Source organism: Phyllobates terribilis, unplaced genomic scaffold (genome assembly GCF_046119375.1).
Source record: "Phyllobates terribilis strain yellow unplaced genomic scaffold, ASM4611937v1 Scaffold_1__5_contigs__length_1240528914, whole genome shotgun sequence".
NCBI classification, from domain to species: Eukaryota; Metazoa; Chordata; class Amphibia; order Anura; family Dendrobatidae; genus Phyllobates; species Phyllobates terribilis.
Window position 1 is genome coordinate 976,722,372 of NW_027362761.1, and position 576,716 is coordinate 977,299,087.

General features: G+C 46.1%; 1 protein-coding gene and 1 long non-coding RNA gene across 3 annotated transcripts; one reads left to right on the top strand and one right to left on the bottom strand.

Annotated features, from left to right (window-relative positions):
• Nucleotides 1-16,340: 16,340 nt before the first annotated feature.
• On the top strand, nt 16,341-486,332 carry LOC141156732 (cytochrome P450 3A8-like). Of its 2 annotated transcripts, none has more exons than XM_073643055.1 (14): nt 16,341-16,663; nt 246,015-246,203; nt 277,010-277,103; nt 317,482-317,534; nt 379,289-379,388; nt 379,480-379,593; nt 403,186-403,274; nt 410,845-410,993; nt 456,154-456,281; nt 456,587-456,668; nt 457,012-457,172; nt 458,546-458,772; nt 459,379-459,541; nt 481,403-486,332. In XM_073643055.1, the coding sequence occupies exons 2-14, from the start codon at nt 246,133-246,135 to the stop codon at nt 481,484-481,486; spliced, it is 1,515 nt and encodes a 504-aa protein (XP_073499156.1). In that variant the 5' UTR covers nt 16,341-16,663; nt 246,015-246,132; the 3' UTR covers nt 481,487-486,332. The 2 variants fall into 2 exon arrangements, with proteins under 2 accessions (XP_073499156.1, XP_073499165.1); XM_073643064.1 differs by lacking the exon at nt 16,341-16,663 and adding an exon at nt 194,292-194,432.
• Nucleotides 154,877-157,625, bottom strand: LOC141172194 (uncharacterized). Its single transcript, XR_012252435.1, has 4 exons — nt 157,471-157,625; nt 157,262-157,383; nt 156,637-156,688; nt 154,877-156,197 (listed from the first exon to the last, which is right to left on the bottom strand). It is a non-coding gene; the product is annotated as an uncharacterized lncRNA (long non-coding RNA).
• Nucleotides 486,333-576,716: the final 90,384 nt, after the last annotated feature.

Here is a 576,716-nt window from a genome sequence, read left to right on the forward strand (position 1 = left end):
CTGCGACCTCCACCACTCTTCCAAGGGGCATTGATATTGTCTTTTTATTCCACTGTGACCTCCACGTCTCTTCCAAGGTTAATTAATACCATCTTGTTAAGCTACTGTGACCTCCATGTCTCTTCCAAGGGGCATTGATATTGTCTTTTTATTCCACTGCGACCTCCACCACTCTTCCAAGGGGCTTTGATAATGTCTTTTTATTCCACTGGGACCTCCACGTCTCTTCCAAGGGGAATTAAAGCCGTCTTGTTTAACCACTCTGATCTCCACGTCTCTTCCAAGGGGCATTAAAACCGTCTTGTTAAGCTACTGTGACCTCCACGTTTCTTCCAAGGGGCATTGATATTGTCTTTTTATTCCACTGGGACCTCCACGTCTCTTCCAAGGGGCAATGATATTGTCTTTTTATTCCACTGCAATCTCCACCACTCTTCCAAGGGGCATTGATATTGTCTTTTTATTCCACTGGGACCTCCACCACTCTTCCAAGGGGCAATAATTTTGTCTTTTTATACCACTGGGACCTCCACGTCTCTTCCAAGGGACATCAAAACTGTCTTGTTAAGCTACTGTGACAACCACGTCTCTTCCAAGGGGAATTAAAACCATCTTCTTAAACTACTACGACTTCCACCACTGTTCCAAGGGGCATTGATATTGTCTTTTTATTCCACTGCGACCACCACCACTCCTCCAAGGGACATTAAAGCCATCTTGTTAAGCTGCTGTGACCTCCACATCTCTTCCAAGGGGCATTAAAATCGTCTTGTTAAGCTACTGTGACCTCCACGTATCTTCAAAGGGGCATTAAAACCGTCTTGTTAAGCTACTGTGACCCCCACCACTCTTCCAAGGGGCATTGATATTGTCTTTTTATTCCACTGTAACCTCCACCACTCTTCCAAGGGGCATTAAATCCATCTTATTAAGCTACTATGACCTCCACATCTCTTCCAAGGGGCATTAATATTGTCTTTTTATTCCACTGTGACCTCCACCACTCTTCCAAGGGGCATTGATATTGTCTTTTTATTCCACTGGGACCTCCACCACTCTTCCAAGGGGCATTGATATTGTCTTTTTATTCCACTGGGACCTCCACGTCTCTTCCAAGGGGCATTAAATCCATCTTGTTAAGCTACTATGACCTCCACATCTCTTCCAAGGGGCATTAATATTGTCTTTTTATTCCACTGAAACCTCCACCACTCTTCCAAGGGCCATTAAAACCGTCTTGTTAAGCTACTGTGACCTCCACGTCTCTTCCATGGGACATTAAAACCGTCTTGTTAAGCTACTGTGACCTCCATGTCTCTTCCAAGGGGCATTAAAACCGTCTTGTTAAGCTACTGTGACCTCCACATCTCTTCCAAGGGGCATTGATATTGTCTTTTTATTCCACTGCAACCTCCACCATTCTTCCAAGGGGCATTAAAACCATCCTATTAAGCTACTGTGACCTCCACGTCTCTTCCAAGGGGCATTAATGTTGTCTTTTTATTCCACTGAAACCTCCACCACTCTTCCAAGGGGTATTAAAACCGTCTTGTTAAGCTACTGTGACCTCCACATCTCTTCCATGGGGCATTTATATTGTCTTTTTATTCCACTGTAACCTCCACCTCTCTTCCAAGGGGCATTAAAACCGTCTTGTTAAGCTACTGTGACCTCCACCTCTCTTCCAAGGGGCATTAAAACCATGTTGTTAAGCTACTGTGACCTCCACGTATCTTCCAAGGGGCATTAAAACTGTCTTGTTAAGCTACTGCGACTTCCACCACTCTTCCAAGGGGCATTGATATTGTCTTTTTATTCCACTGCGACCGCCACCACTCTTCCAGAGGCATTAAAACCGTCTTGTTAAGCTACTTTGACCTCCACGTCTCTACCAAGGGGCATTAAAACCGTCTTGTTAAGCTTCTGTGACCTCCATGTCTCTTCCATGGGGATTGATATTGTCTTTTCATTCCACTGCGACCTCCACCACTCTTCCAAGGGGCATTGATATTGTCTTTTTATTCCACTGCGACCTCCACCACTCTTCCAAGGGGCATTAAAACCATCTTGTTAAACCACTCTGAACTCCACAGCTCTTCCAAGGGACAGTGAAATGTTTTTAATTACCTCTAACCTCCACGACTCTTCCAACGGGCATTGCATTTCCTCCTAATTTTAGTCAGCTCTTGCTTTTCAATGCATAGGTGAACACTAAGGGAGACCCACTCCCCAATAATGAGTAGAAGGTTTTTAGTACGCTGTAATCCACTTCTGTTTCAAGGAGCATTGCAGTTCCTCATAATTTTTGGAAAACCTTCCATTCACTGCTTAAGCCAGCAGTGTACAGGAGACTCAGTTGCTATAAATGGAAAAAAACGGTTTAGTTAAGGCCCTCTGACCTCCATGTCACTTCCAAGTGGCATTGGAGTGCCTCAAAATTTTTGGTAGGCATTGCACTCACAGTATGCCCTATAACTGTGTAGCCGAACCGCTCCTTTTGGTACAGAAACATATCCTACAAGACATGTGTGGTTGACTGGCCTGATATTGATGTGAATGGTCCCTGTTCCTCCTGCTCTTTCTCCTTTGCCACCACCTCATCCATCATTCATCACCTGAAGCTTTGTTTTAACGGGAGTCATAGAACTGGGATAGTAGCAGGAAAACATCCAGCAATCCTCTGAGGAGGTAGGATATGCGCCAAAACGCTGACCACCTCAGGCCTAGCCGCTACTACATACATGCGCTTACATTCCAAGGAACAGAAAGCTAAGGAGATGGATGGCCTCATGATCATGAATAATTTACTCATTGTGTAGGAGGCCGACCACTGCTGCTGTCTACCTTCTGAACTTTGTGTTGAAGCCTGATTGACCCCGGACCCGCAATCCTCTATGTCTGGAGGAAGTGTTGCATCCCAGTGTTCTGGCTTCCACAATATTAACCCAGTGTGAAGGCATCAGTGAGATGGACCATCCCTGGCCACATTCACTTGTTCACGTGTTTGTGGTTAGGCTGTCCTTCAAATAGGGGCGGCTGGGGACCGTTTATGGACACCCGGCCTCCCCCAGGCGGCTGGGGACCGTGTGTGGGCACCCGGCCGCAGGACGGCTGGGGACCGAGAATGGACACCCGGCCGCCCCCTGACGGCTGGGGACCAAGCGTGGACACCCGGCCGCCGGGCGGCTGGGGACTGAGTATGGATACCAGGTTGCCGACGCAGCCATGACGTGGTGGCCAGATTCCTCCTCCACATGCCTAAAAGGCCCAATTTCAAGTGCAAGCAAGCAGTATGGTATTGCAGCCTGGGGGTGGGTGGGTGGCAGGCTGCATACTTGCACTTGCATTGCAAGGAATGGGGGAGGTACAATTGAACACTGCCCTGGGACAAGGACTTGCACGGGGATAGTTGCAAGTCTGCATCTTCTGATGTGGCAAGGATCACTTCTGATGGGCACACTTTTAGGCAGTGACCTGGGTGTCAGAGATGCTTCCAGGGGTCTTCCCCATGCTGTTCCCATGTCTTTTTAGCACTCTATGCATGTGTCACACAACACATGGCCAGATAAGGTTGTAAAATGTTAAAATGACATTTCCCGGTGAATGCATTTGTCACAGTTGAAAGCAATACAAAAGTGCAAAACCGCATAAAAAATGCTACTTGTGAACATAGCCCAAGGTGTGGAGGAATATTTTTGTTTTTGGTTATTTATTTTACCTTATATACAAGTCTTTACCCTGGAAAGGATGTTCCTTAACGTATTTCACAGGAAAACCGTTTCAGTTTCGTTTTTGAACGTTTTACTGTGAGCTCATAAAAGTGGCTTAATACCTCTGACCACGTTGTTGCCAGCAGTGACCTGGGGGTCAGAAATGCTTCCTGGGGCGATCCCCATGCTGTCCCCATGTCATTTGAGGACTGTCACTATTGTTTTGGGCCCTTTTTAGGCTTTCTACAGACTGCCGGGGGTGCCGCCGCAAAAATGCTCGAGTCTCCCATAGACTAACATTAGGCTCGGTGCTCGGGTCGAGCACCTGAGTATCACGGTGAGCTCGGCCTGAGCTTCGAGCACCTGAGCATTTTACTGCTCGCTCAACACTACTTATGACGTGCTGCGTCATGTTACTCACAGAAAAAAATATTTTTTTTTTTTTTTGCATACAGCTTAATTTCAACCCCACAAAATGACTATTTTTTTTACTCTTCTTAGAAAATGAAAAAAATAGTTTTTTTACTCTGCATACAGCTGAATTTCACCCCCACAAAAGACAAGGTGGGCTACTATGGCTTGCTGTTGTTACACGCACGCCGCTAGGTTCAGATAGGGGCGAGACAGGTTAAATGAATTCTTTGGAATCCTGAGGGAACCGTTACTCAGGGCGACCATAGACCATATGCTGCAGCTTCTCTCAGGCACACAGGGGTATTGACCCTCAGGCACAGACACGTAGGTTGGGACCAGACACACTTGACAAGAATCCTCATAAACGTTAGAACAGTAGCATTTAATAAGAAGCCACACAGCCAGTGCAAGTTAAGTCTTATGAGCAACAGGCTCCAGTGACAACAAACAGTACAGTTTCTTTAGCAGCACAGCAGTTCACAGTCTTCCCAGTAGTACAGGACAGCACAGTTCTAATGCAAAGGCACATTAATGAACACACCATTCTTTACAACACAGTGAGATAAAGGAGGGGGGGGAGATTTGCCGAGGGAGATGATCCCTGTGATACCATTTCTTCCAGTCCTTATCTTTCTGCCTGACAATACTCTGCACTGCTAGTTCAGGAACTCTACCTGACCTGTGCTTAGCTTCACTCCTGACTTGAATCCTTTTCACTTGCAGGGGCGCTTCTGTGAGATACAGAACACACACACCACCTTTCTCTTCAGCTCCAGCCATACAGTAAACAACTTCCCCACAATCCCCCTGGGGCTCTTCTAAAACACTCCCCTTCTCCTGTGACTTTGTTTACCCCTCTAGTTGCTGGATGCTTCTGGAGCACAACACTTCCTGTCTCCTGTACTTGTGTCACTTCTAATTGTTGCTGAATGCTTTTAAAGCAACAGGACTACTTCTGCATGTCACACTCTTCCCTCCTTTTTGAATGTCGTCCTCAACATTCATCTTAATTGGTCAATCTGACCAATTCTGAGACAGTGGTGAAAGTTGGATAACTTTATATTCCAATTGGCATTGTGAAATTGGTATAAAGTTCATAAACATTGATCTCAACCGAATCTTGCGACCTCTTTCTTGTAGGATGCCTGTAAGAAATAAACAATTAACACAATTAAAACAATCAGCATCTATTCACCTGGAGCTTTTCGTATGTCTTCAACCAGCTCTCTTTCTCTATGCTTTAACAGTTCTTCGTTTTATACAAAGTCTTTAAGGGAAATCAAAGCATGAAAACAATTCTTTCCACCAGGCAACATCTTCCATACTGCCTCTCGGTGGTGAATACCACTCAAGTGGGCTTACCTGGTCTGTAGACAGAGATACCGGTTTCCAGTTGACAGTCCTTGGCACTTGACTCGGTTCACAAAATATCTCATACGTCAGCATCACGGGCCTCCTCACTTCTCGAGTCGACATCCTCCTGGTGGGTTGTTCCTCAGAGACCACGAGTTCTTCGGTCACAGAAGTTTCTTCCACCGCACTCATTTCCCGTGCTTCCTCAGATGCTCTTGTAGCTGCCTTTTTAGTTCCTGTACTTCTCCTGAGTCGCTTGTTTTGTAATTCCACTCCTCCTGAGTGTCGATCGGTCTCTTCAGTGGCCAGTGTTTGATCATCAGATCTGAATTGGACTTCATCTGTTCTCCACGGTACGAACTCTGGCGCCTCAGGACTTAGTTCACTCTCCTGAGGACGGTACATCCCTCTCCTTGCCGGTCCGAGAAATACAATAGTGTGTTCTTCTCCATCGGAACTTTCAAGGTCACTATCCACCTCTGGAGCTTCAGTCTATGGTGGTCCCTTAGTCGAACTCGGACGATGTCGGTCTACTTCTAGGAAGTCTTGTTGTGGTGGGAGATAATCACAGGGTAGTAGTAAATTCCGATGGACTATTCTGGTTTTCTTGTCTCCCATTTCCAATCAGATTTCATACACTGGGTTGTCATCAGCTTTCCTTCTTACGACCACATACACCTTGTCTTCCCAGTATGAACAAAGTTTTCCTGGACTGCCTTTCTCATGTACGTTCTTGACTAGCAACTGGCTTCCCGGTGCCAATTCTGCTCCATAACATTTTCGATCATAGTACTCCTTACTCTTCCTCTGTCCTTGCGTAACCACTTTCGACGCTATGTTGTATGCCTCTGCCATCCATTCCCTCCATTTCCGAACGTACTCCAGATACGTTCTGTAAGTCTCTGACACCGGAGTATCAAACATGATGTCGATTGGCAGTCTTGGCGATTGTCCACTCAATAGGAAAAAAGGTGAGTAATCCGTTGCATCGCTCTTTGTACAGTTATAGGCATGTACTACTTTTGACAGAGAACTCTTCCAGTCTTTCTTCTCATCAGCTGTTAAAGTGCGCAACATCGACAATAATGTTCAGTTAAAATGTTCCACTTGTCCATTACCTTCTGGGTGATAGGGCATTGTGTGGCATCTCTGAATTCTACAGTACTTTCCTAGCTTGGCAAAGAGCTGGTTCCCAAATCTCTTCCTTGGTCGTGGTGTAACCTCGCAGGGAACCCAAACCTCAAAGCAAAATCATTGAAGATCTTCTCTGCTGCTGTTCAACCTGATTTATTGGTGGTGGTATATGCTTGAGCAAATCAAGTGAAATGGTCCATCACCACCAAGATGTATTCGTAACCACCCTTGCACGTCTCGAGATGTAGAAAGTCTATTGAGACCATTTCAAATGGATACGTAGTTTGGATGGTGCCCATAGGTGGCCGAGTTGATGTGTTGGGACGTTTATCTTTCAGATACCCACACTCCCTGGTCACGTACCTCTCAATATCTCTCTGCATGTACGGCCAGAAGAAACGTTCACGGATCAAATTTGTTGTCCTTTCCACCTCCAGGTGTCCCTTGTTTTCATGGAGTTCTTTAAAGACCAACCTACGGAATACTCTGGGTAGTACCAACTGCTGGTTTTGTCCTCCTTTATGATGCAGGATACCGTCTTCACTGAGGTAGAGCTTCATCCATTCTTTAATTAAAACAGATACTGCTGGTGACTCATGGTCTCTCTCCCGTTTACTTGGAAACCGATTTTGGTCCATATAAAGTAGTATTCTACCAATTAACTGATCTTCCCGTTGTGCTCTACGGATTTTCCCTTTTGGTAGTTGTTGAATAGACTGGGAGTGATCTTGTTCTCTTGCTTTTATGGTGGTTTCCACCATCAACGGACACTACAATGGTGTGTCTTCCTCTTGATAAGCTTGTACTGATTGGGCAATGCTCTTAATTACTTCCAGATCGACTTAGTCTGAGCATTCTTGCATGAACTCCTCAGGCTCTAGTGGCATTCTTGACAATCCGTCAGCATCCGCATTGCATTTTCCTTGCCTGTACTTGATGCTGAAATTAAAGTCAGCTAGTTCAGCGACCCATCTCTGACCCTTGCATTCAGTTTGGCTGTAGTAAGGACATAGGTCAAAGGGTTGTTGTCAGTGTATACCTCAAACTCTTTGCTGTAGTAAAGATAATCTCTAAGTTGTTCACAGATAGCCCATTTCAATGCCAGGAACTCCAATTTTCCGGAATGTAGATGGTAATTCTTCTCGGCGTCTGTCAACGTTCTAGAACCATAACCAATGACTCTCATTTTTACATATTGATGCTGATACAGGGCAGCTCCCAGAACAATATGAGAAGCGTCACAATGAAGAACAAATGGTAGATTGAAATCAGGATATTCCAAGATGGGTGGTTTTACCAGGTAGTCTACTAGTTCTTCCAATACCTCCTGGTGGTCTGCTGTCCAGAGAATGAGCTGTTGGGACGAAACAGCGTTGTTTCTTTTAAGCCCGGTCCTACCTGCGTTCTTCTTTTTCTCCGTGGGTGTTGTTGTTTCTGTCGTCCCCCCCAAGAGGAGGTATAGTGGGTCGGCAATCCTGGAGAAGTTCCGAACGTACGTACGATAGTAGGAGAGGAATCCTAATATCTGCCTCAACTCCCCGACTGTAGAGGGACACTTGTCTTTTAAGGCCAGTACCGGAGCGATTTCTGCTGGGTCCATGGTATATTCATCTCTGGACACAATTTTCGCTAGAAATCGGACTTGTCTTTTGACCCCACTTCTTTGGGGTCAACTTAACTCTGTGTTGTTGATACCGTTTTAATATGGTACTCACGTGTTCAACATGCTCCCGGAAGGTTTTGCTGTGTACCACATTGTCATCCAAGTACGGCTGGCAGATATTGTCCCTCAATCCTTCTAAATATGTCTCCATGCTCCTCTGGAATTCTGCTGGAGCCGAACTGAGCCCAAACGGTATGCGGATCCACTCATATAATCCCCGCGGTGTGATGAATGCTGTCAAGGGCCTACTGGATTCTTTGACAAACCTTTGGTGGTATACCTTGCCCTGATCCAGGACAGAGAACCAGGTGCTTCCTGATAGGCTATCCAGCATATCTTGGATCTTTGGTATCGCGTGTCGATCATGTACTGACTTTCGGTTTAGTTCCTGGTAATCACAACAGAGTCTCAACGTTCCGTCCTTCTTCTTAACACAGACAATAGGAGAGGAATAAGACAACTTTGACTTTTGGACCCAACCTCTGTTGATGAGATCTGGTAAATATTCTTTAACTTCACGATGTAATGGTTTTGGCACAGACATGTAACTTCTGGTTACTGGGGTCGTGTCTGTCAAATATATTTTCAACTGCAATGACAGGATACAGCCTATATCAGAGTCATATTTGGAGAATGCATGACACTCTTCTCTCAGCATCTGTTTTGCTACCGCTCGATCTTCAGCACACAAGTGTTCCAGGGGTGTTGGGGGATCCCAGGACTCCGAGCTGGGTCGTGCAATTTCTTCCCCTGGGCAACTCTTGTTCCTTGGTGGGGAGACTGAATTCTCTGTAGACCCGTGGGCGGGTCTCACACTGGCTGGATATACTGTTTTAAGGGTTTCGATGTGACCTAACACAGTCTTTGGATCCCAGTCTAATTTCATGTCTCGTAGTATTCATCACCGGTACTGTCACTCGAGCAAACCCACGAGTAGGAATCGTAAGCACAGTTTCACCTTGAACTAGGCCTTCCGGAAGTTCTAAGGAGTCTTTTGGCACGAACAGTCTTTTCTGGACTTTTCTTCCAGTTCTACCCAGACTCCACACCTCACCCCCACCATTTGGTTTGCAGGGATGATGGTTGAGCGCCAGCCTACCTTGACTTCTTTTAGGTCCATTGTATTCTGTGCTTTCTTTACTCTATGAATCACATAGAGTATGGCGAGCAATGTGGCGATTGCATCCTCCACCAGCGCCCCTGCCTTGTGTTTCATGATGACTTCACTGATTACATTATAACCCAGGATAGGATCCTCTGCCACGTTCTGATCACTGGTCACAAAAAAAGGTACCAAAAGCTCAATGGTGTTGCTGTTCTTTGTGGCCCTGAGTTGGAAAGTCACTTCCACCCAGCCTATGAAAGGGGTTTCGGACTGGTTGACGGCTTTGCCGTGGAGTTCCACTGGTCCCAAGAGTTCTTTTAGTGACCGAAGGCAAGTGTGTGGCAGGTAGCGCCTTCTCCTTTCTTCATTTAAAAGGCTTGCTTGGGCTCCTGTGTTCCACAGTGCTTTTACAAGGAGTCCATCTAGCTGGCACTGTATAAAGCATCTTTTACCAATTAGTTTGATGAGGCTATCTTTACTGACCGAGGAATCCTCCTCCCAATAGTACATCATGTGACCTCCACACTGGGCATTAAGTAACTGATGCCCCTGTCTCCCTTGCAGCTGTTGTAGATGGGTACACACTTGTGGATAGTACTGACGCAGCCATTTTACCTCATGCACTGTTCTAGGGTTTGGTGAGATTTGGATTTGCTTCTGGGGCCTCCTCCATGTTGCGGTTTCCAGTCGCCCCCCCACTGGTAACCTCCTGTCTTTTAACAACAGTCTATCCTTCAGTTCAATTGCTCTGAACAATAAACTTTGGGGTGATTCATTATTTTTCTGTGAGAACAATTCTGAAGTTTAAAATCATCTTCAGCTGTTGCAAGGTTAATTGACTCTTCATTTCTAGCATACTATGGAGGTTCAGTCCTGGGCTGATCGCTTTCACCAACCCCTCAACGATCTTATCTGGCTGGTTGCCTTTCTGTAAGCCTGCATCGATCTGGTGCAACAAGTTCTTATAAGACAGTCTCTCTTTCTGTTCACACGCTCCAATCTGTCCCAGGATCTTGAATTCTTTCCTTATGGTGATTTGTGATGTTAGAGAGGACTGTCTCCCTTATTTATCTAACCCAAGCTGGTTAAAGGTCCTGTCTGAATCTATCACCAATTCAGAGGTTTAGGTCGATTCCTGCAGGGCTGTTGTTAGGGCTTTGAATTGTTCTTTCAATTCCTGTAGTTAAGCCAGTGGACGGAGATTCCCGCTTTTGGTAATTGGTGCCGTCCCTCCATCCTCCAAAATCAACCTGGTTAGAAACTGTGTTCGTTCCTGGAGGAATGTCCCCATGACGTCTTCAGCTTCTTTCTCTCCCAGCTCATCCATTTTTTCATTAATGGCAGCTAACAGTTGCCTGCGGTTGTGTGCTTTAGAAATCTGTTCTTCTGACATCTTTATATGTTCTGCTACTGTTCTCAATTCTTCACAGGTTAACTGAAGAAGCAGCTCACTTATTCTGTTCATTTGGATTCCCATATCTATTGCTGCTAGTGAGTTTTCTTTAGGGCTGGTCCCCTTTAACTGGTGTAGCAGATTTGAGTTGAGGTGCTCTGCTGCTGTGTTTTTCCAGACACTTTTCCTCTTCTCCCTCTACACGCTAATTCCCGCTCAGGATACCCCATACGGGCCACCAATTTAACACGCACGCCGATAGGTTCAGATAGGGGCGAGACAGGTTACATGAATTCTTTGGAATCCTGGGGGACCGGTTACTCAGGGTGACCATAGACCATGTGCTGCAGCTTCTCTCAGGCACGCAGGGGTATTGACCCTCAGGCACAGACACGTAGGTTGTTTCACTTGCTGACCAGACACACTTGACAAAAGTCCTCATAAACGGTAGAACAGTAGCATTTAATAAGAAGCCACACAGCCAGTGCAAGTTAAGTCTTATGAGCAACAGGCTCCAGTGACAAACAGCACAGTTTCCTTAGCAGCACAGCAGTTCACAGTCTTCCCAGTAGTACAGGACAGCACAGTTCAAATGCAAAGGCACATTAATGAACACAGCATTCTTTACAGCACAATGAGATGGAGGAGGGGGCTTTGCTGAGAGACATGATGCCTGTGACACCATTTCTTCCAGTCCTTATCTTTCTGCCTGACAATACTCTGCACTGCTAGTTCAGGAACTCTACCCGACCTGTGCTTAGCTTCACTCCTGACTTGAATCCTTTTCACTTGCAGGGGCGCTTCTGTGAGATACAGAACACACACACCACCTTTCTCTTCAGCTCCAGCCAGACAGTAAACAACTTCCATACAATCCCCCTGGGGCGCTGCTAAAACACTTTCCTTCTCCTGTGGCTGTGTTAATCCCTCTAGTTGCTGGATGCTCCTGGAGCACAACACTTCCTGTCTCCTGTGCTTGTGTTACTTCTAATAGTTGCTGAATGCTTTTAAAGCAACAGCACTACTTGTGCATGTCACACTGTATCACGTTAGGAAATGAGTGAGGGTCGTGTCCTGAACGCCATGCTGAGCAAACCTGCTTCACTATTGCTCCTCTAGAATCAACCCTTACTTACAGTTTAGACCTGGAGAGCTGACAGGAGCTCAGAGCAGCACGTGCTTGTAATCTTTTTTTTTCCCCCTACCTTTATGTGCAAATCGCAGCTAGCCAATCAGGGCACAGGAAGCATCCACACTGTCCAGACACAAGGACTTGTGCCATTGGCTGCTGAAATCACATGTCCTCTCTATATAAAGAGTGGACATGTAGTGTTAGAGCCATTTTCTGATTAAAGCAGGTCACGGAGGCTGCTGATGACTCTGCTCCTGGATTCATTAGATTTTAGCTAGTAAGATAGGCATTTGCTTCTAAGTCAGATAGTTTAGATAGCTAGTGTCCTGTGTGTCTGTGAAATCGACCTTCCAGCAGATTTTTTTTTCTTGTGTCATTACTGAGGTCTAGACAAAGACAGCAGGACACATGTCATAGAAGTCTGTTGTGCACTGCTTCTATTGTGCTCCATGCACGAGTACACCTTTAAAAATCTATTTTTTTCACTTGCTAATGTGATACAGCAAGCCATAGTAGCCCACCTTGTCATTTTGTGAGGTTGAAATTCAGCTGTATGCAGAGCTCCTGCAGAGTAAAAAAATATATTTTGTTCATTTGCTAACATTTTGTTTTGTTTTCAATGTTTTGTTTATTGAAAGTCAGGAACAACAAAGAGTAATACAACATCAATAGAATTGTATCATAAAGGTTTTCGGTCATATCAATCGAGTGTTTGGAATACAAATGAATTAAGAGGAATAAGGCTGTCTGACCACGATGCGTTTTTTAAGCGTTTCCGCAGCGGCAAAAACGCTGCAGAAACGCTTAAAAAACGCAATGTAGAAGGCCTGCCGTGTTCCAAAATTATAATCCCCATGCAGAAATTTCCGCTGCGGGTTATCATTGCGGAAAAAAATGCAGCACTACCAATTATTTTGTAGAATCGCTGCGTTTTCGCCCCCATTGACTTTCATTCGAACACTTGGATTCCGCATCACTGGATCTCTACATGCGGAATCCATGCGTTTCAATGTGCGGATGGTACCCGGGTGTGGAGGAGAGGAGACTCTCCTTCGGACCCGGGTACCATAGAACCTGTAAAAAAAGAATAAAATAAAAAATAAATATGATATTTACCTTCTGATGGCCCCCGGTCTCCTTGTCTTCACTTGCCGGCAGATCGCGGTGGACTGAAGGACCTGCGCTGACGTCATAGTCATGTGACGGCAGGTCCTTCAGTGTAGTGTACCGCGAGCTGCTGGCAAGCCAGGACTGAGCGAACAAAAACTGCGGGGGCTATTGGAAAGTAAGTATAGATTTATTTTTTTATTTTATACCATTCTTTTACAGTCACACTATATAAATCCATGCCGGTTGCATGGATTTATATAGTGTGACCAAGTTAACAAGCACTTTCCAAGTGATGCTAAAATCGATTGGAAAGCGCTTGACAACCCGCATGCGGAAATGCATGTGAAGAACGCTTCATATCAGCAAGTCCCTGGCAGGAAAAACGCATGTACAATCCGCATGTACAATCCGCATGCGTTTTTTCTGCCAGAGAGATGCAGAAATGCTCAGGAAAAAATCCGGAGCATTTCTTCATCGTGGGTACAAAGCCTTAAACTATTTCTCGTAGAGTATATTATAATCATCGAAACAACAAAGCGAATGAAATTAGGTATGACAATTTCAAGTATTTTGGAATAAAACATTACAGAAAGGAAACAGATTATTTGATACAACTAGAACAATTGAAGTATGAGGGGGAAAAAATGCTGTTTGGGGAATAGGGGGAGGAAGTTGAAGAGGAGAAGAGTGTAGAAGCAAGGGGGGTGGTCCAGATGTTGCCTAGTATTATCATAGCGTTATTAGTAGAGACTACGTGCCAAGAGATAAAAAGTTAGTGGAGATTCTGTAATTCTGCTAAGATTCCATGTGTTTCAATGTGCGGATGGTACCCGGGTCTGGAGAAGAGGAGACTCTCCTCCGGACCTGGGTACCATAGAACCTGTAAAAAAAAGAATAAACTAAAAAATATACATTATACTTACCTTCTGATGGCCCCCGGTGTCTTTATCCGATGTGTCCTGGCTTTCCGGCAGTTCGCGGTAGACTAAAGGACCTGTGGTAACCTGTGGTAACGTCATTTAGTCATGTGACGGGTCACGCGACCGCTGACGTCGGCAGGCCATCAGAAGGTAAGTATATATTTATTTTTTACCATTCTTTTACGGTCACACTATATAAATGCCGGTTGCATGGATTTATATAGTGTGACCAAGTTGTCAAGTACTTTTCCAAGTGATGCTAAAATCGATTGGAAAGCGCTTGACAACCCGCATGCGGAAATGCATGTGAAGAACGCTTCATATCCGCTTGTCCCTGGCAGGAAAAACGCATGTACAAACACATTTGAAACACAAAAATACATATAAACAGACATCACACAATGATATCTGCCTGCACACACACACACACACACTCACTCACTCAATCACTCACACACACACACTCTCACACATACACACTCACCATCCCCCGGCTCGGCTCCAGTCCTCCAGCTCCTCTCCGATGCAGCAGTGCAGCACGCACTGCGTGACGTCACACTAGCAGACATGGCCGCACACAGGGCCGTGTCTCCTAGCTGTGACTCGGCCGGGCCAGTACACAGGGAAGTTAACAGGTGCAGTGCTGGCCCGGCCGAAGAAGAAGTAGCAGCCGTGCGCCGCTGCTGGGGGAGCGGTCCAGGGGCCCCCCACCTCTGACTGCCAGTATGTGCCGCGGTGCCGCACATATTATAATGAGGGCAATCTGGCCATGGACGCCCCGGAGCCCCGGGCTCCCTGGAGCCCCGGAGCCCCGGGCGGTAGCCCAGATTGCCCTCATTATAATCCGAATATGTTTGTAGGAAGGTCCAGTCCACCCTGTCGAAGGCTTTCTCTGCATTGCTGCCTAAGAACACCAATGGGAGTTTATGTTGGATAGAGTACTACGTTAAATGGAGAACACGCCAGGTGATATCCTTGCCCTCCCTTCCCTTGATGAAGCCAGTTTGTTCTGAAGAAATAAGGCTGGGCAGATATTCAGCAATGCATTTTACTAGCATGCTAGCATATCTTGACAAGGTGACATATGTTGACAAGTTAACATATGGCGGACTGTATCACTCACACATCATACACCTCCACTATGCTAGCCAAAGTGTTAAAAAAAATTTAGTTTCAACGCAATAATTTCCAAACACTTTTTCAATCAATTTTACAAATTTTTGCCGATTTTAAGAGAAAATGCTTGGGTTTCCAATCACGAATCCGAATGTGCCATATTCGTGCCGAATTTGAAACTTGTAATCGTTTTTCAAACATATTCACTCATCACTTCTCTTGAGTGGCACATTCGGATTCGTGAGCAGAGGGACGTGTTTGATGAGGGGAGGGGTTGGGGAGAGCTGACAGGAGCTCAGAGCAGCGCCATGCTTGAAATCTTTTTTTTTTCCCATAACTTTATGTGTGCAAATCACAGCTAGCCAATCAGGACGCAGGAAGCATCCACACTGTCCAGGCACAAGGACTTGTGCCATTGGCTGCTGAAATCACAGGTCCTCTCTATACAAAGAGCGGACATGTTGTGTTAGCGCCATTTTCTGATTAAAGTCACAGAGGCTGCTGCTGACTCTGCTCCTGGATTCATTATATTTTAGCTAGTTAGATAGGCGGTTGCTTCTAAGTCAGATAGTTTAGATAGCTAGTATCATGTGTGTCTGTGAAATCGACTTTCCAGCAGATTTTTTTTTCTTGTGCCATTACTGTGGTCCAGACAAAGATAGCAGGGCTCATGTCATAGAAGTCTGTAGTACTCCTTTAAAAATCTATTTTTTTCACTTGCCAATGTGATACACCAAGCCATAGTAGCCCACCTTGTCATTTTGTGGGGTTGAAATTTAGCTGTATGCAGAGCTTCTGCAGAGTAAAAAAATCTATTTTGTTCATTTGCTAACATTTTGTTTTGTTTTCAATGTTTTGTTTATTGAAAGTCAGGAACAACAAAGAGTAATACAACATCAATTGAATTGGATCGTAAAGGTTTTAGGTCATATCAATCGAATGTTTGGAATACAAATGAATTAAGAGGAATAAAAATATTTCTCGTAGAGTATATTATAGTCATTGAAACAACGAAGCTAATGAAATTAGGTATGACAATTCAAGATTTTCCAAGTATTTTGGAATAAAACATTACAGAAAAGAAACAGATTATGTGAAACAACTAGAACAATTGAAGTATGAGGGGAAAAAAATGCTGTTTGGGGAATAGATGGAGGAAGTTGAAGAGGAGATGGGTGTAGAAGCAAGGGGGGTGGTCCAGATGTTGCCTAGTATTATCATAGCGTTATTAATAGAGGCTACGTGCCAAGAGATAAAAAGTTAGCTAAGATTCTGTAATTCTGCCAAGGTGTCCACACACAATGGAAAGAAGTTAGGTTATGTAGTCAGAGAGCAGCTAATTTTTCAGTATGGTATAATTGATCGATCTTGAGGAGTAATTGTTTCTTATTTGGAATATTAGTTGTGTGCCATAATGGCAGTATAAGGAGTTTACAAGCTGCTAGAACAAAAGAAACTAGTTTGGATAGGGTTTTATTATTGGATTTAATTGGGAAATTTAAAAATATTTGTTCAGGAGTTAGTTTTATGAGCATGTGGAGAAGTTCTGTCAGGGTTTGAGAGACTATCTTCCAGAATTCTTGAATGACCGGGCAAGACCACCGCATATGAAGGTAGGATCCTTTATCTCTTTCACAATTCCAGCGAAGGTCGGAGGTGGAGGGGAACCATTTATGGGACTGAAGAGGTGTTGTATACCATTGAGTAATTATTTTATAGAAGTTTCCTTGGACTCTAACACAATGTAGGGGGGCATGTTAAAAATTATATATGTGTGCTCTTCTGAGGAATATCTCTTTTAAGCAATATATTGTAGAGACATGCAAATTCATATGTGGTGAGTGGTCTAGAGGGGTCACCATAAGTCATTGTCTGAAGCACTGTCTTTTTTAAAGATTTGTAGTGAAGAAAAGTAATATTGGATAGTGTGGGTAAAGCCTTCATTTCCTGATAGGGACTAAAAGAGCCATCCTTTAATAGGTGATCTATTAAGGGGGAAGCATCTGGGTTTCTACTTATATTATGTACCATGGATTTCTCTAAGCTTGACGCCATAAAGTCCGGCACTCGAGATAAAGGGGAAAGGGGAGGAGAGAGAGAATCTGCAACTGATCTCCAGCAATTAGCCATTGTACAGGTTAGAAGATTGTGAAATGTGTTTTTATGTGTTAAGGCGGGGGACGAAAAGATTATGGAGCGTAACGGAATGGGAAACATATGTTCCTCCATATTGAGCTAGGGTTTCCGCTGCAGTTTTCTGATCCAATCAATAGTCCTGGAAAGTGTGGCTGCTTGGTAGTAAAATGGATATTGGGAGTAGTGTTGAGCCACCCCCGTAGTGTTCGGGTTCGGTTCGGTTCGTCGAACACCGGGATGTTCGAGGAACTGTTCGTCGAACAGTTCGTCGAACACCTTAGAACACCGTCGAACATCGTTAAAACCAATGGCAGGCAAACAAAAACACATAGAAACACATAGAAAACACCTGCAAAGGTGTCCAAAAGCTGACAAACTGCTCAGAAGACACTCTCTTTAAAAAAGCCGGCCGGCAAATTCAGCAGCGGCATACACCGGTACCCGACAATTTAGACAAGAAGGAATAGAGCATCACACATAGATTAGATCGATAGAAACATGTCAGTCACACATATAAGAAGCACAGTGACAGTGTTGGTTACTGCACTTGTCATTTAGTGTAAAGGATTTATTAAAAAAAATATTAGTGTTTTCATGCACCGTCTCTTTAAAAAAGCCGGCCGGCAATTCAGCAGCGGTACCCGACAATTTATAACAGACAGAATAGAGCTTCACACATAGATTAGATAGATAGAAACATGTCAGTCACATATATATGAAGTACAGTGATAGTGTTGGTTACTGTACTTGTCATTTAGTATTAAAATAAAGGATTTATTATTAAAAAAATTGGCGTGGGGTTCCCCTTAATTTTAGGCTCTAGCGGAGGTTAAGCAGACGGCTGGGGCAGATGTTTGAAGCCTGGGAAGGGGGTAATACCCACGGAGCTTCCCAGGCTACTAATATCAGCCCCCAGCTGAATACATAGCCTTTACTAGCTATTAAAATGGGGGACCCCCCAAAAAAAATGACGTGGGGTCCCCCCTAATTTAATAGCTAGCAAAGGCTAGGCAGACAGCTGGGGGCTGATATTAATAGCCCAGGAAGGGAGCCATGAATATTGGCCCCCTCCCAGGCTAGAAACACCAGCCGTCAGCCGCCCCAGAAATGGCGCATTCATAGGATGCGCCAATTCTGGCACTTAGCCTCGCTCTTCCACGCTGCCCTGGTGCGGTGGCAGGGGGTAATAGGGTTGGGGTTGATGTCAGCTTATAATGCCAGCTGACATCAAGCCCAGGTTAGTAATGGAGAGGCGTCTATAAGACACCCCCATTACTAACCCCATAGTCAAAGTTAAAAAAAACACAAACACCCAGAATAAAGTCCTTTAATTGAAATAAAGACACAATCCTTTATTGTTCTAAATTAAACCATACTTACCATCACGCCCATTCCAGCTGAAGCCAACGATCTCCTGCAATAAAAGAAAAATAATAAAGCAACCTCATCCTTACCTTTCCATGGTTCCCACGACAGCTTCAGCTCTGCTACATCGAGATGACAGGCTGGACCGCAGCAGAACGCTGCCATCCAGCCTGTCATCCCGCAGACACTGAGAAGCGCAGGCTTGCTTGCGCTGCTCAGCGTCTCTCTGTGACGACATCCAGATGAGCCGAGTTCATGTCCAATGAACTCGGCTCACTTCATGCACGTCACTGACAGCGTGGGAAAATTCTCACGCTGAAGCGCTGATTGCAGGAGAATTTTCCCACGCTGTCAGTGACGTGCAGGAGGTGAGCTGAGTTCATTGGACATGAGCTCACCTCATGCACATCACTGACAGCGTGGGAGAATTCTCCTGCACTCAGCACTTCAGCGTGAGAATTTTCCCACGCTGTCAGTGACGTGCATGAGGTGAGCCGAGTTCATTGGACATGACCTCGGCTCATCTGGATGCCGTCACAGCGAGACAGTGAGGAGCGCAAGCATGCCTGCGCTTCTCAGTGTCTGCGGGATGACAGACTGGATGGCAGCGTTCTGCTGCGGTCCAGCCAGTCATCTCGATGTAGCAGAGCTGAAGCTGTCGTGGGAACCATGGAAAGGTAAGGATGAGGTTGGTTTATTATTTTTCTTTTATTGCAGGAGATCGTTGGCTTCAGCTGGAATGGGTGTGATGGTAAGTATGGTTTAATTTAGAACAATAAAGAATTGTGTCTTTATTTCAATTAAAGGACTTTTTTCTGGGTGTTGTGTTTTTTTTAAATACTTTACTAGAAATTCATGGTGGTCATGTCTAATACTGGTGTGACCCCATGAATTTTGGGCTTGGGGCCAGCTGATAATACCAAGCTGGCCCTAACCCCTTTATTACCCAGTGAGCCACCGCACCAGGGCCCTGGATGAGTTGGGTACAGCGCCAGAAGATGGCGCTTCTATGAACGCGCCATTTTCCGGGGTGGCTGCGGACTGCAATTTGTAGCGGGGGGGGGCCCAGAAAGCTTGGGCCTCCCTGCGCTGCAGATTCCAGCCCCCAGCTGCCTAGTTGTACCTGGCTGGACACAAAAATAGGGCGAAGCCCCACGTACTTTTTTTTTAATTATTTCATGAAATTCATGAAATAATTAAGAAAAAAAGGCGTTCCCTATATTGTTGTGTCCGGCCAGGTACAAATAGGCTGCTGGTGGTTGGGGGCAGCCCGTTCCTGCCTGCTGTACCTGGCTGGACACAAATATAGTGCGAAGCCCCACTTCAATTTTCTTAAATTATTTCAGGAAATTCATGAAATAATTAAAAAAAAATTGACGTGGGGCTTCGCACTATATTTGTGTCCAGTCAGGTGCAGCAGGCAGGAACGGGCTGCCCCCAACCACCAGCTGCCTATTTGTACCTGGCCGGACACAACAATATAGGGAAGCCCTTTTTTTCTTAATTATTTCATGAAATAATTTAAAGAAAATTGACGTGGGGCTTCGCCCTGTTTTTGTGTCCAGCCAGGTACAACTAGGCAGCTGGGGGCTGGAATCCGCAGCGCAGGGAGGCCCAAGCTTTCTGGGCCACCCCCGCTGCAAATTGCAGTCCGCAGCCACCCCGGAAAATGGCGCGTTCATAGAAGCGCCATCTTCTGGCGCTGTACCCAACTCATCCAGGGCCCTGATGCGGTGGCTCACTGGGTAATAAAGGGGTTAGGGCCAGCTTGGCATTATCAGCTGGCCCTAAGCCCGAAATTCATGGGGTCACGCCAATATTAGACATGACCACCATGAATTTCTAGTAAAGTATTTAAAAAAAACACAACACCCAGAAAAAAGTCCTTTAATTGAAATAAACACACAATTCTTTATTGTTCTAAATTAAACCATACTTACCATCACGCCCATTCCAGCTGAAGCCAACGATCTCCTGAAATAAAAGAAAAATAATAAAGCAACATCATCCTTACCTTTCCATGGTTCCCATGACAGCTTCAGCTCTGCTACATCGAGATGACAGGCTGGACCGCAGCAGAACGCTGCCATCCAGCCTCTCATCCCGCAGACACTGAGAAGCGCAGGCTTGCTTGCGCTCCACAGTGTCTCTCTGTGACGACATCCAGATGAGCCGAGTTAATGTCCAATGAACTCGGCTCACCTCATGCACGTCACTGACAGCGTGGGAAAATTCTCCTGCACTCAGCGCTTCAGCGTGGGAGAATTCTCACACTGAAGCGCTGAGTGCAGGAGAATTCTCCCACGCTGTCAGTGACGTGCAGGAGGTGAGCTGAGTTCATTGGACATGAGCTCACCTCATGCACGTCACTGACAGCGTGGGAGAATTCTCCTGCACTCACCGCTTCAGCGTGAGAATTTTCCCACGCTGTCAGTGACGTGCATGAGGTGAGCCGAGTTCATTGGACATGAACTCGGCTCATCTGGATGTCGTCACAGAGAGACGCTGAGCAGCGCAAGCAAGCCTGCGCTTCTCAGTGTCTGCGGGATGACAGGCTGGATGGCAGCGTTCTGCTGCGGTCCAGCCTGTCATCTCGATGTAGCAGAGCTGAAGCTGTCGTGGGAACCATGGAAAGGTAAGGATGAGGTTGCTTTATTATTTTTCTTTTATTGCAGGAGATCGTTGGCTTCAGCTGGAATGGGCGTGACGGTAAGTATGGTTTAATTTAGAACAATAAAGGATTGTGTCTTTATTTCAATTAAAGGACTTTATTCTGGGTGTTTGTGTTTTTTTTAACTTTGACTATGGGGTTAGTAATGGGGGTGTCTTATAGACGCCTCTCCATTACTAACCTGGGCTTGATGTCAGCTGGCATTATAAGCTGACATCAACCCCAACCCTATTACCCCCTGCCACCGCACCAGGGCAGCGTGGAAGAGCGAGGCTAAGTGCCAGAATTGGCGCATCCTATGAATGCGCCATTTCTGGGGCGGCTGACGGCTGGTGTTTCTAGCCTGGGAGGGGGCCAATATTCATGGCTCCCTTCCTGGGCTATTAATATCAGCCCCCAGCTGTCTGCCTAGCCTTTGCTAGCTATTAAATTAGGGGGGACCCCACGTCATTTTTTTTGGGGTGTCCCCCATTTTAATAGCTAGTAAAGGCTATGTATTCAGCTGGGGGCTGATATTAGTAGCCTGGGAAGCTCCGTGGGTATTACCCCCTTCCCAGGCTTCAAACATCTGCCCCAGCCGTCTGCTTAACCTCCGCTAGAGCCTAAAATTAAGGGGAACCCCACGCCAATTTTTTTAATAATAAATCCTTTATTTTAATACTAAATGACAAGTACAGTAACCAACACTATCACTGTACTTCATATATATGTGACTGACATGTTTCTATCTATCTAATCTATGTGTGAAGCTCTATTCTGTCTGTTATAAATTGTCGGGTACCGCTGCTGAATTGCCGGCCGGCTTTTTTAAAGAGACGGTGCATGAAAACACTATTATTTTTTTTGATAAATCCTTTACGCTAAATGACAAGTACAGTAAGCAACACTGTCACTGTACTTCGTATATATGTGGCTGACATGTTTCTATCTATCTAATCTATGTGTGAAGCTCTATTCTGTCTGTTATAAATTGTTGGGTACATATGCTGAATTGCCGGCCGGCTTTCTTAAAGAGACGGTGCATGAAAACACTATTATTTTTTTTGATAAATCCTTTACGCTAAATGACAAGTACAGTAAGCAGCACTTTCACTGTACTTCGTATATATGTGGCTGACATGTTTATATCTATCTAATCTATGTGTGAAGCTCTATTCTTTCGGTTCTAAATTGTCGGGTACAGGTGTATGCCGCTGCTGAATTGCCGGCTTTTCATGTTTCACTGTTGGCACTGTTCCCATCGATTTGGGCAATCACTGTAATGCCACAACCACCATGGCTGTGGCATTACAGTGAGTGGCAGACAATCCCTGCATGATTGGTGCTCTAAATAGCGCCAGACATGCAGGACACGCTTTTGGTGCACGAACAGTTATCGAACATAACCTCGAACAGCCGAATTTTTTGCAAATCGTTCGGGTTCGTCGAACAACTCGAACACCGCCCAAAACAGCTCGAATTTGAGATTGGCGAACAGTTCTAGTCGAACACCGCTCATCTCTAATTGGGAGCTCCCATACCACCCGATCTCTTAGAGAGCGAAAGGGTATGTGAGTTAAGTCTCGATTTGTGTTTGTTCCAGATGTATTTAAAGAAAAATGAATTGATTTTGGTTAGGTATGTTTTTGATAATGTGATGGGTAGCATTTGGAATAAGTAAATGAATTTGGGCAAGGGGCAATAGAATACTTTTAATTAGGTTTTTCCTACCAATCCAGGAGAGATAGGGGGCTCTCGATCTCTTAGTATGTTTCATGACTGATGCAAGAAGAGGTTTATAGCTTAGATTAAATAGATCCCTATAGGATGTACCTATCTTAATGCCAAAGTATGAGTTGTAATTATCGGACCAACAGAATGAAAATTGAGATTTATAGCGTTCTATAGTTTGTGTGGGTATGTTAATGCTCAATGCCTCAGATTTAGATAAGTTTATTTTAAAATTGGACAGGGAACCATACCTCTCCACAATCTGCATAAGGGCTGGGATGCCCTTGTTTTGTCGTGTCATTGTGATTAGATGGTCATCAGCAAAGGCCATGGTTTTGTGGTGTATCCCATGTAAGTTTACTCCCACTATTTCACAACATTGGTTGATGGATTTAATTAAGGGTTCCTTCGCCATTATAAATAAAAGGGGGGAGAGGGGACAGCCCTGCCTTGTTCCATTATTTATAGTAAATGGTTTAGTGAGGGAATTATTGAGTTTGATTTTGGCTGAGGGATGACTGTACATTTGGAGTATTGCTGCTATAACATCAGAGGGAAAATTAAAGCATCTAAGTGCCTCTTGTAGGAAGGTCAAGTCCACCCTGTTGAATGCTTTCTCCGCATCAGTGCCTAAGAGCACCAATGGAAGTTTATGTTGGACAGAGTACTACATTAAATGGAGAACACGCCAAGCGTTATCCTTGCCCTCCCCCCTCCTTGATGAAGCTAGTTTGGTCTGAAGAAATGGGGCTTGGCAGATAGTCAGCAATGTGTTTTGCTAGTGACTCGCCCCCTGGGCCAGTGCTGTAGTGCGGCGCGCGTGCGCGCGGGGGGGTACCCGGAGCCGGATCCGATGGGGGAAGTAGTCTTCTTGTGGCGGTGACCCGGTCCGTGCCCAGGGTGGTCAAACTAAGTGGCAGTTATTGGTATGATGGTATTAGTGTCCGACTACGCCACCCGTTGATTTGCGGTCGCAAGGCCGCCACTGCAAAACAGTCCGCTGAGGCCGATGGTATATATGTGCAGCTATGGTGGTATAACCCCCAACGGGAGAGGTATAGCCTCAGGGCAGCTGGTGCGGGTGAAGGGAGTGATAGTAAGAGCGTCCCGGTACCTATGGTGCTGGTGGTGCGATGGAACACAGAGACTGATTGCAGTTTTCAATGCTTTACTCACAGTTGTTATTAACGTCAGTCCTGCAGGTGATGACGACCCGAGCCATGCTGCGTCCACCAGGTACGGGGCTCGACCAACCCCCAGGCAGTTCCAGAGTGTGACCTTGAACTCCTTTCCCCGTTCCTTTCTCTGGCCGTCCCCACTAGGGACCCACCCATGTCCAGCTTCCTCGGGCCTTCTGGTGGCGAAACCTTTCTCCGGTCTCCCTGACCCTATGTGGCGTGCCTTCGTGGTGGGTGTAGTGAGTGGTCGCGCCAAGACGTGGCCACGACCTCCGGTTCCTGGCTGAGGATAAGTGGCCTCCACCAGTTTGGGATCTGGTACCCTGATCTGCCAACCCTTCACCCGCTGACTCCTAGCGTGTTCGGGTTCCTTCTTGCTTCATGTCTCTGGGCCTTTCCTTATGTTTCATTCTTTCCTTGCTTCTTGTTCCTTTCTTCTTCACTCTTGCTCCCTCCAGGGGCAGCACCCAGACAGGGCTGCTGCTCCCTGTCACTCCTCTTCTCACTCTTCTTCTTTCTGACTGAACTGAACCCACTCCTAAGATGGTGCCCACCTTTTATACTCCCTCTGACACCCGAGCCCAGGTGACTAGCAACCAATGGGCTCCTTCCTATGCCCAGAAACCCACTCCCATCTGCCCCTACACCACTGGGATATTCCTCCCCCCCTCCCCACTCCAGCCAGGAACTGAAGCTGTCGTACCTGCACATCTTTCTAGTGGGAGTACCGTCGGTCTGTTCCTCGGAAATGGGGTGTGTGTGGTGCATGCAGCTAACTGAGTTCTAGTCCACACTCCATCCTTACCCGGGAGTGGAATACCACACCTCTGGTTCGAGGTGCAATACCCCTGTAGCAGCCGAGCCCTCGGGGTGCTACACTAGCATACTAGCATATGTTTTAAGATCTACATTTAGTAAGGATATCGGTCTGTAATTACTACAGCATTCTGGATACTTACCTTCTTTATGTATAAAAGAGATGTGAGCTTCCATTCACTGAGGGGGAAAGGACTCGTCTTGGAGTATTCTGTTAACACATTTTAAGAAAGTTCTAATATCTTAGAGAAGGTCTTATAATATGTAACAGGTAGACCATCAGGGCCAGGGGCTTTCCCTATAGGGTTATTTAACCCCTTTACAACACAAGGTTTGCACGTTAATGACCAGGCCAATTTTTACAATTCTGACCACTGTCACTTTATGAGGTAATTATTCTGGAACGCTTCAATGGATCCCCCTGATTCTGAGACAGTTTTTTTTGTGACATATTGTACTTCATAATTGTGGTAAAATTTCACTTGTGTTTATTTGTGAAAAAAACGGAAATTTAGCAATTTTCAAAATTTGAATTTTTATGCCCTTAAATCAGAGAGATATGTCACACAAAATAGTTAATAAATAACATTTCCCACATGTCTACTTTACATCACTACAATTTTAGAACCAATTTTTTTTTTTATTAGGGAGCTATAAGGGTTAAAAGTTGACCAGCGATTTCTCATTTTTCCAACAAAATTTACAAAACCATTTTTTTAGGGACCACATCACATTTGAAGTCACTTTGAGGGGTCTTTATGACAGAAAACACCCAAAAGTGACACCATTCTAAAAACTGCACCCCTCAAGGTGCTCAAAACCACATTCAAGAACTTTATTAACCCTTCAGGTGCTTCACAGGAACATTTAACTTTTTTCACAAAAATGTTACTTTAGTACTTTAGACCAAATTTTTTATTTTCACAGGGGTAACAGGAAAAAATGGACCCCAAAATTTGTTGTGCAATTTCCCCTGAGCACGCAGATACCCCATATTTGGGGAAAAAACACTGTTTGGGTGCATGGCAGGGTTCGGAAGCGAAGGAGCGACATTTGACTTTTTGACTCCCCTTCAGGGAACTTATCTAGATGTGTGGTGAGCACCTTGAACCCCCAGGTGCTTCACAGAAGTATATAACATTGAGCCGTAAAAATAAAATTTTCACATTTTTCCCACAAAAATGTTTTTCAACCCCCAATTTTCATAAGGGTAACAGGAGAAATTGCACCATGCAGTTTGTTGTGCAATGTCTCCTGAATAAGCAGATACCCCATATGTGGGGGGAAACTACTGTTTGGGCGCACGGCAGGGTTTGGAAGGGAAGGAGCGCCATTTGACTTTTTGATTATAAAATTAGCTTGAATAATTAGCGGATGCCATGTTGCGTTTGGAGAGCCCCTGATGTGCCTAAACAGTGGAAACCCCCCATAAGTGACACCATTTTGGAAACTAGACCCCATAGGGAACTTATCTAGATGTGTGGTGAGCTCCCTAAACCCCCAAGTGCTTTACAGACGTTTATAACTTGGAGCCGTGAAAATAAAAAAAATCTAACTTTTTCCACAAAAATTATGTTTTAGCCCCAATTTTTTTATTTTCACAAGGGTAAGAGGAGAAAATGGACCCCAACAACTTTTTTGCAATTCTCCTGAGTACGGCAATACCCCATATGTGGGGAAAATACAGTGTTTGGGCGCACGGCAGAGTTCAGAAGGGAAGGAGCACTGTGTGAATTTTTGAACGCAAAATTGTCTGGAATTGAGAGCGGACGCCATGTCGCGTTTGGAGAGCCCCTGATGTGCCTAAATAGTGGAAACCCCCCACAAGTAACCCCATTTTGGAAACTACACTCCTCAAGGATATTTTCAAGGGGTATAGTGAACATTTTGAACCCAGAAGTACGACACAGAATTTGATAACATCATATTGAATAAGTTGTCATTAGTCTTGAGCGCAAGTGCTCGCTACTTGAGTTTGCATCGGGTACTCAGGTATGCACCATGTATCGTGCATGCTCGAGTGACATGCTCGAGTCCCCCCCCGCATGTTTCACAGTTATTAGACACCCCAAAACATCCATGCGGGGATCGTTCGTGCATGGCAGGCAATCCCCGTGAGTTTTTTTTGGCCGCGAAGCATATGGGGCGGAGACTCGAGCATGTCACTCGAGCACCCGCGATACTCAGTGCATACCCGAGCAACCGATGCAAACTCAAGTAGCGAGCAGTTGCGCTCAACACTAGTCATCATATCGTCATCTTCTTTATTTACTATTGAAAAAAATCCCAATCCTAACCCCAATCCTAATACAACCTCAACCTCAACCCTAACCCTAGCCCAACCCTAACCTTAGCCCAACCCTAACCCTAACCCCAACCCTAACCCTAGCCCAACCCTAACCCTAGCCCAACCCTAACCCTAACCAAAGACCAACCATAACCATAGCCCAACCCTAACCCCAACCCCAACCCTAACCCTAGCCCAACCCTAACCTCAACCCCAACCCTAACCCTAGTCCAACCCTAACCCTAACCCTAGCACAACCCAAACCGTAACCCTAACCCTAGAGTTTATTTTTTACGCCGTTCCTCGTGCGGTATAAGTGATTAGATGACTTTATTCTTCGGGTCGGTGCGATTACAGCGATACCAGAATCATATCGGGTTTTTATGATTGCCAGCTGTCACACACTAAAAGACGCATTTTTTTGTAAAATCTAGTTTTTGCATCTCCATATTTTGAGAGCTATAATTTTTCCAGATTTTGGCAGACAGAGTCATGTGACAGCTTGTTTTTTGCGGGACAAGTTGACTTTTTATTGGTACCATTTTCAGGCACGTGACATTTTTTGATCTCTTTCCATTCCGATTTTTGAGAGACAGAATAAACAAAAACCAACAATTCAGGAATGGTTTTGTTTTTTTCATTTTTTTATGCTGTTCCGCGTGTGGTAAAATTAATAAGGCAGCTTTATTCTTCGGGTCAGTTTGTTTACAGCAGTACCACATTTATACAATTTTTCTATGTTTTGGTGCTTTTACACAATAAAAGCTATTTTATAGAAAAAAATATTTTTTTGCATCGCTTTATTCTGAGAGCTATAATTTTTGTATTTTTCGGCTGATGGAGCTGTATGGCGGCTTGATGTTTTCAGCGGTGCCATTTTTATTTATATTCGTCTTTTTGATTGCACGTTATTCCATTTTTTGTTTGGCGTTATGCTGATATAGCATTGTTTTTTTTTTACCGTGTTTACTAAAGGGGTTAACTAGTGGGACAATTTTATAGGTCAGGTCGTTCCGGACGCGGCGATACCAAATATGTGTACTTTTACTGTTTTGCTTTTTTTCACAATAATATTTATTGATGGGTACACTATATTTTTATTTATATGGATTATTTTTTTATTTTTTTTTAATATTTTTACAAAAATTATTTTTTTTTTTCATTTTTTAACACTTTTTTTACTTTTATACTTTGTCCCACTTTGGGACTTTCACTTTTTTTACTCTGATCGCCTGTATAGTATAGGGATGGAGCACCATCCCTGTGCTATACAGGCTGTCAGCGCTGCAGATGCAGAAGATACTTTGGTCATGCACTGCGCATGACCAAAGTATCTTCCTGCTGTCTGGTGATGCGTATGTTGTCATGACGACATTGGATCGCGATCACCTCCCCTTGCCCCCGCAATGATGCGATCGACTTCAATCGCAGCATTGCGGGGGTTAATGTGCCAGGATCAGTGTGGGACCGCTCCCAGCACATAGCACCGGGTGTCAGCTGTGACAATCAGCTGACACCAGGCGGCGATCGCGCCCGCACAGCCTGTGTGTGGGGGTGAAATCAACAGGGCGTACTAATACGTACCTGGCTCTTAAAGCCCAGGGCGCAGGTACGTATTAGTACGTCTTGGGCTTTTAAGGGGTTAACAATGTGGACTGGATCTCCCTTATATCAAATGGTTTGGAAATAGCTGTTTGCTGATCTATTTATAATTTAGGTAATAGAGATGAGCAGTGTTCGACTTGAACTGTTCGCCAATCTCAAATTCGAGCTGTTTTGGGCGGTGTTCGAGCCGTTCGGCGAACACGAACGATTTGAAAAAAATTTGGCTGTTCGAGGTTATGTTCGATAACTGTTCGTGCACCAAAATCATAACTGGATTTTTTCTCAGTAATGATGAAAATTAATGTTAATACGCAGTTTGAGTGTACAGCGGGGCGGGGGGAGGGGCAGGGGATGGATCTCTGCAGGAATAATGAAGATCTCCATTTTTTTTTCTCTTTCCCGCATTTACAGTGGGGAGGTGCAATCTGTCAACCTATCAGCAGCGCACACACGGAGCGAAGTGCTTTTTTTCACACAAGCAAGGGCATGTGTCATTGGCAGTGTATGTCACATGTCCTTGCCCTATAAGACCCAGCCATTTTCCCCGTCGCCACCATTTTCTCACTGCTGCAGCTGCGTGTTAGACGGCACTGCTGTTGCTGTGTGAGCTATACCTTGTTAATTTCAAGCCAATTTTCGCACATATCTACAGATTGCTTCTGATTAGGGAATAGTTGTGATTGCAGTCCTTTTAAGGACTAGGTTACAGCATTTCCTATGACTTTTATCAGGCAGGTCTGTGCTCTTAAATAGATAGGTTGGGAGTAAAGACTAATTGTAAATGCAGTCCTTTTCAGGACTAAGTTAGATCAGTTCCTATCAGTTTTTGCCAGGTAGGTCTGTGCCAGTGCTGTGCAAGTTTTTTTCACAGCATTTGGCTAAATCTAGCAAAGCTAATCCTTTTTGGCTTATTGCAGAGTGTGTTAGTCAGTGGAGTAGCCTATCTGTGTTGCAAGCTACACCACCTGTGTATAGAATACCAATTTTTTTACTGCACCTAGTGAAGTAAAACCTTTTGGGCATAGCATCATTCTATTAGTCCATCTATACTGACCTCCATCAGGTTGGAAATTGAATATAATTTTTTTCTGCATCTAGCTCTGAAAAAATATTTGGCCTTCTAGCAGTGTGTGGGACTTGTTCTATTAGTCCATCTATACTGACCTCCATCAGGTTGCAAATTGAATATAATATTTTTCTGCATCTAGCTCTGAAAAAATATTTGGCCTTCTAGCAGTGTGTGGGACTTGTTCTATTAGTCCATCTATACTGACCTCCATCAGGTTGCAAATTGAATATAATATTTTTCTGCATCTAGCTCTGAAAAAATATTTGGCCTTCTAGCAGTGTGTGGGACTTGTTCTATTAGTCCATCTATACTGACCTCCATCAGGTTGCAAATTGAATATAAGTTTTTTCTGCATCTAGCTCTGAAAAAATATTTGGGCTTATAGCAGTGTGTGGGACTTGTTCTATTAGTCCATCTATACTGACCTCCATCAGGTTGCAAATTGAATGGAATATTTTTCTGCATCTAGCTCTGAAAAAATATTTGGCCTTCTAGCAGTGTGTGGGACTTGTTCTATTAGTCCATCTATACTGACCTCCATCAGGTTGCAAATTGAATATAATATTTTTCTGCATCTAGCTCTGAAAAAATATTTGGGTTTCTAGCAGTGTGTGGGGCTTGTTCTATTAGTCCATCTATACTGACCTCCATCAGGTGGCAAATTGAATATAATATTTTTCTGCATCTAGCTCTGAAAAAATATTTGGCCTTCTAGCAGTGTGTGGGACTTGTTCTATTAGTCCATCTATACTGACCTCCATCAGGTTGCAAATTGAATATAATATTTTTCTGCATCTACCTCTGAAAAAATATTTGGGCTTCTAGCTGTGTGTGGGACTTGTTCTATTAGTCCATCTATACTGACCTCCATCAGGTTGCAAATTGAATATAATATTTTTCTGCATCTAGCTCTGAAAAAATATTTGGCCTTCTAGCAGTGTGTGGGACTTGTTCTATTAGTCCATCTATACTGACCTCCATCAGGTTGCAAATTGAATATAATATTTTTCTGCATCTAGCTCTGAAAAAATATTTGGCCTTCTAGCAGTGTGTGGGACTTTCTCTATTAGTCCATCTATACTGACCTCCATCAGGTTGCAAATTGAATATAATTTTTTTCTGCATCTACCTCTGAAAAAATATTTGGGCTTCTAGCTGTGTGTGGGACTTGTTCTATTAGTCCATCTATACTGACCTCCATCAGGTTGCAAATTGAATATAATTTTTTTCTGCATCTAACCCAGACAATAGTTTTGGCCTAATACCACAGTTTGGCCACTCAGCTCTGCTCAGTTCCCATCCATTGTTTTTTTGTGCAAACAACTCCAGAGTTGTGAATTAGTTAACCACCAAAATGAGTGGAAAAAGGCCTGCTGCTGGTGGAAAGGGGAATAGGCGTGTTGGGAAGGGGAAAAAAGGTTCTGTCCGTGGAGTAGGTGTTAAAGCAACAGTAACATCTGCAGAAGAAAGACCATCTTCCAGCAAAACTAAAATGTCTACTTCTTTTAGCGGACAATGTGATAAGATCCCTTTCTTACGGCCACGCCAATCGCTACACATTCCAGATGAGGCACAAAAACAGCAGGTGCTTCAACGGATATCAAGTGCTCCTTTAAGTGTGCTCTCCTCCACATCAACTTCAACATCACAAATACTCCAGTCCTCAGCGGTGTCACCCCAATCGCACTTGCTTCCTCACAGCTCCCAAATCTCCAGCTGCCCGTCTGAGTATGAGGTAGAACAGATGGTTGAGTCTGCAGAGCTGATTACTCATACTATAGCCTGGGAAGCAGAGGTCGGCTCCAGCGCTTCTGTGAATCCAGACGAGGAAATGATCTGCACTGATGCCCAGAATCTTTATGAGTCGGATCCAGGACCAGACGCAGAAGGTTCTGACCATAATGTAGACCCTCATTCCCAAACTGTAACTCCTGTTGGTGGAGACAATGAGGAAGACGATGATGAGACTCATACCAGATTGGAGCGACAACTTTAGTTTTTTGTCAGGGCAGGAACAGGTTGGCTCTGAGGACGACGGGTGTGATAACACACAGGGTGATGATGATGAGGTTGGAGATCCCACTTACTGTCAACCCACAGTCAGCCAAGAGATGAGGTCAGCAGAGGAGGTGGAGGAGGATGCTAGTGACGACGAGGTCAGGTTGCGCCTTCCTGGACAGAGACGTAGTACTGGAAGCACTTCAACAACTGCATCCTCAAACACAACTCTGCCTCTGACCACAAGTTGTGGTGGCTCTTCAGGTCGCATGGGTGCTAAGCCTTGCATAGCCTGGGCATTTTTTCAGATCGATAAAGATGACCCAACTCGTGTTATCTGTAACATTTGTCAACAAAAGCTAAGTAGAGGCCAAAAAATACATAGTTTGAGTTCTTCATGCATGAACCGGCACATGGACATGAAGCATAAGTTGCAGTGGGAAGTTCACTGTGCTACAATGCGGCCTAGCCGGCCGGGCCAACCACCGTCTGCCCCATCTTGTGCATCTGCGGCCTCTTCATCCTCTGTGACTGGGGGGACAGCAGTCACACCTGTTTTGGGACGCAGACCTGCCACCTCTTTACCCGCAACAGCCAGCGTGATTGGCAGATCATCATTTTCTTTGGAGGTGGTAACACCAGCTGGTGTTGAGCGCTGTCCGACATCGATAGCACCACCTTTGGATCAAGGCAACCTAACATGTCCGCCTGCATCTTCCTCACAGACCGGCAGTTTGCCGGGGACACCCTTATCAACCCCGTCTAAGCACAACAGCCAGCCCTCAGTCCCTCAGATGTAGACAAGTAAAAGACCATTTCCTCCTAGCCATGAGAAAGCTAAGAGGTTGAATTTCACCATCTGCAAGCTCTTGGCTACAGAAATGCTGCCTTTCCGCCTGGTGGACACAGAGGATTTTCGAGACCTTATGTCCGTCGCAGTGCCCCAGTACCAGATGCCCAGTCGGCACTACTTCTCAAAGAAAGATGTGCCTGCGCTCCACCAGCATGTCGCACACAACATCACCGCTTCTTTGAGAAACTCTGTGTGTGACAAGGTGCATTTCACCACAGACACTTGGACGAGTAAGCATGGACAGGGGCGTTACATGTCGCTGACTGGGCACTGGGTAACTATGGTGACAGCAGGACAAGGTGCTGCTGTCCAAGTCTTGCCGTCCCCACAAGTTGTGCGTCAATCCTCTTTATGTCAAAGTTCCTCCACTGCTTCTGCCTCCTCAACCTCCTCTCAGTCCTCCACCTGCACCTAAAGCCTGTCTGGTCATGCCACAAGCTTTCTAACTGCGCAGAAGGGATCCTGCACACCTCCTTACTATGCTGGCAGTAGGGCTCAACGTCATCAGGCGGTTTTTACTTTGAAATGTCTGGAAAATGTGAGTCACACAGCTGAGGAGTTGTGGTCAGCTCTGGAGAACCAATTTCATGAATGGTTGTCTCCACTGGACCTGAAACCAGGGAAGGCCGTGTGCGACAATGCTGCAAACCTGGGTGCGGCCCTTCGCCGGGGCAATGTCACACACGTGCCTTGTATGGCTCACGTGTTGAACCTGGTTGTCCAGCAATTTTTAGCCCACTATCCCGGACTAGATGGCCTTCTGCAGAGGGCACGGTCGCTGTGTGCTCACTTCCGCCGTTCGCATCCCGCAGCTCAGCGACTTACATCTCTACAGAAGTCGTTGGGCCTGCCACTTCACCGGCTAAAATGCGATGTGCCTACCCGGTGGAATTCAACTCTGCACATGTTGCAGCGACTGTGGCAGCACCGACAAGCCCTGGTGCAATACGTTCTGACGTATAGCCTGGGCCAACGGGATCCAGAGGTGGGGCAAATCATGCTGGAGGAGTGGTCTCAGATCAGGGACCTATGCACCCTTCTGCACAGTTTTGAAATGGCGACGAAGATGTTTAGCGGTGACGATGCCATTATCAGCATGACTATTCCGGTGATTTACATGCTGGAGCACATGTTAAACAGAATTCGGAGTCAGGTGGTGGCACAAGAGGAGGTGGAGGAAGTAGAGGAGGAGGAGTTGTATGCGGAAGGGCTAACATCTGCAAGGTCCAGACGGTCGGCAGCACCAAGGCGGCAGGCATGTGAGGGTGGGGGAGATGGTTTTACCAGGGCGCATTGTAGCAGCCAAACTAGTGAGGAAGATGCAGGAGCCCAGGAAGAAGTGGAGGACGAACTGATGGAAGACTCATCAGAAGAGGGAGACCTTGATCACATTTCTTTTGTGCGAGGTTGGGGGGAGAGGACAGAGGAAGGAAGCATGATTGTTACCTCGCCACCAACACAACAGGGACTTGGTGCTCCTGGATGCGGAAGACACATGAGTGCCTTCTTGCTGCACTACCTGCAACATGACCCTCGAATTGGGAGAATTAGAAATAATCCTGACTACTGGGTTGCCACACTGTTAGATCCCCAGTACAAAAGTAAATTTGCAGAAATAATTCCTGCCATAGAAAGGGATGCACGCATGCAGGAGTATCAGCAGAGACTGTTGCAGAATCTTACATGTGCTTTTCCACAAAACACCAGTGGTGCACGTAGTGAATCTCACAGTTCCAACTTGCCAACCGTGGGACCGTCAAGTTGTTCAGCACTCAAACCGTAACAGAAACACAGTATCTGCTGGTAACATCAATTTTGCGGAATCATTTCACCACTTTTTTAGCTCATCCTTTGCAAGGCCACAGGAGACAAGAAGTCTGACACATAGTCAACGCCTAGAGACGATGGTACAGGAGTATCTCCAAGTAAACATTGAAGCCATGACTGTGTCAGTGGACCCTTGCTCTTTTTGGGCTTCCAATCTGGATAAATGGCCGGAGCTCGCCACTTACGCCTTGGAGATCTTGTCATGCCCCGCAGCCAGCGTTCTGTCTGAACGTGTGTTCAGCGCTGCTGGTCGTGTGCTGACAGATAAGCGCACGCGGCTCTCCACTGATTATGTAGACAGACTCACGTTCATAAAGATGAACAAATCATGGATCCGAAACGACTTTTCTACCCCTGTGTCATCCTGGGGAGAGTAAAATCTTGATGATTGGTTAAAATCACCTCACCAAACGTTTTAAGCTTTCAAATTACTAATCATGTTTATCTGTATCTTGGCTGGAAAATAATTTGGGCTTTGTAGCAGTGTGCAGTACTGATTCTATTAGGCCATCTATACTAAGCTCCACCAGATTTAAAATTAACAATAATTTTTAGCTGCATCTAGCCCGGAAAATAATTTTGGGGCTCCGAGATGCGCAAGACACATAAGTGCCTTCTTGCTGCACTACCTGCAACATGACCCTCAGATTGTCAGAATTCGAAGTAATCCTGACTACTGGGTTGCCACACTCTTAGATCCCCCACACTCTTCGATCAACCTTTTCATTTTAATAAAGACCAAAAAAATGGTCATTTTTGAAATTATAAGCATTAGCAGGTTATTAGAAACTGAAATCAAACAGTTTTCAACTCAAAACTTTATTCTAGGTGATGTTACATTTGCACATAGGACCCCTTGTTGGAAAGGAGCTTCTGAACTCTCTCGTCCATTGAATTTGTCAGGTTTTGGATGGTTTCTGCTTCAATTGTTTTGCATGAGGGCAGAATACCCTCCCAGAGCTGTTGCTTAGATGTGAACTGCCTCCCGCCATCATAGACACTCCTTTTGATGATGCTCCAGAGGTTCTGAATGGGGTAGAGGTCAGGGGAGCATGGGAGTCACACCATAAGTTTGTCCCCTTTTATGCCCATATCAGCCAGAGATGCAGATGTGTTATGTGCAGCATGAGATGGTGCATTATCATGCATGAAAATGATCTTGCTGCGGAATACACGGTTCTTCTTCTTGAACCATGGCAGGAAGTGCTGTTTGAGAAACTCCACATACATTATGGAGTTCATCTTTACCCCTTCAGGGATCCTAAAGGGGCTGACAATCTCTCTCCCCATGATTCCAGCCCAAAACATTACTCCACCTCCTCCTTGTTGGCGCTGTAGCCGTGTTTTCGTGGGGTGTCCATCAACTAGCCATCCTCCACTCCATCCATCTGGACCATCGAGCGTTGCACGGCACTCATCCGTGAACAAAACAGTTTTGAAATCAGTCTTCATGTAATGTTTGGCCCACTGGAGCCGTTTCTGCTTGTGTGCAGTGGATAGAGGAGGTCGACAGGATGGCGTACGCACAGCTGCAAACCTCTGAAGGACCCTGCATCTTGTTGTTCGGGGGACGTTGGAGGCACCAGCAGCTTCAAAAACTTGTCTGCTGCTATGACAAGGCTTTTTTGCCGCTGCTCTTTTAACCTGACGTAATTGCCTGTAGGAAAGAGTCCTCAATTTGCCCTTATCAGCACGCACACGTGTGTACTGTGAATCAGCTACATACTTCTTGCCAAGACACTTCATCCTGATCATCGCACAATGTTGATTGTAGTCATGCCTTGACCTAAACACTCCACAATTTGTTGCTTCTCAGCAGCCGACACATCCTTTTTCTTTCCCATTTTGGCTGAAAATGTAGGCTGCTTAATAATGTGGGACAGCCTTCTTAAGTAGTCTTGCCGTTCATTGGACACACCCGCCAAACTAATTAGCACAGGTGTCTGCAATTGCTTACAGTGATATAAAGAGCCCTGACACACATCACCATCAATGAGTTTAACTGACAAACAAACAAATTCTTCCCTTATCACTCCTAAACACTTTTTGCATAATAATTTGGAACACAGTGTACATGTGCTTTTCCACAAAACACCAGTGGTTCACGTAGTGAATCTTACAGTTCTAACTTGCCAACCGTGGTCTGTATGGAGTTGTTCAATAAAGGGCCCAAAATTAAGATAACATAGACGGGAGAGGTCTCTATGAATAGGAATTCCTAAGAATTTGATACCCTGTGAGGGCCAGGCAAAGGGAAAGTTGGACTGGATGGAATCCTGTTTGGATTTGTGGAGGGAGACATCGAGGGCCTCAGACTTCGCTGTATTGATTTTAAAATTTGACCATGTAACAAAGTGATCTATTTCAGCCATAACAGCAGGGATGGATATATGTGATTGAGTGATATATACTAGGACATCATCAGCAAATAGAGAACACTTGTACTCGGTGCCTCCCACCTCAATCCACCTAATATTGGGGTTATGGCGAATTGATGAGAGCAGGTGCTTCGTCACTAGGATGCATAAGAGAGGGGACAGAGGACATCACTGCCTTGTCCCATTGGTGATTATGAAAGGTGATGAAAATGTTCTGACGTGCCCCCTGGGCCTGGGGACATCCGGAGCCGGACCCTTTTTGGTGGATGCTGGTGATTGTAGTCTCCGTGGCGGCGACCCGGTTCCGTGGCTCAGGGCGGTCAAACCCGTGGCAGAACTATTTATGTGGTTTTGATGTTTAAATGTCCAACTACGCCACCCGTGGATTGCGGTCAGAGTGAACCGCCGCTGCAGGGCAGACCGCTGAGGCTGGTGTTGTGGGTGCAGCAGAGCGTAGCATAACTCCCCACGGGAGGAGTATAGCCTCAGGGCAGTGTATGCGTAGGATGGGGGTGATGGTGCAGGGCAGCAGCAGTAACAACACGGAGCCAGTGATGCAGTCCAGGGCCTTTACTCACAGTTCTTATTATCCAGACCACTTCTGCAGGTAATGGCTGCCCACGTCGTACTGTGCTCACCAGGTGAGGGGCTCAGACAACTCCCAGATAACTTTGGAGCGCTTCACAGGACCCCCTTTGTGTGTCCTTTGTCTGGCCTTTCTTACCAACCCTTCTGTCCGGCTGCCTCGGGCCTCCTCTTGGTAAACTTGGCGCCATTTTCCCTGACCCTATGTGCTGCCCTCCTAGCGGGTGTAGCGAGGGGCTGCGCCACATAAAATGTCACAGCCTCCGGTTTCTAGCTGAGGGTCGTTTCCCGCCTCCACTAGTTTCGGGGACCGGTCTCCCCCTTTGGCCTGACCCCTCCACGTAGGTGTATTCGGGCGTGCAGTGGCGACTCGCCCGTCCACACCCCTGGGATCCCTTCATTCCTCGTTCCTGGAGCCTTCTCCGCTCCTCTTCCTTCCTTCTCCCTCTTCCAGGCCTGGGCCTCTGTTACTAGGCCCGCCTCTGGAGCAGAGCTCATGCAGAGCCCCTGCTCCCTGTCACTTCTGCTCAGACTTCTCTGCACTGAACTAAGATGGTGCCCACCTTTTATACTCCCTTCTCAATGCACCCAGGAACTGCTTCCTCCCTGCTCCTGCTCTACAGGGTTCCCCTTCCTCAGTGTTCCCTCCCCCCACTCCAGCCAGGGACAGGGACTGTCGTGCCCATCTCAGGGGCATATTGGTCGCTTTGCCCCACGGCAATGTGGTGTAATGCATGCAGGTGTCGGGGTCCTGATCCACACTCCATCCTTACCTGAGAGTGAGATATCACACCTCTGGGTGAGGTGCAATACCTCTGCAGCAACCGAGCCCTCGGGGTGCTACAGTTCCATTTATCTTCAGCCTAGGTGACGCATTGCGATCCCCCCTACCCCAAGCTTTTTAAGAGAATAATATATGGCGTGCCAGGAGACTCTATGGAATGCTTTCTCAGCATCCGAGAGTATCTAATTACAAATTTTTAACTGCATCTAGCCCAGGAAATACTTTGTGCCTAGTAGCAGTGTCTACTAGTCAGCGGATTATCCCGGCTGTTAAGCAAGCTACACCACCTGTAGTTTGGACACTTAATTTTTTCAAAGGAAATGCTTCGGGACCACGGGATACTCAGTGAAGAGCATCAGGAGGCACCCCAAGGCATAGGGGCTGGGACTGGCGGTAGGACGCCTTGCGATGGACAGCCGAGCTCGATCCTTATGAAAGCTTTTTAACTGCAGCAGCTTTAGTGGACGCTACTGGAGCTGGAATTACGCGGCTGCTGGCATGAGACTTGCCCTTCAATATATCCTTGTAAAAGGATTTAAAGTGTATTCATTCAAATTAGAGAGACAATTTAAATGAAAAAGCTTAGAGCTGCCTCCACCACAGGGGGCTCGCTCGACCCACCAGCGGACAGGCACCAGTATTGGGAGAGGGGGGCTGGCCTTCAGGGTCCACCGCGGCTCTGGCACAAACGGAGGTGGCACGGGCAGGAACAGACTGGCCGTGTCGGCTTCTCACTTTTTGGATTTTAGAAGGGCATGACATGCCTATATCTGTGTCTCCCCCTCCTTTTACTCCTCCACCTCTTTTCTTTTCGCATGACTATATGTACTTGTCACTTTTCCATGTGTTAGTTGTGTCTTCTGAGCAGTTTGTCAGCTTTTGGACACCTTTGAAGGTGTTTTCTATGTGTTTCTATTTGTTTTTGTTTGCCTGCCATTGGTTTTAACGGTGTTCGAAGGTGTTCGACGAACCGAACCGAACTCTAACACTACGGGGGTGGATCAACACTATTAGGTAATTTAAGTTTTGTTAAAAAGGATTGTATTTCTTGAGCTATGTAGTCTCCTCAGTCAAGCCGGCGTCTCTGTGCCCTGTAAAAAAAAAAAAGGAAAAATCTACATTAAAATAACAAACACCTTATTCTCACCTGACCACCAACCTTCCGATGTCCCCCGGCGACCCAATCACCCATTGGCCGGCGGTACACTGACAAGAGTGTGCTCGCTCCCGGCAGTGTACATCGCTGTGCTGCTTGCTGAGTTCACCGGAGTTCATCAGTTCGAGATCATCTGAGATCTCCGGGACCTCACTCTTTAATATTCCTATACAACAATGATGCAGTAAATGAGGTCACCAGAGCTGATCAGCTGATCTTCAGCTGATGAACTCAGGTGAACTCAGCCAGCAGCACAGCAATGTACACTGACAGGAGTGATTACACTCCTGTCGATGTATAGTGCTGTCTTCTACAACAGTCATATCAGTGATTGATGTGACTGCTGTAGAAGTGATGCAGATCGCCATGCGATACTTGGATTACATCATGATGATGGACAGGTGAGGAATATGGTTGTTTTTTATATTATTTTTTTATAGGAGACAAGGGCTTCGGGGAGATTAATGAATACATTTTTAAACCCGTGTGTGATTTTATTTCAATAAAAGACTTTATTTTGGCCGCGTCTTTATTGAAAAAGCATTGTAAACCTTTACTACAGGGTTAGTAATGGGGGCGTCTTATAGACGCCCCCATTACTAACCTGGGCTTCATGTCAGCCGCCAATACAAGGATGACATAAACCCCAACCTTATTACCCCACTCGCCACCGCTAGACTGCAGTGGGAAGAGCGAGGCTTAGCGCCAGATTTGGCGCATCTTATGGAGAACTTATATTATTAGCCTCGGAGAGGGCCAGGATCCATGGCCCCTTCCCTGGCTATTAATATCATTCTGCAGTTGTCTGTTTACCCTTTGCTGGTTAGATTTTATAGAGGGGGGCCCTATGTCAATTTTTTTTCTAGGGCCCCCCTGTACTCTAGCCAGTAAAGGCTAAGCAAACAGCTGTGGCTGTTATTAATAGACAGGGAACATTTTTGGCTAATGGCCCCCTCCCCGGCTACTAATATCGGCTCCCATTAGTTGGCTTTCCCACTGCTGGCTATGAAAATGACGTGGGATCCAACCCCATTTTTTTAAAATTTTAAGCTATGTGCCCATGATCCGGACGTAGCGTAACTTTGGACGCAGCATATTTTTGCTGCTTCCAAAACACTGCATTCTATTGAACGCAGGTAAATCCGCATGTGTTCCCTGAACCATGCAGATTTACCGCATTAAGTACATTCAAGTTTCTGTTGTGGGGATTAGCAACTCCGCAAGAGAAATTGAGATGCTGTGGTCCTGAAAGACGCACCACATGTCAATGTCCATGGGTGATCCGCAGCCTCAGATGAAAGTATAGTGGACATGGGATTTCAAGAAATACCATCCACTATGCTGTAACATCTGGATGCTATGGGTTCAACGCTGTATAAACACACAGCTTCAAACCTGAAGTGACTCCTGATCATGGCCACGTACCCAAACTCACCCGCAGCATGTCAATTTCTGTAGTGGAGACGCAAGTCTCTGCTACAGATTTTGACCAATTGAAGTCTCATTATATGCTGTGGATCTGTATGTATTGACAACAAAAGTGCAGCATTAGAACACAGCTAAAATGCGCTGCTTTCAAAGTGCTGCAGGTTGCTGATCGTGGTGACGTAGCGGCTAAACAAACAGCTGTGAGCTGTTATTAATAGCCAGGGAACATGTTTGCCTAATGGCACCTTCCTAGGCTAAAAATAGCAGCTCTCAGCTGCCCCATAAATTACATGAATAGGAATGCTAATGAGATTGGGATTAGCTGACACTTAGCCCTTTTGTTTGTGATGATAAATTGTCAATCAGACCCTTTCATTACTAAACCTAATTAAAGTAAAGAGTTAAATTTACACACACAAACATAAGCCTGATGGTAATCCAAAGGTTAAAGTGATGTCACACGTTTCTTTTTTCAAATATCTTTATTTAGCTCTAAAAAGCATTCATTGATGTACAAAAACGTATCAAAAATGCATCAAAAATGCATCAAAATTGCAGCAAAACGTGCAATTTCTTCAATGAAATCCTGAACGTGTGCAAATAGCCTAAGCATTTTCTGTCTTTACCTAGGTCAGATTTGTCTGGGTGGAGATTGTATAGATTTGAATAGTATTTTAGGAATTCTGATGAAATCGTGTTGTGATCCATAATACATTGACCACTGTAGGTTTTCAAGGCGTGCATGTAAGTTCGTGCTTGTCTTATTTTAATTAGGGACATCATCAGTTTAGAAGCTTTATCGCCATGCACAAGCATGTGGTTTTTCTAATTAAGGTACTGTTTAGCAGATTGTTTGTTTAATAAGACTTTTAATTGTTGGCGTTTGGCTGTGAGAGCTTCCAAAGTTTGATGCATCATAGATCTTTTGTGTTGTGCGTCTAGTGTAGCTATTTCTTTGTACAGATTTTATGTGGTCTTTTTGCGTTGTTTGTTTATGTAGGATGCTATGGAGATCAATTCCCCTCTGACCACTGCTTTGTGTGCTTCTCACAAAATTGGGTAGCTAATGTATTTTTCGGACTATAAGGCGCACCCCAAATTTTGGGATGGAAAATAGAAAAAAATATATTTTTTATAAGATGTGGGTCCCACTTCTGAACAGGTATTTTACCTGGGGGGCGTTGGAGCGAGGGTCACAGGAGGCAGGGTCCTTCAGAAAGCCGGCGGAAGTGGGTCCTGTGCCTGTGGTGGGGCCTGGGCCTGTGGTAGGGCCTGGAATGGGGCCTGTGGTGGGGCCTGGGCCTTTGCTGGGGCTGGAGCCTGGCTGGGGCCTGTGGTCCGGAGGGGGCCGGGGCCGGGTCCTGTGCCTGTGAGTGGCGTGTGCTGCATTTTTTTGAGGAGGAGTCAAGAAATGGGTCTAGGGGGAGATTGATATCTCCTCCTAGCAATGGTGTACCTTCTATGAAGGAGCGGAATCTGTTCAATTTGGATAGAATCGATCTGATCAGTTTTTTATTAGGGCCATAGAGGTTGCCAATTATTACCATGCATCCCGCCAGAAGGCCTTTCACAAAGATAAAACGTCCTTCTGGGTCAACCAGAGAATCACATAATAGAAAGGGAGTATCTTTAGTGAAGGCAGATGATACCCCTCTAGAGCCTTTCTGGGGTGATATAGCATGGTACCATTGGTTATAGCAAGCTTTTTCAAAGGAAGGGAGTTTTACAGCTTGGAAGTGGGTTTCTTGAAATAAAAGTTACGTCGAAACTTTCTTTCCTGAACTGAGCTAGTGTCTGAGATCTCGGTATAGGAGAATTAAGACCGTGTGTGTTAAAGTTTTCTAATTTAAATATTTTTTGTTTAGCCTCCATGAATGTTGGAGTAGTAGTGAGGACATTTGTCGTTATAGACAGCAATTCTGGGCCTGGGAGGGGAAAAAAACAAGGGTAGGAGAAGGGGGGAACCATTAGAGCATTAGGAACATAAATAAAACGAGTACATTTATAACTTCACATAACAGTGATATTGGTTAACATTAGTGATGAACGAACGTGCTCGCCACTCCTCGGTACTCGCCCGAGGCAAGCTCGGCAAGCTCGGCGAGTATTTTCGGGTTGCTCGGGAGGGAACTTGAGTCCCCTCCCTGCATGTTTGGCGCTCTTTAGAGAACCAATGAACATGCAGGGATTGCCTGCCATGCACTGTAATGCCGTAGCCATGTTGTTTGTGGGGATTACAATAATTGGCTGGCCGCACAGTGCTATCAGGTCTATATAAGACCTGGCGCCGCTAAACTCATCACAGTGTACCCCGGAATCAGGCAGAGTAGAAAGAGGTGCTGCTGCATCAGAGAGAGATTTGCTTCTTTATAGTTAGTATAGGTATTCCACAACATATACAGTATATATCCAACTGAACAAACAGTCCTTCTGAGGACTAATCCAGCTGCATATATTCAGTGGTGATAGCAGGAGTTAGGCAGGCAGACAGGCTATGTGGCAAACTGCAGTGCATGATAAAGCACAAGAGGGTCCATTGAACGTCCTGTTAGTATAGGTATTCCACAACATATACAATACAGACCAAAAGTTTGGACACACCTTCTCATTTAAAGATTTTTCTGTATTTTCATGACTATGAAAATTGTACATTCACACTGAAGGCATCAAAACTATGAATAAACACATGTGGAATTATATAGTTAACAAAAAAGTGTGAAACAACTGAAAATATGTCTTATATTCTAGGTTCTTCAAAGTAGCCACCTTTTGCTTTGATGACTGCTTTGCACACTCTTGGCATTCTCTTGATGAGCTTCAAGAGGTAGTCACCGGAAATGGTCTTCCAACAATCTTGAAGAAGTTCCCAGAGATGCTTAGCACTTGTTGGCCCTTTTGCCTTCACTCTGCGGTCCAGCTCACCCCAAACCATCTCGATTGGGTTCAGGTCTGGTGACTGTGGAGGCCAGGTCATCTGGCATAGCACCCCATCACTCTCCTTCTTGGTCAAATAGCCCTTTCACAGCCTGGAGGTGTGTTTGGGGTCATTGTCCTGTTGAAAAATAAATAATGGTCCAACTAAACGCAAACCGGATGGAATAGCATGCAGCTGCAAGATGCTGTGGTAGCCATGCTGGTTCAGTATGCCTTCAATTTTGAATAAATCCCCAACAGTGTCACCAGCAAAGCCCCCCCACACCATCACACCTCCTCCTCCATGCTTCACGGTGGGAACCAGGCATGTAGAGTCCATTCGTTCACCTTTTCTGCGTCGCACAAAGACACGGTGGTTGGAACCAAAGATCTCAAATTTGGACTCATCAGACCAAAGCACAGATTTCCACTGGTCTAATGTCCATTCCTTGTGTTCTTTAGCCCAAACAAGTCTCTTCTGCTTGTTGCCTGTCCTTAGCAGTGGTTTCCTAGCAGCTATTTTGCCATGAAGGCCTGCTGCACAAAGTCTCCTCTTAACAGTTGTTGTAGAGATGTGTCTGCTGCTATTACTCTGTGTGGCATTGACCTGGTCTCTAATCTGAGCTGCTGTTAACCTGCGATTTCTGAGGCTGGTGACTCGGATAAACTTATCCTCAGGAGCAGAGATGACTCTTGGTCTTCCTTTCCTGGGGCGGTCCTCATGTGAGCCAGTTTCTTTGTAGTGCTTGATGGTTTTTGCAACTGCACCTGGGACACTTTGAAAGTTTTCCCAATTTTTTGGACTGACTGACCTTCATTTCTTAAAGTAATGATGGCCACTCGTTTTTCTTTAATTAGCTGCTTTTTTCTTGCCATAATACAAATCCTAACAGTCTATTCAGTAGGACTATCAGCTGTGTATCCACCTGACTTCTGCACAACACAACTGATGTTCCCAACCCCATTTATAATGCAAGAAATCCCACTTATTAAACGTGACAGGGCACACCTGTGAAGTGAAAACCATTTCCGGTGACTACCTCTTGAAGCTCATCAAGAGAATGCCAAGAGTGTGCACAGCAGTCATCAAAGCAAAAGGTGGCTACTTTGAAGAACCTAGAATATAAGACATATTTTCAGTTGTTTCACACTTTTTTGTTAAGTATATAATTCCACATGTGTTAATTCATAGTTTTGATGCCTTCAGTGTGAATGTACAATTTTCATAGTCATGAAAATACAGAAAAATCTTTAAATGAGAAGGTGTGCCCAAACTTTTGGTCTGTACTGTATAGGAGACTGCAGTGCATATAGCACAAGAGGCTCCATTCCAGTTTTGTCTACTGCTGCTGCTGTTAGACATTTCTAAAAATAGGCCCAGGTCTCAGGGGCCAGGAATAATTTTTTTTTTTATCTTAATCCTCATTATTTGCTTGAAAAGCAATCCAGAGAAAAGCATTTTTCTGCGACATTTGCTTGTTGGCACTGCAGAACACAGCAAGGTCCTTTTCATATTACAGCGTTAAAAATCCAGCTATTTAAAACTGTGGTTTGTCTGTCACACGGATCACATATAATGGTGTTGAAAATGCTGCCATTTCTGGCCTCTATTAACCGCTTCCCGACCGCCCACTGTACATAAACGTCCGCGCTGCACAGAGCCCAGGGTGGGTGGTCTTGCAGCGCTCAGGACCCCCAGGGTCCTGCAAGTGCCGCGAGAGCGGTGCAGAGCGATAGCTCTGACAGGGAACATCATCGGGACCTGATTGGATCAGGTCCCAGTGATGTTAACCTTTTGCTGTCTTCTATATGCCGCGATCTATAGTGATCGCGGCATATAGAAGACAGCAGGAGGAGAGGGGGTCGTCCACTTACCTCTCTGACGACCCCTGATAGCTTCCAGGACCTTGGGTTGCTATGGCAGCTGGAGGTCACATGACCGCCTCCAGCTCTGCCATATATGGTGTCCTGCCAGCGTCAGCCTGCAGCTGAAGCCTGGCAGGACACACTGACTGTGTGAAGATCTCATGTAATGTAATATATGTCTATTACATTACATGAGATCAGCGATCAGAAAAATAAAAATTATTGTCCCATACAGGGACTACGTAAAAATGTAAAAAAAAATGTTTTGAAACTGTTAAAAAAAAAATACAAAATAAATTAAAATAAATAAATAAAATATTAAACCGATAAATCCGTATATTTATGCAAAAATAAAAAAAGTACACATATTTGGTATCGCCGCGTCCGAAACAACCTGAGCTATAAAACTGTCACACTAATTAACTCCTTCTGTGCACACCGTAATAAAAATAAACAAAAAACGGAGCAAAAAACTATGCTTTTTACTCATATCGCCAAACAAAAAGTGGAAAAAAATGCGATCAAAAAGCAAAATGGAAATAAAAATGGTACCGCTGAAAACATCATCTTGTTCCGCAAAAAAAAGCTGCCATACAGCTCCATCAGCCGAAAAATAAAAAAGTTATAGCGCTCAGAAAAAAGCAATGCAAAAAAAATATTTTTTTCTATAAAATTGTTTTAATGTGTAAAAGCGCCAAAACATAAAAAAAATACAGTAAGTGTAGTATCGCTGTAAACGTACTGACCTGAAGAATAACGCTGTCTGATCACTTTTACCACACGCAAAACGGCATAAAAAAACCCCTCAAAAAACAATTCCTGAATTGTTGGTTTTTGTTAATTTTACCTCCCAAAAAACGGAATAGAAAGCGATCAAAAAATGTCACGTACCCAAAAATGGTACCAATAAAAAGGTAAACTCGTCCAACAAAAAACAAGCTATCACATGACAGTCGGCCGAAATATGGAAAAATTATAGCTCTCAAAATATGGCGATGCAAAAACTAGATTTTGCAAAAAAAAGCGTCTTTTAGTGTGTACCAGCTGTCAGTCATAAAAACCCGATATAAATCTGGTATCTCTGTAATCGCACCGACCCGAAGAATAAAGTAATCACATCACTTATACTGCACGAGGAACGGCGTAAAAAAAATAAATAAAACCAATTCTTCACCTGCTACTGATTTGTTTATTATGTCTCCCAAAGATCGCAGTAAGGCTCTCCTCACATTTATCCTGCGCTCTGCGTTGAGCACTTACGCCAGAGTTTCCGTGTAAATCTCTGAAATATGTGATTCAGACGGAACCAATGACGGAAGATTCCCTGTAATGAGGCAGATATAGGCCACTGTGAATGCCGTCTGGCCTGTGATCCCACGGTGTCATTTGTTTTAGGCGTGCATAAAAGTGCGGTTGGCCACAGTTTTGTGCACTTCTGAAAAAAAGGACACCGCTAAACAGAGGCCAGACGGAGTCCAGAGTAACTCTGCTTCCTCATTACAGTGAATGGATCCCGCAGGGGTTTCATCTGAATTACATCACTTGGAAATTTAGATGGAAACCCCGATGTAAGTGCTCAGCCTAGAGCGCCGGATAAATGTTACGTAAAATGTTCCCAATAAAAGCTTCAACTCAGTCCTCAAAAAAAGCTAGTCCCCACTCAGGTCCTTCATCTGTTAAAAATATAAGGGACTTCCAAGTTACTGGTAGCAGAAAGGCTCTGGAAAAGCAAAATGGCCCTTGCCCCCACAAAGAAATTCAGAAAATTTTGTGCTCCCAAATCCAAATGCCTATTCTACAATAATTTGTTCTCCAATTGTCAAATAGCACTCCGTCCCCCTCAGATCTCGCCGTATGGCTGAGCGGTACGATACAGCCACATATGGGGTATTGACACTTTTAGAAGAAATTGTGTGACACATTTCGGCACCATTTTTACCCATTGCCCTGTGTGAAAATGTAAAATCTGAGGGTAAAACATTTTTTCGTGGTAAAAATATAATTATGCTTTTTTCACTGCCCAATGGTATAAATTTAAAAATTAAAAAATACTCACTACTTCCCTAGATGAATTCCTTGAGAGGTGTAGTTTACAAAATGGGGTCACTTGTGGGGGTTTCTGCTGTTTCGGCATGTCAGCGACTCTTCAAATGTGACATGGTGTCTGCAACCTATCCCAGCCAACATAGCGCTGCTTTCTCTTCCGAACCCTGCCATACACCAAAGCAGTGGTTTGCCTCCACATATGGGGTATCAGCGTGTTCAGGAGAAATTGCACAACAAACTTCATGGTGCAATTTATCCTATTACCCTTATGATAATGCAAAATTAAGGGATGAAAAACGTTTTTGTGGGAAAAATGTGAAAATTTTATTTTTACAGCTCAATATTATAAACTTCTGTGAAGCACCTTGGGGTTCAAGGTGCTCACCACACATCTAGATAAGTTCCCTAAGGGGTCTAGTTTCCAAAATGGTGTCACTTGTGGGGGTTTCCACTGTTTAGGCACATTAGGGGCCCCCCAAATGCAACATGGCATCCGCTAATTATTCAACCAATTTTACATTCAAAAAGTCAAATGGCGCTCCTTCCCTTCCAAACCCTGCCGTGCGCCCAAACAATGGTATTCCCTCACATATGGGGTATCAGCGCGCTCAAGAGAAATTGCACAAAAAATTCTGGGGTCCATTTTTTCCTGTTACCCCTGTGAAAATAAAAAAAATTGGGTCTAAAGTAACATTTTTGTGAAAAAAGTTAAATGTTAATTTTTTTCTTCCACATTCCAAAAATTCCTGTGAAGCACCTGAAGGGTTAATAAAGTTCTTGAATGTGGTTTTGAGCACCTTGAGGGGTGCAGTTTTTAGAATGGTGTCACTTTTCGGTATTTTCTGTCATAAAGACCCCTCAAAGTGACTTCAACTATGATGTGGTCCCTAAAAAAATGTTTTTGTAAATTTTGTTGGAAAAATGAGAAATCGCTGGTCAACTTTTAACCCTTATAACTCCCTAACAAAAAAAAAATGGGGTTCCAAAATTGTGCTGATGTAAAGTAGACATGTGGAAAATGTTATTTATTAACTATTTTGTGTGACATATCTCTCTGATTTAAGGGCATGAAAATTCAAAGTTTAAAAATTGCAAAATTTTCAAAATTTTTGCCAAATTTCCTATTTTTTCACAAATAAACGCAAGTGATATCGAAGAAATTTTACTACTATCCTGAAGTACAATATATCACGAAAAAACATTCTCAGAATCAGGGGAATCCGTTGAAGCATTCCAGAGTAATTACTTCATAAATTGACAGTGGTCAGAATTGAAAAAATTGGCCCGGTCACGAAGGCAAAAACAGGCTCTGGTGCGAAGTGGTTAAACATTTGTTTCAGTGTGTCAGTGAAGCTATTGACACCAGTTTGCTGTACAGTATAGTTACCTACAGGCCTGGTATTTAAAACTGTGTTTTCACAGTCGCACGGATCACATATACGTTTTCAGAAAGTGCTGCCATTTCTGGCCTCCATTAAACATTTGTTTCATTGTGTCAGTGAAGCTATTGACACCAGTTTGCTTATCAAAATAGTTACCTACAGGTCAGCTATTTAAAGCTGTGTTTTCTCCATCACACGGATCACATATACGTTTTCAGAAAATACTGCCATTTCTGTCCTCCATTACAAATTTGTTTCAGTGTGTCAGTGAAGCTATTGACACCAGTTTGTTGTTCAAAATAGTTACCTACAGGCTAGCTATTTAAAACTGTGTTTTCTCCGTCACACGGATCACATATACGTTTTCAGAAAATACTGCCATTCTGGCTTCCATTACAATTTTATTTCCGTGTGTCAGTGAAGCTATTGACACCAGTTTGCTGTTCAAAATAGTTACACACAGGCCAGCTATTTAAAATAGTGTTTTCTCCGTCGCACGGATCACTTATACATTTTCAGAAAATACTGCCATTCTGGTCTCCATTAAAAAAAAAATTCAGTTTGTCAGTGAAGCTATTGACACCAGTTTGTTGCTCAAAATAGTTACCTACAGGCTAGCTATTTAAAACTGTGTTTTCTCCGTCACACGGATCACATATACGTTTTCAGAAAATACTGCCATTTCTGGCCTCTATTAATCATTTGTTTCAGTGTGTCAGTGAAGCTATTGACACCAGTTTGCTGTTCAAAATAGTTACACACAGGCCAGCTATTTAAAACAGTGTTTTCTCCGTCGCACGGATCACATATAAGTTTTCAGAAAATTCTGCCATTTTTGGCCTCCATTAAAAATTTGTTTCAGTGTGACAGTGAAGCTATTGACACTAGTTTGCTGTTCAAAATAGTTACCTACAGGCCATCTATTTATCACTGTTTTCTCTGTCACACAGATCACATATACGTTTTCAGAAATACTGCCTGTAACGGGTCTGGGAGGTGAAACCTCTGAGCTATTATACAAAGGGGCAGTCCTTAGTAAGGAGGCAGGTGGCTCCCAGGGAAGGCGGGAAGGTAGACATGGCAGGTGACAAGAACAGTCTCAGGGTAGAAGGACAGAACGGACACGGCAAGTGACGAGAACAGTCTCTTGACAGGCGGGAGGTCATGGCAAGTGACAGCAGAGCCTCCAGGTAGGCTAGCAGGCAGGTAGCAGGTGGGCGCTCCCAGGTGAGCGGGCAAGAGTCTCTGGACAGGCAGGTGGTCACAGCCAGTGACGGCAGAGCCTCCAGGTAGGCTAGCAGGCAGGTAGCAGGTGGGCTCTCCCAGGTGAGTGGGCAAGAGTCTCTGGACAGGCAGGTGGTCACAGCAAGTGACGGCAGAGCCTTCAAGTAGGCTAGCAGGCAGGTAGCAGGTGGGCGCTCCCAGGTGAGTGGGCAAGATTCTCTGGACAGGCAGGTGGTCACAGCAAGTGATGGCTAAGCCTCCAGGTAGGCTAGCAGGCGGGTAGCAGGTGAACGCTCCCAGGTGAGCAGGCAAGAGTCTCTGGACAGGCAAGTGGTCACAGCAAGTGACGGCAGAGCCTCCAAGTAGGCTAGCAGGCAGGTAGCAGGTAGGCGCTCCCAGGTGAGCGGGCAAGAGTCTCTGGACAGGCAGGTGATCACAGCAAGTGAAGGCAGAGCCTCCAGGTAGGCTAGCAGGCAGGTAGCAGGTGGGCGCTCCCAGGTGAGCAGGCAAGAGTCTCTGGACAGGCAAGTGGTCATAGCAAGTGATGGCAGAGCCTCCAGGTAGGCTAGCAGGCAGGTAGCAGGTGGGCGCTCCCAGGTGAGCGGGCAGACTGATCCATAGACAGACTGGCAGGTGCTGGTAGGCAGACTGTCGGACCGCAGGAATGCAAGCAGATAGACAGGTATCAGGCAGGTATCAAGCAGGAATCTGGCAGGTAACTGGCAGGTATCTGGTAACCTGAGGGCTGAAGCAGAGTTGATAGGCTTTGCAACAACATTGCTTGGGCATCTCCATTTTGGAGGAGGTGCCTTATATATGGTGAGGTCCTCCGGCCATTGGCCGGGGACTCCTTAGGACGGCGCGCGCGGCCCCTTTAAGAGAGAGGGAGCGCACGCGCCCTAAGCACAGTGACCGGGAAGCAGCGCGCGCTGCCAGCAGAGCGGGAGGAAGACGCCGGGCACGGAGCAGAGAGGTGAGGGGAACGGCGTCCCTGCCTAGCAGGAGGCAGGGACGCCGACGCTACACTGCCATTTCTGTCCTCCATTACAAATTTGTTTCACTGTGTCAGTGAAACTATTGACACCAGTTTGCTGTTCAAAATAGTTACCTACAGGCCAGCTATTTAAAACTGTGTTTTCTCCGTCACACGGATCACATATAAGTTTTCAGAAAATACTGCCATTTCTGACCTCCATTACAAATTTGTTTCAGTGTGTCAGTGAAGCTATTGACACCAGTTTGCTGTTCAAAATAGTTACCTACAGGCCCGGTATTTAAAATTGTGTTTTCTCCGTCGCACCGATCACATATAAGTTCGCTCCAAATTCAGCCATTTTTAGTAAGCGTGGAAGATATTGTCCTCCATTTAAAATGGGCAAGGCACATGGCAAGGGACGGGAACTGGACGATGATGATGGTGCACGCAGAGGCCGAGGCTGTGGGCAAGCTGAAATTGTGCCACAACAAACACCCACATCTTCTCGCTCAACCTTCCTATCCCAATTAATAGGGGATGGCAGAACACCACTATTGAACACAGAGCAGTGTGAAAAGGTTATCGGTTGGATAGCAGATAATGCTTCAAGTCACTTAGCCACCACCACCACCACCCTGTCTTCCACATGGTCAAGTCTCAGTAGCCGTGAGTCTGGACTGCATGTTCCTCACCCTGATCCTCCTTCCTCCTACCATGCCGAGTGCCCAGAGATAACTGATCCCCCACTGTGACACTCCGAAGAGCTGTTCACTTTTCTGTTTATACATGTAGTGATGCCCAAATATTTGAGCAACCACATTCATACGAAGGAGACAGTGGGAAAATGTCACAAAAGGTGGACGATGATGAGACACAATTGCCAGAAAGTCAGGAAGAGGACCAGGGTGCGGAAATGGAAGACGAGGTGGTGGATGATATAGTAAGTGACCCAACCTGGCAGGAGGACATGCAGAGCAAGGAGAGCAGTAGACAGGGGGAGGGAGGCAGAGCACCCCAACAGGCAGGAAGAAGCAGAGCGGTGGCCACAGACAGAAGGCAGGCAATAGTCGGCACTCCGTAGTCCTCGTTAGTAATAGTGGTGCACGTGGAGAGATTACAAGTAAAATGAAGAAATCCCGGCACTCACGTGTATTCGATCAGTTCATTTATTCCACATGTAGGAAAACTACAACAAGACGTTTCAGCCCCTCACAGGCTTTTTTCAATTGACAATTGACAATTGAAAAAAGCCTATGAGGGGCTGAAACGTCTTGTTGTATGCCTCCTGCCCTGCACCTGTCATTGCTCACTCTCAAGTAGCAGCATCAGGAAGCACGTCCATGTCCTTGTCCCAGCGCAGCGTTCAGTTGTCCATACCCCAGTCCTTGGAACGAAAGCCAATGCAGCCAATGCCCCACAGGCCACACTACTAAATTCCAACATTTCACAAGTGCTTGCACTCGAAATGTTGCCTTTTAGGGTCGTGGAGACTGAAGCAATCTGCAACCTGTTGGCAGCGGCCGTTCCTCGGTACTCAGTTCCCGGCCCCAACAATTTCTCCTGGGGTGCCGTCCCCGCATTACAAAAGCACATGTTTCACAACATTAGCCATGCCCTTAACAACACAGTAACCCAGAAAGTCCACCTAACCAAGAACACATGGACGAGTGCTTGTGGACAGGGACGGTACATCTCGCTGACGGCACACTGGGTTAACATAGTGGAAGCCGGGACCCAGTAGGACCTTGGGACGGAACTCGTCCTTCCGATGCCAAGGATTGCGGGCCCTAGGTCAATCAGGGTTGACCCCACAGTCTACAGCTCTTGCCCCTCAGCCTCCTCCTCCTTTTCAACCTCCATCTCTCGAAATGACCACATCAGTCACAAGCTGAAAGCACTGCAGCACTACTTTGGTTAGGTGACAAACCTCCCAATACTGAAGAGTTGTGGACAGCTCTGAAAGAGCAGGCAGATCTGTGGCTCACACCGCTGAACCTGCAGCCAGGCATGGTCGTGTTTCACAATGGCCAGAACCTGGTGGCAGCTCTGAGGCAAGGCGAGCTCACACACGTACCATGCCTGGCCCATGTGCTTAACCTCCTGGTTCACCGGTTTCTCAAATCCTACCCAGAGCTGCGGGATCTGATTGTTAATCTACGCTGCCTATGTGCCCATTTTAGAAAGTCACCTACAGCTTCCACTGCCCTTGCTGTGTTTCAGCAGCATTTGCAGCTTCCAGCTCACAGACTGGTGTGTGATGTTTATGTTTTGCTGCCTTTCCCGTGACCCTTGCGTTGTACCCATTTTGGCTGACAGTGATTACTGGTTGCTCATACTTCTAGACCCATGCTACAAGGAGAACTTTGTATCTCTTATTCCTGAGGCGGACAGGTCTACAAAAATGGGGCAGTACAAGAAAGCCCTTGTTGCAGAACTATTGAAAAAATTCCCATCTGAAAACGCTGGCAGCAGAGGTCATAGTTCATTGGACAACCAAGGACTACAGCCAAGAGAGACACAACTCCAATCCAGCAGAGGCAGGGGAACACTGTTAAAGTTCTGGGAGAATTTTCTCAGCCCCTCCCATCGCACAGGCCCTGAGGCACGGGGTACTCTCAAAAGGAGTGCAAATTGTTATGATCTGCAACAAGTACTAAGGAAAGAAATAGGAAAGCTTTCCCTACAGTAAGACTAAGCTGAATCCCTATGATGTAGCGGGCTGCCAGTTCCTAGAAAACAGACCAGCCTTAGTCCTCGACTAGTCTGAACGAAGACCTATAGCATTAAGGCAGGGGTCCCTGAAAGAACTAAGGACTGGGACAAAAATGGGACACCTCCTAAACAGAGAAGTTGTTGCAGAACACAAAAAGACAAACTGACAAAAAGGCACTAGAGGTCCCAGAAGGACCAAGCGAACTGACAGAGAAAGTCACCGAAGCACCAGGCTAGAAAACAGTCAAACACTGAAGTCCAGCACAGCCAGAAGGGCGGAGCTGGAATATAAAGGCAGATGGTCACGTGACCGCAAAACACAAGATGGAAAAAACAAAACAGGAGGTTTCTAAAAGTACCCCCTCTTTTAAGAGGATCTTCCAGCCCCAGGTCTATCCGGAAACCTCATGTGGAAAGCTCTAACAAGCCTAGGATCAGAGACATCATCTGCCCTTACCCAGGAGTTATCTTCGGGACCGAAACCCTTCCAGGAGACGAGATACTGTAATCTCCCTCTATGCCATCTAGAATTCAACAAGGAAACATGAAACACAGGATAAATCTTCCAGGAAGTAGGGACATCCAAACTAACCGCAGACGGGTTAACAACCTGAAGCACTTAAAATGGACCCACAAACTTAGGACCCGGTTTGTTAGAGGGAATCCTCAACCGCAAGTTCCTTGAGGACAACCAAACCATGTCACCCACAGTAAACAAAACCTCCTTACGTTTCCTGTCAAAATACTTCTTGGACTTCTGGTTAGCCTCTGGAAGGTTGCAACGTACATTAGTCCAAACTCTCTCCAAATCACCGGAAAAATTCTCCTCCTCCGGCACCGCCAACCCCAATTTGGAGAACGAACCAAAAGACGGATGTCGCGCAGTACAACAAAAAAAAGGAGAACACCCAGCAGAGGAGGATATATGATTGTTAAGAGCAAATTCTGCGAGAGGCAGAAACTCAGACCACACCTCTTGATTGTCCACCACAAAACAGCGCAAAAACTGTTCAACATCCTGGTTCTTTCTTTCAGTCTGTCCATTAGACTCAGGATGATAACTAGACAAAAATGACAAATGGACTCCCAACCTGTCACAAAAAGCACGCCAAAAGCGAGCCACAAACTTAGGTCCTCTATCAGAAACAATATCCGTGGGAACGCCATGGAGCCTGACAATCTCCTTAGCGAGTGTCTTGGCGCAGGGCAACTTAATGAATGGAACCGAATGACACATCTTACTAAAACGGTCCACGACCACCCAGATGACAGTAAAAACCTCGGACACAGGAAGATCAGTAATAAAATCCATTGTGAGATGCGTCCAAGGCGCACTAGGAACCTCCAGAGAGCAAAGCAACCCCGCAGCTGGAGTATGTGAAGCCTTTGACCTAGCACACACAGTACATTGACGCACCCACTTGATGACTTCCTTCTGCCATCCAGGCCACCAAAAACTGCGACAGATAAGTCCCTTAGTTCCCGAAATTCCTGGATGACCTGCCAACAGAGACTCATGACACTCCAAAAACAAATCTCTCCTAAAGTTTCTAGGTACCAACAACCTCCCATGGGGAGTGTTAGATGGAGCATCATCTTTAGCTTTTAGAATCCCATTCTTCAAAACGTAGTCCAATGCCGCCACCACAACTCCTTTCTGTAAAATACTCCCCTCCTCCTCGGCACCGACCGTAAGAGAGAAGCTGCGAGATAAAGCATCGGCTTTAACATTCTTAGTACCAGGGATATAGGTAACAGAAAAATTAAACCGAGAAAAAAAAAGTGCCCACATAGCTTGATGGGAATTCAAGCGCTTGGCAGCATCCAGATAGATCAAATTCTTATGATCTGTGAAAACCTGAATAGGAAATCTAGCGCCTTCCAAAAAATAACGACAATGTTCAAACGCGAGTTTAAAGCCAGCAACTCCCGATTTCCAACATCGTAATTCAGTTCGGTTTCCGAAAATTATTTTGAAAAGAAGGCACAAGGATGTACTCCATCCCTGTTCTCCTGAGACAAAACTGCTCCGACCCCCACCGATGAAGCATGGACCTCGACCAAAAAAGGCTTGGTCTCATCAGGCTGCATAAGGATAGGGGCAGAACTGAACCTCTCTTTGAGATACTCAAACGCTTTAATGGCCTTAGTAGTCCACTGGGCCGTATTCGTACCTTTCCTGGTGAGATCGGTTAGAGGCTTAACAATTACAGAAAAATTCTTAATGAATTTCCTGTAATAATTGGCAAAACCCAAAAATCTCTGTATAGATTTCAAACCAATAGGCCTAGACCATTCCTGCACAGCCTGAATCTTCACCGGGTCCATCTCAAAGCCCTCGCTGGAGACAATGTAGCCCAAAAAACTAATTTTCTGCACAGCAAACTCACATTTCTCCAGCTTAGCAAATAGTGAATTATCACTCAAAAACTGCAAAACTTCACGTACACTCTGCCAATGGGACTCCAGATCTGGCAAATAAATCAAAATGTCATCTAAATACACAACCACATTCTTACCAATGAAAGGTCTCAGGATGTCATTAATAAGGTTCTGAAAAAATGCAGGTGCATTGGTAACACCAAAAGGCATCACCAGATTCTCAAAATGACCTACCGAAGTGTTAAAAGCAGTTTTCCATTCATCACCCTCTTTCACTTGTAACAAATTGTATGCCCCCCGGAGATCAATCTTAGGGAACCATTTGGCCCCCACTAACTGGTTAAACAAGTCAGGAATTAACGGAAATGGGTAGGAATTGCGTACAGTAATCTTATTAATTTCACGAAAATCCAGACATGGACGTAAACCGTCATCCTTTTTTTTAACAAAGAAAAATCCAACTGCCACAGGCGACTTAGAAGGTCTAATGTGACTAGCAGCCAGGCTAGTCTGTATGTACTCCTCCAAGGCCTTTCTTTCAGGGATAGTCAGACTAAGCAAGCTACTCATGGGAAGAGTAGCTCCTGGAACAAACTCAATGGCGCAATCATAATCCCTATGAGGAGGTAAAACTTGCGACTCCTCCTCCGAAAAAACCCTCAAAAAATCTTGAATAGGTACACATAATTCTCCTTTTTGCACAGCCGCAATGCGACCATTACAACATTTATCATAGCACTTCGGACTCCAAGACTTTATCATATTAGTAGACCAGTCCAGCAAAGGATTGTGCAGTTTTAACCAAGGCAATCCTAGAACGACCAAAGAGGATAAATTATTTAATACAACCAAGTCCAAAATTTCTTGGTGAAGTCCATTGATAGTGAGGGGAAATGCAGCAACCTTGTGAGTAATACATTTCAAGGGAGTGTAATCAATTGAAATCAGAGAAATAGGTGATGACAAAGGTTTGGATTTCAATTTAAGTTTTTCCAAAAACCCTTTATCAATCACATTAAGTGTTGAACCACAATCCACAAATACCTAAAATTCAATCAAATTTTCCTGAAAAGTAGTACTCCCTGAAAGAAATACTCCTGCAGAGCATAAACAAGCTATACGGGCGTACCTGACCTTTTTTTTCTTTACTTAAACGAAGCTCACAATACTTAATCAAATGGTCAGCTTTACCACAATAAAGACACAATCCCTCGGCGAACCTCCGGTCTCTTTCCTGAGAGCGGAGCGACATCGCCCTAACCTCCATCGGTTCTCCGCCATCTTAGCAGATTTTCTGGGGACTAGGACCTGTCATTACAGGAGTCTTTACCTCATTCTGCCTAGATCTCAGCCTCCTATCCACACGAACAGCTAATTGCATGGCATCCTGCATAGTCTCAGGTGCGGGGAATGCAATTAGCAAATCCTTAACCTTTTCACTCAGACCAGCAAGAAATAAACATTTCAGAGCAGGATCATTCCATTTGACTTCTGAAGCCCACCTTCTAAAGTGTGTGCAATAATTTTCAACATCACCTGACCCCTGATTCAAACGCCTGAGTTCTGCCTCAGCAGATGAGATTCGATCAGGATCATCATATAATAGACCCATAGCACAAAAAAATTCTTCTACTGACCTTAAGCATGGATCATTAGGTTGGAGAGAAAAGGCCCACCCCTGTGGTTCATTGCACAAAAGTGACATACTAAAACCAATGCACTGTGACTCATTCCCAGAGGACCTTGGTCTCAAACGAAAATATAACAAACAAGCATTTTTAAAAGAAAAAAAATATTGCTGTTTGCCATAAAAAACATCAGGCAGTCCTACCTTGGGTTCCACAAAATGCGTTCCAGAACAGGTACTCATGTGTTGCTGGAGCTCGGCCACCTCCAGAGACAATCCCTGCAAGCGTTGAGCCAAATCCTGGATGGAAGCCATACTGATCACCGAATTTCTTTCCTTTTAGTTTTTTTTTTGGCTGGACTTACTGTTATGATCTGCAACAAGTACTAAGGAAAGAAAGGGGAAAGCTTTCCCTACAGTAAGACTAAGCTGAATCCCTACGGTGTAGTGGGCTGCCTGTTCCTAGCGAACAAACCCGCCTTAGTCCTCGGCTAGTCTGAACGAAGACCTATAGCATAAAGGGGAGGGATCCCTAAAAGAACTAAGGACTGGAACAAAAATGGGACACCTCCTGAACAGAGAAAGTTGTTGCAGAACACAAAAAGATAAACTGACAAAAAGGTACTAGAGGTCCCAGAAGGACCAAGTGAAGGCACAGAAACACCTGGCTAGCAAAACAGTCAAACAACACTGAAGTCTAGCACAGCCAAAAGGGTGGAGCTGGAATATAAAGACAGATGGTCACATGACTGCAAAACACAAGATAGAAAAAACAAACAGGAGGGTTATAACACAAGTACTGAGTGAGTACCTTGCCGACCGTACCAACGTCCTCCGTGATTCATCTGTGCCTTATAATTATTGGGTATCCAAGCTGGACACGTGGAATGAACTGGCTCTACGCCTTGGAAGTCCTGGCCTGCCCTGCCGCTAGCGTTTTATCAGAGCGGGTTTTTAGTGCCGCTGGTGGAATTATAACTGATAAGTGCATCCACCTGTCAACTGAAAATGCTGACAGGCTGACTCTTACAAAAATGAACAAGGGCTGGATTGGGCCAGACTTCTCAACACCACCGAATGATAGCAGCGCAACATAAACTCAAATCCAGAGTCTTTTTTTAGGAGGTGTATTCCCATGCACCTTTTCACACCCACACATGGGTATACGCTTCTTGATTTTGGCTATTTGCTCTTGTCCTCCTCCTTCTTCTCATCCTCATCCTCCACCACCATATCACCAGGGTGACCGTGGTCCATGATGCAACACCCACATATTTTTTTAAAGGATCTTTATGATGCCCGTAAAAAATTTTTTTTATGCAATATGTTCATGTATACCCACCACGGGTAAATGTTTGTGAGCCCATACACTTAGTGCATGGGCATTACAAGTATAGGAGGCCGCTCCTTTCTAATGGGAACATTTTTTTATGAGGCCCTCCTCCACGTCTCTTCCAAGGGGCATTGGAGTGCCTCCCAATTTTTGGCAGCCCTTGCTTTCACTGCATAGGCCAACACTATGGGAGACCCACTTCCTAATAATGGGAACGTTTTTTCATGAGGCCCTCTACGTGTCTTCCAAGGGGCATTGGAGTGCCTCCCAATTTTTGGCAGGCCTTGCATTCTCTGCATAGGGCAACACTATGGGAGACCCACTTCCTAATAATGGGAACATTTTTTCATGAGGCCCTCTACGTCTCTTCCAAGGGGCATTGGAGTGCCTCCCAATTTCTGGCAGCTTTTGCATTTACTGCGTAGGCAAACACTATGGGAGACCCACTTCCTAATAATGGGAACGTTTTTTCATGAGGCCCTCTACGTCTCTTGCAAGGGGCATTGGAGTTCCTCCAAATTTTTGGCATCCGTTGCTTCACTGCGTAGGCAAACAGTATGGGAGACCCTCTCATTTGTAATGGGAAATTGTCGTTACTGTGGCTGTGCTCTATGTGTCTTTAAATTGTTAGTGGGGTTTTTTCCAAATTTTGGCAGCCCTTGCAGTCACAGCATGGGCATTACCACTATAGGAGACCCTCTCCTTTATAATGGGAACATTTTTTTTTCTGAGACCCTCCTCTATGTGTCTTCAAAGGGGTATTGGGTTGCGTCCAAATTTTTTGCAGCCCTTGCAGTCACTGCATGCGTAATAACAGTATAGGAGACCCACTCGTTAATAATGGGAACAACAAAGCATAACCGGCTGATGGCTCTCTAACAATAGCGAGGGCCGACTGCTAGCCCTTTTAGAATAGTAAGGGCTGCCTGATGGCCCTATTAAAATAGGCTTTGTAACCTTCAGAGTCCCTCCATCACAAATGAAACAGGATGTGTCTGATGATGTGTCACACACCACATGGCCAGATAAGGTTGTAAAATGTTAAAATGACATTTCCCGGTGAATGCATTTGTCTTAAAAAAAAAAAAACAGTAGGATCTTTCTTTAGTATAAAAAACAGAGTCGCCAATGTAACCTCAATGTAATCACATTGTTCAGCTCCTGCACCTCCTCCTCCATCTCTGAAATGACCACATTAGTCACAAGCTGAAAGCACTGCAGCACTGCCTTGGCCAAGCGGCAACAGGCTGTGCTGAAGATAACATGCTTAATGCTTAGGTGACAAACCGCCCAGCGCTGCAGAGTTGTTGAAAGCTGTAACTCAGCAGCCTGATCTGAGGATCTCACCGCTGAATATACAGCCAGGCAAGGTCGTGTGTGACAATGGGCAGAACCTGGTGACGGAGAAATGACAGCCGGAGTAGATACGGTTTCCCTCTATGCCAGTCCTTTCACTGAGCTAAAGAATATGGCTGTGGTGAAATACAACTCCCACTGAGAAGCAATTTCAAGCTGAAAAACATTGGGCCCGCCAGAGGATTTGATTCTGAGGGCCCACGTTTCTCCCCCGCTCAAGAGCCCCATAGCTGCTGCAAAGTTTGCGCTATCATAAACTCTCCTGATGGAGAAGCTAGGAACTCTCTGGTGGGACTGTCCAACCCTGCCTAGAAGCAGTCCTGGCTAAGAAAAGTGTGTGGATAGGTTCCCCGACACTCTATGGCTCCTTTTTTACTGAGGTGGAAACGCACACAAACACAGGGAGAACATACAAAATCCTTGCAGATGTTGTCCTTGCTAGGATTTGAACCCATGGTCCCAGCGCTGCAAGGCTTCAGTGCTAACCACTGAGCCCATGTGCTGCCGTTCACCCTGTGATATCTAACAGGCTGGAGAATGTTGCACCTACTGCCACTCTATCTTCAGCTTCTTTGTGAGAAACTAATGCATTTGGGCAGCCACTCAGTCTACCAAATAGAATTCCTGAGAAAGAAATTGGGGATGGCTTCGCTACTGGTACTCGACACCGGAACAAAAAGAGGCGGCTGGGGACCGAGTATGGATACCCGGTCGCCGTCATAAGGTTGTGGACAGCTTCTGCCTCCACGAGCCTAAAAGGCCACATTTCCAGTGCAAGCAGCTGTCAAAAATTTGGCAGTATAGTATTGCAGCCTGTAGGTGGGTGATTGGCTAAAATGGGGGACCCACCACATGAAGTCATCTGTCGCTTCTTGGACTTTCGCACTAAAGACCATATATTAAAAAGGGCAAGAGAAACAGATGACATTACATTTGAAGATTCATTGATTCTGATCTTCCAAGACTTACCGTAGGTTCCTCAACTCTCAACAAGAGACGTTTGTTGAAACTCTTCACGGAAAACCAATACCAATATCGCTGGCTTTACCATTTTGGCATAGTAATATCTACTAAAGACAAGTGCATTAAAGCCAGAACTTCGGCAGAAATTCAAGATGCTTGCAAACAATTGGGAATCACCCTAGAGAAATACAGTTTTGAATGTAATGTTTTAATGTCTTATTATCTCACTAATCTTTTCTCAACTGAGTATACAGAAATGTATTTTGAGACTGTTCCTTGTTGTATTTCAGAGAATGCTTTGGTAGAAATTTAAGCTCTGTACTCCATCCCACCATCTAGAATCTCCTCACCTATGGGACTCACCTTTTTACTTTGCTGACATTGCTCTCCTCACGTTAAGGTGCTATGGCACAGCTAGTCTTATGGGTTCCTGGGATTTCTATTACACCTACAGAGCCCATGCCTTTGGCACCATCTTGTTCCCCTTCCTAATTATAATTGATTTTTGTTATGTTAACTAGTGATGAACGAGCACCAAAATGCTCGGGTACTCGTTGCTCGAGTCGAGAAAATTGGAATGCTCAAGTGCTCAGTCCGAGAAACGAGCCCAATGTGAGTCTATGGGAAACTCGAGCATTTTTCCGGCAGCCTTCCCCCCCCGGAGGTCTGTAGAGGGCCTAAAAATTGCCCAAATCGATGGGAACAGTGCTCAAATGACATGGGAACAGCATGGGGAAAACCCCTGGAAGAGTCTCTGACTCCCAGGTCACTGATGTCAACAATGTTGTTAGAGTATTATGCCACTTTTACAGACTCACAATAAAAAACACAAAAAGGAAACCAAAATGGATTTTCCTGGGAAAAATGTTAAGGAACATCCCTTCCAGGGTAATGACTTGTATATAAGACGAAATAAATATAGAAAACCAAAAATTCTCCCCCACACCTTGGACTATGTTCACACGGAACGTTTTGCTGCATTTTTTGCACTTTTGCATTGCTTTCAACGATGAAAAATGCATTCACTGGTAAATGTCATTTTAACATTTTACAACCTTATCTGGCCATGTGGTGTGTGAGACCTAATCACACACATCCTGTTTCATTTATGAAGGAGGGACTCTGAAACTCACAAAGCCTATTTTTATAGGGCAATCAAGCAGTTTTTACTATTCTTAAAGGGCCAGCAGTCGGCCGTCACTATTGTTAAAGGGCCATCAGCTGGCTATGCTTTGTTGTTCCCATTATTAAGGAGCGGGTCTCCAATACTGTTATAGCATATGCAGTGACTGCAACGGCTGTTTACATTTAGGAAAAACCCCAATACCAATTTAAAGACACATACAGGAGGGCCTCCGTAACAAAATGTTCCAATTAGAAAGGAGAGGGTCTGCTATAGAGTTATAGGGTATGCAGTGAGTACAACGGCTTCCAAAAATTAGGAAAAACTCCAGTAACAATTTAAAGACACAGAGGTGGACTACAGTAACAACATGTTCCCATTAGAAAGGAGCGGGCCTGCTATACAGTTATAGGGTATGCAGAGAGTCCAATGGCTGCCAAAATTTAGGAAAAACCACAATAACAATTGAAAGACACATAGAGGTGGGCCTCAGTAACAAAATGTTCCCATTATAAAGGAGCGGTTCTGCTATACGGTTATTGCATTTTCACTTCACAGGTGTGCCCTGTCAGGTTTAATAAGAGGGATTTCTTGCCTTATAAATGGGGTTGGGACCATCAGTTGTGTTGTGCAGAAGTCTGGTGGATACACAGCTGATAGTCCTGCTGAATAGACTGTTAGAATTTGTATTATGGCAAGAAAAAAGCAGCTAAGTAAAGAAAAACGAGTGGCCATCATTACATTAAGAAATGAAGGTTAGTCAGTCCGAAAAATTGGGCAAACTTTGAAAGTGTTCCCAAGTGCAGTTGCAAAAACCATCAAGCGCTACAAAGAAACTGGCTCACATGAGGACCGCCCCAGGAAAGGAAGACCAAGAGTCACCTCTGCTTCTGAGGATAAGTTTATCCGAGTCACCAGCCTCAGAAATCGCAGGTTAACAGCAGCTCAGATTAGAGACCAGGTCAATGCCACAGAGAGTTCTAGCAGCAGACACATCTCTACAACAACTGTTAAGAGGAGACTTTGACCAAGAAGGAGAGTGATGGGGTGCTACACCAGATGACCTGGCCTCCACAGTCACCAGACCTGAACCAAATTGAGATGGTTTGGGGTGAGCTGGTCCCCAGAGTGAAGGCAAAAGGGCCAACAAGTGCTAAGCATCTCTAGGAACTCCTACAAGATTGTTGGAAGACCATTTCCGGTGACTACCACGTGAAGCTCATCAAGAGAATGCCAAAAGTGTGCAAAACAGTCATCAAAGCAAAAGGTGGCTACTTTGAAGAACCTAGAATATAAGACATATTTTCAGTTGTTTCACACTTTTTTGTTAAGTATATAATTCCACATGTGTTAATTCATAGTTTTGATGCCTTCAGTGTGAATGTACAATTTTCATAGTCATGAAACTACAGAAAAATCTTTAAATGAGAAGGTGTGTCCAAACTTTTGGTCTGTACTGTATATCAGAGCTAGGCAGGCAGTGTATGTGGCAGACTGCAGTGTATAATACATCACAAGAGGCTCCATTCCAGTTCTGTCTGCTGCTTCTGTTACAGATATTTCTACAAATAGCCCTAGGAATCAGGAGCCAGGGATAATTATTTTTTTGATCTTAATCCTGATTATTTGGTTAAAAAGCAATCCAGAGAACACAGTTTTTCTGCTCCATTTGCTTGTTGCCACAGCAGAATACAGCCAGATTCTTTCGATATTACAGTGATAAAAATCCAGAAATTTGTAGTGAACATGGAAAATATTGGCCTCCATTTCAATTTTGTTACAGTGTGTCAGTGAACTTATTGACACCAGGTTGCTGTGAAAAATAGTAACCTACAGGCCAGCTATTTAGAACTGTGGTTTTCCGTCACACGTATCACATAGAAGTTCGCTCCTAATTCATCCATTTCTGGCCTCCATGTAAATTTTGTTGCAGTGTGTCAGTGAAGTTACTGACACCAGGTCGCTGTGAAAAATAGTAACTTACAGGCCAGCTATTTAAAACTGTGGTTTTCCGTCACATGTATCACATATCACTGCGGTTCCAATCCAGCCATTTGTAGTGAACGTGGAAAATATTGTCCTCCATTTAAAATGGGCAAGGTGCTTGGCAATTGACGGGGAAGAGGACGTGATGGTGATGATGGTGCATGCAGAGGATGAGGCCGAGGTCGTGGGCTAGCGGAAATTGTGCCACAACAAACACCCACATCTTCTCGCTCGACCTTCATGTCCCAATTAATAGGGGACCGCAGAACACCACTACTGAACACAGAGCACAGAGCAGTGTGAAAAGGTTATTGGTTGGATAGCATATAATGCTTCCAGTCACTTAGCCACCACCACCGCCACCCTGTCTTCCACACGGTCAAGTCTCATTAGCTGTGAGTCTGGACTGCATATTCCTCACCCTGATCCTCCTTCCTCCCACCATGCAGAGTGCCCGGAGAAAACTGATCCCACACTTGGACACTCCGAAGAGCTGTTCACTTTTCCATTTATAGATGGGCCTCTCGCCTGGTCCACTTGAAGTGGGGCAAGAGGAAATCACATGTAGCGATGCCCAAATATTTGAGCAGCCACGGTCACACGAAGGCGACGGTGGGAAACTGTCACAAGAGGTGGATGATGATAACACACAATTGCCAGAAAGCCAGGAGGAGGACCGAGTGCGGAAGTGGAAGATGAGGTGGAGAACGATGAAGTCACTGACCCAACCTGGCAAGGTGACATGCAGAGCGAGGACAGCAGCACACAGGGGGAGGGAGGTGTAGCACCACAACAGGCAAGAACAAGCAGTGTGTTGGCCACAGACAGAAGGCGGGTCAACTGTTCCCTGTTACATCAACATGACGGAAGTTGCCAGTACAACTGTTAGGTCTTCCCGAGTCTGGTTGTTTTTCAAAGACTGTGCCGATAACCCCAAAAAGGCCATTTCCACCACCTGCCAGGCCAGCATCAGCAAGGTAGCAAAACTAGCAGCCTGACCACCACCAGCATGATCAGGCACATGGCATCAAAGCACCCTACTAAGTGGGCTGAACCCCAGGGTCCAGCAACAGTGTCTGCGGGTGACACCACTGTTTGTTCTGCTGTTGTGCGTGCACGCCAATCCCCTGTCCATGGCGCATGCCAAGATGCCTCCCGCCCTACACCTGTTGTTGAACACTCTCAACTAGCACCATTAGCAAGGACGTCCACGTCCTTGTCCCAGCGCAGCGTTCAGTTGTCCCTACCCCAGTCCTTGGAACGCAAGCGCAAATACACAGCTAACGCCCCACAGGCCACACTTCTAAATTCACACATTTCGCAAATACTTGCACTCGAAATGATGCCTATTAGGCTCGTGGAGACGGAACCTTTCCGCAACCTCATGGCGGCAGCCGTCCGTAGTTACTCTGTCCCCAGCCGTCACTATTTATCCCGGTGTGGTGTCCCCGCATTACACAAGCACGTGTCCCACAGCATTAGCCATGCCCTCAACAACGCAGTTACTGGGAAAGCCCACCTAACCACGAACAAATGCTTGTGGGCAGGGACAGTACTTCTCGCTGACAGCACACTGGGTTAACATAGTGGAAGCCTGCACCTCCTCCTCTTCAGCATCCATCTCCGAAATGACCACATCAGTCACAAGCTGGAAGCACTGCAGCACTGCCTCGGCCAAGCAGCAACAGCTGAAGCTTATATGCTTAGGTGACAAACCACACAATGCTGAAAGAGCAGGCAGATCTGTGGCTGACACCGCTGAACCTACAGCCAGGCATGGTCATGTGTGACAATGGCTGGAACCTGGTGGCGGTTCTGAGGTGAGGCGAGCTCACACACATACCATGCCTGGCCCATGTGCTTAATCTCGTGGTTCAGGGGTTTTTCAAAACCTACCCGGATCTGTCGGATCTGCTTGTCAAAGTACACCGCCTGTGTGCCCATTTTAGAAAGTCAGCTATAGCTCCGCCGCTCTTGCCGTGCTTCAGCAGCGTTTGCAGCTTCCGGCTCACCGACTGGTGTGTGATGTCCCCACGCATTGGAACTCTACATTGCAGATGTTGGGAAGGAGTTGTGAGCAGAAGTGTGCAGTTGTTGATTACGTGCATCAACAAGGCCGTCGGTATTCAGGTCAGACTCCACACATAAAACCTCAGGAGTGGACATGGATGTCAGACATCTTTACCATCCTCCACCAAGATGGAGAGCAGCGTTGATGCCATAATTAGCGTCACCATCCCGCTTCTCTGCCTTCTGAAACACTCTCTGCTCTCAATTAAAGAGGATGCATTGCAGGCGGAGCACGATGAGATGGAGCAAGGAACCATACGGAGTGATTACACACAGCCCAGCCTCATCTCATCCCAACGTGGATTGGGTGACAATGAGGAAGAGGAGGAGGAGGAAGAACAGGAGCTAGTTTCCTGCGCAATAGATGGTACTACCTGCACAACTGCCATACCGTCTGTTCAGCATGGATGACCTGAGGACAGGGAAGAGGAGGAAGAGGAGGAGGATGAGGAGGAAAGCATGGTCAGTCATCCTCTTGGTGAGGACACGGAAGTCTTGCCTCTTTGCAGTCTGGCAAACATGGCTGAGTTTATGCTACGCTGCCATTCCCGTGACCCTCGCCTTGTCTAAATTTTGGGTGACAGTCATTACTGGTTGGTGACGCATGTAGACCAACGCTACAGGGAAAACTTTTTGTATCTCATTCCCTTGCAGGACAGGCCTAATAAAATGGTGCAGTATGAGAAGGCCCTTGTTGTGGAATTAATAAAATTCCCATCTGAAAACGCTGGCGGCAGAGGTCACAGTTCATTGGACAACCAAGGAGTACAGGCAAGAGAGCCACAAATGCAATCCAGCGGAGGTAGGGGAACACTGTCAAAGTTCTGGGACAGTTTTCTCAGACCCTCCCATCGCACAGGCCCTGAGGCTGGGGGAAACTCTCACAAGGAGTGCAAAGTTTCGGAAGATGGTGAGGGAGTACCATGCAGACCGTACCGACGTCCTCCGTGATTCCTCTGTGACTTATAATTATTGGGTATCCAAGCTGGACACGTGGAATGAACTGGCTCTCTATGCCTTGGAGGTCCTGGCCTGCAATGCCGCTAGCGTTTTGTCAGAGCGGGTTTTTAGTGCCGCCGGTGGAATTATAACCGATAGGCGCATTTGCCTGCCAACTGAAAATGCTGACAGGCTGACTCTTATAAAAATGAACAAGGGCTGGATTGGGCCAGACTTCTCAACGCCACCGAATGATAGCAGCTTAACATAAACTCAAATACAGTGTCTTTTTTTGGGGAGGTCTAACTCTATTCCCATGCACCTCTGTCTTCACACCCAGACATGGGTATATGCTTCCTGATTTTGTCTATTTGCTCGTGTCCTCCTTCTCCGCATTCTCATCCTCCACAGCCATATCACCACCATATGTACCATATCAACATATCTACGTCTCTTGCAAGGGGTATTGGAGTTCCTCCAAATTTTTGGCAGCCGTTCCTCCACTGCATAGGTAAACACTATGGAAGACCTACTTCCCAATAGTGGGAACATTGTTTTTAGGAGGCACTCTTACCTCTACGTCTCTTGTAAGATGCATTGGAGTTTCTCCAAATTTTTGGCAGCCATTGCTTCACTTCATAGGTAAATAGTATGGGAGACACACTTCCTAATAATGGGAACATTTTTTTCAGGAGGCCATCTGACCTCTACGTCTCTTGCAAGGGGCATTGGAGTTCCTCCAAATTTTTGGCAGCCGTTGCTTCACTGCATAGGCAAAGAGTATGGGAGACACACTTCCTAATAATGGGAACATTGTTTTCAGGAGGCCCTCCGACCTCTATGTCTCTTGCAAGGGACATTGGAGTTCCTCCAAATTTTTGGCAGCCATTGCTTCAATGCATAGGCAAACAGTATGGGATACCTACTTCCTAATAATGGCAACTTTTTTTCCAGGAGCCCCTCCGACCTCTATGTCTCTTGCAAGGGGCATTGGAGTGCCTCCAAATTTTTGACAGCCATTGCAGTCACTGCATAGGCAAACAGTATGGGAGAGCCGCTCCTTTCTAATGGGAATATGTCATTGTGGCGCCCAGCTGTGCTTGGTACTAGAGATGAGCGTTGTTCTACTCGAACTGTTCGCCAATCTCAAATTCGAGCTGTTTTGGGCGGTGTTCGAGCTGGTCGGCGAACACGAACAATTTGAGAAAAATTCGGCTGTTCGAGGTTATGTTCGATAACTGTTCGTGCACCAAAATCATAACTGGATTTTTTCTCAGTAATGATGAAAATTAATGTTAATACGCAGTTTGAGTGTACAGCGGGGCGGGGGGAGGGGCAGGGGATGGATCTCTGCAGGAACAATGAAGATCTCCATTTTTTTTTCTCTTTCCCGCATTTGCAGTGGGGAGGTGCAATCTGTCAGCCTATCAGCAGCGCACACACGGAGCGAAGTGCTTTTTTTCACACAAGCAAGGGCATGTGTGATTGGCAGTGTATGTCACATGTCCTTGCCCTATAAGACCAAGCCATTTTCCCCGTCGCCACCATTTTCTCACTGCTGCAGCTGCGTGTTAGACGGCACCGCTGTTGCTGTGTGCGCTATACCTTGTTAATTTCAAGCCAATTTTCGCACAAATATACAGATAGCTTGGGAGTAGGGAATAGTTGTGATTGCAGTCCTTTTAAGGACTAGGTTACAGCATTTCCTACGACTTTTATCAAGCAGGTCTGTGCTCTTAAATAGATAGATTGTGGGAGTAAAGACTAATTGTAATTGGAGTCCTTTTCAGGACTAGGTTACATCAGTTCCTATCAGTTTTTGCCAGGCAGGTCTGTGCCAGTGCTGTGCAAGTTTTTTTCACAGCATTTGGCTGAATCTAGCAAAGCTAATCCTTTTTGGCCTATTGCAGAGTGTGTTAGTCAGTGGAGTAGCCTATCTGTGTTGCAAGATATACCACCTGTGTATAGAATACCAATTTTTTTACTGCACCTAGTGAAGTAAAATCTTTTGGGCATAGCATCATTCTATTAGTCCACCTATACTGACCTCCATCAGGTTGCAAACTGAATATAATTTTTTTCTGCATCTAGCTCTGAAAAAATATTTGGGCTTCTAGCAGTGTGTGGGACTTGGTCTATTAGTCCATCTATACTGACCTCCATCAGGTTGCAAATTAAAAATAATTTTTTTCTTCATTTAGCTCTGAAAAAATATTTGGGCTTCTAGCAGTGTGTGGGACTTGTTCTATTAGTCCTTCTATACTGACCTCCAGCAGGTTGCAAATTGAATATAATTTTTTTCTGCATCTAGCTCTGAAAAAATATTTGGGCTTCTAGCGGTGTGTGGGACTTGGTCTATTAGTCCATCTATACTGACCTCCATCAGGTTGCAAATTAAAAATAATTTTTTTCTGCATCTAGCTCTGAAAAAATATTTGGGCTTCTAGCAGTGTGTGGGACTTGGTCTATTAGTCCATCTATACTGACCTCCATCAGGTTGCAAATTAAATGTAATTTTTTTCTTCATTTATCTCTGAAAAAATATTTGGGCTTCTAGCAGCGTGTGGGACTTGTTCTATTAGTCCATCTATACTGACCTCCATCAGGTTGCAAATTAAAAATAATTTTTTTCTGCATCTAGCTCTGAAAAAATATTTGGGCTTCTAGCAGTGTGTGGGACTTGGTCTATTAGTCCATCTATACTGACCTCCATCAGGTTGCAAATTAAAAATAATTTTTTTCTTCATTTAGCTCTGAAAAAATATTTGGGCTTCTAGCAGTGTGTGGGACTTGTTCTAATAGTCCTTCTATACTGACCTCCAGCAGGTTGCAAATTGAATATAATTTTTTTCTGCATCTAGCTCTGAAAAAATATTTGGGCTTCTAGCGGTGTGTGGGACTTGGTCTATTAGTCCATCTATACTGACCTCCATCAGGTTGCAAATTAAAAATAATTTTTTTCTGCATCTAGCTCTGAAAAAATATTTGGGCTTCTAGCAGTGTGTGGGACTTGGTCTATTAGTCCATCTATACTGACCTCCATCAGGTTGCAAATTAAAAATAATTTTTTTCTTCATTTAGCTCTGAAAAAATATTTGGGCTTCTAGCAGTGTGTGGGACTTGTTCTAATAGTCCTTCTATACTGACCTCCAGCAGGTTGCAAATTGAATATAATTTTTTTCTGCATCTAGCTCTGAAAAAATATTTGGGCTTCTAGCGGTGTGTGGGACTTGGTCTATTAGTCCATCTATACTGACCTCCATCAGGTTGCAAATTAAAAATAATTTTTTTCTGCATCTAGCTCTGAAAAAATATTTGGGCTTCTAGCAGTGTGTGGGACTTGGTCTATTAGTCCATCTATACTGACCTCCATCAGGTTGCAAATTAAAAATAATTTTTTTCTGCATCTAGCTCTGAAAAAATATTTGGGCTTCTAGCAGTGTGTGGGACTTGGTCTATTAGTCCATCTATACCGACCTCCATCAGGTTGCAAATTGAATAAAAAAATTTTCTGCATCTAGCTCTGAAAAAATATTTGGGCTTCTAGCGGTGTGTGGGACTTGGTCTATTAGTCCATCTATACTGACCTCCATCAGGTTGCAAATTAAAAATAATTTTTTTCTGCATCTAGCTCTGAAAAAATATTTGGGCTTCTAGCGGTGTGTGGGACTTGGTCTATTAGTCCATCTATACTGACCTCCATCAGGTTGCAAATTAAAAATAATTTTTTTCTGCATCTAACCCAGCCAATAGTTTTGGCCTAATACCACAGTTTGGCCACTCAGCTCTGCTCGGTTACCATCCATTGTTTTTTTGTGCAAACAACTCCAGAGTTGTGAATTAGTTAACCACCAAAATGAGTGGAAAAAGGCCTGCTGGTGGAAAGGGGAATAGGCGTGTTGGGAAGGGGAAAAAAGGTTGTGTCCGTGGGGTAGGTGTAACATACCTGGCGGCGTCCTTGCATGGTGGTCCATCTCCCACTGTGCAAGAGGGCGCACTTGATCTCCTGTCCAGAATGTCTCTCTGGCTTCCCTCCATGCTGTCTGTTTGTGTCTGTTTCTGCTGCTTAAGGGCGGCGCCCGATCACTTCCTGCCTTTTGTACCTGCTGTGGGTCACACCCCTTGTGCGTCCTCAGCCTATTGCTGTCTGTCACTTGGTATATAGCTCAGCAGCTCCCTTCTATCCCTGCCTGAGCATAGTGTTTCCTTCAGTGTGTGCTTGCACTCTGAAGGTGCCAGGTCCCGTCTCTTGTCTCCTGCTTTTTGTATCAGTTCCCGTGTCTGAACTGAGTCCTGTATGTCTCCTGCTTTTTGTATCAGTTCCCGTGTCTGAACTGAGTCCTGTATGTCTCCTGCTTTGCGGTATCAGCTCCCGTGTCTGAACTGTGTCCTGTATGTCTCCTGCTTTGCGGTATCAGCTCCCGTGTCTGAACTGAGTCCTGTATGTCTCCTGCTTTGCGGTATCAGCTCCCGTGTCTGAACTGAGTCCTGTATGTCTCCTGCTTTGCGGTATCAGCTCCCGTGTCTGAACTGACTCCTTTCTGTGTTTTCTTGTCTGTCCTGTCTGAACACGCTCCTAGCCTGTTCCTCTCGCCTTCTAGTGGCCGATTTCCTAGACCCGCTCCTGTGTCTGGTCTGTCCTGTCTGAACACGCTCCTTGCCTGTTCGTTCCGCCTTCTAGTGGCCGATTTCCTAGACCCGCTCCTGCGTCTGGTCTGTCCTGTCTGAACACGCTCCTTGCCTGTTCGTTCCGCCTCTCTGGGGGCCGTATTCCCAGACCCGCTCCTGTATCCCTCTGCAGTGTCGGTCTCCTCCGTACACTCAGTTCCAGTCTGAACTCTTGCCTGTAACCCTTTGCCTGTATTGTTCCTGAGTCCCGGTGTGTACTGGGTCCTATCCCGCCTGTGTTCCTACCTGCTAGTGCCTCCCTGTCTGCACTCTAGCTGTGCTTGCCTTTACCCCCCTGCCTGCATACCCGCCTGCCTGCATACCAGTCGTGCCTGCCTATACCCTCCAGTCTGTGTGCCAGCCTACCAGCCTGTTCCTGTATTCCCCTGTGTGGGTCAACAGCCGTGTCCGGGGTCTGTCCTGGAGTAGCACCTGGTCCCTCTGCTCGGTTCCTCCTTGGTGCACTGGCGTCGTATGCCGTCGTGTGACCCTGGTCGGATCGGGTGAATACTTAGTCACGCCCCTCCAGGCATTCACTCTCCGGCACGGTCCAGTGGAATCACTACCAATCACACGCACACGCCGCTTAGCCCGGGCGTGTGCATAACAGCATGCTCAGGCTATGGTTCCCGTTGAGCCCCACGGCCTTCGCTCTTTGAGAAGTTTTTCCAGCGAATACATGCATTAAAATAAATAAATAAATTTTTTTCCCCCTTTAGCTGAGTTCCAGGCGAATTACGCACCCGTCCAGATGGATCTATCAGCCCTCGTTCCTGCGGATCCGCCACGTTACTATGGGGATCCAAGACAGTGTCGTGCATTTGTGGAGCAATGCATGCTACACTTTAAGGCCTACCCTCTCTATTTTCCTTCCGATTGGGCTAAAGTGGCCTTTATGATTGACTACCTAGCGGGTGATGCCTTGAAATGGGTCACCCCCCTATGGGAAGCATGGGATCCTGTCATCCTTGACCTGCAGGCCTTCCTGGTGGCCTTTCGTATGGTCTTCGAGGACCCTAACTCTGAAGCCCCTGCTGAAGCTTCACTTCCCAATATCCCGGAGCAGCCCCGACGGGTAATGTGTGTGGGTAGCGCAATAGTCCTCCAGCCCAATGAGACTACTGCCCACCCAGAATCCTCACAGGGTGACTACGCTTTCCGGAATACTTCTCTCAACCTCAAGAGGCAGTCCAGACGTGCTAGACTTAGAGGCAAGCCGTCACGCCAGGGTCTGTCCTCCCTGAGACCTCCTGACCCCAACCTTGAAGTCCCTACTGAAGCTTCATCTCCCTGTATCCCGGAGAAACCCCAATGGGTAATGTGCGTGGGTAGTGCACCAGTTCTCCTGGCCGAAGAGACTTCTGCCCATCCAGACTTCCCACAGGAGAACTTCCTGCACCCGGCATCAGATGCTTCTTTCACTTTAACCGGTGTGCATGTCCAAGGATGCTCCAAAGCTGTGGTTACCTCAGAGTCTGTGCACCTCTACTACCTGGCGGAGGATCCCCTGTTGCCTCCTGAACCCTCCGGGATACCACTCGATGACAAATGGAGAGAGACTTCTCTACACCCGGTACTCAATACTTTGTCCGCTTCGTCCTGTGAGCCTGACAATGGGTACCCCAAAGTGGTAGTTACCTCCGAGTCTCTACACCCCTCCGACCAGGCGGAGGATCTCCAGTTGTCTCCTGAACCCTTCGGGGTGCTACCTGGTAGCGAAAGGACAGAGACTCTCCTATACTCTGTACCTGATACCTCGCTCGCTTCGTCCAGTGAGTCCAACTTAGTGTACTCCGAAGCAGAGGTTACTCCTGAGTCTCTACACCCCTCCGACCAGGCGGAGGACCTCCAGTTGTGTTCAGAATCCTTCGGGGTGCCACCTGGTGGTGAATGGACAGAGACTTTCCTATATCCTGGATCTGATACCTCGTTTGCTTCGTCCAGTGAGTCCGACCTAGTGTACTCTGAAGCAGAGGTTACCCGTGAGTCTCTACACCCCTCTGACCAGGCGGAGGACCGCCAGCTGTCTCCAGAACCCTTCGGGGTGCCACCTGGTGGTGAATGGACAGAGACTTTCCTATACTCGGTACCCGATACCTCGCCTGCTTCCTCCAGTGAGTCCGACCTAGTGTACTCTGAAGCAGAGGTTACCCGTGAGTCTCTACACCCCTCTGACCAGGCGGAGGACCGCCAGCTGTCTCCAGAACCCTTCGGGGTGCCACCTGGTGGTGAATGGACAGAGACTTTCCTATACTCGGTACCCGATACCTCGCCTGCTTCCTCCAGTGAGTCCGACCTAGTGTACTCTGAAGCAGTTGTTTTCTCTGAGCCTCTGCACTCTTCTGACCCGGCGGAGGACCTCCAGTTGTTTCCTGAATCCTCCGGGATACCACCAGATAACAAAGAGACAGTGACTTTTCCTCATTATGTACCTGATAACCCGTCTATTTCTTCCTGTGAGCTTGACAAGATGTACCTCGAAGCAGAGATTACCCTTAAGTCTCTGTCCCCCTCCAACCCAGTGAACGACTGGCCCTCGAATTCCCTGCGGAAGATTCTGGCAGGCCTGAAGAAGAGGGGGCGTAAGGGGGGAGGTACTGTAACATACCTGGCGGCGTCCTTGCATGGTGGTCCATCTCCCACTGTGCAAGAGGGCGCACTTGATCTCCTGTCCAGAATGTCTCTCTGGCTTCCCTCCATGCTGTCTGTTTGTGTCTGTTTCTGCTGCTTAAGGGCGGCGCCCGATCACTTCCTGCCTTTTGTACCTGCTGTGGGTCACACCCCTTGTGCGTCCTCAGCCTATTGCTGTCTGTCACTTGGTATATAGCTCAGCAGCTCCCTTCTATCCCTGCCTGAGCATAGTGTTTCCTTCAGTGTGTGCTTGCACTCTGAAGGTGCCAGGTCCCGTCTCTTGTCTCCTGCTTTTTGTATCAGTTCCCGTGTCTGAACTGAGTCCTGTATGTCTCCTGCTTTTTGTATCAGTTCCCGTGTCTGAACTGAGTCCTGTATGTCTCCTGCTTTGCGGTATCAGCTCCCGTGTCTGAACTGTGTCCTGTATGTCTCCTGCTTTGCGGTATCAGCTCCCGTGTCTGAACTGAGTCCTGTATGTCTCCTGCTTTGCGGTATCAGCTCCCGTGTCTGAACTGAGTCCTGTATGTCTCCTGCTTTGCGGTATCAGCTCCCGTGTCTGAACTGACTCCTTTCTGTGTTCTCTTGTCTGTCCTGTCTGAACACGCTCCTAGCCTGTTCCTCTCGCCTTCTAGTGGCCAATTTCCTAGACCCGCTCCTGTGTCTGGTCTGTCCTGTCTGAACACGCTCCTTGCCTGTTCGTTCCGCCTTCTAGTGGCCGATTTCCTAGACCCGCTCCTGTATCCCTCTGCAGTGTCGGTCTCCTCCGTACACTCAGTTCCAGTCTGAACTCTTGCCTGTAACCCTTTGCCTGTATTGTTCCTGAGTCCCGGTGTGTACTGGGTCCTATCCCGCCTGTGTTCCTACCTGCTAGTGCCTCCCTGTCTGCACTCTAGCTGTGCTTGCCTTTACCCCCCTGCCTGCATACCCGCCTGCCTGCATACCAGTCGTGCCTGCCTATACCCTCCAGTCTGTGTGCCAGCCTACCAGCCTGTTCCTGTATTCCCCTGTGTGGGTCAACAGCCGTGTCCGGGGTCTGTCCTGGAGTAGCACCTGGTCCCTCTGCTCGGTTCCTCCTTGGTGCACTGGCGTCGTATGCCGTCGTGCGACCCTGGTCGGATCGGGTGAATACTTAGTCACGCCCCTCCAGGCATTCACTCTCCGGCACGGTCCAGTGGAATCACTACCAATCACACGCACACGCCGCTTAGCCCGGGCGTGTGCATAACAGTAGGTGCAGAAGAAAGACCATCTTCCAGCCAAACTAAAATGTCTACTTCTTTTAGCGGACAATGTGATAAGATCCCTTTCTTACGGCCACGCCAATCGCTACAAATTCCAGATGAGGCACAAAAACAGCAGGTGCTTCAACGGATATCAAGTGCTCCTTTAAGTGGGCTCTCCTCCACATCAACTTCAACATCACAAATACTCCAGTCCTCAAAGGTGTCACCCAAATCGCACTTGCTTCCTCACAGCTCCCAAATCTCCAGCTGCCCGTCTGAGTATGAGGTAGAACAGATGGTTGAGTCTGCAGAGCTGTTTACTCATACTATAGCCTGGGAATCAGAGGTCGACTCCAGCGCTTCTGTGAATCCAGACGAGGAAATGATCTGCACTGATGCCCAGAATCTTTATGAGTCGGATCCAGGACCAGACGCAGAAGGTTCTGACCATAATGTAGACCCTCATTCCCAAACTGTAACTCCTGTTGGTGGAGACAATGAGGAAGACGATGATAAGACTCAAATACCTGATTGGAGCGACAACTTTAGTTTTTTGTCAGGGCAGGAACAGGTTGGCTCTGAGGACGACGGGTGTGATAACGCACAGGGTGATGATGATGAGGTCGGAGATCCCACTTACTGTCAACCCACAGTCAGCCAAGAGATGAGGTCAGCAGAGGAGGTGATGGAAGATGCTAGTGACGACGAGGTCAGGTTGCGCCTTCCTGGACAGAGACGAAGTACTGGAAGCACGTCAACAACTGCATCCTCAAACACAACTCTGCCTCTCACCACAAGTCGTGGTGGCTCTTCAGGTCGCATGGGTGCTAAGCCTTGCATAGCCTGGGCATTTTTTCAGATCGATAAAGATGACCCAACTCGTGTTATCTGTAACATTTGTCAGCAAAAGCTAAGTAGAGGCCAAAAAATACATAGTTTGAGTACTTCATGCATGAACCGGCACATGGACATGAAGCATAAGTTGCAGTGGGAAGCTCAGTGTGCTACAATGCGGCCTAGCCGGCCGGGCCAACCACCGTCTGCCATATCTTGTGCATCCGCGGCCTCTTCATCCTCTGTGACTGGGGGGACAGCAGTCACACCTGTTTTGGGGCGCAGACCTGCCACCTCTTTACCCGCAACAGCCAGCGTGATTGGCAGGTCATCATTTTCTTTGGAGGTGGTAACACCAGCTGGTCTTGAGCGCTGTCCGACATCGATAGCACCACCTTTGGATCAAGGCAACCTAACATGTCCGCCTGCATCTTCCTCACAGACCGGCAGTTTGCCGGGGACACCCTTATCAACCCCGTCTAAGCACAATAGCCAGCCCTCGGTCCCTCAGATGTGGACAAGTAAAAGACCATTTCCTCCTAGCCATGAGAAAGCTAAGAGGTTGAATTTCACCATCTGCAAGCTCTTGGCTACAGAAATGCTGCCTTTCCGCCTGGTGGACACAGAGGATTTTCGAGACCTTATGTCCGTCGCAGTGCCCCAGTACCAGATGCCCAGTCGGCACTACTTCTCAAAGAAAGGTGTGCCTGCGCTCCACCAGCATGTCGCACACAACATCACCGCTTCTTTGAGAAACTCTGTGTGTGACAGGGTGCATTTCACCACAGACACTTGGACGAGTAGGCATGGACAGGGGCGTTACATGTCGCTGACTGGGCACTGGGTAACTATGGTGACAGCAGGACAAGGGGCTGCTGTCCAAGTCTTGCCGTCCCCACGAGTTGTGCGTCAATCCTCTTTATGTCAAAGTTCCTCCACTGCTTCTGCCTCCTCAACCTCCTCTCGGTCTTCCACCTGCACCCAAAGCCTGTCTGGTCATGCCACAAGCTTTCTAACTGCGCAGAAGGGATCCTGCACACCTCCTTACTATGCTGGCAGTAGGGCTCAACGTCATCAGGCGGTTTTTACATTGAAATGTCTGGGAAATGTGAGTCACACAGCTGAGGAGTTGTGGTCAGCTCTGGAGAACCAATTTCATGAATGGTTGTCTCCACTGGACCTGAAACCAGGGAAGGCCGTGTGCGACAATGCTGCAAACCTGGGTGCGGCCCTTCGCCGGGGCAATGTCACACACGTGCCTTGTATGGCTCACGTGTTGAACCTGGTTGTCCAGCAATTTTTAGCCCACTATCCCAGACTAGATGGCCTTCTGCAGAGGGCACGGTCGCTGTGTGCTCACTTCCGCCGTTCGCATCCCGCAGCTCAGCGACTTACATCTCTACAGAAGTCGTTGGGCCTGCCACTTCACCGGCTAAAATGCGATGTGCCTACCCGGTGGAATTCAACTCTGCACATGTTGCAGCGACTGTGGCAGCACCGACAAGCCCTGGTGCAATACGTTCTGACGTATAGCCTGGGCCAACGAGATTCAGAGGTGGGGCAAATCACGCTGGAGGAGTGGTCTCAGATCAGGGACCTATGCACCCTTCTGCACAGTTTTGAAATGGCGACGAAGATGTTTAGTGCTGACGATGCCATTATCAGCATGACTATTCCGGTGATTTACATGCTGGAGCACATGTTAAACAGAATTCGGAGTCAGGTGGTGGCACAAGAGGAGGTGGAGGAAGTAGAGGAGGAGGAGTTGTATGCGGAAGGGCTAACATCTGCAAGGTCCAGACGGTCGGCAGCACCAAGGCGGCAGGCATGTGAGGGTGGGGGAGATGATTTTACCAGGGCGCATGGTAGCAGCCAAACTAGTGAGGAAGGTGCAGGAGCCCAGGAAGAAGTGGAGAACGAACTGATGGAAGACTCATCAGATGAGGGAGACCTTGATCACATTTCTGTTGTGCGAGGTTGGGGGGAGAGGACAGAGGAAGGAAGCATGATTGTTACCTCGCCACCAACACAACAGGGACTTGGTGCTCCTGGATGCGCAACACACATGAGTGCCTTCTTGCTGCACTACCTGCAACATGACCCTCGAATTGTGAGAATTAGAAATAATCCTGACTACTGGGTTGCCACACTGTTAGATCCCCGGTACAAAAGTAAATTTGCAGAAATTATTCCTGCCATAGAAAGGGATGCACGCATGCAGGAGTATCAGCAAAGACTGTTGCAGAATCTTACATGTGCTTTTCCACAAAATACCAGTGGTGCACGTAGTGAATCTCACAGTTCCAACTTGCCAACCGTGGGACCGTCAAGTGTTCATCACTCAAACCGTAACAGAACCACAGTATCTGCTGGTAACATCAATTTTGCGGAATCATTTCACCGCTTTTTTAGCCCATCCTTTGCAAGGCCACAGGAGACAAGAAGTCTGACACATAGTCAACGCCTAGAGACGATGGTACAGGAGTATCTCCAAGTAAACATTGAAGCCACGACTGTGTCACTGGACCCTTGCTCTTTTTGGGCTTCCAATCTGGATAAATGGCCGGAACTAGCCACTTACGCCTTGGAGATCTTGTCATGCCCCGCAGCCAGCGTTCTGTCTGAACGTGTGTTCAGCGCTGCTGGTGGTGTGCTGACAGATAAGCGCACGCGGCTCTCCACTGATAATGTAGACAGACTCACGTTCATAAAGATGAACAAATCATGGATCCGAAACGACTTTTCTACCCCTGTGTCATCCTGGGGAGAGTAAAAGCTTGATGATTGGTTAAAATCACCCTACCAACCGTTTTAAGCTTTCAAATTACTAATCATGTTTATCTGTATCTTGACTGGAAAATAATTTGGGCTTCGTAGCAGTGTGCAGCACTGATCCTATTAGGCCATCTATAATAAGCTTCACCAGATTTAAAATTAAAAATAATTTTTAGCTGCATCTAGCCCGGAAAATAATTTTGGGGCTCCGAGATGCGCAAGACACATAAGTGCCTTCTTGCTGCACTACCTGCAGCATGACCCTCATATTGTCAGAATTCGAAGTAATCATGACTACTGGGTTGCCACACTCTTAGATCCCCCAAACTTTTCGATCAACCTTTTCATTTTAATAAAGACCAAAAAAATGGTCATTTTTGAAATTATAAGCATTAGCAGGTTGTTAGAAACTGAAATCAAACAGTTTTCAACTCAAAACTTTATTCTAGGTGATGTTACATTTTCACATAGGACCCCTTGTTCGAAAGGAGCTTCTGAACTCTCTCGTCCATTGAATTTGTCAGGTTTTGGATGGTTTCTGCTTCAATTGTTTTGCATGAGGACAGAATACCCTCCCAGAGCTGTTGCTTAGATGTGAACTGCCTCCCGCCATCATAGACACTCCTTTTAATGATGCTCCAAAGGTTCTGAATGGGGTAGAGGTCAGGGGAGCATGGGGGTCACACCATAAGTTTGTCCCCTTTTATGCCCATATCAGCCAGAGATGCAGATGTTTTATGTGCAGCATGAGATGGTGCATTATCATGCAGAAAAATGATCTTGCTGTGAAATACACGGTTCTTCTTCTTGAACCATGGCAGGAAGTGCTGTTTGAGAAAATCCACATACATTATGGAGTTCATCTTTAGCGCCTTCAGGGATCCTAAAGGGGCCGACAATCTCTCTCCCCATGATTCCAGCCCAAAACATTACTCCACCTCCTCCTTGTTGGCGCTGTATCCGTGTTTGCGTGGGGTGTCCATCAACCAGCCATCCTCCACTCCATCCATCTGGACCATCGAGCGCTGCACGGCACTCATCCGTGAACAAAACAGTTTTGAAATCAGTCTTCATGTAATGTTTGGCCCACTGGAGCCGTTTCTGCTTGTGTGAAGTGGATAGAGGAGGTCGACAGGATGGCGTATGCACAGCTGCAAACCTCTGAAGGACCCTGCATCTTGTTGTTCGGGGGACGTTGGAGGCACAAGCAGCTTCAAAAACTTGTCTGCTGCTATGACAAGGCTTTTTTGCCGCTGCTCTTTCAACCTGACGTAATTGCCTGTAGGAAAGAGTCCTCAATTTGCCCTTATCAGCACGCACACGTGTGTACTGTGAATCAGCTACATACTTCTTGATTGCCAAGACACTTCATCCTGATCATCGCACAATGTTGATTGTAGCCGTAGTCATGCCTTGACCTAAACACTCCACAATTTGTTGCTTCTCAGCAGCCGACACATCCTTTTTCTTTCCCATTTTGGCAGAAAATGTAGGCTGCTTAATAATGTGAGAGAGCCTTCTTAAGTAGTCTTGCCTTTCATTGGACACACCTGCCAAACTAATTAGCACAGGTGTCTGCAATTGCTTACAGTGATATAAAGAGCCCTGACACACATCACCATCAATGAGTTTAACTGACAAACAAACAAATTCTTCCCTTATCACTCCTAAACACTTTTTGCATAATAATTTGGAACGCGGTGTACATGTGCTTTTCCACAAAACACCAGTGGTTCACGTAGTGAATCTTACAGTTCTAACTTGCCAACCGTGGTCTGTATGGAATTGTTCAATAAAGGGCCCAAAATTAAGATAACATAGATGGGAGAGGTCTCTATGAATATGAATTCCTAAGTATTTGATACCCTGTGAGGGCCAGGGAAAGGGAAAGTTGGACTGGATGGAATCCTATATGGATTTAGGGAGGGAGACATCGAGGGCCTCAGACTTCGCTGCATTGATTTTAAAATTTTACCATGTAACAAAGTGATCTATTTCAGCCATAACAGCAGGGATGGATATATGTGATTGAGTGATATATACTAGGACATCATCAGCAAATAGAGAGCACTTGTACTCGGTGCCTCCCACCTCAATCCACCTAATATTGGGGTTATGGCGAATTGATGAGAGCAGGTGCTCCGTCACTAGGATGTATAAGAGAGGGGACAGAGGACATCCCTGCCTTGTCCCATTGGTGATTGTGAAAGGTGATGAAAATGTTCTGACGCACCCCCTGGGCCTTGGGACACCCGGAGCCGGACCCTTTTTGGTGGATGCTGGTGGTTGTAGTCTTCGTGGCGGCGATCCGGTTCCGTGGCTCAGGGCGGTCAAACCAGTGGCGGAACTATTTATGTGGTTTTGATGTTTAAATGTCCGACTACGCCACCCGTGGATTGCGGTCAGAGTGAACCGCCGCTACAGGGCAGACCGCTAAGGCTGGTGTTGTGGGTGCAGCAGAGCGTAGCATAACTCCCCACGGGAGGAGTATAGCCTCAGGGCAGTGTATGCGGAGGATGGGGGTGATGGTGCAGGGCAGCAGCAGTAACGACACGGAGTCAGTGATGCAGTTCAGGGCCTTTACTCACAGTTCTTATTATCCAGACCACGTCTGCAGGTAACGGCTGCCCACGTCGTACTGTGCTCACCAGGTAAGGGGCTCAGACAACTCCCAGATAACTTTGGAGCGCTTCACAGGACCCCCTTTGTGTGTCCTTTGTCTGGCCTTTCTTACCAACACTTCTGTCCGGCTGCCTCGGGCCTCCTCTTGGTAAACTTGGCGCCAGTTTCCCTGACCCTATGTGGTGCCTTCCTAGCGGGTGGAGCAAGGGGCTGCGCCACATAAAATGTCAGAGCCTCCGGTTTCTAGCTGAGGGTCGTTTCCTGCCTCCACTAGTTCGGGGACCGGTCTCCCCCTTTGGCCTGACCCCTCCACGCAGGTGGATTCGGGCGTGCGGTGGCGACTCGCCCGTCCGCACCCCTGGGATCCCTTCATTCCTCGTTCCTGGAGCCTTCTCCGCTCCTCTTCCTTCCTTCTCCCTCTTGCAGGCCTGGGCCTCTGTTACTAGGCCCGCCTCCGGAGCAGAGCTCATGCAGAGCCCCTGCTCCCTGCCACTTCTGCTCAGACTTCTCTGCACTGAACTAAGATGGTGCCCACCTTTTATACTCCCTTCTCAATGCACCCAGGAACTGCTTCCTCCCTGCTCCTGCACTGCAGGGTTCCCCTTCCTCAGTGTTCCCTCCCCCCACTCCAGCCAGGGACAGGGACTGTCGTGCCCATCTCAGGGGCATATTGGTCGCCCTGCCCCACGGCAATGTGGTGTAATGCATGCAGGTGTCGGGTCCTGATCCACACTCCATCCTTATCTGAGAGTGAGATATCACACCTCTGGGTGAGGTGCAATACGTCTGTAGCAACCGAGCCCTCGGTGCTACAGTTCCATTTATCTTCAGCCTAGGTGACGTATTGTGATACAGGGCCGTGATTTTGGCTATAAAAGGGTCCCCTAGACCCCTACCCCAAGCTTTTTAAGAGAATCATATATGGCGTGCCAGGAGACTCTATGGAATGCTTTCTCAGCATCCAACGAGAGTATCTACTTACAAATTTTTAACTGCATCTAGCCCAGGAAATACTTTGTGCCTAGTAGCAGTGTCTGCTAGTCAGCGGATTATCCCGGCTGTTAAGCAAGCTACACCACCTGTAGTTTGGACACTTAATTTTTTCAAAGGAAATGCTTCGGGACCACGGGATACTCAGTGAAGAGCATCAGGAGGCACCCCAAGGCATAGGGGCTGGGACTGGCACTAGGATGCCTTGCGGTGGACAGCCGAGCTCGATCCTTATAAAAGCTTTTTAACTGCAGCAGCTTTAGTGGACGCTACTGGAGCTGGAATTACACGGCTGCTGGCATGAGACTTGCCCTCCAATAGATCCTTGTAAATGGATTTAAAGTGTATTCATTCAAATTAGAGGGACAATTTAAATTAAAAAGCTTAGAGCTGCCTCCACCACAGGGGGGCTCTCTCGACCCACCAGCGGACAGGCACCAGTATTGGGAGAGGGGGGCTGGCCGTCAGGGTTCACCGCGGCTCTGGCACAAACCCGGCGACACGGAGGTGGCACGGGCAGGAGCGGACTGGCCGTGTCGGCTTCTCACTTTTTGGATTTTAGAAGGGCATGACATGCCTATATCTGTGTCTCCCCCTCCTTTTACTCCTCCACCTCTTTTCTTTTCGCATGACTATATGTACTTGTCACTTTTCCATGTGTTAGTTGTGTCTTCTGAGCAGTTTGTCAGCTTTTGGACACCTTTGAAGGTGTTTTCTATGTGTTTCTATGTGTTTTTGTTTGCCTGCCATTGGTTTTAACGGTGTTCGAAGGTGTTCGACGAACAGTTCGACGAACAGTTCGGCGAACACACGGGTGTTCGACGAACCGAACCAAACTCGAACACTACGGGGGTGGCTCAACACTACTTGGTACCACAGATCCTAGGAGGGTGTATTAAAGGATTCATCCACCAGAGGGCTCTCTAAGCACACACACACCTTCACCTCCCACCTCAGACCACCAGAGGGAGCCCGTTAGGGATATAAAGAGGGGAGGCGGAGCTAGGTAGACAGAGTCTAGGCTGGAGTGCACAAAGAGCAAGTGTACAGAGCAGAACCCAGGTTGCTATGTGAGATAAGCTAAGCCTCCAGCAATCCTGAGGCCCAGTCCTGACCCAAGTGGCTTTAGTCAGTTAGAGCCCAAGGCGTGCCGATGCCGTTAAGAGCGGTGAAGCGCGGCAAGCTGCCATTAGTGAGTAGCCTAGAGAGGGCCCGAGCATGGCCGAAGGCAAGTCGAGAGTTAGTAGCAGTGGGGGCAGAGGAGCTATACCGGCTCACCCCAAAATGAATACCGGACACCGGGTCCGAAGTTACCGGGATCTCTATGACCCAGTAAAGTACAACCGGAATCCCTGGAGGACTACAGGTCCCAGGACCACTAAAGTGCTGATACGTAACAGAGCCAGGAGAGAGATAGGCCCCGCAAGCTGGGAGCGTGCACTCCAAGAGAAGGCCCTACCACAACGTCAGCCAGTGTAGGACAGAGACAAAGTTAGGCCTAGCTCCAGGCATGTCAGAAACTTACCACACAAAGACAAGAATCAGGAGGCCCTATCCCCGCTCCCTGGGGGGGGTGAATCCGGCAATACACCCTCCACCCTACAGTGCTCCGGGATGTGCCTGAATTCCATCAGTAAAAGGTACTGAAGAGAACAGTGTGTGTTTGCCTGTGTTTCCGTAGGCCTGGCCGGCCTCTTCATCCTGCACTCCCCTCTACATACGCTGCCCTGAGGCCTAGCTCCACCTGTGGGGAGCTATACCACTGAGCTGCCTTATCATCGGCCTCAGCGGACTGCCGCAGCGCTGGTGAATCTCACCAGATACCACAGGTGGCGTCACGAACTTACATTTAATTTGCCCACCCTTTTTTAAAAGAGAGGCCCAGAGTAAGGGCCCGGGAGCCAACTACCGCGACATCCCCAGTAACAAGGCCCGGGCTCCAAGTAACCCCATTTCCCCTGTGCTATACATCATTACTGTGGCCATGCTCTATGTGTCTTTAAATTGTTAGTGGGGTTTTTCCTAAATTTGGCTGCTGTTGGACTCACTGCATACCCTATAACTGTATAGCCGACCCTCTACTTTCTAATGGGAACATGTCGTTACTATGGCCCTGCTCTATGTGCCTTTAAATTGTTAGTGGGGTTTTTCCCAAATTTTGGCAGTCCTTGCAGTCACAGCATGGGCATTACCACTATAGGAAACCCGCTCCTTTATAATAGGAACATTTTTTTTACTGAGACCCTCCTCTATGACTTTCAAAGGGGTATTGGGTTGCGTCATAATTTTTGGCAGCCCTTGCAGTCACTGCATACGCAATAACAGTATAGGAGACCCACTTGTTAATAATGGGAACAACAAAGCATAGCCGGCTGATGGCTCTTTAGCAATAGCGAGGGCCGACTGCTGGCCCTTTAAAAATAGTAAGAGCCGCCTGATGACCCTATAAAAATAGGCTTTGTGACTTTCAGAGTCCTTCCATCATAAATGAAACAGGATGTGTCTGATGACGTGTCACACAACACATGGCCAAATAAGGTTGTAAAATGTTTAAATGACATTTCCCGGTGAATGTATTTGTCTTAAAAAATAACATAAAAATATAAATAAATAAAAAAATAAAAACACAATAGGATATTCGTTTATTATAACAACCAGACTTGCCAATGTAACCTCAATGTAATCACATTGTTCAGCTCCTGCACCTCCTCCTCCAGTTCGGCCTTCATCTCCGAAATGACCACATCAGTCACAAGCTGGAAGTACTGCAGCACTGAATAGGCCAAGCGGCAACAGGCTGTGCTGAAGATGACATGCTTAATGCTTAGGTGACAAACCGCTCACCACTGCAGAGCTGTAACACAGCAGCCTGATCTGTGGCTCTCACCGCTTAACATACAACCAGGCATGGTCGTGTGTGACAATGGGCAGAACCTGGCGAGAGAGAAATGACCGCAGAAGTAGATACTTTTTCTCTCTATGCCAGTCCTTTCACCAAGCTAAAGAATATGGCTGTGGTGAAATACAACTCACACTGAGAAGCAGTTTCAAACTGAAAAACATTGGGCCCGCCAGAGGATTTGATTCTGAGGGCTCACGTTTCTCCCCCGCTCAATAACCCCATAGCTGCTACAAAGTTTGCACTATAATGAACTTTCCTGATGGAGAAGCCAGGGCCCACCTGAGGATTTTCTGGTGGGACCATCCAATCCTGTCGATAGGCAGTCCTGGCTAGGAAAAGTGTTTGGGAAGGTTCCCGGACACTCTATGGCTGCTTTTTTTAATGTGGATTGGACATGCTTAATTGCATGTTATTTCTGAAACCGCATTTCAGATCAGGCCATTGCCCAACTCTGTAGTCATGAAATTAAAGGGCAAAGAAAGATGTTTGTGTGTGTTGAAGCACCACCAACAAGTGCGAGCTGATGTTGGACGGGCTGGCATTGCTTATGCGCCAAGCTGCATTAGAGGACTTTTTGGGAGAAATGACAGCTGGAGTAGATACGGTTTCCCAAGTCAGTTCTTTCACTGAGCTAAAAAATATGGCTGTGGTGAAATACAACTCTCACAAAAAGCTGTGGACTGGCTCCGTACCGTCCCTGGCCACATTCACTTGTCCACGTGTTTGTGGTTAGGCGGTCCTTCCCAATAAGTGCACTGGGGAGGGCACGGGTAATGTTGTAGGACCCATGCTTATGGAAGGCGGAGATGACACCGGGACAAATAATGGCGGCTAGGGACCAAATATGGACACCCGGACGCCGCCGCCATAAGTTTGTGGACAGCTTCCGCCTCCACGAGCCTAAAAGGCCACATTTCAAGTGCATGCAGCTGTCAAAAATTTGGCAGTATAGTATTGCAGCCTGTGGGTGGGTGGGTGGCTGGCTGCATACTTGCGCATGCATTCCAAGGAATGGGGTGGGGACAACTGAATGCTGCGCTGGGACAAGGAGGTGGACGGTGATTGTTGCAAGTCTGCAATGACAGGTGCATGGCGGAAGGCATCTTCTCATGCGCCAAGGATCACTTATGATGGGCACACTTTTAGGCAGTGACCTGGGAGTCAGAGATGCTTCCAGGGGTCTTCCCCATGCTGTTCCCATGTCTTTTTAGCACTGTATGCATGTGTCTGATGTGTCACACACCACATGGCCAGATAAGGTTGTAAAATGTTAAAATAACATTTCCAAGTGAATGCATTTGTCTTGGTTGAAAGCAATGCAAAAGTGCAAAAACGCATCAAAAACGCTACATGTGAATATAGCCCAAGGTGTGGAGGAACATTTTTGTTTTTGGTTATTTATTTTGCCTTATATACAAATCATTACCCTGGAAAGTTAAAAAAAAACACAAACACCCAGAATAAAGTCCTTCTGCTACCATCCAGTCTGCCATCTCAATGCTGTCCCAGCGTGGGAGAATTCTCCTGCTCAAGCAGTGACGTCATTTGCCGGCACCGCATGCGCAGGAGAATTCTCCCACGCTGTCAGTGACGTGCATGAGGTGAGCTGAGTTCATTGGACATGAACTCGGCTCATCTGGATGCCGTCACAGCCAGACACTGAGGAGCTTCACTGAGGAGCTTCTCAGTGTCTGCGGCATGGCAAGCTGGATGGCAGCGTTCTGCTGCGCTCCAGCCTGTCATGTCAATGTAGCAGAGCTAAAGTCGTCCTGGGAACCATGGAAAGGTAAAGATGAGGTTGGTTTATTATTTTACTTTTATTGCAGAAGACATTGGCTTCAGCTGGAATGGGCGTGACGGTAAGTAGAGTTTAATTTAGAACATTAAAGAATTGTGTCTTTATTTCAATTAAAGGACTTTATTCTGGCTGTTTGTGTTTTTTTTAACTTTCACTATGGGGTTAGTAATGGGGGCGTCTTATAGACGCCTCTCTATTACTAACCTGGGCTTCACTTGGCTTCATGTTTCACTGTGAGCACTGTTCCCATCGATTTGGGCAACCACTGTAATGCCACAACCACCATGGCTGTGGCATTACAGTGAGTGGCAGACAATCCTTGCATGATTGGTGCTCTAAATAGCGCCAGACAAGCAGGACGGGGACCCGAACTCCCGCCCGAGCATCTCGAAAGTACTCGGCGAGCTCCGAGCATCTCGAGTACTGAGATACTCGGACGAATGCCGAGCAGTGGCGAGCATGCTCGCTCATCACTAATTAACAGTATCACTGTGAAAAAATCCAGTTACGCTTTTGGTGCACGAACAGTTATCGAACATAACCTTGAACAGCCAAATTTTTTGCAAATCGTTCGAGTTCGTCGAATGACTCGAACACCGCCCAAAACAGCTCGAATTTGAGATTGGCGAACAGTTCGAGTCGAACACCACTCACTTCTAGTAGTAAGTAACCGGAACACCCCCTCAATGTCTGTTTTGGCCATTAGGGTGCCCCTTCCCAACTTCTTGACCCGCCTGCTTGCCTTGTCAAAGGAGGTACAGGGTTCCGTTTTTGTCACGACTCCCAACGGGGATACCACTACGTCTTGTAAGGAAAGTGTTCTGAATGGAACAGCTATTCTACCTAAAGATATTTCTTTTTTTAATTTTCTTGTCATGACGTCTGGGTGTTGGTAGGCTGATTTTAGATTTTTACTCCAGCCTTTCTTGATTTTAGAAGGGCATGACATGCCTATATCTGTGTCTCCTCCTCCTTTTACTCTTCCACCTCTTTTCTTTTCGCATGACTATATGTACTTGTCACTTTTCCATGTGTTAGTTGTGTCTTCTGAGCAGTTTGTCAGCTTTTGGACACCTTTGAAGGTGTTTTCTATGTGTTTCAATGTGTTTTTGTTTGCCTGCCATTGGTTTTAATGGTGTTCGACGAACCGTTCGACGAACCGTTCGGCGAACATGCCGGTGTTCGACGAAACGAACCGAACCCGAACACTACGGGGGTGGCTCAACACTATTCCTTAGCTCCCACAACCTGGCTGAACAAATCAGGAATCAGAGGAAGAGGGTATGGATTACGGATGGTAATTTGTTTTAATTCCCAGAAATCTAAACAGGGATGTAGATCTCCATCTTTTTTCTTCACAAAGAAGAACCCTGCCGCAACGGGCGAAGATGAGAGTCTGATATGTCCCTTCTCCAGACTTTCCGCAATGAAATCCTTCATGGCTTGTCTCTCAGGGCCAAAAAGATTATACAGTCTGGACGTTGGTAGTTTAGCTCCGGGGGTCAGGTTAATAGGACAGTCATAAGCACGATGAGGAGGGAAATCCTGACACCCCCCTCTCAAAAACAGACAGAAAAGCAGGCAATATTTCAGTAGAGATAGTAGCAATGGAAATATCTAAACAGTTCTCATGGCAGTAATCTCCCCATTCAATAATCTCCCCGGTTTGCCAATCCCCCAATGGATTATGTTTAACAAGCCAAGGGATACCCAAAACAATCGGTGTGGGAAAATAGTCCAGGACATAGCAAGGGATTATTTCACAATGAACTGACCCCACCCTCAGTTTTACATTATGTACAATCTGAGTAAATGCTTCTGTGCAAGTGGCTCCGAGTCAATGGCGAAAATGGAAATAGGTTTATCTGAAGTACAGCGAGCAAGACGATTAGTTTTCACAAACTCAGCATCCACCATGCTGACTCCGTCTACACTGTCAACAAACACAGAAATGTTCTCGGTTTTGCTCTCTAGCACCACCTCTGCTGTCAGGACAAAGCGGGAACTGCAGTTTGGCCACAAATGCACCCCTTGTTTATCCAACTCCAGACTGCCAAGAGTTAATCGAGTCTCCTTTTCTTTAGGAATTGAAGGACAGGTCCCAACAAAATGTCCCTTTTTCCCACAAAAAAAATACACCTTTTTTCTTGCGAATCTCCAGGGAGATGTATGATGCAGAGACATCCCCTCTCTGCATGGGTTCCTCCATCTCCCCCAGTACTGATTCACCCCCAGACCTCTCCCCTGGCAGAAGTACACAATCCCTACAAGAAGGCCCCGGAGAAGGTGGTCTCACCCGTCTATCCCGAAGGCGTCTATGAAGACGTATGGCCAAAGACATGGCAGCCTCCAAGGACTGAGGGGTTTCATATACTGCCAAGGCATCTTTCAACCTTTCAGTAAGCCCCTCACAAAATTGACTTCTAAGGGCTGAGTCATTCCATTTGGAATCCGTTGCCCATCTACCGAATTCCGAACTGTACGTTTTCACTGACCGATTTCCCTGCTGAAGGCGACATAGCCTAGATTCAGCCAAGGCAACTAGGTCAGGGTCATCATAGATGAGAGCCAGAGCCCCGAAAAAACCCTCCACAGACTAGAGATAAACAGAGTCCTGTGGTAATGAAAACCCCCATGACTGAGAATCTCCCTTCAAAAGAGAGATCACAATACCAACCCTTTGCTCCTCATTACCGGAGGAGTAGGGACGAAGTTTGAAATACAATTTGCATGCCTTCTTAAATACAAAAAACTTGTCCCTACCTCCTGAAAACCTGTCCGGAAGCACAACTTTGGGTTCAGGCTGGACAGGCCTACCTGCAGAGACCCCCACATTGGCGACCTGTAACTGCTGCTGCTGAACCTCACAGTGGAGGTCATTCACCTCCAGAGACAGACGGCGGAAATGCTTTGTGAGCTCTGCAACTGAACCCATACCAAGGGGGAAAGGAAAAAAAAAAGGTCCACACCCAAAAACACACAAAGAAAAAGAAAGTCAGTTTTTGCTTTTTTTTTTTCCTTTTCAAAACATACTCGGCTAGTGATAATGTAACGCCAGGTGTGGGAAAGACTTAGTGCAACACAGAGGGAAGAGGGAAAGGGCGCCTAGACACTAGGGAAAGGATAAGTGGAGACCTTCTAGTCTGGTCTAGTGTCACCCTGTCTCAACTACTGTCCCTATATTGGCTCTGCACCAATCGCCAAACCCGTGCCTCGCCCTGACTTTCCATGGCGTATGGCTAAGGCTAGGGATGGGAGGAGATGAGCACTAGTTGATCTCCAGTAGACTCTGTAGAGAACAAAAGTAAACAAACAGGGGGGATTGCTTAGCTTTAGACGACTCCAGACAAATGTGTATCCTGCCTCAAGCTCCAGAGAGGACGAAGTACTGCTCTTGCTAAAACTGCTCTTGCTATTGCCGGCACCTCCCTCTCAGACACACCAGTTATTTATACACCCAGGCCAGGGAGCTAATTAACCAGAGAGAGGTAACCGCTGGGTTCTAGAGACAGCCAGCCTCTAAGATGTCTGTGATGCCAAACATAGAGATCTCCTGCAACCAACTGCATGGCGACTGTCTGTCACCTCTGATGCACCCGTGACAGGTTTGGTATTAGCACCCAGTACCTGAGGCGAAACCCTCCACAATTTCCATTTCTCAGGAATTTTATTTGGTAGACTGGCTGCTGTGGGATTTCCTACTAACTTGGGAGTGTCATCAATGTTCACAAGGTGGACAACAGCTGTGGTCTCTCCCCTAGAAAACAAGCAAACTCCTCCATATTAGAAGCCACCATCTCCTTAGCTGTGATGGAGATGATGGGGGGACAGCAATGATGAGGCTGATGGGGGACAGCAATGATGGGGGTGATGGGGGAGAGCAGTGATGGGGAGAGTAATGATGGGGGTGATGGAGTAGAGCAATGATGGGGGGACAGTAATGATGAGGATGATGGGGGGAGAGCAATGATGGGGGGTGATGGGGAGAGAGCAGTGATGGGGGTAGAGCAATGATGGTGGTGATGGGGGAGAGCAGTGATGGGGGACAGCAATGATGAGGGTAATGGGGGGGAGAGCAATGATGGGGCTGATGGGGGGAGAGAAATAATGGAGGTGATGGGGGAGAGCAATGATGGGGGTTATGGGGGGAGAGAAATGATGAGGATGATGGTGGAGAGCAATGATGGGGATGATGGGGGGAGGGCAATGATGGGGTGATGAAAGGAGAGCAATAATGGGGTGACGGGGGAGAGCAGTGATGGGGGTGATGGTAGGAGGTTAATGATGGGGGTGATGGGGGGAGAGCAATGATGGGAGTTATGGGGGAGAGCAATGCTGGAGGTGATGGGGGAGAGAAATGATGAGGGTGATGGGGGAGAGAAATGATTGGGGTGATGGGGGAAAGCAATGATGGGGGTGATGGAGGAGAGCAATGATAGGGGTGATTGGGGGAGAGAAATGATGAGGGTGATGGGGGGAGAGAAATGATGTGGATGATGGGGGAGAGAAATGATGGGGGTGATGAGGGGAGAGAAATGATGAGGGTGATGGGGGGAGAGCAATGATGGGGATGATGGGGGGATAGCAATTATGGCGGTGATGAAGGGAGAGCAATAATGGGGTGACAGGGGAGAGCAGTGATGGGGTGATGGGGGGAGAATAATGATGGGGTGATGGGGGGAGAGCAATGATGGGAGTGATGGGGGAGAGCAATGATGGAGGTGATGGGGAGAACAATGATGGGGGTAATTGGGGGAGAGAAATGATGAGGGTGATGGGGGAGAGAAATGAAGATGGTGATGGGGGAGAGAAATGATGAGAGTGATGGGGAGAGAAATGGTGGGGATGATGGAGGGAGACAAATGATGGGGGTGATGGGGGAGAGCAATGATGAGGATGATGGGGGAGAGCAATGATGGGGGTGGTGTGTGACAGCAATGATGGGGGTGGTGAGGGACAGCAATGATGGGGGTGGTGTGGGAAAGCAATAATGGGGGTGGTGTGCGACAACAATGATGGGGGTGGTGTGGGGCATTAATGATGGGGGTAGTGTGGGACAGCAATGATGGAGGTGGTCTGGGAGAACAATGATGAGGGTGGGGGAGAGGACACTGAGGTGTGGTGTGGGAGAATAAAGATGGGAGGAGAGCAATGATGGGGTAAGATGCAAAGGACACTTTATAATGAATTGAAAAGTGGGAGAAGATGCTGTCAGGGGCTTGTAATGAATTGGGATGTGGCGGAGGATGCTCACTACCTGATAACGTCTTATCCCACCTCCAAAGTGTGGGGGAGACACATGTATGTATACAATATATGTGACCTTTGCTATTTTCTAGGCTATAAAATCCCTTAGGCTGCATTCTCACTTTTGTGTGAAATGCCCATGAGCAGCCAGATTTTTTTATTAGATGGCACAAGGACTTATAGAGTTTTATAGATTCATTCACACATCTGTGAATATCACAGATCTGAGAATGAGGTCTGTGACGGTCAGAGACTGTCCTGTTCTGATCCGATTTTGAGGATCAGAATAGGACATGCTCAATGCGTCTGTAAAAGCGGGCAGCACGCCGACACTGCACACAGATGCAGGAATGTAGCCTTATTATGTATAGCACAGTCCCTTAGTATATAGACTATGTAAGTTGTGTATATATATATATATATATATATATATATATATGTGTGTGTATATGTATATGTGGCTATATATATATCTGTAGCTTTGTCGCTTTGTTGAAATAAAAGGAGGGGGTCCATACACATTTCTTGCACAGGGGCCCAAAGCTGTCAATGTCCGCCCCTGGAACATTGACAATGCTCCCAAGTTAGTAGGAAACCCCACAGCAGCCAGTCTACCAAACAAAATTCCTGAGACATGGAAATTTTGGATGGTTTCGCCTCAGGTACTGGATGCTAAAACCAAACCATGACGCGACATTCTCTGGATATTCATAGCTGTTTTGAGACAAGCTCATTCCCACAGAAAAATGGCAGCAAGCTAAGGAGATGGTGGCCTGTATCATGGAGGAGTTTGCTCATTGTCTAGGGGAGCTACTGTGGCGCCCCGAGGGTTCGGTTGCCACAGGGGTATTGCACCTCAACCAGAGGTGTGATATTCCACTCCCAGGTAAGGATGGAGTGTGGACCAGGGCTCAGTTAGCTGCATACACACACTCACCCCATTTCCGGGGGACAGCTCGACGGTGCTCCCATTTATGCAGGCACAACTGACCATGTCCCTGGCTGGAGTGGGGAGGGGGGAGAGAACCCAGTGATGTAGGAGCAGAAGGGGACGGTTTCTGGAGCATAGGAAGGAGCTCATTGGGTGCAGGTCACCTGAGCTCAGACACAGAGAAGCAGATAAAAGGTGGGAGCCATCTTTAGTGGGAGAGTCAGTTGAGAGAAGTAGTTCAGCCAGAGAGAGCTAACAGGGAGCTGTGGCTCAGCTCCACGAGGCAGGCTTAGAGAGAAGGCCGGGGCCAGAGAGAAGAAGGGAGAAGGAGAAAGAAGGAAGGAGAGGAGACAGAGGAGTGGAAGGGCTCCAGAAACAAGAAGGCAGAAGGGACCCTAAGAGAGCAGAACGGACAGCAACCATTGCAAACCCACGTTATATCGGGTGAAGGGTCAGGCCGTGGAAGGGTACCGGATTCCCAAGTTGGTGGAGGTAAATCATCCCTCAGCCAAAGAACCGGAGGTCGTGATCATTTATTGGTGCGACCCCTTGCTACACCCGCTAGGAAGGCACCACAAAGGGTCAGGGAAACTGGCGCCAAGTTTTACCAGAGAAGGCCCGAGGCAGCTGGACAGAAGCGTGGTCACTGGTGGGGCACGAGAGGCCAGAGAAAGGATAGCAGGGGGTCCTGTGCCATACTCCTGAATTGCCTGGGGGTTGACCGAGCCCCTCACCTGGTGGACGCAGCACGGCTCAGGCAGTCCTTGCCGACGGAAGTAACTTGGATAACAACTGTGAGTAAAAGGCCTGAACTGCACCATTGGACTCTGTATGATTTATGCTGCGCCTGCACCATCACCCCCAGCATCTACCTATATTGCCCTGAGGCTACACTCTTCCCGTGGGGAGTTATCCTATCCCTGTGCTGCACATCAACATCAGCCTCAGTGGTCTGCCTTGCAGCGGCGGTCATCCCTGACCGCAATCCACGGGTGGCGTAGTCGGACATTCATAACTCTACAAATAGACTGCCACAGCATTTGGTCTGACCACCCTGAGCCACGGGATCGGGTTGCCACTACTACCCCCATCATCGCACTGAAGCCCAGTTCCGGGTGCCCCACGGCCCAGGGAGCGAGTCACTACCATGGCTGTTGTCCACTTTGTGAACATTGACGACATTCCCAAGTTAGTAGGAAACCCCACAGCAGCTAGTCTACCAAATAAAAGTCTATTAGAGGCCACCATCTCTTTAGCTTGCTGCCACTTTTCTGTGGAAATGAGCTTGTCTCCAACCAGCCAGGAATATCCAGTGAATGGTACATCATGGGTTGGTATTAGCACCCAATACCAGAGGTGAAGCCATCCACAATTTTCAAATCTCAGAATTTTTATTTGGTAGACTGGCCGCTGTGGGGTTTCCTACTAACTTGGGAGTGTCGACAAGGTTCACAAGGTGGAAAGCAGCAGTAGTAGCTACCCTAGAAAACGAGCAAACTCCTTAATGATAGAGGCCATCATCTCCTTAGCTTGCTGATACTTTTCTTTGGAATGAACTTGTCTCCAACCAACCAGAAATATCCAATGAATGGCACATCATGATTTGGTATAAACACCCAGTACCAGAGGCAAAGCCATCCATAATTTCCATATCTCAGGAAATGTATTTGGTAAACTGGCTGCCGTGGGGCTTCCTACTAACTAGGAAGCATCATCAATGTTCACAGGGTAGACAGCACTAGTGTTCGCTCACCTAGAAAACGAGCAAACTCCTACATGATAGAGGCCACTATCTCCTTTGCCTCCTGGTAGTTAGCTGTGGGAATGAGCTTGTCTCCAACCAGCCAGGAATATCCAGTGAATGACACATCATGGTTTGGTATTAGCACCCAGTACCAAAGGCAAAACCATCCAAAATTTCAATATTTCAGGAATTTTATTTGGTAGACTGGCTGCTGTGGGATTTCCTACTAACTTGGGAGTGTCATCAATGTTCACAAGGTGGACAACAGCGGTGGTCTCTCCCATAGAAAGCGAGCAAACTCCTCCATATTAGAAGCCACCGTCTCCTTAGCTTGCTGGTACTTTTCTGTGGGAAAGAGCTTATCTCCAACCAGCCAGGAATATCCAGTGAATGGCACGTCATTGTTTGGTATTAGCACCCAGTACCAGAGGCGAAGCCATCCATAATTTCCATATCTCAGGAATTTTATTTGGTAGACTGACTGCTGTGTGGTTTCCTGCTAACTTGGAAGCATCATCAATGTTCACAAGGTGGACAGCAGTGGTGGTCGTTCCCCTAGACAATGAGCAAGCTCCTCCATGATAGAGGCCACCATCTCCTTAGCTTGCTGGTATTTTTCTGTGGGAATAAGCTTGTCTCCAAGCAGCCAGGAATATCCAGTGAATGGCACGTCATGGTTTGGTATTAGCACTCAGTACCAGAGGCGAAATCATCCAAAATGTCAATATCTCAGGAATTGTGTTTGGTAGCCTGGATGCTGCTGGGTTTCCTACTAACTTGGAAGCATTGTCAATGGTCACAAGGTGGACACCATTGGTGGCCGCTCCCCTAGACAAGGAGTAAACTACTCCATGATAGAGGCCTCCATCTCCTTAGCTTGCTGGTACTTTTCTGTAGGAATGAGCTTGTCTCCAACCAGCCAGGAATATCCAGTGAATGGCACGTCATGGTTTGGTATTAGCACTCAGTACCAGAGGCGAAATCATCCAAAATGTCAATATCTCAGGAATTGTATTTGGTAGCCAGGATGCTGCGGGGTTTCCTACTAACTTGGCAGCATCGTCAATGTTCACAAGGTGGACACCATTGGTGGCAGCTCCCCTAGACAAGGAGTAAACCACTCCATGATAGAGGTCACCATCTCCTTAGCTTGCTGTTACTTTTCTGTGGGAATGAGCTTTTCTCCAAACAGCCAGGAATATCCGGTGAATGGCACGTCATGGTTTGGTATTAGCACCCAGTATCTGAGGCAAAGCCAACCACAATTTCCATATCTCAGGAATTTTATTTGGTATACTAGCTGCTGTGGGGTTTACTGCTACCTTGGGAATGTCGTCAATGTTCACAAGGGGGACAGCAGTGGTGGTAGCTCCCCTAGACAACGAGCAAACTCCTCCATGATAGAGGCCGCCATCTCCTTAGCTTGCCTGTACTTTTCTGTGGGAATGAGCTTGTCTCAAAACATGTAGGAATTTTCAGTGAATGGCGCGTCATAGTTTGGTATTAGCAGCCAGTACCAGAGGCAAAACCATCCACAATTTCCATACCTCAGGAATTTTATTTGGTAGACTGGCTGCTGTGGGGTTTTCTACTAACTTGGGAGTGTCGTCAATGTTCACAAGGTGGACAGCAGCAGTGGTCGCTCCCCTTGACAACAAGTAAATTCCTCCATGATAGAGGCCACGATCTCCTTAGCTTGCTGATACTTTTCTGTTGAAATGAGCTTATCTCCAACCAGCCAGGAATATCCAGTGAATGGAACGTCATGAGGTATTATTACCCAGTACCAGAGGCGAAGCCATCCTCAATTTCAAAATCTCAGGAATTTTATTTGGTAGACTGGCTGCTGTGGTGTTTTCTACTAACTTGGGCGCGTTGTCAATGTTCACAAAGTGGACAGCAACGGTGGTCGCTCCCCTAGACAATGAGCAAACTCGTCCATGATAGAGTCCACCATCTCCTTAGCCTGCTGGTACTTTTCTGTGGGAATGAGCTTGTCTCCAACCAGCCAGGAATATCCAGTGAATGGCACGTCATGGTTTGGTATTAGCACCCAGTACCAGAGGTGAAGCCTTCCATAATTTCCATATCTCAGGAATTTTATTTGGTAGAGTGGCTGCTTTGGGGTTTCCTACTTACTTGGAAGCATCATCAATGTTCACAATGTGAACAGCAGTGGTGGTCACTCCAGGGGCGGACACTGACAGCTTGGGGCCCCTGTGCAAGAAATGTGTCTGGGGCCCCCTCCTTTTATTGCGACAAAGCTACAGATATATATATAATAATAATAATCTTTATTTTTATAGAGCGCTAACATATAACGCAGCTCTTTACATACATTATTATATATGGCCACATATATATATATATATTTATATATATATACATATACCTTACATAGTCTATATACTAAGGGACTGTGCTATAGATAATAAGGCTACATTCCTGCATCTGTGTGCAGTGTAGGTGTGCTGCCCACTTTTACAGAAGCATTGAGCATGTCCTATTCTGATCCTCAAAATTGGATCAGAACAGGACAATCTCTGACCCCCACGGATCTCATTCTCAGATCCGTGAAGCATCATCAATGTTCACAAGGTGGAAAGCAGTGGTAGTTGTTCCCCTAGAAAACGAGCAAGCTTCCCCATGATTGAGGTCACCATCTCCTTAGCTTTCTGGTACTTTTCTGTGGGGATGAGTTTGTCTCCAACCAGCCAGGAATATCCAGTGAATGGCACGTCATGGATTGGTATTAGTACCCAGTACCAGAGGTGAAGCCATCCATAATTTCCATATCTTAGGCATTTTATTTGGTAGACTGGCTGCTCTGGGGTTTCCTACTAACTTGGAATCATCATCAATGTTCACAAGGTGGGCAGCAGTGGTGGTCACTTCCCTAGACAGCGAGCAAGCTCCTACATGATAGAGGCCACCAGCTCCTTAGTTTGCTGGTACTTTTCTGTGGGAATGAACTTGTCTCAAACCAGCCAGTAATATCCAGTGAATAGAACATGATGGTTTGGGATTAGCACCCAGTACCTGAGGCGACACTGACGCGCCCCCAGGGCCGTGGGGTACTCGGCAGCCGGGCCTCTGGTTGCCGGGGGATATCACGGTGGCTGGCCCGGTCCGTGACCCAGGGCAGTCAGTAAAAAGGGGATTTTTATAAGGGATTTAAAGTGTTCGTGACGCCACCTGTGGAATGCGGCTAAGGGGTGCCGCGGCTGCGTAGCAGTCCTCTGGAGCTGGTGTTACGGCAGCAGGGATGGTGTGTCTCTCCACAGGTAGAGCTAGCTCCAGGGCAGCGTGGGGTGTAATGGATGGTGGTGCAGGGGAGAGACGGCAGGACGGTCCCGGAGGAAAGACGGACACTCACACGGGGGTAAGCTTCAGTACCTTTACTGGTGATGTTGCAGGCACGGTCCAGGGTACTCCAGGTGAAGGGCGCACTTTTGGACTCTTCCCAGTGAGCAGGTATAAGGCCTCCTGATCCGTTGCTTTATTCTCTAAGCTTCTGACCTGCCTGGAGCTAGGCCTAGCTTGGTTACTGTCTCTCTTTGCACCTGCTGACCTGGTGGTAGGGCCTTCTCTTTGGAGATCACTCTCCCTGGATGCTGGGACCTCCGTGACTCCTAGCCCTGGTACTGTAGTCAGCGTTTGGTGAACCTGGGACCTGTAGTCCTCCAGGGGTTCTGGTGGTTCCTACTGGGTATGAAGGGTCCCTGTAGGCGCGGACCCGGTGTCCGGTATATATATCGGGGTGAGCCTGGTATGCTCCTCTGCCCCTTCGCTACTTCTCCTCTCGCCTTTGGCCCACTCAAGGCCCTCACTAGGCTTTCACTTGTGCTGTAGGCCTTGGCTCGCCTAAGCACGGCAGCCAGCTTGCAGCCTCTTCACTGCTCTCTGAGCGTCAGCACGCTCTCTGCTCAACTCTGAGTTCTGTCCCTGTCTCTAAGCAGGAACTAATCTCAGCTGCCTGACTCCACCCTCCCTATATATATCCCTAACGGGCTCCCTCTGCTGGTCTGAGGTGGTAGGGTGGAGGTGTGTGAATGTGTGAGGGCCTCTTGTGGAGAAGTCCATCCATGCACCCTTCTGGGTTCTGTGGCACCAGTGCACAGCAGGGCACCACATCCCCCCCTAGTAAAACTCAGTACTCCTGGACTGAAGAATTTTTTTCAAAACAGGTTAAATAATAACATTTCTTCCCTTTATGGGAGGCACTTTTCTTGAACGTTACAGGTAACATCACAATACAATAATAGCAGTTATAAATAACATTAGTTCAGTTATAGTAAGTCCCGTAACCTGGTGTTCATTTAACCAATGAAGGAACATGAGAGACCCGCCTGAAAACCCTCAAAGTAGGCCCTGGACGTGGCTACGGGGCATAGGTGATCTAGGTGCTCGACCACGTCTTCGGCCACGCCAAACGGGTTTTTGTTCCGTGGTCACTTATAAGGCACTCCAGGGAGTGCAACTATGCACATGACAGTTTTTGGGCTGCTCACAGTCCTCAGCCACCAAGTCCTTTCTATATATACCCTTACAGGTAACTAAATGCAATTAGAAGTGTCCGTGTCACATAAATTGTCCATTAGCAAGCAAGATAAATAAATAAATAAATACATGAAATTATTACAAGAACATACCCTACGGGGTAACTATTTATACTGTCAGTCTGGCCTTTTTTGGTACGCGATGACCTACGTAGTACTGGAATGCGTGTAGTGTGGATGCTTGCGCTATTTTCCGCTCTATGTGTTGGTGGACTGCAAGACTGCCTTAACCTCTCTACGGGACTGGCAAGTACACTGGTTACTGGGCCTACTGGCTCTGCTTCTACCGGTGATCCTTCTTCCGGGGATTCTTCCTGAGCAGGCTCTTCTGGGGCACTTACAGGTCTTACTTGCAGTGGAGAGTCTTCTGGCTGTTGGTAGAAGTGTAGCACAGGTATTATTACCGCTCCATCCAGTTGAGGCCAATCTGCCGGGAAATCTCCTAAGACAGTATGGAGTACTTCTTCTTTAGGCTCCTCCGGTACGGTGAGAGGCACTTCCTCCTGGGGCTTCAGCGGACTTGGGCACAACTTCAGATGGTCTCTCGATACCGTTGCAGTTGTTCTTCCTCCGTCTTTGCTAATTAGACAGGTTTTTCTATTGTCAAATCTGGAATTCAACACAGTGTAAGTTTCCCTTTCCCACTGGTCGTCAAGCTTGTGGCTTCTTCTTTTTCGTTTCAGCACAACTTCTCCAGGTGTCAAGGGTTCGGCTGGTGCACTCTTGTACTGTGCTTCCTGCTTATCTCTTACCCTACTTAGACTGTCTTCGACACAGGCCTGTACTCTCTTGTACTGCTCCTGTCGGGTCACATCCCAGTCTTCAGTAGACATATCTGCTTCTGGCTCTACCACTCCAAGCTCCAGGTCCATGGGCAACTTTCCGGGTCTTGCTCTCATGAGGTACGCTGGAGTACAATTGGTGGAACTCACAGGTATGTGATTGTAGAGATCTACCAGGTCAGGTAGTTTGTCCTGCCACTGGTTTCTTTCTTCTAGAGGTAAGGTATTCAACAGGTCGATGGCTATATTATTCATCTTTTCACATAACCCATTGGTTTGGGGGTGGTACGGTGTGGTCCGGATCTTCTTACACCCGTACAGATGGCAAAACTTTTTTGAACAGCTCGGCTTCAAAGGTAGGGCCTTGATCCGTCAGCACTTTATCCGGGTATCCATGGGGCCTGCAGAAATAGGCTTGAAACGTCCTTGCTGCAGTTTCTGCCATCAGATCCTTGACTTGGGCTACCACCAGGAACCGGGAATAGTGATCCACTGTGGTCAGGGCATAGGAGTAGCCTGACCTGCTGGGCGACAACTTGACGTGGTCCAGAGCGACGATCTCCAGGGGCTGGGTTGTCTTGATGGACTGCAGGGGTGCCTTCTGGCTGCTGTAGTCTTTTCTTCTGAGGCTACAGGGTCCACAATCCCGGCACCACCTCTCTATGGAACTCCGCATTCCAACCCAATAAAACCGACTCTTCAGGATGGTTTCCAGCTTCTTCCAGCCAAAGTGCCCGGCTTGATCGTGGTAGGCCTCCAACACCATCTGGATGTCTGTCCTCGGCACTACGATCTGCCATACCATCTCATGGGTCCTAGGGTTAACATACCTCCGGCACAGCTTCTCTCTATAGATGAACAGCCGGCTTCTCTCATTCCACAGTTGCTTGGCTTGTGGAGAAGCATCCTTCTCCAGGGAGGAACCTTCCTGGGTTATCAGTTCTTTGATACGGCTGACAACCGGGTCGCTGTCCTGGGTCTCCTTCCAACTGTGGTGAGGTAAAGGGTTTAATGTCTTACCACGATACCTCCTGGAGGTGCGCTGCTCGTGGACCATCCCATTTCTGTGGAAGGCAGGTAGCTCAATCTCTTCCAGGTCATCCACTTCTTCTTCAGTATCCGACTGGTGCGGCATTCTGGATAGGGCATCGGCATTGGCGTTCTTGTGGCCTGCCCGGTACTTGATGGTGAATTGATAGTTTGACAGCCGGGCCATCCAATGCTGTTCTATGGCTCCCAACTTGGCTGTCTCTAGATGTGTCAAGGGGTTGTTGTCAGTGTAAGCCGTGAACTTACGGGAGGCCAAGTAGTGCTTGAATTGTTCAGTGATGGCCCAGACCAAGGCCAGGAGCTCCAACTATAGTTTTCTGGATTCCTCTCGGTAGGATGGAGCTTCCTGCTGGCATAGGCAATCACCTTCTCTTTGCCATACTGCTTCTGGCTTAACACTGCTCCTAGTCCCTCGTTGCTGGCATCAGTGTACAGCAGGAAAGGTTGGCTGTAGTCAGGGTAGGCCAGGATTTCTTCGCCAGTCAGGATCTCTTTCATCACTGCAAAGGACTCAGCTTGCTCTTTACCCCACTGGAAGGGGGGGTTCTTGCCTCTGTTGGACTGTCCCACCAGGAGATCTTGCAAAGGTGCTGCCTTTTTGGTGTAGTCCTTCACAAATCTCCGGTAGTAGCCGACCCGTCCCAGGAACTGACATACCTCCTTGAGATTCTTTGGCTCCGGCCATTTCTGGATGGCAGTGACCTTCTCTGGGTCTGGTGCTACTCCTTCTGGACTGACGATGTGCCCCTGATACTGAACCTTCCATTTGAGCAGGTGGCACTTGGAAGGCTTCAATTTCATCCCATACTGGGACAATGCTTCAAATACCTCTGCCAGGAGCTACAAATGGTCCTCATACGTCTTGGAGTACACTATCACGTCATCCAGGTATAGCAGCACGGTCTCGAAGTTACGGTGTCCCAAACAGCACTCCATCAATCTCTGGGACGTTCCAGGGGCATTGCAGAGTCCGAACGGCATACTGTTGAACTCGCAGAGTCCCATCGGGGTAGTGAAGGCCGTTTTCTCCCGGTCCTCTTCCGCAACTGCTACTTGCCAGTACCCACTAGAGAGGTCAAGGGTAGAGAAGTAATTTGCAGACTTTAATGCAGCCAGGGATTCCTCTTTACGGGGCAAAGGGTATGCATCTCTATGTGTTATGCGATTTACCTGTCTGTAATCTACACACATCCTCATGCTTCCATCCTTTTTCCTGACCAGGACCAGGGGAGCTGCCCAGGGGCTACAGCTATCTCTTATTACCCCTGCTTTCTTCATGTCCTGCAACATTTCCTTCGCTTTCTGGTAGTGTGCCGGTGGGATTGGCCTGTAACGTTCTTTGATGGGTGGATGGTCACCTGTGGGTATATGGTGTTGTACCCCTTTAATCCTCCCAAAGTCAAGTGGGTGCTTGCTGAATACCTGTTCATATTCCTGGACCACCCTGTATACACCTTGTCTTTGATGGACAGGAGTGGCGTCAGTCCCAACATGGAGCTGTTGACACCAATCCTCCAACTGAACTTCGGAGTCATTGTCCTCCACTGTATCTGGTGGGGTCAAGGATTCCACTGTGTGTATGACCTCATCATTCACGGTGTACAACCTGGCAACAGTGACGTATCTTGGTAATTTAACTTCATCCTCCCCATAATTTAGGAGACGTACGGGTACTCTCCCATTGCGTACATCAACCACCCCCCTGGCGGTTAAGTGTGTAGGTCTGTGCTCTGAGCTAATGGGCTCCACTACCACCTGGTAGTCCTGTCCTTTGAGACCTATTGCTGCCCTACACCCAATCAGCATTTCACTCATCGGGGGAATCACAATGGGTATCGGGTCTGTCACCCGTACATTACCAATTTCACCACCTGTTAGCTTTACCCGTTGCTGGTACAGGAGGGCTCGTATCTCTCTCTGGAGCACCTTCCTCTGCCCTGGTTTGGCGGTGTCAGCAATCTGTTGGAGCAAAAACAACACTTCTCCCAAACAGTTACCGACAATATTTGTACCAAGTATCATGTACAAGTCCGTATCACTAGGGTTAGTTTGTCACTACAATCAGTCCCTGGTCCTTTAACTCCGCTCTCCCCACCTTCACTGTCACATCCTTAACCCCTACTAGGTTAAGAGGAAGGCCATTAGAGGCATACACGGAGAGGTTCGGGGTTAGCGGCCAGAGTTCATCTACGGACCAGTACCTTTTGTAGAGGACATCAGGTATGATGGTTACCTGAGATCCAGTGTCCAGTAGGGCAGGTGTCGCGATGCCATCCAGCACGATGGACAGGAAAGGCCTCCCTCCTACGAACCGGTGGTACCAGCTGGATGGGCCTGCTTGATTTACTCCTGGGTGTCGGCCCTCGGCCCCAGGGTTTGCTCGTTTAAAGGACAGTTCCGCGCTGTGTGGCCTGCCTTCTGGCAGCGGTAGCAGATGAGTTCTCCTGGAGGGCGACATTGGTCATTGGTCCTCCCACGGGGTTGCGTTGTCCTCCTACGGGGTGGCGCTGTCCTCCTTCTTCTTCTCATCCAGGGGACATCCTCAGGGCTGTCGGCGAGTAGTATCCTTCCTTCTGGCTCGGGCTCCTCCTGTAGTTGCAGGGTGCTCAGGACAGTGGCAAGGGTTTTACTTAACTGGCGCACTTCAGAGCGTAGGCTGTCCAGCTCGCTAGGAGGCACTGTTTGCATCTTTGTTTCCGCCGTTAGTGAAGGAGCAGTGGGTGCTGCGGGCACTGGGGTGTCCCCACCCTGGTAACGCTGGATAGCAGTATCTGTTGTTTCCAGGGGCTGCAGACCCTTTATAGCCATGTCCTTAAGGGTGTCAAAGGTGGCATCTGGATGGTCTAAGGCCCACCACCGTACAGTTCTGCTCTCCTCCTGGGACCTCAACCCCCGGATGAACTGTTCCGTCAGCATTTTATTTTCACTTTGTATGCTGGCTGGACTAACCTGTTTCAGGGCCCGCAGGGCTTCCTGTAAGCGCCAGGCATAGTCCCGGATACTGTCCTCAGGTTTCTGGGCACAGTTGTAGAACCTCATCCGGAGATCTGTCTCAGTGCGGTTTTCAAACAAGGTTTGCAGTCTCTTAAAGATAGTGGATACTGAGTCCTGGTCTGCGGCTGGCCAGGTTTCAACTTCCCGCTCTGCGGCACCAGTCAATTGTCCCAACACAACAGCGGCTCTCTGCTTACCAGTCATAGAATACATGTCTAGCACACCGCATATTTTTCTCTTGAATCCGGACAGGGTGTCTGGTTTGCCATTATACTGGGGAAGACATTTCGCTCCAGGGATATACGGCAGGGCCATGGGTATCAACGGGGTCATGACCCCTGCTGGTGGAGCGGCCGCTCCGGCCTGTGCAGTGCCGGGCGCAGGTTGAGCATCTGGAGCGTTAACCGGTGCTCCAGAGGTTGCTGGTCGTCGGCCATAGTTGCGCCCCCATAGTGAACCGGAGCCTACCTTCTTCACTTTCTTATCAGGTAGGCCGCAGCTCCGCGGGCGACGGTCTTCTTCCAGGACCTTGCGTCGCTCGCGTCTGACGTCAGAGCGTCCTCTGGGCTCCTTCCAGGACCTGACGCTTCCTGGATCAACGTCAGGGTGGGGCGTGTCCTGGGCTTCGCGCGCTTCTAGCGGTTACACCTCTCCGATTCCCACGGTTACGCCCCTCTTCTTCCTGCGCGGCGACAGGAAGATGGCGGACAATAGCGGGAAATCTCGGGAATGGCGGGAAAACTTCATCACAGTGAGTATTACAGTCTCTTAAGGCGCACAGTATCCGGTGGCAACGGACACGGAATCCTGTTCGTGACGCCAAAACATGATGCGCCCCCAGGGCCGTGGGGTACTCGGCAGCTGAGCCTCTGGTTGCCGGGGGATATCACGGTGGCTGGCCCGGTCCGTGACCCAGGGCGGTCAGTAAAAAGGGGATTTTTATAAGGGATTTAAAGTGCTCGTGACGCCACCTGTGGAATGCAGCTAAGGGGTGCCGCCGCTGCGGAGCAGTCCTCTGGAGCTGGTGTTACGGCAGCAGGGATGGTGTGGCTCTCCACAGGTAGAGCTAGCTCCAGGGCAGCGTGGGGTGTAATGGATGGTGGTGCAGGGGAGAGACGGCAGGACGGTCCCGGAGGAAAGACGGACACTCACACGGGGGTAAGCTTCAGTACCTTTACTGGTGATGTGGCAGGCATGTCCAGGGTACTCCAGGTGAAGGGCACACGTTTGGACTCTCCCCAGTGAGCGGGTATAGGGCCTCCTGCTCCATTGCTTTATTCTCTAAGCTTCTGACCTGCCTGGAGCTAGGCCTAGCTTGGTTACTGTCTCTCTTTGCACCTGCTGACCTGGTGGTAGGGCCTTCTCTTTGGAGATCACTCTCCCTGGATGCTGGGACCTCCGTGACTCCTAGCCCTGGTACTGTAGTCAGCGTTTGGTGAACCTGGGACCTGTAGTCCTCCAGGGGTTCCGGTGGTTTCTACTGGGTATGAAGGGTCCCTGTAGGCGCGGACCCGGTGTCCGGTATATATATCGGGGTGAGCCTGGTATGCTCCTCTGCCCCCTCGCTACTTCTTCCTTCTCCTCTCGCCTTTGGCCCACTCAAGGCCCTCACTAGGCTTTCACTTGTTCTGTAGGCCTTGGCTCGCCTAAGCACGACAGCCAGCTTGCTGCCTCTTCACTGCTCTCTGAGCGTTAGCACGCTCTCTGCTCAACTCTGAGCTCTGTCCCTCTCTGTCTCTAAGCAGGAACTAATCTCAGCTGGCTGGCTCCACCCTCCCTATATATATCCCTAACGGGCTCCCTCTACTGGTCTGAGGTGGTAGGGTGGAGGTGTGTGAATATGTGAGGGCCTCTTGTGGAGGAATATATCCATGCACCCTTCTGGGTTCTGTGGCACCAGTGCACAGCAGGGCTCCACAGCACCATCCACAATTTCAATTTCTCAGGAATTTTATTTGGTAGACTGGCTGCTGTGGGGTTTCCTACTAACTTGGAAGCAGGGCCGGCTCCAGGTTCTTGTGGACCCTGGGCATAAGAGTCTCAGTGGGCCCCTTTAACACATACCACGATTCATGATGCACAGATACCGCAGAGAAATATATATATAGTACAATGCCAAAGATTTGACTTCTTACATTACATGAGCGATATCTATTGTAAATTCTACAATAGCTCAAAAAACGGCAAATTCTCTCAATGCACAGTGCAGACCGGACAGTATAGTCCTCCAAACAGTATTATGGGCCCATACATTACACCATGCAGAATACTGGTCCCCATATAACGCTCCATACAGGATACTGGTCCCCATATAACGCTCCATACAGGATACTGGTCCCCATATAACGCTCCATACAGGATACTGGTTTCCATATAGCGCTCCATACAGGATACTGGTCCACATATAACCCTTCATACATGATACTGGTCCCCATATAATGCTCCATACCGGATACTGGCCCCCATATAACGATCCATAGAGGATACTGGCCCCCTTATAATGCTCAATACAGAATACTGGCCCCCACATAATACCCCATGCAGGATGCCCCCCCCTATAATGCCCCATGAAGGATGTCACCTTCCCCCCATATAACGCTCCATGAAGGATGTCACCTCCCCCCCATATAACACCCCATGCAGGATGTCACCTCTTCCCCTCATATAATGCCCCATGCAGGATGTCACCTCTCCGCACCACATAATGCCCCATGCAGGATGTCACCTCTCCACCCCTATTAATGCCCCATGCAGGATGTCACCTCTCCCCGCCCCATGTAATGCCCCATGCAGGATGTCACCCCCCCATATAATGCCCCATGCAGGATGTCACCTCTCCCCCCCTTATAATGCCCCATGCGGGATGTCACCTCTCCCCCCATTTAATGCCCTATACAGGATGTCACCTCTCCCCCCATATAATGCCCCATGCAGGATGTCACCCCCCCCATATAATGCCCCAAGCAGGATGTCACCTCTCCCCCCATATAATGCCCCATGCAGGATGTCACCCCCCCATATAATGCCCCATGCAGGATGTCACCTCTCCCCCCATATAATGCCCCATGCAGGATGTCACCTCCCCCCCATGTAGTGCCCCATGAAGGATGTCATTTCCCCCCATATAATGCCCCATGCAGGATGTCATTTCCCCCCATATAATGACCCAGTCAGGATGTCACTTGTCCCCCCCAAATAATGCACCATGCAGGATGCCACTTGTCCCCCCCATATAATGCCCCATGCAGGATGTCACTTGTACCCCTTCCCCATATAATGCCCCACGCAGGATGTCACTTGTCCACCCCATATAATGTCCCATGCAGGATGTCACTTGTTCCCCCCTATGTGATGCCCCATGCAGGATATCACTTGTTCCCCACCCCATATAATTCCTGATGCAGGATGTCACTTGTTTCCCCTCATATAATGCCCCATGCAGGATGTTACTTGCGTCCCCACCATATAATGCCCCATGCAGGATGTCACCTCTCCCCCGCATATAATGCCCCATGCAGGATGTCACCTACCCCCATATAATGCCCCATGCAGGATCTCACCTCTCCCCCCCATATAATGCCCCATGCAGGATGTCACCTCTCCCCCCTTATAATGCCCCATGCGGGATGTCACCTCTCCCCCCATATAATGCTCTATGCAGGATGTCACCTCTCCCTCATATAATGCCCCATGCAGGATGTCACCTCCACAACCATATAATGCCCCAGTCAGGATGTCACCCCCCCCATATAATGCCCCAGTCAGGATGTCACTTGTCCCCCCCCCAAATAATGCCACAAGCAGGATGCCACTTGTCCTTCCCATATAATGCCCCATGCAGGATGTCACCTCTCCCCACCCCATGTAATGCACCATGCGGGAAGTCACCTCTCCCCCCCTTATAATGCCCCATGCAGGATGTCACCCCCCCATATAATTCCCCATGCAGGATGTCACCTCTCCACCCCATATAATGCCCCATGCAGGATGTCACCTCTCCCCCCCATATAATGCCCCATGCAGAATGTCACCTCCCCCCCATATAATGCCCCAAGCAGGATGTCACCTCTCCCTCCCATATAATGCCCCATGCAGCATGTCACCCCCCCATATAATGCCCCATGCAGGATGTCACCTCTCCCCCCATATAATTCCCCATGCAGGATGTCACCTCCCCCCCATGTAGTGCCCCATGAAGGATGTCACCTCTCCCCCCCATATAATGCCACATGCAGGATGTAACCCTCCCGCATATAATGCCCCATGCAGGATGTCACCTCTCCCCCCCGCATATAATGCCCCATGCAGAATGTCACCTCGACTCCCATATAATGTCCCAAGCAGGATGTCAACTCTCCCCCTCTACCTCCCATATAATGCCCCATGCAGGATGTCAACCCCCCATATAATGCCCCATGCAGGATATCACTTCTCGCCCCATATAATACCCCAGGCAGGATGTCACCTCCCCCCCAAATAATGCCTCAAGAAGGATGTCACCAGCCCCCTATAATGGCCCATGCAGGATGTCACATCCCCCCATATAATGCCCCATGCAGGATGTCACCTCTCCCCCCCCTTATAATGCCACATGCAGGATGTCACCTCCCCCCCAAATAATGCCCCAAGAAGGATGTCACCTCTCCCCCCCATATAATGGCCCATGCAAGATGTCACATCCCCCCATATAATGCCCCAGGCAGGATGTCACCTCTCCCCCATATAATGCCCTATGCAGGATGTCACCTCCACCCCATATAATGCCCCATTCAGGATGGCACTTGCCCCCCCCAAATAATGCCCCATGCAGAATGCCACTTGTCCCCCCCACATAATGCCCCATGCAGGATGTCACTTGTTCCCCCCCTTATGATGCCCCATGCAGAATGTCACTTGTTCCCCACCCCATATAATTACAGATGCAGGATGTCACTTGTTCCCTCTCATATAATGCCCCATGCAGGATGTCACTTGTCCCCCCATATAATGCCTCAGTCAGGATGTCACTTGTGACCCCCCAAATAATGCACCATGCAGGATGCCACTTGTCCCCCCCATATAATTCCCCATGCAGGATGTCACTTGTACCCCTCCCCCATATAGTGCCCCATGCAGGATGTCACTTGTCCACCCCATATAATGCCCCATGCAGGATGTCACTTGTTCCCCCTCATGTGATGCCCCATGCAGGATATCACTTGTTCCCCACCCCATATAATACCCCATGCAGGATGTCACCTCCCCCCCAAATAATGCCCCAAGAAGGATGTCCCCTCTCCCCCCATATAATGGCCCATGCAGGATGTCACATCCCCCCCATATAATGCCCCATGCAGGATGTCACCTCTCCCCCCCCTATAATGCCCCATGCAGGATGTCACCTCTCCCCCATATAATTCCCCATGCAGGATGTCACCTCCCCCCCAAATAATGCCCCAAGAAGGATATCCCCTCTCCCCCCATATAATGGCCCATGCAGGATGTCACATCCCACCCATATAATGCCCCAGGCAGGATGTCACCTCTCCCCCATATAATGCACTATGCAGGATGTCACCTCTCCCCCTCATATAATGCCCCATGCAGGATGTCACCTCCACCCCATATAATGCCCCATTCAGGATGGCACTTGCCCCCCCCAAATAATGCACCATGCAGAATGTCACTTGTCCCCCCCCCACATAATGCCCCATGCAGGATGTCACTTGTTCCCCTCCCCAATATAATGCCCCATGCAGGATGTCACTTGTCCCCCACATATAATGCCCCATGCAGGATGTCAGTTGTTCCCCCCCATATGATGCCCCATGCAGAATGTCACTTGTTCCCCACCCCATATAATTTCAGATGCAGGATGTCACTTGTCCCCCCCACCTTATAATGCCCCATGCAGGATGTCACCTCTCCCCCGCATATAATGCCCCATGCAGGATGTCACCTCCCCCCATATAATGCCCCATGCAGGATGTCACCTCTCCCCCCCATATAATGCCCCATGCAGGATGTCATCTCCCCCCCTTATAATGCCCCATGCAGTATGTCACCTCTCCACCCATATAATGCTCTATGCAGGATGTCACCTCTCCCCCATATAATGCCCTTTGCAAGATGTCACCTCTCCACCCCATATAATGCCCCATGCAGGATGTCACCTCCCCCCCATATAATGCCCCAGGCAGATGTCACTTCCCCCCCATATAATGCCCCAGTCAGGATGTCACTTGTCCACCCCCCAAATAATGCCCCATGCAGGATGTCACTTGCCCCCCCCATAAAATGCCCCATGCAGGATGTCACCATCCCGCAAATAATGCCCCACGCAGGATGTCACCTCTCCCCTCCATATAATGCCCCATGAAGGATGTCACCCCTCCCCCCATATAATGTCCCAGGCAGAATGTCAACTCTCCCCTTCTTCCTCCCATATAATGCCCCATGCAGGATGTCACCCCCCATATAATGCCTCATGCAGGATATCACCTCTCCCTCCATATAATGCCCCATGCAGGATGACACCTCTCCCCCCCCATATAATGCCCCATGTAGGATGTCACCTCTCTCCCCCATATAATGCCCCATGCAGGATGTCACCTCCCCCCATATAATGCCCTATGCAGGATGTCACCTCTCCCCCCCCCCATGTAATGCCCTATGCAGGATGTCATCTCCCTCCCATATAATGCCCCAGTCAGGATGTCACTTTCCCCCACCCACATATAATGTGCCATGCAGGATGGCACTTGTCACCCCCTATAATGCCCGATGCAGGATGTCACTTGTTCCCCTCCCCCATATAATGCCCCATGCAGGATTTGAGTTGTCCCCCCTATATAATGACCCATGCAGGTTGTTACTTGTTCCCCCCCATATGATGCCCCATGCAGGATGTCACTTGTTCCCCACACCATATAATTCCCGATGCAGGATGTCACTTGTTCCGCCTCATATAATGCCCCATGCAGGATGTCACTTGCCCCCTCCACCATATAATGCCTCATGCAGAATGTCACCTCTCCCCCGCATATAATGCCCCATGCAGGATATCACCTTCCCTCATATAATGCCCCGTGCAGGATGTCACCTCTCCCCCCCATATAATGCCCCATGCATGATGTCACCTCTCCCCCCTTATAATACCCCATGCGGGATGTCACCTCTCCCCCCATATAATGCTCTATTCAGGATGTCATCTCTCCCCCATATAATGCCCTATGCAGGATGTCACCTCTCCCCCCCATATAATGCCCCATGCAGGATGTCACCTCCCCCCCATATAATGCCCCCATCAGGATGTCACCTCCACCATATATTGCCCCATGCAGGATGTCACCTCTCCCGCCATATAATGCCTCAAGAAGGATGTCACCTCTCCACCACATATAATGCCCCATGCAGGATGTCACCGCTCACCCCCATATAATGTCCCATGCAGGATGTCACCTCTCCCCCCATATAATGCCCCATGCATGATATTACCTCTCCCCCCATATAATGCCCCATGCAGGATGTTACTTGCTCCCAACCCCATATAATTCCCGATGCAGGATGTGACTTGCTCCCCCTCATATAATGCCCCATGCAGGATGTCACTTGTCCCCCCACCATGTAATGCCCCATGCAGGATGTCATCTCTCCCCCGCATATAATGCCCCATGCAGGATGTCACCTCCCCCCATATAATGCCCCATGCAGGATGTCAACTCTCCCCCCCTATTAATGCCACAAGCAGGATGCCACTTGTCCCCCCCATATAATGCCCCATGCAGGATGTCACCTCTCCCCGCCCCATGTAATGCCCCATGCAGGAAGTCACCTCTCCCCCCCTTATAATGCCCCATGCAGGATGTCACCCCCCCACATAATTCCCCATGCAGGATGTCACCTCTCCACCCCATATAATGCCCCATACAGAATGTCACCTCTCCCCCCCATATAATGCCCCATGCAGGATGTCACCTCCCCCCCATATAATGCACCAAACAGGATGTCACCTCTCCCCCCCATATAATGCCCCATGCAGGATGTCACCCCCCCATATAATGCCCCATGCAGAATGTCACCTCTCCCCCCATATAATGCCCCATGCAGGATGTCACTTGTTCCCAACCCCATATAATTCCCGATGCAGGATGTGACTTGCTCCCCCTCATATAATGCCCCATGCAGGATGTCACTTGTCCCCCCACCATATAATGCCCCATGCAGGATGTCATCTCTCCCCCGCATATAATGCCCCATGCAGGATGTCACCTCCACCCATATAATGCCCCATGCAGGATGTCAACTCTCCATCCCTATTAATGCCCCATGCAGGATGTAACCTCTCCCCGCCTCAAGTAATGCCCCATGCAGGATGTCACCTCTCCCCCCATATAATGCCCTATACAGGATGTCACCCCCCCATATAATGCCCCATGCAGGATGTCACCTCTCCCCCCATATAATTCCCCAAGCAGGATGTCACCTCTCCCCCCCATATAATGCCCCATGCAGGATGTCACCTCTCCCCCCATATAATGCCGCATGCAGGATAACACCTCTACCCCCATATAATGCCCCATGCAGGATGTCACCCCCACCTTATAATGCCACATGCGGGATGTCACCTCTCCACCCATATAATGCTCTATGCAGCATGTCACCTCTCCCCCATATAATACCCTATGCATGATGTCACCTCTCCCCCCCATATAATGCCCCATGCAGGATGTCACCTCCCGCCATATAATGCCCCAGTCAGGATGTCACCTGCCCCCATATAATGCCCCAGTCAGGATGTCACTTGTCCCCCCCTCAAATAATGCCCCAAGCAGGATGCCACTCGTCCCCCCCATATAATGCCCCATGCAGGATGTCATTTTTTCCGCTCCCCATATAATGCCCCATGTAGGATGTCACCTCTCCCCCATATAATGCCCCATGCAGGATGTCGCCTCTCCCCCCATATAATGCCCCAAGCAGGATGTCACCTCTTCCCCCATATAATGCCCCATGCTGGTTGTCACCCCAGCATATAATGCCCCATGCAGGATGTCACCCTCCCCCATATAATACCCCATGCAGGATGTCACCTCTCCCCCCCATATAATGCCCCATGCAGGATGTCACCTCTCCCCCCATATAATGTCCCAAGCAGAATGTTAACTCTCCCCTTCTTCCTCCCATATAATGCCCCATGCAGGATGTCACCCCCCCATGTAATGCCCCATGCAGGATGTCACCTCTCCCCCATATAATACCCCATGCAGGAAGTCACCTCCCCCCCATATAATGCCATATGCAGGATGTCACCTCTCTCCCCCATATAATGCCCCATGCAGGATGTCACTTCCCCCCATATAATGCCCCATGCAGGATATCACCTCTCCCCCCCATATAATGCTCCATGCAGGATGTCACCTCTCCCCACATAAAATGCCCTATGCTGGATGTCACCTCTCCCACCCATATAGTGCCCTAGGCAGGATGTCACCTCTCCCCCCCATATAATGTCCCAAGCAGGATGTCAACTCTCCCCCTCTTCCTCCCATAAAATGCCCCATTCAGGATGTCACATTTCCCCCCATATAATGCCCCATGCAGGATGTCACCTCTCCCCCCCATATAATGCCCCAAGAAGGATGTCACCTCTCCCCCCATATAATGGCCCATGCAGGATGTCACCTCCCCCCCATATAATGCCCAAGGCAGGATGTCACCTCTCCCCCATATAATGCCCTATGCAGGATGTCACCTCTCCCCCACATATAATGCCTCATGCAGGATGTCATCTCCCCCCATATAATGCCCCAGTCAGGATGTCACTTGTCCCCCCCCAAATAATGACCCATGCAGGATGCCACTTGTCCCCCCCATATAATGCCCCATGCAGGATGTCACTTTTTCCCCTCCCCCATATAATGCCCCATGCAGGATGCCACTTGTCCACCCCATATAATGCCCCATGCAGGATGTCACTTGTTCCCCCCCAAGTGATGCCCCATTCAGGATATAACTTGTTCCCCACCCCATATAATTCCCGATGCAGGATGTCACTTGCTTCCCCTCATATAATGCCCCATGCAGGATGTCACTTGCCCCCCCACCATATAATGCACCATGCAGGATGTCACCTCTCCCGCGAATATAATGCCCCATGCAGGATGTCACCTCCCCCCATATAATGCCCCATGCAGGATGTCACCTCTCCCACCATATAATGCCCCATGCAGGATGTCACCTCTCCCCCCTTATAATGCCCCATGCGGGATGTCACCTCTCCCCCCGTATAATACTCTATGCAGGATCTCACCTCTCCCCCATATAATGCCCCATGCAGGATGTCACCTCCGCAACCATATAATGCCCCAGTCAGGATGTCACCTCCCCCCATATAATGCCCCTGTCAGGATGTCACTTGTCCCCCCCCCCAAATCGTGGCCCAAGCAGGATGCCACTTGTCCCCCCCATATAATGCCCCATGCAGGATGTCACCTCTCCCCGCCCCATGTAATGCCCCATGCAGGATGTCACCTCTCCCCCCCCATATAATTCCCCATGCAGGATGTCACCCCCCATATAATTCCCCATGCAGGATGTCACCTCTCCAACCCATATAATGCCCCGTGCAGGATGTAACCTCTCCCCCCATATAATGTCCCAAGCAGAATGTTAACTCTCACCTACTTCCTCCCATATAATGCCCCATGCAGGATGTCACCCCCCCATGTAATGCCCCATGCAGGATGTGACCTCTCCCCCCATATAATACCCCATGCAGGAAGTCACCTCCCCCCATATAATGCCATATGTAGGATGTCACCTCTCTCCCCCATATAATGCCCCATGCAGGATGTCACTTCCCCCCATATAATGCCCCATGCAGGATAGCACCTCTCCCCCCCATATAATGCTCCATGCAGGATGTCACCTCTCCCCACATAAAATGCCCTATGCTGGATGTCACCTCTCCCACACATATAGTGCCCCAGGCAGGATGTCAGCTCTCCCCCCCATATAATGTCCCAAGCAGGATGTCAACTCTCCCCCTCTTCCTCCCATAAAATGCCCCATTCAGGATGTCACATCTCCCCCCATATAATGCCCCATGCAGGATGTCACCTCTCCCCCCCATATAATGCCCCAAGAAGGATGTCACCTCTCCCCCCATATAATGGCCCATGCAGGATGTCACCTCCCACCCATATAATGCCCAAGGCAGGATGTCACCTCTCCCCCATATAATGCCCTATGCAGGATGTCACCTCTCCCCCACATATAATGCCTCATGCAGGATGTCATCTCCCCCCATATAATGCCCCATTCAGGATGTCACTTGTCCCCCCCCAAATAATGCCCCATGCAGGATGCCACTTGTCCCCCCCATAAAATGCCCCATGCAGGATGTCACTTGTTCCCCTCCCCCATATAATGCCCCATGCAGGATGCCACTTGTCCACCCCATATAATGCCCCATGCAGGATGTCACTTGTTCCCCCCCAAGTGATGCCCCATGCAGGATATAACTTGTTCCCCACCCCATATAATTCCCGATGCAGGATGTCACTTGCTTCCCCTCATATAATGCCCCATGCAGGATGTCACTTGCCCCCCACCATATAATGCCCCATGCAGGATGTCACCTCTCCCCCGAATATAATGCCCCATGCAGGATGTCACCTCCCCCCATATAATGCCCCATGCAGGATGTCACCTCTCCCCCCATATAATGCCCCATGCAGGATGTCACCTCTCCCCCCTTATAATGCCCCATGCGGGATGTCACCTCTCCCCCCATATAATGCTCTATGCAGGATGTCACCTCTCCCCCATATAATGCCCCATGCAAGATGTCACCTCCGCAACCATATAATGCCCCATTCAGGATGTCACCTCCCCCCATATAATGCCCCTGTCAGGATGTCACTTGTCCCCCCCCAAATAGTGGCCCAAGCAGGATGCCACTTGTCCCCCCCATATAATGCCCCGTGCAGGATGTAACCTCTCCCCCCTATATAATGCCCCATGCAGGATGTCACCTCCCCCCCCATATAATGCCCCATGTAGGATGTCACCCCCCATATAATGCCCCTTGCAGGATGTCACCTCTCCCCCCATATAATGCCCCATGCAGGATGTCACCTCCCCCCCATGTACTGCCCCATGAAGGATGTCAACTCTCCCCCCCATATAATGCCACATGCAGGATGTCACCCTCCCGCATATAATGCCCCATGCAGGATGTCAACTCTCCCCCTCCACCTCCCATATAATGCCCCATGCAGGATGTCAACCCCCCATATAATGCTCCATGCAGGATATCACTTCTCGCCCCATATAATGACACCTGCAGGATGTCACATCTCTCTCCCCCATATAATGCCCCATGCTGGATGTCACCTCTCCCCCAATATAATACCCCATGGAGGATGTCACCTCCCCCCATATAATGCCCCATGGAGGATATCACCTCCCCCCCATATAATGCTTCATGCAGGATGTCACCTCTCCCCCCCTTATAATGCCCCATGCAGGATGTCACCTCTCCCCCCATATAATGCCCCATGCAGGGTGTCACCTTCCCCCCAAATAATGCCCCAAGAAGGATGTCACCTCTCCCCCCCATATAATGGCCCATGCAGGATGTCACATCTCCCCCATATAATGCCCCAGGCAGGATGTCACCTCTCCCCCATATAATGCCCTATGCAGGATGTCACCTCTCCCCCTCATATAATACCCCATGCAGGATGTCACCTCCCCCCATATAATGCCCCAGTCAGGATGGCATTTGTCCCCCCCCAAATAATGCCCCATGCAGAATGCCACTTGTCCCCCCCCACATAATGCCCCATGCAGGATGTCACTTGTTCCCCTCCCCCATATAATGCCCAATGCAGGATGTCACTTGCCCCCACATATAATGTCCCATGCAGGATGTCACTTGTTCCCCCCATATGATGCCCCATGCAGAATGTCACTTGTTCCCCACCCCATATAATTCCCGATGCAGGATGTCACTTGTTTCCCCTCATATAATGCCCCATGCAGGATGTCACTTGCCCCCTCACCATATAGTGCGCCATACAGGATGTGACCTCTCCCCCGAATATAATGGCCCAAGCAGGATGCCACTTGTCCCCCCATATAATGCCCCATGCAGGATGTCACCTCTCCCCGCCCCATGTAATGCCCCATGCAGGATGTCACCTCTCCCCCCCATATAATTCCCCATGCAGGATGTCACCCCCCATATAATTCCCCTTGCAGGATGTCACCTCTCCACCCCATATAATGTCCCATGCAGGATGTCACCTCTCCCCCCTATATAATGCCCCATGCAGGATGTCACCTCTCCCCCCCCCATATAATGCCCCAAGCAGGATGTCACCTCTCCCCCCAAATAATGCCCCATGTAGGATGTCACCCCCCCATATAATGCCCCTTGCAGGATGTCACCTCTCCTCCCATATAATGCCCCATGCAGGATGTCACCTCCCCCCCATGTACTGCCCCATGAAGGATGTCAACTCCCCCCCCATATAATGCCACATGCAGGATGTCACCCTCCCGCATATAATGCCCCATGCAGGATGTCACCTCTCCCCCCTATATAATGCCCCATGCTGGATGTCACCTCTCCCCCCATATAATGTCCCAAGCAGGATGTCAACTCTCCCCCTCTACCTCCCATATAATGCCCCATGCAGGATGTCAACCCCCCATATAATGCCCCATGCAGGATATCACTTCTCGCCCCACATAATGACACCTGCAGGATGTCACATCTCTCTCCCCCATATAATGCCATATGTAGGATGTCACCTCTCTCCCCCATATAATGCCCCATGCAGGATGTCACTTCCCCCCATATAATGCCCCATGCAGGATATCACCTCTCCCCCCCATATAATGCTCCATGCAGGATGTCACCTCTCCCCACATAAAATGCCCTATGCTGGATTTCACCTCTCCCACCCATATAGTGCCCCAGGCAGGATGTCACCTCTCCCCCCATATAATGTCCCAAGCATGATGTCAACTCTCCCCCTCTTCCTCCCATAAAATGCCCCATTCAGGATGTCACATCTCCCCCCATATAATGCCCCATGCAGGATGTCACCTCTCCCCCCCATATAATGCCCCAAGAAGGATGTCACCTCTCCCCCCATATAATGGCTCATGCAGGATGTCACCTCCCCCCCATATAATGCCCAAGGCAGGATGTCACCTCTCCCCCATATAATGCCCTATGCAGGATGTCACCTCTCCCCCACATATAATGCCTCATGCAGGATGTCATCTCCCCCCATATAATGCCCCAGTCAGGATGTCACTTGTCCCCCCCCAAATAATGCCCCATGCAGGATGCCACTTGTCCCCCCCCATATAATGCCCCATGCAGGATGTCACTTGTTCCCCTCCCCCATATAATGCCCCATGCAGGATGCCACTTGTCCACCCCATATAATGCCCCATGCAGGATGTCATTTGTTCCCCCCCAAGTGATGCCCCATGCAGGATATAACTTGTTCCCCACCCCATATAATTCCCGATGCAGGATGTCACTTGCTTCCCCTCATATAATGCCCCATGCAGGATGTCACTTGCCCCCCACCATATAATGCCCCATGCAGGATGTCACCTCTCCCCCGAATATAATGCCCCATGCAGGATGTCACCTCCCCCCATATAATGCCCCATGCAGGATGTCGCCTCTCCCCCCATATAATGCCCCATGCAGGATGTCACCTCTCCCCCCTTATAATGCCCCATGCGGGATGTCACCTCTCCCCCCATATAATGCTCTATGCAGGATGTCACCTCTCCCCCATATAATGCCCCATGCAAGATGTCACCTCCGCAACCATATAATGCCCCAGTCAGGATGTCACCTCCCCCCATATAATGCCCCTGTCAGGATGTCACTTGTCCACCCCCAAATAGTGGCCCAAGCAGGATGCCACTTGTCCCCCCCATATAATGCCCCATGCAGGATGTCACCTCTCCCCGCCCCATGTAATGCCCCATGCAGGATGTCACCTCCCCCCCCATATAATTCCACATGCAGGATGTCACCCCCCTTATAATTCCCCATGCAGGATGTCACCTCTCCAACCCATATAATGCCCCGTGCAGGATGTAACCTCTCCCCCCTATATAATGCCCCATGCAGGATGTCATCTCCCCCCCCATATAATGCCCCATGTAGGATGTCACCCCCCCATATAATGCCCCTTGCAGGATGTCACCTCTCCCCCCATATAATGCCCCATGCAGGATGTCACCTCCCCCCCATGTACTGCCCCATGAAGGATGTCAACTCTCCCCCCCATATAATGCCACATGCAGGATGTCACCCTCCCGCATATAATGCCCCATGCAGGATGTCAACTCTCCCCCTCCACCTCCCATATAATGCCCCATGCAGGATGTCAACCCCCCATATAATGCTACATGCAGGATATCACTTCTCGCCCCATATAATGACACCTGCAGGATGCCACATCTCTCTGCCCCATATAATGCCCCATGCTGGATGTCACCTCTCCCCCAATATAATACCCCATGGAGGATGTCACCTCCCCCCATATAATGCCCCATGGAGGATATCACCTCCCCCCCATATAATGCTCCATGCAGGATGTCACCTCTCCCCCCCCTTATAATGCCCCATGCAGGATGTCACCTCTCCCCCCATATAATGCCCCATGCAGGGTGTCACCTCCCCCCCAAATAATGCCCCAAGAATGATGTCACCTCTCCTCCCCATATAATGGCCCATGCAGGATGTCACATCTCCCCCATATAATGCCCCAGGCAGGATGTCACCTCTCCCCCATATAATGCCCTATGCAGGATGTCACCTCTCCCCCTCATATAATACCCCATGCAGGATGTCACCTCCCCCCATATAATGCCCCAGTCAGGATGGCACTTGTCCCCCCCCCCAAATAATGCCCCATGCAGAATGCCATTTGTCCCCCCCCACATAATGCCCCATGCAGGATGTCACTTGTTCCCCTCCCCCATATAATGCCCAATGCAGGATGTCACTTGCCCCCACATATAATGTCCCATGCAGGATGTCACTTGTTCCCCCCCATATGATGCCCCATGCAGAATGTCACTTGTTCCCCACCCCATATAATTCCCGATGCAGGATGTCACTTGTTTCCCCTCATATAATGCCCCATGCAGGATGTCACTTGCCCCCTCACCATATAGTGCCCCATACAGGATGTCACCTCTCCCCCGAATATAATGCCCCATGCAGGATGTCACCTCCCCCCATACAATGCCCCCTGCAGGATGTCACCTCTCCCCCCCATATAATGCCCCATGCAGGATGTCACTTCTCCCCCCGTATAATGCCCCATGCGGGATGTCACCTCTCCCCCATAAAATGCCCCATGCAGGATGTCACCTCCGCAACCATATAATGGCCCAGTCAGGATGTCACCTTCCCCCATATAATGCCTCTGTCAGGATGTCACTTGTCCCCCCCCAAATAATGGCCCAAGCAGGATGCCACTTGTCCCCCCATATAATGCCCCATGCAGGATGTCACCTCTCCCCGCCCCATGTAATGCCCCATGCAGGATGTCACCTCTCCCCCATATAATTCCCCATGCAGGATGTCACCCCCCATATAATTCCCCTTGCAGGATGTCACCTCTCCACCCCATATAATGTCCCATGCAGGATGTCACCTCTCCCCCCTATATAATGCCCCATGCAGGATGTCACCTCTCCCCCCCATATAATGCCCCAAGCAGGATGTCACCTCTCCCCCCAAAATAATGCCCCATGTAGGATGTCACCCCCCCATATAATGCCCCTTGCAGGATGTCACCTCTCCTCCCATATAATGCCCCATGCAGGATATCACCTCCCCCCCATGTACTGCCCCATGAAGGATGTCAACTCCCCCCCCATATAATGCCACATGCAGGATGTCACCCTCCCGCATATAATGCCCCATGCAGGATGTCACCTCTCCCCCCTATATAATGCCCCATGCTGGATGTCACCTCTCCCCCCATATAATGTCCCAAGCAGGATGTCAACTCTCCCCCTCTACCTCCCATATAATGCCCCATGCAGGATGTCAACCCCCCATATAATGCCCCATGCAGGATATCAATTCTCGCCCCACATAATGACACCTGCAGGATGTCACATCTCTCTCCCCCATATAATGCCCCATGCTGGATGTCACCTCTCCCCCCATATAATACCCCATGCAGGATGTCACCTCCCCCCATATAATGCCCCATGGAGGATATCACCTCCCCCCATATAATGCTCCATGCAGGATGTCACCTCTCCCCCCCTTATAATGCCCCATGCAGGATGTCACCTCCCCCCCAAATAATGCCCCATGCAGAATGCCACTTGTCCCCCCCCCACATATTGCCCCATGCAGGATGTCACTTGTTCCCATCCCCATATAATGCCCAATGCAGGATGTCACTTGCCCCCACATATAATGTCCCATGCAGGATGTCACTTGTTCCCCCCATATGATGCCCCATGCAGAATGTCACTTGTTCCCCACCCCATATAATTCCCGATGCAGGATGTCATTGTTTCCCCTCATATAATGCCCCATGCAGGATGTCACTTGCCCCCTCACCATATAATGCCCCATGCAGGATGTCACCTCTCCCCCGAATATAATGCCCCATGCAGGATGTCACCTCCCCCCATATAATGCCCCCTGCAGGATGTCACCTCTCCCCCCATATAATGCCCCATGCAGGATGTCACCTCTCCCCCCATATAATGCCCCATGCAGGATGTCACCTCCCCCCCATGTACTGCCCCATGAAGGATGTCAACTCTCCCCCCCATATAATGCCACATGCAGGATGTCACCCTCCCGCATATAATGCCCCATGCAGGATGTCAACTCTCCCCCTCCACCTCCCATATAATGCCCCATGCAGGATGTCAACCCCCCATATAATGCTCCATGCAGGATATCACTTCTCGCCCCATATAATGACACCTGCAGGATGTCACATCTCTCTCCCCCATATAATGCCCCATGCTGGATGTCACCTCTCCCCCAATATAATACCCCATGGAGGATGTCACCTCCCCCCATATAATGCCCCATGGAGGATATCACCTCCCCCCCATATAATGCTCCATGCAGGATGTCACCTCTCCCCCCCCTTATAATGCCCCATGCAGGATGTCACCTCTCCCCCCATATAATGCCCCATGCAGGGTGTCACCTCCCCCCCAAATAATGCCCCAAGAAGGATGTCACCTCTCCTCCCCATATAATGGCCCGTGCAGGATGTCACATCTCCCCCATATAATGCCCCAGGCAGGATGTCACCTCTCCCCCATATAATGCCCTATGCAGGATGTCACCTCTCCCCCTCATATAATACCCCATGCAGGATGTCACCTCCCCCCATATAATGCCCCAGTCAGGATGGCACTTGTCCCCACCCCCAAATAATGCCCCATGCAGAATGCCATTTGTCCCCCCCCACATAATGCCCCATGCAGGATGTCACTTGTTCCCCTCCCCCATATAATGCCCAATGCAGGATGTCACTTGCCCCCACATATAATGTCCCATGCAGGATGTCACTTGTTCCCCCCCATATGATGCCCCATGCAGAATGTCACTTGTTCCCCACCCCATATAATTCCCGATGCAGGATGTCACTTGTTTCCCCTCATATAATGCCCCATGCAGGATGTCACTTGCCCCCTCACCATATAATGCCCCATGCAGGATGTCACCTCTCCCCCGAATATAATGCCCCATGCAGGATGTCACCTCCCCCCATATAATGCCCCCTGCAGGATGTCACCTCTCCCCCCATATAATGCCCCATGCAGGATGTCACCTCTCCCCCCATATAATGCCCCATGCAGGATGTCACCTCCCCCCCATGTACTGCCCCATGAAGGATGTCAACTCTCCCCCCCATATAATGCCACATGCAGGATGTCACCCTCCCGCATATAATGCCCCATGCAGGATGTCAACTCTCCCCCTCCACCTCCCATATAATGCCCCATGCAGGATGTCAACCCCCCATATAATGCTCCATGCAGGATATCACTTCTCGCCCCATATAATGACACCTGCAGGATGTCACATCTCTCTCCCCCATATAATGCCCCATGCTGGATGTCACCTCTCCCCCAATATAATACCCCATGGAGGATGTCAAATCCCCCCATATAATGCCCCATGGAGGATATCACCTCCCCCCCATATAATGCTCCATGCAGGATGTCACCTCTCCCCCCCTTATAATGCCCCATGCAGGATGTCACCTCTCCCCCCATATAATGCCCCATGCAGGGTGTCACCTCCCCCCCAAATAATGCCCCAAGAAGGATGTCATCTCTCCTCCCCATATAATGGCCCATGCAGGATGTCACATCTCCCCCATATAATGCCCCAGGCAGGATGTCACCTCTCCCCCATATAATGCCCTATGCAGGATGTCACCTCTCCCCCTCATATAATACCCCATGCAGGATGTCACCTCCCCCCATATAATGCCCCAGTCAGGATGGCACTTGTCCCCACCCCCAAATAATGCCCCATGCAGAATGCCATTTGTCCCCCCCCACATAATGCCCCATGCAGGATGTCACTTGTTCCCCTCCCCCATATAATGCCCAATGCAGGATGTCACTTGCCCCCACATATAATGTCCCATGCAGGATGTCACTTGTTCCCCCCCATATGATGCCCCATGCAGAATGTCACTTGTTCCCCACCCCATATAATTCCCGATGCAGGATGTCACTTGTTTCCCCTCATATAATGCCCCTTGCAGGATGTCACTTGCCCCCTCACCATATAGTGCCCCATACAGGATGTCACCTCTCCCCCGAATATAATGCCCCATGAAGGATGTCACCTCCCCCCATACAATGCCCCCTGCAGGATGTCACCTCTCCCCCCCATATAATGCCCCATGCAGGATGTCACTTCTCCCCCCGTATAATGCCCCATGCGGGATGTCACCTCTCCCCCATAAAATGCCCCATGCAGGATGTCACCTCCGCAACCATATAATGGCCCAGTCAGGATGTCACCTTCCCCCATATAATGCCTCTGTCAGGATGTCACTTGTCCCCCCCCAAATAATGGCCCAAGCAGGATGCCACTTGTCCCCCCATATAATGCCCCATGCAGGATGTCATCTCTCCCCGCCCCATGTAATGCCCCATGCAGGATGTCACCTCTCCCCCCCATATAATTCCCCATGCAGGATGTCACCCCCCATATAATTCCCCTTGCAGGATGTCACCTCTCCACCCCATATAATGTCCCATGCAGGATGTCACCTCTCCCCCCTATATAATGCCCCATGCAGGATGTCACCTCTCCCCCCCATATAATGCCCCAAGCAGGATGTCACCTCTCCCCCCAAAATAATGCCCCATGTAGGATGTCACCCCCCCATATAATGCCCCTTGCAGGATGTCACCTCTCCTCCCATATAATGCCCCATGCAGGATGTCACCTCCCCCCCATGTACTGCCCCATGAAGGATGTCAACCCCCCCCCATATAATACCACATGCAGGATGTCACCCTCCCGCATATAATGCCCCATGCAGGATGTCACCTCTCCCCCCTATATAATGCCCCATGCTGGATGTCACCTCTCCCCCCATATAATGTCCCAAGCAGGATGTCAACTCTCCCCCTCTACCTCCCATATAATGCCCCATGCAGGATGTCAACCCCCCATATAATGCCCCATGCAGGATATCACTTCTCGCCCCACATAATGACACCTGCAGGATGTCACATCTCTCTCCCCCATATAATGCCCCATGCTGGATGTCACCTCTCCCCCCATATAATACCCCATGCAGGATGTCACCTCCCCCCATATAATGCCCCATGGAGGATATCACCTCCCCCCCATATAATGCTCCATGCAGGATGTCACCTCTCCCCCCCTTATAATGCCCCATGCAGGATGTCACCTCCCCCCCAAATAATGCCCCATGCAGAATGCCACTTGTCCCCCCCCCACATATTGCCCCATGCAGGATGTCACTTGTTCCCATCCCCATATAATGCCCAATGCAGGATGTCACTTGCCCCCACATATAATGTCCCATGCAGGATGTCACTTGTTCCCCCCATATGATGCCCCATGCAGAATGTCACTTGTTCCCCACCCAATATAATTCCCGATGCAGGATGTCACTTGTTTCCCCTCATATAATGCCCCATGCAGGATGTCACTTGCCCCCTCACCATATAATGCCCCATGCAGGATGTCACCTCTCCCCCGAATATAATGCCCCATGCAGGATGTCACCTCCCCCCATATAATGCCCCCTGCAGGATGTCACCTCTCCCCCCATATAATGCCCCATGCAGGATGTCACTTCTCCCCCCTTATAATGCCCCATGCGGGATGTCACCTCTCCCCCCATATAATGCTCTATGCAGGATGTCACCTCTCCCCCATAAAATGCCCCATGCAGGATGTCACCTCCGCAACCATATAATGCCCCTGTCAGGATGTCACCTCCCCCCATATAATGCTACTGTCAGGATGTCACTTGTCCCCCCCAAAATAATGGCCCAAGCAGGATGCCACTTGTCCCCCCCATATAATGCCCCATGCAGGATGTCACCTCTCCCCGCCCCATGTAATGCCCCATGCAGGATGTCACCTCTCCCCCCCATATAATCTCCCATGCAGGTTGTCACCCCCCATATAATTCCCCTTGCAGGATGTCAACTCTCCACCCCATATAATGCCCCTTGCAGGATGTCACCTCTCCCCCCTATTTAATGCCCCATGCAGGATGTCACCTCTCCCCCCCATATAATGCCCCAAGCAGGATGTCACCTCTCCCCCCCATGTAATTCCCCATGTAGGATGTCACCCCCCCCATATAATGCCCCTTGCAGGATGTCACCTCTCCTTCCATATAATGCCCCATGCAGGATGTCACCACCCCCCCATGTACTGCCCCATGAAGGATGTCAACTCTCCCCCCCATATAATGCCACATGCAGGATGTCACCCTCCCGCATATAATGCCCCATGCAGGATGTCACCTCTCCCCCCCATATAATGCCCCATGCTGGATGTCACCTCTCCCCCCATATAATGTCCCAAGCAGGATGTCAACTCTCCCCCTCTACCTCCCATATAATGCCCCATGCAGGATGTCAACCCCCCATATAATGTCCCATGCAGGATATCACTTCTCGCCCCACATAATGACACCTGCAGGATGTCACATCTCTCTCCCCCATATAATGCCCCATGCTGGATGTCACCTCTCCCCCCATATAATACCCCATGCAGGATTTCACCTCCCCCCATATAATGCCCCATGGAGGATATCACCTCCCCCCCCATATAATGCTCCATGCAGGATGTCACCTCCCCCCCCTTATAATGCCCCATGCAGGATGTCACCTCTCCCCCCATATAATGCCCCATGCAGGATGTCACCTCCCCCCCAAATAATGCCCCAAGCAGGATGTCACCTCTCCTCCCCATATAACGGCCCATGCAGGATGTCACATCTCCCCCATATAATGCCCCATGCAGGATGTCACCTCTCCCCCATATAATGCCCTATGCAGGATGTCACCTCTCCCCCTCATATAATGCCCCATGAAGGATGTCACCTCCCCCCATATAATGCCCCAGTCAGGATGGCACTTGTCCCCCCCCAAAAATGCCCCATGCAGAATGCCACTTGTCCCCCCCCCACATAATGCCCCATGCAGGATGTCACTTGTTCCCCTCCCCCATATAATGCTCCATGCAGGATGTCACTTGCCCCCACATATAATGTCCCATGCAGGATGTCACTTGTTCCCCTCCATATGATGCCCCATGCAGAATGTCATTTGTTCCCCACCCCATATAATTCCCGATACAGGATGTCACTTGTTCCCTCTCATATAATGCCCCATGCAGGATGTCACTTGTCCCCCCCACCTTATAATGCCCCAGGCAGATGTCACCTCCGCCCCCATATAATGCCCCAGTCAGGATGTCACTTGTCCCCCCCCAAATAATGCCCCATGCAGGATGTCACTTGTCCCCCCCCATATAATGCCCCATGCAGGATGTCACTTTTTCCCCTCCCCCATATAATGCCCCATGCAGGATATCACCTCTCCCCCCATATAATGCCCCATGCAGGATGTCACCTCTCCCTCCCATATAATGCCCCATGCAGGATGTCACCTCTCCCCCCAAATAATGCCCCAAGCAGGATGTCACCTCTCCCCCCATATAATGCCCCATGCAGGATGTCACCCACCCATATAATGCCCCATGTATGATGTCACCATCCCGCAAATAATGCCCTGCGCAGGATGTCACCTCCCCCCCATATAATGCCCCATGCAGGATGTCACCTCTCCCCCCATATAATGTCCCAAGCAGAATGTCAACTCTCCCCTTCTTCCTCCCATATAATGCCCCATGCAGGATGTCACCCCCCCATATATTGCCCCATGCAGGATATCACCTCTCCCCCCATATAATGCCCCATGCAGGATGTCACCTCCCCCCCATATAATGCCCCATGCAGGATGTCACCTCTCTCCCCCATATAATGCCCCATGCAGGATGTCTCCTCCCCTCATATAATGCCCCATGCAGGATATCACCTCTCCCCCCATATAATGATCCATGCAGGATGTCACCTCTCCCCCCTTATAATGCCCCATGTGGGATGTCAACTCTCCCCCCATATAATGCCCTATGCAGGATGTCACCTCTCCACCCCATATTGAGCCCCAGGCAGTATGTCACCTCTCCCCCCCATATAATGTCCCAAGCAGGATGTCAACTGTCCCCCTCTTCCTCACATATAATGCCCCATGCAGGATGTCACCTCTCCCCCCATATAATGCCCCAAGAAGGATGCCACCTCTCCCCCTCATATAATGGCCCATGCAGGATGTCACATCTCCCCCATATAATGCCCTATGCAGGATGTCACCTCTCCCCCCATATAATGCCCCATGCAGGATGTCATCTCCCCTTAAAATATTGCCCCAGTCAGGATGTCACTTGTCCCCCCCAAATAGTGCCCCATGCAGGATGCCACTAGTCCCCCCCATATAATGCCCCATGCAGGATGTCACTTGTTCCCTTCCACCATATAATGCCCCATGCAGGATATCACTTGTTCCCACACCATATAATTCCCAATGCAGGATGTCACTTGTTCCCTCTTATGTAATGCCCCATGCAGTATGTCACTTGCCCCATCTCCATATAATGCCCCATGCAGGATGTCACCTCTCCCCCGCATATAATGCCCCATGCAGGTTGTCTCCTCCCCCCATATAATGCCCCATGCAGGATGTCACCTTTCCCCCCCATATAATGCCCCATGCAGGATGTCACCTCTCCCCGCTTATAATGCCCCATGCGGGATGTCACCTCTCCCCCCATATAATGCTCTATGTAGGATGTCACCTCTCCCCCATATAATGCCCCATGCAGGATGTCACCTCCGCAACCATATAATGCCCGAGTCAGGATGCCACTTGTCCCCCCCATATAATGCCCCATGCAGGATGTCACTTTTTCCCCTCCCCCATATAATGGTCCATGCAGGATGTCACCTCTCCCCTCCATATAATGCCCCAAGCAGGATGTCACCTCTCCCCCCATATAATGCCCCATGCAGGATGTCACCTCTCCCCCCCATATAGTGCCCCATGAAGGATGTCACCTCTCCCCTCCCATATAATGCCCCATGCAGGATTTCACCCTCCCGCATATAATGCCCCATGCAGGATGTCACCCCTCCCCCCATATAATGCCCCATGCAGGATGTCACCCGCCCATATAATGCCCCATGCAGGATGTCACCTCTCCCCCCATATAGTGCCCCATGAAGGATGTCACCTCTCCCCTCCTATATAATGCCCCATGCAGGATGTCACCCTCCCGCATATAATGCCCCATGCAGGATGTCACCCCTCCCCCCCATATAATGCCCCATGCAGGATGTCACCCCCCCCATAAAATGCCCCATGCAGGATGTCACTTCTCCCCCCATATAATGCCCCATGCAGGATGTCACCTCTCCCCCCCATATAGTGTCCCATGCAGGATGTCACCTCCCCACCATATAATGCCCAATGCAGGAAGTCACCTCCCCCCTTATAATGCCCCATGCAGGATATCATCTCTCCCCCCCATAAAATGCTCCATGCAGGATGTCACCTCTCCCCCCCTTGTAATGCCCCATGCAGGATTTCACCTCTCCCCCCATATAATGCCCCCTGCAGGATGTCACCTCCCCCCCCATATAGTGCCCCATGCAGCATGTCACCTCTCCCCCCATATAGTGCCCCATGCAGGATGTCACCCTCCCACATATAATGCCACATGCAGGATGTCACCTCTCCCGTCCATATAATGCCCCATGCAGGATGTCACCTCTCTCCCCCCATATAGTGCCCCATGCAGCATGTCACCTCTCCCCCCCATATAGTGCCCCATGCAGGATGTCACCCTCCCACATATAATGCCAAATGCAGGATGTCACCTCTCCCCCCATATAATGCCCCATGCAGGATGTTACCTCTCCCCCATATAATGTCCCAAGCAGGATGTCACCTCTCCCCCTCTTCCTCCCATATAATGCCCCATGCAGGATGTCACCTCTCCCCCCATATAATGCCCCATGCAGGATGTCACCTCTCCTCCCATATAATGCCCCAAGAAGGATGTCACCTCCCCCCATATAATGCCCCAGGCAGTATGTCACCTCTCCCCTTATAATGCCCTATGCAGGATGTCAACCCTCCCCTCCATATAATGCCCATGCTGGATGTCATCTCCCCCCCATATAATGCCCCAGTCAGGATGTCACTTTCCCCCTCCCCAAATAATGCCCCTTTCAGGATGCCACTTGTCCCCCCCTAAAATGCCCCATGCAGGATGTAACCTGTTCCCCTCCCCCATATAATGCCCCATGCAGGATGTCACTTGTCCCCCCCATATAATGCCCCATGCAGGATGTTACTTGTTCCCCCTATATGATGCCCCATGCAGGATGTCACTTGTTCCCCACCCCATATAATTCCCAATGCTGGATGTCACTTGTTCCCCCTCATATAATGCCCCATGCAGGATGTCACTTGTCCCCCCCACCATATAATGCCCCATGCAGGATGTCACCTCTCCCCTGCATATAATGCCCCATGCAGGATGTCACCTCCCCCCATATAATGCCCCATGCAGGATGTCACTTCTCCCCGCCATATAATGCCACATGCAGGATGTCACCTCTCCCCCCTTATAACACCCCATGCGGGATGTCACCTCTCCCCCCATATAATGACCCATGCAGGATGTCACCTCTCCCCCATATAATGCCATATGCAGGATTTCACCTCTCCCCCCCATATAATGCCCCACGCAGGATGTCACCTCTCCCCCCATATAATGTTCCAAGCAGGATGTCAACTCTCCCCCTCTTCCTCCCATATAATGCCCCATGCAGGATGTCACCCCCCCATATAATGCCCCATGCAGGATATCGCCTCTCCCCCCATATAATGCCCCATGCAGGATGTCACCTCTCCCCCCCCATATAGTGTCCCATGCAGGATGTCACCTCCCCCCCATATAATGCCCCATGCAGGATGTCACCTCTCCCCCCCTTGTAATGCCCCATGCAGGAATTCACCTCTCTCCCCATATAATGCCCCATGCAGGATGTCACCTCTCCCCCCCTTGTAATGCCCCATGCAGGAATTCACCTCTCTCCCCATATAATGCCCCATGCAGGATGTCACCTCTCCCCCCCCATATAGTGCCCCTGCAGCATGTCACCTCTCCCCCCCATATAGTGTCCCATGCAGGATGTCACCCTCCCACATGTAATGCCCTATGCAGGATGTCACCTCTCCCCCCCATATAATGCCCCATGCAGGATGCCACCTCTCCCCCCCATATAGTGCCCCATGCAGCATGTCACCTCTCCCCCCCATATAGTGCCCCATGCAGGATGTCACCCTCCCACATATAATGCCACATGCAGGATGTCACCTCTCCCCCCCTTATAATGCCCCATGCAGGATGTTACCTCTCCCCCATATAATGTCCCAAGCAGGATGTCACCTCTCCCCCTCTTCCTCCCATATAATGCCCCATGCAGGATGTCACCTCTCCCCCCAAATAATGCCCCATGCAGGATGTCACCTCTCCCCCCATATAATGCCCCAAGAAGGATGTCACCTCTCCCCTCCATATAATGGCCCATGCAGGATGTCACCTCCCCCCCATATAATGCCCCAGGCAGGATGCCACCTCTCCCCCTTATAATGCCCTATGCAGGATGTCAACCCTCCCCCCCATATAATGCAAATGCAGGATGTCATCTCTCCCCCATATAATGCCCCAGTCAGGATGTCACTTTCCCACTCCCCAAATAATGCCCCTTGCAGGATGCCACTTGTCCCCCCCTATAATGCCCCAAGCAGGATGTCACGTGTTCCCCTCCCCCATATAATGCCCCATGCAGGGTGTCACTTGTCCCCCCCATATAATGCCCCATGCAGGATGTTACTTGTTCCCCCCTTATGATGCCCCATGCAGGATGTCACTTGTTCCCCACCCCATATAATTCCCGATGCAGGATGTCACTTGTTCCCCCTCAAATATTGCCCCATGCAGGATGTCACTTGTCTCCCCCACCATATAATGCCCCATGCAGGATGTCACCTCTCTCCCGCATATAATGCCCCATGCAGGATGTCACCTCCCCCCATATAATGCCCCATGCAGGATGTCACCTCTCCCCCCCATATAATGCCACATGCAGGATGTCACCTCTCCCCCCTTATAATACCCCATGCGGGATGTCACCTCTCCCCCCATATAATGACCCATGCAGGATGTCACCTCTCCCCATATAATGCCCTATGCAGGATGTAACCTCTCCCCCCCATATAATGCCTGTAACGGGTCTGGGAGGCGGAACCTCTGAGGTACTATACAAGGGGGCGGTCCTTGTAAGGGAGCGGGTGGCGACCAGGCAGGCAGTCACAGCAGGTGACCGGGACAGTCTCTGGAAGAAGGGGCAGGAGGTCACGGCAAGTGACCGGGGCAGTCTCTGGATGAACGGGCAGATGGTCACGGCAAGTGACTGGGGCAGTCTCTGGATGAACGGGCAGATGGTCATGGCAAGTGACCGGGGCAGTCTCTGGATGAACGGGCAGATGGTCACGGCAAGTGACCGGGGCAGTCTCTGGATGAACGGGCAGATGGTCACGGCAAGTGACCGGGGCAGTCTCTGGGTAAAGGGTTGGTACGACCTGTGGCGGCTGATGGTAGACGTGAGCTCCCAGGTGAGCAGGCAGAAGTCTCTGGACAGGCGGGTGGTCACAGCACGTGACGGCAGAGCCTCCAGGTAGGCTAGCGGACAGGCAGCAGATGAGCGCTCCCAGGTGTCCGGGCAGGAGTCACTGGACAGGCAGGTGGTCACAGCACGTGACGGCGGAGCCTCCAGGTAGGCTAGCAGGCAGGTAGCAGATGTGCGCTCCCAGGTGAGCGGGCAAGCTGGTCCATAGACAGACTGACAGGAGTTGGAAGGCAGACCGTCGGACCTCAGGCAAGCAGGCAGGTAGCTGATGTGCGCTCCCAGGTGAGCGGGCAAGCTGGTCCTTAGACAGACTGACAGGAGTTGTAAGGCAGACCGTCGGACCTCAGGCTAGCAGGCAGGTAGCAGAATATCAGGCAGGAATAAGACAGCGAGCTGGCAGGAATCTGGCAGGTATCTGGCAGGTAACTGGCAACGGGACCTGAGGGCTGAAGCAGAGTAGAGAACAGTGCAACAACATTGCTCGGGCACCTCCATTTTGGAGGAGGTGCCTTATATATGGTGAAGTCCTCCGGCCATTGGCCGGGGACTCCTTAGGACGGCGCGCGCGGCCCCTTTAAGAGGGAGGGAGAGCGCGCGCGCGCGCCCTAAGCACAGTAGCCGGGAAGGAGCGCGCGCTGACAGCAGAGCGGGAGGAGGACGCCGGGCACGGAGCAGAGAGGTGAGGGGAACAGCGTCCCTGCCTAGCAGAGGGCAGGGACGCCGGCGCTACAGTACCCCCCCCTTTAGGCCCCCCCTTTTTTAGGCCAGACAGAAATTTAGCTAGGATAAGAGGGGCATGGATGTTCTCCCGGGGCTCCCACGTTCTCTCCTCAGGACCAAACCCCTTCCAATCTACTAGAAAAAAGGTCTTTCCTCTTACCCTTTTGGTGGCAAGAATGTTCTCTACCTCAAACTCGTCCTCAGCAGAAACCGGAGCAGGAGGCGTACCTGTAGACTTGGAAAAAGAGTTAAGTACCGCAGGTTTGAGGAGAGATACAGTTATATGAAAAAGTTTGGGCACCCCTATTAATCTTAAGCTTAATGTTTTATAAAAATTGGTGTTTTTGCAACAGCTATTTCAGTTTGATATATGTAATAACTGTTGGACACAGTAATGTTTCTGCCTTGAAATGAGGTTTATTGTACTAACAGAAAATGTGCAATCTGCATTCAAACAAAATTTGACAGGTGCATAAGTATGGGCACCTCACCAGAAAAGTGACATTAATATTTAGTAGATCCTCCTTTTGCAAAAATAACAGCCTCTAGTCGCTTCCTGTAGCTTTTAATGAGTTCCTGGATCCTGGATGAAGGTATTTTTGACCATTACTCTTTACAAAACAATTCCAGTTCAGTTAAGTTTGATGGTTGCCGAGCATGGACAGCCTTCTTCAAATGATCCCACAGATGTTCAATGATATTCAGGTCTGGGGACTGGGATGGCCATTCCAGAACATTGTAATTGTTCCTCTGCATGAATGCCTGAGTAGATTTGGAGCGGTGTTTTGGATCATTGTCTTGCTGAAAGATCCATCCCCTGCGTAACTTCAACTTTATCACTGATTCTTGAACATTATTGTCAAGAATCTGCTGATACTGAGTGGAATCCATGCGTCCCTCAACTTTAACAAGATTCCCGGTGCCGGCATTGGCCACACAGCCCCAAAGCATGATGGAACCTCCACCAAATTTTACTGTGGGTAGCAAGTGTTTTTCTTGGAATGCTGTGTTTTTTTGCCGCCATGCATAACACCTTTTTGTATGACCAAACAACTCAATATTGGTTTCATCAGTCCACAGGACCTTCTTCCAAAAAGAAATTGGCTTCCCCAAATGTGCTTTTGCATACCTCAGCCGACTCTGTTTGTGGCGTGCTTGCAGAAACGGCTTCTTTCGCATCACTCTCCCATACAGCTTCTCCTTGTGCAAAGTGCGTTGTATAGTTGACCGATGCACAGTGACACCATCTGCAGCAAGTTGATGCTGCAGCTCTCTGGAGGTGGTCTGAGGATTGTCCTTGACTGATCTCACCATTCTTCTTCTCTGCCTTTCTGATGTTTTTCTTGGCCTGCCACTTCTGGCCTTAACAAGAACTGTCCCTGTGTTCTTCCATTTCCTTACTATGTTCCTCTCAGTGGAAACTGACAGGTTAAATCTCTGAGACAGCTTTTTGTATCGTTCCCCTGAACAACTATGTTGAATAATCTTTGTTTTTAGATCATTTGACAGTTGTTTTGAGGAGCCCATGATGCCACTCTACAGAGGAGATTCAAACAGGAGAACAACTTGCAAGTGGCCACTTGAAGTAGCTTTTCTCATGATTGCATACACCTGGCTATGAAGTTCAAAGCTCAATGAGGTTACAAAACCAAAAAAAGTGCTTTAGTAAGTCAGTAAAAAGTAGGTAGGAGTATTTAAAACAAGAAAATGATAAGGGTGCCCATACTTATGCACCTGTCAAATTTTGTTTGAATGCAGATTGCACATTTTCTGTTAGTACAATAAACCTCATTTCAAGGCAGAAACATTACTGTGTCCAACAGTTATTACATATATCAAACTGAAATAGCTGTTGCAAAAACACCAATTTTTATAAAACATTAAGCTTAAGATTAATAGGGGTGCCCAAACTTTTTCATATAACTGTACATGGAAGGAGTTAGGGATCCCTAAGTTGGCCGGGAGTTTCAATTTATAGGCCACCGGGTTGATCTGACTGATGACCTCCAGAGGACCGATGAACCGAGGCCCTAACTTGTAAGAAGGTATCTTGAGTCGGACATATTTAGATGAGAGCCAGACTTTATCTCCAGGACGAAATTGTGGAGGATCCAGGCGTTTTTTGTCAGCGTGTCTTTTCATCCGTTCGGACGACTGAAGGAGTGCGGATCGGGTACTCTCCCAAATGGAGGAAAATTTGCTAACGAGAGATTCCGCAGCCGGGTTGTCCACAGAGGTGGAGATAGGAAAAGGAATCCGAGGATGCTGACTGAAGACTACAAATAACGGGGATTTGGAGGAGGATTCGCTCTCGTGATTGTTATAAGAGAACTCGGCCCATGGTAGGAGATCCACCCAGTCTGAATGATGGGCATTAACGAAGTGCCGGAGGTAACTGGTCAGGTTCTGATTGATCCGCTCCACTTGACCATTGGACTGTGGGTGGTAAGCGGAAGAGAAGTCCAGGGTGACGTCTAGCAGTTTACAAGTGGCTCTCCAGAAGCGTGAGGTGAACTGTACCCCACGATCCGACACGATGTGGAGGGGCAGGCCATGAAGACGAAAGATGTGACGAATAAAGTCTTTAGCTAGCTCGGGTGCAGACGGGAGGCCTGGCAGGGGAACGAAATGAGCCATCTTGGAGAAGCGGTCAGCGACCACCCAAATGACCGTACAACCGGCAGAGACTGGGAGGTAAGTTATAAAGTCCATTGCTATATGCTGCCAGGGGGCAGCAGGTACAGAAAGCGGAAGGAGGCGACCGGCTGGCAGATGTCTCGGAACCTTGTTGCGGGCGCAGGACACACAGGCAGAAACAAAGTCTATTACGTCCTTGTGCAGGGTAGGCCACCAGTAGTGCCGGGTAATAAGCTGGAGGGTCCTTTTCTGACCGGCGTGGCCAGCCAGTTTAGACGAGTGACCCCAGTGAAGGATCTTCTCCCGATCAGGTACTGATATGAACGTCTTTCCGGGAGGGAGACGATTTAGACTCACGGGAGCCACCTGCATTACTCTGGCGGGATCGATGATGTGTTTCGGATCTTCCTCGAGATCAGACACCAGAAAGGATCGAGACAAGGCGTCCGCCTTGACGTTTTTGTCAGCCGGGCGAAAATGAAGAACAAAATCATAGCGAGCAAAAAACAAGGACCACCGGGCTTGGCGCGGGTTAAGTCTCTGGGCATGCTGGAGGTAAGCCAAGTTCTTGTGGTCAGTGTAAATTATTACCGGGTGAAGAGCCCCCTCGAGCAGGTAACGCCACTCCTCCAATGCCAGTTTGATGGCCAATAACTCTCGGTCTCCTATGGAATAATTGCGCTCTGAGGAGGAGAAGAGTTTAGAGAAGAAGCCGCAAGTTACCATCCTCCCGGAAGATGATTTTTGAGTAAGTACTGCTCCGGCTCCAGAGGGGGAGGCGTCAACTTCCAGGAAGAACTGCTTGTTGCCGTCCGGGCGATGCAGCACCGGGGCGGAAGAGAAGGCCTGTTTTAAGGAAAGGAAGGCCTCCTCTGCTTCGGGCGGCCACTCTTTGGGATTAGTACCCTTACGGGTGAGCGCGGAAATTGGGGCAGTCCGGGAAGAGAAGTGTGGTATGAAAAGGCGGTAGTAGCTGGCGAAGCCCAGGAACCGCTGAATGGTCTTCAACCCCTCCGGTCGAGGCCATTTCTCGATGGCAGACAGTTTCTCTGGATCCATTCGTAGGCCGGTCTGAGAAATAATGTAGCCCAAAAACGGAAGCGAGGTCTGCTCAAAGAGGCACTTCTCGTATTTAGCGAAGAGGTGATTCTGCCTGAGCCTGAGCAGGACCTGACGAACGTCCCTCCGGTGCGTCTGGAGATCCGGAGAGAAGACCAAGATGTCGTCCAGGTACACCACTACGCAGGAGTAGAGAAGGTCCCGGAAGATGTCATTGACCAACTCTTGAAAGACGGCAGGAGCGTTACAGAGACCAAAGGGCATTACCAGATATTCATAGTGGCCGTCCCGGGTGTTGAATGCCGTCTTCCATTCATCCCCCTGACGGATACGAACCAGGTTGTACACCCCACGGAGGTCCAGTTTGGTGAAGATTCTAGCCCCCCTCAGACGATCAAATAACTCCGGAATGAGCGGAAGGGGGTACTTATTCTTCACCGTGATCTGGTTAAGGCCTCTATAGTCTATACAGGGACGGAGAGAGCCGTCCTTCTTTTTGACGAAAAAGAAGCCTGCCCCCGCCGGGGAGGTAGATTTCCGGATGAATCCCCTGGCCAGATTCTCCTCAATATATTCGGACATCGAGCGGGTCTCAGCAGCGGATAATGGATAAATACGCCCACGGGGAGGAGTAGTACCAGGTAACAAGTCGATAGGGCAGTCGTATGGTCTATGAGGGGGTAGTGTCTCTGCCTCCTTTTTATTAAAGACATCAGCATAAGACCAATAAGGAATCGGAAGTCCAGGTAGATTAGCTGGGGTAGGAGAAGGACAGACGGGATGGACGGGAACCAGACAGGTCTTATGGCAGTCCTGTCCCCAGCGTAGGACTTCTCCGGTCTACCAGTCAAGCACGGGTGCATGTCTCTGGAGCCAAGGTAGACCTAGCAAGAGGGCGTGAGAGAGTCCAGGCAGAGCATGAAAGGAGATACTCTCAGAATGCAGCATTCCCACCTGCAGAGTAATGGATTCGGTGATGAGTTGGATGGGGCGTGGTAAGAGACCCCCATCCACGGCAGCAACAGACAAGGGTACAGCCAGAGGTTTGGTGGGGATGCGGTATTTCTCTACCAGGGACTGTGAAATAAGATTCCCGGCTGCTCCAGAGTCAAGTTGGGCTAGTTCGAAATAACGGTTCTCCCCGCAGACGATTGAGACTGACAGCAGCAGAGATGGAGAGGATTTATTCTTGTCTAGGTCGACCTCTCTGAGCGAACCTAGACACAGGCGTTTCCCGACCTCTCCGGGCAGGCACGGATCCGGTGCTCCTTACTGCCACAGTAGAAGCAGCTCCCCTCAGCACGGCGTAAGTCCTGATGGGTTTTGACCATCTTGGTCTGGTCGACCTGCATAGGCTCAGGAGAGTGTACCTGGGGAGAGACGGAGGGAGTGACGGGTTTCTGAAAAGTAGGAGCTAGACGTGGAAACCTCCTCTCACGGGTGACCTCTTTGGCATGCTCCTGGAACCGTAGGTCAATCCGGGTGGCAAGAGTTATTAGGTCATCGAGAGTGGTAGGAATGTCCCGACCGGCAAGTTCATCTTTAATACGGCCGGACAGACCCTCCCAGAAGACGGATACCAGAGCGTCGTTATCCCAGGCCAGCTCCGAGGCAAGGGTACGGAACCGTATGGCATATTGGCCCACGGTGAGACTTCCCTGACGGAGGCGTAGCAGTGATGATGCGGATGAGGTCTTCCGTCCGGGTTCATCGAAGACTTTCCGGAAAGCCGTGAGAAAGGCAGGCAAGTCGGACACCAGGGGGTCTCCTCTCTCCCATAGAGGATTTAGCCAGGCCAGGGCCTCCCCGGTGAGATGGGACATGATGAAGGCAATTTTGGCCCAGTCGGAGTTAAACTGGTGGGACAGGAGTTCAAAGTGCAGTGTGCACTGATTTATGAAGCCCCGAGCCTGGGCGGAGTCGCCTCCGAAGCGAGGAGGTGCAGAAAGCCGGGGTCCGGGGTAGGATACCATGGTATTAGTGGGCAGCGGAGCTGCCGGATTGCGAGTCATGGCACTGGCGGAGGTTGCTGGCGGAGCAGTCAGAGTGTCCAGGCGAGAATTGACATTCCGCAGGTGACCCAGGATGGACTCCTGTTGGGACCTCTGACGGGACAATTCATGACACAGGTCCGAGAGTGAGGGAGCTTGGGTGCCACCGGGTTCCATGGCCCGAGCAAACTGTAACGGGTCTGGGAGGCGGAACCTCTGAGCTACTATACAAGGGGGCGGTCCTTGTAAGGGAGCGGGTGGCGACCAGGCAGGCAGTCACAGCAGGTGACCGGGACAGTCTCTGGAAGAAGGGGCAGGAGGTCACGGCAAGTGACCGGGGCAGTCTCTGGATGAACGGGCAGATGGTCACGGCAAGTGACCGGGGCAGTCTCTGGATGAACGGGCAGATGGTCACGGCAAGTGACCGGGGCAATCTCTGGATGAACGGGCAGATGGTCACGGCAAGTGACCGGGGCAGTCTCTGGATGAACGGGCAGATGGTCACGGCAAGTGACCGGGGCAGTCTCTGGGTAAAGGGTTGGTACGACCTGTGGCGGCTGATGGTAGACGTGAGCTCCCAGGTGAGCAGGCAGAAGTCTCTGGACAGGCGGGTGGTCACAGCACGTGACGGCAGAGCCTCCAGGTAGGCTAGCGGACAGGCAGCAGATGAGCGCTCCCAGGTGAGCGGGCAGGAGTCACTGGACAGGCAGGTGGTCACAGCACGTGACGGCGGAGCCTCCAGGTAGGCTAGCAGGCAGGTAGCAGATGTGCGCTCCCAGGTGAGCGGGCAAGCTGGTCCATAGACAGACTGACAGGAGTTGGAAGGCAGACCGTCGGACCTCAGGCAAGCAGGCAGGTAGCTGATGTGCGCTCCCAGGTGAGCGGGCAAGCTGGTCCTTAGACAGACTGACAGGAGTTGTAAGGCAGACCGTCGGACCTCAGGCTAGCAGGCAGGTAGCAGAATATCAGGCAGGAATAAGACAGCGAGCTGGCAGGAATCTGGCAGGTATCTGGCAGATAACTGGCAACGGGACCTGAGGGCTGAAGCAGAGTAGAGAACAGTGCAACAACATTGCTCGGGCACCTCCATTTTGGAGGAGGTGCCTTATATATGGTGAAGTCCTCCGGCCATTGGCCGGGGACTCCTTAGGACGGCGCGCGCGGCCCCTTTAAGAGGGAGGGAGAGCGCGCACGCCCTAAGCACAGTGGCTGGGAAGGAGCGCGCGCTGCCAACAGAGCGGGAGTAGGACGCCGGGCACGGAGCAGAGAGGTGAGGGGAACAGCGTCCCTGCCTAGCAGAGGGCAGGGACGCCGGCGCTACATTGCCCCATGCAGGATGTCACTTCTCCCCATATAATGCCCCAGTCAGGATCTCACCTCCCCCCATATAATGCCCCATGCAGGATGTCACTTATCCCCCCCAATAATGCCCCATGCAAGATGCTACTTGTCCCCCCCCATATAATGCCCCATGCAGGATGTCACTTTTTCTCCTCCCCCATATAATGCCCCATGCAGGATGTTACTTGTCCCCCCCACATAATGCCCCATGCAGGATGTCTCTTGTTCCCCCCCATATGATGCCCCATGCAGGATGTCACTTGTTCCCCACCCCATATAAAGCCCGATGCAGGATGTCACTTGTTTCCCCTCATATAATGCCCCATGCAGGATGTCACTTGTTGCCCCCCACCATATAATGCTCCATGCAGGATGTCACCTCTCCCCCCCATATAATGCCCTATGCAGAATGTCACCTCTCCCCATATAATGCCCCATGCAGGATGTCACCTCCCCCCATATAATGCCCCATGCAGGATGTCACCCCCCCCCTTATAATGCTCCATGCGGGATGTCACCTCTCCCCCCATATAATGCTCTCTGCAGGATGTCACTTCTCCCCCATATAATGCCCTATGCAGGATGTCACATCTCCCCCCCATATAATGCCCCATGCAGGATGTCACCCCCCCCATATAATGCCCCAGTCAGGATGTCACTTGTTCCCCCCCCAAATAATGCCCCATGCAGGATGCCACTTGTACCCCCCCATATAATGCCCCATGCAGGATGTCACTTGCTCCCCTCCCCCATATAATGCCCCATGCAGGATGTCACTTGTCCCCCCCACATAATGCCCCATGCAGGATGTCACTTGTTCCCCCCATATGATGCCCCATGCAGGATGTCACTTGTTCCCCACCCCATATAATGCTCGATGCAGGATATCACTTGTTCCCCCCCACCATATAATAAAAAAAAATAATCAAATACTCACCTCACTTCTCACCTGCTGCTGCTGCTCCGGACTCCTCTCCCGCGCCGGCGTCTTCCCACTCTGCGCTGCCTGTGACGGCTCAGGAGAGAGCGCGGTGTAAAGATGTCACCGCGCCCTCTGACCTGAGACATCACAGTGCAGCAGCCGCGGAAGAGACCGTAGCTGCTGCGGAGGCACGGGGAGAGCTAAGTATTGTGCTAGGGCCCTAAGCAAGCGGGGGGGGAGCGGGTGCTGACACCGGCACCACACCGCTCACGGGTCCCATTGAGCGCCGGGGTGCCTGACGGTGAGTGAGCCCCCCGCCTGCTCCGGGCCCCTGCACTTGCCCGGGTGCGCCAGGTGCTGACACCGGCCCTGCTTGGAAGCATCATCAATGTTCACAAGGTAAACAGCAGTGGTGGTCGTGACTCGCCCAGAGGGATGGGGACGACTCAGTACCCGGGCCTTTGCCTGGCCTTGAGGATGTCGCGGTGGTCGGCTCCCGGGCCCGTACCCTGGGGTCAGCTTTTAAAAGGGGATTGTTTGTTAATTTTATGGAAGTACGTGATGACACCTGTGGTTTCTGGTGAGAATCACCAGCGCTGCGGCAGTCCACTGAGGACGGTGATAAGGCAGCTCGATGGTATAGCTCCCCACAGGTGGAGCTAGGCCTCAGGACAGCGTACGGAGAGGGGGATGCAGGACAGGCGAGACCCAGACGGGTCAGAGCAAGAACGGGGACAGACACGGTAGTCATTTCAGTACCTTTTACTGGTGGTAGTTCAGGCACATCCCGGAGCACTGTAGGGTACATATCAGGATCCTCCCCAATGAGCGGGTGTAGGGCCTCCTGTTTCTTGCCTCTGCGTAGTAAGTTTCTGACCTGCCTGAAGCTAGGCCTAACTTTATCTCTGTCCTGCACCGGCTGACGTTGTGGTAGGGCCTTCTCTTGGAGTGCACGCTCCCAGTTTGCGGGGCCTATGCGTCTCCTGGCTCTGTTACGTATCAGCTCTCTGGTGAACCTGGGACCTGTAGTTCTCCAGGGATTCCGGTTATGCCTTACTGGGTCGTAGAGATCCCGGTAAGCTCGGACCCGGTGTCCTGTATTTGTTTTGGGGTGAGCAGTGGGGGTAAGCTCCTCTGCCCCCACTGCTACTCACTTTCCACTCACCTTCGGCCACGCTCGGGCCCTCACTAGGCTACTCACACTAACGGCAGCTTGCCGCTCTTCACCGCTCTTACAGGCATCGGCACACCTTGGATTCACTTACTTGAGCTCCTGAGTCTAGACTGGGCTTCAGGACCGCTGGAGGCCTAGCTTGCCTACTCAGCAACCCTCGTGCTTCCCTGCACACACAGCTTTTCACTCTCTGTGCACTCCAGACTAACTCCCTACCTAGCTCCACCTTCCCTATTTATATACCTAACGGGCTCCCTCTGCTGGTCTGAGGTGGAAGGTGGAGATGTGTGAATGTTTATGGGGGCCTCTTGTGGAGGATTACATTAATACACCCTTCTAGGATCTGTGGCTCCAAGCACAGCTGGGCGCCACAGTCGTTCCCCTAGAAAACGAGCAAGCTCCTCCATGATAGAGGCCACCATCTCCTTAGCTTGCTGATACTTTTCTGTGGGAATGAGCTTGTCTCCAAACAGCCAGGAAGTGAAGCGTTCTTCACATGCATTTCCGCATGCAGGTTGTCAAATGCTTTCTAAGCGATTTTAGCATCACTTGGAAAGTGCTTGACAAATTGGTCATACTATATAAATCCATACTGTTTGACCGAAATAATGGTAAAAAATAAAAAATAAATATATACTTACCTTCTGATGGCCCCCGGTGTCTTTATCCGATGCGTCCTGGCTTGCCGGCAGCTCGCGGTAGACTAAAGGACCTGCTGACGTCAGCGGTCGCGTGACCCGTTACATGACTAAATTACGTCATGGCAGGTCTTTAAGACCACCGCGAGCTGCCGGCAAGCCAAGACACATCGGATAAAGACTTTAGAAGGTAGAAGGTAAGTACAACCCCTGGCAAAAATTATGGAATCACCGGACTCGGAGGATGATCATTCAGTTGTTTAATGTTGTTGAAAAAAAGCAGATCACAGACATGGCACAAAACTAAAGTCATTTCAAATGGCAACTTTAGGGCTTTATGAAACACTAAAATAAATTAAGATAAAAAATGTGGTACTCAGTAAGGGTAATTTTTTCAGACCAAGAAGAGGGAAAAAATTATGGAATCACTCAATTCTGAGGAAAAAAATTATGGAATCATGAAAAACAAACACACAAAAGAACCCTCCAAAACATCACTAGTATTTTGTTGCACCATCTCTGGCTTTAATAACAGCTTGCAGTCTCTGAGGCATGGACTTAATGAGTGAAAAACAGTACTCTTCATCAATCTGGCTCCAACTTTCTCTGATTGCTGTTGCCAGATCAGCTTTGCAGGTTGGAGCCTTGTGATGGACCATTTTCTTCAACTTCCACCAAAGATTTTCAATTGGATTGAGATCGGGACTACAGTATTTGCAGGCCATGACATTGACCTTATGTGTCTTCTTTCAAGGAATGTTTTCACAGTATTTGCTCTATGGCAGGATGCATTATCATCTTGAAAAATGATATCATCATCCCCAAACATCCTTTCAATTGATGGGATTAGAAAACTGTCCAAAATATCAATGTAAACTTGGGTATTTATTGAAGATGTAATGACAGCCATCTCCCCAGTGCCTTTACCTGACATGCAGCCCCATATCATCAATGACTGTGGAAATTTGCATGTTCTCTTCATGCAGTCATCTTTATAAATCTCATTGGAACGGCACCAAACAAAAGTTCCAGCATCATCACCTTGCCCAATGCAGATTCGCGATTCATCACTGAATATGACTTTCATCCAGTCATCCACAGTCCACGATTGCTTTTCCTTAGCCCATTGTAGCCTTGTTTTTTTCTGTTTAGGCGTTAATGATGGCTTATGTTTAGCTTTTCTGTATGTAAATCCTATTTCCTTTAGGCTGTTTCTTACAGTTCGGTCACAGACATTGACTCCAGTTTCCTCCCATTTGTTCCTCATTTGTTTTGTTGTGCATTTCCTGTTTTGGAGACATATTGCTTTAAGTTTGCAGTCTTGACGCTTTGATCTCTTCCTTGGTCTACCAGTATGTTTGCCTTTAACAACCTTCATTGTTGTTTGTATTTGGTCCAGATTTTAGACACAGCTGACTGTGAACAACCAACATCTTTTGCAACATTGCGTGATGATTTACCTTCTTTTATGAGTTTGATAATCCTCTCCTTTGTTTCAATTGACATATCTCATGTTGGAGCCATGATTCATGTCAGTCCACTTGGTGCAACAGCTCTCCAAGGTGTGATCACTCCTTTTTAGATGCAGACTAATGAGCAGATCTAATTTGATGCAGGTGTTAGTGTTGGAAATGAAAATTTACAGGGTGATTCCATAATTTTTTCCTCAGAATTGAGTGATTCCATAATTTTTTCCCTCTGTTTCATATGAAAAAAATTACCCTTACTGAGTACCACATTTTTTATCTTGATTTCTTTTAGTGTTTCTTAAAGCCCTAAAGTTGCCATTTGAAATGACTTTAGTTTTGCCATGTCTGTGATCTGCTTTTTTTCAACAACATTAAACAACTGAATGAACATCCTCCGATCCCGGTGATTCCATAATTTTTACCAGGGGTTGTATAATGTATATTTTTTATTTTATTCTTTTTTTTACAGGTACTATGGTACCCGGGTCCGGAGGAGAGTCTCCTCTTCTCCAAACCCGGGTACCATCTGCACATTGAAACGCATGGAATCCGCATCTGCAGATGCAGTGATGCGGATTCCATGCGGTCCAATGTAAGTCAATAGTGGCGAAAACGACGTGCTTCCGCAAAATAATTGGTAGTGCTGCATATTTTTCCGCAATGATAATCCGCAGCGGAAATTTCCGCAGCATGTGTACAGCACATGCGGATTATCATTGGGGAACATGGCAGACCTACCAAGCATTTTTTAAGCATTTCTGCAGCAGAATTGCTGCTGCGGAAACGCTTAAGAAAACGCATAGTGGGCACACAGCCTTATGTTGCCGGTAGCAGTACGCTTCCGAGACCGGCAGACCTCCACTTACTTTCAATCCACTACCCGTATTACTATCCTTACATTTTTGTACCAATACTAATCTACAGTATGAAGCTTATTTTTCTGCCATCTCAGTGTGGCTGAGCATAAAAGCAGGTTGAGCTGTTGCATGTGGTATTGGGGCTGTCAGCACAGCAGACCTACACTGATCCCTCACCCACCTCATCTTAATTTGAAGTTCAATTCAAAGCTGTAAATACTGGCCCAGACCCTGATACCTCACGCATGGTCCATGGCTGATTGCTGCTGTGCCATTATAAAATTTGTACTGTGGTTTAATTGAGGCCACTTTCGTAGTGTTTGCCCCTAATTTGATGTGTTTTGGCAAGCTGACTAGAGTGGAGTTGATTTTTTTCAGGGAGTGATGTCATCAGAAGGGGACGGGGCCTCCTTCAGGCCGGTGAAGACCCGATAATAGGAAGCAGCGTGGAGCTAGAGCTGAGGCTGCTTGAGTGGAGAGGATTGAGGAGAGGAGAGGACTGAGCTCTGCACCATGGAGCCATGTAAAGTTGGCAGAAAGGACACAGGACTCAATGTGAGGGCTCTGAAGATGGATTTATACATAATGTGGGGGCTCTGACTGAGGATGGATTTATATATAGTGTGGGGGCTCTGACTGAGGATGGATTTATATATAGTGTGGGGGCTCTGACTGAGGATGGATTTATATATAGTGTGAGGGCTCTGACTGAGGATGGATTTGTATATAGTGTGACGGCTTTGACTGAGGATGGATTTATATATAGTGTGAGGGCTCTGACTGAGGATGGATTTATATATAGTGTGGGGCTCTGAGGATGGATTTATATATAGTGTGGGGGCTCTGAGGATAAATGTACATATAGTGTGGGGGCATAATATTCTGTATGGAGCATTATATAGGGTCCATTATTCTGTATGGAGCATTATATGGTGTCCATTATTCTGTATGGAACATTATATAGGGTCCATTATCCTGTATACATTATATGGGGTCCAGTATTCTGTATGGAGCAATATATGGGTTCCAGTATTCTGTATGGTGCAATATATGGGGTCCATTATTTGGTATGCAGCATTATATGGGGCCCATAATTCTGTTTGCAGCATTATATGGAACTCATTATTCTGTGTGGAGCATTATATTGGGCCCATTATTCTGTATGGAACATTATATGGGGTCCATTATTCTGTATTCTGTATGGAACAATATATGGGGCTAATTATATTCTATGGAGGACTATGTGGGGCCCATTATTCTGTATGGAGGAATATGTGGGGCTCATTATTCTGTATGGAGGACTATGTGGGGCCCATTATTCTGTATGGAGGACTATGTGGGGCCCATTATTCTGTATGAGGGACTAGTATGGCCGCCGGGGCTGATGGTCGCATGTAGGGAGGCTCCAGGCACTTGGACACCATCCACTGTCATCCAAGCCCGCCCGTCCTCCCTACACACTTCCACCTTCGCCTGCATCACCCCCGGGCGCCCCCCGACCGTCTGGGCCACCTGCCGGGCCCTCTGGCCGGCCTGCCGTGCACGGCCAGCGGCCGTGCCCTGCGGCTCCTCACCTGGGCCTGCATCCCCGACGCCAGACGCCTCCAGCGCTCCCGGCGCAGCCCCGCAGCAGGAACTGCATCGCTGCTGCGGCCCCAGACCTCCGGGCGGCTCCTCACCACCTGGACCGGACCCTCCGTCCGGCCTGTCATGTGCGGCCGGTGGCCGTGCCCAGCGGCTCCTCACCTGGGCCTGCATCTCCAACGCCAGACACCTCCAGCGCTCCCGGCACGGTCCCACAACAAAGGCTGCGTCGCTCATCTGCGCTGCTGCAGCCCCGGACCTCCGAGCGACTCTTCACCGCCTGGAGTGCCTGTAAGTGCGGTGCCGCCGTCCCCGTCCTCCACACCCCGCCATCGCTGCAGGCCCGACCGTGGCCTGGCCTGCCCCCTCCTGGGCTCCCGTACCTGTACCTGGGCCGCAGAGGCATCGGTGCTCTCACGGGGCCTACCGCAGCAAACCCAGCTGAGGACCAAGTGGGGCAGTCAGCGCTGCCCTCAGGACCCTCCACAGCGGTGCGGGGCCACGCGGGATTGGCGGTGCCGCCTCCGGTGCCCTACCTCCATCGGCCCCGGCCTAGCGTGGAGCCCACTGCCCCACTGCAGCTCCCAGCCTAATAGCTGTACACCAGACCCCCACACTGGCCCGCCCGGACCCGGTGCCCCACAGCTGCCCACACCACGGTGACCGTCTAGCCCGTACCCCAGGCCGCACTGAGCCCTCAGCCACACCTGACCGCTCCTGTTCATACCGGCCCTGACTGCACCGTACCCCAGGCTTTACTGGGCCCCAGCTACACCTGGCCCGTGACTGCACCTGCTTGTGCTAGCCCTGTCCGCACCGTGCCCCCGACCGCGCTGGTCACTCAGCTGCACCTGGCCCATCCGCAGGTTCAGGCCCTCACCTGCAACGTGCCCCTGGATGAACTGGGCCCTCAACTTCATCGCACCGAACTCCCCACCGCACTCGGCCCCCTGGCCGCAATGTACCCCCTCTGGCTACCTCTGACCCTGCTGGCTACCTCTGACCCTACTGGCCACCTCTGACACTGCTGGCCGCCTCTGACCCTGCTGGCCGCCTCTGACCCTGCTTGCTGCCTCTCATCCTGCCTCCCACCCTGCTGCCTGGCCCTGACCCTGCCAGCCGCTTCTGAGCCCCTGGCTGCACCATCCTGCTCCCGGCTGTATCATCCTATCCTTGGCTGCATCACCTGCATCATCCCATCCTCGGCTGCATCATCCCATCCTCGGCTGCATCACCCCATCCTCGGCTGCATCACCCCATCCTCGGCTGCATCATCCCATCCTCGGCTGCATCATCCCATCCTCGGCTGCATCATCCCATCCCCGGCTGCATCATCCCATCCTCGGCTGCATCATCCCATCCTCGGCTGCATCATCCCATCCTCGGCTGCTTCATCCCATCTTCGGCTGCATCATCCCATCCTCGGGTGCATCATCCCATCCTCGGCTGCATCACCCCATCATCGGCTGCTTCACTTCATCCTCGGCTGCCTCCTCTCATCTCGGCTGCATCACCTCACCCCGGCTCCATCACCTTATATCTGACTGCATCATCTCATCCCTACTGCATCACCCCATCTCTGACTGCTTCATCTCATCACTGCTGCATCACCTCATCTCCGGCTGCTTCATCTCATCCCCACTGCACCATCCCATCCCCGCCGTACCATCCTACCCCCTGCCGCACCCTCTCATCCAGGCTCCATCACCTCGTCCACGGCTGCTGCATCTCCCCTTGGCTGCTTCACCCTCATCTCTACCCCGGCTGTTTGTACCTCTCCCCTGGACTGCAACTCATCCCTGAACTGCTCCCCACCCCGGACCGCACACTATACCCCAACATCACCCCACATGTGGCCACCTGTCCCCCACTAGGACCCACCCCACATACATCGCTCCCGGGCTGCCTCCTACCCCTATCACCTCTCGCCCACTACTCACCCTCGCAATGTTCCCACTTCTCACCCTCACTCCCATCCTTCTTCACTTCCTTCTACCCCCACTCATCACTCCTCCCAGCAATGAAATGCTCATCTCTCCCTCCATCCTACCTACACACCTCACCCTCTCCTCTGAACTATTCCTCCACTTTCAACCCTCCATCTCCAAACAAACACGCCCGCCACGCTAGCTCTCCTGCCCGCACCTTCTCACCCTCGCCCTGCTCCTCCTAATTGTGGGCAACATCTACCCCAATCCTGGCCCACCCCATCATACCACCCCCCCACTCCCAAGACATATAACCAACCCCCGTAACCTCAGCAACCTCAAACCCATCCCTCCTGCCCCAGTTTCCCCAGTCTCCCTCCCGGGCGCCCTCTGGAACGCCCGCTCGATCTGCAACAAACTACCATACATCCACGAACCTCTTCATCTCCAAAAAACTCTCCTTCCTCAGCATCACGGAAACCTGGCTCACCCCCTCTGACACAACCTCCCCGGCCGCCCTCTACTACGGCGGACTTACTCTCTCCCACACGCCCCGCCCCAACAACACCCACGGTGGAGGCGTCGGCCTACTCCTGGCCAACACGTGCTCCTTCATCCCGATTACGCCGCCCCCATCCTGTCCCCTCCCCTCCTTCGAGGCACACTCCGTGCGCATCTTCTCCCCTTGCATCCTCCAACTGGCAGTCATCTACCGTCCCCCAGGATCACCCTCCTCCTTCTTCGACCACTTCACAACCTGGCTCCTCCTCCTCCTCTCCTCTGACATCCCCACCATCATCATGAGCGACTTCAACATCCCCGTCGACACCCCCTGCACCGTCTCTAGACTCCTATCCCTAACCTCCTCCCTCGGTCTCTCCCAATGGACCTCATCCGCCACACACACCGACGGTCACACACTGGACCTTGTCTTCACCCGCCTATGTTCCCTCGCTGACCTCGAAAACTCACCTATCCCCCTATCTGACCACAACCTATTGACCTTCTCCTCTCTCTCCCCCCTTCTCTGATCGCCTCTCCCCGCACACTCCCCCATCCCCGCAGAGACCTCAAACTCATCGACTTCCACTCACTCTCCGAGTCCCTCCTCCCTCTCTCCGGCCTATCTTCTTCCCAAGATGCCGCCGCCGCCGCCACCCTCTACAACACCACCCTCACCACAGCCCTCGACCAAGCTGCCCCGCTCTCACACATCACAACCCATGCACACAGACAACCCTGGCTAACGCCCCACACGAAAAAACTTCGGCAGACGTCCAGAGTGGCTGAACGGAAATAGAAGAAATCCCACTCCACGGAACACCTCAACCTGTTCAAACAGTCCCTCACCGCCTTCAAGACTGCTCTCACGAATGCAAAACAAGACTACTTCTCTTCCCTAATAACCGCCCTATCCCGCAACCCCAAGCAACTTTTCAGTACCTTCAACTCCCTACTCCGTCCCCCTGCACCCCCCCTTCGCCCCTCATCTCAGCCAACGACTTCGCCACCTTCTTCAAGGACAAGATTGACAAAGTCAGACAAAGCTTCAATCTACAAGCCGCTCGGCCCCCCACCCCCACCGCCCAGCCCCCCACACCCAAATGCAGTTTCTCCCCCATGACAGAAGACCTCCTCTCCTCTCTGCTAGCTCACTCACACCTCACCACCTGCGCCCTCGACCCCCTACCCTCCTACATCATCCCTAACCTCACCACTGTCCTCATCCCCACCCTAACCCATCTCTTCAACCTATCACTTAAATCCGGCACCTTCCCATCATCCTTCAAGCATGCCACAATCACACCCATCCTCAAAAAACCCTCCCTTGACCCTGCAATAGTCTCCAACTACCGCCCGATATCTCTCCTCCCTTTTGCCTCAAAATTACTTGAACAGCACGTACACGCCGAGCTGTCCTCCCACTTCTCCTCCTCCTCCCTCTTCGACCGCCTTCAATCCAGTTTTCGACCCCACCACTCAACCGAAACAGCCCTAACTAAAGTCACCAATGACCTACTGACCGCCAAGACTAAGCGACACTACTCCGTCCTCCTCCTCCTCGACCTCTGCGCCGCCTTCGACACAGTCGACCACCCCCTCCTACTCCACATCCAAGAATCCCTTGGCATCACCGACCTAGCCCTCTCATGGATCTCCTCCTACCTAACGGACCGGACCTTCAGCGTCACCCACTCCCACACCTCATCCTCGCCCCACCCCCTTTCTGTTGGAGTTCCCCAAGGCTCAGTCCTGGGTCCACTACTCTTCTCCATATACACCCTCGGCCTGGGGAAACTCATCGAATCCCACAGCCTCCAATACCACCTCTATACGCCGACGACACCCAGCTCTACTTCTCTGGCCCCGACATCTCCGCCTTACTATCCAAAATTCCCCAATGCCTATCCGCCATCTCATCCTTCTTCTCCGCCCATTTCCTCAAACTCAACATGGACAAGACCGAGATAATCGTCTTCCCCCCTAACCGCTCTCCCCAGCTCCACAACCTATCCATCACAATCAACGACTGCACCCTCTCACCCGTCTCCCATGCCAAGTGCCTCGGGGTAATCCTCGACTCCGCCCTCTCCTTCAAGCCCCACATCGAAGCCCTCGCCACCGCCTGCCGACTCCAACTGAGGAACATTGCCCGAATCCGCTCATTCCTCGACCAGGACTCGGCAAAAACACTCATCCACGCCCTCATCATCTCTCGTCTCGACTACTGCAACCCCCTGCTCACTGGCCTCCCCGCTTTCTCCCTCGCACCTCTCTGCACCATCCTCAACTCCGCTGCCCGACTCATCCACCTATCTTCACATTTCACCCCCGCCTCCCCCCTCTGCCAAGCCTTTCACTGGCTCCCCATTGCCCTGAGATCACGGTTCAAAACCCTAACCCTAACATACAAGGCCATACATAACCTGTCCCCCCCCTACATCTCCGACCTGGTTTTCAGATATGTTCCCCCACGCGATCTTCGCTCCTCTCAAGAACTTCTCCTCTTCTCCCCTCTCATTTCCTCCTCCCACAACCGCCTACAAGACTTCTCTCGTGCATCCGCTATACTCTGGAACTGTCTCCCCCATCACATCCGACACTCCCCCACCCTGGGAACCTTCAAGAAAAACCTAAAGACCCACCTCTTCCTTCAGGCCTACAGCCCATGCTGAGACCCATCCAGTACACCATCTCACCCTCTCCTCTCCTCCTTCCTCCTGTCTCCCCACCCGCCCCTTATAGACTGTGAGCCCTCGTGGACAGGACCCCCTGCCCTACTGTACCAGTGCGCCTCGTCTGATGCTTCATGTTCGTGTCCCTGTCTCCCCTACACTTGTAAAGCGCCATGGAACCTAACGGCGCTATATAAATATTTAATAATAATAATAATAATAATGTAGTACCCATAATACTGTATGGAGGGCTATACTGTCCAGTCTGCACTGTGCGCTGCAAGGATTCACTGGTTTTTGAGCTATTGTAGAACTTACTATAGATATCACTCATGTAATGCAAGAAGTAAGTGAAATCTTTGGCATTGTTCACAGCACATTTAGCGGGCACCGCTCAATGATTAGCTATGAAAAAAAAATTTTGTTTTTAACAAAGGGGTGCTACAGTAAACCCACGCTGGGAATTAATTGGTATACAGAAGAGAAAAGGGCATGGGGCAAACAAAGACCATGCACTCCCAAATGTAATGCAAAATATCAAAAAGTTTTTATTAATAATACATCAACAACACACAAACAACCAAGTTTTTTTAAAAACACTTTGAACACACCCTGTGTAGAAAATATTCAGATACAAGAGGTATGGGAAAATAACCCAGTAATGGAGAAAACCTCTAAACTTTGTAGGTACTGTGAAAAGTCAAGTATTTATTGAGTCCAGTTAGAAAACAATACCTTAGGTCACTGACCACTGGATCGATATATTAATAAACAATCAATATTTGCGGTAAAAAACGTGACCTTGGCAGATGAAAGCATTATATATAGGATCAATGCCTACAAAGTGAGTGGACCCAAAGCGTATCGCTGCTCACCAGCAGCTTCGTCAGCTGAATGAATGAGAGGGAAAAGGCAGTCATTTGCAGTCCTTGTACAGGTATACGTACCAGGACACAAACCGCGCAGTATAGATAAACCGCCATAGAGGCAGCAGCGGTGTGAATAAACCGCCATAGAAATAGCAGCCGGAAGTGCCATGCGTTCCGCCGTGTATCGCGGTGGAACACAAACGGTAGCTGCTAGCCACAGTGGAACGCAAGCCAAGTGGCATGATAAGTAGCACCGCGGTTCAGTATAATGGAGAAGAAAAAGAAAAGGAAAAGAGAGGGGAATGGCGCGTCCGCCAGATAAGCAAAGAATGTGTATACACGGCATTTATAAAGTAGAAAAAAAAAAAAAACTTCCCTGCAAAAAGAAGGAATAAATATAAGAAAATCAAAAATAAACAATGAAAAATCATGTAATAATAAAATAGATGACAAAGGAAGAAATGTGAAGAAACATGAAACACATGCAAAAAAACAATACAAGAAATAAAAAATATATAAAGAAACACACCCATAGTGTGAGTATAAATGAATTCCCCAGAAGAGAAAAACTCAACAACACTAACATACAACAAGTGTATACCTACCATCGGGAACCAAAAAGAAATGAAAACTCAATCAACTGATTTTATAAATCAGATGCAACAGAAGGGGGTTAAACTGTCAAGAAAAATATATACTAAGCAAAAAAAAAAAAACCTTGGAAAAAAAAAATGTGAAAAAAAATCCCCTCTTTTTTTTCCCCTCTCTTCCTTCCCTTTCCCTTCCTTTCCCTTTTCTTTTCTCCTTCCCTTTTCCTTTCCTTCCCTTTTGAAAAGTTACCATTTAGCAAACAAGTAATTTATATAGAATACATGAAAAAAGATAAATGGTCAAGTAGCCCAAGAAGGAAACCAGAGAACATCTAATTAAGATACCCCGTAAATGACAGGTCCTCATTGATTCCCTTAGGGGCAACGGAATCAAGCAAGAAAATCCATCTGGACTCCAATCTCAACAGATCATTAGTATAATCCATTTTGTGGAAGTTGGGCTGGATTTTCTGCAGACCTATTACATGAAAATGTTTAGGATTAGCCGAATGAAAGTGCAAAAAATGTGATGCTACAGACGTGATTACCCGACCTTTTCTTAGATCCTGCTCCGCCAGATTAATATTAGAAATATGTTGTTGTACCCTTTTCCGTAGCTGTTGGGAAGTTTGCCCCACATATATCTTGGGACAGGAGTATCTCAAAGCATAAATTACATTCGATGTTCTACAGTTGATATAATCCCTCAGGGGATACTGTTGATTGTCCCCTGGGTTTGTCAGAGTGGGTCCTGGCAAGATATGTGGACACACAGAGCAATCACCACATGGAAAGGTACCCCTAAGATGTGTCCCCCAGAAGTGTTATATGTGGGGCGTGTGTAGTGGCTCCTTACAAGTTTGTCCTAAGACTGGGCGCACGTCTAGCCGTCAAAAGTGGTCGCTCAGGTATCAAACCTGATACTCATTTATTTGTTCTCAGGATATCCCAGTGTCTACAAAAAAGTTTATTAAGTTGACTCCATTGGTTATTAAACTGTGTGACGAATCTGATTTGATTATCGTCCGATTTATCATGGAACTGCAAGAAAGTTTCACGAGGTTTAGCCAAGATCTTCTGATGAGCCCTAGAGACCATGGCCTTGGGGTAACCCCGTTAACGGAATCTCATGGACAAGTCTCTGGCCTCATTTCTATAATCATCATGGATGGTGCAGTTCCTCTTGATCCTTGAAAATTGTCCAATAGGTATCCCATTCTTTAGACTCCGAGGATGGAAGCTATTATAGTGTAGGAGACTGTTGGTTGCCGTCACTTTTCTATACAGTTTAGTCGTAAGAAAGTTGTCCTTTACTTTAATCTCCAAATCTAAAAAGTTGACTGAAACAGAGGATATTTGATAAGTCAAATGAATATTTAAATTATTATTATTTAACTCCTCAATGAATGTCAGTGCTTCCAGCTCAGTGCTGGTCCAGATGACAAGGATGTCATCTATGAACCGAAGCCATCTAAAAATATATTTACGAAAACCCATCGAGGGGTGCACATGCTCGCCCTCCCACCAACCCATGAAGAGGTTGGCAAAGGAAGGCACACAACGTGCACCCATCGCGGTACCAGACACCTGACGGTAAAAATTGTAGTCGAAGACAAAATAATTATGCGTTAGTACAAAATTCAAGAGATCAACAATGAAAAGACTATGCGCATGATTACCTCCATAGGTGGAGTTAAAAAAGTGTAGCACTGCTGTTAGTCCATCCTGATGTCTAATATTCAAGTAAAGTGATTCAATGTCTATGGTTATCAAGAATACCTGGTTGGGCTGGGTAAGAGAGTCCAGGATCAGGATCAAGTGCGATGAGTCTCTAAGATAAGATGGTAGATTAGATACAAACGGTTGCAAGAAGTAGTCCACATAGATACACGCCCTCTCACTGACACTGCCGATACCAGCTCCGATAAGCCTTCCTGGGGGACATTCCAAGTTCTTGTGGACTTTTGGCAAGATATGAAAAGTAGGTACAATAGCTTTTTTCACAAACATATATTCATTTTCTAGCTTAGTAATAATACCCACACTAAGTGCCCTCAACAGTAAATTTTCCAATTTAGATGAAAAGACCAGTGTGGGATCAGAGGGTAGTTTGTGATAATAATTGGTATTGTTCAATAGCCTATGTACCTCAGAGATATACATATCCCTGGGCCACAGTACAATATTGCCCCCTTTGTCGGCCTCTTTAATTAGAAAATCCTGATTCTTTTGTAGGTCACTAAGGGCCCGTCTTTCCTGGGATGATAAATTCTGATGAGTGGTAACATTGGGGGGAGTCCCTTAATCGCGTTTTTCATAACTTCAAAAAACGTAGAGACTGCGGGAACCATGGATAAAGCCGGTAACACCCTGGAAGGCAGCCGGTGTGGAAACTTTTGCCTACCTGGGTGTGACTGGTTCTCCTGCAGAAGCCCCAATAAATCTGACAAAACCTGTCTATCAGTAGGAGAAGACAGGCCAACCGCCAGATCAGGTTTGCTGTAAATCACCTTGAAAATAATCTTCCTACAAAATAAGTACAAGTTTTTCAGTAGGGTAAATTTGTCAACAGGAGCCATAGGAGAAAAAGTGAGCCCTTTTTATAGTACTGACCTTTCAGAAGAGGTAAGGACATGTGAGGTTAGGTTGACATCTTTGGCATCGTACTTTACCTATATTTCTCTGCCATATCTGTGCATCATGGATCATGGTATGTGTTAACGGGGCCCACTGAGACTCTTTTGCCTGGGGCCCACGAAAACCTGGAGCTGGCCCTGGGAGAAAGAAATGATAAATAGGTGTGGATTTGGGTGTGGTCAGGGGTGTGGCCAAAATAGCTGTGTCGTGCTACACGCGCCGCATGATGTGTTCCTCTTTCTCTTCTTCCAAAGTTGGGAGGCATGACTCAGGATCTCCAGGTACTCACAGCGCTCTCATAGCAGAGCTTTGGGCTGAGGCAAAGCTAAGGCCGGGTTCACATTGCATTTGATCCCCACATCAGTGGATCCATTGGGACTTACATCTTAAATCCTGGAAAACAGGTTTTAGACATTTGAGCTGATGGTGATATTCTCTGTAAAGAGGCAGAGTCACGTTGTGCTGTGTCGAACTTAAAGGATATATCCAGGACTTTAGGGAAAAACAAAAAAGTGACCCATTGCTAACATTCTGGTTCAGTTATACCATTTTCTGACCTTCTACTGATGCTTCACCTTATCAGTAGCCTTGCAATATTTATTATATGATGGCATCAATTCTCTAAAATAATTTTTTTGTGTCAGCAGCATACCTCTACATATTTTACTAATACCTTTATTTAGATCAATTTGTGCTGTTTCATCTTTTTCTATATATGACACTACAAGGTGCCGTTGTCATAATAGACTACTCTATATATTGTCTTTGGCTTGCATACATGAGGGTTTACCATATCATGATTTGCTATGGTTTTTTATATATATTGAAGCATTCATGTTTTAAGTGTTTTTAACATATTGTGGTGCTGTTTACATGGTCTTTGTCTAATAAATATTGATTTTTAGTGATCACTGCCTTGCATACAGTATTTTCTCCTTTTTTTGGTCAAAAAGCGTATGGCGTCACACCTCTAGATTCCAACGCATGGAATTTGTATATACACCCCCATATGGTTACTGCCAGCTTCACAATAGCCAAATTATTATTATTCGCTCAGCGACAAAACCGGGGAGATCACACAATATCTCACAACTACCGTCACTCTGTCAGGATTTCATCAGGATTGAGAAGGGATTCCCAAGCACACAATCCCGATTACTCACTACTTGGCTATCGGCAAGCGAGCAGAAGGCGTATGGCGTCACACCTCCGGATTCCAACGTATGGAATATGTGTATACGCCCCCATACGGTTACTGCAAGCTTCACGATAGCCCAATTATTATTAGTCGCTGCCACCACCGGCCTGATTTGAAATATAATACAAGCCTGGTTGGATGCCTGCTTTGTGGTAGCGTATATGGCTTCGGGGGAGGGAATGATTATAGAGCAAAAGAAACAAGACTAGTCAATTTTATATTTAATCCAAAAGGGAGACAGTGTTATGAAAAATATACAAGGGTTTTACAAAGGGGACATTTACAGTACAGAATAGACAGTTACACAACATAAACAGGATTAAAGAAGAAACTTGCTATAAAGTTCGTAGAGACGACTCAGTATAGCTGGAGGGAAGTCCTCCAATTGGACCGTTCAGCGAACGTGACCCGTGTTACACATCAATATGTACTTCCAACATAAGTACTGATTCACCTTCGGCTGGGTCTTTTATGCCGAAGAGGGAGACTGGCCCACACACCCCATGTGCTGAAATCATGTGGGCTGGGCTCCAGCCTTCATATTTTTATTAGAATCTCTAACTTCTGGGATAATTTTGGGATAAATTTGATTACAAGGCACTTCTCATGTGTGTGTTAATTTGCATACAGACAGATGGTGGATTGTCAGCTCTTCTCCTCTGACCAATACTATAGGGGAGGGGGGTGAAGAGGTGCTTCAGGGGGAGAAAGAATATTTTCAATATTTCTATAACACACCCTAAAATGCTATCATTGTAAATGTCAGCTCAGCGCACAAAAAATAAACGATCACAAAGTTCTGTCAACCAAAATTTGAAAGTGCTACGGGTCTTGGAAAATGTCGACACAAGTAAATTTATTTTGATTTTACAAATTTCCCAAAAAAATGGCACCCCTTAAAAAAAAAAAACTATGCATGTTTGGTATCTGCATACTCGTACTGAAATGGAGAATTATATTGCCAAGCCATTTTTACCATATAGTGAACATGAATGATAGATTAAAAAAAAAAAACTATTGTGGAATTGCAGTTTTTTTTGCATTTATGAAGCAATTTTTTCCCCACTTTCAATTACATCATATAATAAAACGAATGGTGTCATTCAAAAATGCAATTCATCCCAAAAAAGAACAAGCCTTAATACAGCTATGAGAATGGAAAAATAAAAAAGGTATGGCTCCTGGAATAAGGGGAGGAAATATCAAAAGTGAAAAAATGGAAATTGGCTGTGGCGGTTTCTGCAACAGGACCATGATGGATGCTTAGTAGTGATGAGCGAGCACGAAAATGTTCGGGTATTTGTTGCTCGAGTCAAGCAAATTGGAATACTCGGGTGCTCGACCTGAGCAACAAGCCCAATGAAAGTCTGTGGGAAACTCAAGCATATTTCCGGCGGCACTCCCCAGAGGTCTGCAGGGGGCCTAAAAACTACCCAAATCGATGTGAACAGTACTCAAATGACATGGGAACAGAATATGGAAGACCTCTGAAGCATCTCTGACTCCCAGGTCACTGCTGTGAACAATGTTTTCAGAGTATTACGCCACTTTTACGGACTCACAATAAAACATTCAAAAATGAAACCAAAATGGATTTTCCTGAGAAAAATGTTAAGGAACATCCTTTCCAGGGTAATGACTTGTATATAAGGTAAAATAAATAACCAAAAACAAATCTACTCCTCCACACCTTGGGCTATGTTCATACGTAGCGTTTTTGATGCGTTTTTGTACTTTTGCATTGCTTTCAAAGGTGAAAAATACATTCACCGGTAAATGTCATTTTAACATTTTACTAACTTATCTGGCCATGTGGTGTGTGAGACATGATCAGACACATCTATACAGTGCTGAAAAGAAATGGGAACAGCATGGGGAAGACCCCTGGAAACATCTCTGATTCCCACGTCATTGACTAAAACTGTCGTCATCAAACGTGATCCTATAGTACTGCGGTAATAATACAGATATTTTTGGCAACGTGACAAATATTAAACTCCATTTACACTGTGTGCAGAATTATTAGGCAAGTTGTATTTTAGAGGATTATTTTTATTATTCAACAACTATGTTCTCAATCAACAGAAAAGACTCATAAATATCCAAGCTTAATATTTTTGGAAGTTGGAGTGTTTTTTTTTTAGATTTGGCTATCTTAGGAGGATATCTGTTTGTGCAAGTAACTATTACTGTGCAGAATTATTAGGCAACTTAATAAAAACCAAATATAATCCCATCTCACTTGTTTATTTTCACCAGGTAAACCAATATCAGTGCACAAAATTTAGAAATAAACATTTCTGACATGCAAAAACAAAAACCCAAAAAATTAGTGATCAATATAGCCACCTTTCTTTATGATGACACTCAACAGCCTTCCATCCATAGATTCTGTCAGTTGCTTGATCTGTTTTAAATCAACATTGCGTGCAGCAGTCACCACAGCCTCCCAGACACTGTTCCGAGAGGTGTACTGTTTTCCCTCCCTGTAAATCTCACATTTTATGATGGACCACAGGTTCTCTATGAGGTTCAGATCAGGTGAACAAGGGGGCCATGACATTATTTTTTCTTCTTTTAGACCTTTACTGGCCAGCCACGCTGTGGAGTAGTTAGATGCATGTGATGGAGCATTGTCCTGCATGAAAATCGTGTTTTCTTGAACGATACCGACTTCTTCCTGTACCACTGCTTGAAGAAGTTGTCTTCCAGAAACTGGCAGTAGGTCTGGGAGTTGAGCTTCACTCCATCCTCAACCCGAAAAGGTCCCACAAATTCATCTTTGATGATACCAGCCCATACCAGTACCCCACCTCCACCTTGCTGGCGTCTGAGTCGGAGTGGAGCTCTCTGCCCTTTATTGGCCCAGCCTCTGGCCCATCCATCTGGCCCATCAAGAGTCACTCTCATTTCATCAGTCCATAAAACCATTGAAAAAACAGTCTTAAGATGTTTCTTGATCCATTCTTGACGCTTTATCTTATGTTTCTTGTTCAAAGGTGGTCGTTTTTCAGCCTTCCTTAACTTGGCCATGTCCCTGAGTATCGCACACCTTGTGCTTTTTGATACTCCAGTAATGTTGCAGCTCTGAAATATGGCAAAACTGGTGGCGAATGGCATCTTGGCAGCTTCACGCTTGATTTTCCTCAATTCATGGACAGTTATTTTGCGCCTTTTTTGGCCAACACGCTTCTTGCGACCCTGTTGGCTATTTGCCATGAAACGCTTGATTGTTCGGTGATCACGCTTCAAAAGTTTGGAAATTTCAAGACTGCTGCATCCCTCTGCAAGACATCTCACAATTTTGGACTTTTCAGAGCTCTTCTGACCCATTTTGCCAAAGGAAAGGAAGTTGCCTAATAATTAAGCACACCTTATATAGGGTGTTGATGTCATTAGTCAACACCCCTACTCATTAAAGAGATACACATCACCAGATTTACTTAATTGGTAGCTGGCTCTCAAGCCTATGCAGCTTGGAGTAGGACAACATGTATAAAAAGTATCAAAGTGATCAAAATACACATTTGCCTAATAATTCTGCACGCGGAGTAAAATGTGCAAGGTGTGTGGCAAGGGACAGGGAAGTGGATGTTATGGTGATGGTGATAGTGCAAGCAGAGGCTGAGGCCGTGGGCAAGATGAAACTGTGCTTGTTGATTGGGCACAACAAACACCCACATCATGTCGAACTACCTTCCTGTCCCAATTTCTAGGGGACCGCGGAACACCACTATTGAAGCCAGAGCAGCGTGAAAAGGTTGTTGGTTGGATAGCAGATAATGCTTCCATCAGTTTGCCACCACCACCACCCTGTCTTCCACATGGTCCAGTCTCAGTAGCCGTGAATCTGGACCACATTATTATTTTTACTTTAGCACCATTTATTCCACGGCGCTTTACATGTGAAAAAGGGGTATACATTGCAAAAACAATTACAATAATCTTGAACAAAAATGTGACAGCGACTGGTACAGTAGAGGAGAGGACTCTGCCCGCGAGGGCTCACAGTCTACAAGGGATGGGTGGGGATACAGTAGGTGAGGATACAGCTGGTCGTGCAGCGATATGGTGGAGCGAGGGTTACTGCAGGTTGTACACTTGTCGGAAGAGGAGGGTCTTCAGGTGCCTTTTGAAGGTTTCAACAGTAGGCGAGAGACAGAAATGTTGGGGTAGAGAGTTCCAGAGTAGGAGGGACTGCTTGCACTTTTAGACTTCTGGAGGCGGAAGCTTTCCACAACCTCATGGCAGCGGCCGGGGCTCCGTACTTGTTCCCCAGCTGCCACTATTTCTCCCAGTGTCGTACACGCCTTACATAAGCACAGGTCCCAGAACATTACCCAGTGCAGTTAGTGGAAAGGACTGCCTAACCACAAACACGTGGACAAGTGAATGTGGCCAGGGATGGTACATCTCACTGACGCATTTCACTGGGTTAATATTGTGGAAGCAGGGACCCAGAGGGACACTGAGATGGAATATGTCCTCCCAACGCATAGGATTGCAGGCCCTGGGTCAATCAAGCTTGAAGATAACAATGTTCACAAGGTAGACAGCAGCAGTGGTCCGTCTCCTAGACAACAAGAAAATTATTCATGATGAGGCCATCCATCTCCTTACCTTTCTGTTACTTGGAATGCAAGCACAAGTACGCAGCCAGACACCCACCCACCCATAGGCTGCAATACTAAGCTGCCACATTTCTGGACTACTTGCACTTGAAATGTTGCCTTTTGGGCTCGTAAAGGCGGAAGCTTTCCACAACCTCATGGTGGCCGGGGCTCCATACTTGGTCATCAGCCATCACTATTTCTCCAAGTGTTGTCCCTGCCTTATACAAGCACAGGTCCCAGAACATTACCTGTACCGTCACCAGCACAGTTAGAGGGATGGACCGCCTAACCACAGACACGTGGACAAGTGAATGTGGCCAGGGACGGTACATCTCAGTGACTCATCACTGGATTAATATTGTGGAAGCCAGGACCCAGTGGGACCCTGGGACGGAACACGTCTTCCGATGCATAGGATTGCGGGCCCTGGGTCAATCAAGCTTCAACACAATATTCAAATGGTAGACAGCGGCAGTAGTCAGTCTCCTAGTCAACGAGCAAATTATTCATGATGATAGAGGCCACCATCTCTTTAGCTTGCTGTTGGTACTTTACTGTGGGAATCAGCTTGGCTCCAACCAGCCTGGAATATTTCCAGTGAATTATGGCACGACGCCATGGTATTAGCAGTGCCCCTCGTACCAGTAGCGAAGCCATCCACAATTTCCTTCTCAGGAATTTTATTTGGTAGACTGAGTGGCTAGCCAAATACATTAGTCTCTCACAAAAGAGCTGAAGATACTGAGTGGCAGTAGGTGCAAGTTTCTCCAGCATGTTAGATATCAGAGGGAGAACAGAGAGAGCAGCACAGTGGTTCAATGGTTAGCACTGAAGCCTTGCAGCACTGGGGTCCTGGGTTCAAATCCCACCAAGGACATCTGCAAGGATTTTGTATGTTCTCCCTGTGTTTGCGTGGGTTTCCCCCTCAGTAAAAAAAGCAGCCACAGAGTGTCCGGGAACCTTCCCACAGACTTTTCTTAGTCAGGGCTGCTTCTCGGCAGGGTTGGACGGGCCCACCTGAGAACCAGGAAATCCTCCGGTGGGCCCTGTCTTCTCCATCAGGAGAGTTCATAGGGCAAACTTTGCAGTTGCTATGGAGCTCTTGAGCGGGGGAGAAAGGTAGGTCCTCAGAATCAAATCCTCTGGTGGGATGTTCCTCTGGTGGGTCTGATGTTCCTCAGTCTGACACTGCTTCTCCGTAAGAGTTGTATTTCACCACAGCCATATTCTTTAGCTCGGTGAAAGGACTGGCATAGAGGGAAACCATATCTACTCCGTCTGTCATTTCTCCACCACCAGGTTCCGTACACTGTCACACATGACCATGCCTGGCTGTATGTTCAGCAGTGAGAGACACAGATCTGCCTGCCCAGCTTTCAATAACTCTGCAGCGGTGTGTGGTTTCTCACCTAAGCATAAGCATATTATCTTCAGCACAGCCTGTTGCCGCTTGGCCAAGGCATTGCTGCAGTGCTTCCAGCTTGTGACTGATGTGGTCATTTCGGAGATGGAGGCCGAACAGGAGGAGTACGTGCAGGAACTGAACAATGTGATAACATTGAGGTTCCATTGGCGAGTCTGGTTTTTATACTAAAGATCCTACTGTGTTTTTATTTTTTTTCCATTTTTTTACGTCTCTTCAAATGTGTATTGGAGTGCATCCTAATTTTTGTCAGCCCTTGGAATTGTTGCATATATAATAATAGTATAGGAGACCCACTCCTTAATAATGGGAAGGACAATTCAAATAGATTCTTTATTCTAGAATATTAACTGTCTTATCTGAAATTCGTTTACGGGTGAGGTATCGCAGTATAGATAGCGTATTACACCGATCCAGCTGGGTATTATTGCCTTATACTGCGTGCTGCCTGTGCTGCCCAGAAAAAATTAAAATCTATTCTATTCCCTATCGATAATGCTGTTAGATGCATTTACAATAGGGACAGGTGCTAGGTGGTGGTATTGTCACTCAGCTCCAGATGAGTGTTCATTCTGGTCGCATAAATGTCTTCCACAGTCCATAACTTTTTTTTTTATTATTTCTTTGGCCTTATATACAAGTCATTACCCTGGAAAGAATGCTTCTTAACATTGTTTCCATTTTAGCTTGTTTTTTGTATGTTTTTTTTATTGTCAGTCTGTAAAAGTGGCGTAATACTCTGACAACGTTGTTCAAAGATAAGCTATTTGTCAGCGACCAACTATGAATAGATTTGAACCCACCACTGAAATACTTTAAATGGAGTGTAGTATTTGACACGCTCACAAAAATTTCTGTATTATTACGGCAGCCATATGGGATCACGTCTGATGGCCACGGTTTCAGGCAGTCGCCTAATAATATGCTATTTGTCAGCGACCAAGTGTCAATTGGTTCAACAAAACACAGCTGGCTGACTTTAAATTCAGTGGAATATTTGGCATGCTCCACAAAATTTCTGTATTATTACGACAGTCATATGGGATCAAGTCTGATCATTGAAAAAGTTTCTCTTCTTCCACAATATAGTAATGTGAATAAAATAAAGAAAATCTGGCTGTATTCTGCTAACAAGCAAATGGAGCAGTAAAATTGTGAACTCTGGATTGCTTTTTAAGCAAATAATCAGTATTAAGATAAAAAAAATTGGCCCTGGCCCCTGATATCTGGGGCTATGTCTACGGATATCTGTAACAGCAGGAGCAGACAGAACGTGCAATGGACTCTTTGTGCTGTATTCACTGCCACAAACTCTGCCTGCCTGCCTAACTCCTGCTATAAGGATTAATATATGCAGCTGGATTAGTCCTCAGAAGGCCTCTTAGTTCAGATGGATATTTATATACTCCTGGAGTACCACTACCTATATCTAACTATTACACCACCAATTCTGTCCCTCACACAGCGGCACCTTTCTCTACTCTGCCTATTTCCGGGTTAGACTGTGACGAACACCAGGTCTTATATAGACCCGATGACACTATGCAGCCAGTCAATCACTGCAATGCCACAACCAACATGGCTACAGCATTACAGTGCCCTGGCAAGCAATCCCTGCATGTTCATTGGCTCTGTAAATAGCGCCAAACATTCAGGGCAGGGACCCAAGCTCCCGCCCGAGCAACCCGGAAATACTCACTGAGCGCCGAGCATGTCGAGCAGGGTGATGCTCGGGCGAGGACTGAGCAGTGGCGAGCACACTCACTCATCACTAATGCTTACATTTCAGAGACAGGCAAAGATGCTAAGACGATAGAGTCATTTATTACCTTCGTAAAAAATGTGTTAAAAAAAGTTCTATGGGTCACAGATTTGTTTTTACTTAAGAAAAAAAAGCTAGACCAGTTAAACACTCAGGTCATTTAGGGGTTAAAAAGTAACCCTATTTGTAAAATAGTTTATTGTTCATGCTGAGACTGTTTGTTTGGTTGCCCTTGAATAACCTGAGTGCAGACTATTCACCTTGTCATCACCAGAGCCTGCCCTGCTCCCACATCCACTCTATGGTTGCATCAATGAAGCAGTCCTGCCTTTGTTATGAATACATAATCCTGTTTAGTTTAACCCTTTAAGTTCTTCATATTGGCCTATTTTGTAGCTCCAAGGACGAAGCAAGTTGTTTTGCTTATTTTTTCTCATATTCCAAGAGCCTTTTTTTTTTTTTTCTGTTGATGCAGATGTATGATGGATTGGTTTTGCAGAGCAAGTTTCTAGATGAGAGTAGCACCATTTTGATGTATGTATAATTTTATTCCATATATTATAATTCTTTGGGAGGGCATGCAACCCCTATCCCAGTAATTCTGCCATTCTTTTTCAATTATGTTTCACAGTTTTTAAGTAAAAAGTACAAAAACAGCAACATTAAATATAAATAAGCTATAGATTTTTGCTTTGAAGTAATTTTACTCAATAAAAACTTGATTTTGAGAAAAAAGTCCACTGTGAGTTGCTTAAAGGGTTATTCCCAAAATCATAATGTGGTCTTATAATAATGTACACATATTTATTAAATTGAGCTAAAATAATTTACCTTTAAATCTGCCCCAATTTACTCATATCACTCCCCAAGGTATCACACTCCAGGTATTATAGGCTTTCAGCTGCTATTGGAACCATGCCAGTGTAGTTCCAGTGCATCTGGACAATTATATGCAATTCGGTTTCTCAGCGGGCTTCCTGCCAGCATAGCTCTGCTCTGGGTTGCGTCAGGAACGAAGCTGCTCCAGTGAGGGTTGATTTAATGGAAATGTGACGAGTCTCCTTCATCTCCTTCATTACAGTGCATAGCTCATATTAGGAAATAGCAGTGTGCTGATAACTAAGATGAGCGATGTACTGCAGGATGGGGCTGTGAATAGAGGGGGTGAAAAGAATCATATACCACAGGATAGGGATGAAATGAGTACTGCACTGTAGGACAGGGCTGTGTATAGAGGGGCTTATATGAGTAATATATTACAGGATGGGGCTGTATATAGTGGGGGCTGAGAGTAGAGATGTACTACAAGTTGGAGCTATATATAGAGGGAGCTGAAAGATGTTACATACTGCAGGATGGGGCTGTGTAAAAGGGACTGATGGGAGAAATCTACTGCTAGATGAGGATTCTTATAGAGGAACAGAAAGGAGGGATCTACTGCAGAGTGGAGCTGTGGATAGGGGGCTGAAAGGAGAGATGTACTGCTGGATGGAACTGTGTAGATAGGGGACTGAAAGGCATGATATATGGCAAGATGGCACTGTGTATAAACTGATGAAAGGAGTGATATGAAGCAGGATGAGGCTGAGAGGAGTGATATACTGCAGGATGGTGCTGCATATAGAGAGGAGGACAAGATTGAGTTTTGCTTGTTGCCTGCTACTGAGAGATCAGTGATGTGAAACTCAACTGCTCTGTTGATGTATATGACATAAGATTATCCTCTGCTATATGCATGAGCAGAGCAGCATTTGCAGTTTCACGTCACTGATCGGTCAGCAGTAGGCAACAAACACAGATGATCTCTGCCCAACCTAACAATTACACGCTCTGCTGTTGAAGATTGTAGGACAAGCTGCTAGAACCAGCTAATGATGTAAATTTACACAGGCAGCTATACTGATGTAGATGGCAGAAGATAAAATTGGTCATGCAGGGTACTGTATCGAAGCAGAGAGTACGCAGAAACATAAGGTGCAGTGGCGTACCGCCAATGGCGGTAGACCACACCACTGCTTTGGGGCCCGTGGCCGGAGGGGGGCCTGTGAGTCGGGAGGGCCCCAAGCAGCGTCGGAACGAGGAGGATAGGTGAGTAGGAGGTTGCGGCAGTGGAGGAGCGGGGAACACGCAGAAGCCCCTGCCGCAGCTACCACGTGTGCCCGCTGCTAAAGGGAAAATAATATTCCCTCTTCTCCATTCTCATGGGCGTGGAGAAGAGGGAATATTCATTCTCTTTAGTAGTAGGCACGGAGGAGCGCTGAGCCGCGGCTCCTGCTGTCAGTCCCCGCTGCTAAAGAGAATGCATATTCCCTCTTCTCCACGCCCATAGTCTCGGTGTGGAGAGGAGTGAATGTGTCGGCAGCAGCCGCTCACTTCGGCATCTGAGAGTGCGCGCTGCTCAGATGCTGACATGAGCTGCTGGCAGACAGGACACAGCAGCGCTGGAGCAGAGGTGAGGAAGGAAGGTGAGTATAAAAGTGTTTATTGTTTTATGTGTGCAGTGATTGGGGGATGAGGGGGCCACACATACCAGGATTGGGGGATTGAGGGGTCCACACATACCAGGATTGGGGGATTGAGGGGGCCACACATACCAGGATTGGGGGATTGAGGTGGATACACATACCAGGATTGTGGGATTGAGGGGGCCACACATACCAGGATTGGGAGATTGAGGGACCCACAAATACCAGGATTGGGGGATTGAGGGGGCCACACATACCAGGATTGGGGGATTGAGGGGGCCACACATACTAGGATTGGGGGATTGAGGGGGCCACACATACCAGGATTGGGGGATTAAGGGAGCCACACATACCGGGATTGGGGGATTGAGGGGGCCACAGATACCAGGATGGGGAAATTTACTAATAGCTGCTGCATTTCGCACCCTAGGCTTATACTCAAGTCAATAGGTTTTCCCTTTTTTTGTGGTAAAATTAGGGGTCTCGGCTTATACTCGGGTCGGCTTATTTAACCCCTTTACAGCCCATGACGTATTAATACGCGTCTGTGCCCTGGGACTTAAGAGCCTGACCCGTATTAGTACGTCATCGCGATCGCGCGCACACACAGGCTGTGCGGGCGCGATCGCCGCCAGGTGTCAGCTGATTGTCATAGCTGACACCCGGTTCTATGTGCAGGGAGCAGTCCCGCACCGCTCCCGGCACATTAACCCCCGCAATGCTGCGATCGAAGTCGATCGCAGCATTGCGGTGGCAAGGGGAGGTGATCGCAATACTCACTTCCTCTTCTGGCCTCCAGCGCTTTCTGCCGGGGCTTCCCAAGTGTTGCCATGACGACCCGATGTCGTCATGACAACATCCGAGTCACCAGGCAGCAGGAACATTGTTTGGTCATGCGCAGTGCACGACCAAACAATCTTCTCACTGTGCAGCGCTGACTGCCTGCATGGCACAGGGATGGTGCTCCATCCCTATGCTATGCAGGCGATCAGAATAAAAAAAGTGAAAGTCCCAGAGTGGGACAAAGTAAAAAAGTGTAAAAACTGTCAGAAAGCGAAAAAAAAAAAAAAAAATTGTAAAAATATTAAAAAAAAATAAAACAATCCACCAAAAATAAAAATAATGTACCCATCAATAAATATTATTATGAAAAAAAAGCAAACAAACAATAAAAAACACATATTTGGTAAAAAATAAATAAAAAACGAAGCAAAAAACAATGCTTTATCATCATACTGCCAAACAAAAAATGGAATAACACGCAATCAAAAAGACGAATATAAATAAAAATGGTACCGCTGAAAACGACATCTTGCCCCGCAAAAAACAAGCTGCCATACAGCTCCATCATCCAAAAAATCAAAAAGTTATATCTCTCAGAATAAAGCGATGCAAAAAAATAATTTTTTCTATAAAATAGCTTTTATTGTGTAAAAGCGCCAAAACATAGAAAAATTATATAAATGTGGTACCGCTGTAAACGTACTGACCCAAAGAATAAAGCTGCCTTATCAATTTTACCACACGTGGAACAGAATAAAAAAAAAAAAACAATTCCTGAATTGTTGGTTTTAGTTTTTTCTGCCTCCCAAAAATCAGAATAGAAAGCGATCAAAAAATGTTACGTGCCTGAAAATGGCACCAATAAAATCGTCAACTCATCCCGCAAAAAACAAGCCATCACATGACTCTGTCTGCCAAAATATGGAAAAATTATAGCTCTCAAAATATGGCGATGCAAAAACTAGATTTTACAAAAAATGCGTCTTTTAGTGTGTGACAGCTGTCAATCATAAAAACCCCATATGATTCTGGTATCGCTGTAATCACACCGACCCGAAGAATAAAGTCGTCTAATTACTTATACTGCACAAGGAACGGCGTCAAAAATAAACTCTCGGGTTAGGGTTGTGCTAGGGTTAGGGTTGTGCTAGGGTTAGGGTTGGGCTTAGGGTAGGGGTTAGGGTTGTGATGGGGTTGGGATTTTTTTCAAAAGTTAGAAAAAAAGATGACGATATGGTGACTAGTGTTGAGCGCAAGTGCTTGCTACTTGAGTTTGCATCGGATGCTCAGGTATGCATTGAGTATAGTGGGTATTTGTGTGACATGCTCGAGTCTCTGCCCCATATGCTTCATGGCCAAAAAAACTTTGCGGGGATTGCCTGCCATGCACAAGCGATCCCCGCATGTTTTTTTTTGGGTGTCTAATAACCGTGAAACATGCGGGGCAGGGACTCGAGCATGTCACTCGAGCACATGCAGTACATGGTGCATACCTGAGTACCCGATGCAAACTCAAGTAGCGAGCACTTGCGCTCAAGACTAATGACAACCTATTCAATATAATGACCTAATGTTATCAAATTCTGTGTCGTACCTCTGTGTTCAAAATGTTCACTATACCCCTTGATAAAATCCTTGAGGGGTCTAGTTTCCAAAATGGGGTCACTTGTGGGGGGTTTCCATTGTTTAGGCACACAGGGGCTCTCCAAATGCGACATGGTGTCCGCTAACAAATTGAATGGAAAATCGGCTCAAATTGTTAGCGGACACCATGTTGCGTTTGGAGAGCCCCTGCGTGCCTAAACATTAGAGCTCCCCCACAAGTGACCCCATTTTGGAAACTAGACCCCCCAAGGCACCTATCTAGATGCATAGTGAGCACTTGGAACCCCCAGGTGCTTCACAAATTGATTCGTAAAAATGAAAAAGTGGAAAAAAAAACACTTTTTTATTTTTACGGATTAATTTGTGAAGCATCTGAGGGTTCTAAATGCTCACCACCCATCTAGATAAGTTCCCAGGGGGGTCTAGTTTCCAAAATGGGGTCACTTGTGGGGGGTTTCCACTGTTTAGGCACATCAGGGGCTCTCCAAACGCAACATGGTGTCCGCTAATTATTCAAGCAAATTTTACAATCGAAAATTCGCTCCTTCCCTTCCGAGCCCTGCCGTGCGCCCAAACAGTGGTTTTTCCCACATATGGGGTATCTGCGTGCCCAGGGGAAATTGCACAACAAATTTTGGGGTCCATTTTTTCCAGTTACCCCTGCGAAAATAAAAAAAATTGGGTCTAAAATAGAATTTTAGTGAAAAAAGTTAAATGTTCATTTTTTTCTTCCACATTCCAAAAATTCCTGTGAAGCACCTGAAGGGTTAATAAAGTTCTTGAATGTGGTTTTGAGCACCTTGAGGGGTGCAGTTTTTAGAATGGTGTCACTTTTGGGTATTTTCTGTCATAGAGACCTCTCAAAGTGACTTCAAATGTGATGTGGTCCCTAGAAAAATGGTTTTGTAAATTTTGTTGGAAAAATGAGAAATCGCTGGTCAACTTTTAAACCTTATAGCTCCATAAAAAAAAAAAATGTTGGTTCCAAAATTGTGCTGATGTAAATTAAACATGTGGGAAATGTTATTTATTAACTATTGTGTGTGACATATCTCTCTGATTTAAGAGCATAAAAATTCTAATTTTGAAAATTGCAAAATTTTCTAAATTTTTGCCAAATTTCCATTTTTTTCACAAATAAACGCAAGTGATATCGAAGAAATTTTACCACAATCATGAAATACAATATGTCATGAAAAAACATTCTCAGAATCAGGGGGATCCGTTGAAGCGTTCCAGAGTAATTACCTCATAAAGTGACAGTGGTCAGAATTGTAAAAATTGGCCTGGTCATTAACGTGCAAACCACCTTGGGTTGTAAAGGGGTTAAAATATACGGTATTTTAAAATCAGTGAGTACGTGGTGCCCATAATACTGCAGGACTGTGGGGTGCATTATACTATATGGGGGCTGCATTTTACCCTATAGGTTGAGTAATATACTGTATGGAGGACTATGGAGAGTGCATTATATTCTATGGAGGACCATGAGAAGTTCATTATACTATATGGAGGATCATGGGGGGTGCATTATACGATATGGAGGTTTATGGGGGGAACATTATACTATATGGAGGATTATGGGGGGCGCATTATACTATATGGAGGTTTATGGGGGGAGCATTATACTATATGGAGGATTATGGGAGGAGCATTATACTATATGGAGGATTATGGGGGGCGCATTATAGTATATGGAGGATTATGGGGGCGCATTATACAATATGGAGGATTATCGGTGGTGTATTATACTATATGGAAGGCTATGTTGGGCCATTATAATATTTTGAGGGCTATGTGGGGTGCCATTATAGTGTATGAAAGCAATTATACAGTGTGAAGGTTTGTGTGGGGTCCATTATACTGTTTGGAGGGCTGTGTGGGGGCCATTATACTGTTTGGAGGGCTGTGTGGGGACCATTATACTGTTTGAAGGGCTAGTGCGGGCCATTATGCTGTATGTAGGCACATTATAGTGTATGGAGGGCTCTGTGGGGGTCACAGTTGGGGGATTATACTTTGTCGTAGGAGTTGAAGTGCTGTGAGCAATGTTGTCAGAGTATTACACCACTTTTACGGACTCACAATAAAACATACAAAAATGAAACCAAAATGAATTTTCCTGGAAAAATGTTAAGGAACATCCTTTCCAGGGTATATAACTTGTACAGTATTTAAGGCAAAATAAATAACCAAAAACAAAAATGCTCCTACACACCATGGGCTATGTTCACACGTAGCGTTTTTGATGCGATTTTGCACTTTTACATTGCTTTCAACTGTGAAAAATACAATCACTAGTAAATGTCATTTAAACATTTTGCTACCTTATCTGGCCATGTGGTGTGTGAGACATGATCAGACACATCCTGTAAAGCAGGGTTCCCCAACTCCAGTCCTTAAGGCCCACCAACAGGTCATGTTTTCAGGATTTCCTTACAATTGCACAGGTGATAATTACATCACCTGCACAGTCAATAATTCCATCACCTGTGTAATACTAAGGAAACCCTTAAAACATGATCTGTTGGTGGGCTTTGAGGATCGGACTTCGGGAACACTGCTGTAAAGTGCTGAAATGACATGGGAACAGCATGGGGAAGACCCATGGAAGTATCTCTGACTCCCAGGTCACTGCTGTGAACAATGTTGTCATAGTATTATGCCAAAACCTACAAAAGACAAAAATATATCTCATACCCTACCATCATTATATATAAATGTAAAGCAAAGTTGCATAATAAATATAGGGTACTTAGTGAACTATTTTTGATCAAAAAAAGTATACAAGCCGTCCCACCAGCGGCAAGGTGACCCTAAATTGGGACGGTACCTATACTGCCTATATTAAAAACCTTACTGTATATCAAAGTTGAAGTAATGCATATAAAAGGGTAGACAAATAGGACCGGGTCCCAACTCCAGACCACCCAGGCCCGTGGTAAGCTACATATATACCAGTCAGCTCAACAAAGGGGATGCCACACCCTTAAATTGCACAGAATGCAAACAAGACAAAAAACCAGGCAATGTGAACTGAGGTCTAAGATGGTAGACATGCAAGAAATAGGAGCATGTTCACACTAGCAAAAAAGAAACAAAACCTACAAAAGACAAAAGACAAAAATATATCTCATACCCTACCATCATTATATATAAATGTAAAGCAAAGTTGCATAATAAATATAGGGTACTTAGTGAACAAAAATATGTAGCTTACCACGGGCCTGGGTGGTCTGGAGTTGGGACCCGGTCCTATTTGTCTACCCTTTTATATGCATTACTTCAACTTTGATATACAGTAAGGTTTTTAATATAGGCAGTATAGGTACCGTCCCAATTTAGGGTCACCTTGCCGCTGGTGGGACGGCTTGTATACTTTTTTTGATCAAAAATAGTTCACTAAGTACCCTATATTTATTATGCAACTTTGCTTTACATTTATATATAATGATGGTAGGGTATGAGATATATTTTTGTCTTTTGTCTTTTGTAGGTTTTGTTTCTTTTTTGCTAGTGTGAACATGCTCCTATTTCTTGCATGTCTACCATCTTAGACCTCAGTTCACATTGCCTGGTTTTTTGTCTTGTTTGCATTCTGTGCAATTTAAGGGTGTGGCATCCCCTTTGTTGAGCTGACTGATATATGTGTAGCTTACCACGGGCCTGGGTGGTCTGGAGTTGGGACCCGGTCCTATTTGTCTACCCTTTTATATGCATTACTTCAACTTTGATATACAGTAAGGTTTTTAATATAGGCAGTATAGGTACCGTCCCAATTTAGGGTCACCTTGCCGCTGGTGGGACGGCTTGTATACTTTTTTTGATCAAAAATAGTTCACTAAGTACCCTATATTTATTATGCAACTTTGCTTTACATTTATATATAATGATGGTAGGGTATGAGATATATTTTTGTCTTTTGTAGGTTTTGTTTCTTTTTTGCTAGTGTGAACATGCTCCTATTTCTTGCATGTCTACCATCTTAGACCTCAGTTCACATTGCCTGGTTTTTTGTCTTGTTTGCATTCTGTGCAATTTAAGGGTGTGGCATCCCCTTTGTTGAGCTGACTGGTATATATGTAGCTTACCACGGGCCTGGGTGGTCTGGAGTTGGGACCCGGTCCTATTTGTCTACCCTTTTATATGCATTACTTCAACTTTGATATACAGTAAGGTTTTTAATATAGGCAGTATAGGTACCGTCCCAATTTAGGGTCACCTTGCCGCTGGTGGGACGGCTTGTATACTTTTTTTGATCAAAAATAGTTCACTAAGTACCCTATATTTATTATGCAACTTTGCTTTACATTTATATATAATGATGGTAGGGTATGAGATATATTTTTGTCTTTTGTCTTTTGTTGGTTTTGTTTCTTTTTTGCTAGTGCGAACATGCTCCTATTTCTTGCATGTCTACCATCTTAGACCTCAGTTCACATTGCCTGGTTTTTTGTCTTGTTTGCATTCTGTGCAATTTAAGGGTGTGGCATCCCCTTTGTTGAGCTGACTGGTATATATGTAGCTTACCACGGGCCTGGGTGGTCTGGAGTTGGGACCCGGTCCTATTTGTCTACCCTTTTATATGCATTACTTCAACTTTGATATACAGTAAAGTTTTTAATATAGGCAGTATAGGTACCGTCCCAATTTAGGGTCACCTTGCCGCTGGTGGGACGGCTTGTATACTTTTTTTGATCAAAAATAGTTCACTAAGTACCCTATATTTATTATGCAACTTTGCTTTACATTTATATATAATGATGGTAGGGTATGAGATATATTTTTGTCTTTTGTCTTTTGTAGGTTTTGTTTCTTTTTTTGCTAGTGTGAACATGCTCCTATTTCTTGCATGTCTACCATCTTAGACCTCAGTTCACATTGCCTGTTTTTTTGTCTTGTTGCATTCTGTGCAATTTAAGGGTGTGGCATCCCCTTTGTTGAGCTGACTGGTATATATGTAGCTTACCACGGGCCTGGGTGGTCTGGAGTTGGGACCCGGTCCTATTTGTCTACCCTTTTATATGCATTACTTCAACTTTGATATACAGTAAGGTTTTTAATATAGGCAGTATAGGTACCGTCCCAATTTAGGGTCACCTTGCCGCTGGTGGGACGGCTTGTATACTTTTTTTGATCAAAAATAGTTCACTAAGTACCCTATATTTATTATGCAACTTTGCTTTACATTTATATATAATGATGGTAGGGTATGAGATATATTTTTGTCTTTTGTCTTTTGTAGGTTTTGTTTCTTTTTTGCTAGTGTGAACATGCTCCTATTTCTTGCATGTCTACCATCTTAGACCTCAGTTCACATTGCCTGGTTTATAGTATTACGCCACTTTTATGGACTCACAATAAAACATACAAAAACAAAACCAAAATGGATTTTCCTGGAAAAAAATGTTGAGAGACATTCTTTCCAGAGTAATGACTTGCATATAAGGCAAAAGAAATAACCCCCCCAAAAAATGCTCCTCCACACCTTGGACTATGTTCACATGTAGTGTTTTTGATGCGTTTTTGCACTTTGGCATTGCTTTCAACGGTGGAAAATACCTTCACCGGTAAATGGCATTTTAACATTTTACTACCTTGTCTGGACATGTGGAATGTGAGACATGATCAGACACATCCTGTCTCATTTATGAAGGAGGGACTCTAAAAGTCACAAAGCCTATTTTTATAGGGCCATCAGGTGGCCCTTACTATTGTTAAAGGGCCAGCTGTCGTCCCTCACTATTGTTAGAGGGCCATCAGCTGGCTATGCTTTGTTGCTCCCATTATTAAGGAGCAGGTCTCCTATACTGTTATAGTGTATGCTGTGACTTCAAGGCCTGCCCAAAATTTGGAAAAACCCCAATACCCCTTTGAAGAGACATAGAGGGCCTGATTTAAAAAAAAATTCCCATTATTAAGGAGCAGGTCTCCTATAGTGTTATAGCGTATTCATTAACTCTAACGTCTGTCCAATTTTTGGAAAAACCCCAATACACCTTTGAAAACACATAGAGGGCCTGATTTTTTAAAAAAAATCATTATTAAGGAGCGTACGCAGTAACTCTAAGGTGTTATAGCGTATGCATTAACTGTAAGGTCTTCCCAAAATTTGGAAAAACCCCAATACACCATTGAAGACACATAGAGGGTCTGATTTAAAAAATATTTTCCCATTATTAAGGAGCTGGTCTCCTATACAGTTATTGCGTATGCAGTGACTGCAAGGGCTGGCCAAAAATTGGACGCACTCCAACACCCCTTTGAAGAGACATAGAGGAGGTCCTCATTAAAAAAATTGTTACCATTGTTAACCACTTTCTAACATTATACGTACTAATACGTATATGCGGCCTGGGCCTTGTGGTCGAGATACGTATTAGCACGCATCAGTGATTCCGCCTGCACAGCTGACATCTGATGCTATGTGCCAGGAGCAGTCCTGCACCGCTCCCAGCACATTAACCCCTGAAATGCTGCGATCAAAGTCGATCTCAGCATTCCGGTGGCAAGGAGAGGTAAGCGCCGCTAACTCACCTCTTCCCCGTCGTCCCGCGCTGTCTGTGCGGGGTCCCGATGGTTGTCATGGTGACCCGATGTTGTCATAACGACATCTGGGTCACCAGACAGCAGGAATTTAGTTAGATCGCTCAGTGCGTGGTCTAATTAACTTGTGTGTGCAGGGCTGCAGCCTGCATAGCATAGAAATGCTGCTGCAGCATTTCTATGCTATGCAAGCGATCTGGGTTAAAAAAGTGAATTCCCATAGTGGGACAAAGTGTAAAAGTAAAAAAAAGAATCAGAAAGTGAAAAAAATAAAATAATTGTAAAAATATAAAAAAAAATAAAAAAATAACCCCCCCCCCAAAAAAAAAAAAAAAAAATATATATATATATATATATAAATACTGTACCCATAAATAATTATTATTCTGAAAAACTAAAAACAATAAAAAAAACAAAACAATAAAAGTACACATATTTGGTATCACTGTGTCCGGGACGACCTGACCTATAAAACTGTCCTACTAGTTAACCCCTTTAGTGAACACGGTAAAAAAAATAAATGAAAAATTAAGCAAAAATGATGCATTATCATCATACAGCCAAACAAAAAATGGAATAAAATGAGATCTAAAAGACGAATGTAAATAAAAATGGTACCACTGAAAACGTTATCTTGTCCTGCAAAAAACAAGTCGCCATACAGCTCCATCAGCCAAAAAAGAAAAAAGTTATAGCTCTCAGAATAAAGCGATGCAAAAACAATTTTTTTTCTATAAAATAGTTTCTATCGTGTAAAAGCACGAAAACATAAAAAAATATAAATATGGTACCGCTGTAAACGTACTGACCCGAAGAATAAAGCTGCCTTATCAATTTTACCACACGCAGAATGGCATAAAAAAAGCCAAAAAAAGCTATTCCTGAATTGTTGGTTTTTGTTTATTCTGCCTCCCAAAAATCGGAATAGAAAGAGCTCAAAAAATGTCACGTGCCTGAAAATAGTACCAATAAAAATGTCAACTTGTCCGGCAAAAACAAAGTCATCACATGACTCTTGTCATTCGAAATATGGAAAAATTATAGCTCTCAAAATATGGTGATGCAAAAACTAGCCTTTGCAAAAAAAATAGGGTTTTTTAGTGTGTGACAGCTGTCAATCATAAAAACCCGATATGAATCTGGTATCGCTGTAATCGCACCGACTCGAAGAATAAAGTCGTCTAATCACTTATTCCATGTGAGGAAAAGTGTACAAAATAAACTCTAGGGTTAGGGTTGTGCTAGGGTTAGGGTTAGCGTTGTGGTAGGGTTAGGGTTAGGGTTGTGCTAGGGTTAGAGTTAGGGTTGTGCTAGGGTTAGGGTTGTGCTAGGGTTAGGGTTATGCTAGAGTTAGGGTTGTGCTAGGGTTAGGGTTGTGCTAGGGTTAGGGTGGTGCTAGGGTAAGGGTTGTGCCAGGGTTAGGGTTGTGTTAGGGTTGGGATTTATTAAAAAGTAAAGAAAAAAAAATGATGAAGATATGGCGACTAGTGTTGAGCGCAAGTGCTCGCTACTTGAGTTTGCATTGGGTGCATGGGTAAGCATCGAGTATCACGGGTGCTCGAGTGACATGTTAGAGTTTCTGCCCCATATGCCACGAAGCCAAAAAAACCTTGCGGGGATTGCCTGCCATGCACGAGTGATCACTGCATGTTTTTTTTGGGTGTCTAATAACTGTGAAACATGTGGGGTGGAGACTCGAGCATGTCACTCGAGCACCCGCGATACATGGTGCATACCTGAGTACCCAATGAAAACTCAAGTAGCGAGCACTTGCGTTCAAGACTAATGACAACTTATTCAATATGATGACCTAATGTTATCAATTTCTGTGTCATACTTCTGGGTTCAAAATGTTCACTATACCCCTTGATAAAATCCTTGAGGGGTGTAGTCTCCAAAATGTGGTCACTTGTGGGGGGCTTCCACTATTTAGGCGCATCAGGGGCTCCCCAAACGCGACATGGCGTCTGCTAATTATTCAAACTAATTTTATATTCAAAAAGTCAAATGGCGCTCCTTCCCTTCCGAACACTACCATACACCCAAACAGTGGTTTTCTCCCACATATGGGGTATCGGCTTACTCAGGAGAAATTGCACAACAAATTGCATGGTGCAATTTCTCCTGTTACCCTTACGAAAATGCAAAATTGGAGACTGAAAAACATTTTTGTGGGAAAAATGTGAAAATTTTATTTTTAAGGCTCAATGTTATAAACTTCTGTGAAGCACCTGGGGGTTCAAGGTATTCACCACACATCTATATAAGTTCCCTGAGGGGTCTAGTTTCAAAAATGGTTTAACTTGTGGGGGGTTTCCACTGTTTAGGCACATCAGGGGCTCCCCAAACTTGACATGGTGTCCACCAATTATTCAAACTAATTTTATATTCAAAAAGTCAAATGGTGCTCCTTCCCTTCCAAACCCTGCAATGCGCCCAAACAGTGGTTTTCTCCCACATATGGGGTATCGGCTTACTCAGGAGAAATTGCACAACAAATTTCATGGTGCAATTTCTCCTGCTACCCTTATGAAAATGCAAAATTGGAGACTGAAAAACATTTTTGTGGGAAAAATGTGAAAATTTTATTTTTATGGTTCAATGTTATAAACTTCTGTGAAGCACTTGAGGGTTCAAGGTGTTCACCACACATCTAGACAAGTTCCCTTAGGGGTGTAGTTTCCAAAATGTTGTCACTTGTGGGCGTTTCCACTGTTTAGGCACATCAGAGGCTCCCCAAACGCGACATGGCGTCCCTAATTATTCAAACTAATTTTATATTCAAAAAGTCAAATGGCGCTCCTTCCCTTTCGAACCCTACCATGCGCCCAAACAGTGTTTTTTCCCCACATATTGGGCATCTGCGTGCGTGCTCAGGAGAAACAAATTTGGGGGTCTGAGCACAGGGAGGGACTGAGAAAACTGTCCTACACCTTTGACAGTGTTTCCCTGCCTCTGCTGCGTCGTATTTGTGTCTCCCTCTCCTGTACTCCTTGGTTGTCCAAGTAATTGTGACCTCTGCTGCCAACGTTTTCAGATGGGAATTTTTTTAATAATTCCGCAACAAGGGCCTTCTAGTACTGCAACATTTTATTAGACCTCTCCACCACTGAAAGGAGAGCTAGAAAGATCTCCTTGTAGCGTGGGTCTAGAAGTGTGACCAACCAGTAATTACTGTCAGCCAAAATGTGTACAACGCGAGGGTCACGGGAAAGGCAGCGGAACATAAAGTCACCCATTGTGTCAGACTGCCACCAGTCAAGACTTCCCTGTCCTCAACAGGAGGACAACTGTCCATGCTCTCCTCCTCATCCTCCTCCTCCTTTTCATTCTCCCTTTCCTCAGGCCATCCATGCTGAACAGACAGTATAAATGTTGTGTGGGTAGTACTGTCTGTAGCGCAGAAAACCAACTCCTCTTCCTCCTCCTCCTCTTCCTCCTCCTCCCCATTAGCATCCAATCTGGGTTGGGATGAGATGAGGCTGGGCTGTGTGGCATCACCCTGTATAGTTCCTTGTTCATCATGCTGCACCTGCAATGCCTCCTCTTTAATTGTGAGTAGCTAGCATTTTAGAAGACAAAGAAGCGGGATGGTGACACTAATTATGGCATCATCGCCGCTCACCATCTTGTTGGAGTCCTCAAAGTTTTGGAGGATGACACACATGTCTGACATCCATGCCCACTCCTCAGTTCTTATGTGCGGAGGCTGACCTGAATGCTGACGGGCGTGTTGAAGCTGGTAGTCAACAACTGCCCTCTTCTGCTCACAAATCCTTCCCAACATCTGCAAGGCTGAGTTCCAACGCGCGGTGACTTCGCACACCAGTCTGTGAGCTGAAAACTGCAAACGCTGCTGAAGCACGGCCAGGGCAGCGGAAGCTGTAGGTGACTTTCTGAAATGGGCACACACACGGCGTACTTTGACAAGCAGATCAGGCAGATACGGGTAGGTTTTGAGAAACCGCTGAACCACTAGGTTGAGCACATGGACCAGGCATGGTATGTTTTTGAGGTTGCCTAGCTTCAGAGCCACCACCAGGTACCGGCCATTGTCACACATGACCATGCCTGGCTGTAGGTTCAGCGGTGACAGCCACAGATCTGCCTGCTCTGTTACAGCTGTCAACAACTCTTCAGAGGTGTACGGTTTGTCCCTTAAGCACATTACCCCCAGCAGTGCCTGTTGCCGCTAGGCTGAGGCAGTGTTGCAGTGCTTCCAGCTTGCAACTGATGTGGTCATTTCGGAGATGGAGGCTGAGGAGGAGGAGGTGCAGGAGCTATAAAGTGTGGGGGCAACCCTGACTTGACCCAGGTCCCGCACTCCTCGGCGTCGGGAGGACGTGTTCCATCCCAAGGTTGGACTGGGTCCCGGTTTCCACTATATTAACTCAGTGTGCTGTCAGCGAGATGTACCATCCCTGGCCACAAGTACTTGTCCACGTGTCCGAGGGACAGACACCGCCATCAGGTTGTGGAAAGATTCCATCTCCATGAGCCTAAAAGGCAACATTTCAAGCAAAAGCATTCGAGAAATGTGTGAGTTTAGTAGTGTGGCCTGTGGGACGTTGGCTGCGTATTTGTGCTTGCGTTACATGGACTGGGGTAGGGACAACTGAACTCTGTGCTGGGACAAGGAAGTTGACGGTAACGGTGATGGTTGCAAATGTGCAATGACAGGTGCAAGGCAGGAGGCATCTTCGCCTGTGCCATGGACAGAGGATTGGTGTGCACACACAACAGCGTAACAGGCATTGTTGTCTCCTGCAGACACTGTTTCTGGACCCTGGCGTTTGGCCCACCTAGTCAGGTGATTTGCTGTCATGTGCCTGAGCATGCTGGTGGTGGTCAGGCTGGTAGTTTTGCTGCCTCTGCTGATGCTGGCCTGGAAATGGTCATTTTGGGGTTATCTGGACAGTATTTAAAAAAGAACCAGACTCAGGAAGATCTAACAGTTGGACTGGCAACTTCCGTTATGTTGGTGTTCCGGGGAACAGTTGGCCGCCTTGTGTCTGTGGCCACCATACTGCTTGTTCCTGCCTGTTGTGGTGCTACGCCTCCCTTCCCCTGTGTGCTGCTGTCCTTACTCTGCATGTCACATTGCCAGGTTGGGTCAGTGACTTCATCGTCCACCACCTCATCTTCCACGTTCGCACTCTGGGCCTCCTCCTAACTTTCTGGCAATTGTGTCTCATCATCTTCCACTTCTTGCGACAGTAATTGCACTTTTTCACCTTCGTGTGACGGTGCCTGCTCAAATATTTGGGCATCGCTACATGCGATCTCCTCTTGCCCCACTTGAAGCTGGCCGGGCGAGAGGCCGAATCTATAAATGGAAAAGTGAACAGCTCTTCGGAGTGTCCAAGTGTGGGATCAGTTGTCTCCGGGCACTCGGCATGGTGGGAGGAAGGAGGATCAGGGTGAGGAATATGTGGTTCAGACTCACAGCTACTGAAACTTGACCATGTGGAAGACAGGGTGGTGGTGGCAAAGTGACTGGAAGCATTATCTGCTATCCAAAGAACAATCTTTTCACACTGTTCTGGCTTCAACAGTGGTATCCCGTGGCCCCGTAATAATTGGGACAGGAAGTTAGTTTGACATGATGTTGGTGTTAGTTGTGTTCCCTCAGCAGGCACAGTTTCATCTTGCCCACAGCCTCGGCCTCTGCGTGCACCATCACCATCATGTCCAATTCCCCGTCTCTTGCCACTCGCCTTTACCATTTTAAATGGAGTGGAATATTTGGCATGCTCCACAAAATGTCTGAATTATTACCGCAGTAATATTCTATCACGTGTGACGACCATGGTTTTAGGCTGTGGCCTTGTAGTATAGTATTGGTCAGCAACCAATTCTATCTCTCATTATTCTGGCATTTGGCAAATATTAAAAATTATGGTAATTCTAATTGACCTAAAACGGGAAAGGTTTATTCTGATTTCATGTAAGATATTGAGAAAAGCATGCATATGTGTCTTTTTATATAGTATATGTAAGCTTCTGGTTTCAACTGTAACTTGGGGTCTAAGGCAGGGGCCACTATACAGTGTGGGAGCTAATGTGGGAGTCATTATACAGATTATGGACTAATGTAGGGGCCATTATACAGTTGGGAGCTAATGTGGGGGCCATTATATGATTTGAGAGGTAATGGGGGGGTCATAGAGCAGTCTGAGGGCTACTGTGGGGTCATTATTCTGTGTTTTGAGGGAGCAGTAGGGACATCATATTATGTGTAGGAAAGCTGTGGGAGCTTCATACTCTGTATAGCGGAGCTTTTGGCCCATTATATTGTGTATATAAGAGCTGTGAACCCACTATAGTGGGTATAGAGGAGTTGTCGGCTCATTATATTGTGTAGAGGGCACTTGTGGGAACATCATATTGTGTATAGAGGAGCTGTGGGTGCATTATACTGTGTATAAGGTAGCTGTGGGCCCATCATAATGTATATAAAGAGTTGTATACTGGGGACTCAGATGACATTATTAGATGTTAAGTGAGGACTTTAAAAGCATTTTTGTCATAGGGGCACTCAGAGTACCGTGACCATCAAACATGTGCAAGGGGGCATTATTACTTTTTAGAGGAAAATTGTAAGCCACTGTTTTCTAGGGCACTTCCACAGGGCAGTAATATTTTCTAGGTAACAATTTTACCATTTAAAGGGCACACAGATGGCATTATTACTATATAAGGGGCACAGTGGTGGGCATTATTATGTGAGGCAGAAAGAACATCCGTTATTGTACCACACAGCAGGTGCAGTAATAGGGACACATAAGGCAGCAGCAACTCAGCATTGGGGTATCAGCAGGATGAGGAGTTTGTTCAGGTTGGGGATAGATGGGGACGTTGCTGGAAATGTAAGAAGTCAAATGTGTCTGTGTTGTAATCTCTGCAGATGAGTCCTGGCTGGAGAAGTTGCCATGTCAGTCTGGGCTAGATGGAAAAGAAGAGAAAAGTAAACAATTCCATAAGAAAGAACCTCAGTGTAAAATCACTATCTATAAGGCTGTGTGCACACGATGCGTTTTTAATGCGTTTCTGCAGCGTTTTTGCAGCTGCGGAAACGCATTAAAAACGCATGGTAGAAGGGCAGCAATGTTCCCCAATGATAATCCGCATGTGCTGTGCACATGCTGCGGAAATTTCCGCTGCGGATTATCATTGCAGAAAAAAACGCAGCACTACCAATTATTTTGCGGAAGTGCTGCGTCTTCGCTGCCATTGACTTGCATTAGACCGCATGGATTACGCATCACTGTATATGTAGATGCGTAATCCAAGCGTTCTAATGTGCGGATGGTACCCGGGTGTAGATGAGAGGAGACTCTCCTCCACACCCAGGTACCATTAAAAAATCTGTAAAAAAAGAATAAAATAAAAAATAAATGTATACTTACCTTCTGTCGGCCCGCGCACCGCTCCTGCTTGGTTCCTGGCACTTTGCAGTGAGTTGAAGGACCTGCGCTGACGTCAGAGTCATGTGACGGGTCACGTGACGCTGACATCGGCAGGTCTTTCAATTCACTGTTGCCGGCAAGGGAGAATGGAGTGAGCGGGACACCTGGGGCCCATCGGAGGGTAAGTATACAGTGCCTACAAGTAGTATTCAACCCCCTGCAGATTTAGCTGGTTTGATAAGATGCAAATAAGTTAGAGCCTTCAAACTGCAAATGAGAGTAGGTTTTATGAACAGAAGCATAAATCTTACAAACCAAAAAGTTATGTTGCTCAGTTGAATTTTATTAAATTTTAAACATAAAAGTGTGGGTCAATTATTATACAACCCCTATGTTTAATATTTTGTGGAATAACCCTTGTTTGCAATTACAGCTAATAATCGTCTTTTATAAGACCTGATCAGGCCGGCACAGGTCTGTGGAGTTATCTTGGCCTACTCCTCCATGCAGATCTTCTCCAAGTTATCTAGGTTCTTTGGGTGTCTCATGTGGACTTTATTCTTGAGCTCCTTCCATAAGTTTTCAATTGGGTTAAGGTCAGGAGACTGACTAGGCCACTCCAACACCTTGACTTTTTCCCTATTGAACCAGGCCTTGGTTTTCTTGGCTGTGTGCTTTGGGTCGTTGTCTTGTTGGAAGATGAAATTACGACCCATCTTAAGATCCTTGATGGAGGAGCGGAGGTTCTTGGCCAAAATCTCCAGGTAGGCCGTGCTATCCATCTTCCCATAGATGCGGACCAGATGGCCAGGCCCCTTGGCAGAGAAACAGCCCCACAGCATGATGCTGCCACCACCATGCTTGACTGTAGGGATGGTATTCTTGGGGTCGTATGCAGTGCCATCCAGTCTCCAAACGTCACGTGTGTGGTTGGCACCAAAGATCTCGATCTTGGTCTCATCAGACCATAGAACCTTGAACCAGTCTGTCTCAGAGTCCTTCAAGTGATCATGAGCAAACTGTAGACGAGCCTTGACATGACGCTTTGAAAGTAAAGGTACCTTACGGGCTCATCTGGAACGGAGACCATTGCGGTGGAGTACGTTACTTATGGTATTGACTGAAACCAATGTCCCCACTGCCATGAGATCTTCCCGGAGCTCCTTCCTTGTTGTCCTTGGGTTAGCATTGACTCTTCGGACAAGCCTGGCCTCGGCACGGGAGGACACTTTCAAAGGCTGTCCAGGCCGTGGAAGGCTAACAGTAGTTCCATAAGCCTTCCACTTACGGATGATGCTCCCAACAGTGGAGACAGGTAGGCCCAACTCCTTGGAAAGGGTTTTGTACCCCTTGCCAGCCTTGTGACCCTCCACGATCTTGTCTCTGATGGCCTTGGAATGCTCCTTTGTCTTTCCCATGTTGACCATGTCTGAGTGCTGTTCACAAGTTTGGGGAGGGTCTTAAATAGTCAGAAAAGGCTGGCCAAAGAGATCTTTAATCCACACATGTGAAGCTCATTATTCTTGGTGCCTGAACTACTTCTTAATACTTTAGGAGGACCAAACAGAATTCTTGTGGTTTGAGGGGTTGAATAATAAATGACACTCTGAATTAACTTTTTACGTTTTAAAAAAAAAAAAAAAAAAAAAAAATTTGCTGCAGTGCATTTCCCACTTCCAGGCTGATCTACAGTACAAATGTCACAATGCCAAGTTAATTCCGCATGTGTCAACCAGCTAAATCTGCAGGGGGTTGAATACTACTTGTAGGCACTGTACATTTATTTTTACCACTCTCTCGGGTCACACTATATAAATCCATGCTGTTTGTCACAAGCACTTTCCAAGTGATGCTAATCGCTTGGAAAGCGCTTGTCAATCCGCATGCGGAAATGTCAGTGGGTAGCTGCTCCATTTCCATATGTCCCTGACAGGAAAACGCATGTACAATCCGCATGTACAATCCGCATGCGTTTTTTTCTGCCAGGGAGACGCAGAAACGCTCAGGAAAAAATCCTGAGCATTTCTGCATCGTGGGCACATAGCCTAACTGTACTGTATTATCTTACATGTTCTGCAGGACTGGTACATACTACTATATGGTCGCCATATGGCGGTAATATAGATCTTGGTCTTTGGTCTTTGTAGAGATTTTTTTTCCAGTAACAGCACTGTCATCTGCTGAGGTTCTCATATACCCACAATTAGGATTACTGGCTACGGGCCCACTCAAATTTCCCCCCTAAGCTGAATCTCTAGCTATGCCTCTGTCATCCCTCATTACAAATCATATTTCTTTCCAAACTTTATACATTTTCTGCTGTTTGCAATAAAGCAATAAAAAAAGAGAAAATTAAATAGCCGAACTCAAGTAATAAAACAAGTGGTTTCTCCAAATCCCACACAAAATGAAACTTTTATTAGCTAATGCAGTCTCAGAATTATTCATCCCCTTCATGACAAGCATCTTTTGTACTTAGTTGAGACCCCCTGACTGTTATGACCTTCTGCAGACAAGATGAATAGCCAGACACCAGCTTCTGGCAGTGTTCCTGAAAGATCATAGACAATGGACAATGGTCTCCAATTCACTTATATTTTTGTTTTTTTCTGCTGCAACTGCATTCTTCAAATCCCACCAAAGATTTTCTATGAAGTTGTTGAACCCAAGCAATACCTGATAGAAAAAGGCGCTCGATGCTTCACGGCGGATCCAATCATTAAACTACACCTTCCCACCTGATTATTGTTCCTCTATCTTCACCCTCTCCCATTACACTGTGTTCCAAATTATTATGCAAATAATATTTTCTCAGATTTTCCCAAATTACCTATATGAATTGCAGTCAAATAACTATTAGAGTACAATTGAAAGGTTTTTGCCTATGATAACAGTATATTTTTAAAAAAAATAAAACACTCAAACTGCACTCAAAATGCATGTTCCAAACTATTATGCACAGCAGAGTTTTCAACCTTTTCATTTTAATAAAGAACAAAAAAATTGTCATTTTTGAAATTATAAGCATTAGCAGGTTATTACAAACTGAAATCAAACAGTTTTCAACTCAAAACTTTATTCTAGGTGATGTTACATTTGCACATAGGACCCCTTGTTCGAAAGGAGCTTCTGAACTCTCTCGTCCATTGAATTTGTCAGGTTTTGGATGGTTTCTGCTTTAATTGTTTTGCATGAGGACAGAATACCCTCCCAGAGCTGTTGCTTAGATGTGAACTGCCTCCCGCCATCATAGACACTCCTTTTGATGATGCTCCAGAGGTTCTCAATGGGGTTGAGGTCAGGGGAGCATGGGTGCCACACCATAAGTTTGTCCCCTTTTATGCCCATAGCAGCCAGAGATGCAGATGTGTTATGTGCAGCATGAGACGGGGCATTATCATGCATGAAATGATCTCGATGGTCCAGATGGATGAAGTGGAGGATGGCTGGTTGATGGACACCCCATGCAAACACGGCTACGGCGCTAACAAGGAGGAGGTGGAGTAATGTTTTGGGCTGGAATCATGGGGAGAGAGATTGTCGGCCCTTTTAGGATCCCTGACGGGGTAAAGATAAACTCCATAATGTATGTTGAGTTTCTCAAACAGCACTTCCTTCCATGGTTCAAGAAGAAGAACCGTGCATTCCGCAGCAAGATCATTTTCATGCATGATAATGCCCCGTCTCATGCTGCACATAACACATCTGCATCTCTGGCTGCTATGGGCATAAAAGGGGACAAATTTATGGTGTGGCACCCATGCTCCCCTGACCTCAACCCCATTGAGAACCTCTGGAGCATCATCAAAAGGAGTGTCTATGATGGTGGGAGGCCCTCCTCTATGTGTCTTCAAAGGAGTATTGTTTTTTTTTCAAATTTTGAGCAGCCCTTGCAGTCACTGCATATGCAATAACAGTATAGGAGACCCGCTCCTTTACAATGGGAACATTTTTTACTGAGACCCTCTTCTATGTCTCTTCAAAGAGGTATTGTGGTTTTTCCAAATTTTGGGCAGTCCTTGCAGTCACTGCATATGTAATAACAGTATAGCAGACTGGCTCCTTTATAATGGGAACATTTTTTTTAACTGAGGCCCTCCTCTATAGCTCTTCAAAGGCTTATTGGGGTTTTTCCAATTTTGGGCAGCCTTGCAGTCACTGGAAACTCAATAACAGTATAGGAGACCCGCTCCTTTAAAATGGGAACAACAAAGCATAGCTGGATGATGGCCCTCTAACAATAGTGAGGGATGACTTCTGGCCCTTTAACAATAGTAAGGGCCAACTGAAGGCCCTGTTAAAAAGTCTTTGTGACTTTCAGAGTCCCTCCTTCATAAATGAAATAGGATGTCTCTGATCATGTCTCACACACCACATGGGCAGATAAGGTAGTAAAATGTTAAAATGACATTTACTAGTGAATGTATTTTTCACCATTGAAGCAATGCAAAAGGGCAAAAATTAATCAAACACGCCATGTGTAAACATAGCCCAAGGTGTAGAGGAGCATTTTTTGAGGAGTTATTTATTTTGCCTTATATGCAAATCTTTACTCCGGAAAGAATGTCCCTGAACATTTTTTCCAGGAAAAGCTATTTTGGTTTCATTTTTGTAACTCCCTCCAGGGGTGCTGCCGGAAAGATGCTTGAGTTTCCTATTAACTGACATTGGGCTCGTTGCTCGGGTCGAGCACCCGAGCATTACGATTTGCTCAACCTGAGCAATGAGCACCCGAGCTCATTTTAATGCTTGCTCATCAATAGAGAGAACAAGGAGAGAACAATGTCCTTGAGACCTATAGAGTGGAGCATAGTGAGGAGGAGCTGGTGATCCACAATGTCAAATGGGGCAGAGAGATCTAGGAGAAACAGCAGGGAGCAGTGACCATTGGATTTTGCTGTTTGTAGGTCATCAGAGAGCTTAGTAAGTGCGGAAACCACATTGTAAAGGGTTGAGAAAAGCACTAGCTGAGAGATAGCGGATGAGACGGGAGTGGACCAAGCGTTCTAGGAGTTTAGAGATGAAAGGAAGGTTAGTGACCGGTCTGCATCAATAGAGAATATAAGTCTATCTAAGGGTATGTTCACACTGAGTTTTGAGGAGTTTATGGAGCAGAAACCAAGTGGGAACTCGCCACATCCTATGCAAAAATTGGAGAGCGCTCCAAAAACATAGCAAAAAGACTTTCAGTGTGTACATACAGGTGCATTTCACTAAATTAGAATATCATCAAAAAGTTAATTTATTTCAGTTCTTCAACACAAAAAGTGAAACTCATATATTATATTGAGTCATTACAGAGTGATCTATTTCATGTGTTTATTTCTGTTAACATTGATGATTATGGCTTACAGCCAATGAAAACACAAAAGTCATTATCTCAGTAAACTAGAATAATTAACAAAAAACACCTGCAAAGGCTTCTTAAGCGTTTAAAAAGATCCCTTAGTCTGTTTCAGTAGGCTCCACAATCATGGGGAAGACTGCTGACTTGACAGATGTCCAGAAGGCAGTCATTGACACTAAGTAAACGCAAATTAAATTTAGCATTTCATTTGGAAATCAAGGTACCAGTCTGGAGGAAGAGTGGAGAGGCAAACAATCCAAGCTGCTTGAGGTCTAGTGTGAAGTTTATACAATCAGTGATGGTTTGGGGAAACATGTCATCTGCTGGTGTAGGTCCACTGTGTTTTATCAAGACCAAAGTCAGCGCAGCCGTCTACCAGGAAATTTTAGAGCACTTCATTCTTCCCCCTGCCGACAAGCTTTTTGGAGATGGAAATTTCATTCTCCAGCAGGACTTGACACCTGTCCACACTGCCAAAAGTACCAATATCTGATTTAAAAACAACAGTATCACTGTGCTTGATTGGCCAGAAAACTTAACTGACCTTAACCCCATAGATTCTCTATGGGGTATTGTCAAGAGGAAGATAAGAGACACCAGACCCAACAATGCAGATGAGCTGAAGGCTGCTATCAAAGCAACCTGGGCTGCCATAACACCTCAGCAGTGCCACAGGCTGATTGCCTACATGCCTCGCCGCATTGATGCAGTAATTGATGCAAAAGGAGCCCCGACCAAATATTGAGTACATTTACTGAACATACATTTCAGTAGGCCAACATTTCGGATTTCAAGGCTGTGTGCCCACGATGCGTTTTTTAAGCGTTTCCGCAGTGGCAAAAACGCTGCAAAAATGCTTAAAAAACGCATGGTAGGCGGCCTGCCATGTTCCCCAATGATAATCCCCATGTGCTGTGCACATGCTGCGGAAATTTCCGCTGCGGATTATCATTGCGGAAAAAACGCAGCACTACCAATTATTTTGCTGAAATGCTGCGTTTTCGCCGCCATTGACTTGCATTAGAACGCATGGATTCCGCATCACTGTATATGTAGATGTGCATTCCATGCGTTCCAATGTGCAGATGGTACCCAGGTCTAGAGAAGAGGAGACTCTCCTCCGGACCTGGGTACCATAGAAAATTGTAAAAAAAAAAGAATAAAATAAAAAATAAATATATACTTACCTTCTGGCGGCCCCCGATTCGCTCCTCCTCTCATGCCGGCAGTTCGCGATGGACTGAAGGACCTGCGCTGACGTCATAGTCATGTGACGGGTCACGCGACGCTGACATCGGCAGGTCCTTCAGTGTACCGCGATCTGCCGGCAGCTGGGACCAAGCGAAGCATCGGAAGGTAAGTATAGGTTTATTTTTTATTTTTTGATATTCTCTCAGGCCACACTATATAAATCCATGCTGTTTGCACGGATTTATATAGTGTGACCAAGTTGTCATGCACTTTCCAAGTGATGCTAAAATCGCTTGGAAAGCGCTTGACAACCCGCATGTGGAAATGCATGTGAAGAATGCTTCACATCCGCATGTCCCTGGCAGGAAAAACGCATGTACAATCCGCATGTACAAAACGCATGTACAATCCGCATGTACAATCCGCATGCGTTTTTTCTGCAAGGGGAGATGCAGAAATGCTCAGGAAAAATCCGAAGCATTTCTGCATCGTGGGCACATAGCCTAAAAACATTTTTCAAGCTGTTGTTATAAAGTATTCTAATTTTCTGAGATAAGGACTTTTGTGTTTTCATTGGCTGTAGGCCATAATGATCAACATTAGCAGAAACAAACATTTGAAATAGATCTCTCTGTTTGTAATGACTCTATATAATATATGAGTTTCACTTTTTGTATTGAAGAACTGAAATAAATAAACTTTTTGATGATATTCTAATTTTGTGAGATGCACCAGTATGTAGTGTGTAGCGGGGTGGTAGCTGTGGGTGAGGCACTTGTCTCCTTTTATGCCCCAGCGGTCCTGGCTGGGTGTGTGTACTTGTACTGTGAGGGCATCACGCCCGTGCAGGCCACCAATAGCTGGTGGTGTGGGCTGGTCAGGACCATAGGTTCCACAGTTGAATAAAGGAGACTTCCTTTCAAAAATAATGTCTTTACTGAACGGTAACTTGGTAAGGATAATGTGCAAGGGATAGTGAGTACAAAGTCGTATGCACGTTTTCCTTTACAGTACAAAGAATGTTCATTCACACAGTATCCTTTTTCTACAACAAAAAACCCCAAAGGCATATTGCCTAGTAGCACACTATATGAACCACAGGTAGTGTGCAATAACAAGTACTAAACTCCAAAAGCATGTATACCACCAAGAGAAAAAACGGAGCTTTTTGTCAAAGATAAAAAGGTATAAATTTTATTGACACAGAATATGAGACAACACAAAACATATAATAAAAATACATGTGCAAGCGGGCTAGGAACGGTAGCAGCGAATACTGACAGTACTAGGGGGGGGAAATGGGGATAGCAGAGGGATACATACCGACAAAATCATGTATCAATAGATATGGCTTGCATCCACAGAGTAGAGCCCTACGAATGGACTATAGATTAAGGCAGTATCCAGATTAAATAAATCACTAGTAAATAGGTCAGCCATAAAAGTCCAGTTAGCGATGGAGAAAATAGAACCCCCCATTGGGGCATGTAGAAAAAACCACCACAGTAGAGGAGGATAGCAGATAAACAGTGCTTACCCTAGGTCAGTAATCCAAAAGATAGAAGGGAAAGCCCGCTTCCTGACGCGCGTTTCGCGTGTATACTGATCGGCTTTCTCAAGGGAAGGTATCCTTTTTCTGTAGTTTACTCCAGGGCTAGTGAGGGACACTGTTTCACCCTACTTCATCACAACCTAGCTTCTATGCCACAGTCCTGATCAGCAAGTCTCTCTACTCACTCAGTGGTTACATGTCCTATTTATTCCACTACTGGCGCCCTGGATCTACCGCTCAGGACCCCCACTAGTCCCATAAACTCAGTCCTGTTTAGGCCTATTACCTTCGGTGTTTGAAAGCTCAGGGTTTTTGTGACTCTCATCCTATCCAAGGACTCTTTTCTGGAAGGCCGCTCTGTCTCGTCGGTTACTTCTCTTCAGGATCTCGCTATCCATGTCCTTAGGTCTCCTTTTACTGTAGATCACTCCATGGCAGCACTGCTCTCTTCACTCTCCAAACCCTATCTCACTAGCTACAGGAAGCAGTTACTGCCTAACACTAATACCCTCCCACTATGGGCTAGTCCCAAACATTAACACTATCCTACCTTAACGTCACTACCTAAACTACAGGAAAAATATACATCTTTGTACCGTTTTAGCCAATAGATAGAAAAATATTTAGATTTGAGAGTCCTCAGTGGTTGATACCTTTTAATGGCTAACTGAACAGATGGTAATAAATTGCAAGCTTTCGAAACTACTCAGGTATCTTCATCAGGCATAATATAACACAAAAGAAACCGGGTGCTTCTAGTAGTCACCTACAATCCAAACTTGGAGGTGCTAAGGGGAGCTGCATGGAAACTACAACCTTTACTACAAAAAGATGCCCGATTACAATCCATATTTCCAGACCCCTTACTTCTGTGTTTCAGGCATCCCCCAAATCAAAGAAGCATCATTGTCAGAAGCTCTGTGTCATCTCCACCAGCTACAGGAACCTTTCCCTGCATCCAGAAAAAGTGTAAAACCTGTCCATTTATAATAACCACAGACAAGATGAAGATCCCCAACTCACATAAGGGCTACAAGATCCCAGGTACTTTTAGCTGTATCACATCTAATGTGGTGTACTTAATTATATGTACCAAATGTCCAGCTGGGGGCCTGTATGTAGGGGAGACAGGGCAAAAACTCAGAACAAGGATGAATTCTCATCGCCACACAATAAAAGAAAAAAGAATAGATCTACCTGTAGCAAAACATTTTTCAATCCCTGATCACAGTATCACAGACATGAAATTACTGGTATTAAAAGGTCATTTCAAATCTCAGAGAGACAGAATTGTTTGGGAATATAAACTTATGACGACCTTTGACACCTTCAGAGCAGGAATGAATGTGTCGCATGGATTTATGTCATTCTACATCAACCAAGGAATGTGCTCCTCAGACCTGTGGGGTCATCACAGCCCCGGACCAGACTTTATTTACAGGATAATGAAACTTTCACACTCTTTATCTATGAACTATTCCAATATTTACGGCCACAACTGTTTATCTCTTCCCATAGTTCTGCTTTACATCACTTGTCTCATCTATTGAATTATTTCTGTGTCTTGCTGTGTATAAATATGTGACTCTTCAGATTTTGTGTTATTGTATGCCTGATGAAGAAACCTGAGTAGTTTCTTGCAATTTATTACCATGTTTTCAGTTAGCCATTAAAAGGTATCAACCACTGAGGACTCTCAAATCAAAATATTTTTCTATGTAAACTACAGTCAGTATGCTTATAACACTGTATATGACCACATGACAATACATTACAAATCACATTACACGATATATCCAAAGGAGGCATGGCATAATTCCCATTACACAATACACATGATGTGATTGGTGTCTGCAAGGGTAGGAATGTGACAGTCATTGTCCAGCCCCCTTACATATTGCCTTAGAATTCAATCCGAACACTTAACCCCTTTACAACCCAAGGTGGTTTGCACGTTAATGACCAGGCCAATTTTTACAATTCTGACCACTGTCACTTTATGAGGTAATTACTCTGGAATGCTTCAACGGATTCCCCTGATTCTGAGACTGTTTTTTCGTGACATATTGTACATCATGAATGTGGTAAAATTTCTTTGATATCACTTGCGTTTATTTGTGAAAAAAACGGAAATTTGTCGAAAATTTTGAACATTTTGCAATTTTCAAAATTTGAATTTTTATACCCTTAAATCAGAGAGATATGTCACACAAAATAGTTAATAAATAACATTTCCCTCCTGTCTACTTTACATCAGCACAATTTTGGAACCCAAATTTTTTTTTTATTAGGGAGCTATAAGGGTTAAAAGTTGACCAGCGATATCTAATTTTTCCAACAAAATTTACAAAACCATTTTTTTAGGGACCACATCACATTTGAAGTGACTTTGAAGGGTCTTTATGACAGAAAATACCCAAAAGTGACACCATTCTAAAAACTGCACCCCTCAGGGTGCTCAAAACCACATTCAAGTACTTTATTAAGCCTTCAGGTGCTTCACAGGAATTTTTGAAATGTGGAAGAAAAAAATGAACATTTAACTTTTTTCACAAAAATGTTACTTTAGACCCAATAAAATGGACAAATGGACCCCAAAATTTGTTGTGCAATTTCCCCAAAAATGTTTTTCAGCCCCCAATTTTGCATTTTCATAAGGGCAACAGGAGAAATTGCACCATGCAATTTGTTGTGCAATTTCTCCTGAGTAAGCAGATACCCCATATGTGCGGGAAAACCACTGTTTGGGTGCACGGCAGGGTTCGGAAGGGAAGGAGCGCCATTTGACTTTTTGAATATAAAATTTGCTTGAATAATTAGCCGACACCATGTTGCGTTTGGGGAGCCACTGATGTGCCTAAACAGTGGGTACCCCCCACAAGTGACACTATCTTGGAAACTAGACCCCTCAGGGAACTTATCTAGGTGGTGAACACCCTGAACCCCCAAGTGTTTTACAGAAGTTTATAACATGGAGCCGTGAAAATAAAAAAATCAAACTTTTTCCACAAAAATTATGTTTTTGCGCCAATTTTTTATTTTCACAAGGGTAAGAGGAGAAAATAGACCCCAAAAACTTTTGTGCAATTTCTCCTGAGTACACCAATACCCCATATATGGGGAAAATACAGTGTTTGGGCGCACGGAAGAGTTCAGAAGGGAAGGAGCACTGTGTGACTTTTTGAATGAGAAAAGACGAATATAAATAAAAATTGTACCGCTGAAAATGTCATCTTGTCCCGCAAAAAACAAGCCACCATACAGCTCCATCAGTCGAAAAATAAAAAAGTTATAACTCTCAGAATAAAGCGATGCTAAAAAATAATTTTTTCTATAAAATAGCTTTTATTGTGTAAAAGCACCAAAACATAGAAAAATGATATAAATGTGGTACCGCTGTAAATGTACTGACCCAAAAAATAAAGCAACCTTATAAATTTTACCACACGCGGAACAGCATAAAAAAAAAAAAACAATTCCTGAATTGTGGGTTTTTGTTTTTTTCTGCCTCCCAAAAATCAGAATAGAACGCGATCAAAAAATGTCACATGCCTGAAAATGGTACCAATAAAAACGTCAACTCATCCCGCAAAACACAAGCCATAACATGACTCTGTCGGCCAAAATATGGGAAAATTATAGCTCTCAAAATATGGCGACGCAAAAACTAGATTTTAAAAAAAATGCGTCTTTTAGTGTGTGACAGCTGTCAATCATAAAAACCCGATATGATTCTGGTATCGCTGTAATTGCACCGACCCGAAGAATAAAGTCATTTAATCACTTATACCGCACGAGGAACAGCATAAAAAATAAACTCTCGGGTTAGGATTGTGCTAGGGTTAGGGTTGGGGTTAGGGTTGGGCTAGGTTTAGGATTGGGCTAGGGTTAGTGTTGGGCTAGGGTTGGGGATGGGCTAGGGTTAGGGTTGGGGTTGGGCTAGGGTTAGGGTTGGGGTTAGGGTTGAGGTTAGGGTTGGGGCTAGGGTTGGGGTTAGGGTTGGGCTAGGGTTAGGGTTGGGCTAAGGTTGGGCTAGGGTTAGGGTTAGGCTAGGTTTAGGGTTGGGATTTAAAAAAAAAAAAAAAAGATGACGATATGGCGACTAGTGTTGAGCTAAAGTGCTCGCACCTTGAGTTTGCATTGGGTGCTCGAGTATGCACTGAGTATTGCGGGTGCTCGAGTAGACCCATTCAAATGAATGGGTCTGTGCACATGTCAGTGTGTTACCATGGACCAAGTGTCTGTGGGCAAAACACCCTGACATGTCCGTTTTTTACATGCTGCACGGGCCGCAAAACGCCCCACGCTGATAAAACACGGATCATACGTTGAGAGTAATATTCACCGCCTGATGTCTACAAAACCTGTAAAAAGAAGAATAAAATAAAAAAAATCACTGGGTGACAGGACACCTCTCACTGAGCTCAGCACAGGTCAGGTGCCCGCTAGCTCCAGCGAGTCATTCTCTTCTGCTCCTCAGCGTCTGTGGTCGCCTCAAGCCAGGTGAGTATAATGATTTTTTTATTTTATTCTTAGGCTGTGTGCCCACGATGCGGTTTTTATGCATTTCTGCGGCGATATTTCTGCCGCGGAAACGCATTAAAAATGCTTGGTATGAGGTCTGTTCTGGTTACCAATGATAATTCGCATGTGCTGTGCACATGATGCGGAAATATCCGCAACAGATTATCATTGCGGAAAAATCCAGAGCACAACCAATTTAGGTGCGATTTTGCAGTGAAATCGCGCCCATTGACTTGCATTGAATCTAATCTATTGCATTGAATCGAATCCGACCGCTGCTCTGGCTGATAACAGCGAGAGCAGCATGGGTGGGAGAAGCAGCAGCCTGCTTCTCCCAGCCCGCGTGCCAGCGTCAAGGAAAAAAAGAATCAAAAAGTAAAAATAATAAAATAAACCTTCATACTCACCTCTCCGGCGGCCCCGGGTATCCTCCTGGGCGATGCTGTCCCGTTGGCGGCTCGTTGCACACAGCGGGGCACGGACTCGCGCCCCACAGTGTGCTTCCAGGACCTGCGGTGACGTCACTGATCACCTGATGGTCACGTGACCATCAGGTGATCAGTGTCGCAGAAATCAGCAGATGGTCACGTGACCATCAGCTGATTGCTAAAGCTGGTAATCAGCTGATCGGTCTCATGACCAATCAGCTGATGCTGAGAGTGAGAAGATTCACAAGAATTTTCCCACGCTCTCTATCTCACCGGGGCTCATCAGCTAATCTTCACTGTGATTTTACACCCCTGTCAGTATACAGTGCTTTATTCTACAGCTGTGACATCAGTGATTGCTGATGTCACAGCTGTAGAAATGATCCGGATCGTCGTGGGACCTTGGTGTTACGTGGATTACGTCGTTGGACAGGTGAGGAATATTGTTGATTGTTTTTTTACATTTTTTTCAGGAGATCGAAGGCTTCACGGAGGCGTGTAATAAAAAAAATTGTAGAACCATGTCTGTTTTATTTCATTAAAATTCTTTATTCTGGCCGTGTCTTTTATTGAAAATGCGCCGACCATTTTACTACGCGGTTAGTAATGGGGGCGTCTTATAGACACCCTCATTACTAACCTGGGCTTCACGTCAGCCACCAATACAAGGCTGATGTGAACCTCAACCCCATTACCCCCTGCCACTACTACAGGGCAGCATGGAAGAGCAAGGCTAAGTGCCAGATTTGGCGCATCTTATGGATGCACCATTTCTGGGACTGCTGAGGGGTATTATTAATAGCCGCAGAGGGGGCTAGTATTCATGGCCCCTTCCATGGCTATTAATATCAACCCGCAGCAGTCTAGTTTAGCCTTTGCTGGCTAGATTTTATAGAGGGACCCCACGTCAATTTTTTTCTGGGGTCCCCCTGTAATCTAGCCAGTAAAGGCTAAACAAACAGCTGTGGGCTGATATTAATAGCCTTGGAACATTGTTGGCTAATGGCCCCTTCCGCGGCTACTAATATCAGCCCCCAGCGGTCGGCTTTCCCTCCGCATGTCAGTGTCTGTGGGTGATCCACAGCCTCTGATGCAACCATAGTGGACATGGGATTTCTAGAGATCCCATTCACTATGCTGTAACATCTGGACGCTGCGGGTTTCACGCTGTATAAACACGCAGCATCAAACCTGCAGCGACTCCTGACTGTGGCCACTTACCCATACTCACCCACAGCATGTCAATTTCTATATCAGACTTGCTAGTCTCCGCTGCAGATTTTGACCAATTGAAATGTGGATTCACATTTACTGGCAACAAAAGTGCGGCACTATAACTCCGTGTTTTGGATGCAACATAAATACGTTGTGACCAATGCGATGCTGAGTGCTGATCGGGGAGGGGGACATAGGGGCTAATGAACCAGCTGTGAGATGTTAATTATGGCCAGGGAAAATGTTTGCCTAGTGGCACATTCCCAGGCAAAAAAAAACAGCTCACAGCAGTCACATAAATTACATGAATAGAAATGTTAATGAAGATTGAGTGAATGGGACTAGCTGACACCCAGCTCTTTTGTCTGGTGATGTCAAGGTTTCAATCAGACCTTTTCATGACCAAACAAAATAAAGAAACACACAGACACAGTGTAAACACTTTATTTGAAATACAACCGACCCATTCTTTAATCATTTAAATGAACCAATATACTCACCCCAGTTCTTATGGTAATCCAATGGGCTTAAGCAATGTCCCACCAACTTTATTTAGCGCCAAAGATCATTCATTGATGTTCAAAAACGCTTAAAAAAACGCATCAAAAACGTGTCAAAAACGCATGTAAATCTTCATGCGTTTTTTCTGGCAAGGAGAGACAAAAACGCTCAGGAAATTTCTGCTTCAAATCTGCATCGTGGGCACATAGCCTTATTTTTACAGGTTTTGGAGACATCGGGAGGTGAATACTACTCTCAACATTGTCCCCTGCTGGTGCTAATCGCAGCGCATGCAGGGGACCATGATGAGGGATGCCTTCAGCATCCAACACTTGGGAACAGCGCTAACTATATCCCTGATTCCCAGGCGCCTGTACGTGTGATACTGATGCAGCATATGGTTGCCACGCGTATACCACGCACGTACACACGGACACAAGAACACGGATTTCTCCGGTACTGGTTTTTCCAGTACTGGAAATATCCGGATGCATGAAAGAGACCTAACCTAGCTTTCCTTGTTTTTAAGTTTCATTTTGTACTGCTTTAGCCCCTTAATGATCAGGCGTTTTTCGCTTTAACTTTTTCCTCCCATTATTCAAAGAGTCATAACTTTTTATTATTCCATCGACATAGCTGTTTGAGAGTTTGTATTTTGTAGGGGAAAAAATCCAAGTTGAAAAATCGCAACTCTATAATTTTTTTTTTCTTTTTGTTTTAATGGCTTTAAGGCTAAGTGCCCACGATGCAGAAATGCTGCATTTTTTTTCCGCTTCTCCCTGCCAGGAAAAACGCATGCGGATTTTACATGCGTTTTTCTTGCCATGTAGAAGCGTTTGTCAAGCGTTTTTGCATGCATTTCTACATGCAGGTTATCAAGCGCTTTTCCAAGCGATTTTAGTATCACTTGAAAAGTGCTTGACAACTTGGTCACACTATATAAATCCATGCAACCGGCATGGATTTATATAGTGTGACCAAGTAATAGTTAAAAAAAAAGAATAAGAATGGTAAAAAATAAAAAATAAAGATTATACTTACCTTCCGATGTCCCCCGGTGTTTTCTCTGCTCCGTCGGATGATGTCATTGAGTCATGTGACACGTCATGCGACCGCCGACGTAAGCGGTCACGTGACCTGTCACGTGACTAAATGACGTCATGTCGGGTCCTCACACCACCGCGACCCATACAAAAGACCGGACGCAGCGGAGAAAATACCGGGGGCCATCGGAAGGTAAGTATAATCTTTATTTTTTATTTTAAATTCTTTTTTTAACAGGTTCTATGGTACCTGGGTCTGGAGGAGAGTCTCCTCTTCTCCAAACCCGGGTACCATCCACACATAGAAAAGCATATTATCCGTGTGTGCAAATGTGCTGACACAGATAATATGCGTTTCAATGCAAGTCAATGGCGGCAATTATGCTGCGTGTCCGCAAAATTTATGGACATGCTGCGTATTTTTCCACAATGATAATCCGCAGCGGAAATTTCCGCAGCATGTGCACAGCACATGCAGATTATCATTGGGGACAATGGGGCACGTATTACCAAGCATTTTTTAAGTGTTTTCGCTGTAGAAATTCAGCGGCAAAAACGCTTGAAAAATGCATAGCAGGCACGCAGCCTAAATGTGTGATTGAAATGATCTGGTATTACAATTCTCCAGGTCAGTACAACTACAGCGATACCAAACATGTATATATATACACTGCTCAAAGAAATAAAGGGAACACTTAAACAACAGAATATAACTCCAAGTAAATCAAACCTCTGTGAAATCAAACTGTCCACTTAGGAAGCAACACTGATTGACAATCAATTTCACATGCTGTTGTGAAAATGGAATAGACAATAGATGGAAATTATTGGCAATTATCAAGACACCCTCAATAAAGGAGTATTTCTGCAGGTGTGGACCACAGACCACATCTCAGTACCAATGCTTTCTGGCTGATATTTTGGTCACTTTTGAATGTTGGTTGTGCTTTCACACTCGTGGTAGCATGAGATGAACTCTACAACCCACAGAAGTTGCTCAGGTAGTGCAACTCATCCAGGATGGCACATCAATGCAAGCTGTGGCAAGAAGGTTTGCTGTGTCTGTCAGCGTAGTGTCCAGAGGCTGGAGGCGCTACCAGGAGACAGGCCAGTACACCAGGAGACATGGAGAGGGCCGTAGGAGGGCAACAACCCAGCAGCAGGACTGCTACCTCTGCCTTTGTGCAAGGAGGAAAAGGAGAAGCACTGCCAGAGCCCTGCAAAATGACCTCCAGCAGGCCACAAATTATTATTATTATTATTTATTATTATAGCGCCATTTATTCCATGTGCATGTGCATGTGCATGTGTCTGCACAAACGGTTAGAAACTGACTCCATGAGGTTGGTATGAGGGCCCGATGTCCACAAATGGGGGTTGTGCTCACAGCCCAACACCGTGCAGTGCGCTTGGCATTTGCCACAGAACACTAGGATTGGCAAAGTCGCCACTTGCGCTCTGTGCTCTTCACAGATGAAAGCAGGTTCACACTGAGCACATGTGACAGACGTTACAGAGTCTGGAGACACTGTGGAGAACGATCTGCTGCCTGCAACATAATTCAGCATGACCGGTTTGGCAGTGGGTCAGTAATGGTGTGGGGCGGCATTTCTTTGGAGGGAAGCACACCCCTCCATGTGCTCACCAGAGGTAGCCTAACCTCCATTAGGTACCGAGATGAGATCCTCAGACCCTTTGTGAGACCATATGCTGGTGCAGTTGGCCCTGGGTTCCTCCTAATGCAGGACAATGCCAGACCTCATGTGGCTGGAGTGTGTCAGCAGTTCCTGCAAGATGAAGGCATTGAAGCTATGGACTGGCCCGCCCGTTCCCCAGACCTGAATCCGATTGAGCACATCTGGGACATCATGTATTGCTCCATCCACCAACATTGCGCTACAGACTGTCCAGGAGTTGGCGGATGCTTTAGTCCAGGTCTGGGAGGAGATCCCACAGGAGACCATCCGCAACCTCATCAGGAGCATGCCCAGGCATTGTAGGGAGGTCATACAGGAACGTGGAGGCCACACACAATGCTGAGCCTCATTTTGACTTGTTTTAAGGACATTACATCAAAGTTAGATTAGCCTGTAGTGTGTTTTTCCACTTGAATTTTGGGGGTGACTCCAAATCCAGGCCTCCCTTGGTTAATAAATTTGATTTCCATTGATGATTTTTGTTTGATTTTCTTGTCAGCACATTCAACTTTGTACAGAACAAAGTATTCAATGAGAATATTTAATTCATTCAGATCTAGGATGTGTTATTTGAGTGTTCCCTTTATTTTTTTGAGGAGTGTATATATTTTTTTATAGTAGTGTAAAAAAATTGCATGTGTTGTCATTTCCCAAGACTCGAATCCTTTTCATTTTTAGGACAATAGAGCTATGTGAGGGCTTATTTTTGGGAAGCAAGATGATGCTTCTATTGATAATTTTAAGGTAAATACAATGTTTTGATTACTTCTTATTGCATATTTATGCAGAGTTGAGGCTACTGAAATGCTGCAATTCTGACATTTTGACTTTTTTTCACTTTATAGTGTTTACTAAGTGGGTTAATTAATGTTATATTTTGATAGATTGGACTCTTATGAACACGGTGATACCAAATATATTTACTTTTTAATATATTTTAAATAAGGAATAAAGGGGGCAAGTAAAAATTGTATGTATTAATATTGTTAAACTTTTTTTTTCCTTTTTTAGTTGTTCTCCTCTCACATTGCGGATTTGTTCTCTGGGAACATTGCGGATTTGTCCTCAGGTGATAATCCATCACCTGAGGATTCTGGCAGCAGTTTTCTCATAGAGAAAATTGGCAGAGCTGTGGTTTTTTTTGTGTTTCAGTCTGATGTTTTTAATTATGTAATTTTGAGAGTTAAGTTTCACTTTAAGTGCAAGTAAAGTCAGTTGGCCATTACAAATGGGGAAATTGCTTGACACAGTGGTGTTTTCTGGAATAATGCTGAAATGAAAGGGAAAGTAGTACCCTCACTATCTGTCCAAGTATTTTTAATTAGAACAGAGTGAAACTGGATCTTTGCCCCAATTTTGTAGGGCTTAGCCCAGGAGAAGTAAGTGTAGGGTCCTTTCTGAAGTGTTTACCTTGTTGTCTGGCAGATAGACTCACAAAATCTGGTTCAAAATGTACGCTAAGAAATTTAAAGATAATCTGACAGCCGATACATGCTGCGCAATCCATGGCCAGCATGTATCCAACACTAGTTGCATGATTTTAGCCATATATGTACTATATATACTCTGAAATGTGGTGACATTCTAGAGAAAAAACATGGTTTAGTAGCCACCAGGGACCAAGCTGCACAGGAGACTAGTCGGACAGGCGGGTCCCTGACAGCTTCTCCCTCCCCTAGAATGCCCTGACTGCTTGTATTGGGAGAGACCTGTCACTCAAAAGAAGAGGGTGGGGAGAAGCCACCAGTGATCCACCTGTCCAACTAGGTAGCTTTTAAAATGTATTTTTGTCCTGATTCCTCCTATCTGAGTGTCTGGACACAGTAAATGACAGTTCTGCCATCCAATCTTGGAATAGGGCATGCTGAGCTGTCAGTATGGTGATGGACAGTTCAGCCATGCAATCGGATGTGGGGGGCGTGCTGAGCTGTCAGTGTCTGGAGTGACAGTTTAGCCATCTAATCAGAACCAGGATGTGCCGGGGCTTCAACCATGTGTCTCTTGTCCAGAGTAATTACCTGGCTACGTAACCAGCTCTCTGGCTTTGATTGCTGCTAGTTGTAGCTTTGCTCATGAAGTGTGTGCTTGCTCTTTGCTTCTTGTCTGGTATTCTGATCTTTTCTGCTCGACCTAGGATTTGTCTTGACCATTCTTTTGTCTAGCCCTTTTATTGTGATCCGCTACCTTCTTGGAGTATTGACCTCCAACTGTTTCCTGACTACGCTTTCATCTCACCCCTCTGTCTATGACAGTCTCTCCTGGCTTTTGACTACCCAGCGTTATGGCTTATCCGTGAGTAGTCACTAGTGTCACAATTTTTCAAAAGTAAATATTTATGGCTGAAATCTTCTTAAAAAGTTCCTCATATTTATATTTAACACTAGCATATATTTCGGCGTGCTGTTACATATGTTTGTGTTTCTTTCTTTCTTTACAGGCTTACAGTGAGATACGGTACATCATTCATAAGCTCCTTCTTCCCTCTAAAAAAACATAAACAGGAAATCCTCTGAGTGTGTAAGGTGCCCAAACGAGGTTGTCATGGGCGAGCTGTAGCCCATGCTCGCTTTGGCTCCCTACAGACAAAGTGTGTCCTTGCTCTAGTGTGCTGCTGTGTATGTGGTGTTTCCCACTTACTTCTGGCCAGCAGGCCACTTCTGACTCCAGGAATTCTTCTTCTGGAACAGGGCAGCAATCAATTCAGAGGACACAGAGTTTATAAAAACAACCAGAACTTTACTTGGTAACTGGCAGTATTTACAGGCAGGTATAAAGGATAAGACCCAACGGTTTGTCATCTTTCCCACAGGTACCAGATACAACTTCAGCCCTGGTTCCCGATTTAGGTGAAGCATCTCTGTTGCTTTCTTCTCTAGCCCTAGAGGCTCTTCCTCACCAATGACAGCATAGCTGGATCCCAATTCACTCCACCTCCTAGAGCTTGAGTCTTGACTTCTTCTGCAGCCTCACAGACAGAATGCGTCCCCAGGCCCCCAACGACTTCCTCGAGGTTCCCAGGCCGGCTAAGGGAGGGATTCTCAGTCGATCCACTGTCTGGGATACTAGGCCCACGTCTACCCTAGAAGCCTTTGCAGAGCCTGCTAACTTTCTGCAGTACTGCACACTACTGACTGTGCTCACTTCCTGCACTAGACACTAGCACTGAGTTCCCCCTTCCTCTACTGGGCCGGATGTCACAGTTAACCCTACCTATGCCAAACTGTAGCACCAGAGGATTCTAACTTCGGGAACGTGCTTTTAACCCTTTCTAGTTCCGGGAGCAGACTATAACCTCCACCACTACTATATGTGGACAGTCCAATTTTTGCAAGCTAAACCAAGCACAGGATCTAAGAGATTATGCTGACTTCACCTATGAACACCCTCACATGTGTGGACTTTATAGCAGAGAATACCCAGGTTTGTGGTACCTGGAGGGCCGGAGTAGTGTGGATTGGCAATGAATGAAAATTGCTAGTTTTTGAAGATAGCATAGTAAGACAAGCAGGGGGTCATATTAAGGTAAGCAGAAGTACAAACTCTGGAAGAGATAGCAAAATCCAAAAAAAAGGCAATATCAGATCCATAGTACACCAAGCCATAAGACGAGAAGAACTTAAATCAATAAACAGTCCAAATCACAAGGTCAGTAATGCCAATCAATTAGATTTAGCAATACCAGCACTAACAAATAAGCCAACAATACCAGCATTCAGGTCATGTCTGGAGCCTCAGTCTGGGTTCTCTATTATGGCATCAGTAGGTGCTGGTATATCATTGCTGCAACCTAGATGACCTGGAGTGGAGTCTATAATAAAGAGCAGGTTGCATGTTGTCCATCAACCAGTCAATGACAAGAAGACCATACCTCCAAACTTTTAAAGCTAAGCAAGAGTAATATGTATTGTGGCATACAAATTTCTTTATGCCAAGCCACGCCCTTAACTCTGACTAGTCCTTTTTTGTCTCCTACAGAAATAGTGCCTCTAGTGAAGCCCCTTAGTGCTCTCAACCATTACAATACTCTTTATGGCCCTCCAGACAGTATGATGAATTCCCATGATGCCCCAGAGGGGCCATCCACAGTAACATGCCCTCAAAGATGTCAACCCACACATTACAATTGGCCCACACAATTTGCCCCAACAATGCCCCACCACACAAGTTATGATGCCCCCACAGTGCGCATGCACACACACACAAAAACACACTTATGATCCCTCCACAGTGTTTTACCCTCCATAAAGTTTGAGGTCCCCATAAAACATTTCTTCTACACAATATGATGCCCCCACAGACATAACAAGTTGCCCCCAGTTTATCTTTCACACCATATAATGCCTCCACAGTGTTTACGCCCTCCATACAGTATGATGACCACAGTGAATTTTCTCACACACACACAAACGCGCACACGTACAGTAGTATGGTGCTCCCATAGCACATTCGTTCCACAAGCTATGATGCCCCCACAGTACATACAAACTTAATTATTAAGATGCCTCTCACAGTGGCTCCCACACAATATAATGACCCATATACAGTGCTGTTCCACACAGCATGATGCCCCTCACAGTGCCCCACATATTATGGTGTCCTTATGATGCCCCCAAACACAATGTCATGCCCTTACAGTATGATGCCCCTTCTGCACACTCAGAATAATGCTCTAGCTAAAAAATCTACTCACTTAGCACCTTTTCCATGATGGGCTGCTTTGGCCTGTGCTGTGTGTGGCTCTGCACAACACGAACAATATAGTGCTATGACCATGCTTGCTGCACTGAGACTCAGCTCCCTACTTCACTATTCAGCCTGTGTATCTAAGACCCCCCCACTGCACAATTGCATTCAACTGTATCTATGATATGAAAAAACCCATGACAGAAACAAAATGAACAAATACCCTGCTGCAAGTAAATAATTAAAAGCAATAGTGCATATAAGTAACACTGTTTTTGGTTTAAAAAAAAAGCGTAGAAGCCATCCCACGAGTGTCAAGCTGTACCCAAGTTCGGGATGGTCCTAACCTCTAATATTAAAAACCTTACCATGTGTCATAGTGACATCCTATGTGAATAAGGGCTGAGCAGAAACGAGTCCCAAACATGGACACACAGCTAATGGGGAGCTTATCTGTGATATCCCAGACAGTTGTGATGTGTGAGAACATGTCACTGCAGGATGAGGAACCAAGATGTGGAGTGGAAGCCAGTAGTGATGATCGATCACTAAAATGCTCAAGTGCTGGGTAGTGATGAGCGAGTATGTTCGAAATCCGATCTCCAAACTTAAGTTCAACACGAATGTGGCACATTCGGATTCGTGATCAGAAAGGTGAGCAAAATTTGTTAAATTCGGGAAAAATCTGTAACGTTCGACGAATTTGCATGGTTACGTGATTGCTGGGCAACTACAGCGTTTTTAACAGTTTTGCTAGTATAGTGCTTGTGTATGATGATCAAGGGGACGTGGTAGATGAGTGGGGGGCTGGTAATAGCTCAGAACAGGTCAGATCAGTGGCGCGCTGTTTTTTTTTTTTCCTGTAGGCGGTAACTTTAAGTCAGGAAAGCACGGCTAGCCAATCAGAGCGCAGGAAGCATCCACAGTGTCCCAGACACAATGGCTTCTGCAATTGGCTGCTGAAATCACATGTTCTCTCTATATAAAAATCGACCATTTTCCCTCAGCGCCATTTTATGCATGTCACTCTTGATAGACGCTGCTCCTGCACCCAGCTCCTGTGTAATGAGACATATTAGCTAGATAGATGGGTGCTTCTGTGGAAGTCAGATAGTGTAGATAAGTCCTGTGCTGTGTACCTGTTCAATCAACCTTTCAGCACTTCTTTTTGTTTTTGTGCAATTACTGAGATTATGACAGAAACAACAGGGCCTATGGCATAGAACAGTGTTGTGCACCGGTTGTACTGTCTGTGCTCCATGCAGGAATATACCTTCAATCTATTTTTGCACTTGCTAATGTGATAAAGCAAGCCCTTGTAGGCCACTTTTTGATTTTGTGGGGTTGAAATTCAGCTGTCTGCAGAGCTTGTCAGTGCAGAGCTACTGAGTGCAGAGCACAAAAACCTTTTTTTTCATTTACTAATGTGATAGTGCGAGCTGTGTTAGTCCAGTTTGTCATTTTTTTGGTGGGTGAACTTCAGCTGTATGCACACTAAAACAAATATATTCACAAGATGTAAAACACATTCACAAGATGACTTCACTGCATTCAAACAAGCAACACTCACATTCAAATCAGCCCTCACCTCTGTTAAACAGGCCTACTTCATAACCCTCATATCTTCCTTATCCTACAACCCCAAACAGTTATGCAACACTTTTAACTCTCTCCTCCACCCTCCACTGCCCCCTCCGACCTCCATCATCTCTGCTGAGGAGTTTGCCACACACTTTAAAAACAAGATTGACCAAACACGGCAAGTCTTTACTATCCGACCACCACAACCCCTTTGTTTCCCAGACCATTGCCCTTCCTCATAACCTCCCTTTCCAACATCACGAAAGGAGACCTCACTCGTCTCCTCTCCAAATCACACCTCACCACTTGTGCACTCGACCCCATCCCACCTCCTCCCCAATCTCACTCCCACACTCATCCCATCCCTAACCCATCTCTTCAAACTATCACTAACTTCTGGTACCTTCCCCTCTGCCTTCAAACATGCCACAATCACACCCATCCTCAAAAACCCATCCCTCGACCCAACCGCCTATTCCAGCTACCGCCCCATATCGCTGCTCCCATTTGCTTCCAAACTCCTTGAGCAACATGTTCACGCTGAACTTTCCTCTCACTTCTCATCTAACTCTCTCTTCAATAACCAACAATCTGGTTTCCGCCCCCACCATCCCACCAAAACTGCCCTTACCAAAATGACTAATGACTTACTTACAGCCAAAGCTAACAGACAATTCTCTGCACTCCTTCTTCTTGACCTGTCCTCTGCCTTCAACACAGTTCACCACTGCCTCCTACTACAGATTCTCTCTTCCTTTAGCGTCAAAAACCTTGCCCTATCTTGGATCTCCTCATACCTTTCTAACCGCACATTTAGCGTCTCCCACTCCCACACTACCTCCTAATCCCACCACCTCTCTGTTGGAGTCCCTCAAGGCTCTGTCCTAGGACCCCTACTCTTCTCAATATATACCCTTGGCCTGGGACAGCTCCTAAAATCCCATGGCTTCCAGTACCATCTGTACACTGATGACACCCAGATCTACCTCTCTGGCCCAGATGTCACCTCTCTGCTGTCCAGAATCCCAGCATGTCTATCAGCCATATCCTCCTTCTTCTCCTCTCGCTTCCTCAAGCTCAATGTTGACAAAACTGAACTCATTATCTTTCCTCCATATCGCATATCTTCCCCATCTGATCTTTCTATTACATTAAATCACATCACACTTTCCCCTGTACCGGCAATCCGCTGCCTCGGAGTAAGGCTGCGTGCCCACTATGCGTTTTTTAAGCGTTTCCGCAGCGGCAATGCCACCGTGAAAATTCTTAAAAAATGCTAGGTAGAAGGTCTGCAATGTTGCCCAATGATAAACCGCATGTGGTGTGCAAATGCTGCGGAAATTTCCGCTGCGGATTATCATTGCGGAAAAATCCGCAGCATGGCCATTAATTTTGCGGACACGCAGCGTAATTGCCACCATTGACTTGCATTGAATCACTTAATATCCGCATGACTACAGTCATGGCCAAAAGTTTTGAGAATGACACCAAAATTATATTTTCACATGATCAGCTGGCCTCTGGTTTTTATTAGTGTTTGTCTGATGTTTATATCACATACAGAAATATAATTGCAATCATATTATGAGTACCAATAGGTTATATTGACAGTTAGAATGAGTTAATGCAGCAAGTCAATATTTGCAGTGTTGCCCCTTCTTCTTCAAGACCTCTGTAATTCTCCCTGGCGTGCTCTCAATCAACTTTTGTACCAAATCCTGACTGATAGCAGTCCATTCTTGCATAATCAATGCTTGCATTTTGCCAGAATTTGTTGGTTTTTGTTTGTCCCCCCGTCTCTTGATGATTGACCACAAGTTCTCAATGGGGTTAAGATTTGGGGGGTTTCCAGGCCATGGACCCAAAATCTCTATGTTTTGTTCCATGAACCATTTAGTTATCACCTGTGCTTTATGGCAAGGTGCTCCATCATGCTGGAAAAGGCATTGTTGGGCACCAAACTGCTCTTGGACGGTTGGGAGAAGTTGCTCTTGGAGGACATTCTGGTACCATTCTTTATTCATGGCTGTGTTTTTAGGCAAGACTGTGAGTGAGCCGATTCCCTTGGCTGAGAAGCAACCCCACACATGAATGGTTTCAGGATGCTTTACAGTTGGCATGAGACAAGACTGGTGGTAGCGCTCACCTCTTCTTCTCCGAATAAGCTGTTTTCCAGATGTCCCAAACAATCGAAAAGGGGATTCATCAGAGAAAATGACTTTGCCCCAGTCCTCAGCAGTCAACTCCCTGTACCTTTTGCAGAATATCAGTCGGTCCCTTATGTTTTTTCTGGAGAGAAGTGGCTTCTTTGCTGCCCTCCTTGAAACCAGCCCTTGCTCAAAGAGTCTCCGCCTCACAGTGCATGCAGAAGCACTCACACCAGCCTGCTGCCATTCCTGAGCAAGCTCGGCACTGCTGGTAGTCCGATCCCGCAGCTGAAATAGTTTTAAGATACAGTCCTGGCGCTTGCTGGTCTTTCTTGGGCGCCCTGGAGCCTTTTTGACAACAATGGAAGCTCTCTCCTTGAAGTTCTTGATGATGCGATAGATTGTTGACTGAGGTGCAATCTTTGTAGCTGCGATACTCTTCCCTGTTAGGCCATTTTTGTGCAGTGCAATGATGGCTGCACATGTTTCTTTAGAGATAACCATGGTTAACTGAAGAGAAACAATGATACCAAGAACCAGCCTCCTTTTAAAGTGTCCAGTGATGTCATTCTTACTTAATCATGACTGATTGATCGCCAGCCCTGTCCTCATCAACACCCACACCTGTGTTAATGGATCAATCACTAAAACGATGTTAGCTGCTCCTTTTAAGGCAGGACTGCAATGATGTTGAAATGTGTTTTGGGGGTTAAAGTTCATTTTCTGGGCAAATATTGACTTTGCAAGTACAGTAATTGCTGTTAAGCTGATCACTCTTTGACATTCAGGAGTATATGCAAATTGCCATTACAAAAAATGAAGCAGTAAACTTTGGAAAAATTACTATTTGTCTCATTCTCAATACTTTTGGCCATGACTGTACATGTGCACATGCGGATATTAAGCAATTCACTGTGCGGATGGTACCAGGGTCTGGAGAAGAGGTACCATAGTACCTGTAAAAAAAAGATTTTAAAATAGAAAAAAACATTATACTCACCTTCTGATGGCCCCCGTGTCCTGTACGGTGCGTCCAGGCTCCCCATTGGCTCGCGGTGGTGTAAAAGGACCTTCCATGACGTCATTTAGTCATGTGACTGGTGAGTATAATGTTTTTGTTTTTTTTTACCATTTTATTCTTTTTTTTAACTATTAACTTTGTCACACTATATAAATCCATGCTGGTTGCATGGATTTATATAGTGTGACCAAGTTGACAAGCACTTTTCCAAGTGATGCTAAAATCGCTTGGAAAAGCGCTTGACAACCCGCATGCAGAAATCACATGTGCAAAACGCGTGACAAACGCTTGTCCATGGCTGTAAAATCCGCATGCATTTTTTCTGCCAGGTAGATGCAGAAACGCTCAGGAAAAATCCAGAGCATTTCTGCATCGTGGGCAACACGTTCGATTAGCCTCCACTTTTGGATCCTTCAGACTGAACCTGAAAACCCATCTCTTCAAACAAGCTTACAGCCTGCCATGAAGGTCATAGCATGTTGCTACCTCAACAACACCGGAGCTACTGCCACCCCCCCCAACCTACTGTCTTCTTCCCCGATCCTGTAGAATGTAAGCCCGCAAGGGCAGGGTCCCTTTCCCTCTGTACCAGTCTATCATTGCTAATTTGTTTACTGTAAGTGACATCTGTATTTGGTATGTAACCCCTTCCTATGTACAGCACCATGGAATCAATGGTGCTATATAAATAAATAATAATATTTTTTTCTGTTGGCAGGCAGAGTCCACCAAAGATTTTTTTGTGTGGCAAACGTTATACACTCTGCTATATGTCAGCTACTACCTTAGTGGCGGTGAACTTCAGCTGTTTTCAGAGTAAAAAAAAAAAGATTTTTTCTGTTGCTAGCCACAGTCCACCTAAGATTTTTTGTATGGCAAGATACACTCTGCTAAAAGCCACCTACTATCTTAGTGGCGGTGAACCTCAGTTGTTTTCAAATTTAAAAAATTGATTGTTTGTCTTGCTAGGCAGAGTCCACAAAAGATTTTTTTCTGTGGCAAATGTCATACACTCTGCTATATGTCAGCTACTACGTTAGTGGCGGTGAACTTCAGATGTTTTCAGAGTAAAAAAATATATTTTTTCTGTTACTAGGCAGAGTCCAAAAAATATTTCTTTCTGTCGCAAACGTATTACACTCTGCTATAAGACACCTAGTCCTTTTAGTGGCGGTGAAATTCAGCTGTATTCAGAGCTTGTGCAGAGTCAAAAAATTTATTTTTTGCTGTTCCTACCGTGATACAGCAGGCTAGATCTGAGTTTGAAATAGTTTGGAGAATATGACTTATGTTATACAGGCGTCATCCACAGTAAAAAAAATACATTGTTTGGTTCCTAATGTTATACAGGAGGGACATCTCAGTTTGAAATAGTTTAGAGGATATCTTCTATATTATACAGGCCTCATCCACGGTAAAAAAAATACTTTGCTCGGCTCCTAACGTTATACAGCAGGGACATCTCAGTTTGAAATAGTTTTGTGAATATCTTGTATGTTATACAGGCGTCATCCACGTAAAAAAAAAACAACTTTGTTTGGTTAGTAATGTTATACAGCAAGCCATATATTACCTTGTCATTTAGTGACGCTGAAATTCAGGTGTGTGCAGAGCTGTTGCAGAGGAAAAAATCGAATACTGTTTTGCTAATAGCGTGCTCCTACCACAGTATCTGAGCAACATGAGAGGGAAAAAGAGAGGTCGTAGTGGAAGGGGGAATAGACTTGGTGTTCAAGGTATACATGGGGTAGGTGGTAATGTTAGTAAAAGCACTAGTGAACCAACACAGTCATGTTCTATCCAAAGACAACTGACAACTTCTGTTACTGGATGGACTACTCCACTCCCTTTCTTTGGCAGCCGCACAGTGATATGCCTTGTTGATAAGGGTCAGAAAGAGCATTTGCTCAAGTGGATGGAATGTGCTACTTCAAGTGGCCTCTCCTCTTTTTCCTCCACCTCAACATCACACACAGTACAGTCCACAGAGGTGGTATCCTAATTAACCTTGCTTCCCCCCATGTCACAACTGTCCAAGTGCCCAACTGACTGTAGCAAACCACAGATGGGCGAGTCTGTAGAACTGTTAACCTATTTTATACCATGGGCATTAGAAGTGTACTCCAAACATTCACAGAGTCAAGAAGAGGAGGATACCATCTGCACTGATGCCCAAATTTTTTTTAGGTTGGATTCGGGGCAGGACGGAGTAGGATGACTGCACCTCACTCACAGTCCAGCAGTTTGTCCGTTTCACTGTACTCCGCCCTCTCTCAGCACCGCAGCCAGCCCTCGGTCCCGCAGTTGTGGTCATGTAAAAGATTGTTTCATCCTACACATGACAAAGCTAAGAGGTTGAACTCCACCGTCCCAAATCTGTTGGCCATGGAAATGCTGCCATTCCGCGTGATAGATACAGACGGTTTCCGAAAGCTGATGGCTGTCACAGTCCCCCAGTACAAATTGCCCAGTCGCCATTACTTCTCTAAGAAAGCTTTGCCTGCGCTACACCAGCATGTTGCATACAACATTACCCATTCCTTGACTAAATCTATGTCTGCCAGGGTGCATTTCACCACAGACACCTGGATGAGTAAGCATGGCCAAGGGCGTTACATCTCGCTGACTGGGCACTGGGTGACTCTGGTGGCTGTGGGGGCAGGCGGGGAAGGGGCTGCTCCACAAATCTTGGAATCCCCAAGGCATACAGAACAAACCTCTGTATTTCACACTTCCTCCACTGCTTCTGCTTCTCCACCTGGGCAATCAACCTCTGGGCAATCAACGAGACCCGCGTTCCAACAGTGTACAGCAAATCCACACCACCTCCATACTGCGCAGCCAGGGCTCACCACAATCATGCAGTTTTCAAATTAATATGCCTTGGAGATCACAGTCATACAGCTGAAGAGTTGCCTATCCAGTCTCAGTTTCAGCAATGGCTGTCTCCGCTGAACCTGGAGCCAGGGAAGGCCGTGTGCGATAACGGTGTGAACCTGTTGGCAGCCCTACGCCAAGGCGAACTCACACACATGCTTTGCATGGCTCACATCCTCAACCTGGTGGTACAGCGATTTCTCCGCCACTATCCCGGCCTGGATGAGCTGCTTCAGAAAGTACGGAAGATGTGTTTTCGCTTCCGCCGTTCGCATCCCTCATGTCATCGACTTGCATCGATACAGAGGTCTTTCTCCATGCCAGTTAACAGGTTGATATGCGATATGCTGACACGGTGGAATTCCACTCTGCACATGTTGCAGCGACTATGGCAGCAGCAATGAGCCCTGACGCAGTATGTCATGTCGTGTCGTATAGCCTGGGCCAACGCAGTATGGATGTGGGGCATATCACGTTTATGGAGTGGGAACAGATTAAGGACCTCTGCATCCTTCTGCACAGTTTTGAAATGGATACTAAACTAGTTAGCGCTGACGATGCCGTCATCAGCACCACTATTCCGGTCATCGACATGCTAGAGCAGACATTAAATAGCATGTGGCAGGAGGTGGTTGTCCCAGAAGAGGAGGATGCGGAAGCGATAAGAATGTCTCAAAGTTCCAGACTGTCGTCACACAGGTGGATGGCAAGTGATGATCGCTTCCTGCGATCGAGGGGGTTTGGTGATACCTGACATACTGTTAGTAAAGGTGCAAGAGCTGAGGAACAAATGTAGGAGGATGAGGTGATGGGCAAGCAACAGTCACAAGATGAAGATGATAATCATCCCCTCTCTGTTGAACGTGGTTCGCAGGAGGGGATGGAGGAAACATACATCAGTGTTACGCAGCCAACAATAGAGTCTGGCTTTGGACCACCTGGAAGAGCCCGACATATGAGTGGCTTCTTGCTGCACTTTCTGCAACATGATGCCCGTATAGTTAGGATTCAAAATAATGCAGAGTACTGGGTTTCCACTCTGTTAGATCTACGTTATAAGAGTAAATTTAGCCAGATGCTTCCAGCCCTGGAAAGGGACCCGCTAATGTTGGAGTATCGAAACAAGCTTTTAAGCAACCTTAATTATTGCTTTTCCCCAAGATAGGAGTGAGGAACACAGTGTGCATTGCAGCTCCGGCACGTCAGTTCATCAATGCCAAAACATTAGCAACAGCAGAGTAAGTGGCAGAAGCAATTTCTGTGAGTCCTTTCACACATTTATTAGACCAGCTCGTGCACCAGCACAACAGAGTACAAGTCTGACATGTGGAGAACGAGTGCAGAGGATGGTGGAGGACTATCTAGAGCTCAATATGAATACCATCAGGGAGGATTTTGACCCTTTTACATTTTGGTCTTCAAAAATGAATGAATAGCCTGAGCTCGCCTGTAACGCCTTGGAGGTTTTATCATACCCGGCAGCCAGTGTTCTCTCAGAACGTGTGTTCAGCGTTGCTGGTGGTATCCTGACGGATAAGCGCACCCAGCTGTCCCATGAATGTGTTTTCACCGCCTAACTTTCACCAAGATGAACAAGTCATGGATCTCAAAGGACTTTTGCACCCCAATTGCAGACTGTACAAGGTAGGCGATGTTGTAGTTTTTAGTGTGCTGCATTGATCTTGCGGAATTGCAGTCTGTGATATGGCTTGTGTGCTTGTTCTTGCTGCTGCAGGTTTTAGGCCCTAATTTTTTGAAATGTGGAGAATACAGATTTGGTCTCTCAATCCATTGGGTTGGCTGTAGTGGAAGAGGTGTCGTTCCTAATTGTACAATTTCTACTGTACTGAAATTGATGCCACTTTGCTGGTGTCTGCCAGTAATTTTTGGAAATGTGGGGAATCCTGATTGGGTCTCCGTCTATTGGGTTGGCTAGTGGAAGAGGTGTCGGTCCCCATTATACTACTTATACTCTAGTAAAATTAATGCCACTTTGGTGATTTTAGGCCCAAATGTTTTCAAATGGGAACACTCCTGTCGGTCCTAATTATTCTATTTCTACTGTACTTAAATTGATACCACGTCGGTGGCATTAGGCCCTAATTTAAGGAAATGTGAACACTCCTGATTGGGTTTCCATGTGCTGAGTTGACTGTAGTGGAAGAGGTTTTGGTCTCCGTTACAATAGTTATATAATTTTTTGGTGCAGATATTGTTCTCCACACAGGCGTACACAGACCTGATAAACTCAAAATTGGTATATAAAGCAGGCTACATCTCAACTTAAATTTTCTTGGGGCAGATATTGTTTTCCATACAGGGGGGGGGGAAAATGGGTACGGGCAGCTTTCTGACCTTCGACTGTACTGTGCTGTCAGGGCAAGAAGAGGAGGAGGGCGAGGAATGGAATAACACATTGGATGATGATGAGGTTGTACATCCAACTTGGTGTGAACCCAGAGGCACTCAGCTGAGTAGCTCATCTGAGGAGGTGGAGGAGGAGGGATACGAGGAGGTTGCGTTGCATCCTATGGCACAGACACGGAGTGATGCAAGCACGAGGAGCACTGCATCCTTAGTGACAACCATGGCAGTGACCAGCATCAGCTTTGGGTTTGCAGCTGGCAAGGGATGGCAATGGTTGCCTAGCCTGGGCCTTTTTTGTGACCCGCAAAGGATGAGCCAGCTCACATTATCTGCAAACTTTGCGATAAAAGAGTGCCATAATTTGACTACTATATGCATGAACCTTCACATGCGCAGTCAATATGCTTTACTCTGGCAATATCAATGCGATAAAATGCAGACCAGCGGACCTCAACAACCGACAGCTGCCCCATCAACCTCATCCGTTGCGTCTTACTCTTCCTCTGTTACCATGGCAAGTATTGGCACGCAGGTCTCGCCCGTGGAACCTCTGCTCCTCTACCCCCTCCAGTCAGGTTAAGTGAGAGCCTGTCAGCTGTAATGGAAGCGAACATGCATGCGGTGTTTGTTTCACCGAGCACACCACATCTTTCTCAATCCACCGTAACATGTTCCCCTGAACCTCACTCACGGACCAGCAGTTTGTCCGGTTCACCATACTCACCCCTCTCTCAGCACTGCAGCCAGCCCGCGGTCCCATATTTGTGGTCACGTAAAAGATTGTTTCATCCTACACATGACAAAGCTAAGAGGTTGAACTCCACCATCTTCAATCTATTGGCCACGGAAATGGTCGTGTTGGGCCCAAATTTTTTTAAATGTGAACACTTCTGATTGTGTTTCCATCTGCTGGTTTGGCTGCAGTGGAAGAGGTGTCTGTCCCCATTATAATACTTATACTCAATGTAAATTAATTGTTTGGTGCAAATATTGTTCTCACAGGAGAACACATGATAACATAGAAATTGGTTTTCTTTCTACCGTGTTATATAAATCAGGCTACATCTCAGCTTAAAATTGTTTGGAACAGATATTCTTCTCCACACAGGGGTACACAGACCTGATAAACTCAAAATGGGTATATAAAGCAGACGACATCTCAGCTTAAAATTGTTTGGGGCAGATATTCTTCTCCACACAGGGGTACACAGACCTGATAAACTCAAAATGGCTATATAAAGCAGACTACATCTCAGCTTAAAATTGTTTGGGGCAGATATTCTTCTAAACACAGGGGTACACAGACCTGATAAACTCAAAATGGGTATATAAAGCAGACTACATCTCAGCTTAAAATTGTTTGGGACAGATATTCTTCTCCACACAGGGGTACACAGACCTGATAAACTCAAAATGGGTATATAAAGTAGACTGCATCTCAACTTAAAATAGTTTGGGGCAGATATTGTTCTCCGTACAGGGGGAGACCCTCGACTGTACTGTGCTGTCATGGCAAGAAGAGGAGGAGGGTGACTCTGAGGGCGAGGAATGGGATAACACATTGGATAATGATTGAGGATGTACATCCAACTTGGTGTGAAAGCAGAGGCACACAGCTGAGTAGCTCATCTGAGGAGGTGGAGGAGGAAGACGAGGAAGTTATGTTGCGTCCTATGGTGCAAACACGGAGTGATGCAAGCACGAGGAGCACTGCATACTTGGCAGTGACCAGCAGCAGTCGCGGGTCTACAGCTCTCAGGGACGGCAAGGGTTGCCTAGCCTGGGCCTTTTTTAAGACCGCAAAGGACAGTGTGACATGCAGAAGTAGTGCAGTTGCTTCAAAAGCATCCAGCAACTATAAGAGTTAACACAGTCACAAGAGACAGGAAGTGTTGTGCTTTAGAAGCATCCAGCAACTAGAGGGGTTAACACAGTCATAGGAGTTGGAGTGTTTTAGCAGAGCCCCAGGGGAATTGTGGGGAAGTTGTTTACTGTTCTGGCTGGAGCCTTAGAGAAAGGTGGTTTGTTATTTGTATCTGACAGAAGGCAACTGAACAGGATTCAGATCAGGAGAGAAACTAAACTCAGGTCAGATAAAATCCCTGAACTAACAGTGTAGAGTATTATTGGGCAGGAAGATAAGGACTTGAATGAAATGTGTCACAGGGATCATCTCCCTCATCAAACCCCCCTCCCCACCATCTCCATGCAGGATAAAGAATGCTGTGCACTAGTGATGAGCGAGCACTACAATGCTTGGGTACTCGTTGCTCGGGTCGAGAAAATTGGAATACTTGGGTGTAACGAGCCCAATGTAAGTCTATGGGAAATTCGAGCATTTTTCAGGCGGCTCCCCCCGGCGGTCTGCAGAGGGCTCAAAAATTGCCCATATCGATGGGAACAGTGCTCAAATGACATGGGGACAGCATGGGGAAGACCCCTGGAAGCATTTCTGACTCCCAGGTCACTTCTGTCAACAACGTTGTCAGAGGTATTACGCAACTTTTACAGACTCACAATATAACATACCAAAATGAAACCAAAATGGATTTTCCTGAGAAATATGTTAAGGAACATCCTTTCCATGACATGTACAATGTATATAAAGCAAAATAAATAACCAAAAACAAAAATACTCCTCCACACCTTGGGCTATGTTCACACGTTTTTGATGCGTTTTTGCAATTTTGCATTGCTTTCAACCAAGACAAATGCATTCACCAGGAAATTTCATTTTAACATTTTACAACCTTATCTGGCCATGTGGTATGTGACACATCATCAGACACATGCATACAGTGCTGAAAAGTCATGGGAACAGCATGGGGAAGACCTCTGGAAGCATCTCTGACTCCCAGGTCACTGCCTAAAAGTGTGCCCATCATAAGTGATCCTTGGCGCATGTGAAGATGCATCCCGCCATGAACCTGTCGTTGCAGACTTGCAACAATCACCGTTCACGTCCTTGTCCCACTGCAGCATTCAGTTGTCCCTACCCCATTCCTTGGAATGCAAGCGCAAGTAAGCAGGCAGCCAGCCACCCACCCACCCCCCACAGGCTGCAATACTGTACTGCCAAATTTTTGACCGCTGCTTGCACTTGAAATGTGGCCTCTTAGGCTCGTGGAGGCGGAAGCTTTTCATAACCTCATGCCGGCGATCCCCAGCCGCCACTATATTTCCCAGTATCGCCTCCGCCTTTTACCAGCACGGGTCCCACAACATTACCCGTGCCCTCCCCAGTGCACTTACTGGGAAGGACTGCCTAACCACAAACACATGGACAGGTGAATGTGGCCAGGGACGGTATGGAGCCAGTCCACAACTTTTTTTCCTGACAGTTGTATTTAGCTCGGTGAAAGGACTGGCATACAGGGAAACCCTATCTAGCCTGCATGTCATTTCTCACAGGAAGTCCTCTAATGCAGCTTGTTGCAGAAGCAATGGCAGCCCGTCCAACATCAACTCGCCCTTGTCGGTGGTGCTTTGACACACACACATCTTTCTTTGCTCATTTAATTTCTTCAATACAGAGTTGGACAATGGCCTGATCTGTAATGCATTTTGAGAAATAACATGCATAAGCATGACCGATCCACATTAAAGAAGCAGCCATAGAGTGTCCAGGAACCTTCCCCCACACTTAGCCAGGGCTGCTTTTCTGCAGGGTTGGACGGGCCCACCAGAGAACCGGAGACTCCTCCGGCGGGCCCTGGCTTCTCCTTCAGGAGAGTTCATAGTGCCGAGGTGAAGCCATGATGATGATTGAGGCGACCATCTGCTTAGTTTTCTGTTACTTGGAATGCAAGTGCAAGTATGCAGCCAGCCACCCACCCACAGGCTGCAACACTAAACTGCCAGATTTCTGAGCAGCTTTTTGCACTTGAAATATGGCCTTCTAAGCTCGTGGAGGCTGAAGCTTTTCACAACCTCATGCTGGCGGCGGCCGGGTGTCCATACTTCTCCCGGTGTTGTCTCCGTCTTCTACAAGCGCGGGTCCCTGAACATTACTGCTGGTACTTTTCTGTGAGAATTTGCTTGCCTCCTACCAGCCTGGAATATTTCCAGCAAACTATGGTATGACGCCATGGTATTAGCACTGCCCCCAGTACCAGTAGCGAAGCCATCCCCAATTTCCTTCTCAGGAATTTTATTTGGTAGACTGAGTGGCTGCCCAAATACATTTTCTCACAAAGGAGCTGAAGATAGAGTGGCAGTAGTTGCAAGTTTCTCCAGCCTGTTAGATATTAGAGGGTGAACGGCAGCACATTGGATCAGTGGTTAGCACTGAAGCCTTGCAGCGCTGGGATCCTGGGTTCAAATCCCAGCAAGGACAACATCTGCAAGGACTTTGTATGTTATCCCCATGTTTGCGTGTGTTTCCTCCTCAGTAAAAAAGCAGCCATAGAGTGTCTGGGAACCTTTCCACACACTTTTCTTAGCCAGGACTGCTTCTTGGCAGGGTTGGACGGTCCCATCAGAGCATCCTCTGGTGTGCCTTGGCTTCTACCTCAGGAGAGTTCATGATAGCGCTAACTTTGCAGCTGCTATGGGGCTCTTGAGCGGGTGAGAAAGGTTAGCCCTCAGAATCAAATCCTCTGGTGGGCACAATGTTTTTCAATCTGAAACAGCTTCTCAGTGGGAGTTGTATTTCACCACAGCCATATTCTTTAGCTCTGTGAAAGGACTGGCATAGAGGGAAACCGTATCTACCCCGGCTGTCATTTCTCCGTCACCAGGTTCCGCCCATTGTCACACACGACCATGCCTGGCTGTATGTTCAGTGGTGAGAGCCACAGATCAGGCTGCTGTGTTACAGCTTTCAACAACTTTGCAGCGCTGGGCGGTTTGTCGATTAAGCATTAAGCATGTTATCTTCAGCACAGCCTGTTACCGCTTGGCCAAGGCAGTGCTGCAGTGCTGTCAGCTTGTGACTGATATGGTCATTTCGGAGATGAAGGAGGAGGTGCATGAGCTGAACAATCTGATTACATTGTTGTTAAATTGGCGACGCTGTTTTTTATACTAAAGAAAGATCCTATTGTTTTGTTTTTTTTTACGTTTTTTTTCAGACAAATGCATTCACCGGGAAATGTCATTTTAACATTTTACAAGCTTATCTGGCAATGTGGTGTGTGACACATCATCAGACACATCCTGTTTTATTTAGGATGGAGGGACTCTGAAAGTCATAAAGCCTATTTTTATAGGGACATCAGACGGCCCTTACTATTCTTAAAAGGCCAGCAGTCGGCCCTAGCTATTGTTAGAGAGCCATCAGCCGGCTATGCTTTGTTGTTCCCATTATTAACAAGTGGGTCTCCTATAATGTTATTGCGTATCCAGTGACTGCAAGTGCTGCCAAAAATTTGGACGCAACCCAATACCTCATTGAAGAGACATAGAGGAGCCTCTCAGTAAAAAAAATGTTCCCATTATAAAGGAGCGGGTCTCCTATAGTGGTAATGCCCATGCTGTGACTGCAAGGGCTGCCAAAATTTGGGAAAAACCCCACTAAGAATTTAAAGACACATTGAGCAGGGCCACAGTAACAAGGTACGACATGTTCCCATTAGAAAGGAGAGGATCTGCTATACAGTTATAGGGTATGCAGTGAGTCCAACGGCTGCCAATTTTAGGAAAAACCCCACTAAGAATTTAAAGACACACAGAGCAGGGCCGCAGTAACAAGGTACGGCATGTTCCCATTAGAAAGGAGAGAGTCTGCTATACAGTTATAGGGTATGCAGTGAGTCCAACGGCTGACCAATTTTAGGAAAAACCCCACTAAGAATTTAAAGACACACAGAGCAGGGCCACAGTAACGACAAATTCCCATTAGAAAGGAGAGAGTCTCCCATAGTGTTGGCCTATGCAGTGAATGCAAGGGCTGCCAAAAATTTGGAGGCACTTCAATGTCCCTTGGAAGAGACGTGGAGGAGGGCCTAAAAAAAAAATGTTCCCATTAGAAAGGAGTGGGCCTCCTATACTTGTAATGCCCATGCACTAAGTGTATGGGCTGACAAACATTTACCCCTGGCGGGTATACATGAACATACTGTATAAAAATTTTTTTTACGGGCATCATAAACACCCTTTAAAAAAATTAGGTGGTTTTGCATCACGTACCACGGTCACCCTGGTGATATGGTGGTGGAGGATGAGGAGAAGGAGGAGGACAAGAGCAAATAGACAAAATCAGGAAGCGTATACCCATGTGTGGGTGTGAAAAGGTGCATGTGTGACACCCCAGGGGTCTGGTTGTCACAGTGATAGAGATATTACGTCTGAGAGCAGGTGGGAGGTCCTTTGGTCAGGGATCCTGTGCATGCCACACCTCCTGCCCAGCCTTGGGAGGGGAAGAACTTCCCCTGTATAAACCCGGGGCTGAGGCAGAGTTAGTGAGTCCAGGAAGAGTAGAGACAAGAGCAGCATAGGAAGCAGCAGAGTCACAAGGAGTCAGGGGCTGGCAGCTAAAGAGCTCGCCCTGACTAGGAAGATTCTTTACCGGACCCGGAGTCCGAGGCTGTGGGGACTAACTTCTACCCAGCAGCAGAATCCGTCAGGCAGGGGATTTCAGGTCCCCTGGCCCAGAAGCCCGAAGGCCCCGAGTCACCGGCCATACGGGTGAGCACCACACGGTACACTCAGGGACGTGGGCTACTTACATCAGCTTCTAGCAAGGTAGCCAGAAGAGTACAGTCAGCTTGGGAGGCCTACAACTACGCCTGGCCAGGGGAGATCCCATCTGCTCAAGGACTGACCAGGCCCCGTTCGCTAGCAAGTACTCCGGGAGGGTCTATCGTTGTTACCAGTAAAGACCCTGAACGCTACCATACCGTCTCTGAGTGGTTCCTGCTACCCCCATCATCCACGTCGGCTGCCCTGAGGCCATACCCCTCCCGTTGGGGGTTATACTATCACGCTGCACCATCCTTCCACCGGCCTCAGCGGTCTGCCCTGCAGCAGCAGCCCCCTGGCTGCATTCAACGGGTGGCGTAGTCATCAACCATTTTCTACCGCTAACAGACTGCCGTCCAGTTTGACTCCCTGGGCACGGACCGGGTCACCGCCACGAGACTACAACCCTAAACAGATCCGGCTCCGGGTAAGCTCCCGCGTGCGCAACGCAGCGCGACACAGGCCCAGGGGCGCGTCAACTTTGGCGTAGTCGGCAGGATCACGTGCCCGCAACCACCGGGTACTGCGTGCCTGAAAAGCAAAGACTGTTCAAACTTACCAGTGGTGAAGATTCCCGCCATCGGTGAAGTTTCCCGCCATCCGGCGCCATCTTCAGCCTTCTTCCCGCCATCCGTGGAGTTTTCCCGCCATTGGACGCCATCTTGAGGACGCCGCGCGGGAAGAAGAGGGGCGTGGACTCCGAAAGCGCGCGAGAACTGAAGCCCCGCCTCACGTCTGGACGTTGCGTAAGGTCCTGGAAGGAGCCCAGCAGACGCCGACGTCACAGGAGCGCGACGGAAGGTCCTCAACCCTGACGATCCACTGCGGAGCCGCGGCCTACGGAACAGGATCATCGCAAGGTAGGCCACGGTCCACTAGGGGGGAGGAAGATGTCGGATACGGAGGAGAGCTCCACTGCCTCAACCCCCGCCAGCGCTACCGCTGTTGCAGTTATGCCCTTCACCATGCCCTATATCCCGGGAGCAGCTTGGCTACCCCAGTACTCAGGGGAGTCACATACCCTGCATGACTTTAGAGAAAAGCTGGATAGCCTCTTCCAGGTGTACCCCCTCACAGAAGAGCAAAAAGTGAGCATCCTGGTGGCCCAACTAACTGGGGCAGCCAAAAGGGAAGTAAAATCCTGGCCACCTGGGAGGAAGACTGTCGCAGGGATACTAACCCGGCTGAAGGACACCTTTGATACCCGCACCTCAGCCGAGATTAAACTTAGATTCTACGGGTGCAAGCAGCGAGCGCATGAGAGTATAAGGGACTATGCACTCAACCTACAAGAGGCCCTGAGGGCCATTAAGCAGACCGACCCTAATGGAGTGGGAAACGAGGACAGGCTGTTGACCGAACAATTTATAGAGGGTTTATATTGCAATGCCCACCGCACTCAGTTGCGGGCAATGGCCTTACAGGACCCTCATCTAGAATTTGCACAGTTCAAGGACAGAGCCATCCGGGTGCTCCGAGAACCGGCACCAGGTGGCGTTGTGACCCACAGACGCCCCACTACCACTTACTACCAGGAGGCGGCGCCCTTGTCAGCAGGGCCTGTGGGAGCTGATGCGCAGGCTTTGGACAATGACCCGGCTCCAGACCTACACCATCAGGTCCAAGAGCTAGCTAAAAGCGTTGCTGCGCTAACCCGAACTGTGCAGTCTTTACAGGTTTCCACTCCAGGGAAGATCCAGCTGGCATCCGGACCGGAGGACATCCCGTGGCGTCGACCAAGGAGGACCCCACCGGCCAGAGGAAGACCCAGTGACCGATACAGCGAGGACGGACGACCCATCTGCCGCCGCTGCAATCAACCCGGACATATGGAAAGGTACTGTTCTTTAAACGGGCACAACCTGGGGTAGAGGGCCAACCCCCAGGAAAAAGATCACCAGGCCCATCGAACTGGCGCGACAGATATGTGGGAGGACGTCCAGTCTTGTCTGTGGTACTGGATGGCATTCCCATGAGTGCCCTACTGGACACCGGGTCACAGGTCACCACCATCCCGTACGTGCTCTTCAAGCAGTACTGGAATGACTCGGATATTACCCGCTACCCTGACGACGACTTGAGTATCATCGCCAGCAATGGTCAGCCCGTGCCACAGATCGGATTTAAAGAGGTGACCATCAAAATTGGTAGAGTCGAACTGGCCGCACAGGGACTGATCATTGTAGATATTGACAAACATGAGAGTCACCCAAAAATAACTCTAGGAACTAATGTAATTGAAAATTGTCTTGCAGAGGTGATTTTCCTTTTACAGCAGGTTGCCAAGAATGCCAGCTCCGGCGAGCAGCGGGTGCTCCAGAAAGAGATCCGGGCACTGATGCAACGGCAACAAGTGGAACTCTCCGGCGGTGAGATTGGTAGCGTAAGAATGTGTGACCCTTTTCCTATTGCCATGCCCCCAAAAAGTGAAATGATGATTTGGTGCCGGGCAGCTATTGGTCTGAGAGGTAGAGATTACCAGGCAATGGTAGAACCAGTTTACTCAGACAGTAGGCCCACCATTTTGACAGCACGGGGGGTGGTCAATGTACGCCATGGGAGGGTGCCCGTTCGCATAATAAATATCGGGGAGAGGGAAGTGTACCTGCCCCGGTATGCCACGCTAGCCAAATTATATATCACTAATCAAAATTCTATACAATCTGTGGAACCCTTGCCTCCATCTCACCCGGAGGAAGGTAACGGCTCTAAGAAAGACATGGAGGACTGGTGTCAGCAACTACATCTGGGTACTGACTCCACTCCCTCACACCAGAAACAAGGAGTCTATCGGGTGGTTCAAGAGTATGAGAGAGTGTTTAGTAAACACCCGTTAGACTTCGGGCGAGTCAAGGGGGTAGAACACCGCATCCCCACGGGAGATCATCCTCCCATAAAAGAGAGGTATCGACCTGTACCCCCTGCACATTACCAACACGCCAAGGGGATGCTTAGAGACATGAAGGAGGCTGGGGTAATCCGGGATAGCTGTAGCCCCTGGGCAGCCCCACTAGTTTTAGTCAAAAAGAAAGACAACACCATGAGGATGTGTGTAGATTACCGGAAAATCAACCGTATCACACACAAGGATGCGTACCCCTTACCAAGGATAGAGGAGTCATTGGCTGCTTTAAGATCTGCTAACTTCTTCTCTACCTTGGATCTCACTAGCGGGTACTGGCAGGTTCCTGTAGCAGAGGCGGACCGGGAGAAGACCGCATTCACCACCCCGATGGGACTTAGCGAGTTCACCTGCATGCCGTTCGGACTCTGCAACGCCCCAGGAACCTTCCAACGATTAATGGAGTGCTGTCTGGGCCACAGAAACTTCGAGACGGTCCTGTTGTACCTGGACGATGTCATCGTATACTCCAAAACTTATGAGGACCACCTGAAACACCTGGCGGAGGTGTTCGAAGCTCTGGCGAGTTACGGCCTAAAGGTGAAACCCTCCAAGTGTCACCTCCTGAAACCAAAGGTGCAATACCTGGGACACGTGGTGAGCGCTGACGGAGTGGCTCCCGACCCCGATAAGATCACCGCAATTAAGGGATGGCCAAGCCCCTCCAGCGTAAAAGAAGTGCGGCAGTTCCTAGGGTTGGTAGGCTACTACCGAAGGTTTATTCCCGGTTTCACCAAAAAGGCAGCACCTATGCAGGACCTCCTGATAGGCCAGTCCCGGAAGGCCAAGAACCAGAAGCCGCCCTTCAAATGGGAAAAGCTAGAAGAAGAGTCCTTCCGCCAGCTGAAGATGGCCCTCACGGGGGATGAAATCTTGGCGTACCCGGACTATAGCCAGCCCTTCATCCTCTACACCGACGCCAGTAACATCGGGCTAGGAGCCGTACTGTCCCAGATTCAGCAGGGGAGAGAACGAGTAATCTCCTATGCCAGCCGAAAACTGCGACCCACCGAAAGGAACCCCGAAAATTACAGCTCATTTAAGCTAGAGTTCCTGGCCGTGGTATGGGCAGTCACCGAGCGCTTTAGGCATTACCTCGCTTCTTCCCGGTTCACCGTATACACGGATAACAACCCGTTGACACACCTGGACACGGCAAGACTCGGTGCCCTGGAGCAGAGGTGGATGGCCCGTCTGTCCAACTACGAGTTCACAATTAAATACCGGGCAGGGCGCTCCAATACCAACGCGGACGCCCTGTCCAGGATGCCCAACCTGCCGGACGGAGGAGAAGATCCGGAGGGACTGGAAGAAGTTGAACTCCCTGCGTTCCACCGTCATGGGACTATCCAGTATTCCCACCGGGTAAGGAGTAAGCAGGCTGCTACGTTGAACCCCTTACCTCACTACAACTGGGCGGAAATGCAAGACAGCGACCCTGCCGTCCGACTGGTGAAGGAGATGCTGACTCGCCCGGAGGCTAGCCTGGAATCAGACGCTCCAGAGGAAGCCAAACAACTATGGGCAGAGAAGAGTCGACTGTTCCTTTACAAGGGGAAGTTGTGCCGCAGAATGGTTAACTCCAGGACGCATGAACTACTCTGGCAAGTAGTGGTGCCACGAAGAGACGCAGCCATGGTGATGGAGGCATACCACGACGGAGCTGGACACTTCGGGTGGAAAAAGCTGGAGTTCCTGCTGCGCGAGCGGTTCCACTGGGTAGGCATGAGGGGAACCATCGAGAAGTGGTGCAGAGACTGTGGCCCGTGCAATCTGAGAAGGAAGGACCGGGCCAGCCAGAAGACTCCCCTGCAGTCCATCGTCACCCGGCAACCGTTGGAACTGGTAGCCTTGGATCATGTAAAACTGACCCCCAGCAGAAGTGGCTACATCTACGCGTTAACCATCGTGGATCATTACTCCCGGTTTCTGGTTGTCGTCCCCGTCAAGGACTTAACGGCTCGAACAGCAGCTAGAGCCTTCCAGCAGCACTTTTGCCGTCCACACGGGTACCCGGACCAAGTGCTGACGGACCAGGGACCTGCCTTTGAAGCGGAGGTCTTCCAGGAATTCTGCAATCTGTATGGCTGCCGGAAGATAAGGACGACACCCTACCATCCGCAAACTAATGGACTTTGTGAGAAAATGAACCAGGTGGTAATGGATCTTCTAAAAACGTTGCCCCTGGAAGAACGCAGTCTGTGGCCCGAGAAGTTGCCCGATCTGGTGGACCTATACAACCACATCCCGGTAGGTTCCACCAACTGTACCCCGGCTTACCTAATGAGGGCAAGACCTGGTAAGTTACCTGTTGACCTGGAATTGGGAGTCCTGACGCCCGAGGACACTTCACCAGAAACAGACTGGGACACAGAGAGGCAGCAGCAGTACCGGAAAGTACAGGAGAGCGTGGAGCGAAGTCTCTGTCAGGCTAGGGAAAGACAAGAGAAGACTTACAACCAGTATGCTCCCGCTGTTCCCCTGGTACCCGGAGAGCAGGTCTTGAAGAGGAAGAGACGGCTCCACAAGTTGGACGACCAGTGGGAGAAGGACCCGTACACCGTACTGCCCTCAAGCCACGAGAACCCGAAGGTCTGTACCATCAGTAAAGACGGAGGGGAAACCACAGCCATTGTATCCCGGGACCACCTGAAGAAGTGCCCCGAACAACTGAGGAACCCTGAGGAGGAACAGGAAGACCATCGACCCGTGGAAGAAAGGGAAGATATGGTTAGTACCGTGCTCGGGGACTTCCCTCGGTCTTGGACTCAAGTCAATGGTGCAGTTGTGGTACCCGTACTCACCTTCCTCCAACCATCATCCCAAGAACCTACGGAGCAACGGGTAGAGCTGGAAGAGCAGCCGGTCCAGGAGGCAGAAGACTCCACCCAAGCGGAACAGGAGAATCCACCCTCTGCTTATAGTGAGCCTGCCGTACCCCTAGTGAGACAAAGAGCCGGTAGACAGCTGCCCAGTTTACCCTTGACAGCTCCTACACCCTGTAGTTCAGGGCCAGACAGTCAGCTCCGTAGGTCCACTAGGGCCACTAGAGGCCAGTTACCCGCACGTTGGAGGATCTAAATGTTTAAGTTGTTTTACAATGTTTACTTGTTTATTGTTGCTTGTGTGTAATTTTGTGTTTCTAGTTGTTTTTAGGAGTCTTCGGTGGATTTGCCGGGAATCCTTTGTATATAGTTGGAGCGTAACCCAGGATGGACTAGAGACTGTTAAGGACTCGGGGTAGGACAGACCCCTACCTGGTTACGTCTCCCTGTGTTGGTGAAATGGACACCTTTGCTTTTCTTCAAAGACTGCACCCGGTTGCGGACATCCGTGACCATCTTATTGTGTTTCCTTATTGTATTTTATTGTTCTTTGATATACCTTGTTATATTTTTCTAAAAAGTGTTTAGTCCCGGAGTACTAAATTTCACTAGGGGGGAGTGTGACACCCCAGGGGTCTGGTTGTCACAGTGATAGAGATATTACGTCTGAGAGCAGGTGGGAGGTCCTTTGGTCAGGGATCCTGTGCATGCCACACCTCCTGCCCAGCCTTGGGAGGGGAAGAACTTCCCCTGTATAAACCCGGGGCTGAGGCAGAGTTAGTGAGTCCAGGAAGAGTAGAGACAAGAGCAGCATAGGAAGCAGCAGAGTCACAAGGAGTCAGGGGCTGGCAGCTAAAGAGCTCGCCCTGACTAGGAAGATTCTTTACCGGACCCGGAGTCCGAGGCTGTGGGGACTAACTTCTACCCAGCAGCAGAATCCGTCAGGCAGGGGATTTCAGGTCCCCTGGCCCAGAAGCCCGAAGGCCCCGAGTCACCGGCCATACGGGTGAGCACCACACGGTACACTCAGGGACGTGGGCTACTTACATCAGCTTCTAGCAAGGTAGCCAGAAGAGTACAGTCAGCTTGGGAGGCCTACAACTACGCCTGGCCAGGGGAGATCCCATCTGCTCAAGGACTGACCAGGCCCCGTTCGCTAGCAAGTACTCCGGGAGGGTCTATCGTTGTTACCAGTAAAGACCCTGAACGCTACCATACCGTCTCTGAGTGGTTCCTGCTACCCCCATCATCCACGTCGGCTGCCCTGAGGCCATACCCCTCCCGTTGGGGGTTATACTATCACGCTGCACCATCCTTCCACCGGCCTCAGCGGTCTGCCCTGCAGCAGCAGCCCCCTGGCTGCATTCAACGGGTGGCGTAGTCATCAACCATTTTCTACCGCTAACAGACTGCCGTCCAGTTTGACTCCCTGGGCACGGACCGGGTCACCGCCACGAGACTACAACCCTAAACAGATCCGGCTCCGGGTAAGCTCCCGCGTGCGCAACGCAGCGCGACACAGGCCCAGGGGCGCGTCACATGGGAATACACCTCCCAAGAAAAGACACTGGATTGGAGTTTATGTTACGCTGCTATCATTCGGTGGTGTTGAGAAGTCTGGCCCAATCCAGCCCTTGTTCATTTTTATAAGAGTCAGCCTGTCAGCATTTTCAGTTGACAGGCGGATGCGCTTATCAGTTAAAATTCCACCAGCGGCACTAAAAACCCGCTCTGATAAAACGCTGGCGGCAGGGCAGTCCAGGACCTCCAAGGCATAGAGAGCCAGTTCATTCCACGTATCCAGCTTGGATACCCAATAATTATAAGGCACAGCGGAATCACGGAGGACGTTGGTACGGTCGGCAAGGTACTCCCTCAGCATATTCCCAAACGTTGCACTCCTTGTGAGAGTACCCCATGCCTCAGGGCCTGTCCGATGGGAGGGTCTGAGAAAACTCTCCCAGAAATTTGACAGTGTTCCCCTACCTCTGCTGGATTGAAGTTGTGTCTCTCTCGCCTGTACTCCTTGGTTGTCCAGCGAAGTGTGCACTCTGCCGCCAGCGTTTTCAGATGGGAATTTTTTTAATAGTTCCGCAACAAGGGCTTTCGGGTACTGCCCCATTTTTGTAGATCTGTCCGCCTCAGGAATAAGAGATATAAAGTTCTCCTTGTAGCGTGGGTCTAAAAGTGTCACCAACCAGTAATGACTGTCACCCAAAATTTTGAGAACGCGAGGGTCATAGGAAAGGCAGCGTAACATAAACTTGGCCACGCGTGCCAGACTACTAACAGACAAGACTTCCGTGTCCTCACCAAGAGGATGACTGACCATGCTCTCCTCCTCCTCTCTGTCCTCTGGCCATCCACGCTGAACAGATGGTATGACAGCTGTGCAGGTAGTACCGTCTATAGTGCATGAAACTAGCTCCTGTCCTTCCTCCTCCTCCTCCTCTTCCTCATTGTCACCCAATCCACGTTGGGATGAGATGAGGCTTGGCTGTGTGTAATCACCCTGTATGGTTCCTTGCTCCATCTCATCGTGCTCCACCTGCAATGCATCCTATTTGATTGTGAGCAGAGAGCGTTTCAGAAGACAGAAAAGCGGGATGGTGGCGCTAATTATGGCATCATCGCCGCTCACCATCTTGGTGGAGTCCTCAAAGTTTTGGAGGATGGTACATATGTCTGACATCCATGTCCACTCCTGAGGTTTTATGTTTGGAGTCTGAACTGAATACCAACGGCCTTGTTGATGCTGGTACTCAACAACTGCCCTCTTCTGCTCACAAATCCTTCCCAACATCTGCAGTGTAGAGTTCCAATGTGTGGGGACATCACACACAAGTCTGTGAGCCGGAAGCTGCAAACGCTGCTGAAACACTGCAAGGGCGGCGGAAGCTGTAGCTGACTTTCTAAAATGGGCACACAGGCGGCGTACTTTAACAAGCAGAACCAGCAGCTCCGGGTAGGATTTGAGAAACCGCTGAACCACGAGGTTAAGCACATGGGCCAGGCATGGTACGTGTGTGAGCTCGCCTCGCCTCAGAGCCGCCCCAGGTTCCGGCCATTGTAACACACGACCATGCCTGGCTGTAGGTTCAGCTGTGTGAGCCACAGATCTGCCTGCTCTTTCACAGCTGTCCTCAACTCTTCAGCATTGTGCGTTTTTTCACCTAAGCATATTAGCTTCAGCACAGCCTGTTGCCGCTTGGCCGAGGCAGTGCTGCTGTGCTTCCAGCTTGTGACTGATGTGGTCATTTCGGAGATGGAGGCTGAAGAGGAGGAGGAGGCTGAGGAGGATGAGGTGCAGGAGCTGTAGACCATGGGCGCAAACCCTGATTGACCTAGGGCCTGCAATCCTTGGCGTCGGGAGGACGTGTTCCGTCCCAAGGTCCGACTGGGTCCCGGCTTCCACTATGTTAACCCAGTGTGCCGTCAGCGAGATGTACCGTCCCTGCCCACAAGCACTTGTCCACGTGTCCATGGTTAGGTGGACTTTACCGGTAACTGCGTTGTTGAGAGCACGGCTAATGTTTTGGGACACGTGCTTGTGTAATGTGGGGACGGCTCACCGGGAGAAATAGTGGCGGCTGGGGACCAAGTCCCGAGGGATGGCCGCCGCCATCAGGTTGCGGAATGCTTCCGTCTCCACAAGCCTAAAAGGCAACATTTCGAGTGCAAGCAGTCGTGAAATGTGAGAATTTAGTAGTGTGGCCTGTGGGGCGTTGGCTGCTTATTTGAGCTTGCTTTCCAAGGACTGGGGTATGGACAACTGAACGCTGTGCTGGGACAAGGACATTCATTGACGTGCTTCCTGATGCTTCTACTTGAGAGTGTGCAACGACAGGTGCAGGGCAGGAGGCATGCACCATGGACAGGGGATTGGCTTGCATGCACAACAGCGGAAGAAGCAATGTTGCCACCCGCAGACACTGTTCCTGGACCCTGGGGTTCGGCCCACAAAGTTGGGTGCTTTGCTGCCATGTGCCTGATCATGCTGGTGGTGGTCAGGCTGGTCGTTTTGCCACACCTGCTGATGCTGGTCTGGCAGGTGGTGCAAATGGCCTTTTTGGGGTTATCGGCAGAGTCTTTAAAAAACAACCAGACTCGGGAAGACCTAACAGTTGTACTGGCAACTTCATTCGTGTTGGTGTTACGGGAAACGGTTGCCTGCCTTTTGTCTGCGACCACCACACTGCTTCTGCTTGCCTGTTGGGGTGCTCTGCCTCCCTCCCCCTGTGTGCTGCTATCCTCGCTCTGCATGGCCTCCTGCCAGGTTGGGTCAGTTACTATATTATCCACCACCTTGTTTTCCACTTCCGCACCCTGACTTTCTGGCAATTGTGTCTCATCATCGTCCACCTCTTGTGACACTTTCCCACCGTCGCCTTCATGTGACCGTGGCTGCTCAAATATTTGGGCATCGCTACACGCGATCTCCTCTTGCCCCGCTTCAAGTGGACCGGGCGAAAGGCCCGAATCTATAAATGGAAAAGTGAAGAGCTCTTCAGAGTGTCCAAGTGTGGGATTAGTTGTCTCTGGGTACTCGGCATGGTGGGAGGAAGGAGGATCAGGTTGAGGAACATGCGGTCCAGACTCACGGCTACTGAGACTTGACCGTGTGGAAGACAGGGTGGTGGTGGTGGTGGCTAAGTGACTGGAAGCACTATCCGCTATCCAACCAACAACCTTTTGACACTGTTCTGAGTTCAATAGTGGTGTGCTCCCCTAGAAATTGGGACAGGAAGGTCAGGCGAGAAGATGTGGGTGTTTGTTGTGGCACAATTTCGGCTTGCCCACGGCCTTGTCCTTGGCCTCTGCATGCACCATCACCATCACGTCCAGTTCCCCGTCCCTTGCCACGTGCCTTGCCCATTTTAAATGGAGGACAGTATCTTCCGCGCTCACTACAAATGAATGAGTTTGGAGCGAATTTATATGTGATCCGTGTGACGGAGAAAACAGAGTTTTAAATACCTGGCCTGTAGGTAAGTAGATTGACCAGCAAACTGCTGTGAATTGCTTCACTGACACACTGAAAACATTTTTTAATGGAGGCCAGAAATGGCAGTATTTTCTGACAACGTATATGGGAGCTGTGTGACGGAGAAAACAGAGTTTTAAATACCTGGCCTGTAGGTAACTATTTTGAACAGCAATCTGGTGTCAATTGCTTCACTGACACACTGAAAACATTTTTTAATGGAGGCCAGAAATGGCAGTATTTTCTGAAAACGTATATGTAATCCTTGTGATGGAGAAAACACAGTTTTAAATACCTGGCCTGTAGGTAACTGTTTTGAACAGCAAACTAGTGTCAAAAACTTTGCTGATACACTGAAAATTTTTTTTAATGGAGGCCAGAAATGGCAGTATTTTCGGAAAACATATATGTAATCCGTGTGACGGAGAAAACAAAGTTTTAAATACCTGGCCTGTAGGTAACTGTTTTGAATAGCAAACCAGTGTCAAAAACTTTGCTGACACACTGAAAAAATGTTTTAATGGAGGCCAGAAATGGCATTATTTTCTGAAAACATATATGTGATCCGTGTGACGGAGAAAACACAGTTTTAGATAGATGGATTTTTAGCGCTGTAATATGGAAAGGACCTGGCTGTATTCTGCAGTGCCAACAAGCAAATGGCGCAGAAAAATCGTGTTCTCTGGATTGCTTTTTAAGCAAATAATGAGGATTAAGATGCAAAAAAAATTATTCCTGACCCCTGAGACCTGGGCCTATTTCCAGAAATATCTAACAGCAGCAGCAGACAGAACTGGAATGGAGCCTATTGTGCTATATGCACTGGAGTCTGCTATATACACCGTCTGCCTATACACCCTGCCTGCCTGATATCTCTGCAGATGGATTAGTCCTCAGAAGGACTGTTTGTTAAGATGGATATGTGTAATGTACGGTTTTTCTCCCTACACTACCTAATACACGATCAATTCTCTCCCTGACACAGCAGCAGCTCTCCCTACACTGTCTGATCCGGAGTGACTGTGATGAGCATGGCAGCGCCAAGTCTGATATAGACCTGATGACGCTGTGCGGCCAGCCAATCACTGTAATGCCCACAACCAACATGGCTACGGCATTACAGTGCATGGCAGGCAATCCTGAGCGGAAAATAGCGTGTAGAGGGAGAAGAGGAAAAGTGTCTGGAAAACACAGCAGCACAGCACCTCAACTCAACTCTGCTACACCAGTTAAAGGGGACCAGCCCTAAAGAAAACTCACTAGCAGCAATGGATGTGGTAATACAAATGGACAGAATTAGTGAGCTGTTTCTTCAGTTAACCTGTGAAGAATTGAGAACAGTAGCAGAACATATAAAGATGTCAGAAGAACAGATTTCTAAAGCACACAACCGCAAACAACTGTTAGCTGCCATTAATGCAAAAATGGATGAGCTGGGGGAGAAAGAAGCTGAAGACGTCATGGGGACGTTCCTCCAGGAGCTAACACAGTATCTAACCAGGTTGAAGTTGGTGGATGGAGGGGTGGCACCAATTACCAAAAGCGGGAATCTCCATCCGCAGACTGAACTACAGGAATTGAAAGAACAACTCAAAGACCTAACAACAGCCCTGCAGGAATCGACCAAAACTTCTGAACGGGTGATAGACTCAGACAAAACCTTTAAACTGCTCGGGTTAGATAAATCAGGGAGACAGTCCTCTATAACACCACTGTGGCGCCCCTGAGGGTTCAGTCACCACAGACGTGCTGCACCTCACCCAGAGGTGTGGAGTCTCCTTCTCTCAGGTAAGGAGGGAGTGCTGCCCGGAACCCCAACACCTGCATCCAACACTACACTGCTCCAGGCCGGCTGGAGGGGCAACATGCATGAGCGCAGCTGCTGAGCCCTGACCCTGGCTGGAGTGGGGGGAACCCAGAGGTAGGGGGAACCAGTAGTGGGTGTGGGTGGAGGAAGCAGTTTGAGGGAGCACTATAGAGTGAGATATAAAAAGTGAAGCTATCTTAGGGTGGCAGCTCAGTCAGTAAGAGGAGAGTGTGAAGACAGTCAGGGAGCAGAGTCTCTTTAGGTTCTCTGCTCCACAAGTAGGGCCCTGTCCTAGAGGCCCAGGAGGGGAGCAGAGGAGTAGGATCCATTCTAAGAAGGGATCCTAGGGGGTACGGCGAGTGCAGGACGCACCCGTACGCCCCGCATCTGTCAGAAGACAGAGGGATCGTAGGCCGCAGGAAGGGGACCGGCCCCTGGTCCAGCCGTGCTACTCTACGTCTCGGTTGGGAAAACCGGAGGCTTCTGGCTTATATAGTCAGTTGCCGAAGCCTCATTCTAATCCCCGTGAGGGTCAAGCAAGTCCGGGAACTCCGACGAGACAGGAGGGACTTCAGAGCACCCGAGCGGGATTGAGAGTGGGAAGCGCAGGGCAGGAGGGAGAAAGACCCAGCGTGAAGATGGTCTAGCTAGGAACACAAGAAAGTGGGGCTCTGCCAGGTACTCCTGATCTGCCTGAGGAAGTGCTGAACCTCCGCCTGGTGAACGCAGCACGACGTGGGAGGCCGACAACTGTACAGTGCACCAGTGGAACTGTCATAAGAACTGTGAGTAAAAACTCGGATGACTGCACCGCACTGCCTCCGTCCCTTCTTTCATCTGCGCCATCTCTCCCTCCCGGCACTACAACGCCCAGCGCAACCTAAACCGCTTTACACTGCCCTGGAGCAAGCTCTACCTGTGGGGAGCCACACCACCCCTGCTGCCGTAACACCAGCTCCAGAGGACTGCTCCGCCGCGGCGGCACCCTTTAGCCGCAATCCACAGGTGGCGTCACGAACTTTACAAATCCCCTATAAATAATCCCCCTTTTTACTGACAGCCCTGGGTCACGGACCGGGCCAGCTACCGTGATATCCCCCAGCAACCAGAGGCCTGGCTGCCGAGTACCACACGGCCCTGGGGGCGTGTCACCACAAATCACCATAAGGAAAGAATTCAAGATCCTGGGACAGATTGGAGAGTGTGAACAGAAAGAGAAACTGTCTTATATGAACTTGTTGCACCAGATCGATGCAGGCTTACAGAAAAGCTACCAGCCAGATGAGATCATTGAGGGGGTGATGAAAGTGATCAGCCCAGGATTGAACCTCTGTAGTATGCTAGAAATGAAGAGTCAATTGACCTTGCAACAGCTGAAGATGATTTTAAAAGGGCACTATAAAGAAAAGAGTACTTCAGAATTGTTCCACCGACTCATTAACCTCTCACAGAAAAATAACGAATCAATCACCCCAAAATTTCTTGTTCAGAGCAATTGAACTGAAGGACAGACTGTTGTTTGCATCCAGAGATGTAGAAGCGGAGGAGAGGTTTGATGCTGGACTAGTCCAGAAGAAGTTCTTGAGATCATTGGGAATGGGGTTAATCAGCAAAGACATCAAGTTGCAGCTGAAACAGGATCTAGAAGATCCTGGCATTCTGGATGAAGTCCTAATTGAAAAAATGAATGAGGCAGCTAGTTTGGAGTCAGAGAGTGAACAAAAGTTAAAGAAAGGCTCTGCTCCTAAAATCACCAAAATGAGTCAGCTGAAGTTGGAGAACCCTGGTGGCCAGTCCGAAGATCATCATGGAGACCCTCCAGTGCCACCTCCGAGAGGGAACCTTAAAGCACCAACAAAATAGAGGACCGCCAGCGCTGAAGGGGAGGAAGTAATAGGAGAACTGCGAGCCGAGTTAATTGAGGTGAAAAAGTTGATTCGTTCCAGGCCAGAACCTGTATCCCTCAGACCCAGGAGTGGGTTCCAAAACAGAAGATACCCGGCTTGTGAAGCGTGCCATTCATCAAATCATAGTACGGTGTGTGTCCACTGTCTAAGATGTGGTGAGGAAAGACATTATGACAAAGAATGCCAATGGTCACGGTCGTTTGGGGTTAAAAGACAGGAGGTTGCCAGTGCGGGGCGACTGGTAACCGCGACACAGAGGAGGCCCCAGAAGCAAATCCAAATCTCACCAAACCCCAGAATGGCACATGAGATAAAACGGCTGCGTCAGTACTATCCTCAAATGTGTTCCCGTCTACAACAGCTGCAAGAGAGACAGGGGCATCAGTTACTTAATGCCCAGTGCGGAGATCAAATGATGTACTCCTGGGAGGAGGATTCCTTGGTCAGTAAAGTTAGCCTCATCAGCCTAATCGGTGAAAGATGCCTTATACAGTGCCAGCTAGATGGACTCCTGGTAAAAGCACTGTGGGAAATGCATGAACCTTCACATAAGCAATCAACATGCGTTACTCTGACAATCTCACTGCGATAAAATGCGGATCAGCGGACCTTAACAACCATCAACTGCCCAATCAACCACATCCGCTGTTTCTTCATCCTCATCTGTTACTCTGCCAAGTACTGGCACGCAGGTCTCCCACCGCAGAACCTCTGCTTCTCTACCCGCTGCAGTCAGGCTGAGTGAGAGCCCGTCAGCTGTACCGAAAGCGGACATGCCTGCAGTGTATGTTTCACCGTGCACACTACATCTTTCTCAATCCACCGTAACATGTCCCCCTGCACCTCACTCACGGTCCAGCAGTTTGTCAGTTTCACCGTACTCCGCCTTCTCTCAGCACTGCAGCCAGCTCTCAGTCCCACAGTTGTTGTCACATAAAAGATTGTTTCCTCCCACACATGACAAAGCTAAGAGGTGGAAATCCATCTACAATCAATTGGCCACGGAAATGGTGGTGTCAGGCCCTAATTTTTTGAACTGTGAACACTCCTGTATGGCTGCTTTTTTACTGAGGAGGTAACCGAAGAACCTGGAAGAAACCCCCGCAAACACGGGGAGAACATACAAACTACTTGCAGATGTTGTCCTCTATCACCATAAAGGAGTTAGCTCGTTGTCTAGGAGACCGACCACCGCAGCTGTCTACCTTGTGAACATTGTGTTGAAGCTTGCAAGGTGTCACGGGTTTACCATGACAGAGAGGAGCCAGAAGACCACAGCGTCTGATTCCTCCGACTCCTGCAGTCATTATAAAGAAGCCTTTCGCCTTCATATTAATCGATGCAGGAGTTAATCTGCTCAGTTGTGAGCTCCTGGAAGCTTACCGTGATTTAGGCTCTCAGCAGATCTGTCCCGTGCATCTCCCCTACTGTGATAAAGCTGTACCCCAACACATCAGACTGTCACCTACCGTGGAAACCTTGAAAAGGAAGCTGAAGACACACTTCTTGTGACAAGCATACAATATGTGGTAAGCCTCGCTCCAGCATACCGCTGCATAACTAGCTGTACCCTGACCTAATGTACCCTCACCCATCCCTTGTAGATTGTTTGTGCGCCCTCGCGGGCAGGGTCCTCTCTCCTCTTGTACCAGTCGGTGACCCCTTTTGACATGTAAAGCGCCACGGAATAAATGTCGCTGTAATAGTAATAATAATTATAGTACTTGTACTCTGGGTCAGTTGATGGCACTTTCCAGATGTCTACCCCTAATTTGATGTGTTTTAGCAGCTTTTGAAGGTGTTGTGTATGCGTTTTTTTGCCCCCCATTGAATCCTATGGCGTTTGGTAACGTTCGACGAACATTCGACGAATAAATCGGCGAATATTGCAAATTCGGCGATTGTAATCCGAACTGAATATTGAAACATTCGCTCATTTCTAGTGCTGGGTACTCAAATCGAGCAGGTCGGAAGTTCTGAGGTGCTCGACTCAAGTAACGAGTATAATGGAAGCCAATGCGAAACTCAAGTGTTTTTCCAGAAGACCCTGTGAGCCCCAATGGGGACAGTGCCCATAATGTCTGTAAATTGTCTGAATTGTAATGCCCTGCGGAATATGTTGGCGCTATATAAATACAAAGATTATTATTATTATTATTATTATTATTAAGACCCTTACAGGAGAGCAGGGGAAGCAGGAAAATCGCTGAAATGGATGGAAACAGAGCTCAAATGGAATGGAAACAGCATGAGGAAGACTCCTGGATGCATTACTGGCTCACAGGTCGCTGCTGGGAACAGTGTTGTCAGAGTATTACTCCACTTTTACAGACTGACAGTAAAACATACAGAACCGAAGATAAAATGGATTTTACAGTAAAAAATGTTAAAAAACATTCTTTCCTGTATAATGACTTGTAAGGCAAAATTAAAAAAAGGTAAAAAAGCACCTCCTCCACTCCTTAATAGCCGGGACATCTCTCACCGCATTTCCCCCCTCTTCAGTAGATAACATAGTAGAGGGGGAAATAAAACTACACCCACCGGTAAATGTAATTTTAACATTTTACTTTCTTATCTGGGCATGTGGTGTGTGTGGTATGGTCAGACACATCTTGTTTAATTTATGATGGAGGGACTCTGAAACTCACAAAGCCTATGCGAACAATAAAAGAACTGCCTAAAATTAGAAGGAAGAGGGACTCCGATACACCCTGTATTAGACATAAATGAGGGCCTCATACACTGTGTCTCATTATCTACCTTTTAAGACACTAATTGCCATTCCTCACCGTCATATTCTTCTGATTGTGGCTGCTCAAATATTTGGGCATCAATACATAATACAATTGTTACACACACGCAGCTAGGTTCAGATAGGGAGAGACGGGTTTCATGAATTTTTTGGAATCCTGGGGGAACCATTACTCAGGGCAACCATAGACTGCAGCTTCTCTCAGGCACATGATAGATTTAATTGCTGACCAGACACATCTGACAAGAGTCTTTTTCAACAGTTTAACAGTGGAATTTAATCTGAAGCACGGCCGGTGCAATTCAGGGATATTACAGCAACAATCTTCATTACAGTACAGTCTGAGTTTCTTGAGCAACTGGCTCCAGTAACAATACAGTAGTTTCTTCACAAGGCTCAGTATTACAGTCTCTTCAGTAGCATAATTCAGCATAGATTATATCTCTTAGCAGCACACTTCTATGCATACACAACCACAGGCTTTTCCTTCACAAGGATACAATAGTACACAGCATTCTTTATCCTGCATGGAGATGGAGGGGGGAGGGTTTGATGAGTGACACAATTCCTTCCAGTCCTTATCTTCCTGCCCAATAATACTCTGCACTGTTAGCTCAGGGAGTTTATCTGACCTGTGTTTAGTTTCTCTCCTGATAAGAACCCTGTTCAGTTGCCTTCTGTCAGATCCAGATAACACACCACCTTTCTCTTGGGCTTCAGCCAGACTACAATAACAAGTTCCCCACAATCCCCCTGGGGCTCTGCTAAAACACTCCTGTGACTGTGTTAACCTCTCTAGTTGCTGGATGCTTCTGAAGCACAACACTTCCTGTCTCCTGTGCTTGTGTTATTTGTAACAGTTGCTGGATGCTTTTGAAGCAACAGCACTAATTCTGCATGTCACACAATGGTCTCCTCATGTCCCTCTTGAAACGTGTAGGGTGAGAGGCCAGAATCAATAAATAGAAATGTAAAGAGCTCCTCGGAATAACCAAGTTTAAGATCACTTGGTGTCCCATGCCCCCTGCAAAGTGGGACAGGTAGCTTGTAGTGATGAGAGAACATTTCGGATAAGTGGTTAACCGAGCATGCTCGTTTGCTAACCGAGTATCTTTGGCATGCTCGAAAAATAGGTTTGAGTCTCCGCAGCTTCATGTTTTGCGGATGTTCGACCAACAAACAGGCAATTCATGCATGTATTGCGGCTGTCGAACAGCCATGAGACATGCAACTGCAGCAGCTCAAACCTATTTTCTGAGCACGCCGAAGATACTTTGTTAGCACTCGAGCGTGCTCGGATAACCCCTTATCCAAGCACGTTCGCTCATCACTAGAAGCTAGGTCTCATGGATGAGCATGTTTGTTGTGCTCCTGCAGCAGACAGTTTCACCTGGCCCATGGTCTTGGCCTCTGCGTGCACCCTAAGCAACACGTCCACTTCCCTGTCCCTTACCGCACAGGTATATAATATGTGCCTGCAAACTTTCTGGTATTAATAGGGAAAAGAAAATATGTAGCCCTGAAAAGGACTTTTGTTTTTAGGCTGCAGCAGCAGCAGTATATGTACCTATAGAAATACTGTAAGGCAATAAACCCTGCATATATGCCTCTAATCCAAAACTATCCCTCCTGCACCAACTATCCCTACATTGAATGCAGGTAACAGCAGTTTTACTAGAGAAAGGACAGTATGTGGGACAGAAAAGGACTTTTGTTTTAATGGTGCAGCAGCGGTATACAATAGCAATTAAACACTACCTATATGCCTGCTCTAATCTAAACTCTCCCTCCTAGATCAACTCTCTCTGAACTGCTTCCAGAGGAGAGTGTGCCGAGTATTGCCTCACCGGGTCTTATATAAGACCCAATGATGCGATGCAGCTGACCATTCACAGTAATGCCAGTAGCCAACATGGCTATGGCATTATCGTGCATGGCAGGTAATCCCTGCATATTCACTCGTTATCTAACAGCAGCAAAACATGTGGGGCGGGAATTCGAACATGGCACTTGAGCACCCGCGATACTCGATCGAGTAATAAGCGTCCCCGAGCACCCGATGCTCAATCGACTATTGAGCAGTGGCGAGCACATTAGCTCATCACTAGAAGCCAGGACAGTGAGTATGCCAAATTTAATTTTTATATGCCATGCTTTTTTCTGCTCCTGTGCTAACATATATTAACTTGATGAATGACAAAAGGACATTTTTGGGCTTTTGCCAGCTTAATGAACCATACAGATACACTGAGGGCCCGATTCATTAAGACTGTCATTTGTGGTGAGCCTTTTCTGCCATTCACACTACCTGTAGCTCTTAACATGATGTGGACAAGGCCTAATGCTGCTTTTAGATGGGTAAATAATTGGGTTTTCAACTGTCAAGCCATCTAAACAGGCCAGCAAGACACTTGTTTGTCAGGTGTGATTATGTTTTAGCCTGTTTAAAAATTATAGTTCTTGGCTTCACATTGTCTTGTGTAAATGGGACGTGGGCTACCGAGAACAATGATATCCTTTGTGCACAGAACAATCGTATTAGCTGTCATTGGCCAACCAACTAGCATGTAACTCACAACCCTAAACAGCTATTCAAAACTTTAAATTCTCTCCTCCGTCCCCCAGTGCCTCCTCCCTCTCCTCTCATCTCAGCTGAAACTTTGCCACATTTTTCAAGCAGAAGATTGATAACATCAGACAAAGCTTTTGCCTAAAGTCCCCACAGCCCCTCCTCACACCTACTAAATCCTCCTCCTCCAAAACCAGCTTCTCCACCATTACGGAAGATCAACTCTCCTCTTTACTCTCCAAATCACACCTCACCACCTGCGAACTTGACCCAATCCCGTCCCACCTCATCCCTAACCTTACCACTATCCTCATCCCAACCCTAATCCACCTTTTCAACCTGTCACTAACAACTGATGTCTTCCCCTCATGCTTCCAACATGCTTTGATCACACCCATTCTCAAAAAGCCATCCCTTGACCCATCCTCTCTGTCTAACTATCGCCCCATATCACTTCTCCCCTATGCCTCAAAACTACTGAAACAACATGTCCACTTTGAACTGTTCTCCCACCTCTCCTCCTGCTCACTCTTTGACCGCCCCCAATCTGGCTTCCAATGACACCACTCCACTGAAACTGCTCTGACTAAAGTAACCAATGACCTACTTACTGCCAAATCAAGTGACACTACTCTCTCTGTCCTCCTCCTCCTGGACCTGTCATCTGCCTTTTACACAGTCGACCATTCCCTCTAACTACAGACTCTCTCATCTCTTAGCATGAAAGACTTGGCCTTATCTTGGATCGCTTCATACCTAACTGACAGGACATTCAGTGTCTCCCACTCACACAAAACCTCCTCATCTCGCCCCCTATCTGTCTGTGTCCCCCAGGGTTCAGTCCTAGGACCCCTGCTCTTCTCCATCTACACCTTCGGCCTGGGACAGCTCATAGAGTCCCATGACTTTCAGTATCACCTCTATGCTGATGACACACAGATCTACCTCTCTGAACCCGATATCTCCTCCCTACTAACCAAAATCCCACAATGTCTGTCCGCTATTTCATCCTTCTTCTCTGACAGATTTCTAAAAATTAACATGGACAAAACTGAATTCATCATCTTTTCACCGTCTCACTTAACCCCCCCCCCAATTGACCTATCCATCAAAGTCAATGGCTGCCCACTCTCCCCAGTGTCGCAAGCCCGCTACCTCGGGGCAATCCTGGACTCTAACCTCTCCTTTAAACCACATATCCAAGCCCTTCCCACTTCCTGCCGACTCCAACTCAAAAATATCTCCCGGATCTGCACATTCCTCAACCACGAATCTGTAAAATCACTAGTCCACGCCCTCATCATCTCCTGCCCCGACTACTGCAACCTCTCGCTCTGTGGCCTCCCTTCCAACACTCTCGCACCCCTTCAATCTATCCTAAACTCTACTGCCCGACTAATCCACCTGTCCCCCCACTATTTCCCGGCCTCTCCTTTCTGTCAATCCCTTCACTGGCTCCCCATTGTCCAGAGGCTCCAGTTCAAAACCCTAACCACGGCATACAAAGCATTCCACAACCGGTCTCCCCCCATATATCTGTGACCTAGTCTCCCAACACTTACCTACACGCAACCTCCGATCCTCACAAGATCTCCTTCTCTTATGTCCTCTTCCTACAATCGTATACAACATTTCTCCCGTGCATCCCCCCTACTCTGGAACTCTCTACCCCAACACATCAGACTCTCGCCTACCGTGGAAATCTTCAAAAGGAACCTGAAGACCCACCTCTTCTGACAAGCCTACAACCTGCAGTAACCCTCGCTCCACCATTTACTGCACGACCAGCTCTACCCCCACCTACTGTATCCTCACCAATTCCTTGTAGATTGTGAGCCCTTGCAGGCAGGGTCCCCGCTCCTCCTGTACCAGTCTATTTATTATTATAGCGCCATGGAATGAATGGTGCTATAATAATAAATAATAATAACTGATCACCGCAGTCAAATTATGTAAACTCAGCATAACAAAAAATTCTGGTCTTTTCGTGACATGCTAGAAAAATTATATAAGTAATTATATAAGATGAAAAAGAATTATATGTTATATCTGTGCACACAAGTCCCTGGACTGTGGCCAAATGTGTTCTCATGTATATGATCCATCCTCCAGGGCAGCATCACAGGGGAGGGGAGAAATAAGATAGCCAAAAGTGCAGAAAGACCATCAACAACAAGAAGGGAAAGACAGGGCATACAGAAGAGAGCGTAACATCGAATAAAGATTAAGAATGTACCTCATCGCAGATTTCTCCAAAGAAACATGGATTCTGCTCATCACACTGCTGGCACTTCTCACTTGGTAAGATTCCCATCCTTCAATCTCTCTTTATATGAAGTGGTTTGTCTGTTCTTTTAGTATAATAGGAGAAAGATAATGGCTTTACATGCATGAACCTGAATGTACGTATTCTTCATTAATGGATGGGATATATTTACCATAAACATTCCTGTTGCCTCCTATTCCTAAGATCAGCAGTAGGTACCAAGCCTAAACATGTACTATGTTAACACATTACTGCACATCATGTTCTGTTAAATGAACACTTTTATCTTCTCCCTTTAATAAACTATACAGTAAACTAGAAGGTAAGATGGGGAATATATAGACCTCTATTCATCTTTTTCATTCTGCAGTAATTTGCTCCTTTTTAGTGAGTTTAGTATTTGCACCTTATCTCTATACTTTTTTTTGCCATTTTTTAGTTGTTTTTCTTTTTAACGTTTATTTTTAATCTTCCTTAAGAACTTTGCTTCTTTAGATGTTTTAGACAGATTCATGGAATGTGACTTGATGCATTTTTTTTTATTTCTTGGAGTAAGGTTTCTGAAGGAGATTAAGATTCAATGCATTTTTGCTATTTTATTTTAAATAGATTTGCAACTGTTGGCGCTAAAAAGTTGCAAAAACTGGTTTAAGAAAAAAAAAATTTAATTGTGCACTAAATTCATGAACCTTGCGCACCATTTATCCCAAATGATGAATTGGGCATATAGTTTTTATAACCAGCACAGTGTATTAACCAATAGCTTAAGTGCCCTCTAAGGCTCCGTTCTCTCAATGAGCTTTTGGTGAGTGAGTTTTTGATGTTGCAGATTTTCTGCAGCAATTCTGTACACATTAAGCAAAATAGGTTACTTGCATTTTTTTAAAAAAAATCAGCAGCATCAAAAATCATTGCGGTAACCTACTCTTAGGTCTCATTCAGACATCAGTTTTATTCAAGTACGAGAAAATTAGACAAAGTTTCATAAGCGATTTTCATCAGAGTTTTATCAGATTTTCATCCGTTTCATCTGAGTTTGGTCCGATTTTCACCATTTTTTCTCATTTGTGGGAAAAAAAGTTTCTCCACCTTTTATCAAATAAAAGGGAAAAAATTAATACTACACGGATGGCTTCTGAGTGCTGTCCGATTTTTTTCACAGACCCATAGACATGCATTGCTGAGTTTGATCTGACACTTGGATTAAGTCTTTGCAACAAATCACAGACATGTGAACAGCCCCATAGACTATCATAGCTATGAGTGCTAAACGTGAAAACTACAGTTATCACTCGTATGCGAAAAACTGATGTGTGAATGAGCCCTTATGCTACGTTAGTATGTATAAGCAGCTTTCCTTTATTTGTAGACATTTTTACTTCTCTTATCTTCAGTTTGAGTCTCATTAATCCATACACCACTGGGCTTTTTATAAATATTTAAATTATATATAATTCACAAGTAGTTTCTGTAATCATGCAAACTTCCTAGGTAATTTGATATTTAGCCTAATAGCTTTTCAAGGAGTGAGCTGTTCCCCTCCCCCACCAGGAATGGTTGACATCAGTTCCCATTTGTGAATAGTAGAAATGGCTGAGGTGCAGCCGGCGTGCCACATTCCACTATCTACTATTTTTACTTTGTAATCTGACACAGGCATTAACCGGCAGGCTGGAAACAACATACATCTGTGAACTGAACCCAAGTGAAAAGTTCATTTAAGAAATAATCCATTTCTTTAAAAATAAATCAACATGTACAAGTCTAAAATAGGGCAGTATATAAAGAGCGTGAGCACCATCTACGTCCTCATCATAAATTTACTATCTTGATGTTTCAGCCCCATTTCATGGAATTGGTGGAAACCCAATTTGGATTTTCCTGGAAACTGTACACTACTTACTATGTGACTATATGTTAAAAAAAAACAAAAAAAAAACATGGGAAATTGAAGCTGCAGCTCTATTCACAGATGGTGGTGCTAAAAAATCCTCTCAGAAAAGTAGCCAGAAAAAAATCTTTCATATATAGGATAACATACCTTTTGGAATGTTGTCTCTTTTCTTGTTTTTTTTTTTAATCTATAAAAAACAAATCCATATATAAAATTCATTGTATAAATGTCCTTAAAACAGTGTTAGGACTCATGCAGACGTCCATGCAAATCGGTCTCAGCATGGACTGCTAATGCACGTTCTGGCTCGACTCAAGCATGACGGCTTTATGTATGTCTGTGAAGCCGTCACGCTCGGGTCGGGAGAGCAGCGGCCAGTTCATGCATTGCAGTCCAATCGCGGACTGATTTGCACAGACGTCTGAATGAGCTTTTAGTTTAAATATTTGATATCAACATTAATAATTATTTATGTGAACGAAAACTAACTTTCCCTAAAATACTCTCTACATATTTCCTCTCTACAGCCGGCCATTCACATTAGATGAGTATTGGTCACACTTGCCAATTTCTATTGTGTATGAGGGCCTCTCCACTCTTCCCCAATAGCAGGCGTCAAGGGCGATAAGGAATAGACAGTTCGGTTCGCATGAAATTAAAAGAGTGGTCCAAAACTAACAACTAACATTTATTTTAATCCTAAATGTCTCTCTATTTAATGTGATAATGTTATCTCTTTTCTAATATATTTTAGTTAAAAAGTCCCTACCATTCCCTCTATAACTGCTTCATTTATTTATTTTATCTACTTCTATTTTGATGACACTTCATTTGAAAATCCCCAATGCATGCTGGGTAGTGATGAGTGAGCTTGATCGCCACTGCTTGGTCCTCGCCCGAGCATTTCACTGCTCGAGATGCTTGACGAGTATTTCTGGGATGCTCGGGTGGGATCTCGGGTCCCCGTCTCGCATGTTTGGCGCTCTTTAGACAGCCAATTAATATACAGGGATTGCCTGCCACTTACTGTACTGCCATAGCCATGTTGGTTGTGGCATTACAGTGATTGGCTAGCCGCATAGCATCATCAGGTCTATATAAGACCTGGTGACCCTATTATCTTCACAGTCTCCCCCAGATACAGACAGAGTAGGGAGCGGTGCTGTTGAGTGAGGGACAGAATTGGCGGTTTAATATTTAGGTATAGGTATTCCACAGCAAGATATATATTCATCTGAACTAACAGTCCTTCTGGGGACTAATCCAGCTGCATATATTACTAGTGATAGCAGGAATTAGGCAGGCAGGGTTTGTGGACATTGTATACAGCAGAATAGTGTCCATTACACTTTCTGTTTGCTGCTGCTGTTACAGATATCCATAACCCTAAATATCGGGGCAATTTTTTTTTGCTTTTAATCCTGATTATTTGCTAAAAAAGCAATACAGTATACCATTTTACTGCTCCATATGCTTGGAGAAGCAGAGAAACTTTTCCATCATCAGACGTTATCCCACATTACTGCGGTAATAATTCAGACATTTTGTACAGCCTGACAAATATTACACTCCATTTAAAGTCAGCCAACTGTGTGTTGTTGAATCTATTCACACTTGGTCACTGACCAATACTATACTACAAGGCCACTGGCTAAAACCGTGGTCGTCACACGTGATCCCATATAACTGCAGTAATAATACAGACATTTTGTGGAGCGTGCCAAATATACTACATTTAAAGCCGCCAGCTGTGTGTTGTTGAAGCTATTCACACTTGGTCGCTGACCAGTACCACATCTATAAGGCCACTTCCTAAAACTGTTGTCATCAGACGTGATCGCATATTACTGCGGTAATAATACAGACATTTTAAACATTACACTTCATTTAAAATAAATAGGGCAAATGTACAAGGTGTCAGCATGAGCATTACATGGAAAATCAATGGCCATAAAATCGGAAGAAGAAAAACGAGATTACCTGTATCAGGATTGCATGTTCATGCAGCCATGTGGAAGGTCTTACGATGGTGCGTGACCCCAGTGCCACGGGCCGCATTTAAATAGAGGAAGTGAAATTGTAAAAAGCGATCAGCTGTGTGATGATGTGTCACTATGGTACTGCGAGTGCACGAACCGCAAAGATCGGAAAGACCCGAGTGAGTCTAAAGAGCGATGCAGCAATGTGCATGCGCAAGCAATATGCGGCTGGAAAAGCATGAACGTAATTAGCACAGCATATAGCTCTGGAAAGAGATGCGAGACAGCGCGTGCGTATACAGCGCACGGTCTTAAAGAGGTGGGTCATGGAAAAGGAGTGCATATGATATACAGTACATATGTCAGTGTATATTGTAAATTGCCTACCTAAGAAGTAAGTGAGATATATCAAAAGTAAAAATACCTGAAATATAAGATGTTTAGACGAGAGAGGGAAAAGATAAAGTAAGAAGAGGGGAAAGAGGGAAGAGGAAAAAAGAAAAAAGAAAGAAAGAGAAGGAAAAAGAAGCAGAAAACGAGCAAAGGTAAGAGGGATTTTTTTAATACGTGGTGGAGCGCTAGTTGACCTAAAAAAAAAAAAAAAAAAAAAGAAAAACCTGTTAAATGCATATGTCAAATAACAAATTGTAATTTTTCAAACAGATTACATATTATACCGAGAACAAAGGAGCCATGGGGCCATGAGGAACATATTAAGAGGATAGTTCGTATTCCCTATTAAGACCATATGGTTCAGTGTTTGTAGTTTGTAAATCCAAAACGCTTCCCTCTCTTTTTCTAAAACTTGGTAACGTAATTGCCATACAATGTGTCCGGCTGAGAGAAAATGGAAAGGAATAGGTAAGATTGTCTTCTTGCAGCTAATGGTGGACTTGTGTTGTGTGATGCGATCTTGGAAATCTTGGGTGATTTCTCCAACATACCCAAAACCTCATGGGCGTTTAATCAAGTAGACTACAAAAGAAGAGTCTCAAGTAAAAAATCCCTTAATGAGAAATTTTTTACCGGATCTTGGATGAGTAAAAGAGTCACCTCTCGTGATGTTGGACCACTGAAGACAATGGAGGCACGGAAATGTGCCTTTACGTTGGGTCGCCAAAAATGTTTGCGTATCAACCGTTTTCTTTGAGCCGACATTGGCTCTAACCAGAAGATTCCTGAGATTCTGTTTTTTTTTTAAAACAAATTAGCGGTGGTGTCTTGAATTCCAGAATATGAGGATATGAATTGCCCAACAATGCCCAATGTTTACGTATCGCTTGACGGAAAAAATGCACGAGTGTTATGCATGTAAATGTTAACGAATGCCACCCTAAGGGTATCAGTACTTAGGGTAAATTTTTGTGATGGGGGGGGTGAGCGAGAGAAAGGTTTCTGGATATCCTCTTTCCCTGAACTTCTGTCTAATTTTGTCTATTCGAATATCACGAGTCCGATTCTCAGAGACTATCCGTTTGACCCTATGAATTTGGGAATGAGGCAGGGATCTTTTAACATGTGATGAATAGCAGTTTAAAAAATTGAGAAGACTAATCCTGTCCGTCAGCTTGGTGTAAAGATCAGTAGATAAATATCCCATATTATCCAAGATGACGTATGTATCAAGAAAATTTATTTTATATGGATGTTGATGAAGAGTTAACGTAAAGTAGGGAATCTGTTGATTGATAAAGGAAAAAAAAAATTTTAAGGTGGAAGAATCAACTTGCTATATCATGAATATGTCATCAATGTACAGTACAGACCAAAAGTTTGGACACACCTCATTTAAAGATTTTTCTGTATTTTCATGACATTGAAAATTGTACATTCACACTGAAGGCATCAAAACTATGAATTAACACATGTGGAATTATATACTTAACAAAAAAGTGTGAAACAACTGAAAATATGTCTTATATTCTAGGTTCTTCAAAGTAGCCACCTTTTGCTTTGATGACTGCTTTGCACACTCTTGGCATTCTCTTGATGAGCTTCAAAAGGTAGTCATCGGAAATGGTTTTCACTTCACAGGTGTGCCCTGTCAGGTTTAATAAGTGGGATTTCTTGCCTTATAAATGGGGTTGGGACCATCAGTTGTGTTGTGCAGAAGTCAGGTGGATACACAGCTGATAGTCCTACTGAATAGACTGTTAGCTGCTTTTTTCTTGCCATAATACAAATTCTAAGTGTAGCGTCGGCGTCCCTGCCTTCTGCTAGGCAGGGATGCCGTTCCCCTCACCTCTCCACTCCGTGCCCGGCGGCTTCCTCCCGCTCTATGGCAGCGCGTGCGCCCTAAGCACAGAGACCGGGTAGCAGTGCGCGCTGCCAGATTCCTGCCTGTTACTTATCTATCTGCGGTCCGACAGTCTGCCTACCAGCCCTGCCAGTCTGTCTATGGATCAGTCTGCCCGCTCACCTGGGAGCGCTCACCTACTACCTGTCTGCTAGCCTACCTGGAGGCTCCGCCGTCACGTGCTGTGACCACCTGCCTGTCCAGAGACTCTTGCCCGCTCACCTGGGAGCGCTCACCTGCTACCTGCCTGTTAGCCTACCGGGAGGCTCCGCCGTCACGTGCTGTGACCACCTGCCTGTCCAGAGACTCTTGCCCGCTCACCTGGGAGCGCTCACCTGCTACCTGCCTGTTCGCCTACCTGGAGGCTCCGCCGTCATGTGCTGTGACCACCTGCCTGTCCAGAGACTCTTGCCCGCTCACCTGGGAGCACTCACCTGCTACCTGCCTGCTAGCCTACCTGGAGGCTCTGCCGTCACGTGCCGTAACCACCTGCCTGTCCAGAGACTCTTGCCCGCTCACCTGGGAGCGTCCACCTGCTACCTACCTGCTAGCCTACCTGGAGGCTCTGCCGTCACTTGCCGTGACCACCCGCCTGTCAAGAGACTGTCCCCGTCACTTGCCGTGACCTCCTGCCCTTCTACCCAGAGACTGTCCCCGTCATTTGCCGTGACCTCCAGCCCCTCTACCCAGAGACTGTCCCCGTCACCTGCCGTGTCCTCCTGCCCTTCTACCCAGAGACTGTCCCCGTCACTAGCCGTGACTACCTGCCTGGGAGCCACCCGCTTCCTTACAAGGACTGCCCCCTTGTATAGTTGCTCAGAGGTTCCACCTCCCAGACCCGTTACACTAAGTAAAGAAAAACGAGTGGCCATCATTACTTTAAGAAATTAAGGTAAGTCAGTCCGATAAATTGAGCAAACTTTGAATGTGTCCCCAAGTGCAGTTGCAAAAACCATCAAGCGCTACAAAGAAACTGGCTCACATGAGGACCGCCCCTGGAAAGGAAGACCAAGAGTCACCTCTGCTTCTGAGGATAAGTTTATCCGAGTCACCAGCCTCAGAAATCGCAGGTTAACAGCAGCTCAGATTAGAGACCAGGTCAATGCCACACAGAGTTCTAGCAGCAGACACATCTCTACAACAACTGTTAAGAGGAGACTTTGTGCAGCAGGCCTTCATGGTAAAATAGCTGCTAGGAAACCACTGCTAAGGACAGGCAACAAGCAGAAGAGACTTGTTTGGGCTAAAGAACACAAGGAATGGACATTAGACCAGTGGAAATCTGTGTTTTGGTCTGATGAGTCCAAATTTGAGATCTTTGGTTCCAACCACCGTGTCTTTGTGTGACGCAGAAAAGGTGAACGGATGGACTCTATATGCCTGGTTCCCACCGTGAAGCATGGAGGTGTGATGGTGTGGGGGTGCTTTGCTGGTGACATTGTTGGGGATTTATTCAGAATTGAAGGCATACTGAACCAGCATGGCTACCACACCATCTCGCAGCGGCATGCTATTCCATCCGGTTTGCGTTTAGTTGGACCATCATTTATTTTATAACAGGACAATGACCCCAAACTCACCTCCAAGCTGTGTAAGGGCTATTTGAACAAGAGGGAGAGTGATGGGGTGCTACGCCAGATGACTTGGCCTCCACAGTCACAAGACCTGAACCCAATCGAGATGGTTTGGGGTGAGCTGGACCGCAGAGTGAAGGCAAAAGGGCCAACAAGTGCTAAGCATCTCTGGGAACTCCTTCAAGATTGTTGGAAGACCATTTCCAGTGACTACCTCTTGAAGCTCATCAAGAGAATGGCAAGAGTGTGCAAAGCAGTCATCAAAGCAAAAGGTGGCTACTTTGAAGAACCTAGAATATAAGAGAATATAAGACATATTTTCAGTTGTTTCACACTTTCTTGTTAAGTATATAATTCCACATGTGTTAATTCATAGTTTTGATGCCTTCAGTGTGAATGTACAATTTTCAAAGTCATGAAAATACAGAAAAATCTTTAAATGAGAAGGTGTGTCCAAACTTTTGGTCTGTACTATATCTCTTCCAGATCAACAAGTGTTTCTGGAAGAGAAGAAAGGAAGATTCAAAATCCACCATGTAGATATTTGCATATAGCAAATAGATCCCATTGCGGTCTCCTTGTTTTGTATAAAAAATTGATCTTTGAACGTGAAATAATTTCTTGTAAGAATCAATGTTAACATGGAAATATAAAATTCCTTTTGTTCAAAAGAAAATGTCGTATTGTCATCAAGAAACGTAGTTACCGCTCAAATCACATTCTGATGTGCTATGCTTGTATACAAACTGTTTACGTCTAAAGTTATTAGTATACTGTTTGATGGGATTTTCCCAATTGCTCTGATACAAGTCAGAAAATGGGAGGTATCCCTCAAGTATGTGGGTACCAATGGTAATAATGGAGTAAGAATTTTCTCTTAAGTCATGGCCAGTGGAGATAACAAAGAGTTGGTGGATGCTACTATTGGTCGTCCCCACGGATGGGAAAGGTTTTTATGTATCTTGGGCAGGGTACAGAATACAGGAATTGATGAGGAATTCACTCAACTTGGTATCTATAATCCCTATAGCTTTGAAGCGATCCACCAAAATCTATAAATCTATAGTATAAATCTCTGAGACATAATATTCTTTATCCATAATCACTATTGATCCGCTCTTATCAGTTTAATAATAATCCGTTTGTTAGTACTTAGATCCTTGACGGCCCTTTGTTCTATTCTAGAGAAATTGTAATGAATACATAAGTTCCCTCCATGGATCTGTTATAATTTGGTCGCTATGTCCCTTTTAACTAAGGAAATATATGTTTCCACTGGATGGTACATTTGGGTGGATTAAAGTTACTTGGAACTTGCAATTTCAGTTGTTTCAGCTTAAACATTTTTGTATTCTCCCCAGCTCCACTTGGTGGATTAATCAATTATTTATGTGCATCATCTGAGAAATTAACCTTGATCCATAATGTCCTGAAGAATCGGTGGAATTCTTGATCTAATGTAAATTCGTCGAAGATGGGAGTAGGGCAAAAGAAAAGTCCATTTTGTAATAATGAAAGTTCAGGTGGTGATAAATTATATGAAGAGATGTTATAGACAATCTGTTTGGTCGTACCTGTGACTTGGTCTGCATGCGGGATGATGATGTCATCATTTTGCTCTCTGTTGTCCCTCCGTATCGGTTCCTTGATCCTCTTCCACGTATTTGATGTAAAAAATGTAAGGAGCATTTTGAATTGTCGCTGTCAGACAATTCAAGCGGAAAAATCCCCTTGTCTGTAGTTCCTCTGTTCTCTGAATGAGCCAGTGTCCCGCCATTGATAAATTTAATTGCGCTGGTAATCTCCAGTGTCTTTGAGAAATTTAGAGCGTTTTCGTTCCTGCAAGGTAATCCAAAATACTCCTATTATTTTATCTGTTTTAGTTTTGATATTATTGAATTCCTCAGTAGACAAGGTATTATTCATCTGTTGTTGAATACAGTTAATCTGTGTATCAATTTCCATAATCTCCTTTTGCAGGAACTCGATTGTCAGTAAAATGATATCCATGGAACACTTACTCAGAATCCCTTCAAATTTCGTATAAAAAACAGGTTTATCAGAGAACAAAGTTGGTCTTAAAGATTCTCTAAGTCCCCTGGGAATCCTATGCACCCTATCATATTCAGCCAGTGTAACATAATGTAATTCTAAGGCTGTTTTCTTTCTTAAAGGGAATCTGTCACCCCCTGGAAGATTTGAGACATCTAATATGGGCATACAGGTTATAGAAAAGTAAATCTATACATACCTGTATGGCCCATAGTAGAGGTCTGCTTGCAGTGAAATGGAGTTTTATAAAATATAATATCTCTTTAGTTAGCCCAGAAATCCCCGCCTATCTGCTTATTTAGCATGTTCCCCCATCCCCTGCATGTTACAGGGTCCTGTGACGTGCACTGGTCTAACTCATTTCCTGTGCATGCGCAATGCGACGCTCACATCAGGAGCGCTTTGTTTCATTCCGGTTCGTTTGTCTCTGCACTGTTCCGCAGTGTTCTGGTTCACCGCCTCCCAAGTGCAGAAACAAATGGGGCCGTGAGGAAACAAAGCGCTCCTGATGTGAGCATCAATTGCGCATGCGAGGGAAATGAGTTAGACCAGTGCACGTCACAGGGCCCTGTGACGTGCAGGGGAGGGGGTTAACATGCTAAATAAGGAGATAGGCGGGGATTTCTGGGGTAACCAAAGAGATAGGCGGGGATTTCTTGCCATCCGGGGGACGCCAAGCATGTGAAAACAAATTTTATAAAACTCCATTTTACTGCAAGCAGACCTCTACTATGGGCCATACGGGTATGTATAGATTTACTTTTCTATAACCTGTATGCCCATATTAGAGGTCCCAAATCTCCCAGAGGATGACAGATTCCCTTTAATATTCTCTCGTAATCTTTAGATTGTCCTGGAATAGTCACTTGAGCAATGATGGCTTCTGTTTCAGCGTGGTTATACGATAATGTATTGAAAGACATTGTATAAATGTCGTAGGGATGTGGTCCCAAAATAGACGTAATATAAAGAGGGCAATAGGTCCACAACACTCTAGGTGGTGCCACAAGGAAAGTCAATATCATATAAAAGAAAACCTTTGGCACAATGAATTTTGATGCAGATAGTGGAATTTATGCAGGTAAGTACAGTGGGGCAAAAAAAGTATTTAGTCAGCCACCAATTGTGCAAGTTTTCCACTTAAAAAGATGAGAGAGGCCTGTAAGTGACATCATAGGTAGACCTCAACTATGAGAGACAAAATGAGAAAACAAATCCAGAAAATCACATTGCCTGATTTGGAAAGAATTTTTTTTCAAATTTTGGTGGAAAATAAGTATTTGGTCAATTACAAACTGTAACGGGTCTGGGAGGCGGAACCTCTGGGCTACTATACAAGGGAGCGGTCCTTGTAAGGGAGCGGGTGGCGACCAGGCAGGCAGTCACAGCAGGTGACCGGGACAGTCTCTGGGTGTACGGGCAGGAGGTCACGGCAAGTGATCAGGGCAGTCTCTGGAAGAACGGGCTGGAGGTCACGGCAAGTGACCGGGGCAGTCTCTGGAAGAACGGGCTGGAGGTCACGGCAAGTGACCGGGGCAGTCTCTAGGTAAAGGGTAGGTACGACCTGTGATGGCTGAACCTCCAGGTAGGCTAGCAAGGCAGATGGAGGATGTGTGCTCCCAGGTGAGCAAGCGAGAGTCTCTGGAATAGCAGGTGGTCACAGCACGTGACGGCGGAGCCTCCAGGTAGGCAAGCAGGCAGGTAGCGGAGAAGCGCTCCCAGGTGAGCGGGCAAGAGTCTCTGGAATAGCTGGTGGTCCCAGCACGTGACAGCGGAGCCTCCGGGCAGGCAAGCAGGCAGGTAGCGGAGAAGCGCTCCCAGGTGAGCGGGCAAGCTGGTCCATAGACAGACTGACCGGAGTTGTAAGGCAGACCGTCGGACCTCAGGCAAGCAGGCAGGTAGCTGATGTGCGCTCCCAGGTGAGCGGGCAAGTTGGTCCTTAGACAGACTGACCGGAGTTGTAAGGCAGACCGTCGGACCTCAGGCAGGCAGGCAGGTAACAGGAAATCAGGCAGGATTAGGACAGCAAGCTGGCAGGAATCTGGCAGGTAACTGGCAGGTAACTGGCAACGGGACCTGAGGGCTGAAGCAGAGTAGAACGGTGCAACAACATTGCTCGGGCACCTCCATTTTGGAGGAGGTGCCTTATATATGGTAAAGTCCTCCGGCCATTGGCCGGGGACTCCTTAGGACGGCGCGCGCGGCCCCTTTAAGAGGGAGGGAGGGCGCGCGCGCGCGCCCTAAGCACAGTGGCCAGGAAGGAGCGCGCGCTGCCAGCAGAGCGGGAGAGGGACGCCGGGCACGGAGCAGAGCGGTGAGGGGAACAGCGTCCCTGCCTAGCAGAGGGCAGGGACGCCGGCACTACACAAACAAGCAAGATTTCTGGCTCTCACAGACCTATAACTTCTTCTTTAAGAGGCTCCTCTGTCCTCCCAGCTGAATACTTAGCTTTACTAGCTATTAAAATGGAGGACCCCCCAAAAAAATGACGTGGGGGCCCCCCTATTTTCATAGCTAGCAAAGGCTAGGCAGACAGCTGGGGTCTGATATTAATAGCCCAGGAAGGGTGCCATGAATATTGGCCCCCTCCCAGGCTAGAAACACCAGCCGTCAGCCGCCCCAGAAATGGCGCATCCATAGGATGTGCCAATTCTGGCACTTAGCCTCGCTCTTCCCACTGCCCTGTAGTGGTGGCAGTGGGGTAATAGGGTTGGGGTTGATGTCAGCTTATAATGCCAGCTGACATCAAGCCCAGGTTAGTAATGGAGAGGCGTCTATAAGACACCCTCATTACTAACCCCATAATAAACCAACCTCATCCTTACCTGTGTCCACTGTCTAAGATGTGGTGAGGAAGGACATTACGCCAAGGAATGCCAATGGTCAAGGTCATTTGGGGTTAAAAGACAGGAGGTTGCCAGTGCAGGGCGAGTGGTAACCGTGACACAGAGGAAGCCCCAGAAGTAAATCCAAATATCACCAAACCCCAGAACGGCGCATGGGGTAAAAAGGCTGCGTCAGTACTTTTCCCACCTGACGAGACAGCTGCAAGAGAGACAGGGGGCATCAGTTACTTAATACCCAGTGCGGAGATCAAATTATGTACTCCTGGGAGGAGGATTCCTCGGTCAGTAAAGATAGCCTCATCAGCTTAATTGGTGAAAGATGCTTTATACAGTACCAGCTAGATGGACTCCTGGTAAAAGCACTGTGGGACACCAGAGCCCAAGCAAGCCTTTTAAATGAAGAATGGAGAAGGCGGTACCTGCCACATACCTGTCTTCGGTCGTTAAAAGAACTCTTAGGACCAGTGGAACCAAAGTCGTCAACCAGACCGAAATCTCTTTCATAGGCTGGGTGGAAGTGACTTTCCAACTGAGGGTCACGAAGAACAGCAACACCATTGAGCTTTTGGTACCTTTTCTCATGACCAGTGATCAGTGTGTAGCAGAGGATCCCATCCTGGGTTATATTGTAATCAGTGAGGTCATCACGAAACACAAGTCAGAGACGCTGGTGGTGGATGCAATTGCCACATCGCTTGCCATACCCAACGCCGTGGCGGAAAATGTGATTCATAGATTAAAGAAAGTAAAGAATACATTGGACCTTAAAGAAGTCAAGGTAGGCTGGTGCCCAACCATCATCCTTGCAAACCAAATGGTGGGGGTGAGGTGTCGAGTCCTGGTAGAACCGGAAAGAAAAGTCCAGAAAAGACTGTTCGTGCCAAAAGACTCCTCAGAACTTCCGGAAGGCCTAGTTCAAGGTGAGACTGTGCTTATGATTCCTACAGTTGGATCTGCTCGAGTGACAGTACCGGTGATGAAAACTACGAAACACGAAATTAGACTGGATCCAAAGACTGTGTTAGGTCACATTGAAACTGTTAAAACTGTATATCCAGCCAGTGTGAGACCCGTCCAGGGGTCTACTGTGAATTCTGTCTCCCCACCAAGGAACAGGAGTTACCCAGGGGAGGAAATTGCACGACCCACCTCGGGGTCCTGGGATCCCCCAGTATCCCTAAAACACTTGTGCTGAAGATATAGCGATAGCAAAACAGATGTTGAGAGAAAAGTGTCATGCATTCTCTAAAGATGACTCTGATATAGGTTGTATCCCATTGTTGCAATTGAAAATCAACTTGAAAGACACGACCTCAGTAACTTACATATCTGTGACAAAACCATTACAATGTGAAGCGAAAGAGTATTTACAAGTCGTCTTATTCCTCTCCTATTGTTTGTGTTAGGAAGAAGGACGGTACGTTGAGACTGCTGTGATTACCGGGAACAAAACCGAAAGTCAGTACCTGATCGGCACCCGATACTAAAAATTCAAGATATGCTGGATAGCCTATCAGGAAGTACCCGGTTCTCTGTCGTCGATCAGGGTAAAGCATACCATCAAGGGTTTGTTGAAGAGTCCAGTATACCCTTGACAGCATTCATCACACCGTGGGGGTTATATGAGTGGATCCGCATACCATTTGGGCTCAGTTCAGCTCCACCAGAATTTCAGAGGAGTATGGAGACCTGTTTGGAAGGATTGAGGGACAATATCTGCCAGCTGTACTTGGATGACAATGTGGCACACAGCAAAGCCTTCCAGGAGCATGTTGAACCATTGAGGATCGTATTACAGTGGTATCAACAACACGGAGTTAAGTTGACCCCAAAGTAGTGTGAACTGTTCAAAAGACAAGTCCGATTTCTAGCGAAAATTGTGTCCGGAGATGAATATACCATGGACCTAGCAGAAATCGCTCCGGTTCTGGCCTTAATAGACAAGCGGCCCTCTACTGTCGGGGAGTTGAGGCAGATCTTAGAATTCCTCTCCTACTATCGTACTTATGTTCGCCCCGCTATACCTCCTCTTGGTGGGGACAACAGAGTCAACAACACCCATGGAGAAAAAGAAGAACGCGGGTAGGACCGGTCTTAAAAGACAACACCGTTTTGTCCCAACAGCCCATTCTCTGGACAGCAGACCACCAGGAGATATTGGAACAACTAGTAGACTACCTGGTAAAGCCACCCATCTTGGCATATCCTGATTTCAACTTACCATTTGTTCTTCATTGTGACGCTTCTCAAGTTGGACGGGGAGCTGTATCAGCATCAAGATGGAAAATTGAGAGTCATCGGTTACGGTTCTAGAACGTTGACAGACACCGAGAAGAGTTACCATCTACATTCTTGAAAATTGTAGTTTCTGGCATTGAAATGGGTTATCTGTGAACAATTTAGAAATGATCTATACTACAGCAAAGAGTTTGAGGTATACAATGACAACAACCCTTTGACCTACGTCCTCACTACAGCCAAACTGAATGCAACGGGTCAGAGATGAGTCGCTGAACTAGCTGACTTCAATTTCAGCATCAAGTACAGGCCAGGATTGTTGAGAATGCCACTAGAGCCTGAGGAGTTCATGCAAGAATGCTCAGAGGAAGTCAGTCTGGAAGCAATTGAGAGCACAACCCAAGCAGTACAAGCTTATCAAGAGGAAGACACACCATTGTGGTGTCCGTTGACGGTGGAAACCACCATAAAAGCAAGAGAATAAGATCACCCCCCGTCTATTCAACAACTACCAACTACCAGCACAATGAGAAGATTAGATAATTGGTAGAATACTACTTTATGTGGACCAAAATCGGTTTCCAAGTAAACGGGAGAGAGATAATGAGTCACCAGCAGTATCTGTTTTAGTTAAAGAATGGAAGAAGCTCTACCTCAGTGAAGATGATATCCTGTATCGTAAAGGAGGTCAAAACTGGCAGTTGGTACTACGCTGAGTATTCCGTACGTTGGTCTTCAAAGAACTCCATGAAAACATGGGACACCTGGAAGTGGAAAGGACAACAAACTTGATCCGTGAAAGTTGCTTCTGGCCGTACATGCAGACAGATATTCAGAGGTACGTGACCAGGGAGTGTGGGTGTCTGAAAGATAAATGTCCCAACACATCAAGCCTGGAACCTATGGGCAACATCCAAACTACATATCTGTTTAAGATGGTCTCAATAGACTTTCTACATCTCAAGATGTGCAAGGGTGGTTACGAATACATCTTGGTGGTGATGGACCATTTTACTCGATTTGCTGAAGCATATGCCACCACTAATAAAGTGGGTTGAACAGCGGCAGAGAAGATCTTCAATGATTTTGCTTTGAGGTTTGGGTTCCCTATGAGGTTACACCACGACCAAGAAAGAGAATTTGAGAACCAGCTCTTTTCCAAGCTAAGAAAGTACTGTAGGATTCAGAGATCCCACACAACACCCTATCATGCAGAGGGTAATGGACAAGTGGAACGTTTAACCAGACATTATTGTCGATGTTGCGCACTTTAACAGCTGATGAGAAGAAAGACTGGAAGAGTTCTCTGTCAAAAGTGGTACATGCCTATAACTGTACAAAGAGCGATGCAACGGGTTACTCACCCTTCTTCCTATTGTATGGACAATCGCCAAGACTGCCAATCGACATCATGTTCGATACTCCGGTGTCAGAGACTTACAGAATGTATCCGTAGTACGTTCGGAAATGGAAGGAACAGATGGCAGAGGCATACAACACAGCGTCCAAAGTGGTTACACAAGGACAGACCAAGAGCAAGGAGTACTATGATCGAAAATGTTATGGAGCAGAATTGGCACCAGGAAACCGGGTGCTAGTCAAGAACGTATGTGAGAAAGGCGGTCCAGGAAAACTTTGTTCGTACTGGGAAGACAAGGTGTATGTGGTCGTAAGGAGGAAAGCCGATGACAGCCCAGTGTATGAAAACCGATTGGAAACGGGAAACAAGAAAACCAGAATAGTCCATCAGAATTTACTACTACCTTGTGATTATCTCCCACCACAACAAGACTTCCCAGAAGTTTACAGACATCCTCCGAGATTGACTAAGGGACCACCACAGACTGAAGCTCCGAAGGTGGATAGTGACCTTGAAAGTTCAGATGAAGAAGAACACACCGTTGTATTTCTCGGTGTTACGGGTCCGGGGGGTGGCGTCGGCTTTGACATTTTTGTCCGCCGGGCGGAAATGTAGGACGAAGTCGAAGCGGGCAAAGAACAAAGACAACCGGGCCTGACGTGGATTGAGTCTTTGGGCATTTTGGAGATATGCCAGATTTTTGTGATCTGTATAGATGATCACTGGGTATAGAGCCCCTTCAAGCAGGTAACGCCACTCCTCCAGTGCCAACTTGATGGCTAACAATTCTCGGTCTCCAATGGAGTAGTTGCGCTCAGATGAGGAGAAGAGTTTGGAGAAGAAGCCGCAGGTTACATTTCTCCCGGATGAAGATTTTTGGGTGAGCACCGCTCCGGCTCCAGAGGAGGAAGCATCAACCTCCAGGTAGAACTGTTTGTTGCTATCCTGACGGTGTAGCACCGGGGCAGAGGAGAAGGCTTGCTTTAAGGAAAGGAAGGCCTCCTCAGCTTCGGGCGACCATTCCTTGGAATTTGCTCCCTTACGGGTGAGCGCAGATATGGGAGCAGTCCGAGAAGAGAAGTGCGGGATGAAGAGACGATAGTAGTTGGCAAAGCCCAGGAATCGCTGAATCGCCTTCAACCCCTCCGGACGGGGCCACTTTAGGACAGCAGAGAGCTTCTCAGGATCCATTCGTATGCCTGTCTGGGAGATAACATAGCCAAGGAATGGAAGAGAGGTCTGCTCAAAGAGGCACTTCTCGTATTTTGCATAGAGGTGGTTCTGCCTTAGCCCAAGCAGGACCTGACGAACATCCCTCCGGTGTGTGGGAAGATCCGGAGAGAAGACCAAGATATCGTCCAGGTATACCACCACGCAGGAGTAAAGAAGATCATGGAATATGTTGTTGACCAATTCTTGGAAGACAGCGAGAGCATTGCAGAGACTGAAGGGCATCACACGGTACTCATAGTGACCGTCCCGGGTATTGAATGCCGTATTCCACTCATCTCCTTGACGAATTCGGACCAGATTGTATGCTCCACGAAGATCCAGCTTGGAAAAGATCCTAGTGCCCTTAAGGTGATCAAACAACTCGGAGATGAGCGGCAGGGGATATTTGTTTTTTACCGTGATCTGATTGAGTCCTCTATAATCAATACAGGGGCGTAGCGAACCATCCTTCTTCTTGACAAGGAAGAATCCGGCTCCAGCTGGGGAGGTATATTTCCGGATGAATCCCCTAGCCAGATTCTCTTCAATGTACTCAGACGTGGCTCGGGTCTCGGCTGCCGACAACGGGTAAATACGCCCACGGGGTGGAGTGGCGCCAGGTACCAGGTCGATCGGGCAATCATATGGCCTATGAGGTGACAGTGTCTCTGCTTCCTTTTTACCGAAGACATCCGCGTAGGACCAGTAAGGAGCCGGTAGACCTGGTAAATTAGCTGGGGTAGGTGGTGGACGAGTAGGGCGAACCGGGATCAGGCAGGTCCTGTGGCAGTCCTGCCCCCACCGGAGTACTTCACCGGATTGCCAGTTCAGCACGGGTTCATGTGCCTGGAGCCAGGGGAGACCTAGCAATAGGGAGTGGGAGAGTCCAGACAGCACATGGAAGGAGATTTTCTCCGAGTGCAGCATTCCCACCTGCAGGGTTAGGGGCTCAGTGACGAGCAGGATAGTCACCGGAAGGAGTCTTCCATCCAAGGAGGCGACTGACAATGGTTCAGCCAGAGGTTTGGTGGGAATACGGTATCTCTCTATCAGGGACTGAGAAATGAGGTTTCCAGCAGCTTCAGAATCCAGATGAGCAATTTCAAAGAGACAGTTCTCTCCCCAGGAGATAGAGACAGACAAAGTCAAGGATGGAGAGGGCTTACTTTTGCCTAGGACGACCTCTCCGAACAGTCCTAGACACTGAAGTTTTCCGGCCTCTCCGGGCAGGAACGGATCAGGTGCTCTTTACTGCCACAATAGAAACAGCTCCCCTCGGCTCGACGTGACTCCTGGCGAGATTTGACCATCTTGGTCTGGTCGATCTGCATGGGTTCGGGCGAGTGCGCCCGGGGAGTGACTGGTTGAGAGGCAGGTCTCTGGAAAGTAGGAGCAAGGCGGAGGAACTTTCTCTCCCGGGTGGTCTCTTTGGTGCATTCTTGGAACCGGATGTCAATCCAGGTAGCGAGTGACACCAGGTCATCCAGGGTGGTAGGAATGTCCCGACCGGCTAGCTCATCCTTAATCCGACCGGAAAGACCCTCCCAGAAGATGGACACCAGAGCCTCGTTATCCCAAGCAAGCTCAGAAGCGAGGGTTCGGAACCGTATAGCATATTGGCCCACGGTGAGACTCCCTTGGCGGAGACGTAGCAGAGAGGAAGCTGAAGAGGCTTTTCGCCCTGGTTCATCGAAGACTTTCCGGAAAGCAACGAGGAAAGACGACAGGTCGGACACCAGGGGATCCCCTCTCTCCCACAGGGGATTTAGCCATGCCAGTGCCTCCCCAGTGAGATGGGACATGATGAATGCCACTTTGGCCCGGTCGGAGATGAACTAATGTGCCAAAAGTTCCAAGTGCAGTGTGCACTGGTTTATGAAACCCCGAGCTAGAGCGGGGTCGCCTCCAAAACGAGGAGGTGCAGAAAGCCGGGGTCCTGGGTTGGATGCCGTGGTACTGGTGGGCAGCGGCGCTGCCGGAGCGGGTGTTGCTCGACTAGGGGCGGACACAAGTGGTACGGACAGCGTGTCCAGGCGAGTGTTGACAGACCACAGGTAGGTCAGGATGGTTTCCTGTTGGGATCTCTGACGAGACACCTCCTGGTATAGGTCAGCAAGCGAAGGAACCTGGGGGCCACCGGGTTCCATGGCCCGAGCAAACTGTTACGGGTCTGGGGGGTGGAACCTCTGTGCCAAGGTGCAAGGAGGGACCCAGAGGGGCTTAACTAAGTATCAACTCAGACCGACCCTTGTCGTACGGCGGCTAACGACTCCGTGACCAGGGAGGGACCGAGCAGAGGGACCTGGTGCTACTCTGGGGACGACCTTGTAAGAGAGCAGGTGGCTCCCACGGGTCAGCAGACTGGGACTGACCGGTATAGCGGATGGGCACAACAGCCAGGCAGAAGTCTCCGGGTTAGCTGACAGGTGGTCACGGCACGTGACGGCAGAGCAGGCTGAAGTCTCTAGGTTAGCAGATAGGTGGTCACGGCAAGTGGCAGCAGAGCAGGCTGAAGTCTCTAGGATAGCAGACAGGTGGTCACGGCAAGTGACGGCCGAGCCTCCAGGTAGGCTAGCAGGTAACAAGCAGGTAACAGGCGAGTGCTCCCAAGTGAGCGGGCTAGCGGGCACGGCAGGTAACAGCCAGGAAACAGGCGGATGCTCCCAGGTGAGCGGGCTAGCAGGCACGGCAGGTAGCAGGCAGGTAACTGGCAGGTGCTTCCTGGTAAGCAGGCGGACTTGCCCATAGACAGACTGGCGGGTTGAACGGAAGACAGACTGTCGGGCTGAAGAGTAGTCAGGCTGGCGGACTGAAACACTAGTCAGGCTGGCAACTGGACCTGAGGGCTGAAGCAGAGGTGAGTATACTGTGCAACAACTATTGCTCGGGCACCTCCATTTTGGAGGAGGTGCCTTATATATGGGAGGACCCCCGGCTATTGGCCGGGGACTCCTTAGGACGGCGTGCACGGCCCCTTTAAGAGAGAGGAAGCGTGCGCCCTAAGCACAGTGCCCGGGAAGCTGCGCGCGCTGGCCGCAGCAGGAAGAGGAGCGCAGGAGGACGCCGCGCGGGGAGCGGGGAGGTGAGAAGGACAGCGTCTCTGCCTGGCAGGGGGCAGAGACGCCGATGCTACACTCGGTCTGGCAAGGAGAGGGATGTACCATCCTCAGGAGAGTGAACTAAGTCCTGAGGCTCCAGAGTTTGTACCAAAGAGTACAGATGAAGTTCAATTCAGATCTGATGATTGAATACCGGTCACTGAAGAGACCGATCGACACTTAGGAGTAGCAGAATTACCAGACCAGGTGGAAACGGACGATTCAAGAGAAGTACAGGAACTTACAGAGGCAGTTCCAAGATCATTTGAGGAAGTACGAGAAATGAGTGCGGCAGAAGAAACTCCTGCAACTGAGGAACCCGTGGTATCTGTGGAACAACCTACCAGGAGGATGTCGACTCGAGAAGTGAGGAGGCCTGTGATGCTGACGTATGAGACACTTGGTGAACCGAGCCAAGTGCCAAGGACTGTCTATTGGAAAAAGGTATCTCTGCCTACGGACCAGGTAAGCTCATTTGAGTGGTATTCACCAACGAGAGACAGTATGAGTATGGACAATGTTACCTGGTGGAAAGACTTATTTTGGCCTAGTGAGAGAGAGAGCTGGTTGAAGACATACGAAAAGCTACAGCGGAAGAGATGCTGATTGTTTTAATTGTGTATTTCCTACAGGAGTTCTACAAGCAAAAGGTCATAAGAATAGGTTGTTATTGATTTTTGTAAATGTTATGCCAATTTGACAATGCCAATTTGTATATAAAGTTATTCAACTTTTACCACAGTCTCAGAATTGGTCAGATTGACCAATTAAGACGAATGTCGAGGACAACATTCAAAAAGGAGGAAAGAGTGTGACATGCAGAAGTAGTGCTGTTGCTTCCAAAGCATCTAGCAACTGTTACAAATAACACAAGCACAGGAGACAGGAAGTGTTGTGCTTCAGAAGCATTCAGCAACTAGAGGGGTTAACACAGTCACAGGAGACAGGGAATGTTTTAGCAGAGCCCCAGGGGGATTGTGTGGAACTTGTTATTGTAGTCTGGCTGAAGCCAAAGAGAAAGGTGGTATGTTATCTGGATCTGACAGAAGGCAACTGAACAGGATTCAGATCAGGAGAGAAACTAAGCACAGGTCAGATAAACTCCCTGAGCTAACAATGCAAAGTATTAATGGGCAGAAAGATACGAACTGGAAGGAATCGTGTCACAGGGATCATCTCCCTCATCAAACCCTCCCCCCCTCCATCTCCATGCAGGATAAAGAATGCTGTGTACCAGTGAGTCCTTGTGAAGGAAAAGCCTACTGTTTATGCATAGAAATGTGGTGTCAAGAGATCTAATCTGTGCTGAAATATGCTACTGAAGAGATTGACGTTACTGTGCCTGCTTGATGAGACTGTACTGTAATGAAGATTGTTGCTGTAATTATTATTATTATTTATTATTATAGCGCCATTTATTCCATGGCGCTTTACATGTGATAGGGATATACATAACAAAAGCATTTACATAATCTTAACAAAACGAGTCAGCGACTGGTACAGGAGGAGCGAGGACCCTGCCCGCGAGGGCTCACAGTCTACAAGGGATGGGTGAGGATACAGTAGGTGAGGGTAGAGCTGGTCGTGCAGCGGTATGGTGGAGCGGTGGTTACTGCAGGTTGTAGGCTTGTCGGAAGAGGTGGGTCTTCAGGTTCCTTTAGAAGGTTTCCACGGTCGGCGAGAGTCTGACATGTTGGGGTAGAGAGTTCCAGATAGGGGGGAAGCACGGGAGAAATCTTGTATACGATTGTGGGAGGAGGAGATAAGAGGGGAGTAGAGCAGGAGATCTTGTGAGGATCGGAGGTTGCGTGCAGGTAAGTACCGGGAGACTAGGTCACAGATGTATGGGGGAGACAGGTTGTGGATGGCTTTGTATGCCATGGTTAGAGTTTTGAACTGAATTCTCTGGGCAATAGGGAGCCAGTGAAGGGATTGACAGAGAGGAGAGGCCGGGGAATAGCGGGGGGACAGGTGGATTAGTCGAGCAGCAGAGTTTAGGATAGATTGGAGAGGTGCAAGAGTGTTGGAAGGGATGCCACGGAGCAGGAGGTTGCAGTAGTCGAGGCGGGATATGATGAGGGCATGCACTAGTGTTTTTGCAGAGTCTTTGCTGAGGAATGCACGGATCCGGGAGATGTTTTTGAGTTGGAGTCGGCAGGAGGTGGAAAGGGCTTGAATATGTGGCTTGAAGGAGAGATCAGAGTCCAGGGTTACCCCAAGGCAGCGAGCTTGTGGGACTGGGGAGAGTGAACAGCCATTGACGTTGATGGATAGGTCGGATGGGGGATGTGAATGAGAGGGTGGAAAGATGATGAACTCTGTTTTATCCATGTTGAGTTTTAGAAACCTGTCGGAGAAGAAGGATGAGATGGCGGACAGACATTGTGGGATTCTGGTTAGTAGGGAGGAGATATCGGGTCCAGAGAGGTAGATCTGTGTGTCGTCAGCATAGAGGTGATACTGAAAGCCGTGAGACTCTATGAGCTGTCCCAGGCCGAAGGTGTAGATGGAGAAGAGCAGAGGTCCTAGAACTGAACCTTGGGGGACACCGACAGATAGGGGGCGAGATGAGGAGGTGGTGCGTGAGTGGGAGACGCTGAATGTCCTGTCTGTTAAGTATGAGGAGATCCAAGATAGAGCCAAGTCCGTGATGCCAAGAGATGAGAGAATCTGGAGTAAGAGGGAATGGTCCACTGTGTCAAAGGCAGATGACAGGTCCAGAAGGAGGAGGATGGAGTAGTGTCACTTGGATTTGGCATTTAGTAGGTCGTTGGTGACTTTGGTCAGGGCAGTTTCAGTCGAGTGATGCGGTCGGAAGCCAGATTGTAGACGGTCGAAGAGGGAGCAGGAGGAGAGGTGGGAGGACAGTTCAAGGTGGACATGTTGTTCTAGAAGTTTTGAGGCAAAGGGGAGGAGTGATATGGGGCGGTAGCTGGTCAGAGAGGAAGGGTCAAGGGAGGGCTTTTTGAGGATGGGTGTGATTGCGGCATGTTTGAAACATGAGGGGAAGACTCCGGTTGTTAGTGATAGATTGAAGAGGTGGGTTAGGGTTGGGATGAAGACTGAGGTGAGGTTAGTGATGAGGTGGGATGGGATTGGGTCAAGTTCGCAGGTGGTGAGGTGTGATTTGGAGAGTAAAGAGGAGACTTGACCTTCTGTAATGGTGGAGAAGTGGGGTTTGGAGGAGGAGGGTTGAGTAGATATGAGGAGGGGTTGTGTGGACTTTAGGCCAAAGTTTTGTCTGATGGTGTCAATCTTCTGTTTGAAGAATGAGGCAAAGTCGTCGGCTGAGATGAGAGAAGAGGGAGGAGGTGCTGGGGGACGAAGGAGAGAGTTGAAAGTGTTAAATAGCTGTTTAGGGTTGTGAGATAGGGAGGATATGAGAGATGAGAAGTAGGTTTGTTTTGCTGTAGTGAGTGCGGACTTGAAATTAGTGAGGGATTGCTTGAATGCGATGAAGTGCTCGATGGAGTGAGACCTTTTCCATCTCCGCTCCGCAACCCTGGAGGCCTGGCGCAGTTCTTTGGTAAGTTTAGTGTGCCAGGGTTGCCTGTTGAATGTGCGAGGTGTGGTGTGTGTGAGAGGGGCGATCGAGTCTAGAGCTGCAGCTATTGTGGTGTTATATGAAGCAGCAGCAACGTCTGCATCGTGCAAGGAATTTATGTCTGTGAGAGGAAGGAGGGATTCAGAGAGAGAGTGTAGGTCAAGGTGTTTGAGATTTCTGCGAGGGTGTGTGAGTTTGTGGAGTGGGGATTGTGCCCCCGGAGAGGAGAGGGTAGAGAATGTGAGGAGGTTATGGTCAGAGAGAGGGAGTGGTGAGTTAGAGAGGTTAGATAGGGAACAGAGGCGGGTGAAGATGAGGTCCAGTGTGTGGCCATCTTTGTGGGTGGGTGTGGAAGACCATTGAGTGAGTCCAAAGGAGGAAGTGAGGGATAGGAGCTTAGAGACAGACGAGTGGGGAGTGTCAATGGGGATGTTGAAGTCACCCATTATGATAGTGGGGATGTCAGTGGAAAGGAAGTGAAGCAGCCAGGTAGTGAAATGGTCTAAGAAGGTGGTGGCTTGCCCTGGGGGTCGGTAAACGACGGCCAGTTGGAGGTTGGAGGGGGAATAGATGCGCACACAGTGCACCTCAAAAGAGGGGAGTGTAACGGAGGGTGGCAGTGGGATTTTGGTGAAAGCGCAGAGTTCTGATAGGAGGAAACCTACGCCTCCACCATGTTTGCCATTGGGGCGGGGGGTGTGGGAAAGGTGGAATCCGCCATATGAAAGGGCAGCTGGAGAGGCTGTGTCAGAGGGGGTGAGCCAGGTTTCGGTGATGGCGAGGAAGGAGAGTTTGTTTGTAATGAAAAGATCGTGGATGAAGGAAAGTTTGTTGCAGACAGAGCGAGCGTTCCATAGAGCTCCTGTTAGTATAGCTGAGGAGGTGGGTATTAGTTGGATGGGTATGAGGTTAGAAGGGTTGCGACAGTTATATCCCTGAATTGCACTGGCCGTGCTTCAGATTAAATCCCACTGTTAAACTCTTGAAAAAGACTCTTGTCAGATGTGTCTGGTCCTTCATTCAATTCATGAAACCCGTCTCGCCCTATCTGAACCTAGCGGCTTGCATGTTAGAAGATGTATAATCTGGCCTAGGCCACTTTACTCCCGGGTATATTCTGGGCGGGGGGTTAATCTGGCCTGTTACACCGGGTCTATGAAGTAATAAACCGACATGGATATTTAAATGAAAACGCTTCCTGTTTGCCTCCCAACCCACCCAACTGAGTAGAAACCCCACAACACGTAATTTACAATATAAAGTGGACACGGAAAGTAATCAGACCCCTTTAAATTTTTTACTCTTAGTTTCAATGCAACTATTTGGTAAATTCTAAAAAGTTCATTTTTTTCTCATTAAAGTACACTCTGCACCCCATCTTGACTGAAAAAAAACAGAAATGTAGAAATTTTTGCAAATTTATTAAATTTTTCCATGACTTATCTCTTTACGACCGTGCGCTGTTTGCGGACGCGCAGTCTCACATCTCTATCCAGAGCCATATGCTTACACATGCGCACTGCTGCATTGCCCATTAGACTCACTTGGGTCTTTCCAATCATAGCGGTTCGCACACGTGCAGTACCATAGTAACACATCATCACACAGCTGATCTCTTTTTACAATTTCACTTCCTCTATTTAAATGTGGCCCGCGGCATTGGGGGTCACACACCGTCATAAGACCTTTCACTATGTCTCCATAAACATAGGCTTACTTCTCATATATTTGGAGTGATATAAGTTTCTTTAATATACTTACTCCTTTATCCACTTTATTTTCATACATTATCTTTCATATATTATCTTTTGATACCTGTGGCCCGTTTGACCCATATCAATTGCGTATTTTGCTAAATGTTCTTTAAAAGATGTCATACATATTTAGCCATTTGTTATTCATGCTATTCATTCTCTTTTTGTTTAGTGAATAAACTTGACAATGGAGTACTGCTATGCCAGATCAATTGATATTAAATACTTTGTGTGCCTAGATATTATGTCGACTTATTTGTTGTTTTTCTCTTTCCTAGACAACTATAATTATTTTTATGTAACATCATCATGTTTTGTTTGGATGAATTTCATAGTTTCTATTTTACATTTGTATAGATAACCTTGATAAATGCTGAGGCCGAAAAGTTGGGTTAATACTAGTGATGACTGAACGTGCTTGCCACTGCTCGATACTCGCCCAAGCATCACTGTGCTCGACAAGCTCGGCGAGTATTTCCGGGTTGCTTGGGCGGTGACTCGGGTCCCCTCCCTGCTTGTTTGGCGCTCTTTAGAGAGCCAATGAACATGCAGGGATTGCCTGCCATGCACTGTAATACTGTAGCCATGTTGGTTGTGAGCATTAAAGTGATTGGCTGGCCGCACAGCGTCATCAGATCTATATAAGACCTGGCGCCGCTATGCCCATCACAGTCTACACCGGAACCAGGCAGAGTAGGGAGAGCTGCTGCTGAGTCAGGGAGAGATTTGCTTGTTTATAGTTACAGCTCATCAAGAGAATGCCAAGAGTGTGCAAAGCAGTCATCAAAGCAAAAGGTGGCTACTTTGAAGTACCTAGAATATAAGACATATTTTCAGTTGTTTCTCACTTTTTTGTTAAGTATATAATTCCACATGTGTTAATTCATAGTTTTGATGCCTTCAGTGTGAATGTACAATTTTCATAGTCATGAAAATACAGAAAAATCTTTAAATGAGAAGGTGTGTCCAAAGTTTTGGTCTGTCCTGTATTTATATATCCATCTGAACTAACAGTCCTTCTGAGGACTAACCACAGACACGTGGACAAGTGCTTGTGGGCAAGAACGGTACATCTTGCTGGGTTAATATAGTGGAAGCCGGGACCCAGTCGGACCTTGGGACGGAACACGTCCTCCTGATGCCGGGGATTGCGGGCCCTGGGTCAATCAGGGTTGCCCCCACATTCAACAGCTACTGCAACTCTTCCTCCTCCTCCTCTTCAGCCTCCATCTCCAAAATGACCACATCAGTCGCAAGCTGAAAGCACTGCAGCACTTCCTCGGCCAAACGGCAACAGGCTATGCTGAAGCTAATATGCTTAAGTGACAAACCGCACAACGCTAAAGAGCTATGGACAGCTCTGAAAGAGCAGGCAGATCTGTGGCTGACACCGCTGACCCTACAGCCAGGCATGGTCGTGTGTGACAATGGTCGGAACCTGATGGCGGCGCCGAGGTGAGGCGAGCTCACACACGTACCATAAAAACCTATAACCCGACCATGTAATATATGGTCCGTAATCCCTATAAAGTCGACACAACCAAAAAGAAAGTAATGAAGGAAAATAGTAAATTCTAATAATTAATCACCATATACTAAAATACCTCCAAGACAATAAAAGAGGGATTTAGCCATATAAATATTCTTTATTGACAGAAAAAATATATAATTTATTCACAAAAAACACTCAAATATTAAAGATTTAGGGATGAACATTTGTGGGGGGAACATAGAGGAAATATGGGAGTCTCAGCTAATAAAATCATAGAGAGATACTTCCCACAATTGCATAAGCAGATAGTATGGATACAGGATATAGATGTACCACAGCTGTCTGTTGTCCAATTGGACAGGTTAATTGCTTTTAACTCTGGGCTGTGGATACAATATACAAGCATGCGCACTGCACTGTCAGTTCAATCAAGTGTGCTAGTGATATAAAAATTAACCATTACCTCGACGCGCGTTTCGTCGGAAGCGGCTTCGTCAGGAGGCGTCACACACGTACCATGCCTGACCCATGTGCTCAACCTAGTGGTTCAGCGGTTTCTCAAAACCTACACTGATCTGCTTGCGCTGTTTGTCAAAGTACGCAGCATTTTTTAAACTGAGGCCCTCCTCTATGTCTCTTCAAAGGGTTATTGGGGTTTTTCCAAATTTTGGCCAGCACTTATAGGACAGTATAGGAGACCCGCTCCTTAACCCCTTTCCGACCAGGTCAGTAATAGTACACACCTGGTCAGAAAGGCCGGTTCAGCGGGGCCTCCGGTGGTCAGCCCGCACTGAACCGAGCACATGTCAGCTGATTCTTACAGCTGACATGTGCCCGCAACAGCCGCGGGTGGAATCACGATCCACCCGCGGCTGTTAACATGTTAAATACCGCTGTCAATCTCTGACAGCGGCATTTAACTCGCGCTTCCTAAGCCCCGCCCATCGGTGACCCCGTCACGTGATCGCGGGTCAACGATGGGTGGGCATGACAACCCAGGGTCTGCAGCAGACGCGTGTGGTTGTCATGTCTCAATTGCTATGAGCGCCACCTAGTGGTCGGCGCTCATAGCACAGGAGCATTTCTGCTGCATACAAGCTATCTGCTCATCGCCTGTATACAGTAGAAGCAATCAGACAACTACTGCTTCTAGTCTCCTATGGAGACTATTGAAGCATGCAGTAAGTGTAAAAAAAATGTTTTTAAAAATATTAAAAAAATATAAAAGTTTAAATCATCCCCCTTTCGCCCCATTCAAAATAAAATAATTAAAAAAAAACAACACATACACATATTTGGTATCGTCGCGTTCAGAATCGCCCGATCTATCAATATAAAAGAAGAATTAATCCGATCAGTAAGCGGCGAAACGAGAAAAAAAATCTAAACACCAGATTTACGTTTTTTTGGTTGCTGCAACATTGCAATAAAATGCAATAACGGGCGATCAAAACATCAGATCTACCCCAAAATAGTATCAATAAAAACATCAGCCTGGCGCGCAAAAAATAAGCCTTCAACTGGCCCCAGATCCTGAAAAATGGAGACACTATGGGTCTTGGAAAATGGCATCATTTTTTTTTTTTTAGCAAACTTGGATTTTTCACCACTTAAATAAAAAAGAACCTATACATGTTTGGTGTCTACGAACTCGTAATGACCTGGAGAATAATGATGGCAGGTCAGTTTTAGCAATTAGTGAACGTGGTAAAAAAAGGACCCAAAATACAACTGTGGAATTGCATTTTTTTTGCAAATTCACCACACTTGGAATTTTTTTCCCGTTTTCCAGCACATGATATGGTAAAACCAGTGATGGAGTTTCAAAGTACAACTCGTCCCGCAAAAAATAACTCCTCACACGGCCATATTGAACGAAAATTTAAAAAGTTCTGGCTCTGGGAAGAAGGGGAGCAAAAAATGAAAACACAAAAACAGAAAGACTTATGGTCGTTAAGGGGTTAATAATGGAAACAACAAAGCATATGCTGATGGCCCTGTAACAATAGTGAGGACCGACTGCTGGCCCTTTAACAATAGTAAGGGTCGCCTGATGGCCCTTTAAAAATAGGCCTTGTGACTTTCAGAGTCCCTCCTTCATAAATGAAACAGGATGTGTCTGATCATATCTCACACACCACATGGGCAGATAAGGTATTAAAATGTTAAAATGAAAGTAAAATGGTGAATGTATTTTTCACTGTTGAAAGCTATGCAAAAGTGCAAAAACGCATCAAAAACACTACGTGTCAACATAGCCCAAGGTGTGAAGGAGCATTTTTGTGTGTGTGTGTGTTTTTTGCCTTATATACAAGTTATTACCCTGGAAAGAATGCTCCTTAACGTTTTTTTCCAGGAAAATCCATTTTGGCTTAATTTTTGTATGTTTTATTGTGAGTCCGTAAAAGTGGCGTAATACTCTGACAACATTGTTCACAGCAGTGATTCTTCCAGGGGTCTTCCACCAGGCTGTTCCCATGTCATTTGAGCACTGTTTACATTGATTTGACCAATTTTTAGGGCCCCCTAAAGACCTCCGCCGGAAAAATGCTCGAGTTTCCCATTGACTTACATTGGGATCGTTGCTCGGGTCGAGCACCCGAGCATTGCGATTTGCTCGACCCGAGCAATGAGCACCCGAACACTTTAGCATCACTAATGCTGGGATACTCAAATGGGACACCATCATGGGACAGAGGCTGCGATCACTGCCACAGCCTCTGCACACTCTCTGAAGGAAGCGTCATCGGTGACATCCATTTCAGGGGCCGGGCTAGTCCCTGCTCTACTAAGCATGTGTCAATTGTCAATTCTGACATATGCTCAGTATGAGCTCCGTTGTCAGGTTATCCAGGATTACTTCACTTTTTACCAAGGGCCTAAGAACTAACAGGCAAATAAGTAGTTGTTAACTATCTGCCTGTTGTGCCCGGCGCCGATCTCTGCTGGCACAGAGCAGACGGAGATTCAGCGGCTCCCGCTGACGTCATGTCGACAGAGCAGCGACTTCTCTTGCGCTCTGCTCCGATGATTGACCATAGAATACTTTCTTACATTTAACCTGCCTTCCGTTATTGTGAAATTTATGCAATCTATCTGCTGAGTCCCTAAGTAATATCTATTGTATGATTGCTGGTTTATTATTGGTCAATTATATAGCTAGTAATATTGTGTTGAATTATCTGTGTGGTTTTAATATAATTTAATAAAGTTATAGTTTTTAGTGGGGGATATTCTTCTTTAGTTATTTTGTTTTGGCCCCCTAATGTCATAAGCAAATAGTTTTTTGGCAGTTTTGGTACAATCTCAGACAATACCATTTAAATAACATGATCACCCTTGCCCATGAATAGGGCAGTATGTATCGGGTGTCAGGTTCTCTTTAATTATAATCACATATGAACAAGTTCTAATACTATAAATGTTGATACATATTCGGCAATTAATGGATTCAATATAAAATAAATAAAACCTATTTTTTAATTTACTATCTTCTTTTTAGTTATGGGATCTGGCCATACAGAATATTCAAAAAATATGAAATACCCGGTCCAAGACCCCTACCATTTATTGGAACTTTTCTTGATAACAAAGATGTGAGTATAAAGACAAATCATCTGATTGCATACATTATATTAATGCATTCTATTATAAATGTGTTTACTATATACAGCAAATAAAATAATAGACTCTATCATTAGTTTTGCGGGTAGAACTTATTTCAGTGAGCAGCAAAACCTCGGAGAACTATTCTTACTATTACAGTTCCACATTGTTCTTTAGTACAATTTACTTTGCTTCCCTGGTTGTGCAACTACAGGTAAACAAGGTGCATGTCTGAACTGTATCAATATGAAAGACTAAAAGCTTTTTATTACTGGCCAAGGTAAAGCTTCACTGACAAACAGGATTTGTGTAGAACAAATGTGAAGGGTGGTAGTTGTGGTTAGGGGCTGCTGCTGTGCTCCCACACCCTGACTCCCTACAAAGTGAAAATAGTGTTCAGTCTGTCTTATAGTTTGTGTGTACTGAATAACACAATTTTCCTTGAGAGTCTCATCTGCTCTAGAGTTCCAACTTCAGCTGCAGGCAGACAACCAAGCACAGACTCTTGTTCCTTTTTCAACAGAACAACTTTACTGAACTCCTCCAGGTCAATTTTGGTCACAGCACATTGTGATACAGCAGTCACAATTTCCATAGCAGATACAGTACAGCACATGTTCTGTTACTCATCCTGAGCTCTTCCTGCATTCCCTGTTACCTCATGTTCTGTAATGCCTTCCTCTTCCAAAACAGTTTTCATGCTCCCTAACCCACTATTCTGCAGTTTCAGTATCCCACTGAACAAAATGGCGGATGTTCGTATATTGTATGTCCTACCCTTCAGCGTGCTCCTCGTACTTTCTCAGGCTCCAGGCCTAGTCTGCGTCTCCTGTGTCCTCTCTTCTCGCTGCGTGTCTGCTGACCTTCAGCCCCCAAGGGCCTTGAGCTTCTCCACTTCTCTCAGTTATCCCTCCAGCACATGCTTAAACATACCTCCCAACTTTTGAAGAAGAGAAAGAGGGAGTGATCCCCTGGCCACACCCCAGTCCACGCCCATGTACCATTTCTTTCTCCCCTGGCAAGAGGAGTTGTCAGAGGGGCGCTGGTAATGAGGGGCATTCAGCAGACGACCCTCATCCCCATTCCTGGTATGCATGGCTCCCTCATCCCCAATCCTGGTATGCATAGCCCTCTCATCCCCAATCCTGGTATGCATGGCCCCTTCATCCCCAATTCTGGTATGCAGCTGATCTCAGCATCTGAGCAATGCATGACATCACTGCCATGCACCCTCAGATGACGAGGTGAGCTGCGGGGATATTCACTCCTCAAATTAAATTAATTAAAATTAAAAGATGAAATGCAGCCTGCTTTATATACCATGGTAGTAAGAAAACCAATTTAGATTATGTGAGGACCTTTCCACTTACTAAATACTTTTCCAGCACTGAACACTAGTGATGAGCGAGTATGTTTTGTTAACCCTTTTGCCGAGTATGCTTGGGCGAGCACCGAGTAGTTACAGCTGCTCGGTGATATGTTTGAATCACTCCTGTGTGGATGATTTGCAACTGTTTGACAGCTTTAATACATGTGACTCGGCGAAAGGGTTAACAAAACATACTTGCTCATCACTACTGAGCACCCATTTTCATCAATCTTATTTTTGTGTTTTGTTAGAAATTAGCTTGCTGTGTTTAGTTAGTGATTTGTTTGCTCATTAGTTCAACCTCAGGTATCAATTCCATTCAGTGACCTTATCTCAGGGACCTTTGGCCATTGTTCTTTCAGCCAATGGACCCCTTATGTAGATGGAAAGAGTGGACGCAGAGGAGCCGTCACCACAGGGAGTCTCACATGCAAACCCAGGTGATGGCTTCCACCTGAGAAAATATCTCCACTAAGACACAATTAGCTGGGGGAGGGAGGGGTGAGCTCTTCTGCCCATTCAGGGGGCTGAGCACAGAGAAGGAGGAGAGAGACATGATTTTAGTCAAGGAGTTGTGTGGAAGCACATTGAAGGAAGAGGATGGAGACTGTGGACTTGGAAGGATGGATGGATAAACATGTTACCATTATGGATTATGTTGTTTGGATTTAAACTGTCTTAAAGGGACTGTTGCTACTGGATACATGTGCTTTCATTGTTTTATCTGCCATCTAGAGGATCGTAGACTGTGGCTATAGACTATACTGGCTGGAGATACAAAATTTGTGGGTCAACCAAAAGTTGGGAGACAGTGAGTATGGCCTTATACAAAGCCAGTGGAACTACTGAACCCAGATTGGGAACTTAAGGACTGAGAGAACTGTATTTTGGCCATTTACCTGGAATTACTTTATTACCATGGCTGTGATTGATAAAATATTGTTGCATCGTTAACCTGCCTAGGTGATTACTTACAACCCACAACCTCAGATCTTTACAAGTGGTGGCAAGCAGGTGAGATCACCTATCTCTGGACAGCATACCAGGGAAAGTCACTGAGAGATGACTTGGTAGAAGAGATGGCTGACTCCATCTACAAGAGGCTTAAGAAGGAGGAGCTGCGAGCCCTTTGCTCTGAGAGAGAACTAGAATGGTTGCCGGAGGACAATCGGGCAACCCTAATGCAACGCTTGGATGATTGAGACAAGGAACAACCACATGAGGAGGTCAGTTCAGACGTGGATGAGACAGCTCAGGGCTGCCATCCAGATGGTGGAGGATTGACTGACTGAGTGGAGGCGGATGCTGGATGCGCTAGGAGAGCGGGCTGCGGAGATAGAGCAGGCAGCAGTGTTAAGCAAATATCTGGGTGTGCAGTACCCCAACCCACCCCATCACAGAGGATAGTGGATAACAGGAGAGAGGGGCCCGCATCTTTACGGCACCAGGATATACCCGAGTTCAATGAGGACACCTCGGATATTGATGAACATCTCCGGTTATTTGAGAACCTCTGTCTGCTGCATGAGGTGTCAGTCAGTGACTGGCCCAGATTTTTGAGCGTTGGCCTGACCGGAAAAGCAAGAGTAGCTTTTAGTACCTTGTCTTCTGGGTAAGAGAGATGTTACTATACCATTCGCAGCTCATTACTAGAGAGGTATGCCGTCACGCTGGAAACCTACTGGAGGAAGTTTCAGGAGACTGACAAGCCCGCTGCACACACACATTGGGAGTTTGCCAACAAACTACATACGGCATGAACTCGATGGATAGAAGGACTGAGGGCTCAGGAAGCAGAACATGTAATGGATATAATTATGCTGGAACAATTTAATTATAAAGGTAATTTAAAAGAATGGGTGGCAGATGGAAAACCACTCAGCCTGGATGAGGCTGCAAGATTGGCTGATGATTGGTCTGCTAATCGACCAGGGCAATGTGGAAGTACAGCTCCAGTGAGTCGGGAAAAGGAGCTTACAGAGAGGCCATTGAAACCCATGGACTGGCAAGAGGAGGAACGGCAGGGAGTTCGAACTTCACAAAGAGGGGGAGGTTGCCCAAGCCCCCAAGTACGGCCCGTGTTGGGGTGAGGAGGGTTTAACTGCCATAACTGTGGATGCATTGGACACTTTGCCAGGGAATGCCAGGAACGTTCTAGCCCATATCATCCGCGTCCCCAACCTGTGAACACTGTGCTGCAATGGGGCTGGAGTGCTGAGGGAGAGAGGATCCCACTACCCGACAGGAAGAAGAGGCATATGTGGTACAAGGAGAAGTGTCCCGGACTAGATGGGACACCTCAGAGTCTATTAACCAGCATCTGCAGCCAGTCTGGGTAGAGGCCGTGAAGGCTGTGGGGCTCCGTGACTCCGGAGTCTCAGTCACATTGATAAAAGACCATTTAGTACCGGACCAATGTATTGTCCCCGGCAGCCGTATGTTAGTCAACATAGCCGCAGGAGAATCTTTGAACATTTGGAAGGCCCGACTACATTTAGACTGGGGTCACAGTCATGGAATGGTGGATATAGGAGTAGTGCGGCACCTACCAGTATATGTGTTGCTGGGAAACAATCTGGGAGCAAGATTGGTGTGCCACTGGGCCAATGTCGTAACTGGAAGCCAAGGATCGGTTCACACTGCATCAGCCGATAGGGAAAGGAGCAATTTCAATATGTCAGCGGTGAGTGATACACAAAATGCAATGACTGTCACAATGAAGGAATGTCATCTGGGTGAGGTAAATTACATCAAGGAGGAGGCCCAGGCATTTTGGGGCACTGGATCTACCATCACCCTGGTCAGCCCAGATACTGTCCCCCCAGAGCTCCCTCTACCAGGCCGCCAAGTGACCATCCCCCCAGCTGGGGGATAGCAGTCTGGGGTTGGTTGCGTTGAATACACGTTTGGTTCTCGACGGGTACATGTGGAGTTTCCCAGTACAAACTGGGAATCAGGGGGAGGATATTAAGGACCCCGTGGGAGGGACAGACCCTTGTCCCAGCGAACTAAATACAGAGTCCTGGTCTCAGGGCTTCCCCCATAGGGGAGTTGGCAGGATCTAAAAGATCATATGAGAAAAGCTGGAGATGTCTATTATACTGATGTATACCAGGGTGGAAAGGGGACTGTGGAGTATATTCGCAAGGGCGAAATGGAATATGCTTTGAGGAAACTGGATGATACAAAGTTTCATTCACATAAAGGTGAGACCTCTTACATTCATGTCCGTGCTGAAAAAGTGGAGGAAGTGTGTGAGGACCTTGCCACTTACTAAATACTTTTCCAGCACTGAGCACCCATTTTCATCAATCTTATTTTTGTGTTTTGTTAGAAATTAGCTTGCTGTGTTTTGTTAGTGATTTGTTTGCTCATCAATTCAAACTCAGGTATCAATTCCATTCAGTGACCTTATCTCAGGGGCCTTGGGCCATTGTTATTTCAGCCAACAGACCCCTTATGTAGATGGAAAGAGTGAATGCAGAGAAGCCGTTACCACAGGAAGTCTCACATGCAAACCCAGTTGATGGCTTCCACCTGAGAAAATATCTCCACTAAGACACAATTAGCAGGGGGAGGGAGGGGTGAGCTCTTCTGCCCATTCAGGGGGCTGAGCCCAGTGAAGGAGGAGAGAGACATGATTTTAGTCAAGGAGTTGTGTGGAAGAACATTGACAGAAGAGAATGGAGACTGTGGACTCGGAAGGATGGATGGATAAACATGTTACCATTATGGATTATGTTGTTTGAATTTAAACTTTCTTAAAAGGACTGTTGCTACTGGATACATGTGCTTTCGTCGTTTTATCTGCCATCTAGAGGATCGTGGACTGTGGCTACAGACTATACTGGCTGGAGATACGAAATCTGTGGGCCAACCAAAAGTTGTGAGACCGTGAGTATGACCTTATACAAAGCCAGTGGAACTACTGAACCCAGATTGGGAACTTAAGGACTGAGAGAACTGTATTTTGGCCATTTACCTGGATTTGCTTTACTACCATGGCTGTGATTAATAAAATATTGTTGCATCGTTAACCTGCCTAGGCGATTACTTACAACCCACAACCTCAGATCTTTACAGATTATATCATGTGTACCCCTGTGACAACAATATCTGCACCGAAGAATTAATTTCACTAGAGTAGAACTATGGAACTAGTATAATGGGGACCGACAACTCGTCCACTACAGCGAACCCAGCAGATGGAGACCCAACCAGGAGTGTTCACATTTCAAAAAATTAGGGCCTGACACTACCTTTTCCATGGCCATCAGATTGGAGATGGTGGAATTCAATCTCTTAGCTTTGTCATGTGTAGGAGGAAACAGTCTTTTAAGAGACCCCAACTTTGTGACCGAAGGCTGGCTGCTGTGCTGAGAGGGGGAGGAGTACAGTGAACCAGACAAACTGCTGGACGGTGAGTGAGGTACAGGCGGAGATGTTACGATGGATTGATAAAGTTGTGGTGTGCTCAGTGAAACAAACACAACAGGCATGTCCGCTTCCGTTACAGGTGATGGGCTCTCACTCAGCCTGACTGGAGCCAGTAAAGGACCGGAGGTTCTGCGATCAGAGACCTGCGTGACAATACTTGGCACGGTAACAGAGAGGAGGAAGAAGCTGCAGATGCGGTTGATGGGGCAGATGATGGTTGTTGAGGTCCTCTGGTCCGCATTTTATCGCAGTGAGATTGCCAGTGTAACGCATGTTAATTACGCATATGAAGGTTCATGCATGTAGTAGTCAAATTATTGCACTTAATCCCTCTACTGAGTTTTTTGTTGCAAAGTTTGCAGATAATGGGAGTTGGCTCCTCCTTTGTGGTGACAAAAAAGGCCCAGGCTAGGCAACCTTTGCCGCCCCTGTGAGCTGTAGACCCACGACTGCTGATGGCCACAGCCACAGTTGTGGATAAGGATGCAGTGCTTATTGTGCATGCACCTCTCCGTGTCTGCATCGTAGGGCGAAACGTAACCTCCTCATCTTCCTCTTCCACCTCCTCAGATGAGCTACTCGGCTGCGTGACTCTGGGTTCACACCAAGTAGGATCTTCAACCTCGTCATTATCCAATGTGTTATCCCATTCCTGTGTGTTATGACCCTTCTCCTTTTGTTGCTCTGACAGCACAGTACAGTCCGCATTAGCCTCAGGTATCTGAGTCTCATCAGGATCACCTCCCCCCGGTGGTTAACCTCTGGTGACGAGGGTCAGGAGCCTGCTTGGACCCTACTTCATCCTGCCCCGAATCCAACCGAAAAAAAATTTGAGCATTGGTACAGATGCTTTCCTCCTCTTGACTCTGTGAATGTTTAGAGGGCACTTCTGATGCCCATGGTATAGAATATGTGAACAGTTCTGCAGACTCACCCATCTGTGGTTCCCTACAGTCAGCTGGGCAGTTGGACAGTTGTGACGTGGGAGGAAGTGAGGGTAATTGGGGTGCCACCTCTGTGGACTGTACTATGTGTGATGTTGAGGTGGAGGAAGAAAAGGAGAGGCCACTTGAAGCAGTGCTTGCCATCCACTGGAGCACCTGCTCTTTCTGGGCCTTATCAACAAGGCGTATCTCTGTGCGGCTTCCAAAGAAAGGAAGTGGAGTAGTCCATCCAGTAACAGAAGTTGTCAGTTGTCTTTAGATAGGACGTAATGGTGTTGGTTCCCTAGTGCTTTCACTAACATTACCACCTACCCCACATATACCTTAAACACCAAGCCTATTCCCCCTTCCACTACGACCTCTCTTTTTCCCACTCATGTTGCTCAGATATTGTGGTAGGAGCACGCTATTAGCAAAAAAAAATGTGATTTTTTTTTTACTCTGCACCAGTTCTGCACACAGCTGAATTTCAGAGGCACTAAATGACAAGGGGTTGCTGTATAACATTAGTAACAGAAGAAAGTTTTTTTTTTTACTGTGGATGACGCTTGTATAACATAGCATACATCCTACAAACTGAGATGACCCCTGCTGTATTACGTTAGTAACAGAAGAAAGTTTTTTTTTTACTGTGGGTGACGCCAGTATAATATAGGAGATATGCTCCAAACTATTTCAAACTGAGATGTCCCCTGCTGTATCACGTTAGTAACAGAAGATAGTATTTTTTTTTTACTGTGGATGACGCCTGTATAGCAAAGCAGATATGTTCCAAACTATTTCAAAATAAGATATCCCCTGCTGTATAACGTTAGTAACAGAAGAAAGTTTTTTTTACTGTGGATGAGGCCTGTATAATATAGGAGATATACTCAAACTATTTCAAACTGAGATTTCCCCTGCTGTATAATGTTAGTAACAGAGGAAAGTATTTTTTTTTACTGTGGATGACGCCTTTATAGCATAGCAGATATGTTCCAAACCATTTCAAACTGAGATGTCCCCTGCTGTATAATGTTAGTAACAGAAGAAAGTTTTTTTTTACTGTGGATAAGGCCTGTATAACATAGGAGATATACTCAAACTGAGATGTCCCCTGCTGTATAACGTTAGGAACAGAAGAATTTTTTTTACTGTGGATGACGCCTGTGTAATATAGGAGATATGCTACAAACCATTTCAAACTGAGATGTCCCCTGCTGTATAACGTTAGTAATAGAAGAAAGTTTTTTTCTACTGTGGATGAGGCCTGTATGACATAGGAGATATACTCAAACTATTTCAAACTGAGATTTCCCCTGCTGTATCACGTTAGTAACAGAAGAAAGTATTATTTTTACTGTGGGTGACGCCTGTATAACATAGGAGATATGCTCCAAACTATTTCAAACTGAGATGTCCCTGCTGTATCACGTTAGTAACAGAAGAAAGTTTTATTTTACTGTGGATGACGCTTGTATAACATAGGAGATATGCTCCAAACTATTTCAAACTGAGATGACCCCTGCTGTATCACGTTAGTAACAGAAGATAGTATTTTTTTTTACTGTGGATGACGCCTGTATAGCATAGCAGATATGTTCCAAACTATTTCAAAATGAAATATCCCCTGCTGTATAACGTTAGTAACAGCAGAAAGTTTTTTTTACTGTGGATGAGGCCTGTGTAATATAGGAGATATACTCAAACTATTTCAAACTGAGATGTCCCCTGCTGTATAATGTTAGTAACAGAAGAAAGTATTTTTTTTTACTGTGGATGACGCCTTTATAGCATAGCAGATATGTTCCAAACATTTCAAACTGAGATATCCCCTGCTGTATAATGTTAGTAACAGAAGAAAGTTCTTTTTTTTACTGTGGATAAGGCCTGTATAACATAGGAGATATACTCAAACTATTTCAAACTGAGATGTCCCCTGCTGTATAACGTTAGTAACAGAAGAATTTTTTTTTACTGTGGATGACACCTGTATAATATAGGAGATATGCTCCAAACTATTTCAAACTGAGATATCCCCTGCTGAATAACGTTAGTAATAGAAGAAAGTTTTTTTCTACTGTGGATGAGGCCTGTATAACATAGGAGATATACTCAAACTATTTCAAACTGAGATGTCCCCTGCTGTATCACGTTAGTAACAGAAGAATTTTTTTTCCTGTGGATGACGCCTGTATAGCATAGCAGATATGTTCGAAACTATTTCAAACTGAGATGTCCCCTGCTGTATAACGTTAGTAATAGAAGAAAGTTTTTTTTTACTGTGGATGAGGCCTGTATAACATAGGAGATATAATCAAACTATTTCAAACTGAGATGTCCCCTGCTGTATCACGTTAATAACAGAATCATTTTTTTTTTACTGTGGATGACACCTGTATAGTATAGGAGATATTCTCCAAACTATTTCAAACTGAGATGTCCCCTGCTGTATCACGTTAGTAAAAAAAGAAAGTATTTTTTTTTTTACTGTGGATGATGCCAGTATAGCATAGCAGATATGCTCCAAACTATTTCAAACTGAGATGTCCCCTACTGTATAACGTTAGTGTTACGCTCAAGCCTGGACTGACTGGCGTGAGCGTGGTTAGTGATCCCACTAGACCATGAACCGAGGATTGCCTAGAGGGGTGTGACTAAGTATCAACTCGGTCCGACCAAATGGCACGGCGGCTCAGTCGACTCCATGAACCAGGGAGGAACCGAGCAGAGGGACCAGGTGCTACTCCAGGTCAGACCCTGGTCACAGCTGTTGACCCACACCGGGGAATGCAGGAACAGGCAGGTTAGGCTGGCATACTGACAGGTGGGTACTGGCAGGCACGGCTGGTATGCAGACAGGTGGGTACTGGCAGGCACGGCTGGTATGCAGACAGGTGGATACTGGCAGGCACGGCTGGTATACAGACAGTTGGGTACTGGCAGGTAGGAACATAGGCAGGATAGGGACCAGAACAGACTGGGATACAGGAACAGAGCCGTAAGTGCGGCAGACAAGCAGAGCAGAGCAAAACCCGCAGGTGCAGTAGACGAGCAGAGCAGAGCAAAACCCGCAGGTGCTGTAGACAAGCAGAGAAGAGCAAAACCCACAGGTGCGGTAGACAAGCGGAGCAGAGCAAAACCCGCAGGTGCTGTAGACAAGCAGAGCAGAGCAAAACCCGCAGGTGCGGTAGACAAGCAGAGCAGAGCAAAACCCGCAGGTGCTGTAGACAAGCAGAGAAGAGCAAAACCCACAGGTGCGGTAGACAAGCGGAGCAGAGCAAAACCCTCAGGTGCGGTAGACAAGCAGAGCAGAGAAAAACCCACAGGTGCGGTAGACAAGCGGAGCAGAGCAAAACCCGCAGGTGCGGTAGACAAGCAGACAAGAGCAAAACCCGCAGGTGCGGTAGACAAGCAGAGCAGAGCAAAACCCGCAGGTGCGGTAGACAAGCAGAGCAGAGCAAAACTTGCAGGTGCGGTACACAAGCAGAGCAGAGCAAAACCCGCAAGTGCGGTAGATAAGCAGAGAAGAGCAAAACCCGCAGGTGCGGTAGGCAAGCAGAGCAGCGCAAAACCCGCAGGTGCAGTAGACAAGCGGAGCAGAGCAAAACCCGCAGGTGCGGTAGACAAGCAGAGCAGAGCAAAATCCGCAAGTGCGGTAGACAAGCAAAGAAGAGAAAAACCCGCAGGTGCGGTAGACAAGCAGAGCAGAGAAAAACCCACAGGTGCGGTAGACAAGCAGAGCAGAGCAAAACCCACAGGTTCGGTAGACAAGCAGAGCAGAGCAAAACTCGCAAGTGCGGTAGACAAGCAGAGCAGAGCAAAACCCGCAGGTGCACTAGACAAGCAGAGCAGAGCAAAACCGCAGGTGCAGTAGACAAGCAGAGCCGATACACAAAAGGTACTGTAATGCACACGCCCGTACTGACTAGCGTGTGCGTGTATATGTAGTGATTCCACTGGACCGTACCGGAGAGTGAATGCCTGGAGGGGCGTAACTAAGTATCCACCGATCCGCACGACGGCATACGACGCCAGTGCACCAAGGAAGGACCGAGCAGAGGGACCAGGTGCTACTCCAGGTCAGACCCCGGACACGGCTGTTGACCCTCACCGGGGAATACAGGAACAGGCAGGTTAGGCTGGCACACAGACTGGTGGGTACAGGCAGACACGGCAGGTATGCAGACGGGTGGATGCTGGCAAGCACGACTGGTATGCAGGCAGGCAGGTACGACAGGTTGGAGCACAGAGTGGATAGGACCCAGTACAGACTGGGACTCAGGAACAGAACCGCAGATGCGGTGGACAAACACAGCAGAGTGAGGCCACCCGGAGCGGCGAGCAAGAGCAGAGCAAGACGAGACCGCCTGGAGCGGTGAGCGAGAGTAGAGCAGGACGAGGCCGCCTGGAGCAGCGAGCTAAGGGTCAGAGCAGAGCGAGACTGCCGGAGCAGGGAGCAAAGGGTCAGAGCAGAGCGAGACTGCCGGAGCAGCGAGCAAAGGGTCAGACCAGAGCGAGACTGCCGGAGCAGCGAGCAAAGGGTCAGAGCAGATCGAGACTGCTTGAGCAGCGAGCAAAGGGTCAGAGCAGAGCGAGACTGCCAGAGCAGCGAGCAAAGGGTCAGAGCAGAGCGAGACTGCCGGAGCAGCGAGCAAAGGGTCAGAGCAGAGCGAGACTGCCGGAGCAGCGAGCAAAGGGTCAGAGCAGAGCGAGACTGCCGGAGCAGCGAGCAAAGGGTCAGAGCAGAGCGAGACTGCCGGAGCAGCGAGCAAAAGGTTAGAGCAGAGCGAGACTGCCGGAGCAGCGAGCAAAAGGTCAGAGCAGAGCAAGACCGTCGGAGCAGTGAGCAAAGGGTCAGGGCAGAGCGTGACTGCCGGGGCAGTGAGCAAAGGGTCAGAGCAGAGCGAGACTGCCAGAGCAGTGAGCAAAGGGTCAGAGCAGAGCGAGACTGCCAGAGCAGTGAGCAAAGGGTCAGAGCAGAGCGAGACTGACGGAGCAGTGAGCAAAAGGTTAGAGCAGAGCGAGACCGCCTGGAGCGGTGAGCAAAGGCAGAGCAGAGCGAGACCGTCTGGAGCGGTGAGCAAAGGCAGAGCAGGCAAGAGCCGCCAGAGCGGTGAGCAAGGCAGAGCAGGCAAGAACCGCCGGAGCGGCGAGCAAGGCAGAGCAGAGGGGACAGGGCTCTGTTCACACGGAACACACAGGAAGGGAAAGGCAGAACCAGATACCCACAGGGTACTTGCAGTGAAGTAGCGAGTGGACCACAAACTCACAAACGGAAGTACAGTGACAACGAGCAGGAGTTAGGTACGAGTTCAGACTCTGCAGAAAAAGGGAAGATATGGGCGTAGAGAGAAACGGGAAACAGGCTGGAAGATAGATAGGGCAGGAACAGACACTGGGAAAAGACACAGACAACAGATCTAGGTATACGGCTCCTAGAGGGCAGAAGGAACAGGCTAAGAGCGTGTTCACACGGGCCTGGAAATGCAGCCTCCAGGAAAGGCAGCTGGCTAGAGTACACAGACAGGACTCAGTTCAGACACGGGAACTGATACCGCAAGGCAGGAAACATAGACAGGACCTGGCACATCAGTGACAAGACGCCAACTGACAGAACAAGATGCTCAGGCATGGATTCCAGGGAGGAGCTGAGTTAAATACCAGGTGACAGACAGCAATAGGCTCAGGACACATTAGGGGTGTGTCTGCAGCAGCTACAAGAAACAGGAAGTTCAGCGGGCGTCGCCCTAAGCAGACAGAGGAGAGCAAAGCAGACCATATGGAAAGAAGCCAAAGTGATAGTCTGGACTGGAAATCAAGTGCGCGCACTTGCACAGTGGGAGATGGACAACGAGTTGGAGTTAGGTGCAGGTTCAGACACTGCAGGAAAAGGAAAGATACGAACATAGAGACAAACAAGTAACGGGCTAGGACACAGTTCAGACAGGAACTGAACCAGGAAGAAGATACAGGAACGAGCGTGGGAACTCAGCCCCCAGGGTGGCAGAAACAGACTAGAAGTCACAGATACAGGCAACGGGCCTGGGTACTCAGCCCCCAGGGTGGCGATAACAGACAAGATACAGAACAGGACCTGGCAACTCAGTTGCACAGGACACACTGAAAGAAAGTGTTGCTCAGGCACCTCCTACTGGGTGGAGGGGGTTTACGTATCCAGTGGCTCACAACAATAGGCTGGGGATGCATTAGGAGTGCGCACACAGTAACTATAAGAATCAGGCAGTAACAGCGCCATCGCCCTAAGCAATCAGACAAGAGACATGCACACAGCAGGTACTGGAGCAAAGTGTGCAGCCTGGACTGATAGGTAATATGGCGGTCTTGCATGGTGGGAGGTGGTAAACCATGCCAGCATGCCGCCAGGGATGTTACAGTACCCCCCCTTTATGCCCTCTCTTCTTCAAGCCTGCAAGGATTTTCTGCAGAGAATTTGGAGGTCGATACTTCTCTTCAAGAAGATTACCTCTTCTGTCCACTAGAGGGAATGAAACTGGTCTCACCATCTTGGTGACTAGGATGCTTCCTCCCATTGAGCCATCCTCAGCAACAGATGAAGTGAGTGAAGTACCAGGAACAAGACACAGGAAAGTCTTTCTCCATTTATTAATATCGAGTAGCACCCCAAAGGATTCACGGGACAACTGGAGATCCTCCACCGGGTTGAAGGGGTGCAGAGACTCGGGGGTAGCCACCGCCTTGACGTACACTTTGCCAAGCTTACTGGATGAAGTGGGCGAAGTACCAGGTATAGGGTGCAGAAAAATCTCTCTCCATTTGTTATCAGGTAGCACCCCGGAGGATTCAGGAGACAACTGGAAGTCCTCCGCCTGATTGGAGGGGTGGAGAGACTTGGAGGTAGCCACCACCTTGATGGACTTATTGCCAGATTTATTAGAGATGGAGGAACCTTGCTTTGAGACCAACTTCAGTCTGGTTTCTGAGATGACACGTCTGCGAGGCAGGGCAGTACCTGAAGCCAGATCATTGGTACAATCGTCGAGACTGTGTGGGGACAATGCCTCCGCTTCCCTTCCTCTGGAGACTTCAGCGCACAGCGAGCCAGCGACTAGCAGATCTGGTGAAGAAGAAGAAGAAGAAGACAATGCTGACTGTCCTGAAGATATGGGGACTGGACACCCCTTGTACCTCAGCAGTCCCCCAGGAAACACCATGCAGGATCTCCAGACCTGAGCGGGCACTAGATCTCTCGGCTCTAGACGACCTGTGGGTAAATCAGTCAGCACCTGGAATGTGAACTTCATCATGTGCAATGATCCCATCTGGAGCTTAATTTGTACAGACATATTTTGACTGTTTCTGAGTAGGGCTCGTCCTTCCGCTGACAATGCCCAAACCGGATTCTGGAGTTGTGGGATGGGAATCAGACACCGACTCTTCAAGGCTTTACGCCCGAAACTTCGGGTTAATCCGAGGCCTTCACTTGCCACGGAGACAGTCACGGTCATCTGTGGAGAGGAAACACTAACGCCAAGTGCAGCCTCTCCTGCAGGCCTAATGTCTTGGGATTCTCCAACCTTCGCTGGACAAAGACCGTCAGTGTGTCCCAAACATTCCAATTTTGTGATTAAGTTCCGGCCTCTGCTTTGCCTGACGAACATGGTCATCCTTCATGGATTCTGTGCGGGTAGCTGCCTCTACAGGCTGGGGAACAGGAGGTCTTTGGGAGGACAGAACCTGACGTGACGGTTTACCTCTACGCCATGCACGTCTGGACTGCCTCTTGAGGCTGGGAAGAGAAGTATTCTGCGGAGTATTGTCATCCTGTGCGGATTCTGCGTGGACAGCAGCCTCTTCAGACTGGTGAACTCGTGGGCTACCTACACGCATCACCCATCGGGACTGCTCCAGGATATTGGGAAGGGAAGCTTTAGCAGAAGCTTCAGGGTTAGGGTCATCGAAGACCATTAGAAAGGCCACCAGGAAGGCCTACAGGTCGGAGACGATAGGATCCCATGCTTCCCATAGGGGGGGGATCCAATTCAAGGCATCACCCGCTAGGTAGGACATCAGAAATGCTACGTTAACCCGATCGGTGGGAAAATAGTGAGCATAGAATTTGAAATGCAGCATGCATTGCTCCACAAATGCACGGCTTTGTTTTGGATCCCCATAGTACCGTGGTGGATCCGCAGGAACGAGTGCTGATAGCTCTATTTGGGCTGGTGCGTAAACAGCCTGGACCTCAGCTTGAGAAAAAACTTTTCCTTGGTGCACGTATTCGCCAGAGAAGGATTAAAATGTCTCAGAGAGCGAAGGGCCGTGGGGCTCAACGGGGACCATGGCCTGAGCAAACTGTTGCGCTCACGCCCAGACTGACTGGCGTGAGCGTGGTAAGTGGTCCCACTGGGCCACGAACCGAGGAGTGCCTGGAGGGGCATGACTAGGGGCATCGCCAGATCCGACCACGAACACACGGTGGCTTAATTGACTCCGTGGTCCGAGGAGGGATGTGGGAGGTGGCCAAGGACAGACCTCGGTCACAGCTGTTGACCCACACCGGGAATGCAGGAACAGGCAGGTTAGGCTTGTATGCAGACAGGTGGGTACTGGCAGGCACAGCTGATATGCAGGCAGGTGAGTACTGGCAGACCGGGCTGGTATGCAGACAGGTGGTTACTGGCAGGCACGGCTGGTATGCAGACAGGCGGGTACTACTGGCAGGCACGGCTGGTATGCAGACAGGCGGGTACTGGCAGGCACGGCTGGTATGTAGACAGGCTGATACTGGCAGGTAGGAAAGCAGGCTGGATAGGGACCAGTACAGACTGGGATACAGGAACAGAGCCGCAAGTGCGGAGGACAAGCGGAGCAGAGCGGACCAGAACCGCAGGCGCGGAGGACAAGTAAAGCAGAGCAGACCCGCAGGCGCGGAGGACAAGCAGAGCAGAGCAGAGCAGAACCGCAGGTGCGGAGGACAAGCGGAGCAGAGCAGAGTAGAACCGCAGGTGCGGTGGACAAGCAGAGCAGAACCACAGGCACGGAGGACAAGCGTAGCAGAGCAGACCAGAACCGCAGGCGCGGAGGACAAGTAAAGCAGAGCAGAACCGCAGGCGCGGAGGACAAGCAGAGCAGAGCAGAGCAGAACCGCAGGTGCGGAGGACAAGTGGAGCAGAGCAGAGCAGAACTGCAGGTGCGGAGGACAAGCGGAGCAGAGCAGAACTGCAGATGGGGAGGACAAGCGGAGGAGGGCAGAGCAGAACCGCAGACGTGGAGGACAAGCGGTGGAGAGCAAAGCAGAACCGCAGGTGCGGAGGACAAGCGGAGCTGAGCAGAGCAGAACCGCAGGTGCGGAGGACAAGCAGAGCAGAGCGGAACTGCAGTCGCGGAGGGCAAGCGGAGTAGAGCAGAGCAGTACCGCAGGCGCAGAGGACAAGCGGAGCAGAGCGGAACCGCAGGCGCAGAGGACAAGCGGAGCAGAGTAGAGCGGAACCGCAGGCACAGGCAGACAGGACAGGGCTGTGTTCACATGGAACAGACTGGGAAACACAGGAAGATAGCTAGAACACAGGAGGTAGATACGGAGGCAGGGAAATGCGACAAGCAGAACCAGATACACACAAGGTACTTGCAATGAAGTAGCGAGTGGACACAAAACTCACAAACAGAAGTACAGAGACAACGAGTTGGAGTTAGGTGCAGGTTCAGACACTGCAGGAAAAGGAAAGAATCTGACATAGAGACAAACAGGTAACGGGCAAGGACACAGTTCAGACAGGAACTGAACCAGGAACAAGATACAGGAATGAGCCTGCGTACTCAGCCCCCAGGGTGGCAGAAACAGACTAGAAGTCATAGATACATGTAACGGACCTGGGTACTCAGCCCCCAGGGTGGTGGAAACAGACTAGAAGTCATAGATACATGTAACGGGCCTGGATACTCAGCCCCCAGGGTGGCGGAAACAGACAAGATACTGTTATGATCTGCAACATGAACTAAGGAAAGATAGGGGAAAGCTGTCCCTACAGTAAGACTAAGCTGAATCCATACGATGTAGTGGGCTGCCTGTTCCTAGCGAACAGACGCGCCTGAGTCCTCGGCTAGTCTGAACGAAGACCTATAGCATAATGGGAGGGATCCCTAAAAGAACTAAGGACTGGGACAAAAATGGGACACCTCCTAAACAGAAAAGTAGTTGCAGAACACAAAAACACAAACTGACAAAAAAGTACTAGAGGTCCCAGAAGGACCAAGCGAACTGACAGAGAAAGGCACAGAAGCACCTGGCTAGAGAAACACACAAACACTGAAGTCCAGCACAGCCAGAAGGGCGGAGCTGGAATATACAGGCAGATGGTCACGTGACCGCAAAACACAAGATGGATAAAATAAACAGGAGGGTTCTAACAGTACCCCCTCTTTTATGAGGATCCTCCAGATCCTCCAGGCCCGGAGGACCTAGGAGCAGAGACATCATCCGTCCTTACCCAGAAGTTGTCTTCGGGACCGAAACCCTTCCAGGAGACAAGATACTGTAATCTCCCTCTATGCAATCTAGAATTCAAGATACGAGAAATTTCATATTCGCCGTCTTCCACCACAGGAGGAACTGTGACAGTGGCGTCCCTATCAGATACATCAGCCTTTTTCAACAAGGAAACATGAAACACAGGATTAATCTTCCAGGAAGTAGGGACATCCAATCTAACAGCAGATGGGTTAACAACCTGAAGCACTTTAAATGGACCCACAAACTTAGGACCCAGTTTTTTAGAGGGAATCCTCAACCGCAGGTTCTTCGAGGACAACCAAACCATGTCACCCACAGTAAACAAAACCTCCTTAGGTTTCCTGTCAAAATTCTACTTGGACTTCTTGTTAGCCTCTTGAAGGTTGCATCGTACATTAGTCCAAACTCTCTCCAAATCACAGATAAAATTCTCCTTCTCCGGCACCGCCGACCCCAATTTGGAGAAGGAACCAAAAGACGGATGTCTCCCAGTACAACAAAAAAAAGGAGAACACCCAGCAGAGGAGGATGTATGATTGTTAAGAGCAAATTCTGCGAGAGGCAGAAACTCAGACCACACCTCTTGATTGTCTGCCACAAAACAACGCAAAAACTGTTCAACATCCTGGTTCTTTCTTTCAGTCTGTCCATTAGACTCAGGATGATAACCAGACGAAAATGACAAATGGACTCCCAACCTGTCACAAAAAGCACGCCAAAAGCGAGCCACAATTTGAGGTCCTCTATCAGAAACAATATCCGTGGGAATGCCGTGGAGCTTGACAATCTCCTTAACAAACGCTTAAGCGAGTGTCTTGGCGCAGGGCAACTTAATGAATGGAACCAAATGACACATCTTACTAAAACGGTCCACGACCACCCAGATGACAGTAAAACCCTCTGACACAGGAAGATCAGTAATAAAATCCATTGTGAGATGCATCTAAGGCACACTAGGAACCTCCAGAGGGCAAAACAACCCCTCAGCAGGAGTATGTGAAGCCTTTGACCTAGCACACACAGTACACTGATGCACCCACTTGATGACTTCCTTCTGCCATCCAGGCCACCAAAAACTTCGACTGATAAGTCTCTTAGTCTCCGAAATTCCTGGATGACCTGCTAACTGAGACTCATGACACTCCACAAACAAATCTCTCCTAAATGCTCTAGGCACGAACAACCTCCCATGGGGAGTGTTAGATGGAGCATCATCTTGGGCTTTCAGAATCCCATTCTCCAAAACGGAGTCCAATGCCGCCACCACAACTCCTTTCTGTAAAATGCTCTCCTCCTCTTCGGCACCGACCGTAGGAGAGAAGCTGCGAGATAAAGCATCGGCTTTAACATTCTTAGTACCAAGGATATAGGTAACAGAAAAATGAAACTGAGAAAAAAAAAGTGCCCACCTAGCTTGACGGGCATTCAAGCGCTTGGCAGCATGCAGATAGATCAAATTCTTATGATCTGTGAAAACCTAAATAGGAAATCTAGCGCCTACCAAAAAATGATGCCAATGTTCAAACGCAAGTTTAATAGCCAGCAACTCCCGATTTCCAACATCATAATTCAGTTCGGTTTCCGAAATTTTTTTCGAAAAGAAGGCACAAGGATGTACTCCACCCTTGTTCTCCTGGGACAAAACTGCTCCGACCCCCACCGATGAAGCATCGACCTCGACCAAAATAGGCTTGGTCTCATCAGGCTGCATAAGGATAGGGGCAGAACTGAATCTCTCTTTGAGATACTCAAACGCTTCAATGGCCTTAGTAGTCCACTGGGCCGTATTCGCACCTTTCCTGGTGAGATCGGTTAGAGGTTTAACAATTACAGAAAAATTCTTAATGAATTTCCTGTAATAATTGGCAACACCCAAAAATCTCTGTATAGATTTCAAACCAATAGGCCTAGGCCATTCCTGCACAGCCTGAACCTTCACAGGGTCCATCTCAAAGCCCTCACTGGAGACAATGTAGCCCAAAAAACTAATTTTCTGCACAGCGAACTCACATTTCTCCAGCTTAGCAAAAAGTGAATTATCACTCAATAACTGCAAAACTTCACGTACACTCTGCCACTGGGACTCTAGATCTGGTGAGTAAATCAAAATGTTATCCAAATACACAACCACATTCTTACCAATCAAAGGTCTCAGGATGTCATTAATAAGGTTCTGAAAAAATGCAGGTGCATTGGTAAGACCGAAAGGCATCACCAGATTCTCAAAATGACCTACCGGAGTGTTAAAAGCAGTTTTCCATCCATCACCCTCCTTCACTCGTAACAAATTGTATGCCTCCCGGAGATCAATTTTAGAGAACCACTTGGCACCCACTAACTCGTTAAACAAGTCAGGAATTAACGGCAATGGGTAGGAATTGCGTACGGTAATCTTATTAATGTCCCGAAAATCCAGACATGGACGTAAACCCCCGTCCTTTTTTTTAACAAAGAAAAATCCAACTGCCACAGGCAACTTAGAAGGTCTAATGTGACCAGCGGCCAGGCTAGTCTGTATGTATTCCTCCAAGGCCTTTCTTTCAGGGATAGTCAGATTAAACAAGCGACTTTTGGGAAGAGTAGCTCCCGGTACAAACTCAATGGCTCAATCATAATCCCTATGAGGAGGTAAAACTTGCGACTCCTCCTCCGAAAAAACCCTCCAAAAATCTTGAATAGGTACAGGTAATTCCCCTTTTTCCACCACCGCAATGCGACCATTACAACATTTATCATAGCACTTCGGACTCCAAGACTTAATCACATTAGTAGACCAGTCCAGTAAAGGATTGTGCAGTTTTAACCAAGGCAATCCTAGAACAACCAGAGAGGGTAAATTATCTAAAACAACCAAGTCCAAAATTTCTTGGTGAACTCCATTGATAGTAAGGGGAAATGCAGCAACCTTGTGAGTAATACATTTCAAGGGAGTGTTATCAATTGCAATCACAGAAATAGGTGATGACAAAGGTTTGGATTTCAATTTAAGGTTTTCCAAAAACCCTTTATCAATCACATTAAGTGTTGAACCACAATCCACAAATACCTAAAATTCAATCAAATCTCCCTGCAGAGTAGTACTCCCAGAAAGAATTACTCCTGCAGAGCGTAAACAAGCTATACGGGCGTAACTGACCTTTTTTTTTTCTTTACTTAAACGACGCTCGCAATACTTAATCAAATGGTCAGCTTTACCACAATAAAGACACAATCCCTCGTTAAACCTCCGGTCTCTTTCCTGAGACCGGAGTGACATCGCCCCAACCTCCATCGGTTCTCCGCCGTCTGAGCAGATTTTCTGGGGACTAGGAACTGACATTACAGGAGTCTTTACCTCATTCTGCCTAGATCTCAGCCTCCTGTCCACACGAACAGCTTACAGATTACATGGCATCCTGCAGAGTCTCAGGTGCAGGGAATTGTAACGGGTCTGGGAGGTGGAACCTCTGAGCAACTATACAAAGGGGCAGTCCTTGTAAGGAAGCGGGTGGCTCCCAGGGAAGGTGGGCTGGCAGTCACGGCTAGAGACGGGGACAGTCTCTGGGTAAGAGGGCAGGTGGTCATGGCAAGTGACGGGGACAGTCTCTGGGTAAGAGGGCAGGAGGTCACTGCAAGTGACGGAGACAGTCTCTGGGTAAGAGGGCAGGAGGTCACGGCAAGTGACGGGGACAGTCTCTTGACAGGCGGGTGGTCACGGCAAGTGACGGCTGAGCCTCCAGGTAGGCTAGCAGGCAGGTAGCAGGTGGACGCTCCCAGGTGAGCGGGCGAGAGTCACTGGACAGGCAGATGGTCACAGCAAGTGACGGCTGAGCCTCCAGGTAGGCTAGCAGGCAGGTAGCAGGTGGACGCTCCCAGGTGAGCGAGCGAGAGTCCCTGGACAGGCAGGTGGTCACGGCAAGTGACGGCTGAGCCTCCAGGTAGGCTAGCAGGCAGGTAGCAGGTAAGCGCTCCCAGGTGAGCGGGTAAGAGTCTCTGGCAGGCAGGTGGTCACAGAACGTGATGGCTGAGCCTCCAGGTAGGCTAGCAGGCAGGTAGCAGGTGAGCGCTCCCAGGTGAGCGGGTAAGAGTCTCTGGACAGGCAGGTGGTCACAGCACGTGACGGCAGAGCCTCCAGGTAGGCTAGCAGGCAGGTAGCAGGTGAGCACTCCAAGGTGAGCGGGCAGACGGATCCATAGACAGACTGGCAGGGCTGGTAGGCAGACTGTCGGACCGCAGGAATAACAGCAGATAGACACGAGTCAGGCAGGTATCAGACAGGAAATTGGCAGGTAACTGGTAATGGGACCTGAGGGCTGAAGCAGAGTGATGAACTATGCTACAACATTGCTCGGGCACCTCCATTTTGGAGGAGGTGCCTTATATATGGAGAGATCCTCCGGCCATTGGCCGGGGACTCCTTAGGACGGCGCGCGTGGCCCCTTTAAGAGAGGGGGAGCGCGCGCGCGCTCGCGCCCTAAGCACAGTGGCCGGGAAGGAGCGCGCGCTGCCAGCAGAGCGGGAGGAAGACGCCGGGCACGGAGCGGAGAGGTGAGGGGGACGCCGACGCTACAGTACCCCCCCCTTTAGGCCCCCCCTTTTTTAGGCCAGACAGAAATTTATCAAGGATGAGAGGGGCATGGATGTTCTCCCGGGGCTCCCACGTTCTCTCCTCAGGACCAAACCCCTTCCAATCTACTAGAAAAAAGGTCTTTCCTCTTACCCTTTTGGTGGCCAGAATGTTCTCTACCTCAAACTCGTCTTCAGCAGAAACCGGAGCAGGAGGCGTACCTGTAGACTTGGAAAAAGAGTTAAGTACCACGGGTTTGAGGAGAGATACATGGAAGGAGTTAGGGATCCGCAAGTTGGCCGGGAGTTTCAATTTATAGGCCACCGGGTTGATCTGTTTGATACCCTCCAGTGGGCCGATGAACCGAGGACCTAACTTGTAGGAAGGAACCTTGAGCCGGACATACTTGGACGAGAGCCAGACTTTATCTCCAGGACGGAATTGTGGAGGATCCAGGCGTTTTTTGTCAGCGTGTTTTTTCATCCGCTCGGACGACAGAAGGAGTGCGGATCGGGTACTCTCCGAAATGGAGGAAAATTCGCTAACGAGGGATTCCGCAGCCGGATTGTCCACCGAGGTGGAGACGGGAAATGGGATCCGAGGATGCTGACCGAAGACTACAAAAAACGGTGATTTGGAGGAAGATTCGCTCTCGTGGTTATTGTAAGAGAATTCGGCCCATGGTAGGAGATCCACCCTGTCTGAATGGTGGGCATTAACGAAGTGCCGGAGGTAACTGGCCAGGATCTGATTCATCCGCTCCACTTGACCATTGGACTGTGGGTGGTAAGCCGAGGAGAAGTCCAGGGTGACGTCTAGCAGCTTACATGTGGCTCTCCAGAAGCGTGAGGTGAACTGAACCCCACGATCCGACACGATGTGGAGGGGCAGGCCATGGAGACGGAAGATGTGGCGGATAAAGTCTTTAGCCAGCTCGGGTGCAGACGGGAGGCCCGGCAGGGGAATGAAGTGAGCCATCTTGGAAAAGCGGTCAGCGACCACCCAAATGACCGTACAACCAGCAGAGACAGGGAGGTCTGTTATAAAGTCCATAGCTATATGCTGCCAGGGGGCAGCAGGTACTGGAAGAGGGAGGAGGCGGCCGGCTGGCAGGTGTCTCGGAACCTTGTTGAGGGCGCAGGACCCACAGGCAGAAACAAAGTCTATTACGTCCTTGTGTAGGGTAGGCCACCAGTAGTGCCGGGTAATAAGCTGGAGGGTCTTTTTCTGACCTGCGTGGCCAGCTAGCTTAGACGAGTGACCCCAGTGTAGGATCTTCTCCCGATCAGGTACAGTTACGAACGTCTTACCGGGAGGGAGACGATTTAGACTCACGGGGGCCACCTGCATTACTCTGGCGGGATCGATGATGTGTTTAGGTTCCTCCTCGAGATCAGACACCAGGAAGGATCGGGACAAGGCGTCAGCTTTGATGTTTTTGTCAGCCGGGCGAAAATGAAGAACGAAATCAAAGCGAGCAAAAAACAAGGACCACCGGGCTTGGCGCGGGTTAAGTCTCTGGGCACTCTGGAGGTAAGCCAAGTTCTTGTGGTCCGTGTAAATTATTACCGGGTGAAGAGCCCCCTCGAGCAGGTAACGCCACTCCTCCAGTGCCAGCTTAATGGCCAATAACTCTCGGTCTCCTATAGAATAGTTGCGCTCAGAAGAGGAGAAGAGTTTGGAGAAGAAGCCGCAAGTTACCATCCGGAAGATGACTTTTGGGTAAGTAGCGCTCCGGCTCCAGAGGAGGAGGCGTCAACTTCCAGGAAGAATTGTTTGTTGCCGTCCGGGCGATGCAGCACCGGGGCGGAAGAGAAAGCCTGTTTTAAGGAAAGAAAGGCTTCCTCTGCTTCGGGCGGCCATTCTCTGGGATTAGTACCCTTACGGGTGAGCGCAGAGATTGGGGCCGTCCGGGAAGAGAAGTGCGGTATGAAGAGGCGGTAGTAGTTGGCAAAGCCCAGGAACCGCTGAATAGCCTTCAACCCCTCTGGTCGAGGCCACTTCTGGATGGCAGACAGTTTCTCAGGATCCATTCGTAGGCCGGTCTGAGAGATAATGTAGCCCAAAAACGGAAGCGAGGTCTGCTCAAAGAGGCACTTCTCATATTTAGCGTAGAGGTGGTTCTGCCTGAGCCTGAGCAGGACCTGACGAACGTCCCTCCGGTGAGTGGGAAGATCCGGAGAGAAGACCAAGATGTCGTCCAGGTATACCACTACGCAGGAGTAGAGAAGGTCCCGGAAGATGTCATTGACCAACTCTTGAAAGACGGCGGGAGCGTTACAGAGACCAAAGGGCATTTCCAGGTATTCATAGTGGCCGTCCCGGGTGTTGAATGCCGTCTTCCATTCATCCCCCTGACGGATACGGACCAGATTATAGGCCCCACGGAGGTCCAGCTTGGTGAAGATTCTAGCCCCCCTCAGACGGTCAAATAATTCCGGAATGAGCGGAAGGGGATATTTATTCTTCACCATGATCTGGTTAAGGCCTCTATAGTCTATACAGGGACGGAGTGAGCCGTCCTTCTTTTTAACGAAGAAGAAGCCTGCTCCCGCCGGGGAGGTAGATTTCCGGATAAATCCCCGGGCCAGATTCTCCTCAATATATTCAGACATGGACCGGGTCTCAGCAGTGGACAAAGGGTAAATACGCCCACGGGGAGGAGTAGCGCCGGGTATCAGGTCGATTGGGCAGTCGTATGGTCTGTGAGGGGGTAATGTCTCTGCCTCCTTTTTATTAAAGACGTCCGCATAAGACCAATAGGGAACCGGAAGACCAGGTAGATTGGCTGGAGTAGGAGAAGGACGGACAGGATGGACGGGAACTAAACAAATCTTATGGCAGTCCTGCCCCCAGCGAAGGACTTCTCCGGTCTGCCAATCAAGCACGGGTGCATGTTTCTAAAGCCAAGGTAGGCCTAGCAAGAGGGCGTGACAGAGTCCAGGCAGAACATGGAAGAAGATGCACTCAGAGTGCAGCATTCCCACCTGCAGAGTAATGGATTCGGTGATGAGTTGGATGGGACGGGGTAAGAGATCCCCATCCACGGCAGCGACAGATAAGGGTACAGTCAGCGGTTTGGTGGGAATGCGGTATTTTTCTACCAGGGACTGAGAAATGAGATTTCCGGCAGCTCCAGAGTCAAGTTGGGCTAGTTCAAAATAACGGTTCTCCCCGCAGATGATAGAGACCGACAACAACAGAGATGGAGAGGGTTTATTCTTGTCTAGGACGACCTCTCTGAGCGATCCTAGACACAGGCGTTTCCCGACCTCTCCGGGCAGGAACGGATCCGGTGCTCCTTACTGCCACAGTAGAAGCAGCTCCCCTCAGCTTGGCGTAACTCTTGACGGGTTTTGACCATTTTGGTCTGGTCGAACTGCATAGGTTCGGGTGAGTGCGCCTGGGGAGTAGCGGGAGAAGAGACGGGTTTCTGAAAGGTAGGGGCTAGACATGGAAACCTCCTCTCATGGGTGACCTCTTTGGCGCGCTCCTGGAACCGGATGTCAATCCGGGTGGCAAGAGTTATTAAGTCGTCGAGAGTGGTAGGAATGTCCCGACCGGCGAGTTCATCTTTAATATGGCCGGACAGACCCTCCCAAAAGACAGACACCAGGGCGTCGTTATCCCAGGCCAGCTCTGAAGCAAGGGTACGGAACCGTATGGCATATTGGCCCACGGTGAGATCTCCTTGATGGAGGCGTAGCAGAGATGATGCGGATTAGGTCTTCCGTCCGGGTTCGTCGAAGACTTTCCGGAAAGCCGTGAGAAAGGCTGGCAGGTTGGACACCAGGGGGTCTCCTCTCTCCCATAGAGGATTTAGCCAAGCCAGTGCCTCCCCCGTGAGATGGGACATGATGAAGGCTACTTTGGCCCGGTCGGAGATAAACTGGTGGGACAGGAGTTCAAAGTGCAGGGTGCACTGGTTTATGAAGCCCCGAGCCTGAGCGGGGTCGCCTCCGAAGCGAGGAGGTGCAGAAAGCCGGGGTCCGGGGCAGGATGCCATGGTATTGGTGGGCAGCGGCACTGCCGGGTTGAGAGTCATGACACTAGCGGTGGTTGCTGGCGGAGCAGTCAGAGTGTCCAGGCGAGAGTTGACATTCCGCAGGTGACTCAGGATGGTCTCCTGTTGGGACCTCTGACGGGACAGTTCATGACATAGGTCCGAGAGCGAGGGAGCTTGGGTGCCACCGGGTTCCATGGCCCGAGCAAACTGTAACGGGTCTGGGAGGTGGAACCTCTGAGCAACTATACAAAGGTGCAGTCCTTGTAAGGAAGCGGGTGGCTCCCAGGGAAGGCGGGCTGGCAGTCACGGCTAGTGACGGGGACAGTCTCTGGGTAAGAGGGCAGGAGGTCACGGCAAGTGACAGGGACAGTCTCTGGGTAAGAGGGCAGGAGGTCACTGCAAGTGACGGGGACAGTCTCTGGGTAAGAGGGCAGGAGGTCACGGCAAGTGACGGGGACAGTCTCTTGACAGGCGGGTGGTCACGGCAAGTGACGGCTGAGCCTCCAGGTAGGCTAGCAGGCAGGTAGCAGGTGGACGCTCCCAGGTGAGCGGGCGAGAGTCACTGGACAGGCAGGTGGTCACAGCAAGTGACGGCTGAGCCCCCAGATAGGCTAGCAGGCAGGTAGCAGATGGACGCTCCCAGGTGAGCGAGCGAGAGTCCCCGGACAGGCAGGTGGTCACGGCAAGTGACGGCTGAGCCTCCAGGTAGGCTAGCAGGCAGGTAGCAGGTAAGCGCTCCCAGGTGAGCGGGTAAGAGTCTCTGGACAGGCAGGTGGTCACAGCACGTGACGGCAGAGCCTCCAGGTAGGCTAGCAGGCAGGTAGCAGGTGAGCACTCCCAGGTGAGCGGGTAAGAGTCTCTGGACAGGCAGGTGGTCACAGCACGTGATGGCAGAGCCTCCAGGTAGGCTAGCAGGCAGGTAGCAGGTGAGCGGGCAGACGGATCCATAGACAGACTGGCAGGGCTGGTAGACAGACTGTCGGACCGCAGGAATAAAAGCAGATAGACACGAGTCAGGCAGGTATCAGACAGGAAATTGGCAGGTAACTGGCAGGTAACTGGCAGGTAACTGGTAACGGGACCTGAGGGCTGAAGCAGAGTGATGAACTATGCTACAACATTGCTCGGGCACCTCCATTTTGGAGGAGGTGCCTTATATATGGAGAGATCCTCCGGCCATTGACCGGGGACTCCTTAGGACGGCGCGCGCGGCCCCTTTAAGAGAGAGGGAGCGCGCGCGCGCCCTAAGCACAGTGGCCGGGAAGGAGTGCGCGCTGCCAGCAGAGGCACGGAGCGGAGAGGTGAGGGGAACGGCGTCACTGCCTTGCAGGAGGCACGGACGCCGACGCTACAGGAATGTTATTAGAAGATCCTTAACCTTTTCACTCAGACCAGCAAGAAATAAACATTTCAGAGCAGGATCATTCCATTTAACTTCTGAGGCCCATCTCCTGAAATGTGTGCAATAATTTTCAACATCACCTAACACCTGATTCAAATGCCTGAGTTCTGCCTCAGCAGATGAGATTCGATCAGGATCGTCATATAACAGCCCCATGGCAGAAAAAAATTCTTCAACAGACCTTAAACACGGATCAGATCATTAGGTTGGAGAGAAAAGGCCCACCCCTGTGGTTCATTGCGCAAAAGTGACATAATAAAACCAATGTGCTGTGATTTATTCCCAGAGGACCTTGGTCTCAAACAAAAATATAACAAACAAGCATTTTTAAAGAAAAAAAAATCTTGCTGTTTACCATACAAAACATCAGGCAGTCCTACCATGGGTTCGACAAAATGCGCTCCGGAACAGCTACTCACGTGTTGCTGAAGCTCGGCCACCTCCAGAGACAATCCCTGCAGGCGTTGAGCCAAATCGTGGATGGAAACCATACTGATCCCCGAATTTCTTTCCTTTAAGTTTTTTGGGCTGGACTTACTGTTATGATCTGCAACATGAACTAAGGAAAGATAGGGGAAAGCTGTCCCTACAGTAAGACTAAGCTGAATCCCTATGATGTAGCGGGCTGCCTGTTCCTAGTGAACAGACCCGCCTTAGTCCTCGGCTAGTCTGAACGAAGACCTATAGCATAACGGGAGGGGTCCCTAAAAGAACTAAGGACTGGGACAAAAATGGGACGCCTCCTAAACAGAAAAGTAGTTGCAGAACACAAAAAGACAAACTGACAAAAAAGTACTAGAGGTCCCAGAAGGACCAAGCGAACTGACAGAGAAAGGCACAGAAGCACCTCGCTAGAGAAACAGACAAACACTGAAGTCCAGCACAGCCAGAAGGGCAGAGCTGGAATATAAAGGCAGATGGTCACGTGACCGCAAAAACAAGTTGGAAAAAACAAACAGGAGGGTTCTAACAGATACAGGACAGAACCTGGCAACTCAGTTGCACAGAACACACTGAAAGAAAGCTTTGCTCAGGCACCTCCCACAGGGTGGGGGAGGTTTAAGTATCCAGTGTCTCACAGCAATAGGCTGGGGACGCATTAGGACTGCGCGCACTGTAGCTTTAAGAATCAGGAAGTAACAGCGCCGCCGCCCTAAGCCAGCAGACAAGAGACATGCACACAGCAAGCAGAGGAGTACAGTGCACAGCCTGGACTGATAGGTAAGTTGTTGGTCTTGCATGGTGGGAGATGGTAAGCCATGCCAGCATGCCGCCAGGAATGTTACACACTGCATAGGCCAACACTATGGGAGACCCACTTCCTAATAATTGGAACATTTTTCATGAGGCCCTCTGACCTCCACGTCTCTCCTAAGGGGCATTGGAGTGCCTCCAAATTTTTGGCAACCCTTGCATTCACTGCATAGGCAAACACAATGGGAAACCCACTTCCTAACAGTGGGAACATTGTTTTCAGGAGGCCCTCTGACCTCCACGTCTCTTCCAAGGGGCATTGGAGTGCCTACAAATTTTTGGCAAACCTCGCATTCACTGCATAGGCCAACACTATGGAAGACCCACTTCCTAATAATGGGAACATTTTTTCATGAGGCCCTCTACGTCTCTTCCAGGGGGCATTGAAGTGCCTCCAAATTTTTGGCAACCCTTGCATTCACTGCATAGGCAAACACAATGGGAAACCCACTTCCTAATAATGGGAACATTGTTTTCAGGAGGCCCTCTGACCTCCACGTCTCTTCCAAGGGGCATTGGAGTGCCTCCAAATTTTTGGCAACCCTTGCATTCACTGCATAGGCAAACACAATGGGAGTCCCACTTCCTAATAAGGGGAACATTGCTTCTAGGAAGCCCTCCTCTAAGTCTCTTCAAAGGAGTATTGGGGTGCGTCCAAATTTTCAAAGGCGTATTGGGGTGCGTCCAAATTTTGGGCAGCCCTGCCACTCACTGCATACGCAATAACAGTATAGGAGACCCATTCTTTAGTAATGGAAACAACAAAGCCTAGCCAGCTGATGGCTCTCTAAGAATAGTGAGGGCCGACTGCTGGCCCTTTAAGAATAGTAAAGGCCGCCTGATGGCCCTATAAAAATAGGCTTTGTGACTTTCAGAGTCCCTCCTTCATAAATGAAACAGGATGTGTCTGATCATGTCTCACACACGACATGGCCAAATAAGGTTAAAATGACATTTCCCGGTGAATGCATTTGTCACGGTTGAAAGCAATGCAAAAGTGCATCAAAAACTCTACGTGTAAACATAGCCCAAGGTACGGTGGAGCATTTTTGTTTTTGGTTATTTATTTTGCCTTATATACAATTCATTACCCTGGAAAGGATGTTCCTTAACATATTCCCCAGGAAAATCCATTTTGGTTTATTTTTTGTATGAATGCTGTGTACTATTGAGTCTTTGTGAAGGAAAAGCCTGTGGTTGTGTATGCATTAAAACTGTGCTTTACTGTGCTACTGGATAGACTGTGTACTAATGTGCTGCGAAGAAGATTGTACTGTTGTTACTGGAGCCTGTTGCTCAAAGAGACACTTAAATTGTACTGGCCATGCCTGATTAAATGTTACTGCTCTACCGTTTCTGAGGACTCTTGTCAAATGTGTCTGGTCAGTAATTGAATTTTAAGCAAGATAGTTAAAATATAACATTTATTAGATATATATTAAACTTTTCTTTAGGTAAAAAAACCCTAATGGGCCAATATAATGAACCCTGGGTCTTCTGAATTACCATCAATAGCTTATAATTGTGTATAAATGCAAACCACACCTCAAAATGCCAAATACCAAGTATGTAGGGTTTAACCGCTTCCCGACCGCCCACTGTAGATAAACGTCCGCGCTGCCTGGGCTCTGTGCAGCGCGGACGTTTAAAAACGGTGGGGGGGTCCTGCAAGCGCTGCAGGAGCGGTGCAGGGCAATAGCTCTGACAGGGAACATCATCGGGACCTGATTGGATCAGGTCCTAGTGATGTTAACCCTTTGCTGTCTTCTATATGCCGCGATCTATAGTGATTGCGGCATATAGAAGACAGCTGGAGGAGAGGGGGTCGTCCACTTACCTCTCTGACGACCCCTGATAGCTTCCAGGACCTTGGGTTGCTATGGCAGCTGGAGGTCACATGACCGCCTCCAGCTCTGCCATATATGGTGTCCTGCCAGGCTCAGCCTGCAGCCTGCAGCTGAAGCCTGGCAAGAGACTCTGACTGTGAAAGTCAGTGAAGATCTCATGTAATGTAATATATGTCTATTACATTACATGAGATCAGGGATCAGAAAAATAAAAATTAATGTCCCATACAGGGACTAAGTAAAAATGTAAAAAAAAGAAAAAAAAAAATGTTTTGAAACTGTTAAAAAAAAATACAAAATAAATGAAAATAAATAAATAAAATATTAAACCGATAAATCGTATATTTATGCAAAAATAAAAAAAGTACACATATTTGGTATTGCCGCGTCCGAAACAACCCGAGCTATAAAACTGTCACACTAATTAACTCCTTCTGTGCACACTGTAATAAAAATAAATAAAAAACGGAGCAAAAACTATGCTTTTTCCTCATATCGCCAAACAAAAAGTGGAAAAAAATGCGATCAAAAAGCAAAATGGAAATAAAAATGGTACCTCTGAAAACGTCATCTTTTTCCGCAAAAAAAAGCCGCCATACAGCTCCATCAGCCGAAAAATAAAAAAGTTATAGCTCTCAGAATAAAGCAATGCAAAAAAAATATTTTTTCTATAAAATTGTTTTATTGTGTAAAAGCGCCAAAACATAAAAAAAATATACAGTAAGTGTAGTATCGCTGTAAACGTACTGACCTGAAGAATAACACTGCTTGATCACTTTTACCACACGCAGAACGGCATAAAAAAAAACCTCAAAAAACAATTCCTGAATTGTTGGTTTTTGTTAATTTTACCTCCCAAAAAATGGAATAGAAAGCGATCAAAAAATGTCCCATACCCAAAAATGGTACCAATAAAAATGTCAACTCGTCCCGCAAAAAACAAGCCATCACATGACTCTGTCGGCTGAAATATGGAAAAATTATAGCTCTCAAAATATAGCGATGCAAAAACTAGATTTTGCAAAAAAAAAGCGTCTCTTAGTGTGTGACAGCTGTCAGTCATAAAAACCCGATATAAATCTGGTATCTCTGTAATCACACCGACCCGAAGAATAAAGTAATCTAATCAGTTATATCACACTAGGAATGGCGTAAAAAAATAAATAAAACCAATTCTTCACCTGCTACTGATTTGTTTATTATGTCTCCCAAAGATCGCAGTATGGCTCGGCATACATTTATCCTGCGCTGAGCACTTACGCCAGAGTTTCCGTGAAAATCTCTGAAATATGTGATTCAGCCGGAACCCATGACGGAAGATTCCCTGTAATGAGGCAGATATAGGCCACTGTGGATGCCGTCTGGCCTGTGATCCCACGGTGTCATTTGTTTTAGGCGTGCATAAAAGCGCGGTTGGCCACAGTTTTGTGCACTTCTGAAGAAAAGGACACCACTAAACAGAGGCCAGACGGAGTCCAGAGAAACTCTGCTGCCTCATTACAGTGAATGGATCCCGCAGGAGTTTCATCTGAATTACATCACTTGGAAATTTAGATGGAAACCCCGATGTAAGTGCTCAGCCTATAGCGCTGGATAAATGTTACGTAAAATGTTCCCAATAAAAGCTTCAACTCAGTCCTCAAAAAAAGCTAGTCCCCACTCAGGTCCGTCATCTGTTAAAAATATAAGGGACTTCCAAGTTACTGGTAGCAGAAAGGCTCTGGAAAAGCAAAATGGCCCTTGCCCCCCAAAAGAAATTCAGAAAATTTTGTGCTCCCAAATCCAAATGCCTATTCTACAATAATTTGTTCTCCAATTGTCAAATAGTGCTCCGTCCCCCCCAGATCTCGCCGTATGGCTGAGTGGTACGATACAGCCACATATGGGGTATTGCCACTTTTAGAAGAAATTGTGTGACACATTTCGGCACCATTATTACCCATTGCCCTGTGTGAAAATGTAAAATCTGAGGGTAAAACATTTTTTTGTGGTAAAAATACAATTATGTTTATACCATTATAATTACGTTTATACACTTCCCAATGGTATAAATTTAAAAATTAAAAAATACTCACTACTTCCCTAGATGAATTCCTTGAGAGGTGTAGTTTACAAAATGGGGTCACTTGTGGGGGTTTCTGCTGTTTTGGCATGTCAGCGACTCTTCAAATGTGACAAAGTGTCTGCAACCTATCCCAGCCAACATAGCGCTCCTTTCTTTTCCGAACCCTGCCGTACACCAAAGCAGTGGTTTTCCCCCACATATGGGGTATCAGCGTACTCAGGAGAAATTGTGCAACAAATTTCATGGTGCAATTTATCCTGTTACCCTTATGATAATGCAAAATTAGGGAATGAAAAACATTTTTTGTGGGAAAACTGTGAAAATGTTATTGTTATGGCTCAATATTATAAACTTCTGTGAAGCAGCTGGGGGTGCAAGGTGCTCACCACACATCTAGATAAGTTCCCTAAGGGGTCTAGTTTCCAAAATGGTGTCACTTGTGGGGGGTTTCCACTGTTTAGGCACATCAGGGGCTCCCCAAATGCAACATGGCGTCCGCTAATTATTCAAACAAATTTTACATTCAAAAAGTCAAATGGCGCTCCTTCCCTTTCAAACCCTGCCGTGCGCCCAAACAGTGGTTTGCCTCCACATATGGGGTATCGGCGTGTTCAGGAGAAATTGCACAACAAATTTCATGGTGCAATTTATCCTATTACCCTTATGATAATGCAAAATTACGGGATGAAAAACGTTTTTGTGGGAAAAATGTGAAAATTTTATTTTTACAGCTGATTATTATAAACTTCTGTGAAGCACCTTGGGGTTCAAGGTGCTCACCACACATCTAGATAAGTTCCCTAAGGGGTCTAGTTTCCAAAATGGTGTCACTTGTGGGGGTTTCCACTGTTTAGGCACATCAGGGGCTCCCCAAATGCAACATGGCGTCCGCTAATTATTCAAACAAATTTTACATTCAAAAAGTCAAATGGTGCTCCTTCCCTTCCAAACCCTGCCGTGCGCTCAAACAGTGGTTTGCCTCCACATATGGGGTATCGGCGTGTTCAGGAGAAACTGCACAACAAATTTCATGGTGCAATTTATCCTATTACCCTTATGATAATGCAAAATTAAGGGATGAAAAACGTTTTTGTGGGAAAAATGTGAAAATTTTATTTTTACAGCTCAATATTATAAACTTCTGTGAAGCACCTTGGGGTTCAAGGTGCTCACCACACATCTAGATATGTTCCCTAAGGGGTCTAGTTTCCAAAATGGTGTCACTTGTGGGAGGTTTCCACTGTTTAGGAACATCAGGGGCTCTCCAAACGCAACATGGCGTCTGCTAATTATTCAGACAAATTTTACATTCAAAAAGTCTAATGGCGCTCCTTCCCTTCCGAGCCCTGCTGTGCGCCCAAACAGTGGTTTTCCCTCACATATGGGGTATCAGCGCGCTCAAGAGAAATTGCACAAAAAATTTTGGGGTCCTTTTTTTCCTGTTACCCCTGTGAAAATAAAAAAAATTGGGTCTAAAGTAACATTTTTGTGAAAAAAGTTAAATGTTAATTTTTTTCTTCCACATTTCAAAAAATTCCTGTGAAGCACCTGAAGGGTTAATAAAGTTCTTGAATGTGGTTTTGAGCACCTTGAGGGGGGCAGTTTTTAGAATGGTGTCACTTTTGGGTATTTTCTGTCATAAAGACCCCTCAAAGTGACTTCAAATATGATAGGGTCCCTAAAAAAATGTTTTTGTAAATTTTGTTGGAAAAATGAGAAATCGCTGGTCAACTTTTAACCCTTATAGCTCCTTAACAAAAAAAAATTTTGGTTCCAAAATTGTGCTGATGTAAAGTAGACATGTGGGAAATGTTATTTATTAACTATTTTGTGTGACATATCTCTCTGATTTAAGGGCATGAAAATTCAAAATTTGAAAATTGCTAAATTTTCAAAATTTTTGTCAAATTTCTGATTTTTTCGCAAATAAACGCAAGTGATATCGAAGAAATTTTACCACTATCATGAAGTACAATATGTCACGAAAAAACATTCTCAGAATCAGGGGAATCCATTGAAGCGTTCCAGAGTAATTACTTCATAAAGTGACAGTGGTCAGAATTGAAAAAATTGGCCCGGTCACGAAGGCAAAAGCAGGCTCTGGTGCGAAGTGGTTAAAAAAGTTAGCCTCAATTCATCCAGAGCACTGAGGATCATATAGTTAAATATTACCCTTACTAGTATTGGTTAGCATTTTTAATAACAATCATATAGAGATACCATGTATGCGCTCAAAAAATTAGGCATACAATTAAATCCCACATGCCCTTTAACAAAAAAGATACCATGGACTATACAGTAAAATCCCACATGACCTCTATTCAAAAAGGTACCGTGGACTATGTCAGGGAAAATCAACAAAGCCTCACTGAAAGAATCCTTCGGGTTGTTGTTATGCCAAGCAAAATGAAACAATCTCACCCAATCCTAAAGTGCATCATGGCTTGATTCATCCTGGTGTAATGTCATCCTATTATTCATGACCAAAACATATTGGAGATATCCTGCTCCCAAAGCGTTTCCTCCCAAAATAGATTCATCAGGGGAGACTGAAAAAGGGGCTGAGGGTTTCCATCATTACAAGCAGCCCTTATCCTCCTCTCAAAAGACCCAGGGTTCCACCTGTCACCTCCTACACCGTGTCTCCTTTAAACTGCCGCGCTGAACAACACGCCGCTACGTCACTTCCGGTCACGTGGGCTGGTATATCCGGTATCTGGAACGCAAACCATCGGGTGGAACGCATACGGGATCCCGCCGACGTCACATCCGGTGACGTCCTCCCTGTTTCCGGTTACTGGAACGCATGTATGCATCAATGAGGTGTATCTCAGGCACTTACACTAGCGCTTCAATAAGACCAAAACCGCCGATCCTAAACTGGACTCCACAGAGCGGTGGTTGGGGAGGGAGGAAGGAACAAAGTAATCCACTACCCCAGTCAAAAAAACTGGGAGGTATAATACACCTCCTCACCTTCATTTTCAGATATATTCGCCACTCTAATCACGCAGCAACATATCAGATAATGGGACAAAATTTTTATAACAAATCAACTTTTTAAAAAAAAAAAAAAAAAAAGGAAGCATCCATCGTCCCACCCCTTAAGGGTTAAGCATGGCCTCCCACCATAGGGCTATCTTCACCAGACAGCTAAGCAGGCATGAATAGGAGGCTAAGACCAACACATATTTGTCCACAACAAACCATTTAGAACATTGCCCAAAAGGCTAAACCAAGGGTCAGCATCTGAAGTACGGGGTAGAGAGAACAACACACACCATAGGGTAGGCAAATAAATGGTATATTTCTAAAATTGAATGAAGGAAACCTTTGCGAAAAAGGAAGCCCCATAAAAGAGGCCAAAAGGATACTGCATGGCACAGAAAATCTTTTCTACACTGGCCCTACGCCCCAATCCCTACCTGACAGCGAAGGTTGGCACCCTAGACCTGCTCAGTGGCGCCCCCACTCAACGACGGCTGTCCCTACACTCCTTTCCCTAGATAGTCCCTCGACCTATAGGAAACATTTATACGAGATTTGTTCATTAAGTCCACTAGGTGCCAGTGTATCCATTTGGCCTCTCTTTGAAGTAGAGCCTTATCCCAATTCCCACCTATCTGTGGAAACTTGACCTTATCAATACCTATAAACCTAACCGAATCAACTTTGCCCTCATGCATGGTGTTAACATGTTTAGCTAGGGGTGTGTCCTTTTTATTAGCAATATCACGCAAATGTTCACCTATATGCTTCCTGAGTTCTCTTTTCGTTTTACCCACATATTCGATATTACATTGACATGTGGCTTTGTAAATAATCCCTTTGGATCTGCAATTTATGAAGGAATTAATATAGTGTATTTCTCCAGTCACTTTACTCTCAAAAGTTTTACTCTGTGTGATCACCTTACATGCCACACATCCACTAAATTTAAAGCACCCCTTGCCAGTTGATCTAAGCCATTCAGTACCCGCTTCACCAACATAATGGCTATGTACAAGCTTATCTCGAAGGGATCTACCCCTACGGTATGTAATCTGTGGGGTGGACTTAACATAGCTCCCTATGTCTTCATCCATCTGAAGGATCTTCCAGTGCTTCTGGAGAATTTTTCTGACCTCATGTGCCTTATTTGAGTAGGTAGTAATCACTCTACATGTGTCATTTATTCCCTGATCCTGTGGAGATGGATAAAGAAGAGTCATATGATCCTTCGCCAGAGTTTCCTCATAGGCCTTGGCTAGGACTTTTTTGGGATACCCGCTTTCAATAAATCTATCCCGTAATTCAGAGGCCTGCTGATCAAAAACCACATTATCTGAACAGTTTCTACGAACCCTCAGATACTGGCCCTTTGGGATCCCTTTCTTCAAGGGCAAGGGGTGATTGCTCTCCCATTTCAGTAATGAATTTGTAGCTGTTTTTTTACGATATGTCGAGGTAGAGATACTACCATCCTCATTCTTACATAACAAGATATCCAGAAAAGGCAAGGTATTAATACCTACTTCACATGTAAACCGCAAATTAAGACTATTTTTGTTGAGTGCCTTCACAAAGGTATGAAATTGTATGGAGTCCCCCTTCCAAAAAATTAGGATATCATCAATATACCGTATCCATAGGGATATCCTCTCACTACCTTCCACAGTACGTTCCCCAAACACAATTGTTTCCTCCCACCAGCCCAGGTAAATATTGGCGTACGATTTGGCACAGGGACTCCCCATCGCAGTCCCCTGAGCTGGTGGAAGTATTGGTTGTAAAATAGAAAGACATTTATGTTCAGACAAAACTCAATAGACTTTTTAATAAATTCATTGTGGTCGGCGAATTGACATCCTCTGCTACTCAAAAAGTATTCCACTGCCTCCAGGCCCTTTTCATGGGGAATTGATGAATACAGGGATTCCACGTCTATACTAGCCAACATTTCATCAGGATCCACAGATATGCCATCCAGTTTTCTCAATAGGTCACTAGTATCTCTAATGTGTGAATTAAGGCCAATGACAAATGGTCTCAAGATTTTATCGAGATAAAAACCCAAATTTTGGGTAAGACTGTCCACCCCTGCCACTATAGGACGTCCTTTCAAAGGACTCGTCCCCTTATGCACCTTGGGGAGGCTATAGAAAGTGGCCATTATCGGGAATTTAGGGCAGATAAAATCGAATTCTTTCTTACTGATAATCCCACTTGTCAGGCCCTCAGATGCCAACAATTTCAAATCATCCAAATATTCACCAGTAGGATTGCCCCTCAAGACCCTATAACAGTCTTTATCACACAAAATATTCAGGCACATCTGATGATAATTTCTGGAATCCATAACCACAACATTGCCCCCTTTATCGGAGGACTTAATAGTAATTGATTGATCCCCTTCCAAATTACATAAAGCCTGAATCTCGAGTTTTGTCAGATAATATTTATATCTCGTTTTTTTCTTTTCCAAGGCGGTAAGGTCTTCTGTGACCAGGTCCAGAAACACATCAATGGGGCCAACATCAACCTGTGGTGGCGGCATATTAGTATTTTTCAATTGTAAATCAGTAAAGGGACCCCTGCCCTCCAAATTAGGGTCTGGTAAACCCAAGTCAAAAAGAATCCTAATGTCAACCAATAAATCATCTGATACCCCCAGATCGGAACAAGTGAGTTTGTTCATCTGAGCAAAGTATTTCCTCCATTTAACCTTACGAACAAATAGGTTTACATCTTTCACTGCATCAAATGATTTATATCCTGTGCCTGAGAGAAGCTGCAGCCTTTGGTCGCCATGAGTAACGGTTCCCCCAGGATGCCAACGAATTCTTGAAACCGGTCTCGCCCCTATCTGAACTTAGGTGGCGTATGTGTAACATATGCCTTGGTTCTTGACGTGCGAAGTCTGAGTTTCCGTGCTTGACCATCGATGTCTCACCTACCTCGGTCTCCAGTCACCCTTCGGATGCTCTGCCTCTTAGCCCACCAGTTTCCAAGTCCTTTAGCAAAGGCATTTCTTCCAGGAGACCTGCAATCTCCATACATCCAGCACGTGTGAAACAAACAGCTCCAGAGCTGCTACATTCAGGCCCACCCCATACCAGTACTTTACCAGTGACTTTATCACAACACACAGACACACAAGTCTATAAAGAAGGATCCTCTACAGCAGGGGTGCACAGCCTGTGGCACAAAAGACACTCGCGGCTTGGTATGTCATTCTGTGCGACCCCCCCCCAACCATATGGACAGAAAAATGCTTGACTGACAGGCTAACTGTATCTGAGCAGCCACACATAGAAGAGTAGTAGCAGCAGCTGAGGAGCAGGCAGGGACTAGCAAGTACTAATGGCACCCTGTGTAGACATTTCAGGGTGCCTCATACATCAGGAGAATTAGGTCTCTTATCTTATTTGAAACTCCGGAAAATCGTATGTGAATTAGACAGGTGGCCTTCCCTGTCTGTGGCTCGCTCCACTGTAGATTATAGGAGTTCTGAATCTTTAGGCAGTAAGCAAAAACCCATGATCTATTGTAGAAAGGCATGTCCATGACCTCTTCCTCTTTAGGACTTATTCACACAGTTTGTTACGAGGATTTAGTAAAGGATTTTACTGCAAATGTACATAAAATTGCTTCAAATACTCTTTGAATAAGCTTCATATTGGTTTTACTGTGAAATGTTCAAAATAACATGAAAAAAACAGCACTGTGTGCACTTGTAAAGAGACAAGACATTGTACCAGAACAGCGAGGAGATGTGGCAAAGGGGAGGAGTCTGATCAGGAGCCCGGGTACAGTATTGTCAGGGAAACGAGCTGAGGAGAAAAACAGCACGTTTGCAAGTTCTGAGGTGATTCTGGCACCAAGGAGAGAGACAAGAGGAGCGACAGCAGCGACCGGAGCTCCTGTCAGGAAGAAAGGTGCCACATATCCGCCCAGACGTCAATGGTCAAGCCCTGAAGACCCGAAAGATGCCAATCAAGGTTCATCACCCAGGTGACTTTGGTTGACAGGTCGGGAGCAGGTTGCAGGGCATGGTTCTCAGATGTGTGTGCCAGAGACATATGGTACCGGGCACAGATAGAGGGAAAGACAATAGTCAGACGGGGACCAGCAGACGCCAGAGCGGCATCGCAAAAGTGGATAAAGATTGACGGGGGAAACGAGCAGCGAGTTGTGATAGGAACCGAGTATTGCCAAAGCTTTAAAAGACAGACCCTTGGCAGGTATAGTTAATGACAATCTAGTTCCCCTTCCCTTCAATAGATCATTTTAAACTACCAGCCCTTGAATTCTAGTGTATTCTGATAATTTATTCTGTTATGTGATTTCCTGCTTATTTTACTGTCAAACATTATAAAGAAATTGTTACCATATAATACGTGTTTTATAATTAATATTAGTTGTTAAATATACACTTAAGGAGCTTTACCCATTAAAATCAGTCGGAAACTTATTCAAAGAGTATGGTTTTTGATGTGGATTTAGGAGCAGAATCTATTTCTAAATTTTCTTTTAAAAATACTCAATGTGAACATAGCATTAGAGGGCTGATTTTAGGTGGTAAGAGTTCTGGAAGTTGAATTTATTTTACATACTTTCGATATGCTACAAATGTCCCAGAAGGTAATACCATTTTAATTTTTAGCGCAGCCCCTGGATTGGTTCAGTATGACAATGTGGCTGTGGGCCAAAAAATGTTGTGCACCCATGCTCTAGAGCTCGGTGCAGAAAATGGAACATGTAGCAGCAATTTTGAATGTTAGAGAAGTAGCATATGAGATTGTATAACAGAAGCAGAAATGTCGTCACACACCAGAGACAGAGCAATGTCCCAATTTCAAGGTGAATAATATTAGCTATATCGCTCTGATTTTGTGTTTTTTGGGGGCTTGCTACATCTGTCTGTAATAACCAAATTCATAAACTAGTTACTCTATCTACAGCTAACAATGTTCTTTCCTTATTTTGCAGATTATCACTTTTTTACTACTTATTTATAAAGCAAATACTTTTTGTGTTTTTAGGGACTTTTTACATTTGACATGGAATGTTTCAAAAAATATGGAAAAATATGGGGGTAAGTAAACGATATATAACGGAGAATTTGAAAAAACTGGCCGGCACTTTCAAAACAAGAAATAGATGTGAACAGGTGCTTACTAGGAGCAGCTACCTCTACAGTGCTGGCCAAAAGTATTGGCACCCCTGCAATTCTGTCAGATAATACTCAGTTTCTTCCTGAAAATGATTGCAATCACAAATTCTTTGGTATTATTCTCTTCATTTAATTTGCTTGCATGGAAAAAACACAAAAGAGAATGAAGCAAAAATCAAATCATTGATCATTTCACACAAAACTCCAAAAAAGGGCCGGACAAAAGTATTGGCACCTTCAGCCTAATACTTGGTTGCACAACCTTCAGCCAAAATAACTGCGAACAACCGCTTCCGGTAACCATCAATGAGTTTCTTACAATGCTCTGCTGGAATTGTAGACCATTCTTCTTTGGCAAACTGCTCCAGGTCCCTCATATTTGAAGGGTGCCTTCTCCAAACTGCCATTTTGAGATCTCTCCACAGGTGTTCTAAGGGATTCAGGTCTGGATTCATTGCTGGCCACCTTAGAAGTCTACAGTGCTTTCTCTAAAACCATTTTATAGTGCTTTTGGAAGTGTGTTTTGGGTCATTGTCCTGCTGGAAGACCCATGACCTCTGAGGGAGACCCAGCTTTCTCATACTGGGCCCTACATTATGCTGCAAAATTTGTTGGTAGTCTTCAGACTTCATAATGCCATGCACACGGTCAAGCAGTCCAGTGCCGGAGGCAGCAAGGCAGCCCCAAAACATCAGGGAACCTCCACCATGTTTGACTGTAGGGACCGTGTTCTTTTCTTTGAATGCCTCTTTTTTTTTCCTGTACACTCTATGTTGATGCTTTTTCCCAAAAAGCTCTACTTTTGTCTCATCTGACCAGAGAACATTCTTCCAAAACGTTTTAGGCTTTCTCAGGTAAGTTTTGGCAAACTTCAGCCTGGCTTTTTTATGTCTCGGGGTAAGAAGTGGGGTCTTCTTGGGTATCCTACCATACAGTCCCTTTTCATTCAGACGCCGACGGATAGTACGGTTTGACACTGTTGTATCCTCGGACTGCAGGGCAGCTTGAACTTGTTTGGAAGTTAGTCGAGGATCTTTATCCACCATCCCCACAATCTTGCGTTGAAATCTCTCGTCAATTTTTCTTTTCCGTCCACATCTAGGGAGGTTAGCCACAGTGCCATGGGCTTTAAACTTCTTGATGACACTGCGCACGGAAGACACAGGAACATTCAGGTCTTTGGAGATGGACTTGTAGCCTTGAGATTGCTCATGCTTCCTCACAATTTAGTTTCTCAAGTCCTCAGACAGTTCTTTGGTCTTCTTTCTTTTCTCCATGCTCAATGTGGTACACACAAGGACACAGCACAGAGGTTGAGTCAACTTTAATCCATGTTAACTGGCTGCAAGTGTGATTTAGTTATTGCCAACACCTGTTAGGTGCCACAGGTAAGTAACAGGTGCTGTTAATTACACGAATTAGAGAAGCATCACATGATTTTTCAAAGGGTGCCAATACTTTTGTCCTCCCCCTTTTTTAGGCTTGGTGTGGAATTATATCCAATTTGGCTTTAGGACAATTCTTTTTGTGTTTTTTTCATTGAAGACAAATTAAATGAAGAGAATAATGCCAAAGAATTTGTGATTGCAATCATTTTCAGGAAGAAACTGAGTATTATCTGACAGAATTGCAGGGGTGCCAATACTTTTGGCCAGCACTGTATATACAACTAACAAACAAAGCAGCACACTGTAATGCTAAGTAGTGTGAATTTGTCACCAGAGAAACTAGTATGAAAAAATTTCTGAAAAGTGAGCATGGTTTAGAGGAAAAGCGTGACATAGCACAGCTCAACAGATTTTGTAATAATTTATGCCAGAATCTGGCGTGAATTATAGCAAAAATGTACTATGGCTCATGAATGGAGTACATTTCTGACCCTGATGCGTAGGCAGGGTGAAAAGATACACTAAATTTATTAAAAGTCATGTTATTCCAGCAGTCTTTCAATCAGGACTAGTGTAATAACCCAAGACTTGCTGAATTTTCTATATTATAAACATATATGTGTCTGGGTGAATAAAGTCCACCTTTTTTACTTATTTTGATTGGAGTGCTGTTTTCATCATGCTGTGTGTATGTATATATATACAGTTGAAACCAGAAGTTTCAGAAGTTTACATACACTATATAAAAAGACACATATGCGTGTTTTTCTCAATATGTGACATGAAATCAGAATAAACCTCTCCCGTTTTAGGTCAGTTAGGATTATCATAATTTTTAATACTTGCCAAATGCCAGAATAATGAGAGAGAGAGAATGTTTAAAAGCATTTTTATTATTTACTGCAAAGTCAAAAGTTTACATACATTTCATTAGTATTTGGTACCATTGCCCTTAAACTGAATGACTTGGGTCAAAGGTTTGGGATATCCTTCCACAAGCTTCTCACAATAGTTGGTCGGAATTTGGGCTCATTCCTCCTTTCAAAACTAGTGTAACTGATCCAGGTTTGTAGGTCGCCTTCCTTGCACCTGCCTTTTCAGCTTTGCCCATAAATTTTCAATAGGATTGAAATCAGGGCTTTGTGATGGCCACTCCAAAATATTGACTTTGTTATCCTTAAGCCACTTTGTTACCATTTTGGCAGTATGCTTCAGGTCATTGTCCATTTGGAAGACACATTTACGCCCTAGCTTTAACTTCCTTGCTGATATCTTGAGATGTTGCTTCAGTATTGCCGCATAATCTTTTTTTCTCATGATGCCATCTATTTTGTGAAGTGCACCGTTCCCTCCTGCAGCAAAACAACCCCACAACATGATGCTGCTACACCCGTGTTTCACAGTTGGGATGGTGTTTTTAGGCTTCCAAGCTTCTCCCCTTTTCCTCCAAATGTAACGATTGTCATTATGCCCAAAAAGTTCAATTTTAGTTTCATCAGACCACAGGACATGTCTCCAAAAATTAAGGTCTTTGTTTCTGTGTGCATTTGCAAACATTAATCTGTTTTTTTTTATGTTTCTTTTGGAGTAATAGCTTCTTCCTGGCAGAGTGGCCTTTCAGCCCATGTTGATACAGTACTCGTTTCACTGTGGATATTGACACAATCTTACCAGCATCCGCCATCATCTTCACAAGGTCTTTTGCTTTTGTCGTTGGGTTGATATACACATGTCGGACCAAAGCACGTTAATCTCTGGGACACAGAACCTGTCTCCTTCCTGAGTGGTATGATGGCGGAACATTCCCATCTTGTTTGTACTTGCTTATAATTGTTTATACAGATGAACAAGGCACCTTCAGGTGTCTTGACATTGGACCCAAGGATAAGCCATACTTGTGCAAGTCCACAATTCTCTTCCTGATATCTTGGCTGATTTCTTTAGACTTTCCCATGATGCTACATAAAGAAGCAGTGTGTTTCAGCTGTGAAACACACTGCTGAAGCTTCCAAACACATGACATCATCATAAGGGCAGTCCAGAATTGTTAGTATAGGCATAGTAATCTTAGTATATGTAAACTTTTGACTTTGCAGTAAGTAATAAAAATGCCTTAAAACATTCTCTCTCTCTCTCATTATTCTGGCATTTGCCAAATATTAAAAATTATGGTAATCCTAATTGACCTAAGCCGGGAAAGGTTTATTCTGAGTTCAGATATTGAGAAAAACATGCATATGTGTCTTTTTATATAGTGTATGTAGACTTCTGGTTTCAACTGTATAAATATGTGTATATATACAGCATGTATTCGGGGGTACGTTATATATTTTATTTCTATATGTATTCAGTGGGGTACCCCTTCAGTGTATATACATATGTATATACTGAAGGGGCATGGTGTGTATTTTTTACTGTGCATAATTTTTTTTAATATATTCTTTAAGTACTGTGTGTATTTTTATATATGTGATACAGGAGGTACATCATATGTTTTATGATATTAAGGGTGCTGAGTGTATGTATTTTGGTCACTTGTACAAAAATTATCTACACTCTGTGCAGAATTATTAGGCAAATGAGTATTTTGATCACATGATACTTTTTATACATGTTGTCCTTCTCCAAGCTGCATAGGCTTGAGAGCCAACTACCAATTAAGTAAATCTGGTGATGTGCATCTCTGTAATGAGGAGGGGTGTTGACTAATGACATCAACACCCTATATAAGGTGTGCTTAATTATTAGGCAACTTCCATTCCTTTGGCAAAATGGGTCAGAAGAGAGATTTGACGGGCTCTGAAAAGTCCAAAATTGTGAGATGTCTTGCAGAGGGATGCAGAAGTCTTGAAATTTCCAAACTTTTGAAGCGTGATCACTGAACAATCAAGCGTTTCATAGCAAATAGCCAACAGGGTCGCAAGAAGCGTGTTGGCCAAAAAAGGCACAAAATAACTGCCCATGAATTGAGGAAAATCAAGCGTGAAGCTGCCAAGATGCCATTCGCCACCAGTTTTGCCATATTTCAGAGCTGGAACGTTACTGGAGTATCAAAAAGCACAAGGTGTGCGATACTCAGGGACATGGCCAAGGTAAGGAAGGCTGAAAAACGACCACCTTTGAACAAGAAACATAAGATAAAACATCAAGAATGGGCCAAGAAATACCTTAAGACTGATTTTTCAAAGGTTTTATGGACTGATGAAATGAGAGTGACTCTTGATGAGCCAGATGGATGGGCCAGAGGCTGGATCATTAAAGGGCAGAGAGCTCCACTCCGACTCAGTCCATCATAAAATGTGAGCTCTACAGGGAGGGAAAACAGTACACCTCTCGGAACAGTGTCTGGGAGGCTGTGGTGGCTGCTGCACGCAATGTTGATCGAAAACAGATCAAGCAACTGACAGAATCTATGGATGGAAGGCTGTTGAGTGTCATCATAAAGAAAGGTGGCTATATTGATCACTAATTTTTTTGTTTTTTGTTTTTGCATGTCAGAAATGTTTATTTCTAAATTTTGTGCACTGATATTAATAATAATAATAATAATAATCTTTATTTTTATATAGTGCTAACATATTCTGCAGTGCTTTACATACATTATTGTTGCTGTCCTCATCAGGGCTCACAATCTAGATTCCCTATCAGTATGTCTTTGGAGTGTGGGAGGAAACCCACGCAAACACAGGGAGAACATACAAACTCTTTGCAGATGTTGTCCTTGGTGGGATTTGAACCCAGGACCCCAGCGCTGCAAGGCTGCAGTGCTAACCACTGCGCCACCATGCTGCCCTATATTGGTTTACCTTGTGAAAATAAACAAGTGAGATGGCATTATATTTGGTTTTTATTAAGTTGCCTAATAATTCTGCACAGTAATAGTTACCTGCACAAACAGATATCCTCCTAAGATAGTCAAATCTAAAAAAAACCCACTCCAACTTCCAAAAATATTAAGCTTGGATATTTCTGAGTCTTTTGGGTTGATTGAGAACATAGTTGTGGATCAATAATAAAAATAATCCTCTAAAATACAACTGGACTAATAATTCTGCACACAGTGTATAGAAGTACTCTGGGGTAATTTTTTTTCATCAGGGATGTCCCAAAGTTAAAAAGTTTGGGAAATACTGGACTAGATAATCACTTGTGGGCCAAACATTCAGGATTCCAGAGAATCCCCAGCACTGTGCGGCATTTGTGTGCGAGGACTGCCATCTACTGTCCAAATGGGACCCTGCGGAACAGGTCAGAAGAGGGGTAGATGGACTCACTCAGCTGCACACGGAGGTAACACAGTGTTGCTTTAAATTTCTCAGTGATTTATTAGTGCAGGCATAAACCACTGTAAAGTCCATCAAATCAAACAGGCCTTTCTTGGCAAAAAGGGTAAACAAAAGAAAACAGATAGCACAGTCCAGAGGCCTGTGGGGATCTGTCCACACAGGGTTCACAAAACACACATGGTTTAGGTTAGTATAACCACAAGCTCCTTTCTCTGGAGTTAGCCTCTCCAGATACACTGAACACTGAATGCCTCAGCAGGCCATGTATTTAAATCCCAGACAACACCCTGAGGTGGAGATATGGTGAATGACCTTCCACCCTTCACAATGATCAGTCATAAAATAACATTCCCTTTTAAAATGGCGGTTTAAACTCTCAGCAAATAACATGCTGGAGCAAACTTCATGGTTTCAATTCACGGAAGCTAATAGCCTCTGTGAAACATTCCCTCCATCACTTTACCAGTGACTTTGTCACATATCCCCGTCCACTGCCCAAAGCCTGGCGTTTTGGCACCTTCACTCGCTAAACAGGGAAGTCTGGACAGGGAATTTGCGTTACCATGTAGTCTCCCGGGCCTGTGCTCTACATGAAAATTAAAGTCCTGGAGTGCTATAAACCACCTACTTACCCAGGCATTCCTCCCCTTCCTTTCCCTTATCCATCCCAGGGGCACATGATCTGATACTAACTTGAAATTTCGGCCTACCAGATAATATCTTAGGGTCTCAATTGTCCATTTGATGGCCAAGCACTCCTTCTCAACAATGGCATAGTTCTTTTCACAGGAGGAGAATTTCCTACTCAGGAATAGGACTGGATGTTCGTCTATTTTCTGGGACACAGCTCTCAAACTGACCTCGGAGGCTTAAATCTGAATCACGAACTCCTTAGGGAAGGCGCTACTAAAACTGGCTGTTTACATAGGGCGAGCTTCAACTCCTGGAATACCATCTCCGCTTCAGTGGACCACTTGGCCATCGATGTCTTCGTGCCCTTAAGAAAATCAGTCAGGGGGGTGGCTATCCTGGTGAAATTCTGGATAAATCACTGATAATATCCCACAATTCCCAGAAACACACAAATTTGCTTCTTGGAGTTCGGTTGTGGACAATTTCGGATAGCCTGCACCTTATTTACTTGCGGATTTATTTTGCCCCTTCCGATGATGTAGCCCAAGTATCAGGGCCGGCGTCAGCACCCAGCGCACCCGGGCAAGTGCCGGGGCCCTGAGCAGGCGGGGGAACCCACTCACCGTCGGGCACCCCGGCGCGCTATGGGACCCGTGAGCGGTGTGGTGCTGGTGTCAGCACCTGCACCTCCCCGCTTGCTCAGGGCCCGGCACAATACTTACCTCTCCCCATGCCTCCGCAGCAGCTCCAGTCCCTTCCGCAGATGCTGCACTGTGACATCTCAGGTCAGAGGGCGCAGTGACGTCTTAACACCGCGCTCTCTCCTGAGCCGTCACAGGCAGCGCAGAACGGGAAGACGCCGGCACGGGTGAGGGGTCTGGAGCAGCGGCAGCAGGTGAGAAGTGAGGTGAGTATTTGATTTTTTTTTTTTTTACATGTATGTAGGTATGGGGCATTATATGGTGGGGGGAACAAGTGACATCCTGCATGGGGCATTATATGGGGGGGAACAGGTGACACCCTGCATGGGGCATTATGTGGGGGCAGGGAGCAAGTGACATCCTGCATGGGGCTTTATATGGGGGGGTGACATCCTGCATGGGGCATTATATGGGGGGGAGAGGTGACATCCTGCATAGGGCATTATATGGGGGAGAGGTGACATCCTGCATAGGGCATTATATGGGGGGAGAGGTGACATCCTGAATGGGGCATTATAAGGGGGGGAGAGGTGACATCCTGCATGGGGCATTAAATGGGGGGGAGAAGTGATATCCTGCATGGGGCATTATATGGGGGGGGGGGGAGAGGTGACATCCTGCATGGGGCATTATATGGGGGGGTGACATCCTGCATGGGGCATTATATGGGGGGAGAGGTGACATCCTGCATGGGGCATTATATGGGAGGGAGAGGTAACATCCTGCATGGGGCATTATATGGGGGGGGAGAGGTGACATCCTGCATGGGACATTATAAGGGGGGATGTCATCCTGCATGGGGCATTAGTATTCTGTATGGGGCGTTATAAGGGGGCCAGTATCCTCTATGGAGTGTTATATGGGGGGCAGTATCCTGTATGGAGCATTATATGGGGACCAGTTTCCTGTATGGAGCGTTATATGGGGACTAGTATCCTGTATGGAGCGCTTTATTGGGACCAGTAACCTGTATGGAGCGTTATATGGGGACCAGTATTCGAGCAATATATGGGGCCCATAATACTGTATGGAGTACTACAGTATATTGTCCGTTCTGCACTGTGCATTGAGAGAATTCGCCGGTTTCTGAGCTATTGTAGAATTTACAATAGATATCGCTCATGTAATGTAAGAAGTGAAATCTTCTGCATTGTACTATTTATATATTTCTCTGCAGTATCTGTGCATCATGAATAGTGGTATGTGTCTCGTGGTAGGGGCCAATGAGACTCTTTCACCCAGGGCCCACAAAAACCTGGAGCCGGCCCTGACTAGTATTTTGCCTCTTCTTTCCCCATGGCACACTTCTTTGGGTTTATTCTAAACCCAGCCTTTCTCAGCGCATCAAGTACTGCCTGGACCTTCGGTAGGTGATTTCCCCAATCCGGACTGATGATCACATCTGTCATCCAGATGAGCTTCAGCATACGTTTTGTGAGAAACTAGGATCCAGTCCATGGCCCTCTGGAAGGTAGCTGGGGCTCCCTGCAGACCAAATGGCATCCTGGTGTACTGAAAGCACCCGTCAGGAGTAGAGAAAGCTGTCTTCTCCTGGGCACTTGGGAAAAGGAGAATTTGCTGGTACCCTTTCGTTAGGTCTAGGGTGGTGATATATCTGGCTAACCCTAGCCTCTCAATGAGCTCATCAACACGGGGCATTGGATATTCGTCGAACTTTGACACCTCATTCAGCTTCCTGTAGTCATTACAGAATCGCCATTCTCCATCCGGTTTCGGCACAAGGACAATGGGGCTGGACCAGCTGCTTTTTGACTCCTCAATGACGCCCAGGCTCAACATTCTCCTCACCTCTATGGAGATCACCTCACGGCGTGCTTTGGAATCCGATACAGCCTCTGATTCACCCTCACATCTGGCTCTGTCAAGATTTCATGCTCGACCACCTGCGTACAACCTGGCAGCTCCGAAAACAGGTCCTGGTTCTGCTGAAGAAGCTCTTGGCACTTTTGCTTCTGAGCCGGTGACAGTGTTTTTGCCATTGTGATATCCTCAACTAGGGCCTCGGGATGGGCCCCCCAGGCACGTAGCTTCCACCGGTTCTCTGTCTTGCCAAGGTTTGAGCAGGTTAATGTGGTACACCTGATACCGTCTTCTCCCTGGTTGGTGGACCTTGTAGTTGGCGTCACTCAACTTCTCGACCACCTCGTATGGCCTTTTCACTTGGCCAAGAATTTACTCTCCATCGTGGGGATCTACACCAACATCTACATCTACAACCGATCTCCAAGGCTAAACTGCCTCAGTCTCGCCGACTGATTGTAGACCCTTGCCTTGGCCCCTTGGGCTTGAAGGAGGCTGTCTCTTACAATCGGCATCACCCTCATGATCCAGTCTTGCATCTGGGCCACATGCTCGATGATGCTCTGGTGGGGATGTTACCTCGGCTTCCCAGGTCTCTTTTGTAATGTCCAATAGTCCCCAAGGGTGCCGTCCATGAAGCAACTCGAAGGGTGAGAACCCTGTAGAGGCCTGGGGAACTTCCCTAATAGAGAATAGTAGGTAGGGGAGTAGGCAATCCCAGTCCCTTCCATCCTTCTCCACAACCTTTTTAACTATGAACTTTAGGGTCTTGTTGAACCTCTCCACCAGGCCTTCCATCTGCGGATGGTACACTGATGTCCTGAGTTGGGTAATCTGGAGAGCCTTACACAACCCCCTCATTACTATTGACATGAAAGGAGTTCCATGGTCTGTCAGGATCTCTTTTGGCAGGCCCTTTCAGGAGAAGATATGTACCAGCTCTCGGGCTATGCTCCTGGCAGAGGAGTTTCTCAATGGTACCACCTCTGAGTAACATGTTGCATAGTCCAGCACAACCCGTATGTATGATGACCCCTGGCAGACTTAACTAAAGGCCTTACAAGGTCCATGGCAATTCAGTTAAACGGGACCTCAATAATGGGTAATGGAACCAAGGGACTCTGGAAGTGGGACGCGGGAGCAGTTAGCTGACCAGTAGGCAAGACGGGCAGAAATGAACAATGACTCAGTGACACCCAGGCCAGTAGAACCTCTGTAGGACATGCTCTTGGGTTTTGTCTACTCCCAGATGCCCACCTAAGACATGAATGGGCCAAATCTAATACCCTACGTTTATAGGGACCCGGCACCAACAACTGCTCTATTGTTTCCCCGCTTGATTTAGTGACCCGATAAAGCAGCTCTTCAATTAAGGTGAAATATTGGAACCTGGTGTCAGCCCCTGGCTCTTGAACAACCCCATTTATCACAGTCACATTGTTAAATTGCACCTTTCAATGTACGATCCTGCATTTGCGCGGTACCAAAATTCCCCCCAGAAACCCCCAGTTCAGGAATCTCATCTTCATGGGTCTCTTTCTCATCCTCGTCGCCAGCAAGGACACACAGGAGGAACTCATCCACATCTGACTGTAATGGGGATTCTTCATGGACGAACTGGCTGCGGTCTGAGATAGTTCCCAACAAGTTCCGCCTTTCCCTACAAGTTCCAGAACAGCCTGAAGTCCCGCCTGATTATAACTGGGTGTAACGAGTCTCTGATCACCCTGACCTCATGGGAATCAGTACCACGGTTTGCTTTTATAGTCACTTGGGTGACAGGGTAGTCCTTGGCGTCCCCGTGGATACAGCGGACGCTCACATGTTTCCCAGGGATCAACTAGTGGGGGAGTGTGGCCCTTACTAGAGTTACCAAACTCCCGGAGTCCAAAAGTCCCTACACCAGTACCCCATTTATGGTCACAGGACAGGACTGTGGCCCCTCACCGGGCTGATAGTCCAAACTGCAGGTAGGGTATGCATAATACGAACAGTGCCTTCCAAAGCTGCAGTCCATCTGCTCGGAGGAAATAGGACAACGGGCAGCTATGTGTCCAGGACCATGACATCTCCAGCAGATCATGTCTTTCCCAGCTGTCTTTGGCAACCCCTCAGCAACCCCTTGGGTCCTTTGACTCCCCCCAGTTGTGGCTCTGACTCCCTCTGAGTACCCCAGTATGGGGGTGCAGCACCACCCGGCTTTCTTAGGGACCTCTCAACCACCTGATATCTTTCTACGAGGCCGACCATGTCATCCCCATTCCGGGGATCTCCCTGGGCATGCCAGGTTTGCACCGGCCTAGGTAGGGAGTGCACAAATCTGTCCATGACAACCAGCTCAACCATCTGGGTTGGAGTGGAGGACTCTAGCTGCAGCCACTTCTGTACAAGATGCAGAAGGTCGAACATTTGGGAGCGAGGGGGTTCATCACCATAATACGCTCAGTGGTGAACCCTTTGGGCTCTGACTGACATAGTCACTCCTGCAAGTGCCAGTATCTCAGTTTTTAATTTAACATATTCCTGGGCATCTTGCAAGGCCAGGTCGTAAAAAGTAGTGTTGAGTGAGTATGTTCTGTTAACCCTTTCTTTTGCATCCCTCACATGTAATAAAGCTGTCAAACAGTCGCAAATCATGCACACGGGAGTGATTTAAACATAACACCGAGCAGCTGTAACTACTCGGTGATCGCCAGAGCACACTCGATGAAAGGGTTAACAGAACATACTCGCTCAACACTAGTAATAGGCCTTCTGGGGCTCACCAGTCAGATAGGGGGCCAGCACCTCCGACCACTGCTCCGGCGGTAGCTTTTCCAGCTATGCCACCCCCTCAAACACAGTCAAAAATACCTCAACATCACCACCCTGGGTCATTTTTTGCATGGCTCGTCTTATCGCTCTCCAGACATACGAGTCATCACCTGGAGTTGGGAGAGGGGAAGTCGGCCTCCCATGAACCCCCTCTGCTACTGCTGCTGTCGGAGCTGGTCTTGTTGGTGCTGCTGCTGTTGGTGGATCTGTTCCAAAAGCAGCTTGCTTGTCTCCTGCTGGGCTAGCACCAGGTGCTTGATCAGGTCCTCCATACCGTCTGTCTTTGTTTCCTGGCTTATCGCTGTCTTTACCCAGAACATGTGGTTTGTCCTCCGCTGCTACACGTGGCTCCTGGGGATCTTGCCAGAATAATTCACCACCTGTGGTAGATCGACTCACTCAGCTGCACACAGTGGTAACACAGGAACGCTGTTGCTTTAAATTTCTCAATGATTTATTAGTGCAGGCATAAATCACTGTAAAGTCCATCAAATCAAACAGGCCTTTCTTTGAAAAAAGGGTAAACAAAAGAAAACAGATAGCACAGTCCAGAGGCCTGTGGGGATCCGTCCGCACAGGGTTCACAAAACACACACGGTTCAGGTTAGTACAACCACAAGCTCCTTTCTCTGGAGTTAGCCTCTCCAGATACACTGAACACTGAATGACTTAGCAGGCCATGTATTTAAATCCCAGACCACAACATGAGGTGGAGGTATGGTGAATGACCATCCAAAATGACGGTTTAACCCCTCTCAGCAAATAACATGCTGGAGCTAACTTCATGGTTTCAATTCACGGAAGCTAATCGCCTCTGTGAAACAAATCTTCCCTCCATCACTTTATCAGTGACTTGGTCACAATATACTGTATATATTTATATATTGCAATTTGATAGCATTTCAGCCTGTTTTCCTATATTTTCTTTAGCTTTGAAAATTATCCACAGCTATTAGTTTCCATCTGCTGACCTTCGAGAAATTATCAGTATACAAGATTGTATAACAGCACTTTACAGCAACGATATTTTGCATCAGCATTTGCAAAAGAAATCATGACAGATGCTCAATATCCTCGGATGATATGATGGATCTGGATACAAAAAAACACTATGTTAATATGCGTTGTTCACATCTGAATTGTGACTTCTATTTATAATGGAAACATTGATGCAATGCCAGGGATCCATCATATGACAACAGCACCTGATAGACTCCAATGACGTATAATAAGGTTTGTCAGTTTCCATCATTTTAATAGACATTACTGTGCATGTCTATTAAAATTATGTCAACCGACAGACCTCATGCTGCTAAAACCTATTTTCCAATTAAGGCGCTGTTCTTTTTCATATCATATGTTAACATATTGGGTTATGGGTTGGACTTCAACCTTAAAAATTCTGAAACTGGAGGCAGTGCTATTTTTGATATAGTTTCATAATTTTTAAGGTTGAAGTTCAACCTATAGCCCAATATGTTAACATATGATATGAAAAAAAACAACGCCTTAATTAGAAAATAATGAATAGAAACTTAAACCAATACAACCAAAGCAAACCTAGGTAGTTTTAGATTCTATACTTTTTAAGGGACTTATCAAGGTGAAGTAAATTTGTGTTTTCTTTTTTCTAAAAGGGATTTTCTAGGTAATGGAAATTTCTTAAGATTCAGTCTGGTTAAAAAAATACAATCATTACTCACCTGCACCGATGCCCAGCAGGTACCACTCCGGAGCTCACCCAGATGCCTCTTAATTGTATCCTCAACACACTGAAAATGGCCTGAAAAGCCAATTCAGCCAATCATGAGTGAAGTTAGGTCACCGCAGCAACCAGTTATTTTCTAGTTTGGAATTCCCAGTCGGTCAAGGTCAAGATCAGGAATCATAGACCAGCAGGAACTGGGTGAGTGCTCACTGGTACCTACTGGGGATCCGTGTGGGCGAATATTTATTCTCCACTAAACTTAACTGAGTTTCTGACTATACTCAAGACTGAATGGGTTGGTTCTGTTTGGCCATCCAATGAGCCATGTAGCCCCATGTAGTCCTCTACTTTTCTGACTCCATGGCTTAGCTGCAAGCATAGAGCGCTGTGAGACACCGTTTCTAGGCTGTCTCTTTTAACTGTACTCTCACAAAGTGATGTCCTCAGATGGTTTAACTCGACTACAGGAAGCACATATGATGATTCAGAAGAGGATTTATTTTTCCAGCAGAATTCTTGATGATGTGCAAACATACATCAGGTAAAAAAAGACTTTTTAGAAACAGGCTGGAAGCACATGAGCTTCTAAGGGTATGTGCCCACGATCAGGAGCCGCTGCAGGTTTGAAGCAAGCTGCGTGTTTATACAGCATCAAATCCGCAGCATCCAGATGTTACAGCATAGTGGATGGGATTTTTAGAAATCCATGCACCTGCGGATCACCCGCGGAAACTGACATGCAGCGCGTATTTCAGGACCACAGCATGTCAATTTCTCTTGCGGGTTCGCGTGTGGACTTTCCCCATAGACTAACATCAATGAGGAAAGTCCACATGTGAATAAAAAAAATTGCGGCCGCTCATTTGAATAATGAGGGTGGAAGCCACGCGGATGTTCAGCTGCGTTAGGGCCGCAGCGGCTCCTTATTGTGGGCACATACTCTTACTAGGCTGAAGATGGTGAATGAGGAAAAAGAATGGGGAAGAAGGGAGGGGTTACTGACATCATAGCTACATCAGAGAGAGACAGGGAGAGAGAAAGAGTAAACTTCTAAAGAGAGCAAACCTTATTGAATAGCAACGAAACAGCAATAGAAAACAACTCAATAATGATGCTATACTATCTGAATGATTCCCAAATCATGGGACATGACACTCCCCATCTGAAATCTTTAGATTTCACAATGATTCATTTTGACTTGATGCCTTCTGATGATGTCCACCGTCGATCTGTAATCTAAAAGATAAAAAATAAACACACAAGCAAACAACAATAACTATAACAGTTGTAAGTCCGGTTTTCTGGCTGGTGACTTGAAGTCCACAACAGTAGGATAAGCCAAGTCCAATTAGAAACCCATCTTCGAATTGGGGAAACCGCAAAATGCTAACACTTCCACCAACACAGCAATCAAAATAGTGAAAGTTTCATGTCCTAACACAGCTAGAGTTACGCGTATATGGTGGTATACTCACTACCGTAAGCTATCTCCAGTAGTAATGTCCTTCATGTGATTCCTTCTCTCATGAAGCACTTGGCGATATATGTCAGGTGAATACCAGCCTGCACAACTGATGACCAGCTCGAGAAGCGTCCAGAGTGATGAGGCCTCAGCTTCAACTTTGGTGTCATAGATATGTGTGACATACAGAAGTAGTGCTGTTGCTTCAAAAGCATCCAGCAACTTTAAGAGTTAACACAGTCACAAGAGACAGGAAGTGTTGTGCTTCAGAAGCATCCAGCAATTAGAGGGGTTAACACAGTCACAGGAGACAGGGAGTGTTTAGCAGAGCCCCAGCGGGATTGTGGGGAACTTGTTTATTAGTCTGGCTGGAGCCTAAGAGAAAGGTGGTATGTGATCTGTATCTCACACAAGGCAAGTGAACAGAATTCAGGTCAGGAGGGAAGCTAAACATGGGTCAGATAGACTCCCTGAACTAACAGTGCAGAGTATTATCGGGCAGAAAGATAAGGACTGGAAGGAATCATCTTCACCCAGGGATCATCTCCCTCATCAAACCCTCCCCCCCTACATCTCCATGCTGGATAAAGAATGTTGTGCACTATTGAGTGCTTGTGAAGGAAAAACCTGTGGTTGTGGATGTATAGAAGTGTGCTGCAAAAAAATATAATCTGTGCTGTATTATGCTACTGGAGAGACTGACGTTAGTAAGCCTGCTTTAATAGACTGTACTGTGGTGAAGCTTGTTGCTTCAAAGAGTTAAATGGTACTGGCCGTACTTGATTAAACTCCATTGTTCAACTGTTTATGAAGACTCTTGTCAGATGTGTCTAGTCAGCAATTGAATCTATTGTGTGCCTGAGAGAAGCTCCAGCCTATGGTCACCCTGGGTAATGGTTCCCCCAGGATTCCAACAAATTCATGAAACCCCCCTCGCCCTATCTAATCCTAGCGGCGTTAGTGTAACATATGCAGCGTTTAGAGATGTCTGGTCTGATCTCTCCGTAATCCTCTGGTTGCTCAAGCTCAAATGTGCTGCTAGCATCAACAGAACAAGGGCCCTCATGTAGAAAGCTTGGAGAAGACAGCCAGGTGTTGTCACAAAGGCTAGATGCGGCCATGAATCATGTCCTCGGTAAGCTGGATGCAGGTCAGTGGAAATGTCGTGCCATTGTTGAGGAGCAACTTCAGCAACCTCCACCAGCAGTGCAGCAGCACAAAGACCAAGTCTTGGTACAGAGTGAGCAGGCCTCGAGGCTAGTTTGGCTTTGTGATAAAGCAGGGTATAAGTAGAATGTCAAGTCAATTCAATAGGTTTAAGCAGTAATTGGGCTAATTAAAATTACCTTTATCAGAAAAAGCTAAAAAAAAAACAATTCACAATGACACACGAACAAGTAAAAACCAGAATTCCAATGAGGTGGAACTATTTAATAAAGTGATGATACACCTATTATGCCGGAAAACCAAAATAGATTATACCACGACTCCACATGGTGCAGGCTGCACCTATGTGCAAAACAAGACTCACAATACGTCACCAAGTGTACCTGGATTCACTCTCGGTGACCAGTGGTATAAAAGTGTGGGTTAAGCGGTCCAAGCTCAACCACCCATCACACAAACCACATTTTATATCCACAAATCACTAAGGATACAGCGCTTGTTAGTGATATCTCTTATGCTCATATTAAAACATATAACACCATCTGCCCTTTCTGAGGTTATTTTTATAATGGTACTGAATTGTACACAACAGTAAGCCATATATCATGGTGTCTTATACATGAGAAAGTGGACATCAACCTTGTGCATGCAGCTCAAGTATATATTGTGACAACGGGATATACCCAGACCACCAACAAAGTTTCGTCACGCAATATATATGATGTAGCAATGTTGGCGTCATTATGCACGTTTCTGTGACCACCAACCGCCCATCGTAAATATGAAAACGAATGGTCTCACAAAGTACTCAGGATAAGCAAGCCTGTTTCTCAAATCCCTCATGGGTGTCTGTGTCCTTTTAATGAACTCCCAATGCGTTTCGTCAGAGGTACCGACTCATCAGAGGAGATACTCTTAGACCTTGCATCAGGGTCGCATCAAAATGCTCACATCTGTATATTGGTGTGGTGAGCGCTGCAAAGGGAGCCCTCACCTCACTGTATCTGATCTCAAAACACTGTGGTGTCTCCGCCAGCAACGTGTGACGTATTTACTGTCCGTGGACCCGAACTTTCAGTCTGTGGAATGTACAGTCTCTGTGCTGGAACGCATAACACCGGAAGCAATGCTGTAAGCACACCTCCCGGTGTCTGCGTCCAGCGACTGTTCTATAGTCCTTTGTTTCACAGATCGATGGGTGCCAGAACGGAGTGTTAACCCCTTGCATCTTACAGCACATATCCCTTTGGGTGCAGAGCATGGACACCTCCTTAATATAGACCCAGATACGTGGAATGCATCCAGGAAGTGCCATATATGTGGAGGATATATTAATATCTCTCCTTTTAAACCCTCAAAGGCATGGTCAGGGATTTCTCTATAAAAGAGGGATAATTTGGTATTCATGGTCTCTGTAAGAACGATTAATTGTCTCTAACAAAAAATCCCCCACTACATTTAGTGGACTATAATGAGGGAAATCAAGTGGATAAGGTAGATCAGAGGGTGAAGCCTATGACAATGTTGGTAAACTGATACGTGGCATGCTCGGCATCTATGTTAGTGTCGCCGCGGCTGCATGTATCACAGCTGTTAAACAGTCGTGACACATGCAGGGATTGCCTGTTTGTTAGGCAATCCCTGCATGTGTCACAGATGTTTAACAACCATGACACATGCAGACCAGGCATATCTTCGAACACGATTTGTCCCAGAGGCCTTCTCCACAGACTTCTGTGCATGAAGAAGATATTGTGATAGGACTCACTGCTTTATCTACATCAGGGGTCTCAAACTCGACTGGGTATATGGGCCACACATGGAAAAAATTTGAATTTGGGGGGCTGCATTCTTTGCAGGTGAAAGTGCCATTTTTAGTGATACCATTTTTTTTGTATACACCTTTTGAGCATTTTTGCCATGTTTATTTTATTTTTTTTAGAGCTTGGGTCGTAATGGATGTGGTAATAATATGCGTGTACTTTAGTTTATATATAAAACAGAATTTTTAGTGCCAAAATATATTTCATGCTTTATTTTTAATTTTTTTTTTTAACTTTAAAATTTTGTTTCACCCAATTGGCCACATACATTAACATTATCTTACAATTAGCACCATATAAAAATTCTGGCAAACATCTTGCAGTAATGTTCTCCATCCTGGTCCTCATTTTGTAGTAATGTGCCCCATCTTGGTCCCCATCTTGTAGTAATGTGCCCCATCCTAGTCCCCATCTTGTAATAATGTGCCCCATCCTAGTCCCCATCTTGTAGTAATGTTCCCCATCCTGGTCCTCATCTTGTAGTAATGTTCCCCATCTTGTAGTAATGTTCCCCATCCTGGTCCTCATCTTGTAGTAATGTGCCCATCCCATCCCCATCTTGTAGTAATGTGCCCATACTGGTCCCCATCTTGGAGTAAAACCCCATCCTGGTCCCCATCATGGAGTAATGTCCCTATCTTGTAGTAATGTCCCCCATCCAGGTTTCCATATTGTGGCTATGTCCCCCATCCAGATTTCCATATTGTGGCTATGTCCCCATCCAGGTCCCCATATTGTGGCTATGTCCCCATCCAGGTCCCCATATTGTGGCTAGGTCCCCATCCAGGTCTCCATATTGTGGCTAGGTCCCCATCCAGGTCTCCATATTGTGGCTATGTCCCCATCCAGGTCCCCATATTGTGGCTATGTCCCCATCAATGTCCCCATGCTGTGGCTATGTTCCTATCAATGTCCCCATGTTGTGGCTATGTCCCCATCAATATCCCCATGTTGTGGCTATGTCCCCATGCTGTGGCTATGTTCCCATCAATGTCCCCATGCTGTGGCTGTGTCCCCATCAATATCCCCATGCTGTGGCTGTGTCCCCATCAATCTCCCCATGCTGTGGCTATGTTCCCATCAATGTCCCCATGTTGTGGCTGTGTCCCCATCGATGTCACCATGCTGTGGCTATGTCCCCATCAATGTCCCCATGCTGTGGCTATGTCCCCATGTTGTGGCTATGTCCTCCATCCAGGTCCCCATGTTGTGGCTATGTCCCCCATCCAGGTCCCCATGTTGTGGCTATGTCCGCCATCCAGGTCCCCATTTGTGGCTATGTCCCCATCGATGTCCCCTTGCTGTGGCTATGTTCACATGTTGTGGCTACGTCCCCCATCCGAGTCCCCATGTTGTGGCTATGTCCCCTATTGTGCTGTTCTTCACACACATAAAAGAGAAAAAAAAAGATTCTTGTCACCTGTCCTCCGTTCCCTCGGCGTCCTTTCTGCACATGCGGCCCACAGGCACCACAGAGTCAGACCCCTTGACGATCCCTAACTGGTCCCGGAGGAGCCGCCGACAGCAGTGCTGCATTGCCGCGCACTGCGCACAGAGACAGTCTCCCAGCACAGTACTACCAATGCCAGCCACTGGCCAATCAGAGGCCAGCAGCTGACATCTGCGCATGGCAGTGACGGTGCGCAAATGTCAGCTGCTGGCCTCTGATTGGCCAGCGGCTGGCATTGGTAATGCTGTGCTGGGAGACTGTCTGTGCGTGCAGCGCGCGGCACTGCAGTGCTGCTGTCGGCGGCTCCTCCGGGACCAGGTCGGGATCGTCAAGGGGTCTGACTCTGTGGTACCTACGGGCCGCATGTTTGAGACCTCTGATCTACATCCTCCCTGCCTTGCGTTGTGGTGGAAGAAGGTGTAAGCAGAGTTAGATTGGGATGGATGGAGTCCTTGTTCGTGGTCCTCACTGTCGCACGCCACACACTTAATAGGGATTTTACAGCTTTGAGCAAAGTGTTCAGTAGAAGTGTGATGTCCTCTCCAGTGGAAGCCCTTTTAGTTAACCCTGGGTGATAGGGGACTCGGAGTCGGGTCCTGTGATGGAGAGATGGGATGCAGCCATGGCCCGGACCCGACCCGTGCTCAGGGCCATCACATTAAAAGGAGATGGTGTGGGCTTATCCGGGTTGAGTGGCTAATTAACGACTACGCCACCTGTGGTGCCTGGTGAAAGGCCACCAGCGCTGCTGCAGTCCGCTGAGGCATGATGTTATGGCAGTCAAAGTTATTACTACTCCCCACAGGCAGAGCAAGGCCTCCTGGCAGAGGGACAGGATGGAGAGGGTAGTAGTAGAGGAGAACGGATGCCGAGTCACGCGGTGTGGGGCAGGAATAACAGTCCGGAGGCCATAGGGGTGAACTTCCAACGCTTTACTCACATAGCTGGCAAAGGAAGGCGACTCCCTGCTCCCCGCGGAGACCTGCGCTCACCAGAGACGGGGGTCCGACAACCTCCGAGTAAGTCCAGCATTCAGTCGGGACCCTACAGCAGAGTGTTCCTGAACTACAGACCGAATCCTTTCCTGTCCGTGTGTGTGCAAATAGGCCAGGACTCCCTCTGAACTCCTCTCAGAACAAGGGCATGGGTGGCAGCTCCGCTCCGTCCGATGCCCGGTGGAATCCTCAGGGCCTACCGGGCTTTCCCGACCAGGACATAGAGTAGCAAGGTCGGGTGTCGGGGGCCGGTACCCCTCTTGCAGCCGGAGTCCCTCTGAATATATCAGCATGGCGAGGACAGGTGGCGTATACCGCTCCGTCTGCATCCTGCCTGGGATCCATTTGCTGTAGAGCCACACTCTTAAGCTCCGGGCCTTCTTTGTCCTGGTCATTGGCTGGGTTGAGACATTTCCCATCTACAACCTGCCTCTCGTCCCAAGGCCGGGGTACGAGGGCTGTGTCTCCCGACCCTGCAGGCCCACACAGGGTCTGCGCTCCGGGAGGGAGGTCACATTTACACACAGTATATGACAGCACAGAGCACGGCCGGAAGACCGACAAAAGACTTGACTAACAAGGACCTGCAAAAGACCAAGACCAAGTCTAAAGTGTAACTAACTTGTAAGTCCTCCACCCTCACCCACTAACTGGTTCCCCTAACTCTTGGTTCCCCAGTCTCCCTGTAACCAGGGGAGCAGCACCTAGTGCATACTAGCTCCCTCTGGTGGAGGAATGTGGTGTTGGATGCGAAGGTTGGGTCACAACTATCACACTGGTCTTACCTCAGAGGAGGAACACTACACTCCATTAGAGAAGTGCAGCATCCCTGTGGCGGTCGAACCCTCAGGGGCGCCACAGAAACACAACATCTGTAACATACCCCAAAGTTCTTTAGAATCTCCTTGCATTCCTGGAGCGATTTCTTTCTGAAGCCGATGCACTGCTTTAAGGGATGTGGCTTCTTTTGCATGGGACACATTCAATTAGGATTTTCAACCCTTTCACATACTTCACTCTTCTCTTGAGCTGTTGAATGTGTGGGAAGAACATCAGTCTTCTTCACTGACACTGGACTGCTGCGGTTTCTGTTGCTCAAACGTGGACTTTCATACTTAGGAGGGGATGAACCAGGGAAAATGGAGGAAAGGAGACTTGGTTAGCTGTTTTGTATCTTGATGCTAGTGTGGTCCACTTTTATTGAATATTGTACGGTAGCTTGAAAAACTATTGGGTTTACCCCACGAGCAGTGTCCAGGTAGCTGAGGCCAGGTAGGACCATGCCTGCTTTGGCCAGCTGCAGCTCTAACAGGAGGTCACTGAGCTCTTGGAATTTTGAACTGTTCTTACTAGATATTTTTGGAAAATCCCATAGATGCTTGAACAGAGCATTTTCTATGGCTTCAGGACTACCATAGGACAATCTGATATTTCAGATTTTCTTTTTTAATAAATTTGCAAAAATTTCTACATTTCTTTTTTTTCTTCAGTCAAGATGGGGTGCAGAGTGTACTTTAATGAGGAAAAAATGAACTTTTTAGAATTTACCAAATGGCTGCAATGAAACAAAGAGTGAAAAATTTAAAGGGGTCTGAATACTTTCCGTACCCACTGTACCTTGCAGTTACAGGCTGAGAAGTATTATTCCTATCGTCTGTGGCATTTTTACCTAAAAACACCAGGAAGCATGATGCAGCATAAGCATTCATTTCAGTAACTGGTTTAATGTGCAAAGATTATGCCACTCATGGAGCTGGAATTGTGTGGCTGACCGGAATGTGATGACTTGCCTGCATATTGGCTTGCACTTGGGCTTTAATGTATAGGGTTTGGTGAGTTCCAGGGGCCTGGTACATTCTTGTGCATGAAGGAGGTTCAGGATGTAGGGTTGGCAGCGTGTTGAACTGACCTTGAATGCAGGATGCTGGTGAACGTTCAGCATCCTGTTGCCTTAGTGGAATGTCTGGGCTGTCATGAAAGATTGTTGGAGTCAGGGGTGCACTATTTTGCCTTAGTACATAGTCTCTTGTACACTTAAGAGGGTCTTACTAGTAATGAGCGAGCATGCTCGCCACTGCTGGGTACCCGCCCGAGCATCACACTGCTCAACATGCTTGGCGCCCGGCGAGTATTTCCGGTTTGCTTGTGCGGGAGCTTGGGTCCCCACCCTGCATGTTTGGCTCTCTTTAGAGAGCCAGTGAACATGCAGGAATTTCTTGCCACGCACTGTAATGCCGTAGCCATGTTGGTTGTGGCATTACAGTGATTGGCTGGCCGCATAGCATCATCGGGTTTATATAAGACCTGGTGACACTAGGTTCGTCACAGTCTATCCCGGAAAAAGGCAGAGTAGGGAGAGGTGCTGCTGTGTGAGGGACAGAATTGGTGGTGTAATAGTTAGATATAGGTAGTGGTACTCCAGGAGTATATATATATATCCATCTGAACTAACAGTCCTTCTGAGGACTAATCCAGCAGCATATATTCAGTGGTGATAGCAGGAGTTAGGCAGGCAGGGTTTGTGGCAGTGTATACAGCAAAAGATGGTCCATTGCACATTCTGTCTGCTCCTGCTGTTACAGACATCCGTAGACATAGCCCCAGAAATTAGGGGCCAGGGCTAATTTTCTTTTTATCTTAATCCTGATTATTTGCTTAAAAAGCAATCCAGAGTACACCATTTTACTGCTCCATTTGCTTGTTAGCAGAATACAGCCAGATTTTTTGATTTTATTCGCATTTACTGTTTTTTCAATGATCTGACGTGATCCCATATGACTGCTGTGATAATACAGAAATTTTGTGGCTCGTGCCAAATATTCCACTCCATTTAAAGTCAGCCAGTTGTGTTTTGTTGAACCAATTGACACCTGATCGCTGACAAATACCATACTGTTAGGCGACTGCCTGAAATCGTGGTCATCAGACGTGATCCCATATGACTGCCATAATAATAAAGAAATTTTGTGGAGCCTGCCAAATATTCCACACCATTTAAAGTCAGCCAGCTGTGTTTTGTTGAACCAATTGACACTTGGTCGCTGACAAATACCATACTATTAGGCGGCTGCCTGAAACCGGGTCCATCACACGTTATACCATATGACTGCATGACTACAGTAATACAGACATTTTGTGGAGCGTGCCAAATATTATACTCCATTTAAAATTAGCCAGCTGTGTTTTGTTGAACCAATTGACACTTGGTCACTGACAAATACCATACTATTAGGCAACTGCCTGAAACTGCGCCATCAGATGTGATCCCATATTACTGCCGCAATAATACAGAAAGTTTTGAGAACGTGTCACATATTACACTACATCTAAAGTCTGCCAGGTGTATGCTGTTCCAAACTATTGACACTTGGTTGCTGACAAATACCATACTGTTAGGCGACTGTCTGAAACCATGGTCATCAGATGTAATCCCATATGACTGCCCTAATAATCCAGCAATTTTTGTGACCGTGTCAAATATTACACTCCATTTAAAGTATTGCAGTTGTGGGTTCAAACCTATTCACAGTTGGTCGCTGACAAATAGCATATCTGTGAACAATGTTGTCAGAGTATCACACCACTTTTATGGACTGATAATAAAAAAACATACAAAAAACAAGCTAAAATGGAAAACATGTTAAGAAACACTCTTTCCAGGGTAATGACTTGTATATAATGCCAAAGAAATAATAAAAAAAAAGTTATGGAAGACATTTATGCGACCAGATTTAACACTCATCTGGAGCTGATGATACCACGTGGCACCTGTCCCTATTGTAAATGCATCTAACAGTGTTATCGATAGGGAGTAGAATAGATTTTAAATTTTTTAGTAATAAGGCAATAATACCTGGCTGGATCGGTGTAATACGCTATCCATACTGCGATACCTCACTCATAAACGAATTTCAGATAAGACAGTTAATATTCTAGAATATAAAATCTCTTTGAACTGTCCTTCCCATTACTAAGGAGTGGGTCTCCTATACTATTATTGCATATGTAACAATTTCAAGACCTGCCAAAAATTAGGACGCCCTCCAATACACATTTGAAGAGACGTAAAAAAAAAAAAAAAAAAACACAGTAGGATGTTTGGTATAAAAACCAGACTCGCCAATGTAACTTCAATGTAATCACATTGTTTAGCTCCTGCACCTCCTCCTCTTCCTGTTTGGCCTCCATCTCCGAAATGACCACATCAGTCACAAGCTGGAAGCACTACAGCACTGTCTCGGCCAAGCGGCAACAGGCTTTGCTGAAGATAATATGCTAGCTTAGGTGACAAACCGCACACCTCTGCAGAGTTGTTGAAAGCTATAACACAGCAGTCTGATCTGTGGCTCTCATCACTGAACATACAGCCAGGCATGGTCGTGTGTGACAATGTCCGAAACCTGGTGGTGGAGAAATGACAGCGCGAGTATATACGGTTTCCCTCTCTGCCAGTCCTTTCACTGAGCTAAAGAATATGGCTGTGGTGAAATACAACTGTCACCGAGAAGCAGTGTCAGACTGAAGAACATTGGGCCCACCAGAGGATTTGATTCTGAGGGCCCGCCTTTCTTCCCCACTCAAGAGCTCCATAGCAGCTGCAAAGTTTGCGCTATGAACACTCCTGATGGAGAAGCCAGGGCCCACTGGAGGATTCTCCGGTTCTCAAACCCAGTTCAACCCTGCCGAGAAGCAGCCCTGGGTAAGAAAAGTCTGTGGGAAGGTTCCCAGACACTCTGCGGCTGCTTTTTACTGACGGGGAAAACCACGCAAACATGGAAAGAACATACAAAATCCTTGCAGATGTTGTCCTAGGTGAAAGCGCTGCAAGGCTTCAGTGCTAACTAGTGATGAGCGAGTACTAAAATGTTCGGGTACTCGTTGCTTGTGTCAAGCAAATTGGAATGCTCGAGTAATGAGCCCAATGTAAATCAATGGGAAACATTTTCTGGCGGCCCCCCCGGTGGTCTGCAGAGGGCCTAAAATTGCCCAAATCGATGGGAACAGTGTTCAAATGGCATGGGAACAGCATGGGGAAGACCCCTGGTAGCATTTCTGACTCCCAGGTTACTGTTGTCAACAATGTTGTCAGAGGTATTACGCCACTTTTACGGACTCACAAAAAAACATACAAAAGCGAAACAAAAATGGATTTTCCTGGGAAATATGTGAAGGAACATCCTTTCCAGGGTAATGACTTGTATAAGAGGCAAAATAAATATACAAACCCAAAAATGCTCCTCCACACCTTGGGCTATGTTCACACGTTGCGTTTTTGATGCGTTTTTTCACTTTTGCATTGCTTTCAACCAAGACAAATGCATTCACTTGGAAATGTCATTTTACCATTTTACAACCTTATCTGGCCATGTGGTGTGTGTCATGGGAACAGCATGGGGACAACCCCTGGAAGCATCTCTTACTTCCAGGGCACTGCCTAAAACTGTGGTCATCTCATCAGAAGTGATCCTATATTACTGTGGTAATAATACAGACATTTTTGGCAACGTGACAAATCTTAAACTTCATTTAAAATGGGCAAGGTGTGTGTTAAGGGACTGGGAAGGTGACGTTATGGTGATGGTGATAGTGCATGCAGTGGCCGTGGGCAAGATGAAACTGTGCCTGCTGAGAGAGCACAACAAACACCCACGTCATGTTGAACTACCTTCCTGTCCCAATTTCTAGGGGGCCGCAGAACACCACTATTGAAGCCAGAGCAGTGTGAAAAGGTTGTTGGTTGGATAGCAGATAATGCTTCCAGTCAGTCTTCCACATGGTCCAGTCTCATTAGCCGTGAGTCTGGACCACATTATTATTATAATTTTAGCGCCATTTATCTTATGGCACTTTATATGTGAAAAAGGGGTATACATCGCAAGAACAATTACAATAATCTTGAACAAAAATGTGACAGCGACTGGTACAGGAGAGGAGAGGACCCTGCCCACGAGGGCTCAGTCTACAAGGCATGGGTGTGGACAGAGCTGGTCTTGCAGCGGTATGGTGGAGCAAGGGTTACTGCAGGTTGTACGCATGCCGCAAGAGGTGGGTCTTTAGCTTCCTTTTAAAGGTTTCAACAGTAGGCGAGAGTCAGAAATGGTTGGGTAGAGAGTTCCAGAGAAGGGGGGATGCACAGGAAAAATCTTGTATGCGATTGTGGGAAGAGGAGATAAGAGGGGAGTAGAGAAGGAGATCTTGTGAGGATCGGAGGTTGCATGCAGGTAAGTACAGGGAGAATAGGTCACAGATGTATGGAGGAGACAGGTGGTGGATAGCTTTGCTGTTATGATCTGCAACAAGAACTAAGGAAAGATAGGGGAAAGCTGTCCCTACAGTAAGACTAAGCTGAATTCCCACGATGTAGCGGGCTGCCTGTTCCTAGTGAACAGACCCGCCTTCGTCCTCGGCTAGTCTGAACGAAGACCTATAGAATTAAGGGTGGGGTCCCTAAAAGAACTAAGGACTGGGACAAAAATGGGACACCTCCTAAACAGAAATTGTTGTAGAACACAAAAGACAAACTGACAAAAAGTACTAGAGGTCCAAGAGGACCAAGCCAACTGACAGAGATAGGCACCGAAGCACCAGGCTAGCAAAACAGTCAAACAACACTGAAGTCCAGCAAAGCCAGAAGGGCGGAGCTGGAATATATAGGCAGATGGTCACGTGACCGCAAAACACAAGATAGAGAAAACTAACAGGAGGGTTCTAACGGTACCCCCTCTTTTATGAGGATCCTCCGGATCCTCCAGGCCCAGGCCTATCCGGAAACCTCCTGTGGAAAGCTTTAACAAGTCTAGGAGCAGAGATATCATCCGTCCTTACCCAGGAGTTGTCTTCGGGACCAAAACCCTTCCAGGAGACAAGATACTGTAATCTCCCTCTATGCCATCTAGAATTCAAGATACGCGAAATTTCAAATTCGCCGTCTTCCACCACAGGGGGAACTGTGACAGTGGGGTCCCAATCAGATACGTCAGCCTTTTTCAACAAGGAAACATGAAACACAGGATTAATCTTCCAGGAAGTAGGAACATCCAACCTAACAGCGGACGGGTTAACAACCTGAAGCACTTTAAATGGACCCACAAACTTAGGACCCAGTTTTTTAGAGGGAATCCTCCACCGCAGGTTCTTCGAGGACAAACAAACCATGTCACCCACAGTAAACAAAACCTCTTTACGTTTCCTGTCAAAATACTTCTTGGACTTCTTGTTAGCCTCTTGAAGGTTGCAATGTACATTAGTCCAAACTCTCTCCAAATCACCGGAAAAATTCTCCTCCTCCGGCACCGCCGACCCTAATTTGGAGAACGAACCAAAAGACGGATGTCACCCAGTACAACAAAAAAAAGGAGAACACCCAGCAGAGGAGGATGTATGATTGTTAAGAGCAAATTCTGTGAGAGGCAGAAACTCAGACCACACCTCTTGATTGTCTGCCACAAAACAACGCAAAATCTGTTCAACATCCTGGTTCTTTCTTTCAGTCTGTCCATTAGACTCAGGATGATAACCAGACGAAAATGACAAATGGACTCCCAACCTGTCACAAAAAGCATGCCAAAAGCGAGCCACAAACTGAGGTCCTCTATCAGAAACAATATCTGTGGGAACGCCATGGAGTTTGACAATCTCCTTAACAAACGCCTTAGCGAGTGTCTTGGCGCAGGGCAACTTAATGAACGGAACCAAGTGACACATCTTACTAAAACGGTCCACGACCACCCAGATGACAGTAAAACCCTCAGACAAAGGAAGATCAGTAATAAAATCCATTGTGAGATGCGTCCAAGGCGCACTAGGAACTTCCAGAGGGCAAAGCAACCCCACAGCAGGAGTATGTGAAGCCTTTGACCTAGCACACACAGTACATTGACGCACCCACTTTATGACTTCCTTCTGCCATCCAGGCCACCAAAAACTGCGACTGATAAGTCTCTTAGTTTGCGAAATTCCTGGATGACCAGCCAACCGAGGCTCATGACACTCCACAAAGAAATCTCTCCTAAATGCTCTAGGCACGAACAACCTCCCATGGGGAGTGTTAGATGGAGCACCATCTTGAGCTTTCTGAATCACATTCTCCAAAACGGAGTCCAAAGCCGCCACCACAACTCCTTTCTGTAAAATGCTCTCCTCCTCCTCGGCACCGACTGTAGGAGAGAAGCTGCGAGATAAAGCATCGGCTTTAACATAGCACCAGGGATATAGGTAACAGAAAAATGAAACCGAGAAAAAAAAAGTGCCCACCTAGCTTGATGGCCATTCATGCGCTTGGCAGCATCCAGATAGATCAAATTCTTATGATCTGTGAAAACTTGAATAGGGAATCTAGCGCCTTCCAAAAAATGATGCCAATGTTTAAACGCAAGTTTAATAGCTAGCAACTCCCGATTTCCAATATCATAATTCAGTTTGGTTTCCGAAAATTTCCTCAAAAAGAAGGCACAAGGATGCACTCCACCCTTGTTCTCCTGAGACAAAACTGCTCCGACCCCTACTGATGAAGCATCGACCTCGACCAAAAAAGGCTTGGTCTCATCAGGCTGCATAAGGATAGGGGCAGAACTGAACCTCTCTTTGAGATACTCAAACGCTTCAATGGCCTCAGTAGTCCACTGGGCCGTATTCGCACCTTTCTAGGTGAGATCGGTTAGAGGTTTAACAATTACAAAAAAATTCTTAATGAACTTCCTGTAATAATTGGCAAATCCCAAAAATCTCTGTATAGATTTCAAACCAATAGGCCTAGGCCATTCCTGCACAGCCTGAACCTTCACAGGGTCCATCTCAAAGCCCTCACTAGAGACAATGCAGCCGAAGAAAACTAATTTTCTGCACAGCGAACTCACATTTCTCCAGTTTAGCAAAGAGTGAATTATCACTCAATAACTGCAAAACTTCATGTACACTCTGCCAATGGGACTCCAGATCTGGCAAATAAATCAAAATGTCATCCAAATACACAACCACATTCTTACCAATCAAAGGTCTCAGGATGTCATTAATAAGGTTCTGAAAAAATGCAGGTGCATTGGTAAGACCAAAAGGCATCACCAGATTCTCAAAATGACCTACCAGAGTGTTAAAAGCAGTTTTCCATTCATCACCCTCCTTCACTCGTAACAAATTGTATGCCCCCTGGAGATCAATTTTGGAGAACCACTTGGCTCCCACTAACTGGTTAAACAAGTCAGGAATTAACGACAATGGGTAGGAAGTGCGTACGGTAATCTTATTAATTTCACGAAAATCCAGACATGGACGTAAACCGCCGTCCTTTTTTTTAGCAAAGAAGAATCCAACTGCCACAGGCGACTTAGAAGGTCTAATGTGACCAGCAGCCAGGCTAGTCTCTATGTACTCCTCCAAAGTCTTTCTTTCAGGGATAGTCAGATTAAACAAGCGACTTTTGGGAAGAGTAGCGCCCGGAACAAACTCAATGGCGCAATCATAATCCCTATGAGGAGGTAAAACTTGCGACTCCTCCTCCGAAAAAAAAACCCAAAAATCCTGAATAGGTACAGGTAATTCCCCTTTTTCCACAGCCGCAATGCAACCATTACAACATTTATCATAGCACTTTGGACTCCAAGACTTTATCACATTAGTAGACTAGTCCAATAAAGGATTGTGCAGTTTTAACCAAGGCAATCCTAGAACAACTGGAGAGGGCAAATTATGCAAAACAACCAAGTCCAAAATTTCTTGGTGCACTCCATTGATAGTGAGGGAAAATGCACCAGTCTTGTGAGTAATACATTTCAAAGGAGTGTTATCAATTGCAACCACAGAAATAGGTGATGACAAAGGTTTGGATTTCAATTTAAGGTTTTCCAAAAACCCTTTATCAATCACATTAAGTGTTGAACCACAATCCACAAATACCTGAAATTCAATCAAATCTCCCTGCAGAGTAGTACTCCCAGAAAGAAATACTCCTGCAGAGCGTAAACAAGCTATACGGGTGTAACTGACCTTTTTTTTTTTCTTTACTTAAACGACGCTCACAATACTTAATCAAATGATCAGCTTTACCACAATAAAGACATAAACCCTCGGCGAATCTCCAGTCTCTTTCCTGAGAGGGGAGTGACATTTCCCCCACCTCCATTGGTTCTCCACTGTCAGAGCAGAATTTCTGGGAACTAGGACCTGACGTTACAGGAGTTTTTACATGATTCACCCTGGACCTCAGTCTCCTGTCCACACGAACAGCTAACTGCATAGCTTCCTGCAGAGTCTCAGGTGCGGGGAATGCAATTAGCAAATCCTTAACCCTTTCACTCAGACCAGCAAGAAATAAACATCTCAGCGCAGAATCATTCCATTTAACTTCTGAGGCCCATCTCCTGAAGTGTGTGCAATAATTTTCAACATCATCTGACCCCTGATTCAAATGTCTAAGTTCTGATTCAGCAGATGAGATTTGATCAGGATCATCATATAATAGCCCCATAGCAGAAAAAAATTCTTCCACAGAACTTAAACATGGATCATTAGGCTGGAGAGAAAAGGCCCAACCCTGTGGTTCTTTGCGCAAAAGTGACATAATAAAACCAATGCGCTGTGATTCATTCCCAGAGGATCTTGGTCTCAAACGAAAATATAACAAACAAGCATTTTTAAAGGAAAAAAAATCTTGCTGTTTACCATAAAAAATATCAGGCAGTCCTACCTTCGGTTCGACAAAATGCACTCCAGGACAGCTACTCACGTATTGCTGAAGCTTGGCCACCTCCACAGACAATCCCTGCAGGCGTTGAGCCAAATCCTGGACGGAAACCATACTGATCCCCGAATTTCTTTCCTTTAAGTTTTTTGGGCTGGACTTACTGTTATGATTTGCAACAAGAACTAAGGAAAGATAGGGGAAAGCTGTCCCTACAGTAAGACTAAGCTGAATCCCTAAGATGTAGGGGGCTGCCTGTTCCTAGTGAACAGACCCGCCTTCGTCCTCGGCTAGTCTGAACGAAGACCTATAGAATTAAAGGAGGGGTCCCTAAAAGAACTAAGGACTGGGACAAAAATGGGACACCTCCTAAACAGAAATTGTTGTAGAACACAAAAGACAAACTGACAAAAAGTACTAGAGGTCCAAAAGGACCAAGCAAACTGACAGAGATAGGCACCGAAGCACCAGGCTAGCAAACCAGTCAAATAACACTGAAGTCCAGCAAAGCCAGAAGGGCGGAGCTGGAATATATAGGCAGATGGTCACGTGACCGCAAAACACAAGATAGAAAAAACTAAGAGGAGGGTTCTAACATTTGCATTCCAAGGTTAGGGTTTTGAACTGGAGTCTCTGGGTAATGGGGAGCCAGTGAAGGGATTGACAGAGAGGAGAGGCCAGGGAATAGCAAGGGAACAGATGGATTAGTCTGGCAACAGAGTTTAGGATAGATTGGAGGAATGCGAGAGTGTTAGAAGGGAGGACACAGGGCAGGAGGTTGCAGTCGTCGAGAAGGGAGATGATGAGCGCGTGCACTAGTGTTTTTGTAGATTCGTGGTTGATAAATGTGCGGATCCGGGAGATTTTTTTTTACCTGGAGTCGGCATATTTCTCACCCTGATCCTCCTTCCTCCCACCATTCCGAGTGCCCTGAGACAACTGATCCCACACTTGTACATTTCGAAGAGCTGTTTTGTTCATCTTTCCATTAATAGATTCTAGCCTCTTGCTCGGTCCGCTTAGAAGTGGAAAGAGCTTGGATATGTGGTTTGAAGGAGAGATTAGAGTCCAGGGTTAACCCAAGAGCTGTTCACTTTTCCATCGATAAGTTTGGGCCTCTCGACCGGTCAGGTTCGAGCAGGGCAACAGAAAATCACATGTAGTGATTTGAGGAGCCATGGTCACCCAAAGGTGCAAATACTGTCGCAAGAGGTTTATAATGATGAGACACAATGAACAGAAAGTCAGGAGGAGGACCAGGGTGCAGAAGTGGAAAATGAAGTGGTGGACGATGAAGTCATTAACCCAACCTGGCAAGGGGACATGTAGAGCGATGACAGCATCACACAGGGGGAGAGAGGTGTAGCACCACAACTGGCAGGAACAAGCAGTGTGGTGGCCACAGACACAAGGCGGGCAACTGCTCCCCGGAACACCAACACGACGGAAGTTGCCAGTACAACTGTTAGGTCTTCCCGAGTCTGGTTCTTTTTTAAAGACTGTTTAGATAACTCCAAAAAGGCCATTTGCAACATCTGCCAGGCCAGCATCAGCAAGATCACCGAAACTACCAGCCTGACCACCACCGGCATGCTCAGGCACATGACAGCAAAGCACCTGACTAGCTGGACCGAACACCAAGGTCCAGAAACAGTATCTGCGGGTGACACAACAGAATCTTCCACTGTTGTGCGTGCACGCCAATCCCATGTCCATGGTGCATGCGAAGATGCCCCCCGCCCTGCACCTGTCATTACAGACTTGCAACCATCACCGTCCAAGTCTTTGTCCCTTTGCAGCATTCAGTTGTCCCTACCACAGTTCTTAGAATGCAAGCCCAAGTATGCAGCCACCCGCAGGCCGCAATACTAAACTGCGACATTTCTGGACTGCTTGCTTGCACTTGAAATGTTGCCTTTTAGGCTCGTGGAGGCAGAAGCTTTTCACCACCTCATGCCGGTGGTGGCCGGGTGTCCATATTTGGTCCCCAGTCACCACTATTTCTCCCGGTATCGTCTCCGCCTTCCACAAGCGCAGGTCCCAGAAAATTACCCGTGCCCTCCCAAGTGCACTTACTGGGAAGGACAGCCTAACCACAAACACATGGACAGGTGAATGTGGCCAGGGATGGTATGGAGCCAGTCCACAGTAAAAAAAAAAACAGCCATAGAGTGTCCGGGAACCTTCCCACAAACTTTTCTTAGCCAGGGCTGCTTCTCGGCAGGGTTGGACAGGCCCACCAGAGAACCGGAGACTCCTCCGGTGGGCTTTGGCTTCTCCATTTTGGAGAGTTCATAGTGCCGAGGTGAGGTCGTAATGATGATAGAGGCCACCATCTCCTTAGCTTGCTGATGGTACTTTTCTGTAGGAATCAGCTTGGCTCCAAACAGCCTGGAATATTTCCAGGGGCTTGGTATTGGCACCCAGTACCAGAAGCAAAGCCATCCACAATTTCCTTCTCAGGAATTTTATTTGGTAGATTGAGTGGCTGCCCAAATACATGTTTCCCACAAAGGAGCTGAAGATACTGAGTGGCAGTAGGTGCACGTTTCACCAGCATGTTAGCTATCAGAGGGATAACAGAGAGGACAGCACAGTGGCTCACTGGTTAGCACTGAAGCCTTGCAGCGCTGGGGTCTTGGGCTAAAATCCCACCAAGGACAACATCTGCAAGGATTTTGTATGTTCTCCCCATGTTAGCCATAGAGTGTCCGGGAACCTTCCCACACACTTTTCTTAGCCAGGGCTGCTTCACGGCAGAGTTGGACGGGCCCACCAGAGAACCAGAGACTCCTCCGGTGGGCCCTGGCGTCTCCATCAGGAGAGTTCATGATAGCGCAAAGTTTGCAGCTGCTATGGGGCTTTTGAGTGGGGGAAGAAAGGTGGGCCCTCAGAATCAAATCCTCTGGTGGCCCAATGTTTTTCATTCTGACACTGCTTCTGGGTGAGAGTTGTATTTCACCACAGCCATATTCTTTAGGCGGTGAAAGGACTGGCATAGAGGGAAACCGTATCTACTCTGGCTGTCATTTCTCCACCACCAGGTTCTGCCCATTGTCACACATGACCATGTCTCGCTGTATGTTCAGCGGTGAGAGCCACAGATCAGGCTGCTGTGTTACAGCTTTCAACAACTCTGCAGCGGTGGGCGGTTTGTCACCTAAGCATTAAGCATATTATCTTCAGCACAGCCTGTTGCCGCTTGGCCAAAGCAGTGCTGCAGTGATTCCAGCTTGTGACTAATGTGGTCATTTTGGAGATGGAGGCCGAACTGGAGGAGGTGCAGGAGCTGACCAATGTGATTACATTGAGGTTACATTGGCGAGTCTAGTTTTTATACTAAAGAAAGATTCTACTGTGTTTTTATTTTTTTTTTTACGTCTCTTCAAATGTGTACTGGAGTGCGTCCTAATTTTTGGCAGCCCTTAAAATTGTTGCATATGCAATAACAGTATAGGAGACACACTCCTTAATAATAGGAAGGACAATTCAAATAGATTCTATGTTCTAGAATATTAACTGTCTTATCTGAAATTCTTTTACGGGTGAGGTATCGCAGTATGGATAGCATATTACACCGATCCAGCCAGGTATTATTGCCTTATACTGCGTGCTGCTGGTGCTGCCCAAAAAAAATAAAATCGATTCTATTCCCTATCGATAACGCTGTCAGATGCATTTACAATAGGAACATGTGCTGCTGCTAGGTGGTATCATCACCACCTATACATGAGTGTTCATTTTGGTTGCATAAATGTCTTCCACAGTTCATAACTTTATTTTTTTTTATTTCTTTGGTATTATATACAAGTCATTACCCTGGAAAGAATGTTTCTTAACATTTTTTCCATTTTAGCTTGTTTTTTGTATGTTTTTTTTTTGTCAGTCCGCAAAAGTGGCGTAATACTCTGACAACGTTGTTCACAGATATGCTGTTTGTCAGCGGCCAACTGTGAGTAGGTTTGAACCCTCAACTGCAATACTTTAAATGGTAAGGGGGGATTGTTCCTCTGTGAAGCAGAGAAACAAAAAGATGGCCACACAAGTTCAAAATTGTAAAGAAGTAAGAAAATTCCTTTATTAGCACATGTAGTAAACACATTACAAAGATAAATGCGGACGACAGAGTAGACACAGAGTGCTGGATCCACATGAATAAAACAATGTTAAAAACTGTGACACAGCGCCCGAAAGGTTAGCCTATATAGCAAGTGGAAATATAAGGGGGGGGGAGTGACAGGGTCACATGTATTAATAAATATATACCACCCATCATGAATACCTTTTACAAATAGTACCCCCAAAGCAATAATATCCCATCACAATCAAAATACCCAGAAACAAAAGGGTTAAAACCCTTATACAGATGGAAGTAATACAACCAATTGGTCATAAATAAGCTAAAATAGCTATGTACCTGGGTAAGGCCACCAGACAGGCTCTGCTACCGTCACCCCGACGCACGTTTCGGTAGGAAAACCTTTTTCAAGGGGTAATACTGCACACCAACTATCCACCTTTTATACCCCCACATCCATATCTGCAGCGTGCACATGTTGCACAGTAAAGCGGAAGTGCCATGTAACTGACTTCCTGTTTCACTCACTGCATGTAACTGACTTCCTGCCTCACTCACAGCGTCTCCATGGAGAGGCGTCAACAGCCCTGTCATGTGGCTCCAGGCTCCACCCCCTCGCTTCACATGATCAAGCCCAAGTAACTGACTTCCTGTCTCACTCACTGCTTGTAACTGACTTCCTGCCACATTCACTACGTCTCCATGGCGAGGCATAAACAGCCCTATCATGTGGCTCCAAGTTCCACCCCCTCACTTCACATGATCAAGCCCGAGTAACTGGCTTCCTGTCTCACTCACTGCATGTGACTAACTTCCTGCCACATTCACTGCGTATCCATGGAGAGGCATCAACAGCCCTGTCATGTGGCTCCAAGTTCCGCCCCCTCGCTTCACATGATGAAGCCCAAGGTGCCACCCCCATGATCATGGGATATAAACACCACCGCTGCCCGGCCTAAAATGACGCGGAAACTCCGCCGCACCACAGGTGCACAGCGGCGTCGGCATCACAAGGACGTCGAGAGCCACTGGGCGCATGCGTGAAGCGGAGGGACCGCGTACCGGCCAGACAGCGATGGCGTGCACCGGAGCCACCACCAAGGCACCTGACAGCTGGCAGAAGACAAAGAAAGGGAACGAAAGAAGAAAGATTTAAAGGAGAAGGAGGAGAGGACAAAATTGACTCAGGTGGAACATAGGAGGCAGACAAGAAAGGGAGCAAATAGGAAATGTGTATACAAATAAGTACTGCAATCAAAAATATTACCATAATAGATGGAAGACATATGTATATCCAAAACTGTTAACCTATATCCATATCAGTACATACAATATAGAGTACATAAATATCAATCCCATTAGAGCATTGTGCAATACAATCTTCTGCAGATTCGTCTCATTAGAAAAAATAATACATTGATGTAACAGCAAAAACCACATATATCTCTCAATATATGCTATATCAGTGAATTATGCAATCATCTTCTCATGGTGTCTGCAAGACTACATCATCACCATCCTCCATGGAATCCAGGTAGATAGCTGCATGATGTCAAACAATGGAGAACCGGGAGGTAAGGGCAACTCACTCATCACTGGTAACAGGGCAGACAATATGTCACGGGCAACAATCTAGTGGAGAATCAATGTGCAGCATTAAAATAAGAACAATGATAAAATCTGAAATGCAAAAAAGAATATAAAAACAACTGAGGACATCACATGCAGACCGGAAATTAAAGAAATGGGACGAAGCTAATACTCTCGTTCAACCCCTTCGGTTGCAGGGTTTTAAGTGCCCATATCCATTTAGACTCCAGCTGGGCCAACCTCTGGGTCACTCGACCACCACGGATACCTACAACTATATTGTCTATACCTCTCACACTCAGCCCAGTGGAGTCACATCCATGGTATAATTTGAAGTGGCGTGGGATGGTCTTGAGGGTGGATGCATCAGTGTGGCCAAGTGCCGCCTCTATGCCCAGTACGTGTTCCCTTACCCGTGTTTTAAACTGACGAGTAGTCATGCCCACATAGATGAGACCACACGGACAGGTTGCATGGTATATCACGTACCGTGTTTGGCAGGTGATGTAACTAGTGATCGGAAGTCTATTACCATCAGAGTCCCAAAATTCATTACTTCGATCAATGTTGGGACAGGCGACACACCGGCCCCCTTCCTGGGGCTGTGGGAGAGAGACCTCTCCCTGTCAGATCTAGGGTCGTCGATGGACCGTGTCCTCTTTTGGGCACGCTACATCGACGACATCTTCCTGATCTGGCAGGGCTCACAGCAATGCTTAATTGAATTTATGGACAAACTCAATTGCAATAACGTAAATATCCACGTTACATATCAGTGTGATCCCAACAGGGCAGAATTTCTGGACGTGACTCTTAATAGAGAAGCGAATCACAGCATTAAGACCAATATATTCAGGAAACCCACATCCACAAATACATTGCTGCATGCATCGTCATCCCACCCACAACACATGATAAGGTCGGTTCCGGTGGGCCAATTTCTGCGTTTAAGACGGCTCTGCTCAACGGACAGTGATTTTCTCACTCAGTCCAGGGAGTTAATGGAGAGGTTTTATGCCCGTGGTTATAGCCGTAGATCTGTGAAAAAGGCCTTTAATAGGGCTAAATACTCTGCACGAGATGACCTCTTATATGGGTCAAGAGATGATACCAACACTGAGATCGTTAGGTTCATCACTAAGTACCACACTCAAGCACCGGCTATGAGGAGAGCACTGGAGAAAGCATGGCCGGTGCTCATGAATGACCCGATTCTAACGAGATATGTGTCTGAAAAACCATGCATAACTTTCAGACGCGCTAAAAATTTAGGGGATCATCTCGCGCGGAGTCATTATGAGGGGGTACCCCGACAGACTTTTTTGAGTGGTGTGGGTGGTGTACGGCGTGGATGTAGTCCGTGTGGCCGGTGTGTCGCCTGTCCCAACATTGATCGAAGTAATGAATTTTGGGACTCTGATGGTAATAGACTTCCGATCACTAGTTACATCACCTGCCAAACACGGTACGTGATATACCATGCAACCTGTCCGTGTGGTCTCATCTATGTGGGCATGACTACTCGTCAGTTTAAAACACGTGTAAGGGAACACGTACTGGGCATAGAGGCGGCACTTGGCCACACTGATGCATCCACCCTCAAGACCATCCCACGCCACTTCAAATTATACCATGGATGTGACTCCACTGGGCTGAGTGTGAGAGGTATAGACAATATAGTTGTAGGTATCCGTGGTGGTCGAGTGACCCAGAGGTTGGCCCAGCTGGAGTCTAAATGGATATGGGCACTTAAAACCCTGCAACCGAAGGGGTTGAACGAGAGTATTAGCTTCGTCCCATTTCTTTAATTTCCGGTCTGCATGTGATGTCCTCAGTTGTTTTTATATTCTTTTTTGCATTTCAGATTTTATCATTGTTCTTATTTTAATGCTGCACATTGATTCTCCACTAGATTGTTGCCCGTGACATATTGTCTGCCCTGTTACCAGTGATGAGTGAGTTGCCTTTACCTCCCGGTTCTCCATTGTTTGACATCATGCAGCTATCTACCTGGATTCCATGGAGGATGGTGATGATGTAGTCTTGCAGACACCATGAGAAGATGATTGCATAATTCACTGATATAGCATATATTGAGAGATATATGTGGTTTTTGCTGTTACATCAATGTATTATTTTTTCTAATGAGACGAATCTGCAGAAGATTGTATTGCACAATGCTCTAATGGGATTGATATTTATGTACTCTATATTGTATGTACTGATATGGATATAGGTTAACAGTTTTGGATATACATATGTCTTCCATCTATTATGGTAATATTTTTGATTGCAGTACTTATTTGTATACACATTTTCTATTTGCTCCCTTTCTTGTCTGCCTCCTATGTTCCACCTGAGTCAATTTTGTCCTCTCCTCCTTCTCCTTTAAATCTTTCTTCTTTCGTTCCCTTTCTTTGTCTTCTGCCAGCTGTCAGGTGCCTTGGTGGTGGCTCCGGTGCACGCCATCGCTGTCTGGCCGGTACGCGGTCCCTCCGCTTCGCGCATGCGCCCAGTGGCTCTCGACGTCCTTGTGATGCCGCGCCGCTGTGCGCCTGTGGTGCGGCGGAGTTTCCGCGTCATTTTTGGCCGGGCAGCGGTGGTGTTTATATCCCATGATCATGGGGGTGGCACCTTGGGCTTCATCATGTGAAGCGAGGGGGCGGAACTTGGAGCCACATGACAGGGCTGTTGATGCCTCTCCATGGATACGCAGTGAATGTGGCAGGAAGTTAGTCACATGCAGTGAGTGAGACAGGAAGCCAGTTACTCGGGCTTGATCATGTGAAGTGAGGGGGTGGAACTTGGAGCCACATGATAGGGCTGTTTATGCCTCGCCATGGAGACGTAGTGAATGTGGCAGGAAGTCAGTTACAAGCAGTGAGTGAGACAGGAAGTCAGTTACTTGGGCTTGATCATGTGAAGCGAGGGGGTGGAGCCTGGAGCCACATGACAGGGCTGTTGACGCCTCTCCATGGAGACGCTGTGAGTGAGGCAGGAAGTCAGTTACATGCAGTGAGTGAAACAGGAAGTCAGTTACATGGCACTTCCGCTTTACTGTGCAACATGTGCACGCTGCAGATATGGATGTGGGGGTATAAAAGGTGGATAGTTGGTGTGCAGTATTACCCCTTGAAAAAGGTTATCCTACCGAAACGTGCGTCGGGGTGACGGTAGCAGAGCCTGTCTGGTGGCCTTACCCAGGTACATAGCTATTTTAGCTTATTTATGACCAATTGGTTGTATTACTTCCATCTGTATAAGGGTTTTAACCCTTTTGTTTCTGGGTATTTTGATTGTGATGGGATATTATTGCTTTGGGGGTACTATTTGTAAAAGGTATTCATGATGGGTGGTATATATTTATTAATACATGTGACCCTGTCGCTCCCCCCCTTATATTTCCACTTGCTATATAGGCTGACCTTTCGGGCGCTGTGTCACAGTTTTTAACATTGTTTTATTCATGTGGATCCAGCACTCTGTGTCTACTCTGTCGTCCGCATTTATCTTTGTAATTTGTGTTTACTACATGTGTTAATAAAGGAATTTTCTTACTTCTTTACAATTTTGAACTTGTGTGGCCATCTTTTTGTTTCTCTGCTTCACAGAGGAACAATCCCCCCTTATCTTTATTGTTACAAGATGATGGCCCGTTCTCTTTATTAGTCCTATATGCAATAACATGGGTCCATTGGGATTAGATTTATCTTCACTGTGTTGTTTGCATCTGAGTTTCTGTCTCTCACTAATACTTTAAATGGAATGTAATATTTGACACGCTCCCAATAATTGCTGGATTATTGGGCAGTCATATGGATAACGTCTGATGGCCACAGTTTCAGGCAGTCCCCTAATAGTATGGTATTTGTCAGCGACCAAGTGTCAATTGGTTCAACAAAACACAGGTGGCTGACTTTAAATGGAGTGGAATATTTGGCACGCTTCACAAAATGTCAGTATTATTTTGTCAGTCATATGGATCACGTGAGTCTGATCATTGAAAAAAGGTCCTCTACTTACACAATACAGTAATATGAATAAAACTAAAAAAATCTGGCTGTATTCTGTGTACAAGCAAATGGAGCTGTAAAATGGTGTACACTGACACACTGCTACAATCTATAAATGGAGGACAATATTTTCCAAGTTCATTACAAATGAATGGATTTGAACCGCAGTTATATGTGATACGTCTGACAGAGAACCACAGTTTTAAATATTATTTATATTTATATTATTATATATATTTATTCTACACAGAGACCTATTGTGAATAGCTTGACTGACACTGCAACAAAATGAAAATGGAAGAAATGGCTGATTTTGGAACACTCTTATAGGTGATATGTCTGACAGAGAACCACGGTTTTAAATAGCAGGCCTGTAATTTACTAATACTATTCTTCACAGACACCTAGTGTGAATAGCTTGACCGACACACTGCAACAGAATGGAAAAGGGAGAAGTGGCTGATTTTGGAACACTCTTATAGGTGATATGTCTGACAGAGAACCACAGTTTTAAATAGCAGGCCTGTAATTTACTAATATTATTCTACACAGACACCTAGTGTGAATAGCTTGACCGACACACTGCAACAGAATGGAGAAGGAGGGCAATATTTTCCACGTTCAGTTCAAATTTCTGGATTTTTAACGCTGTAATATGGAACAGATCTGGCTGTATTCTGCAGTGCTAACAAGCAAATGGTGCAGAAAAATGGTGTACTCTGGATTTCTTTTTAAGCAAATAACCAGGATTAAGATAAAAAAAAAAATTTGACCTGGCCCCTGATATCTGGGGCTATGTCTACAAATATCTGTAATTATTACAGCAGCAGCAGACAGAACGTTCAGTGGACCCTCTTGCCCTATATTCACTGCAGTCTGCCACATACACTGCCTGCCTGCCTAACTCCTGCTTAACACTGATTATATGCAGCTGGATTAGTCCTCAGAAGGACTGTTAGTTCAGATGGATATATATATAAATATATATATATATATATATGTTGTGTAATACCTATAGTAACAGGACGTTCAATGGACCCTCTCGCACTATATGCACTGCAGTCTGCCACATACACTGCCTGCCCGCCTAACTCCTGCTATCACCACTGAATATATGCAGCTGGATTAGTCCTCAGACTGTTAGTTCAGATAGATATATACACACGTGGTCAAAATTGTTGATACCCCTCGTTTAATGAAAGAAAAACCCGCAATGGTCACAGAAATAACTTGAATCTGGCAAAAGTAATAATACATTAAAAATCTATGAAAATGAACAAATGAAAGTCAGACATTGCTTTTCAACCCTGCTTCCACGGGATTTAAAAAAAAATTAAACTCATGAAATAGGCCTGGACAGAAATGATGGTACCTCTGAAAATAATGTGACAAAAGGGACATGTTAAATCAAGTTGTGTCCACTAATTAACATCACAGGTGTCTACAATCTTGTAATCAGTCAGTGGGCCTGTTTATAGGGCTACAGATACTCACTGTGCTGTTTGGTGACATGGTGTGTACCACACTCAACATGGACCAGAGGAAGCAAAGGAAAGAGTTGTCTCAGGAGATTAGAAAGAAAATTATAGATAAGCATGTTAAAAAGTTATAAGACCATCTCCAAGCAGCTTGATGTTCCTGTGACTACAGTTGAACATATTATTCAGAAATTTAAGATCCATGGGACTGTAGCCAACCTCCCTGGACGTGGCCGCAGGAGGAAAATTGATGACAAATCAAAGAGACGGATAATATGAATGGTAACAAAAGAGCCCAGGATAACTTCTAAAGAGATTAAAGGTGAACTTCAAGCTCAAGTAACATCAGTGTCAGATCGCACCATCCGTCGTTGTTTGATCCAAAGTGGACTTCATGGGAGACGACCAAGGAAAATGGCGTAGAAGGGAAGAGGGGAGAGGAAATGTAGAAAGCTTGCCACGTTGTCTATTTCAAAACTATATGTCAGCCGGAATCCATCCTGAGGGTGCCGCACCCATTGGTGATCACAAGCAAATGAAAAAGAAAAGGGAAATCCACCGGCACATCCAACAGGAAATAATTAAAAATTGTTCTTTATTGAAGAAAAAACTAAAACATACTAAAATGAAACCTCAGAAACCTGACGTGTTTCTGGTGTATACAACACCCTTATTCATAGGGCGACCTGGAGGAGTCTCCGGTTCTCTAGTGGGCCCGTCCAACCCTGACGAGAAGCAGCCCTGGCTAAGAAAAGTCTGTGGGAAGGTTCCCGGACACTCTATGGCTGTTATTTTCTGTGAACCGGCTCCAGCAATCTAAAAGATTGCAATCTATAAGATCCGTTCACTGGCTCCCAATTGCCCAGCGTATCCAGTTCAAACTACTAACATTGACCTACAAAGCCATCCATAACCTTAATCCTCCGTACATCTCTGAGCTAATCTCTCCTGATATATTCCCTTATGTAATCTCCAGTCTAACATTCTGGAGGAACTTGCACCTACTGCCACTCAGTATCTTCAGCTCGTTTGTGAGAAACTAATGTATTTGGCCAGCCACTCAGTCTACCAAATAAAATTCCTGAGAAAGAAATTGTGGATGGCTTTGCTACTGGTAATGGGGGCACTGCTAATAACATGGTGTCGTGCCACAGCTCACTGGCAATATTCCAAGCTGGTTGGAGCCAAGCTGATTCCCACAGAAAAATACTAGCAGCAAGCTAAGGAGATGGTGGCCTCTATCATCATGAATAATTTGCTTGTAGATTAGGAGACTGACTACTGCTGCTGTCTACCTTGTGAATATTGTGTTGTACCTCGATTGACCCAAGGCACTCAATCCTATGCATCAGGAAGACATTTTCCATCCCAGGGTCCCACTAGGTCCCGGCTTCCACAATATTAACCCAGTTAAAATGCATCAGTGAGATGTACCGTCCCTGGCCACATTCACTTGTCCACGTGTTTGTGGTTAGGTGGTCCTTCCCGCTAACTGCGCTGGGAAGGGTACGGGTAATGTTCTGGGACCCGTGGTTGTGTAAGGCAGGGACGACACCGGGTAAAATATTGGTGGCTAGGGACCAAGTACCGAGCCCCGGCCACCGCCATGAGGTTGTGGAAACCTTCTGCCTTCACAAGCCTAAAAGGCAAAATTTCTAGTGCAAGCAGTCCAGAAATGTGGCAGTTTAGTATTGCGGCCTGTGGATGGGTGGGTGTTTGGCAGCATACTTGCACTTGCATTCCAAGGACTGAGGTATGGACAACTGAAAGCTGTGCTGCGACAAGGACATGGATGGTGATGGTTGAAAGTCTGCAACGACAGGTGCAGGACGGGAGGCATCTTCGCATGCACCATGGACAGGGGATTGGCGTGCACGCACAACAGCGGAACAGGCAGTGGTGTCACCCGCAGACACTGTTTCTGGACCCTAGCGATCAACCCAGCTAGTCAGGTGCTTTGCTGTCATGTGCCTGAGCATGCTGGTAGTCAGGCTTGTAGTTTTGGCGCTCTTGCTGATGCTGGCCTGGCAGATGTTTTAAATGGCCTTTTTGGGGTTATCTAAACAGTCTTTAAAAATGAACCAGATTTGAGAAGTTGTACTGGCAACTTCCGTCGTGTTGGTGTTCCGGGGAACAGTTGCCCGCCTTGTGTTTGTGGCCACCACACTGCTTGTTCCTGCCTATTGTGGTGCTATCCCTCCCTCTCCCTGTGTGCTGCTGTCCTCATTCTACATGTCCCTTTGCCAGGATGGGTCAGTGACTTCGTCGTCCACAGCTTCATTTTCCACTTCCGCACCCTGGTCCTCCTCCTGACTTTCTGCCCATTGTGTCTCATGATCATCCACCTCTTGCGACAGTAATTGCACTTTCCCACCGTCACCATCACCATGCGATTTTCTGTTGAACTGCTTGAAGCGGACCAAGCTCTTCGGGTAACCCTGGACTCTCTCCTTCAAACCACATATCCAAGCTCTTTCCACTTATTAGCGGACCGAGCGAGAGGCCAGAATCTATAAATGGAAAGATGAACAAAACAGCTCTCGGAGTGTCCAAGTATCGGATCAGTTGTCTCAGGGCACTCGGAATGGTGAGAGGAAGGAGGATCAGGGTGAGGAACATGCCGACTCCAAATAAAAAAAATCTCCTGGATCCACACTTTTCTCAACCACGAATCTACAAAAGCACTAGTGCACGCCCTCATCATCTCCCGCCTCGACTACTGCAACCTCCTGCTCTATGGCCTCACTTCTAACACTCTCGCACCTCTCCAATCTATCCTAAACTCTGTTGCTCGACTAATCTGACGCGCCCCCTGGGCCATGTTTGGGGAATACCCGGAGCCGGATCCGTTGGGGGGTGGTAGTCCTCGTGGCGGTGACCCGGTCCGTGCCCAGGGTGTCAAACTAAGTGGTGATGTTTTTAGTGGCAGATGTGATATTGTTCGACTACGCCACCCGTTGAATGCGGTTACCAAACCGCCGCTGCAGGTCAGACCGCTGAGGCCGGTGGTACAGTTGTGCAGCGTGGGTAGTATAACCCCCAACGGGAGGGGTATGGCCTCAGGGCAGCGGACGTGGATGATGGGGATGGTAGAATTGCACGCAGGCACCAGGAACCACTCAGAGACGGTGCGGTGTAGTTCAGGGTCTTTACTGGTGACAAAGATAGACCCTCCCGGGAGTACTGGCTAGCGGTCGGGATCCGGTCAGTCCGTGAGCAGATAGGATCTCCCCTGGCCAGGCGGAGTTGTAGGCCTCCCCAACTAACTGTACTCTCTTGGCTACCTTGCTAGAAGCGGGTAAAAGTAGCCCACGTCCCTGAGTGTACCGTGTGGTGCTCACCCGTATGGCCGGTGACTCGGGGCCTTCTGGTAGCCTCCGCTCCACGACGGCGGTGCTGGTCCCTTGCGTGTGACCGTGCCTTCGGGTTTCTTGGCCAGAGGACCTGAAATCCCCTGCCGGTCGGTTTCTGCTGCTGGGTATGGAACAGTCGCCACAGCCTCGGACTCCGTGTCCGGTGAGATCTCTTCAGTCAGGACGAGCTCTACAGCTTCCAGTCCCGGACTCCTTTTATCACTGCTCCCACAGAGCTCCTGTTCTTATTTTCCCTGTAACTGATCCACACCAGACCAGACTGTGTCTCTGTCTCTGTCTGTGTTCTCTTCTTACCCCACCTCAGCCCCAGTTTATATAGGGGAAGTTCTTCCCCTCCCAGGACTGGGCAGGAGGTGTGGCATGCTTAGGATTCCTGACCAGGAGACCTCCCACCTGCTCACAGACGTAATATTGCTATTACTGTGGTAACCAGACCCCTGGGGTTCCACATTCCCCCCTAGTAAAATTTAGTACTCCGGGACTAAACATATTTTTGAAAACATAACAGGGTATAAACAGGAACAATACAATAAGGAAAAACACGTTAAGTTGGTCACGGCGTGTCCGCAACCGGGTGCAATTTTTGAAGCAAAAAGGGTGTCCATTTCACCAAAGAACAGGGAGCCGTAGCCAGGTAGGGGTCTGACCTGCCCCGAGTCTTTAACAGTCTTTAGTCCGTTCCTGGGTTACGCTCCAAACATATATACAACAGAGTTCTAGTAAATCCACAAAAGACACCTATAACATAACTGGAAAAACATAATTATTTACAAGCAACAGTAAACAGGTAAATACCAATAAAACAGTCTAAACACTTTAGATCCTCCAACGTACGGGCAACTGGCCTCTAGTGGCTCTAGTGGACCTACGGAGCTCACTAACTGGTCCTGCACTACAGGGTGTAGGAGCTGTCAAAGGTAAGCTGGGCAGCTGTCTACGGACTCTTTGGCTCACTAGGGGCACGGCAGGCTCACTATAAGCAGAGGGTCGATTCTCCTGGTCTGCTTGTGTGGGGTCTTCTGCCTTCTGGACCGGCTGCTCTTCCAGCTCTACCTGTTTTTCTGTAGGCACTTGGGATGCTGGCTGGAGGAAGGTGAGGACGGGTACCACAACAGCGCCATTTACTTGTGTCCAAGACCGAGGGAAGTCTCCGAGTACAGTACTGACCATCTCTTCCCTTTTCTCTGCGGGTCGAGGGTTTTCTTGATCTTCTTCAGGGTTTCGTAGCTGCTCGGGACACTTCTTCAGGTGATCTCGGGAGACAATGGCTGTGGTTTCTCCTCCATCCTTACTGATTGTGCAGACTTTCGGGTTTTCATGGCTTGAGGGCAGTACGGTGTACGGGTCCTTCTCCCACTGGTCGTCCAACTTGTGGAGCCGTCTTTTCCTCTTCAAGACCTGCTCTCCAGGTACCAGGGGAACAGTGGGAGCATACTGGTTGTAAGTCTTCTCCTGTCTTTCTCTTGCTTGACGGAGACTTCGCTCAACGCTCTCCTGTACTTTCCGGTACTGCTGCTGCCTCTCTGTGTCCCAGTCTGCTTCTGGTGAAGTGTCCTCGGGTGTCAGGACTCCCATATCCAGATCAACAGGCAGCTTACCAGGTCTTGCTCTCATTAGGTAAGCCGGGGTACAGTTGGTAGAACCTACAGGGATGTGGTTGTATAGGTCCACCAGATCAGGCAGTTTCTCAGGCCACAGACTGCGTTCTTCCAGGGGCAATGTTTTCAGAAGGTCTATCACCACCTGGTTCATCTTCTCGCAGAGTCCATTGGTTTGCGGATGATAGGGTGTTGTTCTTATCTTCCGGCAGCCATACAGAGTGCAGAACTCCTGGAAGACTTCCGCTTCAAAGGCAGGTCCTTGGTCCGTCAGCACCTGCTCTGGGTATCCGTGTGGACGGCAGAAGTGCTGCTGGAAGGCTCTAGCTGCTGTTTGAGCCGTTAAGTCCTTGACGGGGACTACAACCAAGAACCGGGAATAGTGATCCACGATGGTCAACGCATAGACGTAGCCACTTCTGCTGGGGGTCAGTTTTACATGGTCCAAGGCTACCAGTTCCAACGGCTGCCTGGTGACGATGGACTGCAGGGGAGTCTTCTGGCTGGCACGGTCCTTCCTTCTTAGGTTGCATGGGCCACAGTCTCTGCACCACCTCTCGATGGTTCCTCTCATGCCTACCCAGTGGAACCGCCCGCACAGCAGGAACTCCAGCTTCTTCCATCCGAAGTGCCCAGCTCCGTCGTGGTATGCCTCCAGTACCATAGCCGCGTCTCTTCTTGGCACCACTACTTGCCAGACCAGTTCATGCGTCCGGGAGTTAACCATTCTGCGGCACAACTTCCCCTTGTAAAGGAACAGTCGACTCTTCTCAGCCCACAGTTGCTTGGTCTCCTCCGGAGCGTCTGGGTCAAGGCGGGCATCTGGCTGAGTCAGCATCTCCTTCACCAGTCGGACGGCGGGGTCACTGTCTTGCGTTTCTGCCCAGTTGTAATGAGGTAAGGGGTTGAACGTAGCGGATTGCTTACCCCTTACACGGTGGGAATACTGGGTAGTCCCATGACGGTGAAACGCGGGGAGTTCAACTTCTTCCAGTTCCCCTGGATCTTCCCCTACGTCCGGTAGGTTTGGCATTCTGGACAAGGCATCCGCGTTGGTATTGGAGCGTCCTGCCCGGTATTTGATTGTGAACTCATAGTTGGACAGGCGGGCCATCCATCTCTGCTCCAGGGCACCGAGTCTTGCAGTGTCCAGGTGTGTCAACGGGTTGTTATCCGTGTACACGGTGAACCGGGAAGAGGCGAGGTAGTGCTTAAAGCGTTCGGTGACTGCCCACACCACTGCCAGGAACTCTAGCTTGAATGAGCTGTAATTCTCAGGGTTTCTTTCGGTGGGTCGCAGTTTTCGGCTGGCGTAAGCAATTACCCGTTCTCTCCCCTGCTGGATCTGGGACAGTACGGCTCCTAGCCCGATGTTACGTGCGTCGGTGTAGAGGATAAAGGGCTGGCTGTAATCAGGGTACGCCAGGATTTCATCCTCCGTGAGGGCCATCTTCAGCTGGCGGAAGGACTCTTCTTCCAGCTTCTCCCATCTGAAGGGCGGCTTCTGGTTCTTGGCCTTCCTGGACTGGCCTATCAGGAGGTCCTGCATAGGAGCTGCCTTTTTGGTGAAACCGGGAATGAACCTTCGGTAGTAGCCTACCAACCCGAGGAACTGCCGCACTTCCTTTACGCTGGAGGGTCTTGGCCATTCCTTAATCGCGGTGATCTTATCAGGGTCGGGGGCCACTCCGTCAGCACTCACCACGTGTCCCAGGTACTGCACCTTTGTTTTTAGCAGGTGACACTTCGACGGTTTCACCTTCAAACCGTAGTTTGCCAGGGCTTCAAACACTTCCGCCAGGTGTTTCAGGTGGTCCTCGTAGGTTTTGGAATAAACTATAACATCGTCCAGGTACAGCAGGACCGTCTCAAAGTTCCGGTGTCCCAGACAGCATTCCATCAATCGTTGGAAGGTTCCTGGTGCGTTGCAGAGTCCGAACGGCATGCAGGTAAACTCGCTAAGTCCCATCGGGGTGGTGAATGCGGTCTTCTCCCGGTCCGCCTCTGCTACAGGAACCTGCCAGTACCAGCTAGTGAGATCCAAAGTGGAGAAGAAGTTAGCAGATTTTAAAGCAGCCAAAGACTCCTCTATCCTTGGTAAGGGGTACGCATCTTTGTGTGTGATACGGTTGATTTTCCGGTAATCTACACACATTCTCATGGTGTTGTCTTTCTTTTTAACCAAGACTAGTGGAGCTGCCCAGGGGCTACAGCTATCCCTGATTACCCCAGCCTCCTTCATGTCTCTAAGCATCCCCTTGGCGTGTTGGTAGTGTGCAGGGGGTACGGGTCGGTATCTCTCCTTTATGGGAGGATGGTTTCCCGTGGGGATGTGGTGTTCTACCCCTTTACTCGCCCGAAGTCCAGCGGGTGTTTACTGAACACTCTCTCGTATTCCTGGATCACCCGGTAGACTCCCTGCTTTTGGTGAGCAGGTGTGGAGTCAGTACCCAAATGCAGTTGCTGACACCAGTCCTCCATTTGTTGCTTAGAGCCGTTACCTTCCTCTGGATGAGATGGAGGCAAGGGTTCCACGGACTGTACAGAATTTTGGTTGATGGTATACAATTTGGCTAGCGTAGCATACCGGGGCAGGTACACTTCCCTCTTCCCGATATTTATTATGCGAACGGGCACCCTCCCATGGCGTACATCAACCACCCCCCGTGCCGTCAAAATGGTGGGCCTACTATCTGAGTAGACTGGTTCTACCATTGCCTGGTAATCTCTACCTCTCAGACCAATAGCTGCCCGGCACCAAATCATCATTTCACTTTTCGGGGGCATGGCAATAGGGAAAGGGTCACACATCCTCACGCTACCAATCTCACCACCGGAGAGTTCCACCTGTTGCCGTCGCATCAGTGCCCGGATCTCTTTTTGGAGCACTCGCTGCTGGCCGGAGCTGGCGTTCTTGGCAACCTGCTGTAAAATAAGAATCACCTCTGCAAGACAATTTTCAATCACATTAGTTCCTAGAGTTATCTTTGGGTGACTCTCGCGCTTGTCAATGTCCACAATGATCAGTCCCTGTGCTGCCAGTTCGACTTTACCGATTTTAATGGTCATCTCTTTAAATCCGATCTGTGGCACGGGCTGACCATTGCTGGCGATGATACTCAAGTCGTCGTCTGGGTAGCGGGTTATATCCGAGTCATTCCAGTACTGCTTGAAGAGCACGTACGGGATGGTGGTGACCTGTGACCCGGTGTCAAGTAGGGCACTCATAGGAATGCCATCCAGTACTACAGGCAAGACTGGACGTCCTCCCACGTATTTGTCACGCCAGTTCGATGGGCCTGGTGATCTTATTCCTAGGGGTTGGCCCTCTACCCCAGGTTGTGCCAGTTTTAAAGGACAGTACCTTGCCATATGTCCGAGTTGATTGCAGCGGCGGCAGATGGGTTGTCCGTCCTCATTGTATCGGTCGCTGGGTCTTCCTCTGGCCGGTGGGGTCCTCCTTGGTCGGCGCCACGGGATATCCTCCAGTCCGGATGCCAGCTGGATCTTCCCTGGAGCAGAAACCTGTAAAGACTGCACAGTTCGGGTTAGCGCGGCAACGCTTTTAGTTAGCTCTTGGACCTGATGGTGCAGGTCTGTAGCCGGGTCATTGTTTAAAGCCTGCGCATCAGCTCCCACAGGCCCTGCCGACAAGGGAGCCGTCTCCTGGTGGTAAATGGTAGCAGGGCGTTTGTGGGTCACAGCGCCACCTGGTGCCGGTTCTCGGAGCACCCGGATGGCTCTGTCCTTGAACTGTGCAAAGTCCAGATGAGGGTTCTGTAAGGCCATTGCTCGCAACTGGGTTCGGTGGGCATTGCAATGTAGACCCTCTATAAATTGTTCAGTCAACAGCTTATCTTCGTTTCCCACGCCGTCAGGGTCGGCCTGCTTAACGGCTCTCAGGGCCTCTTGTAGATTTAGTGCATAGTCCCTTATATTCTCATGTGCTCGCTGCTTGCACCCGTAGAATCTAAGCTTGATCTCGGCTGAGGTACGGGTATCAAAGGTGTCCTTCAGCCGGGCTAGTATCTCTGCGACAGTCCTCCTCCTCCCAAGTGGCCAGGACTTTACCTCCCTTTGGGCTGCCCCTGTTAATTGAGCCACCAGGATGCTCACTTTTTGCTCTTCTGTGAGGGGGTACACCTGGAAGAGGCTATCCAGCCTTTCTCTGAAGTCATTTAGGGTATGGGACTCCCCTGAGTACTGGGGTAGCCAGGCTGCCCCCGGGATGTAGGGCATGGTGAAAGGCATGACCGCAGCAGCGGTGGTGATGGCGGTGGCTGTAGCAGTGAAGCTCTCCTCCGTATCCGACATCCTCCTCCCCCCTAGTGGACCGTGGCCTACCTTGCGATGATCCTCTTCCGTAGGCCGCGGCTCCGCAGTGGATCGTCAGGGTTGAGGACCTTCCGTCGCGCTCCTGTGACGTCGGCGTCTGCTGGGCTCCTTCCAGGACCTTACGCAACGTCCGGACGTGAGGCGGGGCTTCAGTTCTCGCGCACTTTCGGAGTCCACGCCCCTCTTCTTCTCACGCGGCGTCCTCGAGATGGTGTCCAATGGCGGGAAAACCCCACGGATGGCAGGAAGAAGACAAAAGATGGCGTCGGATGGCGGGAAACTCCACGGATGGCGGGAAGAAGGCAAAGATGGCGTCGGATGGCGGGAATCTTCACGGATGGTAAGTTTAACAGTCTTTTTCAGGCACGCAGTACCCGGTGGTTGCGGGCACGGGATCCTGCCGACTACGCCAAAAGTTGACGCGCCCCCTGGGCCATGTTTGGGGAATACCCGGAGCCGGATCCGTTGGGGGGTGGTAGTCCTCGTGGCGGTGACCCGGTCCGTGCCCAGGGTGTCAAACTAAGTGGTGATGTTTTTAGTGGCAGATGTGATATTGTTCGACTACGCCACCCGTTGAATGCGGTTACGAAACCGCCGCTGCAGGGCAGACCGCTGAGGCCGGTGGTACAGTTGTGCAGCGTGGGTAGTATAACCCCCAACGGGAGGGGTATGGCCTCAGGGCAGCGGACGTGGATGATGGGGATGGTAGAATTGCACGCAGGCACCAGGAACCACTCAGAGACGGTGCGGTGTAGTTCAGGGTCTTTACTGGTGACAAAGATAGACCCTCCCAGGAGTACTGGCTAGCGGTCGGGATCCGGTCAGTCCGTGAGCAGATAGGATCTCCCCTGGCCAGGCGGAGTTGTAGGCCTCCCCAACTAACTGTACTCTCTTGGCTACCTTGCTAGAAGCGGGTAAAAGTAGCCCACGTCCCTGAGTGTACCGTGTGGTGCTCACCCGTATGGCCGGTGACTCGGGGCCTTCTGGTAGCCTCCGCTCCACGACGGCGGTGCTGGTCCCTTGCGTGTGACCGTGCCTTCGGGTTTCTTGGCCAGAGGACCTGAAATCCCCTGCCGGTCGGTTTCTGCTGCTGGGTATGGAACAGTCCCCACAGCCTCGGACTCCGTGTCCGGTGAGATCTCTTCAGTCAGGACGAGCTCTACAGCTTCCAGTCCCGGACTCCTTTTATCACTGCTCCCACAGAGCTCCTGTTCTTATTTTCCCTGTAACTGATCCACACCAGACCAGACTGTGTCTCTGTCTCTGTCTGTGTTCTCTTCTTACCCCACCTCAGCCCCAGTTTATATAGGGGAAGTTCTTCCCCTCCCAGGACTGGGCAGGAGGTGTGGCATGCTTAGGATTCCTGACCAAGAGACCTCCCACCTGCTCACAGACGTAATATTGCTATTACTGTGGTAACCAGACCCCTGGGGTTCCACAAATCCACCGGTCCCCTCACTATTCCTTGGCCTCTCCTCTGTCAATCCTTTCACTGGCTCCTCATTGCCCAGAGACTCCAGTTCAAAACCCTATCCTTGGCATGCAAAGCCATCCACAACCTGTCTCCTCCATACATCTGTGACCTAGTCTCCCGGTACTTACCTGTATGCAACCTCAGATCCTCACAAGATCTTCTTCTCTACTCTCCTCTTATCTCCTCTTCCCCCAATCGCATACAAGATTTCTCCCATACATCCCCCCTACTCTGGAACTCTCTATCCCAACATTTCTGACCCTACTGTTGAAACCTTCAAAAGGCACCTGAAGACCCACCTCTTCCGACAAGCGTACAACCTGCAGTAACCCTCGCTCCACCATACCGCTGCATGACCAGTTCTATCCTCACCTACTGTATCCTCACCCATCCCTTGTAGACTGTGAGCCTTCGCGGGCAGGGTCCTCTCCTCTGCTGTACCAGTCGCTGTCACATTTTTGTTCAAGATTTTTGTAATTATTTTTGCGATGTATACCCCTTTCTCACATGTACACTGTGCGCCGAATTATTAGGCAAATGAGTATTTTGATCACATGATACTTTTTATACATGTTGTCCTACTCCAAGCTGCATAGGCTTGAGAGCCAACTACCAATTAAGTAAATCTGGTGATGTGCATCTCTGTAATGAGGAGGGGTGTTGACTAATGACATCAACACCCTATATAAGGTGTGCTTAATTATTAGGCAACTTACTTTCCTTTGGCAAAATGGGTCAGAAGAGAGATTTGACGGGCTCTGAAAAGTCCAAAATTGTGAGATGTCTTGAAGGGATGCAGCAGTCTTGAAATTTCCAAACTTTTGAAGCGTGATCACCGAACAATCAAGCATTTCATGGCAAATAGCCAACAGGGTCGCAAGAAGCGTGTTGGCCAAAAAAGGCGCAAAATAACTGCCCATGAATTGAGGAAAATCAAGCGTGAAGCTGCCAAGATGCCTTTCGCCACCAGTTTTGCCATATGTCAGAGCTGCAACGTTACTGGAGTATCAAAAAGCACAAGGTGTGTGATACTCAGGGACATGGCAAAGGTAAGGAAGGCTGAAAAACGACCACCTTTGAACAAGAAACATAAGATAAAACGTCAAGAATGGGCCAAGAAATATCTTAAGACTGATTTTTCAAAGGTTTTATAGACTGATAAAATGAGAGTGACTCTTTATGGGCCAGAGGCTGGATCTGTTAAGGGCAGAGAGCTCCACTCCGACTCAGACGCCAGCAAGGTGGAGGTGGGGTACTGGTATGGGCTGGTATCATCAAAGATGAACTTGTGGGACCTTTTCAGGTTGAGGATGGAGTGAAGCTCAACTTCCAGACCTACTGCCAGTTTCTGGAAGACAACTTCTTCAAGCAGTGGTACAGGAAGAAGTCGGTATTGTTCAATTATAACATGATTTTCATGCAGGACAATGCTCCATCACATGCATCCAACTACTCCACAGCGTGGCTGGCCAGTAAACGTCTAAAAGAAGAAAAAATAATGACATGGCCCCCTTGTTCACTTGATCTGAACCCCATAGAGCAGGGTTCCCCAACTCCAGTCCTCAAGGCCCACCAACAGATCATGTTTTCAGGATTTCCTTAGTATTGCACAGGTGATAATTACATCACCTGCACAAGCAGTAATTCCATCACCTGTGCAATACTAAGGAAATCCTGAAAACATGACCTGTTGGTGGGCCTTGAGGACTGGAGTTGGGGAACACTGCCATAGAGCACCTGTGGTCCATCATAAAATGTGAGTTCTACAGGGAGGGAAAACAGTACACCTCTAGAAACAGTGTCTGGGAGGCTGTGGTGGCTGCTGCACGCAATGTTGATCGAAAACAGATCAAGCAACTGAGAGAATCTATGGATGGAAGGCTGTTGAGTGTCATCATAAAGAAAGGTGGCTATATTGATCACTAATTTTTTTTTTTTTTTACATGTCAGAAATGCTTATTTCTAAATTTTGTGCACTGATATTGGTTTACCTGGTGAAAATAAGCAAGTGAGATGGGATTATATTTGGTTTTTATTAAGTTGCCTAATAATTCGGCACAGTAAAAGTTACTTGCACAAACAGATATCCTCCTAAGATAGCAAAATCTAAAAAAAAACCACTCCCACTTCCAAAAATATTAAGCTTGGATATTTATGAGTCTTTTGGGTTGATTGAGAACATAGTTGTTGAGCAATAATAAAAATAATCCTCTAAAATACAACTTGCCTAATAATTGCCCAATAATTCTGTACACAGTGTAAAGCGCCAGGAAAATCCATTTTGGATTAGTTTTTGTATGTTTTATTGTGAGCCTGTAAAAGTGGCGTAAAACTCTGACCACATTGTTCACAGCAGACACCAAGGAGTCAGAGATGCTTCCATGGGTTTCCCCATGCTGTTCCCATGTCATTTGAGCACTGTTCCCATCGATTTGGGCAGTTTTCCCATAGACTTACATTGGGCTCGTTGCTCGGGTCGAGCACGCAAGCATTTTAATTTGCTTGATTCGAGCAACGAGTACCCGAACATTTTAGTGTTCGACCATCACTTGGTCTTCCGTATCAAAATCACTTAAACTGATGCTGTCTCTTTGGCTCCCACTGATAGCTTGTTCCAGGACCTTTAACCTTGCCATGGCTGTGGCGTGTTCACATTCCTCTTCTTGGGCCTTTATTTCTGCCTTATTGCGTGCTGCACTGGCTTCCATTTCTGCCTTCCTGCGTGCTTCTTCAGCTGCCATTTCTGTCTTCTTGCATGCTGCTTCCACTTCCATTTTAGTTTTCTTTTGCGCGAAAGCAGCTTGTACCTTAGTAGCTTTGGCTTCTGCATGTGCTCTTATAAGCTGTTCACTGAGGGTTGAAGATTTCGAAGAGCGTGACTTTGATGATTGTTTGACTGCCTGGCGGACCCAGCAATGCGAGATGATGTCTTGGCTATTTGTACAATTCTTGCTTCTGTCTTGGCTTTAATATCACGTACTATGCATTCTCTCTCAGAGTTAAGTTTTTGGAAAACCTGCAGCTCTTCAAGAGAAACAGATGTATTAAGCCTTTACAGAATTGTAATGTATTTGTTTCTCTTTCTGGCATAGGTTTCATAATCTGAACACAGTTGTCCTAGGGCTCCCTTTAGTGGTAGTTAGAGAGAAGCAGGCTGAGAGAGGCTGTTGATGTGACTCAGCAATTTTCCCATAAGTCTGCTATAAGGCTATGTGCCCATGATGCAGAAATGCTGCAGGGTAGAAGCATTTGTCAAGCGTTTTTGCATGCATTTCTGCATGCAGGTTATCAAGCGCTTTTCCAAGCGACTTTAGCATCACTTGGAAAAATGCTTGACAACTTGGTCACATGAGCTTCTAACATGGCTGAGGATGGTGAATTAACAAGAAGAATGGGGAAGAATGGAGGGGTTACTGACATCAGAGCTACATCAGAGAGAGACAGCGAGAAAGAAAGGACAAACTTCTAAAGAGAGCAAACCTTATTGACTAGCAATGAAACAGCAATATAAAACAACTCAATAATGGCGCAATACTGTCTGAATAATTCCCAAATCATGGGACATGGCATCTACTCTCTTGCTGAGTGCGATGGTCCTGTTTTAAAAGTCTCAACCAATGTAAAAGACTTTATTGAGTTTCACGGATTGTTTTGTACTACAGCACAATATAATGGTTCTGGTGTCCAGCATTATTTGTATTTATTTAATATATTATAATTTTGCTAATTTTTTACATACAGTTGTGATATTCTGTGAATACATTTATATGATCTACAGATCTGTACATTATAGTCATTGTAGACATAAAGGGAACTTGACAGCTGATTTGTGCTGCCCAAACCGCAGGCCGCATGAATCAGACATTGGTTCTGTCATTTCAGTCTGGTGTGTTTTACTCTTTTACTTTGAAACGCTGCAGTATTTCAGAGAAATCATGCATTTAAAAGCTGGCTGGGGACCATACATATGGGAGTCTTGTCCAAGAAGTATGTCCCCTTCGTGTGTCCCTGCCGGCACTCCTCTTGAGTGACAGGTTTCTCCTTATACACACATGTAGGATGGAAGTGGGGTAGGGACAAGCCACCAGGGCCCGGCTTCTTGTACCAGTCATCCAAGCGGTATAGTCCCCGGCCATATTTTAACCACTTCGCGCCAGAGCCTGTTTTTGCATTCGTGACCAGGCCAATTTTTTCAATTCTGACCACTGACACTTTATGAAGTAATTACTCTGGAACGCTTCAACAGATTCCCCTGATTCTGAGATTGTTTTTTCGTGACATATTGTACTTCATGATAGTGGTAACATTTCTTCGATATCACTTGCGTTTATTTGTGAAAAAAACATAAATTTGGCAAAAATTTAGAAAATTTTGCAATTTTCAAGCTTTGAATTTTCATGCCCTTAAATCAGAGAGATATGTCACACAAAATAGTTAATAAATAACATTTCCCACATGTCTACTTTACATCAGCACAATTTTGGAACCCATATTTTTTTTGTTAGGAAGCTATAAGGGTTAAAAGTTGGCCAGCGATTTCTCATTTTTCCAACAAAATTTACAAAAACATTTTTTTAGGGACCACATCTTATTTGAAGTGACTTTGAGGGGCCTTTGTAACAGAAAATACCCAAAAGTGACACCATTCTAAAAACTGCACCTCTCAAGGTGCTCAAAACCACATTCAAGAAGTTTATTAACCCTTCACGTGTTTCACGGGAATTTTTGGAATGTGGAAGAAAGCAATGAACATTTAACTTTTTTTCACAAAAATGTTATTTTAGACCCAATTTTTTTATTTTCCCAAGGGTAACAGGAAAAAATGGAATACACAATTTGTAGTGCAATTTCTCATTAGAGCGCTGATACCCCATATGTGAGGGAAAACCACTGTTTGGCGCACTGCAGGGTTCGGAAGGGAAGGAGTGCCATTAGACTTTTTGAATGTAAAATTTGTTTGAATAATTTGCATACGCCATGTTGCGTTTGGAGAACTCCTGATGTGCCTAAACAGTGGAAACCCCCCACAAGTGACACCATTTTGGAAACTAGACCCCTTAGGGAACTTATCTAGATGTGTGGTGAGCACCTTGCACCCCCAGGTGCTTCACAGAGGTTTATAATATTGAGCCGTAAAAATAAAATTTTCACATTTTTCCCACAAAAACATTTTTCATCCCTTAATTTTGCATTATCATAAGGGTAATAGGATAAATTGCACCATGAAATTTATTGTGCAATTTCTTCTGAACACGCCGATACCCCATATGTGGAGGAAAACCACTGTTTGGGTGCACGGCAGGGTTTGGAAGGGAAGGAGCGCCATTTGACTTTTTGAATGTAAAATTTGCTTGAATAATTAGCGGACTCCATGTTGCATTTGGGGAGCCCCTGATGTGCCTAAACAGTGGAAACCCCCCACAAGTGACACCATTTTGGAAACTAGACCCCTTAGGGAACTTATCTAGATGTGTGGTGAGCACCTTGCACCCCCAGGTGCTTCACAGAAGTTTATAATATTGAGCCGTAAAAATAACATTTTCACATTTTTCCCACAAAAAATGTTTTTCATCCCCTAATTATGCATTATCATAAGGATAACAGGAGAAATTGCACCATGAAATTTGTTTTGCAATTTCTCCTGAGTACGCTGATACCCCATATGTGGGGGAAAACCACTGCTTTGGTGTACGGCAGGGTTCGGAAAAGAAAGGAGCGCTATGTTGGCTGGGATAGGTTGCAGACACCTTGTCACATTTGAAGAGTCGCTGACATGCCAAAACAGCAGAAACCCCCACAAGTGACCCCATTTTGTAAACTACACCTCTCAAGGAATTCATCTAGGGAAGTAGTGAGTATTTTTTAATTTATACCATTGGGCAGTGAAGAAAACATAATTGTATTTTTACCACAAAAAAATGTTTTACCCTCAGATTTTACATTTTCACACAGGGCAATGGGTAAAAATGTGCCGAAATGTGTCACAATTTCTTCTAAAAGTGGCAATACCCCATATGTGGCTGTATCGTACCGCTTAGCCATACGGCGAGATCTGGGAGGGATGGAGCGCTATTTGACAATTGGAGAACTTTCTGCTACCTGTAACTTGGAAGTCCCTTATATTTTTAACAGATGACGGACCTGAGTGGGGACTAGCTTTTTTTGAGGACCAAGTTGAAGCTTTTATTGGGAACATTTTACGTAACATTTATCCGGCGCTCTAGGCTGAGCACTTACATCGGGGTTTCCATCTAAATTTCCAAGTGATGTAATTCAGATGAAACCCCTGCAGGATCCATTCACTATAATGAGGCAGCAGAGTTACTCTGGACTCCGTCTGGCCTCTGTTTGGCGGTGTCCTTTTTTTCAGAAGTGCACAAAATTTTGGCCAACCGCATTTTTATGCACGCTTAAAAAAATGACACCGTGGGATCACAGGCCAAATGGCATCCACAGTGGCCTATATCTGCCTCATTACAGGGAATCTTCCATCATGGGTTCCGTCTGAATCACGTATTACAGATATTTACACGGAAACTCTGGTGTAAGCGCTCAGCAGAGAGCACAGGATAAATGTGAGCAGAGCCTTACTGCGATCTTTGGGAGACATAATAAACAAATCAGTAGCAGGTGAAGAATTGGTTTTATTTATTTTTTACGCCTTTCCTCGTGCGGTATAAGTGATGAGATTACTCTATTCTTCGGGTCGGTGTGATTACAGATACCAGATTTATATCGGGTTTTTATGACTTACAGCTGTCACACACTAAAAGACACTTTTTTTGCAAAATCTAGTTTTTGCATCGCCATATTTTGAGAGCTATAATTTTTCCATATTTCGGCTGACTGAGTCATGTTATGGCTTGTTTTTTGCGGGACGAGTTGACATTTTTATTGGTACCATTTTTGAGTACGTGACATTTTTTGATCGCTTTCTATTCCATTTTTTGGGAGGTAAAATTAACAAAAACCAACAATTCAGGAATTGTTTTTTGAGGGTTTTTTTATGCCGTTCTGCGTGTGGTAAAAGTAATAAGGCAGCGTTATTCTTCGGGTCAGTACGTTTACAGCGATACTACATTTACTGTATATTTTTTTATGTTTTGGTGCTTTTACACAATAAAACAATTTTATAGAAAAAATATTTTTTTGCATCGCTTTTTTCTGAGAGCTATAACTTTTTTATTTTTCGGCTGATGGAGCTGTATGGCAGCTTTTTTTTGCGGAACAAGATGACGTTTTCAGCGGTACCATTTTTATTTCCATTTTCTGATCGCATTTTTTTCCACTTTTTGTTTGGCGATATGAGGAAAAAGCATAGTTTTTTGCTCCGTTTTTTATTTATTTTTATTACGGTGTGCACAGAAGGAGTTAATTAGTGTGACAGTTTTATAGATCGGGTTGTTTCGGATGCAGCTATACCAAATATGTGTACTCTTTGTTTTTGCATAAATATACGGATTTATTGGTTTAATATTTTATTTATTTATTTTTATTTATTTTGTGATTTTTTTTAACAGTTTGAAAACATTTTTTAGACTTTTTTTTACATTTTTACTTAGTCCCTGTATGGGACATTAATTTTTATTTTTCTAATCACTGTTCTCATGCAATGCAATAGACATGAATTGCATTGCATGAGAAGTTTGCTGACAGTTTCACACTGTCTGTCTCCTGCTGGACTCAGCTGCAGCCTGAGCTCAACAGGACACCATATATGGCAGATCTGGAGGCGTTCATGTGACCTCCAGCTGCCATAACAACGGCAGGTCCTGGAAGACATCAGGGGCCCGTCGGAGAGGTAAGTGGACGACCCCCTCTCCTCTCACTATCTTCTATATGCCGCGATCACTATAGATCGTGGCATATAGAAGCTAGAAAAGGGTTAACATCATTGGGACCTGATCCAATCAGGTCCCGATGATGTCCCCTGTCAGAGCTGTCGCTCTGAACCTCAACCGCATCACTTGCAGGACCCTGGGGGTCCTGAGGGCTGCGGGACTACCGACCGTTCATAAACGTCGGCGCTGCACAGAGCCCAGGCAGCGCCGACGTTTATGTACAGTGGGCGGTCGGGAAGCGGTTAAATGTGTTTTCTCTGAAAAGCTGCATTTCAAAGAAAAACGTACCTGGCTGAATTGACAAAGCTGGACTCCGCAGTCAGGTTCCTTTTAAAAGATAAAATATATTAGTCTTTAGAATGTCTACTTAGCTCAAACATGTGTGACCACAATTTCTTTAGATAAAGGTTTTTTTTTTACCAAGATTGAAAGTTATGCCTCATCCAAAAGCTAGAGTATAGCTTACTAATCACTGGGAACCCCATTTATTCAGACAATGGAGCTCAGCAGAGGCCTGTCTAAATGGAGTCATGATCGAGCATACACATTGGCACTCCATACATTGTCTATTATGGGACTACTGGAGAAAGCTGAGTACAGCGCTCGGCTATTTCTGCCTTACACTATGAATGAGTGGAAGTGCACACACTTGACCTCTTTTGCATTTAACATTATACAGGGCCCCATTTTCTGAATCAGTGGGGTCCAGTCTTTGGACTCCAGCTCTCATACGTTATCCCATTTTATGAATAGTCAATAGCTTAAAACCGTGGTAAAATCCCTTTGTCTATAGAAATAACGGTAAGGTAAGTCTGAGCTTATTACACATTACAAAGGATCATGTACTGTAATCTCATCACTGACGTACACGGCTGAGACTGTTCAACTTGTATTTGGTAAATGTAAGCAATCATCTTGTGCCTATAGTGCTGGTCTCACAATTTATTTGAACACATCTGTTTTCTGAACTAGGTTCTATGATGGGAGACAGCCGGTGCTGGGAGTAATGGACCCCGCAATAATTAAGTTCATCCTAGTTAAGGAATGCTATACTATATTTACCAACAGAAGGGTAAGTCCTTCAACCAAATCCTGGTATGATATTGTATATTTCTAGTGATTCTTGTTATCTATATTAATTAAAAAAAATTGCTTCCTTTTAGAATTTTGGCCTTAATGGCCCTTTAGAATCTGCAGTATCAAATGCTGTTGATGATCAATGGAAAAGAATACGGACAGTGTTGTCACCAACATTCACCAGCGGTAAACTTAAGCAGGTAAAATATGTAGACAGATTATAAAGATGTATATACAGTGGCGACCAAAAGTTTAGCATTTTTTTTTTAAGTGTTATTACCTCTGTCTGGTTGTTGTGATGCCATTTTCCTGGTGATTTTAGTAGATTGAAAGCAAATGGTTGTCAGCTATAAGGACGAAAATTGTGTTTGACTCTTTATGTGTTAGTTTTCAACATTTGCTGGGCCAAATGTTTTGCATATTTTGTCATGAGTAGTCGAATTTTGCCTACATTTTTTTTTTTTATGTTTGTGTTTTTAGGTTAAAACATTGTAAAGACAAAGCCAAATTTATTACCAGATGTCAGGAAGCTTATTATTCTGAGAGTGAAGTCAGGCAAAAGCTAAAAATAATTCAACTATGGAATTTAACTGTTCTCAGAGTCAAATGTCACGTATATTAAAGAAAGAAAAGGAAGGTTATGGAACAGCTGACAAATCTAGTAGTGGACGACCACGGAAAACTTCCTCCAGAGTTGATCAGATTATTAAGAAAAAGTCAGTATCTGATGTCCATAAAAGTGCTGTATAGATTTTGCATGAAATGAAAGAAGAATATGGGGTCAAAGTGAGTCGCCTAACTGTGGTGTGACTGCTACGAGCAGTAGGGTTGAATGCACGAGTTCCAGTCAAAAACCCTTTCATCTCTGCAAAGGACTAGAAGGTCCAACTTGAATTTAGTCAAAAATTGGTTGGCAAAGAAAAATGTTCACCGGTTGCAATGGCCATGCCAATCACCTGATTTCAACCCTACAGAGCACTTTTGGGATGAATTAGAGCAATGAAGGATGAATTGTTTGCAGATTTGCAAATGGAATGGAGCAAGATGTCTTGAATACCCTAGTGGCTTGATTGCGCCTTCGGTGTGGTGCAGTAATTAAAGCAAGAGGTTATGATACAAAATACTAAGTTATGGCATTGTGTAGCATCGGCATCTCTGCCCCCGGCCAGGCAGAGACGCTGCCCCCCTCACCGCCGCACTCCCCGCCCGGCGTTCTCCAGCGCTCCTCTTCCTGCTGCTGCCGGCGCGCGCAGCTTCCCGGGCACGGTGCTTAGTGAGCGCGCACACTCCCTCCCTCTTAAAGGGGCCGCGCGCGCCGCCCTAAGGATTCCCCGGCCAATTGCCGGAGGTCCTCCCATATATGAGGCACCTCCTCCAAAATGGAGGTGCCCGAGCAATAGTTGTTGCACAGTGTACTTACCTCTGCTTCAGCCTCAGGTCCCGCTGCTAGCCTGACTACTAGTCCTGCCCGCCAGCCTGACTACCAGTCCAGTCCGCCAGCCTGACTCCTCTCCAGCCCGACAGTCTGTCTTCCGTTCAGTCCGCCAGTCTGTCTATGGGCTTTGCCCACCTGCTTATCTGGAAGCACCTCCTTACTACTTGCCGTAACCACCTGTCAGCCTACCTGGAGGCTCCTGCCCGTCACTTGCCGTGACCACCTGACAGCCTACCTAGAGGCTCCTGCCTGTCACTTGCCATGACCACCTGTCAGCCTACCTGGAGGCTCCTGCCTGTCACTTGCCATGACCACCTGACAGCCTACCTAGAGGCTCCTGCCTGTCACTTGCCGTGACCACCTGTCAGCCTACCTGGAGGCTCCTGCCCGTCACTTGCCGTGACCACCTGACTACCTACCTAGAGGCTCCTGCCTGTCACTTGCCATGACCACCTGACAGCCTACCTAGAGGCTCCTGCCTGTCACTTGCCGTGACCACCTGTCAGCCTACCTGGAGGCTCCTGCCCGTCACTTGCTGTGACCAACTGACAGCCTACCTAGAGGCTCCTGCCTGTCACCTGCCGTGACCACCTGACAGCCTACCTAGAGGCTCCTGTCTTTCGCCTGCCGTGTCTGCCAGTCCATCCACCCGGATCACTCGTCAGCCTGCCTGCTGTGCCCATCTGCAATACCGGTCAGTCCCTACCATCTGTACCATGGGAGTCACCTGCTCCCTTACAAGGTCGTCCCCAGAGTAGCACCTGGTCCCTCTGCTCGGACCCTCCCTGGTCATGGAGTCGATTGAGTTGATACCTAGTTACGCCCCTCTGGGTCCCTCCTTGCACCGCAGCACAGAAGTTCCACCATCCGGATCCGTAACAGTATGCTCGGGCCATGGAACTCGGTGGCCCCCAGACCCCCGCAATCTCCGACCTGCAGCAGGAGGTCTTACGTCAGAGAGTTCAACAGGAGTCGGTCCTGTCCTTACTGCGGTCTGTTAACTCTCGCCTAGGCGCATTGTCCGACCCGTCTGTGTCTGTCTCTGGTCAAGCAGCGCCTGCTTCCGCGGCACCGCAACCCAGTCCTATTATGGCGTCCGGCTATGGACCCCGGCTCTCGGCACCTCCTCGTTTTGCTGGCAACCCCGCTTTAGCTCGAGGTTTCATAAACCAGTGCACCCTGCACTTTGAACTCTTGGCACACCAGTTCATCTCCGACCGGGCCAAGGTGTCATTCATCTTGTCCCATCTCACTGGAGAAGCACTGGCATGGCTAAATCCCCTGTGGGAGAGAGGGGATCCCCTGGTGTCCGATTTATCATCTTTCCTCGCTGCTTTCCGTAAAGTCTTCGATGAACCAGGAAGAAAATCCTCTTCTGCCTCCTCTCTGCTACGTCTCCGCCAAGGGAGTCTCACCGTGGGCCAATATGCCATACGGTTCCATACCCCAGCTTCTGAGCTTGCCTGGGACAATGAGGCCCTGGTGGCCATTTTCTGGAAGGGTCTATCTGGTCGGATTAAGGACGAGTTAGCCGGCTGGGACATTCCTACCACCCTGAATGACCTGGTGTCACTAGCAACCCAGAGTGACATTCGTTTCCTAGAACGTGCTAAGGAGTCTACCCGGGAAAGAGGATTTCCTCGTCTTGCTCCTGTTTTCCAGAGACCGGCTTCCCAATCAGAAATTTCCCGGGCACGCTCGCCCGAACCTATGCAGATCGACCAGACCAAGATGGTCAAATCTCGCCAAGAGACACGCCGAGCCGAGGGGATCTGTTTCTACTGTGGTAGTAAGGAGCACCGGATCCATTCCTGCCTGGTGAAGCCGGGAAACTCCAGAATCTAGGACCGTTCGGAGAGGTCGTCCTAGGCAAAAGTAAATCCTCTCCGTCCTTGACTTTATCCATCTCTATCTCCTGGGGAGAGAACCGCTACTTTGAAATTGCACACCTGGATTCCGGAGCTGCTGGAAACCTCATTTCCCAGTCCCTGGTAGAGAAATATCACATTCCCACCAAACCTCTGGCTGAACCATTGGCAGTCGCCTCCGTGGATGGAAGATTCCTTCCGGTGACCATCCTGCTCGTCACAGAACCTATAACCCTGCAGGTGGGAATGCTGCACTCTGAGACGATCTCCTTCCATGTGCTTTCCGGTCTCTCTCACTCCCTATTGCTAGGTCTACCCTGGCTTCAGAGACATGAACCCTTGCTGAATTGGCAATCCAGTGAAGTTCTCCGTTGGGGGCAGGATTGCCATAAGACCTGCCTGGTCCCGGTCCGCCCGGTTCGTCCGCCACCCACCCCGGCTAATCTACCCGGTTTACCGGCACCTTACTGGTCCTATGCAGATGTCTTCGACAAAAAGGAAGCAGAGACACTGCCACCTCATAGGCCATATGATTGCCCGATCAACCTGGTACCCGGTGCCACTCCACCCCGTGGGCGTATTTACCAGTTGTCGTCGGCCGAAACCCGGGCCATGTCGGAATACATTAAGGAGAATCTGGCTAGGGGATTCATCTGGAAATCTACCTCCCCGGCTGGAGCCGAATTCTTCTTCGTAAAGAAGAAGGATGGTTCACTACGCCCCTGTATAGACTATAGAGGACTCTACCAAATCACGGTCAAAAACAAATACCCCCTGCCGCTCATCTCCAAATTGTTTGACCGCCTTAAGGGTGCTAGGATCTTTTCCAAGCTGGATCTACGTGGGGCGTATAACCTGGTCCGGATCCTTCAAGAAGACGAGTGGAAGACGGCATTCAATACCAGGGACGGTCACTATGAATACCGTGTGATGCCCTTAGGTCTCTGCAATGCTCCCGCCATCTTCCAAGAATTAGTCAATGACATCTTCCGTGACCTTCTATATTCCTGCGTGATGGTGTATCTGGACGACATCTTGGTCTTCTCTCCGGACCTTCCCACACACCGGAGGGATGTTCGTCAGGTCCTGCTTAGGCTCAGGCAGAATCACCTCTATGCCAAATTTGAGAAGTGCCTCTTCGAGCAGACCTCCCTTCCGTTCCTGGGCTATATTATCTCCCAGACAGGTCTTCGAATGGACCCCAAGAAGCTCTCTGCTGTCTTAAAGTGGCCCCGTCCGGACGGGTTGAAGGCGATTCAACGATTCCTGGGCTTCGCCAACTACTACCGTCTCTTCATCCCACACATCTCTTCCCGGACTGCTCCCATCTCTGAGCTCACCCGTAAGGGAGCAAATCCCAAGAAATGGCCGCCCGAAGCTGAAGAGGCCTTCCTTTCCTTAAAGCAAGCCTTCTCCTCTGCCCCAGTGCTGCACCGTCTGGACTGCAACAAACAGTTTTTCCTGGAGGTTGATGCTTCCTCCTCCGGGGCCGGAGCAGTGTTCACCCAAAAATCTTCATCCGGGAGAATGGTAACCTGCGGCTTCTTCTCCAAACTCTTCTCCTCGTCTGAGCGCAACTACTCCATAGGAGACCGAGAACTGCTAGCCATTAAATTGGCGCTGGAGGAGTGGCGTTACCTGCTTGAAGGGGCTCTATACCCGGTGATCATCTATACTGATCACAAAAACCTAGCATATCTCCAGAATGCCCAAAGACTCAATCCGCGTCAGGCCCGGTGGTCTCTGTTCTTCGCTCGCTTCGACTTTATCCTACATTTCCGCCCGGCAGACAAGAATGTTAAAGCTGACGCCTTGTCCCGATCCTTCCTGTCCGCCGATCTAGAGGAGGAGCCTATGCATATCATCGATCCCTCCAAAGTGATGTGTATGGCCCCCTTGGATCTCACTCGTCTCCCACCCGGTAAGACGTTTGTAGTGGTTCCAGATCGGGAGAAGATTCTTCACTGGGGTCATTCATCTAAACTAGCTAGCCATGCCGGTCAGAAGAACACCTTCCTGCTCATTACCCGGCACTACTGGTGGCCTACCCTGCGCAAGGATGTGGTAGACTTCGTCTCAGCCTGTTCGTCCTTTGCCCGCCACAAAGTTCCCAGACATCTTCCAGCCGGTCACCTCCTGCCCCTTCCCGTACCTGCTGCCCCATGGCAGCACATTGCTATGGACTTTATTACAGATCTCCCTGTTTCTTCCGGTTGTACAGTCAATTGAGTGGTCGCCGACCGCTTTTCTAAAATGGCCCACTTCATCCCTCCGCCTGGTCTCCCGTCTGCATCGGAGCTGGCTAAGGACTTCATCCTTCACATCTTCCGTCTCCATTGCCTACCCCTCCACACTGTGTCGGATCAAGGGGTTCAGTTCACCTCACGCTTCTGGAGAGCTACGTGTAAGCTGCTGGATGTCACCCCGGATTTCTCCTCCACTTACCATCCACAGTCCAATGGCCAAGTGGAGCGTATCAACCAGATCCTTACCAGCTACCTCCGGCACTTTGTTAACGCTCACCATACCGATTGGGTGGAGCTCCTACCATGGGCCGAGTTCTCCTACAACAACTATGAGAGCGAATCGACTTCCAAGTCCCCGTTCTTTGTAGTCTACGGTCAACATCCCCGGATTCCATTTCCCGTCTCCGCTTCTGTGGACAACCCTGCCGCGGAGTCTCTGGTCAGCGAATTTTCCACCATTTGGGAAAATACTAGGTCCGCACTTCTTCAGTCCTCCGAGTAGATGAAGAGACATGCTGACAAGAGACGTTTGGATCCGCCTCAATTCCATCCGGGAGACAAGGTTTGGCTCTCCTCCAAACATGTTCGGCTCAAAATACCCTCCTATAAGTTGGGTCCTTGGTTCATCGGTCCATTTGAAGTCCTCAAACAAATCAACTCAGTGGCCTACAAGTTAAAACTCCTGGCCACCTTGCAGATTCCCAATTCCTTCCACGTATCTCTCCTCAAACCTGTTGTGTTTAATTCTTTTTCCAACAATCCAGGTACTCCCCCTGTTCCGGTTTCCGCTGAGGACGTTTTTGAGGTAGAGAACATTCTGGCCTCCAAGAAGGTAAGAGGAAAAACCTTTTTTCTGGTGGATTGGAAGAGGTTTGGCCCAGAGAAGAGAACTTGGGAACCCAGGGAGAACATTCATGCCCAGCTTCTCCTTAAAAAAATTCTTTCTGGCCTAAAAAAGAGGGGGCGTAAAGGGGGGGTACTGTAGCATTGGCGTCTCTGCCCCCTGCCAGGCAGAGACGCTGTCCCTCTCACCGCCGCGCTCCCCGCCTGGCGTTCTCCAGCGCTCCTCTTCCTGCTTCTGCCGGCGCGCGCAGCTTCCCGGGCACGGTGGTTAGGGCGTGCCCACGCTCCCTCCCTCTTAAAGGGGCTGCGCGCGCCACCCTAAGGATTCCCCGGCCAATTGCCGGAGGTCCTCCCATATATGAGGCACCTCCTCCAAAATGGAGGTGCCCGAGCAACAGTTGTTGCACAGTATACTTACCTCTGCTTCAGCCCTCAGGTCCTGCTGCTAGCCTGACTACTAGTCCTGTCCGCCAGCCTGACTACCAATCCAGTCCACCAGCCTGACTCCTCTCCAGCCCGACAGTCTGTCTTCCGTTCAGTCCGCCAGTCTGTCTATGGGCTTTGCCCGCCTGCTCACCTGGAAGCACCTGCTTGCTACTTGCCGTGACCACCTGTCAGCCTACCTGGAGGCTCCTGCCCGTCACTTGCCGTGACCACCTGACAGCCTACCTAGAGGCTCCTGCCTGTCAGTTGCCGTGACCACCTGTCAGCCTACCTGGAGGCTCCTGCCCGTCACTTGCCGTGACCACCTGACAGCCTACCTAGAGGCTCCTGCCTGTCACCTGCCGTGACCACCTGACAGCCTACCTAGAAGCTCCCGCCTTTCGCCTGCCGTGTCTGCCAGTCCATCCACCCGGATCACTCGTCAGCCTGCCTGCTGTGCCCATCTGCAATACCGGTCAGTCCCTGCCATCTGTACCTTGGGAGTCACCTGCTCCCTTACAAGGTCGTCCTCAGAGTAGCACCTGGTCCCTCTGCTCGGACCCTCCCTGGTCATGGAGTCGATTGAGCCGCCGTACGACCTAGGTCGCTCCGAGTTGATACCTAGTTGCGCCCCTCTGGGTCCCTCCTTGCACCGCAGCACAGAGGTTCCACCATCCGGATCCGTAACACATTGTAAACAATGAATTGCTCCCTATGTTTTTTGTGATCAATAAATAGTATATGCAAAACTTTTGGCAGTCACTTTTCTTTAATTAAATGACCATACCTACAGTTAGGTCCATATATATTTGGACAGAGACAACATTTTTCTAATTTTGGTTCTAGACATTACCACAATGAATTTTAAACAAAACAATTCAGATGCAGTTGAAGTTCAGACTTTCAGCTTTCATTTGAGGGTATCCCCATTAAAATTGGATGAAGGGTTTAGGAGTTTCAGCTCCTTAACAAGTGCCACCCTGTTTTTAAAAGGGACCAAAAGTAATTGGACAATTGACTCCAAGGCTATTTCATGGACAGGTGTGGGCAATCCCTTCGTTATGTCATTCTCAATTAAGCAAATAAAAGGCCTGGAGTTGATTTGAGGTGTGGTGCTTGCATTTGGAAGGTTTTGCTGTGAAGTAAACATGCCCTCAAAGGAGCTCTCCATGCAGGTGAAACAAGCCATCCTTAAGCTGCAAAAACAGAAAAAACTCATCTGAGAAATTGCTACAATATTAGGAGTGGCAAAATCTACAGTTTGGTACATCCTGAGAAAGAAAGAAAGCACTGGTGAACTCATCAATGCAAAAGACCTGGGCGCCCACAGAAGACAACAGTGGTGGATGATCGCAGAATAATCTCCATGGTGAAGAGAAACCCCTTCAGAACAGCCAACCAAGTGAACAACACTCTCCAGGAAGTAGGCATATCAATATCCAAATCTACGATAAAGAGATGTCTGCATGAAAGTAAATACAGAGGGTTCACTGCATGGTGCAAGCCACTCATAAGCATCAAGAATAAAAAGGCTAGACTGGACTTTGCTAAAAAACATCTAAAAAAGCCAGCACAGTTCTGGAAGAACATTCTTTGGACAGATGAAACCAAGATCAACCTCAACCAGAATGATGGAAAGAGAAAAGTATGGCAAAGGCGTGGTACAGCTCATGATCCAAAGCATACCACATCATCTATAAAACACGGCAGAGGCAGTGTGATGGCTTGGGCATGCATGACTGCCAGTGGCACTGGGTCACTAGTGTTTATTGATGATGTGACACAGGACAGAAGCAGCCGAATGAATTCTGGTGTATTCAGAGTGTAGCGCTGGAGTCCCTGCCCTCTGCTAGGCAGGGACGCTGCTCCCCTCACCGCTCTGCTCCGTGCCCGGCGTCCTCTCCCCGCTCTGCTGTCAGCGCGCGCTCCTTCCCGGCGTCCTCCTCCCGCTCTGCTCTCAGCGCGCGCTCCTTCCCGGCCCCTGTGCTTAGGGCGCGCGCGCGCGCGCTCCCCTCCTCTTAAAGGGGCCGCGCGCGCCGTCCTAAGGAGTCCCCGGCCAATGGCCGGAGGACTTCATCATATATAAGGCACCTCCTCCAAAATGGAGGTGCCCGAGCAATGTTGTTTGCACCTGTGTCTCACCTGTGCTTCAGCCCTCAGGTCCCGTTGCCAGTTACCTGCCAGTTTCCTGCCAGTTACCTGCCTGATTCCTGCCTGAATACTTGTTACCTGTCTGCCAGTCTGAGGTCCGACGGTCTGCCTTACTACTCCTGTCAGTCTGTCTAAAGGACCAGCCTGCCCGCTCACCTGGGAGCGCACATCAGCTACCTGCCTACTTTCCTGAGGTCCGACGGTCTGCCTTACAACTCCGGTCAGTCTGTCTATGGACCAGCTTGCCCGCTCACCTGGGAGCGCTTCTCCGTTACCTGCCTGCTTGCCAGCCCGGAGGCTCCGTTGTCACGTGCTGTGACCATCAGCTACTTCAGACTCTTGTCCGCTCACCTGGGAGCGCTTCTCCGTTACCTGCCTGCTTGCCAGCCCGGAGGCTCCGTTGTCACGTGCTGTGACCATCAGCTACTTCAGACTCTTGTCCGCTCACCTGGGAGCGCTTCTCCGTTACCTGCCTGCTTGCCAGCCCGGAGGCTCCGTTGTCACGTGCTGTGACCATCAGCTACTTCAGAGACTCTTGCCCGCTCACCTGGGAGCGCTTCTCCGTTACCTGCCTGCTTGCCAGCCCGGAGGTTCCGCCGTCATGTGCCGTGACCACCTGTTATTCCAGAGACTCTCGCTTGCTCACCTGGGAGCACACATCTACCATCTGCCTGCTAGCCTACCCGGAGGCTCTGCCATCACAGGTCGTACCTACCCTTTACCCAGAGACTGCCCTGATCACTTGCCGTATCTCCCTGTCCGTTCATCCAGAGACTGCCGCCCGCTCCCTTACAAGGGCCGCCCCCTTGTATAGTAGCTCAGAGGTTCCGCCTCCCAGACCCGTTACAGTTTGCTCGGGCCATGGAACCCGGTGGCACCCAAGCCCCCTCGCTCTCGGACCTCTGTCTTGAACTGTCCCGTCAGAGGTCCCAACAGGAGTCCATCCTGGGTCACCTGCGGAATGTTAATACTCGCCTGAACGCTCTGTCTGATCCACCAACAACCTCCGCCAGTGCCATATCTTGCAATCCGGTGGCTCCGCTGCCCACTAGTGCCATGGTATCCTACTCCGGACCCCGGCTTTCTGCACCTCCTCGCTTCGGAGGCGACTCCGTCCAGGCTCGGGGCTTCTTAAATCAGTGCACCCTGCATTTTGAACTTTTGTCCTACCAGTTTAACTCCGACCGGGCCAAAATTGCCTTCATCATGTCCCATCTCACCGGGGAGGCCCTGGCCTGGCTAAATCCTCTATGGGAGAGAGGAGACCCCCTGGTGTCCAACTTGCCTGCTTTTCTCACGGCTTTCCGGAAAGTCTTCGACGAACCCGGACGGAAGACCTCATCTGCATCATCGTTGCTACGCCTCCGTCAGGGGAGTCTCACCGTGGGCCAATATGCCATACGGTTCCGTACCCTTGCCTCGGAGCTGACCTGGGATAACGACGCTCTGGTTTCCGTCTTCTGGGAGGGTCTGTCCGGCCGTATTAAAGATGAACTTGCCGGTCGGGACACTCCTACCACTCTCGATGACTTAATAACTCTTGCCACCCGGATTGACCTACGGTTCCAGGAGCGTGCCAGAGAGGTCACCCGTGAGAGGAGGTTACCACGTCTAGCTCCTACTTTTCAGAAACCCGTCACTCCTTCTGTCTCTAACCAGGTACACCCTCCTGAGCCTATGCAGGTCGACCAGACCAAGATGGTCAAGACCCGTCAGGACTTACGCCGTGCCGAGGGGACCTGCTTCTACTGTGGCAGTAAGGAGCACTAGATCCGTGCCTGCCCGGAAAGGTCGGGAAACGCCTGTGTCTAGGTTCGCTCAGAGAGGTCCACCTAGACAAGAATAAATCCTCTCCATCCCTGCTGTTGTCAGTTTCAATCGTCTACGGGGAGAACCGTTATTTCGAACTAGCCCAACTGGACTCTGGAGCAGCCGGGAATCTTATTTCACAGTCCCTGGTAGAGAAATACCGCATCCCCACCAAACCTCTGGCTGTACCCTTGTCTGTGGCTGCCGTGGATGGGGGGCTCTTACCACGCCCCATCCAACTCATCACCGAATCCATTACTCTGCAGGTGGGAATGCTGCATTCTGAGAGTATCTCCTTTCATGTTCTGCCTGGACTCTCTCACGCCCTCTTGCTAGGTCTGCCTTGGCTCCAGAGACATGCACCCGTGCTTGACTGGCAAACCGGAGAAGTCCTTCGCTGGGGACAAGACTGTCATAAGACCTGCCTGGTTCCCGTCCATCCCGTCCGTCCCTCTCCTACCCCAGCTAATCTACCTGGACTTCCAATTCCTTATTGGTCTTATGCTGATGTCTTTAATAAAAAGGAGGCAGAGACATTACCCCCTCATAGACCATACGATTGTCCCATCGACCTGTTACCCGGTACTACTCCTCCCCGTGGGCGTATTTATCCTTTATCCGCTGCTGAGACCCGGTCGATGTCCGAATATATTGAGGAGAATCTGGCCAGGGGATTCATCCGGAAATCTACCTCCCCGACGGGAGCAGGCTTCTTTTTCGTTAAAAAGAAGGACGGCTCTCTCCGTCCCTGTATAGACTATAGAGGCCTAAACCAGATCACGGTGAAGAATAAGTACCCCCTTCCGCTCATTCCAGAATTATTTGATCGTCTGAGGGGGGCTAGAATCTTCACCAAACTAGACCTCCGTGGGGCGTACAACCTGGTTCGTATCCGTCAAGGGGATGAATGGAAGACGGCATTCAACACCCGGGACGGCCACTATGAATACCTGGTAATGCCCTTTGGTCTCTGTAACGCTCCTGCCGTCTTTCAAGAGTTGGTCAATGACATCTTCCGGGACCTTCTCTACTCCTGCGTAGTGGTGTACCTGGACGACATCTTGGTCTTCTCTCCGGATCTCCAGACTCACCGGAGGGACGTTCGTCAGGTCCTGCTCAGGCTCAGGCAGAATCACCTCTTCGCTAAATACGAGAAGTGCCTCTTTGAGCAGACCTCGCTTCCGTTTTTGGGCTACATTATTTCTCAGACCGGCCTACGAATGGATCCAGAGAAACTGTCTGCCATCGAGAAATGGCCTCGACCGGAGGGGCTGAAGGCCATTCAGCGGTTCCTGGGCTTCGCCAACTACTACCGCCTCTTCATACCACACTTCTCTTCCCGGACTGCCCCAATTTCCGCACTCACCCGTAAGGGTACTAATCCCAAAGAGTGGCCGCCCGAAGCAGAAGAAGCCTTTCTTTCCTTAAAACAGGCCTTCTCTTCCGCCCCGGTGCTGCATCGCCCGGACGGCAACAAGCAGTTCTTCCTGGAAGTGGACGCCTCCTCCTCTGGAGCTGGAGCGGTACTTACTCAAAAATCTTCTTCCGGGAGGATGGTAACTTGCGGCTTCTTCTCTAAACTCTTCTCCTCCTCAGAGCGCAATTATTCCATAGGAGATCGAGAGTTATTGGCCATCAAACTGGCATTGGAGGAGTGGCGTTACCTGCTTGAGGGGGCTCTTCACCCGGTAATAATTTACACTGACCACAAGAACTTGGCTTATCTCCAGCATGCCCAGAGACTTAACCCGCGCCAAGCCCGGTGGTCCTTGTTTTTTGCTCGTTTTGATTTTGTCCTTCATTTTCGCCCGGCTGACAAAAACGTCAAGGCGGACGCCTTGTCTCGATCCTTTCTGGTATCTGATCTCGAGGAAGATCCGAAACACATCATCGATCCCGCCAGAGTAATGCAGGTGGCTCCCGTGAGTCTAAATCGTCTTCCTCCCGGAAAGACGTTCGTATCAGTACCTGATCGAGAGAAGATCCTTCACTGGGGTCACTCGTCTAAACTGGCTGGCCACGCTGGTCAGAAGAAGACCCTCCAGCTTATTTCCCGGCACTACTGGTGGCCTACCCTGCACAAGGATGTAATAGACTTTGTTTCTGCCTGTGTGTCCTGCGCCCGCAACAAGGTTCCGAGACATCTGCCAGCCGGTCGCCTCCTTCCGCTCCCAGTACCTGCTGCCCCCTGGCAGCATATTGCAATGGACTTCATAACTGACCTCCCACTCTCTGCCGGTTGTACGGTCATTTGGGTGGTCGCTGACCGCTTCTCCAAGATGGCTCATTTCGTTCCCCTGCCAGGCCTCCCGTCTGCACCCGAGCTAGCTAGAGACTTTATTCGTCACATCTTCCGTTTTCATGGCCTGCCCCTCCACATCGTGTCGGATCGTGGGGTACAGTTCACCTCACGCTTCTGGAGAGCCACTTGTAAACTACTAGACGTCTCCCTGGACTTCTCTTCCGCTTACCACCCACAGTCCAATGGTCAAGTGGAGCGGATCAATCAGAACCTGACCAGTTACCTCCGGCACTTCGTTAATGCCCACCATTCTGACTGGGTGGATCTCCTACCATGGGCCGAGTTCTCTTACAATAATCACGAGAGCGAATCCTCCTCCAAATCCACGTATTTTGTAGTCTTTTGTCAGCATCCTCGGATTCCTTTTCCTGTCTCCACCTCGGTGGACAACCCGGCTGCGGAATCTCTCGTTAGCAAATTTTCCTCCATTTGGGAGAGTACCCGATCCGCACTCCTTCAGTCTTCCGAGCGTATGAAAAGACACGCTGACAAAAAACGTCTGGACCCTCCTCAATTCCGTCCTGGGGATAAAGTCTGGCTCTCGTCCAAATATGTCCGGCTCAAGATCCCTTCCTATAAGTTAGGGCCTCGGTTCATCGGCCCACTGGAGGTCATCAGTCAGATCAACCCGGTGGCCTATAAATTGAAACTCCCGGTCAACTTACGGATCCCTAACTCCTTCCATGTATCTCTCCTCAAACCTGTGGTACTTAACTCTTTTTCCAAGTCTACAGGTACGCCTCCTGCTCCGGTTTCTGCTGAGGACGAGTTTGAGGTAGAGAACATTCTTGCCACCAAAAGGGTAAGAGGAAAGACCTTTTTTCTGGTAGATTGGAAGGGGTTTGGTCCTGAGGAGAGAACGTGGGAGCCCCGGGAGAACATCCATGCCCCTCTCATCCTAGCTAAATTTCTGTCTGGCCTAAAAAAGGGGGGGCCTAAAGGGGGGGGTACTGTAGCGCTGGCGTCCCTGCCCTCTGCTAGGCAGGGACGCTGCTCCCCTCACTGCTCTGCTCCGTGCCCGGCGTCCTCTCCCCGCTCTGCTGTCAGCGCGCGCTCCTTCCCGGCGTCCTCCTCCCGCTCTGCTCTCAGCGCGCGCTCCTTCCCGGCCCCTGTGCTTAGGGCGCGCGCGCGCGCTCCCCTCCTCTTAAAGGGGCCGCGCGCGCCGTCCTAAGGAGTCCCCGGCCAATGGCCGGAGGACTTCATCATATATAAGGCACCTCCTCCAAAATGGAGGTGCCCGAGCAATGTTGTTTGCACCTGTGTCTCACCTGTGCTTCAGCCCTCAGGTCCCGTTGCCAGTTACCTGCCAGTTTCCTGCCAGTTACCTGCCTGATTCCTGCCTGAATACTTGTTACCTGTCTGCCAGTCTGAGGTCCGACGGTCTGCCTTACTACTCCTGTCAGTCTGTCTAAAGGACCAGCCTGCCCGCTCACCTGGGAGCGCACATCAGCTACCTGCCTACTTTCCTGAGGTCCGACGGTCTGCCTTACAACTCCGGTCAGTCTGTCTATGGACCAGCTTGCCCGCTCACCTGGGAGCGCTTCTCCGTTACCTGCCTGCTTGCCAGCCCGGAGGCTCCGTTGTCACGTGCTGTGACCATCAGCTACTTCAGACTCTTGTCCGCTCACCTGGGAGCGCTTCTCCGTTACCTGCCTGCTTGCCAGCCCGGAGGCTCCGTTGTCACGTGCTGTGACCATCAGCTACTTCAGAGACTCTTGCCCGCTCACCTGGGAGCGCTTCTCCGTTACCTGCCTGCTTGCCAGCCCGGAGGTTCCGCCGTCACGTGCCGTGACCACCTGTTATTCCAGAGACTCTCGCTTGCTCACCTGGGAGCACACATCTACCATCTGCCTGCTAGCCTACCCGGAGGCTCTGCCATCACAGGTCGTACCTACCCTTTACCCAGAGACTGCCCTGATCACTTGCCGTATCTCCCTGTCCATTCATCCAGAGACTGCCGCCCGCTCCCTTACAAGGGCTGCCCCCTTGTATAGTAGCTCAGAGGTTCCGCCTCCCAGACCCGTTACACAGAGCCATACTGTGTGCTCTGATCCAGCCAAATGCAGCCAAACTGATTGGTCGTCGTTTCATACTACAGATGGACAATGACCCAAAACATAAAGCCAAAGCAACCCAGGAGTTTATTAAAGCAAAGAAGTGGAATATTCTTGAATGGCCAAATCAGTCACCTGATCTCAACCCAATTGAGCATGCATTTCACTTGTTAAAGACTAAACTTCAGACAGAAAGGCCCACAAACAAACAGCAACTGAAAACCACCGCAGTGAAGGCCTGGCAGAGCATCAAAAAGGAGGAAACACAGCGTCTGGTGATGTCCATGAGTTCAAGACTTCAGGCAGTCATTGCCAACAAAGGGTTTTCAACCAAGTACTAGAAATTAACATTTTATTTACAGTTATTAGTGTTGAGCGAGTATGTTCTATTAACCCTTTCGCCGAGTATGCTCGGGCCGAGCTCCGAGTATTTACAGCTGCTCATTGATATGTTTGAATCGCTCCCTTGTGCATGATTTGCGACTGTTTGACATTTTTATGACATGTGAGGAATGTCTATTTCTTACACATTCCTCACATGTAATAAAGCTGTCAAATAGTTGCAAATCATGCACACGGGAGCGATTCAACCATATCACCGAGCAGCTGTAAATACTCGGAGCTCGGCCCGAGCATACTCGGACAGAACATACTCGCTCAACCCTAACAGTTATTTAATCTGTCCAATTACTTTTGGTCCCTTTAAAAACAGGGTGGCACATGTTAAGGAAACTCCTAAACCCTTCATCCAATTTTAATGTGGATACCCTCAAATGAAAGCTGAAAGTCTGAACTTCAACTGCATCTGAATTGTTTTGTTTAAAATTCATTGTGGTAATGTCTAGAACCAAAATTAGAAAAATGTTGTCTCTGTCCAAATATATATGGACCTAACAGTATATTCAAATGCATTTTGGTTAAAATTAAGGTCTTCCATGGTGACAACTTCATGCACTTTCAATTCATCACCAGGGAAATGGCATCACAACAAAACAACCAGACAGAAGTAATCACATTTTTAAGAAAAATGCTTAATTTTTGGTCGCCACTGTATGTACAGTTGTGCTCAAAAGTTTACATACCCGGCAGAATTTTTGCTTTCTTGGCCTTGTTTCAGACAATATGAATGATAACAAAAAAACTTTTTCTCCACACATGGTTATTGGTTGGGCGAAGCCATTTATTGTCAAACTACTGTGTTTTCTCTTTTTAAATATTAATGACAACCAAAAACATCCAAATGACCCTGATCAAAAGTTTACATACCAAAATTGAACTTTTTAGCCTCAACCATAAACGTTACATTTGGAGAGAGGTCAACAAGGCCTATGCTGAAAGGAACACCATTCCTAATGTAAAGCACGGAGGTGGATTGCTGATGTTTTGGGGATGTGTGAGCTACAAAGGCACAGGAAACTTGGTAAAAGTTGAAGGAAAGATGAATGCAGCATGTTATCAGCAAATACTAGAGGCAAATTTGCACTCATCAGCCCAGAAGCTGCGCATGGGACGTACTTAGACGTTCCAACATGACAACGATCCAAAACATAAGGCCATATCGACCTGTCATTGACTACAGCAGAACAAAGTGAAGGTTCTGGAGTGGCCATCTCAGTCTCCTGACCTCAATATTATTGAGCCACTCTGGGGAGATCTCAAGCGCGCAGTTCATGCTAGACAGCCCAGGAATTTACAGGAACTATAGACTTTTTGCCAAGAAGAATGGGCACCTTTACCATCTGAGAAAATAAAGAACCTCATCCACAACTACCACAAAAAACTTCAAGCTGTCATTGATGTTAGAGGGGGCAATACACTGTATTAAGAACTGGGGTATGTAAACTTTTGATCAGGGTCATTTGGATGTTTTTGGTTGTCATTAAGATTTAAAAAGAGAAAACACAGTTATTTGACAATAAATGGCTTCACCCAACCAATAACCATGAGTGGAGAAAAAGTTTTTATGTTATCATTCATATTCTCTGAAACAAGGCCAAGAAAGCAAAAATTCTGCCGGGGTATGTAAACTTTTCAGCACAACTGCATTTGCACATTTATTTTGATCATAGATGAAGTAATAAGTTAAAAAATGATTTGCCTGCGGTGATTTAAGCAATTTTCCTAGCACTATAAGTTTTGTATTCCAAAAAATAATAGAGTAATTATGGCTCGAGGAAGGGAAATGGGAATAGAGCTTATTTTTTATGTATTTTCTCAAGTCCAAAAAGTTATAAATTTCCTCATCCAGAAGATTGTAGGACAATTTTAAAGAATTAAAATTTATAATTGCATCCGAATTGGGGCCTGTTATAACTGCTGAGCACTTTGATATCCCAAATTTTCCCTATTTATTAGGGAGTGCAGATTGATGTATACCGTATTTTGCGGATTACAAGACGCACCGGATTATAAAATGCACCCCAAATTTTGGGGTGCAAAATAGGAAAAATGTTTTTTTTTAAATAAAATTGTGCGCCTTATAATTCTTTTTACCTGGGGGGCAGCGGTGGTGGAGCGGGTGTCACACATACCAGAGATTGGTGATACTACAGGCCCCATCCTCAGAAGAAGTGTCGCTTATTCAAGGCAGTGGGTGGCCCCGGTGGTGGCGAGGTGATGCTGCGGCCCCGTCCTCAGAAGTCGGCGTTGAGAGGAGGCAAAGTTCCCTATGCCATACATAGCCTTGCGCTGTGCTTTGGTAAAACGGCCACCGGAGCATGTGCAGATTGAGATCTCGTCTCCCAAAATCTCAATCTGCGCATGCTCCGGCGGCCATTTTGCTGAAGCACAGTGCTATGTACGGGATAGGGAACCTTGCCTTCGCTCACCTCCGACTTCTGAGGACAGGGCCGCAGCTTCTCCCCGCCACCACCGGGGGCCCGCAGCATCGCCCTGCTACCGCCGCAGCCGCCACCAACATCCTGTATCTGGGACCCCGATCCGATGCTGCCACCCCCCCAAGGAAAACCATAAGCTCGCATTATAAGACGCACCCCCTTTTTCCTCCTTTTTTGGGGGTGAAAAAAGTGTGTCTTATAATCCGCAAATTACGGTAGTTAAAGGAAGTTTATGCAAAGGATAAAAGCTTAGATTAAGTTTTTGCAACTTATTCCATAAAAGTATAGTAGATTCTATTAATGGGTGATCTGGGATTGGTAAATAATGATCTAGCAAATGAAAGATGACAAAAGAGAACTCTTGTTAAATGATTTCTCTATACATACCCAACAAGGCCTACCTTCCTTTATAAACCAATTTCTACTTTGTAAAAACATGTTGGTATCACTATAGGCTTGGATATTAGGTAGCCCAATACCTCTTTTCCCTTTGGACTTAAATAATAGTGTTTTTGCAATTCTTGCTGATTTAGCTTGTCATATAATTAGATAATTGCTTATGAAGCTTTTTAATCCAAAGATCTTGGATCAGGATACGAATTGTCCTAAAAAATAGTGTAACTTCAGTAAAATAATTATTTTATAAAAGGCAATCCTTGCTAACCACGAGTATTTACTTTATCAAATTTGTTAATGGAAGTTTGGATCAGCTTTAAAATATTAGACTGGTTCTCATCCAGAGTATTATATAGTGGTTTTGTTATTTTTATTCCTAAATAAGGAATATTAGGTTTTTCCCAATAGTAAAGAAACTTGTTCTGGATTGAGTTTCTTAGGTGGGTGTCCAAGCAAAAACCTAGGATTTTTGACTTTTTAACATTAATTTTATAGTAAGAAACCAAGGCAAAGTCATTAATTACTGAGGAGACAGAATTAATTGGGCCAGTAATGGTAATTGGGCCAGTAATGGTAAATAGGGCATCAAATAACCAAATTTTGTATTGCCTATGGCTCAAGAGGATGCCCTTTAAATGCTGATTAGTTCTGATGGATTCAATGAAAGGTTCCATAATAAGACCAAAGAGGAGAGGGGAAAGTGGGTAACCTTGACAGGTGCCATTAGATATAAAGATATTATTAGATAGCTAATTGTTGACATAAACCTTTGATGATTGGTGAGAGTACAAATCTGAAATTGTCTTAAGAATATGACCTTGAAAACTGAATTTATTTAATGTTGAAAACATAAATTCACACTTAATCCGATCAAATGCCTTTTTGGCATCTAAAAATAATAAAATAACTTGGGATTTCTTCTTTTCCACTGACGATAATAGGTTAAAAATTCTCCTTGTGCCGTTCAAGACTTGTCTCCTATTGAGAAAACCAATTTGGTCTAAATGTACTAATTTAGGAATGATTTTAAGTAGTCTTTCAGAGATCAATTTGGAATAGATTTTTATATCAGTATTCAAAAGTGAGATAAGTCTATAATTTGAGACAAACTCAGGGTCACTGTTTTGCTTGGGTATAACAACTATGGTTGCATGTGAAGATTCTTTCCGTAATGAGCCTTTGGTGCAAGCTTGATTAAATATAAATGTCAATGGGAGAGAAAGGTGATGCCCAAATGCTTGTAGTACTCATTAGGAAGACCGTCGGGACCTGGAGATTTGCTCTCTTTTAACTTATGAATTGCTGCCTCAGTTTCATCATTGGAGAAGGGGGAGTTTAGAGAATTAATTTGGTAAGAATTGGTCAGGTTTTTTTTTGGAAAACCCCATTTATGGGAGGTATTATTAAGCTTAGGATAGAAGTAGTGTCAGGGAATGATTTCCTGCCACATAATGTCTCTTTAGAAGAATCGGGAAAGACCTTGATAGATTCAAAAAGAGAGGGTAAGTTTTTATATTTCCTTAAATATTCCAAGAGCAAGAGTCGATCCTTTGTTTGGAAAAAATGAAGCCTTGTAATAACTTCCATGTGTACCTATCTAAGTAGGAACTTTGGCTTCGGTAGTGTATGTGCTCTATCAATTGTCAGCTCTATGTTAGAAGACACAGATAGAGTTTTATGTAATAAGTCTTTTATATAGGAGGTAAGATCTCCAGGTCGGTCGCTCTCTGGAATCTCTCTAAATTTGAGGCTATTTTGCTTGTTGCGATCTTCAAGACCCGTGCGTTTTGCTTTAAGCATTTTTACTTCATTTTTTAGTAATGTTGTGTGACCATTTTCAAGGACCTTTTGCTTAATAGAAACAGATTCCACTGTCTCATCAGTTACTTTAAGCTTCTTATTGATTTCTTGCAATGAATTCTGAATACTGTCAAATCTATTATTCATGCTAATGTCCAGCTGTTGGATTGTGGACTTAAATAGCTCAGATAGAAATCTCTCACATTGAGTTGTTTCCCTGGTTGCCAATCGAGAGACCATGTGTTTCTTCAGTAATTTTGGAATCAAATGTAAAAGTAGGATGAAAAGCAGGAGGACTCATTGTGTCTAATCTTGGACGCTGTTTGTATGGAGAGACATTTAAATAGATATCCTCAGAGTCCTCCTCAGTCTCTGATGGCTGAATTTTTATTAGATTTTTATTATCTTTATTATTGCTAGCCGATTTATTTCATTTATTCCTGGAGAGGGATTCCTCTGAGGAAAATGACATATTGTGGTCAATGGCTTTAGTTGGATGTTTAGAGCCTCTTTTAGTATTGTTCCTATGCTCTGTGTTAGTGTCTCTAACAGAGGGGTCTTTCTGAGCCTAAGCTCTAGAATCAGCTGGCTGAGCGGTAATTTGAATTGTGCGTTCTTGCGACAAGCTGCTAATTTTCCCCTTAGGGGATTACCCAGAGTGCAGGCACTCCTCTGAGCTTCTTTAAGAGACCTTGTGAATACTAACACCAGAGTTACCTCCTTGGTTATTTGCGTGGTTCTCCGCGTCACTACTGCTGCTGGAAAGTGATGTGCATCACTGCGGGAGAGAAGTTACACTCACTGCAGCAGTGTCTTCGGCCTGCGCAGTCTCTCCTTTGGCTGGATGAGTAGTGTTGAGCATTCCGATACTGATATATCGGGTATCGACCAATATTCGCGGTATCAGAGTTCCGATACTGAGTTCCGATACTTTTAGAATATCGAATACCGGAATCGGAAGTTTCCAAAATGCCTGCGCTCTGCAGTGTCTCTGAAGGATGACAAGCTGGATAGCAGCGCTCAGCTTACTGTACTTGTCATTTAGTGTTAAAGGATTTATTAAAAAAAAATAATAGTGTTTTCATGCACCGTCTCTTTAGAAAAGCCGGCCGCCAATTCAGCAACGGTACCCGACAATTTAGAATAGAAAGAATAGAGCATCACACATAGATTAGATAGATAGAAACATGTCAGTCACATATATAAAAAGTACAGTGATAGTGTTTATTACTGTACTTGTCATTTAGTGTTAAAATAAAGGATTTATTAAAAAAAATAATTGGTGTGGGTTCCCCGTAATTTTAGTCTCTAGCGGAGGTTAAGCAGACACTTGGGGCAGATGTTTGAAGCCTGGGAAGGGGGTAATACCCACGGAGCTTCCCAGGCTACTAATATCAGCCCCCAGCTGAATACTTAGCCTTTACTAGCTATTAAAATGGGGGACCCCCAAAAAAACGACGTGGGCCCCCCCTATGTTAATAGCTAGCAAAGGCTAGGCAGACAGCTGGGGGCTGATGTTAATAGCCCAGGAAGGGTGCCATGAATATTGGCCCCCTCCCAGGCTAGAAACACCAGCCGTCAGCCGCCCCAGAAATGGCGCATCCATAGGATGCGCCAATTCTGGCACTTAGCCTCGCTCTTCCCACTGCCCTGTAGCGGTGGCAGTGGGGTAATAGGGCTGGGGTTGATGTCAGCTTATAATGCCAGCTGACATCAAGCCCAGGTTAGTAATGGAGAGGCGTCTATAAGACACCCCCATTACTAACCCCATAGTCAAAGTTAAAAAAAAAACACAAACACCCAGAATAAAGTCCTTTAATTGAAATAAACACACAATTCTTTATTGTTCTCAATTAAACCATACTTACCATCACACCCATTCCAGCTGAAGCCAATGTCTACAATAAAAGCAAAATAATAAAGCAACCTCATCCTTACCTTTCCATGGTTCCCATGACGGCTCCAGCTCTGCTACATTCACATGACAGGCTGGATCGCAGCCGAAAGCTGACTTGAACTCGGCTCATCTGGATGCCGTCACAGCCAGACACTGAGGAGCGCAAGCATGCCTGCGCTTCTCAGTGTCTGCGGCATGGCAAGCTGGATGGCAGGTTTCGGCTGCGATCCAGCCTGTCATGTGAATGTAGCAGAGCTGGAGCCGTCGTGGGAACCATGGAAAGGTAAGGATGATGTTGCTTTATTATTTTACTTTTATTGCAGAAGACATTGGCTTCAGCTGGAATGGGCATGATGGTAAGTATGGTTTAATTGAGAACAATAAAGAATTGTGTGTTTATTTCAATTAAAGGACTTTATTCTGGGTGTTTGTGTTTTTTTTTAACTTTGACTATGGGGTTAGTAATGGGGGTGTCTTATAGACGCCTCTCCATTACTAACCTGGGCTTGATGTCAGCTGGCATTATAAGCTGACATCAACCCCAGCCCTATTACCCCACTGCCACCGCTTTGGCTAGGTATTCAGCTGGGGGCTGATATTAGTAACCTGGGAAGCTCCGTGGGTATTACCCCCTTCCCAGGCTTCAAACATCTGCCCCAGCCGTCTGCTTAACCTCTGCTAGAGACTAAAATTACGGGGAACCCCACGCCAATTTTTTTTTTAATAAATCCTTTATTTTAACACTAAATGACAAGTACAGTAAGCAACACTGTCACTGTACTTCTTATATATGTGACTGACATGTTTCTATCTATCTAATCTATGTGTGATGCTCTATTCTTTCTGTTCTAAATTGTCGGGTACCGGTGTATGCCGCTGCTGAATTGCCGGCTTTTCATGTAATACATTCTACATTATTCTTAGTTGTTTTCCTTCATGTAGAATTAACCTACAAGGAAAGAAAGAGTTTATTTTCATTCCGATATTTGTGTCCCATTGACTTGCATTGGATTCAGATATCGGAATCGGCGATATCCGATATTTTTGGGGTATCGGTCCGATCCAATCCGATCCGATATTTCCCGATATCGGAAGGTATCGCTCAACACTAAGGATGAGTAATTTTTCTTCTGACCACCATAGGTAGTCCCATGAGGTTTTGAGGGGGAGTCTTCAGGGTCCCTTGATTGTCTGAGCAGTGTGATGAGGGAAGCACTGAAGCGTGAGGGGAAATTTCTCTCACATACTCACAGGCTTTCAGCTGTGGAGTCAAAAATTCCTCACAGAAATCTTATTTCTTGGATAATTCAGCCATTGTAAGGTCTACATAGTCCAGGGAGGTCTCCACATGATCCAGGAATATCCAGGGAGGATGTAGTCGAGTGTGCTAGATTCCCAGTCTTCAATTTAGTCCTTAAATCTACATTTCAGGAGCTCAGGCATCAGAGCCTCAGAAACATGCGACCATTCCTGTGCACCTTCAGGCCGCATCAACCAGTATTGATATATGAGCCATATTGTCTGCACCATCTCTACATGTATTTGTTATATATCCAATAAGAGCGTGAGTAATTGCATCCTGCATGCAACAAATTTTCTGTAAAAAAAAACCTCATATTTTTGGCACCTCTGTGTTAAAGACTTTATTAAGCATCTCAGTTGCAGATTACAGGAAATTTTTTCAGGAAAATGATACGTCATGAAACAAACCCTTTGTTGTCATCCTTACAGATGTTTCCGATAATAAAACAGTATGGAGACCTTTTAGTTAAGAATATTCAGAAGAAAGTTGATAACAAAGACTTTATAGACATGAAGGAGTAAGTACACAGATTTATTACAGTTTCCATGCACTACCGCACAGTTGTTACCAGATTTCTATACATAAGGGCAGACTATCAGCCTGACACTGAGTAACTAGAGACACCTGCCACATATATTTATTCAGGCAAGAAATACACTGATGCAACTGAATGTATTTAATCTGTATATCTTGCACCACCAGTATTTGTTTTTCCTTTGTGTTGGATTGCAGTTACCCAGTAGTTGCATGCACCAGTGGAGTACTGCCAATACTGCTATGGGGCCCGTGAGCCGGGGGGGGCCACATAGCAGTCCAGGGGCGGACATACCGCCGGTGCAGCTGCACCGGGGCCTGGAGGGTCAGGGGGGCCCTTGCCGGGCGGCTAAAATTGAGCGGCGGGCAGGGAGCAATCCCTGCAGCTCCGCTGCGAAGCTGGAGGGATCCGTCCTCTTCTTCCTGCCTGGCGCTTCCTCCCTGACACCGATGCGCGCAGCTTGATGACGTCGTCATGCAGCGTGCGCCTGGCTGGGTCAGGAAGAAAGTTGCCGGGAACGAGGAGGATGCTGCAGGGGAGCGGGCTGAGAGGTAAGTTGTATATTTTTTTTTTTTACTGAAATGCTGGGGAGAGTAACAGGAGAATGAGGGGAGGAGGGGGACAGCAATGATGGGGCTGGTGGCAATGGGGACAGAGCAATGACGGGGTTGGTGGCAATGAGGACAGAGCAATGACGGGGCTGGTGGCAATGGGGACAGCAATGATGGGGCTGGTGGCAATGGGGACAGAGCAATGATGGGGCTGGTGGCAATGGGGACAGAGCAATGATGGGGCTGGTGGCAATGGGGACAGAGCAATGACGGGGCTGGTGGCAATGAGGACAGAGCAATGATGGGGCTGGTGGCAATGGGGACAGCAATGATGGGCCTGGTGGCCATGGGGACAGAGCAATGATGGGGCTGGTGGCAATGGGGACAGAGCAATGACTGGGCTGGTGGCAATGGGGACAGAGCAATGATGGGGCTGGTGGGACAGAGCACTGATGGGGCTGGTGACAATGGGGACAGAGCAATGATGGGGGTGGTGGGACAGAGCAATGATGGGGGTTCTGGGACAGAGCAATGATGGGGCTGCTGAGAGAGTGCAATGATGGGGGTGCTGGGACAGAGCAATGATGCGGGTGCTGGGACAGAGCAATGATGGGGGTGCTGGGACAGAGCAATGATGGGGGTGCTGGGAGAGTGCAATGATGGGGGTGCTGGGACAGAGCAATGATGGGGGTGCTGGGACAGAGCAATGATGGGGGTGCTGGGAGAGAGCAATCATGGGGGTGCTAGGAGCGAGCAATCATGGGGGTGCTGGGAGAGAGCAATTATGGGGGTTTCACTTTGCTTGTACTGTAAAGCCTTGTATGTTTTCCGTGTGCACATAGCCTTACAGTTAATTGGGGAGAGTCACAGAGACTGAATAATTTATATTATTGGCCGGAGGAGATTATAGTTAATGGGGGGCACAGTGCTGCTTATCACTTTACATTTTGATTGCTAAGTGGCTAATAGTATATTAATCGTGGGGGGTACATATCTCTATTCAGGGGCGCAGTGTGGGGGAGATAAATGTATATATACAATATAATAATATTTATAACAATAATATTTATTTATATTGCGCCAACATATTCCGCAGCACTTTACAATTAAGCGGGGACATGTACAAACAATAAATTCAATACAAGGTGAGACAGTTTAACAGTTACATCAGGAGTGAGGTCCCTGCTCACAAGCTTACATTCTACAAGGAAATGGGGGGACACAATAGGTGGAAAGTGCTTGTTATTACAGGTCAGGCAATTATAATAAGCCGGGATTATCATATAAAGCTGTATGATCCGGTCATCAGCCTGTATGTTCAAGTGCAATACTCAATTACCGAGTGCAGTTATCATGTGCATGGAGGGTGTAGAGACAGATGAACAGTGGGGGGCAGATTCTGAATAGTATTTAGGAGGGAACAGGGGAAAGTTAGTTTACTTGGTATTTGAGGTGGTAGGCTTGTTTAAAGAGATGGGTTTTTAAAGCGCGCTTGAAGACATCGGGGCTAGGCATCAATCGGATCGTCTGGGGTAGAGCATTCCAGAGAAATGGCGCAGCACGAGAGAAGTCTTGGAGACAGAGGTGCGAGGTTTGGATTATGGCGGATGTTAGTCTTAGGTCATTTGTGGAACGGAGGGCACGTGTAGGATGATAGACTGAGATGAGAGAGGAGATATAAGGTGGTGCAGAACTGTGGAGAGCTTTGTGGGTGAGAGCAATGAGTTTATATTGGACCCTGTAGCGAGTGGGTAACCAGTGTAATGACTGGCACAAGGTAGAGGCATCGGTGAAGCGGCTGGACAGAAATACGACCCTGGCTGCCGCATTCAGGACAGATTGGAGAGGGGAAATTTTGGTAAGAGGGAGACCGATCAGAAGAGAGTCCAGACGAGAGTGAATAAGAGCGACAGTAAGAGTTTTAGCAGTTTCAAAAGTGAGAAAAGATCGGATTCTGGAGATGTTTTTAAGATGCAGGTAACAAGAGCGAGTGAGTGATCGGATATAGGGAGTAAAGGAAAGGTTAGTGTCGAATATGACCCCAAGGCAGCGGGCGTGCTGCTTGGGAGTTATGGTTGAACCCTCCAAGGTAATTTCGATGTTAGGTAGAGTTAGGTTAGTAGAGGGGGAAACACAAGAAGTTCAGTTTTGGAGAGATTCAGTTTAAGATAGAGGCAGGACATGATGCTAGACACAGCAGACAAACAATCCTTGGTATTTTGTATTAGGGTAGGGGTGATGTCAGAGGAAGAAGTGTATAATTGGGTGTCGTCAGCATAGAGATGATACTGGAACCCAAATCTGCTGTTTGTTTGTCCAATAGGGGCAGTGTATAGAGAGAAGAGGAGGGGGCCTAGGACTGAGCCCTGCGGAACCCCGATAGTAAGGGGATAAGGAGGGGAAGAGGAGCCGGCAAGAGATACAGTGAAGGAGCGGTCAGAGAGGTAGGAGGAGAACCAGGAGAGAACAGTGTCCTTGAGGCCTATAGAGCGGAGCATAGTGAGGAGGAGCTGGTGAGCCACAGTGTCAAATGCTGGAGAGAGATCCAGGAGAATCAGCAGGGAGCAGTGACCTTTGGATTTGGCTGTTAGTAGATCAATAGAGACTTTAGTGAGGGCAGTTTCAGTGGAGTGTAAGGAGCGGAAACCAGATTGTAGAAGGTCGAGGAGAGAGTTATCTGAGAGATAGCGGATTAGACGGGAGTGGACCAAGCGTTCCAGGAGTTTAGAGATGAAAGGAAGATTAGAGACAGGTCTGTAGTTAGCAGCGCAGTTCTGGTCCAGGGATGGCTTTTTAAGTAAAGGGGTTATGATGGCATGTTTAAATGAGGAGGGAAAGATACCTGAAGAAAGAGAGAGGTTAAATATTTTAGTCAGATGAGTGGTGACTACAGGTGAGAGGGACTGCAGGAGGTGTGAAGGAATGGGGTCACTGTTGCAGGTAGTAGGCCGAGAAGAAGCGAGGAACTGGGTAACTTCTTCTTCTGTAACAGGCTCAAAGATGGCAAGTGAGCTTGAAGTGCGGCAGGGAAGGGGATCCAGGCACTGAGGAGATTGGGCTGAGATGTCCTGATGGATGTGGTTGATTTTTTCAAAGAAATAAGTGGCCAGATCCTCCCTGCTGAGGTTGGTGGTGGGGGCCTGTGCTTTAGGTTTCAGGAGGGAGTTTAAGGTTTCGAAAAGTCATTTTGGATTGTTGGACATTGAAATGATGAGGGTGGTGAAGTAGGATTGTTTGGCCAGATGAAGGGCAGAGTTATAGGTTTTGAGCATGAATTTATAGTGGATGAAGTCCTCTGCTAAAAGAGATTTTCTCCACTGACGCTCAGCACACCTTGAGCAACGTTGAAGAAAACGTGTTTGCATCGTGTGCCAGGGCTGCCGTTGTCTGTGTCGGATCTTTCTGCGAGTAGAAGGAGCGGCTTCATCTAGGGCACTTTTCAGTGTATTATTGTAGCGTGACAATGCTAAGTCTGGTCAGGAGAAGGAGGAGATAGGGGCTAAAGATGTGTGGAGATTGTCCATAAGCTGCTGGGTATTAATGGTATGTGTATTCCTATAAGTGTGGTAAGTGGGGGTGTCCCGGGTGAGGAGACAATTCTTAATAGAGAAGGAAAGAAGGTTGTGGTCCGAGAGTGGGAGAGGGGAGTTGGTAAAGTCATCCAGCAAGCAGAGACTGGAAAAAAACAGGTCCAGAGTATTCCCGTCTTCATGGGTAGGAGAATTAGTAAACTGTGAGAGACGGAATGAAGAGGTTAGAGAAAGTAGATGAGAGGCAGATTGGGAGAGGGGATCATCGATGGGGATGTTAAAGTCGCCCATGATGAGGGTGGGGATGTCTCAGAATAGAAAGTGAGGAAGCCAGGTGGCAAAGTGATCCAAGAACTGGTGGGAGGAGCCTGGAGGGCGATACACAACTGCCACTCGCAGGGAGAAGGGTTTAAAGAGTCTGATGGTGTGGACTTCAAAGGAAGGAAACATAAGTGAGGGAACCGGGGGGATGACCTGGAAAGCATGTGACCTTGTTATTTTCTAGGCTGGAGATCATCGTGACAAGACAAGTCGTGACTGGGAGATGTGGACATGAAGGTCTGACCAAACGGAGAAGAAACAGCAGAAACCGCCTCTGATCAGACGAGACGTTAGTGGTAAGTTCCTGGTTGGAAATATTATTCTGTATCTGCACTGTGTGACTTGGAGTGATAATGCTGTCTGTAAAATCCCTTAGGCTGCATTCTCACATTTGTGTGAGAAATGTCCAGATTTTTTTTATCGAATGGTCCATGGACTTGTAGAGTTTTACACTGTGTGCAGAATTATTAGGCAAATGAGTATTTTGATCACATGATACTTTTTATACATGTTGTCCTACTCCAAGCTGCATAGGCTTGAGAGCCAACTACCAATTAAGTAAATCTGGTGATGTGCATCTCTGTAATGAGGAGGGGTGTTGACTAATGACATCAACATCCTATATAAGGTGGGCTTAATTATTAGGCAGCTTACTTTCCTTTGGCAAAATGGGTCAGAAGAGAGATTTGACGGGCTCTGAAAAGTCCAAAATTGTGAGATGTCTTGCAGAGGGATGCAGCAGTCTTGAAATTTCCAAACTTTTGAAGCGTGATCACCGAACAATCAAGCGTTTCATGGCAAATAGCCAACAGGGTCGCAAGAAGCGTGTTGGCCAAAAAAGGCGCAAAATAACTGCCCATGAATTGAGGAAAATCAAGCGTGAAGATGCCAAGATGCCATTCGCCACCAGTTTTGCCATATTTCAGAGCTGCAATGTTACTGGAGTATCAAAAAGCACAAGGTGTGCGATACTCAGGGACATGGCAAAGGTAAGGAAGGCTGAAAAACGACCACCTTTGAACAAGAAAAATAAGATAAAACGTCAAGAATGGGTCAGGAAATATCTTAAGACTGATTTTTCAAAGGTTTTATGGACTGATGAAATGAGAGTGACTCTTGGATGGGCCAGAGGGATGGGCCAGAGGCTGGATCAGTAAAGGGCAGAGAACTCCACTCCGACTCAGACGCCAGCAAGGTGGAGGTAGGGTACTGGTATGGGATGGTATCATCAAAGATGAACTTGTGGGACCTTTTCGGGTTGAGGATGGAGTGAAGCTCAACTCCCAGACCTACTGCCAGTTTCTGGAAGACAACTTCTTCAAGCAGTGGTACTGGAAGAAGTCGGTATCGTTCAAGAAAAACATGATTTTCATGCAGGACAATGCTCCATCACATGCATCCAACTACTCCACAGCGTGGCTGGCCAGTAAAGGTCTAAAAGAAGAAAAAATAATGACCTGGCCCTCTTGTTCACCTGATCGGAACCCCATAGAGAACCTGTGGTCCATCATAAAATGTGACATCTATAGGGAAAACAGTACACCTCTCGGAACAGTGTCTGGGAGGCTGTGGTGGCTGCTGCACGCAATGTTGATCGAAAACAGATCAAGAAACTGACAGAATCTATGGATGGAAGGCTGTTGAGTGTCATCATAAAGAAAGTTGGCTACATTGATCACAAATTTTTTTGTTTTTTGATTTTGCATGTCAGAAATGTTTATTTCTAAATGTTGTGCACTGATATTGGTTTACCTGGTGAAAATAAACAAGTGAGATGGGATTATATTTGGTTTTTATTAACTTGCCTAATAATTCGGCACAGTAATAGTTACCTGCACAAACAGATATCCTCCTAAGATAGCCAAATCTTAAAAAATCCCACTCCAACTTCCAAAAATATTAAGGTTGGATATTTATGAGTCTTTTGGGTTGATTGAGAACATAGTTGTTGATCAATAATAAAAAAATCCTCTAAAATATAACTTGCCTAATAATTCTGATCACAGTGTATAGATCCATTCACACATCCATGAAAATCATGGATCTTCAGATTGAGATCTGTGAGGGTCAGAGAATGTCCTGTTCTGATCCGATTTTGAGGATTAGAATAGGACATGCTCAATATGTCTGTAAAATAGGGCAGCACACCAACACTGCACACAGATACAAGAATGTAGCCTTATTATGTATAGCACAGTCCCTTAGAATTTAGTGTTCTCACTTATTATGTATAGCACAGTCCCTTAGTATATAGTGTACAGACTTATTATGTATAGCACAGTCCCTTAGCATATAGTGGACTCACTTAGTATGTATAGCACAATCCCTAAGTATATAGTGTACTCACTTATTATGTATAGCACAGTCCCTTAGTATATAGTGTACTCACTTATTATGTATAGCTCAGTCCCTTAGTCTATAGTGTACTCACTTATTATGTATAGCACAGTTCTTTAGTATATAGTGTACTCACTTATTATGTATAGCTTTGTCCTTAATTATTTAGTTTAATCTTTTATCATGTATAACACCCTCCCTTATTACCTACCATCCTCTCTAGCTCTAGGGGGTCACAGTTAGGGGATCATACTGTGTTGGGGTCAGCATACTTTGCCCTGGGAGTTGAGATGGGGTACAGTAGGGTCATTATACTGCGCATGTGGAGGAATTCAACTTGGGCGTATCACTGTGTTTGGGGGGAGGGGGTACTTTTGTTGGCATCATACCTTATGGGGGGGATTTTTTTTTTTTTTAGGGGGGGGGGCCCAATTAGAACTTCTGCTATGTGGCCCCATGATTGCTATGTACGCCCCTGGCATGCACCTACATTCATTGGCATAGTGGTAATCTTTATTCTGCCTCCTTATGGTGTCTTACAGTCTACACAATGTAATATTAAACTGCAGTACTTTGTATCATGCTGACCACACTTCTGTACAACTTGTGATACTACAGTAGAATTGTCCAGAGCACAAATCTATTTATTATATATGCACAGGACAAGCATTATCTGTTTAGCTAGTACATAGGAAGTGATTTGCAGTGTAAACTTTTGGATCCTTCTCTTGTAGATGGAGAGTATGAAGGTGATATATGAGGGTCTTGGGTTTATTAAGTTAAGCCTGATATTTTACCATTTTGTCTTTTCAGCATCTTTGGAAGCTACAGCATGGACGTTATCCTGAGCACATCATTCAGTGTGAATGTGGATTCATTCAACAATCCCAATGATCCATTTGTGACCAATGGAAAAAAACTTTTCACCTTATCCTTTTTCAACCCTCTGTTCTTATCTACACGTAAGTAAATGCTGTGATCTTCTAAAATCTGAAATGGGTCATTATTTGTTTCAATGTCTATCAAGATGTGGCTCTTTCATCTTTGTAAATAATGCTAGCCTCGAGGACCAAACCCAGTTGGCTAAAAAGAAGACTCCTGTAGAGAAGATTTGGGAACCATGCTCACTTTGTTAAAATGACTAGATTAATATGCAGAGAAGAGATGGCCATATATCAGGAATACAGGAGCACATGAACAAAAGAACATCAATCCCAGATTCAGCCAGAATTTACACTGTAAAAAATCACATATTTATAGCAAGTGACAGGTTCTCTTTAAGATCTTACGTATGATTTGGTCATATGTTGTGTGTGACATGCAGAAGTAGTGCTGTTGCTTCAAAAGCATCCAGCAACTAGTGGGGTTAACACACTCACAAGAGACAGGGAGTGTTTTAGCAGAGCCTCAGGGGGATTGTGGGGAAGTTGTTTACTGTCTGGTTGTAGCCGAAGAGAAAGGTGATGTGTGATCTGTATATCACAGAAGGCAAGGAACCAGAATTCAGGTCAGGAGGGAAGCTAAACACAGGTCAGATAGACTCCCTGAGTTAACAGTGTTGAGTATTATCGGGCAGAAAGATAAGGACTGGAAGGAATCGTGTCATAGGGATATTCTCCCTCATCAAACCCTCCCCCCCTCCATCTCCATGCAGGATAAAGAATGCTGTTTACTATTGAGTCCTTGTAAAAGAAAAGCCTGTGGTTGTGTATGCATAGAAGTGTGCTGCTAAGAGGTCTAATCTGTGCTGAATTATGCTACTGAAGAGACTGAGGTTACTGTGCCTGCTTTATTAAACTGTAATGTAATGAAGATTGTTGCTGTAATAGCCCTGAATTGCACTGGTCGTGCTTCAGATTACATTTCATTGTTAAATTATTGAAAAAGACACTTGTCAGATGTGTCTTGTCTGCACCTGAATCTATCGTGTGCCTGAGAGAAGCTGCAGCCTATGATCGCCCTGAGTAACAGTTCCTCCAGTGTTCCAATGAATTCATGAAACTCGTTTTGCCCTATCTGAACCTTATGGCATGTGTGTAACATTGGTGGCCCGTTTGGGGAGTCCTAAGTGGGAATTAGCGTGTAGAGGGAGAAGAGGAAAAGTGTCTGGAAAAATACAGCAGCACAGCACCTCAACTCAATTCTGCTACATCAGTTAAAGGGGACCACCCTATATAAAACTCACTAGCAGCAATGGATTTGGAAATACAAGTGGACAGAATTAGTGAGCTGTTTCTTCAGTTAACCTGTGAAGAATTGGGAACAGTAGCAGAACATATAAAGATGTCAGAAGAACAGATTTCTAAAACACATAACCGCAGGCAACTGTTAGCTGCCATTAATGCAAAAATGGATGAGCTGGGGAAGAAAGAAGCTGAAGATGTCATGGGGACGTTGCTCCAGGAGCTAACACAGTTTCTAACCAGGTTGAAGTTGGAGGATGGAGGGGCCGCACCAATTACCAAAAGCAGGAATCTCCGTCCGCAGACTGATCTACAGGAATTGAAAGAACAACTCAAAGCCCTAACAACAGCCCTGCAGGAATCGACCAAAACCTCTGAACGGGTGGCAGACTCAGACAAAACCTTTAACCTGCTCGGGTAAGATAAATCAGGAAGACAGTCCTCTCTAACACCACAAATCACCATAAGGAAAGAATTCAAGAACCTGGGACAGATTGGAGAGTGTGAACAGAAAGAGAAACTGTCTTATATGAACTTGTTGCACCAGATCGATGCAGCCTTACAGAAAGGCTACCAGCCAGATGAGATCGTTGAGGGGGTGGTGAGAGCAATCAGCCCAGGACTGAACCTCTGTAGTATGCTAGAAATGAAGAGTCAATTGAACTTGCAACAGCTGAAGATGATTTTAAAAGGGCACTATAAAGAAGAAAGTATTTCAGAATTGTTCCACCGAATCATTAACCTCTCACAGAAAAATAATGAATCGCCCCAAAGTTTCTTGTTCAGAGCAATTGAACTGAAGGATAGCCTGTTGTTTGCATCCAGAGATGTAGAAGCGGAGGAGAAGATTGATGCTGGACTAGTACAGAAGAAGTTCTTGAGATCATTGGGAATGGGGTTAATCAGCAAAGACATCAAGTTGCAACTGAAACAGTACCTAGAAGATCCTGGCATTCTGGACGAAGTCCTAATTGAAAAAATGAATGAGGCAGCTAGTTTGGAGTCAGAGAGCGAACAATAGTTAAAGAAAGGCACTGCTCCTAAAATCACCAAAATGAGTCAGCTGAAGTTGGAGAACCCTGGTGGCCAGTCCAAAGATCATCATGGAGAACCCTCCAGTGCCACATCCGAGAGGAAACCTTAAAGCACCAGCAAAAGAGAGGACCACCAGCGCTGACTGGGAGGAAGTAATAGGAGAACTGCGAGCCGAATTGATTGAGGTGAAAAAGTTGATTCGTTCCAGGCCAGAACCTTTATCCCTCAGACCCAGGAGTGGGTTCCAAAACAGAAGATACCCGGCTTGTGAAGCGTGCCGTTCATCAAATCAGAGAACGGTGTGTGTCCAATGTCTAAGATGTGGAGAGAAAGGACATAATGCCAAGGAATGCCAATGGTCACAGTCATTTGGGTTAAAAGACAGGAGGTTGCCAGTGTGAATCCAAATCCAAATCTCACCAAACCCCAGAACGGCACATGAGGTAAAATGGCTGCATCTGTACTATCCCAAGTGTGTTCCCGTCTACAACAGATGCAAGAGAGACAGAGACATAAGTTACTAAATGCCCAGTGCGCAGGTCAAATGATGTACTCCTGAAAGGAGGATTCCTCGGTCAGTAATGGTAGCCTCATCAGCCTAATCGGTGAAAGGTGCTTTATACAGTGCCAGCTAGATGGACTCCTGGTAAAAGCACTGTGGGACACAGGAGCCCAAGCGAGCCTTTTAAATGAACAATGGAGAAGGCGCTACCTGCCACATACCTGCCTTCGGTCACTAAAATAACTCTTAGGACCAGTGGAACTTCATGGCAAATCTGTCAACCAGACCGAAATCCTTTTTATAGACTGGGTGGAAGTGACTTTGCAACTGAAACTGAGGGCCACGAAGAACAGCAACACCATTGAGTTTTTGGTACCTTTTCTTGTGACCAGTGATCAGAACGTGGCAGAGGATGCTATCCTGGGTTATAATGTAATCAGTGAAGTCATCATGAAACACAAGTCAGGGATGCTGGTGGTGGATGCAATTGCCACATCGCTTGCCATACCCAACGTCGTGGCGGAAAATGTGATTCATAGAGTAAAGAAAGCACAGAATACAATGGACCTAAAAGAAGTCAAGGTAGGCTGGCGCCCAACCATCATCCCTGCAAACCAAATGGTGGGGGTGAGGTGTGGAGTCCGGGTAGAATGGGAAAAAAAGTCCAGAAAAAACTGTTCGTGTCAAAAGACTCCTCAGAACTTCCAGAAGGTCTAGTTCAAGGTGAGACTGTGCTTACAATTCCTACTGGTGGGTTTGCTCGAGTGATAGTACCGGTGATGAATGCTACGAAACACAAAATTAGACTGGATCCAAAGACTGTGTTAGGTCACATCAAAACCGTTAAAACGGTATATCCAGCCAGTGTGAGACCCGCCCAGGGGTCTACCATGAATTCAGTCTCCCCACCAAGGAACAGGAGTTGCCCAGGGGAGGAAATTGCACGACCCACCTCGGGGTCCTGGGATCCCCCAGTACCCCTGGAACACTTGTGTGCTGAAGATCGAGCGGCAGCAAAACAGATGCTGAGAGAAGAGTGTTAAGCATTCTCCAAAGATGACTCTGATATAGGTTGTATCCCGTCGTTGCAGTTGAAAATCAATTTGAAAGACACGACCCCAGTAACCAGAAGTTACATGTCTGTGCCAAAACCATTACACCGTGAAGTGAAAGAGTATTTACAAGACCTAATCAACAGATGTTGGGTCCAAAAGTCGAAGTCGTCTTATTCCTCTCCTATTGTTTGTGTTAGGAAGAAGGACAGTACGTTAAGACTCTGCTGTGATTACTGAGAACTAAACCGAAAGTCAGTACCTGATTGGCATCCGATACCAGAAATTCAAGATATGCTGTATAGCCTATCAGGAAGTACCTGGTTCTCCATCCTCGATCAGGGTAAAGCATACCATTAAGGGTTTGTTGAAGAATCCAGTAGACCTTTGACAGCATTCTTTATACTGTGGGGGTTATATAAGTGGATCCGCATACCGTTTGGTCTCAGCTCAGCTCCAGCAGAATTCCAGAGGAGCATGGAGACATGATTAGAAGGATTGAGGGACGATATCTGCCAGCAGTACTTGGATGACAATCTGGTACACAGCAAAACCTTCCGGGAGAATGTTGAACACGTGAGGACCATATTACAGTGGTATTAACAATACGGAGTTAAGTTGACCCCAAAGAAGTGTGAACTGTTCAAAAGGCAAGTCCGATTTCTAGGGAAAATTGTGTCCGGAGAAGGATATACCATGGACCCAGCAGAAATCGCTCCGGTACTGGACTTAAAAGACAAGCGACCCACTATTGTCGGGGATTTGAGGCAGATCTTAGGATTCCTCTCCTACTATCGTACTTACGTTCGGAACTTCTCCAGGATTGCCGCCCCACTATACCTCCTCTTGGTGTGGATGACAGAGTCAACAACACCCACGGAGAAAAAGAAGAACGCGGGTAGGAACGGGCTTAAAATAAACAACGCCGTTTCGTCCCAACAGCCCATTCTCTGGACAGCAGACCACCAGGAGGTATTGGAAGAAGTAGTAGACTACCTGGTAAAACCACCCATTTTAGGATATCTTGATTTCAACTTACCGTTTGTTCTTCAATGTGATGCTTCTCAACTTGGACTGGGAGCTGCCCTGTATCAGCATCAAGATGGAAAATTGAGAGTCATCGGTTATGGTTCTAGAATGTTGACAGACGCCGAAAAGAATTACCATCTACATTCTGGAAAATTGGAGTTCCTGGCATTGAAATGGGCTATCTGTGAATGATTTAGAGATTATCTCTACTACAGCAAAGAGTTTGAGGTATACACTGACAACAACCCTTTTACCTATGTCCTCACTACAGCCAAACTGAATGCAATGGGTCCGAGATGGGTCACTGAACTAGCTGACTTCAATTTCAGCATCAAGTACAGGCCAGGAAAATGCGTTATGGATGCTGACGGATTGTCAAGAATGCCACTAGAGCCTGAGGAGTTCATGCAAGAATGCTTGGAGGAAGTCAGTCTGGAAGCAATTGAGAGCACAACCCAAGCAGTTCAAGTTTATCAAGAGGAAGACACACCACTGTGGTGTCTGACAGTGGAAACCACCATAAAAGTGAGAGAACAAGATCACCCCCTGTCCATTCAACAACTACCAAAAGGAAAAATCCGTAGAGCACAACGGGAAGATCAGATAATTGGTAGAATACTACTTTATGTGGACCAAAATCGGTTTCCAAGTAAACGGGAGAGAGTTACCAGCAGTATCTGTTTTAGTTAAAGAATGGACGGAGCTCTACCTCAGTGAAGACGGTATCCTGTATCGTAAAGGAGGACAAAACCGGCAGTTGGTACTACCCAGAGTATTCCGTAGGTTGGTCTTCAAAGAACTCCATGAAAACATGGGATACCTGGGAGTGGAAAAGACAACAAACTTGGTCCATGAACGTTTCTTCTGGCCGTACATGCAGAGAGATATTGAGAGGTACATGACCAAGGAGTGTGGGTGTCTGAAAGATAAACGTCCCAACACATCAACCCCCAAACTACGTATCTGTTTGAGATGGTCTCAATAGACTTTCTACATCTCAAGACGTGCAAGGGTGGTTCCAAATACATCTTGGTGGTGATGGATCATTTTACTCGATTTGCACAAGCATATGCCACCACCAATAAAGCGGGTCAAATAGCGGCAGAGAAGATCTTCAATGATTTTGCTTTGAGGTTTGGTTTCCCTACGAGGTTGCATCACGACCAAGGAAGAGAATTTGAAAACCAGCTCTTTGCCAAGCTAGGAAAGTACTGTAGAATTCAGAGATCCCACACAACGCCGTATCACCCAGAGGGTAATGGACAAGTGGAACGTTTTAACCAGACATTATTGTTGATGTTGCACACTTTAACAGCTGACAAGAAGAAAGACTGAAACAGTTCACTGTCAAAAGTGTTACATGCCTACAACTGTACAAAGAGCGATGCAACGGGTTACTCACCCTTCTTCCTATTGTATGGACGATCACCAAGACTGCCAATTGACATCATGTTCGATACTCCGGTGTCAGAGACTTACAGAATGTATCCGGAGTATGTTCGAAAATGGAAGGAACGGATGGCAGAGGCATACAACATAGCGTCCAAAGTGGTTATGCAAGGACAGAGCAAGAGTAAGGAGTACTATGATCGAAAATGTTATGGAGCATAATTGGTATCGGGAAGCCGGGTGCTAGTCAAGAACGTATGTGAGAAAGGCGGTCCAGGAAAACTTTGTTCGTACTGGGAAGACAAGGTGTATGTGGTCGTAAGGAGGAAAGCCAATGACAGTCCAGTGTATGAAATCAGATTGGAAACAGAAGACAAGAAAACCAGAATAGTCCATAGAAATTTACTACTACCCTGTGATTATCTCCCACCACAACAATACTTCCCAGAAGTAGACCAACATCGTCCGAGATTGACTAAGGGACCACCACTGAAGCTCCGAAGGTGGATAGTGACCTTGAAAGTTCAGATGAAGAACACACTGTTGTACAGTATTTCTCGAACCGTCAAGGAGAGGGATGTACCATCCTCAGGAGAGTGAACTAAGTCCCGAGGCTCCAGAGTTTGTACCAAGGAGTACAGATGAAGTCCAATTCAGATCTGATGATTGAACACCGGTCCCTGAAGAGCTGAAGAGACCGATCGACACTCAGGAGGAGCGGAATTACCAGACCATGCGGAAACAGGCGATTCAAGAGAAGTACAGGAACTTACAGAGGCAGCTCCAAGAGCATCTGAGGAAGCACAAGAAATGAGTGTGATGGAAGAAACTCCTGTGACCGAAGAACCCGTGGTATCCGAGGAACAACCAACCAGGAGCATGTTGACTCGAGAAGTGAGGAGTTCCGTGATGTTGATGTATGAGACACTTGGTGAACCGAGTCAAGGGCCAAGGACTGTCGACTGGAAACAGGTGTCTCTGCCTACGAACCAGATAAGCCCACTGGAGTTGCATTCACCACCGACAGGCAGTATGGAAGATGTTGCCTGGTGAGAAGACTTGTTTTCATTCTTTGATTTTCCTAAAAAAAACTTTGTAGAAGCAAAGAACTGTTAAAGCCTAGTGAGAGAAAGCTGGTTGAAGATGTCCGAAAAGCTCCAGCTGAAGAGATGCTGATTAGTGATGGGTGAGCACTAAAATGCTCGGGTGCTCGATGCTCTGGTCGAGCACATTGGAATACTCGGGTGCTCGACCTGAGCAACGAGCCCAATGTAAGTCTATGGGAAACTCAAGCATTTTTCAGGCGGCTCCCCCCGGAGGTCTTCAGAGGGCCTAAAAATAGCCCAAATCGATGGGAACAGTACTCAAATGACATGGGAACAGCATGGGGAAGACCCCTGGAAGCATTTCTGACTGCCAGGTCATTTCTGTCAACAACATTGTCAGAGGTATTGCGCCACTTTTACGGACTCACAATAAAATATACAAAAACGAAACCAAAATGGATTTTCCTTGGAAATATGTTAAAGATCATCCTTTCCAGGGTAATGATTTGTATATAAAGCAAAATAAATAACCAAAAACAAAAATACTCCTCCACATCTTGGGCTATGTTCACACTTAGCGTTTTTGATGCATTTTTGCACTTTTGCATTGCTTTCAACTGTAACAAATGCATTCACCAGGAAATGTCATTTTAACATTTTACAACCTTATCTGGCCATGTGGTGTGTGAGATATCATCAAACACATCGTGTTTCATTTATGAAGGAGGGACTCTGAAAGTCGCAAAGCCTATCTTTATAGGGTCATCAGGCGGCCTTTACTATTCTTAAAGGGCCAGCAGTAAGCCCTCATTATTCTTAGAGAGCCATCAGCCGGCTATGTTTTATTGTTCCCATTACTAAAGACTGGGTCTCCAATACTGCTATTGCATATGCAGTGAGTGGCAGGGCTGCTCAAGTTTGGACGCACCCCAATAACCCTTTGAAGAGGCTTAGAGGAGGGCTTCCTGAAAACAATGTTCCCATTATTAGGAAGTAGGTCTCCCATTGTGTTTGCCTTTGCAGTGAATTCAAGGATTGCCAAAAATTTGTAGGCACTCCAGTGCCCCTTGGAAGAGACATGGAGGAGGTCCTCATAAAAAACGTTCCCATGAGAAAGGAGCGGGTCTCCTATACTTGTAATGCCCATGCACTAAGTGTATGGGCTGACAAACATTTACCCCTGGGGGGTATGCATGAACATACTGTGTAAAAAAAATTTTTTACGGGCATTATAAACACCCTTTAAATAAATTATGTGGGTGTTGCATCACGGACCACGGTCACCCTGGTGATATGGTTGTGGAGGATGAGGATGAGGAGAAAGAGGAGGACAAGAGCAAATAGCCAAAATCATCAAGCGTATACCCATGTGTGGGTGTGAAGAGGTGCATGGGAATACACCTCCCAAAAAAAGACACTGAATTTGAGTTTATGTTACACTGCTATCATTCGGTGGTGTTAATAAATCTGGCCCAATCCAGCTCTTGTTCATTTTTATAAGAGTCAGCCTCTCAGCATCTTCAGTTGACAGGCAGATGCGCTTATCAGTTATAATTCCACCAGTGGCACTAAAAACCCGCTCTGATAAAACACTGGCGGAAGAGCAGACCAGGACCTCCAAGGCGCAGAGAACCAGTTCATTCCACGTATCCAGCTTGGATACCCAATAATTATAAGGCACAGAGGAATCACGGAGGACCTTGGTACGGTCGGCAAGGTACTCCCTCAGCATCTTCCCAAACTTTGCACTCCTTGTGAGAGTACCCAGTGCTTCAGGGCCTGTGTGATGGGAGGGGCTGAGAAAATTCTCCCAGAACTTTGACAGTGTTCCCCTGCCTCTGCTGGATTGAAGTTGTGTCTCTCTCACCTGTATTCCTTGGTTGTCCAACGAACTATGACCTCTGCCACCAGCGTTTTCAGATGGGAATTTTTTTAATAGTTCTGCAAAAAGGACCTTCTGGTACTGCTCCATTTTTGTAGACCTGTCTGCCTCAGCAATAAGAGATATAAAGTTATCCTTGTAGCGTGGGTCTAGAAGTGTCACCAACCAGTAATAACTGTCACCCAAAATTTTGAGAACGCGAGGGTCATGGGAAAGGTAGCGTAACATAAACTCAGCCATGCGTGCCAGACTGCTAACAGGCAAGATTTCCGTGTCCTGACCAAGAGGATGACTGACCATGCTGTCCTCCTCCTCTCTGTCCTCTGGCCATTCACGCTGAACAGACAGTATGACAGTTGTGCAGGTAGTACCGTCTATAGCGCATGAAACTAGCTCCTGTTCTTCCTCCTCCTCCTCCTCTTCTTCATTGTCACCCAATCCACGTTGGGATGAGATGAAGCTGGGCTGTGTGTAATCACCCTGTATGGTTCTTTGCTCCATCTCATCGTGCTCCGCCTGCAATGCATCCTCTTTGATTGTGAGCAGAGAGCATTTCAGAAGACAGAGAAGCAGGATGGTGACGCTAATTATGGCGTCATCGCCGCTCACCAACTTGATGGAGTCCTCAAAGTTTTGGAGGATGGTACATATGTCTGACATCCATGTCCACTCCTGAGGTCTTATGTGTGGAGTCTGAACTGAATACCGACGGCCTTGTTGATGCTGGTACTCAACAACAGCCCTTTTCTGCTCACAAATCCTTCCCAACATCTGCAGCGTAGAGTTCCAATGCGTGGGGACATCACACACCAGTCTGTGAGCCGGAAGCTGCAAACGCTGCTGAAACACGGCAAGGGTGGCGGAAGCTGTAGGTGACAGGGCAGGTGTCAGCACCTGGCTCACTGAGGCAAGTGCCGGGCCCTGAGCAGGCGGGGGGGCCCACTCACCGTTTGGTACACTGCCGCGCTATGGGACCCATGAGTGGAGGAGAATGGTGTCAGCGCCCGCTCATCCCGCTTGCTCAGGGCCCTGGCAGCCGGTGGCACAATACTTACGCCTCCCCATGCCCACAGCAGCTCCTGTCTCCTCCGCGGCTGCTGCACTGTGATGTCTCAGGTCAGAGGGTGCGGTGACGTCTTTACACCGCGCTCTCTCCTGAGCCGTCACAGCGCAGAGTGGAAAGACGCCGGAGACGCTGGAGCCCAGAGCAGCGGCAGCAGGTGAGGAGAAGTGAGGAGAGTATTTGATTTTTTTTTTATTTTAATGTATGGAGGCATGGGGCATTATAATGGAGGTGGGAGGGGTGTGTGACATCCTGCATGGGGCATTAAATGGGGGTGTGTGTGACATCCTGCATGGGGCATTATATGGGGGGGTGATCCTGCATGGGGCATTATATGGGGCGGGTGTGTGTGACATCCTGCATGGGGCATTAAAAGGGGGGGTTACATCCTGCATGGGGCATTATATGTGGGGGGTGACATCCTGCATAGGGCATTATAAGGGGGAGAGTGACATCCTGCATGGTGCATTATAGGGGAGGGGGGGAGAGGTGACATCCTGCATGGGGCATTAAAAGGGGGGATGTGACATCCTGCATGGAGCATTAAAAGGGGGAGAAGTGACATTCTGCATGGGGCATTATATGGGGGTGGAAGTGACATCCTGCATACGGCATTATAAAGGAGGGGGGTGACATAATACATGGGGCATTATAAGGACGGTCACATCCTGCATGGGGCATTATAAGGGGGGTGACATAATGCATGGGGCATTATAAGGGGAGTGACTTCCTGCATGGGGCATTTTAAGGGGGGGTGACATCCTGCATGGGGCATTATATGGAGGGAACAGCCTGCATGGGGCATTATAAGGGGGGAACAGCCTGCATGGGGCATTATGTGGGGGAACAGCCTGTATGAGGCATTATGTGGGGGAAACAGCTTGCATGGAGCATTATGTGGGGGCACAGCCTGCATGGAGGATTATATGGGGGCCAGTATTCTGTATGGAGCATTATATGGGGGCCAGTATCCTGTATGGAGCGTTATATGGGGGCCAGTATCCTGTATGGAGCGTTATATGGGGACCAGTATCCTGTATGTTGCGTTATATGGGGGCCAATATCCTGTATGGAGCGTTATATGGGGGCCAGTATCCTGTATGGAGCATTGTATGGAGGCCAGTATCCTGTATGGAGCATTTGATGGGGGCCAGTATTCTGTATGGAGCGATTCGCTGTTTTCTGAGCTATTGTGGAATTTACAATAGATATGGGTCACGTAATGTAAGAAGTGAAATCTTTGGCATTGTACTATATATATATTTCTCTGCGGTATCTGTGCATCATGAATCGTGGTATGTGTTAAAGGGGCCCACTGAGACTCTTTCACCCAGGGCCCACAAAAACCTGGAGCCGGCCCTAGTAGGTGACTTTCTAAAATGGGCACACAGGCGGCGTACTTTAACAAGCCGATCCGGCAGCTCCGGGTAGGATTTGAGAAACCACTGAACCACGAGGTTAAGCACATGGGCCAGGCATGGTACGTGTGTGAGCTCGCCTCGCCTCAGAGCCGCCACCAGGTTCTGGCCATTGTCACACACGACCATGCCTGAATGTAGGTTCAGCAGTGTGAGCCACAGATCTGCCTGCTCTTTCAGAGCTGTCCACGACTTTTCAGCATTGTGCGGTTTGTCATCTAAGCATATTAGCTTCAGCACAGCCTGTTGCCGCTTTGCCGAGGCAGTGCTGCAGTGCTTCCAGCTTGTGACTCATGTGGTCATTTCAGAGATGGAGGCTGAAGAGGGGGAGGAGGCTGAGGTGAAGGAGCTGTAGACTGTGGGGGCAACCCTGATTGACCTAGGGCCTGCAATCCTTGGCGTCGAGAGGACGTGTTCCATCCCAAGGTACGACTGGGTCCCGGCTGCCACTATGTTAACCCAGTGTGCCGTCAGCAAGATGTACCGTCCCTGTCCAAAAGCACTTGTCCACATGTCCGTGGTTAGGTGGACTTTCCCGGGAACAGCGTTGTTGAGAGCACGGCTATTGTTTTGGGACACATGCTTGTGTTATGCGGGGACGACACACCGGGAGAAATAGTGGCTGCTGGGGACCGAGTACCGAGGGACGGCCGCCGCCATCAGGTTGCGGAATGCTTCCATCTCCACGAGCCTAAAAGGCAACATTTTGAGCACAAGCAGTTGTGAAATGTGGGTATTTAGTAATGTGGCCTGTGGGGCGTTGGCTGCATATTTGCGCTTGCGTTCCAAGAACTGGGGTATGGACAACTGAAAGCTGCGCTGGGGCAAGGACATGGACGTGCTTCCTGATGCTGCTACTTGAGAGTGTGCAACAACAGGTGCAGGGCAGGAGGCATCTTCGCATGCACCATGGACAGGGGACTGGCTTGCATGCACAACAGCAGAAGAAGCAGTGGTGCCACCCGCAGACACTGTTCCTGAACCCTGGGGTTCAGCCCACAAAGCGGGTGCTTTGCTGCCATGTGCCTGATCATGCTGGTAGTGGTCAGGCTGGTCGTTTTACCACCCATGCTGATGCTGGCCTGGCAGGTGGTGCAAATGGCCTTTTTGGGGTTATCGGAAGAGTCTTTAAAAAACAACCAGACTCGGGAAGACCTAACAGTTGTACTGGCAACTTCCTTCGTGTTGGTGTTACGGGAAACGGTTGCCTGCCTTCTGTCTGTGGCCACCACACTGCTTCTTCCTGCCTGTTGGGGTGCTCGGCCTCCCTCCCCCTGTGTGCTGCTGTCCTCGCTCTGCATGTCCTTCTGCCAGGTTGGGTCAGTTACTATATCATCCACCACCTCGTCTTCCACTTCCGCACCCTGGTCCTCCTCCTGACTTTATGGCAATTGTGTCTCATCATCATCCACCTCTTGTGACACTTTCCCACCATCGCCTTCATGTGACCATGGCTGCTGAAATATTTGGGCAACACTACATGCGATCTCCTCTTGCCCCGCTTCAAGTGGACCGGGCGAGAGGACCAAATCTATAAATGGAAAAGTGAACAGCTCTTCGGAGTGTCCAAGTGTGGGATCAGTTGTCTCCGGTCCCTCGGCATGGTGGGAGGAAGGAGGATCAGGTGAGGAATATGCAGTCCAGACTCACGGCTACTGAGACTTGACCGTGTGGAAGACAGGGTGGTGGTGGTGGCAAAGTGACTGGAAGCATTATCTACTATCCAACCAACAACCTTTTGACACTGCTCTGGGTTCAATAGTGGTGTGCTGCGGTCCCCTAGGAATTGGGACAGGAAGGTCGGGTGAGAAGATGTGGGTATTTGTTGTGGCACAATTTAAGCTTGCCCACGGTCTCGGCCTCTGCATACACCATCACCATCACGCCCAGTTCCCCGTTCCTTGCCACGCGCCTTGCCCATTTTAAATGGAGGACAATATCTTCCACGCTCACTACAAATAGCTGAATTTGGAGCAAAGTTATATGTAATCCGTGTGACGGAGAAACCACAGTTTTAAATACGTGGCCTGTAGGTAACTATTTTGAGCAGCAAACCGGCTTCAAAAACTTTGCTGACAAGCAAATGGTGCAGAACAACGGTGTTCTCTGGATTGCTTTTTAAGCAAATAATGAGGATTAAGATCCAAAAAAAATGTATTCCTGGCAACTGAAACCTGGGCCTATTTCTAGAAATATCTAACAGCAGCAGCAGGCAAAACTGGAATGGAGCCTCTTGTGCTATGTGCACTGCCGTCTGCAATATACCCTGCCTGCCTGATATCTCTGCAGATGGATTAGTCCTCAGAAGGACTGTTTGTTGAGATGGATATGTGTCTCTAATATAGTTTGGTACACCTATACTAACTAGAAACAAGCAAATCTCTCCCTAGCTCAGCAGCACCTCTCCCTACACTGTCTGATTCCGGAGTGACTGTGACAAGCATGGCGGTGCCAGGTTGAATATAGACCTGATGACGCTGTGCGGCCATCCAATCACTGTAATGCCACAACCAATATAGCTACGGCATTACAGTGAGTGGCAGGCAATCCCTGCATGTTCATTGGCTCTGTAAAGAGCGCCAAACATGCATGGAGGAGACCCGAGCTCCTGCCGAGCAACCCCAAAAATACTCGGCAGTGACATGCTCGGGCGAGCACCGAACATTAGCGAGCATGTTCGCTCATCACTAATGCTTTTACAGACGTCCTACAAGAAAAAGGTCGTAAGGAGAGGTTGATATCAATGTTTATGAACATTATACCAATTTGATAATGCCAATTTGTATATAAAGTTATTCAACTTTTACCACTGTTTCAGAATTGGGGTGCCATCCGTAATCACCAGCTTGGCTCTTGCATGTGTGAAATTACTATCTCCTCACTACTAGTCTACAGGATCGCATTGTCATCACAGCAATCCTGGATAATGAAATACCTGTTGTCCATTCACATTTCCTAGACATAGGTGTTTTGTTGTGTCTCCACACTATAGCATCCTATAGGTTTGATTTGATGAATACATGGGGATGATAGATGGTGGCATTTATTGCATTTAGCTCCCCATGGTATTGAGGATGTTCTTTCAATACACGGCACAGCTAATTTTCTTGACGGGATAAGATGGGCATGGATGAGATCCTTAGATAGGATATATATATTACCCAACCATTCAATTGTAGAGACATTGGTTGTGGAATTATTTTGATTTAGTGCTGTCATATACATGTCAGGATCTTGTGGGTCACAACTGTCTGTATCTATTTACAGCAGTGGCCCAATATACATCCTCTATTGGATGTGTGTTTTATTTTATATTTTACTATTAGTTTTAGTCTAATTATTAAAAGTTAATTTTTATTCACATTTCTTTTTCCTCCTTCATTACCCTTCCTATTTCCTAATAGTTATGTAATTGGTGGTGACCATCTATGTGAATACCGTCCACATAAATCGGACTTTATTTACTTTGAGAGGAATAAGACGACTTCGACTTTTGGACCCAACCTCTGTTGATTAGATCTTATAAATACTCTTTCACTTCCCGGTGTAATGGCTTCGACACAGACATGTAACTTCCGGTTACTGGGGTCGTGTCCTTCAAATTGATTTTCAATTGCAACGACGGGATACAGCCTATATCAGAGTCATCTTCAGAGAATGCATGACACTCTTCTCTCAGCATCTGTTTTGCTATCTCTATATCTTCAGCACACAAGTGTTCCAGGGATACTGGGGGATCCCAGGACCCCGAGGTGGGTCGTGCAATTTCCTCCCCTGGGCAACTCTTGTTCCTTGGTGGGGAGACTGAATTCACGGTAGACCCCTGGGCAGGTCTCTAACTGGCTGGATATACCGTTTTAATGGTTTCAATGTGTCCTAATACAGTCTTTGGATCCGGTCTAATTTTTTGTTTCGTAATATTCATCACCAGTACTGTCACTCGAGCAAACCCACCAGTAGGAATCGTAAGCAAAGTCTCACCTTGAACTAGGCCTTCCGGAAGTTCTGAGGAGTCTTTTGGCACGAACAGTCTTTTCTGGACTTTTCTTTCCGGTTCTACCCGGACTCCACACCTCACCCCTACCATTTGGTTTACAGGGATGATGGTTGGGAGCCAGCCTACCTTGACTTCTTTTAGGTCCTTTGTATTCTGTGCTTTCTTTACTCTATGAATCACATTTTCTGCCACGGCGTTGGGTATGGCAAGTGATGTGGCAATTGCATCCACCACCAGCATCCCTGACTTGTGTTTCGTGATGACCTCACTAATTACATTATAACCCAGGATAGGATCCTCTGCCACGTTCTGATCACTGGTCACGAGAAAAGGTACCAAAAGCTCAATGGTGTTGCTGTTCTTCGTGGCCCTCAGTTGGAAAGTCACTTCCACCCAGCCTATGAAAAGGATTTCGGTTTGGTTGACAGATTTGCCGTGGAGTTCCACTTGTCTTATGAGTTCTTTTAGCGACCGAAGGCAGGTATGTGGCAGGTAGCGCCTTCTCCATTTTTCATTTAAAAGGCTCGCTTGGACTCCTGTGTCCCACAGTTCTTTTACCAGGAGTCCATCTAGCTGGCACTGTATAAAGCACCTTTAACCAATTAGGCTGATGAGGCTATCTTTACTGACGGATCAATCCTCCTCCCAGGAGTACATTGATTGACCTCCGCACTGGACATTAAGTAACTGATGCCCCTGTCTCTCTTGGAGCTGTTGTAGACGGAAACACACTTGGGGATAGTACTGACGCAGCCGTTTTACCTCATGGGCTGTTCTGGGGTTTGGTGAGCTTTGGATTTGCTTCTGGGGCATCCTCTGTGTCGCGGTTTACCAGTCGCCCCGCACTGGCAACCTCCTGTCTTTTAACCTAAAAGACCATGACCATTGCCATTCCTTGGCATAATGTCCTTCCTCACTACATCCTAGACAGTGGACACACACCGTTCTCTGATTTGATGAACGGCACGCTTCACAAGCTGGGCATCTTCAGTTTTGGAACCCACTCCTGGGTCTGAGGGATACAGGTTCTGGCCTGGAACAAATCAGTGAAAAGAGGCTGGGCATGTATATGTAAAGAAAAGCCAATGAATTCCAATATGAATGAGCAAAAATTGGACTATTAAAAATATCTTTATTAGAAAAGAAGTTAAAACTATTGTAACATTCAAGACAAACAAGAACTGGGGTCCAGGCGAGGTGGAACTATTAACACATGGTGCTGTAGCCAAAACAACGTCTGCAACAAAAAAAACACTAAGATGCATCAATCACCAGATGAGCACATATGGGGCACAGAAGCCCCTATGTATATAACAAGAAACACTGTGAGTATCACAGAGTGCCAAATAAAATCTAGGGGAACATTTCAATATGTCCACATGAACATTGTTTGTACCATATTACAAACAATGTACAAATTATTAAACAACATGTATGTAAGTACCTGGAAAAGAATGAAGTGATTAACCAGAGTCAGCATGGGTTTGTAACTAACAAGTCATGTCAGACTAACTTAATTTCCTTCTATGACAGAATCACTGACTGGGTGGATCAGGGAAATGCTGTAGATATAGTATATCTTGACTTCAGCAAAGCATTTGACAAAGTATCTCACACCATCCTTATTGAAAAAATTACCAAGTATGGAATGGACAAGGCAACTGTTAGGTGGATTCATAACTGGCTTAGTGATCGAACTCAAAGAGTGGTCGTAAATGGCTTCACATCCAGTTGGATGAATGTCTCAAGTGGGGTACCACAGGGCTCTGTCCTGGGACCTGTATTGTTCAACATCTTTATCAATGATTTAGATGAAGGAATTGAGGGTAAACTGATTAAATTTGCTGATAACACAAAGCTAGGAGGGATAGCTAATACTAGAGAAGAGAGAGAGAGGATTTAAAAAGACCTAAATAAACAGGAGCACTGGGCAGTAACTAACAGAATGGTTTTTAACAGGGAAAAATGCAAAGTACTACATCTGGGCAATAAAAATGAAAAAAGCATATACAAAATGGGAGGAATAGAGCTAAGCAACAGTACATGTGAAAAAGACTTAGGTATACTAATAGATCATAGACTGAACATGAGTCAACAGTGTGATGCAGCAGCAAAAAAGGCAAATACAATTCTGGGATGTATTAACAGAAGCATACAGTCTAGATCACGTGAAGTCATTATCGGACTTTACTCCTCTTTGGTCAGACCTCATCTGGAATACTGCGTCCAGTTTTGGGTACCACATTTTAAAAAAGACATCTACAAACTGGAGCAAGTTCAGAGAAGAGCGACCAGAATGGTGACCGGTCTGCACACCATGTCCTATGAGGAACGGTTACAGGATTTGGGAATGTTTAGCTTGCAAAAAAGAAGACTGAGAGGAGACTTAATAGCTGTCTACAAATATCTCAAGGGCTGTCACATTGTAGAAGGATCATCTTTATTCTCATTTGCACAAGGAAAGACTAGAAGCAATGGGATGAAACTGAATGGGAGGAGACACAGATTAGATATTAGAAAAAAAGTTTTGACAGTGAGGGTGATCAATGAGTGGAACAGGCTGCCACGAGAGGTGGTGAGTTCCCCTTCAATGGACGTCTTCAAACAGAGGCTGGACAGATATCTGTCTGAGATGATTTAGTGAATCCTGCTTTGAGCAGGGGGTTGGACCAGATGACCCAGGAGGTCCCCTCCAACTCTACCATGCTATGATTCTATGATATCATGTATTTGACTAAAAAAAGATATCTAACTTGTTATTTTGATACCACTCGCCCTACCAGATACAGAGCCAAAAGCCATATGCCCTCTAATAGGCCCCCATCATGGTTTAGCATACTATGGCTGTACCGGAGGATACTGCCCTCATTAGCACAAAGGGAGAGTATGGATATCCAATATTATGCAAATCGCTCAAATATAACCTGTGACCATGGCAACAGATGTTGTTAATCAATATCAGTCATCCTGTGACCATGGCATCAAATGCTGTTAATAAATATCAGTCACCTAATATTTAGAGTGGCGGTATGAGCGTAATTAAGCTCATTCTCAAAGATACACCAGCCACATATCATAGAAAAAGGAATTGTCTCACCCAACTATCAGGATGCGGAAGGCTGTATTACCAGATCCCTTAAGGGTGCCTGTGTCCTTATGAACTCCCAACGCATTTCGTCAGGGATACTCACTCATCAGAGAAGATAATCATAGACCCTCCTGTTTAGGTCCGATCTCATGATGCATCTGCATCATGATGAATGCTGCGGTGTAAGCTCCCACCTAGCTGTGTCAAATATAAAAATACCGCGCTGTGGTGTCTCAGCCACAGCGTGTCACGTATTTCTGGTCTGCGGGGCCGGATTTCCGGTCTGTGGAATGCACTGTCACTGCTGGAATGCAGAAAACCGGAAGTGACGCGTTAAGCGCCACTCCCGGAGACTTCATTCAGAGAACAAGCTGCGACCACAGGTTCCACATAGGGATGTGTACACCAACGGAGTATCAACTCGTTACATCCCCTGCTGTGCATTTCTATTAGGTCAGCTTTCTGGATTATATCCTACAAATAGATGTGGGGAAAATAAATTTTAATCCACAGCTGCTCATAAGGTGGAGGAACAAATAGCATCTCAACCTTATACCCATTAAAAATATGGTCAGGAATTTCTCTAAAAAGAAGAAAGGGATAGCTATAAGTTAATGGTCTCCATAGGAGGAAAAACTCATAATAAGGGCCCCACTTCAGATATTTAGGATGATGGAAGGAACCGGTCAATGGAAAAAGGCAATAGAGGACCTATATTACCAGGGAATAGTATAATAATTTCTGTTGTGGATACCTATGCATATGTAGATATAATGTGCACGTATATGCACATACACTATGTTAGATGACAAAATGACACCAACGACCACCGTGATATAGGGGAAGATGGGGGAATGGGGGTGATCATCTCTGACCCTATTTTTTCCCTAAATAAAGCTTACCCTACATCACGTGGGGTTTGGCACCCTACAAACCTACGCAGTGGCGCCCTCACTCGACGGACGCTCTCCCTGCTCTACTGGTCCCTTACAAATCCCTTTCTCTAAAGGAATGGGGTAAAGGAAAGCTGTTCATTTAGGCGCTCTGGACTAACCTTTTTCAGGTTATATATCCATCCGGCATCTTTTTGTAATATAAGTCTGTTCCAATGGCCTCCCTGGTTTGATGGTAGGACTCTGTCAATTCCAATGAATGTGATGTTACTAGTGTCGTCCTGATTTTGACTATTAATATGATTAGCCAGTGGAGTGTCTCTTTTGTTGATGGTGTCACGTAAATGTTCACCCACTGTTTTTCGGAATTCTCTATTCGTTTCTCCTACATATTCCATTCCACATATACAGTTAACCTTATACATTACCCCCTTAGTGCGACAGTTGATAAAGTGGTGGATGGAATAGCTGGTACCAGTGACATTACTCTGGAAGACTTTTGTAGCCATAATCACTTTGCATGATTTGCATCCTCCACATTTGAAACAACCATTCTCATGTCTGTCCAGCCAAGTATGGGTACTCCTAGGTTGGAAATGACTGTGGACCAGCCTGTCTTTCAGGGAGCGGCTCTTCCTGTATGTCACCTGAGGGTAAAGGGTAATCATGTTTTGAATGTCAGTGTCCATTAACAAGATAGGCCAATGTTCCTGTAACATATGTCGAATCTCATTAGATCTACCTGAGAATCTAGTGATGAAACGTAATACTCTATCATCCTGTTTTTTAGGGGCAGTGGTGAGCTATTGCCTACGGTCTTTTTTGAGAGATTCTTTACATGCACTCTGCAGGACTTTTTCAGGGTATCCCCTGTCAGCAAATCTATCCCGAAGATCATTTGCTGCTCCCTAAAGGTGGCTACATGTGAGCAGTTCCTGCGTAAATGGAAATATTGGTCTTTTGGAATACCTCTCCTGAAGGGGGCAGGGTGACTGCTCTCCCACCTCAGAAGGGAATTCGTTGCTGTTCGTTGCGAAAAGTGCTAGTAAGTATTTCTCCATTATTATTTTTTTCTATGCAGACATCCAGAAAATTGAATTTAGACGTACTGACCTCGTCTGTAAAATGAAGTCCAATCGGATTTAAATTAAGACCATCCGCAAACTCAATGAACTCGTCGGTACTCCCCTTCCAGATTACGAAGACATTGTCAATGTAGCGTAGCCACTTGACGATCTTGTCTTCCAGTGGTTGGGCGGCATCCCCAAAAATGACATTTTCCTTCCACCAGCCCAGGAGCAAATTAGAATACAAGGGGGGCACAAGGGCTCCCCATCGCAGTACCCCTGAGCTGGTGGAAGTACTTTTTGCCAAAGAGAAAAACATTTTTTGTGAGATAAAACTCTAAAGCTTTTAGAATAAACTCATTGTGTTTCTTAAATTGCCGTCCCCTTGTGCCCAGGTAGTGGTCCACAGTCATTAGACCCTTCTCATGGGGAATAGAAGAGTACAAAGCCTCAACGTCAATACTACCTAATGTCATGTCACTGTCCAGCTTAATCCTGTCCAGTTTAACCAGTAAGTCGGTGGTGTCACAAACATATGAGTTCAAAGATGTGACAAAGGGGCGAAGTACCTTATCAATGTATAAACCAAGGTTTTCTGTAAGGCTGTTACAGCCCTAAACAATAGGTCACCCCTTCAAGGGATTTGTACCCTTATGGACCTTAAGGAGGCAATAAAAAGTTGCCATAATTGGAGATTGAGGAATCAAGAAGTCCTTTTCATTTTTAGCTATCACCTTTTGGTTAAAGCCTTCATTGACCAATTCCTTCAGCTCCACCAAGAAGGTTTCAAGTGGATTGCCAGGTAATTACCTAAATCCCATTTCTTCATTTAGAAGTGATAAACAAAGGGCCCTATATTTCGCTGTATCCATTCCATTATAACAACATTGTCGCCCTTGTTGGAAGGCTTTATGGTTATGTCCTGATCTCTTTCCAGTCTACAAAGGGCTTCCATTTTCCATACGTGAGAGGTTGTATTGTGTCCTGTGTTTAATTTTCCTTAGTCTCATGATGTCGTTCGAAACAAGGTTCAAAAAGACATCAATAGAACTAAGATCCACTGTTGAAGGTGGCATTTTAGAGCTTTTACTCTTCAAATTGGTGAAAGGGCCATTTCCCTGTACATTCGAGTCTATATCGTCAAGATGATATAAAAACCTGATGTCCTGTAGGAGGTTATCTGGGATCCCCAAAATGGAACATTCTTTCTTATCCTCCCTTACAAAATGTTTTTTCCATTTTAGGCGTCTGACGAACAAATGAAGGTCCTTAATGGTTTTGAATTTCTGGGGACAGAGTTTAGACCTTTACTCAGTGCCGCCATTTCATCTCTACTCTGGGGCCTAGTGGATAGATTAACTATCTGATTAACTATCTGTAGCCCTAAGTTAGATTCAGTGTATTTGAGCGGCTCCTGAGAAGGTAATTCAGTTCTAAAAAATCACTTCTTTGGGGTGACCTTCTGTTAACCCCTATCCCTCGTCCTCGGTATCCCCCCTACCTTTCGATTTCCCCTTTTGGGACTTAGGTCTTGTGTCACTATCCGACACTTCTGTTTCGGAGGAGGATACCTCCGCTTCAAGGTTGTAATTATGTCTGGTAATTGCTACTGAGAAAGCCTTGTTCTCTCTGAATTCTTCCAGGTCTCTAATAAAGAATCTATGTTTTTTATCTTTCAGATGGTATTGATATCATTTGATAATGTTTCGCAACTGTGATTCTGTTTTAGAGAAATCTGGTTCAGATGAGAATTTTTTGGTGGTTTCAATTTGCTCCTTCAGGACTAGAGATGAGCGTTGTTCTACTCGAACTGTTCGCCAATCTCAAATTCGAGCTGTTTTGGGCGGTGTTCGAGCCGTTCGGCGAACACGAACAATTTGAGAAAAATTCGGCTGTTCGAGGTTATGTTCGATAACTGTTCGTGCACCAAAATCATAACTGGATTTTTTCTCAGTAATGATGAAAATTAATGTTAATACGCAGTTTGAGTGTACAGCGGGGTGGGGGGAGGGGCAGGGGATGGATCTCTGCAGGAACAATGAAGATCTCCATTTTTTTTTTCTCTTTCCCGCATTTACAGTGGGGAGGTGCAATCTGTCAGCCTATCAGCAGCGCACACACGGAGCGAAGTGCTTTTTTTCACACAAGCAAGGGCATGTGTCATTGGCAGTGTATGTCACATGTCCTTGCCCTATAAGACCAAGCCATTTTCCCCGTCGCCACCATTTTCTCACTGCTGCAGCTGCGTGTTAGACGGCACCGCTGTTGCTGTGTGCGCTATACCTTGTTAATTTCAAGCCAATTTTCGCACAAATCTACAGATAGCTTGGGAGTAGGGAATAGTTGTGATTGCAGTCCTTTTAAGGACTAGGTTACAGCATTTCCTACGACTTTTATCAGGCAGGTCTGTGCTCTTAAATAGATAGATTGTGGGAGTAAAGACTAATTGTAATTGGAGTCCTTTTCAGGACTAGGTTACATCAGTTCCTATCAGTTTTTGCCAGGCAGGTCTGTGCCAGTGCTGTGCAAGTTTTTTTCACAGCATTTGGCTGAATCTAGCAAAGCTAATCCTTTTTGGCCTATTGCAGAGTGTGTTAGTCAGTGGAGTAGCCTATCTGTGTTGCAAGATATACCACCTGTGTATAGAATACCAATTTTTTTACTGCACCTAGTGAAGTAAAATCTTTTGGGCATAGCATCATTCTATTAGTCCATCTATACTGACCTCCATCAGGTTGCAAATTGAATATAATTTTTTTCTGCATCTAGCTCTGAAAAAATATTGGGCTTCTAGCTGTGTGTGGGACTTGTTGTATTAGTCCATCTATACTGACCTCCATCAAGTTGCAAACTGCATATATTTTTTTCTTCATCTACCTCTGAAAAAATATTGGGCTTCTAGCTGTGTGTGGGACTTGTTCTATTAATCCATCTATACAGACCTCCATCAGGTTGCAAACTGAATATATTTTTTTCTGCATCTACCTCTGAAAAAATATTGGGCTTCTAGCTGTGTGTGGGACTTGTTCTATTAATCCATCTATACAGACCTCCATCAGGTTGCAAACTGAATATATTTTTTTCTGCATCTACCTCTGAAAAAATATTGGGCTTCTAGCTGTGTGTGGGACTTGTTGTATTAGTCCATCTATACTGACCTCCATCAGGTTGCAAACTGAATATATTTTTTTCTGCATCTACCTCTGAAAAATATTGGGCTTCTAGCTGTGTGTGGGACTTGTTCTATTAATCCATCTATACAGACCTCCATCAGGTTGCAAACTGAATATATTTTTTTCTGCATCTACCTCTGAAAAAATATTGGGCTTCTAGCTGTGTGTGGGACTTGTTGTATTAGTCCATCTATACTGACCTCCATCAGGTTGCAAACTGAATATATTTTTTTCTGCATCTACCTCTGAAAAAATATTGGGCTTCTAGCTGTGTGTGGGACTTGTTGTATTAGTCCATCTATACAGACCTCCATCAGGTTGCAAACTGAATATATTTTTTTCTGCATCTACCTCTGAAAAAATATTGGGCTTCTAGCTGTGTGTGGGACTTGTTGTATTAGTCCATCTATACTGACCTCCATCAGGTTGCAAACTGAATATATTTTTTTCTGCATCTACCTCTGAAAAAATATTGGGCTTCTAGCTGTGTGTGGGACTTGTTCTATTAATCCATCTATACAGACCTCCATCAGGTTGCAAACTGAATATATTTTTTTCTGCATCTACCTCTGAAAAAATATTGGGCTTCTAGCTGTGTGTGGGACTTGTTGTATTAGTCCATCTATACTGACCTCCATCAGGTTGCAAACTGAATATATTTTTTTCTGCATCTACCTCTGAAAAAATATTGGGCTTCTAGCTGTGTGTGGGACTTGTTGTATTAGTCCATCTATACTGACCTCCATCAGGTTGCAAACTGAATATATTTTTTTCTGCATCTACCTCTGAAAAAATATTGGGCTTCTAGCTGTGTGTGGGACTTGTTCTATTAATCCATCTATACAGACCTCCATCAGGTTGCAAACTGAATATATTTTTTTCTGCATCTACCTCTGAAAAAATATTGGGCTTCTAGCTGTGTGTGGGACTTGTTGTATTAGTCCATCTATACTGACCTCCATCAGGTTGCAAACTGAATATATTTTTTTCTGCATCTACCTCTGAAAAAATATTGGGCTTCTAGCTGTGTGTGGGACCTGTTCTATTAATCCATCTATACAGACCTCCATCAGGTTGCAAACTGAATATATTTTTTTCTGCATCTAGCTCTGAAAAAATATTTGGCCTTCTAGCAGTGTGTGGGACTTTCTCTATTAGTCCATCTATACTGACCTCCATCAGGTTGCAAATTGAATATAATTTTTTTCTGCATCTAACCCAGCCAATAGTTTTGGCCTAATACCACAGTTTGGCCACTCAGCTCTGCTCGGTTCCCATCCATTGTTTTTTTGTGCAAACAACTCCAGAGTTGTTAATTAGTTAACCACCAAAATGAGTGGAAAAAGGCCTGCTGCTGGTGGAAAGGGGAATAGGCGTGTTGGGAAGGGGAAAAAAGGTTGTGTCCGTGGGGTAGGTGTTAAAGCAACAGTAACATCTGCAGAAGAAAGACCATCTTCCAGCCAAACTAAAATGTCTACTTCTTTTAGCGGACAATGTGATAAGATCCCTTTCTTACGGCCACGCCAATCGCTACAAATTCCAGATGAGGCACAAAAACAGCAGGTGCTTCAACGGATATCAAGTGCTCCTTTAAGTGGGCTCTCCTCCACATCAACTTCAACATCACAAATACTCCAGTCCTCAAAGGTGTCACCCCAATCGCACTTGCTTCCTCACAGCTCCCAAATCTCCAGCTGCCCGTCTGAGTATGAGGTAGAACAGATGGTTGAGTCTGCAGAGCTGTTTACTCATACTATAGCCTGGGAATCAGAGGTCGACTCCAGCGCTTCTGTGAATCCAGACGAGGAAATGATCTGCACTGATGCCCAGAATCTTTATGAGTCGGATCCAGGACCAGACGCAGAAGGTTCTGACCATAATGTAGACCCTCATTCCCAAACTGTAACTCCTGTTGGTGGAGACAATGAGGAAGACGATGATAAGACTCAAATACCTGATTGGAGCGACAACTTTAGTTTTTTGTCAGGGCAGGAACAGGTTGGCTCTGAGGACAACGGGTGTGATAACGCACAGGGTGATGATGATGAGGTTGGAGATCCCACTTACTGTCAACCCACAGTCAGCCAAGAGATGAGGTCAGCAGAGGAGGTGGAGGAAGATGCTAGTGACGACGAGGTCAGGTTGCGCCTTCCTGGACAGAGACGTAGTACTGGAAGCACGTCAACAACTGCATCCTCAAACACAACTCTGCCTCTCACCACAAGTCGTGGTGGCTCTTCAGGTCGCATGGGTGCTAAGCCTTGCATAGCCTGGGCATTTTTTCAGATCGATAAAGATGACCCAACTCGTGTTATCTGTAACATTTGTCAGCAAAAGCTAAGTAGAGGCCAAAAAATACATAGTTTGAGTACTTCATGCATGAACCGGCACATGGACATGAAGCCTAAGTTGCAGTGGGAAGCTCAGTGTGCTACAATGCGGCCTAGCCGGCCGGGCCAACCACCGTCTGCCATATCTTGTGCATCCGCGGCCTCTTCATCCTCTGTGACTGGGGGGACAGCAGTCACACCTGTTTTGGGGCGCAGACCTGCCACCTCTTTACCCGCAACAACCAGCGTGATTGGCAGGTCATCATTTTCTTTGGAGGTGGTAACACCAGCTGGTGTTGAGCGCTGTCCGACATCGATAGCACCACCTTTGGATCAAGGCAACCTAACATGTCCGCCTGCATCTTCCTCACAGACCGGCAGTTTGCCGGGGACACCCTTATCAACCCCGTCTAAGCACAATAGCCAGCCCTCGGTCCCTCAGATGTGGACAAGTAAAAGACGGATCATCTTTATTCTCATTTGCACAAGGAAAGACTAGAAGCAATGGGATGAAACTAAATGGGAGGAGACACAGATTAGATATTAGAAAAAACTTTTTGACAGTTAGGGTGATTAATGAGTGGAACAGGCTGCCACGAGAGGTGGTGAGTTCCCCTTCAATGGACGTCTTCAAACAGAGGCTGGACAGACATCTGTCTGAGATGATCTAGTGAATCCTGCTTTGAGCAGGGGGTTGGACCAGATGACCCAGGAGGTCCCTTCCAACTCTACCATTCTATGATTCTATGATTCTATGATTCTATGAAAAGACCATTTCCTCCTAGCCATGAGAAAGCTAAGAGGTTGAATTTCACCATCTGCAAGTTCTTGGCTACAGAAATGCTGCCTTTCCGCCTGGTGGACACAGAGGATTTTCGAGACCTTATGTCCGTCGCAGTGCCCCAGTACCAGATGCCCAGTCGGCACTACTTCTCAAAGAAAGGTGTGCCTGCGCTCCACCAGCATGTCGCACACAACATCACCGCTTCTTTGAGAAACTCTGTGCGTGACAGGGTGCATTTCACCACAGACACTTGGCGAGTAGGCATGGACAGGGGCGTTACATGTCGCTGACTGGGCACTGGGTAACTATGGTGACAGCAGGACAAGGGGCTGCTGTCCAAGTCTTGCCGTCCCCACGAGTTGTGCGTCAGTCCTCTTTATGTTAAATTTCCTCCACTGCTTCTGCCTCCTCAACCTCCTCTCGGTCTTCCACCTGCACCCAAAGCCTGTCTGGTCATGCCACAAGCTTTCTAACTGCGCAGAAGGGATCCTGCACACCTCCTTACTATGCTGGCAGTAGGGCTCAACGTCATCAGGCGGTTTTTACATTGAAATGACTGGGAAATGTGAGTCACACAGCTGAGGAGTTGTGGTCAGCTCTGGAGAACCAATTTCATGAATGGTTGTCTCCACTGGACCTGAAACCAGGGAAGGCCGTGTGCGACAATGCTGCAAACCTGGGTGCGGCCCTTCGCCGGGGCAATGTCACACACGTGCCTTGTATGGCTCACGTGTTGAACCTGGTTGTCCAGCAATTTTTATCCCACTATCCCAGACTAGATGGCCTTCTGCAGAGGGCACGGTCGCTGTGTGCTCACTTTCGCCGTTCGCATCCCGCAGCTCAGCGACTTACATCTCTACAGAAGTCGTTGGGCCTGCCACTTCACCGGCTAAAATTCGATGTGCCTACCCGGTGGAATTCAACTCTGCACATGTTGCAGCGACTGTGGCAGCACCGACAAGCCCTGGTGCAATACGTTCTGACGTATTGCCTGGGCCAACGAGATCCAGAGGTGGGGCAAATCACGCTGGAGGAGTGGTCTCAGATCAGGGACCTATGCACCCTTCTGCACAGTTTTGAAATGGCGACGAAGATGTTTAGTGCTGACGATGTCATTATCAGCATGACTATTCCGGTGATTTACATGCTGGAGCACTGTAGCGTCGGCGTCCCTGCCTAGCTGTTCCCCTCACCTCTCTGCTTCGAGCCCGGCGTCCTCCTCCCGCTCTGCTGGCAGCGCGCGCTCCTTCCCGGCCACTGTGCTTAGGGCGCGCGCGCGCGTGCTCCCTCCCTCTTAAAGGGGCCGCGCGCGCCGTCCTAAGGAGTCCCCGGCCAATGGCCGGAGGACTTCACCATATATAAGGCACCTCCTCCAAAATGGAGGTGCCCGAGCAATGTTGTTGCACTGTTCACTACTCTGCTTCAGCCCTCAGGTCCCGTTGCCAGTTACCTGCCTGATTCCTGCCAGAGTCCTGCCAGTTTGCTGTCTGTTTCCTGCCTGATATTCCTGCTACCTGCTTGCTAGCCTGAGGTCCGACGGTCTGCCTTCCTACTCCTGTCAGTCTGTCTATGGACCAGCTTGGCCGCTCACCTGGGAGCGCACATCTGCTACCTGCCTGCTAGCCTTCCTGGAGGCTCTGCCGTCACGTGCTGTGACCACCTGCTATTCCAGAGACTCCTGCCCGCTCACCTGGGAGCGCACATCTGCTACCTGCCTGCTAGCCTTCCTGGAGGCTCCGCCGTCACGTGCTGTGACCACCTGCTATTCCAGAGACTCCTGCCCGCTCACCTGGGAGTGCTCATCTGCTACCTGTCTGTTGGTCTTCCTGGAGGCTCCGCCGTCACATGCTGTGACCAACCGATTATCCAGAGACTCTCGCCTGCTCACCTGGGAGCTCACGTCTATCATCTGCCGCCACAGGTCGTACCAATCCTTTACCCAGAGACTGCCCCGGTCACTTGCCGTGACCTCCTGCCCGTTTACCCAGAGACTGCCCCGGTCACTTGCCGTGACCTCCTGCCCGTTCATCCAGAGACTGCCCCGGTCACTTGCCGTGACCTCCTGCCCGTTCATCCAGAGACTGCCCCGGTCACTTGCCGTGACCTCCTGCCCGTTCATCCAGAGACTGCCCCGGTCACTTGCCGTGACCTCCTGTCCGTTCATTCAGAGACTGTCCCAGTCACCTGCTGTGACTGCCTGCCCGTCTACCCTGGTCGCCACCCGCTCCCTTACAAGGACCGCCCCCTTGTATAGTAGCTCAGAGGTTCCGCCTCCCAGACCCGTTACAGTTTGCTCGGGCCATGGAACCCGGTGGCACCCAAGCTCCCTCGCTCTCGGACCTCTGTCATGAACTGTCCCGTCAGAGGTCCCAACAGGAGTCCATCCTGGGTCACCTGCGGAATGTCAATTCTCGCCTGGACACTCTGACTGCTCCACCAGCAACCACCGCCAGTGCCATGACTCGCAACCCGGCAGCTTCGCTGCCCACCAATACCATGGTATCCTACCCCGGACCCCGGCTTTCTGCACCTCCTCGCTTCGGAGGCGACTCCACCCAGGCTCGGGGCTTCATAAATCAGTGCACCCTGCACTTTGAACTCCTGTCCCACCAGTTTAACTCCGACCGGGCCAAAATTGCCTTCATCATGTGTCATCTCACCGGGGAGGCCCTGGCCTGGCTAAATCCTCTATGGGAGAGAGGAGACCCCCTGGTGTCTGACTTGCCTGCCTTTCTCATGGCTTTCCGGAAAGTCTTCGACGAACCCGGACGGAAGACCTCATCCGCATCATCTCTGCTACGCCTCCGTCAGGGAAGTCTCACCGTGGGCCAATATGCCATACGGTTCCGTACCCTTGCCTCGGAGCTGGCCGGGGATAACGACGCTCTGGTATCCGTCTTCTGGGAGGGTCTGTCCGGCCGTATTAAAGATGAACTTGCCGGTCGGGACATTCCTACCACTCTCGATGACCTAATAACTCTTGCCACCCGGATTGACCTACGGTTCCAGGAGCGTGCCAAAGAGGTCACCCGTGAGAGGAGGTTTCCACGTCTAGCTCCTACTTTTCAGAAATCCGTATCTCCCCAGGTACACTCTCCTGAGCCTATGCAGGTCGACCAGACCAAGATGGTCAAAACCCGTCAGGACTTAAGCCGTGCCGAAGGGAGCTGCTTCTACTGTGGCAGTAAGGAGCACCGGATCCGTACCTGCCCGGAGAGGTCGGGAAACGCCTGTGTCTAGGTTCGCTCAGAGAGGTCAACCTAGACAAGAATAAGTCCTCTCCATCTCTGCTACTGTCAGTCTCTATTATCTGCGGGGAGAATCGTTATTTCGAACTAGCCCAACTTGACTCTGGAGCGGCCGGGAATCTTATCTCACAGTCCCTGGTAGAAAAATACCGCATTCCCACCAAACCTCTGGCTGTACCATTATCTGTCGCTGCTGTGGATGGGGGCCTCTTACCACGTCCCATCCAACTCATCACCGAATCCGTAACTCTGCAGGTGGGAATGCTGCATTCTGAGAGCATCTCTTTTCATGTTCTGCCTGGACTCTCTCACGCCCTCTTACTAGGTCTACCTTGGCTCCAGAGACATGCACCCGTGCTTGACTGGCAGACCGGAGAGGTCCTTCGCTGGGGACAGGACTGTCATAAGACTTGTTTGGTTCCTGTTCATCCCGTCCGTCCTTCTCCTACCCCAACTAATCTACCTGGACTTCCGATTCCCTATTGGTCATTTGCTGATGTCTTTAATAAAAAGGAGTCAGAGACATTACCCCCTCATAGACCATACGACTGTCCTATCAACCTGTTACCCGGTACTACTCCTCCCCGTGGGCGTATTTATCCATTGTCCGCTGCTAAGACCCGGTCGATGTCCGAATATATTGAGGAGAATATGGCCAGGGGATTCATCCGGAAATCTACCTCCCCGGCGGGAGCAGGCTTCTTCTTCGTAAAAAAAAAGGACGGCTCTCTCCGTCCCTGTATAGACTATAGAGGCCTTAACCAGATCACGGTGAAGAATAAGTACCCCCTTCCGCTCATTCCAGAATTATTTGATCGCCTGAGGGGGGCTAGAGTCTTCACCAAACTGGACCTCCGTGGAGCGTACAACCTGGTCCGTATCCGTCAAGGGGATGAATGGAAGACTGCATTCAACACCCGGGACGGCCACTATGAATATCTGGTAATGCCCTTTGGTCTCTGTAACGCTCCTGCCGTCTTTCAAGAGTTGGTCAATGACATCTTCCAGGACCTTCTCTACTCCTGCGTTGTGGTGTACCTGGACGACATCTTGGTCTTCTCTCCGGATCTCCAGACTCACCGGAGGGACGTTCGTCAGGTCCTGCTCAGGCTCAGGCAGAACCACCTCTTCGCTAAATATGAGAAGTGCCTCTTTGAGCAGACCTCGCTTCCGTTTTTGGGCTACATTATTTCTCAGACCGGCCTATGAATGGATCCAGAGAAACTGTCTGCCATCGAGAAATAGCCCCGACCGGAGGGGTTGAAGGCCATTCAGCGGTTCCTGGGCTTCGCCAACTACTACCGCCTCTTCATACCGCACTTCTCTTCCCGGACTGCCCCAATTTCCGCGCTCACCCGTAAGGGTACTAATCCCAAAGAGTGGCCGCCCGAAGCAGAGGAGGCCTTTCTTTCCTTAAAACAGGCCTTCTCTTCCGCCCCGGTGCTGCATCGTCCGGACGGCAACAAGCAGCTCTTTCTGGAGGTTGACGCCTCCTCCTCTGGAGCCGGAGCTGTACTTACTCAAAAATCTTCTTCCGGGAGGATGGTAACTTGCGGCTTCTTCTCCAAACTCTTCTCCTCTTCTGAGCGCAATTATTCCATAGGAGACCGAGAGTTATTGGCCATCAAGCTGGCATTGGAGGAGTGGCGTTACCTACTCGAGGGGGCTCTTCATCCGGTAATAATTTACACTGACCACAAGAACTTGGCTTATCTCCAGCATGCCCAGAGACTTAATCCGCGCCAAGCCCGGTGGTCCTTGTTTTTTGCTCGCTTTGATTTTGTTCTACATTTTCGCCCGGCTGACAAGAACATCAAAGCAGACGCCTTGTCCCGATCCTTTCTGGTATCTGATCTCGAGGAAGAACCTAAACATATCATCGATCCCGCCAGAGTAATGCAGGTGGCTCCCGTGAGTTTAAATCGTCTCCCTCCCGGTAAGACGTTCGTATCGGTACCTGATCGGGAGAAGATCCTACACTGGGGTCACTCGTCTAAACTAGCTGGCCACGCCGGTCAGAAAAAGACCCTCCAGCTTATTTCCCGGCACTACTGGTGGCCTAACCTGCGCAAGGATGTAATAGACTTTGTTTCTTCCTGTGTGTCCTGTGCCCGCAACAAAGTTCCGAGACACCTGCCAGCCGGTCGCCTTCTTCCTCTGCCAGTACCTGCTGCCCCCTGGCAGCATATAGCGATGGACTTCATAACTGATCTTCCCGTCTCTGCCGGTTGTACGGTCATTTGGGTGGTCGCTGACCGCTTTTCCAAGATGGCTCACTTCATTCCCCTGCCAGGCCTCCCGTCTGCACCCGAGCTGGCTAAAGACTTTATCCGCCACATCTTCCGTCTTCATGGCCTGCCCCGTCACATCGTGTCGGATCGTGGGGTACAGTTCACTTCTCGTTTCTGGAGAGCCACTTGTAAATTGCTAGATGTCACCCTGGACTTCTCCTCCGCTTACCACCCACAGTCTAATGGTCAAGTGGAGCGGATCAATCAGATCCTGACCAGTTACCTCCGGCACTTCGTTAATGCCCACCATTCTGACTGGGTGGATCTCCTGCCATGGGCCGAATTCTCGTACAACAATCACGAGAGCGAATCTTCCTCCAAATCCCCGTTTTTTGTAGTCTTCGGTCAGCATCCTCGGATCCCGTTTCCCGTCTCCACCTCGGTGGACAATCCGGCTGCGGAATCTCTTGTTAACAAATTTTCCTCCACATGGGAGAGTACCCGGTCCGCACTCCTTCTGTCATCCGAGCGTATGAAAAGACATGCTGACAAAAAACGTCTGGATCCTCCTCAATTCCGTCCAGGGGATAAGGTCTGGCTCTCGTCCAAGTAGGTCCGGCTCAAGATTCCTTCCTATAAGTTAGGGCCTCGGTTCATCGGTCCTCTGGAGGTCATCAGTCAGATCAACCCGGTGGCCTATAAATTGAAACTCCCGGCCAACTTGCGGATCCCTAACTCCTTCCATGTATCTCTCCTCAAACCTGTGGTACTTAACTCTTTTTCCAAGTCTACAGGCACCCCTCCTGCTCCGGTTTCCACTGAAAACGAATTTGAGGTAGAGAACATTCTGGCCACCAAAAGGGTAAGAGGGAAGACCTTTTTTCTAGTAGATTGGAAGGGGTTTGGTCCTGAAGAGAGAACGTGGGAGTCCCGGGAGAACATCCATGCCCCTCTCATCCTTGATAAATTTCTGTCTGGCCTAAAAAAAGGGGGGCCTAAAGGGGGGGGTACTGTAGCGTCGGCGTCCCTGCCCTCTGCTAGGCAGGGATGCTGTTCCCCTCACCTCTCTGCTCCGAGCCCGGCGTCCTCCTCCCGCTCTGCTGGCAGCGCGCGCTCCTTCCCGGCCACTGTGCTTAGGGCGCGCGCGCGCTCCCTCCCTCTTAAAGGGGCCGCGCGCGCCGTCCTAAGGAGTCCCCGGCCAATGGCCGGAGGACTTCACCATATATAAGGCACCTCCTCCAAAATGGAGGTGCCCGAGCAATGTTGTTGCACTGTTCACTACTCTGCTTCAGCCCTCAGGTCCCGTTGCCAGTTACCTGCCTGATTCCTGCCAGAGTCCTGCCAGTTTGCTGTCTGTTTCCTGCCTGATATTCCTGCTACCTGCTTGCTAGCCTGAGGTCCGACGGTCTGCCTTCCTACTCCTGTCAGTCTGTCTATGGACCAGCTTGGCCGCTCACCTGGGAGCGCACATCTGCTACCTGCCTGCTAGCCTTCCTGGAGGCTCTGCCGTCACGTGCTGTGACCACCTGCTATTCCAGAGACTCCTGCCCGCTCACCTGGGAGCGCACATCTGCTACCTGCCTGCTAGCCTTCCTGGAGGCTCCGCCGTCACATGCTGTGACCACCTGCTATTCCAGAGACTCCTGCCCGCTCACCTGGGAGCGCTCCTCCGCTACCTGCCTGCTTGCCTACCTGGAGGCTCCGCCGTCACGTGCTGTGACCACCTGCTATTCCAGAGACTCTTGCCCGCTCACCTGGGAGCGCTCATCTGCTACCTGTCTGTTGGTCTTCCTGGAGGCTCCGCCGTCACATGCTGTGACCACCCGATTATCCAGAGACTCTCGCCTGCTCACCTGGGAGCTCACGTCTATCATCTGCCGCCACAGGTCGTACCAATCCTTTACCCAGAGACTGCCCCGGTCACTTGCCGTGACCTCCTGCCCGTTTACCCAGAGACTGCCCCGGTCACTTGCCGTGACCTCCTGCCCGTTCATCCAGAGACTGCCCCGGTCACTTGCCGTGACCTCCTGTCCGTTCATTCAGAGACTGTCCAAGTCACCTGCTGTGACTGCCTGCCCGTCTACCCTGGTCGCCAACCGCTCCCTTACAAGGACCGCCCCCTTGTATAGTAGCTCAGAGGTTCCGCCTCCCAGACCCGTTACAAGCACATGTTAAACAGAATTCGAAGTCAGGTGGTGGCACAAGAGGAGGTGGAGGAAGTAGAGGAGGAGGAGTTGTATGCGGAAGGACTAACATCTGCAAGGTCCAGACGGTCGGCAGCACCAAGGCGGCAGGCATGTGAGGGTGGGGGAGATGGTTTTACCAGGGCGCATGGTAGCAGCCAAACTAGTGAGGAAGGTGCAGGAGCCCAGGAAGAAGTGGAGGACGAACTGATGGAAGACTCATCAGATGAGGGAGACCTTGATCACATTTCTGTTGTGCGAGGTTGGGGGGAGAGGACAGAGGAAGGAAGCATGATTGTTACCTCGCCACCAACACAACAGGGACTTGGTGCTCCTGGATGCGCAACACACATGAGTGCCTTCTTGCTGCACTACCTGCAACATGACCCTCGAATTGTGAGAATTAGAAATAATCCTGACTACTGGGTTGCCACACTGTTAGATCCCCGGTACAAAAGTAAATTTGCAGAAATTATTCCTGCCATAGAAAGGGATGCACGCATGCAGGAGTATCAGCAGAGACTGTTGCAGAATCTTACATGTGCTTTTCCACAAAATACCAGTGGTGCACGTAGTGAATCTCACAGTTCCAACTTGCCAACCGTGGGACCGTCAAGTGTTCAGCACTCAAACCGTAACAGAACCACAGTATCTGCTGGTAACATCAATTTTGCGGAATCATTTCACCACTTTTTTAGCCCATCCTTTGCAAGGCCACAGGAGACAAGAAGTCTGACACATAGTCAACGCCTAGAGACAATGGTACAGGAGTATCTCCAAGTAAACATTGAAGCCACGACTGTGTCACTGGACCCTTGCTCTTTTTGGGCTTCCAATCTGGATAAATGGCCGGAGCTAGCCACTTACGCCTTGGAGATCTTGTCATGCCCCGCAGCCAGCGTTCTGTCTGAACGTGTGTTCAGCGCTGCTGGTGGTGTGCTGACAGATAAGCGCACGCGGCTCTCCACTGATAATGTAGACAGACTCACGTTCATAAAGATGAACAAATCATGGATCCGAAATGACTTTTCTACCCCTGTGTCATCCTGGGGAGAGTAAAAGCTTGATGATTGGTTAAAATCACCCTACCAACCGTTTTAAGCTTTCAAATTACTAATCATGTTTATCTGTATCTTGACTGGAAAATAATTTGGGCTTTGTAGCAGTGTGCAGCACTGATCCTATTAGGCCATCTATACTAAAGCTTCACCAGATTTAAAATTAATAATAATTTTTAGCTGCATCTAGCCCGGAAAATAATTTTGGGGCTCCGAGATGCGCAAGACACATAAGTGCCTTCTTGCTGCACTACCTGCAGCATGACCCTCATATTGTCAGAATTCGAAGTAATTATGACTACTGGGTTGCCACACTCTTAGATCCCCCAAACTTTTCGATCAACCTTTTCATTTTAATAAAGACCAAAAAAATGGTCATTTTTGAAATTATAAGCATTAGCAGGTTGTTAGAAACTGAAATCAAACAGTTTTCAACTCAAAACTTTATTCTAGGTGATGTTACATTTTCACATAGGACCCCTTGTTCGAAAGGAGCTTCTGAACTCTCTCGTCCATTGAATTTGTCAGGTTTTGGATGGTTTCTGCTTCAATTGTTTTGCATGAGGACAGAATACCCTCCCAGAGCTGTTGCTTAGATGTGAACTGCTTCCCGCCATCATAGACACTCCTTTTAATGATGCTCCAAAGGTTCTGAATGGGGTAGAGGTCAGGGGAGCATGGGGGTCACACCATAAGTTTGTCCCCTTTTATGCCCATATCAGCCAGAGATGCAGATGTTTTATGTGCAGCATGAGATGGTGCATTATCATGCAGAAAAATGATCTTGCTGTGAAATACACGGTTCTTCTTCTTGAACCATGGCAGGAAGTGCTGTTTGAGAAAATCCACATACATTATGGAGTTCATCTTTAGCACCTTCAGGGATCCTAAAGGGGCCGACAATCTCTCTCCCCATGATTCCAGCCCAAAACATTACTCCACCTCCTCCTTGTTGGCGCTGTAGCCGTGTTTGCGTGGGGTGTCCATCAACCAGCCATCCTCCACTCCATCCATCTGGACCATCGAGCGCTGCACGGCACTCATCCGTGAACAAAACAGTTTTGAAATCAGTCTTCATGTAATGTTTGGCCCACTGGAGCCGTTTCTGCTTGTGTGAAGTGGATAGAGGAGGTCGACAGGATGGCGTATGCACAGCTGCAAACCTCTGAAGGACCCTGCATCTTGTTGTTCGGGGGACGTTGGAGGCACAAGCAGCTTCAAAAACTTGTCTGCTGCTATGACAAGGCTTTTTTGCCGCTGCTCTTTCAACCTGACGTAATTGCCTGTAGGAAAGAGTCCTCAATTTGCCCTTATCAGCACGCACACGTGTGTACTGTGAATCAGCTACATACTTCTTGATTGCCAAGACACTTCATCCTGATCATCGCACAATGTTGATTGTAGTCATGCCTTGACCTAAACACTCCACAATTTGTTGCTTCTCAGCAGCCGACACATCCTTTTCTTTCCCATTTTGGCAGAAAATGTAGGCTGCTTAATAATGTGAGACAGCCTTCTTAAGTAGTCTTGCCTTTCATTGGACACACCTGCCAAACTAATTAGCACAGGTGTCTGCAATTGCTTACAGTGATATAAAGAGCCCTGACACACATCACCATCAATGAGTTTAACTGACAAACAAACAAATTCTTCCCTTATCACTCCTAAACACTTTTTGCATAATAATTTGGAACACAGTGTACATGTGCTTTTCCACAAAACACCAGTGGTTCACGTAGTGAATCTTACAGTTCTAACTTGCCAACCGTGGTCTGTATGGAGTTGTTCAATAAAGGGCCCAAAATTAAGATAACATAGATGGGAGAGGTCTCTATGAATGGGAATTCCTAAGTATTTGATACCCTGTGAGGGCCAGGCAAAGGGAAAGTTGGACTGGATGGAATCCTTTATGGATTTGGGGAGGGAGACATCGAGGGCCTCAGACTTCGCTGCATTGATTTTAAAATTTGACCATGTAACAAAGTGATCTATTTCAGCCATAACAGCATGGATGGATATATGTGATTGAGTGATATATACTAGGACATCATCAGCAAATAGAGAGCACTTGTACTCGGTGCCTCCCACCTCAATCCACCTAATATTGGGGTTATGGCGAATTGATGAGAGCAGGTGCTCCGTCACTAGGATGTATAAGAGAGGGGACAGAGAACATCCCTGCCTTGTCCCATTGGTGATTGTGAAAGGTGATGAAAATGTTCTGACGCGCCCCCTGGGCCTTGGGACACCCGGAGCCGGACCCTTTTTGGTGGATGCTGGTGGTTGTAGTCTCCGTGGCGGCAACCCGGTTCCGTGGCTCAGGGCGGTCAAACCAGTGGCGGAACTATTTATGTGGTTTTGATGTTTAAATGTCCGACTATGCCACCCGTGGATTGCGGTCAGAGTGAACCGCCGCTCCAGGGCAGACCGCTGAGGCTGGTGTTGTGGGTGCAGCAGAGCGGGAGGAGTATAGCCTCAGGGCAGTGTATGCGGAGGATGGGGGTGATGGTGCAGGGCAGCAGCAGTAATGACACGGAGTCAGTGATGCAGTCCAGGGCCTTTACTCACAGTTCTTATTATCCAGACCACGTCTGCAGGTAACGGCTGCCCACGTCGTACTGTGCTCACCAGGTGAGGGGCTCAGACAACTCCCAGATAACTTTGGAGTGCTTCACAGGACCCCCTTTGTGTGTCCTTTGTCTGGCCTTTCTTACCAACCCTTCTTTCCGGCTGCCTCGGGCCTCCTCTTGGTAAACTTGGCGCCAGTTTCCCTGACCCTATGTGGTGCCTTCCTAGCGGGTGTAGCGAGGGGCTGCGCCACATAAAATGTCACAGCCTCCTGTTTCTAGCTGAGGGTCGTTTCCTGCCTCCACTAGTTTCGGGGACCGGTCTCCCCCTTTGGCCTGACCCCTCCACGCAGGTGGATTCGGGCGTGCGGTGGTGACTCGCCCGTCCGCACCCCTGAGATCCCTTCGTTCCTCGTTCCTGGAGCCTTCTCCGCTCCTCTTCCTTCCTTCTCCCTCTTCCAGGCCTGGGCCTCTGTTACTAGGCCCGCCTCCGGAGCAGAGCTCATGCAGAGCCCCTGCTCCCTGCCACTTCTGCTCAGACTTCTCTGCACTGAACTAAGATGGTGCCCACCTTTTATACTCCCTTCTCAATGCACCCAGGAACTGCTTCCTCCCTGCTCCTGCACTACAGGGTTCCCCTTCCTCAGTGTTCCCTCCCCTCACTCCAGCCAGGGACAGGGACTGTCGTGCCCATCTCAGGGGCATATTGGTCGCCCTGCCCCACGGCAATGTGGTGTAATGCATGCAGGTGTCGGGTCCTGATCCACACTACATCCTTACCTGAGAGTGAGATATCACACCTCTGGGTGAGGTGCAATACCTCTGTAGCAACCGAGCCCTCAGGGTGCTACAGTTCCATTTATCTTCAGCCTAGGTGACGTATTGCGATACAGGGTCGTGATTTTGGCTATAAAAGGGTCCCCTAGACCCCTACCCCAAGCTTTTTAAGAGAATCATATATGGCGTGCCAGGAGACTCTATGGAATGCTTTCTCAGCATCCAACGAGAGTATCTAATTACAAATTTTTAACTGCATCTAGCCCAGGAAATACTTTGTGCCTAGTAGCAGTGTCTGCTAGTCAGCGGATTATCCCGGCTGTTAAGCAAGCTACACCACCTGTAGTTTGGACACTTCATTTTTTCAAAGGAAATGCTTCGGGACCACGGGATACTCAGTGAAGAGCATCAGGAGGCACCCCAAGGCATAGGGGCTCGGACTGGCAGTAGGATGCCTTGTGGTGGACAGCCGAGCTCGATCCTTATAAAAGCTTTTTAACTGCAGCAGCTTTAGTGGACGCTACTGGAGCTGGAATTACGCGGCTGCTGGCATGAGACTTGCCCTCCAATAGATCCTTGTAAATGGATTTAAAGTGTATTTATTCAAATTAGAGAGACAATTTAAATTAAAAAGCTTAGAGCTGCCTCCACCACAGGGGGGCTCGCTCGACCCACCAGCGGACAGGCACCAGTATTGGGAGAGGGGGGCTGGCCGTCAGGGTTCACCGCGGCTCTGGCACAAACCCGGCGACACGGAGGTGGCACGGGCAGGAGCGGACTGAACGTGTCGGCTTCTCACTTTTTGGATTTTAGAAGGGCATGACATGCCTATATCTGTGTCTCCCCCTCCTTTTACTGCTCCACCTCTTTTCTTTTCGCATGACTATATGTACTTGTCACTTTTCCATGTGTTAGTTGTGTCTTCTGAGCAGTTTGTCAGCTTTTGGACACCTTTGAAGGTGTTTTCTATGTGTTTCTATGTGTTTTTGTTTGCCTGCCATTGGTTTTAACGGTGTTCGAAGGTGTTCGACGAACAGTTCGACGAACAGTTCGGCGAACACACGGGTGTTCGACGAACCGAACCGAACTCGAACACTACGGGGGTGGCTCAACACTATTCAGGACATCATTAAGTCTGGCTAGGGAGGCCCTTTCCTCCTGCAACAAAAGTTGCATTAGCTTAATGGAACTGTCTGTGGCCTCTTTTTCCCATTTAGCTAGTAATTTGGGATCTTTATATCGATAGCCAGGTGTTAGAGTAATCCTAAGTTGCCTCGGGACTGTCCCTGATTTAATTTAGTTATCAATACTTTGTACTTCCCACCATGATGAGATTTGTTCTTTATACACCTTGGAGAGTTATTTAAATGCTGCAATAGAGGTGGGGGTGTATTTTTTCTGGGTGAAGGCCCTGTCAGCGAATACTTCTTTTGTTTCAGAGAACCATTGGTTGGTATCTAACCCTGTAGTGAGAAATCCTGCCATACTATAGTCAGTGAAAAGAAGCTGGGCATGTATATGTAAAGAAAAGCCAATGTATTCCAATATGAATGAGCAAAAATTGGACTATTAAAAATATCTTTATTAGAAAAGAAGTTAAAACTATTGTTACATTCAAGACAAACAAGATCTGGGTTCCAGGCAAGGTGGAACTATTAACACATGGTGCTGTAGCCAAAACAACATCTGCAACAAAAAACACGCATCAATCACCACATGAGCACATATGGGGCACAGTAGCCCCTATGCATATAATAAGAAAGACTGTGAGTATCACAGAGTGCCAAATAAAATCTAGGTGGACATTTCAATATGTCCACATGAACATTGTTTGTACCATATCATGTATTTGACTAAAAAAGATATCTAACTTGTTATTTTGATACCACTCACCCTACCAGATACAGAGCCAAAAGCCATATGCCCTCTCATAGGCCCCCATCATGGTTTAGCTCATTATGGCTGTACCGGAGGATACTGCCCTCGTTAGCACAAAGGGAGAGTATGGATATCCAATATTATGCAAATCGCTCAAATATAACCTGTGACCATGGCAACAGATGTTGTTAATCAATGTCAGTCACCCTGTGACCATGGCATCAAATGCTGTTAATAAATATCAGTCACCTAATATGTAGAGTGGCGGTATGAGCTTAATTAAGCTCATTCTCAAAGGTACACCAGCCACATATTAAAGAAAAAGGAAAGGTCTCACCCGATTATCAGGATGCGGAAGGCTGTAATACCAGATCCCTTAAGGGTGCCTGTGTCCTTATGAACTCCCAACGTGTTTCGTCAGGGATACTGACTCATCAGGGGAGAACGAATCAACTTTTTTACCTCAATCAACTCAGCTCGCAGTTCTCCTATTATTTCCACCCAGTCAGCGCTGGCGGTCCTCTCTTTTGTTGGTGATTTAAGGTTCCCTCTCGGAGGTGGTACTGAAGGGTCTCCATGATGATCTTTGGACTGGCCACCGTAGGTCTCCAACTTCTGCTGACTCATTTTGGTGATTTTAGGAGCAGAGCCTTTCTTTAACTATTGTTCGCTCTCTGACTCCAAACTAGCTGCCTCATTCATTTTTTTCAATTAGGACTTTGTCCAGAATGCCAGAATCGTCTAGGTACTGTTTCAGCTGCAACTTAATGTCTTTGCTGATTAACCCCATTCCCAGTGATCTCAAGAACTTCTTCTGGACTAGTCCAGCATCAAACTTCTCCTCCGCTTCTACATCTCTGGATGCAAACAACAGTCTATCCTTCAGTTCAATTGGTCTGATCAAGAAACTTTGGGGTGATTCGTTATTTTTCTGTGAGAGGTTAATGAGTCGGTGGAACAATTCTGAAGTACTCTCTTCTTTATAGTGCCCTTTTAAAATCATCTTCAGCTGTTGCAAGGTCAATTGACTCTTCATTTCTAGCATACTACGGAGGTTCAGTCCTGGGCTGATCCCTTTCACCACCCCCTCAACGATCTCATCTGGCTGGTAGCCTTTCTGTAAGCCTGCATTGATCTGGTGCAACAAGTTCATATCAGACAGTTTCTCTTTCTGTTCACACTCTGCAATCTGTTCCAGGATCTTGAATTCTTTCCTTATGGTGATTTGTGGTGTTAGAGAGGACTGTCTTCCTGATTTATCTAACCTGAGCAGGGTAAAGGTTCTGTCTGAGTCTGTCACCCGTTCAGAGATTTTGGTCGATTCCTGCAGGGCTGTTGTTAGGGCTTTGAATTGTTCTTTCAATTCCTGTAGTTCTGTCTGCGGACGGAGATTCCAGCTTTTGGTAATTGGTGACGCCCCTCCATCCTCCAACTTCAACCTGGTTAGAAACTGTGTTAGCTCCTGGAGAAACGTCCCCATGACATCTTCAGCTTCTTTCTTCCCCAGCTCATCCATTTTTGCATTAATAGCAGCTAACAGATGCCTGTGGTTGTGTGCTTTAGAAATCTGTTCTTCTGACATCTTTATATGTTCTGCTACTGTTCTCAATTCTTCACAGGTTAACTGAAGAAGCCGCTCAAAAATTCTGTCTATTTGTATTTCCACATCCATTGCTGCTAGTGAGTTTTCTTTAGGCCTGGTCCCCTTTAACTGGTGTAGCAGAGTTGAATTGAGGTGTTGTGCTGCTGTATTTTTCCACACACTTTTCATCTTCTCCCTCTACATGATAATTCCCACTCAGGCCTCTAGGTTCAAATAGGGCGAGACGAATTTCATGAATTCGTTGGAATCCTGGGGGAACCGTTACTCAGGGCAACCATAGACTGCAGCTTCTCTCAGGCACACGATAGATTCAATAGCTGACCAGACACATCTGACAAGAGTCTTTTTCAAGAGTTTAACAGTGGAATTTAATCTGAAGCACGGCCAGTGCAATTCAGGGATATTACAGCACAATCTTCATTACAATACAGTCTGAGTTTCTTGAGCAACCAGCACCAGTAACAATGCAGTAGTTTCTTCACAAGGCACAGTATTACAGTTTCTTCAGTAGCATAATTCAGCATAGATTAGATCTCTTAGCAGCACACTTCTCTGCATACACAACCACAGGCTTTTCGTTCACAAGGACACAGTAGTAGACAGCATTCTTTATCCTGCATGGAGATGGAGGGGGGGGCTTAATGAGGGAGATGATCCCTGTCCCACAATTCATTCCAGTCCTTATCTTCCTTCCCAATAGTACTCTGCACTGTTAGTTCAGGGAGTTTATCTGACCTGTGTTTAGTTTCTCTCCTGATCTGAATCCTGTTCAGTTGCCTTCTGTCAGATACAGATAACACACTACCTTTCTCTTCGGCTTCAGCCAGACTACAATAACAAGTTCCCCACAATCCCCCTGGGGGGACATGCAGAAGTAGTGCTGTTGCTTCAAAAGCATCCAGCAACTAGAGGGGTTAACACAGTCACAAGAGACAGGGAGTGTTTTAGCAGAGCCCCAAGGGGATTGTGAGGAAGTTGTTTACTGTCTGGCTGGAGCCAAAGAGAAAGGTGGTATGTGATCTGTATATCACAGAAGGCAAGGGAACAGAATTCAGGTCAGGAGGGAAGCTCAACACAGGTCAGATAAACTCCCTGAGTTAACAGTGTGGAGTATTATCAGGCAGAAAAATAAGGACTGGAGGGAATTGTGTCATAGGGATCTTCTCCCTCATCAAACCCTCCCCCCTCCATCTCCATGCAGGATACAGAATACTGTGTACTATTGAGTCATTGTGAAGGAAAAGCCTGTGGTTGTGTATGCATAGAAGTGTGCTGCTAAGAGATCTAATCTGTGCTCAATTATGCTACTGAAGAGACTGACGTTACTGTGCCTGCCTTATTAAACTGTACTGTAATGAATATTGGTGCTGTACTATCCCTGAATTGCACTGGAAGTGCTTCAGATTAAATTACACTGTTAAACTGTTGAAAAAGACTCTTGTCAGATGTGTCTGGTCAGCAACTGAATCTATCGTGTGCCTGAGAGAAGCTGCAGCCTATGGTCGCCCTGAGTAACGGTTCCCCCAGGATTCCAACGAATTAATGAAACCCGTCTCGCCCTATCTGAACATAGCGGTGTAACATGTGCAAACACTTTATGATGATGTCTTAGGCTATGTGCCCACGATGCAGAAATGAAGCAGAAAATTTCTGCAGCATTTCTGCATCTCCCTGGCAGAAAAAACGCATGCAGATTGTGCATGCGTTTTTCCTGTAGAATACATGCGGATTCACATGCGTATCCACATGCGTTAACGCATGTGTTTCCGCATGCGGACTGACAAGCACTTTCCAGGCGATAGCATCACTTGGAAAGTGCTTGACAACTAGGTCACACTGTATAAATCCATGCAAACGGCATGGATTTATACAGTGTGACCGTAAAAATAAAAAAAATAAAGCTATACTTACCTCCGATGCCGCCGCGTGTGCTGTCGCGCTCCTTCCTGGTTCCTTCCTGGCTTGCCGGCATCTCGCGTGACAGCCTGCGGTCACATGACCGCGACGCCATCTCAAGTCCTGGAAGGAGAAGCGCTGCTGGCAAGCAGAGAGAAGCCGTCGGACAGGTGAATATAAACTTTCTTTTTTATTTTATTCTTTTTTTTACAGGTACAATGGTACCCAGGTCTGGTTGAGAGTCTCCTCTCCTCCAGAACTGGGTACCATCCGCACATTGAGACGCATGATATCCGCTTGTACAAATGTACAGACGCGGATATTATGCGTCTCAATGCAAGTCAATGGCGGCGCTTCCACAAAATTAATGAACATGCTGTGGATTTATGAGCGCAGCAGAAACGCTGCGGAAAAATCCGCAGCATGTGCATTGACATTGCGGAATGCCATTGGGGACCATGGGGTGCGGATTACCATGCGTTTTTGAAGCGTTTCCGCTACGGAAATTCCGCAGCGGAAACGCATGAAAAACGCATCATGTGCACGCAGCCTAAATGTCATACTTTGAAATCAGGTTTAGTTACATTTGGCATCTGATATGCGTTACTTGATTGATTGATTTAAACATTACACCAAGTATAGCCATCACTTCTTCTGTCTCCATAAAAGTCAGAAAAGGCCTCTAGCTCCTAGAAAATAATAATCACAATGCTCATGAAATCATGTTTTCCTGTATAATTTTTCTTACAGTTCTGTTTCCATTCCTGATTCCTCTTTTGGAAAAACTGAATTTCTGCTTACTTCCAATGAGCGTCCTCAACTTTTTTCAAGATGCTATAAAAAGCATTAAGAAAAACAGACAGAAAGGAATTCATAAGGTAAGTGAATGTGTAATTCCAACTGGGAAATATGTAGTGGTGGGATTCCCTCTTTGTCCTCTACCACCCATCTTGATTGTTATGGAAGGGACAAAATGTTGATGTTTTGTAATTCTGAGCCCAAGTTGATTTTTAAATATTGGAGAACCCCATTAATAAAAAGGCTGGGAATAATATATAATGCCACAATGTAAGAAGTAGTGAAGGTAGTCACTAAATTATCTGAGACATAGTACTAAAGTAAAATGCAAAGGGTTAGGAATACTGCATTTTTGCTTGTTCTGATCTTTTCTTATGTCTTTCAGGATCGAGTAGATTTCCTACAACTCATGGTAGATGCTCAGATTAGAGGCAACAGTACAGGAGAGTCAGATCATGGCTATAAAGGTATGAAGGCTGACATTTCTCATCTTTCTTAAATGGTGTTCCATGTGGCCTTCAGATGCTGTTGAGCTTTTACAGATTAGAATTTTGCTAGAACCTATTATACAATAATTTTGTGATACAATGTACTGAGTGTAAAACATTAGAAGAAGAGAATTTACTGGACACTAATCTTGATTCCATCCAAAGCATACTGATGGCGGGTGGATTTCTTCAAGAAGACCATTGCCTGCTTGTCATTCTACTTAGGATTGTAGAAGAAACCCAGGATTTTAAAATAATATAAGAAAGGTGTACGCCCGCTCACATGTAAGATAACCAACTCTATGTTGTATGTACTTCACAGAATTGACAGACTCGGAAATTATGGCTCAGGGACTTATCTTCATTATGGCTGGTTATGAGACCACCAGCACTACACTCATGTTTCTGGCTTACCATCTGGCAACTCACCCGGATGTGCAAACCAAACTTCAGGAGGAAATTGACACCTTTCTTCCCAATAAGGTACACCGATATGGAATAATGGCACGAAATGGTGCTCGCTAATTATATACTATATGTATCAATATGGTGACTCATATTCAGTTCAATGTTTGGGTGTCTGAGGTCTCGAAAGTTTGAAATAGAAAAGCTTGGAAGCTTGGGACATGTACAGAGCCAAAAATCGTAGATACAAACCGGGCTAAAAATATTTACCCAAGAAAATAACTACAACTACTATAAATATATCCAACACAACCGGCACAAAGACATATTGATGGGTGAACCTACAGGGAAAAACCCATAGTAACATGGAACCAGTCACAATAATAAGACAGTGTATAAAAAATGACCAAAAGAGTATAATATATAGACTAATTTAAATTGAAGTGCCAAAAGACTGATTTCCTAAAAAGAGGGTTAGAATAGGTACAAGCAATAGTAGCAGAAAAACAGCATTTCACAAATACTTTGTCAGGGGTCCTGTTGTGTTGGGCATATTTATGCTTTTTAACTTATATTTAATTAAAGCAAAATTTTACCCTTTTACAACAACTTTTGTCCCTGCAGGTTTTTGGATCTTGTTTCATAGTCTTGGATTTGGACTCCCTACTTTACATAGGGTTCCAATTTCTGCTTTCATTAAAATAACTAGTATAATGGTACAATATAGGGAAGTAATGCCATTTACTTTATATAATATATATTGATTATATTTGTAAATGCTTTTCCAGCACATTTTCATTCTAATAGTAGCACTATGAGTAGATGCAGCAAATAAAATTTAATATTATGTCCATCGAGCATAGTATAATACAAAATCTGAAGAATCACATATTTATATACAATAAGACACAGAAATAATGCAATAGATGAGACAAGTGATGTAAAGCAGAACTATCATTATGGGAGATGGATAAACAGTTGTGGCCATAAATATTGCAATAGTTGATAGATAAGGAGTGTGAAAGTTTAATTATTCTGTGATTGAAGTCTGGTAGAGTTTTGTAATGCCCCCACAGGTCTGAGGAGCACATTCCTTAGTTGATGAAGAATGGCATAAATCCATGCTCTTCTGTCAAGAAGCTAAATATTCTTTCAGTTAGATATGACCTGCTCCTGTTTTCAGCTCTAAGGGCTTGTTCACATGTTGCGATTCAACGTTGCAAGATTTTAAGCAAACTTCCACATTAAAGCCAGAATAGACATAATAATGGCCAAAATAGCAAAACACGCCTCTCACGGAAAATTAATTAGTAATAACATAATTTGTAACAACTTGCTATCATTTGCGAATGTGGTAGAAATTTATGAATATCTGATTATATTAGAACATGATCTCAAATATACCAAAGGTGAAGAAGCAAAGTATTCAATGTATTCATCGTTGTCTTCAGGCTCCCCCGACATATGAAGCTCTGATGCAGATGGAGTACCTTGATATGGTGCTTCATGAAACCTTACGACTCTATCCCGCAGCTGGGAGAATTGAACGTGTTTGTAAGACCACAACTGAGATCAATGGAGTGACTATCCCAAAGGACGCTGTGATTGTTATCCCAGTCTTTGTGCTGCACCGTGACCCCGAGTTCTGGCCTGATCCAGAGGAATTCCGACCTGAAAGGTATCATATAGGTGGGGTCATTTTTTGGAGAAACATAAAGGCCCCAATTCATCATTTGTGTTTTTTAAAGTCCCTTTCCTTTTTTGTCTTGTGGCATTAGTTTACATTTTTGCGTCAGACTGATGCACACAATTCATGAATTTGGCACAATGTAAAAAATGGGCTTTTTTCCTGTGTTGAATTGTATTTGGGACTTTTGATGCAAAAATTTTGCCAGATTGTGGGAGTATATGAAAATACACCAGGGGGACTAATGTGAAGTTGCGCCAAATTTTGCGAATTTTTAAAAATCAGGAGAAAACATCTGGAATTGCTAAACTCTGCCCACAAAGCAGAAAAAAACAATCAATCACTTATAAAATATAGTTTAAAAAACAAAAAAGGTGCAAATCACACAAAACTAGACAAAAAACAGGCGCAAAGGCAATGATGAATCGGGGCCAATGAGTATAAAGAGAAAAACTCAATAATATTGAATATTAAATAGCCGGCCAATTATGCTGCAATCAATGGGTTCTGATAGCTTTACTCTAATGTGTTTGGGGTCTTTACACTACTGCATTATTCATTTTTTTAAGTTTTGTGTTATATCTTTTTCATGCACAGATTTAGTAAAGAGAACAGGGAGACACGAGACCCTTACACCTTCCTACCATTTGGAGCTGGACCACGGAACTGCATAGGGATGAGATTTGCCATGATCAGTATGAAATCAGTCATCACCCTGCTACTGCAGAACTTCTCTTTCCGAACTTGCAAAGACACTCCAGTAAGTATATATAGTTGAAACCAGAAGTTTACATACAGTATATAAAAAGACACTTATGCATGTTTTTCTCAATATCTCACATAAAATCAGAATAAACCTTTCCCGGTTTAGGTCCATTAGGACTACCATAATTTTTAATATTTGCCAAATGCCAGAATAATGAGAGAGAGAGAATGTTTTAAGGCATTCTTATTACTTACTGCAAAGTCAAAAGTTTACATACACTAAGATTACTATGCCTTTAAACAGTTCTTGATTGCCCATATGATGATGTCATATGTTTGGAAGCTTCTGTTTTTTTTGGCAACATCTGAGTTAATTAGAGACACATCTGTGGATTTATTTTAATGCACACCTGAAAGACACTGCTTCTTTGTGTAGCATCCTGGGAAAGTCTAAAGAAATAAGCCAAGATATCAGGAAGAGAATTGTGGACTTGCACAAGTCTGGCTCATCTTTGGGTACAATTTCAAGATACCTGAAGGTGCCTCATTCATCTATACAAACAATTATACGCAAGTACCACAAGATGGCAATGTCCAGCCATCATACCGCTCTGGAAGGAGACGGGTTCTATGTAGCAGAGATGAACGTGCTTTGGTCCGACATGTGCATATCAACCCAAGGACGAAAGCAAAAGACCTTGTGAAGATGATGGCGGAAGCTGGTAAGATTGTATCAATATCCGCAGTGAAACGAGTACTGTATCAATATGGGCTGAAAGGCCACTCTGCTAGGAAGAAGCCATTACTCCAAAATAAACATAAAAAGCCTGATTAATGTTTGCAAATGCACACAGGAACAAAGACACAAACAATTTTTGGAGACATGTCCTGTGGTCTAATGAAACTAAAATTTAACTTTTTGGGCATAATGACCATCGTTACATTTGAAGGAAAAAGGGAGAAGCTTGGAAGCCTAAGAACACCATCCCAACTGTGAAACATGTGAGTGGCAGCATCATGTTGTGGGGTTGTTTTGCCGCAGAAGGGACTGGTGCATTTCACAAAATAGATGGCATCATGAGTAAAAAAGATTATGTGGCAAATTTGAATGCTCGAGTGCTCGACCCGAGCAACGAGCCCAATGTAAGTCTATGAGAAACTCGAGCATTTTTCCAGCGGCACTCCCCATAGGTCTGCAGGGGGCCTAAAAACGATCCAAATCGATGGGAACAGTGTTCCAATGACATGGGAACAGCATGAGGAAGACCTCTGGAAGCATCTCTGACTGCCAGGTCACTGCTGTCAACAATGTTGTCAGAATATTACGCCATTTTTACGGGCTCACAATAAAACATACAAAAACGAAACCAAAATGGATTTTCTGGGTAAAAATGTTAAAGAACATCCTTTTCAGGGTAATGACTTGTATATTAGGTAAAATAAATAAACAAAAACAAAAATACTCCTCCACACCTTGGGCTATGTTCACACGTAGCATTTTTAATGTGTTTTTGCACTTTTGCATTGCTTTCAACGGTGAAAAATACATTTACCAGTAAATGTCATTTTAACATTTTACTACCTTATCTTCCCATGTGATGTGTGAGACATGATCAGATACATGCATACAGTGCTGAAAAGACATGGAAACAGCATGAGGAAGACTCCTGGGAGCATCTCTGACTCCCAGGTCACTGCCAAAAGCTGTAGTCATCAGACGTGATCCTATATTACTACGGTAATAATACAGACATTTTGGCAATGTGACAAATATTAAACTCCATTTAAAATGGGCAAGAAGTTTTGCAAGGGATGAGAGGGAAGTGGATGTTATGGTGATGGTGCGCGCAGAGGCCGAGGCTGTGGGCAAGATGAAACTGTGCCTGCTGAGGGAGCACAACAAGCAACCACATTGAACTACCTTTCTGTCCCAATTTCTAGGGGGCTGCGGAACACCACTATTGAATCCAGAGCAGTGTGAAAAGGTTGTTGGATGGATAGCAGATAATGCTTCCAGTCAGTTTGCCACCACCACCATTCTGTCTTCCACATCTCAATAGCTGTGAGTCTGGACCAGATTATTATTATTACTTTAGCGCCATTTATTCCATGGCGCTTTACATGTGAAAAAGAGGTATACATCACAAAAACAATTACAATAATCTTGACAGCGACTGGTACAGGAGAGGAGAGGACCCTGCCCGCGAGGGCTCACAGGTCTACAATGGATGGGTGAGGATGCAGTAGGTGATGATAGAGCTGGTCGTGCAGCGGTATGGTGGAGCAAGGGTTACTGCAGGTTGTAAGCTTGTCGGAAGAGGTGGGTCTTCAGGTGCCTTTTGAAGGCTTCAACAGTAGGCGAGAGTCTGATATGTTGGGTTAGACAGTTCCAGAGTAGGAGTGATGCACGGGAGAAATCTTGCATGCGATTGTGGGAAGAGGAGATAAGAGGAGAGTGGAGAAGGAGATCTTGTGAGGAATGGAGTTTGCATGCAGGTATGTACCGGGAGATTAGGTCTCAGATATACAGTACAGACCAACTGAAAATATGTCTTATTTTCTAGGTTCTTCAAAGTAGCCACCTTTTGCTTTGACGATTGCTTTGCACACTCTTGGCATTCTCTTGATGAGCTTCAAGAGGTAGTCACCGGAAATGGTTTTCACTTCACAGGTGTGCCCTGTCAGGTTTAATAAGTGGGATTTCTTGCCTTATAAATGGGGTTGGGATCATCAGTTGTGTTGTGCAGAAGTCTGGTGGATACACAGCTGATAGTCCTACTGAATAGACTGTTAGAATTTGTATTATGGCAAGAAAAAGCAGCTAAGTAAAGAAAAACGAGTGGCCATCAGTCAGTCAGTGCGAAAAATTGGGAAAACTTTGAAAGTGTCCCCAAGTGCAGTTGCAAAAACCATCAAGTGCTACAAAGAAACTGGCTCACATGAGGACCGCCCCAGGAAAGGAAGACCAAGAGTCACCTCTGCTTCTGAGGATAAGTTTATCCGAATCACCAGCCTCAGAAATTGCAGGTTAACATCAGCTCAGATTAGAGACCAGGTCAATTCCACACAGAGTTCTAGCAGCAGACACATCTCTACAACAACTGTTAAGAGGAGACTTTGTGCAGCAGGCCTTCATGGTAAAATAGCTGCTAGGAAACCACTGCTAAGGACAGGCAACAAGCAGAAGAGACTTGCTCGGGCTAAAGAACACAAGGAATGGACATTAGACCAGTGGAAATCTGTGCTTTGGTCTGATGAGTCCAAATTTGAGATCTTTGGTTCCAACCACCGTGTCTTTGTGCGTCGCAGAAAAGGTGAACGAATGGACTCTACATGCCTGGTTCCCACTGTGAAGCATGGAGGAGGAGGTGTGATGGTGTGGGGGTGCTTTGCTGGTGACACTGTTGGGGATTTATTCAAAATTGAAGGCATACTGAACCAGCATGGCTACCACAGCACCTTGCAGCGGCATGCTATTCCATCTGGTTTGCATTTAGTTGGACCATCATTTATTTTTCAACAGGACAATGACCCCAAACACACCTCCAGGCCTTCATGGTAAAATAGCTGCTAGGAAACCACTGCTAAGGACAGGCAACAAGCAGAAGAGACTTGCTCGGGCTAAAGAACACAAGGAATGGACATTAGACCAGTGGAAATCTGTGCTTTGGTCTGATGAGTCCAAATTTGAGATCTTTGGTTCCAACCACCGTGTCTTTGTGCGTCGCAGAAAAGGTGAACGAATGGACTCTACATGCCTGGTTCCCACTGTGAAGCATGGAGGAGGAGGTGTGATGGTGTGGGGGTGCTTTGCTGGTGACACTGTTGGGGATTTATTCAAAATTGAAGGCATACTGAACCAGCATGGCTACCACAGCACCTTGCAGCGGCATGCTATTCCATCTGGTTTGCATTTAGTTGGACCATCATTTATTTTTCAACAGGACAATGACCCCAAACACACCTCCAGGCTGTGTAAGGGCTGTTTAACCAAGAAGTAGAGTGATGGGGTGCTACGCCAGATGACCTGGCCTCCACAGTCACCAAACCTGAACCCAATCGAGATGGTTTGGGGTGAGCTGGACTGCAGAGTGAAGGCAAAAGGGCCAACAAGTGCTAAGCATCTTTGGGAACTCCTTCAAGATTGTTGGAAGACCATTTCCGGTGACTACCTCTTGAAGCTCATCAAGAGAATTCCAAGAGTGTGCAAAGCAGTCATCAAAGCAAAAGGTGGCTACTTTGAAGAACCTAGAATATAAGACATATTTTCAGTTGTTTCACACTTTTTTGTTAAGTATATAATTCCACATGTGTTAATTCATAGTTTTGATGCCTTCAATGTGAATGTACAATTTTCATAGTCATGAAAATACAGAAAAATCTTTAAATGAGAAGGTGTGTCCAAACTTTTGATCTGTACTGTATGGAGGAGACAGGTTGTGGATGGCTTTGCATGTCATGCTAAGGTTTTGAACTGGAGTCTCTGGACAATGGGGAGCCAGTGAAGGGATTGACAGAGAGGAGAGGCGAGGGAATAGTGGGGGGACAGGTGAATTAGTCGGGCAGCAGAGTTTAGGATAGATTGGAGGGGTGCGAGAGTGTTGGAAGGTGCAAGAGTGTTGGAAGGGAGGCCACAGAGCAGGAGTTTCCAGTCGTTGAGGCGGGAGATGATGAGGGCTTGCACTACTGTTTTTACAAATTCTTGTTTGTGGAATGTGCGGATCCGGGAGATATTTTTTACTTGGAGTCGGCATATTCCTACTTCCGAGTGCCCTGAGACAACTGATCCCACACTTGGGTGGATGATGAAGCCAGGGTCCAGAAAAAGTGTCTGCGGATGACGCCACTGCCTCTTCCCCATTATACATGCACACCAAGCCTCCATGATGCAGGCAAAAATGCCCCCCAGCCTGCACCTGTCGATGCACTCTTGCAAAAATCACCATCAGCAACCAGGTCCACGTCCTTGCCCCAGCGCAGCGTTCAGTTGTCCCTAACCCAGGTGGAATGAAAGCACAAATACACAGCCAACCACCCACAGGCCACATTACTAAACTGCCACATTACTTGACTGCTTGCACTAGAAATGTAGCCTTTTAGGCTCATGGAGCTGAAAGCTTTCGACAACCTCATGGCGGCGGCAGTCCCCAGCCGCCACTCTTTCTCCCGGTGTCGTCCCCGCCTTATACAAGCACGGGTCCCAGAACATTACCCATACCTTCACCAGCGCAATTAGTGGGAAGGACTGCCTAACCACAAACACGTGGACAAGTGAATGTGGCCAGGGATGGTACAACTTACTGACGCATCACTGGGTTAATATTGTGGAAGCCGGGACCCAGTGGGACCCTGGGATGGAACACGTCTTCCCGACGCATAGGATTGCGGGCCCTGGGACAATCAAGCTTCAACACAATAGTCACAAAGTAGACAGCAGCAGTATTAGGTCTCCTAGTCAACGAGCAAATTATTCATGATGATACAGGCCACCACCTCCTTAGCTTACTGCTGGTACTTTTCTGTGGGAATCAGCTTAGCTCCAACCAGCCTGGAATATTTCCAGTAAACTATGGCACGACACCATGGTATTATCAGTGCCCCCAGTATCAGTGGCGAAGCCATCCACAATTTCCTGCTCAGGAATTTTATTTGGTAGAATGAGTGCCTGCCCAAACATTGGGAGCTGAAGACATTAAGTAGCAGTAGGTGTAAGTTTCTCCAGCATGTTAGACCAGTAAGGGAATATATCGGAAGATTAGTTCACAGATGTATGGAGGAGAAAGGTTATGAATGGCTTTGTAGTTCAGTGTTAGTAGTTTTAACTGGATACACTGGGCAGCCAGCCCAGTCCACCATCTCCTTAGCTTGCTGCTGGTACTTTTCTGTGGGTATCAGCTTGGCTCCAACCAACCTGTAATATTTCCAGTGAATTATGGCATGACTCCATGATATTAGCAGTGCCCCCAGTACCTGTAGCAAAGTCATCCACAATTTACTTTTCAGGAATATTATTTGGAAGACTGAGTGGCTGCCCAAATACATTAGTTTCTCACAAAGGAGCTCAAGATACTGAGTGGAAGTAGGTGCAAGTTTCTCCAGCATGTTAGATATCAGAGGGAGAAGACAGAGGGCAGCACAGTGGCTAAGTGGTTAGCATTGAAGCCTTGCAGCACTGTGGTCCTGGGTTCAAATCCCACCAAGGATACCATCTGCAAGGATTTTGTATGTTCTCCCCGTTTTTGCGTGGGTTTCCCCCTCAGTAAAAAAGCAGCCATAGAGTGTCCGGGAACCTTAACACAGACTTTTCTTAGCCAGGGTTGCTTCTCGGCAGGGTTGGATGGGCCCACCAGACAATCGGTAGGCCTTGGCTTCTCCTTCAGGAGTATTCATACCGCAAACTTTGCAGCTGCTATGCGGCTCTTGAGCGGGGGAGAAAATTGGGCCCTCAGAATCAAATCCTCTGGTGGGCCCATTGTTCTTCAGTCTGATACTGCTTCTCGGTGAGAGTTGTATTTAACCACAGCCATATTCTTTAGCTCAGTGAAAGGACTGGCATAGAGGGAAACCGTATATACTCCTGCTGTCATTTCTCCCCCACCATGTTCCGGACATTGTCACACACGACCATGCCTGGCTGTATGTTCCGAGATGAGAGCCACAGATCTGCCAGCTGTGTTACAGCTTTCAACAACTCTTCAGCGGTGTGTGGTTTGTCACCTAAGTTTGAGGGGCTCAGGGTGGTAGTTGTGGCGATGGACTGCTGCCTTCCTACACCCTGGCTCCCTGACAAAGACAAATGTCCCAATTCTCCTGTGCTGTGCGTGTGGTATTTAACACTCACATTTTGGTCGCAGATCTCTGCTGTCTTCAGTTCTTCCACTCCAGGAACTGCCGCACACATATTAGGGGACTTCCACTCCGTTTTATAAAAAAGAACTTTACTTAAACATCCAAATTCAACATAGGGAAACACGCAGTATTGGGTACATACTTTTTCAGGTTCACAGTCCATTGCACATCACGTGTTGTTAATGTTCACTGTCCGATTGTCCTGAGCTATCCCATCCATAGTCGACCTTTTTGACCTCTGAGACACTTGCAGTTTTAAGAGTCCCGTACTGTCTTCTCTGTACTAATTCCCGTCCGACTTCCCCTTCTGGGAAGATTTTGAGACAAACTTCTCTGCTGGCTCCCGTGGACCTTAGGCCCCGAACGTTAAGGAAAAGTCTATTTTAGAGTTCCTGACTGACGTTCCTCGACTGCTGGACAGACAGTGCCACTGGTGCCCCCTGGACCTCCAACTATTGCTCTCTCACATCTCTCCTTCTCTCACCCTAACATCAACTCCCTGAAAACAGGAAGTGTCTCAGTACTTCACTGAACCTTCTCCTCCCACACTGGAGCAACTCCTAAACCCCTTAACTCTTAACACTACCCTTCTGCTAATCTAATAGTCTACCTACACTTAACCTATACTGACCCTATAACTAATACATCAGACATCAGGTCATATACATACTCAGATAAAAACAGAGAGTACAACATTATGTGCACAAAGAGGGAAGAGGTGCATAAGCTCTTATATAGACCCGATGACGCTATGCGGCCAGCCAATCACTGCAATGCCACAACCAACATGGCTACAGCCAGTGTCAGACTGGAGTGTCTGGGGCCCACAGGAGGAATTGATCCTCAGGGCCCACCCTACAGCTATATGCAAATACCTGTTAGCAGTTATCGCTGTTATAGTGGAGCGTCAGCGGTAAATCACAGACGACTCCTGCACATCTCCTGTGCACCACTATAACTGAGATGTACAATTACGGTAGTTTGCATTAAAGGAGTTCTTTGGTTAAAACAAGTTATCACCGATCCATGGGCTCCACAAAATAGGTGATAACTTATTGATCGTTTGGAAAATATGGCTTGAGTAAGGGTTCCAACCCGTTATTACTATATTCCAAATACTCAGCACTCAATTGCCAGTTCAAAAAAATAGATTCTTTAATTGTACTTTTTATATGCAATCCACAAAAATGTGTAACATTTCGACCCGTATATCGGTCTTCATCAAACACTGTATACATACAGAAAAAATAAACAAATCAAATTTATTATTCCATACAGAAATATAATTTAACTATTACAGAGTTATAATCATATAGTTTAATTTTCATAATATACATATAACATATCAATGTTAGAAACATACATATGCGGTCTAGGAAAACGTATCAAGTATTATATAGTTTTTTATAACTAGAGTGAATCTCCACTAGTGTTTTCAATAGTGAGTTTGAAAGTAGATATCAATAATATAAAGGTATGATTTCCATTAGGGTTGTGATAGTAGTAGACCCTTTGAACTTTCATTTTCGGTTCTCAGGAAACTTCCACCATAGAGTAGACTAAAATATAAAGACATGACATGAGTATCCAAAAGAAAAAAGAAAAGGAACATTGTGGAGTACAAGCTTACCGGATTGCTCGAAAAATACTGCCTGTATATCGCACTTCAGAAATCATGTATTTCACATTAGTATGGTGCTGTCTCTCTTCCTCACCAGCGTGTGTTTTATGCTCAGAACCCGGAAATAGAAAGTGTGTGACGTCACTGGATCACCACCCCCACTGGTCATGTGGCCTGAGGTCACACCCCTAATCGCATCATCTTATGCTGTGGTGTAAGTCCCCTTGACATGCCCTATAGCTCCGCCCATTCCTATGCATCATATGATGCTGCCCGATAGCTCCACCTACTCATATGTGTCATATGATGCTGCCCTATAGCTCCGCCTACTCATATGTGTCATAAGATCGTTTGGGTCCGAACATTGGAAAACACACCTATCGGAAGAATGGGGAAGTTTTATCCCTGTAAGGACACTTTTCCCCATTTTAAAATGCAGCGGCAGGTAGGACGTCTGACCGCAGCCTCATTCATTCTCTTTGGGACTTCCAGAAAAAAACAACAGCCACGGAGGGAATGAATGGATCAGTGGTCAAGTCGCACATGAGCTCCAGTCTAATGGGGATAAAAACTCCACATTCTACCAATCGGTGTGGGTCCCAGCATTCAGACCCCCATTAATCAATAATTTATCACTTATCCTGTGGAGAGGTGATTACTTGTTTTCCCCAGAGAACCCCTGTAAGTGCATCTCTGCCGCTCTGTTCCAAGTATTTAATCACTAATGGAAATAAAGAATCTTCTCCTAATTAATATTAGAGAGAACAAGTGACCCCAAACACAACACAATCCACTATACCAACACCAACAGTACCACATACAAGGGAGAAATACCGCCACACCATGACTGGACTACATATTTCCAGCATATAGAGACCAAATAATACCAAATACTAGAGACAAATACCGCCACACCAGATATTAACAGCATATAGTGTCCAAATAATTCCCCATCATTGCTCTTCCCTCCTCCATCATTGCTATCCCCCCTGCTCCATCATTGCTCTCCCCCTCCTCCATCATCATTGCCAGCTCTCCCCCACCTCCATCATCAATGCCAGCTCTCCCCTCCACCTCCTCCATCATTGCCAGCTCTCCCCCCACCTTCTCAATCATTGCCAGCTCCCCCCACCTCCTCCATCATTGCCAGATCCCCCACCTACTCCATCACTGCCAGCTCTCCCTCCCACCTCCTCAATCATTGCCAGCTCTCCCCCCACCTCCATCATTGCTAGCTCTCCCCGCCTCCTCCATCATTGTCAGCTCTCCTTCTACCTCCTCCATCATTGCCAGCCCCCCCACCTCCTCCATCATTGCCAGCTTTCCCCCCACCTCCTCCATCATTGCCAGCTCTATCCCCACCTTCTCCATCATTGCCAGCTCTCCCCCCACCTCCTCCATCATTGCCAGCTCCCCCCCACTTCCTCCATCATTGCCAGCTCTCCCCCCATTTCCTCCATCATTACCAGCTCTCCCCCCCATTTCCTCATAATTGCCAGCTCCCCCCACCTGCTTCATCATTGCCAGCTCCCCCCCACCTCCTCCATCATTGCCAGCTCTCCCCCCCACCTCCTCCATCATTGCCAGCTCTCCCCCAACCTCCTCCATCATTGCCAGCTCTCCTCCCACCTCCTCCATCATTGCCAGCTCTCCCCCCCACCTCCTCCATCATTGCCAGCTCTCCCCCCACCTCCTCCATCATTGCCAGCTCTCCCCCCACCTCCTCCATCATTTCCAGCTTTCCCTTCCACCTCCTTCATCATTGCCAGCTCTCCCCCGCATCTCCTCCATCATTGCCAGCTCCCCCCCACACTCCTCCATCATTTCCTGCTCAACTCCCTCCACTCCTCCATCATTGCCAGGTCTTCCTCATCCCCAGTGTATTAGTTAAAAAACAGAAAAAAACCTTACCGCTCCCCTTCAGCATCCTCATTGTCTGCAACTTTCTCCCTGACACAGGCACGCGCTGCTTGATGACGTCATCAAGCCGAACGAGCCTGTGTCAGGGAGAAAGCGGTGGGCTGGAAACAGAGGACAGATCGATCAGCTCCACTGCCATTTTCCTCCTGTTAGCAGCAGAACTGGAAGGATCGCTCCTTGCCCGCTGCACATGATGAGGGCAATCTGGCCAAGGGACTCCTGGAGCCTGGGGGTCCGAGAAGCAGGCCAGATTGCCCTCATCAGCCGAACTGCAAGGGCCCACCTCTGGCCCTGGTGCAGGTACACTGGCGGCAATGTTAACCAGCGGGCCCCTGTGCGTTCTGCTCGGGGGCTTGCTGAGGACCCGGGACCACCGGAGAATTCTCCAGTGTCCCGGTGCCCCACTCCAACCCCGGCTACAGCATTACAATGCATGGCAAGCAATCCCTGCGTGTTCATTGGCTCTCTAAAGAGTGCCAAACATGCAGGGCGGGGACCCGAGCTCCCGCCCGAGCAACCCGGAAATACTCGCGGAACGCCGAGCTTATCGAGCAGTGTGTTGCTCGGGCGAGTACCGAGCAGTGGCGAACACGCTCACTCATCATTACTGATAAGGCAGGTGCAAGCAAGGCGACCTACAAACCTAGATCAGTTACACCAGTTTTATCAGGAGGAATGGGCCCAAATTCCGACTAACTATTGTGAGAAGTTTGTAGAAGGATATCCCAAATGTTTGACCTAAGTCATTCTGTTTAAGGGCAATGGTACAAAATACTAATGAAATGTATGTAAACATTTGACTTTGTAGTAAGTAATAAAAATGCCTTAAAACTAGTGTTGAGCGAGCACTAAAATGTTCGGGTGCTCGAAGCTCGGGCCGAGCTCGCCGTGATACTAGGGTGCTCGACCCGAGCAACGAGCCCAATGTTAGTCTATGGGAGACCCGAGCATTTTTGCGGTGGCACCCCCGGCAGTCTTTTAAAAGCCTAACAAGTGCCCAAAACGATAGTGACAGTGCTCAAATGACAAGGGGACAGCATGGGGATCGCCCCAGGAAGCATTTATGACCCCCAGGTCACTGCTGTCAACAACGTGGTCAGAGGTATTAAGCCACTTTTAAGGGCTCACAATAAAACGTTCAAAAACGAAACTGAAACTGCTTTCCTGTGAAATATGTTAAGGAAGTTCCTTTCCAGGGTAAAGACTTGTGTATAAGGTAAAATAAATAACCAAAAAAAAAATACTCCTCCACACCTTGGGCTATGTTCACAAGTAGCATTTTTTATGCGTTTTTGCACTTTTGTATTGCTTTCAACCGTGACAAATGCATTCACTGGGAAATGTCATTTTAACATTTTACAACCTTATCTGGCCATGTGCTGTGTGACACATGCCTACAGTGCAGAAAACACATGGGAACAGCATGGGGAAGACCCCTGAAGCATCTCTGACACCCAGGTCACTGCCTAAAAGTGTGCCCATCAGAAGTGATCCTTGCCGCATCAGAAGATGCAGACTTGCAACTATCCCCGTGCAAGTCCTGGTCCCAGGGCAGTGTTCAATTGTACCTCCCCCATTCCTTGCAATGCAAGCGCAAATATGCTGCCAACCACCCACCCACCCGCAGGCTGCAATACTATATTGCTAGATTGCACTTGAAATGGGGCCTTTTAGTTTGGAGGAGGCCGAAGTTGGCCACTACCTCATGGCTGCTTCGGCAGCCCCTATTTCTACTATCACCTTCCCACACACTTTTCTTAGCCTGGCCTGCTTTAGGGCAGCATTGGACAAGCCCACCAGAGAACCAGACTCCTCCGGTGGGCCCTGGCTTCTCCATCAGGGGAGTTGAGAGTGCCAAGGTGAGGAGCATGATGATGATGATAGAAGTTAGCATCTGCTTTGTTTTCTTTTAATGCAAGCGTAAGTGTGCAGCCTGCCACCCACCCACCCCCAGGCTGCAATACCATACTGCTAGCTTGCACTTGAAATGGGGCCTTTTAGTTTGGAGGAGGCCGAAGCTGGCCACTACCTCATGGCTGCTTCGGCAGCGAGGTATCCATACTCAGTCCCCAGCCGCCCGGCGGCCGGGTGTCCACGCTCGGTCCCCAGCCACCAGGGGCTGCCGGGTGTCCATAAACGGTCCCCAGCCGCCCCTATTTCTCCTGTCACCTTCCCACACACTTTTCTTAGCCTAGCCTACTTTAAGGCAGCATTAGACGAGCCCACCAGACAACCAGACTCCTCCGGTGGGCCCTGGCTTCTCCATCAGGGGAGTTGAGAGTGCCAAGGTGAGGAGCATGATGATGATGATAGAAGTTAGCATCTGCTTTGTTTTCTTGGAATGCAAGCGCATGTATTTAGTAGTGGCTAGGCCTGAGGTGGTCACCGTTTTGGCGCATATCCTACCTCCTCCGAGGATTGCTGGATGTTTTCCTGCTACTATCCCGGTTCTATGACTCCCGTTAAAACAAAGCTTCAGGTGATAAATGATGGATGAGGTGGTGGCAAAGGAGAAAGAGCAGGAGGAACAGGGACCATTCTCATCAATATCAGGCCAGTCAACCACATATGTCTTGTAGGATATGTTTCTGTAACAAAAGGAGCGGTTCGGCTACACAGTTATAGGGCATACAGTGAGTGCAATGCCTACCAAAAATTTCGAGGCACTCCAATGCCCCTTGGAAATGACATGGAGGTCAGAGGGCCTTAACTAAACCATTTTTTCCATTTATAGCAACTGGGTCTCCTGTACACTGTTGGCCTAAGCAGTGAATGGAAGGCTTTCCAAAAATTATGAGGAACTGCAATGCCCCTTGAAACAGACGTGGATTACAGCGTACTAAAAACCTTCTACCCATTATTGGGGAGTGGGTCTCCCTTAGTTTTCGCCTTTGCATTGAAAAGCAAAAGCTGACTACAATTAGGAGGAAATGCAATGCCCGTTGGAAATGTCGTGGAGGTTAGAGGTAATTAAAAACAACATTTCAATGCCCCTTGGAAGAGCTGTGGAGTTCAGAGTGGTTTAACAAGACTCTTTTAATGCCCCTCGGAAGAGACGTGGAGGTCCCAGTAGCTTAACAAGATGGTTTTAATTCCCCTTGGAAAAGTGGTGGAGGTCACAGTAGCTTAACAAGACGGTTTTAATGCCCCTTACAAGAGTCATGCAGTACAGCATATTAAAAACATTATTCCCATTATTGGGGAGTGGGTCTCCCACAGTCTTTGCTTATGCCTTCCAAGCAAAAGCTGACACAAACAAGGACGGAGGAACTTTCAATAATGGCAACATGGACCACGGTCACCCTGGTGGTATAGTGGTGGTGGAGTCTGAGGATAAGTAGAAGAACATAAAACAGCTGAAATGAGGAAGCATATAGCCATGAGTGGGTGTGAAGCGGTGCATGTGAATACACCTCCCGAAATAAAACAGTGGATTTGACTTTATGATACTCTGCTGTCATTTGGTGGTGATGAGAAGTCTGGCCCAATCCAGCCCTTGTTAATTTTGATAATGGTCAGCTTGTCAGCATTGTCAGTTGCCAGGCGAGTGCGCTTATCAGTTATAATTCCCCCAGCGGCACTAAAAACACGCTCCGATAACACGCTAGCGGCAGGGCAGGCCAGGACCTCCAAGGCGTACAGAGCGAGTTCATTCCAAGTGTCCAGCTTGGATACCCAATAATTAAAAGGCACAGAGGAATCACGGAGGACGCTGGTACTCCTTCACCATCTTTTGAAACTTTCCACTACTTGTGAGAGTACCCCGCGCCTCAGGGTCTGTCCGAAGAGAGGGTCTGAGAAAACTATGCCAGAACGTTGACAGTGTTCCCCTGCCTTTGCTGGATTGGAGTTGCGTCTCTCTCGCATGTACGCCTTGGTTGGGCAACGAACTGTGACCTCTGCCGCTAGCGTGTTCAGATGGGAATTTTTTTAACCGTTCTGCAGCAAGGGCCTTCTGGTACTGCCCCATTTTTGTAGAACTCTCCACCTCAGGAATAAGAGAGTGAAAGTTCTCCTTGTAGGTAGCGGGGGTCTAAAAGTGTCACCAACCAGTAATGACTGTCACCCAATATTTTGACAACGCGAGGGTCACGGTTAAGGCAGCGTAACATAAATTCAGCTATGTGTGCCAGACTGGTAACGGGCAAGACTTCCATGTCCTCACCAAGATGACGACTGACCATGCTCTCCTCCTCCTCCTCCTCCCCCCTGTCCTCAGGCCACCCACGCTGAACCGACGGTATGACAGTTGTACAGGTACTACCATCTACAGCGCATGATACAAGCTCCTGTTCTTCCTCCTCCTCCTCCTCCTCCTCCTCTCCCTCATTGTCCCCCAATGCACGTTGGGATGAGATGAGGCTGGGCGGTGTGTAATCGACTGCTACGGCTTCTTGATCCATCTCATCATACTTTGGCTGCAATGCCTCCTCTTTAATTCTCTGCAGAGAGCGTTGCAAAAGACAGACAAGTGGAATGCTGACGCTAATGATGGCATCATCGTTACTCACCATCTTGGTGTACTCCTCAAAGTTTGTCAAGATGGTACATATGTCAGACATCCAGGTCCACTCCTGAGGTCTTATGTGTGGAGTCTGACCTGAATATCGACGGCCTTGTTGCAGCTGGTACTCCACAACTGCTCTCTTCTGCTCACAAATCCTATGCAACATGTGGAGGATAGAGTTCCAATGTGTGGGGACATCACACAACAGTCGGTGTGACGGAAGCTGCAAATGCTGCTGCAACACAGCAAGGGCGGCGGAAGCTGTAGCTGACTTGCGAAAATGAGCTGACAGGCGGCGTACTTTGACGAGCAGATCTGGCAACTCGGGGTACAATTTAAGAAACCGCTGAACCACGAGGTTAAGCACATGAGCCAGGCATGGTACGTGTGTGATCTCACCTCGCTTGTCACACAAGACCATGCTTGGATGTAGGTTCAGTGGTCTCAGCCACAGATCTGCCTGCTCTTTCACAGCTGTCCACAACTCACAAGCAGTGTGAGGTTTCTCACCTAAGCTTATGAGTTTCAGCACAGCCTGTTGCCGCTTGGCGGAGGCAGTACTGCAGTGCTTCCCGCTTGTAACTGATGTGGTGATATCTGAGATGGAGGCTGAACATGAGGAGGAGGAGGAGGAAGATGCGCAGGAGTTGTACACTGTGGGGGCAACTCTGACTGACATAGGGCCCGCAATCCTCGGTGTGGGGAGGATGTGTTCCGTCCCAAGGTCCGACTGGGTCTCGGCTTCCACTACGTTTACCCAGTGTGCCGTCAGGGAGATGTACCGTCCCTGGCCACAAGCACTTGTCCACGTGTCCGTTGTCAGGTGGACTCTCCCAGTAACTGCGTTGTTGAGGGAGTGGCAGGGGTTTGGGCACACCGGGCAAAATAGTGTCGGCTGGGGACCGAGTTCCGAGGGATGGCCACCGCCATAAGGTTGCGGAAGGATTCCGTCTCCACCAGCCTAAAAGGCAGCATTTCCAATGCAAGCAGTCGTGAAATGTGCGAATTTAAGACTGTGGCCTGTGGGGTGTTAGCTGCGAATTTCCGCTTTTGTTCAAAGCTCTAGGATATGGACAATTGAACGCTGCGGTGGGACGTAGACGTGGACGTTGATGCTGTTTCTTGAGAAACTGCCATAACAAGTGAAGACTGAGAGGAGGGGGCATCTTTGCATGCAGTATGGACAGGGGATTGCCTTGCACACACAACAGGGGGTTCTATTGCACGCACAACAGCGGAAGAAGCAGTGGTGACACCCGCTGACACTGGTCATGGACCCTGGGGTTCGCCCCACAAAGTCGGGTGCTTTGCTGCCATGTGCCTGATCATGCTGGTGGTGGTCAGGCTGGTAGTTTTGTCACCCCTGCTGATGCTGGCATGGCAGGTGGTACAAATGGCCTTTTTGGGGTTATCAGCAGAGTCTTTAAAAAAATTCCAGACTCTGGAAGACCTACAGGTTGTACTGGCAACGTCCCTCGTGTTGGTGTTACGGGGAACTGTTGCCTGCCTTCTGTGTGCGGACACCACATTGCTTCTTCCTGCCTGTTGGGGTACTCTGCCTCCCTCACCCTGTGTGCTGCTGGCCTCGCTCTGCAAGTCCTCCTGCCACGTTGGGTCAGTTACTAGATCATCCACCACTTCCTCCTCTTCCACTTGCGCACCACGATCCTCCTCATCACTTCCTGGCAATTGTGTCTCGTCATCGTCCACGTCTTGTGAAAAATTGCCAGCGTCGACTTCCTGTGGCCGTGGCTGTTCAAATATTTGGGCATCGCTACATTGGACCTCCTCTTCCACCACTTTAAGCGGAGCAGGCGAGGGGCACAAATCTGTTAATGGACCAGAGAACAGCTCTTCAGAGTGTCCAAGTGTGGGATCAGCTGCTGTCTGACGACACTCGGCATGGTGGGAGGAAGGAGCATGCGGTCGAGACTCACGGCTACTAAGATTTGACTGTGTGGAAGACAGTCCGGAGGTGGTGGTGCCCAGGTAACTGGAAGTATTATCTGCTATCTAATTAATAACCTGTTCACACTGATCAGTTCGCAATACTGGTGTTGTTCTGTGCTTCCCTAGTAATTTGGTCAAGAAGTGGGAGTGAGAAGATGTGGCTGTTGGTTGTGGAACATTTTCACCTTGGCCACGTCCCCATCCTCTGCACGCACCATCACCAGAACGTCCAGTTCCACGTCCCTTGCCACGCGCTTTGCCCATTGTAAAGGAAATAAAATAGCTTACACTCGCACTATCAATGGAAAAAGGGTAATAAAAAGTAGATTAGAACCATGGAAGAGGAAAACCACAGTTCTATTTCTCTGGCCTACACCCAACTCTTTTAAACAATCTGAACAATCAGGGAGAAACTATTACTGTTTTTCTTTACGGAAAAAATGACAAAAGCTGGATAATAGAGATTTTTTACCGGCAAAACCACAGTTATAATTTACTGGTGTATACCAGACTTTTTTAAATATATATATTTGCGGCTGAACAGTGAGCGACACGCTCAAACTGTTTTTTTTTAGATACAAATGGCCCAAGAGTGGATAATACAGAGGTTTGAACCGTGGAACTGCAAAACTGTGTAAGGGCTATTTGACCAAGAAGGAGAGTGATGGGGGGCTACGCCAGATGACCTGGCCTCCACAGTCACCAGACCTGAACCCAATCAAGATTGTTTGGGGTGAGCTGGACCGCAGAGTGAAGGCAAAAGGGCCAACAAGTGCTAAGCATGTCTGGGAACTCCTTCAAGATTGTTGGAAGACCATTTCCGGTGACTACCTCTTGAAGCTCATCAAGAGAATGCCAAGAGTGTGCAAAGCAGTCATCAAAGCAAAAGGTGGCTACTTTGAAGAACCTAGAATATAAGACATATTTTCAGTTGTTTCACACTTTTTTGTTAAGTATATAATTCCACATGTGTTAATTCATAGTTTTGATGCCTTCAGTGTGAATGTACAATTTTCATAGTCATAAAAATACAGAAAAATCTTTAAATGAGAAGGTGTGTCCAAACTTTTGGTCTGTACTGTATATTTGCGGCTGAACAGTGAGAGACACACTCAAACTGTTTTTTTTTAGATACAAATGGCCCAAAAGTGGATAATACAGAGGTTTGAACCGTGGAACTGCAAAACCACACTTCTGTTTCTCAGGCCTACACCAGACTATTTTCAACAGATATATTTGTGTCTGAAAAATCAGGGAGACACTATTAGTTTTTTTTTTACGGCAAAAAATGCCAAAAGCAGGATAATAGAGATTTTTTACCGTGGAACAGCAAAACCACAGTTATAATTTACTGGTGTATACCAGACTTTTTTAAATATATATATTTGCGGCTGAACAATGAGCGACACACTCAAACTGTTTTTTTTTAGATACAAATGGGCCAAAAGTGGATAATACAGAGGTTTGAAAAGTGGAACTGCAAAACCACACTTCTGTTTGTCTGGCCTACACCAGACTATTTTCAACAGATATATTTGTGTCTGAACTGTCACAGACACACTTTTTTTTTGGGGGGGGGGGGGACACCAAAAGGTTAATAAGACGGGTATTTGTACAGTGTGAAGGAGGAAAAAAAAAAAGAGGATTTAGATGAAAAAAAAAGGATTTTTCCTGGCCCCCAAGACCTGGAGCTAAGTCCAGCAATTTCAGCAACAGGAGCACACAGGACTGTAATGCAGCGTTTGCTGGTATAACCACTGCGTCTCCCATACAGCCTGCCTGCCTGCCTGCCCGCCTGATATCTGGGATGGATATTAGTCCTGAGAAGTACTGTTTGTTTGATCTGGCAGCCTTTACAGACCCTACACTAACTATTTTGCAGTATATATCTCTCCCTAAATCAGCAGCGCTGTCCCTACACTGTCTGATCCCAGCCGTCTGTGTCCAAGATGGCGGCGCCCGGTTTTAAATACTCGAGGTGACGCTGTGCAGCCAGCCAATCAATGTAATGCCCACAACCAACATGGCTACGGCATTACAGTGACTGGCTGGCAATCCCTGCATGTTCATTGGCTCTGTAAAGAGCGCCAAACATGCAGGGCGGAGACCTGAGCTCCCGCCCGAGTAACCTGGAAATGCTCGGTGCTCGCCGAACATCCCAAGTAGCGTGATGCTCGGGCGAGTACCGAGCAGTGTCGAGCATGTTCGCTCAACACTACTTAAAACATTCTCTCTCATTATTCTGGCATTTGGCAAATATTAACAATTATGGTAATCCTAATTGACCTAAAATGGCAAAAGTTTATTCTGATTTCATGTCAGATATTGAGAAAAACATGCATATGTGTCTTTTTAGATAGTGTATGTAAACTTCTGGTTTCAACTGTATAGATATGTGTATATATACAGCATGTATTTGGGGGCACTGTATATATTTTATTTCTATATGTGTTCAGTGGGGTACTCCTTTAGAGTATATATATATATATATATATATATATATATATATATATATACTGTATATATATATATATATATATATATATATATATATATATATATATATATATATATATATATTTATATATACTGAAGGGACATGGTGTGTATTTTTTATATACCAGGGGGCACGGATATTCAGGGGGCACTGTGCATAATTTTTTTAATATATTCTTTAAGCACTGTGTGTATTTTTATATAAACGATACAGGAGGTATATCATAAGTCTTAAGATATTAAAGGTGCCAAGTGTATGTATTTTGGTCACTTGTACAAAAATTATCTATAGGAGTACTCTGGGGTAATTTTTTTTCATCAGGGGTGCCCCAAAGTTGAAAAGTTTTGGAAATACTGGACTAGATAATCACTTGTGGGCCAAACATTCATGATTCCAGAGAATCCCCAGCACTGTGCGACATTTGTGTGTGAGGACTGCCATCTACTGTTCAAATGAGACCCTGAGGGACTGACTGGAAGAGGGAGAGTTTCAGGAAGGACAAGTACCGGGTCAGATGACCTTGAGGACGCAGTTTCCTGGTATAAAAAGTCACTGAAAACCAAAACGGGAGTGAATTTGGCACCAAGAGAAGAGACTGTCAGGACGTGTGTTGATGAAGACACTGAGGCCGGAGTGTCACACCGTGACAAGAAGTGTGAACCAGCAGATTTGGAAGCAGAACTCAGGCGGCGCCAGTCAAGCTTCGGAACCCAGATGCCACCAGTCAAGGCCCAAAGACCAGACCTGCGCCAGGCAAGCTCCGGAACCCATGCTACGCCAGTCTAGGCCCTGAGACCAGACCTGCGCCTGTTGAGATCCGGTGCCCAGACTACACCAGTCAAGAGTCGAGGCCCAGCCCTCATCCCACCGGATACAGGAGACATCTGCCATCTTTCAAGCAGCAAAGATCCGTGAGGAAACTCCGTTTAGGGGTGGACTCCTGCGGTGGTGAATGAGAGATGCAAGTGAGTCTGTCATGAGGACTTACAACCAAGTGGGAAGAACCGGAGACCCTTGTTAGGGGCCTGTGATAAGGAAGAAGCAGTTCAGTGATTCTCATAGTACTGAGATCATTATCCCTGTTAGAAAGTTATAAGAATATATCACAAGAGAGACTGTTGCAATAGTTAGAGTGAACCTGAGGATTCATTGTATATTTCACGCTGTAATTACTCTGCTTTGTATTATTCACCATTACTATAGTTACCACAATTTCCTGCCACCATAGAGTATTAAACGGTTTAATTGTTTACTTCCACCTTGTCCCTCACTGCGTGTTGCATCCGGTCACCTGCTTACACATGCAAGTCAAAGAGTGTGTGGAAATCATCGGACTGCATTCGGCTGACATCTGAGTGCAGTCCTATTTCTGTGCACTGACACAATGGAGAAGATGGTGAAATTTTGTTCTCCATCTTCTCCTCAGTGTGCTCTGATTCTCTCATACGAGATCATCGGATTACACTATGCTGACACTCTGGTCAAAGTTTGATCAGAGTGTCATTTGCATAATCGACCCGATTCTCTCAGATGAGAGAATCTACGGCCATCCTCACCTGTTTTAGAGCTTTCAAGCGCTGCTCTAAAGCTGGTCAGATCGCTGAATCTGGTGTCCTGCCTTACCCCGAAGCTATAGTAGTAATGCTGCCTCTGTTTGGAGAATAGGAGAGTGCACAGTTCTGGCCAGTGACGCATTCATGCTGCCAGCCTGTACGGTTGATCTTCAGGAGCCCACCTCCCCCTATCAAGTGGGAGGCAATGGAGCAGTGCCCTCCTGAGAATAATGGGAATATGTCAGTAAGATTAGCCCTAGGCAAGCATAGGTGCTGTAGGCTAGAGCTGTGATAAACCTTACAAAGAATGCTTATAAATATTGGGGCCAGTACCGGAGGGAGAAGCGAAGACGAGCCAGGGACTGCAACTGCACTTATATGCCCATCAGTGCACTTGCAAAGCTAATTTCTATGAATTTATATATGAATTTCACAGCAAGGGAGCATCAAATGCAGACAAAAAGTATACCTGGAAAGGTTTTACACATCTCAACCCTGCAGATTCTCAGATTCCCTTTAAAAAATTATTAACATTTATTACAATTATACAGAAGCTGGTTTTACAAGTCTTAATGCTCGTTCACATGACCATATTCTCAGTCTGAGTGCAGTCTGTGAAAAAACGGACAGAACATGGACCAATGTTATTCAATGAGGCAGTGCAGATGGGTGATTTTTTTCACTGCGTGTGAAACAAATAGCAGCATTCACTAGTTTCTTGCATAACTCAGATTACACTTGCCCATTCAAGTCTATGGGTGAAAAAAAAATCATATGCCATATGGAGCCATAGTATGGCATCTGATTTTTACGGATACATTACTATTTTGTAACATAGGAAACTGTAAATGGTTTTGTGAATGATTAATAGCTGCTGCTATAAAAAAAACGAGTTGTATATGGACGGCACACGGATGACAAGTGAGAAATAAAACGTCCCACTCTTCTGGATGAAACTGTAAACGATTTTTATACTCTCATGTGAACCTACCCTTAATCTCATAAATCTAATTTTACAGATACCTCTGGAACTTGACACCGGAGGATTCCTGAATACAACTAAACCTATTATACTCAACCTTGTGTCTAGAGAAGCCTCGTAGACTGAAAGTTAGATGCCGAAGACCGCTGTGGATGGGACACAGATATCTGTACTAAATGGAGAACGAATGAGTTGACTGGAATACACTATAATCAGAAAATGTGCAAAAAGGCGAGGAGCATGCCTGTAAATCTTGCAAATACAAAAGAAAATTGATGAATAGATGCCTGTAACATTCTGTAACAAATCTTTCTCCTACAGCCTTGTCTTCTTCATTGACACATATCAGACCCAGTCTGCAACGTCTGGGCTATGTATGTATGGTACTAAAGAGAATGTGTTTCATTACTGCTGTCCAGAAGATCATGTTTTCTAATTACAGCATGTATAGTTAGTAGCAGAACTTGTGTAAAGCTTCTTGCAGCCACTTACTGGTCAATATGAAATTGTAGAACTGCTTCTTACCTAGCTACATATCACTAACTGGCTCTGATTCCTATAAGGGAAATAAATATTATTGATCTTTTGTAAAATTATTTAACCCCTTTAACTCTTCAACCCTGAGCCTGTTTTCACCTTCCTGATCAGGCCAAATTTTACAATTCTGACCAGTGTCACTTTATGTGGTAACAACTCTGGAACGCTTCAACTTATCCCAGTGATTCTGAGATTTTTTTCTCACGACATGTTACTACTTCATGTTAGTGGTAAATTTAGGCCGATATTTTTTGCATTAATTTGTGAAAAAATTGGAAATTTGGGCAAAATTTTGAAAATTTCGCAATTTTAAAACTTTTAATTTTCATGCACTTAAACCAGATAGTTATATCACACAATATAGTTAATAAATAATATTTGCCACATGTCTATTTTACATAAGAATTATTTGTGAAACATAATTTTTTTTGTTTCAGGAAGTTAGAAGTGTTAGAAGCAATTTCTCAATTTTCCAACAAAATTTACAAAACCAATTTTTGTACTTGGCCACATCACATTTGAAGTGACTTTGAGAGGCCTATATGACAGAAAATAACCAAAAATGACCCCATTCTAAAAAACTGCACCCGTCAAAGTGCTCAAAACCACATTCAAGAAGTTTATTAACCCTTCAGGTGCTTCACAGGAATTAAAGCAACGTGGAAGTAAAAAAATACAAATTTTGCTTTTTCCCAAAAAAATTTAGCTTTTTCCCAAAATTTTTCATTTTCACAAGGGTAACAGGAGAAAATAGACTGCACAATTTGTTGTGGAATTTCTCCTGAGTACAATGATACTCCATATGTGTTGGAAAACTACTGTTTGGGCGCACGGCAGGGCTCGGAAAGGATGGAGTATTATTTGACTTTTGGAGCGCAAAATTGACTGGAATAGGTAACGGACACCATGTCGCATTTGCCGAGCCTCTGATGTGCCTAAACAGTGGAAACCTCCCAAAAGTGACCACATTTTGGAAACTACAGACCTCAAATAACTTATCTAGAGGTGTGGTGAGCACCTTGAACCCACAAGTGCCTCACAGAATTTTATAACATTGAGCCGTGAAAATGAAAAAAATACACTTTTCCCATAAAAATGTTGGTTTTGCCCCAAATTTTTCATTTTCACAAGGGTAACATGACAAAATGAACTGTTCAATTTGTTGTGCAATTTTTCCTGAGTACACCAATACCCCATATGTGGTAGAAAACTACTGTTTGGGCAAACAAGTCAAGGCTCGCATGGGAAGGAGCGCCAATCTCTGACATCGGAATTTAATGAGCACTGGCAGGGGGGTGCGTCATTCCATATGATGTGATCGCGGGGCACCAATAGGTTGCCATAACAGCTGGGAGTCTGCTGAAAACCTCTGTGTTTGTCATGACGGTTCTCATGTGAAAGCCAACGTTTAGCTGGTGTTCATAGGAGACCATGATTTCACTACACATAGCAGTGCTGATGTATTGCTATGTATGGTACAAGCGATCAGAACTTCAAGTACCCTAAAGGAACTAACAAGTACAGGAAAAAGTGTATTAAAAAATACAAATGTTGAAATCTCCCTCTTTTGCCCCATTAAAAATAAAATCAAAACACAAAAAATACACATATTTGGCATTGCTACGTTCGTAAAAAACTGATCTATCAAAATATAAAAGAAATTAATCCTATTGGTAAACTGTGTAACAAGAAAAGTAATCAAAACACTAGAATTACCTTTTTTGTGCAACATTGATCTACTATTTTTATTATGTAATTGGATGTTACTGTCTGTCCATTGGTATACATATATTTATTTTTTATCTTTAAAATTCCATAATGGCTGATACTTTAGTGTTGTCCATTTCTGGTGGTCATTACTCTATTATATTGTAGAATATATTCATTTGGGAGTTCTCCATTCCCTGGAGGGATTATGGTCTCTGTACACACCCATAGTTTCGGTGTTATGTAATTTCAGTCAGATGCAATAAGAGAAGTTAAAAACATCAAATCTACCCTAAAATTATATTAGATAAAATGTCCACTCAGGGCACAAAAAATAAGCCCACACAGTGCCATATCCAGAAAAATGTAACCCTTGCGGGTCTCTGGAAATAGCGACACATGCAAAGGTTTTTTTTTTCTACAAATTTCTGAATTTGTTTTCACCACTTAAATAAAAAAAAAACCCTAAACATGTTTTGGTATCTGCATAATCATACTGACCTGGGGAATCATACTGCCAGGTCAGTTTTACCATATAGTGAACATGGTAAATACAAAAAATAATTGTGGAATGGCACTTTTGTGCTATTTTAACACACTTGGAATTTTTTTCCCGCTTTCCAGTGCATCAACCTCCCCCCCACCACCACCACCACTCCCAACGTAATAAAAAACCTTTGGGGGGCATTTAAGGGCTCTCTCACATCTGCGTGTAAAATCAGAGAGTGTAATGTCCTATTTTATGTGAAAAAGTAATGTGTAATTTGATAAAAAAAATCGCATTGCACTCGCAGCAATGTTATTCAATGAGTCAGTGCTGATCTGCAAGTTTTTCCTCAGCTGTAATTGAGCTGAGGAAAAAAATCACAGCATGCTGCGAGTGGCCACGTATATCGGATGAGAGTCGCCAATGCAAGTCAATCTATGCGAGAGAAAAAACAAAAAGCACACGGACCATGCGTGTGCCATCTGATTTCCTTTGAGGCGCACATATCTCAAAGGAAATACAAAATTTCATCAGCCAAGTACGGTAAATCCACAGCCAGAACCCTCAGAATAGATATAAAGGACAAATAGATGTCCTGTAGATATATGATTTCACAAGCCCCTTAGATATAATATGCTTGCACTCTTTTATGTGGCACTAAAAGGTGTTTAGCCTTGTTTAACCTAATAAATGGTTTTAAAAAATGACGTGGAGATTCTCCCTATTTTTGATAACCAGCAAAGGTAAAGCATACAGCTGTGAGATGATATTATCAGGCTGGGACGGTCCATGGTTATTGGGCTCTTCCCAGCCTAAAAATCACAGCCCGCCACAGCCCCAGAAGTGGCGCATCACATTAGATACGCCAATTCTGTCACTTTGCATGACTCTTCACGATTGTCCCGATGCATTGGCAATCGGGGTAATGGTATTTGGATTTTATGTCAGCTGTGATTTTTCAAAAATCACAGTTGGAATCAAGCCCTGGTTTTAGTAATGGGGAGGTGCCTATAAAAAAATACACATACAGAAGAATTAATTTTATTAGAAAAAACACTCCTTGACACTTTCCCTGGTTCACCAAGTTATTTTAAAAAAAAGCCACTCAGGTCTACCGAGACCGACTTAGTCCACAGAACAGCAGTGACATCAGTAACTATACCGCTCATCAGAGTTACCAGGTCTCACAGAGGACAGCGTGACTCGGGCTGGTATTTTTAGACTTGGAAGGGCCCAATAACCTTCCCAGCCTGATAATATATCAGATTTAACAGAAAGCCTGCCAATAAACATGTCTGACTGAATGTAATGCAGTGCTTGTTTGTGAAAAAATATACAGAGCGACAAAACACTAAACACCTTATGTAAAGGTGCACAGAAACTGAGTCTGATAGGAGCAGACAGAGTTTCTCAGTAAGAGACATTAATCCCTTCATTGCCTTGGCAAGCTGTAAGAGGAGGAGCAACAGAAGAGGACAGGACTGACTGGCTGAGCAAGCTGGAGAAGAGGGGGGAGGAGACAATACTAGAGGACATGAGGGTTGTCAGTTATTACTGAGAAGAGACAGCAGTGAACCAGAAGGCGAGCACAGTGCACAGACTGATAGTTCTGCTGCTCCATGTGAGAGGACAGTGCGCTTTGGAGATGCACTGCAACCACAGACCAGCCAGGGTACCCGGGAATGCCCACTTCCTCCTGGCTTTACATCAAGGAGAAGAACTCTGCCTTGCATCCTTAAGCAACTGAATCCTGAAGCCCCAGGCTGGAAACCTGTGTGATTGCAGAACTGCCACATCAAAGAGTAGCTAGCTGGGACTTGTGGTTCCACTGCGGAGAAATATATAATAGTTACTTATAAGAGAGCATTGCTGGGGCTTGTGGTTCAACACAGTAGGCGTTATAATAGGGCCAGCTGTGGAGAGGATCTTTTTCCTATGGCATGCACCAACGGACTCTGCAAGCCCATCACCCACAGCAACCAGGGGCCAACATTGAACTTTGTTGTTTCCATTGCTGCAGCCATTTATATTTTAAGCAGCATTAGTTAGGAGTGTGCTTGTTGCGATTTAAAGGGAAAGTGTTATCCCTAACATTCAGGTTAACTGCAAATTCCAATATTGTATTTGTATTTGTAGATTGTGTAATACTATTTGTTTTATTGTTACTTGCTATTCCCCTCACACTATTTACCATTTATCCACTTTATAAATAAACCTGTTAATTGTTCCAACCTCATCTTTTGTGTGTGTATGCGTAGTGTGGACAGGGGTTTCCTGAGTCGACCCCTGGCAGAAGAGGAAGACCCTCTTACATCCCATTACAGCTCCCAGCAAGATTCGGGTGGAGGCACTGCGCCATATTGAAGTGAGAACTACCAGACACCCTGCCCACAGAGGTGGCTTAAAGGAATGTTACACCCAAATTAAACACACACAATAAACTTGCAGAATAACAATAATAAAATGCTAGAACAAATACAGTCGCTCTTGCACAAATGAAAATAGAATATATGCAAAAATTGCAAAAATGTGAAAAAATAAATAGATAAATGCAGCATACTACCAGCACAACCAAGGGATCATTAGTTGGATCAAAAGATAAAGATGTGGAGGCAACCTGTGTAAAAATCAAAGAGGCAGATAGGGGTACAGACACCATGCATATCGTCACTAAATGTGTGGCTTCATCATAAGCGCACGTCATCACACCACGCTGGGACTCTGATGTTCTGTACAAGCATCGGCGCTATGACAGAGTAGTGCATTGCCTTGCTGATGTAGTTGTCGGGATCCAGGATTAGGTGAGTATATGATTTTTTTAATTAAAACTTCTGGTGTGTTGTGGGGGCATCATAAATAATGGAGGACCCTAATACATGGCATGGGGGATCCTGACACCGTGCAGAGAGGCCATCATACAATTTAGGAACTAATACATGGGGCATTATACAGCTTGGGGACTAATGCAAGGACCATTATACAGCTTGGGGACAAAAGCAGAGGCCATTATACAGCTTGGAGACTAATGCAAGTGCCATCATACAGCTTGAGGACTAATGGAGGGGCCATTATACAGCTTGGGGACTAATGTGTGGGGCCACTATACAATTTGGGGACTAATGTGGGGGCCATTATACAGCTTGGGTACTAATGCAAGGGTCATTATACAGTTGGGGTCTAATGTGGGGCCATTATACAGTTTGGGGACTAATGTGGGAGCCACTATATAGCTTAGGGACTAATGCAGGGGTCATTATACAGCATCGAGATTCTATACTTGGTTTGAACAGTCCTTCTGTATTTATAGAGTCCTTTAACCCCTTTTACGACCTATGACATATAGGTATGTCATAGGTCGCCTGCCCCTTTTTCATCAGCTGACATGTGCCCCTAACAGCCGCAGGTGGAATCATGATCCACCCGTGGCTGTTAATATGTTAAATGCCGCTGTCAATCTCTGACAGTGGCATTTAACATGATCTGCATGAGACCCCTGTGGTTGTCATTGCCGAAGTTTATTTACAAACTATGGATTTTTGTTTCACCACACAAATAAAAAAGAACCCATACATGTTTGGTATGAACTATCATAATGGCAGGTCAGTTTTAGCATTTAGTGAACATGGCAAAAAAAAAAAAAAAAAACAATTGTGGAGTTGCACTTTTTTTTGCAATTTCTCCGCACTTGGATTTTTTTTCCTGTTTTCCAGTACACTATATGGTAAATTCAATGGTTTGTTCAAAAGTACAACTCGTCCCGCAAAAAATAAACCCTCACATGGCCATATTGATGGGAAAATAAAAAAGTTATGGCTCTGAGAAGGGGAGCAAAAAATGAAAACGCAAAAACATTGCTGATTTGGTTAATGATGGAGAACCAGAGCTCAATAAAACGGTTTATGCTGTAAACATAGGGCTATTACTTTGCATCAATAGAGAATAGAAGTCTATCTAGGCAGTGTCAGACTGAAGGACATTGGGCCCACCAGAGGATTTGATTCTGAGGGCCCACCTTTCTCTCCCACTCAAGAGCCCCATAGTAGCTGCAAGATTTGCACTATGAACTCTCCTGAAGGAGAAGCCAGGGCCCACCAGAGGATTCTCAAGTCCTCTGGTGGGCCAGTCCCACCCTGTATCTAAGGGTATGAGGTTTTGGAGCAGAAACAGAAACTCTCCGTATTCTATGCACAAATTGGAGTGTCCGCTCCAAAAACATACCCTTAGAATTTAATCTGAACAATTAAAGGGAATGTATCAGCAGTTTCTTGAAATGTAATCTGACAGCAGCACGAGGTAGGGACAGAGACCTTGATTCCAGCAATGTGTCACTGAGTTTACTGGGCGCAGCAGCTATGATAGAATCACAATTTTCTCTGCAGCAGATATAGAAGAGCTCAGATGTTGTGTCCTGTGTAACCCCATCAACACCACTGATTAGCAGCTTTCTGTGTATATTGTAGAGTGGCAGAAAGCAGTTAATCAGTGCTGGGAGCGTTGTTGGACCAGGAGACACAAGTCAGTTGTCTTCTAGTGATAATTAGCGGCGGAACCGATGGAAGTTGGAGGTGCCAGCTTTCAGATTGTTGAGAGGAGACATTGGAATGATCTTGGACTCTGCTACTACTGTGGTTGCACCGGGCATCTTCTCAAGGACTGCTCAATATGCCTTCAAGCATTCAGGTTGTCAGGAAAACACCTAAGCCTGGGTGATTGTCAAGAAGGTCACCCAGACTTCCAGGTACCTTTTTACTCCTCAGATAAAGAATGTGGAACTACTTTTCCAGAACCAGTCAGTATCAGCAGTAGCTTTCATTGATTTTGAGTCTGTTGCCAACTTCATCAATTCAGAACTGGTCCTGAGATTAGGATTAGGCCACGGCCCCACTATCAGTATTTGGCCACTGCCCCATTATCAGTATTTGGTCAGTATTCGGTCAGTATTTTTTCTCAGGAGTGGGTGATAAATGCAGAATTGGTGCACTTGTTTCTATTATACCTTTTCTCTGATTGTTCCTCACCTGGTTTTGGCTCCCACTCCTGAGAAAAAATACTGACTGAATACTCACCTGATAGTGGGGCTGTGGCCTTAAAGGGTGAACACTTCACTGTCAGTTCACCTCCTGTTTGATTTGGATAATTTGGTTGCTGGGTTGATTTTGGGGTTTTCATGGCTTATTTTGCATTTTATTGCATGAAATAAGTATTTGATCACATACTAGCCTGCAAGATTTCTGGCTCTCACAGACCTATTAATTTTTCTTTAAGAAGCCTTCCTCCTCCAGGATTGTGTCCACAGTTCAGGACCCGATCCTTTGTCTACCCTTATTCACACACTGAGGTCAACTTTGACACATGGTAAGGTTTTTAATGGGTACACCTTGCCGTGGTGTTAAAGCTTTCATGCTATTTTTGATCAAAAACAGTGATACTAAGAACACTACTTTATTTAAATATAATTTTCCTTTTTATTTATTTATTTATTTACAGCAGGGTTTATGTTTATTTTGCTTCTTGTAGTTTTTTTTCTGATTTATGGCTATTGTGAACATGCGTTTATGTGCTGTATGTACAGTACAGACCAAAAGTTTGGACACACCTTCTCATTTAAAGATTTTTCTGTATTTTCTATGAAAATTGTACATTCACACTGAAGGCATCAAAACTATGAATTAACACATGTGGAATTATATACTTTAACAAAAAAGTGTGAAACAACTGAAAATATGTCTTATATTCTAGGCTCTTCAAAGTAGCCACCTTTTGCTTTGATGACTGCTTTGCGCACTCTTGGCATTCTCTTGATGAGCTTCAAGAGGTAGTCACCGGAAATGGTCTTCCAACAATCTTGAAGGAGTTTCCAGAGATGCTTAGCACTTGTTGGTCCTTTTGCCTTCACTCTGCGGTCCAGCTCACCCCAAACCATCTCGAATGGGTTCAGGTCTTGTGACTGTGGAGGCCGGGTCATCTGGCATAGCACCCCATCACTCTCCCTCTTGGTCAAATAGCTCCTAAACAGCCTGGAGGTGTGTTTGGGGTCATTGTCCTGTTGAAAAATACATGATGGTCCAACTAAACGCAAACCGGATGGAATAGCATGCCGCTGCAAGATGCTGTGGTAGCCATGCTGGTTCAGTATGCCTTCAATTTTGAATAAATCCCCAACAGTGTCAACAGCAAAGCACCCCCACACCATCACACCTCCTCCTCCATGCTTCACGGTGGGAACCAGGCATGTAGAGTCCATCCGTTCACCTTTTCTGCGTCGCACAAAGACACGGTGGTTGGAACCAAAGATTTCAAATTTGGACTCATCAGACCAAAGCACAGATTTCCACTGGTCTAATGTCCATTCCTTGTGTTCTTTAGCCCAAACAAGTCTCTTCTGCTTGTTGCCTGTCCTTAGCAGTGGTTTCCTAGCAGCTATTTTACCATGAAGGCCTGCTGCACAAAGTCTCCTCTAAACAGGTGTTGTAGAGATGTGTCTTCTGCTAGAACTCTGTGTGGCACTGACCTGGTCTCTAATCTGAGCTGCTGTTAACCTGCGATTTCTGAGGCTGGTGACTCGGATAAACTTATCCTAAGAAGCAGAGGTGACTCTTGGTCTTCCTTTCCTGGGGCGGTCCTCATGTGAGCCAGTTTCTTTGTAGCGCTTGATGGTTTTTGCAACTGCACTTGGGGACACTTTCAAAGTTTGCCCAATTTTTCAGACTGACTGACCTTTATTTCTTAAAGTAATGATGGCCACTCGTTTTTCTTTATTTAGCTGCTTTTTTCTTGCCATAATACAAATTCTAACAGTCTATTCAGTAGGACTATCAGCTGTGTATGCACCTGACTTCTGCACAACACAACTGATAGTCCCAACACCATTTATAAGGCAAGAAATCCCACTTATTAAACCTGACTGGGCACACCTGTGAAGTGAAAACCATTTCCGGTGACTACCTCTTGAAGCTCATCAAGAGAATGCCAAGAGTGTGAAAAGCAGTCATCAAAGCAAAAGGTGGCTACTTTGAAGAACATAGCATATAAGACATATTTTCAGTTGTTTCACACTTTTTTTGTTAAGTATATAATTCTACATGTGTTAATTCATAGTTTTGATGCCTTCAGTGTGAATGTACAATTTTCAAAGTCATGAAAATACAGAAAAATCTTTAAATGAGAAGGTGTGTCCAAACTTTTGGTCTGTACTGTATATCAACTTAAATCAAGCTCAAATTTTGCGTTTTTACTTATTGAATTAGTCAAATTTTACAACTGCCAAGTGCTTCTAACAGAAATGTTACTCCTGTCAGGGACTGGAATATATTTCTGGCAAACTTTACGCCATGTAAATTTTGAGGAATTAGAAAGGTGGGCTTAGCCACACCCCATCCCCTGCCCATTTTGGCGGAGTTGGCCGGAACATGAGTAAAAATACCAACTTTGAGTTGCGCAAACAATTGTGCGAATTTTGCAGCTGTTTAGCTGGTTTACGCCAGAAAACAGGAAAAACACCTTTAGGAATTGAGTCTTTAGTGTATATACTGTGAACCTTTTCTTTCATTCACACTACATGTAACTCACTAACATGATGTGAACAAGGTGTGGTAGATCGGTTCACTTGGCTGCACGTAGAGGTAGACACAGGAAGACTGTCTCTTTAACCCCTTAAGGACAGAGCCACTTTATAGGTTAATGACCAGTAGTGTTGAGCGAGCACTAAAATGCTCGGGTGCTCGAAGCTTGGGCCGAGCTCACCGTGATACTCATTTGCTCGACCCGAGCAACGAGCCCAATGTTAGTCTATGGGAGACCCGAGCATTTTTGCGGCGGCACCCCCGGCAGTCTGTAGAAAGCCTAAAAAGTGCCCAAAACGATAGTGACAGTGCTCAAAAGACATGGGGAACAGCATGGGCATCGCCCCAAGAAGCATTTCTGACCCCCAGGTCACTGCTGTCAACAACGTGGTCGGAGGTATTAAGCCAGTTTAACGGGCTCACAATAATACGTTCAAAAACTAAACTGAAACGGTTTTCCTGTGAAATATGTTAAGGGACTTCCTTTCCAGGGTAAAGACTTGTGTATAAGGTAAAATAAATAACCAAAAACAAAAATACTCCTCCACACCATGGGCTATGTTCACAAGTAGCATTTTTTATGTGTTTTGCACTTTTGTATTGCTTTCAACCGCGACAAATGCATTCATCGGGAAATATCATTTTGACATTTTACAATCTTATCTGGCCATGTGGTGTATGACACATGCATACAGTGCTAAAAAGAACACCATGGGGAAGACCCCTGGAAGCATCTCTGACACCCAAGTCACTGCCTAAAAGTGTGCCCATCAGAAGTGATCCTTTCCGCATCAGAAGGTGCAGACTTGCAACTATCCCCAAGCAAGTCCTTGTCCCAGGGCAGTGTTCAATTGTACCTCCCCCATTCCTTGCAATGCAAGCACAAGTATGCAGCCTGCCACTCACCCACCCCCAGGCTGCAATACCATACTGCTAGCTTGCTTGAACTTGAAATGGGGCCTTTTAGTTTGGAGGAGGCCGAAGCTGGCCACTACCTCATGGCTGCTTCGGCAGCGAGGTATCCATACTCAGTCCCCAGCGGCCCGGCGGCCGGGTGTCCACGCTCGGTCCCCAGCCGCCCTGCGGCCGGGTGTCCACACACAGTCCCCAGCCGCCTGGGGGCGGCCGGGTGTCCATAAACGGTCCCCAGCCGCCCCTATTTCTCCTTCAAACTTCCCCCACACTTTTCTTAGCCTGGCCTGCTTTAGGGCAGCATTGGACGAGCCCACCAGAGAACCAGACTCCTCCGGTGGGCCCTGGCTTCTCCATCAGGGGAGTTGAGAGTGCCAAGGTGAGGAGAATGATGATGATGATAGAAGTTAGCATCTGCTTTGTTTTCTTGGAATGCAAGCGTAAGTGTGCAACCAGCCACCCACCCACCCCCAGGCTGCAATACCATACTGCTAGCTTGCACTAGAAATGGGGCCTTTTAGTTTGGAGGAGGCAGAAGCTGGCCACTACCTCATGGCTGCTTCGGCAGCGAGGTATCCATACTCAGTCCCCAGCCACCCGCGGCCGGGTGTCCTCACACGGTCCCCAGCTGCCTGGGGGCGGCCGGGTGTCTATAAACAGTCCCCAGCCGCCCCTATTTCTCCTTCAAGCTTCCACCATACTTTTCTTAGCCTGGCCTGCTTTAGGGCAGCATTGGACGAGCCCACCAGAGAACCAGACTCCTCCGGTGGGCCCTGGCTTCTCTATCAGGGGAGTTGAGAGTGCCAAGGTGAGGAGCATGATGATGATGATAGAAGTTAGCGTCACCCTGGTGGTATAGTGGTGGTGAAGGCTGAGGATAAGGAGAAGAGCAAAATACAGCCGAAATGAGGAAGCGTATACCCATGTGTGGGTGTGAAGCGGTGCATGGGAATACACCTCCCAAAATAACACAGTGGATTTGACTTTATGTTACTCTGCTGTCATATGGTGGTGATGAGAAGTCTGGCCCAATCCAGCCCTTGTTCATTTTGATAAGGGTCAGCTTGTCAGCATTGTCAGTTGACAGGCGAGTGCGCTTATCTGTTTTAATTCCCCCAGCGGCACTAAAAACACTCTCCGATAACACGCTAGCGGCAGGGCAGGCAAGGACCTCCAAGGCATACAGAGCGAGTTCATTCCAAGTGTCCAGCTTGGATACCCAAAAATTAAAAGGCCCAGAGGAATCACGGAGGATGCTGGTACGGTCGGCAAGGTACTCCATCACCATCTTTTGAAACTTTCCACTCCTTGTAAGAGTACCCCGCACCTCAGGGCCTGTAAGATGGGCGGGTATCAGAAAACTGTCCCAGAACATTGACAGTGTTCCACTGCCTCTGCTGGATTGGAGTTGCGTCTCTCTCACCTGTACGCCTTGGTTGGGCAACGAACTGTGACCTCTGCCGCTAGCCTGTTCAGATGGGAATTTTTTTAACAGTTCTGCAGCAAGGGCCTTCTGGTACTGCCCCATTTTTGTAGACCTCTCCACCTCAGGAATAAGAGAGTGAAGGTTCTCCATGTAGAGGGGGTCTAAAAGTGTCACCAACCAGTAATGACTGTCATCCAACATTTTGACAATGCGAGGGTCACGGTTAAGGCAGCGTACCATAAAGTCAGCCATGCGTGCCAGACTGGTAACGGGCAAGACTTCCGTGTCCTCACCAAGATGACGACTGACCATGCTCTCCTCCTCCTCCTCCTCCTCCTCCCCCCTGTCCTCAGGCCACCCACGCTGAACCGACGGTATGACAGTTGTACAGGTACTACCGTCTACAGCGCATGATAGCAGCTCCTGTTCTTCCTCCTCCTCTCAATCATTGTCCCCCAATGCACGTTGGGATGAGATGAGGCTGGGCTCTGTGTAATCGCCCGCTACGGCTTCTTGATCCATCTCATCATACTCTGGCTGCAATGCCTCCTCTTTAATTCTCTGCAGAGAGTGTTGCAAAAGACAGACAAGTGGGATGCTGATGCTAATGATGGCATCATCGCCACTCACCATCTTGGTGAACTCCTCAAAGTTTGTCAGGATGGTACATATGTCAGACATCCAGGTCCACTCCTGAGGTCTTATGTGTGGAGTCTGACCTGAATATCGATGGCCTTGATGCAGCTGGTACTCCACAACTGCTCTCTTCTGCTCACAAATCCTTTGCAACATGTGGAAAGTAGAGTTCCAACGTGTGGGGACATCACACACCAGTCGGTGTGCCGGAAGATGCAAACACTGCTGCAACACAGGAAGGGCAGCGGAAGCTGTAGCCGACTTACGAAAATTAGCTGACAGGCAGCCTACTTTCACGAGCAGATCTGGCAACACGGGGTACAATTTAAGAAACCGCTGAACCACGAGGTTAAGCACATGAGCCAGGCATGGTACGTGTGTGATCTCGCCTCGCCTCAGAGCCACCACCAAGTTACGGCCATTGTCACACACGACCATGCCTGGATGTAGGTTCAGTGGTCTCAGCCACAGATCTGTCTGCTCTTTCACAGCTGTCCACAACTCACAAGCAGTGTGAGGATTATCCTAGTGTTGAGCGATACCTTCCGATATCGGGAAATATCGGATCGGATTGGATCGGACCGATACCGAAAAAGTATCGGATATCGCCGATTCCGATACCGGAAACCAATGCAAGTCAATGGGACATAAATATCGGAATTAAAATAAACCCTTTCTTTCCTTGTAGGTTATTTCTACATGAAGGAAAACAACTAAGAATAATGTAGAATGTATTGGGGGAGGTGGGGGAGACAATAAAGGCATAGAGGTTTAGCCCAGTCAAATGGAATAGCAGGAATTAATATTTTTTTATTATGTTCTGAGTTACGGAAATATTAACTATGTTAAGTATTTTTATATTTTGTCAGATATTTATGTTTCACTACTTCCATGCTCTTCACCTTCTTTTTTACTTCTCCCACACTTTCTCCTTCATCATCCTCAGCATCTTTTTCATCCACTTCTTCTTCACCTTCTTCTTCTTCACCTTCTTCGTATTATTCTTTTTTTTACATTCTTCATATTCTACTTCTTCATCTTCTTCATATTCTTCTTCTTCATCATATTCTTATTTGTGACAGGCATTCCTGTAGTTGTTATCTATAAAAGGTTGGACATTACACCTTTCGTTCTGCCCGTCACAAAAGATTTACAACAGGATTTGTCCGCGTTCAGTTTGGCCTGCAGCAGCAGGTCTTTTCCAGGGGCACCACGAGGAGGAACGGACTCACCCCCATACACTGCTTAGTCATCTTCTGCTTATAATTTAGATATTATCTTTTGCTCTGATTTTTAGTCTTATGCTTAATGTTCTTCCGCTTTTTGTTCTGCAGCTTCTTGTATTTCTGCTTCTTGGTTTTCTGTCTCTTGTTTTTCTGTATCTTGGTGCTTGTCTTCTCTTCTTTGTCTTCTTGGTCAACTTCTTCAGGGTCATCTTCTTGGTCTTCTTCGGGGTGGTCTTCAGGGTCGTCGTCTTCGGGGGTCCTCGTCTTCGGGGTCCTCGTCTTCTTCGGGTTGGTCTTCTGGGTCCTCGTCTTCGGGGTCCTCGTCTTCTTCGGGGTGGTCTTCAGGGTCCTCGTCTTCTTCGGGGTGGTCTTCAGGGTCCTCGTCTTCTTCGGGGTGGTCTTCAGGGTCCTCGTCTTCAGGGTCATTGTCTTCGGGGTCCTCGTCTTCTTAGGGTTGGTCTTCAGGGTCCTCGTCTTCAGGGTCCTCGTCAGGGAGATCCAGAGTGATTACCAAGAACCATTTCAAAAAGCTTGAACTTGGAAATGTAGCAGAAGGTACAAGAAAGCTGAGGAACTACCGAGGACCAGCTGACGGTACTGGAACCCGGATGGATAGCAGAAGGTACAAGAGCCAATGGAACTACCGAGGACCAGCTGATGTTACTGGAACTCGGTTACTAAGCAGGAGGTACCTGTGCCAGAAAGCACTACCAAGGACCAGCAGACGTTGGTGGAACTTGGATACCGAGAAGGAGGCACCTAATCCAAAGGCACTGCCGAGAACCAGCTGACGGTACTGGAACCCGGATGGGTAGCAGAAGGTACAAGAGCCAATGGAACTACCGAGGACCAGCTGATGTTACTGGAACCCGGATGGGTAGCAGAAGGTACAAGAGCCAATGGAACTACCGAGGACCAGCTGATGTTACTGGAACTCGGTTACTAAGCAGGAGGTACCTGTGCCAGAAAGCACTACCAAGGACCAGCAGACGTTGGTGGAACTTGGATACCGAGAAGGAGGCACCTAATCCAAAGGCACTGCCGAGAACCAGCTGACGGTACTGGAACCCGGATGGGTAGCAGAAGGTACCCATGTAAAAAAAAAGTTCAAGGCCGCGAGCCGGCCGCAGTTACCAAAACCCACAGTCCTACAGAGGGTGCTTGTCCTATTGGCACTATGGAACCAGCCTTCATTGCCAGATCCCGCAGCCCACATAGGAGTCACCTAAACTGCAGGCACCATAGAGTCGGCTAACCCGACCGCAACACGACAGGACAACGCATTGGAGGCAAAGTGACGTTGACACTACCCGGAAACAGCTGGCGTGCTGGAACCAGGCTGGGCAGGAGGGAGTACCCGTGCCAAAGACACTGCCGAGAACCAGCTGACGGTACTGGAACCCGGATGGGTAGCAGAAGATACAAGAGCAAATGGAACTACCGAGGACCAGCTGACGGTACTGGAACCCGGATGGGTAGCAGAAGGTACAAGAGCCAATGGAACTACCGAGGACCAGCTGATGTTACTGGAACTCGGTTACTAAGCAGGAGGTACCTGTGCCAGAAAGCACTACCAAGGACCAGCAGACGTTGGTGGAACTTGGATACCGAGAAGGAGGCACCTAATCCAAAGGCACTGCCGAGAACCAGCTGACGGTACTGGAACCCGGATGGGTAGCAGAAGGTACCCATGTAAAAAAAAAGTTCAAGGCCGCGAGCCGGCCGCAGTTACCAAAACCCACAGTCCTACAGAGGGTGCTTGTCCTATTGGCACTATGGAACCAGCCTTCATTGCCAGATCCCGCAGCCCACATAGGAGTCACCTAAACTGCAGGCACCATAGAGTCGGCTAACCCGACCGCAACACGACAGGACAACGCATTGGAGGCAAAGTGACGTTGACACTACCCGGAAACAGCTGGCGTGCTGGAACCAGGCTGGGCAGGAGGGAGTACCCGTGCCAAAGACACTGCCGAGAACCAGCTGACGGTACTGGAACCCGGATGGGTAGCAGAAGATACAAGAGCAAATGGAACTACCGAGGACCAGCTGACGGTACTGGAACCCGGATGGGTAGCAGAAGGTACAAGAGCCAATGGAACTACCGAGGACCAGCTGATGTTACTGGAACTCGGTTACTAAGCAGGAGGTACCTGTGCCAGAAAGCACTACCAAGGACCAGCAGACGTTGGTGGAACTTGGATACCGAGAAGGAGGCACCTAATCCAAAGGCACTGCCGAGAACCAGCTGACGGTACTGGAACCCGGATGGGTAGCAGAAGGTACCCATGTAAAAAAAAAGTTCAAGGCCGCGAGCCGGCCGCAGTTACCAAAACCCACAGTCCTACAGAGGGTGCTTGTCCTATTGGCACTATGGAACCAGCCTTCATTGCCAGATCCCGCAGCCCACATAGGAGTCACCTAAACTGCAGGCACCATAGAGTCGGCTAACCCGACCGCAACACGACAGGACAACGCATTGGAGGCAAAGTGACGTTGACACTACCCGGAAACAGCTGGCGTACTGGAACCAGGCTGGGCAGGAGGGAGTACCCGTGCCAAAGACACTGCCGAGAACCAGCTGACGGTACTGGAACCCGGATGGGTAGCAGAAGATACAAGAGCAAATGGAACTACCGAGGACCAGCTGACGGTACTGGAACCCGGATGGGTAGCAGAAGATACAAGAGCAAATGGAACTACCGAGGACCAGCTGACGGTACTGGAACCCGGATGGGTAGCAGAAGGTACAAGAGCCAATGGAACTACCGAGGACCAGCTGATGTTACTGGAACTCGGTTACTAAGCAGGAGGTACCTGTGCCAGAAAGCACTACCAAGGACCAGCAGACGTTGGTGGAACTTGGATACCGAGAAGGAGGCACCTAATCCAAAGGCACTGCCGAGAACCAGCTGACGGTACTGGAACCCGGATGGGTAGCAGAAGATACAAGAGCAAATGGAACTACCGAGGACCAGCTGACGGTACTGGAACCCGGATGGGTAGCAGAAGGTACAAGAGCCAATGGAACTACCGAGGACCAGCTGATGTTACTGGAACTCGGTTACTAAGCAGGAGGTACCTGTGCCAGAAAGCACTACCAAGGACCAGCAGACGTTGGTGGAACTTGGATACCGAGAAGGAGGCACCTAATCCAAAGGCACTGCCGAGAACCAGCTGACGGTACTGGAACCCGGATGGGTAGCAGAAGATACAAGAGCAAATGGAACTACCGAGGACCAGCTGACGGTACTGGAACCCGGATGGGTAGCAGAAGATACAAGAGCAAATGGAACTACCGAGGACCAGCTGACGGTACTGGAACCCGGATGGGTAGCAGAAGGTACAAGAGCCAATGGAACTACCGAGGACCAGCTGATGTTACTGGAACTCGGTTACTAAGCAGGAGGTACCTGTGCCAGAAAGCACTACCAAGGACCAGCAGACGTTGGTGGAACTTGGATACCGAGAAGGAGGCACCTAATCCAAAGGCACTGCCGAGAACCAGCTGATGGTACTGGAACCCGGATGGGTAGCAGAAGATACAAGAGCAAATGGAACTACCGAGGACCAGCTGACGGTACTGGAACCCGGATGGGTAGCAGAAGGTACAAGAGCCAATGGAACTACCGAGGACCAGCTGATGTTACTGGAACTCGGTTACTAAGCAGGAGGTACCTGTGCCAGAAAGCACTACCAAGGACCAGCAGACGTTGGTGGAACTTGGATACCGAGAAGGAGGCACCTAATCCAAAGGCACTGCCGAGAACCAGCTGACGGTACTGGAACCCGGATGGGTAGCAGAAGATACAAGAGCAAATGGAACTACCGAGGACCAGCTGACGGTACTGGAACCCGGATGGGTAGCAGAAGATACAAGAGCAAATGGAACTACCGAGGACCAGCTGACGGTACTGGAACCCGGATGGGTAGCAGAAGGTACAAGAGCCAATGGAACTACCGAGGACCAGCTGATGTTACTGGAACTCGGTTACTAAGCAGGAGGTACCTGTGCCAGAAAGCACTACCAAGGACCAGCAGACGTTGGTGGAACTTGGATACCGAGAAGGAGGCACCTAATCCAAAGGCACTGCCGAGAACCAGCTGACGGTACTGGAACCCGGATGGGTAGCAGAAGGTACCCATGTAAAAAAAAAGTTCAAGGCCGCGAGCCGGCCGCAGTTACCAAAACCCACAGTCCTACAGAGGGTGCTTGTCCTATTGGCACTATGGAACCAGCCTTCATTGCCAGATCCCGCAGCCCACATAGGAGTCACCTAAACTGCAGGCACCATAGAGTCGGCTAACCCGACCGCAACACGACAGGACAACGCATTGGAGGCAAAGTGACGTTGACACTACCCGGAAACAGCTGGCGTGCTGGAACCAGGCTGGGCAGGAGGGAGTACCCGTGCCAAAGACACTGCCGAGAACCAGCTGACGGTACTGGAACCCGGATGGGTAGCAGAAGATACAAGAGCAAATGGAACTACCGAGGACCAGCTGACGGTACTGGAACCCGGATGGGTAGCAGAAGGTACAAGAGCCAATGGAACTACCGAGGACCAGCTGATGTTACTGGAACTCGGTTACTAAGCAGGAGGTACCTGTGCCAGAAAGCACTACCAAGGACCAGCAGACGTTGGTGGAACTTGGATACCGAGAAGGAGGCACCTAATCCAAAGGCACTGCCGAGAACCAGCTGACGGTACTGGAACCCGGATGGGTAGCAGAAGATACAAGAGCAAATGGAACTACCGAGGACCAGCTGACGGTACTGGAACCCGGATGGGTAGCAGAAGATACAAGAGCAAATGGAACTACCGAGGACCAGCTGACGGTACTGGAACCCGGATGGGTAGCAGAAGGTACAAGAGCCAATGGAACTACCGAGGACCAGCTGATGTTACTGGAACTCGGTTACTAAGCAGGAGGTACCTGTGCCAGAAAGCACTACCAAGGACCAGCAGACGTTGGTGGAACTTGGATACCGAGAAGGAGGCACCTAATCCAAAGGCACTGCCGAGAACCAGCTGATGGTACTGGAACCCGGATGGGTAGCAGAAGATACAAGAGCAAATGGAACTACCGAGGACCAGCTGACGGTACTGGAACCCGGATGGGTAGCAGAAGGTACAAGAGCCAATGGAACTACCGAGGACCAGCTGATGTTACTGGAACTCGGTTACTAAGCAGGAGGTACCTGTGCCAGAAAGCACTACCAAGGACCAGCAGACGTTGGTGGAACTTGGATACCGAGAAGGAGGCACCTAATCCAAAGGCACTGCCGAGAACCAGCTGACGGTACTGGAACCCGGATGGGTAGCAGAAGATACAAGAGCAAATGGAACTACCGAGGACCAGCTGACGGTACTGGAACCCGGATGGGTAGCAGAAGATACAAGAGCAAATGGAACTACCGAGGACCAGCTGACGGTACTGGAACCCGGATGGGTAGCAGAAGGTACAAGAGCCAATGGAACTACCGAGGACCAGCTGATGTTACTGGAACTCGGTTACTAAGCAGGAGGTACCTGTGCCAGAAAGCACTACCAAGGACCAGCAGACGTTGGTGGAACTTGGATACCGAGAAGGAGGCACCTAATCCAAAGGCACTGCCGAGAACCAGCTGACGGTACTGGAACCCGGATGGGTAGCAGAAGGTACCCATGTAAAAAAAAAGTTCAAGGCCGCGAGCCGGCCGCAGTTACCAAAACCCACAGTCCTACAGAGGGTGCTTGTCCTATTGGCACTATGGAACCAGCCTTCATTGCCAGATCCCGCAGCCCACATAGGAGTCACCTAAACTGCAGGCACCATAGAGTCGGCTAACCCGACCGCAACACGACAGGACAACGCATTGGAGGCAAAGTGACGTTGACACTACCCGGAAACAGCTGGCGTGCTGGAACCAGGCTGGGCAGGAGGGAGTACCCGTGCCAAAGACACTGCCGAGAACCAGCTGACGGTACTGGAACCCGGATGGGTAGCAGAAGATACAAGAGCAAATGGAACTACCGAGGACCAGCTGACGGTACTGGAACCCGGATGGGTAGCAGAAGGTACAAGAGCCAATGGAACTACCGAGGACCAGCTGATGTTACTGGAACTCGGTTACTAAGCAGGAGGTACCTGTGCCAGAAAGCACTACCAAGGACCAGCAGACGTTGGTGGAACTTGGATACCGAGAAGGAGGCACCTAATCCAAAGGCACTGCCGAGAACCAGCTGACGGTACTGGAACCCGGATGGGTAGCAGAAGGTACCCATGTAAAAAAAAAGTTCAAGGCCGCGAGCCGGCCGCAGTTACCAAAACCCACAGTCCTACAGAGGGTGCTTGTCCTATTGGCACTATGGAACCAGCCTTCATTGCCAGATCCCGCAGCCCACATAGGAGTCACCTAAACTGCAGGCACCATAGAGTCGGCTAACCCGACCGCAACACGACAGGACAACGCATTGGAGGCAAAGTGACGTTGACACTACCCGGAAACAGCTGGCGTACTGGAACCAGGCTGGGCAGGAGGGAGTACCCGTGCCAAAGACACTGCCGAGAACCAGCTGACGGTACTGGAACCCGGATGGGTAGCAGAAGATACAAGAGCAAATGGAACTACCGAGGACCAGCTGACGGTACTGGAACCCGGATGGGTAGCAGAAGATACAAGAGCAAATGGAACTACCGAGGACCAGCTGACGGTACTGGAACCCGGATGGGTAGCAGAAGGTACAAGAGCCAATGGAACTACCGAGGACCAGCTGATGTTACTGGAACTCGGTTACTAAGCAGGAGGTACCTGTGCCAGAAAGCACTACCAAGGACCAGCAGACGTTGGTGGAACTTGGATACCGAGAAGGAGGCACCTAATCCAAAGGCACTGCCGAGAACCAGCTGACGGTACTGGAACCCGGATGGGTAGCAGAAGATACAAGAGCAAATGGAACTACCGAGGACCAGCTGACGGTACTGGAACCCGGATGGGTAGCAGAAGATACAAGAGCAAATGGAACTACCGAGGACCAGCTGACGGTACTGGAACCCGGATGGGTAGCAGAAGGTACAAGAGCCAATGGAACTACCGAGGACCAGCTGATGTTACTGGAACTCGGTTACTAAGCAGGAGGTACCTGTGCCAGAAAGCACTACCAAGGACCAGCAGACGTTGGTGGAACTTGGATACCGAGAAGGAGGCACCTAATCCAAAGGCACTGCCGAGAACCAGCTGACGGTACTGGAACCCGGATGGGTAGCAGAAGATACAAGAGCAAATGGAACTACCGAGGACCAGCTGACGGTACTGGAACCCGGATGGGTAGCAGAAGGTACAAGAGCCAATGGAACTACCGAGGACCAGCTGATGTTACTGGAACTCGGTTACTAAGCAGGAGGTACCTGTGCCAGAAAGCACTACCAAGGACCAGCAGACGTTGGTGGAACTTGGATACCGAGAAGGAGGCACCTAATCCAAAGGCACTGCCGAGAACCAGCTGACGGTACTGGAACCCGGATGGGTAGCAGAAGATACAAGAGCAAATGGAACTACCGAGGACCAGCTGACGGTACTGGAACCCGGATGGGTAGCAGAAGATACAAGAGCAAATGGAACTACCGAGGACCAGCTGACGGTACTGGAACCCGGATGGGTAGCAGAAGGTACAAGAGCCAATGGAACTACCGAGGACCAGCTGATGTTACTGGAACTCGGTTACTAAGCAGGAGGTACCTGTGCCAGAAAGCACTACCAAGGACCAGCAGACGTTGGTGGAACTTGGATACCGAGAAGGAGGCACCTAATCCAAAGGCACTGCCGAGAACCAGCTGACGGTACTGGAACCCGGATGGGTAGCAGAAGGTACCCATGTAAAAAAAAAGTTCAAGGCCGCGAGCCGGCCGCAGTTACCAAAACCCACAGTCCTACAGAGGGTGCTTGTCCTATTGGCACTATGGAACCAGCCTTCATTGCCAGATCCCGCAGCCCACATAGGAGTCACCTAAACTGCAGGCACCATAGAGTCGGCTAACCCGACCGCAACACGACAGGACAACGCATTGGAGGCAAAGTGACGTTGACACTACCCGGAAACAGCTGGCGTGCTGGAACCAGGCTGGGCAGGAGGGAGTACCCGTGCCAAAGACACTGCCGAGAACCAGCTGACGGTACTGGAACCCGGATGGGTAGCAGAAGGTACAAGAGCCAATGGAACTGCCGAGAACCAGCTGGCGGTGCTGGAGCCCAGGGTAAATACTAAAAACAGAAGAGCCAGAGGTGTATTTGGAGGAGGTTTTAAATCCGTACTACAGTGGATGTGGACAAAGCAGGAGAATTTGCCGGACACACAGCTGGGGATCAGCTGACGTTACTGAATCCCAATAACACTGGAGCAAGCGTTGACTGTGCAGACGGCACTTCTGAGCAGCAACTAGCGGTATTGGAGCCCAGGGTAAATACTAAAAACGGAGGAGCCAGAGGTGTAATTGGAGCAAGTTTTAAATAAGTAGCACAGTGAATATGGACAGAGCAGGAGAAATTGCCGTGAACACAGCAGGGGAACAGCTGACGTTACCGAACCCCAATAACACCGCAGCAAGTGTTGACTGTGCAGACGGCACTTCCGAGCGCCAACTGGCGGTGCTGGAGCCCAGGGATAAGAATGAACACAGAGGAGCCAGAGGTGTAATTCGAGCAACTTTAAAATGTGTAGTACAGTGGATGTGGACAAAGCAGGAGAAATTGCCGTCCGCACAGCAGGAGAACAGCTGACGTTACTGAACCCCAATAACACGGCAGCAAGTGTTGACTGTGCAGACAGCACTTCCGAGCGCCAACTGGCGGTGTTGGAGCCCAGGGTAAATACTAAAAACGGAGGAGCCAGAGGTGTAATTGGAGCAAGTTTTAAATAAGTAGCACAGTGAATATGGACAGAGCAGGAGAAATTGCCGTGAACACAGCAGGGGAACAGCTGACGTTACCGAACCCCAATAACACCGCAGCAAGTGTTGACTGTGCAGACGGCACTTCCGAGCGCCAACTGGCGGTGCTGGAGCCCAGGGATAAGAATGAAAACAGAGGAGCCAGAGGTGTAATTGGAGCAACTTTAAAATCTGTAGTAGTGAGAATGTGGACAGAGCAGGAGAAATTGCCGTCCGCACAGCAGGGGAACAGCTGACGTTACTGAACCCCAATAACATGGTAGCAAGTGTTGACTGTGCAGACAGCACTTCCGAGCGCCAACTGGCGGTGCTGGAGCCCAGGGATAAGAATGAAAACAGAGGAGCCAGAGGTGTAATTGGAGCAACTTTAAAATCTGTAGTAGTGAGAATGTGGACAGAGCAGGAGAAATTGCCGTCCGCACAGCAGGGGAACAGCTGACGTTACTGAACCCCAATAACACGGCAGCAAGTGTTGACTGTGCAGACAGCACTTCCGAGCGCCAACTGGCGGTGTTGGAGCCCAGGGTAAATACTAAAAACGGAGGAGCCAGAGGTGTAATTGGAGCAAGTTTTAAATAAGTAGCACAGTGAATATGGACAGAGCAGGAGAAATTGCCGTGAACACAGCAGGGGAACAGCTGACGTTACTGAACCCCAATAACATGGTAGCAAGTGTTGACTGTGCAGACGGCACTTCCGAGCGCCAACTGGCGGTGCTGGAGCCCAGGGATAAGAATGAAAACAGAGGAGCCAGAGGTGTAATTCGAGCAACTTTAAAATGTGTAGTACAGTGGATGTGGACAAAGCAGGAGAAATTGCCGTCCGCACAGCAGGAGAACAGCTGACGTTACTGAACCCCAATAACACGGCAGCAAGTGTTGACTGTGCAGACGGCACTTCCGAGCGCCAACTGGCGGTGCTGGAGCCCAGGGATAAGAATGAAAACAGAGGAGCCAGAGGTGTAATTCGAGCAACTTTAAAATGTGTAGTACAGTGGATGTGGACAAAGCAGGAGAAATTGCCGTCCGCACAGCAGGAGAACAGCTGACGTTACTGAACCCCAATAACACGGCAGCAAGTGTTGACTGTGCAGACGGCACTTCCGAGCGCCAACTGGCGGTGCTGGAGCCCAGGGATAAGAATGAAAACAGAGGAGCCAGAGGTGTAATTCGAGCAACTTTAAAATGTGTAGTACAGTGGATGTGGACAAAGCAGGAGAAATTGCCGTCCGCACAGCAGGAGAACAGCTGACGTTACTGAACCCCAATAACACGGCAGCAAGTGTTGACTGTGCAGACAGCACTTCCGAGCGCCAACTGGCGGTGTTGGAGCCCAGGGTAAATACTAAAAACGGAGGAGCCAGAGGTGTAATTGGAGCAAGTTTTAAATAAGTAGCACAGTGAATATGGACAGAGCAGGAGAAATTGCCGTGAACACAGCAGGGGAACAGCTGACGTTACCGAACCCCAATAACACCGCAGCAAGTGTTGACTGTGCAGACGGCACTTCCGAGCGCCAACTGGCGGTGCTGGAGCCCAGGGATAAGAATGAAAACAGAGGAGCCAGAGGTGTAATTGGAGCAACTTTAAAATCTGTAGTAGTGAGAATGTGGACAGAGCAGGAGAAATTGCCGTCCGCACAGCAGGGGAACAGCTGACGTTACTGAACCCCAATAACATGGTAGCAAGTGTTGACTGTGCAGACAGCACTTCCGAGCGCCAACTGGCGGTGCTGGAGCCCAGGGATAAGAATGAAAACAGAGGAGCCAGAGGAGTAATTGGAGCAACTTTAAAATGTGTAGTACAGTGGATGTGGACAAATCAGGAGAAATTGCCGTCCGCACAGCAGGAGAACAGCTGACGTTACTGAACCCCAATAACACGGCAGCAAGTGTTGACTGTGCAGACGGCACTTCCGAGCGCCAACTGGCGGTGTTGGAGCTCAGGGATTACAGTTCAGGTGGTAGAAACATGAACAGAACAGGAGACCTGGATACTGTTGCCAACCAATTATTTATTCTGGAAGAGGACTGGCAAATTCATGAGAGATCCAGGCCTTGTTCATTTTGAGAAAAGTAAGCCGGTCAACGTTATCGGAGGATAGTCGCATGCGACGGTCTGTTAGTACACCACCTGCGGCACTAAAGACGCGTTCCGATAATACACTAGCAGCAGGGCAAGCTAGCACCTCCAGTGCATACTGACTAAGCTCTGGCCATGTATCCAGCTTACAGACCCAAAACTTGAAGGGAGAAGAGCCGTCTGGGAGTACACTAAGAGGGCAAGACATGTAGTCTGTCACCATCTGACGGAAACGTTGCCTCCTGCTGACTGGAGCTGTCTGTGATGGTGTAGACATTTGTGGCGGCGGGGACACAAAACTTTGCCACATTTCGGCCATACTGGTCTTGCCTTGTGCTGAGGCGCTGCTTCTGCTCCCTCTTTGTGCAGAGCTTCCTCCACTGCCTCGACGCACTGAGCTGCTTTGTAAAGCACTAGCAGCACTGCTCTCGGTTGGAATGGAGAACATGATGGAATGCACCAGTGCGTCTTGGTACTCCCGCATTTTACGCTCCCGGTTCAATGGTGTTATGAGGCTTTGTAAGTTGTCCCGGTAGCGAGGATCTAGGAGGGTGGACACCCAATAATCAGCCGTGTTGAGAATGTGGGCGATGCGGCGGTCGTTTCTGAGGCACTGCAGCATGAAATCAACCATGTGCTGCAGACTGCCAACTGGCCAAGAAACGCTGTCCCCTGCTTGAGGCGTGATCTCTGCCTGCTCTGCATCACCCCACCCTCGCTCTAGATACTGACTACTAGAGCATTGTGTACCTCCCTCCTCTGGACAGATGTCTTCCTCATCCATTGACTCCTCCTCATCCTCCTCACAAAGTGTCCCCTGCCTAGGCCTTTGTGAGGAACCACGTTGCGCAGACTGTAGAGAAGCAGATGGCATTTGTGACTCCTCATCCTCCACCTCTTCCAAAACCTCGTCCCTTAGTGCTTGCAGTGTTTTTTCAAGCAGGCAGATAAGGGGGATAGTCATGCTGACTAGTGCATCATCTGCACTCGCCATCCGCGTGGAATAATCGAAGGCACGCAAAACGTGGCAAATGTCCTTCATAGAGGCCCACTCAGTGGTGGTGAAGTGTGAACGGCGCGCACTGCGACTTGTTTGCGCCTGCTGCAGCTGGTACTCCATTACTGCTGCCTGCTGCTCACACAACCTCTCCAACATATGTAACGTTGAATTCCACCTGGTGGGTAGGTCACATATGATGCGATGTTCCGGAAGACATAATCGGCGCTGCAGAGCTGCAATGCGTGATCTTGCATTGCTGGAACGCCGCAAGTGAGCGCACTCTATGCGGACCTTGTGAAGCAGTGCATCAAGATCCGGATAGTCCCTCAAAAAACTCTGCACGACCAAGTTGAGCACATGTGCCAGACATGGGATGTGAGTGAGGTTGCCTAGGCCCAGAGCTGCCACCAGATTTCGGCCATTGTCACACACTACCATGCCTGGCTGGAGATTCGCTGGCACAAACCACACGTCACTCTGCTGCTTGATGGCATTCCAGAGCTCCTGCGCTGTGTGGCTTCGATTCCCCAAAGAAATTAATTTTAATACGGCCTGTTGACGTTTGGCCACGGCTGTGCTCATATCGGTCATCATAACAGGTAACCGTTCACGGGTCGATGTGGAGGTAGACCGTGACGGCTCCTGCAGCGCTGATTCAGAGGAACTGGAGTATGAGGAGGAGTCAATGTGTACAGACTGGATTCCTGCAATCCTTGGAGTTGGCAGAACACGTACAGCGCCACTCTCAAGATCTGTACCCGGCTCCACAACATTTACCCAATGGGCAGTGAGGGAAAGGTATCGTCCCTGTCCATGCTTACTGGTCCACGCATCAGTGGTCAGGTGGACCTTGCTACTGACGGCGTTTTGTAGCGCATGTTTAATTTTTCCCTCCACATGATGTTGCAGGGCAGGGACGGCTTGCCTGCTGAAATAAAAGCGGCTGGGCACGTTGTATTGTGGGACTGCCAATGCCATAAAGTTACGGAATGTGTCAGTCTCCACCAGCCTGAATGATAGCATTTCAAGGGCCAGTAGTTTAGCAATGCCAGCATTCAGAGCCTGTGCTCGGGGGTGGTTTGCCGAGTATGGGCGCCTTTTCTCCCATGCCTGTGCTAACGATGGCTGTAGACTGGCCTGGGAGTGTGAGGATGACTGGGAAAGTGGTGCTGTGGGTGGAATTACACTGTGTCTCTGTACAACAGTGCCAGAGATTCTTCCATGGCGATCCTGTGAGGAAGCCGAACCAGCTGTGTGTGAGCTGGAGGAAGAGGCTACAACACGAGCTGAAGAGGTGGTAGGTGGCGCTGTAGGTTGGCCTAGGTCTTCAGTGTGTTTGTGTAACTCCACCACGTGCTTGGTCCGCACATGTTTCCACATATTTGTGGTATTGAGGTTGCTGACACTTTTCCCTCTTTTCACCTTCTGATTACACAGCTTGCATTTGACAAAGCAAATGTCATCTGCAACTGTGTCAAAAAAGGACCAGGCACTGCAAGTCTTGGGAGCGCCCGCTTTGGATTTTGGAAGAGCCATGCTCCTAATGGGTGCCGAAGTGGAGGCTACAGGCAACCAAGTCTGCCCCCTCCCTCTCCCTCCTTTTTGGGCCGTTCGGGGAATCTCTTCCTCAGAGCTGCTCCCACCACCTTCCTGTCCCTCACGCCATGATGGGTCAAGGACCTCATCATCTACACCACCCTCTTCAAACAACTGCTTCTCCTGGGTAGTCTCGACAGCACAGTACGCACCAGAAAGTGGCACCTGAGTCTCATCATCAGATGCGTACTGAGGTGTGCTGCTGACCATAGGCACTGGCCCACCCGCCTCTTCAGATTCAGAGAGACAAAACGGTTGCGCATCACTGCATACTACCTCTTCTTCAAATTCTCGAATTCTGCTTGGCTGGCCCCCTCTTTCCAAGCCAAGAGATTCAGAGAACAGAAGTAGAGATGGCTCCTGTCCAGGGCTCTCTGACTGCCTGGGCAATTTGGCAGGTGGTGAAGAGACAGATGGGTGCTCTTCAGTGCTCAGGACCTGAGAGGATCTGGAACTAATTGAAGTCGATGCGTTAGCTGCCATCCATCCGACAACGGCTTCAATTTGGTCGTCGCGCAGCAGTGGGGTACGGCTAGCTCCTACAAAGCTGCGCATAAAGGACTGTTCCCTGGTAAAACTGGGGGATGCTGAGTCACTGGTGCCCGCAGCAGGCACAGAATCCCCACGTCCTCTCCCTGCAGGCACAGAATCCTCACGTCCTCTCCCTGCAGAAACTCCACGCCCACGCCCACGACCACGACCACATGCCTTACTCCCTGCCTTCTTCATCTTGGTAGACTGATAAAGATAGGCAGAAAAGTACTAAGGGCTTAGTGTGCTTATTCCTGAACAGCTGCTAACAGGTATAAGAAACACTAATTTTATAAAGTGTGGACTAGACTTTAATATGAGCTAATGTGGCCTACACAACTGTAAAGTGGAGTGTTTGGTGAACTTTATTTAGGTTTTTTTTGTCACAAAAAGACACTGGATGTGCCTAAAGATGTAATAACGATAGTATCACAAACTTTTTGTAGCTATTACAATGTAGGAAGGTAACCTACAATGCAATAGATGAGGCTGCAAAAAATAGGCTAATACTAATCTGGCTGGGGCTGCAGGGCCCAATGCTGCAGAAAGGCTCCTCTATCTACTCCTATATAGTGTGTTTGGAATCAATTTAGCTGAATATGGATGGAACCACCACACTAATAGGAGATATCAGGAAAAATTATGAATTGGCAATAAAGGACAATGTATGAGGCAGTGACACACACTGAGTGCACTACAACCAGACGGGGTTGAAGCACACACTACAGGGTGAGCTGCACTCACACACCAGACCTTGCAGACAGCGGTGAACAGTACAGATGCAGAGCACTGTGCACTAGTGCTGCAAGACGGAAAAAAAATTCTCTATCTACTCCTATATAGTGTGTTTGGAACCAATTTAGCTGAATACAGATGGAACCACCACACTAATAGGAGATATCAGGAAAAATTATGAATTGGCAATAAAGGACAATGTATGAGGCAGTGACACACACTGAGTGCACTACAACCAGACGGGGTTGAAGCACACACTACAGGGTGAGCTGCACTCACACACCAGACCTTGCAGACAGCGGTGAACAGTACAGATGCAGAGCACTGTGCACTAGTGCTGCAAGACGGAAAAAAATTTCTCTATCTACTCCTATATAGTGTGTTTGGAACCAATTTAGCTGAATACAGATGGAACCACCACACTAATAGGAGATATCAGGAAAAATTATGAATTGGCAATAAAGGACAATGTATGAGGCAGTGACACACACTGAGTGCACTACAACCAGACGGGGTTGAAGCACACACTACAGGGTGAGCTGCACTCACACACCAGACCTTGCAGACAGCGGTGAACAGTACAGATGCAGAGCACTGTGCACTAGTGCTGCAAGACGGAAAAAAATTTCTCTATCTACTCCTATATAGTGTGTTTGGAACCAATTTAGCTGAATACAGATGGAACCACCACACTAATAGGAGATATCAGGAAAAATTATGAATTGGCAAAAAAGGACAATGTATGAGGCAGTGACACACACTGAGTGCACTACAACCAGACTTGGCTGAAGCACACACTACAGGGTGAGCTGCACTCACACACACAGACCTTGCAGATAGCGGTGAACAGCACAGGGAACTGTGCACTAGCACTGCAAGGCACAGTGATTTAGAAAGTAGCTTGGGTAAAGCAGTATAGAGCAAATAGGTAGCTAAAACTGTCCCTCAGAACAACAGCGTCCTATCCCTAACTGAATTCACAGCAGAGTGAGCTCAAAATGGCGGCGGTGGCTTTTATAGTGCATCATGACATCATTTCAGCAGCCAATCACAGCCATGCCATTAGTTAAGATGCCTACATGCCTAACAGGATGTGCCCACACTTCTTAGGATCCTCATTGGCTGAATAAAATGAAAATGTCTCATTGCATTATGGGAACTTCCGATTCCGGTATACGATATTGCAATAGTATCGGAATTAAGTATCGGAATTCCGATACCGCGAATATCGGCCGATACCCGATATTTCAGTATCGGAATGCTCAACACTAATTATCACCTAAGCTTATGAGTTTCAGCACAGCCTGTTGCCACTTGGCTGTGGCAGTACTGCAGTGCTTCCAGCTTGTAACTGATGTGGTGATATCTGAGATGGAGGCTGAACATGAGGAGGAGGAGGATGATGCGCAGGAGCTGTACACTGTGGGGGCAACTCTGACTGACATAGGGCCCGCAATCCTCGGTGTGGGGAGGATGTGTTCCGTCCCAAGGTCCGACTGGGTCCCGACTTCCACTATGTTTACCCAGTGTGACGTCAGGGAGATGTACCGTCCCTGGTCACAAGCACTTGTCCATGTGTCCGTTGTCAGGTGGACTCTCCCAGTAACTGCGTTGCTGAGGGCAAGGCAGATGTTTTGGGACACGTGCTTGTGTAGTGCGGGGATGGCTCACCGGGCAAAATAGTGTCGACTGGGGATCGAGTACCGAGGGACGGCCACCACCATAAGGTTGCGGAAGGATTCCGTCTCCACCAGCCTAAAAGGCAGCATTTCCAATGCAAGCAGTCGTGAAATGTGCAAATTTACGACTGTGGCCTGTGGGGCGTTAGCTGCAAATTAGCGCTTTCGTTCAAAGCTCTAGGATATGGACAATTGAACGCTGCGGTGGGACGTGGACGTGGACGTGGACGTTGATGCTGTTTCTTGAGAAACTGCCATAACAAGTGAAGACTGAGAGGAGGGGGCATCTTTGCATGCAGTATGGACAGGGGATTGCCTTGCAAGCACAACAGGGGGTTCTATTACACGCACAAGAGCGGAATAAGCAGTGGTGACACTCGCTGACACTGGTCGTGGACCCTGGGGTTCGCCCCACAAAGTCGGGTGCTTTGCTGCCATGTGCCTGATCAAGCTGGTGGTGGTCAGGCTGGTAGTTTTGTCACCCCTGCTGATGCTGGCATGGCAGGTGGTACAAATGGCCTTTTTGGGGTTATCAGCAGAGTCTTTAAAAAAATTCCAGACTCTGGAAGTCCTACTGGTTGTACTGGCAACGTCCCTCGTGTTGGTGTTACGGGGAACTGTTGCCCATCTTCTGTGTGCAGCCACCACACTGCTTCTTCCTGCCTTTTGGTGTACTCTGCCTCCCTCCCCCTGTGTGCTGCTGGCCTCGCTCTGCGTGTCCTCCTGCCACGTTGGGTCAGTTACTAGATCATCCACCACCTCCTCTTCTTCCACTTGCGCACCACGATCCTCCTCCTCACTTCGTGGCAATTGTGTCTCGTCATCGTCCACCACTTGTGACAAATTGCCAGTGCCGACTTCCTGTGGCTGTGGCTGTTCAAATATTTGGGCATCGCTACATGGGATCTCCTCTTCCACCACTTCAAACGGAGCAGGCAAGGGGCACAAATATGGAAATGGACCAGTGAACAACTCTTCAGAGTGTCCAAGTGTGGGTTCAGTAGCTGTCTGACGACACTCGGCATGGTGGGAGGAATTAGTGAGGGTGAGGAGTGAGGAGGAGTATGCGGTCGAGACTCACGGCTACTAAAACTTGTCCGTGTGGAAGACAGACCGGAGGTGGTGGTGCCCAGGTACCTGGAAGTATTATCTGCTATCCAATTAATAACCTGTTCACACTGATCAGTTCGCAATACTAGTGTTGTAGTGTGTGTCCCTAGTAATTCGGTCAAGAAGTGGGAGAGAGAAGATGTGGCTGTTGGTTGTGGCACATTTTCACCTTGGCCAGGGCCCCGTCCTCTATACACACCATCACCAGAACGTCCAGTTCCACGTCCCTTGCCACGCGCCTAGCCTTGCCCTTGCCCATTGTAAATGAAGTAAAATAGTTTACACTCGCACTATTAATGGAAAAAGAGTTTTAAAAAGGAGATTGGAACCGTGGAAGAGGAAAACCACAGTTCTATTTGTCTGGCCGACACCAGAATCTTTTAAACAGTTATATTTGTGAGTGAACAGACAGGGAGACACTATTACTGTTTTTTTTTTACGTAAAACAGGCCAAAAGCTGGAAAATACGGAGATTTGAACCATGGAACTGCAAAACCACAGTTCTAATTTACTAGCGTATACCAGACTTTTTTAAATAGATATATTTGGGGCTGAACAGTCAGCGACACACTCAAACTGTTTTTTTTATGTAAAACAGACCCAAAAGTGGATAATACAGAGATTTGACCCTTGGAACTGCAAAACCACAGTTATAGTTACGTGGCGTACACCAGACTCTTTTAAACAGATATATTGGTGTCTGACCAGTCAGGGAGACACTATTACTGTTTTTTTTACGGCAAAAAATGCCAAAAACAGGATAATTCAGACATTTGACCCGTGGAACTGCAAAACCACAGTTCTATTTTTCTGGCTTACACCAGACTCTTTTAAACAGATATATTGGTGTCTGAACAGTCAGGGAGACACTATTACTGTTTTTTTTTACGGCAAAAATGCCAAAGGCAAGATAATACAGAGATTTGACCCGTGGAACTGCAAAACCACAGTTATAGTTATGGGGCGTACACCAGACTCTTTTAAACAGATATATTGGTGTCTGAACAATCAGGGAGACACTATTGCTGGGTTTTTTTATGGTAAAAAATGCCAAAAACAGGATAATACAGAGATTTGATCCGTGGAACTGCAAAACCACAGTTATAGTTATGTGGCGTACACCAGACTCTTTTAAACAGATATATTGGTGTCTGACCAGTCAGGGAGACACTACTACAGCTTTTTTTACGGCAAAAAATGCCCAAAACAGGATAATTCAGAGATTTGACCCATGGAACTGCAAAACCACAGTTCTATTTTTCTGGCGTACACCAGACTCTTTTAAAAAGATATATTGGTGTCTGAACAGTCAGGGAGACACTATTACTGTTTTTTTTTACGGCAAAAAATGCCAAAAGCAGGATAATACAGAGATTTGACCCGTGGAACTGCAAAACCACAGTTCTATTTTTCTGGCCTACACCAGGCTCTCTTAAACAGATATATTGGTGTCTGACCAGTCAGGGAGACACTATTACTGTTTTTTTAAGGAAAAAAATGCCAAAAACAGGATAATACAGAGATTTGACCAGTGGAAATGCAAAACCACAGTTATAGTTATGTGGCGTACACCAGACTCTTTTAAACAGATATATTGGTCTCTGAACAATCAGGGAGACACTATTACTGTTTTTTTTAATGTCAAAAAATGCCAAAAACAGGATAATACAGAGATTTGACCCGTGGAACTGCAAAACCACAGTTATAGTTACGTGGCGTACACCAGACTCTTTTAAACAGATATATTGGTGTCTGACCAGTCAGGGAGACACTATTACTGTTTTCTTTGTACGGAAAAAAATGGCAAAAACAGGATAATACAGAGATTTGACCCGCGGAACTGCAAAACCACAATTATAGTTATGTGGCATACATGAGACTCTTTTAAACAGATATATTGGTGTCTGACCAGTCAGAGAGACACTATTACAGTTTTCTTTTACGGCAAAAATGCCAAAAACAAGATAATTCAGAGATTTGACCCGTGGAACTGCAAAACCACAGTTCTATTTTTCTGGCTTACACCAGACTCTTTTAAACAGATATATTGGTGTCTGAACAATCAGGGAGACACTATTACAGTTTTTTTTACGGCAAAAAATGCCAAAAGCAAGACCATACAGAGATTGGACCCGTGGAACTGCAAAACCACAGTTATAGTTATGGGGCATATACCAGACTCTTTTAAACAGATATATTGATGTCTGACCAGTCAGGGAGACACTATTACTGTTTTTTTTATGGAAAAAAATGCCAAAAACAGGATAATACAGATATTTGACCAGTGGAATTGCAAAACCACAATTATAGTTATGTGGCGTACACCAGACTATTTTAAACAGATATATTGGTGTCTGACCAGTCAGGGAGACACTATTACAGTTTTCTTTTACGGCAAAAAATGCCAAAAACAGGATAATAAGAGATTTGACCCGTGGAACTGCAAAACCACAGTTCTATTTTTCTGGCCTACACCAGACTCTTTTAAACAGATATATTGGTGTCTGACCAGTCAGGGAGACACTATTACTGTTTTTTTGTGCGCAAAAAAATGCCAAAAACAGGATAATACAGAGATTTGACCTGTGGAACTGCAAAACCACAGTTATAGTTATGTGGCCTACACCAGACTCTTTTAAACAGATATATTGGTGCCTGACCAGTCAGGGAGACACTATTACAGTTTCTTTACGCCATAAATGCCAAAAGCAGGAAATACAGAGATTTGACCTGTGGAACTGCAAAACCACAGTTATACTCATGGGGCGTACAACAGACTCTTTTAAACAGATATATTGGTGTCTGACCAGTCAGGGAGACACTATTACTGTTTTTTTATGGAAGAAAATGCCAAAAACAGGATAATACAGAGATTTGACCCGTGGAACTGCAAAACAACAATTATAGTTATGTGGCGTACACCAGACTCTTTTAAACAGATATATTGGTGTCTGACCAGTCAGGGAGACACTATTACAGTTCTTTTACGGCAAAAAATGCCAAAAACAGGATAATTCAGAGATTTGACCCGTGGAACTGCAAAACCACAGTTCTATTTTTCTGGCCTACACCAGACTCTTTTAAACAGATATATTGGTGTCTGAACAGTCAGGGAGACACTATTACAGTTTTTTTTTACGGCAAAAAATGCCAAAAGCAGGAAATACATAGATTTCACCCATGGAACTGAAAAACCATAATTATAGTTATGTGGCGTACACCAGACTCTTTTAAACAGATATATTGGTGTCTGACCAGTCAGGGAGACACTATTACTGTTTTTTTTATGGAAAAAAATGCCTAAAACAGGATAATACAGAGATTTGACTCGTGGAACTGCAAAACCACAATTATAGTTATGTGGCGTACACCAGACTACTTTAAACAGATATATTGGTGTCTGACCAGTCAGGGAGACACTATTACAGTTTTCTTTTACGGCGAAAAATGCCAAAAACAGGATAATTCAGAGATTTGACCCGTGGAACTGCAAAACCACAGTTCTATTTTTCTGGCCTACACCAGACTCTTTTAAACAGATATATTGGTGTCTGAACAATCAGGGAGACACTATTACTGTTTTTATTACGGCAAAAAATGCCAAAAGCAAGATAATACAGAGATGTGACCCATGGAACTGCAAAACCACAGTTACAGTTATGGGGCATACACCAGACTCTTTTAAACAGATATATTGGTGTCTGACCAGTCAGGGAGACACTATTACTGTTTTTTTCTACGGAAAAAAATGCCAAAAACAGGATAATACAGAGATTTGACCTGTGGAACTGCAAAACCACAGTTATAGTTATGTGGCCTACACCAGACTCTTTTAAACAGATATATTGGTGCCTGACCAGTCAGGGAGACACTATTACAGTTTTTTTTACGGCAAAAAATGCCAAAAACAGGATAATTCAGAGATTTGACCCGTGGAACTGAAAAACCACAGTTCTAATTTTCTGGCCTACACCAGACTCTTTTAAACAGATATATTGGTGTCTGAACAATCAGGGAGACACTATTACAGTTTTTCTTTACGGCAAAAAATGCCAATAGCAGGAAATACAGAGATTTGACCCATGGAACTGCAAAACCACAGTTATACTTAAGGGGCGTACACCAGACTCTTTTAAACAGATATATTGGTGTCTGACAAGTCAGGGAGACACTATTACTGTTTTTTTTATGGAAAAAAATGCCAAAAACAGGATAATTCAGAGATTTGACCCGTGGAACTGCAAAAGCACAGTTCTATTTTTCTGGCCTACACCAGACTCTTTTAAACAGATATATTGGTGTCTGAACAGTCAGGGAGACACTATTACTGTTTTTTTTTACGGCAAAAAATGGCAAAAGCAGGAAATACAGAGATTTGACCCGCGGAACTGCAAAACCACAGTTATACTTATGGGGCGTACACCAGACTCTTTTAAACAGATATATTGGTGTCTGACCAGTCAGGGAGAGACTATTACTGTTTTATTTAAGGAAAAAAATGCCAAAAACAGGATAATACAGAGATTTGACCCGTCCAAACGCAAAACCACAGTTATAGTTATGTGGCGTACACCAGACTATTTTAAACAGATATATTGGTGTCTGACCAGTCAGGGAGACACTATTACAGTTTTTTTTATGGCAAAAAATGCCAAAAACAGGATAATTCAGAGATTTGTCCCGTGGAACTGCAAAAGCACAGTTCTATTTTTCTGGCGTACACCAGACTCTTTTAAAAAGATATATTGGTGTCTGACCAGTCAGGGAGACACTATTGCTGTTTTATTTAAGGAAAAAAATGCTATAAACAGCAAAATACAGAGATTTGACCCGTGGAAATGCAAAACCACAGTTATAGTTATGTGGCGTACACCAGACTCTTTTAAACAGATATATTGGTCTCTGTACAATCATGGAGACACTATTGCTGGGGTTTTTTTCGGCAAAAAATGCCAAAAACAGGATAAAACAGAGATTTGATCTGTGGAACTGCAAAACCACAGTTATAGTTATGTGGCGTACACCAGACTCTTTTAAACAGATATATTGGTGTCTGACAAGTCAGGGAGACACTACTACAGTTTTTTTACAGCCAAAAATGCCAAAAACAGGATAATTCAGAGATTTGACCCATGGAACTTCAAAACCACAGTTCTATTTTTCTGGAGTACACCAGACTCTTTTAAACAGATATATTGGTGTCTGAACGGTCAGGGAGACACTATTACTATTTTTTTTACGGCAAAAAATGCCAAAAGCAGGATAATACAGAGATTTGACCCGTGGAACTGCAAAACCACAGTTCTATTTTTCTGGCGTACACCAGGCTCTCTTAAACAGATATATTGGTGTCTGACCAGTCATGGAGACACTATTTCTGTTTTATTTAAGGAAAAAAATGGCAAAAACAGGATAATACAGAGATTTAACCCGTGAAAATGCAAAACCACAGTTATAGCTATGTGGCGTACACCAGACTCTTTTAAACAGATATATTGGTCTCTGAACAATCAGGGAGACACTATTACTGTTTTTTTTTATGGCAAAAAATGCCCAAAACATTATAATACAGAGATTTGACCCGTGGAACTGCAAAACCACAGTTGCAGTTACGTGGCGTACACCAGACTCATTTAAACAGATATATTGGTGTCTGACCAGTCAGGGAGACACTATTACAGTTTTTTTTATGGCAAAAAATGCCAAAAACAGGATAAGTCAGAGATTTGACCCGTGAAACTGCAAAACCACAGTTCTATTTTCTGGCCTACACCAGACTCTTTTAAACAGATATATTGGTGTCTGAACAGTCAGGGAGACACTATTACTGTTTTTTTTACGGCAAAAAATGCCAAAAGCAAGATAACACAGAGATTTGACCCGTGGAACTGCAAAACCACAGTTATAGTTATGGGGCGTACACCAGACTCTTTTAAGCAGATATATTGGTGTCTGAACAATCAGGGAGACACTTTTACTGTTTTTTTTTACGTTAAAAAATGCCAAAAGCAGGATAATACAGAGATTTGACCCGTGGAACTGCAAAACCACAGTTCTATTTTTCTGACCTACACCAGGCTCTCTTAAACAGATATATTGGTGTCTGACCAGTCAGGGAGACACTATTACTGTTTTTTTTTTACGGCAAAAAAAGCCAAAAGCAGGATAATACAGAGATTTGACCCGTGGAACTGCAAAACCACATTTATAGTTATGGGGCGTACACCAGACTCTTTTAAACAGATATATTGGTGTCTGAACAGTCAGGGAGACACTATTACTGTTTTTTTTTACGGCAAAAAATGCCAAAAGCAAGATAATACAGAGATTTGACCTGTGGAACTGCAAAACCACAGTTATAGTTATGGGGAGTACACCAGACTCTTTTAAGCAGATATATTGGTGTCTGAACAATCAGGGAGACACTTTTACTGTTTTTTAAGGAAAAAAATGCCAAAAACAGGATAATTCAGAGATTTGACCCGTGGAACTGCAAAACCACAGTTCTATTTTTCTGGCCTACACCAGGCTCTCTTAAACAGATATATTGGTGTCTGAACGGTCAGGGAGACACTATTACTGTTTTTTTTTACGGCAAAAAATGCCAAAAGCAGGATAATACAGAGATTTGACCCGTGGAACTGCAAAACCACATTTATAGTTATGGGGCGTACACCAGACTCTTTTAAACAGATATATTGGTGTCTGACCAGTCAGGGAGACACTATTACTGTTTTTTAAGGAAAAAAATGCCAAAAACAGGATAATTCAGAGATTTGACCCGTGGAACTGCAAAACCACAGTTCTATTTTTCTGGCCTACACCAGACTCTTTTAAACAGATTTATTGGTGTCTGAACAATCAGGGAGACACTTTTACTGTTTTTTTTTACGGCAAAATATGCCAAAATCAGGATAATACAGAGAAGTGATCCGTCGTACTGCAAAACCACAGTTATAGTTATGTGGCGTACACCAGACTGTTTTAAACAGATATATTGGTGTATGACCAGTCAGGGAGACACTATTACAGTTTTTTAATGGCAAAAAATGCCAAAAACAGGATAATTCAGAGATTTGACCTGTGGAACTGCAAAACAACAGTTCTATTTTTCTGGCCTACACCAGACTGTTTTAAACAGATATATTGGTGTCTGAACAGTCAGGGAGACACTATTACTGTTTTTTTTTTACAGCAAAAAATGCCAAAAGCAAGATAATACAGAGATTTGACCCGTGGAACTGCAAAACCACAGTTCTATTTTTCTGGCCTACACCAGGCTCTCTTAAACAGATATATTGGTGTCTGACCAGTCAGGGAGGCACTATTACGGTTTTTTTTTACGGCAAAAAATACCAAAAGCAGGATAATACAGAGATTTGACCTGTGGAACTGCAAAACCACATTTATAGTTATGGGGCGTACACCAGACTCTTTTGAACAGATATATTGGTTTCTGACCAGTCAGGGAGACACTATTACTGTTTTTTTTAAAGAAAAAAATGCCAAAAACAGGATAATACAGAGATTTGACCCATGGAACTGCAAAACGACAGTCATAGTTATGTGGCGTACACCAGACTCTTTTAAACAGATATATTGGTCTCTGAACAATCAGGGAGACACTATTGCTGGGGTTTTTTTCGGCAAAAAATGCCAAAAACAGGATAATACAGAGATTTGAACTGTGGAACTGCAAAACCACAGTTATAGTTATGTGGCGTACACCAGACTCTTTTAAACAGATATATTGGTGTCTGCAAGTCAGGGAGACACTACTACAGTTTTTTTACGGCCAAAAATGCCAAAAACAGGATAATTCAGAGATTTGACCCATGGAACTGCAAAACCACAGTTCTATTTTTCTGGCGTACACCAGACTCTTTTAAACAGATATATTGGTGTCTGAACAGTCAGGGAGACACTATTACTTTTTTTTTTACGGCAATAAATGCCAAAAGCAAGATAATACAGAGATTTGACCCGTGGAACTGCAAAACCACAGTTATAGTTATGGGGCGTACACCAGAGTCTTTTAAGCAGATATATTGGTGTCTGAACAATCAGGGAGACACTTTTACTGTTTTTTTTATGGCAAAATATGCCAAAAACAGGATAATACAGAGATGTGATCCGTTGAACTGCAAAACCACAGTTATAGTTATGTGGCGTACACCAGACTCTTTTAAACAGATATATTGGTGTCTGACCAGTCAGGGAGACACTATTACTGTTTTTTTTTTATGCCAAAAAAAGCCAAAAACAGGATAATTCAGAGATTTGACCCGTGGAACTGCAAAACCACAATTACAGTTAAGTGGCGTACACCAGAATCTTTTAAACAGATATATTGGTGTCTGACCAGTCAGGGAGGCACTATTACAGTTTTTTTAAAGGAAAAAATGCCAAAAGCAAGATAATTCAGACATTTGACCTGTGGAACTGCAAAACCACAGTTCTATTTTTCTGGCTTACACCAGACTCTTTTAAACAGATATATTGGTGTCTGAACAGTCAGGGAGACACTATTGCTGGGGTTTTTTTCGTCAAAAAATGCCAAAAACAGGATAATTCAGAGATTTGATCTGTGGAACTGCAAAACCACAGTTATAGTTATGTGGCGTACACCAGACTCTTTTAAACAGATATATTGGTGTCTGACAAGTCAGGGAGACACTACTACAGTTTTTTTTTATGGCAAAAAATGCCAAAAGCAGGATAATACAGAGATTTGACCCGTGGAACTGCAAAACCACAGTTCTATTTTTCTGGCCTACACCAGGCTCTCTTAAACAGATATATTGGTGTCTGACCGGTCAGGGAGACACTATTACTGTTTTTTTTTACGGCAAAAAATGCCAAAAGCAGGATAATACAGAGATTTGACCCGTGGAACTGCAAAACCACATTTATAGTTATGGGACGTACACCAGACTCTTTTAAACAGATATATTGGTGTCTGACCAGTCAGGGAGACACTATTACTGTTTTTTAAGGAAAAAAATGCCAAAAACAGGATAATTCAGAGATTTGACCCTAAGAACTGCAAAACCACAGTTCTATTTTTCTGGCCTACACCAGGCTCTCTTAAACAGATATATTTGTGTCTGACCGGTCAGGGAGACACTATTACTGTTTTTTTTTACGGCAAAAAATGCCAAAAGCAGGATAATACAGAGATTTGACCCGTGGAACTGCAAAACCACATTTATAGTTATGGGGCGTACACCAGACTCTTTTAAACAGATATATTGGTGTCTGACCTGTCAGGGAGACACTATTACTGTTTTTTAAGGAAAAAAATGCCAAAAACAGGATAATTCAGAGATTTGACCCGTGGAACTGCAAAACCACAGTTCTATTTTTCTGGCCTACACCAGACTCTTTTAAACAGATTTACTGGTGTCTGAACAATCAGGGAGACACTTTTACTGTTTTTTTTACGGCAAAATATGCCAAAATCAGAATAATACAGAGAAGTGATCCGTCGTACTGCAAAACCACAGTTATAGTTATGTGGCGTACACCAGACTGTTTTAAACAGATATATTGGTGTATGACCAGTCAGGGAGACACTATTACTGTTTTTTTTATGGCAAAAAATGCCAAAAACAGGATAATTCAGAGATTTGACCTGTGGAACTGCAAAACAACAGTTCTATTTTTTTGGCCTACACCAGACTGTTTTAAACAGATATATTGGTGTCTGAACAGTCAGGGAGACACTATTACTGTTTTTTTTTACAGCAAAAAATGCCAAAAGCAAGATAATACAGAGATTTGACCCGTGGAACTGCAAAACCACAGTTCTATTTTTCTGGCCTACACCAGGCTCTCTTAAACAGATAAATTGGTGTCTGACCAGTCAGGGAGACTATTACTGTTTTTTTTAAGGAAAAAAATGCCAAAAACAGGATAATACAGAGATTTGACCCATGGAACTGCAAAACCACAGTCATAGTTATGTGGCGTACACCAGACTCTTTTAAACAGATATATTGGTCTCTGAACAATCAGGGAGACACTATTGCTGGGGTTTTTTTCGGCAAAAAATGCCAAAAACAGGATAATACAGAGATTTGAACTGTGGAACTGCAAAACCACAGTTATAGTTATGTGGCGTACACCAGACTCTTTTAAACAGATATATTGGTGTCTGACAAGTCAGGGAGACACTACTACAGTTTTTTTACAGCCAAAAACAGGATAATTCAGAGATTTGACCCATGGAACTGCAAAACCACAGTTCTATTTTTCTGGTGTACACCAGACTCTTTTAAACAGATATATTGGTGTCTGAACAGTCAGGGAGACACTATTACTGTTTTTTTTTATGGCAAAAAATGCCAAAAGCAAGATAATACAGAGATTTGACCCGTGGAACTGCAAAACCACAGTTATAGTTATGGGGCGTACACCAGAGTCTTTTAAGCAGATATATTGGTGTCTGAACAATCAGGGAGACACTTTTACTGTTTTTTTTTACGGCAAAATATGCCAAAAACAGGATAATACAGAGATGTGATCCGTCGAACTGCAAAACCACAGTTATAGTTATGTGGCGTACACCAGACTCTTTTAAACAGATATATTGGTGTCTGACCAGTCAGGGAGACACTATTACTGTTTTTTTTTTATGACAAAAAAAGCCAAAAACAGGATAATTCAGAGATTTGACCCTTGGAACTGCAAAACCACAGTTACAGTTACGTGGCGTACACCAGACTCTTTTAAACAGATATATTGGTGTCTGACCAGTCAGGGAGACACTATTACAGTTTTTTTAAAGGAAAAAATGCCAAAAGCAAGATAATTCAGACATTTGACCCGTGGAACTGCAGAACCACAGTTCTATTTTTCTGGCTTACACCAGACTCTTTTAAACAGATATATTGGTGTCTGAACAGTCAGGGAGACACTATTGCTGGGGGTTTTTTCGACAAAAAATGCCAAAAACAGGATAATTCAGAGATTTGATCTGTGGAACTGCAAAACCACAGTTATAGTTATGTGGCGTACACCAGACTCTTTTAAACAGATATATTGGTGTCTGACAAGTCAGGGAGACACTACTACAGTTTTTTTACGGCAAAAAATGCCAAAAACAAGATAATTCAGAGATTTGACCCATGGAACTGCAAAACCACAGTTCCATTTTTCTGGCGTACACCAGACTCTTTTAAACAGATATATTGGTGTCTGAACATTCAGGGAGACACTATTACTGTTTTTTTTTTACAGCAAAAAATGACAAAAGCAGGATAATACAGAGATTTGACCCGTGGAACTGCAAAACCACAGTTCTATTTTTCTGGCCTACACCAGGCTCTCTTAAACAGATATATTGGTGTCTGACCAGTCAGGCAGACACTATTACTGTTTTTTTTTACGGCAAAAAATGCCAAAAGCAGGATAATACAGAGATTTGACCCGTGGTACTGCAAAACCACATTTATAGTTATGGGGCGTACACCAGACTGTTTTAATCAGATATATTGGTGTCTGACCAGTCAGGGAGACACTATTACTGTTTTTTAAGGAAAAAAATGCCATAAACAGGATAATTCAGAGATTTGACCCGTGGAACTGCAAAACCACAGTGCTATTTTTCTGGCCTACACCAGACTCTTTTAAACAGATTTATTGGTGTCTGAACAATCAGGGAAACACTTTTACTGTTTTTTTTTACGGCAAAATATGCCAAAATCAGGATAATACAGAGATGTGATCCGGCGTACTGCAAAACCACAGTTATAGTTATGTGGCATACACCAGACTGTTTTAAACAGATATATTGGTGTCTGACCAGTCAGGGAGGCACTATTACAGTTTTTTTTTATGGCAAAAAATGCCAAAAACAGGATAATTCAGAGATTTGACCCTTGGAACTGCAAAACCACAGTTCTATTTTTCTGGCATACACCAGACTGTTTTAAACAGATATATTGGTGTCTGAACAGTCAGGGAGACACTATTACTGTTTTTTTTTACAGCAAAAAATGCCAAAATCAAGATAATACAGAGATTTGACCCGTGGAACTGCAAAACCACAGTTCTATTTTTCTGCCCTACACCAGGCTCTCTTAAACAGATATATTGGTGTCTGACCAGTCAGGGAGACACTATTACTGTTTTTTTTTACAGCAAAAATTGCCAAAAGCAGGATAATACAGAGATTTGACATGTGGAACTGCAAAACCACATTTATAGTTATGGGGCATGCACCAGACTCTTTTAAACAGATATATTGGTTTCTGACCAGTCAGGGAGACACTATTACTGTTTTTTTTTCAGCAAAAAATGCCAAAAACAGGATAATACAGAGATTTGACCCATGGAACTGCAAAACCACAGTCATAGTTATGTGGCGTACACCAGACTCTTTTAAACAGATATATTGGTCTCTGAACAATCAGGGAGACACTACTACAGTTTTTTTACAGCCAAAAATGCCAAAAACAGGATAATTCAGAGATTTGACCCATGGAACTGCAAAACCACAGTTCTATTTTTCTGGCGTACACCAGACTCCTTTAAACAGATATATTGGTGTCTGAACAGTCAGGGAGACACTATTACTGTTTTTTTTTATGGCAAAAAATGCCAAAAGCAAGATAATACAGAGATTTGACCCGTGGAACTGCAAAACCACAGTTATAGTTATGGGGCGTACACCAGAGTCTTTTAAGCAGATATATTGGTGTCTGAACAATCAGGGAGACACTTTTACTGTTTTTTTTTACGGCAAAATATGCCAAAAACAGGATAATACAGAGATGTGATCCGTCGAACTGCAAAACCACAGTTATAGTTATGTGGCGTACACCAGACTCTTTTAAACAGATATATTGGTGTCTGACCAGTCAGGGAGACACTATTACTGTTTTTTTTTTTATGACAAAAAAAGCCAAAAACAGGATAATTCAGAGATTTGACCCTTGGAACTGCAAAACCACAGTTACAGTTACGTGGCGTACACCAGACTCTTTTAAACAGATATATTGGTGTCTGACCAGTCAGGGAGACACTATTACAGTTTTTTTAAAGGAAAAAATGCCAAAAGCAAGATAATTCAGACATTTGACCCGTGGAACTGCAGAACCACAGTTCTATTTTTCTGGCTTACACCAGACTCTTTTAAACAGATATATTGGTGTCTGAACAGTCAGGGAGACACTATTGCTGGGGGTTTTTTCGACAAAAAATGCCAAAAACAGGATAATTCAGAGATTTGATCTGTGGAACTGCAAAACCACAGTTATAGTTATGTGGCGTACACCAGACTCTTTTAAACAGATATATTGGTGTCTGACAAGTCAGGGAGACACTACTACAGTTTTTTTACGGCAAAAAATGCCAAAAACAAGATAATTCAGAGATTTGACCCATGGAACTGCAAAACCACAGTTCCATTTTTCTGGCGTACACCAGACTCTTTTAAACAGATATATTGGTGTCTGAACATTCAGGGAGACACTATTACTGTTTTTTTTTTACAGCAAAAAATGACAAAAGCAGGATAATACAGAGATTTGACCCGTGGAACTGCAAAACCACAGTTCTATTTTTCTGGCCTACACCAGGCTCTCTTAAACAGATATATTGGTGTCTGACCAGTCAGGCAGACACTATTACTGTTTTTTTTTACGGCAAAAAATGCCAAAAGCAGGATAATACAGAGATTTGACCCGTGGTACTGCAAAACCACATTTATAGTTATGGGGCGTACACCAGACTGTTTTAATCAGATATATTGGTGTCTGACCAGTCAGGGAGACACTATTACTGTTTTTTAAGGAAAAAAATGCCATAAACAGGATAATTCAGAGATTTGACCCGTGGAACTGCAAAACCACAGTGCTATTTTTCTGGCCTACACCAGACTCTTTTAAACAGATTTATTGGTGTCTGAACAATCAGGGAAACACTTTTACTGTTTTTTTTTACGGCAAAATATGCCAAAATCAGGATAATACAGAGATGTGATCCGGCGTACTGCAAAACCACAGTTATAGTTATGTGGCATACACCAGACTGTTTTAAACAGATATATTGGTGTCTGACCAGTCAGGGAGACACTATTACAGTTTTTTTTTATGGCAAAAAATGCCAAAAACAGGATAATTCAGAGATTTGACCTGTGGAACTGCAAAACCACAGTTCTATTTTTCTGGCATACACCAGACTGTTTTAAACAGATATATTGGTGTCTGAACAGTCAGGGAGACACTATTACTGTTTTTTTTTACAGCAAAAAATGCCAAAATCAAGATAATACAGAGATTTGACCCGTGGAACTGCAAAACCACAGTTCTATTTTTCTGCCCTACACCAGGCTCTCTTAAACAGATATATTGGTGTCTGACCAGTCAGGGAGACACTATTACTGTTTTTTTTTACAGCAAAAATTGCCAAAAGCAGGATAATACAGAGATTTGACATGTGGAACTGCAAAACCACATTTATAGTTATGGGGCATACACCAGACTCTTTTAAACAGATATATTGGTTTCTGACCAGTCAGGGAGACACTATTACTGTTTTTTTTTCAGCAAAAAATGCCAAAAACAGGATAATACAGAGATTTGACCCATGGAACTGCAAAACCACAGTCATAGTTATGTGGCGTACACCAGACTCTTTTAAACAGATATATTGGTCTCTGAACAATCAGGGAGACACTACTACAGTTTTTTTACAGCCAAAAATGCCAAAAACAGGATAATTCAGAGATTTGACCCATGGAACTGCAAAACCACAGTTCTATTTTTCTGGCGTACACCAGACTCCTTTAAACAGATATATTGGTGTCTGAACAGTCAGGGAGACACTATTACTGTTTTTTTACGGCAAAAAATGCCAAAAGCAGGATAATACAGAGATTTGACCCGTGGAACTGCAAAACCACAGTTCTATTTTTCTGGCCTACACCAGGCTCTCTTAAACAGATATATTGGTGTCTGACCAGTCAGGGAGACACTATTACTGTTTTTTTTTACGGCAAAAAAAGCCAAAAGCAGGATAATACAGAGATTTGACCCATGGAACTGCAAAACCACATTTATAGTTATGGGGCGCACACCAGACTCTTTTAAGCAGATATATTGTTGTCTGAACAATCAGGGAGACACTTTTACTGTTTTTTTTTTACAGCAAAAAATGTCAAAAGCAGGATAATACAGAGATTTGACCCGTGGAACTTCAAAACCACAGTTCTATTTTTCTGGCCTACACCAGGCTCTCTTAAACAGATATGTTGGTGTCTGACCAGTCAGGGAGACACTACTACAGTTTTTTTACGGCCAAAAATGCCAAAAACAGGATAATTCAGAGATTTGACCCATGGAACTGCAAAACCACAGTTCTGTTTTTCTGGCGTACACCAGACTCTTTTAAACAGATATATTGGTGTCTGAACAGTCAGGGAGACACTATTACTGTTTTTTTTACGGCAAAAAATGCCAAAAGCAGGATAATACAGAGATTTGACCCGTGGAACTGCAAAACCACAATTCTATTTTTCTGGTCTACACCAGGCTCTCTTAAACAGATATATTGGTGTCTGACCAGTCAGGGAGACACTATTACTGTTTTATTTAAGGAAAAAAATGCCAAAAACAGGATAACACAGAGATTTGACCCGTGGAAATGCAAAACCACAGTTATAGTTATGTGGCGTACACCAGACTCTTTTAAACAGATATATTGGTCTCTGAACAATCAGGGAGACACTATTACTGTTTTTTTTATGGCAAAAAATGCCAAAAACAGGATAATACAGAGATTTGACCCGTGGAACTGCAAAACCACAGTTGTAGTTACGTGGCGTACACCAGACTCTTTTAAACAGATATATTGATGTCTGACCAGTCAGGGAGACACTATTACAGTTTTTTTTACGGCAAAAAATGCCAAAAACAGGATAAGTTAGAGATTTGACCCGTGGAGCTGCAAAACCACAGTTCTATTTTTCTGGCCTACACCAGAGTCTTTTAAACAGATTTATTGGTGTCTGACCAGTCAGGGAGACACTATTACTGTTTTTTTTACGGCAAAAAAGCCAAAAGCAGGATAATACAGAGATTTGACCCATGGAACTGCAAAACCACATTTATAGTTATGGGGCGTACACCAGACTCTTTTAAACAGATATAATGGTGTATGACCAGTCAGGGAGACACTATTACAGTTTTTTTTTTATGGCAAAAAAAGCCAAAAACAGGATAATACAGAGATTTGACCCATGGTACTGCAAAACCACTGTTATAGTTACGTGGCGTACACCAGACTCTTTTAAACAGATATATTGGTGTCTGACCAGTCAGGGAGACACTATTACAGTTTTTTTAAAGGAAAAAATGCCAAAAGCAAGATAATTCAGACATTTGACCCGTAGAACTGCAAAACCACAGTTCTATTTTTCTGGCTTACACCAGACTCTTTTAAACAGATTTATTGGTGTCTGACCAGTCAGGGAGACAATATTACAGGTTTTTTTATGGAAAAAATGCCAAAAACAGGATAGTTCAGAGACTTGACCCGTGGATCTGCAAAACCACAGTTCTATTTTTCTGGCCTACACCAGACTCTTTTAAACAGATATATTGGTGTCTGAACAGTCAGGGAGACACTATTACTGTTTTTTTTACTGCAAAAAATGCCAAAAGCAGGATAATACAGAGATTTGACCCATGGAACTGCAAAACCACAGCTATAGTTATGTGGCATACATCAGACTCTTTTACACAGATATATTGGTGTCTGACAAGTCAGGGAGACACTACTACAGTTTTTTTACGGCAAAAATGCCAAAAACAGGATAATTCAGAGATTTGACCCATGGAACTGCAAAACCACAGTTCTATTTTTCTGGCGTACACCAGACTCTTTTAAACAGATTTATTGGTGTCTGAACAGTCAGGGAGACACTATTACTGTTTTTTTACAGCAAAAAATGCCAAAAGCAGGATAATACAGAGATTTGACCCGTGGAACTGCAAAACCACATTTCTATTTTTTCTGGCCTACACCAGGCTCTCTTAAACAGATATATTGGTGTCTGACCTGTCAGGGAGACACTATTACTGTTTTATTTAAGGAAAAAAATGCCAAAAACAGGATAATACAGAGATTTGACCCGTGGAAATGCAAAACCACAGTTATAGTTATGTGGCGTACACCAGACTCTTTTAAACAGATATATTGGTCTCTGAACAATCAGGGAGACACTATTACTGTTTTTTTTATGGCAAAAAATGCCAAAAACAGGATAATACAGAGATTTGACCCGTGGAACTGCTAAACCACAGTTGTAGTTACGTGGCATACACCAGACTCTTTTAAACAGATATATTGGTGTCTGACCAGTCAGGGAGACACTATTACTGTTTTTTTTACGGCAAAAAATGTCAAAAGCAGGATAATACAGAGATTTGACCCGTGGAACTGCAAAAACACAGTTCTATTTTTCTGGCCTACACCAGGCTCTCTTAAACAGATATATTGGTGTCTGACCAGTCAGGGAGACACTATTACTGTTTTTTTTTACGGCAAAAAAAGCCAAAAGCAGGATAATACAGAGATTTGACCCATTGAACTGCAAAACCACATTTATAGTTATGGGGCGTACACCAGACTCTTTTAAGCAGATATATTGGTGTCTGAACAATCAGGGAGACACTTTTACTGTTTTTTTTACGGCAAAAAATGTCAAAAGCAGGATTATACAGAGATTTGACCCGTGGAACTGCAAAAACACAGTTCTATTTTTCTGGCCTACACCAGGCTCTCTTAAACAGATATATTGGTGTCTGACCAGTCAGGGAGACACTACTACAGTTTTTTTTTACGGCCAAAAATGCCAAAAACAGGATAATTCAGAGACTTGACCCATGGAACTGCAAAACCACAGTTCTGTTTTTCTGGCGTACACCAGACTCTTTTAAACAGATATATTGGTGTCTGAACAGTCAGGGAGACACTATTACTGTTTTTTTTACGGCAAAAAATGCCAAAAGCAGAATAATACAGAGATTTGACCCGTGGAACTGCAAAACCACAGTTCTATTTTTCTGGCCTACACCAGGCTCTCTTAAACAGATATATTGGTGTCTGACCAGTCAGGGAGACACTATTACTGTTTTATTTAAGGAAAAAAATGCCAAAAACAGGATAATACAGAGATTTGACCCGTGGAAATGCAAAACCACAGTTATAGTTATGTGGCGTACACCAGACTCTTTTAAACAGATATATTGGTCTCTGAACAATCAGGGAGACACTATTACTGTTTTTTTATGGCAAAAAATGCCAAAAACAGGATAATACAGAGATTTGACCCGTGGAACTGCAAAACCACAGTTGTAGTTACGTGGCGTACACCAGACTCTTTTAAACAGATATATTGATGTCTGACCAGTCAGGGAGACACTATTACAGTTTTTTTTACGTCAAAAAATGCCAAAAACAGGATAAGTCAGAGATTTGACCCGTGGAACTGCAAAACCACAGTTCTATTTTTCTGGCCTACACCAGACTCTTTTAAACAGATATATTGGTGTCTGAACAGTCAGGGAGACACTATTACTGTTTTTTTTACGGCAAAAAATGCCAAAAGGCAAGATAACACAGAGATTTGACCTGTGGAACTGCAAAACCACAGTTATAGTTATGGGGTTTACACCAGACTCTTTTAAGCAGATATATTGGTGTCTGAACAATCAGGGAGACACTTTTACTGGTTTTTTTTACGGCAAAATATGCCAAAAACAGGATAATACAGAGATGTGATCCGTCGAACTGCAAAACCACAGTTATAGTTATGTGGCGTACACCAGACTCTTTTAAACAGATATATTGGTGTCTGACCAGTCAGGGAGACACTATTACAGTTTTTTTTTATGGCAAAAAAAGCCAAAAACAGGATAATACAGAGATTTGACCCATGGAACTGCAAAACCACAGTTATAGTTACGTGGCGTACACCAGACTCTTTTAAACAGATATATTGGTGTCTGACCAGTCAGGGAGACACCATTACAGTTTTTTTAAAGGAAAAAAATGCCAAAAGCAGGATAATACAGAGATTTGACCCGTGGAACTGCAAAACCACAGTTCTATTTTTCTGTCCTACACCAGGCTCTCTTAAACAGATATATTGGTGTCTGACCGGTCAGGGAGACACTATTACTGTTTTTTTTACGGCAAAAAATGCCAAAAGCAGGATAATAGAGAGATTTAACCCGTGGAACTGCAAAAACCACATTTATAGTTATGGGGCGTACACCAGACTCTTTTAAACATATATATCGGTGTCTGACCAGTCAGGGAGACACTATTACTGTTTTTTTAAGGAAAAAAATGCCAAAAACAGGATAATTCAGAGATTTGACCCGTGGAACTGCAAAACCACAGTTCTATTTTTCTGGCCTACACCAGACTCTTTTAAACAGATTTATTGGTGTCTGAACAATCAGGGAGACACTTTTACTGTTTTATTTTACGGCAAAATATGCCAAAAACAGGATAATACGGAGATTTGACCCGTGGAACTGCAAAACCACAGTTATAGTTACGTAGCATACACCAGACTCTTTTAAACAGATATATTGGTGTCTGACCAGTCAGGGAGACAATATTACAGGTTTTTTTATGGAAAAAATGCCAAAAACAGGATAATTCAGAGACTTGACCCGTGGATCTGCAAAACCACAGTTCTATTTTTCTGGCCTACACCAGACTCTTTTAAACTGATATATTGGTGTCTGAACAATCAGGGAGACACTATTACTGTTTTTTTTATGGCAAAAAAATGCCAAAAGCAAGATAATACAGAGATTTGACCCGTGGAACTGCAAAACCACAGTTATAGTTATGGGGCGTACACCAGACTCTTTTAAGCAGATATATTGGTGTCTGAACAATCAGGGAGACACTTTTACTGTTTTTTTTTACGGCAAAATATTCCAAAAACAGGATAATACAGAGATGTGATCCGTCGAACTGCAAAACCACAGTTATAGTTATGTGGCGTACACCAGACTCTTTTAAACAGATATATTGGTGTCTGACCAGTCAGGGAGACACTATTACAGTTTTTTTTTATGGCAAAAAAAGCCAAAAACAGGATAATATAGAGATTTGACCCATGGAACTGCAAAACCACAGTTATAGTTACGTGGCGTACACCAGACTCTTTTAAACAGATATATTGGTGTCTGACCAGTCAGGGAGACACTATTACAGTTTTTTTAAAGGAAAAAATGCCAAAAGCAAGATAATTCAGACATTTGACCCGTGGAACTGCAAAACCACAGTTCTATTTTTCTGGCTTACACCAGACTCTTTTAAACAGATATATTGGTGTCTGAACAGTCAGGGAGACACTATTGCTGGGTTTTTTTTCGGCAATAAATGCCAAAAACAGGATAATTCAGAGATTTGATCTGTGGAACTGCAAAACCACAGTTATAGTTATGTGGCGTACACAAGACTCTTTTAAACAGATATATAAGTGTCTGACAAGTCAGGGAGACACTACTACAGTTTTTTTACGGCAAAAAATGCCAAAAACAGGATAATTCAGAGATTTGACCCGTGGAACTGCAAAACCACAGTTCTATTTTTCTGGCGTACACTAGACTCTTTTAAACAGATATATTGGTGTCTGAACAGTCAGGGAGACACTATTACTGTTTTTTTTTACGGCAAAAAATGCCAAAAGCAGGATAATACAGAGATTTGACCCGTGGAACTGCAAAACCACAGTTCTATTTCTCTGTCCTACACCAGGCTCTCTTAAACAGATATATTGGTGTCTGACCAGTCAGGGAGACACTATTTCTGTTTTTTTTTACGGCAAAAAAAGCCAAAAGCAGGATAATAGAGAGATTTGACCTGTGGAACTGCAAAACCACATTTATAGTTATGGGGCGTACACCAGACTCTTTTAAACATATATATTGGTGTCTGACCAGTCAGGGAGACACTATTACTGTTTTTTTAAGGAAAAAAATGTCAAAAACAGGATAATTCAGAGATTTGACCCGTGGAACTGCAAAACCACAGTTCTATTTTTCTGGCCTACACCAGACTCTTTTAAACAGATTTATTGGTGTCTGAACAATCAGGGAGACACTTTTACTGTTTTATTTTACGGCAAAATATGCCAAAAACAGGATAATACGGAGATTTGACCCGTGGAACTGCAAAACCACAGTTATAGTTACGTGGCATACACCAGACTCTTTTAAACAGATATATTGGTGTCTGACCAGTCAGGGAGACAATATTACAGGTTTTTTTATGGAAAAAATGCCAAAAACAGGATAATTCAGAGACTTGACCCGTGGATCTGCAAAACCACAGTTCTATTTTTCTGGCCTACACCAGACTCTTTTAAACAGATATATTGGTGTCTGAACAGTCAGGGAGACACTATTACTGTTTTTTTTACTGCAAAAAATGCCAAAAGCAGGATAATACAGAGATTTGACCCATGGAACTGCAAAACCACAGCTATAGTTATGTGGCATACATCAGACTCTTTTACACAGATATATTGGTGTCTGACCAGTCAGGGAGACACTATTATAGTTTTCTTTTACGGCAAAAAATGCCAAAAACAGGATAATTCAGAGATTTGACCCATGGAACTGCAAAACCACAGTTCTATTTTTCTGGCCTACACTAGACTCTTTTAAACAGATATATTGGTGTCTGAACAATCAGGGAGACACTATTACTGTTTTTTTTTTACGGCAAAAATGCCAAAAGCAAGATAATACAGAGATTTGACCCGTGGAACTGCAAAACCACAGTTATAGTTATGTGGCGTGCACCAGACTCTTTTAAACAGATATATTTTTCTCTGAACAATCAGGGAGACACTGTTACTGTTTTTATTTACGGCAAAAAATACCAAAAGCAGGATAATACAGAGATTTGAACCGTGGAACTGCAAAACCACAGTTATAGTTACGTGGCGTACACCAGACTCTTTTAAACATATATATTGGTGTCTGACCAGTCAGGGAGACACTATTACAGTTTTTTTTACGCCAAAAAATGCTAAAAACAGGATACTTCAGAGATTTGACCCGTGGAACTGCAAAACCACAGTTCTATTTTTCTGGCATACACCAGACTCTTTTAAACAGATATATTGGTGTCTGACCAGTCAGGGAGACACTATTACCATTTTCTTTTACTGCAAAAAATGCCAAAAATAGGATAATTCAGAGATTTGACCCGTGGAACGGCAAAACCACAGTTCTATTTTTCTGGCCTACACCAGACTCTTTTAAACTGATATATTGGTGTCTGAACAATCAGGGAGACACTATTACTGTTTTTTTTATGGCAAAAAAATGGCAAAAGCAAGATAATACAGAGATTTGACCCGTGGAACTGCAAAACCACAGTTATAGTTATGGGGCGTACACCAGACTCTTTTAAGCAGATATATTGGTGTCTGAACAATCAGGGAGACACTTTTACTGTTTTTTTTTACGGCAAAATATGCCAAAAACAGGATAATACAGAGATGTGATCCGTCGAACTGCAAAACCACAGTTATAGTTATGTGGCGTACACCAGACTCTTTTAAACAGATATATTGGTGTCTGACCAGTCAGGGAGACACTATTACAGTTTTTTTTTATGGCAAAAAAAGCCAAAAACAGGATAATACAGAGATTTGACCCATGGAACTGCAAAACCACAGTTATAGTTACGTGGCGTACACCAGACTCTTTTAAACAGATATATTGGTGTCTGACCAGTCAGGGAGACACTATTACAGTTTTTTTAAAGGAAAAAATGCCAAAAGCAAGATAATTCAGACATTTGACCCGTGGAACTGCAACACCACAGTTCTATTTTTCTGGCTTACACCAGACTCTTTTAAACAGATATATTGGTGTCTGAACAGTCAGGGAGACACTATTGCTGGGTTTTTTTTCGGCAATAAATGCCAAAAACAGGATAATTCAGAGATTTGATCTGTGGAACTGCAAAACCACAGTTATAGTTATGTGGCGTACACCAGACTCTTTTAAACAGATATATAAGTGTCTGACAAGTCAGGGAGACACTACTACAGTTTTTTTACGGCAAAAAATGCCAAAAACAGGATAATTCAGAGATTTGACCCATGGAACTGCAAAACCACAGTTCTATTTTTCTGGCATACACTAGACTCTTTTAAACAGATATATTGGTGTCTGAACAGTCAGGGAGACACTATTACTGTTTTTTTTTACGGCAAAAAATGCCAAAAGCAGGATAATACAGAGATTTGACCCGTGGAACTGCAAAACCACAGTTCTATTTCTCTGTCCTACACCAGGCTCTCTTAAACAAATATATTGGTGTCTGACCAGTCAGGGAGACACTATTTCTGTTTTTTTTACGGCAAAAAATGCCAAAAGCAAGATAATAGAGAGATTTGACCCGTGGAACTGCAAAACCACATTTATAGTTATGGGGCATACACCAGACTCTTTTAAACATATATATTGGTGTCTGACCAGTCAGGGAGACACTATTACTGTTTTTTTAAGGAAAAAAATGCCAAAAACAGGATAATTCAGAGATTTGACCCGTGGAACTGCAAAACCACAGTTCCATTTTTCTGGCCTACACCAGACTCTTTTAAACAGATTTATTGGTGTCTGAACAATCAGGGAGACACTTTTACTGTTTTATTTTACGGCAAAATATGCCAAAAACAGGATAATACGGAGAATTGACCCGTGGAACTGCAAAACCACAGTTATAGTTACGTGGCATACACCAGACTCTTTTAAACAGATATATTGGTGTCTGACCAGTCAGGGAGACAATATTACAGGTTTTTTTATGGAAAAAATGCCAAAAACAGGATAATTCAGAGACTTGACCCGTGGATCTGCAAAACCACAGTTCTATTTTTCTGGCCTACACCAGACTCTTTTAAACAGATATATTGGTGTCTGAACAGTCAGGGAGACACTATTACTGTTTTTTTTACTGCAAAAAATGCCAAAAGCAGGATAATACAGAGATTTGACCCATGGAACTGCAAAACCACAGCTATAGTTATGTGGCATACATCAGACTCTTTTACACAGATATATTGGTGTCTGACCAGTCAGGGAGACACTATTATAGTTTTCTTTTACGGCAAAAAATGCCAAAAACAGGATAATTCAGAGATTTGACCCATGGAACTGCAAAACCACAGTTCTATTTTTCTGGCCTACACTAGACTCTTTTAAACAGATATATTGGTGTCTGAACAATCAGGGAGACACTATTACTGTTTTTTTTTACGGCAAAAATGCCAAAAGCAAGATAATACAGAGTTTTGACCCGTGGAACTGCAAAACCACAGTTATAGTTATGGGGCGTACACCAGAGTCTTTTAAGCAGATATATTGGTGTCTGAACAATCAGGGAGACACTTTTACTGTTTTTTTTTACGGCAAAATATGCCAAAAACAGGATAATACAGAGATGTGATCCGTCGAACTGCAAAACCACAGTTATAGTTATGTGGCGTACACCAGACTCTTTTAAACAGATATATTGGTGTCTGACCAGTCAGGGAGACACTATTACCATTTTCTTTTACTGCAAAAAATGCCAAAAATGGGATAATTCAGAGATTTGACCCGTGGAACGGCAAAACCACAGTTCTATTTTTCTGGCCTACACCAGACTCTTTTAAACTGATCTATTGGTGTCTGAACAATCAGGGAGACACTATTACTGTTTTTTTATGGCAAAAAATGCCAAAAGCAAGATAATACAGAGATTTGACCCGTGGATCTGCAAAACCACAGTTATAGTTATGTGGCGTACACCAGACTCTTTTAAACAGATATATTGGTGTCTGAACAATCAGGGAGACATTTTTTCTGTTTTTTTTAAGGCAAAATATGCCAAAAACAGGATAATTCAGAGATGTGATCCGTCGAACTGCCAAACCACAGTTATAGTTATGTGGCGTACACCAGACTCTTTTAAACAGATATATTGGTGTCTGAACAATCAGGGAGACATTTTTTCTGTTTTTTTTTACGGCAAAATATGCCAAAAACAGGATAATACAGAGATGTGATCCGTCGAACTGCCAAATCACAGTTATAGTTATGTGGCGTACACCAGACTCTTTTAAACAGATATATTGGTGTCTGACCAGTCAGGGAGACACTATTACAGTTTTTTTTTATGGCAAAAAATGCCAAAAACAGGATAATTCAGAGATTTGACCCATGGAACTGCAAAACCACAGTTCTATTTTTCTGGCCTACCCCAGACTGTTTTAAACAGATATAATGGTGTCTGAACAGTCAGGGAGACACTATTGCTGTTTTTTTTTACGGCAAAAAATGCCAAAAGCAAGATAATACAGAGATTTCAGCTGTGGAGCTGCAAAACCACAGTTCTATTTTTCAGACCTACACCAGGCTCTCTTAAACAGATATATTGGTGTCTGATCAGTCAGGGAGACACTATTACTATTTTTTTTATGGAAAAAAATGCAAAAAACACGATAATACAGAGATTTGACCCGTGGAACTGCAAAACCACAGTTATAGTTATGTGGCGTACATCAGACACTTTTACACAGATATATTGGTGTCTGACCAGTCAGGGAGACACTATTACAGTTTTCTTTTACGGCAAAAAATGCCAAAAACAGGATAATTCAGAGATTTGACCCGTGGAACTGCAAAACCACAGTTCTATTTTTCTGGCCTACACCAGACTCTTTTAAACAGATATTTTGGTGTCTGACAAGTCAGGGAGACACTATTACTGTTTTTTTTTACGGCAAAAAATGCCAAAAGCAGGATAATACAGAGATTTGACCCGTGGAACTGCAAAACCACATTTATAGTTATGTGGCGTACACCAGACTCTTTTAAACAGATACATTGGTCTCTGAACATTCAGGGAGAAACTATTACTGTTTTTTTTATGGCAAAAAATGACAAAAACAGGATAATACAGAGATTTGAACCGTGGAACTGCAAAACCACAGTTATAACTATGTGGCGTACATGAGTCTCTTTTACACAGATATATTGGTGTCTGACCAGTCAAGCAGACACTATTACAGTTTTCTTTTACGGCAAAAATTGCCAAAAACAGGATAATTCAGAGATTTGACCCGTGGAACTGCAAAACCACTGTTCTATTTTTCTGGCCTACACCAGACTCTTTTAAACAGATATATTGGTGTCTGAAGAGTCAGGGAGACACTATTACTGTTTTTTTTACGGCAAAAAATGCCAAAAGCAGAATATTACAGAGATTTGACCCGTGGAACTGCAAAACCACATTTATAGTTATGGGGCATACACCAGAATCTTTTAAACAGATATATTGGTGTCTGACCAGTCAGGGAAACACTATTGCTGTTTTTTTAAGGAAAAAAATGCCAAAAACAGGATAATACAGAGATTTGACCCGTGGAACTGCAAAACCACAGTTATAGTTATGTGGCGTACATCATACTCTTTTACACAGATATATTGGTGTCTGACCAGTCAGGGAGACACTATTACAGTTTTCTTTTACGGCAAAAAATGCCAAAAACAGGATAATTCAGAGATTTGACCCATGGAACTGCAAAACCACAGTTCTATTTTTCTGTCCTACACCAGACTCTTTTAAACAGATGCATTGGTGTCTGAACAATCAGGGAGACACTATTATTGTTTTTTTTTACGGCAAAAGTGCCAAAGGCAAGATAATACCGAGATTTGAACCGTGGAACTGCAAAACCACAGTTATAGTTATGTGGCGTACATCAGACTCTTTTAAACAGATATATTGGTCTCTAAAAAATCAGGGAGACACTATTACTGTTTTTATTTATGGCAAAAAATGCCAAAAACAGGATAATACAGAGATTTGACCCGTGGAACTGCAAAACCACAGTTATAGTTATGTGCCATATACCAGACTCTTTTACACAGATATACTGGTGTCTGACCAGTCAGGGAGACACTATTACAGTTTTCTTTCATGGAAAAAATGCCAAAAGCAAGATAATACAGAGATTTGACCCGTGGAACTGCAAAACCACAGTTATAGTTATGTGGCGTACACCAAACTCTTTTAAACAGATATATTGGTCTCTGAACAATCAGGGAAACACTATTACTGTTTTTTTTTACGGCAAAAAATGCCAAAAACAGGATAATACAGAGATTTGACCCATGGAACTGCAAAACCACAGTCATAGTTATGTGGCGTACACCAGACTCTTTTAAACAGATATATTGGTGTCTGATCAGTCAGGGAGACACTATTACTGTTTTTTTACGGCAAAAAATGCCAAAAACAGGATAATTCAGATATTTGACCCGTGGAACTGCCAAACCACAGTTCTATTTTTCTGGCCTACACCAGACTCTTTTAAACAGATATATTGGTGTTTGAACAATCAGGGAGACACTTTTACTGTTTTTTTTTACGGCAAAAATGCCAAAAGCAAGATAATATAGAGATTTGACCCGTGGAACTGCAAAACCACAGATATAGTTATGTGGCGTACACCAGACTCTTTTAAACAGATATATTGGTTTCTGAACAATCAGGGAGACACAAATACTGTTTTTTTTACGGCAAAAAATGCCAAAAACAGGATAATACAGAGATTTGACCTGTGGTACTGCAAAACCACAGTTATAGTTAAGTGGCGTACACCAGACTCTTTTACACAGATATATTGGTGTCTGACCAGTCAGGGAGACACTATTACAGTTTTCTTTTACGGCAAAAAATGCCAAAAACAGTATAATTCAGAGATTTGACCCGTGGAACTGAAAAACCACAGTACTATTTTTCTGGCCTACACCAGACTCTTTTAAACAGATATATTGGTGTCTGAACAATCAGGGAGACACTATTACTGTTTTTCTTTATGACAAAAATGCCAAAAGCAAGATAATACAGAGATTTGACCCGTGGAACTGCAAAACCACAGTTATAGTTATGTGGCGTACACCAGACTCTTTTAAACAGATATATTGGTCTCTGAACAATCAGGGAGACACTATTACTGTTTTTTTTACAGCAAAAAATGCCTAAAGCAGGATAATACAGAGATTTGACCCGTGGAACTGCAAAACCACAGTTATAGTTACGTGGCGTACACCAGACTCTTTTAAAAAGATATATTGGTATCTGACCAGTCAGGGAGACATTATTACAGTTTTTTTACGCCAAAAAATGCTAAAAACAGGATAATTCAGAGATTTGACCCGTGGAACTGCAAAACCACAGTTCTATTTTTCTGGCCTACACCAGACTCTTTTAAACAGATATATTGGTGTCTGACAAGTCAGGGAGACACTATTACAGTTTTCTTTTATGGCAAAAAATGCCAAAAATAGGATAATTCAGAGATTTGACCCGTGGAACTGCAAAACCACAGTTCTATTTTTCTGGCCTACACCAGACTCTTTTAAACAGATATATTGGTGTCTGAACAATCAGGGAGACACTATTACTGTTTTTTTATGGCAAAAAATGCCAAAAGCAAGATAATACAGAGATTTGACCCGTGGAACTGCAAAACCACAGTTATAGTTATGGGGCGTACACCAGACTCTTTTAAACAGATATATTGGTGTCTGAACAATCAGGGAGACATTTTTTCTGTTTTTTTTTACGGCAAAATATGCCAAAAACAGGATAATACAGAGATGTGATCCGTCGAACTGCCAAACCACAATTATAGTTATGTGGCGTACACCAGACTCTTTTAAACAGATATATTGGTGTCTGACCAGTCAGGGAGACACTATTATTGTTTTTTTTTCACGGCAAAAAATGCAAAAAGCAAGATAATACAGAGATTTTACCCGTGGAACTGCAAAACCACAGTTCTATTTTTCTGGCAAACACCAGACTCTCTTAAACAGATATATTGGTGTCTGACCAGTCAGGGAGACACTATTACAGTTTTCTTTTACGGCAAAAAATGCCAAAAAGAGGATAATTCAGAGATTTGACCCGTGTAACGGCAAAACCACAGTTGTATTTTTCTGGCCTACACCAGACTCTTTTAAACAGATATATTGGTGTCTGAACAATCAGGGAGACACTATTACTGTTTTTTTTTACGGCAAAAAATGCCAAAAACAGGATAATACAGAGATTTGACCCATGGAACTGCAAAACCACAGTCATAGTTAAGTGGCATACACGAGACTCTTTTAAACAGATATATTGGTGTCTGATCAGTCAGGGAGACACTATTACTGTTTTTTTACGGCAAAAAATGCCAAAAACAGGATAATTCAGAGATTTGACCCGTGGAACTGCAAAACCACAGTTCTATTTTTCTGGCCTACACCAGACTTTTTTAAACAGATATATTGGTGCCTGACCAGTCAGGGAGACACTATTACTGTTTTTTTTACGGCAAAAAATGCCAAAAACAGGATAATTCAGAGATTTGACCCGTGGAACTGCAAAACAACAGTTCTATTTTCCTGGCGTACACCAGACTCTTTTAAACAGATATATTGGTGTTTGAACAATCAGGGAGACACTTTTACTGTTTTTTTTTTACGGCAAAAATGCCAAAAGCAAGATAATATAGAGATTTGACCCGTGGAACTGCAAAACCACAGTTATAGTTATGTGGCGTACTCCAGAATCTTTTAAAAAGATATATTGGTTTCTGAAAAATCAGGGAGACACAAATACTGTTTTTTTTACGGCAAAAAATGCCAAAAACAGGATAATACAGAGATTTGACCCGTGGTACTGCAAAACCACAGTTATAGTTGAGTGGCGTACACCAGACTCTTTTAAACAGATATCTTGGTGTCTGATCAGTCGGGGAGACACTATTACAGTTTTTTTTACGGCAAAAATTGCCAAAAATAGGATAATACAGAGATTTGACCCGTGGAACTGCAAAACCACAGTTCTATTTTTCTGGCCTACACCAGACTCTTTTAAACAGATATATTGGTGTCTGACCAGTCAGGGAGACACTATTACAGTTTTCTTTTACGGCAAACAATGCCAAAAATAGGATAATTCAGAGATTTGACCCGTGGAACTGCAAAACCACAGTTCTATTTTTCTGGCCTACACCAGACTCTTTTAAACAGATATATTGGTGTCTGAACCATCAGGGAGACACTATTACTGTTTTTCTATGGCAAAAAATGCCAAAAGCAAGATAATACAGAGATTTGACCCGTGGAACTGCAAAACCACAGTTATAGTTATGGGGCGTACACCAGACTCTTTTAAACAGATATATTGGTGTCTGAACAATCAGGGAGACATTTTTTCTGTTTTTTTTTACGGCAAAATATGCCAAAAACAGGATAACACAGAGATGTGATCCGTCGAACTGCCAAACCACAGTTATAGTTATGTGGCGTACACCAGACTCTTTTAAACAGATATATTGGTGTCTGACCAGTCAGGGAGACACTACTACAGTTTTTTTTTATAGCAAAAAATGCCAAAAACAGGATAATTCAGAGATTTGACCCATGGAACTGCAAAACCACAGTTCTATTTTTCTAGCCTACCCCAGACTGTTTTAAACAGATATATTGGTGTCTGAACAGTCAGGGACACACTATTACTGTTTTTTTTCACGGCAAAAAATGCAAAAAGCAAGATAATACAGAGATTTTACCCGTGGAACTGCAAAACCACAGTTCTATTTTTCTGGCCTACACCAGGCTCTCTTAAACAGATATATTGGTGTCTGACCAGTCAGAGAGACACTATTACTGTTTTATTTACGGCAAAAAATGCCAAAAGCAGGATAATACAGAGATTTGACCCCGTGTAACTGCAAAACCACATTTTTAGTTATGTGGCGTACACCAGACTCTTTTAAACAGATATATTGGTGTCTGACCAGTCAGGGAGACACTATTACTGTTTATTTTTAAGGAAAAAATGCAAAAAACAGGATAATACAGAGATTTGACACGTGGAACTGCAAAACCACAGTTATAGTTCTGTGGCGTACATCAGATTCTTTTACACAGATATATTTGTGTCTGACCAGTCAGGGAGACACTATTACAGTTTTCTTTTACGGCAAAAAATGCCAAAAACAGGATAATTCAGAGATTTGACCCGTGGAACGGCAAAACCACAGTTCTATTTTTCTGGCCTACACCAGACTCTTTTAAAAAGATATATTGGTGTCTGAACAATCAGGGAGACACTATTACTGTTTTTTTTACGGCAAAAATGCCAAAAACAAGATAATACAGAGATTTGACCCGTGGAATTGCAAAACCACAGTTATAGTTATGTGGCGTACACCAGACTCTTTTAAACAGATATACTGGTCTCTGAACAATCAGGGAGACACTATTACTGATTTTTTTACGGCAAAAAATGCCAAAAACAGGATAATACAGAGATTTGAACCGTGGAACTGCAAAACCACAGTTATAGTTACGTGGCATACACCAGGCTCTTTTAAACAGATATATTGGTGTCTGACCAGTCAGGGAGACACTATTACAGTTTTTTTTACGGCAAAAATGCCAAAAACAGGATAATTCAGAGATTTGACCCGTGGAACTGCAAAACCACAGTTCCATTTTTCTGGCCTACACCAGACTCTTTTAAACAGATATATTGTTGTCTGAACAGTCAGGGAGACACTATTACTGTTTTTTTTTACGGCAAAAAATGGCAAAAGCAGGATAATACAGAGATTTGACCCGTGGAACTGCAAAACCACAGTTATAGTTATGTGGCGTACATCATACTCTTTTACACAGATATATTGGTGTCTGACCAGTCAGGGAGACACTATTACAGTTTTCTTTTACGGCAAAAAATGCCAAAAACAGGATAATTCAGAGATTTGACCCATGGAACTTCAAAACCACAGTTCTATTTTTCTGGCCTACACCAGACTCTTTTAAAAAGATACATTGGTGTCTGAACAATCAGGGAGACACTATTACTGTTTTTTTTTACGGCAAAAGTGCCAAAGGCAAGATAATACCGAGATTTGAACCGTGGAACTGCAAAACCACAGTTATAGTTATGTGGTGTACACCAGACTCTTTTAAACAGATATATTGGTCTCTGAAAAATCAGGGAGACACTATTACTGTTTTTATTTACGGCAAAAAATGCCAAAAACAGGATAATACAGAGATTTGACCCGTGGAAATGCAAAACCACAGTTATAGTTATGTGCCGTATACCAGGCTCTTTTACACAGATATACTGGTGTCTGACCAGTCCGGGAGACACTATTACAGTTTTCTTTTATGGCAAAAATGCCAAAATCAAGATAATACAGAGATTTGACCCGTGGAACTGCAAAACCACAGTTATAGTTATGTGGCGTACACCAGACTCTTTTAAACAGATATATTGGTCTCTGAACAATCAGGGAGACACTATTACTGTTTTTTTTTTACGGCAAAAAATGCCAAAAACAGGATAATACAGAGATTTGACCCATGGAACTGCAAAACCACAGTCATAGCTAAGTGGCGTACACCAGACTCTTTTAAACAGATATATTGGTGTCTGATCACTCAGGGAGACACTATTACTGTTTTTTTACGGCAAAAAATGCCAAAAGCAGGATAATACAGAGATTTGACCCGTGGAACTGCAAAACCACAGTTCTATTTTCCTGGCGTACACCAGACTCTTTTAAACAGATATATTGGTGTTTGAACAATCAGGGAGACACTTTTACTGTTTTTTTTTACGGCAAAAATGCCAAAAGCAAGATAATATAGAGATTTGACCCGTAGAACTGCAAAACCACAGTTATAGTTATGTGGCGTACACCAGACTCTTTTAAACAGATATATTGGTGTTTGAACAGTCAGGGAGACACTATTACTGTTTTTTTTTACAGCAAAAAAATGGCAAAAGCAGGATAATACAGACATTTGATCCGTGGAACTGCAAAACCACATTTATAGTTTTGGGGCATACACCAGAATCTTTTAAACAGATATATTGGTGTCTGACCTGGCAGGGAAACACTATTGCTGTTTTTTAAGGAAAAAAATGCCAAAAACAGGATAATACAGAGATTTGACCCGTGGAACTGCAAAACCACAGTTATAGTTATGTGGCGTACATCATACTCTCTTACACAGATATATTGGTGTCTGACCAGTCAGGGAGACACTATTACAGTTTTCTTTTATGGCAAAAAATGCCAAAAACAGGATATTTCAGAGATTTGACCCATGGAACTGCAAAACCACAGTTCTACTTTTCTGGCCTACACCAGACTCTTTTAAACAGATACATTGGTGTCTGAACAATCAGGGAGACACTATTACTGTTTTTTTTTTACGGCAAAAGTGCCAAAGGCAAGATAATACCGAGATTTGAACCGTGGAACTGCAAAACCACAGTTATAGTTATGTGGCGTACACCAGACTCTTTTAAACAGATATATTGGTCTCTGAAAAATCAGGGAGACACTATTACTGTTTTTATTTACGGCAAAAAATGCCAAAAACAGGATAATACAGAGATTTGACCCGTGGAACTGCAAAACCACAGTTATAGTTATGTGCCGTATACCAGACTCTTTTACACAGATATATTGGTTTCTGAACAATCAGGGAGACACAAATACTGTTTTATTTACGGCAAAAAATGCCAAAAACAGGATAATACAGAGATTTGACCCGTGGTACTGCAAAACCACAGTAATAGTTAAGTGGCGTACACCAGACTCTTTTAAACAGATATCTTGGTGTCTGACAAGTCAGGGAGACACTATAACAGTTTTTTTTACGACAAAAATTGCCAAAAACCTGATAATTCAGAGATTTGACCTGTAGAACTGCAAAACCGCAGTTCTATTTTTCTGGCGTACACCAGACTCTTTTAAACAGATATATTGGTGTCTGAACAGTCAGGGAGACACTATTACTGATTTTTTTACGGCAAAAAATGCCAAAAACAGGATAATACAGAGATTTGACCAGTGGAACTGCAAAACCACAGTTCTATTTTTCTGGCCTACACCAGACTCTTTTAAACAGATATATTGGTGTCTGACCAGTCAGGGAGACACTATTACAGTTTTGTTTTATGGCAAAAAATGCCAAAAACAGGATAATTCAGAGATTTGACCCGTGGAACTGCAAAACCACAGTTTTATTTTTCTAGCCTACACCAGACTTTTAAACAGAGATATTGGTGTCTGAACAGTCAGGGAGACACTATTACAGTGTTTTTTTACGGCAAAAAATGCCAAAAACAGGATAATTCAGAGATTTGTCCAGTGGAACTGCAAAACCACAGTTGTATTTTTCTGGCCTACACCAGACTCTTTTAAACAGATATGTTGGTGTCTGAACAGTCAGGGAGACATTAATACTGTTTTTTGTTACGGCAAAAATGCCAAAAGCAGGATAATACAGAGATTTGACCCGTGGAACTGCAAAACCACAGTTATAGTTATGTGGCGAACACCAGACTCTTTTAAACAGATATATTGGTGTCTGCAAAGTCAGGTAGACACTATTACTGTTTTTTTTTACGGCAAAAAATGCCAAAAACAGGATAATACAGAGATTTGACCTTTGGAACTGCAAAACCACAGTTATAGATATGTGGCCTACATCAGACTCTCTTAAACAGATATGTTGGTGTCTGACCAGTCAGGGAGACACTATTACTGTTTTTTTTAAGGCAAAAAAATGCCAAAAACAGGATAATACAGAGATTTCAGCCGTGGAACTGCAAAACCACAGTTATAGTTATGTGGCGTACACCAGACTCTTTTAAACAGATATATTGGTGTCTGAACAATCAGGGAGACACTATTACTGTTTTTTTACGGCAAAAAATGCCAAAAGCAAGATAATACAGAGATTTGACCCGTGGAACTGCAAAATCACAGTTATAGTTATGGGGCTTACACCAGACTCTATTAAACAGATATATTGTTGTCTGACCAGTCAGGGAGACACTATTACTGATTTTTTTAAGGCAAAAAATGCCAAAAACAGGATAATACAGAGATTTGAGCCGTGGAACTGCAAAACCACAGTTATAGTTTTGTGGCGTACACCAGACTCTATTAAACAGATATATTGGTGTCTGACCAGTCAGGGAGACACTATTACAGTTTTGTTTCATAGCAAAAAATGCCAAAAACAGGATAATTCAGAGATTTGACCCGTGGAACTGCAAAACCACAGTTTTATTTTTCTAGCCTACACCAGACTTTTAAACAGAGATATTGGTATCTGACCAGTCAGGGAGACAATATTACAGTGTTTTTTTATGGCAAAAAATGCCAAAAACAGGATAATTCAGAGATTTGACCCGTGGAACTGCAAAACTACAATTGTATTTTTCTGGCCTACACCAGACTCTTTTAAACAGATATATTGGTGTCTGAACAGTCAGGGAGACATTAATACTGTTTTTTTTTAATGGCAAAAAATGGCAAAAGCAGGATAATACAGAGATTTGACCCGTGGAACTGCAAAACCACAGTTATAGTTATGTGGCGTACACCATACTCTTTTAAACAGATATATTGGTGTCTGACCTGTCAGGGAGACACTATTACAGTTTTTTTTACGTCAAAAAATGACAAAAACAGGATAATTCAGAAATTTGACCAGTGGAACTGCAAAACCACAGTTCTATTTTACTTGCCTACACCAGACTCTTTTAAACAGATATATTGGTGTCTGACCAGTCAGGGTGACACAATTACAGTGTTTTTTTACAGCAAAAAATGCCCAAAACAGGATAATTCAGAGATTTGACCCGTGGAACTGCAATCCACAGTTCTATTTTTCTGGCCTACACCAGATTCTTTTAAACAGATATATTGGTGTCTGACCAGTCAGGGAGACACTATTTCTGTTTTTTTATGGCAAAAAATTCCAAAAACAGGATAATATACAGATTTGACACGTGGAACTGCAAAACCACAGTGATAGTTATGTGGCGTACACCAGACTCATTTAAACAGATATATTGGTGTCTGACCAGTCAGGGAGACACTATTACTGTTTTTTTTAAGGAAAAAAATGACAAAAACAGGATAATACAGAGATTTGACCCGTGGAACTGCAAAACCACAGTTCTATTTTTCTGTCCTACACCAGACTCTTTTAAACAGATATATTGGTGTCTGAACAGTCAGGGAGACACTATTACTGTTTTTTTTTACGGCAAAAAATGCCAAAAGCAGGATAATACAGAGATTTGACCCGTGGAACAGCAAAACCACATTTATAGTTATGGGGCATACACGAGAATCTTTTAAACAGATATATTGGTGTCTGACCAGTCAGGGAAACACTATTGCTGTTTTTTTTAAGGAAAAAATGCCAAAAACAGGATAATACAGAGATTTGACCCGTGGAACTGCAAAACCACAGTTATAGTTATGTGGCGTACATCATACTCTTTTACACAGATATATTGGTGTCTGACCAGTCAGGGAGACACTATTACAGTTTTCTTTTACGGCAAAAAATGCCAAAAACAGGATAATTCAGAGATTTGACCCATGGAACTGCAAAACCACAGTTCTATTTTTCTGTCCTACACCAGACTCTTTTAAACAGATGCATTGGTGTCTGAACAATCAGGGAGACACTATTATTGTTTTTTTTTACGGCAAAAGTGCCAAAGGCAAGATAATACCGAGATTTGAACCATGGAACTGCAAAACCACAGTTATAGTTATGTGGCGTACACCAGACTCTTTTAAACAGATATATTGGTCTCTGAAAAATCAGGTAGACACTATTACTGTTTTTATTTACGGCAAAAAATGCCAAAAACAGGATAATACAGAGATTTGACCCGTGGAACTGCAAAACCACAGTTTTAGTTATGTGCCGTATACCAGACTATTTTACACAGATATACTGGTGTCTGACCAGTCAGGGAGACACTATTACAGTTTTCTTTCATGGCAAAAATGCCAAAAGCAAGATAATACAGAGATTTGACCCGTGGAACTGCAAAACCACAGTTATAGTTATGTGGCGTACACCAGACTCTTTTAAACAGATATATTGGTCTCTGAACAATCAGGGAGACACTATTACTGTTTTTTTTTACGGCAAAAAATGCCAAAAATAGGATAATACAGAGATTTGGCCCATTGAACTGCAAAACCACAGTCATAGTTAAGTGGCGTACTCCAGACTTTTTTAAACAGATATATTGGTGTCTGATCAGTCAGGGAGACACTATAACTGTTTTTTTTACGGCAAAAAATGCCAAAAACAGGATAATTCAGAGATTTGACCCGTGGAACTGCAAAACCACAGTTATATTTTTCTGGCCTACACCAAACTCTTTTAAACAGATATATTGGTGTTTGAACAATCAGGGAGACACTTTTACTGTTTTTTTTTACGGCAAAAATGCCAAAAGCAAGATAATATAGAGATTTGACCCGTGGAAATGCAAAACCACAGATATAGTTATGTGGCGTACACCAGACTCTTTAAAACAGATATATTGGTTTCTGGAACAATCAGCGAGACACAAATAATGTTTTTTTTACGGCAAAAAATGCCAAAAACAGGATAATTCAGAGATTTGACCCGTGGAACTGCAAAACCACAGTTCTATTTTTCTGGCCTACACCAGACTCTTTTAAACAGATATATTGGTGTCTGAACAATCAGGGAGACACTATTACTGTTTTTTTTTTTATGGCAAAAATGCCAAAAGCAAGATAATACAGAGATTTGACCCGTGGAACTGCAAAACCACAGTTATAGTTGTGTGGCGTACACCAGACTCTTTTAAACAGATATATTGGTCTCTGAACAATCAGGGAGACACTATTACTGTTTTTTTTACAGCAAAAAATGCCTAAAGCAGGATAATACAGAGATTTGACCCGTGGAACTGCAAAACCACAGTTATTGTTACGTGGCGTACACCAGACTCTTTTAAAAAGATATATTGGTGTCTGACCAGTCAGGGAGACATTATTACAGTTTTTTTACGCCAAAAAATGCTAAAAACAGGATAATTCAGAGATTTGACCCGTGGAACTGCAAAACCACAGTTCTATTTTTCTGGCCTACACCAGACTCTTTTAAACAGATATATTGGTGTCTGACCAGTCAGGGAGACACTATTACAGTTTTCTTTTACGGCAAAAAATGCCAAAAATAGGATAATTCAGAGATTTGACCCGTGGAACTGCAAAACCACAGTTCTATTTTTCTGGCCTACACCAGACTCTTTTAAACAGATATATTGGTGTCTGAACAATCAGGGAGACACTATTACTGTTTTTTTTATGGCAAAAAATGCCACAAGCAGGACAATACAGAGATTTGACCCATGGAACTGCAAAGCCGCAGTTCTATTTTTCTGGCCTACAGCAGACTCTTTTAAACAGATATATTGGTGTCTGACCAGTCAGGGAGACACTATTACAGTTTTTTTTTTTAGCAAAAAATGAAAAAAACAGGATAATTCAGAGATTTGACCCATGGAACTGCAAAACCACAGTTCTATTTTTCTAGCCTACCCCAGACTGTTTTAAACAGATATATTGGTGTCTGAACAGTCAGGGAGACACTATTACTGTTTTTTTTCACGGCAAAAAATGCAAAAAGCAAGATAATACAGAGATTTGACCCGTGGAACTGCAAAACCACAGTTATAGTTATGTGGCGTACACCAGACTCTTTTAAACAAATATACTGGTCTCTGAACAATCAGGGAGACACTATTACTGTTTTTTTACGGCAAAAAAATGCCAAAAACAGGATAATACAGAGATTTGAACCGTGGAACTGCAAAACCACAGTTATAGTTACGTGGCATACACCAGGCTCTTTTAAACAGATATATTGGTGTCTGACCAGTCAGGGAGACACTATTACAGTTTTTTTTACGGCAAAAAATGCCAAAAACAGGATAATTCAGAGATTTGACCCGTGGAACTGCAAAACCACAGTTCTATTTTTCTGGCCTACACCAGACTCTTTTAAACAGAAATATTGGTGTCTGACCAGTCAGGGAGACACTATTACAGTTTTCTTTTACGGCAAAAAATGCCAAAAATAGGATAATTCAGAGATTTGACCTGTGGAACTGTAAAACCACAGTTCTATTTTTCTGGCCTACACCAGACTCTTTTAAACAGATATATTGGTGTCTGAACAATCAGGCAGACACTATTACTGTTTTTTTTACGGCAAAAATGCCAAAAGCAAGATAATACAGAGGTTTGACCCGTGGAACTGCAAAACCACAGTTATAGTTATGTGGCGTACACCAGACTCTTTTAAACAGATATATTGGTCTCTGAACAATCAGGGAGACACTATTACTGTTTTTTTTACGGCAAAAAATGCCAAAAACAGGATAATACAGAGATTTGACCCGTGGAACTGCAAAACCACAGTTATAGTTATGTGGCGTACATCATACTCTTTTACACAGATATATTGGTGTCTGACCAGTCAGGGAGACACTATTACAGTTTTCTTTTACGGCAAAAAATGCCAAAATCAGGATAATTCAGAGATTTGACCCATGGAACTGCAAAACCACAGTTCTATTTTTCTGGCCTACACCAGACTCATTTAAACAGATACATTGGTGTCTGAACAATCAGGGAGACACTATTACTGTTTTTTTTATGGCAAAAGTGCCAAAGGCAAGATAATACCGAGATTTGAACCGTGGAACTGCAAAACCACAGTTATAGTTATGTGGCGTACACCAGACTCTTTTAAACAGATATATTGGTGTCTGATCAGTCAGGGAGACACTATTACTGTTTTTTTATGGCAAAAAATGCCAAAAACAGGATAATTCAGAGATTTGACCCGTGGAACTGCAAAACCACAGTTCTATTTTCCTGGCGTACACCAGACTCTTTTAAACAGATATTTGGTGCCTGACCAGTCAGGGAGACACTATTACGGTTTTTTTTACGGCAAAAAATGCCAAAAGCAGGATAACACAGAGATTTGACCCGTGGAACTGCAAAACCACAGTTCTATTTTCCTGGCGTACACCAGACTCTTTTAAACAGATATATTGGTGTTTGAACAATCAGGGAGACACTTTTACTGTTTTTGTTTACGGCAAAAATTGCCAAAAACCTGATAATTCAGAGATTTGACCCGTAGAACTGCAAAACCGCAGTTCTATTTTTCTGGCGTACACCAGACTCTTTTAAACAGATATATTGGTGTCTGAACAGTCAGGGAGACACTATTACTGATTTTTTTACGGCAAAAAATGCCTAAAACAGGATAAAACAGAGATTTGACCCGTGGAACTGCAAAACCACAGTTCTATTTTTCTCGCCTACACCAGGCTCTCTTAAACAGATATATTGGTGTCTGACCAGTCAGGGAGACACTATTACTGTTTTTTTTAACGGCAAAAAATGCCAAAAGCAGGATAATACAGAGATTTGACCCGTGGAACTGCAAAACCACAGTTATAGTTATGGAGCGTACACTAGACTCTTTTAAACAGATATATTGGTGTCTGACCAGTCAGGGAGACACTATTACTGTTTTTTATATGGAAAAAAATGCCAAAAACAGGATAATACAGAGATTTGACCAGTGGAACTGCAAAACCACAGTTATAGTTATGTGGCATATACCAGATTCTTTTACACAGATATACTGGTGTCTGACCAGTCAGGGAGACACTATTACAGTTTTCTTTTACGGCAAAAAATGCCAAAAACAGGATCATTCAGAGATTTGACGCGTGGAACTGCAAAACCACAGTTATAGTTACGGGGCGTACACCAGACTCTTTTTAACAGATATATTGGTCTCTGAACAATCAGGGAGACACTATTACTGTTTTTTTACGGCAAAAAATGCCAAAAACAGGATAATACAGAAATTTGACCTGTGGAACTGTGAAACCACAGTTATAGTTAAGTGGCGTACACCAGGCTCTCTTAAACAGATATATTGGTGTCTGACCAGTCAGGGAGACACTATTACTGTTTTTTTTAAGGAAAAAAATGCAAAAAACAGGATAATTCAGAGATTTGACCCGTGGAACTGCAAAACCACAGTTCTATTTTTCTGGCCTACACCAGACTCTTTTAAACAGATATATTGGTGTCTGACCAGTCAGGGAGACACTATTACAGTTTTCTTTTACGGCAAAAAATGCCAAAAATAGGATAATTCAGAGATTTGACCTGTGGAACTGTAAAACCACAGTTCTATTTTTCTGGCCTACACCAGACTCTTTTAAACATATATATTGGTGTCTGAACAATCAGGGAGACACTATTACTGTTTTTTTTACGGCAAAAATGCCAAAAGCAAGATAATACAGAGATTTGACCCGTGGAACTGCAAAACCACAGTTATAGTTATGTGGCGTACACCAGACTCTTTTAAACAGATATATTGGTGTCCGACCAGTCAGGGAAACACTATTGCTGTTTTTTTTAAGGAAAAAAATGCCAAAAACAGGATAATACAGAGATTTGACCCGTGGAACTGCAAAACCACAGTTATAGTTATGTGGCGTACATCATACTCTTTTACACAGATATATTGGTGTCTGACCAGTCAAGGAGACACTATTACAGTTTTCTTTTAAGGCAAAAAATGCCAAAAACAGGATAATTCAGAGATTTGACCCATGGAACTGCAAAACCACAGTTCTATTTTTCAGGCCTACACCAGACTCTTTTAAACAGATGCATTGGTGTCTGAACAATCAGGGAGACACTATTATTGGGTTTTTTTACGGCAAAAGTGCCAAAGGCAAGATAATACCGAGATTTGAACCGTGGAACTGCAAAACCACAGTTATAGTTATGTGGCGTACACCAGACTCTTTTAAACAGATATATTGGTCTCTGAAAAATCAGGGAGACACTATTACTGTTTTTATTTACGGCAAAAAATGCCAAAAACAGGATAATACAGAGATTTGACCCGTAGAACTGCAAAACCACAGTTATAGTTATGTGCCGTATACCAGACTCTATTACACAGATATACTGGTGTCTGACCAGTCAGGGAGACACTATTACAGTTTTCTTTCATGGCAAAAATGCCAAAAGCAAGATAATACAGAGATTTGACCCGTGGAACTGCAAAACCACAGTTATAGTTATGTGGCGTACACCAGACTCTTTTAAACAGATATATTGGTCTCTGAACAATCAGGGAGACACTATTACTGTTTTTTTTTACGGCAAAAAATGCCAAAAACAGGATAATACAGAGATTTGACCCATGGAACTGCAAAACCACAGTCATAGTTAAGTGGCGTACACCAGACTCTTTTAAACAGATATATTGGTGTCTGATCAGTCAGGGAGACACTATTACTGTTTTTTTACGGAAAAAAATGCCAAAAACAGGATAATTCAGAGATTTGACCCGTGGAACTGCAAAACCACAGATCTATTTTTCTGGCCTACACCAGACTCTTTTAAACAGATATATTGGTGTCTGAACAATCAGGGAGACACTATTACTGTTTTTTTTTATGGCAAAAATGCCAAAAGCAAGATAATACAGAGATTTGACCCGTGGAACTGCAAAACCACAGTTATAGTTATGTGGCGTACACCAGACTCTTTTAAACAGATATATTGGTCTCTGAACAATCAGGGAGACACTATTACTGTTTTTTTTACAGCAAAAAATGCCTAAAGCAGGATAATACAGAGATTTGACCCGTGGAACTGCAAAACCACAGTTATAGTTACGTGGCGTACACCAGACTCTTTTAAAAAGATATATTGTTGTCTGACCAGTCAGGGAGACACTATTACAGTTTTCTTTTACGGCAAAAAATGCCAAAAATAGGATAATTCAGAGATTTGACCCGTGGAACTGCAAAACCACAGTTCTATTTTTCTGGCCTACACCAGACTCTTTTAAACAGATATATTGGTGTCTGACCAGTCAGGGAGACACTATTACAGTTTTCTTTTACGGCAAAAAATGCCAAAAACAGGATAATTCAGAGATTTGACCCGTGGAACTGCAAAACCACAGTTCTATTTTTCTGGCCTACACCAGACTCTTTTAAACAGATATATTGGTGTCTGAACAATCAGGGAGACACTATTACTGTTTTTTTTTATGGCAAAAAATGCCAAAAGCAAGATAATACAGAGATTTAACCCGTGGAACTGCAAAACCACAGTTATAGTTATGGGGCGTACACCAGACTCTTTTAAACAGATATATTGGTGTCTGAACAATCAGGGAGACATTTTTTCTGTTTTTTTTATGGCAAAATATGCCAAAAACAGGATAATACAGAGATGTGATCTGTCGAACTGCCAAACCACAGTTATAGTTATGTGGCGTACACCAGACTCTTTTAAACAGATATATTGGTGTCTGACCAGTCAGGGAGACACTATTACTGTTTTTTATATGGAAAAAAATGCCAAACACAGGATAATACAGAGATTTGACCAGTGGAACTGCAAAACCACAGTTATAGTTATGTGGCATATACCAGATTCTTTTACACAGATATACTGGTGTCTGACCAGTCAGGGAGACACTATTACAGTTTTCTTTTACGGCTAAAAATGCCAAAAACAGGATAATTCAGAGATTTGACCCGTGGAACTGCAAAACCACAGTTATAGTTACGTGGCGTACACCAGACTCTTTTTAACAGATATATTGGTCTCTGAACAATCAGGGAGACACTATTACTGTTTTTTTTAAGGAAAAAAATGCAAAAAACAGGATAATTCAGAGATTTGACCCGTGGAACTGCAAAACCACAGTTCTATTTTTCTGGCCTACACCAGACTCTTTTAAACAGATATATTGGTCTCTGAACAATCAGGGAGACACTACTACTGTTTTTTTTACAGCAAAAAATGCCTAAAGCAGGATAATACAGAGATTTGACCCGTGGAACTGCAAAACCACAGTTATAGTTACGTGGCGTACACCAGACTCTTTTAAAATGATATATTGGTGCCTGACCAGTCAGGGAGACACTATTACAGTTTTTTTACGCCAAAAAATGCTAAAAACAGGATAATTCAGAGATTTGACCCGTGGAACTGCAAAACCACAGTTCTATTTTTCTGGCCTACACCAGACTCTTTTAAACAGATATATTGGTGTCTGACCAGTCAGGGAGACACTATTACAGTTTTCTTTTAAGGCAAAAAATGCCAAAAATAGGATAATTCAGTGATTTGAACTGTGGAACTGTAAAACCACAGTTCTATTTTTCTGGCCTACACCAGACTCTTTTAAACAGATATATTGGTGTCTGAACAATCAGGGAGACACTATTACTGTTTTTTTTATGGCAAAAATGCCAAAAGCAAGATAATACAGAGATTTGACCCGTGGAACTGCAAAACCACAGTTATAATTATGTGGCGTACACCAGACTCTTTTAAACAGATATATTGATCTCTGAACAATCAGGGAGACACTATTACTGTTTTTTTTACGGCAAAAAATGCCAAAAACAGGATAATACAGAGATTTGAACCGTGGAACTGCAAAACCACAGTTATAGTTACGTGGCATACACCAGACTCTTTTAAACAGATATATTGGTGTCTGACCAGTCAGGGAGACACTATTACAGTTTTTTTTATGGCAAAAAATGCCAAAAGCAGGATGATACAGAGATTTGACCCGTGGAACTGCAAAACCACATTTATAGTTATGGGGCATACACCAGAATCTTTTAAACAGATATATTGGTGTCTGACCAGTCAGGGAAACACTATTGCTGTTTTTTTTAAGGAAAAAAATGCCAAAAACAGGATAATACAGAGATTTGACCCGTGGAACTGCAAAACCACAGTTATAGTTATGTGGCGTACATCATACTCTTTTACACAGATATATTGGTGTCTGACCAGTCAGGGAGACACTATTACAGTTTTCTTTTACGGCAAAAAATGCCAAAAACAGGATAATTCAGAGATTTGACCCATGGAACTGCAAAACCACAGTTCTATTTTTCTGGCCTACACCAGACTCTTTTAAACAGATGCATTGGTGTCTGAACAATCAGGGAGACACTATTATTGGTTTTTTTTACGGCAAAAGTGCCAAAGGCAAGATAATACCGAGATTTGAACCGTGGAACTGCAAAACCACAGTTATAGTTATGTGGCGTACACCAGACTCTTTTAAACAGATATATTGGTCTCTGAAAAATCAGGGAGACACTATTACTGCTTTTATTTACGGCAAAAAATGCCAAAAACAGGATAATACAGAGATTTGACCCGTAGAACTGCAAAACCACAGTTATAGTTATGTGCCGTATACCAGACTCTTTTACACAGATATACTGGTGTCTGACCAGTCAGCGAGACACTATTACAGTTTTCTTTCATGGCAAAAATGCCAAAAGCAAGATAATACAGAGATTTGACCCGTGGAACTGCAAAACCACAGTTATAGTTATGTGGCGTACACCAGACTCTTTTAAACAGATATATTGGTCTCTGAACAATCAGGGAGACACTATTACTGTTTTTTTTTACGGCAAAAAATGCCAAAAACAGGATAATACAGAGATTTGACCCATGGAACTGCAAAACCACAGTCATAGTTAAGTGGCGTACACCAGACTCTTTTAAACAGATATATTGGTGTCTGATCAGTCAGGGAGACACTATTACTGTTTTTTTACGGCAAAAAATACCAAAAACAGGATAATTCAGAGATTTGACCCGTGGAACTGCAAAACCACAGATCTATTTTTCTGGCCTACAAAAGACTCTTTTAAACAGATATATTGGTGTCTGAACAATCAGGGAGACACTATTACTGTTTTTTTTATGGCAAAAATGCCAAAAGCAAGATAATACAGAGATTTGACACATGGAACTGCAAAACCACAGTTATAGTTATGTGGCGTACACCAGACTCTTTTAAACAGATATATTGGTCTCTGAACAATCAGGGAGACACTATTACTGTTTTTTTTACAGCAAAAAATGCCTAAAGCAGGATAATACAGAGATTTGACCCGTGGAACTGCAAAACCACAGTTATAGTTACGTGGCGTACACCAGACTCTTTTAAAAAGATATATTGTTGTCTGACCAGTCAGGGAGACACTATTACAGTTTTCTTTTACGGCAAAAAATGCCAAAAATAGGATAATTCAGAGATTTGACCCGTGGAACTGAAAACCACAGTTCTATTTTTCTGGCCTACACCAGACTCTTTTAAACAGATATATTGGTGTCTGACCAGTCAGGGAGACACTATTACAGTTTTCTTTTATGGCAAAAAATGCCAAAAACAGGTTAATTCAGAGATTTGACCCGTGGAACTGCAAAACCACAGTTCTATTTTTCTGGCCTACAAAAGACTCTTTTAAACAGATATATTGGTGTCTGAACAATCAGGGAGACACTATTACTGTTTTTTTAATGGCAAAAAATGCCAAAAGCAAGATAATACAGAGATTTGACCCGTGGAACTGCAAAACCACAGTTATAGTTATGAGGCGTACACCAGACTCTTTTAAACAGATATATTGGTGTCTGAACAATCAGGAAGACATTTTTTCTGTTTTTTTTTATGGCAAAATATGCCAAAAACAGGATAATACAGAGATGTGATCCGTCGAACTGCCAAACCACAGTTATAGTTATGTGGCGTACACCAGACTCTTTTAAACAGATATATTGGTGTCTGACCAGTCAGGGAGACACTATTACAGTTTTTTTTTATAGCAAAAAATGCCAAAAACAGGATAATTCAGAGATTTGACCCATGGAACTGCAAAACCACAGTTTTATTTTTCTAGCCTACCCCAGACTGTTTTAAACAGATATATTGGTGTCTGAACAGTCAGGGAGACACTATTACTGTTTTTTTTCACGGCAAAAAATGCAAAAAGCAAGATAATACAGAGATTTTACCCGTGGAACTGCAAAACCACAGTTCTATTTTTCTGGCCTACACCAGGCTCTCTTAAACAGATATATTGGTGTCTGACCAGTCAGGGAGACACTATTACTGTTTTTTTTACGGCAAAAAATGCCAAAAGCAAGATAATACAGAGATTTGACCCGTGGAACTGCAAAACCACAGTTATAGTTATGTGGCGTACATCAGACTCTTTTACACAGATATATTTGTGTCTGACCAGTCAGGCAGACACTATTACAGTTTTCTTTCACGGCAAAAAATGCCAAAAACAGGATAATTCAGAGATTTGACGCGTGGAACGGCAAAACCACAGTTCTATTTTTCTGGCCTACACCAGACTCTTTTAAACAGATATATTGGTGTCTGAACAATCAGGGAGACACTATTACTGTTTTTTTTACGGCAAAAATGCCAAAAGCAAGATAATACAGAGATTTGACCCGTAGAACTTCAAAACCACAGTTATAGTTATGTGGCGTACACCAGACTCTTTTAAACAGATATACTGGTCTCTGAACAATCAGGGAGACACTATTACTGTTTTTTTACGGCAAAAAATGCCAAAAACAGGATAATACAGAGATTTGAACCGTGGAACTGCAAAACCACAGTTATAGTTACGTGGCATACACCAGGCTCTTTGAAACAGATATATTGGTGTCTGACCAGTCAGGGAGACACCATTACAGTTTTTTTTACGGCAAAAAATGCCAAAAACAGGATAATTCAGAGATTTGACCCGTGGAACTGCAAAACCACAGCTCTATTTTTCTGGCCTACACCAGACTCTTTTAAACAGATATATTGGTGTCTGACCAGTCAGGGAGACACTATTACAGTTTTCTTTTACGGCAAAAAATGCCAAAAACAGGATAATTCAGAGATTTGACCCGTGGAACTGCAAAACCACAGTTCTATTTTTCTGGCCTACACCAGACTCTTTTAAACAGATATATTGGTGTCTGAACAATCAGGGAGACACTATTACTGTTTTTTTTATGGCAAAAAATGCCAAAAGCAAGATAATACAGAGATTTGACCCGTGGAACTGCAAAACCACAGTTATAGTTATGGGGCGTACACCAGACTCTTTTAAACAGATATATTGGTGTCTGAACAATCAGGGAGACATTTTTTCTCTTTTTTTTTACGGCAAAATATGCCAAAAACAGGATAATACAGAGATGTGATCCGTCGAACTGCCAAACCACAGTTATAGTTATGTGGCGTATACCAGACTCTTTTAAACAGATATATTGGTGTCTGACCAGTCAGGGAGACACTATTACAGTTTTTTTTTATAGCAAAAAATGCCAAAAACAGGATAATTCAGAGATTTGACCCATGGAACTGCAAAACCACAGTTCTATTTTTCTAGCCTACTCCAGACTGTTTTAAACAGATATATTGGTGTCTGAACAGTCAGGGAGACACTATTACTGTTTTTTTTCACGGCAAAAAATGCAAAAAGCAAGATAATACAGAGATTTTACCCGTGGAACTGCAAAACCACAGTTCTATTTTTCTGGCCTACACCAGGCTCTCTTAAACAGATATATTGGTGTCTGACCAGTCAGGGAGACACTATTACTGTTTTTTTTACGGCAAAAAATGCCAAAAGCAGGATAATACAGAGATTTGACCCGTGTAACTGCAAAACCACATTTTTAGTTATGTGGCATACACCAGACTCTTTTAAACAGATATATTGGTGTCTGACCAGTCAGGGAGACACTATTACTGTTTTTTTTTAAGGAAAAAATGCAAAAAACAGGATAATACAGAGATTTGACCCGTGGAACTGCAAAACCACAGTTATAGTTATGTGGCGTACATCAGACTCTTTTACACAGATATATTTGTGTCTGACCAGTCAGGGAGACACTATTACAGTTTTCTTTCAAGGCAAAAAATGCCAAAAACAGGATAATTCAGAGATTTGACCCGTGGAACGGCAAAACCACAGTTCTATTTTTCTGGCCTACACCAGACTCTTTTAAACAGATATATTGGTCTCTGAACAGTCAGGGAGACACTATTGCTGTTTTTTTAAGGAAAAAAATGCCAAAAACAGGATAATACAGAGATTTGACCCGTGGAACTGAAAAACCACAGTTATAGTTATGTGGCGTACATCATACTCTTTTACACAGATATATTGGTGTCTGACCAGTCAGGGAGACACTATTACAGTTTTCTTTTACGGCAAAAAATGCCAAAAACAGGATAATTCAGAGATTTGACCCATGGAACTGCAAAACCACAGTTCTATTTTTCTGGCGTACACCAGACTCTTTTAAACAGATATATTGGTGTCTGAACAGTCAGGAGACACTATTACTGATTTTTTTATGGCAAAAAATGCCAAAAACAGGATAATACAGAGATTTGACCCGTGGAACTGCAAAATCGCAGTTCTATTTTTCTGGCGTACACCAGACTCTTTTAAACAGATATATTGGTGTCTGACCAGTCAGGGAGACACTATTACTGCTTTTTATACGGAAAAAAATGCCAAAAACAGGATAATACAGAGATTTGACCAGTGGAACTGCAAAATCACAGTTATAGTTATGTGGCATATACCAGATTCTTTTACACAGATATACTGGTGTCTGACCAGTCAGGGAGACACTATTACAGTTTTCTTTTACGGCAAAAAAATCCCAAAAACAGGATAATTCAGAGATTTGACCCGTGGAACTGCAAAACCACAGTTATAGTTACGTGGCGTACACCAGACTCTTTTTAACAGATATATTGGTCTCTGAACAATCAGGGAGACCCTATTACTGTTTTTTTACGGCAAAAAATGCCAAAAGCAAGATAATACAGAGATTTGACCTGTGGAACTGCGAAACCACAGTTATAGTTAAGTGGCATACACCAGGCTCTCTTAAACAGATATATTGGTGTCTGACCAGTCTGGGAGACACTATTACTGTTTTTTTTGAGGGAAAAAATGCAAAAAACAGGATAATACAGAGATTTGACCTGTGGAACTGCAAAACCACAGTTATAGTTATGTGGCATACATCAGACTCTTTTACACAGACATATTGGTGTCTGACCAGTCAGGGAGACACTATTACAGTTTTCTTTTACGGCAAAAAATGCCAAAAACTGGATAATTCAGAGATTTGACCCGTGGTACTGCAAAACCACAGTTCTATTTTTCTGGCCTACACCAGACTCTTTTAAACAGATATATTTTTCTCTGAACAATCAGGGAGACACTACTACTGTTCTTTTTACAGCAAAAAATGCCTAAAGCAGGATAATACAGAGATTTGACCTGTGGAACTGCAAAACCACAGTTATAGTTATGTGGCGTACACCAGACTCTTTTAAACAGATATATTGGTGTCTGAACAATCTGCGAGACACTATTACTGTTTTTTTTACGGCAAAAAATCCCAAAAACAGGATAATACAGAGATTTGAACCGTGGAACTGCAAAACCACAGTTATAGTTACGTGGCATACACCAGACTCTTTTAAACAGATATATTGGTGTCTGACCAGTCAGGGAGACACTATTACAGTTTTTTTCATGGCAAAAAATGCCAAAAACAGGATAATTCAGAGATTTGACCCGTGGAACTGCAAAACCACAGTTCTATTTTTCTGTCCTACACCAGACTCTTTTAAACAGATATATTGTTGTCGGAACAGTCAGGGAGACACTATTACTGGTTTTTTTTACGGCAAAAAATGCCAAAAGCAGGATAATACAGAGATTTGACCCGTGGAACTGCAAAACCACAGTTATAGTTATGTGGCGTACACCAGACTCTTTTAAACAGATATATTGGTTTCTGAACAATCAGGGAGACACAAATACTGTTTTTTTAGGGCAAAAAGTGCCAAAAACAGGATAATACAGAGATTTGACCCGTGGAACTGCAAAACCACAGTTATAGTTAAGTGGCGTACACCAGACTCTTTTAAACAGATATCTTGGTGTCTGATCAGTCAGGGAGACACTATTACAGTTTTTTTTACAGCAAAAATTGCCAAAAACCTGATAATTCAGAGATTTGACCCGTAGAACTGCAAAACCGCAGTTCTATTTTTCTGGCGTACACCAGACTCTTTTAAACAAATATATTGGTGTCTGAACAGTCAGGGAGACACTATTACTGATTTTTTTATGGCAAAAACGCCAAAAGCAGGATAATACAGAGATTTGACCCGTGGAACTGCAAAACCACAGTTCTATTTTTCTGACCTACACCAGGCTCTCTTAAACAGATATGTTGGTGTCTGACCAGTCAGGGAGACACTATTACTGTTTTTTTTACGGCAAAAAGTGCCAAAAGCAAGATAATACAGAGCTTTGACCAGTTGAACTTCAAAACCACAGTTATAGTTATGTGGCGTACACCAGACTCTTTTAAACAGATAAACTGGTCTCTGAACAATCAGGGAGACACTATTACTGTTTTTTTTACGGCAAAAAATGCCAAAAACAGGATAATACAGAGATTTGAACCGTGGAACTGCAAAACCACAGTTATAGTTACGTGGCATACACCAGGCTGTTTGAAACAGATATATTGGTGTCTGACCAGTCAGGGAGACACTATTACAGTTTTTTTTACGGCAAAAAATGCCAAAAACAGGATAATTCAGAGATTTGACCCGTGGAACTGCAAAACCACAGCTCTATTTTTCTGGCCTACACCAGACTCTTTTAAACAGATATATTGGTGTCTGACCAGTCAGGGAGACACTATTACAGTTTTCTTTTACGGCAAAAAATGCCAAAAACAGGATAATTCAGAGATTTGACCCGTGGAACTGCAAAACCACAGTTCTATTTTTCTGGCCTACACCAGACTCTTTTAAACAGATATATTGGTGTCTGAACAATCAGGGAGACACTATTACTGTTTTTTTTAACGGCAAAAAATGCCAAAAGCAGGATAATACAGAGATTTGACCCGTGGAACTGCAAAACCACAGTTATAGTTATGGGGCGTACACTAGACTCTTTTAAACAGATATATTGGTGTCTGACCAGTCAGGGAGACACTATTACTGTTTTTTATACGGAAAAAAATGCCAAAAACAGGATAATACAGAGATTTGACCAGTGGAACTGCAAAGCCACAGTTATAGTTATGTGGCATATACCAGATTCTTTTACACAGATATACTGGTGTCTGACCAGTCAGGGAGACACTATTACAGTTTTCTTTTACGGCAAAAAATGCCAAAAACAGGATAATTCAGAGATTTGACCCGTGGAACTGCAAAACCACAGTTATAGTTACGTGGCGTACACCAGACTCTTTTTAACAGATATATTGGTCTCTGAACAATCAGGGAGACACTATTACTGTTTTTTTACGGCAAAAAATGCCAAAAGCAGGATAATACAGAGATTTGAACTGTGGAACTGCGAAACCACAGTTATAGTTAAGTGGCATACACCAGGCTCTCTTAAACAGATATATTGGTGTCTGACCAGTCTGGGAGACACTATTACTGTTTTTTTTGAGGAAAAAAATGCAAAAAACAGGATAATACAGAGATTTGACCTGTGGAACTGCAAAACCACAGTTATAGTTATGTGGCATACATCAGACTCTTTTACACAGATATATTGGTGTCTGACCAGTCAGGGAGACACTATTACAGTTTTCTTTTACGGCAAAAAATGCCAAAAACGGGATAATTCAGAGATTTGACCCGTGGAACTGCAAAACCACAGTTATATTTTTCTGACCTACACCAGACTCTTTTAAACAGATATATTGGTCTCTGAACAATCAGGGAGACACTACTACTGTTTTTTTTACAGCAAAAAATGCCTAAAGCAGGATAATACAGAGATTTGACCCGTGGAACTGGAAAACCGCAGTTATAGTTAAGTGGCGTACACCAGACTCTTTTAAAAAGATATATTGGTGCCTGACCAGTCAGGGAGACACTATTACTGTTTTTTTACGCCAAAAAATGCTAAAAAAAAGGATAATTCAGAGATTTGACCCGTGGAACTGCAAAACCACAGTTCTATTTTTCTGGCCTATACCAGACTCTTTTAAACAGATATATTGGTGTCTGACCAGTCAGGGAGACACTATTACAGTTTTCTTTTACGGCAAAAAATGCCAAAAATAGGATAATTCAGAGATTTGACCCGTGGAACTGCAAAACCACATTTCTATTTTTCTGGCCTACACCAGACTCTTTTAAACAGATATATTGGTGTCTGAACAATCAGGGAGACACTATTACTGTTTTTTTTATGGCAAAAAATGCCAAAAGCAAGATAATACAGAGATTTGACCTTGGAACTGCAAAACCACAGTTATAGTTATGTGGCGTACACCAGACTCTTTTAAACAGATATATTGGTGTCTGAACAGTCAGGCAGACACTATTACTGTTTTTTTTACGGCAAAAAATGCCAAAAGCAAGATAATACAGAGATTTCACCCGTGGAACTGCAAAACCACAGTTCTATTTTTTCTGGCCTACACCAGGCTCTCTTAAACAGATATTAGACCAAAGAAGAAAGGAAAGACAAAGACCTTAGGTCTGTAATAAATGATAATAGCAATTGAACCCAGAAAAAAAAAAAAAAAAAAGAATTTTTTTAAAACAGTATCAAAGTATTAACTATGGGTTCGAGTAAGTCTCAGAGAGAGAAAGAACCAAAGGACTCTTTGTCCAAAGAAAAAACCGCGGGAACGGTTTAAATGTCAAAATAATTTTATTAAGGCAAAATAATAATACATACAGAGAAATCCACAAATGGTGAGAAAGAATATGTTGCTAAAATATTGACAGCAATGGTGTGCAAATAGAGACTCATAGAGACCCACAGAATTCCCTGCCCTTAATCAACGTAGGCAGAAATCCACCACCTTACATTATAAGCATGTATAGTAGCCTCTCGAACAGCAAAGACTTTAGATATAAATAAAGATCAAAGTAAGCTTAGCACAAAACGCCAAGCGGGTGTAATGCAACATAATATAAAAAGTTAGATGCATGCTGTACCTGAGGACATAACAGCGTTATGGAGAGAGGGCAGGGGATCCACACAAGCGCCTCGACGCGCGTTTCTCCTTCCGGCTTCGTCAGAACAGATATATTGGTGTCTGACCAGTCAGGGAGACACTATTACTGTTTTTTTTTAAGGAAAAAAATGCAAAAAACAGGATAATACAGAGATTTGACCCGTGGAACTGCAAAACCACAGTTATAGTTATGTGGCGTACACCAGACTCTTTTAAACAGATATATTGGTTTCTGAACAATCAGGGAGACACAAATACTGTTTTTTTTAGGGCAAAAAATGCCAAAAACAGGATAATACAGAGATTTGACCCGTGGAACTGCAAAACCACAGTTATAGTTAAGTGGCGTACACCAGACTCTTTTAAACAGATATCTGGGTGTCTGATCAGTCAGGGAGACACTATTACAGTTTTTTTTACAGCAAAAATTGCCAAAAACCTGATAATTCAGAGATTTGACCCGTGGAACTGCAAAACCGCAGTTCTATTTTTCTGGCGTACACCAGACTCTTTTAAACAAATATATTGGTGTCTGAGCAGTCAGGGAGACACTATTACTGATTTTTTTATGGCAAAAATTCCAAAAGCAGGATAATACAGGGATTTGACCCGTGGAACTGCAAAACCACAGTTCTATTTTTCTGACCTACACCAGGCTCTCTTAAACAGATATATTGGTGTCTGACCAGTCAGGGAGACACCATTACTGTTTTTTTTAACGGCAAAAAGTGCCAAAAGCAGGATAATACAGAGATTTGACCCGTGGAACTGCAAAACCACAGTTATAGTTATGGGGCGTACACTAGACTCTTTTAAACAGATATATTGGTGTCTGACCAGTCAGGGAGACACTATTACTGTTTTTTATATGGAAAAAAATGCCAAAAACAGGATAATACAGAGATTTGACCAGTGGAACTGCAAAACCACAGTTATAGTTATGTGGCATATACTAGATTCTTTTACACAGATATACTGGTGTCTGACCAGTCAGGGAGACACTATTACAGTTTTCTTTTACGGCAAAAAATGCCAAAAACAGGATAATTCAGAGATTTGACCCGTGGAACTGCAAAACCACAGTTATAGTTAAGTGGCGTACACCAGACTCTTTTAAACAGATATATTGGTCTCTGAACAATCAGGGAGACACTATTACTGTTTTTTTTACGGCAAAAAATGCCAAAAACAGGATAATACAGAAATTTGACCTGTGGAACTGCAAAACCACAGTTATAGTTAAGTGGCGTACACCAGACTTTTTTAAACAGATATATTGGTGTCTGATCAGTCAGGGAGACACTATTACAGTTTTTTTTACGGCAAAAAATGCCAAAAACAGGATAATTCAGAGATTTGACCCGTAGAACTGCAAAACCACAGTTCTATTTTTCTGGCCTACACCAGACTCTTTCAAACAGATATATTGGTGTCTGAACAGTCAGGGAGACATTATTACTGTTTTTTTACGGCAAAAAATGCCAAAAGCAGGACAATACAGAGATTTGACCCGTGGAACTGCAAAACCACAGTTCTATTTTTCTGGCCTACACCAGGCTCTCTTAAACAGACATATTGGTGTCTGACCCATCAGGGAGACACTATTACTGTTTTTTTTTACGGCAAAAAATGCCAAAAGCAGGATAATACAGAGATTTGACCCGTGGAACTGCAAAACCACAGTTATAGTTATGGGGCATACACTAGAATCTTTTAAACCGATATATTGGTGTCTGACCAGTCAGGGAGACACTATTACTGTTTTTCTATATGGAAAAAAATGCCAAAAACAGGATAATACAGAGATTTGACCAGTGGAACTGCAAAAGCACAGTTATAGTTATGTGGCATATACCAGACTCTTTTACACAGATATACTGGTGTCTGACCCGTCAGGGAGACACTATTACTGTTTTTTTTTACGGAAAAAAATGCCAAAAGCAGGATAATACAGAGATTTGACCCGTGGAACTGCAAAACCACAGTTATAGTTATGAGGCATACACTAGAATCTTTTAAACCGATATATTGGTGTCTGACCAGTCAGGGAGACACTATTACTGTTTTTCTATATGGAAAAAAATGCCAAAAACAGGATAATACAGAGATTTGACCAGTGGAACTGCAAAAGCACAGTTATAGTTATGTGGCATATACCAGACTCTTTTACACAGATATACTGGTGTCTGACCAGTCAGGGAGACACTATTACAGTTTTCTTTTATGGCAAAAAATGCCAAAAACAGGATAATTCAGAGATTTGACCCGTGGAACTGCAAAACCACAGTTCTATTTTTCTGGCCTACACCAGACTCTTTTAAACAGATATATTGGTGTCTGACCAGTCAGGGAGACACTATTACAGTTTTCTTTTACGGCAAAAAATGCCAAAAACAGGATAATTCAGAGATTTGACCCGTGGAACTGCAAAACCACAGTTATAGTTATGTAGCGTACACCAGACTCTTTTAAACAGATATATTGGTGTCTGACCAGTCAGGGAGACACTATTACTGTTTTTTTAAGGCAAAAAATGCCAAAAACAGGATAATACAGAGATTTGAGACATGGAACTGCAAAACCACAGTTATAGTTTTGTGGCGTACACCAGACTCTTTTAAACAGATATATTGGTGTCTGACCTGGCAGGGAGACACTATTACATTTTTTTTACGGCAAAAAATGCCAAAAACAGGATAATTCAAAGATTTGGCCTGTGGAACTGCAAAACCACAGTTCTACTTTTCTGGCCTACGCCAGACTCTTTTAAACAGATATATTGGTGTCTGACCAGTCAGGGAGACACAATTACAGTTTTTTTTTACGGCAAAAAATGCCAAAAGCAAGATAATACAGACATTTGACCCGTGGAACTGCAAAACCACAGTTATAGTTATGGGGCGTACACCAGACTCTTTTAAACAGATATATTGGTGTCTGACCAGTCAGGGAGACACTATTACTGTTTTTTTTAAGGCAAAAAATGACAAAAACTGGATAATACAGAGATTTGACCCGTGGAACTGGAATCCACAGTTCTATTTTTCTGGCCTACACCAGATTCTTTTAAACAGATATATTGGTGTCTGACCAGTCAGGGAGACACTATTTCTGTTTTTTTAGGGCAAAAAATGCCAAAAACAGGATAATATACAGATTTGACCCGTGGAACTGCAAATCCACAGTTATAGTTATGTGGCGTACACCATACTCTTTTAAACAGATATATTGGTGTCTGACCAGTCAGGGAGACACTATTGCAGTTTTTTTTACTGCAAAAAATGACAAAAAGAGGATAATACAGAGATTTGACCCATAGAACTGCAAAATCACAGTTCAATTTTTCTGGCCTACACCAGACTCTTTTAAACAGATATATTGGTGTCTGAACAGTCAGGGAGACACTATTACTGTTTTTTTTACGGCAAAAAATGACAAAAGGAGGATAATACAGAGGTTTGACCCGTGAAACTGCAAAACCACAGTTCTATTTTTCTGGCTTACACCAGACTCTCTTAAACCGATATAATGGTGTCTGACCAGTCAGGGAGACACTATTACTGTTTTTTTTACGGCAAAAAATGCCAAAAACAGGATAATACAGAGATTTGACCCATGGAACTGCAAAACCACAGTTATAGTTATGTGGCGTACACCAGACTCTTTTAAACAGATATATTGGTGTCTGACCAGTCAGGGAGACACTATTACAGTTTTGTTTTATGGCAAAAAATGCCAAAAACAGGATAATTCAGAGATTTAACCTGTGGAACTGCAAAACCACAGTTTTATTTTTCTAGCCTACACCAGACTTTTAAACAGAGATATTGGTGTCTGACCAGTCATGGATACACTATTACAGTGTTTTTTTACGGCAAAAAATGCCAAAAACAGGATAATTCAGATATTTGACCATTGGAACTGCAAAACCACAGTTGTATTTTTCTGGCCTACACCAGACTCTTTTAAACAGATATATTGGTGTCTGAACAGTCAGGGAGACATTAATACTGTTTTTTTTACGGCAAAAAATGCCAAAAGCAGGATAATACAGAGATGTGACCCGTGGAACTGCAAAACCACAGTTATAGTTATGTGGCGTACACCAGACTCTTTTAAACAGATATATTGGTGTCTGCAAAGTCAGGTACACACTATTACTGTATTTTTTTCCGGCAAAAAATGCCAAAAAGAGGATAATACAGAGATTTGACCTGTGGAACTGCAAAACCACAGTTATAGTTATGTGGCCTACACCAGACCCTTTTAAACAGATATATTGGTGTCTGACCAGTCAGGGAGGCATTATTACTGTTTTTTTTTACGGCAAAAAATGCCAAAAGCAAGATAATACAGAGATTTGACCCGTGGAACTGCAAAACCACTGTTATAGTTATAGGGCGTACACCAGACTCTCTTAAACAGATATAATGGTGTCTGACCAGTCAGGGAGACACTATTACTGTTTTTTTTAAGGCAAAAAATGCCCAAAACAGGATAATACAGAGATTTGACCCATGGAACTGCAAAACCACAGTTATAGTTATGTGGCGTACACCAGACTCTTTAAAACAGATATATTGGTGTCTGACCAGTCAGGGAGACACTATTACAGTTTTGTTTTATGGCAAAAAAGGCCAAAAACAGGATAATTCAGAGATTTTACCCGTGGAACTGCAAAACCACAGTTTTATTTTTCTAGCCTACACCAGACTTTTAAACAGAGATATTGGTATCTGAGCAGTCAGGGAGACACTATTACAGTGTTTTTTTACGGCAAACAATGCCAAAAACAGAATAATTCAGAGACTTGACCCGTGGAACTGCAAAACCACAGTTGTATTTTTCTGGCCTACACCAGACTCTTTTAAACCGATATATTGGTGTCTGAACAGTCAGGGAGACATTAATACTGTTTTTTTTTTACGGCAAAAAATGGCAAAAGCAGGATAATACAGAGATTTGACCCGTGGAACTGCAAAACCACAGTCATAGTTATGTGGCGTACACCAGACTCTTTTAAACAGATATATTGGTGTCTGCAAAGTCAGGTACACACTATTACTGTATTTTTTTACGGCAAAAAATGCCAAAAACAGGACAATACAGAGATTTGACCTGTGGAACTGCAAAACCACAGTTATAGTTATGTGGTGTACACCAGACTCTTTTAAACAGATATATTGGTGTCTGACAAGTCAGGGAGACACTATTACTGTTTTTTTTTAAGGCAAAAAATGCGAAAAACAGGATAATACAGAGATTTGAGCCGTGGAACTGCAAAACCACAGTTATAGTTATGTGGCGTACACCATACTCTTTTAAACAGATATATTGGTGTCTGACCTGTCAGGGAGACACTATTACAGTTTTTTTTAAGGCAAAAAATGCCAAAAACAGGATAATTCAGAGATTTGACCCGTGGAACTGCAAAAACACAGCTCTATTTTTGTGGCCTACACCAGACTCTCTTAAACAGATATATTGGTGTCTGACCAGTCAGGGAGACACTATTACTCTTTTTTTTTACGGCAAAAAATGCCAAAAACAGGATAATTCAGAGATTTGACCAGTGGAACTGCAAAACCACAGTTCTAATTTCCTTGCCTACACAAGACTCTTTTAAACAGATATATTGGTGTCTGGCCAGTCAGGGAGACACCATTACTGTTTTTTTTTACGGCAAAAAATGCCACAAGCAGGATAATACAGAGATTTGACCCATGGAACTGCAAAACCGCAGTTCTATTTTTCTGGACTACACCAGTCTCTTTTAAACAGATATATTGGTGTCTGACGAGTCAGGGTGACACAATTACAGTGTTTTTTTACTGCAAAAAATGCCCAAAACAGGATAATTCAGAGATTTGACCCGTGGAACTGCAATCCACAGTTCTATCTTTCTGGCCTACACCAGATTCTTTTAAACAGATATATTGGTGTCTGACCACTCAGGGAGACACTATTACTGTTTTTTTTTAAGGCAAAAAATGCCAAAAACAGGATAATACAGAGATTTGAGCCATGGAACTGCAAAACCACAGTTATAGTTATGTGGCGTACACCAGACTCTTTTAAACAGATATATTGGTGTCTGACCTGTCAGGGAGACACTATTACAGTTTTTTTTACGGCAAAAAATACAAAAAAAAAGGATAATTCAGAGATTTGACCTGTGGAACTGCAAAACCACAGTTCTATTTTTGTGGCCTACACCACACTCTTTTAAACAGATATATTGGTGTCTGAACAGTCAGGGAGACACTATTACTCTTTTTTATACGGCAAAAAATGCCAAAAGCAGGAAATTACAGAGATTTGACCCGTGGAACTGCAAAACCAGAGTTCTATTTTTCTGGCCTACACCAGATTCTTTTAAACAGATATATTGGTGTCTGACCAGTCAGGGAGACACTATTTCTGTTTTTTTATGGCAAAAAATGCCAAAAACAGGATAATATACAGATTTGACACGTGGAACTGCAAAACCACAGTTATAGTTATGTGGCGTACACCATACTCTTTTAAACAGATATATTGGTGTCTGACCAGTCAGTGAGATACTATTGCAGTTTTTTTACTGCAAAAAATGACAAAAACAGGACAATACAGAGATTTGACCCATAGAACTGCAAAATCACAGTTCAATTTTTCTGGCCTACACCAGACTCTTTTAAACAGATATATTGGTGTCTGAACAGTCAGGGAGACACTATTACTGTTTTTTTTTACGGCAAAAAATGACAAAAGGAGGATAATACAGAGGTTTGACCCGTGGAACTGCAAAACCACAGTTCTATTTTTCTGGCTTACACCAGACTCTCTTAAACAGATATAATGGTGTCTGACCAGTCAGGGAGACACTATTACTGTTTTTTTTTACGGCAAAAAATGCCAAAAACAGGATAATACAGAGATTTGACCCGTGGAACTGCAAAACCACAGTTATAGTTATGTGGCGTACACCATACTCTTTTAAACAGATATATTGGTGTCTGACCAGTCAGGGAGACACTATTACTCTTTTTTATACGGAAAAAAATGCCAAAAGCAGGATATTACAGAGATTTGACCCTTGGAACTGCAAAACCAGAGTTCTATTTTTCTGGCCTACACCAGATTCTTTTAAACAGATATATTGGTGTCTGACCAGTCAGGGAGACACTATTTCTGTTTTTTTACGGCAAAAAATGCCAAAAACAGGATAATATACAGATTTGACACATGGAACTGCAAAACCACAGTTATAGTTATGTGGCGTACACCATACTCTTTTAAACAGATATATTGGTGTCTGACCTGTCAGGGAGACACTATTACAGTTTTTTTTATGGCAAAAAATACAAAAAACAGGATAATTCAGAGATTTGACCCGTGGAACTGCAAAACCACAGTTCTATTTTTCTGGATTACACCAGACTCTCTTAAACAGATATATTGGTGTCTGACCAGTCAGGGAGACAGTATTACTCTTTTTTTTTTACGGCAAAAAATGGCAAAAACAGGATAATATACAGATTTGACACGTGGAACTGCAAAACCACAGTTATAGTTATGTGGCATGCACCACACTTTTTTAAACAGATATATTGGTGTCTGACCAGTCAGGGAGACACTATTACTCTTTTTTATACGGAAAAAAATGCCAAAAGCAGGATATTACAGAGATTTGACCTGTGGAACTGCAAAACCAGAGTTCTATTTTTCTGGCCTACACCAGATTCTTTTAAACAGATATATTGGTGTCTGACCAGTCAGGGAGACACTATTTCTGTTTTTTTACGGCAAAAAATGCCAAAAACAGGATAATATACAGATTTGACACGTGGAACTGCAAAACCACAGTTATAGTTATGTGGCGTACACCATACTCTTTTAAACAGATATATTGGTGTCTGACCAGTCAGGGAGACACTATTGCAGTTTTTTTACTGCAAAAAATGACAAAAACAGGATAATACAGAGATTTGACCCATAGAACTGCAAAATCACAGTTCAATTTTTCTGGCCTACACCAGACTCTTTTAAACAGATATATTGGTGTCTGAACAGTCAGGGAGACACTATTACTGTTTTTTTTTACGGCAAAAAATGACAAAAGGAGGATAATACAGAGGTTTGACCCGTGGAACTGCAAAACCACAGTTCTATTTTTCTGGCTTACACCAGACTCTCTTAAACAGATATAATGGTGTCTGACCAGTCAGGGAGACACTATTACTGTTTTTTTTTACGGCAAAAAATGCCAAAAACAGGATAATACAGAGATTTGACCCGTGGAACTGCAAAACCACAGTTATAGTTATGTGGCATACACCAGACTCTTTTAAACAGATATATTGGTGTCTGACCAGTCAGGGAGACACTATTACTGTTTTTTTTAAGGAAAAAAATGGCAAAAACAGGATAATACAGAGATTTGACCCGTGGAACTGCAAAACCACAGTTATAGTTATGTGGCGTACATCATACTCTTTTACAGAGATATATTGGTGTCTGACCAGTCAGGGAGGCACTATTACAGTTTTCTTTTACGGCAAAAAATGCCAAAAACAGGATAATTCAGAGATTTGACCCATGGAACTGCAAAACCACAGTTATAGTTATGTACCGTATACCACACTCTTTTACACAGATATATTGGTGTCTGACCAGTCAGGGAGACACTATTACAATTTTCTTTTACAGCAAAAATGCCAAAAGCAAGATAATACAGAGATTTGACCCGTGGAACTGCAAAACCACAGTTATAGTTATATGGCGTACACCAGACTCTTTTAAACAGATATATTGGTCTCTGAACAATCAGGGAGATACTATTACTGTTTTTTTTACGGCAAAAAATGCCAAAAACAGGATAATACAGAGATTTGACCCGTGGAACTGCAAAACCACAGTCATAGTTAAGCGGCGTACACCAGACTCTTTTAAACAGATATATTGGTGTCTGATCTGTCAGGGAGACACTATTACAGTTTTTTTTACGGCAAAAAATGCCAAAAACAGGATAATTCAGAGATTTGACCCGTCGAACTGCAAAACCACAGTTCTATTTTTCTGGCCTACACCAGACTCTTTTAAACAGATATATTGGTGTCTGACCAGTCAGGTAGACACTATTTTTTTTTTTTACGGCAAAAAATGCCAAAAACAGGATAATTCAGAGATTTGACCCATGGAACTGCAAAACCACAGTTCTATTTTTCTGGCCTACATCAGACTCTTTTAAACAGAAATATTGGTGTCTGAACAATCAG

Excerpts from the sequence above, each read along its gene's own strand:
- LOC141156732 (XM_073643055.1), top strand. The coding sequence starts at position 246,133 with ATGTACCTCATCGCAGATTTCTCCAAAGAAACATGGATTCTGCTCATC. Across the intron at positions 403,275-410,844 it reads GACTTTATAGACATGAAGGA|CATCTTTGGAAGCTACAGCA; the intron begins GTAAGTACACAG and ends TTGTCTTTTCAG. Across the intron at positions 457,173-458,545 it reads ACACCTTTCTTCCCAATAAG|GCTCCCCCGACATATGAAGC; the intron begins GTACACCGATAT and ends CGTTGTCTTCAG.